The following is a 510,333-nucleotide window of genomic DNA, read 5'->3' as shown; positions in this document are numbered from 1 at the left end:
TTTGTGTTTAACTCGATGCATCGCTCGGTTAATAGCTTTTCTCGATGTTGAAGAAGACTCGCAGTGCTTGTTGTATTCTAAAGAAGTCTGACCACTGCCCGTCTCGTATGAATTTGAACGTGACAGCCTTTGTCGACGTTGATGTGCTAAAATCTATCTAATTTAATCGACGGATGTAGGGGCAGGCAACAGTGGCCGAAAGGGAAGGCGATCCAATTGCATACATTAAAAACTTACGCATACCTAAATGCATTAAATAAGCAATATCAAATACTTGTGCTTCGAGAAAGCTGTTGATCTTAGATTTCTGTTTTGAGACAAACGAGGAGAGCATCTCAGATCACACAGTTTTTGGCCATATCTCTGCTGATAGGTAAAAAGAGTGGGCGAGGGTTCAGCTATTTTTCTATCGAGTTCGCTTCCAGATGTTAGATGTATATGATATAATATTGGTAAGGTGGACCAAAGGAAAGCTATATGGGTCGACACCATCGTACTTAAAGCAGGGTCATCAGCGTTCAGTGGTCCACCCGCTCGCCACGCCAAACATGACAAGGACAACAAGTTATCATTCCCAAGACGGAAAAATAAATAATAATATTTTCATTTTTATTTTTATTATAAGAATAAATAATGAAGATGAAATTCCGGCTCATAATTTTGTAATATATTAATTTTTTTTACCGATTAAACTAGTTAATATCTTTAAAATAAATAAATAAATATTTATTATTATTTACGTAGCTCTCAGCTAAGTAAGTGCATGGACCAAACGATGCAACCAACATTAATATCATGATCAAGAGCACTTCTAAAGGAACCACCCATTAAGCACTTCTGTCCACTTAAGATCGACTACCTTCTGCATCTATTTTTCACGTTGGTAAATGAATATTTATATATAGAGAAAGAGAGAGAACAATTTGTCGGAGGATCTGACGGCGGAAAGAAGCATTTTGAATGTCAACCATCCAAGCAGTACTCCTTGGACGGTATAATCCATACATATACGCAATCTTGATGTTTTCAAACAAAGCACCTTTTTGCATCTCACCTCGGGAATTACTTGTGAGAAAGAGAGAGAGCAATACACTATAAGCCAGTATTAGATAGAAAACAAAGAGAAGGATTTGATTACACTCGACTGCTTTGGATAGTAACCCACATGACATGGAGACCAGAATAAAAACTTGGGTGCACAGTTCCCTGTTAAGGTCACTTTCTCCGCCTCCGTGGTTTTCCTTCCGTCTTTAATTTCTTCTTCTTTTTTTATCTTCACTCACTGGTCCACACCAAAGAGATTCTTAGGGTTGGAGATCTTCTTCTTCTGCCCATCGCTCGATCACACCCCAAGATAGTGAACATCACGGTAGCATAGGACCATGATGCATCACGAATTACACTACCAAAAAGATCAGTCCAAAAAAAAGGGTCCCTCCTGAGGCCCCCGTGATAGCGGTCTAACAGTACAGCTGAGACGTCTCTGCGGAGGCCATCATCATGGGCTGGTTCGCACCCATCAAGTTCCATGGCCTCACGAAGGTATCCGACGGCTGAACCAAGTCACCGATAGCGCTGCCGATACCACGCATGTAGTGAAGGATCTGACTCAGTGACTGCAGCGTTGCGGTGAGTTCCATCGTTTGGGCCCTGAGCACGGAGTTCTCGGCTTCCACGCCGACGTAGTGCTGCGTGGTGACGCTGAGGGAGGTCAGGATCTGGCCGTTCTCCTTCCTCAGCTGGCTCACCTGCGCCGTTAGATCATCCAAATGCTTCTGTTTCCTCATTCTGGAGCGGCGCGCTGACTCCCGGTTCGACAGCATTCGCTTCTGCTTCCTCTGGTTCATCAAAGCCTGCAGGTCCTCCTCGGACTGGGACTGCCCAATCCGGCTCGAACCGGAAGAAGTAGCACTAGGAGAGGCCATGAGACCTAACAGAACTATATATACACTAGTTTTCTTAATTATTATCAATGGAAGTGCAACACCCCAAAAGATATTGAGCAGAGGATTATTATTGCGATCGAGATTGTATGTAGACGGTAAGTAGGTAATAGGAAAATATATAGAGATATAGGTGGTATGATCTGAAAACAAGTTTATGAGAAAACGTAGAACCAGTAAAGGAACACCACTGAGAAGGACTGAACCAAATGCGTCCGGCGCCTGAGTGTGGAATTTATCATAAACCCCGAAAGGAGGATCTCACTTAGGATAGGCGACATCTATCAGAAACATCAAGAGCAGCCTGTTCTGCATGTGTCGACAGAGGAAAACGTTTTCTGAGGAGGTAGGCCGGAACTCCGGAAGCCGAAAGATATGGCAAAAAGAAATCAGATTTTGTGATGAATCTTGGCAGAAAGAAAGATGAGAATATTGGCAGGAGCAGCCACGAAGAAGTTAGATTTGTCAGGAGGGAGTTTAGATTTAGAGAGCAAATAATCCAAGCTCCAGGGGAATAGGTGGTGGGACGGAAGGCAGTTTCCTACGTCGAAGACAGGAGGAGGAAAACAGAGGAGGTGGAAGAGAAGAGAGAACAGGGAAGAGAGCAGCAGAAGCTGAGTATTTAAGAAGATGGAAACAGAGAAATGGGAGGTGGAAAATGAGAAGCAAGAAAGGCGAGGGGAAGAGGCATTGGCTGTCCAAGAGGGTGGCATTTATAGAAGCAGAATCTGGGAGAACGGAGATCTAAAATGTTGATGAAGAGAGAGAGAGGGAGAGAGAGGTTGTTGGGGCATGTTGGGTGGAAATGGGCTCTTCCACAAGAATCCAATTCCAGCTGGACAGCACAGCCCAGAGCAATTAAACTTCCAACTATTTTATTCTCAATTAATAACAAACAATTATTTTATTCTTATAATAATAATATATTGGTATTTTTCGACAGACAGACGGCCGACGCCCTTTTCCTCTCATTTATCGCACCGAACACGCAATCCATCGGTAATTGCCGAAGTCATAATCGTACCACCATCGTCTCAGCGCACAGGTTTTAACAGCGTCTCCTTCCTCTCTCTCTCCCTTCCCTTTCTTTTTTTTTCCATCTCTTGCAATTATCTATCTGATGATTTTTCATCGAATAAAGGAAAAAAAATGTCATGCGCTTTTCTGGAAACTTGTAAGAAGAAGGCCACTCCATCTACGTTCTCCCGATATTTTTTATCGTCAGACCAGACTACGTGGAGAAGTTATTGGACTCCGGCCTTCGCAGCTTGCTCATTTTTCATCCTAGTACCATCACTCGAAACATGCTGCATTCCCTTCGACGTATGTTAAATTATCTGAAAACATGTGGATGAGCTCTCTCACCGTGTTCATCGGAAGGAGATAAACAGAAAGAAAGAAAGACGGACAGATTAGGGAGAGAAAAGATTGCACATGTGGAAGAAGGTGAAAATCTCATTCGCAGATTACCATGCATCTTCTTGACCTATTCTCATGAAAGTTAACCCCTTCTCTTTTTTTCTTTTGGAATGCATCCGCAACCGTCACACGTGAGGATCATGAAAGGGTGTGCCCAGACAACTTTTCAGCGTTTTCCCTTTCCCTGGCGTGCTGGTGGCAGAAGAGAAAGTTTTTGGGTCACAGCATCCTGCGCTTCGATGGGCCACCGGAACAAATCTATTTCATTTTTCCGTCGTGAGACCACCGTCCGCGAATCCTCCTCCTCCTCCTCCTCCCGGCCAATGAGAGGAGTTTGGGATTTGGCCTCGTCATCATTCTGGTGCAAAATCAGCTTCTGCATTTCTTAATTCCAAAGGTCACGAAGCAGATACAGATGCTGTAAATAAATAAGAAAAATTAAAGCACCATCCGGTTAAGAGCAACGACGAACGTGCACCCCTTGTATATTTAGAAGGCTGTGTTTCTGTAATGTGTTTGGAAAAGCAAACCGTGAGAATCTTTAGTACAGGAGTGATATGTTCTGTGATGGTAACATAAAATATCTAAGCAAGAATAATAAGGTTCGCATGCATTGCATCGAACGCTAAAGCAGCTACTGTTGGAGGTGCCATGCACGCATCCGGACTCCAAGTGACCCTTGTGCTATAGGCACAAACCATCCTTCTAATCCACAGGATGAAAGAAAAAAAAGAGGTCAGCTTCATGGACGTATTCACGCGGTCTCTAACCTTTTTTTTGCAGGATATGCTAATTTTTTAGGGCATATCCGAGTTCAGTGCTGGCGAATCAACGTGAAACCACCCCCGTCCCCGCATCTGCACCCCTGTCCGAGTAAAATGCATGTGTTATCGGAATCGAACCTTGTCTTTAGCACTATATCGATGACCATAGATTCTGCTATGCTCTTTACAAAGGATGTCCACATCATTCCAACTTTTATGCCTGGAGGGAGAGGCTGCAATCTCTCTCTCCGCAACAAAAACAACAGCAATAATAACAATTGGTAAATAACAATAATAATAATAATAATAATAAATAATTGGCTGAGGCAAACAGGCCTACATATATAGTCTTTGGATTTGATTGGCATCTTAGCCACTACCCATCATCATAGATTCTTGGCATTCATTTTTGAAAGCTCCATCCACATTGTGGTCAAGCATAGATCGTAATATACCGACGGGGACGAACTAATCAGATCTGCCAACCAAAAGTATAACACGGCAAACGAATTTGTGGAAATTTAGGTCATTGGATGGCTGTGGAAGAGATGAGTGATGCTTTTAGATTTCCCAGTCGGCTCCAAAGCGAGGAAAGGTTTGAATTCTGTCCCACCATGCGATGTATTCTAGTCATGCTTTTTCACGTATAGATGAGTGATGCATGCACACCATTCTCTGGAAACAATATCTCCTCTTTGATGATCTTGGTCAACATAAGCATCAGATGCCCATGCGAAGCGTTTACACTAAAAAGGACTCGACTCCTGTAGGACCTCCCCCTTCTTTTTTTTCGTGGGTGGTGGTCATGCATAGGAATGATGCACCGAAAGGACGAAAGAACTTTGGTTATAATTGTTAGTCAATATAAATATTTTGTATACTATATTTTGCAATCAACTCTGTTATAAAGATGTTTCCTACTTCAGATGGGACCCCTTCCTTCATTTTTTTCGCATTTCAATTTTTGTAGTAAATTTAGTTTTTAGATAATAATTGTCATCTTTAGAAAAATGTTTCATGTCAAGTCTTACCTCTAATGCCTACTTAGGTTACGATGATTATTCGGAAAACCACGGAGCTGCTAAAAATCCATATTCGAAAGTACAAAGCTTTTTCTAATTAAACATTATAAATCGTCGGGACTATCAAACATGTGTTTGTGACGTGTTTGGCATACACGACGAACAAAAAGTCTGACCAAAATATAAAATTGTTAGTCAAGTAAAAATACTGACACTATGATCGTCTTCACGATTCCTCGACTGCAAGAGTATACATACAATAAAGCTCATAATATGCATTATGATCGTCTTCCATTTGTAGATGAGTTGATATTTTCTCCCTATGCGACGCCATTGACGAGAGTCGGTGTGGTCAAGGAATGCAATGGTACTTAACTCTCCTGCATCGTACTCCGGTTCCCGTACGCTGGTAAAAAGACCAAGTAGACCAAGGTGGCCCAGTTAGATTCCCTCCTCGATATTGGACGCATCGTTCTGCATAGAACCACATGGTGTCGGATCTCCAACTTCAAACAACGACAATAACGAGAAGCCTTCATGTGATCTACTGCCTTACTTGCCGATCGCAGGTACTGACATTTCTTGCAGGAAAGCATGGGCAAAAGGTGCATTCACCAGCTGGGGTATCTACGCATGCAGCTTTAGAGCCGTGGCCTATTTCTCCCTACTGACCACTTGATATGTATTCACTTCTCATATAACGAACGTATGGTCGATAAGTTTTGCCTCTTCTCTTTGATCGCAGTTTCCGAGGAACCAATCGGCCAACTCTAACCAGAAAAACAAGCAGAAGCTATACGGAGATGTCGGACGTGTCTCCAGTGGCACTCGAAAGCCTCATCTCAAGAACCACTCCACAGCTTAGATGGTGGAATCGTCGACTCCATTGCAGTGTTGAGTCAACACAGGAAACTTCCTCCTCGACTATGCCACCTATCAGGAGAGAAAGTCTTGATCAGTACACAAGCCATTCACCTCTGCTTCTGATGTATGGCTTTTGTCGTTTGAAGAGGTGGGGGTAAGTAAAATATCTTCAAAAATAGATAAATTCATGTGTTGATGCTGTCTTTTGCTTTGAAGGCGATGGCAAGCTTAAGTCCGTACGTCCGTATGTTTCGGATGTTGACGTAATTGCTTAGGAATTGTGTAAATGAATGATGTGTTTGAACATTTTGCGATCCTGTGTAAGTTTTCTGTACTCCCCTGACGTATAGCTCGTGTCGATCTAATTAAAGGTGGTGCGCGCAGCTAAGTAAAGGTAACATCATCTAACTGCACTAGGATTAATGCAAAATAAGGTGCTGATTTGGTTTAAGATCACGATATATATATATAAATATATATAAATATCCAAAAGGAAAGATCCCACCGAGCACGCGGTGCGATTGTGTGGACAGCGTACCGATGGGAGGAAGGCAGCGCAAGAGTTAATTTGGTGCTTGCGTGCGACGACACCAACTCACGCTCCTTCCCTCCCATCACATGATCGGCTGCTCTACTTTCCCCATCTCCATGCCGACCAAACTGCTGTTTACACGTACATTTCGTACGTTTCCAAGTAAATATTCAAGCGATATTTGTGTCTCAATTAAATCTCTTAATTGGAATCCGGACAAAGCAGAACGAAAGATGATTACACGGGAGGATTGGCCCCATCCGTTCCAAGAACAGAGGTCATTCAAGACTAGAACATCACGAGTTCTATGCATTTCGCACACACACGTATGGATATATGAACAGAAAACGGGCACGAGGTTTTGCCGGTTGGCATGGCTCGTTTCACTTGACGGTAGAATATGTCATCGTGGAAGTATTCAAGTTTTCCCATCTTTCTGGTTTTCTCCTCTTCTAACTTTGATGTTGATTTGGTGGATGTGTTTTATTTGTATTACGAGCGGCAAATCCAACTCCATCGGTGCCCATGCATGTACTGGAACGAGTCTTTTTGGAAACAGATGCATGCATGGGCCAACAGGCGATCGAACTGCCGGCCCCGATCAAGTCCAGAGTGATTGCACGATGGGAGTTCCTCTTTTGTGGGCTCCCCGCACCACCTCTGGAAATCTTCCAGAGAGGAACAGCATGACGAGAACCCATGCATCTCCCCTCCCTTTTGGTGAGAGAACCATCCCACCTTGTGCCCTTCTAGCTAATAGAAGCCTGGCCTATATATCCACATCTGCAGCGTTCCAGAAAGCCCGATTGCTACTCTAACTCGTGACCCGTCACCAATTTCGACCAGCTAACCCTGGAACTTTGGCTCGCGATGAATGAGACGATATGGCTTCTTTTGTTTTCTTCTTTTTCAACTCACCTAGATACCTCCTACTATTAGACTGGTGAGGGGCATCAACACGCCACCACCGAAGGTTTATGATCTCAACTGAGGTGCTAAGCGCCTGTCGTACAAGGCGGCCAAAAGCAGTGTTGTTTGGACGGGAATGTGATTCTTCGGTGTTAAAAGTCAACGAATACAGTAGTAACTCGAGGAAGCTACAACATAGGCCCATCTGGAATCATGGCGGGGTGTGTTGCTCGAGGATGACTTTGATAAGCTCTTTAGCAACTTATGCTGTTCGCACCCGACGATTGAAAGTCAAAATTTCCCCCAAACTTTGTTGACTGGACTGAAGCTACGGCTCTCGAGTCATAGCCTGCAACCGATCATGAAGTCGAAATTTCTTTTAGATGTGACCTTTAGCAATGGAGTAATAACCATTCAAGTTACGGATAAAATTGGGACGCTCAGATTTTTTACTCTGCCTTTTTAGTTAGGTTCGGTGGTTTGACAATGGAAGCTGGCCGGCCACTAATTAGTCAGAGACGAAGGGATCATAAGCAGAAATGAAATGAATAATTCCTCGGAGTTTGAAACCAAACTTCTCTTCAGAAGGATAGGTGGGACGATTCAGAGGTGAGATCCAATGTAGATCCAACTTTCCATTCATGTGGGATCCCAAAAATCCGGAGGTACCACAACGGCTCCTCTTTTCTCGAGAATCCACAAATCTTTTATCAGAGTATGGACCAGTGAGAAATGAAATTTATAATTTGGGTACCATTTATCAATACATATTTTACATTATATAGTTTTATATAATTAAGTAAGATATATAAATAGATAATACCTCTCAAGAACTCACTATAGATACGTGAGCAGACGTAATTGAGAGATTACATATTTCTCTCACCTCTTCTCGGTTATTTGAAATTATTTAAAGATTATATCTTCTTTTTTTTCTTATCGCTAATCCATCGCTAAAAGTGATCTAACGAAGGATAGGGAGAGAGAGGAGAAAAGTGAGTATAGTTCTCCTTGCCAATCAGTATCGTTGTAGTTTTTGGATTTAACGATGGTATATCTGTAAATCAAATAAGTAACATCGAAAGATACACATTGTATATCTAATCAATTGTTATTTGATTTTATTTTTTACTTTAAAATTTTTTAGATAACAAAAGCATAATCATGATTTTTATGCTTATAATTAATATCGGAGACATATTTTAAAATTTAGTAATATAGATCGTAAACATATTTCAGATCTAATTTATATTTAGATCTATTTATTAGTACCCTTCACGTATGAAAAAGTATTATTTGGTTTGATTTAAAAAACATAATAGATATGTTTATGTTATCGGTATGCTTTCTTATCTCATTCATCTTATTATCTATTTACGGGCAATACGATATTCCTCATGTTTGATCAACAGACCACCGTCGATAGTTTGTTATCGACAATAATGTTGTTGAGGGCAACGACCTCTAGTGGTTGCTAGCTTAGTCATGGACAATGACTGCATACAAAGCAGAAGCTTCATAGGGTATGACAGCTAATGACGATTGCATGCATGACTATCTATATTCATTAGCTTTACAACGGTCAGCTTGCTTTGGTTGTAGGCAACTACGATAATAGAAGTGGCGCTGCTGCCTATCACGACTGCAATAATGTCACTATAACATTTACTAGCTACAATTAGTGTCAACTAAATGCTGAAGGGCAACAGTTGTGTAGGCTTAAACGTGGGCACAACCATGCACTATGGTGATCGTGGGGTCGCTTGGCGACATATGCACAATCACGTATGGGCACAGTAGCACAACATAGAGTGGTGATGGTATAGTCACTAGTCAATGTATAGTCGCACATGTGGCCAACAACACGATGTAGCGATGGTGAGCTCAACGATCAACTGCTTAAGAACAATTGTGCCATCGTGGGTGATGTGTAGGCGAATGATCGATGCACCATCGACAAGACCCATGGGAGTGAGTAAGATAGAATGCAACGACAATGGTTGCGAAAGAATTAAGTTTTTGAAATGATATTTTTATCCCTCAAAAATTTAAAAATTATAATCAGTATCCTTTAATTTAACTTTGATAGTTATGCTCTTCAAAAATCAAATATTTCTATTATATATCCTAAGAAAAATTATAGCTTTTCCCTTTAAAAATTAAATTTTTTTAGCTTATGTTATTAATTATAAAATTTACTAAGTTGATCAAATATTTTGAGTAGACATGATTATTACTGTATTTTGACTATTTGATTGAATTTAGGTTCGATCAATCAAGTTTTTATTGAATTTAGAAAAAATTAAATTTTGATCAAAATTTAATTTTTGATTAACTTTAGTTTTTTACTGACTTAATTAACTTTAGTTTTTTATCGTGATGCAACATTTTATTATTAAGAGATTATATATTTTTTCTATCTTCGGTATAGTTATTGAGATATTATAGATTTTCTTTCATATTTTTTTTTCTTTTATTTCTAATTCATTATTTATAGCGATCCTTTAATGGATGGAAATCGAGGATGGAAACCGAAGAAAATACGTGTTTAATTCTCTTTACATGTTTGTTGCTTTGTGATCCGATAACAGTATGTCTGTAAATCAGATAAGACTTTATAAGTTATCGCACAATTCGTATACTTAATTTATTATTATTTAATTTTAGTATCTAATATTAAATTTTTTATATAATAAAAATATAATAATAATTTTTATACTTACAACACAGCTTAGGTAACAGCGCAATATTGTGGTTTCAGCACCGCCGTCCGAGCCTTAAAATAAAAAAAAACCCTGGATGGCTTTCACGTACGTATATGTATAGACAGCGCGGACCAGCAGGCTCACTAATTACCCTACTTCTAAGTTATTTCTGTGTCGGCACATTAATTGCCAGAGTCAAGACGTACACGTACCGATGTCGTGAATGATTCCAACATTTGATTCCGTGACCGATTTGACATCTCGATTAAAGACAAGCCAATAGCCAGGTCTATATGGTCGATCGAAAGAGAGTCGTGAGGTGCTCCGAATGTGTGTGAATATATATATTCCAACACATCAACATCTTGATATAAATAAGAAAAAAGAGTTTGGAACGGCCGCCATAACAATTCATCCTTGTTTCAGTCAACTTCATCTGGATGGAAGTACGAGAACGGGACATGCTAGGGTGGTGGATCTATTGCCATGACAGCTATATAAAATGAAATCTATGGGATTGTGGCTAGGCGCGCGTTCCCATCAGCAAGGATGGAAGAGAAAACGAACGATGCATTCGGACGGGACGCATGCTGGATAATGAAGACAATACATGCGAGCGCTGCCTGCTCGTAGGAAAGAAAAGATTTGTACCGTCATCCCAGCGTGGGCTGATGGGAAGTGTCGGATTTAATAGTTTTGAAGCATCAAACAGGGACAGGAGCTAATGCTCGGTAGAGAATGATCGTGTGAACCATCCATCCTTTTCTTTTCTTTTTTCCCCTAGCGAGTCGAAAAGCCTTTTTACTTTGTGGTGTGTCTGCAACGATGGGATGATCGATGATGTTCTATTAAATCCGAATCGATCTGGATTATAACTAATTACATGGCAAACGAACAAGGCGGCGCTTGCCGAAAGGTACACGGCCATATCTCTCTCGATCTCTCTTCATTTATTAGTTTGTTTTTCTTATCTGTCTTCTCCAGAGAAACAGTGGCATCACATCATCGTCGACGCTGCATGCCGCGTGGCTCGACCATCACATCGACTCACTGCTAATGGTGCCATCGGTGGTGTCGGTCGAGCAAGCGACGCCGAATACAACGCATGCATGGCAACGGCAGACATGGGTCAGATGATGGATCGATGCTGGGACCTGGGACGGTAATCCATCAGCATTGCATCACAGTGCCCGGTGACGCCCGCCGAGCCAAAAGTTGGATGACTCGTCGAGCACGTTTCTCAAAGGATGCTTTCTACTTTTGCTTTTCTTTCTTTCCTTCTTTCTGAAACTGGTCACGCCGTTCGTCCTATCCCGTCCCACTTATCTCTTTCTGCACTATAGAACCATATGTGCAATGTGCTTCTTGTGATTTCCTTCACATATTAATGGGCCATCAATGTTACAGAAGGTATTCCGGAATTACCAACTTATTCTGCCACGTCTCTTCTTATTCATTCGGCAGAGCCTGCACCATTCTGCATGTCCTCCTAGTAAGCAAGCATGTACGCGGGAGGGGGCAACGAACACATGAACCAAGAAAGGACGCAATTCTCATGGAGCATATATGTTGACAGTGCGAGCGCAATCTATAGGACCAGTCTCCATCGGCGCTGAGATTCTGACGATCACATGAAGCGTCTATCATCCGTGTCACAAGATCTCCTGCCAACTCGAGAAGAGGGACCATCCTCTCTAATCCATTACGCCACTAAGTTGGCGAAAGGGGCCGTTGATTCACGTGCACCATCCAGCTGATTTCTCGTTCCGGAGTCTGGACCCTTACATTCGTCGAGAGGGAGATATTATTCTTGTTGTTATAATCAATTTTTATTTCTTTTTTATTTTATTTTATCAACAAGTAAGCATGTCCTGAGTTTGTGATGTTCTTCAGCTAAAATCGATCAAATCTGGCCCTGATTTGCTAGCAAGATGGGGCCCGGCCAGCTTAAGCGATGGAGTTACATGCTGCTTTGTCCTCCAGCCGCTACAATCATCCGATTATGCCCCCACTCACACTGCACTCAGGTATAAAAACTGCGAGTGTGCTGACCGACTTTTTCTTTCTTTTTCCCAATCCACCGGTGCATCTCTCTCCGACAACTGTTCAGTGCTGCTATGACCCACTTACCTTTCTCTCCCTTGCTTCTTAAACCCTTTTTCACCTACAAATGCCATCCGCTTCGGCTTCCTATTTTCCACCGGTCCCTTTCGCATCTCCCTTGCCTCTCCTACTCCCTGCTATTTCCGATACCTCTATCTCTATGCGCTGCTATCATCCTCGTCGGGGAGGCTTGTAGCGTCACAGAAGTGCAAGCCATGACCAAATCCATAGAAATCCCAGATTGCTACTACCCAAAAGAGCCCAGCTTGGTGTGTCCAAGCAGCAGCACGCCGAGGCACACCCTCTACCTCTCCAACCTTGACGACCAGAAGTTCCTGAGGTTCTCCATTAAGTACCTCTATGCGTACAAGAAAGCAGTGGGGTGGGAGGCCCTGAGGACCTCTCTCTCAAAGGTTCTCGTGGATTACTACCCTCTCGCAGGGAGGGTGAGGACCAGCGCGGAGGATGGGGAGAAGCTGGAAGTGGACTGCAACGGGGAGGGGGCACTTCTGGCGGAGGGCTATGTGGATCTCACGGTGGAGAAGTTTCTGGAAGGGTCTAGAAGGCCCAACAGGTCCTGGAGGAAGCTCTTGTACAAGGTCGAAGCACAGAGCTTCGTGGCTGTTCCTCCACTTATCGTTCAGGTGAGTGCTCCGGCGTGCCCCGACCACTTCTCTTCTTTTCCTTTTGCTTCACCGGAGGTGAATTCTTAGGTCTTCGAGTCTTGTTTAGTTTGGTTTTTGGACTTATTTTGCTTTTCTTTTGGGTCGCTTGCTCTTTTACATCTTTTTCTCGGTTAGGTTTCTGGTGTGAGAGCTGGCCATGGTTAAACACACAAAATCTATGGGACTGATCAGTTCAAACACGATATTATGTGTCCCATGTACACAATCAAGACCAGGAAGTTTTGTCACAAGTACAATTTTAGGGTAAATAGGTACTTAGCGTAACTTTTTCCAGTCCCCGTTGATCGAATATGAGTTAAAAGGGTTGTTGATACAGCAACTTGGCCGTCAGCGGCGGTCGTGTACCCTTGCAATGCGTGGATGATCCGCTAAGGAGGTGTGAGACCGTAGTTGCGGGTGGAGCTCGAAGAGTAATGGCAATCTAACAAATTAACATGTGATATTGTTGGAGACGTTTCTTAATTTTCCCTCCAAAGTAGATTGTTATGGGCAAAAGTGGTGTACCTGCGCTTCTCTTTTCTCTTTATTCCGCTTCTATTTTCTCTATATTGTCGGCTGTTTGTCTCAACTGCTGCCCCGATCGTCAATATGCTCTCTTAAAGTGGCCAAGGATTCGCGTTGGATTGGGTTATGGAACCTTGTACCAAGTTCCTTTCTCAGAGACCGCCATATTCCTGTCTCTTAGACTTCCCTTCCCACTCTTTTGGGCCCTGTTTATGCTCTGCCATAACATCTTCTCCACTCCGACCAGCTACATCAAGTATCATGCTCTGGTTCTTTCTTACTACAATTATTTCTCCTTTCTTTTTGTTTCAGGCTCACGAATGTGTGTGTGTGTGTGTGTGTGTGTGTGTGTGAGAGAGAGAGAGAGAGAGAGAGAGAGAGAGAGAGATTTACCAAAAGATCCTGTTGCCTTCGTCAAGAACAAGATGTCGAGAATCCACCTCTCCTGTGCTAATTATCTTCTAGTCTTCCCCTGCCGCAATGTTTTCGGTTGCTTTCCGAAGAACTGAGACAGAAATTTGCCTCTTACGACTCGATCGTTGCATCTTCCTTTCTCAAAGCGCAGCGTTCTTAATTTGTTGGCTCATGGATTTTGGTTTCAAAATCACAATATTCAATTAACATTTTAGCTGTCGGTGCTAGACAGGAGGAGGGCGTAGCAGCTACTATATCTATATCACTGACTGGTTTATCTATGGATGTGGTCAGATGACTCATCTTAGCTGTGGCGGTATGATCCTCTGCACTGCAATAAACCACTGCCTTTGCGACGGTATCGGGACAGCACAGTTCCTCCATGCATGGGCCCTCATCACGTCCAAGCCTAATGCCAACCTTCCCACGAATCCCTTTCACGGCCGCCACATTTTGAAGCCTCGAGATCCACCCCAGATTGCATTCTCCCATCCTGAGTTCAGCCGTCCTCTGCCCCAGGTTGGTCCTGACAGCGACTACATCACGCAGATCCTTCTGTCGCAGCCGTTGGTCCCTGTTTCCCTGACCTTCACCACCTCCCACATCCTTCATCTCAAGCAGCAATGTGTTCCCTCGCTCAAATGCACCTCCTTCGAAGTCTTGGCTTCGCATGTATGGCGTGCCTGGATCAAGTCACTGGATCCTCCAGCCTCCCTCCATATCAAGCTCCTCTTTTCCATGAACATGCGTCAGAGGTTAAAGCCGGAGCTCCCCAGCGGCTACTATGGCAACGGCTTTGTTCTAGCATGCGCGGAGACCTCTGCGGAGGAGTTGATTGCGTCGAACCCACATTATTCCGTCAAATTGGTGCAGGAGGCCAAGGAACGCTTGAACGACGACTACGTGAGGTCCATGATTGATCTGCTGGACGCGAGGAAGGTGAAACCGGAACTGTCATCAAGCTTGGTCATCTCTCCATGGACGAAGCTGGGGTTGGAGGACTTGGATTTCGGGGAAGGAAGGCCACTTCACATGGGTCCTCTGGCGAGCGAGATCTATTGTCTGTTCCTGCCAGTTATCGGCGATTTACAGGCTTTCACTGTCCTGATGTCGATCCCACAAGCGGTCGCAGATCGGTTTCAGCACTATTGCACGAAAGATTTGGATGATGAGGAGGAGAATGGGATTAAGGAGGACGGAGGAAGAGGCTACGCATAGCTGAATTAATTAATGCGGTGTGCTACGTATGTGCACTTTTTTGTCGTGTCGTTCTTCCCCGCTCTTGGTTTCAGAATTCTGTCGTTCCACAACTTGACCCTGTTGTGTATGCATGTTGCGGTCGATACCTTTGTCCCCTGTTCATCAAGTTGAAATTCTAGGATGACCGATCATCCCTTGGATGTTATGTAGAGAAGGATTAAATATCATAATAAACTGATCTGGTTGAACTAGCATGCTATTCTGAGTAAATGAGATTTGAAGTAGAGGATTTTCTATCTCAGGGGAGCCACTAATTGCTGATGCTTTTCCCTTGTTTTCTCTCCGTTTTCATGGTTGCTTATCCAGCTTTACTTGATCTTAAAGACAACCGAGCCTTATTTCATATTCCCTTGGGTGTCCCAGGCATCTTCTCTTGCTAGATTTTTGTAAGCTGTGTTTAGGTGTCGCACGATGCCTGCGGAAAGAATGAATCGTATGCTCAAGGAAGAAACTGTGTCCACGTTCTTGTTTATATTTAGTTTTCATGACTGACAGCATCCGCGTTCCAGCTCCAACCTGATCTCCTCTCTTTTCTTTTTCTTCTTGCCCTTCCTCCCACTCCCTCCCACCGTCGGCGATAGTTTTTACTGCCACATGTTTCGACTCTATATCATCTGCTGTCATCAGCGGTGTCTATCCATCTCAAGTTAATCGACTCCTATCCTTATCGTCCTCTCTTTGGTTTCTCGTCTCGGAAAACAATTTCTAGTCGGATAATATGGACTTTGAATTAAAATTTATGGAACATCTAAATATTAATTTCCAAACAAAAGTGAGTCGCAGTTTGACTTTACTTAGTCCACTTTTTTTTTTATCTTTCTCTCGAATCAAAGAGGCTCTAAGGATGCTAGTCGTAGATTACTTACTATATACGAATGGCAAAGTTCAAGTTATTGGCAAGCTATCCAAAAGAAACTAACAAAGATTATTTTAACCCTTAGATTCGTCGCGACGGTGGTCATTTTTCTGATAGATAAGAAATGCGTTGCTCTGTATTTAATGTTCAACGCTTTTCATGTTTCCTCCTCTGCATTCAACTATTAAGGTAGCATTAGTGTCGTGTGGTACGTGGGCCACGTCCAGTAGAATTAGTGACCGGTCAATGTAAGTATCGAATCTAGCGAATAATAATCTAAATGTGATTTGTTATGGTACGACCGACTGCTGTCCTTCCATTAAAAACATTTAAGCACTATATATCCTTACAAATCTATCTTATTAATGCGCACTCCACTGCAGATTCTCATTCCATCTAAAAACTTAAGCTCATCGATGAGATAGGATTCGTACATTTATTTATCCTGTTAGTGCACCGGTACCTGAGGCATGGGAATCTGCCGGACGGCATCTTTCGAGTGGAAAGATAGTCGGACCACGTCACCTACATGCATCTGCTGCCGTAACTATGCCACCCACCCGAACAGCCCACGAGTTTTTGGACGCAAAACCTACTCATCCAAGCATCAAGAACTCCATTTTCACTGGCATAATATAAACAAGAGCAGTATAGCACGATGCTTTGTGGCTTTAAAAGCCGTGTTGGCTTTTCGGGATTGCATACACATGACCTAATCAATGGATGTGCTCTTCTACATTCCACCATAATCGACTGCCGGAGTTGGGAGATAAAGGGAAGCTTTCTTAAATGAGGCCGCATCTTATCATCATCGATTCCACTCGGAGGCCTTTAATTATGCCCCATGTCCTCCTTCTTTCACTTCAAAGTATCTTATTAGGACCGCGGTATTGGCTGCCCCATCACAAAGTAGAGCAAACAAAACATACCTACCGAGAGAACGAGAATCCACCACCGAGCCTTGGATGCACTATTTAATACTAGCCTCCACAGCGTGTACCGTACGTTTGGTGGTAGAACATCGAGGGACGTATCCAGCTGCCGGTTCTGATGGAACGACAAACACTTTTATAGGGCCCACGCTCGGGTCAAGCTTCTCCCATCGTCGTGTAGTATTATTATTCACTTTGTCTTTTTGTGAAAGCAGAAACAAGTCACTTTACGAGCTAGAAATCAATAATAACGTAGGTAGGATGCATAACCACGCAGTGATCGATCTATTTGGACATTTTAACCGGCATTCGCCGAGACTCCGATGCATAGTTAGCTACCAATCGTGACCGGAAGCTTTCCGAATGGTGTATGCCATGCTACGGAAGAGGAGAAAGATAGTTTACCATTAAATAAACACAAGGGACAGTCAGTGGTATTTGATTACACCCGTAAATGAGTAGTTATTGCTCTTTAGCACCTAATAATGCACTTGTTAATTGGTGATGGGTCTCGCAAATGATCTCTGGCTCACCTAAAGAACCAATTCGGAAGTGCCAGTCCTATAATGATAATTGCATCATACCGTCACGTAATGACACATCGGATGGGTTCGTTGTGACCCGAGTTACGGTTGAGTGGAGATTCCAACTACTCCCATGCCGACTCGAGTGCCAAAATCCAACGCACGGCCCAATATATGGGCCCATCACCATCCCCACAACACACAGAGACACAGAGATGGCGTCGGCTGCCTGGTGCTCCCAGGTCACACATTACTCTGCGACTCCCCAAGCCTTTTGCCCAACTTGAATCGATATTCTCATCCCATCATGCATGGTCAACCCGGGGAAATTGCAGGCTCTGCGAAGTGCGAAGGGCTGCTACGTGTTCGAGGATCCCAGTCCACCAGAGAGTGAGTAGCTAGTTCTCTGACGGGCTTCAACTTTTGGGCCACCCGTCCGAGACTTGCAGGTGACCCGTCATGTCACGTGGGACTCCGACGACGGACCCACCCTCCCGAGCGGCATCCCAGCGCTTCCAGGTCCCACCGTGGACCTCTCGTGGCCCCCTGCTTGTCACGACGTCAGGAGCCGCCACTCCAGACTTTGTCTACCGATAGCCGGCATCGCCACGTGGCAATGAGCGAAAAGCGACCTGGGAACCTCGCAGCGCAGTCTCTCTCTCTCTCTCTCTCTCTCTCTCTACTTGGAAATGAGTTTCTTGTTTCTGCGAACAGACCCCCGCTCCACTCGTTCGGTTAACAGCAATGTAAGAAATTGGGGATCCTTTTCCTTCTCCATTCCGCGTTATCTCCGCCGAGGAATCGAGTGGAACCGGCGATACATTGCCTCCTCCTCCTCATCATCCGCGAAACCCTCCATCCCTTTCGCAGCTTGCTTGCAGTCTCGTTACAGCTCACTCGACGATCCTTCCACTCCAAACACGCTCATCTGTCTCGCGTTGCCTCCCCAGTCGATCCATTTCGCGGAGCCCATCTATTCGAGGTACTTTGATCAGAATCTGGTCGCTTCTGGGCTCTCCTACGGTTCTATAGGGTTTCTGATGGGAATGTGGTTTCAGGTAGCATACAATTCTCATCAGTGTTTGCTTGTCCTCCCGATCCCGACGATCAAATTGCGCATCCCATGTCGGGCTCTTTCGATCGGTTCGCTTGGCCCTGTGAGTCGCTACGGACTCTTCCCCCGTTCGCTTTTGCGTGAGATATTGGATCGTTCATCTTTCCTTTTTGATGAACCAACATCTTGTTTCTTGCATTGGCATTTTGAGTTTTTATTTTGTTCCATTCTATATGCCAGCGACTGATCTGAGAACTTGGCGTATCAAGACGCGATGTTAATCCTCATCTATTTGTTGAAAACATATGACATGATGGGTTTGTATTCTTGTTCCGTTCGGTATATCGATGATCGATTGGAGAATTCTTAATCTGTGAATCAGTGGTTTGCTGTTTTGCGCGGCTGCAAGTGGTTTCTGATCCTACGGTATATATTAAAAACTGATGACTGTTCAGTGTAAACTAATCCTCGGTGTCAGTTGCAGCTTTAACATGTCAGTTGCAGGTTAAACAACGTTAGATTCACCCATGTTTCTGGACATAATGTATATATAATATTTCTGAACAAATTGTCATTAGATATTGATGTCCGATCAATCCAAAATATAAAAGACTCTGCATGATGATTTATTATTGACCAGATTCAAATAAACAAACAAGTCCGGGGTTGAAGCTGGTCAGGCATGACAATGACATCTTTTACCCAGAAATAAAGTGGCCTCTTGCATGAAGGGTCCAACATCTCTCAATCCATTGCACGGTTGAAACAGAGAGAACAGAAGCTCAATCTTTTAGCCACAGTGATATTATGTATGTGCATTTGTTGGACATAATTCCTTTACTTATGCATGAAAATGAAATATTCCTGAATCCAATAACAGGATATAGAATAGAAAAAAGAATGAAAACATAAAGGGATTTCAACTGAAATTATCTTATCCATGTTAATGGCTGTTATTTTATACATTAACCTAGTAACACACTGTCATTGATAATCTTTCTTTTACGATATGGTAACAAAAGGTTTTCTTTTCTATTTTATTTGAAGACGCACAATGCAAAAGTATAAAGTGAATTTATCTTTCGGGCAGGTTTTATTAGAGTTCTTCCCAACACTCCCAAAGTTCCAGAGCAGGAATTAATGTTGTAATGAGATAGATGCAAACAGGGAAGGACAAGTGTCAGTTTTTGTCTTTTTTATGAGTAACGAACTCCATATTTCCTGATCTTACCCTTACAGTTCATTGTCAGTGAACAGGTCAAACTAGATGATAGACTGCATAAAATCTGATTTATCCATAACTAAATCAATGCTTTTAGTTTGCATTCTTAATTGCAGGAAATAAAAGATCTAATTACAAGCAAACACACATGAGACTATCGAACTTCTTCATCTTAAGTTCCTACATGGATTATGATACTCTAATCTAGTCCATCGACCAATTACTGGATTAAGAAAGCTGAAACTACATCTTATTTTCTCAAACTTTAAATCTATCAATATCCTATCTGATTAACCTGAGTGTTCTGTAAAACTGTAACTGCGAAAGATCGGGAAATTTCTTTTCCGTTTGTGACAGTGTCTTCTTTCCTTCCATCATTTTCTGTCTCAGTTTGCATTTGGTATAAGTAGTTTTATTGAGTGATAAGTTTGTTAAAGATCTATTATTCTTTTGCTCCAACATCAGCTTATTAGTCTTTGGGTTAAACTTTTGGCAGTATTTTAGCATTTTGTGACTAAAAGCCCACTTAAAGAGGCCTGGGTACTGTTTTATTTATCTTCAAGAAAAGGTTCAAGTTTTTGTAGCAATTGACAAACCATCAGTATATCATTGCATTAAAAATGTTAACTGGTTTACTTGCTTTCTTGGTTGATTTCATTGATTGATAAGGTTCAGATGTTTATTTTCAGTTCCTTTTAGTTATGACTTATTCTGTTTATATATCTGGATTTATCTGTATTTTAGTTCTGATACCTTGGGAGCTCACAGTGAAAGAAGTCCTTTTTTCCATTCAAAAAGGGCGTTATTTGGTCACTACCGCCAGTGTTAACATTTATTTGGACTTTACATCGTCATGAGTGGTTCAGATGCTGGTAAATTAATTACATAGGACTTGGTGAAGTTATACATGAATTATTGTAAATTTGTCTTATCTGCAAACTCTAAATTCTACAGTGAAACTACTGGGGATAGTTTTGAGGCATGAGCGGCCTACTTGGAAGTCCTACAGTTGTCTCTTCTTTGAAGGATTTTCTTCTTATTCATTACACTTTGTTGACCCTTGCACAGTATCTGATATCATGACGTCTGAGGTGTTAAATGTTCGTTAGTGACTTCTTTAATGTATTGTAGGTTTTGAGGGGCTTTCGAGTCATGAGGATCATAAAGAACGAAAGTCAGATTTTGAGAACTCAGAAGATGAAAGGAGGACAAGAATTGCATCCTTGAAGAAAAAGGCAATAAATGCGTCCACTAAGTTCAAGCATTCTCTAAGGAAAAAGAACAGGAGGAAAAGCAACACTCGAGTCAATTCCATTTCGATTGAGGATATTAGGGATATAGAGGAATTACAGGATGTCGATGCATTCCGACAATCCCTAATTCTTGAGGAGTTGCTGCCTGCAAAGCATGATGATTATCACATGATGCTGAGGTGAGTGATTTTATTATATTTCTGTCTTGTTCCCATGTTGTTATGACTCTGCTCAAGGGTCCCAATCAACAAGCTGATCATCGTAAGTTTGACAATATAAGAGTTTCTTCTGAATCACACACACCGGAAAAGGACATGCATGAAAATTGAACTGATCATATATAACAATCGAATGCTTAGGTCCAAACACATTTTCTTTCATCATATGAAGGAAAACTCCAATTATTTTCTTTTTCTTCATCCAGGTGCAGGGAAGATTCTAGCAGAAAAGATGCTACTATTATTGATGGTTTAATGTGCTTCTCATGAGATATAAATTTGACCCGTTTTCTTGCCATATTATGATACATTCCATGTCATGGTTTTGAGGGGATTCAAGTCATGAGGATGTGTGACTTACTAGCTTTTTATGGAACCTCTTGCAAGCCAAAAATATAACTATATTTGTGTTTATTTTCGAAGGACTAATTATAATATTATACTTCACAATGTATAAGAAGTTGATGATTTCTTGCGTTAAACTACCTAAGTTTTTTAAAAGAACCAGCAATATTGCAGAGTAGCCTTGAAGTCTAAACTCCTTTTTCTAGTATGTCAAGATGGAAGGCCAAGTAGAGATCCATGAAAGTCCAACATGCTATATTTCAGGGTATTTATCTGGATATAAATATTGGCGTTTTTGTGGCTGATTCATAATTTATTCCTCTTTAACGAACATTAATCTTAGCCAAATTTCTCTTTCGCCTGTTCTTGGAATTTTTTGCATGTTTGGGGAAATATGGAAGTTGCTTCTTTGCTGTAGGAGCCAAAGTTGCCACCAAATGTTCAGTCCTATCATGTACCAAATGACAACTACCACTTTATGTTCTAATTTTATTTAATCTAAATTCGACATCGGCAGGTACCAGCTATCTAATCAAGATGCCAATCTGTTGTGAAGTTTTGAGTTATTTCCTGTGAAGTCTTGTCAACTTTACATTCTGGTCAATACATAACCTTATAAAAGGTATGAAAAGCTTGAATTATAATGACGTTGGGGGTTTAGGGCCTTAGGTATGTTGGGGAATAAGTCCTAAAGAGAGTTATATTTTGCTAATTGACATTTTGGCCTTTTTATGATTGTTCTCTTCTGAAATTCATGTCAGAAGTTGGAATCCATGTCACCAGTTGGCGCCTTATATTGTCATGTAAATTGAACTTCTTTTATATGCTAAATCCACAATGGATGGCTTATGCTTAGTTATCAATGTTGGTGATAGGATTTATCAGTTAACAGAAAATAACACCCTTGAACAGTGACAATTAACAATCCATTTGTTCCGCTTTCTTCTGGTAGTTGAAAGAAAAATGTGTTTTGTGGCTTGTTGCAAGGAACATTGTTTTGTTATCTACATATATATGAAGCACAGATCCAAATACGGAATGCTGATATGATACAATGTGGATGTGCTTATGCCTTGATCTTTAAAAAAAATAGGATGCTATATAGCATGAATGTGGCATGAAAATATTTTGAATGCATAGTACGTACGACACAGCTTGACATTTATTCATTGTGTTAGAAAATGATAGTTGTATTATGATAAAATAATGACAACTAATTAACTTTCATCCATAACCTTTTCACCAAGGATTGAAATATCGTACCGTACCGGAGTTTCGACGTTCGCTTGGTATGGTACGATATTGTATACCGAGCGGTATACCGCTCGGTATATATATGTATATATATATATATATGTATATGTATATATATATATATACATATACATATACATATATATATATATACATATACATATATATATATATTTCGACGTTCCGCTCAGTATACCGAGCGGTATATATATGTATATATATATATATATGTATATATATATATATGTATATATATATATATATGTATATATATATATATATATATATATATATATATTTCGGTGAAGTGACATCGCCTTTTCCTTCTCCCACACGGGGCGACGTCGCCACGTTTATATATATATATATATATATATCAGATTTAGATACGACAACCAATTTAAAGTATTAATATCTTATAGCTATGCATCTCTTCAGTGAACTGACAATTTACATTCATTATTGTAGATTGCATCACTTTACTGATTCTTGGTAACAATTAGAAGAATGCTGCAATATCAATGCCATAATAATGATCTTGTCATTGCAGTTTCTTCATCCTTCTTTATTTTATTACATTTTGAATATTCCCAACTACTCTTAGCAGGCTATAATCTTCTAGCTTCCTTATTCATTTTACAAAAAAAAAAAATCTGTATGTCTAATGTTTATACATTACTTCAGATTTCTGAAGGCAAGGAAGTTTGATATTGAGAAAGCAAAGCACATGTGGGTAGAAATGCTCCAGTGGAGAAAGGAATATGGCACTGATACTATTCTAGATGTAAGCAAGCAATTCTTTTCTGATTTTATCTTAAAGGGTCTTCTATAAACTCATCTTAGAGATTCTTATGAGTATATTTAGTGTTTTCTATTTTTTAGTGATGGGTCTGCTTTATGTGTGAACTTCTGTTTTAAGCTTAAGCTACAAGCTTTTTTCAGTAGATATTGTTCTCTTTTCCTCTTGCACAAAACCTCTGAATGTTACCTCCATGTTCGGCATTTTCGCTAAAGTCGATTCCTATCTAACTGAATAAGATCTTCTGTCAGGACTTCGAGTTTTCTGAGTTAAATGAAGTACTTCAGTACTATCCTCATGGTTATCATGGTGTGGACAAGGATGGAAGACCCGTTTACATTGAAAGGTTAGGAAAAGTTGATCCCAACAAGCTTATGCAGGTTACAACCATGGACCGATACATTAGATACCATGTAAGGGAGTTTGAGAGGAGCTTCTTAATCAAGTTCCCAGCTTGCTCAATTGCTGCAAAAAAGCACATAGATTCAAGTACAACAATTCTTGATGTTCAGGGTGTGGTATGTTAATATTTCTTTTATTTAAAGTACAATACTCAACCAGAAAATATACATTTTTTTTTATCGTCATGTTGTATTTGTTTTGTAGAGTTTAAAAAATTTCAGCAAGACAGCCAGAGAACTAATTCAAAGGTTGCAGAAAATTGACAATGATAACTACCCTGAGGTATGTGGATTCTTATTATGTTATTTCCTTTTTGTCGTGTTTTATAGATTGGCAAAGAATATTCACCTGATTGATGTTGCCCCTCTATGGTAAATGATGTTTTGCAGACACTATTCCGGATGTTTATCATCAATGCTGGCCCCGGTTTTAGGTTGCTATGGAACACAGTAAAATCCTTTCTTGATCCAAAGACTACTTCAAAAATTTATGTAAGCAATTTCCTGTGTTATAAAGCATTTCTTTATGAGATTCAATAAGATCTTATTCAAAATTTTTATCCGAACTTCTTTCAGGTTCTTGGAAGCAAATACCAAAGTAAGCTGTTGGAAGTAATTGAACTTAGGTATGTTCTTTGCCTCTTGCTTCTTGTGGGATTTGGTCATTAAGAGTCTCACCTTTTTGGGGCATACATTCTGGGGTCTCTCCAGCGAGTTGCCAGAGTTCCTTGGTGGTTCTTGTATATGTTCTGATCTGGGTGGATGCCTTAAATCTGAAAAGGGTTCATGGATGGATCCAAACATACTAAAGGTTCTGATTGTGATCTCTTTTCTCTTTTACCTGTTTCTGTAATTTCTCTTTTTGCTTGTTATGATTATATGGTTGTTGGTGGTATACAGATGGTTCTTGGTGGCGAAGCACAGTGTGCTCGGCAAGTTGTTACTGTTTCTAATGGTGAGGGAAAAGTTATTGCTCATGCCAAGCCACAATATACAGCAGTAAGACCTCTCTATATGATTCGTTTCTTGAGACATAATCTTTTATGTTCTTAGAAGGCTTAGTCATTTAATCTTGTGAGCCAGACAAAGAGTAGTGATACATCTACTGCTGAGTCTGGCTCAGAAGCTGAAGATGGTGCTTCTCCAAAGGCAGCAAGGAGTTATCTATCATATCCTCATTTGACCCCCGTACATGAAGAGGTATATTTGTATTTGTTTTAGCTGTAGTTGGCCTTATATCTTCCTCTTTCATCAGTTTAATAACAAGATGAAGTCTTAATTCTAGCTGTTGTGGAATTATTGATTATAATCACCAAGTTTTTTCTCCTCTTTCCAAAATTAAAATTTCTGTAATTAGTGTTTTGCTTTATTTGGAATAGCCATTTCCTTCTTTGTATAATATGATTAAGAAAATAATTAAATCAATTTCTTTAACAGTTTGGGCAAGTTAGGAATTTAACAAATAAATAAATTAATTAATCTGAAAAATCAATTTTCTTTTCTTTCCACAAGAGGAATCTCCTCTCCTATATAAAGCTGGTCAGACTCCTATGTTCTTCACTAGGGTTCATGAGGAGCCTGACAGCAATTTGTGGGAGAGGGACCTCCATCTTTAAAAAGGTAGGTCCTCCACCTTTCTTTGAATTATTATTATTTATTTACTATTTAAAAAAAAACAATGGATAGTATAAGTTCTTATTGCTTATTTAGTTTTCTAATCATTTTTTTGGATTTTATGAGATTATGCCATGATAATGCTTTCTTGAATTAATTTAGTAATTGTAAGTTGATGATCGGGTTGATTAAATCATCTTATTTTATTTCATGAAATTATGCCATTATTCATTTTAGTTATTTTAATTATGGTGACATGCGATCTTAAATGATTTATTATGCATCATGAATTTATGCCATGATAATTTTTTAAAGTAATTTAATTATTGTGACATGATAATTGATTTGCTTGAATTAGTTACTTGATGTGATTATGTTCATGATAATTTCATGTTTAAGTTTAAATACTTTCAATTACTGGTTATTTTAACTTTTATTTGGAAAAAAGGGGGGTCGAAACTGATTTGAATTGGGGGTTTAAGTGTTGGTTGGGTTGGGTCTAACCTGAGTCAGACTACCAACTGGACTCGATCAGACCAGCTGCATGCAACTGGACTCAGTCGGCCTAGTCCACAGCTAGTTCGACCTGGAGCCTGCGGTGGAGGCCGCCCATCTGGTGGTTTGCGTCTGGCTACGTCTCAGGGCAGAAGTGCAGTTCAGCCCAAAGCAGCCTGACATGACCCTCTTTGGTACGAGATTGTGAGGCGCATATGCTCCACATGTGCAGATTAGCATTTGTTTATCCACAATGTTGCATCTTTAGATTATGGGATGCTTCAAGTGAAGCCTAATGGAAGAATAGTTTTATATATAAGTTTTGATCCCCTCATATACGTGCTAAGAATCTTGGCCAAGTTTGTATGTGCAAGTGTGCAACTATCTGACCAAACGATCAGCAGTGGCTGTACAGCAGTATATTATGAGACTAAGTCTCACTGTGATTGTAAGAACATGATAACAACATTTATGCTTTTTCTTTCTCCTCTTACAGGTAAAGATTGTGAAAGCAGACAGGTTTTCTGCTGGCTTTCCACAGTGTGATGAGCATATTCCCATGGTAGATAAAACCGTGGATGCCGGATGGAATAGAGAAGTCTATAATCAAAGCCTTGATGCATTAAATGGTTTGTGAATATGCTGTAGCAATTTCATGTGACAAGTTTTCCATTTTCTACAAATGTATTTAAACCATCATATACTAATTGAAGGCAATGCTGAAATTTCTTATGCCAAGTTTTGTTGTTTTCTGGCCGTCATTTTCTTTTATTTTCTCAGCATTACCATAATTATAAAGCTGTTGGGAAAATAAAATATCAAATGAGGTGAGTGAATTAACATATAGTGATTTTTGGTGAGGCAGAGAAAGAAAATTTTGTTAGATCTAATTAGAGGCAACTTGATGCCTCATAATTTAATGAGATTGCCTTTGACGGATCTCAATAGTGGAAAATATCCACGCAGTAGACCCTAGACATTTGGACCTTATGGCTTATTGTAAGAATTGCTAATACTCATTTTCTTGCTCTTAGTAAAATTTAACCCTTTTGATGATAGGTAAGGTTTCAATCTAGAAAATTTGGACAAATATTTATGAGGTGACAATTTGGTTCCTAGTGAATAGATCCACTCCATATGATTATCTGCTACATGTTTGCATATTTTTAACTAACCCACAAATACTAATCTTCTGTTTGATCTGCAACGTTTTCTAACCTTCTGGTTTGAAAGATCAAATCTTGCAATTTCATGTCTATATCTTTAAACTACTTCCAACTTGACTTGTAGTTAACTTGTAGATGTCTTTTTTGCGCTCTTTTTACTTGAGTGGCATAATGGACAATGTATTTTGCCATTGTTCCTGATGCACAATGTAATCTTGATCTATGATCCAAAAATTTTCCCTTGTTCTCTAAGGTGATGGAAGGGTTCTGTAAATTCTTGTGATTTTAGATGCAGGGGAGTACTCTACATTGGAAACTCGTAACTCATCCAGTGGAATCCGAGCTCAAACAATAGCAGTGTTGATAACATTCTTCATGACCCTTGCTGCACTTATTTGTTCATTAACCAGCCATGTGAAGAGGAGAATCCAGGAGAAAACTTCTGGGACAAGTCAAAATGATTCTTCAGTTTCTGTGGAACCATTGCTTCAAGAGGAATTCCACCCCCCACCTGCTCCTGGTTTTACAGAATCTGACTTTTCATGCCTTCTAAAAAGGCTCAGTGAATTGGAAGAAAAGGTGAACGCTCTTCAATCAAGGCCATCTGAAATGCCTTTGGAGAAAGAGGAGTTACTTAATGCTGCTGTTCATCGTGTCGATGCATTAGAAGTTGAGCTGATTGTGACCAAAAAGGTATTTGGTTTGCATCTTGTTAACTCTTCAAGAACAGGCTAACAGCAGATCTAATTTCTTATTTGCAAAATACATGCATATAAAGTCTGCTATCCTGTTGCACAAAGGATATTTGTGATCAGTGCTATTTTCTTATCATCTAGTAATGATCCATGCAGCTTGATTATTGTCATAACTCGAATGCGGTATACTTGGTGAAACATCAATTTGTCTAAGTGACCACCTTCATCAACGCGATTGACATATAGATATTTTGTCATATCACTTCATTGTGCGTGTATCTGTTTTCCTTGGTAGCACCTTACATGGAGCTCCGTATGTTATGTTAAGATACTTCATAGTTTTGTTCCATAAATTTGCAAGTTTGATTTCTGTACATCCATGTGGAAATAAGCTTCTTTTTTTAAACACTAGTCTGACTTTTTGTCTGCTCTATGTAGGCTTTGCATGAAGTTCTTATGAAGCAAGAGGAACTTCTTGCATACATCGACCGGCAAGAGGAGGCAAAGTTCAGGGTTAGTTAAGATGATTAAGCTCAAATGGAATTATCAAAAGGTTACTTTATGCTTTATCATTTCTTATGAGAAATGACTTATGGAATTCTTTCTATAAAGTTCTGCAGATGAAATTGTTCTGCGTTTGAAAGAAGAGCGTGCAGGGATTCAGCTCAGCGTCTTTATCTGTTCATGGGATATATCTAGTGAAGGCATGTATTACACGTACGGAGGACCAGCAGCTGATAAATGATTATCGAGGTTACCTGAATTGTTAGAGGCAGATAGTATAAGTCTGATAAATAAATAACGTTGCACGATATATGATCTATCATTTGCTTATTAATTTTGGCATGGTGTTTTCATGAGAAAAAACAAAGCACAGTGAGCCTACGACTTTTTCTGCAGCAAAATTTGGCTATTTAACACAACTATTGCAACTGCCACATTCTGGTTTGGTTTCGAGCTCAAGAGAAATTGGCCATGCGCATGAGAAGAAATATGTCTCAGGGGGAATGAGAAGAGATCCCAGCATGTAAAAATAAAAAAGCTATTTGTAATTTTCTTTTTACTATTTAAAATATTATTTTTTTAAAAACAAATATTTTAAATTTATTTTTATAAATAAACATAAATATTTTTTTATTTTTCCTTTTCTTTCTTCTTCCTTCTTGGAGGATAACAACGAGAGGGTGACGAATGGGGTTGAACGATATCAAGCGAGAATGAAATAAAAAATTAGGGAACTATAAAACAAAATCAGTAATAATGAGATTATATATATATATATATATTATCAATAGTAAAGAGAGGACTGTGAATAGTAAGTAAAAAAAGAAAAAGTAATGTTAAGTTATTCTTGGCGGTTGCAGGGCCTTTGCTGAGATACAAGATAACATGGTTTGAGGAGCATGAACCCGATACACCTTATTATTTAGCTTCACGCTGCGCTGCGCATCCATATGAACGTCACGATGTGTCCAGTAACTTGGTAACCGGAGGGCTACATCTAAAATTCTACTCTACGTCTCTGCGTCAGCTAGCCTAAGTTCGTTTCTTTTCCGGCACTGCTGTTACACAGACACCACGTTCGTGGCCACGGTAAAGAATTGAATCACGGATCAAGTAGCAATAATGCTATCCGTCCCATGCCTTGTTGTCCTGTCAAACTCTGCTGAACTACAAATTTATCCCTCCCGCAGCGGTAAGGTTCGGTTATCCGGGCGGCGGCACGGTCCCGGGCATGGCGGCTCTCGCCCCGGCCGTTTACGTATGTGGTGGGACCCGCTCGTGACCTCGAGTCGGTTTCGTTGCTTCGCTCAGACGTCTAAACAGATATCCCCGCCACGTGAATCGCACGCTGCCGACGATGCGCTTGCTATCCTGACAAATACCCAAGTTGACGCCGTTTGATACCAGGATCAATGGCTGTTCATTCCGACTCCGCTGCGGCCAGGCCGATTCGTCGTTGAACTATATTAAATGGTCTGGTTTGGGATCAAAACGAAACAAAATACATAAACAAAGCAAAACCCGTGGAACTGCTCACGTTCGTCCTTCCGCTTCCGCCTCCTTCGTCCTCTCGCCGCCAACGACCGCCACCGCAGCCCTTACGCGGTCGAAGACCCCATCGTAACCCTAACTACGTCGACAAAACCACCGGATCCACGAACCCTGCCGCTGCATAACCAGCCCTCAGACCTTAATTCCTTGATTCCATCCAGAAGAGGCGAAGAAATGGTGCTGATCACCCTGGTTCGCGACTACATAGGGCGGATGCTGCAGGACATCCCTGGCATGAAGGTCCTCATCCTTGATTCTAGCACGGTACGTCTTACTTGGATGCTATCCCCTTCTTGATTGCATCCTTTGAGCAGCATATCTCTACGGACCCGTGTTCTTTGATAAATCGTTGATCTGGTACTCATCGTTCGGATCTCTGTTTTTGGCGCCGCCCTGGATCCATGATCATGGCGTCACAGCACCTTCGTTTACATCAACTGATTTTGTTTTTTTAATCGACGCAATATCCTGAAATTTGACGTCTGAAAATGGCGGAATTGTTAGGCGAGCTATCTTCTAAAATTTGTCGGATATTGCATAATCGCTCCAATCAAAGTTATTCAGCTTAGATATTGACAATTAGGGATTCCAGCTCGCTATTGTTAGAGCTTAAGGGTGGCACTGATTCTTAGGATTATTATTAAAAAAAATTGGCAGATCGTATAGCGATCTATATAGACGCTGGTAGTTGGGAAAGGTCTTCTGCTTTCTCCACAAAACTCAGTGTTTTTCCTTGATCTTTTCAGATACGCAGTGTTCAAAAAAGCTTATTGAACATTTTGCTTGTTGTGTCTCCGTTTAAGGGCAAAATTCAGTACCATCTCTTGTGAGAGTTTCATGAGCAACAATCCCAGAAATTTGTTTGTAGTTGAAGTGACTTCAGTTATTCCATGAAATCTGAACATTGTACAGATCACTAACCATCAGTCATAGCTAAATATGACTGTTTGCATCTGTTTCATATTTTGACCTGATCGGAATTTGGAGCTGTTCTGTCCCCTGCTCTTAGAGAAAAGTGGCACATTGAAATTAATTGCAGGATTTGAGAAGTTGTATTTTTTTTTATAGCAATGTTTCAGAACCACATTTATGGTGCATAACTTGCAGGTCAGCATTGTGAGTGTTGCTTACAGTCAATCGGAACTTCTTAAGAAGGAGGTCTTTTTGGTGGAACTTGTTGATTCCATGTCAAAGGAAACAATGACCCACCTAAAAGCTGTTTACTTTCTTCGCCCAACATCAGAGAATATTCAAAAGTTACGGCGTCAATTGGCTAATCCCCGATTTGGAGAATATCACTTGTGTATGCTTTGTGGACTTTTTAATAAATTTCTTAATTTAAATCTGTGTTCCAAAAGGTTAGTAGCTTTGTCTTTGTGTAGTTTTTTCCAATATCCTGAAGATTACCCAGATTCAAGTACTTGCTGACTCAGATGAACAAGAAGTCGTCCATCAAGTGCAGGTAATTTGCATTTACTTGCCATCAAGTTAATTAAAATTTTGTTCTATTTTTGTTCAAGCTACTTATACCTATAATTTATGCTGAAGTCTTTTCCTGTCATAATGGTATTAATTTTGACCTCACAGGAGTTTTTTGCTGACTTTTGTGCTATTGATCCTTACCATTTCACTTTAAACATGCAAATGAATCACATATACATGCTCCCAGCGGTGGTGGACCCTCCAAGTTCACATAGCTTTTGTGATCGAGCAGTTGATGGCATTGCTGCAGTTTTCTTAGCACTTAAACGCCGTCCTGTTATTCGGTATCAACGGGCCTCAGATATTGCCAAAAGGATAGCACAAGAGACTGCTGTGAGTAAATACCATTAGTCATACATTAATTTGCATGATATGGCTTCTTTATTGTCATGGTAGTTTTGCTCTTTTTCCCCAGTGCCTTCTGACGTTAGCTATAATTTAATGTTATCATGTTCACATGGAACTTGTTTTTAACTCCTACTATTGTCATGCTGCAGAAGCTTATGTACGAGCAGGAAAGTGGTCTGTTTGATTTCAGGCGTACAGAATTCTCCCCGTTGTTGCTTGTGATTGATAGGAGGGATGATCCTGTTACACCGTTACTAAACCAATGGACTTATCAAGTAAATTTGACATAAGTGGAACCCAAGTTTCTGCTACTATCCTTATTATCTAAATTATTAAATCAGAATTCTCTATACACACTTAACAGGCAATGGTACATGAGCTGATTGGAATTGAAGATAATAAAGTAGATCTGAGAAACACTCCAAAAGTTTCCAAAGATCAGCAGGTTGCTGTAATTTTATAACCTATTTTGCTATCATTGATTTGACCTCAATATTTCAAAATCTATTACATGTGCTGTTGGTCTGACACAGGAGGTGGTGCTGTCATCAGAACAAGATAGCTTCTTTAAATCTAACATGTACGAGAATTTTGGAGATCTTGGAATGAATATCAAGACAATGGTGGATGAATTTCAACAAATTACGAATAGTAATCAGAACATCCAAACGATAGGTACTGACCGGGGTTTGCTATTGCTATCTCTAATTAGCATGACAAGTAATAGAGCTTACCAATTGTACTTTTGGACATTTCCTCTTGTAGAGGATATGATGAAATTTGTGAACAACTACCCTGAGTACAGAAAGATGCAAGGAAATGTTTCAAAGCATGTGACAATGGTTACAGAAATGAGCAGAATTGTTGAAGAGAGGAAGCTCATGATAGTTTCACAAACAGAACAAGAGCTTGCATGTAATGGTGGACAAGTGGCAGCTTTTGAGGTATTCCACAAGTCACATATCCATACACTTTTAATACCTTGACGCTATAACTAGTAAGATGGCATCCATCTAATTCATCAAGTATATAATTTGGATGATCAGCTTTCTGTTCAAAGAAGATAAAAAAAATTGCTTAAGGATATCTTTGTGACATTTTGTATGTGGCGGCAAATTTGTTTGCATAACGTGTTAACATTATACACATAAGAAGTTTTAAGGACTAGAGGTTTCATTAGTTAAAATTTCAGATGTGATGCATTTTTAAGTGATATGCCAACATGTCATCATAGGTCTGGCCAACTCCTAGCCCTATTTAGACATTTTCAATCCTTCATCTCTAAAGTTGTGTGTACCTAAGCCTATTTGATCCCATCTCTAATTTTGTTTTGTTGTTTTAATTGATATACAAATAATATGCGGAAAAGCGCATTTGCGGGTGGAGGGAGAGAGAGTGTGGGGGAAGTTTTATTGGCTAAGTCTCATCGTTAGCCCCATTAATGCTTTTGTGATATCATATGATTGAAAATAAGTAGTAAGATGTCATCATGCTTTTACCAGGATGATAATCATCTGGATGGATTTCAAGAGGTAGAAGGTTCAGTCCCTCATCTTGGCACTTTGTATTCAATCTTATTGTTTGTTCCTCCCCCTCCTCCTGTGCAGGACCAAATCATGCCAGGTGGCACCGGTACAAAAAAGGGTATAGAAAATAGTTTACAGAAGTATATTGGGAGAAAAGAGCAAGCATTGTTTGTCATATAACTCTTCCAAATACTGCTACCATTGGATCATATTGCTTAATGTTAGTTTATGATTGTCAGGCCCAACACAATAGTTTCAGTCTAGCTGTTGTTTCTTCAATATCTGAGATAGTGGTTTGTACCATTTTGCAGGCTGTCACCAAACTTCTGAATGATGAAACTATTTCTGATGTTGATCGTTTGCGGCTAGTAATGCTATATGCCTTGCGCTATGAGAAGGAGAGTCCGGTTCAGTTGATGCAGCTTTTTAACAAACTAGCTTCTCATTCTGCTAAGTATAAGCCTGGGGTAACTTGACCAAACAAATTTCCTGTTCTGCATTAGGCTTTAATAGTCATCTCTTTCCTACATTGTATTTTTATTCTTAATTTGTATTATTTTTAATTAAAAATTGTATTTCTTTTGACTTTGCAGTATCGCTAAGTCCTTACAGAATGAATTGTCATGGTTTTACTTGTAGCCTGCCAACGCCACTTCATTTTTCCTTTGTTGTCATTAATGGTTTAGAAGAAAGTTTGTGTACATTAATTAGATAGATGTTTTTCTTTCACCAAAGTCAAGTTTTCGGTATTGTGTTTGATTGTCAGTGATAAATCCTTTTCACACAGATGTGGTTCTTGTATCACTGACAGATCATGCCAATTGCTTTTTGTCATTATTTTTTTTAAATATCATGCAACAAAATCTTCTCAAGTAAAATATAGTTCTATTTTGAGTACTGATCAAATCTTAAGCACTTCTTTGAAACTAGTGCTCTGATCTCATCTGTATAGGTGTGATTGTTTTAGATGCTGAGTTGCATGACTGCAGCTGGAAGAGGATCCTTTTGTTTTCCCTACTTAATTCTCTGCCTTTGATGGTCATGCATCCTTCTGGAATTTGAATCAGCCTGCAAGTGTTTTAGTCTCTCTATAGTTTCAACTAATATTGAGTATGGAAATACATATGCTTTTTATGCCCATCATGGACATAATTGTGATTTATTAATCTTATTTATTATCATGGCCTACAGCTTGTCCAGTTCCTCCTCAAGCAAGCAGGCATCGATAAACGAACTGGAGATCTATATGGCAATCGTGATCTCTTGAACATTGCTCGTAATATGGCTCGTGGACTTAAGGTATGCAGCAACATTATCTCTTGCCACATCTAGGACATTTTAAGATGGAATTTATGTTGAGACAGGGTGTTGAGAACGTCTACACCCAACACCAACCACTTCTGTTTCAAACAATGGAAAGCATCATCAAGGGGCGACTACGAGATGTTGACTATCCATTTATTGGAAATCACTTTCAACAGGGGAGGTTTGTTATCATGGACACTTTTTTTCTTTTGAAAGATAAATAGTTCTCCAAGAACAAAGCTCTATCATGACTACTTAATCTTATTTTAATCAACAAAGCTCTAGAATATTGATTAAAATGTCTTAGGCATTTGGCCATAATGGTCATTATTTTAGATATCTGGGTTATTACAATGGCATACTAAAAATTATATATATATATATGTATATATATATATGTATATATATATATTTATGTATGTATGTATATATGTATGTATGTATGTACCCTACAGATTGACTGAGGCCTACTGTTAAATTAAAACCAGCTTTTTATGTAGGTTTCCATTCCTTTGGAGTAGTGACTTGCAAAATCCTCAAAATCTCAAGTTTAGGGTATATATACATTGACTGAGGCCTACTGTTAAATTAAAGCCAGCTTTTTATGTAGGCTTCCATTCCTTTGGAGTAGTGATTTCTAAAATCCTCAAAATCTCAAGTTTGTGGTACTTGATGTGTTGTTTGATTCTCCCTTTGCTTTGTTCTCTCATCTTGTGTTTGCACTCTTCTCGGATGTATGGATGTGGATGGTCTCCAGCTTTTATGTAGGTTTCCATTCCTTTGGAGTAGTGACTTGTAAAATCCTCAAAATCTCTCGTTTGTGGTACTTATGTAATTATTGTGTATTTTGTCAGGTGATGGATTGACATGGTATTTCTAGAAGCTATTCAATAACATTACAAACTAAAATCCCATGTGCAATGTTTATAATTATGTTATGATGTGACTTAATTCCAGACCTCTAATCAGTCCAGTACATAGCCAGGCCTATTTGACCCTGGCTATCTTTTACCTCTAAAAGGGCTAAATATGGTTTGGCTGAGAATGATTTAGCTTGACAAGCTTGTTGCAGCCTTCGAATGCATCACTCTGGCAAAATTATCCCAAAGTCTACACATTATGAGTGATTCCTAGCTTGGTGCAGAAATTCCTCGGGAAAGGGTATTCCTATGTGGTTTTGCTGAAGGACATTTATGCAGCTGTGTAAATATGGTCAGCTTAATCCTAATCGAATAGAACTGAAGAAACTGGTTGTCAATACTTTCCTAATCAATTTAGGAAACGAGATAATTGATTAAACCTCCTCACCAACTTCTAGCAGTAATAGGATATCCTTTCCTGTTTTTCTCGTTGTTTCAAACTTATTTTTTAAAAGTTTAATTAGTGACTTCCCAATATGAGTATAATAAACTATCAAGATACAATTTTTGTGAGTTCTGAGTGCCTTTTTAGGTAGTTTAAATGGATGATGATTTCAGTGGGTAATGAGATTAACTTCCCCCCACCACTATATATATGTATGAGAAGATTGTTAACCTGAGGTTACATGGCTCGATATTCTCTATTTTTTATGCAATAAATTTGGTTAATTTAGTAGTTTAATCCTTAGCTGTAGCTTGGTAGGTCCTTTTTACTCTTTGAACTGGGTAAATGCTTGTTGCATGAGTTACTTCTAGCAAAACAAAATTGCTCTTTTTTTCAGGTTTCCTTTATAATAGCACGTTGGTACTTGCATCAAGTTAAATTGATGCAACTTCTGAATTGAGCACCTATATCTGAAAAATAGTGTTTTTTCCAACTACTGTTAAAGATTGCTTTCTTTTTAAAGATTGGATTATTTATTTTGCTTATGTGATGCAGACCTCAGGATGTAGTGATATTCATTGTTGGAGGGACAACATATGAGGAGGCGCGGACTGTGGCTTTGCATAATGCTGCAAATTCTGGAACACGTTTCATACTTGGAGGCTCTGTGGTTCTCAACTCTAAGCGGTAAGTTAATTGCATTGGTTTCTAGCTGAATTTTATTCTTACTATGTACTTTCTTCTGGTTTGTTCGTGTTTGTTTGCTAGTTGACATTACTTATCATGCCACAAGCTGTTAATTTCTCAAACATGAATAGATTTACGGAGTATCATGCATATATGTGTTTACCATTTTGTATTTATATGGAGATTTTATGGTCAGACATTATGCCATTTTTTGTGTTGATCATAGCTATGGTGTATACAACATGAATGCTAATGATATGAAACTATGCCTGATTAAACCATGAGTGCAGCGGAAAATGGCATGCATTAGGAGTTATACAAACCTTGCATTACTAATTTCATCACTAGAAAACACAAGCAACTTACATGACCCATTCAGAATTAGTAATTTGCTTAGCAATGTTTCTTCATGTTGTACAGAAACAATGATCCACAAAATGTCTTTTGGAAAATGCAGGTTCCTAAAAGACCTGGAAGAGGCACAAAGGATATCACGCACAAGCAATGCTGTGTAAACCAGAAATATTGGTATTGAACGCTAAGAGACAACTACCGATCCAATATGCATTAGATAAGAGGTAGAAATGGGGGGCTGATTAGTTGTAATTTGGTCAGCATGGGGAGCTTCTTGTGAACATTGCTTATGCCCGTGCATGGTTATTGGGTTGCAACTGGCAAAAAGCTTCCGGCAACCTGTGGGCCGGATTGGAGGTGAAAATTCTGATATTGAGTTAAGTCAGCTTGAAGAGGAGCTTGCGTGTCCCGTCTGCATATCTCTCTCTCTCTCTCTCTCTCTCTCTCTCTTTTTATTCTTGCACCCTACGGTTATTGGTCGGACTGAAGAGATACTGTAGCATAAACAAGTCGTGCTTTCACTAATGTACTTTTATTTTGGTCATTTAGTTGATATATGAGAATGTTGTTACTAAAAATGTGTTTCAGAGTTCATTTTCGAAGCTTAGAACAAAATACGTGAGATAATTGCTACGTCGTTGGCTCTGTAAAATCATTAGCGATTCGATAGCCCGCAAATTTCTCCAAGCGCGACAATATATGTGCTCGAATGCCTGCAGCCTCACCTGAACTCTTTACGTTGCTCTTGATAAGTGATGCACGCTAAATTATAATGCCGGATTTGGTATTAAGATTTACCTTCCCGGTGCATCGCTTGGAACACAGGGCCAGACATGCCATAAGATTTCATTTAGATCGGTTTGAAGGTGAACGAGCTTCAGCTGAATGCCCATCAACGGACCAAATTATTTCATTGGGAAACCAGATAGTATATTTATTTGGATGGCTCCTGCGGTGCCAAGCACCAAATTACAGTATCATGGACATCAGTGTGTACCATATCAAAAATGCTTAGAATCATGTCTAGCAATTCTTTTTTTCCTTCTTTGAAAGAAACAAGAACAGGAAAAGTAATTAGATGATTGCTCAGCAAGAATCCCACACCGTTGCATACTTCTATCGGAAATCAGCTGCAGACTGGTTTCATCAGCTATCCGCTGAATCATCAAACAATACTCGTGTCATTGCATATTCAATCAAATCAGACGATAACTGCAACATCGGTTCCTGAAGAGTAGGTTCCACCTTCGGATGTCCCATTGTAATGCTATAGATCAGCTGGTTTAACGTTTGGACTGCTGCTTCTTGTCATGAAGGATTCACCACAACCACATTGCCCCTTCGAGTTGGGATTGATAAATATGAACTCTGACCTGCAAGCAGTAATCAAGTATTTAAGATCTCAAAATGTCACCCATGTAAATTGATGCAAATTATAAATGAAAAGCGTCCTGATTTTGTCAAGTAAAACCTACTTGAGTGCGTCATCAACAAAATCCATCTTTGTTCCAATCACATGCATAAGAGCTTTTGGATCAACGAGTATCTTGACACCCTTATCCTCCACGAGCTCATCAAATCTACCTTTCTCATCTGCAAATCAGAACGTATCACATCAACCATTGAGCAAGCACAATTCAAATAAAGACACTTCCAATCAGTAAAATAGAGTATGCTATGAAGATGATGCCTATATAATACTGTTATTTGGATATTCCACTGCATATGACCAAAATAATCTAAAATGAGAGCTCAGATATCTCCCACCAAATACAGCCTTGTCCTTGTTAATAGTAGCAAGGGTCAAAACAACTAGAATTTACTAACTAAAGAGTCAATTAACGACTACGTCAAGGCTCTTATGATAACAGAACCACCAACAGGCTAATCTAAAAGCATACTAGCAGATGCTTGATGGTTTTATAGCCTTAGAAGAACTAAAATCAACAAGAAAAGACAAGTCCAAGTGAAAGTTGCAATTGTCAGGACATGCTGGTTTCATACTTGATATTCTACCATACATGTCAAGAATGGTAGATTTTGGTTGGTTTGCAAACTGCTTTTAACTTAATAATCCAACAAAATATTTGTGTTTTCTTCACTTAGGTATGCAGTCTCTCCATGATTGTTTCAGGTTCTCTATAAAAATGAAAGTTTACTTTTGATAATTCTACATGCGTGACTTTGGAATAAAGATACCTGTGACAATTATAAAGCCCAAAATGTTCTACATCTGTATGGAGCGTCTTCAACAACAGTTAAGACAAAGGAAGCTGTATCATCCAACACACGAAGTAAAAGCAACACAGCAAACTGAAACAAATATCTAAACCAACAGAAACAATCCAATAAAAGATTCTACATAAAGGAATTTCTAAGGAAACTAAAACCAAAAATTAATAACACCATTAGAAAGCTCAAAGCAGATAGCAAATAACCGGTCCACAAAAGGGCAAAGACAGAGATAGAGACAGAGAGAAGAATACAAATTGGAGCACCGCCAAATAATAAAGGTGGATTTTGCAGTCTCTATTAATCAAAATAACAAAAATAGAATCTTTTAATCGTTTTTGGAGAAAAGCCAGCAGACGTTAATTGGAAGGGAAAGGAGAGCAAACCAGCATAGTTGAGGTTGTAGGATAAACCATTGCAACCCCGGGCCTTGACGCCAAGACGAAGATAAAGCCTCTGACGGAGGTTGAGCAGGTGGCGTATCCTCGCAGCCGCAGCATCGGTTAGCGTCAGAGCCTGCTTGCGGGAGGCAGGGCCGACCTTCTCCGCCACCGCCTTCAGTGCCGAGGAAGCCATCGATCTTCTTTCCTACCGATGAGGGCTTCCCTACCAACACGAGGGGATCGAGGGCTTCTTTTTAGTCGTCGATCTATTCCTCTGCCGATGATGGATTCGACAAACATCACGAGCGAAACAAAATTTTCACACTTCAACAAAGAAACGCACCAATTGCTTCGAAGAACAAGCCGAAGCCCGTGATCTTTACCGCACCAGGTCGGGTTTTCTATCGAATTCCAACAAGTTAGAATCAATTTCGATGGCGACGAGTCCAAAAGAAAAAAAAAGTAACCAATCAATAGGTTTCCAAATATCAGGGTAGAGAAAAGAGCGAATCCATCTACGAAACGAAGGACACACCTGTGGATTTCGATGGACGGCGGCGAACCGAAGGCCGACGATGCCGTTGTGTCTTCTCTCCCTTGTTGATTTATCGGGTGGTGTTATATCGAGGATGTCTAACTTCGCCACCTGGTAATATGTGTCCGGGCGCGTGGCATGTAATAATTGGGCGATCAGCATCTTTGGTGTCCGGGAGCGGAGAGGTCCGAATAATCTGGAAGCTCCCAATGGGGACTCCGCGGGGGAACCAATTTGTCATACCAATCCCTCAGAATTCATCGGAACCATCGAATCCATATCAATCTGCGTCGGATGTCATGAATGGATAGGATGGGTGGCTGCGGTGGTGGGTTGATGAGCCGTGTAAGCGGCATGACAAACGTCTCCCCACTTCCCTACTTTTCCAGCATGTGCGAAACACGTGAATAGCTCTATTATAAATACGCAATCACCGACTTTCTACCGTTCCCGGCAGATATCTCCAACCCCAAAGAGCATTGATCGTCTCAATATTCCGCTTCTTCCTCCGTCGTCCCACAGAGGCTTTCCCCAGACCACCGATAGCCACCCGATCCTCCCATTTCCTCCCTGAGATCCCTACCCACGCTCGCTCCCCCAGTCTCCCTGTCCGAAATCTCCAGTCCCAAGAGCATTGATCGTCTCAAGATAGCGCTTCTTCCTCCCTCGTCCGTCAGAGGCTTTCCGCAGATCACCGATAGCCACCTCGACTGGGGCGGGGCAACGGGGTTTCAAGATTCCACTAAGGTGGTGGAGAGGAGCCCGAATGAGGTTGATCTTGTTTGTTCGCTTTTCTTCCTTTGATACCTTGAATGACGGAAGTGACGAGTTCTTGAATTATTTGATGAGATCTGGGATGACACTGCTATGATTTAGTCGAGCGTGCTACTTTTCTTGGAGTTGTGCTTGTTTATTCTTCTATAATTCCCCGATCCGAAAAACCCGAACCCCAAAGTTGAGCGATCATCTTAATGACGCCCTCAGAAGATTGCGTTTGAGGTCGATCGTCAAGGATGGTAGCCATGATCGCGAGATATTGAATCGCTTCAGGGAGTTGCAAAGCGGCGGCACCTATAGATAGGGTTTGATCCTTCCGGGTGAATTTGTTCTCGATCATCTTTGTTCCTTGCTTTCCTTTCATACTGAAACGAGTTCTTGAATTATGTGATGATTAGGAGACTGCCACCATCAAAATTTGGCCGAGCATGCTAGTATTCTTGGAGTTCTTTCTTCTTCGTCGTCATCGTTTTCTTGTATTCAGTTCCGTCCGGGAACAACAACCCAGATCATGTGTGGGTGTATAAGATGTGTCGCATTGTTGCTTTTGCGGAAACCTAACTGTCTAATACGCCTCTCAACCAAAGGCTCTCCGAGTTTCACATCATTTTTTTTTCTTTTCATTTATAGCCAATTTTTTAACACTGGGAAGAATCTAGAAATTCTGGTAGTCATTTTTATGCTGCCTAGATTGAGATAGTGGATGATGTTCTTTGGTGGAACATCGAGTCCAGAGACTAAGGTGAGGTCAGCTGTGCTTTGTAAGGTTTTTTGTCTCTTGTCTTATTGTCTAGAAAATTTCGTCACTGACACGTTCCATTCTTGATGGGTCTCAGTTGATTGAGACTAAGCGAACTGCCGAGGGGGTCATTGTTCTCTTATATGACATGGTGGTCCGATATAGTTGTATCTGTTTCCTTGTCGACTAACAGATATCGTTTGCTGTATAGATATACTGCTGTATTTCGGCATATGACTGTACGAGTACTTGATTTGTAAAGTTCATATATTTCCAAGCTATTCAACTTCTTTATGTTCTGTAGTTATAACCTATTTGCTACATTAGATGTCAAAAAATCTGACCTATGCATGCCTTGTTTAATGTGTTTAGTTGGTCTTATGAGCCATGGAACTTGTGTGTGTGTGTGTGTATACACACGCAAACACACAAAAGCTTTAGGAAAAGTCTTTCTCTAGCTGCTATTAGAGGAATGTTTGAAAAATAGTGCATTTTGATTGGAATAGGCTGTCTGTAGCAAGAGTTGCATGACAAAATTTGCAAGTTTTGCTTACAATTAGTTAAGATGCAGTATAATAATATAACATGACTGGTCTTATTAGTTTGCTTGTTTCAACTGATCATGTTTGTTATCAAATGATACTACTTCTATATTCCTGCTCCTAGCTTTTTTTAAGTTTAATTTATTTCCTTGATGTCCACAAAAAATTTTAAAACATGATTATTATTCTATCAAATACCTTCCGACTCTCTTCATGCTGAAAATTGATGAGCATGTCTGACCTCTGACGTGCAAGTCTTATCTCCTATCTCTTACGGGTCATCCCCTGAATCAGCCAATACAAATATATATATTAGTAGATCATAGCTCAGATAGCTCTAATGACTGTCACTGACGTCTATACAAGTTCTGGAGTTGAATGCTCTGTCACTTTTGTTGCATAGCAATCTTGGATTTCTTTGGCACTCAAAGATGCTATATATATTAACATGTCTACTAAGTTGATCCTTATTTTTCCATTGGAAACAACATTTGAGTTGGCATCTGAAATGAAAACTAAAGTGATTTCTTGATGCAAGTCCTTGAATAAAAATTTGCAGAAACCCATTGTCATCTTGGGTCAACCATCACAAGGTTATTGTTAAATCTATTCTGGATGTATATGCATGTTTGAATCATTTTGAATATTTAGATGTGATATTTGTGGTAGTTGCCATTTTCCTGACTCATTAGAACTTTTAAACCATAAGTCCTTACCCCAACCCAGAGAAGTGAGATTAGGATACCATATTGTCACGGACAAAATTGTAAACGGGGTGTTTAATGTAATGCTCATATATGTTCGTATCTTTCGATTTTGTTCATGCTTTGCACAGTATATAAAGGGTTGATAGCAGGTTTAGCAGTCTCATTTTCTTAGGTTTTGGTGTTATCCTAGGCTTGCAAACAAAGGTTGTATCATGTAGGCACTTATGAGAATTTCGATCTATAATAAACCATTTTGGACCCTTTGTTGTGTGACCGTTCAAAGCTTGTGAAGTCTATTTGTAATTTGCATTCGAAATAAAGTGTTTGCTGAAATGATTGCTTGTGGATCCCGAGTAGGATGCTTTCTCTAACTCGTTTTCTCTTTTGTAGGTCCTAAGGGACCATAGGAGATTTCGGGGACTTAGGTGCATGACAATACGGTATCATCTTGATGATAATCGTACTGTTAAAACAGAAATTTAATTTTAATAGTTATTTCCTTGTTAAAATGCTTCTGAGCGTAAATATTTTGCTTGTACATGTTGATGCATTAGATATCAACAGTGCGGTTAATATGGTTTATGCTACTACTTGACCTATAAGAACATGACACAGTCCAGTGCCAACATTGGATTACTAGAGGGGAGATTTGGTGGATATGGACCTAAAAGCCAGCATGATAAGTGGAGCTTACAAAATTTATTTAAGTTTGAACTGAAATCAAAATGCCATTTAATTTAATTGATTAAAGATGCTGCACAAAACGAGAGAGTTGGTTAAGGTGCTTAAACATAAATTTATTTAAGTTTGAACCAAACAACTTAAAGCTGGTTGCTTTTTAGGAGGTGCAATGTCGCCATGAATCAGAGTATCGAGGGTTTGAATCCCTCTTCATCCACAACCTTCTCAAAAGAGAAGAACCTTTCTCCTGTGGGGTTAGGAGTATTATGATCGGGTTAGCAAACAAGAAGCTATTGAACTTGTGTATGGTCTTTTGTCAAAACTAATGGTTTTATTTTTCTTATTTTATTAAAACATACAATCATCACATACGGTGACCAAGAACGGAATCAGCATATTTGTGTTTTACACCCTTCTTTCTTATGCTTAGGCAAAATAGCAGAGAGCAAATACATTTGTTAGTAATATGGCAAATGTGTTCTGTGTTATTGATGTTTGCTGACCAACCACATGCTCTTAGATGTTATTGGAGATGTTGAAGTGGTTGAATTGACCAGTGTGGAAAGTTAGTATTGGAGAAAATGGTTTCTCAGCTGCAGCCGAGAAAAAGCCGTGTCAGTGTGGAAAGTTAGCTCGTGTTTTTCTTTGTCTATTTGTCTGCCAGCCACAATCAGTTAACTTGCTAGTAGTATGTCTGCCAATGTTCATGGTGATTTTCTTTAAGGAACTCAATTTGCTGCCAAATAGTTGTTGATATGTTGAAATTATTTCATCTGTTTCCAGCTGCTGGAATTTGCTGCCAATGTTCTCTCATGTTCCGATCATGAAAGAATGGCCACTTTGTGCTCAAGATAAACAGAACTGCTGGTATATTTGTGAGTTGATATTTATCTTTTCCACATCATGAGTTGATTTATGATTTCTGCAGTATTACATATTTGTGAGCCTGTGATTGAGGTGCTTTTTTATTAGGTAGCTCAGAGACGTTTCCAATCTGGGTCACACAATTTCAGTCCTGCTGCTTGGGGAAACACATTGCTTTCTTAATCAGATGGTGGAAACAGATTTTAAACTTGATGATTTCGTTCTACCATTTGGTCCGATTGGAATTTTACATTTGGGTTATTTTCACCTTGCAATTTATATCTTCGAATCTGAGTTGAATGAGTCATCATGTCCGATTGGAATTTTACAGTAGGGGTGACAACGAGAGTGAGAAGGAAAGGCGACGGACACGAGAAGTGACGTGAGGGGGTGGAGGGGACTGGGGAGGGAGAGGTGACGGAGGAAACCCCCTCTTCCTGCTGCACCCGCACGCCCTCTTTGTCTCCCCATGACCCACTTCCCCTCTTCAACTTCGCCTCCCTCTCCCTCTTCCCCCACTTCCCCTCTTCCATCACCTCCCCCTTCTTTCCCACTCCACTCTGCCTCACTCTGGCTCCACCCTCTCGGCCTCTTGCCGCATCTCCCTTCCCTGACCCCACGTCCCTCACCTCCCCATGCCCCACTCTCCTCCTCCTCCGCCTCCCTTTCCCCTTCAACTTCTCCCTCAACCTCTCCAACCCAAACCCTCTCTCTCTCTCTCCGCCTATATACATCAAAATTAAAATTTTGCTGTTGTTGTCCGCTTAAGGGCGAAAAGAAGATATGTATTCTTTCGTTTAGACAACTTGCTGACTTCGGAAGAAAACGTCACTTCGGCTTACTTTTTTAACACCAACGAGACGACCAAAATATATATACACACGCCATCGTCACATGAACATTTTTTTACAACCATCATTATAGTTAAAAAATAAAGAAAATATTGCCAAAGTGAAAAATAATAACTTTTACACGGAACACAAAAAATAATCAAAATGTCGAACCACCAAATCATTGAACACAATCAACTATGCCAGCGACATGTGCTCACCTTCAAACTATGAACATACGCGATAACCTTTGTGCAATTAACAATGTGTGATATGCCCGCACGCGGCTTTATCTAAAAATGTATAACAAGTACTTAATTAGCTAACTCCAAGCTTCGTCAACTTGTGATAAAAAAAAACTTTAAGAATAAAACTAAGCAAAATATGTCAAACCTTAACTACTTAATTCCAAGCCAAATAATATGATCAAATCAAATTGATCCTGATTTCAACAAAAAGATACCCTACCACTGGATATCCTTAACCACATCAAACCTTTACGAAGGATTTCACCCCCTCGACCCATTTGTTTCCAGTGCAATAAAATCAATGTATAAACAAACAAAGTCAATGCAGCTTAATCTTCAACGTCTTTCCCGATGCTCTGCCTTAAGCTTATTGCCACATCTTTAGAAGTTAGAAATGCTTCAATTAGAGCAACCCAAAAAGGTTAAGACAATTGTGGTGCAAGTGATCCTCAAGTCTAGATTGCAAAGCATATGATAGTAGAGATCTTGCTTTTCAAATGCTTGCAGGAGTTGCACTAGAATTAGACTTAAGAGTTACAGCATTGCATCAGAATTCGGCAAAGCAGTTGTAAGCAACTTCCTTTCAGTTGGCATACCTCTTATCCAACAGCAATGACTAAGCTTTTCATCTTGAAACTCGTATAATCGACCTCACCAATGGTTCCACTATATGAAAAGAACAAATTGGAGGTACATATTTTACAATGGAAATCGTACAAACATTTTCGGGGGAACCCTGTCATTGAATTTCATTGCCTCTTAAAATCAATTATAAATTCAAAGGTATATTATTATTTACAATCTTGATCATCTTATGTAGAATAACTAATGAAAAGGCACCATAAAAGTATAATAATATGGTTGGACCAAATCAAGAAGCATGCCCGACTCTAGCATTCCATTTTAGAATATTTCTTAGTCCTCAAAATATCAACTCAGAATACGAGAGGAAAGTTAAGCAAATAAATCATCTATAAAAACGGATAAACAAAATCCGAAAAATAAACAAGCAAGAAATCAAATAATTAAAAATGTGGCCTTGGAGGGTCAACTTCATGTGGAAACATCAACCTAGTCAAAATACTAAAATTTGGATTAAAATGAAACCATCACTTGATTTAATTAAGTGAAACTGAAATATTTAATTACATATTAATATTAACTTGTCAAATTTGTGAATTTCATGGATGCTAAATAAACCTTTGGATGATCAATTTTGATCTACTTGATCTTAACTATGTCGACGTAATTTGATCCAGAACATGGGATGAAATGACTACATAAATACAACAAATTAAAACTGATAATATAATTGAATGTGACATGATAAAAAATTACTAATTAAATGAACTCGATATCAATCATTGACCAAATTTATCATTATGAAGGCCATAGGACTAGAATTAGATGTTAATATTTTATTAAAAAAATCTTTGAATTGGAATGTTATCATGGGGAATAAAAATGCTGTTCACAAATTAAATACCATTATGATCACAAGTCATTCAAAATTCAAATTGACTTATAACAAATTAGACTTACCGACTTAAGTTGTAATTGGACCAAACATAGCATTTGTACAATTCAAACGAGGATATCCTAATTTATTTAGGATTATAATGGAAACTTACTCAGGTGTCATCGTTAGCTTGCATAACTACAAATTATTATGATCATGTCAATTAAAATTGAAACCAAATTAGGCAAGCTTAATCAAGTTATAATTGGACTGGATATCCAATCTGTACAATTTAAACGAGAATGTCCTAATGTATTTATATAACCACAATCGTATCTATAACATATATAATCAGTTAATTTCAAACTTATGATGAACTAGAGTTGAAGGTAAGTTCGTGCTTTTTATAAATGAAGGCTAATCTAAATAATTCATTCCTTAGCTACTTAATTTTAAACCAATTAATAGAACCAAATCTAATTATTACATAATGGAATCAAAGATAGATATCAACATGACTTTGATTCACAGATCATATTCTAACATAAGAGATACGATATCATCTTGATCAAGATATAGTAACCCGATCAACATTGCTAATCTCACATATGAAAACAAAAACATACTTATCGAAGAGATTTGTTTATGTCAAAATGTAAAGTAAATTCAAAGGGGTGACATTATTTATGATCTTGATCATCATGTGAAGAATAATAATTAAAGAAAAGTAGCATAAAAGTATGATAATCACACTAGGATCAGATTAAGAAGCACAAGCAGTGCTAGCTTCATATGTAAGACATAGAATAACCCTGTATCTTCTTCTATATCCTCAGATGTGAACATAACATGCAACATGACCAGGAGATCATGAAAGAACCATCATGTCTTAAGACCCCAAGATGAGACCAAGGTAGGAATAGGAACAAGCAAATTAAAGATCCAATGGATCCCAAGGTCAGAAAATATGATGGTGTCATTTAGTTAACAAAATAACCTATTTCATTTAGGCTAGCACTAAGAAGTGCCAGACAAAAGGTAATTTATGACAAATAAAAACCACAAGATTCAGATGATCAATTTCTGGGACAGACGATTACTAACCTTTCATACCTAAACTTCTTGCAAGAGAAGTCCAAACAACAAACAAAGAGGAATCAAGTGAGTTGGTAAAGGTTAAAATCTAATTTATCAACCTTTAGGATGACGAATCACATCCCAATCCTCATTTTCGTGCCGAAGGACACTCTAACAACTTCTTTGCAAAGGACATGTGAAGTTGTTAGGATTCTTAATAACAAAAGAAAAAGAAATCACAAACAATCTGGACACGTTATGTAATACCAAAAATAACCAGTTCAACAATCAAACGTATCAATTCAAGATTTAAAAAAAAAATCAAGAATACAAGAACGATTACTTTTGGGAGATGTTTACCAATACATCGATGGGAGAATACTTGAATCAGATACTCTCCAAAGTGAGAATCGACGCAGGAGATCTCGAGGATCTTCTACCTCTCCACCATATTATGTCACTTATTCATTCAGGGGTCAGACTCAAGGATCGGTATAGATTATAAAGTTTAATTAAGTTCCCTTAAGACGGTTCGAGTAGATACTCTTCGAGATCCCCATTTTCTTTTTTTGCATAACAACATTTTGCCAACATTCTTGCAAACGAATGTCGTGACAACGGAAGCAAAAGAAATCACAAGAGAAAGAGTCTAAGAATCCAAGGGCTTGTAATTTTGGGGATCTTTACAAATACCTCGATAGGAAAAGATCCGGATGGAAATTGCTTCGCGCACAGAAGACTAGGAGGATCTCCGCCATTCTATCATCGCTCACCATTTCTCCGTCTAGGGTTAAGACTCAAGGATCGGAGGGAGGGAGGAAGCAGAAGATGTTCGCCTCAACATCCATCTCCAAGGAAGGAATTGGCCTCAAGATCCATGTCGCCTCTCCTCCGATCTCCTCCCTCTTTCCTCTCTCGGAACTTCGGGGTAGTGGTTCATATATAGTGGTGGGTAGATTATTCTAGAAGCGCGGGACGTGTTAAGATGATCCGCGGAGAAACCTAGCCGAGTACATTTGTGACAAGAAGACGGAAGGCAAGCCCAACACACTCCGTATTTTTAGAAGCTTTCAACAAAAGCCTACTCCCGATATATATATATATACATATATATATATATGTATATACACATATATATATATATGTATATATGTATATATACATATACATATATATATATATGTATATATGTATATATACATATACATATATATATATATATATATATATGTATATAAAGCGATACTATGTGTGGATACCATTTGCTTTACAATATCACAAGAATGAGTGGACACCTCAGACAACAACAACAATGTGTGTCGAAGGATTTAAAAAAATATTATACAATTTGATGGTAGGTATTAAATGCTATTGACATTATCTAATGTATTTGTGTCTTTTATTTACGGACCCAAAGGAAATCAGTATAGAAATTTCTTTGTTTCTTTATTATTGTTTAATAAATTAGAATAATTATTTGGAACCATAAATCCTTTATTCTCATAATATTTTTACGTCCACATTATCTGATATTTATAATAAATTTATATTTCTTTTAAAGTAATAATTGATGGGTTGACAAGTGAGAACATAATTCGTTCCACGTGTTCTTTTCAGAAGGAAAGTAATTGTGTATTTAGCGGATAAGGTAAAAGTAGAAACGTAATTATTCTTTTAAAACGAACGTATTCAATTAGAATTTTCCACCAAAAACCAAATTTTTAACACAACAACACCTCGTGGGAAAGAGGGGGGCGGCGGAGACCACATCCCCTTCGGCCGGAAGGCTGTGGACGGCTTTAGAAAGGGTGTTCCGATGCGCCAAACAGACAAATTTGTGGACGCCTTCTACTCCTACAAATGCCTCTTTTTATTCCCTTCCTTAGGATGCTCGTCGCTGCAACCCCTACCCCGTCCACAAGATGCCGTCATTCCCCCTCCCCTCCTCGGCCGCCATCCATCTTCCGCCGTTGAAACCCCTCTCGCCCTACTCGTACCATCAGCGCCACGCCTCTAAAATTCCAATTTTGACCCCTCGGCTCGGATCAAGATCAAAATCCCATCTCAGAGGAAGGTCAACGGTGTCTGGTCGTAGAGGTAGCATGACCGAGTTGACTAGACTGGCAGCTTTAGGGAGCGATCAGGATATCGAGGAGGATACTGCACCGGGGGAGGTGGAGGCGATGCTACGGACGGGGCCGTTCAACTTGGATCGAGACTTTACATGGAGAAACCTCGAAGCGGTTCTCAATGGAACGGTTAGTCCGATTCCAAGGCTTTCAGCAATCGTTCTGTACCAACTTTTATATGTTTCTCCATGGTTATTCTCCATGATGGGGTTAGGCAGCGGCTCTCGAGACCTCATCACCTGGCAATTATTTATAACTTTTGTGACTTTATTCACTGAATTGAAGGGACCGAATTCACACTCCGAGGGAAAGCATTCTCAACAGTTAGAAGATGCGACTTGGAATAAGATTCTTGATTTCACTGTATCTGATGGCATCTGGTGCATCGCTAGAAAGTATTTTATTTGTGGTCTTGCACTTGAGCAGGATATGGAAAATACATTTATTTGTGCAAAGCTTTCAGATGTACAAGTGATCCAGTTCTTATATGTTTCTATTTTATTGTTTCCGGCACCCATGTTGCTGGCATATTTTTCTTTAAACTGAATTTATTTTGACCAGTTTTTTTATGGTTCCAGAGCAAGTGGTTAGTGGCTGCTCTCTTTGGCCTCGCAATTCTGTGGAAGCATGATGCCGAGATCTTGTGGGACGCAACGGGATCGGTTATAAATGTTTCGCTTTCTGTTACATTAAAGAGGATATTGAACCACGAAAGACCTGTTGCTGGATTGAAACCTGATCCTGGAATGCCATCTTCACATGCACAATCCATCTTCTATATCGAAGCAATTTTTATTCTTTCAAGTAAGCTTTTACTAATTGGTAGATTTAATTGTTGTATGTGAATCGAAATGCAAATTTACAAATTTAGCAGTGCGGCTATCTGATGCTGACAGGAGAAACGAAAATATCTTTTCTCCAATAGGCTTATTCATAGGACAACTACCTTTTACATGTTCTTTAATAAAAGTTACAATTAGTTTAGAGATATCAAGAAGCAGTATTACCGTCAACGCATCATCACGTCTTTGAAAAAGACAACTCTCTGTGAGCGGATTGTTCAATTTCAATCTCCACAAGAGATGGGGCATAAAAAGACATGTTCGATTTTTATTTGACTGGGAGTTATGGCTTGGACAATTTTATAATTCAGAGTTGATAATGTGAAGTTTCAGAGCCTGCTACAAAAGTGAAACATTTGATATTTACATACAGCCGAAGAAAAGATGTCATGTTCACTATTGTAGTAAGAATAGAAATGTTGGATTTACTATTGTGGTAACAATAGTATGATTTCATATAGAAAATATCTTTGTGGCATACTTGGCACAACACAATCTATGGTACATGTCTATATAGGTTGGTAAAACAATATGTACTGTTGGGATGGCGCAGAACACTGTCATGTCACCACAGTTGTTCTAAATGGAAAGGGTCAAAGAGATGTGGAAGTCTAGGGTGTTGGCATCCATCTGCACCATTCAGGCTTCATTGTCGGTTAGTAACCCATTGATATCATGTGTTATGAGATGCAGTATTAAAAATTTAAAAGATCAATACCCAACCAACATCACAATCAATCATATTTTAGTGATTCCCACTTTAACAGTTGGGTCAGATTAGGGTCAAATATTCGGTTGTTGTGGTATATTAACACTCTTAGTATGTTTGGTCTGGATTGATATATTAAAAACATAAGATCTTTACTCTTAGTTACACAATCTAAATGTGATGATCAAGAATAGATGTTTTTTGGCATGGCATGGATATATTAAGCTCAGTTGTAATGTGTATGAAAGTCCATTCTGACATGAATGCAACAACAGCAGTAATAATTCTTGGTTCTGAACATGGTTTTATATCTCAATATTGGACTAGTATTGCTCCCTGGTCGGACCAAACGTTAATTTTGAACCGAGGGTAGGATTACCGTCTGAACCAAGCAAAAAGTTTTTTTCTGCAGGTTATGGGGAAACAGTAACCTACTTACCTGATCTGTCTGGACCATGGTCCTCAAATGACAAAATATGGTATTAAAGAAAAAGGAAGAGTAAAGGTGATATGCTTGGGGAACAAAAGGCTGAGCCTGGAAGGCTGCCTGCTTAAGCGATGGGCATTTTATCCCTTCATGAAAAAAGTATATGCAAGTATTACTGCCACTTGGGCACTTGATTTTCACTTTTTACTGTTAAAGTATTTTTAGGAGTCTAAATATTTCATTGACTAGAATAATCTAGGACAATGACTGACTTAAGCTTTTGGAAGTTGTATAACGAAATCATCTGTCTTTGAAAAACATCTACATGCTTTTGAAATGCATATATCTAACAGTCATACACATGTCCTATGCCATAACTTTGGGATGTTTATCTCAGAGCACAGGAACATGGCAGCCATTTGCGACTGGCCAAGTAACACTGACATTCTAGAATATCAATATGCATTCTTCTACAATTGCAATCTTGTACATGCCTTATGATAATACTTCTAGCGTTGAAATGGTTGTAATAATTAAGTGCATCCTTTGCCTAATTATAACATAAACGGAGAAAGACAGCACAACAGGATAGATTTTGGAGATGAGGTGATCTAGCATACTTCAATAAAGTTTAAGAATTTTCACTATTTTAATCATAACATCGCAGGACATTTCCTGAGAAAAAAGACTGATTCAGGTTTTAAGGACTGATGGAATCCTGTAGGTGCTGGAAGTTTTTGTAACCTTTTGATCAGGGTTTCCAGCGAAGTCCCTAGGTTATCAATATAATTGATGTTTGATCCATGTCCCTCGCCTAAATAACAGAGAGCCGGGAATAGGTGACTGTGGTTTGGAACTTCTTGGTTCACTCTGCTTATGTATTGTTTGTATGCATATGCGAAACATCTTGTGGTTAAACCATTTTTGACAACCTTACCATATTATTCAGAGTTGTTACTATTAGTATGTAATACTTAGCATTTTAGAGGATGTTCCGTGACTACATATATTTGATACTTCTAGAGCGCAATCTCATAACAAGTAATGATTATTTTGTATTCTGACTATGCATCTTTTGTCATTCAAGGTTTTTCTGTCAATTTGACATCTTCTAGGATGAGAGTGCCTTTTGCAAATATATGGCATTTTGATACTTTATTTTGTTTTTTTTTTCACATGCCATATTTATGTTTTATGTGTAATACTTTGTCATGGGTTTTCATCTGATGCAGTGGTCAATCATCTGGGGATAGATGCATTCACGGTGTCTATTGGAAGTATTGCCTTATTGTTTGGCTCTTATCTTGTAAGAAAGTTTCTGATATTTCCACTTTACATTTTATGTCGTACAAGATTTTCTGATCGGAGAGCACATTTTTGCGTGCAAGAATCATCCAGTAACCTTTTGCTTGACCAAGAAATCCAAGTTCCGCAAATGTCGATGTTAAATATCTATAGATATGTGGCTCTGTGTTTTCAATTCCAGTTCCTGTTATATTTTTAAATTAATCAAGATTGGAAAGTTTGGTGTTTACCTTATCAAGTACAGGTGTTGTCAGTTCTCTCGAAGTTCAAGGAAGAACACTTAAATTTATGTTCTCTGAAATCATACATCTAAGTAGCAATATATCTAGATGAATTAGGATGGCAAAGGATTGCCATGTATTCTCAATTGTAGCTGCAAATATCACTTGCTGAGTGAAGGGATCCAAGGGGACACGTGCCCCCTTCATCCTCTGAATTGGGAGCCCTATGCATAGGCTCCCACTATTCTCTTTGCTAACAACCTTTCCCTCATTAGAAACCCATGCATAACTTCAAACCATTAATCTAAGATGCAGACAGAAACTTCTACTATTAGAATAGCTCATAAGGCATGCATGTTGTATTAACTTTCATTTTAAATTATGTTCTCTAATAAGTTCCGTAACTTCCAATCAGGGTAGTTCATTTTGATAGATCACTTAATTCAGTCTTATGCTCTTTAAGAATCTACATATTTTAATCTATAAGTTTTATACGATTTTAGCTTATTTAAATGTTGTATTTAGATTAACTGATATCGACTAGTATCTACCAATAAATTTGCGAAAAGAGTATCAGCACAAATTGAAGTAGATATCATATATGAGTCCGACGATGTGTTTTGCTTGAGTAGTCTGCTAAGAATTAGAAATTAATCTTTAAGATTGAAGTAGACAGGAAAGCTGTGTAAGAACCTTAGAAGACAGGGGAGATGGAAACGATCCTGTCCTCACCTCAAAATAGACAACTAGACAGTTATGCATCATCGATCTGACAGCTCACCAAGCACATACAGAAATTTGATTTGAAAGAGTTTGGTGATCTCCAAGTGCATTTAAACTTGTACGAATGTTCTGTTAGAAACTGATTGAAGATGTATATGGTGTAAGAGCTATTTGATACATGCATCCATGTCTCTGTTCTCTTGAATCTCTTAGCTATATTTGTCCCATGTTTTTATACATCAAGGTCCATCTCTGCAGATTCATTGGATAACACACATAACCTAACCTTTTTTTTGTTCTCTTGTATTGCTTTCTCTGTCTAATGAAATATGACTTCATGATTGAGTTGTGTTCCCTTTCTATCTTTTTTGTTGATGCAGTCATGGCTTCGGGTATCACAGCAGCTCCACACTTACAGTCAAGTCCTTGTAGGTGCTCTACTGGGGTCCTGTTGTGGTGTTGCATGGTATTGGCTGTGGCATTCTTTTGTATTAGAAGCCTTTATTTCATTGTTGTGGGTCCGGATTTTGGTTGTTCTGGGGTCAGTGATGTTGTGTGGGGCTTTCGTTGTCTACATGATTCAACACTGGCTCAGGGATGAGCCGTAGCCGTAGACAGCGGAAGTATATTATTGTTGTTGTATACGTCCAAATGTTTCGTAATGTTGTATATTATTGTGGTGATTGTAAGATACACATTCCCGTTGAAATCTGAAGCTGTTGCGGACAAGCCTCATCATGCTAGTTTGTGCTACTTTGGTCTTTCCTTATTGTGTTTTATAGAATCCCTGAAACCTCATGAGTCAGATAGGATCGCAGCTAGTTTGGTCCTTCTTTATTGTGGTTCATGGAATCCTTGAAATCTCATAATTCAGATAGGATCGTAGCTAGATTGGTCGTCTTTCTTTATTACGTTTAATGGAATCTTGAAATCTCATAATTCATACAGGATCGTAGCTAGTGATAGAAATAATAGAAGATAAGAACAATATAATATAAGAAGCTTTATTGAAGTAGAGAAATTTAGCTTAAATCTATTAACATGTTCCCTCTCCTATTTATACAGATTAGGAGGAAGATTTCCCTTAACAGAATAAACAGAATAGAGAGATTTCCTCATCTAATTGGGGAAATCTTATCCTCTATCAAGTTAGGGAAATCTTATCTTCTATCATGCCCCCGCAAGATGGTGCTCCTAACAAGGATACCAATCTTGGATCGATGCAAAGAATTGTTTACAAGCGAGAGGCTTCATGAGTAAGATAAGTGTAGATCGCTGCTGCTGCTGCGATTGCTGTTGCTGTGATGGCACAGGCGTTCCCTAGCCGAAGGGTGAAGCTTCACTTTTCTCAGCGACGTTGGTCGCTGGCCGAAAGCAAGAGCGAAGCTTCGCTTTTCTCAACGACGTTGGTCGTGGTTGCGATTACGACGGCTGCGACGGTAGAGAAGAAATCTACAACAATGTTGCAGTGATGCTACTACAACAAAGGAGGAAACTGCAACAGAGGAGGAAGCTGTAGCAGAAGAGGAAGGAAAATAGCTACAACGAGGAAGAAAAGTGGGGCAGTGCTGATGAGCAGCACTAGAGATGCCGTAGTGGAAGGGAACGGACGTTGGCGTAAAGTGGCAACACCAATGATGAATTGGCAACAAGAAGAGAGCTTGCTCTAGGCAAGTGGCTCTGATACCATGATAGAAATAATAGAAGATAAGAACAATATAATATAAAAAGCTTTATTGAAGTAGAGAAATTTAGCTTAAATCTATTAACATGTTCCCTCTCCTATTTATACAGATTAGGAGGAAGGATTTTCCTCAACAGAATAAACAGAATAGAGAGATTTCCTCATCTAATTGGGGAAATCTTATCCTCTATCAAGTTGGGGAAATCTTATCTTCTATCAGCTAGTTTGGTCTTGTCTTTCTTTATTACGTTTTATGGAATCCCTGAAATCTCATAATTCAGATAGGATCGTAGCTTGGGTTGAGTGGGTTTCCTAATACGTTTGCAGGAGGCAACCGGAGGGTCAAATCTAGACTCCTATATGCCCTGCTGGCTGCAAAACTTTTCAGATAATCCACATGAGGTGAATATTCCACGATGGCACAACTCGATGTCCACCCACTTCAAATCACATCCCATACGGCAATGCGGGATTAACTATTCATAATAATAATAATAATATTATTATTATTATTATTATTATTATTATTATTATTATTATTATTATTATTATTATTATTTTACTACTGCATTCTTACACCGCATGCCCGAAATACTACTAATCGTCAGTCATCTTATTTATTTTCTTATAGGTTCTTCTGGCATTAATTGGCAGGCGTCAATTATTGTGCGGTTAAAACAAAGAAAACGATGTTGTTTGTTGGGTTGATATTTTTTCTTATATCAGTCAAACACTATTAAAAATCGGAAATACAAAAAAAGAAAAGAAAAAGGTATATGCATCGACAACGTTATGTAGTTTACATTATTCTCTTACAAATTCAAATAGGAAAGAATGCGAAAAGAAAGAAAAAAAATTTTCATAATTTTGGAGGTGAGAAACCCTATTAGAGGGCGACGCTGCGAAGCACCACGGTCTCGATGCTGAGGCCCGGTCCAAAGCCGAAGAGCACTCCCCACTCCAACCCATCGCCGGTTGTCGCCCGCCCCTCCGCCGCCGACCGCTTCCTCACATCGTCCATCACGAAGAGAACCGTGGCGCTCATCATGTTCCCGTACTCACCGAACACGTGCCTCGACGAGCGGAGCTTCTCCTGCTTGAGCCCCACCTTCCTCTCGATGGCGTCCATGATTCCCCAGTTCCCCGGGTGGGAGACCCAGAAGACCTCGTTCCAGTCGGTGATGCCTAATGGCTTGAACGCCTCCAGGAGGCAGTTCTCCAAGTTGTTGGCGATGAGCATGGGGAGCTGGTTCATGAAATGGAAGGTGAGACCGATCTCCTTGAGATGGCCTCCGACCGCCCTTTCGCAGTCCGGTACCGTCACCTGTGAAGCAGACATCATCTCGAAGATGGGCTTCTCGACGCCTTGGATTGGATCCGCGCCGACGATGACCGCTGCTGCTCCATCCGCAAATGCGGCTTGGCCTGCGAGGCTCAGGAAGTCGCGCTCGTCTGGGCCTCGGAAGATGAGCGTGTTGAGCTCGCAGGCCACCACGAGCACACGGGCGTCCTTGTTGTTCTCGGCGATGTCCTTGGCTATGCGGAGCATCTGGGCGCCGATGTGGCAGGCCTGGCTGTAGAGCATGATGCGGTTGACGGATAGGGGGAGGCCGAGGAGCTTGACGAGGCGGTAGTCGGCGCCGGGCATGTCGACACCGCTGGTGGAGCAGAAGACCAAGTGGGTGACGTCGGACTTGTCGCGGCCCCACTCTTTGATGGCCTTGGCGGCGGCTTCCTTGGCGAGCCTCGGCACCTCCTCCACCACGATGTCCTGTCGCTCGTCCAGAGACGGGTCCATGTAGGAGCACATCCCTGGTTTATCCTTGAGGACCTCCTCCGTGAGGTGCATGTACCGCTTCTTGATCATGGTCTTCCCACCTTCACGCAAAGAGCGAGCAAGTTAGCTTTTTCTCTCTTTTTTAGACGGAGAATCGCAGCAGACACAGATGTATACTTACAGATGCGGCGGAACTTTTCCTTGAGTTCCGGCATGTGGTCGGAGTTGGTGACCCGAAAGTAGAAGTCGGGGAAAGTGCTCTGCTCGTAGAGGTTGGGAGGATTGGCCGTCCCGATGGCCATGATGGTGGCCGGACCTCGTGCTCTTTGGGCCTTGCGGAATGGATGGACGCTGGCCATCTTCACGATTCTGGGAGGAGAAGGAGCAGCGAGCACCAGAAGGAGATCAAGCGAGGAATGAATGGATTAAAGCAGCAGTAAAGTTAGCGAACGCAGGATGGGAGGAGTGGCTCTTCTCCTCCGCCCATTTATACGAAGCCCCTCAGCAGCCAGCAAGCTAGCCTTGGTGTGTTATTGCCTTGCAGCTTCTCATGCGAAGGGTGGTTGGTGGAGCCAAGTCTTCCAGCTGACCGATGAAAACGTTGAATGTAGGTGATCCCCCACGTGGTTAATTTTGACTGAGGGAGTCAGGATCCATCGAAAGTAGAGTTTCGAATTCGCCTACCCACCAACCGTGGTTATTGCTGATTCTGACCAATCCAAAACTTGATCAACACAGTCTGCGGCAGTTTCTTCACCAACCCCACTTTCTTCAACATTTCGCCACTATGGATGATTAGTCAACCAACATCCTATTGAAAGCAAAGCGATTTCGTTGAGAACGGAGAGAGCCCTTCCTAAGTGACCAAAGGCTTTTAAGATTGCTCGACGATGTTTGTGAACCGGTGGAGGAACTCGACTCCATGTTTGATTACGCCAGATGAGACCAAGCGATTTCGTTTTAGTCTGTATCATTTTGGGTAAGTAAAAGGTTCAGCCAATCACAAACAACCGTGTATTGCAATGTCCAAATCGAACACGGACGACGCGTGGCTCGTATATCATCCATGTGGTTTACCGCTGATGCCAGCGGAAAGCGAGGAAACAAAGCAAAATAGAAAGCAATTTGACTAAAGCAAAATAGAAAGCTAAAAGATAGGAAAGCAATGTAAACAAAGTAAGATGATGCTTGCTGACTCGATCGATGCTGCTCCGAGTCCATCGCTCGGTCTCTTCCCACCCACTTAACGGAGGAATTTAATGGTTGGATGCATGAATGGTTTGCCCTCAGTTTTTGATCCATGCATGAAAGAAAGGACGTATGTGATGATGTACGCTTTCCCATTTCCATGTCACATGAACGACGCGGTAGGCCGTGGTTGACTGGCTAGGCATTGACTTGCCTAGCAACTTCTATAGCACATGTCATGGACATGGACGACCCACACCAACCGCTGGGCAGAAATACCGATGGTTCCTTGAATAGGTGCTCATGTTGCATCATCTTGTCCGCTTTTGGCAAGATCACCTTGCACGCATTCCCAAACAATTTACGTAACCTTCATTTAATTATCGATCATATACATATACATATATACATGTTATACTTACGTTGGACGTACGCATGCACTGCCTTGTCTGCAGGCGAGCGAGGCCTATCGACTTCGCGTGCATTCACCAAGCAGATGGAGCAAACGGACTTCGTCTTCAACACATGCTTCTTACTTCGACGTCGAATGGATCACTGAAATCTGCGTGGGGTTGTCTACAGCTGTGAACTCGCGTGCGGTGCGTAGCGGACTAGTCGTCGAGGAGTTTCTGTACAATTGTCTTTCGAGTCGATGTCTAATAAGATGAAACTAATTCGATATTGAGCACTTCGTGGGTGTTTTTTTAATAAGAACGACGTTGAGTTAATATTATCGAATAGGAGAAAAAGATATAGGAAGATCGGGTTTCGTTTTGGAATATGAAAAGCTCATCGACATCCATTGTGATTCTTATAATACTAACAAAATTTGGGTTTTTGTGTTTTCCCTTCTGCTAGGGTATTTGTTGGAAAAGAATATTATAAAAGAAAATTATTATTGATATTCATATCAATACGATTCCAATCCATATACGAGGAATCGACCAAGGCAGAGCTCGATTTCTCTAGACTCATTTCTTGTACAAAGATCGAGGTCAGAGAGTTACCCAAGTTGATTGTTTTGATGCTTTAAGTTAGTAGTCGAGTTTCACCTTTTTCTATTTCTCCTCCCTAATATAAAATTAAATATTTTTATATTAATCTTAATGAGAAAGAATATTATATGAAGGTAGTTCATAATTGACTCGAACGACCTTTTAAGTTTTTAAAAATATTCTTATGAATATTTCGTCGAAGAGTTGATTCGTAACTGACTCAAACTACATTCTAATATTTCAAAAATATTCCTATGAATATTTCGCTAAAAAGCCAATTCATAATCGATCAAAAATATTCTTATGAATATTTTACACCTCGATAACTAAGGAGCTCAATAACTCAATAACTTACCTAAGTTAACTTCTGGACTTTTATCTTGGTGGACTGAAGCGTGTTAACCTGACATGTTATTGGTGAGACGAATGATGAGCTGATGATTTTATATTTTTTATCGAATATAAATTAAAAATGATATCATATGAAACAAATTTAGGATAGATTCAAATACTTGACAGTTAAAACTGAATGAAATTTACTAGTATCCCAATCATTGTTATTATTTTCGCGACTCTTTTAGAAAGACCGCACCCTAATCCGTCTTCCGCGTGCAGCTCCATTGCAATTGCATCGACGGTCGGTCGGTCAGAGGGACTCGTAAATAGTCAATGCGCATAATTTCATTGCGACTGACAAATGTCGCTCATATATGCTCGTCGAAATTTCAACTCAACGCCGGCCCCGTCCAACTACCGAGGACGGCTCCCACCTTCAAGACTAGAAACGAATGGTCAACAAAAGTTGCAGAGGACAACAACACGAGACCGAAGAAGAATTATAAGCTATGCACCGATGGCAAGAAGTCATCAACATCTCTCGGGGATCCTTCTCTTAATTATGCTTCGACGGCACCAGATGAGGACCGTAACCTTCCAGCTTGGAGCAGTGAAAATGTGCATCACCTTCCCCTGGCCAACCGCGACATCGGGAAAGCGATGCGGCGACCAATTCGGTCACCTCTCTACGAAGATGAGCAGGAACCTCACGGCCTTCGTTAGATGATAAGATAGAGGAAGATGCCAAATCGTATGCTCGCACGGAGAAAAGGTCAGCGAGCATCCGAAGGGATAGACAATGTTCTGAGTTCAGTTCATTCCACGATAAGGGATTGACATATCGAATGGTATATTCATTTGCCGATGCTAAATGTTTATAGTAGAGATCATCGTTTAAGTCTAGAAATTAATAGGTGAGTAATACTAAACGTCAAAGAATTAGAGCGAGTGAGGTCCGAATTATTCATACGCTTAATTTGATAACTAAGAGATTTCTCCAATTGCATAGTGAATGAGATTTCTCTAACGAGAAAATCTCATTTTTCAGTTGAGCAAAATACTCACTTTCAACATGTATAAATAGATATCGTATCAAATTAATTGATGCGTGTTTTTTTACCTTTACGACTTCATTCTTCATTCTATCATAATCTCATCTTGGATTGAAAACCACATGTTCATTCGTGTTAAGCAATGAGACGAACATAATAATCAAACAAAAATTTGTACGTTAACTCTGTGCAGCTTTTTATTTAAGCTTAAAAGCCAAATGGAGTTCCACCGCAAGAATAAAAACGGAAATAATTCACTTAATATGGTACGAACAAGCCCACCGGATTCCTGTTTCTGCTGCGAAATCTAGATAGCCACACTGCGAAGCACCACGGTCTCGATGGTGAGGCCCGGTCCAAAGCCGAAGAGCACTCCCCACTCCAACCCATCGCCGGTTGTCGCCCGCCCCTCCGCCGCCGACCGCCTCCTCACATCGTCCATCACGAAGAGAACCGTGGCGCTCATCATGTTCCCGTACTCACCGAACACGTGCCTCGACGAGCGGAGCTTCTCCTGCTTGAGCCCCACCTTCTTCTCGATGGCGTCCATGATTCCCCAGTTCCCCGGGTGGGAGACCCAGAAGACCTCGTTCCAGTCGGTGATGCCTAATGGCTTGAACGCCTCCAGGAGGCAGTTCTCCAAGTTGTTGGAGATGAGCATGGGAAGCTGGTTCATGAAATGGAAGGTGAGACCGATCTCCTTGAGATGGCCTCCGACGGCCCTTTCGCAGTCCGGTACCGTCACCTGTGCCGCAGACATCATCTCGAAGATGGGCTTCTCGACGCCTTGGATTGGATCCGCGCCGACGATGACCGCTGCTGCTCCATCCGCAAATGCGGCTTGGCCCGCGAGGCTCAGGAAGTCGCGCTCGTCTGGGCCTCGGAAGATGAGCGTGTTGAGCTCGCAGGCCACCACGAGCACACGGGCGTCCTTGTTGTTCTCGGCGATGTCCTTGGCGATGCGGAGTATCTGGGCGCCGATGTGGCAGGCCTGGCTGTAGAGCATAATACGGTTGACGGATAGGGGGAGGCCGAGGAGCTTGACCAGGCGGTAGTCGGCGCCGGGCATGTCGATGCCGCTGGTGGAGCAGAAGACCAAGTGGGTGATGCCTGACTTGTCGCGGCCCCACTCTTCGATGGCCTTGGCGGCGGCTTCCTTGGCGAGCCTCGGCACCTCCTCCACGACGATTTCCTGGCGCTCGTCGAAGGAGGGGTCCATGTAAGAGCACATTCCGGGTTTCTGCTTGAGGACCTCTTCCGTGAGGTGCATGTACCGCTTCTTGATCATGGTCTTCCCACCTTCGTGAACAGCGCGAGCAACAGAGCGAATTAGCTTTTCTCAAGTACTGTTTAGACGAAGAATCGCAGCGCGAGCACACACACGGATGTAAACTTACAGATGCGGCGGAACTTTTCCTTGAGTTCCGGCATGTGATCGGAGTTGGTGACCCGGAAGTAGAAGTCCGGGAAAGTGCTCTGCTCGTAGAGGTTGGGGGGATTGGCCGTCCCGATGGCCATGATGGTGGCCGGACCTTGAGGTCTTTGGGCCTTCCGGAAGGCATCGATGCTCACCATCTTCGCAATTCTAGGACTCGGACGAGAACCAGCGGTAACAGCAAGTGAAAGTTAGCAACTTGCAGGGTGTGGAGTGGCTCCCCTCCTCCACCCTCTTATATGGAAGCCCCGGCGTTTGGTCGTGCAGCTTCTCATGCAACATGGATTCAAATCATTGTAGTGGGTTGGTGGAGCCAAGTCTTAGTGTTGACCGACAAAACGTTGAATGGAGCACATGACAATTGACTAACTTTTGTTGACATTTTCAAGTTATGGAAATCGTCAACCTTCCCCCCCTCTGGTGCTGAACGGTGGTGTAGTTTTGTCGACTGCACTATCTCATTGCCGATGATGCGTCACCATCCAAACGACCAGAAGCATAATCTGTGGGAAGCTCCTCGGCATCCAATTCCCGGCCTGCTTACAAATTCCAAAACTATGGAATTTTTAGTCACAGCTTGCCTGACGTCAACTAATGGACGTGTTCGGCATGCATCCTAGAAAAAGATAACTCGACAAACTATTTCCTCCATGAACTATTGACTTCTCGAGAAGATAAAAAGGGTTTGTACGTGCTGGGTGACGTTCGTGAAGAGCTGTAACTGGAACCCGCGTTTGATTGGGTCTGCTTATTCCAGATCAGACCAAATGCTCTTGCTGTGGACTCCATGGTTGGGATGTCCGATTGGAGATGCCTGACCTCTGGCTCTCATTCCTTTTTGATCCTCTAACAACGCGTGTCCGATGGGACCGCCGAAGTCTCGGTGGTTTCCACCGGAGTCGATGTGCAAACAGGCCATCTGTTATTTGTTAGTGCCCTGTGATAAGTGCAAAGGGAAATATTAAATTAAAAAAAAGAAGTAAAATGTTGGAAGGAAAAGAAACAAAAAGTAGGAAAGCAATGTGAATAAAGTAAAGCAAGATGTTCCAAGTAAAAGAAACAAAAATTTGGTGGGAAAGCAATGCGAATAAAGGAGGATGCTTCCTGGGTTGATCAATGATCCGCGTCCAGGATTGGCCTCTTCTCGTATAGAAAAGAATTGTACAGTAGTACGTACTCTGTACTCATCTTACAGCCAGGAACAGTTAGATTCACCACATCTCCATCGAATATATCGTTAGATACATAGACACGTAAATATTAGCTAAAACGGTAGAAAAAATATCATAAAAGTCTATAACAAGCTGCTAAACTCTAGCGTTTTCACCAAGTGAGGTGTTACGGGAAACATCGTTGATGTCTGAGTTAACTCGACGTAGTCCAAACTCAAGGACGTAGACGTATTCGAGATGGTGACTAAGGTGGCTTTAAAGTAGCTCCGAGATAATCGTGTTGAGATCTCGAAACGTTACCTGTACTAAGATCGATGTCAAATAAAATTTCTCAATCTGATTTCTTCGATGCTCAAGTTAGTGATCGAGATCACTTGGTGGATATAAGTTTTTCTTAAAGAGTAAGCTCCCGATATACTGTCGAGATTAGCTTTTATACATAAACTCAGAGGAAACAATTTATACTTATCTCAATAAATTTTTTTTGACATTTTATTCACATGTAGGAGAATCTCAAACGATCTGTCCTCAAACGATCTATCTTAGACTTTAGTCCATGCGGTCAGATAGATAGATAGAAAGTGACTTAGATCTTTTTCTTAAATGATAGCTTCAATATGATGATTATGTGTCGGATGATAATTGATCATTAGTGTATTATCGATAAAGAGAAATGTGGTTAATAACTAGATAACTATATTTATTTTCTCATTAATATATATATATATATATGATGAAAATCAAATCATATTTTATAGACATCTAAAGAAAAAGAATCAATCCAAAGTGTTTTGGGTTGATGATGAATGGATTCAACTGATATATAATATATGATTTTATTTCTTAGATCGATAATAATGAATAATAAAAAAACAATAAAAGAGAAGAAAGAACCAACAATGTATCTTAATGAAAGATAGAATAATATGTTGACATGATTTTATTTTATTTTCTTTCTTATTAATTACTTTTTTTCTTATATTTTAGGCCTATATAGATAGATCGATAATTGTAATACGATCATTTGTTTTTGAAAGATTAAAAATGTTAATTAAGAGGCCACAGTTTAGTTTAGTCGTCGGATGACTTTGACCCGTTTTTATAACCTTTATTACGGAGCATGCCGATGGTAAATACAGGAAGATAAATATAGTGAACAATTATTAATTAATAATCAGTAATACAGATTTATAATTATATATATATATATATATATATATATATATATATATGTATGTATGTATGTATGTATATATAACTGGTCAAGATTACTCATATCATGGATCAAAACGATTACAGTAGTGTGATAGATGGTGGAGGTTTATTTGTAACGAGCAACCCGATGAACATACTAACAAAAAAATCGAAAGAAAAAACTAGCGAATTACGAGCTATAATTTTTATTTTAAGAACACACACATTTTAGCGTAATTGAGGTCCTTTTTTTTTATTTACAGTACATAAAAAGTCCTGTTTCTGCTGGGAAATCTAAAGAGGCACACTGCGAAGCACCACGGTCTCGATGGTGAGGCCCGGTCCAAAGCCGAAGAGCACTCCCCACTCCAACCCATCGCCGGTTGTCGCCCGCCCCTCCGCCGCCGACCGCCTCCTCACATCGTCCATCACGAAGAGAACCGTGGCGCTCATCATGTTCCCGTACTCACCGAACACGTGCCTCGACGAGCGGAGCTTCTCCTGCTTGAGCCCCACCTTCTTCTCGATGGCGTCCATGATTCCCCAGTTCCCCGGGTGGGAGACCCAGAAGACCTCGTTCCAGTCGGTGATGCCTAATGGCTTGAACGCCTCCAGGAGGCAGTTCTCCAAGTTGTTGGAGATGAGCATGGGAAGCTGGTTCATGAAATGGAAGGTGAGACCGATCTCCTTGAGGTGGCCTCCGACGGCTTTTTCGCAGTCGGGTACGGTCACTTGTTCCGCAGACATCATCTCGAAGATGGTCTTCTCGACGCCTTGGATTGGATCCGCGCCGACGATGACCGCTGCTGCTCCATCCGCAAATGCGGCTTGGCCTGCGAGGCTCAGGAAGTCGCGCTCGTCTGGGCCTCGGAAGATGAGCGTGTTGAGCTCGCAGGCCACCACGAGCACACGGGCGTCCTTGTGGTTCTCGGCGATGTCCTTGGCGATGCGGAGCATCTGGGCGCCGATGTGGCAGGCCTGGTTGTAGAGCATGATGCGGTTGACGGATAGGGGGAGGTTCAGGAGCTTGACCAGGCGGTAGTCGGCGCCGGGCATGTCGATGCCGCTGGTGGAGCAGAAGACCAAGTGGGTGATGCCGGACTTGTCGCGGCCCCACTCTTTGATGGCCTTGGCGGCGGCTTCCTTGGCGAGTCTCGGCACCTCCTCCACCACGATTTCCTGGCGCTCGTCGAAGGAGGGGTCCATGTAGGAGCACATTCCAGGTTTCTGCTTGAGGACCTCCTCCGTGAGGTGCATGTACCGCTTTTTGATCATGGTCTTGCCACCTTCACGTACAGAGCGATCGACAGCGCATGTTAGCCTTTTTCTTTTTCCGATTAAGAAAGGTATGTTTCGACGAAGAATCGTTTCGCACAGATATAAACTTACAGATGCGGCGGAACTTGTCCTTGAGTTCTGGCATGTGGTCGGAGTTGGTGACCCGGAAGTAGAAGTCCGGGAAAGTACTCTGCTCGTAGAGGTTGGGGGGATTGGCCGTCCCGATGGCCATGATGGTGGCTGGACCTTGAGGTCTTTGAGCCTTTCGGAAGGCACTGATACCAGCCATAGTTGCAGCGAAAACGTCGGATGAGTGATGCGGGATAAAACAGTGGGATGATGAGCAGGGAGTTTCTCCTCCGTCATATGCTTTATATAGGGTGTTTCGGGTGTCAGTGTTACAGTATCCTCTGTTTCCGCCACGGTTAGGCGATGCCAACTTCCGTTGATCGAGTAGGCATTTACTTTGAACGTTGAACGAATCGGTAGCACCAAAGTGGCGGGGCTATTGAACATTAATAGATGGATGGATGACACATTGCTTGGATATATGTACGTCGTCGTCATCCGGAGCTTGTCCACCAACTTCGCCCTTCTTCCCGAGTCAACCCATTGCATTCAACTGCGGGGTGAGTCCATACTATATTGGTTTAGGTATTCTCACCAACCTCTTAAGAAAGAAAATAAAATACTTGATTATTTACAAGTGGTCTTCACCTACCCACTGCATCCCACCAACCCCCTCTCGCCTCGTTTTGCATCCAGCAAACAGTATTAGACATCTATGGCTTCGTAGGCCTCGAATTGGCTCTACGTATATGATTTCTTAGCGTTAAGAGACATGGCCAGGGTTTTCCAGTTCACGGTAATGGACTGGCACTCATTCGGCCCCGCCTCTCAAAACCAAGCCAATCCGTGTACCGCCGTCGTCATTTTCATCCCCTGTGACAAACAACAAGACCCTTCGAATAGCCTGTTGACATACGCAGTATTCCAACGAGTTGTTCGGATGTGATGAGGCAAAACAAACAAGCTATTAACGACTGAGATCTCAGCACGGATATATCCGCTTGCTAATATTTGCAGGAAGCATACTTGGTCGATTCCGATCGAGTATTCAAACTCCCGACTCTTGGGTTGCTTCGGTGCGACCTTCGGCGGCCACCGCCACTACCACCAGCATCGGCAATACCTCAAAGCATGAACAGAAACGCGCGTACTCATGGCCGACGGAATATAATTATGAACTTGCAGTTAGATTTCTCTGGGTCGAGATGAATGAAACGCGCGTACTACCACTACTACCAACAGATTGGTTCTGGGTCGAGATCAGCAGGGAAAGACATCCATTGATCTGAGTGATTCGGATTGCTATATATCGACTCATGTGGTTCTTCATCCATTGATCTGAGTGATTGGTTCTTCATCGTATGATTTATATCAGATTCATCTGTCTAGATATCAATTATTTTATGATTTCAGTTTAAGACAGATGTGCTCATGAAACGATGGATGGATTGTGCATTAATCAGAGGTGCAGATTTTTAAGAATGATCGATCGAATTAAATAAAAAGTTATACGGCTTTGGATTTATTCGACTCAAATTCAATGAGAATCTATTTTAATAATCTTAAAAATAGCTAACTTGACAGGTCAACTTATCGTAAAATATAAGGAATATTTTTTTAAATGTCAAATAAATATCGATGTAGTGACATAGAAACAAACAATAAGTAAAAGAAAAAAATTGGATGGTTTCAATTAACTTTGATCTTCATAAAAATAACATATCGAGGGTTTAACATTCCGAAACATCTCGTATTTGGGTCCGAACCATATCAAACTGATTAAGATGTCATTAATATTTTTCATGTCAATATACAAATATCTATTGAAATAATATTAGTGTACACCACTTTCGTTAACATCCATCCACTGGAACCTATATGAATCGCTTTTCCCAACCACTGGAACCAAACTACAAAGTGATGAGGCATCGTTATTATAATCTCGTCGAGAATTACTAATAAAACAACTTAGGAGGGAAATAATAATAATAATAATAATTCTATTAAATGAATGTCCAAGTGCAAACAGACCTACCTTCATTGTTGCTTTAGTCAAACTTATAGACTGACTGGCTCCTCACGTAGATGACGATGGCAATTGATTCGGTCAGCCATTCCGTCACCCTGAAACATTGTCATCAGATATATCAATTATTGATTGATAATATATATTCGTTTGGTCGCACAAAGAAAAAAAAATGAAGACAGACTATGGTAGCGGATAAAGAAGGCTTGCTTAAGCGTGCGCTTAAACCCGAGAGAGAGAGAGAGAGAGAGAAGCGACGATGGCGATGTGCGGGCACTTGGTGGAACGTACAACGAACGAGTCAGTCACTAATACCCAATTGGTCGAGATATGACTTCACCACCGGTTGCTTTGAAATCGGAGATGAGCACGCACACCTACCGCCCATGCAACTCACGCACATCTGCGGCTTCCAATACGCCGTCACGAGCTGGCCTCCATTTCCCGACTCAATCGCTTCCTGAGTACGATCAGTCCACGCTACCATCATTATCATCGATAAGGTCTTCACCAACCTTTGAAGAGAACATTATATTATTATATACATACACAAGTGGTCTTCACCAACCTCTCCCCCCTGTTTGGTGCACGGAAACAGCTATAGAAATGTCTTAGGCCTTTGATTAGTTCTACATGTTTTTTTAAAGATGGAAAGTTACATGGCCAGGTTTTTCTTCTCTGATCTGTGATGGTCTTCAAAGAAACCAGTACGATTGGCTCTGCCCGCCCCTCATATTGAAGAAGCCATATTTTATTTCCCGAGTCCACTTTCGAATCATGGACTACGATAATTGAACGGCCATCACCACGACGAGGCAGGCGCCAAGATCTCAAGCACGTAGAAACGTCTTGATGTATAGCTAATAGTACGTATGTAGATCTTCCGATTTAATTGGTGTAATACTAGAGATCTCTATGGTCTCATAGTGGAAATATGCTGTGTTTCGGTTTAAGTGAGCATTACCAGAGAAATCCAGAATCCCTCATCCCAGGCCCGGACGATCACCTGATCCCAGGACGAGGAGGTGTAATTTTATGGTTCTTTGCCGGGTTTCCAACAAAAATCCACACAGGGCATTATAGGTCCAGTACTTACCTGTTTAATTCATGGTTCCAGCTTCTCGAACGGTGGATATATATATATATATATATATATATATATATATATATATATATATATATTCGAGGTGCGTCCATTTGGTTGCAGATTCAGACTACGTCCTCGTTGTTCCTTTCAAGCATCTTTCTGCTGTACTCGCGCCTCTTCCGGTGTTCCATCTTGTATCCCACTTCAAATAGCGTTAGCATGCACATTCAAAGAGAATTTGATGCTTCTCAAAAGAAATAATATATATATCTGTTACCATAATAAATTATCGAGCGATAGTTTTTCCGTTGTAAATAACGTGGCACTTCATTTCCCGTGCGTCGGAGCTGAAGTGCGGGTCCTACATGGCAGCTCTCGTGACTAAGAGAGAGAGAGAGAGAGAAAGTACATGAGCCGCGTGGCCTCTTTTTTTCCCGTTGTCTTTTACTTGTCACTCAAGGAAAGAACCCACCCACTTAAAAGTTGCCTTTGGGTTTAGCCAATCAGGTGCAATTGCCCATATGAAATTTCCTTATGGAGATGTAACTACCGGGGATCTTTGAATTGCTCAGCGACTAGACTCCATGTAGTCTAATCAGGTATCATTGCACCGCATGGCTTTACCCAAACTCATGTCATCCACTTGGCTTTGCTCATAACTAACTACGAAAAGCAAAAAAAAAAAAAAAAAAAAAAAAAGCTTGCACCAGCAGAATCTAAGCTACAGATTACTCTCAGTTTACTCGGAAATTTCGAAGCTATTCTATGTAAAGACATCTAATCAATTGTCGCTCGATATTTCATTTGTCACACGCAGGACGAGTCGGCCGATGAGCTTTGGGCTTCGTTCAAGATGATGGCGATCGACAAGGATGTCCCCGTACGATCAAAAGGGATATTTTTGGGTTCAATTCATTGAACACGGGATGGTTCTTCATGAACATACATGCCACCATCGTATCCCTTCTTTTTGGCCAAACCCAGCAAGGAAAGAGCGTGATTCGTTTACAGCGTCGTCACAATTCACACGACACATCTGGAGAGCACACTAGACTAGACTGATGATAACTTGCGTGCATCATTACGGGGGGATGGAAATCCCTAGCGTGGCACACCGCGGAGCACGACGGTCTCGATGCTGAGCCCGGGGCCAAACCCAAAGAGCACGCCCCACCGCAGTCCGTCGCCGGTGGTGGACCGCTCTTGCGTCACCGATCGCTTCCTGACCTCGTCCAACACGAAGTACACAGTGGCGCTCTGCATGTTCCCGTACTCGGAGAAAACATGCCGCGCCGTGGTGAGCTTCTCCGGCTGGAGCCCCAGCTTGCGCTCGATGGCGTCCATGATCGCCCAGTTCCCCGGGTGCGCCACCCAGAAGATGTCGTTCCAGTTGGTGATCCCCAGGGGCTTGAAAGCCTCGGTCAGGCTATGTTCTATGTTGTCGGCGATGATCATCGGCAACTGGCTGAAGAAATAGAAGGTCAGGCCTACCTCCCTGAGATGGCCACCGACGGCCTTCTCGCTCTCCGGTACCGTCACTTGCGTGGCCGACATGATCTCGTAGATCGGCTTTTCCACGCCTTGGATGGGATCTGCGCCCACGATGACCGCAGCTGCCCCGTCGCCGAACCCCGCTTGGCCTGCGAGAGCCTGGAAGTCGTGCTCGTCCGGGCCTCGGAAGCTGAGCACGGTGATCTCGCAGGACACCACGAGCACCCGGGCGCCCTTGTTGTTCTCGGCCAGGTCCTTGGCGATGCGGAGCATGGCGGCGCCCATATGACAGGCCTGGCTGTAGAGCATGATGCGGTTGACGGATAGAGGGAGGCCGAGGAGCTTGGCGAGGCGGTAGTCGGCGCCGGGCATGTCGATGCCGCTGATGGAACAGAAGACCAAGTGGGTGATGTCGGACATGGAGCGGCCCCACTCCTTGATGGCCTTGGCGGCGGCTTCCTTGGCCAGCTTGGGCACCTCCTCCACCACGATGTCCTGCCGGTCGTCGAAAGATGGCTCCATGTAGGCGCACAGTTTTGGCCGGTCTTTGAGGATCTCCTCCGTGAGATAGAGGTAGCGTCTTTTGACCATGGTCTTCTCGCCTTCGTCCGACGAACATGGCAAGCAAAAAACAGAGCCAAGTTAGTAGCTCTTTTCTTGCTTGCTCTGGTTGGGATGCATGCATGTTTCAGTGAATCGTACTGCAGACTAATTGTGGACCTCTCGATCTGTTGCAATAATTAAACTGCTAACACGCCTAGGCAGTACCAGAAAGACGCCAGTTGAAGACTCACGTCTAACCTGACGATTACGTTACGGTGCGTATATAGGCAGGAAACATGAACGGCAAAGTTAGTTAACCTCCCTCGACGATTACGTTATATCTGCTCTGAGCGAGTCTGATATGGACGTTAAATAAGCGAAGACGAAGAAGAACGAATGGATTGGCAAAAAAGAGTGAATCGCAGCGTTCAAGCGTGTGCGTGTGTGTGTGGTCATCTCCGCAGAAAGATTCTACGGTCGACTCGCAAGAATTTTCAGAGAAAGATATAGAACAGTCTCTTACAGATGCGCCGGAACTTGTGCTTCAGCTCCTGCATGTGCTCGGAGTTGGTGACGCGGAAGTAGTAATCCGGATACGTGCTCTGCTCGTAGAGATTGGGAGGGTTGGCGGTCCCGATGGCCATGATGGTGGCCGGACCTCGAGCCCTCTGTGCCTTGCGCATGGCGTGGAGGCTGGACATATTTACCTGCGTCGAAGCTCAAGCTCCAAAATCTAGATCTTGGAAGTGACTCACCTCCTTCGGCTATCTATGATATATATATAGGGAAAGACGATCCCCCGTTTGTACCCACCCTCACCCCTTCCCTCTTTCCCAAGGATTCCTAATGTATGCGTGCGCAGTCGCTATAATCGTTTCTGGTAACCTTATCTCATGGAATTTGTAAGGCTTCAAGCAAGCTTACTTGGCCGTGTCTCCTCTGTTTCTTCCCTCTGTAGATGACCATGCTTTCTTTGTATTCGGTCTTCCTTTGGCGCTAGCAAACATTTGCTCCACCTACTCCCGTTCACCGTGGATGGCTGCGGCTTACCTCTCAACGCTCTTGGAGAAAATGCAGACATCCACGGAATAATTATTGGGAGCCATCGCAAATATCGTAAGCGTCGTGGTGGAGATACTGCGACAGGAAGTCATCCTCAGACGAGGCCCTCACCAACCGCTCCCGACTCGTTTCTCGCCGCGTATGTTCCCGTGTGTGACCGGACGTCGATCGATTAATTCACGTCAATGGCGGAAGTCATCCTCGCCAACCCGATCGAGCCACAAATTAGACTTCCGATCCTCGCCACTTGGTTACGAGGAAGAGGTTAATGCTGTGGTCCACCCACGTCTCTCTCCACCATTGCATGGATCATTCGAGTGTTAAAGTTGATAACAATCGCTTGCGTTCTACCCAACACCCATTCGAGGACGTACAGGTTGGACAAATGTCGTTTCAAAAAGGACTGCTCTCACCCAAACAACTGAAAAACGTTGCGGATGTCAGCATGAGGTGATGCCAACGCAAGGAGTAGGTCCATGTGTCGGCATCTGGTGGTTCTCAGGCAGCAGTCTGAGCGTTGGTTTATTCCTTTGTCCATTCGTCAGCTTACCTCATCCCTCGCGGTGTTAGATGGCGTGACCGACTTGATTCGGACACTTCACCGAACCCACCCCGAATGGCAAACACAGTAGCCATATTTGCTGAGCTAAGACTAAGACATCCATGCATCTCCACCGAGCCAATCGTAGATAAATATGTAGTTTTCATGAGCAATTTATCGAGCATGCTGCGATACGCAAACATGTATTTGGTTTGAAGATCGGGATGCCGGTCTTTTAATTTGCGTTGACCCTTCGAGTGGTGTTAGTGTAAACAACCTTAAGCCGTGGCCTCCGGGCCGATGCGGCTTGGTTCGGGCCCGGATGACGGGGGGATCTCCCTGAGGCAGTTCATCTCCGGGACGTCATCTCCGGGAGGCAGTTCCTCGCCCAAGTACCTAGGGGGAGTCGTCGTCTTCGTACCTGCACAAAGGTCGGGTCGGGGTGCTCGGCCCGACCTCTCTGACGATCAAGTTAGTTGGTGTGGAGTGGATTTCAGATGAAGAAGTGTTTTTTCCCCGTCCTCCTTTTCGTTTATTTATAGGGTAGCTTACTGTTTCCTGATGTGCTTGTTTGCAGGGGGCAGGCTAGTAGCGTCTGACATTGGTGTTGATGTGACGTGAAGAACCGAGCCTGAGCAAGCGTTAATGCGCCTCAGTTGGCGTTTTGGTCTGCATTGACCATGGGTTGTGAGGCATTATTTGGGACAGCTGACGTCATGCGAGTCTTGTCGCCATTATTATCCTCATCATATTCCTCCCCGGAAAGAAGCTATACGTCGGTTCTCGTACTGGGAGTCCGATGCATGGCTCTTAGCTCTGAGATTGTTCGTTGGTTTACCACGGGGGGGCATGGATACTGGGGAGGTTAGCAGCAAAAAGGGAAGGGGGGGGGGGGGGGTGGTTGGGGGGTGTGCATGGCGGTATCGCGGGTAAGGTGCAGCCGATGGATACTGTTTGGTTTGAACAGTCCGGGATGGGGCGGGGGTCTTGAGTGACGCATGGCCGAGGAGCGCGGCATAGGCGCGTGAACCGCGCGGGTGCGGTCTCGGGAGCAGGAGGGCCGAGGAGCACGACGCAGGAGGGCTAGCCGCGCAGGTGTGTCACGGGAGCAGGAAGCCGAGGAGCACGACGCAGGCGGGTGAACTGCGCAGGTGTGTCTCGGGAGCTGAGGGCCGAGGGGCACGACGCAGGCAGGTGAACCGCGCAGGCGTGGTCTCGGGAGATGAGGGCCGAGGAGCACGACACAGGCGGGTGAACCGCGCAGGTGTGTCTCGGGAGCTGAGAGCCGAGGAGCACGACGCAGGCGGGTGAACCGCGCAGGCGTGGTCTCGGGAGATGAGGGCCGAGGAGCACGACGCAGGCGGGTGAACCGCGCAGGTGTGTCTCGGGAGCAAGAAGCCGAGGAGGCGAGCTGGCCGTGCAGGCGTGGTCTCGGGAGCAGGAAGCCGAGGAGCACGACGCAGGCTAGCTGGCCGCGCAGGTGTGTCTCGGGAGCAGGAAGCCGAGGAGCATGACGCAGGCGGGCTGGCCGCGCAGGTGTGTCTCGGGAGCAGGAAGCCGAGAAGCACGACGCAGGCGAGCTGGCCGCGCAGGTGTGTCTCGGGAGCAGGAAGCTGAGGAGCACGACGCAGGCGGGCTGGCTGCGCAGGTGTGTCTCGGGAGCAAGAAGCCGAGGAGCACGACGCAGGCGGGCAAACCGCGCAGGTGTGGTCTCGGGCATCGTGCGACCGAGTAGCACGACGCAGGCGGGCAAACCGCGCAGGTGTGGTCTCGGGCATCGTGCGACTGAGTAGCACGACGCAGGCGGGCAAACCGCACAGGTGTGGTCTCGGGCATCGTGCGACTGAGTAGCACGACGCAGGCGGGCAAACCGCGCAGGTGTGGTCTCGGGCATCGTGCGATCGAGTAGCACGACGTAGGTGGGACGGTCGTGCTGAGGTGGACTCGGCAGACTATGGACGAGGGACACGGCTCGAGGTTGTCTCCCGCCGAGCCGTGTAGACTCGGTAGAGTTTAGGTCATGGCTAATCAGCGAGCCGAGGGGGGGTAAGGTAGATACTGAACCTTCGCTCGGAAAAGGCCGAGGCGGGGCTTCGATTTCTTTCATGAGCACTACATTGGGTAGCCACTGCGGGTGCTTGACCTCTCTCATGGGGCCGGCAGCCGGAAGTCGTCCCTTCTCCTCCCGGCTGCCCAGGTCTCCGCTGTGATGTACCGGCTAGCCCGTTGGAGCATCTCTGGCACCGCGGTGGGAGGTCGCTCCACGAGGGACCAGAGGAATCTGGAAGGTCGCATGCCTATCATGAACGCCTACACTAACAGAGAGGGGTGAGTGTCCGGCAAACCCCGAATTTGCATGGCAAAGCGATCCACAAAATGTGAGAGAGGCTCGTCCTCCCTTTGCTTGAGTCCAAGGAGCAGTGCCGCGGAAGGCTTCGACCGTGCATAGGCCATGAAGTGGAGCTCGAAGTCATTGACGAGCTGGTCGAAGGACGCGATCGTTTCGGTCTTCAAGCCGCCGAACCACATGTGGGCCAGCCCTCTCAGAATGGTGGGAAACACTCTACACATCAGGGCATCAGAGGTCCCGTATAGCGCCATCCGGGCGTGAAAAGCAGCTACATGATCCGCCGGGTCGGTGGAGCCATCGTAAGCATCAAGAGAGGGGAGTTGGAAGTCCGGGGGGACTGTCTGATCTCATATCTCGGGTGTGAAGGGAAACCCTTAGTGTGCATCCTCCCCGAGCTCTCCCTTGGACCTATGAACCTCTTTTTGCACCTCGTCGAGTCGCTGGCTGACGAAGCGCAACTGAGCCCGTAGAGAGTCCGAAGAGAGTGCCTCGGGTTCCGGGCGGCCGCTCGGGTTTGCCATCACTGGATCCCCGAGTGGGGTCGATCGGACCCGAGGCGAAGTGGGGGGCTCCGGAAGTGTCATGTGGGCCCGAACGGGCGGCTCCTGTTGTCGCAGTGGTCGGATCGCAGGTGGGTGCATCGGATGAGAAACGAGCGGAATAATAGTTTGCACCATATCCATCAGAGCTCGAACTTGACGGGCGAGGTCCTGAAAGGCCTCGGGTGACATGGGCGTCGAGTCGGCTGGGGCGCCATAGGGCGGCGACATGCCCGGGTCGCTAAATATTCGCCAATATCGTTCCGAGGTCGTGGCGGGGTGTTCGTCATGATGGTATCCGTGCGGGGGATGTTCCCCCGAGGCTTCAGTCAGATGCGACCTCTCAGTCGTGGGCTCATATGAGCCGCTCGGGTGATCACCCGACATTCCGAGCCCTCCTTCTAGTGCAAAAATGTTAGTGTAAACAATCTTAAGCCGTGGCCGACACGGCTTGGTTCGGGCCCGGATAACGGGGGGATCTCCCCGAGGCAGCCTTCGAGTCCGCCGAGGTGGTGGTGTCGTCGTCTCCGGGAGGTAGTTCCTCGCCCGAGTACCTAGCGGGAGTCGTCGTCTTCGTACTTGCACAAAGGTCGGGTCGGGGTGCTCGGCCCGACCTCTCCGACGATCAAGTTAGTTGGTGTGGAGTAGATTTTAGATGAAGAAGTGTTTTTTCCCCATCCTCCTTTCCGTTCGGAATGCAGGGGTATTTATAGGGTAGTTTACTGTTTCATGATGTGCTCGTTTGCAGGGGGCAGGCTGATAGCGTCTGACATTGGTGTTGACGTGACGTGAAGAACAGAGCCTCAGCAAGCGTTAATGCGCCTCGATCGACGTTCTGATCTGCATTGATCAGGGGTTGTGAGGCATTATTTGGGACAATTGACGTCGAGTCTTGTCGCCGTTATTATCCTCATCAAGGGGAACCTGTAGAACTAAAGAAGCTGCCAAGCCGGTCTCCAACCATCGCATCCCAAGGGTCGAACGAACAAAAAAGTCGTCCGACATAGATATCAGCCAAACCAAGTCAATTGTCTGCTGAAGGTGATCGAACGAGGAGACGGCCACCCAGCAAGCTGCCATTCCATTTCCCTCTTATTAATACGCACTGAGGGTGGTGGAGTCAAAAGACGGTTCCGGAAATCATGCGCCGGGTTGGTCTTCGTTTGTATCCGACAGGAGGAAAGACTCTGGTATAGTCCGACAAAGGATCGGTCCAGATTTTATGATATCTATGTCGGAATATGGAAAAGGATGACCGTCCATCGGACGACTCCTTTTAAATCTCAACCACACGCCTACTTCGATGGCAACGATTATTTTTTATTCAGAAAACATGAGTAATCGACTCGTTGAGATTCTTCTATTTTCTCTCTCTTGGATCCGCGAGCTTATCGATCGGGTAAAGACACTCGTTACGGTGCGTGCAATCAATCTCCTCTTTGCTTGATACCCCGAAAGGACCCACGAGGCTTTGGCTTAGTTTTCCATTGACACAAACCAGCATACGATGGATTGTACAGGAAAAATAAGAGGAAGAAACATTAATCGTATCATGCTCCACACCACGTATGATGGAGTCCCCGTCGCCCTGAAGTCGTCCGGGACGGGAGATCCATCCAATTCCTTATTTAATCGACATCGCCCCTCCCACGAGTCTTAGCAGCGTGCAGTGTAGTACAAGAACAACGGTTAAAAGCCACCGATGTAATGTAGTTTTCACGGAGGGGATCCCAACCCCCACGGACTAGATAGGGACGCTGTGGAGGACGACGGTCTCGACGGTGAGGCCGGGGCCAAAGCCGAAGAGCACCCCCCATTGGCAGCCCTGGCCGGTGGTGGCGTGGCCCTCCATCGCCGATCGCTTCCTCATCTCGTCCATGATGAAGAGCACCGACGCGCTCTGCATGTTCCCGTACTCGCCGAGCACGTGCCTCGTCGCCGCCAGCTTCTCCGGCGCCAGCCCCGCCCTGGCCTCCACTTGGTCGATGATGGCCCGTCCCCCTGGGTGCACTATCCAGAACAGCTCGTTCCAGTTCGTGATGCCCAGCGGCTCGAACGCCCCCTCCAGGCATCGCTCGATGTTGCTGCCCACGATGGCTGGAAGCTTGCTCGCCAGGTGGAAGGTCAGACCGATCTCCCTCAGGTGTCCCGCTACCATTTCCTCGCTCTCCGGCAGCATCACCTGCGACGCCGAGGCCAACTCGAAGATGGGCTTCTCGGCCCCCTCGACCGGGTCCGCTCCGACGATGAGCGCCGCAGCGCCGTCACCGAAGAGGGCCTGGCCGATGAGGTTCTCGAAGTGGTCGTCGTCTGGGCCGCGGAAGAACATGACGTTGAGCTCGGAGCAGACCACCAGGACACGGGCGTCCTTGTTGTTCTCGGCGAGGTCCTTGGCCACGCGGAGTGCGGTGCCGCCGGCGTGGCAGCCCACGTTGTAGAGCATCACGCGGCGAACAGAAACAGGGAGGCCTAGTAACTGGAGGAGACGGTAGTCGACGCCAGGGATGTCCACCCCGGCGGCGGAGCAGAAGACCAGGTGGGTGATGTCCGACGTGGGGCGGCCCCACTCCTTGATGGCCTTGGCGGCCGCCTCCTTCGCCAACCTCGGCACCTCCTCCAGCACTATCAGCTGCCGGGCGTCGAAGGACGGTGCCATGTACTCGCACAGGCTCGGGTTCTTCTTCAGGATCTCCTCCGTCAGGCTCATGTGACGCTTCTTGATCGTCGACTTCTCACCTGTACGCATGCAACGAATCAACAAACGATCAGTTTTTTCCTCTCAGATATCATCACAAAACCCACTGCACACACACATATATACATAACGTGCGAAAGAAACGCCAGAAGAGCGTGAATCGATGATGAGGAGGAGGAGGAACAGCTCCATGTACTTACATATGCGCTTGAACTTTCGTTTGAGTTCCGTCTTGTCCTCTGCGTTGGTGATTCGGAAGTAGTAATCGGCATACTCCATCTGGTCCATCACGTTCGCCGGATTGGCGGTCCCGATGGCCAGGATGGTGGCCGGACCGTCGGCGCTCTGCGGTCTGGGGAAGGCGTCGAAGCTGTCCATTCTCTGCCGTCGGAATCGATGTACCAAATGATCGCTCGAGGGATATCGGCAGAGGTGGAGAACGACGGTGCGACGAAGCAAGGCGCATGCTTGGCGTCTTGATATAGATGGACATCACGTGGTGGGACGAAACAAGGGAGCCTTTTCGGGTCGGTCAGCCTGCAATAATTCAGTCGGAAATGGGGAGTTTGACGATGCCCTCTGGCGATTGGTGAGACGCTGTCCGACGTATGTTACCAACCACCCACTCTGACAAGTTAAAGCGGACAACCGCCACAAATAACATAATCGCGGACCGCAGCCTATCGGGAACAGGCGAGCAGCCATGGAGGACCGAGTCCAGTCTACGGACATGGTAATTTCGGGGAACCCACCAAACAACCCTGCGGATCACGGAAAACAAATCCCATAGGATTGGATTGTTTGAATAATGGCAACCCATCTCCTTCACCGCATTCATTCCCTTATTTGGAAATTATTGGTGAAGGCAAGAATTTATTGGTACTGTGGTATTTTGAAGTAGCCGTCCGTCCGTCCGTCCGTCCGTCCCTGAAACAAGGATTGGTTAGAAAACGCCGAAACAACTGTATCGATTTCAACATTTTCTTCGCACACACGACACCGCTATCGCCGAGGACGATCCGCTCGCAATTATCTCGGACCATTCATCAACCTATGCATCGACGCAAGATTGCGTATTTTGCCAAGTCAGTCAAGCGAATTACAAAAAAAAAGGAAGAAAAAGATAATATCAAAAGATGTGGCGTGAACGTGTGAAACATGGGCAAGGATGCGAAACGAGGTTGGTGGCATCGTGAGATGGGCTCGATCGATGACTTGAGCTCTGAAACAAATCGTAAACTCGAGTCATTTTCTTTCAGTCAACCCGTGGTATGCCTTTCGAGTGACCGTGGCATTCCCCTCGAGTCATACGCCGTTGACTCGGTGCGCCTCCTCCGTTTCCACGCAGCAGCGCTTGCCTGCTCTCCCAGACCACGCCACGCCGATCGGATGCACTCGGATACACGATTCGGTCATTTTCTAGAGATTACTTACGGTCATCGATCCGTAAGTATGTTCCCTCTTGATGACATGACACCATTTTATGCATGATTTGGTCATTTAGTAGAGTTTAGGATCGCTCGAAAGCGACTTACGATGGCAGTAGTAATGTTGCGTCATCGTGATTAGCTACTTTATTTTTTGTGCATTTTTTAGATTCCTTCGCAGCTTTAGTTGGTCAATACCTAACAAGAGATCGTGCGAATAGATTGCTACACTACAGGAGCCATCTTTCTTTACCTGAAACCTGCAAACGCTGGCATGGCAAGAAGAGTCTTCCGTTGCAGAAAATGATATGAGGCTATAGTTGAAAGTGGCACTTGAATGAATAATTCATAACCACGAATAAAATGGGCGATTCTTGAGTCAGATTCGCACGCAATAAAAAGACATATCGTCCACAATCAAACGGAACTGTGAGGCCGAATTAAAATGTTTTACGTAATGGCTTGGGTGAAGAAGAGAAGTCAAATGAATGGGCAATGGTTGGTGGAGCTAACAATAATTCTCTAAGAACACAAGAAGCTACTCATTTTCAATCCTCATTTGACGTCAAACTCTCGAACTCATCACAAATAGTCCGCAAACAAAGCCTCCTAAAATAAGGCCGGGGTGGGTGGAGGATGTCGTGGCGGTCGAAGAGAGAGGGAATGGAAGCATTCAGAAGTCAATGCACAAACACTCGCATAGCCACCCAGTTTACTTTGATCCCGACTTGCTGTCAGCCACTGTAAAGAAATCACGTACGTCATGGCGTGCGTTTGTGTGTGTGTGTGTATTCGCTCAGATCCTCTTTAGCTTCGCAAAGTGTTAGGTATGGTACGCATGCACCGAGTTGCTTTCTCGAGACTGAATCATGTACCCATAAATGTCGGCGGTTCATAAAAGTCTTCCTTCGATGACTTGCGGGATCAGTAGAGGTCGCGACCGGATGAGATGCTAAAGCAGCACCGAAGGATCGATTAGTATGGTCCAAGAATCTGGTGCTTTTGTGTGACACGCCTATCAACAAGAACTCTGTCGCTAGACAAAATGGCCACAACGTGTGGTTCGCGAGACGATCAGTATGCTTTAGATCGTGTTCTTTCGTCACCCCGGAAAGGATAAGATTACCGGCAATCTTCTTCTTTCGACCAAAGGTAGTGTAAGGGCGATGGTGAAACGCACCCGAGAGGAAAAAGTAGTGGTCGGAATCGGGTTCTTCCTCCATCATAATGTCACCGATTAGATGAGAGGAACAAGCAGTAGTTGGAACCGGGTTCTTCTTCGATCATGATGTCACCGATTTAGAGATATTATATCTAGGGAAGTCAACTTTGAGAAGGATGAAACCTAAAACATGCCGGCCCAAGTAGAACAGCTAAGGTTGTGTTGATCCTCCATCTACAGTAATGACCGTTCAGCTGCGTAGCATATAATTTCAGGTGTTATTATTTTTTACAAAAAGAAAAAAATGCTATATTGATTTAAGGATTAAAGCGAAGAGGAAAAGAAACGTGAAGAGTGAGATCGGACCAACGAGTGGCTTACAATGTTAGAGGAACAGAGTATGCGATAAATGTTTACTTTAAGCTCATCCGAGGAAAAATATCATAAAATAAACTCATAAAAAACTCTAAAAAAAAAACCAAAGATTATGAGAGATCGATTCTGTTGGTAACCTTTACCTCATGGTTGAGTTGTTAGCATGGCTCGGTTCAGTCTCGGATACATAGAGTTGCCCATGCAGATGTTCGAGTCACGTCCATGTTGGGTCGGGTTAGGTCCAAACGTTGTCTCCCGAGCACGGTTCTCCCTCGGTGGGTTGCTGCTATTTCATTGTCGGTTCCTGCACAAGGGTTGAGGTTGGGAAGAGGATTTCCCAACTCGACCCATCCAAAGTTCAAGTCAATGTTGAGTGGAGTTAGAGGGAATTAAGTTGAGTGGAGTTAAGGGTCAATTAACTGCGGTCGACTTCTCGTGTAGCCAGCTTAAGTTTTTGTGCGAGTGTCAACCAACTTGCACGAGTCGACATCGCCTCGAGTTTTTCGAGACAACTATACTGTGATGATGTTGTTCGTACGGAGGGGGCGACGACCGATTGTTTGTCACGTGTGTGTTATGTGTCACATCAGATTTGAAGTTTCACATCTGCATCGTCATGTGTCTGGGACTACGTGACCGAGATCCAAAATACGTTTTATCATATTCTATCAGCAAAATCGACTATCTCCGTACAATCCATCCTGATCCAGTTGGAAAAAGAGTTGGAAGGAGATAGCAGCTGGAGGCGATGCAACAATCATCACCCATTAAGAGATGTTCACTGGTGTGGGCTTTAGAAGGCAAACCTTATAACTTAAGGAGAAAAGACGGAAGGAATTCAAGGGAGGTGCTTTGCCTAAAAACTTATTTGTATAGGGCAAGGATCAAGGAGTCTCGAAATGGCCACAACTCCGTCATGCCGAGCTCTACATATAAGGAAGATTGAAATGTGATCATTTGGAGTTTAGTCTTCAAAGCAATATATAATCTCCAAGATATTAACATCATGAGCACATCTAAAGAACCTAACCCATGAGATGGGGGAGAAGGGTCATTAGGCATTGGTAAGGAGGACACTCTTGTTTTAGAGGGAATCATCGCAAGTGAGGCTAAAGGAGATTATTGCTACTCCCTTTTTTTTATACCTTTATCAATTGTGCTTTTTATCAAAGTGATATTGAAGAAACTTTTGCCTCGAGATACTCATTTGGCCCAATCCATTGAGAAGCTTAACAACTAAAACCCAATATGAACCTCAACTTCATTTGCTAATGCAAACACAAGGCATCGATGCAGTGGCCTAATTTGAACAAACATTCACCAAATCATGATGATGTGTCTTAATATGTGATCGAATGAATATTAATGACCGATATATATTGAATTTTTCTTGGTCAAACAAATTAAGAAATTGCAAATGCAATCAACTTAGGTTTTCGATAAAATCTTCGATTTTTATTTTTTCTGGGTGTATCAGTATTTTTTTTTTTTTTTGAAAGTATCGATTGTCCAAGAATAAAATGGTATTTGATTGAGACCCAACTAAATCCGACGATCGAGATCTACTTAATAATTATAATCATTAATCAAGTTAAAGTCAATGAATAATATAACCTGAAGGGTGAAGAATATATCGATTAATAAATAAAATATTAAGGGTATTTCGATAAAAATATTTGGACGGAATAAAATAGAATATTTATCCTTTTGTAAATGGACATAAATATCTTTCATTCTTCATCCTCCCCCTTTTCTTTTTCTTCTTTTTCTTCCTCCTATTCAAAGGATAATGTCAAAAGGACAACGAGCGAGATCGGACGATATCGAGTACGAGCTAAGGAGTATTGATTAATAGTAAGGGGAGTGGACTAAAAAAGTACTAGTGATAGTGAGCACAAGTAGAAAGCATCTCGACGATCAACAATAGAAAGTGCAAAGGCAATGATTGTAATGGGTTATGAGAAAGGAAGCAAAAAATAAAATCAGAATTAGTGGGATTGTAAATAATAAATTATTATCTTATAAATTTTTTTAAGAAATTAAAAATAATAAGAGACTGCTAATAATATAAAATTTAAGAAAAAGGCCTAAATAGTAAGCTCAATGAAATATGGGTTGTGACCTCCACAAGTTTGGACTATATGGGTTCTGACCCAACCAGCCCTATATACCATGCTGGGCCAAGTCTTGGCTTGGGGAAGAAGCAATACCCTCCAGCGGCAAGCAGAATTAAGAGAGGGGAAATCCCACCCTCGACTCTTTGGACTTTGGATCTCGAGACGAAGAGAAGACAGACGCCGAAGACATGTTTAGGAACCAGTACGACACGGACGTGACGACATGGAGCCCGGCGGGGCGTCTGTTCCAGGTGGAGTACGCCATGGAGGCCGTCAAGCAGGGGGCCGCCGCCGTCGGCCTTCGCTCCACCTCCCACGTCGTCCTCGCCACCGTCAACAAGGCCGCCTCCGACCTCTCCTCCCATCAGCGCAAGGTCTTCAAGATTGACGACCACATCGGCGTGGCCATCGCCGGTCTCACCGCGGACGGTCGTGTTCTTTCCCGCTACCTCCGCAACGAGTGCATCAACCACGCCTTCGTCTACGAGTCTCCCCTCCCCGTATCCCGCCTCGTCGTCCGCCTAGCCGACAAGGCCCAGGTCCTTCACTCCCTCTTCCCTTCCCTTTGCGTTTTGAGAGTTCAATTAAATTCACGATGTATCAACTCCGTCCATCTTCTTTGGAATTTCTTTATATAAGAAATGTCTTTCAGAAAGCAGATTCTTCTGTAAATAGAACTCTTAGGTTGCCCTACTATATGTATGACTATGTTGGTTGGGGGAATGAATAACTAGGGTTTAGGACACAATGCAGCAGGAGGATCTTATTTTCTTCAACTCTTTTGGTGGGTGCTTGTCATTCTTACGACGATCATGCTAATCTCTTCTGCCTGTAATTAGTTGTCGATTATGTGGCATGCTCTTTCTCATGTTTGTGGTCATGGATCGGTGGTATCCAGGCCAATATGGCAGTCAGTACCCCCACGGCCGCCCCTCATTGGTTCTATATTTCTGTGGAACTTTTATCATCCTCACTCTTCTTAGATTCAAATAACTACAGAACTTGATGCCTTATACAGTCAACACTTAATGCAAACTCTTTGATAGCAAATTGACAAGTTTGCTTGGTCACATTACAAATCTCAAGTGAACATTTAGAAGGAATTAATCACATCACGTGTTCTTAACAGGTGCATCACCTGGTTATTCTTTGTGCTTACCTTTGGGTTCCATGTAGCCATCTTTTTTAAGTTGGAATTGCATGTTTTTTATACCAGGGACATGTTTGCTGCACATTCAAATTGTATGTCGGAATCATTAGTTTCTTGTGGTTGGATGACCCCCTATCTCACAAGTTAGGATGACCCTGCAAATTTACCGTTTTCTTATTGTTGGTGCTTTTTCCAGCATTTATATGAGCACGTCAATCTTTTTTCCTTTTGCTTGCAAGTGGCACTTTACTTTGTTCATCTTTTTTTTTTTCTTTATATGCATCAAATTATTGCCCTGCAATTTCAGTTACATCTTTTATGTGGGATGCTGTTGTTCATGTATATCTGTGATGTTATGCTGGAATTCTGGGCAAGAATGACACTTGCACCCATCTACAACCACTCAATGGTTTTTGAGTTATGTGAAACTTTGATCATCCTCGCCCTCTTAGATTCAGATAGGTCTTAAATTACCTCTTGCCAAGTTTCACAAAAACTAGAACTTAAAAGTTCTAAAAAAAGTCAGCAAGTTGATGAGTTTCCTTGCTCATATTTTGTATTATGGTTAAGATTAGAAGCATAATCACATCATATTGATCTGAACAGTTGCATTTCCTGTTTAACTTTATGCTTATGTTTTGGTTGCATTTATCGATCTTTGGATTTATGCCAGGTTGGAATAGCAGTGTTTTTTGTACCATCAAAAGAGTGTAGTGTTTAGTATATATCCAGCCTTGGGTTATTTTTGTGGTTGCAAATAACCAGAAGTGGTCCATGGAAAGTAGAACCGGAGGACAATATAAGGGGGCATTTAATATTTGTCTAACCATCGGGAAGGATAGAAAGTGGATAAGTTTACTTCATGCTTGGAAGCTGGATAGATGCAAAAAGGAAAAGCTAGGAAACAAATTATCTGCAGAAGAATGACTGTTGTTTTAACAGCCTTATCCAATATAATGTATAAAACCAAAGCACTTGTTACTCCATTGCTCATTTTGTCCTGGCACTACTAGATGGTTCTGAATATCCATGCAATAGAGAAATTAATGCAAGCATCCTGAAAATTATAAAGCTAGGCAAGAGTAAGCTAAACATGTGGTGAGTATGTATGTCCTCGTTACTGGATTCTAAATTGACTTATTATTATTATTGTATGTACATTATAGACAAGATTCTTCTGCCTCCTTTAGATACCTCGATCTTGCTGTATATTATTTTGATATCTTACCTTGTAAAACTGGGTTTCACATTTCTGAACAATTTATAAACCTATATTTTTCATTGTGTCCAGGTCTGAACATATGGCTATTTGTTCTTATTTTGATAGCCGCTACAACTTGAGCCAAGGGTAATCCTTGACAGATAAAAGCAGAAAATAGAGAGGAAAAGATCATGTGGCTTGATGATCCTCAAAATATGTGATGTTCCACTGCATTTGGTGGCCTTGACCTCCTATTATAGAATTGACAATTGATCGTTCTTGTTTATTGGATTGTTTATTGAATAGACAATAGAAAATGTAGCTGGACATTTTCTTTTATGATGCCCGTTTCTTGTTTTAGCTCACATGGCTACATAATCTTTGACTTAAAAATCGATAAGATACATATTTGTTCTATGAAAACTGATTCGAGAGTTTGGCATCATTTTTGTAATGTCTACTGCAGGTCTGTACACAGCGTTCTTGGAAAAGGCCCTATGGTGTGGGTCTGCTTGTTGCTGGATTAGATGAAACTGGAGCTCACCTCTACTACAACTGCCCCAGTGGAAACTATTTTGAGTACCAGGCATTTGCGATTGGATCCCGCTCCCAAGCTGCAAAAACTTATATGGAGCGCAGATTTGAGGCTTTCAACAACTATTCCCGTGATGAACTGATCAAAGATGCAATTTTTGCCATCAGGGAGACACTGCAAGGAGAAAAGTTGACCAGTTCCATCTGCACTGTTGCTATTGTCGGAATCGACGAGCCATTTCATGTGATTGATCAGAAGATAATACAGGAAGTAATTGATTCAGTGGAGATTAAAGAAGATGCTGCTGCTGCTGCAGATCAGGCTCCCGCACAAGATGACGACAAGAGCTCAGAGGCTGCTCCAATGGATATTTGATCGGGACAGATTTTAAACAGAGCGGTCGTAACTTTTGCAGTTGCAACATTTCATCTCTACATGGCTCATGCTTGAACGCATCATGATGTTTAATGTTAAACGGAACATGTGCTTTACGAATACCTTGCAATTTGGTTTTGGGTTGGCATTAGAGCTAGCTTTTGGACAATTAGAATATTGGATCATGCTTTCAGAAGTTAAGACTATGCTAAGGATGTTCATTTGGCACGCCATCCGCCCATTGTGTGTATCCTTCAATCTACCTGAGCTGCTGAATGTTTGTGGAAAATTTGTGATCCAGGCTGCAATCCATATCTTCCTTTAGATCTTCGCACATACCATGACGCTCACATGCTATCGCTTGTGATGTACTAATCAATTATGTCCGAAAATAACCATTAAAGATGCAACATTTTGCGGCCTTTTCATAAATTATGGGCGTGGTAAGGTTTGTTCTTCGTGGCCCACATGAAGACCACGTAATCCGTGTCGATTCAATTGCAGCCATGGTTCGATTATGGGCCTCCGCCCATAATTGCGAAACCGTAAGCGACAGGCTCGAGCCGGACTCGTTCCGGCTCGCTGGGCCAACTCAGTAAGTGCTAAGTTAGGCTTTTACCAACAACCATTCGCTTCCTTGACTTGCGCACCGACAAGAAAGACGACTTACCCCACGTCTCTCGGGGCCTTTCCAAGCCGCGCCTCGCTTCTCCTCTGGTCGATTCCTCGATCCAAATCCCAGCGCCGCGCCCAAATTCCATTCTCGATCTCCTCCTCCCCCGTCTTGTTCTTCCTCGGATCACCCCGCGCTTCCATCCCTGAGGACGCGTAGGCCTTCCTTCTCCGACGTCGACTAGTCCCCGGTCAAATCGGACCTGTTTGCCTCCAATCGACCCCTTGCTTCATCTCGAAACGCCTTCACATCAAGGGTTGGAAGAAAAACCAGATCTTGTGGTAATATCTCTTTGCTTCTATTCTTTGATGTTGCAGTTCCTTCTCTTTTTCTTTGTTCGAAACCCTAATCTTTCATGTTAGCTTGACCTTGCTGTTGTTCTCTTCTCAGAAACGATCTCTTCGAGGAGGATTTTGAGCGGTGGAATTCCATGGAAGCCGATGGTGCAGCTGCTTCGTTTCCTCTGGCAAAATGGAGAAGCGACTTCTCCAGGGCGTTCCAGTACTACTTGGATAAATCGACTCCTCACACGACCGGAAGATGGATCGGTACTGTCGGAGTCGCGGCGATCTATTCCCTGCGTGTTTACTTTGTGCAGGGTTTTTATATCGTCACCTACGGGCTTGGGATCTATCTCCTGAATCTCTTGATTGGGTTCCTGTCACCGTTGGTGGATCCTGAGATCGAAGTTTCTGATGGTCCTGCCCTGCCTACAAAGGGCTCCGACGAGTTCAGACCCTTCGTTCGCCGTCTTCCTGAGTTCAAGTTCTGGTAAATTTTGGCATGCTATTGCTTCCTCGTTGAAATTGAGGCGGTGTCCTTTTTTTTTTTTTGCCTTATTTTCTCGCTTAACCGGGATCTTTTTCGCTTTCCCTTGACTTCCCTCGATTTGATTACCCTCCTTTGGGCTTTCTTATGGAAAATGGATTTGTCAAATCGGTGCACTTATGTTTATAGCCTGTTCCTAGATTTTGTGGAGAGGACAGTAGCTTGACGAGCTTGTGAAATATTTTATAGAGCTGCATTCCAAGTTGAGGCTAATCAAGTCCCAATTACACGCCTAGGAAACCCATAAAAGAAAAAAAGAAGACAAACTGCTGCATCTTAATTTAGCTTTAAACCTGCAATTGGATATGCAGGGCAACCTATGAAGTCTTTTCTTGTTCTTTTGAAATTTATTGATCTTTCGTTTTCGCCTGTTAAAATCGTTTGTGTCACTAGGGCCTCTGACATCTTGGTTATTTCATCATCACTCTGCAAGATAAATGGTCTACCTTAGGTGATATTTTGTTATTGATTCTCATTTATCCTCCCTCGGGTTTGATGAAAATGCTATCATTTCTTGTCATGTCTACATAGTAATAGTCGTTTAGGCTTTGATTTCTCTAGCAAAGTCATCATTTCTTGACCTCGATGTTTCTTTAGTAGGTAAAAAAATTCATTTATGAGGACAATGCACAGATTTTGAGAGAACAAATTTAGATATGCAAATTGGCTTGCACTTCTTGACCACTGTTTGTATAATTATGATGGGAACAGTTATATTGGTAAGATATGCTATAGGATAAATGTTTGGATAATTATGACCATTTTAGATTTTGAGAAGACAATGCACATATATTGAAATTATCTTGTACTTCTTGACCAATGTTTAGATAATTATGATGGGATCAGTTAGATTGGTAAGATATGCTATAGGATAAAGTAAAGTAAGATTAAGCTAATTTAATATTGAACTTTGGATTAACACATTTAAAAATTAAGTGAACATGTCAAGTCTATCGTAAATGGTTTCACTTGTTTTATCTTCAATAAATACTATCTTGATTTGTAAAACATAGTTAATCTCACAACTTCTTTTCTTGTAGAACTTTACTTATAATTAAAGAAAATATGAGGATATCAAGTACTCTTGATGCCCTTCTTTACAATCATCTTGCTTTAATTTTATCAATTGCATTTTCGTGTCCCCCCTTTCCTAAAAAATAAGGAGATAATAGTAGACGAGGGTTGTGGATGGGATCTACAATGAGAGAGAAAGAAGAAAACAAAAGTGATATTCTGGGGCTTGTGATTTCAAATGCTTGGATGGCACAATTCCTAAGATTTTGTTAGTTGCATGAGAAGTGTTTATATCCAATTTATTTTTTGTTCATTTTGAGTTGCAGTTTTGGAGACGTTTTCTTGCTTGAGTCAAGAATCAGTTTAAACTCTAAAGCTCAATGTGGGCAGAACTTGGGAGGATATGATTCTACGGACATATGATTAGGAGACCCAGTTTCTTCATCTACAGAGTAATATGAGTCTTCAAATTTCAAAATCTTACCAAAAGAAGGACTGACAATCAATTGACATGATTCCGATGAAAAATCGGGTGAGTCAATTTCCATTGACACGCAGACCAACAAACACTTGATTGGAAGTCAAAAATTGGTCTTCATAAAATGAACATAAACTAGGATAGACTATTGGTATTTCATTTATCTAATTTTCTATCATAAGAATCCTATAAAATCACCTAAGAAGATGATTGCTATATGTTTGAAAAAGCAGCGATGGCTGATTGCCATCGGAAATATATATGCAGTCCTAGGGTGAGTGAATTGAAATCATGGTATGATAAAATTACTCTCGGGTTTCTTAATAGCAACATTGGAATGTCTATAAGATTCTCATATTTCATGGTAAGCTGTCTGGTCGATGGAACTTGACAGAATTGTTTGCCACAAAAGGATTCTATGTATCATTTTAAAATCTAGATGTCACACACTTAAATTGGAGTTCTTGTGTGAATGGGTGCAAACATTTCACCTACTCATCTTTCATTGGAATGTGTAAAGAAGGAAAAAAGGAAAGTACATTTTGATGGTTTGTGGCAGTGTTCTGGAGAAGGGGTTGGTTATCAATGTTTTTATTGGCAATTCTTTCATTACAATTATTTATCAGTGAGTAGCCAGATACTGGTTATGTAGCCAGTGCTCTCAGATTGTCATTATCTTTAGAATAGTTTCACCGTTATCTGCCAAGGATTCCTGAATGTTACGTGGGTTTAAAAATTTGTCTGTTAACAGTCATATGCTTCACATTCTTTCTATCGGCCCAAAGAATCTGCAAGTATGACTAGGAATACCTGTTGGACTTTCTTGATATGAAGACTTCTGTTGTTAGGGTGTCTGGTAATTTGTTAGATGGGATAATTAGGCAACACAATCACAGAGTGCAATCAGGCCACCTTGAGGAGGAGGTGAGGTGATAGCCAGTTGAGAAGGGTTCTCTAGACTCTAAGCAGCAACATAGTCGATGGGAATCGAGGGTTGCTAGTGAGCCAGATGACCGCAGTGAGAGGATGATGATGAAGAAGCTAACGATCCCATGTTGGAGAGTGGTGGTTAAGACTGTGACGAAAGTGGCATCCTTCAAGCCTTTGCCCCAAGATTACCCCATATAAAAAACGGTGCATTGGTTAGTGGAGCATGAGCTTGTTCAACCCTAAATATCATGCGGTTACTGGAAACTTCTGCCTGGTTTGTTGTGGGAGTTCTTATCCAGTTTACTCAAGCAACACGCAGTTGTGGATACATGCAACCATGATAAAGACCAAAAAGTGATTGCTTGTTGCCCCCTTTAGAAAGAATTTATTATCTTGTATTTTCCTACTGTAAGTGTTAATGAACTGTTTATATCTGTTTGTATCCAATTCTTTTTTGTTTATTATGAAATTTCACTTGAATATGTTGGAGATTGTGAACTTAATTAGTTCTATTTCTTTTTTTTTTCTCAGGTACTCCATAACAAAAGCGTTCTGTGTTGCTTTTGTGATGACTTTCTTCTCCGTATTTGATGTTCCTGTTTTTTGGCCTATACTACTGTGCTACTGGGTTGTTCTTTTCTTCCTGACAATGAAGCGCCAAATTGTACACATGATCAAGTACAAGTATGTGCCATTCAACATGGGAAAGCAGGTGCGTTCCATTGAAATTTTATGCTGATTCATATGAATGCTTCACTATTCTGAAAAATGGTCTGCACGAGGCTTTTCTGTATGAGATTTGAATAAACTGGAGTGTCAATCTCTCACGAAGACCGAGATTTAAGCATCTAGTGCCAATATTAGGGAAAAGTGAATTAACTCAGCTGTGTCGTTTGAGATGAATAAGCACTTGGGCCTCGCAGGTAGAGCATGAAAAACAGGCCGTGGGTGTTTTATTTGAGGGATTATCTGACTGCATCCAAACTATGCAGTGTGCTTTAGCTTAAATATGAGAGACTTATTTAGTTTGCGATTGTTGTTTGACAATTAACCTGGTCTAATTTGTTTCGAATCAGAAATATGGAGCGAAAAAGGGACCCGGAAGCAGCAATTTGTCCAAGGATTGATCTGTGCCAGGGGGCTAAGGGCTTCCACATATCTTCGTCAGTGAAATTGATATACTGTTGATCTACTTATCCTCCAAGATTTGACAGTCTTTGTTGGGAATATGGTTATTTCCTAGGTTGACACTTGTTTACTAGAGGATGACGCAATAGCTATGTTTGCAACATCGCCTTCACTGTTCATTAATTGCCCCCTATTGCTATTGGAGAGCCAACTAATAGTTAAAATTGGTTGATTTCTTTTGTTGCTTTTTTGTGCCCCCTCTTCTTAATATTATTATCTTATTCTTTTTTCTACATTTAATTAAGATTGCCCAAGCAGTTGAGACAGGCAGCTTTAGTCGATCTTTATCGAGGGTCGGCCTACTCGATACTCGGAAGTCGTCGAAGTCTGCATCATCAGTTCCAGCGGGCGAGCATTACACGGCAGGTCAGTTTGTCGAGACTCAAAAGTCGATTAGGCATGATGATGCCTTCTTACGTTGTGCGCTTCTGCGTGCACGCAATCTACAAGGGTAGGCATGTTGCGTTGCGTGCTTCTGCGTTCGGTCTAAGAATAAAGAGTCGATTTCGTGTGAAATAGTTTTAGCCGGTGCGTGTGAAACAGCACCCTTCCACCTGGAACAAAAGTGCATCGCAGAGCATAGACGACCAGGAAAATATTAGCTGAAAGTTTAGGATGAGAAGTCCATTAAGCATATGAGAATTATTCTTTGTTTGTCGCTCATGTTATCTCAAGATTCGTGTTACTCGTGCTTCGCAATCTTGAGATTATTTTTGGGTAGTCACCGTTTACCCCTTATTGGATCAGCAATGAAATGGAACCCGTTCCAGCCCCCGTGGACTGCCGATGGCCACAAGCCTTTTAACGAGCCATGTGATCCGTGGAATCAATTGACCATGCGGTTGGAGCTTTGGCATCCGCGCATATGCCGCTCCTCCAACTCGACTCCAAAGATGAAGCCAGTCGTCACAGGGTACCTCACCTCGTGTCTTGCAATTAATGTGCTTCTTCTTGTGTGTCCTCTTTCCTTTCAGAACTTGGCCAATAGCCAACAAGATTCCTCTGTAGGACATGACACGCGTATTCTGCAGCCTGAACGAATGCTCTACACTGGTGGTGGACTCACTTAAGGGAAGCTCGAATTCAAATCTCTCTCTCTCTCTCTCTCTCTCTCTCTCTCTCTCTAATATGCCCCTCGTTTCAAGTCGTCGTTGACAACTATATTGGTATGTGGGCTGTCAATAGATAACGTGGTGGTGAAAATTAGTCTTGCTGCAGGACAAAATGGCAAGAAATATTTAGCATGCCTATATCAATAACGAGGCATAATATTTATCGGTGATCAAGCTGACATATGGCCTCCTCAACGGATCTAGATCTTCTCCTTGCAGCTTTTTAGCACGCCCCCTCTGTGCCACCGATGCAATGCAGCGATGGTGTAGACTGGCACAGTCGACTACAAGCCTGAAAAGAAGACGACAAGGCCGTCGCCGACAGGCCGAATACAACTTGCACGAGTCACTGCTTGCTGACTCCATAAATTGATAGCTACGCCCCACCCAAACCTCCAAAGCCTTCCCTCTATGGATGACAATAAGAAATGGTTTTAATGATAAAAGAAGAAGGCAATTACCCTCCTCCTACCAATTACGGAATCGCGGCAGATCCCACCACCTCCACTATTTCCTGTGTAATCGTCCACCTAACTCTTGTGTTGGCACACATTCTTTGGGGTCGAATAAGATGATGTGCGAACCGGCCAAGAAAAAAGAGATCGTCGATTGGATTCCACAGCGTACTAATTGGACTCCCCTATCCCCGTAGGTAGTAAAAGCTCAATTGGCGATGGGATCACCGGCAACTTCATGTTCCCAAGTCTTCAAGATTTCTGCACATTGTACTTGCGTCACACAGTGGAAACAGGAATTTCCCTTCCCCTATTAAAAAAAGAGGATATTTCTACAACACACAAATCGAAATAGCGTCCTTAATTTGGTTGTGGCATAAGAAGAAGGCAGCGAAGACAGTCGGCACTTGCAGAGTTACCATCAATTTGGATCCACTCAGTCAAGCACACAGTTGCGAGTTTTATTCGAGTGAGGCTTTCTTCCCTGGCATGCAATGTATCTCTAGCAGCAGCTGTCCGAGTGACCCTGCAGCAATCAGCAAGTACAAGAAGGAGAGTAGACTTAATCAGACAAAGAGACACGTTCTCAGATGTTGGAATAGAGACAAAGAAAACGCTTCGAGACGAGTAAATCTCGGCGTATATGATAATTGCCAAGATGGATACCGTAAAATTCTTTAGGGACTCGAGACACGTTCTCCAACCGGATCGAGCGATGCCCGGGGAATCAAAGCATTTGTAGGAGATCTTACGGTCAACGAATATTGATTGTGGCATTAGTTTAGATCAATGATGTCGAAGCTTTCTACACATGAGGTGAGGTGATACCCAAAAACCCAGAAGATGCGCTCGATTCTTTTCTTTATCTTTCTTTTTTTTTATATTGAAAGGCCACCGCATGAATCAGAAGCGAGAGAGAGAGAGAGAGAGAGAGAGAGGGAGCGGAAGGCCAGGCAAGAGGGTGGGGACCTGAGTCAGGGTCACAGCCTTGGTGAGCAACGTCTCACCTACTCGTTAGTAAACCACCATTAAAATAGTTGCAGAAAAAGTGTGTATGAATTGGCATGATAGTATTGGAAGAAAACGAGAGCAGTTCTCATGCTCCTCTGCTTCGTTGCCAGCGAAGTTTGTACCTCTAGTTGGCCCTCTCTTTCCTGCTTGTTCCTACCCTGCCGCTTTTTCCTCTCATTCCTCTTCCTTCTCTTCTTCTCCAAGAACTGAACCACCGAGGGATGCCTACCCGAGGATATGTTCTGATCTTTGTCTTCTGGGCTCTGCTCACCATCATTACCCCGACTCTCGTCTCCTGGTCGGCGTCAGCAAAGCCAAATCTTGTTGCTCCCGGTGAGTAGCCTTTGCCTTTATATGGTCTGCTGTAATCGATTGCTGACCCGAGATCCTGCTTTCCGCGCGATATGCCTGCCGTAACAGGGATTCAATTTTCTTGTCTCTCTTTTCTTTTCTCGGAAGAGACAAAAAGAAAGCAAAAAAGATGGATCTAAACTTGCTTCCATTTCCATGTAAGAGGCTGGCCGGGAGTAGTTCTTGAGTTGGAAACTTCTCTACACGCAGATTCTTCTGTTTGTGCTTCAAATTTTTTTACCTGCTTGCGCATGACAGGAGAGACTTTGCTGGAGATGAAGGTCAATAGGAGAATGATGGGTTCCGTAGAGACCGCTGCCCAACTAAAGAACGGCACCAGGAAGACGATACCACGAGCAACGGCGCCATCGCCGGCTGCAGCTCCGGCACCAGCTCCTGCGGCAGGACATGACGTGCTCAGCTAACGCTAACACTTCCATGACGGCGGCGTCGATTGACCTTTGATTTTTCAGGTGATAGGTATTTATATATATACGAGCGATTGGGGGGTATCATAATAGTGTGGCAGATCTTGTGAGTTCTGATCACAAGAAAGAGTGGGTAGATCACTCCTAAACCATTTGCTAGAGAGGATCTTCCCTTCCCCAGCATTCGTGGTAAGAATTTCTTGTAAAGATCCACATTACATGATTGTTGCCAGCGTTTGTTTGATTCAACTTTCATCCGTCGCAAGGCCCATCCATGATTCACCACTCTGCTTTCTTTCCCATAAATAGAGCTCCAACTCTCTGTGCAGCGACATGTCCTCTTCAAAACGTGTTGCAGCTTTACAGGGTACCTTCGAGCTGACAGCCACAGTCGCAGTTTGCGACCCTCGTCGCTTGCACGGATCGATTCGCGACAACAGCATTGGGGATCGATGCACGCAGACCTTATCGTTGCTTCGGAACAGGGTGGCCAAGTCTTGGGATCTTAGAGCAGTAAAATCGCAGGCAATGAGATAGAACTTCTTAGTACTATCATTACTGTCATTATTCGAACAAAAACTCGACTGCGCTCTGGAAAATTAGGTCCATTGCATGCTTTTTCTTCGTATGTTTCGATTGATTCTTGGATCGGGGGGAAGAAGAAAGGGACTTGTTGGATCGTCGATGCTTCTTGGCTCGTTCCCCCGAGATAGACTGAGGTGTTCCCTCAATGAAGTGAAAAAGACGACCCTGCCGAAGTGACAAGAGATTTCCTTGTTGTTGTTGTGATCGACTCTCGAGTTTTATTGATCGACGATGAAGTCGTACCACATTTCATGTCGAACCGGAAAAAGCTCATCTCTTCTTTATTGTTTGCCTTTAGAAACTGAGCAGATGCGCTGTGTGTTCACGTGATCTTCCCTTTTGTCCGCAGCATGAAGAGTTCTCTACCTGTGTGCGTCGCTCCTGCTCTTCGGACATTATGTCCTCGCTCATTGAAATCTGGCTTCATCGGCAAACATATCGATTAGTAGCTGTGCATTTCTCTGTTCTTTCCCCCGAGACATAAACATAACGAAAGCATGATAAGTCTCTCGAGGCAGCAAAATCTTGTAAGAAGAAAAATTAGATGCTTTCCTCATCACGAACAACAGGAGTTGGTCTTCTTAATGACGGTAGAATCTCGTGAAACAGAGCTGATCAAGACAAATTGGAAGAGTCATTGGCCATGGACGACTGACGAGATGATCTTTACGATGATTTAATTGTTCTATCAAGATCGTTGCTTTGATTCAGAACATCTCTGTCCCCGTGATTTAAAGTACATTTGCGGAAGCATTCAAGTGCGTTCCCAAATTTATTTCGAGTAGTACTGACAGATATCAAGCTGTTTCTAGTAAATCTGACCTTTCAGGTTCTTCGTGGTTTCTTGCGGCGAGCCTGCAAAAAATTCAGATTGAAGCAGTCAAAGATCTGTACTCTCAAGGAGCAAAAATATAGTTGCAGGAAAATAATAGTAATAAGACGCTCACTTGGGTGATAGAATTCCCCTTTCCACGATCAATAGAGTAAACATGTGAGAAAATGACACCGTCGAATAAAGATCTAATGCAACTGTAGTTTGCGGAAACAACCATAACTCGACTAACTCTAGGTGAAGTAATAATAATAAAATGAATGACATCACAAACAATGCATCTTAGCCCATTAGATCTGAAATTTGGGAACGTCGATCATGATACAAAGGCTGTAAGATGCAAAGAATATATGTATTGTATATAAAAATTCCATACATGAAAGATATAAAGATTGATTGTTATCTGATGCAAAGAATTGATAAATGCAAAGCATTATATTTAGCAACAAGTATGTCAACATTTTAAACTGGCAAACACAAGTAACGTAAAACAATCAAAATGCAAACATGGGGCAAGAAAATCAAACAGATCACTTGAAACTTAGATTGCTAGAATTTCGTCATTAAATAGAGGTTCTCTCCGAGAGCATATCCAGGCATTCGCCGACAGTGGTGCATCTCACATGTGGATATAGTTCGCTTCCATCTAGGCCGGAGGAGTCGATGCTGAAGTATGTATGATCACCTTTTACGAACGCAGAATATATAAAGAACAAGTCTATGTTGCTCGGAAATGGGGTCTCTGAAATTTATGAATGTATTGAAGCAGGAAAGTTAATGAATAAAGCAAATCTGAAATGAAAGACAATCGGAAATGTGTGTTTTTTAACTCACCATGAATACTTTTAAGAAGCTGCTCCTCTGTTACGTGAATCTTTTCAAGCTTCTTACCTATTTTAACCTCCCAAATCTCAGTCAGCTCATTCTGAGAGTAGACATTGCCTGAAGGTCTCAAGTATAACACCTTGTTTAATGTCCTTGTGTCGTCTATTGCACAAACTGTGAATGTAGCAACATCACTCTCTTTGACAAAAACAGCTGCAAAGAGAAATGGACCAAAGTTAAAAGTTGTATGCAAAGAGTAAATTGTGGATAACAGAATGCTTGTACATTCCAAGATCTAAGTTGTGACAACTGACCTTTAACATTACCGCTACCGAAAATCTTTACTTTGTCTGTTGGAGGAGTCTTTAGACCTGGTTGTATAAGTGATGGGAGCAAATATCTTTGGAAAAAATTACAGGAAATATAGGTGTGAGGAATGCCTTCTTTCTCGATACAACGTCGAATTTCAGCTTTCTTCTTATAAAAGTCATGATCCATCTCGAGGGTTTGAACCTTGTCAGGGTCGGCACCGAATTCAGATGGGATGAACCTCTGCAGAAATTTGGAGTCAGGTTAACGATAAAACACCATAATTTGCAGAATGATATTGGAGGTTTCCCTTTCAATTGTGGAAGGTAACTCAATCATTTCCAGTTAGTAATTTCCGACAGCAGAAGTACTAGTTATTCACTACAACTTTAAACAGGGAGGGTATAACAGGATGAACAAGAGCTGCAAAGTTGGTAGAAAATCACTTGATAAAATGTAGTGGTAAACAGAACCACGGTTAAACTACAGAACACCATCCTTGATGCTTACTAGAATGCAAAGAATAAAGACTTTGCTTCTTTCCTCCCTTCAAATGAATACACACAACATACACAGTGATCAAGATCAAGACATGAAAGCTTTATGCCAATGGGAATATACATAGCTACAATGCTGATTAAATGATGTTGGTTGAAACCAATGAAAGGTAACATTTCAAAATTACCTAGACAAGCTATGCCCTATTTGCAAGATAAAACGCCTGTTGATATAAGAAAGAAGAATTCTACCAAAATCATCTAGACAAAGGACAAGAATTCTGTTAAGATGGATCTCCACCAACAAGCACAGCTAATTCTCCCCCCAGTTTGCATCCTACTTGAACTCCAGATGGTTTTTAAACATACAGGAAGATAGGAATGACCTGATTCACAAACATGCAATTGTCCATGGAAATAACCTCTCTGCTTGTACATATAAGGTTTCTTGCAATGAGCATCCCTAGATTTAACATGACGGGAGGCTTGCGCAGAAAGGTGGTGCTTTACAAACATGTAACTGTCTCATTGCTCGTAAGCCATGGTGAAACTAAGAATGTTTAGAAGGTTTTTGCAGGCTAGTAGACAATTCTAAAATCGTAAATGCAAAAAAAATGTTATTTTTTGAAACATAGATTTCGGTTCAAACTTTGTTGTTTCTCCTCCATTTAAAGTCGGGCATCGGATAGACATGTTGTAGACATACGAAATCCATAGTAGTCAATCTTGCACGTAGAATCATGTAAGGCGTGACCACATTTTTTAGTTCACATCATCGTATCAATGAAAAGTAACAAGCTCAAACTCAAACAAAAGGAATCTCTGAAACTATTTTTGTTTACCTTGATGCACCCTGCTTGTTTTATAGCTCGAATTAGAAGCTTTTGTTCGAGCACTTGACTCGATGGTACTGCACAGATGACCACATCTACTTGCTTGAGAGCTTCGAGAAGACTTGGAAAATCTTGTAAGGAACCCTAATGGAATCAGATGAATTAACACTGGCTACAAGAGGACCTCAAAAAATGCAAACGAATCAGTGGTTAGTAGATGATGGAATCATTTAATCAGAGCTTGTGAACAAGAATCAGAGTTTTCTTCGTTTGCTTTCTTTTCTCCAGAAAATATACCGACCGTATCAATTATCATTCTGCACCTTTCACCTATGAGGCATCTCAAATGACTATAAATCGTTAACAAACCATAAGTTTATAAAGCATTCAATATCATCAAAGTTTGCTTTTTGTTCTTTTGATAGAAATAAATGTTTCGAGGCCAATGAGTCGGTGCAAAAGCCAAGTATTCGATATCTTAGCAGCTGTCATGGCTGTAAATTCAATCTTCTCTATGAACCACGCCCAGAGCCTGTCCGACGAATCCCACTGATTGCCAACGAAGAATTCAGATAAATCACATATAATTACCTCAAAGAACATCATATTCAATATCTTAGTGTTCTTTTGGGCATCTTTTCGAAGAAGTCAAGATGCCCAAAAAGGAAAATAGAAACCAGGTTGACATCCAATCGAAGCGTACAAACAGAGCAAGGACAACCTTGAGGAGGGTGACGCCGCTGGCGGAGAAGGATCGGAGGAGGAGGGAGGCGTCGGCGCGGGAGAAGGTGGGCTCCCTCACGAGGGCGTAGGTCGGGTGGCCCGCGGCGAGGCTCGCCTTCACTAGCTCTTGACCGAATCTTCCTGTCGCCCCAATCACCAACACCTTGCTCCTGCTCCCCCCGGCCTTCTCCTCCCCCACCATCGCCATGGCGAGCAGACTCGAGGGATCTCGTGGGAGAGATGGGATCTACTTGTCAATGGGGCATTTTTCATGTCAAAGTGCTCCCTCCGAACGCCGTCGATGGGGTCTACGAACTTGTCAAAGGGGCATTTGGTGAAGAAACAATAATATATATTTTATATATTAAATTCAAGTTTCACCATAAACATCTGTAATATGAACATATTATATATCTCGCATCATTTTTATAAGTCTACTTCTTTTCGTTCATGTCAACAGGATATGTTCACATCCGTAGCGGTAAATATGCTCTGTCGAACGATTGTTAGGCTAAATGTGTAAAAGCCCTTTCAAATAGAACTTTTATCTTTAATGTTTTGTAGGACTAATTTCATGTGTTTGAACTCTATTAGTAGTGTGATTTTTATATTTAAAATTTTTATATTAAAATTCTTATAGTTTTATAAGTAAAATAAATAATTTCATTTGTCCTAATTTGATTGGTTATATTAATAAAAAATATAACATGTGACAATGACACAACGTGTTGGATTAATGTGAAAATGATAGCTAAAAAGATAACTTTAGTGTCCTTTTCATTTTTATCGAATGCATAATTGTCTTGTCACTTGACTTGTCTCTCGCTATGTCATCATGATGCTTAGGATTCATCTCGTTTGGCTTTTGGTATAGCGAGAGCGATCGTTGTCAAGATGCTCAGCGCAAAGTTATTGTCCCGTCTAGCTATTAGTGTAGCGAGAGTGACCGTCACTAGGATGTTCACGACATGATCGTCGTCGTCGTTGACACTAAAGTTATCCTCCCCCATAACCATATAGCAAAGCACCTGCTATGATGTCCTATTCCTGGTCTTTGCTTACACCACCTTCGATGTTTATGGTGCCCATGTTATCCTTCTCAGTGTACTTGTCGACTACAATTGGTTTGACATTGAGACCTTGATTGACGATCGGGGCATCTTATCTATCTTTCTTCTCCTCTCAGTTTTCCACTAATTGTCTCTTTATGCAATGTTACTCTCGTGACTCATCATTGAACTTCATCACATTCTGTCTGTTTTTTAGGTGGCCTAGCTCGTACTATGTGGAGAAGGATTCATGACATCAAATCAATACATAAGCTCTCAACTCTCATTATTCATTACTTGACTCATAAGTTGGGCTTGTAGCAATCAACTCTCATTCTTCACTTGACTCTTACTTTGGGCTTATAGTAACGTTAGTGGATTCGACCCCATGCTCTCTTTATCACCTTGTTGTTGCTCGTCGCTAATGTTTACGATGATAGCACTAAGCATCCCAATGGTGCTCGCTCTCATTATGCTTGGAGCTAAGTGGATCATGTGGCAAAGCAATCGGGTCTCCCCCTCTTCACGAGAACCTTGACCTTTATCGGTCTCATCGCCTCCTCCACGGAGGTCAGCTTTGATCAAGTGATCTTCAACTCCATCTAGCTCCTCTACATGACTAACGATATATTTACTAAGTTATTCAATAATGAAAATGAAAGGGATATTAAAAATTTTTTTTTACTCATTACTTTCATGCTGATCCAACATGTAATATTATATTTTTATATTTTTTATCAATATAATTGATGACGTTACGATAAATGAGTTATTTGTTTCATAATTATAAAGATCTCAATATAAAATTTTTAATTAGTAATGCTAATATGTAATTAAACATAGTTTATGACACTAAGAGACGATGTTTCTAAGTTAAATCACTTTTGACGAAAAATTTGAGGAGCAACTTTTCACCAACCCTCCACGACTATCGGGGAACGATTATTAAGACTTGATAATCCAGCTTCCTAGTCATGGAATGTTCAAAATATTCTATCTAATACTCATATTATATCCAATAGGCAAGTTCATGTTTTGACTAACTTGGCGAGTGGCGTGGAAAGAGTGATAATGCGCAATATGATCTCTTTATAAAACCTAACCTGTATAGCATCAAGTGCAATATGATGTACCTAAACTGACAGCTACTGCACACCGATCCATCCGATTGGACAAATATTATTAGTAACCATTGAACCCAATTCATGAACATAGCACTCAATTATTTGTTTTGAGAGAGATTGATGTAGAAGGTGCTTTGTTGGAATCCCCACCACAGAAAAGGATTGCAATACGATGGTCGCAGTAACTTAATAATGGTTCACATTGCGATTATTTTATTTAAAATCACCTGAGCACTAAAGCCTGTCCCGTCCTTCAAAGTTTAGACTTAAAAAAAAAAAGTTTAGCTGACGAAAATATGGAGTCTCGGGGTTGAGATGAAACATCGTGTCGGATGTGCCATCTCGAACTTGGGAGGACACTCATCCTTTCCCTTGTCGTTCGAAGCTGTATGAGATAATATCTATAAAGTCGTTTCGGAAAGTTTGGAATAGCACCCGCGACGTTATTCCGTGTAGGTCAATCGACACTTGCATATAGATATACGTCAACTGTCCGAGGAGTAGACCACCATCATCAGATCACGTATGATCTACTCTCGCTCGTATGTATAAAAACCTCTTGACTAGCATCAGGTTGGGGGGATTCTTTTATTTTCCAAAAAAAACTTCACTTGATACTAACTTAACCTTTGAAGTGGTTGAGTCAGGAAATCCCCCTCTTGACCATAGCTTGTATGTAGAAACCCGACAATAAGGGCAGAGGAGATTGCCCTTGGGAGATGAGGCTCAAACTTAACCTGACCTAACAGAAGCTCCCATCCAACATCTAATCGCACCGACGATCCTATTCATCGGGGGTCGAATCGAACCATATTGACATCTCGACCACGATTTAAGAGTTCGTTAACAACAATAAATGAATGGATGCTATCGAACTATTGTCTTTCTATGATGGACGGTTGTGCTACTTGCACGATCCTTATTGTTTTGATGATCAGTATATTTATTTTATTCAATGTTAAATTATATGATTAGATTTTAATTATTATTATTAATTAATAGACATAAATTTCAGTTATAATAAATCCTCTACTCTCTCGTGTAAAGAAAGAGCCTCTTAAAGACTCAAGAGTATAATAATAAAATTTAATATTAAAATTTTTCGTAAAATAATAATTCTGGCTCAAGACAACTCGAGTGGCTTACCGCTTCATCATCCGCGACGAACTCAAAAAAAGATTGCCAGAATCCATTCTTTGGTTAGGCAAAAGCTGCAAGCACTTGTATGCCTAACAATAATAATCAGCACTTGTTCAGATTCACAACGTTGAAGATTAAAGAATGTAACTCGATCTAAATAGATTTGGTAACGCCCTTACTTAATACTCATGGATGCGGGAACATTACTGGTTGAACATGGCATACATATTATACTTGCCTGTACACGCTGTTGCTAGTTAATGTTTGATGTCCAGACGCGGGCTTAGAAGCGTGGCGAAATCGGATGTTGAGCCCCATAAAAAGGTCGGGGATGTTGATCCCCATAAAAGCGTGGCAAAATCGGGCATGTATTTGAACTTTTTCTTTGTAATAATGCTTGCAGTGTCCAGACAGCAAGGCTCCAATCCGTATCACGTAAACCTATCTACTTGTAATTGTTCCTACTGTCATGGAATGGAAAGCCAATATTCTCGATTCACGGCATAAAATTGCGGATATAAACATAATTAAAGAATATATTCGAGGAACATGATCTTTCTTTTCGAGAGAAACCCACCAGAATTTAAGTTGGAGGATGATGATACAATAATATCCTTGGATAGGATCACCAGAACCGATCCAATCCTAACATGTGTAATTTGCATTGACACGCAGCCTGGAAATGACTTACACACGGCATCATTATGTGGCATTACTTGTGGCAATTATTTCATGTTCTTCCAGAAAAGAAAAGATGAATCGAGTGAGATCGAGATCTATCTCCTTCTCTTTCGGCGATCCTGCCGGAATCGTTGTTGGGAGTTGGGATCATGGCCTGCACTGCGCGTCCAAACGTGTTTCACGTTTGCGTGCCGACCGACCGGGAAATAATTTGTCTTCCTCTAGACGATGTGTTTGTGACCGTCCGTTGTCCGATCTGCATTTCCATCTTGATCGTCGACTCTTGGTCTTAGCAGCCAGTCCGGGAAATCATTCATCCGCAGCAACATCACACGTAATACTCGTGCAAGCTTTCGGGTCAATCATGCCGGAGACCGCCGCGTAGCCGCGTGGGCATATATTACTGAATAACGCTTGGCCCCACACTTCGATTTCTTTTGCTATCCGATAATATGGCAGGTAGGATAGAGGGTGACCATTCCGAACGTGTCGGAAAATTATTTTGTCGGAGCTAATAGAGGTTACAATAGCATTTCGGCAGCTCAACAAAGCCGGGCCAGCGTGTGTGTTGAAGTGTGAGCACGTGGTTTGAATTGTATGAACAGCATACCAACCGTGTTTCTCTCCTCCTCTTCGTCTTCATCTTCCTTCTTTTCCTTATGGTACACGATGCATCGGCCTTTAAAACAGACTGACCATCCTGGTTTCCTCCTCTTCATGTAGGCAAGCAGCTAGCAGCACTAGAATACATCTCTCTAGCCCAGCTTTCTCTTCATCATCGGAAGCTTTGGCAAGACACCATCCAACCTCTGCTTGCTCTCGAGGATCACCTTCATTGATCTCTGGGAAAAGGGGAGGAATCCAGTAAGTAATCATCAGCAACGCCGAGAACCGAAGTTGCTTGTGGTTGATTCGTTCTGCTTTGGGTTTCCTTCTCCTGATAGTGACGGCGTCTTTCTTCCCTCTTCTGTGGGTAGCAGGAGTGTAAATAGATGGAGGGCAAACGATGGTTGTCTCTTCTCCTCCTCGTGCTTGTTCTCGTGGGCATCTCCATGGATCTCCCGAGAGAAGCTCCGGCGGCTTCTTCTAATATCTTGAAGAGTTCATCTGCCAGGTATGCTAATCACTTTGTGTTTCTTTTCCGAGACACATGTTTGAATCTTGCAAGTTTCTTGTTCGATGCATATCTTGTTGTTGTTGATGTTACATGTTTCATGGACGCCACTCGAATTAAGCCTCCGATTCCATGTCAAGAAATCTGCAGATGTACAATAAGATCAAAGCATCATCTGATGCATTGTCCGTGACAGAAAGGTTATCACTGGATTTTAGAGACTTTGATATCGCACACACGTGAAACACGAGGCTCTGATGGATCGACACGTCCTATTCGAGGGGACTGGCCAATCAATCAAAGCCGATGGGGCCCGCCCGTCGGGGAAACTAACATCGAAATCACACGTCAGTGAGCCCCGGGGTTGGATTATGGTGGGTGGATGGGCCACGTATTATGAGTGGAAACGGTCCGAGTCTTAGCCATGCGTACCGTCACATTATAGCCGGCTCACGTATGCCGCAGTGAACGGGCAAATGCGACGATGCGATGGTATAGAGTCGGTGTTGAGTTTTTTGTGCAGAATGAATGATTCAAACTGAGGGTTCTGTTACTTGGAATTTTTCTTCATGAGTAGATTGCTGCATTTTAGTCTCTTTTACTTTGAGCTAAAATGACTTGTCAACTTGGCATAGAAATCAACAACAAAAAAACAAAATATTTTAGAGCAGGTATATTTTTATCTATCTTGATTTGTTGGTATAGAAATCAACAACAACAAAAAAAAGACTTGCCACAGGACATGACACTTTCGCTTACTTGTTTAAGCCGAGTCAAAGACTCGCCTAGTCGCCTTGGTGGCTATCTGAGTCATCATAGCGAGCCGGCTTGGTGGCTACTAGTTAGTCGCCTTGACGGCTTTCTGAGTCATCGCTTGGATAGCGAACCGGCTTGGTGGCTACCAGTTTGTCGCCATCTCGGTTGATCAAACGGCGTCGGACACTCACATCAAAAGGGTACATGACTGACGTCTGTGTTCGAGTCATCTTAAATCATTCATCCGATTCGGATCACCACATGGTAAGGGTCATCGATTGCTATGTCAATCATTGATGGGCTCGCTCTCCTGCAATGATTGACGATGGTGGGCCGCGTGAGAGGAATTAAATATTGGGTGTCGTGGGCCACGTTCCAAAGTCGGTGAACGTGTTCCGAGCAGTAACGGATGTGGGATCCACGGCGTGACAAGTATGGCTTTCTTAAGGGAAAAATAAAGAAAAAGAATTTCCCCATCATACGTTGGCGGTTCAGTTCCTTGTGTTCTGAGTTCGTATTTAGCTGAAGAAACAAGGTGTAATGTAATCGAATAATGTGAATCCTATATATGTGGGGTGAAATGCTATATATTTTCTTTGATTTGCAACGATCTCGGATCCAAAATGCTGAAACGGAGTTTGAACTTGCAGAATACCAGTGAATCCTCAAGGCGGAGAACAGAGAGATGGAAGCAAGAGCAGGGAGTACAAGGGCATTCCCCTCAAAGCAAACCTATCGGTTTGCCATGCTTCATTCTCGGACGCCGATCGTCCGGTCTACTGTTGCCCGGCCTGGAAGGACGCCGACCAAACCTTGCTCGACTTCGAGTTCCCGGATCCGTCGTCGCCGGTGCGTATCCGACGGCCTGCTCATCTCGTCGACGAGGAGTTCGTGGCCAAGTATGAGAGGGCGGTGGCCATCATGAAGCAGATCCCGCCTGACCATCCCCACAACTTTTGGCGCCAGGCCAACATGCACTGCCTCTACTGCACCGGCGCCTACGACCAGATGAACTCCTCTGCCCTCTTCAAGATCCACAGGTCATGGCTCTTCTTCCCCTGGCACCGAGCCTTCATCTATTTCCACGAGCGCATCCTCGGGAAGTTCATGGGAGACGACACCTTCGCGCTCCCCTACTGGAGCTGGGACACCCCCGAGGGCATGTGGTTCCCCGACATCTACCGGAAGGGAGCTCTGAATGAGACGGAACGCGACGCCATTCACCTACGGGAGGCCGCCGTCGATGACTTCGACTACGTGGATCATGACCTCGCCAGCGACGTGCAGATCACCGACAACCTCGCGTTCATGTACCACCAGATGATCTCGGGAGCGAAGAAGCCCGAGCTGTTCATGGGTTGCAAGCTGCACTCCGGTGTCGAGGGGTGGTGTGATGGGCCCGGGACGATCGAAGCGGCACCTCACAACACGTTGCACAGCTGGGTGGGGAACAGGTACAACCCCGAAAGAGAGAACATGGGGGCGTTCTACTCCGCCGCGCGAGACGAAGTGTTCTTCGCGCACCACTCCAACATCGACCGCATGTGGACGGTGTGGAAGAAGCTGCACGGCGACAAGCCGGAGTTCGTCGACCAGGAGTGGCTCGAGTCGGAGTTCACCTTCTACGACGAGAATGTGCGCCTGCGCAGGATCAAGGTGCGCGACGTGTTGAACATAGACAAACTCAGGTACCGGTACGAAGACATCGACATGCCATGGCTCGCTGCACGTCCCAAGCCTTCCGTTCACCCTAAGATCGCGCGCGACATATTGAAGAAGCGTAATGGCGAAGGCGTACTGAGAATGCCCGGCGAAACGGATCGTTCACAACTCTCCGAAGATGGTAGCTGGACACTGGACAAGACCATCACCGTGAGGGTTGACAGGCCAAGGATCAACAGGACAGGGCAAGAAAAAGAGGAAGAAGAGGAGATCTTATTGGTCTACGGAATCGATACTAAGAGAAGCAGATTCGTCAAATTCGATGTGTTCATCAACGTCGTCGACGAAACCGTCCTGAGCCCAAAGTCGAGGGAGTTCGCAGGGACCTTCGTCAATCTCCACCACGTCTCGAGGACGAAAAGCCATGAGGATGGCGGCGTGGGTTCGAAGATGAAAAGCCACCTTAAGCTCGGTATATCGGAACTTTTGGAAGACCTCGAGGCAGACGAAGATGACAGCATCTGGGTGACACTGGTGCCAAGAGGCGGCACGGGGGTCAACACCACCGTGGACGGCGTCCGGATAGACTTCATGAAGTAGTGAACCGGCACGCCGCTCCTCCCCTCCCCGTCAGAAGTGGTATAATATTTATATTGGATTGAGGCTCGTGGTATCTTTTGATAAGAGTAAGTTCCATAAATTTAGAAGAAGAATCATGTTCTTTATTTATATTAAATTAATGTGATTTGGCCATCAGCTCTCCATGAATAAGACGACATCAGCAGATGTAGCACAAGGTGTTGCATTTACAGCTTGCTAAAGGCAAAGTCGAGTGTTGTGCATTTTCAGAGAGCGTCTTCCTCCTCCTAAATTAATTTTGGTTTCTTGAGATCCGAGAGACAATCCAACTTGTACCTCAATTGGTCTTGTCAAAGAAGAGAGAAAAGAAATGAATGACAAGTGGTCTGGGCTGAACCGGTTCTGGCCCAAGACCAGACCCGGTTGTAGGCCGACCCATTCCCTCATAAGAATTATGGTGTCTAGTAATATACCTTTTTCTTTTGGGCGAAAGAAACCATTTGAGGAGAACAGAGTACCAATCCAACGATGCTTCCATCCACTTCATGGCTTTCTCTGATCTGAAATTAGATACTATGTGATGCATCTAACCATTTCAGCTACCAAAAAACTGGCACACAGGTTTGGAGTCCCCGACAAAAGGACTTGCCAAGCGTGAATATGCTTCTCGTAGCTCCTGCAGAGATCGAGACTAAAGAAGAGCGGCATCGAGAAATAGGCCAAGGAAAGAGACTAACGCTGCCTTCCCACTCGAGTTCCCGCAGTTCGAACTGGATGTGGCCCGCCCTTCGCATTCGTGTCACGGGATAAGCATCGCATGGGCCTTCCCTCCTCTACCATCTCGCTGGCCATCACCGCAAGCTTTCCCCGAGGATTATGATAGTCGGGACCAACTAAGAGGTCCATCGATCCTCGTTATTATAATTTTCCGGCGAGGGGTCCAAAGGAGCCACATAACTCGGTAGGTGCGCTTTCTAATCAGTTCGCAGACAGCCAGGGAGCAGCAATTAGTGCTTCTCACTATATAGCCACAGTTTTTGGACCCACTGGGACATGATCCAAGTAAAGATGCATCAACTGGCGCCGGCGATAACTGGAAACACTTTGAATCGTGTTAGGTGTATCAGATGTTTATGCCAGGATCGATAGTTAAAATAGAGACTTCTCATGCCATCGGATTACTTTTCCATCAGAAGCTTGTGAACGGAGGTCGACGATAGAGGTTGAGAAAAAAACTCGTCAAAAAGTCAGGATTTGCCAGAATAGAAGATGCAATACAACCACCACCATCATCAGCCTTTTCCTAGCACCGCCGAGGCCTATCGACCGAGCTAGCAAAAGCGACAGCAATCAAGTTCCATGAAGGGACGGACAGCGGACATCATCCTTGGAATCCGGAGTCCATCCACCGAGAAGACGCCAACAAGGGAAGAACTTCCATGCGAAAGCGCACACGGAGAAATGGCGTCTCATATCGAGCAGTTTTGAAGACTACAAAACAAGCGGAATATAACAAAAGAAGATGCGAAGAGATGATTGGGACGCAGAAGAAAGAAAACCATAGTTTAATATCAGAGTAATAAGCTTCAAACCTGATCTGATTTGGCGCGTTCTTTGATCGGAATGGGTGAAACCCGAACCCATCGAACAGGATTAGAGATCCCGATCCCCCCAGTCAAGCCACCACCTCACCTGCAGCGCCCGTAGATTCCTTCGTCTTGCCGATCCAAGCTTACATCCAGTCATCGATGTGGGACCCCATCTTTGCAATCTCACTCTTATCCACAGTATTTAGAGCGACGTATTCATCAAATGGCGACGTTGGGTGGCACCCCCGACCGTCTTGCCTTTTTCCCCATCTCTTTTCTGTTTAAATAATTGAAGGCAACACATACTTTGTGGGGCCTCAAGATTAGATCCAAAATGGCAATAAGATTGTGATCAACCAAACCCTGCAACCGCAGATAAACGGTATATATACATATATATATATATATATATCTCGTAGGAGAGTACGAAGGGGAGCCTATTTTGGGATTCAAGCGGTTTTCTTGGGGCAGCCACTGTGGGGAAATCGTTCTCCACCATTGTTTGTGTTTCCGTCAATTCCGAGCGAAAAAGATGATTGATTGCGTTTTTTGTTTTTCCTTCTTCGCCCAAATGAAACCAAGATTTTCCCCCTCCCTCCTGATCTGATACTCTTTGGAGGAAGGAGGAGATGATAGGAAAAGGGATAGGGAAAGTTCTCTTTTCGTAATCGGCCTCATTGGCGATATTTGTCTTCTCCCTTATTTCACTGGAATCGTCCATGGATCTGAGTGGGCTTTTAGTTCTGTAGGTGGAGAAAAGAAAGCCGAAGGCAAAAAAAAATGAAAATAAAAACAAAATAAAAAGATGGCTTTTTGCGACCCATTTCTTGTTCTTTGTTGAAGTCTGGGGATCTTCTTCTCACGCTTTAGTTCCAGGCCGTCGGAACAAAAGTGTTACTAGATTTCGATTTCACGTCCCGGCTCCCTTGGTCTCGTTTTGCTTCGGACATCCAGACATTCGTGAGGCTGTATGTCGCCTCCGGAGGAAAGGTTTTACCGGATGCCTCTGTAATCGCTGATGACTGAGAGAGAGAGAGAGAGAGAGAGAGAGAGAGAGAGAGAGAGGGAGATTTATATTAGAAGCGCTTTCTTGTTTTTGAGTTTCTCAGAATCTTATAGATCTTCAAACCAAGCTTCGCCCGTTTTCTCCTGATCCCACGAGCCCCACAACTTTTGGATCTTGGTGTCACGAAAGGGTGGTCGAAATGTCTTTTAAGAGCCTCGTCCGCGAGCTGAAGGAGATGAGGGACGGGATGGGGAGCATGTCTAGGAGAGGGGGCAGAGGAGGAGGAGCCCCGGAAGGGACGATGACCGGGCATGGCCGTGGATGTGATCAGCACCCTTGGTCCCATCAACGGGATCTGGAGCAGCGGCACCAGCAGCAGCAGCAGCAGGGTAGGTGGGCGAACCTGCCTCCTGAGCTGCTGCTGGACGTCATCCGGCGGGTGGAGGAAAGCGAGGTGTCGTGGCCGGCGAGGTGGCACGTGCTGGCGTGCGCGGCCGTGTGCCATTCGTGGCGGGACATCACGAAGGAAGTGGTCAAACCCCCCCAGCAATGTGGCCGGATCACCTTCCCCATCTCCCTTAAGCAGGTTGCCTTTTTTTCTCCGAGTTCCTCGTCTGTTTTCCCTCTCGGGCTCAGATCGCATCGTGCTTGCGATGGGTTTGCAATGGCCTGTGGACTATAGATCGTTTTCTCTTGGTTTCCTTTCTAATTTTTGGGTTTTCGCTTGAGATTAGCCTGGGCCACGAGATAATCCAATTCAATGCTTCATCAGAAGGGAGCGAGCGACATCCACCTTCCGCCTGTACTTGGGTCTCAGCCCATGTAAGTAACCTTCTCCGGTTCCATGCTTGCTTTCGTTACATCTCTTGCTTCGTTTTTTGGAGCCGAGTTGTGACTTGTGAATCTTCTGCAATCTGTCACTGCTACAAAGTTGCTTCCATCGGTTCTTGAATGCTTTGTTTACCAGTATTTTGGAACCAGAGCAAGCTAAGTATCACATCAGCTATCCTACTGTTCCATGGGTGGGTGATCGAGCAGGGTGTTGGCACCGCTGCTTTGCATAGCTATGGATGAAACAAATGCGAACCCCGATCGCGCCTGCATCTCTCGTAGTTTTCATTTTGATTTAAGCCGTCTCTGTTGATTATTCTATAAACACATCCGCATGAAACAAATGTGGTTGCCAGTGATCTCAATTTTCAGCGAGGACGTTTGTTGCTTGCAAATGTTGGTGACAATTCTTCTAATGATCGCAGCACTGCATGGACAGAACGACAAGCTTTTGCTAGCAGCCCGCAAGATCAGACGTGCAACGAGCACCGATTTTGTGATTTCACTGACCGCCGATGATTTCTCTCGAGCTAGCAGTAGCTATGTTGGAAAAGTGAGGCAAGTGATGCCCTCTGCTTTCCTCTGAATCGTGTTGTGTTGATCTCTGATGGACCATTTGTGTTTTTGGATGTCAACCAGGTCGAACTTTCTGGGAACCAAGTTTACAGTTTATGACAGCCAGCCTCCTTGTGATGCTGCGGTCTCTTTCGGCAGCCGATCAACCCGACGGATCCATTCCAAGCAAGTTTCACCAAGAGTGCCCGCTGGCAATTACAACATCGCTACCATCGCTTACGAACTCAATGTCCTGCGAACTCGAGGGCCAAGAAGAATTCAGTGCACCATGCATTCTGTTCCCGTCTCCTCCATCCAGGAAGGGGGGAGCGTCCCATTTCCCACCAGTTTCATTCACTCCATCAGCGAACAGCTCCCCAGCTTAGCAGTTGCAAAGGGCAAGGAACCTGTGATCGATTTTTCTTCCACCAGTCTCACCGAATCACGGGCACCTGTCCAGACCAATGGGGCGCCACTCATGCTAAAGAATAAAGCCCCGAGATGGCACGAGCAGCTTCAGTGCTGGTGCTTGAACTTCAGAGGGCGAGTCACGGTGGCTTCCGTCAAGAATTTCCAGCTCGTGGCTGCCGTGGATCCTTCCTACCACGTTTCCCTTGCAGAGCAAGAAAAAGTCATTCTCCAGTTTGGGAAAATAGGAAAGGACATTTTCACCATGGATTATCGATATCCACTCTCCGCGTTCCAGGCATTTGCAATTTGCTTGACGAGCTTCGACACTAAGCCAGCATGTGAATAAAGGTACACGGCTCCTCCTCTGTTTTCTCCGAAATATTTACCTCTCCTCAATATTCGACTTGATATTCTTCACCGAGGAACTTTGGTTGCTGGCTTTTTTCGCGTTCAGAAACACTCACAGGAGGAATGATCGTTTTCATCAAATGCTAATCTTCGCACACATGCGTGTGTAATGTGCTCTTGTGCATTTCCCTGATCGTCCACCTACAAGTAGAATCACCTTCGGAGTGATTCATTCTCACCATCGCCTGAAGAACATTTGTTGTAAGTCAAATCTTTCCTTTTTTTGTGGCTGATCAAGGAACTTGACTCATGAGTATTATTCGAAGAGCCTCAATGTATGATAATACATTATCCTAGTTGGTGGTACAAGTAATTGCTTTGTTAGAAATCATTAAGCCTCATGTATACGTGGTACAAATAATTGCCTTCGCAATCCAAACTGGATATCATGAAGCTCTTAACGTCGCAATCAAAGTGCAAGGATGACCATTTGCGCTCATGCCGTGTCATGATATGTTGTAGCTAGAGAATTTATAGATCTTGTTTATAGATGTCAGCTTGGTTGGCCATAGGCCTTGTTTTTATTTTGTTGTTGTCTCATCAGAGCTATATCGATGACAACCATAGCTAATCAAATCGTTTCTTCTGCTTGCTCTGCCCTCCTCTGTGTACCAGAGAAGGTTTCTCTGGTACATACATCCCTTCTTGGTACTTACCGGAGCAGTCTCCGAAGATTGGGTTGATCCTATCTCAATCTTCGATTTAACGGGCGTAGTTGGTTTTGATGGAAAAGAAGAAGTGAACTCCTGGATCCCCTTGGCTGCAGGAGCTTTCACGAAGTAGCGAGTTGTTGACGCTCTGCACATTGCTATTCACTCCTGTGATTGATGCAACTTCATTGCTCGTCTGATGAGATATTTCGTTCTTACCGTCGCCTTCTTCTGCACTCGGGTGCTCGTCTATCTGATGCTCTTTCTGAATACCTGCCTCTCGTGATATCTTGCGTCCGATGTACATGGACGCACCTTCATTCTCACCGGCTAAGGTTATCATGCTTGTTGCGTGATCACTCCCCGCATGGGGTGAGTGCCTAATATTCAGCTTCCGGACATCCTCACCCTCGCTCTCCTTTTGGAAATCATCTCCTCCGAGGATTGCTGAGGCCCGTGGGATATCGGCCACCGACGTAGCGTGCCGTTTTCCTCTGAGACCATCAGGTTCCCTAGTATATGGGGGCTTTGGTTGGTCTTTGATCCTTTCTTCTGATTCTTGGCTCCCATGACTCATCTCTATTGTGATTTCAGTATCTTCTTTTGTGTTATCTTCGACATCCTGTCTAGGTTTTTCCTCCATTAGAGTTTGCTGTGCAGGTTTGGAGGGTTCTGCAATTTCCTTTTTCTCGACATCTGTTTCTAGTTTTTCTTGTATTGGTTCCATTTGTAACGGAGCTTGGGCTTGAGAAGGTTGGGATTCCTGAGACTGCTGGGGTGGTGACTTTGGTTGTAATTTTTGTATTTCTCGAGTTTGGGATTCCTGGGGCTGTTGGGGTGATAACTTTGGTTGTGATTCTAGTGTTTCAGGAGGTTGGGATACCTGGGGTTGGATTTCTTGCTGATGACTTGGGGATTTTGGTTGTGGTTCTAACAATTCAGGAGCTTGGGCTTCGGAAGGTTGAGATTCCTGGGGCTGAGTTTCTTGCTGATGTCTTGGGGACCCTGGTTGTGGTTCCAATAGCTCTAGAGATTGGACTTGGGAAGGATAGGATTCCTGGGGCTGGGTTTCTTGTTGATGAACTGGGGACTTTGGTTGTGGTTCTAGTGCTTCTGGAACTTGGACTTGGGGAGGATGAGATTCTTGAGGCTGGGATTCTTGCTGATGAGCCGGGGGCTTTGGTTGTGGTTCCAATGGTTCTTGAGCTTGGACTTGGGGGGGATGGGATTCCTGGGGTCGTTGGATTTCTTGTTGATGACTCGGGGACTTGGATTGTAGTTCCAATAGTTCTTGGGCTTTAGCATCGGAAGATTGGGATTTCTGGGGCTGAGTTTCTTGCTGATGTCTTGGGAATTCTGGTTGTGATTCTAATAGTTCTGGAGATTGGGTTTGGGAAGAAGAGGATTCCTGGGGCTGGGTTTCTTGTTGATGACTCGGGGACTTTGGTTGTGGTTCTAATGTTTCTGGAACTCGGCCTTGGGGAGGAGGATGAGATTCTTGAGGCTGGGTTTCTTGCTGATGAGTTGGTTGTGGTTCCGATGTTTCTGGAGCTTGGACTCCGGGAGGATGGGATTCCTGAGGCTGTTGGATTTCTTGTTGATGACTCGGGGATTTCGATTGTAGCTCCAATGGTTTTGGAGGTTGAGCTTCGGAAGACTGGGGTTGAGTTTCTTGCTGATGGCTTGGGGACTCTGATTGCGGTTCCAATGGCTTCCCAGGATATGATTCCTGGGGCTCTTGGGTTTCTTGCGGATGACTCGGGGACTTTGGTTCCGTGGTGGTCATTTCAGGCTTGGCTGATGATGGGGTTTGAGAAACTCCCTGAGTTGATTCCGGTGGAGCGGGAGTTTCTCTCGATGGGCTGGAAGGCGGAGAGAGTCTCCTCGGCGAAGAAGTCCCTTGTTGTGGTTGTTCTTCAGGTCCTTCATCGAATCTCCCCGATTGTGACGGCGACGAGGAAGAGGAAGGTGAACGTGAAGTAGGTTCCGTCTGAGTAGGCGTCGGCGATTGTGGGTTGGATTCTGGTGGGGGTTGAGGTAACGGGGCCGCAGGTTTTGGTGATCTCGGGGTGGATTTCCAGAACTTCAACCGGAAGTGGAATTTGTTCCGCTTTCTGCGCTGCTTGGCTGCGCGTAGTGTTTCTTCCATCGAATTCCGACGACAACAGGCGTCGTCAAGGGGGGGATGAGTGCAGTCTTCGTCGTCTGCATGCTATATATATATATATATATATATATATATACACACACATCAGCAGCTGATCCGAACCCTTCGCGATGGGGTTCGCATCTCATTCTTTCCTCCGCTGCATATTGATAGAATTCAAAGATTGGTATATCCAAAACCCAACACATATTCTTAGGCAAAATGTTTCTAGGAATTCTTCTTCGGCACCCTTAGCACAGCATATGACGGACTCATCGGAGGACGAATGCCTTGGACATGTCATTCTTCCAAGGGAATTTAATTTTCGGAGGGATTGCGAGGGAATTCGTGCATCCGGTCAACCACAAAAAAAGTCAGCAGGCACACTAAAAGCCGATCACCATCAGTATTCGAATGACATCTCTCTGTCTGCGGCTTCGACACGTGGCATCGACCGCCTGTGAGATCATTTGGTTCCTTCGATCGTCGAGGATTAGGAGTAGAAGACTCTCTTTCGGTTGCATAAATGCCGTCGATCTACGGAAGATTGCCTATGATCGGTCGAATCGGGTCGGATGGATAAATCGAAGTTATAATAATACAGGGAGTAATTCAGTATTTTTCTTCGTATTATTAAGTGATTCTTCTTCTTCTTCTTCTTCAACTGCGTCCTTCATTGGTTCAGTGTGTTGCAGCGTGGTGTCGGTGAATACTGTTACCGTCGTAGTAAGGCAGCACCGGTCATTAATAAAGCTGCAGGGAAAGTGGGGGGGGTGGGGGACTGTTCTTGGACCACTTCAGGTTCTCTCTCTCTCTCTCTCTCTCTCTCTTTACTCAGAGATGAAGAAGAAGTAATCTGGATCGCCCTTGGTTTGCTTCTCTGCTAACCAACGATGGCGTGTTTTTTGGGGGCTTCAATCTGTCATGTATGTTGATAGGCACCGCAGCAAAGTGGCTTCTACTGATGATTATTTGTCCTCCTGTGAACGACTCATGTGGTCTAATTCAACTGCGGCACACCGATCTGTCTTCGCCCAGTTAATTTTAAGAACCCAGCCAGGCGTGCAGTGAAGGATACACTGTAAGAATCCAAAACCAAGGCAAATCAAAGCTGTCGACAAAGCTTAGATGACTTCCCTGCCACCTCTATTCGTCGAGATGATCCAATCGATTGTTCTTGCGATATGGACTGACACACAAGGAAAAGTGGTTCGTCTTCGGAGATTAATTCTGTGGTGTAGGATCGATCGAGCTGCCATTAGTGGGACAATGGTGGACTCTTAGCACGGCAAAGCCTCGTGCTTGCCTCTCGTCATAAACCTTCTTCACCTGCGGATGAGGCCGCTTCTGATGCGCTCCAACTCATCATCCCACGACGCCGCGCTTCATCTTCTCCGTCTTCCATTATTGGTTGGTGGAAATTTCTCTCACATAAAAAGATGAGGGAGAAAGAGGACGGAAGAGAGAGGCACTATACAGATACCATAATCTTTTACTGTGTCCAGGCTTAGTTAGACACGGATCTAAATAGCCAATTGCATGCGTAACCCGAACTAGATGAACCGGGATTTCTCAAATCACCCAATTGATCTAACGAATCAAACCCTTGAAAGGAAAAAAGAAGGTCGGAAAGCGTCTTCCTTTTTGTTGATGAACATGTTCAGTTCATGTGGCTTTTGTAGGAGGAGAGATGCACAACTTTCCTGTAATATTCGCATTTATTTGGATAAGTTGACCTTTCGTCGTCGATGCAGATAAACAGTTGTTGTGGAGCGGAACTTAAAGAGGCATCTGACGGGAGTGTTGGCATCTGCGGTGTAGTCTATAAAGAAATGGAAGCAAGTGGTCGACAGTCGTAAAAGGTAAACGGAGTCAAAAGTAAAAGGGGGGATGATGATACGCTTCCTCCTGAAGATACCAACGCATCTACCTTGGCTGCCGCTGCCTCTCCGCGAAAGCCGCATCGCCATTATTTCTTTCCCTCGCCAAGTCGCTATCCCTTGACCGAAAGCTCCAACCCACCCTCCAAAAGGACTGCATGCCTCTCCGGTGAAGGTGACTTGAGAGGACAAATGTTCGCACGCTCTCTCTCCATCCGGTTATGGACCCATCAACTGTTCACAGAATTAACACACACACACACGCACATAAATAGAGAGAGAGAGAGAGAGAGAGAGAGAGAGAGAGAGAGAGAGAGAGAGCACCCGGACATGCATCCTCTGTGCGGATGAGTCCATGTACGTATCTCTCTTTATCGAGTCCTCTCCATCTTCTTCTTCAGCAACCAAAGCCAAGGATGGCGACCCAAAGAAACCGAGAGGCCCATCGGAAAAGGTGGTGAGCATATGCATGGAAAGCTACTGCGCATGCCCACCGGGGACCGATTAACGACATGCACTGCCCGATTAGTTCAGACGTCCCATTTTCACATGTTCCGAATGCAACTTTCGTCGATGTGTAACGTGAAATATCGCCTACTTTTAATTGGTCTCCTGGAACAACTTTTACTCAGAATGCTGCGGTAGTGCATCTCCAGCTAAATCATGTTCGCAAAGACTGGAAATAGTGAACAGCAGAGCAGGGTAGAACTCTTCGGCTTATTATCCATGCTTCAGAGCCTGCAAGTTCTTGGATTTCCAGCGTTGCTGATCTCACATCGGCTGCAGAAACAAGATCTTGTTTGCCTCTGATCATGAACAAAAAAGCTTGCTCGTCGTGCGCAGCTCCTGCCATGAGATGTTAATGTGGTTTTGTTCTGGCCTTTCGGGTCAAGTGTTAGCAGCAACTACTGCAAGGCGGAAGAAGCTAGAAGATACATATAAACGAAAGCAGAGACCGCGTGAATTGATCGCAATGGACGTCGATGATGGTGATGTCAGAGTGCCAAGGCACTCGAAACATGTTGTAAAGCAGCGGCTATCTGTTCATGCTGATATGACCGACATGGCGCGGCAGCACGGATCAAATGCAAAACATGTTGAGTCAGTTCGAATCCTTTTATTAGGTACACCAACACGATGATGGTCAATATGATACATAATATTCGTATTGCTGCAGCGCGAACGAATACATTTCCGAGCATGGTAGGAATACTCCCAACTCCAGTGAGGTGGATTAGCAATCACATCTCCATCTTGAGATTGTTAGGTAAAAGATTACCTGCAACGAGTTTGGTCGTGCATCAACTCGCAAGAAATTTTTGGTAGGAAACGATCAAATCGGTAGCTTGCCAGGATTGCTTTTTACTAGTACTAAAGCATCGGAAGTGGATATCCTCAATTATCAGAAGCACTTCTCTTGATGTCATCCGATGCATCATGATGTTCTTCGCAGAGGATGAGAATCTTTACCTTGCAATGATTGAAAGGGGAGGGCTGTCCCTCTTCCTAGCTGGAATTCCACACCGTACACGTTCTGCAGGTTTGTATTCCAAACCGAAGACCCATTGACCTGAAATGTCCGCAGCAATATTGTTAAGGTGCTCGGAGAGATTTCTACATGTCTAAATGCTGTGAACGTGGTAAACAGAGGTGTTACATTCAAACATGATCCGAGGGATGTATCAGAAACCGCCGCCGGCGGGTTGACGTTCGGACGAAGCAATAAATCCGAAGAATCCATGAACATGTCATGCTGCAAGGAGCCGAATTGAAGGTAGGACTGGTCCAATAGCTCGGACGACATGCCGATCATGGGAATGATGCCCGATTTGCAGGTCGGATTTATCTGCACCGGCATCAGGGGAAGTCAGAACAGGAATTTTTTTGTTCGAGAGACTCGTATGGATGCACGCTTCAGATCGATCGAATGCATCCAAATGATCGAGAAGCTGCGAGAGTAGTTGACTCTTATGCGCCGCTTTGAATTCATAGAGCCACTAAGAAGTCGTCGCTTCATCTTAAAGAAAATGTGGGGATGAAGTTCCATTACCTCTCTGCCGCCGAAGAAGCTGTCGATGTTGATGTCCATCATTGGATTCACAGCAGCCAGCTTCATGGATAGGAACTGCGGAAAGACGCAGGAGAACGAAGATAGTCCACGTTAAGACCGAGCTACGGTTTATTGATGTCCAAGAGGAACAGACGAAGTAGCTCATATCGTACCTCCACTTGTCTTTGGAGAGATTGAACGTAGTTAATGATCTCATCTAGCATGCCCGCTTTTCCTGTGATCTTGCTGCATCCGGGCACCAAATCCTGGAGGTACTTCATCCGCTGGCTGATCCTCTCCCTTCTCACCTACGCAACCGGGGGAAAAGATCAGGAGACGTGCATACGGACGAAAGGAGATGGGAATGTAGCGCCCGCAAGTCACAATTCGCGTACTCTTTCGGCCAAGCTATGACTGTCTGTGGCCTGACCCCGTCGAGCTCTTACATGAATGTAGTCCGACTTGGGCGCCTTGTCATTCTCCTTCGAGGCGTCCGCAGATTCTTCCTTTCTCTTGTTCGGTCGTTTGGCCTCCGGTGGTGCTGATCCTCCTCCTGTCTCTTCTTTTATTCTCTTGCAGTTGTTATCATCTTTGCCATCACTACCACCACTATTCTCCTACAGTTTTGACAACTTTTAGCCGATAGACATCTTGGAACATAGTAGAAGGATGTACAAGCAATAGTTTTCTTTCTGGTATTCAAAATTCATGGTTTTCTTTTCCATCTACGATCCCAGGACACATGTAGAACAGATAATGTCTGGAAATCAGGATCACAAAGCTGTGCCTCTGTGACTTTTGACGGCAGAGCTCAAGTGGTTCTTGAATTTAGGAACAATTGTGATAAAATCTTTCGACTTACGAGGAGAGAATATGTAGATAGAGAAGCCAAAAATGGATGATTTACCTTCGATCTCCGAGTATTCTCGGACTTTCTCTTCCTCGAGCTGCTGCTGCTGCTCGCATTGACGCTCGTTTCCTCGACACTAGCAGCGGCACCGACAACAGGACAATGCATACTCGAAACTATATCCGGCCACGCGTTGCTGAAGCAGTCATTCGATCCATGAACGTTGCCGTGATTCTCGTTCGCCCCCCCGCCGCTGCAGCTGTGGAGCGCCCGGAAGGAGGTCTCCACGGGAAGGAGACTTTGCATGCAGTAATCGGCATCGTAGGGATGGTAATCCGACTGCTCTTGCCCCTGTTGCTGCCACTCCGCACGCGTTCTCTGCCTCTCCAACACGGAGAGATCCGAAAGAGGAGTTCGCAGGCACTGCATGATCCTTCTAAGGTCTTCAGGGGGCCGGCGTCGCCGAACTCCTTCGCATCACTCTGACTCTGCTCCCGTAGGCTGAGGACCCTATATATACAGCAATCAATGGATCAGATGACCTCAAGGAGGGAGTGAACAGAGATGAAACGATGCGTATGAGAGGAGGCCAGTTGTTGCCAGTGCGCAGCACGGAACGAGATAGCCTCTGTTCCACCCTCCATGACCATGAGGCGGGTAGGGGCCCACCCTGACATGACCGACACGTGGTCGTGTCTCGTAAATCCAAGCCGGAAGTAGCGAGGGGGGGGGGGGGCCACGAAAGGCATACACATGGCCTCGTCCCTCGTGGCGCTAACGCGTCCAATCGTTCCGCCACGTCCGCCGGCCGGCCGATGCAACGTGAGAAGAGCGCCCTACGTCCGTCGCATGGACGCTCCGCTCCCAAGAAGGATTCAGAGGAATGTAGCTGGTTTAGATGATTAGAATGGGGTGTCGCTTGGAATGGCACTGTGGCATTATGAAGGCAAGTGGGTACTTGGCCGCTGTTTACGGTGTCTTCCTCGTTGAATTGTTCATTTCAAGATGGGAACCCAACTTGCAGAGGCTCACCTGATTCCGCTTGGAAGTCTCACCGTGTACAGTCGCTAGCGTGTGTCCGTCACTTCAGCCCACAGAGCACCCGAGAGAAACGTTTGAGACGGACGTGAAGAGTACATGTTTAGCTTAGTACTGCCGTGCAGTAACACCATCGTCCAATCTCGAGTTACCTTCCCTCTTAACCAGGTCGACCGTCCAATGATAGGATTATAAGTGGCGTGTCGTCTCATTCCTTCTGCACCATGCAGATCCGCCCACCCCGGGAATCATCACCGATAAATTTACCTAAGCATTGACGCTATCGTCAACTGCATTTTTTCTGACCACCTTGTAGCTCCACTAAGTCGTGCGTTGCTATTCTTCTCTAACCCATAAATGTGACATCCCCCTCCTCCCCTCTCTCTCTCTCTCTCTCTCTCTCTCTCTCTATATATATATATATATATATATATATCTGTTATCGTATCTATCCGCATCTTATCTATCTCCCCTGGTTCTCTCTACTTATCTATCTATCCGTAATGGGATAGATCCATTGAACCCCCCATAAAAGAATTGAACTTTGATCTTTGTCTTCCGTGATGCTTTAGTTGGACGGTCAAGGTTGGGTGGGAGAAAGCTGACAGTGAACGCCATGCCGCTGCATGTGGCACCGATGCGTAAAGCAGCATCCTCTCGGAGGAGCACGGCTCGGTTGCCAATGTCTGGCTCGAGAATTTTTGGCTGTTGCCTTCAGGATGACATCTCGGTATCTGATTGATTCGCGGACACATCCCTCGCTCGTCAGCTCTCGTCTCGCAATAAAACACCAGCGTGTGGTGGTGCAAAGGAAAATGACACTGTTTCACGCTCAGCATATTGATACATTCCATTTGTAGTGATGCTTTCTCGACGTATAAGCTCCAGCCACGCAGAGGTGAATTCTAGCATAGAACTCTGTTATGAAATTACCATATGCTCCATTGACTGGATTTGGAATCCAAGACTCACGCAGAATCTTTTTTACACGAACAATTACAGTCCATCTACTTAGAGTAGATAATTCCAGTCAAAATAAAAGGAAAAGAACATATCAGATCAGGATAAGGCGGAGAGGGTTACAGACAGATAGCACCAGAAGCGGACGCGTGCTATCCGCCTACGTTCATGCAGGACCTTCCATCTCTTTATTGCTCCTCACTATCACTCGCGCTCTCATCTTAAATCGCTAGTTAAAGGTCATTGGATTCACCTTACCTGGGTGGTGAAATCAATGGTCTCAATAGATTTAGGTAGCTTGACTATTTTCTTTTGGGGCTCTTCTCCTCGCCTCGTGTCAATAAATGTTGAGTTCTATACGAAGGACGGGGAGAGGCTGACAGAAGTCAACGCTCAGGAGAGAGTGAAAGTCACATTTAAGTGATCGTTGGATGCATCGAATTAAGCATTAATGCGTACCAGTGGATGCGTGCCGAGTCTCGCGAGTACAGTGAGTGGTCCCTTTTCTTCCTAAATGCCCTGTCCGACTCGGTGACTCGATGGCATGTCATTGACTCGACAAACAATCTGGCACACAAGTTTCTAGCGAGACCGTATTCTCCTTCCTCGACTCTTTATGTATCTGTAGAGATAACGAAACATATAGTACAGATCACGAGATGGCATCTTCTTTCTAATTTATGGAGAGGAAAAAAAAAACATTTATTCCCAGTGACTTTGGGCCAGTCGCCACTGCCAGGATTCGATTTATGAACATGTTTAGTGTTGCAGCCAGCACTGCAGGAAGAAGATGAGTGAAAAGATTCGAGAACCAAGTCCCACAAAGCTGATCGATCCCCCACCAGGAAATCATAGACAACGTGAAGCTTAAACATCGAGGGGGAACAGTGATCGGGGAAGCGAGATATGTTAGATACTCAAAGGACCACATACGTAGCGATGCATCTGTTGCCTACTGTTTACTGATGGCTGACCAACAAAACATACACCACTGGCGATTCTCTCGTCATCTGGAACATGGATCTCAGACAGCAACATTTCATCTGAATTTTGATCTCGCTTTTCCTCCCTCCTATATTTTCCCCGGTGGACCTATCTTTTCCTCAATAATACAAAGCGAAACCTCGGAGGCATCTATCTCTTTACACACAAGGGTGTCCAAAAAGTATTTGTTACCACCACAGCAGCTGTACGAGTGAGATGCCCGATACCACAATGGAGGGCACCTGATAGGAATAATTTACAGAGGAGATTAGGAGGGCGAGGTTGGTCCATGGCTTTCTATGGAGGGTACGGGTTCGAGGGTCGCCATCTCTTAGGGGGCTCAGGACCAGGTCAAGGACAGCAGAATGTGGCAGTAAGGTGCCTCAAACGCCGAAACCCCACCATGGAGGTTGTTCGTCTTGGCATAAAAATGCTCATTTTTTCGCTTCGTCCCTACTCCATAAACAGCTGTGCATCATCCTCCCTCTTTATCTCACACGGGCTGATCCTATCAGTTCGCCTTGGTGAGTGGTGCCGCATGTTTGTGGGGACTCCTTTGTCTTCTACTTGTCTTTGCCACGAGGAACTGGACCAGATGAGGATCTATGCATATCTGCAAAGTTAAGCAATGAAAACCATATCTAGAAACATACCGCAAGATGTTGTTGTAAGTGCTACTTCGACACCACCTCACACAAACGAATCAGTAGATGGAAGGAAAAAAAAACGCATACATTGTGGAGGAATGTTTCTTAATCTCTAACATCGTTCCATATAAGCAAAGATGATGAAAGAAGCAAGATAGAGCAACTGTAGATTAAGCCTTGAACTGATTCGAGACTGCTATACCAAATAAAAATGACAATCTAGCTCCAAAAAAAGACATAGTCAAGAATATCTTCTGAAAATATTCCATTAATTTCTGTAGGAAGACTGTGATCCATCAGTCCGCCAGGTCAGAGCTATTTTCGAGCACAGCACGGAGGAATTCCTGTCATTTATCTCTTGCTTAAACAAGTTAAACTGACTAGGTTGATCAGGGTATCTTAATGGATAGGGATCAAGAACTTTGGGTGTAAAGCAGCATAGGAGACCAAGTTGGCAGTGGAGAGACCTGAGATTGTTGGGAGGTCTCTCCTACCCACTTCCATGTGGTTTTGTCTCCGGTCCTTTTGGCCATGGAGGCCATCCTGTAACCCACCACTCAACCAACTTCTATCCACCCTTACCGTCACAATCTGACCCTGATCTCAAGGATCTTCTTACATCTCATTCCAATGGATGATATCTTATCCATTTATTTGAGACTTCACAATGATCGTGTTACCAGCTCCAAATGCTTCAACGATATTATAACCCTGTCGATTGACAAGCACATTGTGTGCTGAGTTTTGTGTATAGGCATAGCTTTTGGTCAGAATAACAGTGGACCAGAAGAGTTCTTTCTGAATGAGACCAGTTTCTATGGTAGATGGAGATGCACCTAGATGTTTTGGCTTATCTGGTGATCTATCTCTAAAAAGAAATTAAAGGCAGATTTTCTTTTATTAACGAAGAACAAAGAGATTATCCAACCGTAATACACGGATGTGAGAATAAGATGAATGTTTCATGTAAACAAGACAAAATTCTTGGAAAATCCCTAGAACACCATGATCAATAATTTCAGCTCTCATCAATTCCCCCAAGCTAACCAAACTCCAATTTCCTTATTCAGTAAATATGTATGCCTTAAAGGCACATAGCATCAGAAAACAAATTTTACAATTCAAACATGTCTCTTAGTTGTTGGACATTAATGGGAACTGCTGCAGTGGATCAGTACTGCACTTTGACTGTGGTGGTGGAAAATTTCAGCTCTGGTTGGTGTCCAGATTGGCCTTATCCTAGCAATCCAAAATTACAGAGTGGAGGAGAAAACTTCAAAAAATCCAGATAGTCTTATCAGTCAACTTTGATCTCTCTAGTCCTGTTTCCTTAGTAGAATGGATTTGTTTTTGAAATTTCATTATCTTCTTATCAGAGTATTATGCAGATCTGTTGTACGGAGTACTTTACTAACTAAATAAATTCTTTTTTCCCTAATGAAAAAGAAGAGGATTATCTTTAAGATATCGACGTGAGTTTCCATGTTGACATGAGTCCAACATGCGGAAAGTTTGTGCTTTCAGTAGAACCCATATGTGCTGAACCAAAGTGTAATCATATTCTAGTCTATAATCACATCACAACATTAAGTTTTGCCATTCTCTAGGGTCAAAGCTGAAACTTGATACAAACTTCTGCTTGCATACACCAAAATCTGGTTGTAAAAGCTAACAGTGGAGCTGCGATGGAAAGGATATGGATGGTTCCAAGGCTGCGATCCTACCAATTACCAAGCTCAACAATCATGGGAAGCCATTATTGTGGTTCGTAATGCGTTTGTTGGCTATAACTGCACTGGTCCATATCAGTGTCTTCTCATACAGTATGCCCGGGCCCTTCATCTCCAAGAACTCATGCAACTGTAAAGATGGTGAGGATGAAATGGTGATTCTAGCAAGTTGCATGGATTTGGGAGTACAGGTTTCTGGAGAAGTCAATATGCTTATGAAGGGAGAGCTTGTGAGGTTATGGATGCTACTGAGAACAAGATACATCTTCATGAGACCAATGATCTCATTCAGAAAAATCTTAGTTCATCACCTTTGCATAAGTTTTGGTTTTAGGTCTGATGTGATTAGACCATGTCAAACCACTTGCAAAGAGAGACTATTTCCTGAGTGTAGACCCCATTGTAATTATGGTTTAAAAGAAGTGGTAGCAATATGTTGTATAACAAAGATGAAATAAAACCATGCTTATGTCTTTGTCCTGGGTAACATGGGAACATGAGAACATCTGAAAGCAAAATCAGTACTAGCTAAGGGTTCCAGGTTTGATATTAGATGAGAATCAAACCCAGATAACATGGCAATATAGGAAAGCAACTAATAGCATCAAAATCCAAGTATCGGTTCAGTTTGGCAAAACGAGGTAAGATATGCTATAGAAAAAATGAATCAGATATTTATCATGACATTTATCACCAAATATTGAACTAGTATGTTTAACTGATACTGCATATCTTCTTTGATGGAGAAACAATATGAGAAAGTGGAAAACATTATGCAACATCAAAGAAGATATGCAGTATTAGTTAAACATACTAGTTCAATATTTGGTGGTCATGATATATATATATATTAATTTATTTTACCACTAATATGGATCAATTCTGATTCTGGACGAATAAAAATTAGAATATGACAATTAAACACCACAAGTCTTCTTCTAAGTAACTATAACCGACCTTAGATCCACAGGTCTCTCTAGTCACGCATGTTCTCAGCATCTTAAATAATGTCAAGAGCTTCATAGAATCCTCTAGGGCAAAGTGCAAGCGATCATACCAAACCCTGTCATGAAATTAGCACCATATATCTTCTTTAAGAAAGCTCTCCTCGTAAGGGAGGGTTTGACAGACCAAAAATGGGAAAACAAGAGATTAAGAATTAAAGGCTTAATAAGAAAACAATGAGGAAAAAGTGAAAAGACTACTACCATCATGGTTTTAGAGCTAGAAATAAGATTTGATCTACATCAAGTTACTAAGATGTGCCAAATATCACCATTCTAATTGTACTGCATGATATTGTTCATTTTTATCCCAAGAGACCATGTTCAGAATATTCTCTAGTAGCAATTAACATCACTAGAATTTCAAACTTGAAAGCAAGATTTATGTTCATCCACACTAATTACAATCATACTACAATTACAATAGTTAATAGCCTTTTCTTTTTCTCCCAAACAATCAGTGATCATATGTTTCTTTCTGTAGAGAGTATTAAGGTACCAGTTATGAATGATTTAATTACTGGTACATATGCGATGTCAGATATAAAACATCTAACAAATTATAAGAATCTACTAAAGGAGTTGATTCTTGCATTACAAAACTAAGTTACAAAAGTATGCTTCCGTCATTCTACTCACTGAAGCAAGTACGTGATGAGTACATGATTCCAAACAAAAACAAAACAGGAGAATCTATTAAAAAGATCTCTTATCATGAGTAAATTCATATTCAGTAATAGAATACACACATACAGAATCACAGGCAGACGAGCATAAATGTTCCACCAAGGCATACCACAATCACAGAGTTCAGCAAATTAGTGCAGCATGCTCAGCAATAAGTGAAGTTTAGTAAATATGTAAAAGAAGACCATATCCAGAGTTCTTGGTAGGTGTTTAGAAAACAACTGTTACCACACAGAAGATATTGCCAAGATCTTGCTATTGAGAAGAATCTATTTTTCCTTGCATAGGAACCAAAAGACAAGGTCTTAACAGAGCCAGCCGAGCTGAGCTTTTCAAGGCATGCTTTATTGTGCTCAAACACCGCTCAACTTATTTTTATGAGAGCTCAAGCTTCGTCAAGTTTAATTTTCGAACTCGGCTCATCATACTTCTTTTTGTAAACTGAAGCTCAACTTAGGTCGGCTGAAGTTCCACTCAAACTAGATACCCTTTAGACTTTTACCAACCGTGCTAGCGAACATATATTGATAAAAATAAACACATGTATTAAGTAAAAGTTTGTTCAAAATTTTTCTTACAGTGATTATGAATAACCATATACATCTACATATCTTATCATTATTTTATACATCTAATTATGAGTTTATAGAATAATTTACTGACAAGTGGATCTACCGACTATTTTTGAACTTATAAATGAGCTCGTTCATGAGTTTATAGATATATTTTTATCATTTAATTTTTAATTGGCGGACCACACTGAATGCGTCGATTGGTAATAGAAAGAAGAGTCGACCAAGGGTGCGTTTGATTGCATCTGCTACCTTTCACATGAAAACATTGTTGCATCCACATTTGCAAATGTAAGTTGTATAAATTGCATGTAAACTCGAAATGCCTTTTCAAAATGCGATTTTTGCATGTTAGAGCCTAAGTCTACAATGCCTGCCCGCAAAACCACATGCAACCAAATCGTCTATAAATAATGATGCAGGTCATATATAACAAATGCATTTGAGCAATTGCATTCCGATAGTTGCATTTCTCACGAGGAAAGAGGAGGAGAAGAGAAAAGCAGTAATACCCTCGAGGGAGAAAACAACTCCTACGAAGGCAGCGGCAGCGGCCGCAGAGCAGGACACCCTCCTGGCCGAGGAGGCAGCCCTCTTGGCGGCGGCAATGCCTCCCTTCTCCACCACCTTCTCGCTTGGCTGCGTTACGGGTAGGGACTCGATCGATTTGTGATTTAGGTCGGATGGGGCGCATATGGGCCGCCCGAAGCCATGGAAAACTGTCGCCCGCCGCTTGTGGATGACGTGTATATGTATACATCAAAGTTGAGTTGTGGAAGGTGCATAGTACGAGGAAATGTAGCCGAGTTCGGCCAGCTACTCAAGCTCATAAATGCGAATGGAGGTCATGTGAGGTCCCACTCGATCTAAATCTTATCATCGACAACAGACAAGTTCATAAAATTCTGCAGTGGAATCATTAGATCACCCTCCTCCTCCTCGTCAAGAAAAGAACTGTCGTTAAACGAATTAAAACTCAAGCTCAGATGATTAAAGCTGTCGATATGCATGTGACACAGTATTATTGATCTTCGCTGATGGTGCCATCTTGAGCGGAAGAAAGAAGCCAAACAGCTGGGCAACACTAGGCTTGCGGTGAGATCCAGTTCAAAGTAGTACATATGCCAGTTGGTAGCATTTGGCTCGCAGCATGGAACATATCGACGCGTACACAATCAGGCAATCATCCTCTCACTCTTCCAACTGCAACCCGGCAGAAAAGAAATCGATACTAAGCGGACAAGATCTTCGGATGTCATTATCCTTTCTTTAGAAGAAGAATGCGACTTCTTTGACCACCCAGCCTGCTGATTAAACCTACTTCACCTCCTTTTAACCTCAAACAAAAGAAGCTATCCATCATTTCACGAGAAGGAGAAGATCAAATGAACAAGAGTATAAATCAATTCAGCTGGTAATCGAAACATTGGTGAGAGCAGTACATGTCCTTCCTTACAAGGGGAACAACTGCCATTCCATCAAATTATTTCTGACTCGGGAAGAGCTGTTTAGACTTTCCGGGGGTCTGTTAAAGGTCCAAGTAACACGTTTTTTAAGCTTGTCAGAGATGTCACAGTCAACCTCCGTAGAAATGTCTCAAGATAGTGATCCCGGTAGGTCTGCCTAAGTATCGTCGACAGGGCAACACAATCAGGTCCGTGACCCTCGGGAAAGCGAGTAGGATCGCCATCTCTGAAAGGGACTCGCACATCTTCGTTTCTTCGAGGACACGACGGCACCCTTAATCCGAGCAGTGTGTGGATACACTTGTATTACAGCACAGCAAACATGGTATTCATTCGTTTATTATGGACACAGGACCGATGAATACAAAGACATGCACGGTGGTGCATTCTTTTCACAGTTCATCGACCGATGAAGGAGACTCTCGAAGCTTTATCGTGGAAAAGGGGTCGAAAGCTTGGGACATGAAGTCACAAAAGGGGGGGCCCTCCCAAGACTCGGTCGATGATGGTTCCCCGGTACTCCATGTCACCCTCTCTGCTTTGTCATGTGGCTCTCGTGCAAACTAGTCATGCATCTGGTATTCTATCTTCTCTTTTCCCTAGTACGATTCTGCCGTTGTCTCCCTTCTGCCTCAGAACTGCTTCTCTTCTGCTTATAAGGCTACTTCTCCCTCACACCTTCGGCGATCGCAGCCTCTATAACCCCATCTTCCCTCCCCTTTTTGTTATTCCAGCATTCGACTCCTCTCTCCTTTGTGCAGGAGAATGGCTTCGGGATCGCTCTCACGTAGCTCGGGCTCCTCGTGGACGGCGCAGCAGAACAAGCTCTTCGAGCGAGCGCTCGCCGTGTACGACAAGGACACCCCGGATCGCTGGCAGAATGTGGCACGAGCCGTGGGAGGGAAGACCGTGGACGAGGTCAAGCGACACTACGAGCTCCTGGTCGAGGACCTCAAGTTCATCGAGTCGAACCGGGTGCCATACCCATATTACAAGTCCTCCAGCAGCAGGGCCGGCGGCGCTGATGAGGAGCAGAGGTAGATCTACCTTCCGCTTTCCACCGCCGTTCTCCGATCGTATCTTCTTCGGTTTCCTGTTTTCTGTCTCTTTATTTTCCGGGGTCGAAATCCTCGCAATTACAAGGCAGCTCGACGTTTGAGGACCTTGTCGAGAGTTCCCTTCTCTCGATTTCCTTGGACTGTTCACCGATCCGTCTTCTTCTCCTCTCTCTGATTCTTCTTTTCTCTCAAAAGGTTCAGCGGCTATAATTTGAAATGAGACAAACCTAACACGAGGTTTCGTGTTTCTTTACTTGAAGATTGCAAGAGATCTCTTCTTTCGCTCGCTGCATTCTGTTCGATCCCTCTTTTTCCTCGTCCAGTTGATGACTCATTTCTTCTTCTTCTTCTTCTTCACATATGCTCTCTGATTTGCGTCATGCATGATGAGTTACCACCATCTGATCTTCCAGTTATGACGAGAACTTTTGTGTCTCTTAACTCACATGAGATCTGATCCTGATTTGCCACCTCCGACGTGCGCTCTCCAGCCACCGGCCAGCACAGAAGCCATGTATGGTTTACCCAACATTATGGCTGACACTAGCTTTTTAAAGTAGTTCTTTCTTATCGAGAGTACAATCTCTCCCAACGCTTTATTCGTTCTGTCGCGCTAAAACATATCACATTGTATGGTGCCATTCTTTTGATGATCGCTATACAATAATTTCTTGCAGGCTAAGGTGCTTGAAGCTCCAGTGAAGCAGTGATTCCAAAGTAGGATCATAACCTGCATTAAAAAGTAGGAAGGCCGCCGTTCTTCTTCGGAGATCAACAAGCAACATCGAGGGAAACTCCTACCGCACGGATACCCTGTCTCACTGGTCTTTCTCTTTGTTTCTTCATATTAGTATGTTTCTTCTCCTCTTCCCCAGCCTTTTTCCCGAACCACCACTATCTAGGTGCTGCTCATCCTCTGTTGACATCTAAACTCTGCAGTAGATGATGGATGGTTTCGAGAAATTTACATCGTTTTTCTTCACCACAGAGTTAAATCTGCAATGTAGTGTAACACATGGTGTTGTCTCCCTGATCATATCTAATAACCCCGACCTATTTGCGAGGCAGGGAAAGGTTCGAAATTAATCGCAGAGGAAAGTCTCTCTCTTTCCAGATGCCTTCGTGCAATCACTGCATGTGCATTTCCATCAGGTGTGATCGACAACACATCATCGCGGTGCCCGTGTGTGTCTTTTCGTACATGCATGGCAGCTCTTCTGTTTGACCGTGAGCAGTAGAGATCCCGTGGATGCGAGGACGACCCTGCAAAGCTACGCATTCTCACAAGGCCTTTAACGATACCCACCAATGATCCAACCAAAGAGCTGTGACACCACAACTACACATGCGAGCGCTTTGAATCCTGTCCGAGTTAAAATGAGTCGAATCTTGCGATTGCTCAGCCAACAGCGGAGATATCCGGGTTTATCGTAACTCATCTAGAATGGTTTCACAGAAGAAAAAGCCATAGGAATCCGAGTCTAATGTGGACACCAGATGTGGACCTAAGATGGAATCTATTGCATCGATAGTGGTCGAACTATCCTCGATTCGGAGAATAGTGAGTCCCACTACACAAATAATCAAGTTTGCAAAGTAATTAGGTTCCAAAAAATAAGTATTATGATTGGAATTTGATTGAAATCAATAGGCGTCCGTTGTTCCGCGATGAAAGGCTTCTATGCGGTCACGCGCGGATACCGCAAACCGGTGGTATGATTACGTCTGCTCATCGCTCACAGGTCGTTCGGGATGCCCTCTTGTGATGGATCATCAAGCGTTTCCGAATTTTGAAGGCACATCTCGGAGGAACGAGGAATAGGGAAAAGGAAACCAGAAGAACTACGGCTCCGAGACCAGTCCCTGAAATTTACCTTCGGATTTGGGGAAAGTTCGGAATTCGTACCGTGAAACACTACTAAAATTGTCAGAGTAGAAAGAGGAAACCCGATCGAATCGCCTTCCACCAAAAATTCACGAGTCGTCGTTCTTTGGTTCTGCGAATTCTTTGTTTGATATCCCGTCTTTTTCGAGTCCACGACCCTCCCGATCCTGATCTTATTGTGGCGCGGGATTCAAAAATGGGTTTACTGGGGCAAAGGGCGGTCTCCAATCCCTCGGCCGTGCTTTCAGCGCTGGTAAGCAAGAGGGACAATCTCCAGGACGAGCTCCGGGTCATCGAGAGACAAGTAGGTCCCCCGTCTTACTTTCTATTGTCTCTTTTTTCTTTTTCCTCTTCCCCATGTTTCTTTTAGGTTAGCATCTCTGATTTCATCGTGAAAGAATTGATTGTTATGTCTCTTTGATGAAAAAGCTGTTATCTTTTCCCTGGTTAGCGCAGTTTTGCTACTTAGGTTTCAGTATTTCATGATTGTGTTTGGTCCAATTGTTCTTTACTTGTGAAAGCTTGCTCGGTTCGTCAAATTGGTTATGAACGGAGCGTGGTCAATTTTAATATGTTGGCTTCGGTGACATTCCATGTTATTTTGCAGGAGAACCTGTACCTGCTATTGACATATCTATATTCCTTTTACAAAATACTCCTTGAGAATGAGGATTTCATGTTTCATCTTCTTTTCTATTCAATGATACGAGTACTGCTAAGAATCACATCATCAACCTGATCTCTAATGCTTTATCTTCCCCCTTCCCGTATCCTTCCTTTTCCCTACTTGAACTTCTATGGTTGGGCTGAGGGTATTTTCTATATAGACGAGAAAATATTCGAGAACGTTGATCCTCGGATTTGATAATGGTAGTATATATGCCCGCCAAATCCAAATCACTTAAAAGTTTTGGTTATTTGAAACCTTCCGCTTAGGACTAAGGAGGGTGAGAAATGCACTAGATAGCAAATAAAGTAAGCATCCAACATAGGTAGGGATGACAATTAAAAGCTTTGAGTATGCTCAACTAATATGGTGATTTGTTAATTCCCGCCGATAGAAAACATATCATATGATCTTTCTGGTTGACTAAAACGACGAGGAATTGCATAATATTAAAAAATCTAAAGGCCTTCCTTTTCTTCATTTAGATCCTCTGACAGCCACTTTCTTGTTGAATAACTTGTTTCTGCTTTACTTTCATAGCATACTCGACCAATTCAGAACATGGCATGAAGCAACCAGTGTCCATTTGCTTGGTGAGCCAAACTATTTGTGTAATATCTTCCATATGCTCTGGGAACTTTGAGGAAACTATTTCGACTGTTGAAGAAGCTAGAGGGTTGCTAGGGATCATGCACTGGTAGTCTGAAGATTTCCATTCACGTTCATAAAAAAATATCTATTACCAATAACACTTTGTTTTGAAGCACCACCATCCATCTATTCCACACGTGAAACCCTTACTTTTCCTTTGCAACGATGATCCATGTTAAAGACATTTCACAAATAACTTAAATATCTTTTGTGCAACTGTTGTTCATATGACAAAATAGTTATTTATCCTGATGTCATGATCTGGAAATTTGTAGCTGATCTGACTGTTCCCTTAAAAAAAAAAAAGTGAGAGAATTCCACATTTACATTTTTTTTTGCAAGCATGTATTTTGGTCCCATTAATTGCAATTGATATATGGTTTATTTGGATGAACATGAATTAGTAATTGCATCTTCACATTTTCTGCTATACTTTGTTAGATCTATGACCTAGAAACTACATATTTACAAGACTCAAATCAGAATGGAAGTGTGCTGAAAGGTTTTGAAGGTTTCTTGTCATCATCAAAGAGTACTGCTAAGTAAGTTTATTGAATTTGCAGTATAAATTTGTGCTTCCGTTCTTATTTTCTCTATTTATTGAATATTGCTTTCTACAACCAGTAGAACAATAATGCTAAAGTTCTCTTCTTAATCCTGCTGAGGTTATGCACTGTAGGTTGTCTTATACCTTAACAAGAGTGATGGATCTTCATTCTGTTACTCCGGAATTTGCAATCTCGTACCTCTTTTCTATTTCTAATTGTACAAAAAACATCACACCCTTATTTTACCTTTAAAGATGTGTCTTAACCATCTAGCAGCAACTGCATCCCTGTTGCCCGTTGACCCTGCTCAAAATAATCTCGATTTTGCTGGATTTTACCAATGTGATCATAAAATATAATTCTCTTGAATTTTCTAGACCAAGCTTCTGATAAAGTTGGTTATTCCAGTGCCAGCTCTTTGATGCATTTCTTGTTATACACATGGATAAGGACAATAGTGAAAGTGACATGGATTACTAGTATCATGTGTTTATTTGTTGCTATAAATGAATTTTTTTTACCTTGTAACTCCCAAAACTTCTTCATAAGAGTTCTGTTCCATGCCTAATTTCACATGGAAGCTCAAAGTGTCTCCGCTTCATCATATTTGACCAATATCCCAATTGCTTTTTTTTTAATATCCCAGTCATGTCGTTGACACAAGGCATGCCATTTACAGTTTGTGTGTATGGAAATTTAAGAAATCATTATATAATAATTGGGAGCATGCAGTAGATAAGAAAAAGAAGGGATACTGAAATTTGGCCTAACACATAAAGGAATATTCTACAGAGAAATCCTTTAACTCGAGAGATGATCATGTTGAGTGTCTGTGATACTCATACTATAATATTGGTATTCTCAACTTTCTTGTGGAATACATGCCACATATCTCATAGAAAACTCATAATCAATTGTGAATGATGTAATAAAGATTCCTTAACTTGTTTGAATATTCATTTTCTATCAATGTGTCTGCACAACCATATACCTTTTGACAAAGTTTTATTAACTTGCCTTACTTCTAGGATTGCCAACTAGTGGCACATGCCATTAGATAACAAGAAGTGAATGGAGGTGCTGAGTAGACATTAATTTTTGTCTCGCTGAATGTTGCAACTACTTTTTCAATGAACTGCTTTATCTGGAGTTGTTCCCTTATCAAATTAAATCCTTGAAATACCATGAATATTGTACATGAAGTTTTATTTTATTTTATTTTGTCTTACTTGTGGTAGAGAGGAGCACTAGTATCTTTTTCACAATTCTTTATCTGCATGATGATTGTGATCTCTGAAAAATGTGCATCTTGATTGGCATTAAATCATTGATATGCTTGTGGCCAATGATTTAAGCACCGATGTATACCTGGTATACTGCTTGGTGATGCATAGTGTATCTCGGCTGGATCGATCACCTCCTAATGCTAATTGTATCTGTTTTGATTTAGTAATGTTGCTTGAACATCCATCTGCATGTTTTGGCACACCGGTCTCTTCAGAGTTCATATTTTCAAGAACTTATCTATCACAAGCTCTGATGTATAACATTTCAGGTGGTAACAGCTTATAATAACAAAAACATTATTTAAAATTATGTTTTCAGCCTGAAGCGTTCCAGAAGGTTTCAGCCTGAAGACAGGCTATTCTCCTTGTCATCAATTACCTCCCCAGTGGTATGTACCTGCTGCAACTTTCTAAACATTAGCTAAATGGTCCTGCTTCAAATGCCAATTATTTTTGCATGTCAAAATAAATTTAACAAGTGGAAAATGATATCAGGTGGAATTTTTTGTATTATCTCTGATTTCACATTGTATCTAAAAATTCCATTCGCTGTTCTTATATAAGCTACAAAGGTAAATATGTTTTTTCACATCTTTGTGACTTCGATCTGTGAATTTATTAAAGAAGACCTACTTGTTACAATATGCTGATTTAACTTTATCTTCCTCTTCTGATTTTTTTTCCCCACTTTGCCTTATGGAATACAATTGGCAGCTTGCCTCGTGTTAAAGTTTACGATCATGATGAAATACTTGATATTTGAGTTCTGCATCATTAAGTTGAGGGTTCATTTAGTTGTTAACGTATTGGTGTCTGCATGGCACTAACCTGGTGTGCTTGAGAAGGAAGCCACAGCATATCTTTGGTAGTAGTCACCAACACAACTGGTGTCATTGGATTGCTTTTGTGGCATGTTGTCACGGACTTAGCTGGTTTTGCCTAAGTCGTGCGGCACCCTTGCGTGTCCGTCCGCAAAGGTCAGCCTCCCCGAAGCCTCCCATGGTCCCTTAGGACCCACAAAAGAGAGAACGGGATAGAGAAAACGCCTCACTCGGGATCCACAAGCAAACATTTCCGAAAAACACTTCATAGACAATGCAAATTACAAACAGACTTTACAAGCTTTGAACAGTTGCACAACAAAGGGTAAAATGGTCTACTACAGACCGAAAATCTCTCACAAGTGTCTACATGACACAATCTTTATTTACAAGCCTAAAGCGGCCACCAACCCAACTAAAATGAGACTATTAAGCCTTCGGCTGTCCCTCTACATGCTGTACAAAGTATGAACATACCAAAAGACACGGACATACATAAGTATTACATCAAACATCCTATTTCGAAGTTTGTCCGTGACAATGCGGAGTACAATGGAAAAAGAGAAAACAGTCAGGTCAAGTGAGACAATAGTGAGATGGGGCTAAACGGCATGTGAATATTTTTGTATTTAACATTTCCATCGTATGTAATTCATAATTCTATCAATATTATCTTTTTTTTAATCCTCACTTGTTTCTGTAGTCAGTCTTAATTACTATTGTCATATGACACGTTATGCAGAGATGAGCAATCTAACCATTGTGCATGTGTTTAGGTTGAAGAACATGTTGCTGGTCGGGATGGTGAGTTTTCTTCTGAGACTATCCTAGTGATTTTGTAGTAAGGAAGCTATAGTTGGCCTGTTTATTTGTCTCTTTATTTTTTTGTATAGAGGGAAGGTCTGAATATGGTCCAGGTCGATCACGGGGTGGAGGAACTCCTGCAAATGGACAGTAAGTACACTTAATTATATTCCCATGCACCTATAGATGGCGGTGAGGTGTTGGAGGCAGTCTGTGGATGGAATAACGAGTTCCTATCTCTTTGCTTTTTGATTGGATGAATTCAGTAAAAGATTTACATCTGGAAATCCCAAGTGTGTTTTTCACCTGAACTTGATTCAAGGTGCTTTTTTTGTGGTGTCGGAATGTCATGCCAATGGGATCTCTGTTAACTTTTAAAATCCACAAGGGTTATTGTCCGGTAGGAAGCGATCATCTACATTGAGGAACACAACTAGATAGCCCTAATGCGGTCAAAGAGAGCTTTCTAATCTGGAACTACCTCTTCATAACTTTGTGCAAATTATGTCAAAAGTGATTTCTAGATTTTATTCTTTGTGAATCTTCTTATCCTCAAGATGATGTACTCTTTTATGATTAATCTCGTTAAACCTTTCTATTCCAAGGTGCATGTGGCTGATCGATATCTTTGTCCTCTATTGTTTCCAGAGGAAAGCCGAAGAAGGGGGGAAGAATCGCTTTGAGAGAGGGGAAAAGGCTACGACCATCAATTGAACAGGAATTGGATGATGAAGAAGACCTTGATATAGTTTGAGATGGTTGTTATGCTTGGTTATATATATATATATATATATATATTGGACTTGCTGCATCTTAATTGTTTTCACAAAGGCTTCATCTCTTGATGATGAGAGTTTTGTTTATCAGTTCTATCTGCCGTGCCAACTATTCTGATATTGCATAGAAAATTTCAGGAGAAAGAGTTTTTTGTTTTTTGAAACGCTCTTTCAGAGCCTCTTAATTTTGATTATCGAGTGGCTGACTATACATTTGAATTTATAGTGGCCGACTCACCTAATATTTATTGGCATAGTTATTTGATCCCAATTAGGGCAACCAGTTGGATTGGAAAACTTGATAAATTTAAGTTTGTAATGTCTCTCTTTGTTACATTTTCACTTCGTCTTTGGAGAATGGTGCATCAAATTAATTATTTACATCTTTTAAATCTGCATTATCGTATTTCTGGTGTTTAAAATATTACAAAATTTCAATATTATTTAATAATATGTTTGTATATTAATTTAATGTTCAGGATTATATGGTTCATCCTCTAACATGCCATTCTGTGAATTAGTATAGAATCACCATTACTCATTTCTTGCCAAGAAATTGCATTTAGGGCTTTACGCGGGCCACAGATGGAGGGTTCAGATTGCCCCTCCTGACCACCCGCGCCGCCCTCTCTCCTACTACGCCTAAAACCCGTCGCCAACTTCCCTAAGACCACACGATTCTCTTCGTAATGCTCCGGTTGTCGCGCTCCGCCGCCGCCCTATCGGCGACAGCGGCGGCCGCGGCTGCTCTCGCGGCGCTTTCTGACCACGCCTACGCCGATGGCCCTTTTCGTTTCCCTTATCTCTCCTCCCCCTCTCCTACTCCTGCGGCGCCCGCCGTGCCGACCGCGGGGACCCGCCCACCGGGAGAGGTTCCAGGTGCGGCCTCTTCGTCGTCCACATCGTCCGGTGGGTTTGATCCTGAGGCGCTGGAGAGAGGGGCGAAGGCGTTGAGGGAGATCAATAGCTCCCCTCATGCGAAGCAGGTGTTTGCTCTTTCTCCTGGCTTTTAGTCCTCTTTTTATCCCTCTTCAGCTTGTTTGGACCTGTCTCTATTATGACGATCGATTCTTTAGGTGTTTGAGCTGATGAGGAAGCAGGAGGAGACGCGGTTGGCAGAGGTGGCTGCCGAGAAGACCCAGTATCTTGCGATTCAAGCTGAGGGTGAAATTGTGAGCAATTTATTTATTTTTGTTTCATCTCCTTTCGACCTTTCTCTGTGTTCTTGCGGCACAGTTCCAGGGGCGGCGTAGATTGGAGACTATTGTTTATTTTCCAACACAAAAATTGGATTACATGTGTTGTCTTTTTTTCTTTCTTGGCATACACGAGTTGACGTAGAGTCCAGATTTTGACTTTGGCATTTGTAAATGCAACGAGTTCGTCAATGTCCTTGACTTAGTTTCATGGTTTGACACCATGAAATTGATAACTTTAGCAGGGAATTTCAAAGCACATTATGTGGCCTCAGAGTTGACAGGACAAAGATATCATTTTATTATGCAATGAGAAAAAGGCATTCTAATATAGTTTTGTTCATCAGTTGATTGCTTGCTGTAGTTGGAAATGGAAATCTAAGTCTATTTGATGCTATGTTGTCCCATTTACATCACTAGGATACTGAGTCCAGTTGTAATTTATCAAGTAGTTGGACTGCTGATCCAATGTGGAAGTGGTAATTCTTGCTAAGTATAAAATTTTAGTATATTTCATGAAGTTTGTTATAGCATTCTTGCTTCACCATGGTGTTTTCAGCATAAGTTAAAGTCTAGCAATTCTTTCTACAATGGAATCATGCCATTTTCACAGAAAAAAAGAGTATTGCATTTTGGGTGGATTCTATCTCATGGGTCTTGTAACTACTTTCCATTTCCCTCGTGGTCTGCTTCAACAGTGCAAAACCTAGTTTTTGTCATAATGAAAGTAACTGGGTTTCCTACACTTGCATGGGAATGGATTTTCATGTCCTAAAATTTGAAGCTTCTATTACTTACAAGAAGCAATTCGACTATCTGACATATGATGGAAAATTAGAAGAGGTCGTACTGACGGTCCATAAGCACAATTAATCGGTTTCAACTATTCATGGGTCTATATGGATTATATACCACCTGTTAATTCAATTTAGTACTATGTTCCGCAGCAATGCTAGGCTTATTGTATCATGATATTTATCATCCATTGCATTTGACAGTTGTTCCCTGTGAAACAAATTTCATTTATCAATTTTATTCCCCGGAAGTTTAATGTTCATATTGCATATGTTTCATCAAATGTGTGCTGCTCTGTTGCCAGGAAAAGCAAAGAAAACTGGCTGAAGAACAGAGGAACTTAGTCCAACAACAAGCACAAGCTAAGGCACAAATGGCACGCTATGAAGATGAATTGGCAAGGAAAAGGATGCAGGTAATTGAATTTTTGTTTTTACTCTCAAGCTGCAAGAGTATTTACTTCAAACAATATGGTTATATGGTGAACATTTTCTTATGCATTGATCAAAGCTGAGCTTGCTAAATGGATATTGGATTTCCAATGCCTTATTAATTTACAGATAGAACATGAAGCCCAGAGGAGGCAGAATGTCGAACTTGTAAGGATGCAAGAAGAATCCTCTGTAAGAAAGGAACAAGTAAGGCGTGCTACAGAAGAACAAATCCAGGCACAATTGCGTCAGACTGAGAAAGAGAGAGCTGAAATAGAGCGTGAAACAATAAGAGTTAAAGCCATGGCAGAGGCTGAAGGTCGGGCTCATGAAGCGAAACTCACGGAAGAGCATAACCGAAAAATGCTTTTAGAACACATGAAGGGTGAACGGGAGAAGTGGATTGCTGCAATTAATACAACCTTTAGCCACATAGAAGGTAATGAACTACTAGCAAGCGCCTTAGGAAATTGCACATGGAAGTAATTAGTTTGTGAACTAACAAAAACTTTTACTTGAAGAATCTTATCCAAATTTTGTGCAAATTGGGACTAGACAACTATTGGTTATTTCTAGGAGTTCTGGGAGAACATGGGCCTATGCATTAGAAAGAATAAGTTTTTTGTACCAAAAGCATCTTACTTGCTGAGTCTGCTGAATTTGACTCGAATCAAACTTCTGTGGAAGTTAGAGAAATCAATAAAGAAATGTGATGCCAACTGCCTTTCATGTTTCTTTTTTCTTTTTGACTGAAGTTTGTAGACTTTAAATTTTTCTCATATATTGATCCTTTTTCTTTTATTTCCCATTTATACTGTTCAATTGGAATCACCATCATTTGTTTGCATACAATTGTATTAATTTGCATGCGATTATATAGTTTGCATATGCGTTATCCTTATGACTTATTCAGAGCATTAACCTTCTAAAGGTGGATTTGCAGGGTTACTTGAGACTATATAATTCTGAGAGAGGATAGAATGTGGGGAATTTGTATATATGCTACGTACATGCTCGTAGGAGACTTGTAGATATCCTTGTTATACAAGGTGAGTTTTTTAGGATTAATGAGGTGAGGTAAGATAGGAGACCTAAAAAAATCTTTACTGAAACAATAAAAAGACATTGAACTATTTTTAGTTTAGCTACTGATGTTGCCTTACTGAGCTCTCAATAACATGAGAAAGATTCATGTAACCAACTCTGAATAGTTGAGACATTATGGTTTTTTTGTTTTTGTTATTGTTGTTGTCATTGTTTCTGTTGTAATTTGCCTTCGGTAACTTTCCTGAATAAATCTGTCCATTTTGAGATCTAGCTAATGTGTACTTGCTTGTCAAGTTATCATATGGTACAGTAGCAAGATCTCTCTAATATTCTATCTCAGAGCATTTCTCTGTGCTGATAGTCATTTGAAAATTACAGGTGGTTTGAGGATGTTACTGACTGATCGGGGTACACTAATTATGGCTGTCGGAGGAGTAACTGCCCTTGCTGCTGGCATCTACACTACTAGGTTTACCCAAACATCATCTTTTTGTTCCATCACCTCTAAATTCTTCTGTACTACAAGAACTTATGCCACTAGATAGTATTTCTTCATTGTCCTTCTCAATTAGGTGATGTTTGTGCTGACCTTGATCTTTCATATACAGGGAAGGTGCAAGGGTTATTTGGGGTTATGTCAATAGGATATTAGGCCAGCCATCACTAATACGTGAATCGTCAATAGCCAAATTTCCATGGTCTGGACTGGCACCTAAGATCAAAAAAATTGTTTCAAGTTCTGGGGCTGCACTTGGAAAAGAGACATCATTAGAAAATGGGTCTAATTTTGACAAAATTATTCTTCATCCTTCTCTAAAGAAAAGGATTGAGCAACTTGCTAGAGCAACAGAAAATACCAAGTCACATCAAGCACCTTTTCGTAACATGCTGTTTTATGGACCTCCTGGTACCGGGAAGACCTTGGTTGCTAGAGAGATTGCTCGCAAATCGGTAGGTGCATAAACTTATTGCTATCTTGTCTATTGTTTTCTGCTACTTCCTTATGTGACACATGCTTTTACCCTTCCTCATGTAGCAGTCTTAACTCAAGATTTTTTATTATCCATCTTTATCAGCATGTCTGTTTTCCAGTGAAGTACATGTACGGGTTGGATAGACCATTACATACAAGGCCCTAGCCAATCAGACTGCCTGAAGTGGTTATATCCTAAAATTGATTGTCTGCACAAATATAATTTTGACTCTGCCGAGAGGCAAAAAAGAATAATTTGGTGGCTAAAAGACCAGTGATGAATGGCTGTTAGATGTTCTTATTGAAGTCTTATGGTAAAAATTATAAGGCAGTGAAGGAATAGATATACATGTTAGCCCAAGAAAATTCATGTTCTTATCTGATAGGCTGGTTAAAATTGTACACATAGGTTAGCCAACATGGCTATGCCATGGTTGGCATCATAGTGTTTGTGACACTCTACTTCTAATTGTTCAGTGAGTTCCTATTTCTCTCTAGTACCGGTTCAAATACATAAATTCTTCATGCACTTGGAGTGTATTACTTGCAATAAAATTTTACCACCTTACTTTCTTTATTATGGTTCTGCCTTTTCCAGTGGCTATAGATCAATGTTTGTCTGGCTGTGCTTTTAACTAGATTTTTACCAATCCTAACAAGGTCATTGTTTTCATCCAATTGAGTGATTTCCTAGGATCACCTGAAATTATCCTCTTTCATCTCTTCAGTAATCCTGATATGATCCTTTCTGTTTTCCTTAATACTAATCTTTTCTACCAGCATCTATTTTTTCTAAAACCACAAAGATGTCAAGTTGGCCTTGGTATTTATTTGTTGTAGAATGGTATGATTGAACTGATCTAAGATATGCAGAATATTTCTATGATGTTATTATTTGTTCTAATTATAAAGTTAATTTTCCTTTCCACGGCTCGCAGATGATTGTGATGACCGATTTCTTGTGGCATGTTATTGGTCTATTGTTGTCAAATTTTCTCCTTAAATTAACTGTGCAAGAGTACAATATCGAATGATGCTTATTTGTATAGGCATCTTTTAATGATTGAGGTGCTAATTAGAACCATTACCAGAATCATTCTCCATCATGCATCTTCACTTTTCCCTAGTAAAAAAAGATGTGGCAGGTCTGCTAGATTGAATTTTGAATGTCATGTTTAAAGTGGATGATGTTGGATAAGCTCCAAGTTGGCTTGACACAACAAAGCAAGGCAGGAGAAAAAAATGGGGTCATTACTTTATGGTGCCACTCGTACACAATAAGCTAATAAATTGATGTCATTCAACTCCATATAATTCGAGTAGCCTTCAATATTGAACATCCTAACATTTCAATCTTAAAATTTTCAACAGTATGTTAATTGAACTTAGTTTGAAATTTTCAAAAATTTATTCTTTCCCTATTTTCAGGAAAAAAAGTATTATTTTTAATTACCGCAAGCAACATTCTTCCCTGAAACCTTATAAAAAATTGTGTAAGGGAAAAACAAAGAAGATTGTCAAATTTTAATGCTTTGTTGATATGTCCAAATGCTAGCTTGAGAAACTAATTTAATATCGTCTGTCTATTCCTCTTTCTCCTTTTAATTGTTTATCAAATGTAGTTGTCACAAACAGAGAATTTTATCAGTTGGAAACAAAGTCAGGATGCTTTTGGCACTTTTCATAGTTACATTTTAGTTCAAATGTCAACATATTGTGTCTACAGGGCCTGGATTATGCGATGATGACTGGGGGGGATGTTGCGCCACTGGGTTCAGAGGCTGTCACAAAAATCCATCAGATATTTGATTGGGCTAAAAAGTCAAGAAAAGGTTTATTGCTTTTTATCGATGAAGCTGATGCTTTTTTGTGCGAGTAAGTTACTGATCTAAATCTTGTTCTCTTATTCTGCTGATTGGTTTAGGTTCAAGTTCTATCATTCTTAATTGTAAACATCTATCTTGTAAATGTTTTCATTACCTATACTTTGTAAATGTCTATCCTGCAAACATATTCATTCCCTTTATCTTTTCACACTGTTGATAATGTTGTCATTTGGGAAAGGGAGGTTTTCAACTATATTCTTTTTTAAAATTGTAGAAGCATCCCTTTCTTTGTAATATATGTTAAATCAGCAGTCTTTGTACAGACAACATTTCTGAACTTAGTTATGATCTTGGACCCTTGGTTGTTCCCTTAAAATCTAAATCTAGTTATCAATGATATTAAAGAAATGAAAGATGGGGAAAGGTTGGCAACTTCCCCTTTGGAATCAACATGCTGGCCATCTCATCCAATGAAATACTGATTGGAGCACCATGTAGCCTAATTCAATTTATTGGCCTGGATAGGTTGTCCTTCCATTTGTGTCACTCTGGTCAGGAGCAACTATTGTTGTAATACAGTTACTGAAGATACTAAGCTGGTGGATTGCTTAAACCAGTTGTCTGAAGTTTATATTGGTAACATGATATATCATACCAGTTCCTATTGTCTATGAATATTGAGGACTTCTGCATTTTGCTCTTACCAACCCGATTGTCAATAGGCTGGCCGTAAATAGTTTACCCAATACATTGTGTATATCGACAAACAGCAAGCGGTATGCAAAAACGATATGGATGCTAGAATTTCTTTAACAGGAGAACTGGATCATTGGAAATCATCAGACTATGATTGCTTATTTTTTGGTTTCAGGTCTGGTTTTATAGCAGTTTGCTCATAATTTTTTTCATATTTGTACCCAGGCGGAACAGTATACATATGAGTGAAGCCCAGCGGAGTGCATTGAATGCATTGCTTTTTCGAACTGGTGACCAATCAAGGGATACAGTTCTTGTCCTGGCTACAAATAGACCTGGTGACCTAGATGCAGCTGTCACGGACCGAATGGATGAAGTAATTGAGTTTCCACTGCCTGGCGAAGAAGAACGTTACAAGTTGTTGAAGCTCTACCTAGGACAATATATATTGCAAGAAGGTGATGGCCAATTATGGTGGAATTCTCTATTCAAGAAGCAGCAGCAAAAGATAATTGTGAAGGACATGACAGAGGATGTGCTTCGTGAAGGTGCACGAAAGACTGCTGGATTTTCGGGACGAGAGATTGCAAAGCTCATGGCTAGTGTCCAAGCGGCTGTATATGGGCGCCCTAATTGCATGTTGGACTCGGAGCTCTTTATGGAAATAGTGAACTATAAGGTCACCGAGCATCATCAACGCACCAAGCTTGCTACAGAAGCCATATATTGAGAACTACAATATGGAGTTATCCTAGCTACATATCTCCCTTGGCGGATTGATCACATTGATCCCAATTTTTTGCTAATAATTATCAGGTGAGGCTGTAGTTATCAACACCGAGTACATGAATGTCCTGGAGAAGGGTCGCTCATTAGAAAAAATAGGTTTTTTGTTTGCTCCATTGTTATTGTATTTGAATTTTGATTAGTTGGGAACTCAAAATATGCACGAGGAGAAGAAAATGTCCCCAAGATTGACATTCTTGGATGAATGTGGAGTCTGGAGATGAGCTTTCGATTTCCTACACTTCCTGTAGAACAAAATTAGTGAAATGAAATCATAAGAGCATACTCCTGTAGTCTATATGCGTCGATTATACATATGTTCTGATGCAGATTCATTCACCCTCATCATCATCGCTTTGGTGTGGTCTATTGCTAATACTGAACCGTTTCATGTTTATTTTCAAGGAGCCTTTCGATCGCTGGAATGGCAATTGTTCTTTACAGATCCGTTACTGCAGAAGGCTCTTCAACGGTGTATTGTAAGTGCAAGCAATCAACAGACAAAATGTCCGAGAGACGTGCAGCAACAAAAGATCTTCCACACTGCAACCTTTTAGCTTTCCCTTCCGACTCACCAGCATTTTATTTGGCTGATGATTCTGAATAATCTTTCATGAGAAAAGGAAACCGATTTATTGGGTTGCTCGAAAGTCCATTATCTCCTCCCTAAATCAATCATTCATCCTGGATTTTACTTGGTTTCAGGATCAGGGCAGTGGTGCCGTCGTGGATCCAATCGATGGTTCCATTGTCGCACACTCGTAAATGCTTCATTACTTTCTCCACCGAGCGCAGCAGAACCATGTGGCGTGCCAAAAGAAACTACGATGCAACAGGATTAAACAGATGACTCTTACATGTCATGCCATTACTCCATCTGCTGGTCTAAGAACAAGAAACAACAGCGGAAACAAATTAAAGGTACGACAAGGCTTCTCTCCTCATGCTCCTCAGTCTTCCGGCATTTCATGCTGCGGCTGCTCCTCCTCGTCCTCCTCCTCCTCCTGCTGCGGCGGCGGCTGCTGCTGCTGCTGCTGCTTCCTCGAGGAGTTCTTGTTGTTGTGCATCCACACCTTGAGCACTTGCCTGCTGACGCCAACGTCTCTGCAGAATTGCTGCACCGCGGCATCGTCCTGCTTCTGCATCCTCCACCCCACCGTCTCGGCGAAGGCCAACATGCTTTCCTTCTGTTCTGCCGTGAATTTAGTCCGAAACCTCTTCTTGGACGCAATGAACTGCTGCGGCGGCGCCCCCGCCATCAGCTCCTCGCTTGATGACTCCGTCGCCGCCCCTACGCTTGCACCGGCGCTGTTCCCGGCGTGCAGCAGAAGGCCGGATGGCTTCAGAGCGTGATGGTGAGGAAGTGGAGGTGGAGGGAGGTGGGGCGGAGGAAGCAAGAGAGGGACTCTGCCATGGGTGCCGTTCTGAAGGTCGCAGAGCGCACAGTCCGTCTCGTTGTCTTTGCGGTGGAAGCTCCGGTGGCAGCCGCAAGCGGCGCACCTGAGCGCGTCGTCGCTGCGTGGCATGAACTCGCAGCAGCCGTCGAGGATGTGGCCACCGAGGCTGGCGGCATGATTCCGGAGGCACTCCCGGTACCGCAGTGCCGTGTCAGACTCAGTGGCAGCAATGGCGGCGGCGGCGGCGGTAGAATGAGTCCGATTTCCACCACCACCGCCACCCAATGCACCTGACACGGCAGGAGCTGCGGAGATGGGAGTGGGCTTCTGGATAAGAGACCCCAACCCGTTCCTAGCGTCACCTGCTCCTTCTCTTCCCCCTCCTCTTACGTAGAGGAGTGAGGTGGAGGAGGAGGGTAGAGGCCTGCTGAAGGCTGATTGCTGGAGAGGAGTAGGGTTGTAGACCTCCTCCTGCTCCTGTCTCCTAAATTCCATAAACTAGACTTGGAGACAAACTGTTAACTGATGTTACTCACACACCACCAAGGGAATTAAGAGGCGAGTTTGATCTGCAACAGGACCAGAAAGTCGGAACAAAGTAAAGAAACCCAAGTTAAAATAAAAAGTGTCGGACGGGAAAGGAGACGAACTTAATGCAGCATGCAGTCATCACCTGAGGGAAGGGGGAGTAGTGGTGGAGGAGAAGAGGGAGGAGATGAGAGCAGTAAAACATGGGGGTGGGAGGGACTTGAGGGTCTAAGAAGAGAATCCGGAACAACCGACAGGGTCATGCTTCACTCTCCCCTCCCACGCTCTGCAATTTGACCCCACCTCCATTATTACTGCTGCCCCCTCTCTCTCTCTCTCTCTCTCTCAGGTCTGCTAGCATATGGTAGGTGAGGTTAGGATTCATTGATTGCTTATCTCCTGGGTTGCAAGTTGTGATAAAGCTTCTGTGGGTGTCAGCTATCTTCTTCTGGTCTCTGATGAGGCTGGCTGGGTGTGTGTGCGGTGGTGCCCCTGTCATACCTCCATCAGCTCAGCCATCATGCAGTCCTGGTCAGCCAAAAGAGTCTCAAAGGCTGGGTTTGGAGTGGGAGTTGTATGATGGGGTCCTCCACACCCCAGCAACCCTGTGGGCATGTCAGTCTCTCCGCCAAAAGGGAGGCCCCTCCTCTCTCCTCATATTCCCTTTCTTTTTCTTTTTGCTACTCGAATTCTTGTCTTTTGGTGGATGCATCGATGCGTCGGGGCAGCAAACAGATTAATGGTCTGGATCCCCATGATATGTACTGTCACATACGTGCTGGAGACAGAATGTTCATCGACTTGTCCAAGCTGCAGAGTCGAAGGATGAACATACACTCTGTTCGTTTCAGCCAGAAGGCACCATCTGTTCGCATCGAACGCATTGCCTCAACCCTTGATAGATCGAGAAGAACATGCGATTTCTTCCGCATCGCCCGCATGCATCTCCCAACGATTCACGTATGCCCTCTGCTTCGGCATCATTCCTGCTAAGATTCTCCGGTTTCTTTTAAGGCCACCGGCTCCAAGTCGAAGATGCGTGCATGGGAAGCACCAGAGTGTAAGCCATCTTCTTCCCCTTCACCACAGCATCATGGGAACGATCTCTCGGCTGTTTTCAACTCGGGAATCATTAATCCGGCCAGTTGATCAACTCGTACGTCTCCGAGGTTGACAAGAAAAGTAAATACAACCCATACTATATTTGTCGATAAGAGGAATTATTATTATTATTATTATTATTATTAAGCAAAAAAGAAATCATGGGTAAGACAATACGACGATCGGGTTCGAATCCGTTGTTAGGGATTGGGCTCGGTTGGACTCGGGCTTGAATTGGGTTCGGGGTGGCGGTTGTAAATTTCCAAAACGAGCGAGGGTGTTCCCGAGATGTCACCGATCGTTTTAGGGTAGCAAACGAAGTATCGAACCCACGCAACGACCTGTGGCTCCATTTCTTCGGGAAAGCTTCGTTGCGTCGGATCAGATGTTTTGGATAAAGTAATTCTCCGCGTACTCTCGTCCGACGACTGTTCATCTACCGACGTGTCACCTTTTGATTAATGATTGCATTGTAACTTTTATTCGCAATATTGTAACGGATCCGGATCCGGATCCGAGCCCAACTCCAGACTATCCGCATTAATTTATCGGCGCTCCTATGGAAGTGCTGCTCTCCTTTTTGTCTTCGGTCCAGAGGCGGTCCGAGAGGGTATAGAAAAAAGGAGGATGTTGAGGGCCGCGGGGAGGCGATTTCTAAGGTTAGGGTCGGAGCACCGGGCTCCGACGGCGGCGGTGGCCGCGCGGGCGTATCACGAGAGGGTGGTGGACCACTACGACAATCCCCGGAACGTCGGCTCCTTCGACAAGAACGATCCGACGGTGGGAACGGGCCTGGTCGGCGCGCCCGCGTGTGGCGATGTGATGAAGCTCCAGATAAAGGTCGACGATGCCACCGGGAAAATCGTCGACGCCTGCTTCAAGACCTTCGGCTGTGGCTCCGCCATCGCCTCCTCCTCCGTCGGTCTGACCCTCCGATCCCTAGTTCTTAATACCTTCTCCGATTCTCATCCATTCCTTTTTTTTCTTGGTGACGTCCGATTTGGTCTCTAATGTTTGATGAAATAGTTCAGATAAATTCTTAATCGATTTAGGTTTGGCGGTGGAGAATTGATTTGTGTTGTCTGATTATGTAGAAAATGGTTAAAAGATAATATTTTCTTGGTTTTTGGAATCCAGAAAATGATCCATTCCATAAAGTTAATCTTTAAATGCTATTGATGGGATTTGGATAATCTCAGAAATTTATAGGGAGGAGAAAAAAAGGAACTTTGGTCAATCAACCTCACCCAGGGGAACAAACCTCCACATCCAAGCATTAATATGGTTTAATTACTTCAATTTGGGTGTCCATATTCCTTAAGATATATGGAAGCAGTTAGTTGTTTCACAAGAAAAAGGAAATTACGATCTTAATTTCTGTAGTCGGATCCTACGTTTGATACCAGATGTGGGTGACAATTAAGAGCTCTGGACTTTCATATAGCTCAGTTTTATTTGTTATCCTGCGGTTCCAGTTGTTCTCTTCGGGCTTCAAAGGATGGAGTATAATTTCAAATCTTTTGGTGATCTCTGGGAATATTATGAAATTAGACTTGCGTCTGATTTTGTAACTTATAGCTGTCGAAAGCTGCCAGGAAGGGAAGGGTTACTACTCTTTATTGCTAAAGATTATTAGGCTCATAATCTTGTTCCTTATATGCAGTGTTTTGGTAAACATATGAACTTGTCGTCAGTTCCATGAATGATTTTTCTATTTTGAGAGTAGGAAGTTATTTTTTGTTCAATGCAACTCAGATATTGATCTGGTATCTATTGCAGCTACTGAATGGGTGAAGGGAAAACACATGGAGGAAGTGTTATCCATTAAAAACACGTAAGTGAACTCTTAACTTCATCTTTAGCAATTTGAATTTCTTACTTGTATTCTTTAATTCTTCAAAACTAAAAAAAATAGACCTTGAATATTCTGCATTCTTCTAAAGTATTTGCACCGCCAGGATTTCTTTGAAGTGCCGGGAACATTTGGTTGCTAGATAATATCAGCAAACTCCATGATCTCCTTGTAACCAGAAAATAGTAAAACCTCTTGAGCCCTTGCTTAAGAAGCACACTTCATCAAAATATATCTCCTCTGTTTCTAGACCAGGAAACAAGTGAATACAAAAGAAAAATATTTTGTCTGACTGCAACCGTCCGATTGTTGTGGAAGACATGATACTCATAATTTTGTAATAGGGACCTGGATGTGGAGATCCACTGGAAAGAGTGTCGATCACTTTACTGATCTTGTGAATTGGTTGGTTTAAAGGTATTCGAAACTGCTGATGTTTTAGTGGAGACCTCTTATTAGATTTCAAACCATTTGAAGGGTTATATATACCCACCTGTGCGATGCCTGAGATGCTATGGATTTAGATGAACTTCTTCATACTTTATAATTATTTTGCACCATTTGAGATTCAACTTCTGAACTTCTATGATTTAGTTGAATTTGTTCATACATTATATCTAGATTCTGGAATATTTATCATGTACACTTTGAGAGAAGACACAATTACATGTTTAACTTGAAGAAATTATTACTGTTTCCTGAGAAATAAAGTAGAAAGAAATTACTTCCAAGTATTAAAAGAAGTATCAGTAATATTTTATGTTTTTATTTGCTGCACCATGTTCTTGATTTGCTGTGGTTTGCTCTCTGAAGGTTGAGATTCAATGAGATATAAGTTGGGAAAATGGGTATAAGGTTTGTAACTAGAGAAGAAATTGGAACACTGAAAGAGTAAAATGGGGCTAGGAAATTAACTATGAGGAAGCATTGTGTTCAATCAGAGTCCTGGTTGTTTTGAATTGTTGATGGTAGGAAAATACATAGAGATGGTAAGGATGTATCGATTGCACAATATGGAGTGCACAATATGGTAAGGCTATATGGAGTGCACAATATGCTGGGGGTGTGATGATCTATCATGACTGAAAGAGAATACCTGGCAATCCTGCAATTATGGTATACAAGTCACTAATATGGTACTTTACAATTTCGGGCACATAAGTTTGTCATTTTTGAATTACAGATGTAGGAATTGCCTTTTGTGTTCAATAACTTTTCATACCCTTTCTTGGACAATTGAACCCTCACGACTAGAGATGATAGGTGGCACGTCCGAGTTTTGCAGGAAAATAGGTAGATAGATGATAAATCTCTTCCACTACATGAAATTTATGTGAAAAATTTTATATTTTTTGCAAAGGCCAATGCCAAAAATTGTTGTGAAAATGTCTTAAGTAGCATGGTTCATGGCAGTTCATGTGATGGTTGTAGTGTCTGGATGATGCATGTGGATGGAACTTTTGAATGATTGTTTCATCTTTCAGATTAGGTCATTGCCAAACTAGATGCATGTTTTGCCAACATAACCAGGTATGGAGGTAGAATTTTCATGCAGGGAGTACCGGACTGATACCAGTAAAGAATTTATTAGCAAGTAATTCAATAGGCTGTTGGTCTATCCTTTTTTCTTAATTTGACTTATTTGCTCTTGATAGATAGCGTTTAGAGGCCTTTTTTCCATTAAGAGAATAAAGTCCATCAAAGTTTGAAATCTCCATGAATTGCCAATTCAAGTTTACATGTCAGCGTATCAAATTGGATCCTATTTGTAGGAAAAGAAATGGTTATACATACTATCCTTGACTTAATGCTCATAATCATTTATTCATTAACAAAAGGAACTTGCTATGTATTTAGTGGGGGAATTGTAGGAAGTTTGTACAAATAAATAAAATTGAAATAATTTCTCCTCCTAATAAATGACTATACTCCACAATCATCAATTAGTGTGAGGTAATTCAACATGACCTGTCTTCAAAATTTTGTGTATTGGTGACTCCATAACTTATAATGAAAATGGTTGATTTGTGAGAATCTGTACTGCCAAAAATGTGTATGCCTATTTGGTCGGTAATCTCCGGAGTATGACTTCCTTTCGTAACCCTGAAACAGGAATCAAACTGAAGCTACTTTTGATATGCAAAGAAACTTAGAGCCTTCAGGAAGCAAAATTAGGATCAAGTATCTTTTATAGTGTCCAATGCAAAATTTACGACAGCTAGGTCAATATTTTCTTGGAAATGCAGTTTTACTTTGGGCTTGGATCCTTGCTTGCATTTGTCCTTGGTGTGATGCTTCTAGCAGGTGTGATGCTTCTCTCTTTTCCCATAATCTTTGTCCTTGGTGTGTGTGCGCCACCTGTGTAGCTGACAGTTTGTTGTGGAAAAGATTCTACCTCTTATCTGATTTTTAATGCCATGTTTATGGTAATGCTTTTGATTTGAACCAGATGGTTACCTGCTATTGAATCTGACAGCTCCCAGAATATTGTGGTCTTTCTCATTTACAATTGACTCCGATGATATTTACTTGTGCGATTTTACAGAGAAATTGCCAAACACCTTTCTCTTCCCCCAGTGAAGCTCCACTGCAGCATGCTTGCAGAGGATGCAATCAAAGCTGCTGTGAAGGACTACGAAGCAAAGAAAGCCAAGCTGGAAGCCGGAAACGCTGAGACCACACAGACGGAGAAGGTTGATGGTGCTTGACATGCCACGGTCATACCACTAGATGTTGTTGGTGCTGTACTCGTGTGTTAGCTTTTGCTTGGTGTGCCAATATCAAGTAATATGTCACTATAGCAGAATATGTCTTGAATAATAAATCTTGAATATGATCGTGATTTAGATTAGCTCTTTGTAGGCCCTTCTGCTCGTAAACTCAAATTTCAAAATCAGCACTAGATATTTTGTCTAAATTCTTTAAAATGGTATCATATCACGTACGGCCAGTGAATCTCGCATTCAACTGTAATAAATTTATTTGTTTATTATCATTAATCATGACGGCTACAGCCGCTTTTCTAATATTAGGTTGCATTGCGGGCGGTATCGAGTATTACTGGAGCAACGAACCAATACAGTTAGCTTCCCCATCGTTCTTCGACAAAGTAGGCTATCCGTATGCTGTAGCTGTCCAAGAGAGCTGCCTGCTGACCGCACCCTTGGCTATTGCTCCCTCATCCTCCTCCTCTCTGGGAAAGCCACTGCAATCACATCCTCAATATGTGCAGTTGCTACTTGACAATGGTGTCCTGGGAACCGAACTGGGTTTCCATCGAGTTTGTGAACCTTTGTTCAACCAGTGAGCTGTCGGCGGAGGAAAAGCGTTCAGAATTATTTCGTGTACTCGCATTGACAGGCACCGACGAGGTATGGTCTTGCAATGAGTAAGACGAACCTTTGAGACCATTCCTTTGGTGGCCCCTACAACTGTAGATAGATATCGCTTTACCTAGGACCTAGTTTTCTGCATCCTGGATTTGACACGCAAATCTATGCAGTCAACCTTATCCCATCTGCAAAAGGATCACGGCTTGCGTATGTACCACCGTATCATCTCATCTCCTCTCGTCTCCCAGGATTATGCATGCCGACGAGACCAAGAGGTGGCAGAACTATACATAAAACTAGAGTAGAAGAAGCATTTGATGCTCGAAACCTCAACCGATTCATATGAGTAGACGGAATTTGATGAAACAATGGCATCAATGAGAAGTACAGCCTAATCATGCATGCAATGGCATCTTATATTTCTCCCGTGCGTTTGCTTTTATTTCTTATTAGTTACAGTACTAAGATATTCTTAGTAGAATTGAGGTCTAAAATCTCGAGTTTTTCGACCGTGTATTTAGTGGCTAAAAGAGAAGTCTTTTGGACGTGACAAACTTAAGTTCAAGCTCAAAGTAAATACAAGTTCAAAGCACCGTAGCATACATACGACCATCTTGTGGCGTGAGTTAAAGTAAGGTATCAGATAGAAAAAGACATAAACCGAACCTGAGTTCATCCCTCCCGAGTCTTGGAATTTCTTTTTCTGAAACGTCGATTGTATTTCTTTCTCTAGGAATCCACTTAAAGATCAAGTTGCTACAAAGACTTCATCAAGGGATAGGGAAAAAGGACAGAAAGAAACAAGAAGAAAGTATCAAACCATTGATTAGGTCACTCCACTGCTTCTATGATCACTTCACATTGCTCCGGAAATGGAAGACCAATCGAAAGGGAAAGAGCAAATACTCGAAGCAACATAGTCAGAATGCTTCTTCTCTACCATTACGTAGTTGATTGTGGTAACGACTAGCAGAACTCTAGTTTCACATGGTCGCCGAGGAGCCATGTCCGTTCATCATCCCACTCCACGATCCAAGGCCATCGGAGCACCCCATTGCTTCACGTCCAGCATCGGCACAACACTGATCTTGCCACTCCATCGATAGAATCCTATCGCTGGGCTTGACATCCACCGCATTTGCCTCCTCGCGCCCATCCAAGGGGAGTGCCAGCTTCTGACATGTCTCCATGAAGGCCGCATGGTTCCCATCGATGGAGAAACCACAAGCGTTCGAGCCATGGAAGCCGGCTGAGGTGAATCCATGACTTGCTTCTCCGAGCCCTGCTATGCCTCCGCCCAAGGGAAGATGGCTCCTAGGAAACATGGCTCCGAACTTTGTATCCATGAGATCGAGACCATCCATAGTGTTGTCGAGCATCAGGTTGTACTTGCACTCCGTGAAATCGATGTTCCGGGGAGCATAGGTCAGTGACTCGAGATGCGACAGTTGCACCAAGGGAAAGGATTGGTGGAGAGCCTGCAGGGTTGCGTCCTGGAACGGCGAGGCCGTCGGATGAAACAGGTCGGCTGTCTTCTTAACATTCGGGCGCTTGTTCTTCCGGCAGCCGCCGCCGACAGGCACATTCCGAAGCGTTCCACCTTTAGTCCAATACCTCCTGCATGTCTTGCAGAAGTACCTCGGCTGAGACAGGCTGTAGTTGTTATAGTAGCAGAACTTGGTGTGAGTCGAGTCACACCGGGGGCACTTGAGGGCCTGATCATGTTGCGGCCGCAGCCTTTTGTCCATGACCGGCGGCCTTGAGCATGAGATCAGTTCGCTGGACGGGGAGGAGGAATTCGTCCCGCTGTCCTCTTGAACCATGCCCTGCTGCATAAATTGCGACAAGGATCATCATCAAATGTAAGATTCCAATCACCACTCGACATACTTCGAAAAGATCAACTGAAAAGAGATCAAATCTTAATGCACATAGTCAAGAACTACAAGCATCATATGATTCAGCATCAAGAACTACGGTCCTCTTGATGTACACACATGCAGAATCAAAAAAATGAGAGGCGAGTCGATATTCTGCTACGGAACATGAAGGCATCGAGCATTCATTTATGCGACCAACGTATGTGGATTGCCAAACATCGTGGCCACAGAAATTTCGAAGCGATGACTTGCCTTTAGCCAGTCGGAAGAGGCGTCCATGCAAATCTGCATCGGAGGAGTTGACATTTTGCAGATAAGAACAAAGCAGAAAATGAGATTTAACTAGTATCCAAATTAAACAATATGTTGCAAAGGACCGACTACTGATGCGGGGGTGCGAAGAGGAGGGAAGGATAGCTGGTGAGCGTCGGTGGGGCATGAAAGGTCGTGAGGATGTGAATATGAAGGGAGAAAAAGATGGGCGAGCGGCCACTGCGGCTCTCCTCCTTGTGGGAGTGGGGACACGTCTTGTCGGAAGCAAAGACCGACGACCCTGTGATACAGCTAGCTTAGCGGCCACAAAAGAACCAGCCGTCTGCCTTTCGTGTTTAGTTTGCAGAGAAAAGAAGGACGTACGCGGACACCAACATTAATCCCATGGAAGTCAAGCATCTTCTACGCACGATATTCCATGTCTGTATACTGTATCATCGTCGTATGTGATTTTTCTTCTTCTCGTATTCGCCTTGCGGACACCAAACTGCAGTAAAGCAGCTGCAGTTTCATCATGAATCAACGTGGGTCGTATTCTTCTTCCACCGACTCCTTCAACTCTCCATCGCGTGGATGCAACCAAACTGATCGTAGTGTTCTTTTCCTGGCTGCTGCGCAAGCCTAGCCTGCAAAGACAGCCACAGATAAATCTCGATAATGTGTGTAATGGAGACGACATCCGATCCAAATTCGATTCAAAAAGTTATGAGTTCTTGTTTTGGCTTTATAGGCTCGTCGAATTTGGATTTGAATCGTCCCATCGATAAAAATCTTATCTCTTCTGCGATTGCTCGGACACCGGCAGCCGGAGCCGTACAATGAAAGAATCCAAACACGTGTCAGGAGGTGCAATGTCGTTGGGCGATGGGAATATTTAGGTCCTCGGGAAAGCAGCAACAGCAGACCGCAAGCTCACTCCACGGCACGCCGTGGTCCGAAGAGGTGACATGGGTGGAGACCACCGCTTCCCTTTCCCCTTTCTGGCTCTCCACCCCTCAAGCAAGGGATCGATTCCACGGGACCCTCACGTGACTGCAGCGTGTCGCTCGTGGTGACGGCGAGACGTACGCTCGCGAGGAGCCGAACGCGCTGCTGCTTGCTGCGAACGACCGTCTGATCATCTGTTCGATCGACGAGACCGCGCGCGAGCACGGGATAGATGGCTGAGATCGTGATCTCCTCCTCTTGGCGACTGGTGATTCGCCGTCACCGTGCACGGCCTGCAATGGCGGAGTGTGCAGCGCTGGCAGACACCGCCCGCGTTCATGGCATGCGTGACCGACCGAGTCGATTCTGTAGCCTTTTCAGTTGCTGCCTTCTGAAAGAAATGGTGAACACGTTCAAATCACGTGTAAAGACACGTACGTTGGGCCGGGCCTTCTTCAATTGGGCCAGACTGACAGCCTGACTTGATGTTATCATAGACACGTCACATGGAGTCAGATGCTAACTGGGCCAGATTTCAGGCGTATACCGGCGGCTCGGTCCATTAGTATATATTGCTTGGGCGCAGCTAGGGCATCCCCACGCTCCGCCGCACTCGGATTCTTTCCAGCCCCAGACGCCGAGGGAGAGGTGAGAGAGGAAGGACGTTGCGACATCCAACACGATGGGGTGAGTTTCCGTGAGAGCTTGACTCGTGTTACTTTGTTGTTTTCAGTTCCCTCGTCCTTTTGTAATGCCACATTTGAACTCTCCTTGCGGTGTAGTCACTGGTGCTATACTTCTTATGTTCTTTGGATATCTTGGATTGGGTTTTGGATCTGGTTCTAATGGACGTTGGAGTCATCTTTGGCGGTTTACGTTGGAACTTTCAAGTTCAATATTGGTAGTTTTACTGCTTTAGGTGGTTAAATGCTTTATCTTTTCAAGGTAATTGGAGAAGAAAATGAATGGGTTTTGGTTGCTTGGGACATTCAATCCATGTGATGTTAACATAGGTTATGAGCGATGACTATTGATTTTAATAAATTTGTTGCATTTGATGTCAATATTTCTCTGAGTGAGTAATCAAAAGGCACTCTTCATTTGTGCTTTTTTTATTTCTTTGTTTATTTTTGAACTGTGGATTTGTAATTCTTCAGTCTTACATCGTTCATCATACTTTTTCTTTAATGTGTAAATTCATCACTATAGTTTAGCTCTTACATCATGTATCTGATGCCATAAATTGATCACTATAGTTTAGCTCTTGCATCATATATCTGATGTTATTTCTGTGAGGTCTGTAGCAACGAGTGAAACAGGTTTTTTACACTATTCTGATTAATCTTTGATGCAAACCGTTTGATTATAGTAGAAGTTGAAGATAATGTAATATTAGGTTGCTTTGCTAGTTCATGTGGAAGGAAATGCTGGACATCAGGATGAGTCATTTGCATTTAATAATCCAAGTATGCTACGTAGACGTTCTGGATCAGGAAAACATTCCTTGAACATTTGTGCCTAGTTGTTGGAGTCCCGAATTGGTTTGAATAAGCGTATGATGGTGATATAATTTTTTTTCTTCTCTGAACTTACTAGGCCGTATCTGTCTCATGTTCATGCTGCAAGTTGGCAACATGTAAAACAAAACAACGCTAATGTTTGGCTTCCTTTGTTTTTATTGGCTTCAGCCTTGACCTAATTTTATTGGGTCCTTAAGGTTTGTTACTGGTACGTAGTTGCTTGGCACTGATCCTCTTTAACATGAAATGGAATTTAAGTTTATGATCCATGTGATTTGATTGTCTTAGAACAAAGGCTTCAGTGGTAGGGGTGTCAGATTTGTTAATTCAGTCTCATATTGTGGCAAGGAGGAAGTTTATATGTCTGTGACATAACCAACAAAATTATTTGGTAGTAACTTTAAGATCATGTATGAGAATGGATCTTGATTATGAGATATACCATGTGCAGAAAGAAAAACAGTGATCAGTGCTTCTAAGTGTTGTGGCAAACTCACTGGTTTTTGGTACCTGGCCATTGGATTGCATTTCAGATGATAAGGAGTAGAAACCATGAAACTATTCTGCCTCTATGATAAAGACAGATGTTTGTTGAAAATGAAAGCTTTTTCATAAACTTTTTAGCTCTGTTCCAGGAAGACTCGTGGTATGGGAGCTGGGCGCAAGCTCAAAACTCACAGGAGAAGGCAGAGATGGGCCGACAAAGCATACAAGAAAAGTCATCTTGGCAATGAATGGAAGAAGCCCTTCGCTGGTTCTTCGCATGCCAAGGGTATTGTCCTTGAGAAGATGTAAGCTATATGCTCATAACTTTTTACTCTTTTCTCCTCTTTCTTTCAGTTTTGGTTGCTTATACTGGCAGGTCTGACATTGGATTGCCTGTTGCAGAGGTATCGAAGCTAAGCAGCCCAACTCTGCCATCCGGAAGTGTGCGAGAGTTCAGCTGATAAAGAACGGGAAGAAAATTGCAGCCTTTGTGCCAAATGATGGTTGCTTAAATTTCATCGAGGAAAATGTAAGTTTCATTTGTTGATTTTTCTAGAAATTCTCTATCATTAAGCTCTCCTGGAAAATGATCTTAATTTGCTTGTCAGCAAGAAAATTATTGAAAGGGATATTACCTTGTTGGTCTTCCATAGACCTGGTGTGGGAACAATCTGGTGCCATCATCGCATCGCCGAGTGTGTACATGCTCATGGTGCTGATCTTGCTTCAAGATTAAAAAGAAAAGAAAAAAATAATTGTAACCATCCCATCGGTATCAGTTTTCTGTGACTTCTGCTAATCGAAGGGAGTTGCTTTGCTTTTGCAGGATGAAGTCTTGATTGCTGGATTTGGACGTAAGGGCCATGCGGTGGGCGATATCCCTGGGGTGAGGTTTAAGGTTGTGAAGGTCTCAGGTGTGTCCCTGTTGGCATTATTCAAGGAAAAGAAAGAGAAGCCTCGGTCTTGATGCTTTATGGCATTATTCCGAACGAACCAGTTAGTCATTTGTTTCGCCCAATAATTGGTACTTTATTTTAAATTTCTTTTTTCATGGTTTCCGGTGAACTGTCTTTGAAGATGTTTTATGGTGTCTGTTTGTGAAGCATTGCTACCTGCTCGACCACCATGGATGCTTTTTTTGTAGTTTATGCCAGTGTTGTCATTTCCTCACCGATCTAGAGCTTTAAGTAATCAATTGATTCCTTGTGCTGGAATGGTTTTAGAACATGTTTTTGCAGGTACTTGCTGATGGAACTATTTGGCTTGAAAGCATGACAGTGGAAGACCCAAAGATGGTCACCGAGGTATGATCGACACTGGGCTCTATTTTTTTCTTATTTCACAGATTTACTATTCTTCTTCAAAAAAATAGATTCTAGAATCATATCATATAGCACCATACCCTCGCATGGTTTTTTTCTTTTTTTTGGAGTTGTTTGACATATGTGCGATAAACATTAACATAGCATAAATTCTCACGGCATGACACAAATTTTGAAGAGAAATTGATAGTTTAAAAACTGAATAGATCGATCCATCTAGAAGACAAAAGAACTGTCGATTAATGCTTAGCTTTTGGGCTCTTCATGGCTTAAACAATTGTTGCATTAAATCTCCTTCGTAAGGTAGCCATTTTAGGACATTGAGATCTAAAACTGCTAATACAGCCAAGTATAAGAAACAGATGAATCCATTTGAAACCGAGGAAGGACAGACAAGAAAGTTAAAGATTAGTTCTTGAATAGAAAGTGAGGAAAAATAGAAAGATGATGAGATGGAAAGAAAGAGTGTATGACAGCCCATTTCAATTGTTCGAGAACAATATAAAAGCCATTTTTAAGGAACCATAGACTTCGATTGTTCACTCACTCCCTGTAACAGTGAGCAAAGGACTTCCATCCATCCATGGGCTGGGAAGCACCACCTCTCCACATCCTTCTGTTCCCTCTCATGTCCCCCGGCCACACACTTCCCATGGTCGATTTGGCCAAGCTCCTGGCCGCGCGTGGCGTCAGAACCACCATACTCACTACCCCAGCCAATGCGCCGTCCCTGGAAGCTGCCATCGAACTGGCCCAACGCTCCTACCAATACCCCATTGAACTCCATGTCATCCCCTTCCCCTCGACCGCCGTCGGCCTACCCGAGGGTTGCGAGAACGCCTCCTCCGTCCCGTATCACCAACATCCCACCTTCATGACCGGCGTCACCATGCTCCAAGAACCCTTCCGCCGCGTCCTCACGGAACTTCTCCCTGACGCCGCCATAACCGACTGGTTCCTCCCATGGACTTTTAACATCTCTGAGGAGCTCAACATTCCACGCCTGGTCTTCCATGGCATCAGTTTCTTCGCCCTTTGCGCCCACGCAAGCCTACTCTTCGAGCAGCTGCCCACCGACGAAGATACCATCACCATTCCCAACTTTCCTCGCCGTGTCGAGCTGCAACGGTCGCAGATGCCTGACGAGACACAGATGCATCCCGTTTTCACGGAAATTATACATCAGATTGCAGAGTGGGAGCCGAAGAGCTACGGGGTGGTGGTGAACAGCTTCTACGAGCTGGAGGCGGAGTTTGCGGACCACTTGAGGAACGTGCTGGGGCAGAAGGCATGGCACGTCGGCCCCGTGTCCCTGTGCAACGCGCGAGCGGAGCAGCAGTCGCGCAGAGGAAACAAACCCGCCATCGACGGAGAGGAGTGCCTCAAATGGCTGGGTGAGAAGGAGGCCGGATCCGTGCTGTACGTATGTTTCGGGAGCATGGGCACGTTCACGGAGGCCCAGTTCCGCGAGCTAGCTTTGGGCCTCGAGGCCTCCGGCCGCCCGTTCATTTGGGCGGTCAAGAAATGCCGCGACGAATGGTGGCCGGAGCGGTTCATGGCGAGGATGGAGGGAAGGTGCCTGATCCTGAGAGGCTGGGCGCCGCAGATCCTAATACTGAACCACGCGGCCGTAGGCGGCTTCGTGACGCACTGCGGTTGGAACTCGAGCCTGGAGGCCGTCACCGCCGGCGTGCCCATGGTCACCTGGCCGTTCTTCGCGGAGCAATTTTTCAACGAGAAATTGCTCGTTGAGGTGCTCAAGATCGGGGTGGCCATCGGAGCGAAGCAGCACACGGTGGTCCCAGAACAGAGACCCTTGATCACAGCAGCAGAGATAGAGAGGACGGTAAGGCGTCTGATGGATGACGGTGAGGAAGCAAACATGATGAGGTCGAGGGCGAGGGAGTTGTCGTTCATGGCAAAGAGCGCCGTCGACGAGGGTGGCTCGTCTTACATTGATACGCAAAACTTGATCCAAGAATTAACCAACAGACGGACGATGCCAAACTCGAAATCCCAGTAGGAGTCCGCTACGTTAGCTGTTATTGTGATTGCTAATCTTGGTGTTATTATATTATGCGTGCATGCATATGATATCTCTACTGTTACAACTTTCTGTTACAGTCGAGGCCACGTTTGCGAAGGGATTTAGTCAAATAAAAAAGACATGGATCTCTGTGATGTGATCAGTGACATGTGTGTGTATATATATATATATATCAGCAGTCCACGGTAGACGCAGAAGAGAGGCCCTTGCTCGTAGCAGCAGAGATACAGATGGTCATAAGCCAGTTGATGGATGGAGACGATGAGGAGGCGAAGAGAATGAGGCGGAGAGTCAGAAAGCTCTCCCTAATGGCCGAGAGGGCTACCGAGGAGGGTGGCTCCTCCCACGGTGATGTGGAAAACGTGATCCAAAGGGCAAAAACTGGTGTGCTCTTCCATGATATTTCTGCCAAAGGTGATGACACTTGAAGCTGGCATGTCGACATGGTTTGACGCTTTTTCTCCTCGGAGAATATGATGGCGCTGACGTTTGGGTTGTCGGAATCCCAATCACATCGATTCATTCAATTGCACTTCGGATGGAGCTCAATCTACACGATCAAAAAGCAAAGCCATGTTGGTCCGACCCCCTACGATGGGTGTGGGCTGAGCATGAGCACATTGCAATATAGGAGTCCCCTCGTTGGCTATTTAAAGCGAAGATGAGATAGAAGGGCCCTTCTTCTGTGCCGTCTCCAAACCCTCCCCTCGTCGTTCTCTTTCCTCCGATCCATGGCTTCCCTCGACACCGACATCAATATGGTCCCTGCCGGGGAAGGGTCCAGCGGCGCCGTTGGGCCGTCTGCGGCGCCGTCCTCCTCCACCTCGAAGAAGCCAAAGAGGTTCGAGATCAAGAAGTGGAACGCCGTTGCCCTCTGGGCCTGGGGTATGTGCCCGATCCACAAACGCTTAGCAGTCCGTGTGGATTCTCTCGTTCTGGGTTTCGGCTTTTGCCCCAATTTTCTTGGATTTCTTCGTTTGGTTGACCGATTGATGGAATCGCTGCAGACATCGTGGTAGATAACTGTGCTATTTGCAGGAACCACATCATGGACCTCTGTGAGTCGCCTTTACCCTATCACCGTTTCTTGATTTTCCTTGTCTTGTGTGCTGATTCTTGTTTGTATTTAGGGTTAGGGTTCTTGAACTTGTTATTTGCTCCGGGTTTTGACGGTCATGTTCTTGAATCCTTTGCAGGCATCGAGTGCCAGGCTAATCAGGCGAGTGCCACCAGTGAAGAGTGCACGGTGGCTTGGGGTATGCACTATCTTTGGTTTCTTTTTGGATGATCGTATGATATAGTTTCCCTTTTATGAAAAGTTGGTAACCAACAAGTTACAGACATCTTTCCCGTACGTTTGATCTTGTAATTTTCTGTTCTGTTGTCGAAATGATTATTCACTGTTTTGGTTGCATGTACTAGTTTTTGCATCTTAGTTCAGGCAATAGTTCATCCTACAAACTGACCAGCACAATTTCAGGCTGCTTTTACAGCATGTTAATTTCAACTTATTTTGGCACACTCATAGGTGCCGAAGTTGGCAACTCTTGCATGTTAATGATCTTTGAGTTATTATAAATGTTAGTATCATGTAAGAGATTAATTGTCAAGTTACAAATCTGACTAGTGCTATCTAAGAGTAAGCTATCGTTGATTCATGGGATTCATTCATTGTGTGAAAAGGGAAGACTTACTCTGGAAGTAAAGCATTTTGCTTCTGTTGATACTCTATGCTGAAGATTGATTGAGGCAGGCTAGTCTTGTGATTGTGTTTAAATTAATGCTCTAATTAGTTATGGTATGAGGAACCTCAGGTATTGTGTATCAAACATGTCTTACGTGGCTGCTTATGAGGTTCAATTAAAATATAAAAAATCATCAACCGTAAAGTCTAAGAACCTATTCAAGGTCGAAGTCATATGAAATGAGTAAAAATCCTAAAGTGATGAATCTCATATTATCACAGATCATATGTCATGAAACCAAATAATAGAATATATGAAGCAGTAGTAAAGAGCGGGTAATGTGAACATATACAAATGTGTTTTCATGCTTATTTCAGTGCGCAAGATTTTACATATCCATTCACGCCACATACTGAGGCTGCATAAACATATGTGAGATGGTCATGTGAGGCTGCATAAACATATGTAAGATTTTACATATCCATTCACTCCACATACTGACTCTGTAGTTTCACTTAAGTTGATTTCATATTTTTGTTTGGTGAACCCAATTCTTTTATTGGTTTTATTTAGGTTTTTATGTCATTATTTTTTGGGGCAGAAACATGATACTTTTACCAAACTTGAAAAGTCTTTCATGGGCATCTCATTTTTCCTTTACTAGGCTGTAATTTTCCTCCTCCACTGAACTTCAATTTTATTGTGCCCTGTAGATCTCTATCCTTGTGCCTATCTCAACCCTTGTTATGATCACCTCATGATGAACTCTAATGTACTCAAGAGCAGGGTTTCTAATTTCGAATGATATTGTCTGTACGGGACGGTACGTACCGGTCCACTAGCAGATAGGTAGGCGGATCGCCCGTTATCGAGCGGTACCATTGATTGGGGCTGTTTTCGTCCTGTTACCACCCGAAATAGGTCGGTGATGGTCGATTTCGATCGTTGCCATCGACCATCGTCGCCCGCTACCGGACGGTTTTAGCCGAGGGAGAAGAAATGGGAGAACCTAGAGATCCGACGTCGCTCTCCCTCGACGATCCTGATCCGTCGTCACCCTCCCTCGCCAGACTCCGCAGATGAGATGTCCCCTCCTCGTTCGAGGCGACGAGGCCTTGGCGTCGTCGGTGACTTCTCCTAATCTGTGCGGGGAGAAAAAACCTCGTCGTTGTTGGTGACTTCTAATTTGCGTGGGGAGTAGAAGCCTTGGCGTGTGGAGAACAAACCTTGGCGACGTCGTCGAGGCTTCGAGGTTTTCTTCTCTCCACGCGGGGAGAAGAAACGACACGAAGTCACCTCGACGGCGTCGCCCCTTTTTTATTTTTTAACTCTTATATATATATATATATATATATATATATATATATATATATATATATATATACCGACGTACCACTCAGTATACTTGTACCGTACCAAATTGAACTCGATACTCTGGTACGGTACGAAATTACGAACCTTGTTCAAGAGTAAGAGTAAAATGTTGAGTCAACCTAGGCTAAACCTTTGCTAGTTGTTTAGTCTCTTGGACAAATTAAAGAGATTGTAGACATAACTTATATGAAGTTGGAAGACGTTGTTTTATTTTTTGTTTGTTGAGGAGGTTCCCTTTGACACATTTTCCTGCTCATGTCTGTTTCTTTTCCATATTTATTTTTTAGCATTAAATTTATGAAGCATGATGCTATATTTTCAAAGCATCTTTTTGCAACCAATCAGTTCTGCAATTTTTGGTTAATTGCTTGCTTCTCTATTCACTTGCTTACATGGTTTTTCTCACAACTATGGCCATCTCTTTGGAAGCGAATAGAGTGGCACGGTGGGGTAAGCCCACAATTGTTATTTGATATAGCAACCATGACCAGTCAAAAACAACAGACTCATGCAAAAGATAACCAAACCAATAACGAATTTGGTTTAATTATGATATGTATTAATGAGTGAAAGTGTAAGAGGGTTAGGATACTATGAATTGCGAGAATACTAGAATTTGGAAAGGAACACCCGATACGAAGAAGAATAGGGAGAATGCAAGGCCTAATTACCCAAAAAATTCATTGTTATTGTCAATATGGTAAAATTTGATTTATTTTAGGTTAACAACTCAAATACTACTAATGTTGTACAATATAAGGATCCTATTATATCATCTGGAACTGCTAAATATAACATCTTATCATATTTTGATTTCAATAGAATATAAGGCCCAAATTAATGATAAGATAGTCTATTTTTATACAAACTCAATGTCTAATTGATAAAAGAGGAGTTGAAATCTAATCTAGAATTAATTAAACAAAAAGAAAAAGATAAGTTCATTTGGATTGGGATGTATTAATTTGTTATCTGATCTTTTGAAGCAAAAAAGACAAAAACATATATTGAGATTCAATTTCTTCAATCTCGGGTATAGAATCAACAGTGTATGTGGCCATTTTGATACATCAGCTTTAATGACAAATGGATTTAGGAAGTTTCTGGTGTATTTAGATGCTGGATCAGTAGTTCAGTGGTGATTTTTGCAACTGAGGAAAGATGCTGTTCTTCTCTTTGATTTTGCTCATTACTTGTGAATTCATTAGTTGTTGTAAAACCAATATCATGTTCTTTTGGCTCTTTGATCATCTACATCTTTTAGTGTTTAAATGATAGTTTATTGTGGATGTTAGGCCATTTTGATACATCAGCTTTAATGACAAATGGATTTAGGAAGTTTCTGGTGTATTTAGATGCTGGATCAGTAGTTCAGTGGTGATTTTTGCAACTGAGGAAAGATGCTGTTCTTCTCTTTGATTTTGCTCGTTACTTGTGAATTCATTAGTTGTTGTAAAACCAAATAACATTTCTTTTTATGAGGATTAGCAAGTGAAGAAGTAGAAATTTCTTTTAATCTCTTGCAATGGGTGTCATTGTCTTTGCTTGGCATCCAGTTTTTATATTTTGGATTTTTAATTTCTTTCTGAATTGATACAGATTTCTTCACATTTGCTTTCTATTTTCTATAATTTTCTTCATATGCCCTTTAATACCTAAATGTCTTGTAAAGCTACTTTAGACATTCTGACTTTTGATCTGTATGTTGAATTTCATTTTACTGCTTCTGTTGAAGAGAGTGTTCCTTCCAATTGTAGTATCCCTGCTGTTGGTTGCGATTTTCTCTCTTTTGTTTCTCGTATCCTTTGGTATAGATCTACTAAGGAGCAACCCTGACGGTAGAACATAATGGTGCTGGCTTGGCACCAAATTGATTCAAGCACCAATAGAATGGTATGAATAAACAGAGTGAAGGTGAGGGGGGTTTAGAATTTTTATGGTAGGAAGACAGGAATCAGAATTTGCTTCCGTAAACGAAGCAATATCTACGCTTATTAAGCAATATTCTTTTACCAAATTTTCAAACTTGCTGTGGTACCAGATTGATGTAAGCTAGATAACTAGTACCAAGATGCAAACACAGTGGTGATGGAGCAAACTTGTATTTCTTTTTGTGCCTTTAACCTGGTGTTTTCTTTCATCTAATATATCTAAATGTTTCCTTTTATTAATATATTTTTTTCTCTGAGCATTTGAATTGGTATATGTTCCTCATTCTAACCTGAATTTTGAATACCCGTACCCTGGTTCGAAAGAAGAGTGCCTAATTTCTTTTGAGGCTTATCCTTGGCACCTGAAAAGACTCCAGTTGATGTGTCTGATCTTGTCCTCTACTCAAAATATTGAAGTCCTGATCGTTTTTTTATTGTCTGTGTTTGACGTTCTTCAGGTGTCTGTAATCATGCCTTCCATTTCCATTGTATCAGTCGCTGGCTCAAGACTCGTCAAGTTTGTCCTTTGGGTAACCATTCTTTTGTTATACGGCCTCAGGATTTACTGCTGCATGTAGCATGCGCTGTCGCTGATACAAAAAAGCTATATTTATCTGCAGATAACAGTGAGTGGGAGTTCCAGAAGTATGGTCATTAGAACAGTTGCTCTCTGCTGAAGAACCTCTGTTGAAGATGCTTCCTTGTTAGTTTGAATCCTGCTGTAGTAAGCATCCAGATTAAAACCTGTTATTTGCCTAGTGTTGCATTGACGTGGATTACTTATATTCGTTGGTTTAAGTTGTTCACCCGTATGATGGACTGGTATTGTTGCAAAATTTCTAGATTTGAATTGATTCTCTCGACATGGTGAGTACTGCTTTTCTGGTATGATAGAGGTTTAATATACACATACATATCTCACCGCCAAGTGAAGTTCTTTGCAGGAAATTGGATTGTTTAATTCTTGTTTTAATCATGTTGTTGGGATACATGGACTGCTTGAACGAATGACAACGAACATGCAATTTATACCAAAGATTTACATATGTGTACGAACTTGGACAGTGGCTGTCATTGTGTCGGGGACCTAAACATGAGATTTCAGTGTTCTGCTCAGCTCCACCCCATCTGCCAACCTTGCAGCTGTTTCTAGTTTTAATGCAAATGATCAACATCAATGGTGGTTGCTATTTATGCGTTGACATGGGAATGGGGGGACTAACTTCGAAATTGTTGAAGAGATGTATTATGCATTATCAACAGGATTGAGATCTTATGAGGAGTTCAAAAGAAAAATACATTATAATTTGGAGGGATATGACCGTGGGCTCATCTCTTGATCTGTTTGTGGGGTCGGCCAGCCAGACGATGAGTGCAGGATGACGGTGGCCGTGGCACCGGAGATGTGTACGAGTCGATGCTTTATGGTTCGTGCATAGTCACGCATCATTTTGAGAGTCCACAAAAACTAAAGAGAAAAAGAAAATAATTACATGGATCGATTCCGGTTACCGTTGTGATTATAGAACTCGAGATCCTGAAGGGTTTTGAGGACAAAAGAAAATACTTGTGGCTCTCTTTGTCGTCAGGATGATAGGCGGTAAACGTACGAAAGGTATTCGTACTCGCTGTGATATGGGTCGAGTGGGCCGGCTATTGAAAATAAAGGTATAGTTGACTGGGCCCAGCTTGGTTTTGACTCATTGGTGCGTGGGAAGAAGACCTTCCTGTTCGTGATGACGGTGGGTGGGGGTGGTGATTGATATTAGATCACTATACTAGTTAGCATGATCTGGTCATGATTGTCGTCGGATGAGGCGCCGCCGCCGTCACTCAAAACTCATTCAAGCTCAGCGCCGCCACTTATTAGGAGAAGGACTTGCCCTTTGTCGGAAACTACGGGGGATGATGGGTGCATTTATCTACACGGTTACGAGCGAGACCGACGTAGGCGTCAAATTCGACGATCATGGAATGAAGCCGGACCCGAGTAGGCGATGGAAGGTAAGGCCGCCGGTTGAGGAAGAGACGGTGGCAAGGGTGTCGGCGGCGCTGCCGCATGCATGCAGGAGCAAGCGGCCGCCACGGATGGGATGGGCCGATGCTTTGAAATTCGTGAATCCTCAAATAATCTCAGATGCTCATCCAGATCTGATCACCGTGGGTTATGTTAAGAGCGAGATCATGAAGCGTTTGAGGGCCCGAAAAATTTTTTTGGGGCTATTTTGACGCTAAACTGACGGACGGTAAGTACACGGGGCGGTCCTTGTATCAACTCGAATAGTGCGACCCGGTGAAGCGTTGTTCCATGGTTCACCGGCTCAAGCACACGGGCCCATCGTAGTTACCCTCCGTCCGCCGACCCTACTGGGGTGGCGCGAAGGAATACTACGGCGGTGCTTTGAGATTCGGGAATTCTCATAAATAATCTCAGATGCTCGTCCAGATCCGGTCACCATAGGTTAAGTTAAGAACGACATCATGAAGCGTTTGAAGTCCCAAAAAAAAAAATTTTGGGCTATTTTGACGCCAAACTGATATACGGTAAGCACACAGGGAGGTACTCGTATCAGATCGGAACAGAGTGGCCACTGAAACGTTCATGGGCGCATCTTAGTTACTTACCCTCTGTCCTTCGACTCAATTGTGGCGGCGAGCAGGAAGATGGCGGCGGCGGTGGAGATGGCAGCATCATGAGACAAGGCCAGTGGTCGTGAAAGAGCACGGGGCGGTCGGGAGCCCGTAGTAGTCAATGCAATATAATGCGGCGGGGGAAAAAGAGGATGGCGACGAGGGTGGTCGATCGTAAGTTAGCACGGTGGGGGAGGAAGAGGTCGGCGACGGGGGTGGGGGCAGCGCTGTCGGCGGGAGTGAGGAGCGGGCGGATGTAACGGACATGGGGTAGAGGTGATTCGTTGCCGAATAAACACGTGTCAATTTTCGTTACGTCATCCAGTAACCGCAGGTAGGAGTAAGAAGCGTCGTCGAAGGGTTTCAGACCCCAAAAACAATTTTTTTGGGTTGTTTTGCCGTCGGACTATTTGACGGTAAGCTCACGAGCCGTACTCGTACCCACAGGACATGGATCGGGCCGCGTCAGTCTTCTTTAAATAGCGAAACCCCATATCTTTGTCCTGCTCGGTTAGGCCCACCCATGGGAATTGGGGGACGTTGGCTGGGCCTCAATCAGTAATAGAGCGTTGTGGTCCACCGGGGCAGAGAGCGAAGATCCAGTGGAGCTGAGGAAATGGGGAAAGGAGAAATGGCGGCGCCGAAAGAGAGAAGGCAAAGGGTGGAGACGTTCGGGGTATAGGGGAATTGGTGCGGTCCTCGTTGCCGCTGTCGGCGGCACAGAGGAGACGGGCACTTACGATTCGAGGCTATTCTCATTCCAAGGTGTGCCAAACCCACTGTTGATAGGTTGGGCCGGATCATTTTGGTCTCGTATCGAAGCAGAGAGGCGGGGTGGCGGCGTGAGAGTGTGGCGGGCGTCGACGGCGGGTTTCGTTGGGCCAGTGGTGCAGGAGGCGGCGCCGATGAAGGCGACAGGAAAGGGGAATTGGGATTTAATATCCGGCTCGTCCTCGTCCCTGTGCGTCGATCGCGAGCTTTCCCGTTCCTTTCTCTCCGACATCATCCAGTATTGGAGGTGGGAACTGCTGTTTCAACAATCTGCGAAATAGGCACTGATCCATTTTCCCTGTCCGATCGATATGGTGCGGACGTCCGCTAAACCGAAACCAAAATCCGACTTGCAGACCCCCAAGACCGAGCAGAGATCGAGACTGAAGTCCGGCGTAATTTGACAATCAGAGAGCTCAAGCCAACACGACCAATTAACCCGGTCTACATAACAGCCAAACCACTGTTGATGCACACGGCGCGGCTGCCTTTACCTTTTAGTTCGCAGGATCAATCAGGATTGGGTAGAGATCATTCACGCCACAGGCGGTAAAGAATCTCTGGACGCTAGTATGTCGTATGTTCTTTGCATTTACCTTTTTCTTCTTTTTTTTCTAAACAAAAGCATTTCTTCTATGCACATGTTATCACGTCAAGAAGTAATAAAAGTTGCAAACATATGGGATATAGAGAACATTTTCTGAGAAATATGCTCCGCTAGACTTGTAATTCTTTTTCTTATTCTGTATGTGATCTGGACTTATCACGTTGGGCCTCATCTCATTCATCATGAGGCGTTCATCGTCTTCAGGACTAGCAAATGGTGATGGTGACGCTTGAGAACATGTGTCAAACTTCCACTTGCCAATTATATTGGATTGATCATCATCACCATTGTCATCATCGGTCAGTGCCACCACCATCGCAACACTACTACGTCATCAAAATCATCACCACACCATATCATGCATCCAACCACCCTCGTCATCATTACCATGTCCACATGGGTGAAGGACCTCTCTCTGTATTACTACCAATTGCAAGTGCCATAGTCCTTATCAGCACTTCCATCGAGATCATAATAGTCAAATTCCTCAATAGGAAGATGCCCATACACGGACATGTTATCAATCTCCTCTCGCTCTGGTCGCTTGCATTCGACAAAAGATCATCTGCATCCTCATCTTCTTCAGAGGCCTTTTTTTCTATTTAGGCGGAACTTCATCCTCTGCTGGCTCCACGATCACATTACCAATCAGACAGGTGGCCAAAGTCGATCTACATAAAATAACAAATGTTGGTTTCAAATGCTAGAATTCAATATATGAAGTGAACCGTACAAAACCTTTTCAGTTAGTTCATGTTGTCCATTTTAATTATTTTGATAGGTCCTTGAATCTTGTAGCTCAAGGTCGTGCCAATTTTTGCAGGGCGAATGGCTGTACCCGTTTTCAGTCTTCAAACAAATTTGAGAACCAAACAAGTCCCGTTGTTCCTTCAAAGGTGTGAGAAAAGGTCACATATTAAAGCAAATAATAGAGTCTAAAGATGATGATTGTGTTTCTACACGAGTCAATGAGGCTAGGTGCAGTTTTAATTGCAAAGACAATCTCACATCATACGTCTAGCTTGGGTTGTTACAGACATTATCAACCAATATAGCATAGTAAAACACAGAAAGTACCAAAACAGCTTGTAGATGAACTGAAAGAACACAGCTAGAGGATAATCAGTTATTGTAAGGAATACGGGAAATATCGTTAGTGTGATGTCAGAACATATAAAGTATATATAGCTGAAAAGACACTAAATTGTTCCCTACTATGATAGTGACGTATACCCATGCAATTTAATGAGTATACGCAAAACCCACAAAGCCTAAAGATAAAAACAGTTATTTGTGGAGTATGACAATTAGCATCTTCAATTAAGGCTGGAAGATTACATGATCCCATTTAAAGGGATGTCTCTTAAGTTTTAAGAAACCAAACAAACCTTTCTTGCAGCCGCAACTTGAGATCCACCATGCCAATTCCTTCAGCTTTTCCTTTAGTTTTGGTATCTTCATAATTTGTCGATATAGTCAGTGAAAGGACAGATCATTCAGAGGGTCACCATTCAAAACAATTTGAACCCGGATAACAGAGTCCAATCTATGGTTGCAAGTAATGGGCGGACATATGCGTAACCAGTACAGTCAACTCCCCCCAACTTTCATGGTCTACATTACTATTCACAAAACATGCACAAACTTGTAAGCAATATTGTGTTTACTACAACTATTAAGAACTAACATTCTTTAACATTGTAAGGAGGTGAATAAGAAAGCCCCTATCAGCAATATAATAATCAAGTACCAGCTATCAGAATTATGAGAAAGAATTAAGATTCTATAACAGTGCGATTAAGTGAATAAGAAATCCCCATCATGTGATTGCGTGAACCTAAGAAAGGCTTTTAGTATAGTATGATGCAAGTCATTGATACATAAGGACTCAATTTCAGTGAAGTCTTTATTTCTTTGTACCAGAGTTTGCGGAGAGGTAAATTCTTTACAGAACAAGAATTTATCCAATATATTTAGTTATAACTATAAGTTTAGTTTAGAATTAGGACAGAAAAAGAATATAGTCTGTATAAGAAACCCATTTCTTGATTTAACAAGAACAGTAAATACATAATTGATTGTATAAACAATTCCACCGTATGAACTGATCAATCTAGTTACACTGTACCTCTGGGTACATCTCACTACTCAACTCTATGTAAATCCAAATACGCTAGTCTGCAAATCCATAAGCAAATCTCTATAAAGGTTATCTACATCCCACGAGTTCATTCTCAGCACTAACAATCGCTATGGCAGAAAATCTATCGTAGAATTTAGGCTCAGTAAATATATCATTTTCTTTAATTAAGATCAACGTTGAGAAAGATGCATGCCCTCTGTCCCCAGATAATTGGTCTGTACGACAGTCGTTAACCAAATAGCCAAACTCCATTCATCAAGAAGAGGAAAGAAACAAGACAACTCACATAACAGCGCGTCCAGTGCAATAAGGTATCCACCCGTCGATGAACCAGTGCCCAGACAGAGCGCTCGCCTTCATCAAAAGAAAATCGCGGAGACCCTTCTTCTTCTTCTTCTCATGTGAGTTCTCGACGGCGGAATCGATCGCAAGGCATTAGGTTTGAAAGGGGCTTGGAGCCGAGATCTTCTTGGCACCTCCCTTCTCGTCGGAAACAAACGACGAAGAGGGTTGAAGGTGTGGGGATTCGGAGGGCTTGAGCGGTCATAAGGAGAGGAGAAAGAAGTTGGACGGGCGAGGGCGGCAGAGGAGGCGCGATCGGATTGAGGGCTTCGAGATCCCATCCCTCTTTCCCTCGAGGAGAAATGGGATGCGGTTTTAAGCTGTCACGACGGTTATATTTTGAGACAACCCAAATGGAAGTTTATGATGGGCTGTCCATGGATCGGAAACGGGTTGGGCTAACAGCCCATGAATAGCAACCACACGCAAAAGAGTAAGTACCCCGCACCCCCAAACTTGCAGAAACGGACGGCGATCCTTCGTCTGCAGAGAGAAGCTCCGCATGGACGGTTCAACACAACCCACGCGAATCGCCTTGACGTTCTAGAAACCATCGGATGTGCGTGAGAACACACAGCAAACGGAGAACCGTCCAACCAAATCCTCCTCCGTTGATTATTGTGCGATCGAAAGAAGAACCGTCCAGATTCGATTTGATCGACGTATTGTACAATCCTTGGGTGGAGCCGAACGCATCGGACGACCATAAGGAGACGACCATAGCCTCGGTCTGAGGGTGATCTTAGCCACCGCTCGCTCTTTATAAACGCCGCGAAATCCCAATCGACGAAGCTAACAACACAGCGAAAGAAGAGAGATGACGACGGAACGCCCCGGCAAGCCATCACTCGCTGACTCCCTCGGTTTTGGAAGCCGCGGTTCCGCCGCCGAGGAGGACGTCCCGCCCGGCGACGACTCCATCCCAGCCGTCCACCATGATCCTTCTCGCCAGATCGAGATACTGGAGGCTGCGGACAAGGACGCCGCCGCCGCAGACGACGACGACGACGACTCCGACTCCAGCGAGGACTTCGAGTTCGCGTTCGTGGTGAAAGACCCCGAGGCCTTCCCCTCGGTCACCGCTGACGAGATCTTTTCCGGCGGTCGGATCATCCCCGCCTACCCCATCTTCAAACTCGCCTCCTCCGGCGCGGGGGAGACGGTAGCGGCAGCAGACGCGACGGATGTGACCGAACAGATTCCCCTCCGACAGCTCCTGATCGAGGAGAGGGTGGCACGGCCAGCGTCCTCGTCGTCGCAGCCGGAGGATGCCGGAGAGGACTGCGTGTTAGCGCCGGACCGGTGCAAGAAGAGCGCCTCCACCGGGTCATCTCTGCGTTGGCGGCTCAGGGACCTGATGGTCGGCAGGAGCCACAGCGACGGGAAGGAGAAGTTCGTGTTCCTCGAGACGGCGTCCGGCCCGAAGGCGACGGCAGGGAAGGGGGCGAAGAAAGCGGGGCGGTTGACGGAGACGAATGTGGTCACCGGCCCCAGGGGCTCCTACGGAAAGGGGTCAGGCGAGAAGGCGGTGAAGGGACCGCGGCGGTCGTTCTTACCGTACCGGCAAGAGCTCTTCGGGCTGTTCGCTCCAGTCAACGGCCTCCGCCGGTCACATCACCCCTTCTAATCAAAATATTTTCGGCTCCAATAATTCCTCATTTTGTCCGTAATTATTCTGTCGTAACAATTTAAGGTGGTGGGTTGTTCTCTCTGTAAATTTTTTGTATGATTATACCTTTTTTTCACTCAAATGTATTCTCCTCATGGAAGTGTAATTGAGTTGGATTGGTTTGGAATCAGAAGATTCTGTAATTAGCGCATGCATGATGATTGAGGCTTATAGTATTAATCGCCGGACGGAATGAAGAGCGATGGTGTTGCCGAATGAATCGTTCGATGGAAACACAAGCACATGGGAAGCCCGGCAAAGGATTCGGTCTTAGTTTGGCGTCTATGATGATGGGAAGACTGGGTCTTGGTCTGGAGTCGACATTCACATGCCCTCTCCTTCCAGGAAGCAGCTAAAAAGTAGCAGTGTGTTTTCCTTCCTTCACATTAATTCTCCTCGTTTCTTGTGGTGGAATCGTGTGACTCACTATATCGAACCGCATTGCCGACTCGGAGGAAGCTAGCTTTCCTTCCCTTGTCAGCGAGTGCTCTTTGGGTGAGCATCCCATCGGTGATTAATCAAGTCCCGAATGGATGTGTATATGTATAAATGATATTGGTCTTTGTCTTTGTTTTCGCTGGCCGGATACAGCAGCAACCGAGTGCGTGTGGGTGGAAAACAACAAAGCCAAAGCAATTTACTTTTGCAAGGGTCTTCAGGAGAACCTGTCCAACTCAAACACCTTCCAAGAAGCTTCCAGTTGAAGATGAATCAGCTGATGGTGTTGGAAGATGTCACTATCATCTTATTCAACGTGAAGACTTTGAGGGTATCCAGAACAATTGAGCCAAGTCAAGCAATGCGCATGGCTAAATCCAACAAATAATTGGGAAATGGTTTTGTCAGTATGGTGACTTATCTCCCAGCTGAATGAATCGTTCGACGCAGCTGTGGCGGTGGCTCATCTCCCATGTTGATGAATGCCTCGCCTGTGGATAAGGCCATCATTCTGTGGATGGGGTTGGAATGAATAAAGAATGATGGTTAGCATAGGTTAGATGCCAAGGAAAAGGGTTCATCGACATATATATATATATATATATATATATATATATATATATATATATATATATATATATACTTATTCTTTTAAAACGCTCGAGGAGCGTTTGAATACTTGACTTATAAAAAATAAAATCCAGATGTACTTCTATTATTATTAATTAAAAAAAATATTGAAAGAAAGTTACATTTTAATGCTTGTATTAGATGAATACAGTATTAGCTTGTACTAGGATTTTTTTTTTTCTCAAACGAAAAAGAAAATTACAACGCTAGTTACTAGCAAACCACTGGCCTACACATTAGGATGACTCGTTTTATGGTCATTGTCTTGTTGCTCAGATCGTACTACATGCAGCAGCTTATTCATAAAACCACCATTAAATAACAAAGTTTCTCATTTTAATCAGACGAGCGTATTGTTTTAAATAATTTACAGAAAAACAACCAGTTTGCTTATCAGAAACCCTACTACAAATGAACAATTTCCGTAACAAAAAAGATTGTGGCACAATCAAAGAAAAATTCATATATATATATATATATATATTTGTGATATATATATATATATATATATTTGTGATATATATATATATATATATATATATATATATATACACACACACACACAAACAAATGATCATCTACTTTTTTGGGTGAAAAAGAGAAAGACTTCTCATAGATCATACTATCTCTGAGTGTTGATACATCCCCAAGATTCATTCTAAAACTGAAATGATATGAGCTTAGACCAGCTTAGCGCCATGCAATGGATGAGGAATGAGGATTTTAACTAATCATCACCAATATTTTATTTTCCCTCATATGTTCTGTCTTTTTTTTTCCGAGATTTGACATTTCAGTTGATCTCAATGCCCGCTGACTTTTCTTCTTCTATTTCAATCTGACTGGTACTTAAAGCCATGCTACCTGAGTTCTCTGCCTCGGCAACGGAATCAGTTCTCATTTCCCTTTCTTTTCCATCATCAGAGCTTGCAACTGACTGTTCATCCCCAGATTGCTGCTTCTGAACAGGTGGTTTTGGGCGTCGAATGGCATCTGCAGCTTCTGGCAAAACAACAGCTGGTGGCTGCGGTGGTACCCATCCCCGCTGCTGGGGCCTTTCATCGAACTGCTTCCTCTCCTCCCCTTGAGGCTCTGGAGTATCATAATGATTTCCTGTCGTCCCAGAAGAGGGACCATAGCTCTCTAGTGTTTTTGAACCCAACCTTTCGTCGCTGGTATGAGACTGCTGAGAATAGCTGGGTCTTTGCTGAGAGTGCTGAGCAGCTTGCCATGGCTGTTAAGCGCAGGACATCAATAAACATAAAGATCAAAAGGAGCAGCACAGGAAACCACATATAACACACATCCAATAAGAACGAACAATACTGATACGGTCAAAAGGTATGACATAGGAATTTACACAAGATCGTCAACCGTGGAGAACCATAAAAGCAACACCTAAGATGGTAAAAAATTATCATTCTAGAAGATTGACAGGTCAGTTTCTAGACAAAGTTTTGGTCTGCATTGGAAGAAATTATATTGGTTTCTTATCATTAATAAAATGCCCCAAACCAATGGATGATAACTTGTAACTAAACGCATTCCATGATGTTGTACTATAAAAGAAGATAAACCATGGGAGGTTTCTCTGCTCATAATTCCCTAGCCATTCACTACAAAATAAGTATTTAAATTCAACAGCGTACAGAGATTGTTATAAATAATTAATTAATGGCAAAAATAAAAGTTATTTCACGTGCAATATAATTTAAATTAAATGCAAATATCCACACGGAAAAGATGAAGCTGAGGTAATAAGACAAGACTAAAATCAAAAAGATATTATGTCAAAACAGGGCGGCAGCTTGGTTGGGTTTAAACCAATCCAATCATCAGACTGGGTTTTGTGAAACTAGGGTTGGGCAATCTCAACCCAGCATTATCTCAGGATTGATTAGGATTGACCCACAACACAACCCAATTCAACCAAATTTAGACTGACAAACTCAAACCTAACCAATTTAGCAATATGTGATTATGCTATCTATAACTTCAAGTTCTGTTTATTACCAAATTTATTTACCCTCATATTTTTTATCTGGTAAAACTCACAGCCTAACCCTCCACAACCAGACCCAACCTGTCATGGGTCAAAGTTGACCTCCAACTCAGCAAAACCAGGCTAGGTTGCACCTCTGTCTGAAGTACCAGTATGTTCTGGTAGCAAAGAATTGTCAGTCAAGGTTTTACCATGGTAGTCTTACACACCTAAAGCGGAAACAACATTCATCATCATTAGAAAAATCCTTAAAATGACAAAATTATAATAAAAATAATCCATTTATCACTCATTGTGATAAAAAGTTTAAAAGGAAAAAATAAGAACTGGTTCATACTGTTATCACTTATCTATTTATTTTGGCTCACAGATATCTGCACCATATTACTAAAAGCTATGAGCTATCAATCTTATCCCAAGAGAATGCATAATAAATAGATCATAAATTGATAAAATCCCAGATAAATCTAAAGATCCTAACATAAATGGCAGTGAAAAGAAGTTTTTAAAAGTGAACCTCCTTGCAGTTACATTATGATTGCAATCATGATAAAGTCGCATACCTCAGTGTATGAGTTGTGATTGGGTACATACAAAGAATCCATAAATGCAGGTGATGATTGAGACCTCACTGTCAAAAGGCACGAATGAGATAAAATGACATGACTAAGGAACAAATTCTTAAGGGAAAAGTCATAAATAATAACCTTCTCCAAAGTTTGTATTTGATGTGTCACCAAATTTAACATGTTGAGAAGTTCTCCATGCATTGTTAACTGAGCCTGAACAAAGGACAGACATGAGCAGCTTTGAGTCAGGCACTAGAACAGATCAAATCCAGTTCACTGTATTCATCAGTATCTATTATCTAAATTAGATGTATAACGAGTAGCAATAACAAATATTCGTTACCTTTCTATATGATGGTTGATTCATATATTACAATCTTCGCAAGAAAATAAATTTACCAGGTTCACAAATTTATCATGGCTGGCATACCTGTTGTTGATTTACAAGGTCATATGCTAGACACATACTATCTTTTCAGCAAATGCGTGTTGCCTCTTATTTGCAATTAAGATTAGTATCTTAAAGCCATGATAAACAAATACACTTAAGTAACCACATGAAATTATCTATAGATGAACATACTAATGAAATATGACCAAAAATGACTCGGCAATTATTAGTTTGAGATAACAAAGTCATGCATGTCATGACCCACATTGAGGCCATTCAACATGGGCAAGATATCATCAAGAAAGATGAGATTGAGGGCGTCCATTTGATCAACTTACCATTCCCATTTGTAGAATGGATATTTTCTTGAATCAGCTTGTATTCATCCCTTCTGCTTTCCAATCTACGAATAGCATCACCCATGGATTTCATCTCCTTAACTTGAACATCTAGTGCGCCCATGAAAGCCTCAAAATACTTTCTCTCTGATGAAAAAAACCAATAAAAAAACAAAAACAAAAACAAATTACAGATGGCAAGAAACCAACAATTATTATTATGTGAAAAAGAATATAAATCTACCTTCACTTTTTGCGCCTAGCAATTCTTGACTTGCTTTAGCAACAGCGGCAGCAGCTGCGGCAGCTGTTTTTGCAGCTTCTGCTGCTTCTTCAGCCAGTTTTGAGTCCGGCTTATCCTCCCCAGATTCACTCTCTTCTTCTACAACCTTCCTGATCCATGCTTTCAACCTAGGCACAACCATTTTCTGCAAAATAGATATGCAAGAAGAGAAACTGTATCAGGCTATATCCTAACGAAATCATGAATGTATAAAGTTAAGAACAAATAGGTTAACATTTTGCACAATCATCAAAGTCCGCAAGGTATGGAAAAGGACCAGAAGTACCTTGAAAAGAAGAGCAGTACCAACCCCTGAAGAAGCAAGAAACCCTGCTGCAAGAAGTGCATGAGACCAACGAAACTTTGGCAGCTGCTGGGTTGGAGCCACGGAAACTATGTTGGCAGGAGCAGCTGCTGGTTGAGGAGTTTGTACCAGATCTTGGTGCTGCATGGTGGTGGATGATTTCTGCTGCATAGCTGTTGCACTCATTGCACATCAAACACTGATTACTAAGGTGGGAAGATATAGGAAGTAGCCTGATATTGACATATTATGGAGTTAAGAAAAATGGATTCTCTCCAATATACAAGGTAACAACAAGCTTTACGAGAAATGTAGAGATTGATTGCAAAGGCTGCCCAATTTCTTAATGGAAAGCCTAGATTATATTAGAAATACTAATACAATTTGATATGCCTTGTTAGTTAGTTAAACAAAGAAAGATATGTTATTCCCATAGATGTAGATATAGTGGTTAGCTCTTGGAAGATAGAACTTTGAAACTGTGTATGATATACTCTTCACTGCAAGTCAAATATTCAAGTAAGCATAATCGTAGCCCCACAACGGAAGAAACATGATCATTTTAGCAAGTCCAGAAGACAATGAATTATTGCTCCATCTTCAAAAAAAAAAAATCACAATTTCACATTAGATGGATTTAAGGCAGCAGCTTGATTTAACTTGTGTCCTCTAAATCCTATTCTGTATATTATCATCCATCCTAAAGCTTTAATTGTCAAATTGATGACCTTCTGCCTCTTAATAATCTTCTAGGAATAATTAATTCCATTACAACAACTATCTAGAGCAACAGATCGGATGTTGCTGTTATATAGATTTGAACTATAAGGTGCATTTAAAAAGAAAATCACCGTTGAAGTATCATGGGTACTAAGGTAAAACAAATCAACCAAATGAAGAATAGAAAGTTGGATAAATTCAGCTGTCCAAAAGTGGATAAAACAAAAGGCAATTGGGTTGGAAAACAAATATCAGACACAAAACAAAAGCTTGATAGGCAAGAATTTCGACAATCCATTGCCTGGGCAGAAAGAAACAGTTAATGTCAAAAGGCTGCTGCCAAGATATATTACCAGGACCTGTAGTGTAAGCTTCACCGGTTGCAGCATTTGAAGGTGGGTCCTGAAATACACACGAAGCATCCAACTTTTGCATTAGAACAACAAAAAGAAGAGCCAAAGTCATAAAAAAATGGCACAAGTGAAAGTGCAATGTCATTGTCAATTGATATACATATGCATATTTTAAATCTCTTACAGGCACACGACGAAAGGCTTCATCTATTTCCTCGTTGGTTAGGCCTTTCTTTTCAAGAAAAGAACGCCGGTGGACAACTGGCGAACTCCTAACTTTTGGGTGTGATAGAAACTTAACAGCATTTTGCACTTGGTCTTCCCTCAACAATGGCTTTCCCGAGAATTCATTGGCAGCATCCATCTTGGCATCACTCCCATCCCCACCAATTAGTTTTTCTGTCTCAGAACCTGCAAGTAGAATACACGCCAAACTCAGGAATCATGCTATCCACCAAGATATGCATCTTCCACATGCTGTGAAAGAAAATAGTTGTTGGACTGTGTAGATCACCAACAACCAAAAGGTGTGTAGCACACCAATGTTACAACAGCATAACAAGGAAGACCACCTGACGCATCATCATATGTTTTGATAGCAAAATGTGTCTATCATATAAAATGCATAATCATAAACACAGACACAAAGGACGTGACACGTATGTAACATACTACAATATAAATACTTAATGCAATATCTGAGGGTTTTGTTTATCAGTTCATGGGAGTTTTGACTTCGAAACGAAGCAAATCTTTCCATTTCCCAATTTCCTTCATGCTGATCCAAAGAATGGGAAATTTGTCAAGAAATAGTCCCTGCTGCTGATATCTGACTTTTTTGCTGGTTAGACAGCCTATGCCGGTGAAAAGATACAACAGTATCAACAGCGAGAAGAATCCATAATGTCCCAACTGTTTGGTGTCGACCCATAAAAACCCAAAAACCTTCGATCTAAACCTACTATGCCAAAGGGTTCAGTCAATCAGAAAAATCTTCGACCTTTAACCCCATATAACCGATAGTTTTCCCCTAGCCCTAACAAACTTAAATTCTTTCTCCTGAACTCGGAATCGGAATCGGCGAAAAGTTAGCAACGATACATCATCCAAAGGCCAAGTTCACGTCTCGAACTATCAATTAAACCATTTGAATCCCACAAAAAATAACTTCCGAAGAACCTAATCATAGAAGACGGTCCCCCAACCATCCAATCCAAGAGGTCGCAATTTCTTCTCCACTGATACAAGAGCCGCCAATCAAATCCAGCAACATAATCGCCAAAAATCCGTACTTCATCTGTCGGTGGCCGATTGATGTTCGCATCAACTGAGCAATATTCCGATCACCAATAAAATAGAAGTAAAAGAGAACGGGAGGAAATTTAAAAAGAAGGGAAGAATCGATGTCGGAAGCGCGAGTTACTACCCGGATTTGGAGAACCCTCGACGGAAGGGGGCGAAGGAGTTGGGGATTGGTTCGCCATGGCCGGTGTGGACGTCTGCTCGCGTCGGCGTTTGGGGTGGTCTTCAGCGACCACACGAGAAATAGACGACTAAAGGGAGGCGAAGGATAAGATATATTGATGTATACTTCAGACTGCCATGAGATGTCAGGGAAATTGGCTTTTGGTGATGCGAACACCGACGCACGCGTCGCAATAAAAATATAGGAAAGTTGCGAAGATCCCTAAAAACCATCCTTCGACTCTCAAATTTCATAAATACCATTTTGTTATTTCGAATGATAATTTAGATCACACTAAATTAATTTCGACTCCTAATAACTTTCTTTGACATCTCGTAATGTCATTGATTCTGATTAATGGAAGATTTTGTATGGCCTTCCTGGAATGTGATATTTATCTCGTTATTTTGTTGCTTGCCTGTAATCCTGGGTGTCAATATATCATATTTAATTTATTCCGGTATTTATGGTTTCGATATATTTAGACATCTCTTCCGAATAACAAATTTTTATTATTTGTGTGAGAGGATTATTATATTACATGGGGCAAATTAGGATTACATTTCACATCAATTGTTTTTTTTTTTTTTTGGTCAAGATTCCTATTCATATGGTAGAGTGATAAAGAGTAACATCGATGGAGCTACAATTTCAATGGACGAAATAATAGAGTGATAAGAATAAAGATATGATTGATAAATAAATAATTATAAATAGTAAAATATATTTTTTTTTAGGGATTGCTAATAGTAATATTTTTTATAAGTTCTCTAAAAAAAATCCTAAGTTTTCGCTTTTACCTATGGAATGTCCCCTTTTTATATTATTTTCTTAGTATATTTTTTCTTAAAGATAAATTATCTTTAATCTTCGTCTCATCAATCGTTACTTCCACCTAGTCGTGGTTCCCCTTGCCTTTTCACAGTTGTATTGTAAGTTGCCGCCACCACTGTGAGGCTCTTATTGTTGTCCTCGTTACCTCTACCTTTTCTCATGACCATCATCTCCGTCCGTGAGGCTCTTCTATATAAGCTCTCAACCTTGTCCTTATAAAGCATCTATCCCGGGTGCTAACTACTTTTCTCATTATTTTTCTTATTACCCCTCCTTTAATAATAGAGAATATGAAGGAGGGTAAATAAGATGGCTACTAGTGGTATGAGATCATGAGATGAAAGTAGTAAGAAGTCAGAGGAATGGAGGGTGAGCCTATAGCCGTCACAAACAATTATAAGGAGATGTGAGCTAACCTCATCCCCTCACATGCCTCCAAAACCTCCCTATGGGAGCTATTCATAGGGGTGGAGCTGGCCCGACGTAGAGGGGCCTTACATATGAAGGTGACATGGGCAACGCTGACGATCGATATGATAGAGACTACTAGTAGCGTGGTATAGCGAGTGGAGGGATGGACGTAGGCTATGAGTAATTTTATCTTTAAGAAAATAAAAAATCAATATAAAAAATATATATTATTTGTTAACCTATAATTAGTGAAAAATAGTTCCCATGAATTCAAACATAAAGAAATATGAGTTAATATGTTAGTTGAAGTACAGGGAAAAACAATTGGTCGCATGGTAAAAACATTTTAGTCTAATATATTAAAATGATGTTTATACACAAGAAAAAAAGTTTTGAAAAGTTTTAAAATTTTATAATTAATAAATATCTGTCTTTCTATAATATACTGGATCGAAAATAATTATTATTTTTAAATCCATGCATATTAGGAATTCGATCTTTGTTCATCCAAAGCTAATTGTAAATTTTATTTCGTTGGTTTTCAAGCTCATGAGTATTAACATAAATCCTATTCGTGCATTGTCATCCTACAATCAAGCATGAGTCGAGTTGGCATCTCGTGTGACGTGTCCAGGTATGTGAGGTTACAGCGAGTCTTACGTCCGTATGCAATACTCACGTCATCTAAGTCTATTCTACATAGACAAACAATAATAGTCTGGATTCAATAAGAAATGAGGATCCGATCCAATAAAATCCATTTCTAGACGACGATCCAATTAGGTACGAACGAAGAGTTGTAAGTATCAATATCCGCATTATCTGATCACAAGTAAGGGATTCTGGCTGTTTATAATTATCCCAAAATCATCAATCTTCATAAGCATATATGCCCACCATTCAGAACCTAAAAATTACATCATTTTTAATTAAATAAATTAAATTAAAGATGGTGTTAGTGAACAAATGTGTCATGGCTGCTGAGTCAGCATGGCTTGGTCCATGGGTCGATGTAGGTAGTCCTCTGTCGGTTGAGTTGGATGCCGAGTTTGATCGGGCCCTCACGATGGGGTGTTGATCAACGTTCCCTGGTATGCCGATCCAGGCGCCGTGTATGCCGAGCTGCGTCTCTCCTTTTCCGGGGTGGTTGACAGCTCGTCTTCATGAGGTGATTGCGCCCTCGGGAAGGAGTGGTGGTTGGCGTTGGTCGAGATCCGGGTTGATTGGCTACTCTCCTTTGTACACTGGATGGCGATTCCCGGGTGGTTGATAGCTCGTCTTCGTGAGGTGGTTGTGCCCTCTGGAAGGAGTGCTGGTTGGCGTTGGTCAGGATCCGGGTCGATTGGTTTATAATTTTGTGACGACGACCACTAACCAAAGTTAAGAGCCTTTCGTTTATGGTTGGCTTGCATCCCTCTTTCCCAACAACTACTTTGACCGCGAGTCAGTTGGACTCTCTCGCCAACTGGACTGCGCTTTTCCATTGATTGGACCGCCGTGGCGGGCCCACACGTGCAAGTGGACTCCTACCTTTCTAGTAACGACGACCAATAAGAAAATGTGACAATTTCATATATATATATATATATATATGTTTGTATAAAAGAGAAAATAAAGATAATACACGCTCCATAAATAAATAAATAAAATGAAAACAATAAAAAGGAATTGGAATGAATTTAAAAAGATAAAGTGGGCGTGATAGGGCGAACCTTCGTAGAAGATGTGGCGCCTCGACCACCGTCGACCAAGTCAGTCTCGTCTCCTCTCTCTTGCGATTTCCACTTCTTCTTCCTTTTCTTTGGCATAAATAAATCTATCCCTTTTGGATCGCCACACAATTCCACGATCACAGAGAGAGGGGGCCCCAAAAAGAATCAATATTACGTTACGTTTCTTCCCATTCCATATCATTCTTTCCGCCCCGTGTCGCTTCCGTTTGCCGACCTTGTCTTCTGGGGTTCAGCGAAGCGTTGCGAGTTCCGGCCAGGAGGACCGGAACGCGTGGAAAAGGTGAGCCCTTTGGTCTTGTAAAGGTTGGATCGTTTCTTTGGGATCGTGTGTCGAACTGCGTCCGGGATGTGTCCTCGATTGTGAAGTTCAGTTTCCATATCGAGATCGATCATTTTTCTCTCGTAAAGTTGTGAGTTTTAAGCAAGTTTCTTGCGTTTGCAAGCTTGTTTGTTCTTTCTTAAACTGAAATTCTGTTCTTGCGTCGTCAGCTTTCCGTTTTTTGTCGCCACTCTCGTTTTTCTATCAGCTGCCAATCTTAAACTCGAAAGTATTGTCGAAGTTGTACCTGAAAACCTAATCCGTTTTATCATTTTTATACACAGAGGTTAAAAAGAAAAGAAGATTTCATGTTTCCAGATCACTATAAGTTTTTTCCCCTTCATTTTTACTGTAGTTTTGTGTTTTTTTGGTTAGAAAATTACAGATCTAAAAAGATTATGTTCGGAAGTTCCATAATGCCGATTTAATTAATCTTTATCTGACGTTCCATATAGATCTGTCTGTCAGCCTTGTTAAGCAATCTGGTTATGCTCACTCGCAAAAGTATATATTCACTTTGATTTAGATATGAGTTTTGTCTGATTTATTTTTCTGTCTCCTAGCACCGTTATAGATGGCGATCAGTCTCTTAGATGGGAGTGCCAACTTGCAATGCGGATGGAACTTGCATATCAAGAAACAGCATCAACATGCTGCCGGACTTTCTAGTTTAGTTTTCAAGACCGGTTTCTTAACCGATGTTACCAGGTATGTCATTTGCATTGTGATTATAAGTTTTAACAGCTTCCTCTTCCGGTGCCTTAAGTTTCCTGTATTTTATAGTTGATCTGACATCGGTTGTGTCATCAACGGTGGAAACAACGATCATACTGTCAACTTTTTGCTGATTGAATATATTGTAGCTTTTTTTTTTGAAAATTCCAAAATCGGATTTTTAAGTGTTCTGTTTTACTCTAGTAACTTATAGTGCCTTCTGTACCAGGTTATGTGCAATTTCCAGTGCTGCACATGGTGCAGCATTTCGTTCTGTCCGTGCGCCGGTGCCAAAGAGCATCTCTGCCGCTAGGAGTGCTAGAATTTTGTGCTTGCAAGACAACAATAGCAATACAAAGTATTTTGATTTTGTAGTCGTTGGCAGTGGTGTTGCTGGGCTAAGGTATGCTCTAGAGGTTTCAAAACATGGATCTGTTGCCATAATTACTAAGGCAGAGCCCCATGAGAGCAACACAAATTATGCTCAGGGTGGAGTAAGTGCTGTTTTGTGCCCTTCAGATTCGGTAGAGAGTCACATGCAAGACACTATTGTTGCAGGGGCTTATCTCTGTGATGAAGAAACAGTCAGGGTAAGCTTCCTTGTGTTTCAGTTTGACCGTCTCTTTCGAAATATGCATATCATATTACGGATATAGCTTGGACTATTTTTGCTCTCAAGCTCTCTTTAAATGACTTGCTACGCTTTTGTTGATTGTGCCACCTTCTCTTTTGGGGAGTGATTATGTTGTTATGGTAATCCAGTGGATAAAATGACAGAAGCAGAACTATGAAATAAAGAGATTGAAAATGTCTTTGCTTATTTTGCATGCTATGAAGTTAGAGAGATGGTGATCCTGTAGCATTCAAGTTAGTAAATTTCTTACAAAGATCTCAGAGGAACTTCTTGTACTTAAAGAGAATTGTCATTTGATTAATCGCTTCCCTAGCATTTAGTATATCTTATTGACCTCGAGTTGCATTTCCTTTAATGGTGGTATACAATTACCTGCTAACACCTCTACAACTGGCTTTTACAGGTAGTGTGCACAGAGGGCCCAGATCGAGTTAAAGAATTAATTGCTATTGGTGCATCATTTGATCATGGACATGATGGAAAATTGCATCTAGCCAGGGAAGGAGGGCATTCTCATAACAGAATTGTTCATGCTGCTGATATGACTGGACGAGAGATTGAACGGGCATTGCTGAAGGCTGTTGATGATGAGCCGAACATACATTTGTTTGGCCACCATTTCGCTATAGATCTACTGACTTCTCAGGTCCTCCTTTCCTTCGGTCCTTCTTTCCTCTATGATATGTTGTTCTCTAAATTTTCTTCAATTTTATTTATGAATTGAAATCAGATTATGTCTTAATCAAAAGCATTAGCCAGTGGTATCTGAAGAGCATATGTCGTGGTCTCTGGCTAAAGGTTCAATTGATCGATGATATTATGATTTGGAGGCTTGTGATATTTTTACATTTTCGGTTTCAATGATCCTACAATATTTATCCCAGATTATTTTCCCTAGACCCCTAATATTTGTAATCTATTTTTTGCTACTTTGGAGGAAATTGTTTTCTGTATGTGGTCCTTGGTTGACTGGTTGACAAGGTTTAGATATTGATGATGCATTTGAGATATGGGTGATTTCTTGAAGGAAGAAAGTCAACTTTAAAGTCCAATTGTCTTGAATCCTACTGAAAGCAGTTGTGCTTGTATCACATGGATAAAAGTTCTTGGGTGCTTCTTTTGGGTGAACTATCGATTAGGTTCTATTGAATCTTCGAGTGATGGTTGATATCATACAAAAAATCATGTTTCCAGAAGGCTACAACTGTAAGTTAAATAATACAAAATTGTCTGCGGTACCCTGTTCTTGATTATAGTTCTTCAATTTTGTAGCAGACTATATGCTTAAAATCCAAAAATATTTGAGATTCAAGATGTGAATCCCAGTGAAATCTTCTTTATTTTTCCTTTTATGTTGAAACATATTCTTGTGTTTTGTGAAAATAATCATCATGGAAACAATATGGTATGTGTGACAAACTCATTAGCACATACTCTGTTCCAAATTGTGTTTACTTATTCTTAGAGCATCAACGTGTTCATTTTAATCAGTGACATAATAGTGGTATGCCAAGATATCTGAAAAACAGTTATACTAAGCTATTCTACCGGATGATTTTGCAGGGTAATGATGAGATATATTGTCACGGTGTGGATACACTGAATACAGAAACTCAACAGGTTGCAAAATTGGTTCCATTTGAAATCGATATTTGTTAGTGGTATTCTAGTTGACGATGTGACGATGTCAAGGTCATTATTGTATGACTAGCTAGTAGTATATGACTTTTAGAGTTTTGTGTTTGTTAATTTCAGGTTGTCCGTTTTATCGCAAAAGTAACATTGCTAGCATCGGGTGGAGCTGGACATATATACCCGACAACAACCAATCCACTAGTAAGTACCGTCTAACCTTGGAAGTATGAGTTGCTGAATGTTGGCCTTTGATTTTCATGCTAATGATGCAGAAGTTGCCTAATCCTTTGTAAATGTATATGAGGATTTTTATTAAAACAAATGAAGAAAATTTGAATCTAGGGCAATCTATTGTTGAATTAATTTCTTATTCAGGGAGATTTTTTTTTTATTGCAAGGCGAACATGAGAACAATGGTTGTGGTGTTCCTCTAATTCGAGTTTCACATGCCTGCAGGTAGCTACAGGAGATGGAGTTGCAATGGCCCGCCGTGCTCAGGCTGTTATTTCAAACATGGAGTAAGTATCTCTTGGCAGAGAAAGCCTAATTATCTGACTAAGCGCTCCAATAACTTTCTGATTCTTGTTTCCTTTATTAAGTGCTCTGAACTCTGAAGAACTTTTTTCGTCGTGGAGATACTGCTTTTTTTTTTTTGACAAGCTTGTCTCTCATCCAAATAGAATCTTAACTGTCAGATGCCTTCTCTTGAGCATTCTCACATAGTGTGCAATATTGAAGAATATTTATATTCTTTAATGAATAAATTGTCTTTGTTAACTTAATGCATTGACATTTTTTCCATCATCAAGATTTGTGCAGTTCCACCCTACAGCCTTAGCTGATGAAGGCCTCCCAATTAAGCCAACTAACAGACGAGATAATGCTTTTCTGATCACAGAAGCAGTCAGAGGAGATGGTGGCATCCTCTATAATCAGTCAATGCAGAGATTTATGCCATTGTATGATGAACGAGCAGAGCTAGCTCCAAGGGATGTAGTTGCAAGAAGCATAGATGATCAACTGAAAAAACGAGGAGAGAAGTATGTTCTACTGGACATAAGCCATAAGCCAAGAGAACAAATACTTGCACACTTCCCCAATATCGCAGCAGAGTGTCTCAGATATGGACTGGACATAACAAGCTCACCCATACCGGTTGTTCCAGCTGCTCATTACATGTGTGGTGGTATCCGTGCAGGACTACAAGGGGAGACAAATGTGAAAGGATTATATATGGCCGGTGAGGTTGCATGCACGGGTTTGCATGGGGCTAATCGCCTTGCAAGCAACTCGTTGCTTGAAGCACTGGTGTTTGCTCGACGTGCAGTGCAACCGTCGATAGACCACATGACCAGATCAAGCCTTGGCATTCATGCTTCAACCATGTGGACTCGTCCGGTGCTTCCCACATCCCTTGAAAGCCACACAATGCAGGAGATTTTGTTCAGGACAAAAACAACAAGGGTCGAGCTACAATCTATAATGTGGGAGTATGTAGGTATAGTACGTTCTACAAGCCGATTGAAGACTGCAGAGTGGAAGATTGGAGAGTTGGAGGCAGAATGGGAGGAGTTTTTGTTCCGGAGAGAGTGGAAACCGATGATGGTTGGACTGCAAGCATGTGAGATGAAGAATCTTTTCTGTTGTGCTAAGCTTGTCGTGAGCAGCGCTCTTGCAAGGCAAGAAAGCCGTGGACTACATTACATAGAGGACTTCCCTTTCTTGGAGGAGAGTAAGAGGAAGCCAACAATAATATTTCCGACTTCATTGAAGTTGACGTGGAGCTCACAACAGGCACATAAACTAGCAGCAGGTGCACCACGATGATAAAATCTCAATCCCGTCTTTGGCATGCTAATGCAAGTTTCGTACGAGAGCTAAGTCGATTGAAATTCATTTAAAACCAAAGGTTGATAGGTTTAAGTCTATATCTTCAATTTCAAGCCTAAAATGTCTCTGGCACATGAAAGTTTGATACTGGGAAATACTCCTGTAACATTGTGCATTCCTTTTAATACAGAATTGAAAGTAACTTTAGTTTCTAGTCTTTTGGTTTATATAGATGAGTAGACCCTAAACTTAAACAACAGGGTTTTGATGTACATGCACTTTGCACTTACTTGCTCTCTGTGTCTTGAATGTTACCATCATAAGCATTGAGAACTATTTCAAATTATAACATCGTTCCGAAGAATCTTTCAAGTTCTCTTTTCTAGTTTGTTTTAGCACATAGCGACGTTTTATGTACCATAGTTTGTTTCATGTAGCGTAAATGATCAGTCTAATGGATATCTTTGTGATGTATGACTTGTTCTTTGTCCAATCTCAGCTTTCAGCCAACTAAACTAATCCTGAGACACCCTATTTATACCATTAGAAACTTATCATTCAGGCAACCCTACAGCTCATTAACCTGTCCCACAGTTCTTATATTTCACCATCATGGTGTACAAGGTGTAGAATTCCTCTAGGAGTGCCCCGAATACACTTAATTCTCTATTTTCTTTTCATTTATGGTTAACAATGCAATAAAGTTAGTTCCTATGATCCATAATTGGGCTTAAAGTATGATATGAAGCATAATCTCAAGTACTAGCATGTAGAATTCAGATGAAAATTCATTTGATTATCTAAAAGATCAAAAGAACCGGTCGAGTAACCATTATAATGACACATATACAACAGAATCTTGCAATCACACAGCCCTCTGTCCTCTGGAGTACAAGAATAGAGAGTATTAAAAAGAATCAGTGCATCAACAGTTAATTCTGGAAATATACATCATGCTTCATGCAGAGTGGCATCTTTCTTTACAACGCGTGGATTGGTGTCAAGGAGAGTTTCCAGTGACCTGGCTTTCCTGTTCCTGACTCTCCCGGCTTCCTTCAGCAACTCGGCCAGCCTCCTCTTCTCATCGTCTACGTCCGGGTTAGCTGTTCCAAGCTTTTCCTCCCTGAGTCCGACAATGTATTCCAAGATCTCAATGGCTTCATCCAACCTGCATTGAGGGAATAATCAACCAACAAGATGTACAATCAGCAACATGTATTTTTTAAAGGAAGGCAATGCATTAAACTATCAAAGTTTAAGTGATTATTGAAAAGTTCTTCATAGGAATTGATATGATTTGAAATCACATGGGCAACAAGAGCCACTAGTCATTCCTGCCCAGAAATTATGTGCAAAGCGTCTTACAGAATTAGTAAATCACTCCCTACATCTTTCTCCACTGGTACAAACTTAGCCATACCCACCACAATATTATTGGTTCAAAATTCTGCTTCCACCATTTAAGATGATCGGTATATCAAGAACTGATTCACTTTTACACAGGCTTTTATGTGGACCAGATGGCCATTTGTAAAAACGCATGAACATGATAATGAAAGTTAATACATTTCCGAGAGGCTGCAGAGCACATGCATGTATGGATAAGTCAAAGGATCAAGCCAGAGTTTTATTTATAAACAAAGTCCATTGTTCTATCACATTATTTGACTGAAAGATAAACCAATTAAAGTGATGAGGGAACAAATATAACACAATCCTAATAACTAGTGATTATAATTTAAGATTTAACTTTAGGAATCACATAGAAGCAAATTAATAGATGTCCATGATTATTTTTGTTTAACATTGTATATCATGACTTTTGACTCTTCTCAGATAAAATCGTCGTTAATAATTTTTTCCCATCAAATTTTCACCTGAATGATACCAAAAACGTTTTATGATCTGTCTTGATACCCAAAATTCTCAGTTAGTAGGCAAAGTGTACCCAATAGCCTTCAAGTATCAGGATAACGACATTCAACATGTAAGAACAAAATATCATTTTTTTTGTCATTTATGATCTATATCAACTATGATTGACATAACACAACCATGGACGTTAGAGTTCCTCTAGACTTTGAAAAAAATCAGCAAAGGGGGAAAGAGATGTTAACATTCAAAGATTTTATCATCTTCGATTCATATTTTAAGAACAAAAAAGACTAATATACAAACACTCTGTTCCTAAAATATGAAAATAAGATGAGAAGAGCCAAAGAACATACAAAAACCACGATCATTAAAGAGAGACTACCTTCCCATTGCGTCATAGGTTCCAGCAAGATTGCCATAAACTCCAAGTGTCTCAGAATGATATGGTCCACATACTTGCTCAAGAATGCTCTTTGCTTCCTCAAACAATTCTGATGCCTCATTTAATGCATACCTCTGTACACAAGCTAGGCCCATCTGGTTTAAAGCGATTCCAAAGAAAGCAGACTTCTTCTCCCCACAAGCACGAAACTTAGCTATTGCACTCTTAAAGGAAGCATAAGACTCCCCATAATTCCCTAAGATATAGTATAGTACACCAATCTGTGCCTCAATTCCAGCAATCGTGCTTTGTTGACCAGAAGAACTATTATACATCTTCAAGGCCTTCTGAAGTAACTTGAGTGCCTGCTCATGCTCATTCATTGACTCATATATGGCAGACACATCCGTCAGTCCGGCGGCAATCTCCTCTGAAGAGGTCCCTGGAATAGGCTTTCCATAAATGCGGAGAGCATTTTCACAGTAAGACTTAGATTCCTTAAACTTTCCTATTTTATTGTACAGATCAGCAAGTCGCACAAAGACAGAGGCAATAGTGGTGTGGTTAACTCCTTTTGTGGTTTTAAAGACGTCCAGTGCTTTCTGATACGCAAAGACAGCCTCATCATATCGACCCAGTGAGAGATAGATATCTCCTATGCTGCAGTCGACCGAAGCCACCTGTGTTTCCTGGCCATTAGCTACCATAGCCACGCTTGCTGACACTAGATGCTCAAGAGCCACTTCACGGTTGCCCTTGGTGTCACAGATGAGACCCATGAGTCTCCTATCTGCTGTTTCTTCTAGAGAGGCTGCTTCGCCGCCTTCACTATGGATGTCGAGAGCCATCTGGCACAACTTCTCTGCCTCATCAAATTGCAGTGCTTGAATATGAGCTTCAGCCAAATAACGGCAAGTTTCACCAACCCGAGGATCCATATCTCCCAATGTCTGCTTCTGAATTTGTAGCCCCGTGGTGTAGCATTGTATCGAACTCTCTAGCTGACCCAGCATGGCATGAATGTCGCCCAGTTGCATATAACCAGAAAATTTAGCAAGGGCATGCTCTTGGCCTTCTTCAAGGACTGGAATTTCAATAGACTTTTGAAGAACAGGAACAGCCTCCCCAAACTTTCCTAACCTGCAATAGATTGCTGCTATAACATGCAAGCTCATGACCAAGTCCAAGTTTGGCTTCTGACCAGCACATTTCTCAAATGCCCTGGCTGCTCGGAGGGCATACCTCAGGGCTCTTCTTGGGTTGTCAGAAGCAATTAAATCTCTTGCATGCTTAAGGAGGAAAGGCCCTAGATCAGGGTTGTCTAAACCTGTGTCAGATGGGTCGGCGGTTCCATTATGCGACTTTGCATCTCCCCTCGAACGATTATTTATTTTCTTTGCACGGCCAACTCCAACATTAGCCGTCACTTCATTCTCATTATCTTTGTCAGGGGATCTTCCATTCTTTGTGTCAGATTTCACGGATATACTGGTTTCCAACTGTAACTGCATAGGCCTTCTCGACTTCTTAGATGATCCAGAGGACACATTTGGAGAATGAACCTTCTCGGTATCCTCTTGTTTCTTACCATCAGAACCATTTTGTATTTCTTCTCCCACATTGGTGCCATCCTCCTCTTCTTCTATCACTCGGATAGCTTCCATCTCTGCACCTACTAGCTGGCGCAGCTCCGAATCAATCCTCGACTCCTCTCCATCAGAACCAAAGCTGTGCCGGGACCGTGACCCGTCACTAGAGCTTTCCATCTCACATACATTATCATAAAGTTGCTCAATTGACGGCTCATTAGAAGTCTCAACGGGCACATTGACAGCCTCACCTGGAGCAGTCTTTCGGCTCGGAGAAGCATCCGGAGATTTTTGGGTGGACAAATTCTCTTTGACGTTAGAAGAATTCAACTCATGAGAAGCCTCGTTCACAACGATTCCATCCCTTGGGATTCCTGGCATGATCACGGAAGCAGAAATTGACCAGACCAGGGGAGGAACCGGGTCCAACAACAGGAAGCTCTGCAAATATTTCCAAGAACAAAAAAGATCCAATCTACCTTTAGAGGACAACCAGAAGCATGTACAAAATCATGAAAATATAACAGGAAACTCTGCAAATATTTGCAATCACAGAAGACAAAAGATTCGATCTTTCTTTAGAGAACATATAACGCAATCATGAAAACAAAGAAAGCAACATTTCATCTCGTGCTCAATCAATTACCCACTCGGAGTTGCAATAAATGATGAGATGAATTCAACGAAGGGCAAACCGACCAAGATCCAAACAAACACGATCACTGATAACGGATAAACAAAGAAACAACCAAAAAAAAAAAAAATCAAAAGCTTAGGGTCCTCGCCTTTCGGCCACAGGAGAAAACAACTCCAAATTAATTTTCGATTCATGAACAAATGGAACAGTGGGAAGCTTCGAATAAAAAAAAAGATCAGCATACAAAAGAGCAGCAGAAAAGGGGCAACTTTTTTCCTTAGATCGGTCCAATCCCTAAAACCTCATTCATAAAAAATCAAATTCCTCCTGGATCTCACTGCATCGACCTAAACGGCTAGAATGAAAATTGAACAACAGTAGGAAAAAAGACCACAAAGAAGCCATTTTTCAATATGGGGCCAGCTAAATTTCTAATGAATCTGCCGCGCACAATAATACAGGAACAAACTCGTCGGTTCCAAAGATCCAAAACAGGGGAAGGAAACAAGAAAACAATAAAAGACTGCAAGGGAAGATCTTACCCTAAATTTCCGACATCAGAGAAGCGTCAGCAGATTTCCAACTCCTCGACAGAAATCTTCGGACGGGGGAGACGACGGAGAGTGGGAAATCTGAGCTCCAGAATTCCAGCCGAGACCATAGAAGTCGGGACCTCGAGGACAAAGAATATATATCGGAGGAGGGCATAGAACAGGGATTTGACGCAGCGGCGGAGGGCAAAACCGGTATTTACGGCGACGGGCGATGATGACATGGGGCCATCTTAAGCTACTCCTCCTTCAATACGGCCGTCACATCCGTCGGATCGACGGCTGTGATCTTGATGCAAGGGAAAATTATGTGGGATAAATTACTAGATGACAAAACTACCCCTATCGGCGAGAAAACAAAAGGATAAACCCGCCCAGGGCGACGGTAGGTGAAAAGAGAACGCCATGTCGGATGTTAGAAAAAGGAAGACGGTGTCGGGTCATGGTCGCATTCGTTGGGCACGTCGATCGGAATGCTACCGAGGCTCGATCAAATCCAGGAGCGACATCTCGATGAGATCGCTGCAATAACTCCATCACTGAATTCGCAGCTCCGACAATGGCAGCGATGTCCACAAAGCTGTCCTGTTCCTTGGCCAGAGAGTAGTGGTACTACGCTGCAAAGGATCACATGCCGTCGATGACAGCGGATGAGGCCATCCTCAAGTACCGAGATTCCACTTGGGAACTAACCGAAGACATCGAGTGGGAGAGTGGTCCTAATCTTATTTATGGTGAGCTTAATTAATTGGGATGAAGGAGAGTTAATACAGTGTTTGGGAGTATAATTACGAGGAGGCAGACAGCTGGCAGGTCCAGCAAGGCGACAGGCTGGCGATCGGATCATGTCACATGGCGTCATTCCAATTAAATCCCCGGTGGGGAATTTTGTCAGACTCCCAATCTGATTCTTTTTGTTTTCTTTTTATTATTATTATAATTTTTATATTTTAAAAATGATATTAACTAGATAAAATACATTATTGCTTTGGACTTGCCTAAAATCGTAGATTGAGTGAGTCCATCTAATTAAAAATTTCTTGGATTTCTTTTGCCGGATAAAAAAATGAAAGGGGAAAAAACTACTCAAGGGGAATCCATCCTAACAAAATAATAATAATAATAATAATTTTATATATGGGATCGATCAAAATAGATGGAGAGTTATAGCATGTGTTTCCGGTCCTTTGTGATAATACTTGTTTTTCTCCGGGTCAGGAAAGAAAATTTCTCGTGCATGAGGTTGGCGTGAATGATTAATTCACCTATAAATGTTTGACATGGTGGTGGGTGGTAAATGCTTCCTTTATGGTATTGTTTGATCTCTTGTGACGATGATTTTATATGATTTCTTCTTCTTCTTTTTTATGGGTCATGATAAGAAACGATGCGGTTGATAAGATATATTTTGGGTCCAGGCCTCATCACGATCGATGTCATACCACGCTACAGTCATGTCAGTAAGAGGAGCACCCCCACGCCAGAATCCGTACTAAGGCGTTGCTCGGTACATCCCGTCCCGAAAAGCCCGGGACGACGGTCGCACGAAGGCACCATCTCACCTCTCGAGGATCGATCACCACGTCAAACCCGCGTACGACCGACCCTCATACAGTAGTATAAAAACCTGGGGTTGGCATCCGGCCCAGGGAGAGGGCAAAGAGCAGATCAACACACTGCTGACTTGCTCGTTGGAGGGGCCACAGTTGGCAATCACCCGACAAAGATCATTCTTGCAGGAAAGCGACCATCCTCGAGCCACAAGCGTTTCGACCTTGGAGTCGTCAACTAGCGTCCAGACGGTGAGCCACTAACCGGCATCCGAACCGAGAGACGCTGATCAACACCCCAGCACCAACACCCCATCGCAAGGGCTCGACCAACCACGGCAACCTGCTTAGCCGACCAAAAACTCTCGACATCGACCCATGGACCAGGCCGTGCTGACTCACCAGCCACGGCACATTAGTTCACCAACATGTTTTGCGCTAGAGGAAGGGCCGAGCAAAAAATGATGGCAACTGTTTTGGAAGAAGCTTATAAAGAGCAGGCTAATCCACTACGAGACGACGATTGGGCTTCCCAAGGAGAGAGATGGTTGTAGCATTTAAAACCCATCATAACTCCTTGGATTCTTCAGATTCGTCGGTCTCGGAGCTCCTGCCAGAGGCATCTCGTTACTCGAAATCTCCCGTTAGAAGCCATTTTTAACAAGAAGTTTCCCCTCGGTCCCTGCGTCGCTCCACCAGGCGCGCCACATGGCATGGTGGCACCCGGGCAAACCCCAGCGCCCCACCCAATGATGCCCCCCAGTCTTTATCCTAGTCATGCCAGATCGATTCCCGACTTGCAACTAGCCAGTCTTTATCCGAGTCGCACCAGATCGGTCCTTCGACTTGCGACTCGCCAGTCTAGCCTGAGCCCGAGTATAGACCCTCGACCCACATGCCCAGTCTTCATCCTAGTCGCACCAGATCGGTTCCCGACTTGCGACTAGCCAGTCTTTATCTGAGTCGTGCCAGATTGGTCCTCCGACTTGCGACTCGCTAGTCCAACTTGAGCCCGAGTGCAGACCCTCGGCCCACAAGCCCAGTCTTCATCCTAGTCGCGCCAGATTGGTTCCCGACTTGCGACTAGCCAGTCTTTATCTGAGTCGCGCCAGATCGGTCCTTCGACTTACGACTCGCCAGTCTAGCCTGAGCTTGAGTACAGACCCTCAACCCGCAGGCCTAGTCTTCATCCTAGTTGCGCCAGATCGATTCCCGACTTGCGACTATCCAGTCTTTATCCGAATCGCGCCAGATCGGTCATTCAACTTGTGACTCGCTAGTCTAACCTGAGTCCGAGTGCAGATCCTTGGCCCACAGGCCCAGTCTACATCCTAGTTGCACAAGATCAGTTCGTGACTTGCAACTAGCCAATCTTTATCCGAGTCACCCCAGATTGGTCCTCTGACTTGTGACTCGCCAGCCCAACCTGAGCCCGAGTGCAGACCCTCGGCCCACAGGCCTAGTTTTCATCCTAGTCGTGCTAGATCGGTTCCCGACTTGCGACTAGCCAGTCTTTATCCGAGTCATGCCAGATCGATCCTCCGACTAGTGACTCACCAGTCTAGCCTGAGCCCGAGTGCAGACCCTTGGCCCACAGGCCCAGTCTTCATCCTAGTCACGCCAGATCGGTTCCCGACTTGCGACTAGCTAGTCTTTATTTGAGTTGTGCCAGATCGATCCTCCGACTTGCGACTCACCAATCCAGCCTGAGCCCGAGTGCAGATCCTCGACCTACAGGCCCAGTCTTCATCCTAGTCACGCCAAATCGATTCCCGACTTGCGACTAGCTAGTCTTTATTCGAGTCATGCCTGATCGGTCCTCCGACTTGTGACTCGCTAGCCACAAGCCCAAGCTTGAGATCAATTACTTGGCCAACATGTCATCTCCTCTCGGATCACACAGTTCGATCTCCTGGCCAGCGACTCGCCAGCCATAAGCTTGAACTTGAGATCAGTTACTCAGCCAACAGATCATCTCCTCCCGACTCACACAATTCAGTCTCCTGACCAATGACTCGCCAACATCATCCTGCATGGACCCAGCCGTCCGACGGACGATGCAAATCCTTCCCAAAGCATAAGGCGTCACCCCCGAACTGGCTCACGATGAGCCAATCTGGCTTCCCCTCGCAAGCAATCAATACAACCACGACATTCCATGGCATGCCTCGAGGGGGGGGGGGGGGGGGAAGGAGGGAGAAGTGATAAGGCATATTTTGAGTCCAGGCTTCGTCACGATCGACACCATGTCATGCTACAGTCATGTCAGCAAGAGGAGCACCCCCATGCGCTAAGCCAGAATCCGTATCAAGGCGTTGCTCGGTATGTCCCGTCCCGGAAAGCCCGAGACGATGGCCACACGAAGGTATAATCTCACCTCTCGAGGATCGATCACTACGCCAAACCCGCGTACGACCGACCCTTGTACAATAGTATAAAAACCTTGGGTCGGCATCCGACCCAGGGAGAGGCAAAATAGCATATCAACACACTGCTAACTTGCTCGTCGGAGGGTCCACAATCGACAATCACCCGACGAAAAGCCATTCTTACAGGAAAGCAACCATCCTCGAGTCACGAGCGTTCCGACCTTGGAGTCATCGACCAGCATCTAGACAGTGAGACACAAACCGACATTCGGACCGAGAGACGCTGATCAACCTCCCGGCGCCGACACCCCATCGCAAGGGCTCGATCGACCACGACAACCAGTTCAACAAACCAAAGACTCCTGACATCGATCTGTGGACCAGGCCGTGCTATCTCACCGCACATCAGTCGACCGACACACTCACGTGATACCCGTCTTGTGAGCTTCCATGAGCAGGTGTTCGATCGCGCCTCGGATTCTTCCGCCTTGAGAAGATAGCATCATTCTGACAGTAACAAATGTGATTTGGAGATGCCACCCCATCGTGTTGTCTTTTGCAAAACGTACAAGCACAAAACTTGCTCAGAATCTTACAACTATTGGTGGCTCATACAAAACGAACCCACCCCCCCCCCCCCCCCTGCGCTGCTTGGCGAGACGAGGAGTGGGGCTGAAGAAAAGGAGAACTCGCTCGATCGCAAGCGTTTGCTGCTTGCGGAGTGGGGACCGCAGTCGGGTGGCAAGAGCTGTGTGTCCTCCATGGGAATCCGATCGCTGCACTGCTACTGCTTAATGTTAATGTTGTAGGCTTTTAGCACGAGGCATGCTCGACAAAGGCAGCGACTTTCTATAGTAGATTGTTCCTTAAAGTTGTCAATCAGAAAAGAGTTGTCAACTCTGACAGGACGCTGTACTCGTTTATATATCATGAGACATTTTGTCACGAATGTGTGCAACCTTCTGCGTACAGCCTTTTTCGTTTCGACCAGTGTCGGTCCTCTCTCTCTACCGAAACCTCACGAGACCCTGTAATCAGAGGTATCTTATCAACTCTAGCGGGAACACAAGACAATGCGAAAAGCAGAAGAGAGAATAGATTTGAAGTTGATGATGTTGATGTTGATGTTGATGGAGAGGAAGCTGTCGTGATGAGGGAGGAGGAGGAGGAGGAGAAGAAGGTTCCGCCGGACTTCAATTTCATGGCGGTGGGTGGTGCTGGGCTGGCGGTGGCCCCCCACCACCAGCACGGCGTCGGGAGGAATAGCGTGAGCACACGAGTCGCATTAAGTTCCTACCTGCGAGCATTTATTACTCTTCCTGCTTCTCTTGCCTTTGGATATCGCTCGACTTGAATTAACAGGCGGACGGATGGATGGCATGTGGACTCCACACGTTACGACGTTAGTTCAATCGACGGTAAAGAATTTAGAGATCGTTGGCTTTGCCCAAATAGAATTTTCCTCGTGCCAGAGAATCCCTCGTGGTGCTGTCTAATTTACCAAATAAAGAATTGGTGTTCATAATGATGATAGAGCCCTTTACGTGATTTTGTTTATCGTCTTACAATATAAATACTCGGACGACGGCTTTAGCAACAGGTCAGTGGGTGATGATTCCTCTCGAAGTCCTTAGGAGTGGATGGTGGGTGGGTGTGAAAGTGATAAAAGTTCTTTATATCTTTGGGAAAGTAGTGGTTCGGGCTGTACGTGTCCACTATGTTGCTAATGTAAGCTTGGAAGGACGAGGACAGTCTGTGACGAGTTGACTCTCCAATTTAAACGGATTTAATTCGCCTTTCGGTTAAATGCTTGCTATTATATTATGAGCGCCCCATATTTTGATGGGTACGACCGCTTGTCCTCGGCCGGGTCGGGTGGCGCGCATCACCGCGTATCTACATGTGATTGGGCTACGACGACGATAAATTGGATTCCGACCAACCAACCATGCACCACGACTTACCGGGGGAACTCGAGATACGAGAGTAGAAACATACTGCTAAGCGTCCACTGCATCTGCAACTCATGACCGAGGTCGGCTACAAAGTCGTGGTGGTACACATCAGTTTTTTTGTGTCTTTCGATTGGTTGAGAGCTACGCGCTCCACCGTGACGCTTTCCTCCTATCCTTTCCACGTTATGCACAGCCTTATACGGGCCGACACCCCTCCCAAGTTAAAAGCATTAGCCGATCCAATAGACTGGTTATTAAACAACCGATACGGGCATTCGTATTTACTAATGGCTGCGAGGCATATAATTATGTCGGATGAAGTGAAAACATTATCAACATATTTAGGAAACATAAAACAAAAAAAATTACATGCCTTGTGTACGACAAGAAAAGAATCTATAGGAAAGAAAACCTTTCCATCAGATCTTCTTGGGAACTAGAACAGCCTTTCTATCAGATCCTCCTTTGGAACTAGAACACAACATCAGGAGCTAATCATATTAGCTGACATATGAACAACCATTTCCTGGCATGTAGAATGAGATAAAAACCTTTATCGATCAAAAGCCAGTTTACCGAAGCCGTTCCGGAGGAGTCTTGCTTATATCTGGATGCAAATTTCGATCTGCACGATAGCATTAATCGGGGAGTTTCAACCGCTCAAACAAGACCAGAAATTTCTGCTCGGGTACAACATAGAGAAAACCAAGCTCTGTGCCTCGGACGTATGGCCCCAAACCCTGCGTAAACATAATCCCAACACTGAAAATCACAATTGTTTTGCTGGTTTTGCATTTTTGGGATACAAACTTAGTTATTAGGGTAACTTTCTTCAATATAATAAAACTTGCCCCAAAAGGCTAAATATTGCTGAGATTATAAGGTTCAGTAAGAGATGTCAAACTTGTCAGACATCTGAAATGCAGTGGTTATAAAGAAACTAAGGATCAAAACCAAAAATTATTTTGTAAAACCCATTATAGTTTTTCTGAGTGCCAACAATTCAAGTTGCTTAGGAACACGCTAAACACTCATCACATGAACAATACGATTCAAATGCTCATGATCATCAGCTGATGCATCCCTTCCTCTTCTTGCAATGCATCAGTTTCTCGCCCTGTAACTTCCCTCCTTCCACATACCCTTGCTACATTGAATTACATTTATTTTTTGCCATGTTAATTACTACTCATTTGTATTTTTCCCATCTTATTTAATTAACATGCTGCATCAAGCAACAGTTTATCAGATCATCTAAAGTCACAAAACCATGATAACAATCACCACGACCATGCTGATCTCATTTATTATGAAGTGATTTAAACTTTTGTCGTGCCTATCCTACAACTAGTATTCACTTCTTCCACTTCAAAAGGTCTGCCATCTGTTTAGCAAGCATTCAATCCTAATTTTTACGTCAACTTTTGAATGGTGCCACCTTAGTGATATAAATGCATATAATTAGAAATAGGCAGCCTCAGATGTATGTTTACCTTGCCATTAAACTGAAGCAATTCTCCATCAACCCACTGTGGATTTTTAAAACCAGGTTCTGCTATTCTACCCTGGCCTTTGTAACTTGCAACCTGCATTCAAAACCAGATGCTAAGATGAGTTTTAACCAGGGCATACAGTTTCGAATGATACCGCCCGGTACGGGCGGTACATACCAGTCCAACAAGTTACCAATACACGGACCGCCCGTTACCGGGCAGAACGCTTAAAAGCACCCCGTATCGGACGATACAAGGTTATATCGGACGGTAACGGTCAAAATTTCGACCGTTACCGCCCGACACAGCTCGGTAATGGTCAAAATCGACTGTTACAACTCGGTAACGATCAAAATCGACCGTTACAGCTTGGTAACAATGCTTCAACGGTCAAATTGACCGTTGGAGCCCTTTCTCATATGTTTTAAACCCTTCTTCTCCCCTATTTCACTCCATTTCATTCTCATACTCTCTTAAACTATCTCAAACTCTTTTTTTCTCACATTTGTGCTCTCCTAAACTCTACAAAACAACGATTTGTGAATTGAATCGAAGCTAATTTGGAAAGATTAAGAAAAACTTTCTAATCAAAAGGTATGTATTATCTTTATTTAATTAGAGAGTAATTAAAATCTTTAATGTTATGATTAGTATGTTTAATGTTGATTAATTCAAAATTTGATACTATTAAGTATCGAATAAGTGTACCGCCCGGTACACCTAAATTAGGTATACCTAAATTAAGTATCTAATTAGATACTATTGATTAATTTGGAAGATTTTACACCTAAATTAGGTGCATTGTTTGGTACGCCCTGGCGTACCGCTCGATACATGGTACTGTACCATACCGAGCCAAGCTCGAAACACCGGTACGGTACGGTATTTCAATCCTTGGTTTTAACAGTTTTCGTGTTCTTACGAATTGTAAAATTACTTTGCGAAGATTCAATCAAATAAATCACCAATGTGGCAAAGGCTATTATTGCTGAAAACATTGCCAATCTTTTGCTGCTTCCTAAAGCACAGATACTGATTAGGAGATTATCAAGAGACAATTACCACACCAAGCTCCTCTGGATACATCCCACGATTGGATCGACGATTTCCCTTCCCAATTTTAGCACGAAAAGTCACCTGTTCACAAGAAAAAATCAGAAACAAACCTAACTGTAGAAAGAAGGCTGAAAAAGCATCAGATAGCAAACTACATGCCTGGCCAGCTGGAACATTTAGATCCCCAGTCAATTTTACTGCTTCAACATACTCAAAGAACTCTATGTCAGAACCCAATTCATCAGTACCATTCCAATGACCATATTTGCGCTGTATCTGTACCACCTCAACACCATAGGGACCAAAAGCACCCACATACAAGCCTGCATGGAAGAGAACAATGGTCATGACATACTCTACAGAAAAATTACCCAGCATTGAAAAACTTACCATCAAAAGGATCCAAGCTTTTATTGTCAGTAATGATTCGATTAAAAACAGTAGTTTTTGAAAGTTTATTTCTTCTCTGAGCGTGGCTAATTGCAAGCTTGATAACCTCACGAACTTCTTCAGAGACCTAAAAAATATTGAAATGTGCTTTCAGTTGGTCAAGAAACACACAATACACATATACAGCACTTAAATATGCAGTCGAAAGCACACTTCCAAAACATCATATGTCCATGGAACAGAGGAGAATATAAAAAACATAAAACAATGTGCCCTGATAACATGGTGCCTGTGCTATGCTTACACCACAGCAACTTGTAAGTGCACAAATTTGCTAAGTGGCATGCCCTATGCTTCGTAGCAGTACCTTCCATGTTGGCAAGAGACACACAGCAAGCATATTTGGTTCACTCCAACTAGCAACAGAACTAACTACAAATAATTCCCAAGTCGCTTCACAAGGCCCATACAAAATAATGAACCACCAGTATCCATATTCTTTATCAGCTGGATCCCAAGCAGCTAAAATGATCGTCACACAGTTGAATTTAAAGAAGTGTCTAGTCTTTTAAAGACATGTACAACAAAAATCCATCCAAACTTTAAGTTGCCACAAATTACAATCACATCATGTAGTACATATAAAAAAATTAGTAATAGTTTCTATCAAGAAGTAAACAATTCATTTGAACCAAAGGAAGCTCCCGTTAGAGAAATACAAGTCAAGCATTTGGAAAAATAGACCGGAAAATAAGGAAAATTGATAGTCATATATGTAAATTGAGATGTAGTAAGCAGAAAACAATGAACTGAAACAAGGCCAAAAGCCATTTAGACAACAGCCTGGATATAAAAGCAGCTATCAGAGATATGACCTTTTTTCTCATATAGAATTCAGTTATAACGACAATGAGTTTTGCATCATCAGAAAACGTTTCACCCTAAAGGCTTCATTTAAGTGCAAACCATGAAAACAAAACAGTTTCCTTAAATGACATGTGGTGATCAGCATAAAAGGACAGCAAAAAGACAGCATTCTCTTAGATATTAACCTTTAGACATGTATTAATCAATTATTTAAGAACGAAAGAAATAACTAAAAAAAATACTATGCATTCTGATTCAACAATTTAACGCTTAGAAAAGGGAATTGCCTAATAAAAATAACAAGTTTGAGTCAGAACCTCCGTAGAACTATCGCTGTTACACACTATCTAGAGACTCCCTGAATTTAGGAGTGACCACTTTCACGTAAACCTATTGCCATATAGGAACCTTCTTCAGACAATTTTTCGACACCTCATATATAGTATTAGTAGTATGAATGTGACTTTTCAGATGTTATAACCGACAATATTACAAATAGATGTATAACTCTAAAAACACAAGTATCAATAATGTGAAATCAAAAGGGAAAAAAATTCAACATTAGCCATTACCAAACTTGGTAATGAAATTTTTGCCAAGTCAGATAAGTAACTCTTTGATGAATTCCAAGGAAATAGGAAATCATTATCCTTTGAAGAAAACATATTTCCAACCTTTGAAATTGCTTTGTCCGAACTGAAGAATGCATTTGCAACATCGGGAGGCATAAGATCTGAGGCTGATTGAGTAGCAACAGCAGCAACCCTGATTTTTTCAGGCTTTCTTTCTACAATATGTGGATCAGAACTTCGCCCAAGAAGATACAATGTGAATGAGCCCTTCTCCACATCTTTCATTTCTGCAGGAATACGTTTATATGACTTTGTCATGGAATCATCTTTGTTATGAAGAACTCCACCAACAAAAAGCTTCACGGCCATATCTTTACTTTTATTGGCTGAGTCAGCATCCTCACTATCTGGAAGCATCTCTCCCTGAATATTTTCTGATTTACTGTCATCATTAATGGAATATTCAGGAGACCCATCCTTCTCATCATCTTCCTGCACCAACTGCTCTGACGATTCTGCGTCCATCTTAATTTCCTCTTGGACAGAGTTGTTTGCTAAACTAACATTGAAACCAGGAATTCTTTCCTTGAAAAAATTTATAATGCTCTTCAGCCCTTCTTCATCAGAATCCTTATTAATGACATTATCTACATTCCTGATCTTAGCTGCATCCTTTTTGTTTTCTTCTTCTGAATCTTTGCTACTTTCACTTCCAACCTCATCGGTAGTTGGACTAACTTTGATGGATGATTTCAGAGAAGGTGATATGGGTGTGTCATCTATGCCTCTCGATGGTGATGAAGTAGCCAAGGTTGAAGTTTCTTTAACTGGCTGCAGTGCTACTACCTGTCTAGTACCATGTGTCAGATGTGAATAAACAACTGGCCATATGATAGTAGGAAGAGCTTGTATCATTATCAGTGTACCTGTGTTAAAAATTTACCATCATCATCTTTGACAAGAAATATTTCAAATAATGGTGTTCCTGAAGATCCACTTAGCAGTTGCCTGAAAGAGAATTCTGGGGGTTATAATGGTTAATCTAGGTTCACAGGAGAACTCAAGAATCTTACCTTGGACTGTAACTCTTGGCTATGTATCTTCCAACAGCAGGGGTTATCCTGACTATTCTGCCAAAAGGATCACCAGAATCCTTTGCCCAGCCTGCCCACCAACCAACCTGAAAAAAAAAATCATCTAGAATAACCTGCTTTGACTAGCAGCATATCAGAAGGTAAGAGATATATGATGCTGGTGTCTTGGAATAAAGAGGAGAAGATGTGGACACAAGATGATTCACACTATCTAGTTATATATAAAACAAATACACCACAAATGGGTTGAATAAATCTGAAATGTCTAAGAAGATGAATCCTAAATGTTGAATGCAAGGGGCAGGAAGGACAAGAGGGATAGGTCACCATGCCAACATGACATGTTATTCACTAATTTCACTTCACCTATTTCTGTTTAGGATGGCAAAAAACAAAGTCGGAATTTTCACATTAGCTGCTCATCGTAAGCAAGACCTTAGCTGCTGATTCATTTGATGCACATATATACATATATATATATATATATATATATATATATATATATATATATATATATTTTGTATTTGTATATATATATATATTTGTATTTGTATATATACATATATACATATATACATATATATATATATATATATATATATATATATATATATATATATATATGGTCATGCGCCCTCTGCAAAACAAGCTACTCACTGTCAGCAGGCACCATGGTCCTTAGGAGCTATTGAACTCCCTCGGTCACTAGACACCTAAACATGTTTTCATATGTATTGAACCTCCACAATAGAGCTTCCCCCACTCACTTCCCTTTCCAACACCACCTGAATTTCCACCTCTATAAAACCAATGATGATGACCACCAAATCCCTTGTTCCCATCCTCTCTATACCCACTCTCAATCTCCCCGCTCTATCTAACTCAGGTTTGTGAGACTATATTTTAGACAACAGTGGAGTTGGCTAAAAGAAAACACCTAAAGATGAACATTCCAATTTGAAAAAGAAAACCTAGTCATAGGCCGCACACTGTCCCTTCCAAAGTAAATGAAGAAAGTTTATTAAAATTCAGTACATTCATGATGCATTAAAGTTTATTAGGACTAGAAATTACCAGTCCACTCCCAGAAAGCATACATAATCTTGATGCATCATGATAACGCTCTTCTTCTATAGCATACTGCATATAAGAAATCAATTTTGTGTTTTTTTAGCTCTCCTCAATTAGCAGTTCTATAACAGAAGGAAGAAAAATCTTGCCTTCAACTCAGACATAACTTCTGCAACAGTGTCCTTTGATGTTGCTTCTGCAATAGCTGCTTTCAATTTGGCGGCTTCCAGAAAATCTTCCCTTTCAACAGCTTCTTCAAGTTGAAACTAACATACAAATATGTAGACACATCAGCATTTTTCCGAGAAAAAAAAGGCCAACACCATGGTTGGATAGCGTATTCTCAAATGCATTATACCACCATGGGCAGTAAACAGCTAGAAGATCCAAAAAACACTAAGAATAGCAACAATACAATATATTTACATAACTTTACCTACATAAGACAGCTTTTAAATGCTGAAAGATAGTTGGAATCAGAACAGTTGTATATAGTGATGAAACACATGATTCATACATAGTGCTGAAAAGAAGCTAAAAATCCAAGTCAGACAAAGAAAAAAGGTAAACTTTGTGAAATAAAATTTACAAACGGGAAATGATGACATAACAATTTAATTAAAGAAAGTCCATTTTAAAACTCTAGCCAATGACAGATTTGATCTACATCAAAAATAATTTTGGAACTGTGAAATCCTATATCATATCATCAGTTGTCAGCCAGATCTAGTAAAGAGATTTTCCCCTCTAAAAATCAACAGCAGAACTATCAATTTTGCTGCCATGACAAAAGGTTGTGCATCATGAATGCAAGCATCTGGGCTTCATGCACATGAAGCCCAGATATACTATCCACATGCTGCAGCTTCACTGAAATTCTGTTATTAATTTTAAACCTTTTACAGCACATAATCTTGTTCACTTTGATAGTCACAGGTTTTTGCTTGTACTTTTAAATCCAATGATATAGATGCATCAGACTTATTTGTTAGATAATGAACACTGTTACATTGGTGTATAACTATAACTCATCGACCATGTAACATTGACAATGAACATAAGACGAGAGAGGTCTGTAAAAACCCACCTTTTTGTTTTTTCTCTGTGCATCTTTCCAGGAAAACATCAAATACAGGAACACTGTATTGAAGTTTCTTGGCTAGAAACTGGTTCCTACACAATTCACACACAGAAGCTCACTGCCGTCAACCCAGATCTCGCTCAGGACTTTCTTTGTTCTAGAGATTGTTTCATGATAACCAAAAACAGTGGAAGAATTGCTGTTCCATATGGAAAAAACTCAAAATCCAATCCTCATTCTCTGAATTATTGTATCCTCTTATGTTTACCTGACCAAATAAACACAATCTGCACGAGTAGCTCCTTTTGCATTATGAAAACATCGTCTTTGTCCTTTTTTCTTTCAAACTGTTCGTGTCCGGCATTTTTCTAATTGTTTGTGATTCAGCAAGGCTGACATGTTCAATTTCTCGGTGGAATACATTCGAACTGCCTCAATTTTAGATTTGAATAGTGCAGATATGTAGTTCAAAAGGAAGCCAATATTGCACGATCATACACTAAAAACCTCAAAAAAAAAAAAACGAAGATCATGAAGAAGGGATGAGATAAGGCATCCGTGGTGGATCGAGGGTGGCACTTACCTTGAGAAGAGAGGAAAAGCTCTCGGCCTGGTCGGTCTCGGAGAAATGTTGGTTCCAACGGTTCCAATCCCAATCGGAGCAGATTCCACCGCCGCCGCCGCTGGTGGTGTTGTTGGAGGCAAAGTCGCCGCGCTGACAAGAGAGGGCGGGAGGGCCACGGTTTCTCCTCAGGGCGGGGCGCCGGGGAGACGGGGCGGCGAGGCTAAGGAAGCGCAGCTCCCCCGATGACGGTTCCAGTTTCGGAGGACGGAGAAGAGGTCCCGGAGGCGGCGGCGCTGCCGCGGCCCACGAGTTCGTCAACGACATCTCTCTCGCTACACTAGATCCCCTGTTGCCGGATAAGAGGATTAGGGATTTGGACGGTGCAATTTAAGAGCTACAAATAGTTGGGATTTCGTACACCAAAAGAAACAACAAAATCGTGTTCAGCGTCTGGTTAATCAACACGTGCATCAGTGTTGTCCTCCCAAATACCCCTAAAAACTTGAACTACTTTTGTTAGAATTCCTTATCATTTATTGACTGGACAAGTCGCGGTGGGCCCAAGTTCGCTTGTTGATGAGTTAGCGCAACGTCTTTTGTATCGGATCAGCTCCGTTTTCCGACGTATCAATATAAGGCAACAAATAAAAGCCAGTACATGGGTGATAAAGTAAGTTAAAGGGGACCTTATCCGAACAGGATTTGAAGCCCATATCAGTAAATTCATTGAATGCAGAACCATCTGCCATACGTGCTCACTTCTCGCGACGGCTGCCACCCAGATGTACGGCCGAGATAATCTGATCGAACGGCTATAAGAACGCTCCCTTCTTTCTTCACGAGACGAGCTCCCGAAGTCTCCCCTTTCCCTGTCGACGGCGAAAGAGATCTCCGTCTCCTCTACTGGGTTGTACGAAAAAGGGTGATCTTTTTGAACTTGCGTCTTGCGATCTGCAATTGGTTTGTTAATTAGGTCTCCGATCGTGTTTTCTTCTCCGACTGCGGCCCCGATCTCCAGATTTCTTGTCTTGTTTGTTCCCTTTTGGCTCTCAATTTTTTCAAGCGCCTTCTTTTGATCTAGGGATTTGAATTCTTCTGTGTCATAGCCTTTGATATCGTACCTGGAATAGTTGCATTTTTCTTCTAATTTTAGTGTCAGATTCCATTTTTATTTTGCTGAGGGAATTCTCACGCTTGGGTTCTGTTTAATGATCGGTAAAAGAGTGAAATAAGTCGACTGCAACGTTGTCTGGTCTCGATCGAATTAATATTGCAATTTTTTAGCCCATTTCGATCTTTGAAATTTTTCGGACCATGATAATGACAATTTTCGTCAAATTTTCTCTTGGTTCATTCGTATAGGAAGTCTTCGACTGTTGCTATAATTTGCCTCTAACGCAGCTTCTACAATTATGGTAGAATCTGGTATTTATGTGGATAAATTCAAAGCGCTTTCAGCTCATCTGTTAAAAACGCTAATGAAAGATAGCCGGGTCGTGCCACAAAGTCATCCAACTTCCCTTTTAGCTTAAATGATAGTACTGGAGTCATCATTTAATGATGTTGCGTGCATAATTAGAGTTCATATATAACATTATTGTTGTGTACACAGTTAGGTTGAACTTCATATAGCGGCACCGACTGCTATCTGCATCGCATATGTAGATTGGATTGTATTTATCTCCTCCTTTCACTAAGTTAGCTATATTATGACACTAAGAGCTAGTAATGGTTTTATGCCAGTAGCATCATCATATATGCTTGTTCTTGAATTATACCATCTGTAGTTAACATTTTAAATTACTGTGACAGAATGATGTCGTCCTCTATGATTGGTGTATTGTAATGGTCACTGAGAATTATAAAGGTTTTTCTAGTGTGAGTATCTTTTCTGTGTTTGGTTATCTCAGAAATGTCTGATATGAAGTCTGGATTGAGAAAACCAGTCTTTACAAAGGTTGATCAGCTGCGTCCTGGGACCAATGGGCACACCCTGACAGTGAAGGTGGTGGATTGCAAAATGGTCATGCAGAAGAATCGCCCAGCTGGACCTCAAGTTCGGCAAATGCGTATTGCAGAATGCTTGGTTGGTGATGAAACTGGAATGATTGTCTTCACTGCTAGGAACGAGCAGGGTAAACATACCTATAACAGTTAACTCTATTGACTGCTATCTTTATTTAATCCATTGTAGTTTCCCCCAATAGGACTTATGGGATCGTACTTGAAACACCTGTATTATCTGGGTCCAGTTTCCATCAGAATTTATATGTGCTCTTTAAAATGCATCTCCACATAAAGAACTTATTTTCTTTCAGTTGGAACAACTTTATTATAGATTTGCTATCGAGCCTCTTTTTTTTTTGGATTTGATGTACTCTTCAGTACTCATGCAAGACCTTTTAGACATTAAATATATGAGTAATCAAGATGATGATACATGTATAGAAAATGTCACCAAATCTTTTCTGAGAAAAGGCAGCATTTCATTTGTAATGACCGTCAAAGATGGTTGTTCTACCCCAATTTACAATTGTTTTGTAATGACGATCATGATTGTTTTAATTTTTGTTCTTGTTATTGTTTCTAGTGTTATGAAAAGTGCTTTCAGTTGACAACTTCTCTCCTACCATTGATGCTTCTTCTGACATGAGGTTTTCTCAAAAACTGTATCGCTTTGTAGATTTCAGCCTTAATACTAAAACAAATGAACAGTCTGAGACATAAAGTTTGATAAACTTATATCGGAAGTTTGCTTTGGGCATCATTATCAACATATACTTCTGTTTTTACGGTGTTTTCCTCTGGTTTACAAGAATCTTCTCTTGAACTAATATGTAAAAACACCATAACAGGAGAAAAATATCTCAATTAAGGAAAAAGAGGCGCAATACTGAACTGAAAGATTTGCACCTCTAAATATTGTGCACTGCTTCACTTGTCTTGTTTCTTTTTTCCTTTTTTGTCCGTTTGCACTTAAATGTGGAGATATCCTTGGAGGTCCCAGTTTCACAGTTTCTTTACTTCCAGTGCTTCACTTATTCATTTTAGTTCCATGGATCTTGCTTCAGGGCTTGCAAATGCTTGTCCGGTAACCTGCACGAGTAATTCTTTTAATTAACTATGGTCATTACACAATGGGATCATCTGTGAATTATTTAGCGAACTCTATATGTTTCATTACTTTATTTTATGAGCTTGATTGTGGCGAAAGTAGGTTGTTGTTTAGTGAGTCTTCCCCTCCCTTCACATGAGCTTGCTGCAATCTTTAGACTTTTGGCGTTCATTAAACTGTGAATTAAATTAAGGATTATTTGGTCGGTTATATTTGCTGATCCTTCTCAGTTATATGCCTCCTGTCACTTCTGTAACTTGTAAGGGCATGATTTATTTTCAGTGGACTTGATGAAGCCAGGGACCACCTTGATCCTCCGGAATGCAAAGATCGATATGTTTAAGGGATCCATGAGACTGGCAGTGGACAAATGGGGCCGTGTTGAAGCGACTGATCCAGCCGATTTCACTGTGAAAGAGGATAATAACTTGTCTTTGGTGGAATATGAGCTGGTGAATGTCGTCGAATAGTGAGCAGGCATTGCAGCGACGCTACGGAAAACCCTGCAAGCTGACCAAATCAAGATAAATATGGTTTTTGTTTGTTTTAGGCTGTTGGCAAGTGGTGTTTTTATTCTCCAAGCGGGGCAGCTAGGATAAAGCCATTTTAGGACAACATGGTGCAATCATGACCAAGCTGCTTGCAGGCTTCAACCTTGATATCCTGTGGAAGTCTTTGTCAACCGACAGATGCTAATTACACCTCAATTTGAACTCTGTTTGGTTTGATAAAGGTCAGTCCATTCTAAGCTGTTACCGGCTGGCTAATTCGGTTCTGTTCTAATAATGTCTATGCCTAGACTTCTCGTATGTTAAATACAGAAGAATAAATATCAATGTTATCTTCCAGTGAGATTTGGGCACTCTTGGATGGTGAGTTTATGTAATTCTATAATCCCACACAACATTTTCCCTAGTGAAGTCAAAGTTGCTAAATTGCAGTTAGGCATTTTACAGCTTCGAGAAAAGCGACAGCTCACTCATCAGGATCCAGGAACAGAATAGGTGTCGCTGTGTTATCATAAGGAACACCTCGCAGCTTTGATGGAGGACATGAGAATGCAAACTGCTCGAGAAAAGAATGGGCCATGCGAGCAGAGCTCGCAATGCGTGTTATTCGTGTTGCGATCGCTTCCAATCTTATGGTTCATCTCAGTATAATCCTTTTCTTGGGATTTGGTTATAAATCAGAAACAGTCTTCCATTTTAATGTCTTACAAACACAATAGCTTCGAGTGTCTTGATGGCAGTTTAACTGTAGCTGTTTTGTTGACTTGCTCGTCTGAGGTATCCTCACAGCAAATATTACTGCAGTGAGGAAGAAGAACAAGTGTTGTTCTATGATGGCAGCCCATATCCGTGTGGATCTCCACCGAGTACGAGTCCGTAGTATGATAGACAAGCCAACATTTCCGTTACGATTGGCAAGCTTTGTAACTTCTCTTTTTCTCTGCTTATATTCTCTCGAGGGTGTTGTCTCCCAACTCCATTCGGCTAATCTAACTGGATTATACAAGTTGGATTCGTCCTCCTATAATTTTGGTTGTCATTATTTCGGATGCCTTTTCTTTTATTTGGTAAAAATAACGTTATGATCGACGTTATTGGGTCAAAAGAAAGATCGAACGTAATAAAGGATATACTTCATTGCATCAAACACCGTTCCGACCCACATGAGAAGACAAAGATGACGGCAAATAAAACATCGAAGGCGTCGACAGAGATCGCCTCGTACGACCACGGTGAGAGTTAAACATCACGTGCACTGTGCAGCTCCACCTCGGCCTTGGCATCCTTCTTCGGTGTGGCTTTGAAGTAACAAGCATAGAGTATCAGTTGCAAGAAGCCGAAGAGGGCACCCAACCCATTGGGAATCTGCAGCACGAGCACAACATATCAATAGTTCATCTTGCACCGAGTCTGAACATTACGCCTAATCAAATCACATCACATCACGTTAGCGAGGCTCTTACGAATAGGTTGACGTCGAAGGGGAGGCAGGAGTAGGTCGTCCAGCAAACGCCGTTAAGGAAGCTAGCAAGAGAGAGAGTGAAGGGCATGTACTCGACGCTCTTTGTCTGGATCACCAGTTTCTGCCACAATGCATTCAAGATATCATAAATGCATGCATCACAAATTGTCCATCGACTCCTAAAGATATCATATGTGTTCATAAATGCACTTTCCCTGTTCGTCGATGGCACATGCCTGCATGGTCAGAGTGCCTTGTCCATGACATATTATAGGATAGGCTATTAAACGCAAAGCAGCTATCACAGAAGCATGAACTTTGCAGTGCTTCCAGTGTGGTCTTACCATGACCGCAAGCGGCGAGGCATACATGCAGGTGCCGAAGATGATGCAGAGGATCCCCACGATTAGCGACCTCTTCTCGTGCGTGTGCGCGGCCAAGAGCACCGACACCACCACCACCGCCATGAACGCCAGCTCTCCCGCCAATATCTTGAGCACCTTCAGCTGATATGCGTTCTTCCTCAGTGCCATGCCTTTTTAAAGACGGTACATTAGAAAATTAGAGAGAGAGGCGATCGTGTTAGGCGTACGCGGCCTTCTCGGGTGGCATAAATGAAGAAGATGGAGAGGTAGGCGGATTCGATCACGAGACCAATGCCGTTGATGGTGACGACGAGGATGCTGTGGGGGTGGACGATGGGGAGCCCGTACAAAAACCACATCATGCAGTTGAGGAGAGTTGCGAGGTAGGGGATAGGGGAGAATTGCTCCACCGCCTTTTTCTTGATTATTTGTACAAAGGTCGGCCTGTAGACATTGCAGTGCCATAACCCAACCGGCCGTGATCAGATAGATCTTTCCGGATTCAAACCCATCCACCCACCCCAAGAAGAAAACGAATCAAAGATTTGAGAGAGTCATCGAAGCTTACACGGGTGATAGGAACAGACCAAAGGAGATGACATTGCCTGCAATCGAAACGGGAAATAAAGTTACATACACATCGATGGATGCATTTGTCGGTGAGAGTTGAGATCTGACTGAGAACGAGTTTCTTTTGGTTTTCCTCCTTCCAATTTACGTTTTACGAATTCGTGTTTTGGTCAATAAAATCAAGGGAAAATGGATTATCTGAGAAAACGAAGACTCGGGTGAGAGGGATAGTGGAGAAGGAAGCTTATACCGATGAGACCAATGACATTACGGACTGCGTCCTGGCTCAGCATCACCATCGCGGCGACTGGCTAGCTCGGGCTCAGAAACGAGGTGATCTCGGATAGGAAGTTGCTAGCGGAGCGTCGTTTCCACCGTCAGTACTTCCTCCTCCTCCTTCCCTCTCTCTCTCTCTCTCTCTCTAAAGATATCTCTCCTTGGTTCATTCAGTTGTCGAGCGTGCATGGAGGGGCGTCTTATAGCCATCTCGGGCTTCGGGGTAGACCCCACTGCCGGATGGAGCACACGAAGCACCCCGACGTTCTCATTATTTACGAATTAACCATCTTCTTCTGATCCGCTTGGCGGTCTCAACGGACCATGCGCTGTGGCTTGCAGTGCTGTCAAGAGCGATATGTTTTTTGGCAGCCCTTCACGTGGTTTACCATCAATCTCACCCTCCCCATAATTGGAGGCGGACGAAGGTGGGTAAGAGGGTTAACCCATCATTGGGCCCATTGCTTTTGTTTCTCATTGTTTTGGGACGCGTCATTTTATTTGCCTTTTATGTTTAGTCATAATTAGGTGCGATTGAGTTGCATGTATGTATTTATTTGCATTGATCCCGTCGACAGATAGATAATTGGTGTAATCGGTGGATCATCGATTAAAAGGGGAGGTGAAATGAGCACAGCATTGACCGGTTCAGGCGCGCCGATTGGAGGGGCACTCGACGCGTCGCAACATTTGGTTAGAGCGTCCCTTCTTTGTCGGGGATCCGCAGGTTACCTTCCCATGACCAGATACGTTCTCTCTCCCACTTTCAGAAACACACAGTGCAGGGTTTCAGTACTAAATACGTACTCACTGCTGCCTCTCTCTCTCCGGTTTTGGAAGAAACCACAATCTGACATGCACGTAGGCGTTGTTCGGTCGGGCCATATCATTTTGCTAGTCTCTCTCTCTCTCTCTCGGCCCACTACGGAGTCCAGCTTGACGAATCTATTGGAACATTTTGTCATGCATATTATTTTCGACATTATCTCTAAAAACAAATAAACAAACTTTCAAGGTCGCGCGTCAGACACTCGTTCCGCAAAACTCAAGATGACGCAGCACGGTGCTATCCCATAAGGGTCGATCGACGCTCATCTGCAAAGTACAAGCCTCCCTCTCGAAGAGTCCATAGTCGTTAAAGGATCACGTCCTTTTGGAAAGTCAATAGTCATTAAAGGATCACATACAACCGATCACCCTAGGCAGGTATAAGAGCTAGTCCTCTGACCAATAAGGTAGGAGGGATTTTTTGGGCACATTTAACTCACTCTTATTCTACTTAATATTAACTTAAATTTCGGATGGGTCAATTTGGAAAATTTTCTTTTTGACCTCAATCTATGTGCAAAAGCCTAATGATGAAGAAGCAGGCCACTCGTCAAGAGAGAAAACCACGTTCAGAGGACGAGACTTAAACCCAACTCGACCCGATGCTCACTCTCACCACCCGAGTGTTCACGTGGATGATCCTGCGCATCGGGGACCGGATCAAGTCATACTGACTTCTCGATCACGACATAATGATTTACCAACAGATAGCTATAGGGTTCTAATAACTGTTTCCCCGACTCGTGGATCACTCGTGTTCAGGTCGAAAGGAAGTGAGCACTCGTGGATCTTTTTGGGTTCATTCATGTACATTGGTTGGGTGGCAGCTCGAGCTTCTGCAGTCCCCGTGGTGGGGGTCAGACCTAATTGCAACTCAGGAGAAGGTGCGGGTTACAGCTTAAGTTGTCGGTTGCCAGTGCTGACATCCCAAGTCAAAGTCATCCATGATTCTGTTTCTCCTATTTAATTTAAACTGAATCAAGTTGTCAGTTGAATGAAATGATCAGTCGGTAGATATCCTACTTCATTGATTGGTGCATTCGTGATTCATATATAGCACACATCTCCTATACTAATAATCTTATCACCAGAGTTGCTAACGTGAATGGTCATCGTATGACTTACGAAGCCAAAATCTATTTCTCTCAATGGGTCCACTCTCCCGGCGTTGATTATAATACTCGCATTAATTCTAAGGTCCACAGCTTTGCCGAGTCAACGAGGAGATGGTTAGATACTACGCAAATAGTCGGTCACTGACGCTCTTAGTGTCGTGATAGCCAACCATTGACACGTCAAAGCCAGTCTCAACGCAGAGGTTGAACCCCGGTCGCTCAGCATCTTCGAATTTTACAGCTCAATGTTTACGGTGGAAGAAAGGTGGGAATTCTGAACATAGGCTCGCAGATGGTGTTCCCTTATGGGACAAGAAAAAACAATATAGAATTTTAATTGGTAGATTTGTCGTTGCAGGGAGACGATTAGCTTGATTCTTCACATTTTTACTCTTGTGCCAACTCGGCTACCTCACTGGCTTTCTCTCTCCATTCCCACCCAAGAAGGTCACTCGAGTCATCGTCACGTTTTCGTTGCAGATAAAGGGTGTCCGAGCGGGTGTGTTCTGCGAGGTGTGTGCTCTGCAGCTGGGAATATTTGAGTTATTTTATGTTCAACGTTGATGGGAACGCGCTGCAATTTGGCTGGCAGGTTTAGGGGCTCGGTTTAGGATTTTGTGATCCGTGTTCTTCTTGGTTTTGGCCTTTTTCCTTTTTTTTTTGGGCGCAATCTCGGGAAAGGTGGGATGTCGAGGGAGGTTGCGATTTTGAATGACCATTTCATTCATCGGAGTAATATTTGCGGCGCAGTTCGGACCTTCAGTGGTGCTTTTTTGCCATAAAGGTGGAATCTTGCGAAGCTAGGTCACATTCTTGGGTGAAGTATTTCCTTCTTTGCGTTACGAGCGGTGGTGTGTCGTTGGGTTTGTTTGAGGAGAGACTTCAGAGATTTGTCGGAAACGAATAGATATGGAATTTTCTCATTTCGATTTCTCGGTTTAGAAGCTGTGTAGTTTTTGTTGGCTGATTTCTTTACAGAGAAGAAGGATTTCTGGCGTCACAGAGAACAGACTTTTGATCGCTACCTCCGCCGATGTCTCTCTATGTCTAAAGCGAGGGATAATTGCAGGTTCCAGTTTTGTACTAGAGATTACTAGGATCTGAGGTTTTGCTGATTCTGAGATCTCTTGTTGCCAAAGGAAGAAGCTTTTTTTGGAATCTTTTCTTGAGTCTCATGGATTCATGGTGATCTGAGTTCTCCATATTTTCTTTTCATTTGATATATTTATAGGTGGAAGGGAGAAAGGAATTGACAGTATTAGTGAACATGTCCTCTTCCCCTCCACCTTCTGTTTCGGCGACTCCGCCTTCTTCTACTGTTTCCCCTCCTCCTGCTTCCTTTTCACCTCCTTCCACATCTGACTCACCACCACCTTCTCCGCTCCCTGATCCCGTTGCTCCCCCCCCCACTCCTCCAGCGTCATCGCCAGAGCCTCCGCCTCCACCGTCACCACCCCCTCCAGCTGCCAGTTTCCCTCCGCCTGCTACCGCTTCTCCGCCGCCGTCGTCTCCACCACCTTCTGCTTCTCCCCCGCCTCCTGTTGCCTCTCCTACACCCCCTGTTGTTACAGCTTCTCCGCCGCCACCTATTACAGGCTCTCCACCGCCATCGGTTGCTGCCTCTCCCCCGCCACCTGCTGAGGTTTCTCCTCTGCCACCCACTGCAGTCTCTCCCCCGCCACCAACTGAGGTTTCTCCTCCGCCACCTATTGCAGTTTCTCCTCCCCCGCCTTCTTCAGCATCCTCACCTCCTCAAACTCCCAATGCACCTCCGCCGTTGTCTGGCTCTCCACCACCTCCACCTTCAGCCGGACCACCTACCAGAACTCCCCCACCGCCTTCTGTTGAACCACCAAATGCTCCGCCTTCTCCTCCACTTCCACCGAGGTCTCCTAGCCCTCCTATTCCATCAGCACTAGCACCTAAAAGCCCATCGACTCCAGCTCGTTCACCCCCTGCCGCTCCGCCTTCTGCTGGTACAGTTCCTTCCCCAATTCAAGCCTCTCCTCCCTTACACTCTACCACCATTCCATCTGGCAATTCGACAAATCCAATTAGCCCAAGTTCCAACAAGTCCCCTCCTGGTTCAGATGTGGCGAGTGACAGCTCTCCAGGAGGTGGTGGTACGAAGACAGGCACCGCTGTAGCTGTTGGATTGGTGGTTGTATTCGTTATATTTTGTTTTCTAGGGATTGTGTGGTATGTAAGGAAGCGCAGGAAACCTGTTGCTGGATATGTTGCAGGGTTTGTCATGCCTTCACCACGCTCATCTTCTATGATATCAGGTCATGCTCTGACATCTCGACAAGTATTTTCATTGGTTATGGTCTTACCAGCTTCTTTGTCATTGAAACGCCCAAAAATCTTGACAATACTGATCCAAGAAACTTTGAAATATCTCAACATAACACCTCCCATGTTATCAAATTTTGATTATTCGACTGGTCTAAGTACATGTTCTTTTTCTTACCAGAATCACCCCACCCAAGGTCTCCATCAGCTCCTCTTGTGTATCACCACAAGTCTGCAAGTGTCGCGTCCGATGCTGGAATAGTCAATGCTCAGTCGTGCTTTTCTTATGAAGAGTTATACGAAATAACAAACGGTTTCTCACCCCAAAATATTTTAGGTGAAGGTGGTTTTGGTTGTGTTTATAAAGGATGCTTTTCTGATGGAAGAGAAGTTGCTGTGAAGCAATTAAAGGTTGGCAGTGGACAGGGTGAACGGGAGTTTAAAGCCGAGGTTGAGATTATCAGTCGCATACACCATCGCCACTTGGTTTCGCTTGTAGGGTATTGCATATCGGAGAACCAAAGATTGCTTGTTTATGATTTTGTGCCCAATGATACACTTCACTCTCATCTTCATGGTATGATTAACTTATCAGTTCGTTGGATTTATAAAAGATAACTTGTAATATTTGGAATCCTGTATGTAAATTTGTTAGTTACATGTGGCACCATTTCTGTGCAAATCTTTTTCAGGTACAGAAAAGCCAGTTATCGATTGGCCAACAAGGGTTAAGGTTGCAGCTGGTGCAGCTCGTGGCATAGCTTACCTGCATGAGGATTGTAATATATGAACTTAGTATTACTAGCAACAGTTTTCTGTAACTTCTATTTATTACTTATAATTTGGTTTGGTGATTTTGACCAGGCCATCCAAGGATCATTCATAGAGATATAAAGTCCTCAAACATTCTATTGGATAACAACTTCGAGGCCCAGGTTATCCTCCATTAATACCTCTGTAGACAAAGTTTCTGAGGCACTTCCTTATCATAAATTCCGTCTTGTTAATAATTTGTGTATGTCGAGTAGGTTTCTGATTTTGGGCTTGCAAAGTTAGCTATGGATGCTTGTACGCATGTCTCTACACGCGTAATAGGGACCTTTGGGTGGGTAAACCAATTACTTGATAACTGTGATTCCATGGTTCTTTGATATTAAAAATTATGTGATTGTTTTTCCATCTAGATATTTGGCTCCAGAATATGCATCGAGTGGCAAGTTAACTGAGCGATCTGATGTTTACTCCTTCGGGGTTGTGCTTTTGGAACTCATTACAGGACGAAAGCCTGTTGATGACACCCAGCCTATGGGTGATGAGAGCCTTGTTGAGTGGGTAAGCTCTGAAATTTCTTTCTCAATTTGTCTCTTCAGAAAATTGTTGAACTCAAAACTAAATGCATATCAGATATAGAAAACTCAGTAGCACATTCAATTTTCAGGTGCTGTAGCACTTGATAATGAATGGGCAAGTCAAAATTATTATGCAACTGAAGAAAATCTGTAGTTGGTCTTGAAACTTATCATGTCTAGGGCTTGCATCAAAGAAAGGAGACAGCTTACCTTGATGATCGAACAAATGTTTTCTGTAATGCTTCAAATAACTTTCCTCTTATGTCCCACTTCATTTTACCCCATTTAAATTGGTCAATCTGTCTGGGAAATACCACAAATTAAGATGAGCCACATGATCTTCTTGTGGTAAACAGAACCGAAATCTAATGAACTTCAGAGAGAATGTTCTTTGTGTCAAATGGTGTTTGAACGATAAAACCAAATCTAATGCTTTCCTGGAGATTTTTTCGTAGAATATTATTAGCCAATTGCTACTTGATGCTCTGATAGAAAATTCCAGAGGGCTTGATAAATTGATGGATCGAACTTTTGTTTGTAGAATGTGGTTCTTTTTTACTGGACTTTCTTTCCTCCTTTGTTGTTGTGTTAGATATCTTCGTATGGCCTTAAAGATGTTTGGCTTTAATGTTGTTATAGTGTCTATTCCTCTTTCCCCATTACAAACTTTTGCTTTACTAGCATTTTTCTCCATTTTTGTTTTTTCTTTCTCTTGTCCTTCCAGTCCTTTATAGTGGCATATATATGGAGGTTTTCTTCAATTCCCCCATAAAAGTTACCTTTTAGAGGTTCATTGTGAACAAGGTTTTTGTCGGGTAACAAAGCTCATTCTGGTGGTTTGCCACTTGTAACCTTGAAGGGCTTATATATTTCAGCTAAGTAGCTTAGTTTGAGAAAATAGGGTTGGACTATGAATGTTGCTTGTTAAATTAGATACTCGGATACACATCAGATTCTTATATCAGTGCCCATATAACATTATTATCATTTTCAATGTTCATTTTGGAAATATATTTTGTAACACCCCTGATTAGTTCTACATCGAAAGTGAGCAAGATTAAGATTGACTTATAAGGGTCTGATGAGTGTATCACTATCAATTTCAACTTAAGCATTTTGGTCAGTGGTTTGAACCAAACGAAATTGATAGGCCAGTTAGCCTATCAGATCAAGCCTTTGAGTGAGAGTGATTGTAACCAGTGTCTGCCATATCGAATCGTATCGCCGTACACCGTACAGTACCGGTACGGAGCCCAGGTCGAAACACCGGTACGGTACGGTATTGCGAATCTTGATTGTAACAGCCCTAATTAGTCCCACATCGAAAGTTGACAAGATTAAGATTGACTTGTAAGGGTATGATGAGTGTATTATTATTAATTTCAACTTAAGCATTTTGGTCAGTGATTTGGACCAAACGAAGTTGACATAGATGGAGTCACGTTTTGGTCTGGAACTTAATCCCCAAAAGAAGTTATAGGAGACATCTTGCGTTCATCTGTGGGTTCTTCAAATTGGACTAGGCTAGAGTTTGTTTGAATTAAGTATACTACTAACTGGTTATTGTCATAGTTTGCTGTTTCTCTTGGCATAAATGCACAGTTCATTGGACATCCATGCTTGGGACTTTAAAGTACCTAGCAACTGGATTCCTTCCCGAAGAATTGCACTGATGCTGCTTTTACTTTTTCTTTCCTTCAATTAAGTATTTGTTGTTGTTGGTGATGCACAACCATAAAACTTAAGCTACCAATTTGCACTTCTTGGTACGAGCGCAAGTTCATGTTAAGCTACAGAGCTTTTATTTGGAGAGCTCTTGGGCATCTTTTTTCCATTGGTTTCCATTAATGTTCAACCTTTAAGCGGTGCCCAGAAGGCAGAACATCCAACTTCAAAATTTGTGCACAATGTGAATTATGTACCTAATCTGTCACCATGCATCTATTGCCAATTTGCCACCAAGCATTAGGTGATGCCAAACAAATCATGTTGGAGACTCAATGTTGGAGTCTGAGATAGGAAACCTGAATAAGTGGAGGCTAGGGTGGTTTTCTTAATTTAGTTGTCCGTATGGAGTATTAATAACAAATAGAGTCATATATTCCCTGATCGAGTTCCCTTGGTCAGACTTGTCGATAACCAGATTGCATCTGCTTTCTCGTTGTGTGGATATCTAGATTCTAGAGTATCTGGCGTAACTAAGGTTCCTTTGTCTCCTGCAGAAATTTATTTAGTTTATGTCGATGTGATTTTGTAGGCACGACCACGGCTGTCCCATGCTCTGGAAACTAGAGATTTTGGAGAATTACCAGATCCAAGGCTCGAAAAGAACTACAATGAAACTGAGATGTTTCGAATGATCGAAGCAGCAGCAGCATGTATTCGTCATTCAGCTGCAATGAGGCCTCAGATGGGAAAGGTAATAATTCAGCATAAAATGATGACTATGCTAAATGTGAGGGGAATCTCATCTACTTGCATCGTGTTGCTTGTTCTATGAAATATTTTTGTTCAGGTAGTAAGGGTTCTCGATATCCTAACCGATGTTGATCTAAACAATGGTGTCAAACCCGGACAAAGTGAAATCTTCAATGTGGCAGAAACAGCAGAGATCAGACTGTTGCAGCGGATGGCATTCGGGAGCCATGTCTTTAGTTCTGGATATAGCCAGTCTGATTGGAGTCATCAATCGGATATTTGAAAAGGTTTGTTTTCTGGCCTTTTGCTTTTCGTTTCATTTTCTTCCCCACGTAGTTATTCTTTAGCAAAAATGAGGCCTTCTTTATGGTTTATTCTCTTATTCTTTTTATGCTGTTGTCTGTACCTGTAACATATTCTCTTATTTCTGCTACAGAGGCGTCACATAATCAGTAGCAAATTCTTTAATTTCATGAAGAATCTAATACGCGGAGTCACCAATCCACAACAGAGATCTATTGTTCTTTTAACTCATTCGTTTCGGTAAAGCAATTCATTCATCCACTGCTTTGATGGCCAGTCGAAGACTAGAAAGTTGTTTCAGCTGATTGAAGTTTGAAACTACAGATGGTCACTCGGAAAAGCAGCGGATTCTGTGAATGATCTTTGAGTGATCGAAGTTGAACAATGTTATATATCGATTCGAACAGTGATGTTACCCTGCACAAAACATCCATGTAACAGAAGCTGCTCGTGGCCGTAGCACCTGAGGAGGCCTATGATGTTTAATGCTCTCTCCCTGCTGGTAATGTACATGGACGCATCTTTCTGGAGGATCTGATGCTTCATGGGTGTCTTGTATATCTACGTTCAGATTCTCCATTGTTGCTCGGGTCAACAGCCTCCGAAGGCGGGGAATGAATGTTGTCGTGGGCTGAAGTCTGCTGTGCAAGAGAAAATTGCTGGACCATCAACGAGGGGCAAAAAAAGAATTTTAGGGCCGTCATCTCATGTGCATTTATTATGTTTTTGGGTGATACAAAGTAACAGTAATTTCAAGAGAATTTGTACATTATCAATTTGCGAATACTTTTCTTTAGAGAATAAGATCGATTATGTACTTTTATTATTACTATCACTATAATTGTTGTAATAAGATTATTATTGTATTGCATGTTATTAAACATCACACCGGCTCGCAAAGGATCCGCTCCAGGAATGAGTTTAAGAGATAAGAAGTCCGGTGACTGCTTCGATGGAAATCGACTAACGGTGTGCCACGTGTACCTCTTTTTGTGTGCGTCCATAAAAGGAGGCGCGGTGGTCGAGGTTCTCACGGTGAAGCTGTGGAACGGAAGCGCTCCGATGGACGGATCGGCCGCCCACGGACCTGAAGCTTTGGAATCCTCGCGCGATTCTCAAGGTGGTGTTGGTTCCACGACGATCTCGATTTCGCATTTGATTTCTTGATTCTTGCTTTGCTTCGATTCGATGTTTGTTCCCTTATCATCACTATTTCTTGGAGTTTAATGCGACATGTAACAAGTCGAGAAGGGGTTTTGCGGTTCTCTACCTGAAGGATGGGTGTTCGATTTTGTAGATCGTTCTGCGCTTTCTTGTGTCTCCTTTTGACCTCTTGATGCTAGCTTTGCTTTAATCTTATGCGTGTCACCGTATCTTGAAACAAAATGTGATCTGTAACAAGTAGAGATGGGATCTTGCCTCGTTCTCTTCTTAAACAAAACGACGTTGGGTGTTCGATTTCATACATCATTCTTTGCTGTATTTGTTGTTCCATTTGATCTTTTGATGCTTGGTTTGCTTCTGTCTCGTGTTTGTAACTTTGTTGTCACCGTTTCTTGAAGTTTAATGCGACCTGTAACAAGTAGAGAAGGATCCTGCGGTTCTCTTCATTAAGGAAGTGATGATGGGTATTCAATTTTCTAGATCAATCTTCGGTTTCTTTATTGTTCCATTCCATTCGATCTGCTGATGCTTGCTTTGGTTCAAATCTTATGCTTGTTTCCTTATTGGCACCGCTTCTCGCCTCGAAGGAGATTTGCGTCAATCTTATGTTTGTTTCCTCACTATCACCACTTCTTAAAGTACAATGTGATTGTAATAAGTAGAGAAAGGATCTTGCAATTCTTTTCTCAAAGGAAAAGATGATGGGCATTTGATCCATTTTGATCTCTTAATGCTTGCTTTTCTCCACGTTTAATGTGGTTTGTAACCATTGGAGAAATGATCTTTCGGTTCTCTTCTTGAAGGAAAATATAATGAGCTGGAGATCAATCGCCAGTCTGTCTCTGTTTTGAGTGTCTATTCAACTTCAAGTTTATTCTTGTTTTACTGTTCTTTTCTTTTTTGTTGCAGAAGAACTTATCGCCCTTTATATAAAATCATTGAATGCAACTATTTGTTCTTCTTTATCATAAGATGTAGGCAATTCTTTCCTCGAATACGAGGTGAAGTTTAGTGGGATTTGAGTTCAGTCATGCTGAGCGTATACTCAGTACTCACCCAAAGCTTAACAGTTGGGTGGGTGATGCGCTATGCTTCTAGTCTAGGCAAATGTGTGACATGGCACTTCACAAGGGGACTCTACTTATTTCTTGAAGGTGCAGCTCTTGCTAGTCTGCCAAGCTCCAAAAGACATTGGTGCCTCTGTACTTTTTAAAGCTTGATTTAGTGAGCCAAAGATGTTTTGGATTACAATTAGGTTGAAGATGTTTGGAAGTATAGATTTCTAGGTGCAGCCAATTACTTTTTTTATTAAAAAAATCTTGTAATATTCTTTACAATATGAACCTAGATGAGAAACTGCTAGACACTCGAGAAATGACTGTCCAGTTGTATTTTTGTTTAAGGTGATGAACAAGAAACGAATAACGTACATGATAAAAACAAATTTTCTTAAGAAAATAGACTTTTTATGTATTACATGCATAGAGTTAGATATTTGAGACCTTAATGGATTAGGCCAAATATTACTTGGTTTTTCTTAGTGATGGTTATTGTTGATGATAAGATATACTGTTTGTTATTCCTTTTTCTGTCTTTGCTTAACTCATATAGATGTTGAATTCTTTGCTGTTTTACATTTAATATGTAAAATAAAAAGTGTCTAGCTGGTTCTGGATTAAAAGGATACATAATGTACAGTAAGGAATTTTTGGATCTTTAGTGTCGTTCTAGTTGAGAATTTTACTGCTATGCTCATTATCACTTTATATAATTATATTTTGTAGCTTAATGTTTCCTCTAGCTAATTATAGTCCTGAAATAACCAAATTTATGTTCCAATTCTTCTCTTCCATAATTAGAAATCTGGTTTGCAGGGATCCAATTGAGAATTCTGGTAATTAGAATGATATCAAATATCTAATATACTTATATAATTCTATAGAAAAAGAATATGGTCAACTGAAAGATGGATACCCACTTAAGATCATTGTTGGGCTTATGACAATTAGTTGAGTTGGTTATTATCCTTCTTTCTGTGTCACACATTTTCTCACAAAGTTCTTTCTGTCTGCATTCTTCATTTTATTGGACTTGTATATTAGTTTGCTATATCTCTAGCTGACATAAAGACTATGTATATGTATATCGTTCATAGGTTAAATACTTAACGTATGTAATTGGAGATTTGATTCCCAGATTTAAGCAAAGACATATGAGATCTTCTAGGTGCAGAGAGGGTGTCTTCTTTGTTTAATCTTAGGAAATTCTTTTAACTACTCATGCAGATATATCAGAAAAATTTTGGAAATTATTTCTTGAAAATGATGCATCAGAATAAAATCTGAGTTAGTATAATCTGTAAGAAAAGTTAAGCTATAACATAGAAGATTGAGGAATCAAGATTAAATGAAGAGTTACCTCTTTAAAACCTTCATAAATCAGAAGCTTAATGTTTTTCACATATATGGTGCTTAGTATTCATGAAAAGTTGAATGGTGTATTTCTGTGTTCTTGTCATAAAGTAAATATATTTTGGGTGGTTTCTTATGGAACAGAAAAGGGTCTGAGATTGATTGCAGTAAGAGATAAGGATAGCAGCTCCACTATCATTGTTGAAGTGCTAAAGTTTGTCTTTATGATACCAAGGTTGAGCAGCAGGATGTTTATCACCATTGAGAAAAGAGTATATATGTTGCCACAATTAATCTTCCTTATGCAGAGGCCAAACTTATTTGATAGCCCGAGGATGTCTCTGTCTAACTTAACCCTATGCTTTTTACGTTTTATCAATGCTGGGGTCACCAAGTGACCATCCTTTTCCTTTGACTCCAAGGATGTCTCTGTCTAACTCAACCCAAGGTTGGTTGAAGGATAAAACAAGAAAATAAAGAAAATGGCTCTTGGATTATAGTAGGATTGGCGAGGTCAATGCTAAGAAAGCGAACTTCATCACTGAGTATGTTATCTTCAAAAAGAAGGCCCTGAGATTAAAGAACTGCAAACCCACTGGTTTGCACACTCGCAAAGGTTACTATCATCCCCTCAATTTTTCTTCACTATGATTGTTTGGTAATTCTTTAAAGGGTGATTAAGTAGCTGATTGCCTTCATACATGTACGCATTTGTGAATAAAGTGGGATGTTCAATTGGTCTAATATCCTAGACGAAATAGCAGACAATGTTTCTTTTTGGACAATGCTGTCATAATTTTAACAGCCCTATGGAAGCTGTGCTCAAAAAATTTAAAAAGTAGTTGTTTTTAGAATTCTATCATTCTGATTACCACTGATTATCTGAATTTATTGGAGATTTAAAAGGTCAAAATGTTTGAAACTTATGTGTAAACAAAGTTGTAAATTTGAATTAAATAATAAAATTGTGATTTATTTGTCAGCAGCATCATGAATTCTTAATCATGCATTATAACAAAAAAAAATCTCTTGAAAATATGCTTCCTATTAGTGGATAAATTAGTAAGTGGATATTTATTAGCTCAAATTCTCAATTTTTGTTTTGTTTTTCTTTTTCAGTTGGTTGTAGTTTTGGTTTTCCTGTTGATTGCATGATTAAGAAATTTTTAACTTAAGATGTTGGATGGCATCAAGTGGTTGGTGATTTTGCTTTTTGTTGTGTGATTTACAATTGATGGCCTCACTTGTGTTCGTTGCTTTTTGTTGTATGATTTACATTTTGCCTAAGTGCATGTGTCTCTCACCTAAATAGTTTTGTATTTAGGCTTGGAATCTGTATGTAGTTGAGTTTTCTGTCATCTCTCCGAGTTTTCTATCAACTCAGCAAATCTTGGTTTTGTATATAGGATGGCTAAATACTTTTTTTGTGTGTTTTCTGTGAATAGGATGGATTTTATGAGGTATCTTGATGGAAAACGCTCTGCTCACGTTGGAAAAGTTGGTGGAACTATCTTGCATCCATTATACAAATTTATCGGAACAAGGAGGTGCCGGATGCACAAAGATTCCAAGAGACAAATGGTGTTATCTTAATATATGTTACTAATATATTGCTAAAGCTCAAACAATTGCTAATATATTGCTAAAGTGTTGTGTATATGATTGCTATAGCTGATTTAAGAACCATGCAGAAATAAAGAGACGTCTACCAGAAGAGAACCATATAGCAAGAAATTGATTTCTTGAAGAAGATAAGTAAACTGTGCCCGATTCAACAACTGTACAGAAATAAAGTGAGTTCTCCAAGAAGTGAAGCAAATTACGCCCGAATCAAGAACTGTGCAGATATAAAGTGATTCCTCACAGCAGAGAATCAGATCACGGCCGATTCGAGAACCACTAGGGAAAAAGTGCTTTCCCCAAGTAGTGAAGCAAATTAGGCGCCCGAATCAAGAACTGTACAGAGTTAAAAGTGATTTATCCTAGAACAGGATCTGATTACGCACGATTCAAGAGCCGCAACGAAAAAAGTGATTTCTCCAAGAAGAGAAGCAAATTACGCCCGGTTCAATAACTATACAGAAATAAAGCGATTTCTCCTAGAAGCGAAGCAAATCCCGATTAGAGAACCTTAAAGAAATAAAGTGATGTCTCCGAGAAAGAGAAGCCAATCCCGATTCAAGAATCGTTAACGAAAAACAAATCGATTCTCCAAGAAGAGAAGCAAGTTAGTTACGTCCGGTTCAAGAACCACAAGAAAAAAGCCCACTGTATGTACTCAAATCTTACCGAAACCAAAATTGAAATCACAAGACGATAACCCAAAATCAGACGCATATGATGGGAAAGAGAAGAAAAGGAACCGTGCAATGTCGAAAAACTGATATCGCGATCAGAGCTCTTGCCGTGCTAGCGTTTCCGAAATTTCGATCGGCGGCCGATGCAGCGTAGAACGCCCGCGATTCGGCCAAGAGGATCTTGCCTGCCTCGTGTGCGCGCGTGTGTGTGTGAGAGAGAGTGAGAGAGAGAGAGAGAGAGAGAGAGAAAGTGCCATCTTGCCCTATTTATAGTGATTTTTAGTGATGACGTGGGATGTTCCAACTGGCTAGAGTGCCATGTTTCCTGTTCTCTGTGATTTCGGGTGAACGCTCTCTGAACTGATATTTACTTATATTTTTCATTATTTTCTTGACTAACATTTTTTTCTTTTTGAAGAGTGGTTATCATAAAAATATATATATTTGTTATATAATACATAGAAAACCCAAACATGAAAATAGAATTATGTGCATATTGGGGTCACTTATGAATGAATGAATGTACATCATATTCGTAACTCGTGCTTTCATTTGCCATCATGTTCATATTATTAACCAAATGTTATTACAGCATAACTGTTAGTGCTCCATTGTTTCCATCAACCATCATCATTGTGTTGTATCACGAGCCTTGGGATGAATCCGCTTGATAAAGATCCCATGTGCTCCTGCAGGTAAATCACAATCTCTGTTCTCACCAGAGGCTTTCTTAGTGGAAAGCTCATCCTTACACGAAGCTTTCACTCATGTAGGAAACAATGAATATAGCCAATACGACACGACATCTAAGAAAAAGGAACGGAGGTATCTAAAGAGAATCTTATCGGACAAACCATCCATCCATCTTTCTTAGTCACACACACTAATAAAACCTTCGACCATGCATTAAGCTTTTCTCCTTTCCATGTTGTTCTCCACTAAACCACAAAAGCTGGCTCCTTGCTTTTTATCTTTACAAGACTCGTCCTCTGTTCCTTCGGCATGTAAGGTGGCATGAAACTGACACAAGTGCAGCTCCTCCACCTCCCACTTCTGTTCTTCTTCCTTCGTTGTGATGGCTTCGACCACCATGACGCCGGTACCAGACTACCGAGGACAAGCTTTAGCTCCTTCCGGGCATCGTTCGGGATCGCTCGGGCCATTCTTTGCCGTCATGTCGGCGATAGTGATCCTGACGGTGTTCTCATGCGTCTTTGGGCGGGTGTGCGCGTCGCGGGTCGTCGGTCCCGACGCATCGTACGACTGTGTTGGGTGGACTCGACGAAGATGGAGCTGGTGCACGTGGCGTCGCAGCATCGTGAGCGAGGCGAAGGCCGCGGTAGCTGCGGAGTCGGAACCATCACTTGCCTTGCCACAGCCATGAGCTACTTCGATGGATCGATCATTCCCTCCTCAAAGACTTGGCAACTCGAAGCTGTTGCTGCTGATTTCGCAAGGTTTGGCTGTGAAGCTTTCTTGTACGTCGATCGATCGCATTTGAACCGAATGTTGCGAGCGCTCGACTCTTCATTTTTTAAAAGCATGCGGTAGCTTGCTAAGAAATGATCTTGCAAATGTCATTCCTCCTCTGCTATTTTTTTGATTCAAATACACTTTCGACTCCCATGAATTCGTCATAAGATGGAATCATCATAGATGGCAATAATGCTTTCTGCCGGAATTAAAAACCGAGTACATGTTCGATCACCTCTTTGGCCCATTCTTCAGTTCATCGTTTCAGAAGAGGTTGGAAGAGCATTAGATGAAGTCAAAAATTTGGCAATGCATTTGAATCAATTGCGACAAGGACTAAGAATTTACTGTATTAAAAAGAATCTACACCGAATGGGCAAAGAATCAAAATTTACAGCTGCTATGGCATCGAAAAATAAACTCATAATACATGGACACTCTAACCTGACCTCCAAAACCTAAATACTCAAACCAACATCATCCATCCGGGCAGCAGCTCTGACTCGAGCCTCCGCACTTTTTTAGGGAATCTAATGATACAGTTTAGGAGGATTCTCGAATAGAAGCAGATGGTTGAGAGTGTAACTGTACAAGAGTGACCGATTTCAGATGACACAACAGATTATGGTGAGTGAACTACATGATGGACTCTGCTTCCTAACTGACTAACCTTTGCATCGATCCGAGCAGACACCCCAACCGTCGTAGGTCTGACCGACCTCTGGCGCACCACTTGGCAGAACTCAGGATCATCAGCATGGCCATCAAACCGCAACCACTGAATCATGTTATGGTACATCGGGAAGAACCGCATCCGAATAACCGAATAAGTGAAGAACGGGATGAGGGTGGCAACAACAACAAAGAGTGTTGTGATCCAATATGAAGGAGCTGGGGCCAACCCCTCCACAAAGACCATGAAGGCAGAGGTTGATAAGGTGGGCGTGATGGCTCCGTAGGCTAGCAGGAAGAGATACCACAGAGCAATGCCACCCCAGATGAAAATGTGCTGTATCAGAGTGAAGTAGCTGACAGAGAGTGCCATTTGACAGTTGGCAACCCATACCACACATGTGTACATTGTGGCCCCAAGAACTGCAAAGTCGACAACCTCACCACCTTTTCGGAAGGCCTGGTGCTGTAGTGCAGTAGTGCAGAAGAAGAAGATCATGACACCATTACAGGCACCATTGAACATCCAACCCAGTATCCGGAGCCAGCTGAACAGGACATTTTGCACGCCTTCTTGGTAAAGCATGGGAAACTGTTTCCAAACAGAGGCAAAGTTTCAGGATCTAAATGTTCTAAAGTAACAAAACAGTGCCAGGGTAACAGCAATGAATAAACATTTGAATGCAACAATGGATTTCTCATTCACTCATATTACATGATGTAGTTGAATTTTTGTCTGATAAATTCCCAAAAAAAAATCAGAAACTGGAAAACAAAGTATGTAAGGTTAAAGAATACTTGAAATATTTACTCCATTGAAATGAACTATACATCTATACATTGTTTGGTCACAAGGGCCACAAGATGCATTATTTTGGATCTTATAACAAAAACAGTGAAGAATATATTTATACACAAAAATTACCCTTTTACTTGCTGAAGTTCATAAACTTGTTTTCTTCTTTGCTATCTATTAGCGTAAGCACATGATGTCATTTGATGGATATATAAAGTCGAAACTTCAGCCAAAAATTCATAAACGTAAGGAAAGGAGTACAACAGTGAAAATACATTCGACATTAAAAACTGTTCTTTGCCCAACTACAGAATCTAGTTGGATAGTTCTGCCAATAGATAGTCATTCAGTGAAATAATGCTTAGCTATTTATGATATTATAAAGCTAATCCTACCATCAAAAATACACTCTGATTTGCCGTCAAACTTAGTCGTCAATGATTCCCAAGAATTTTTCAGGAAACAAGGAGCTCTAAAATGTTTAAAAATGAAGTTAGTACAACTTGTTTTCACAGGATATATTAGTATATTGTCACAGAGTTGGTGGTAGTATGGTTAACTTTTAATCGACTACAGATCACACTATGAAAAGACAGAAAAGTTGGAGAGATCACATACACATCACAGGTAAAATAATTGAGAACAAACATCACAGGACAAACTTTGTGGTCTATGGCAATGGACATACCTTTAAACAAAGCCGAGCAGAAACATCCTGATCGAATACCCCCAAAGCAATCACAGGAAGAGAAGTGAAGAAGACATTATACAATGACAGATACCAATCATTATATGCAGGTTGGCCAGAGAATGATGCATATGCCTCATACAAGAAGAGGGTAAGTCCAAAAGTGATGTTTTTGTAGAAGAAGTAACATATCTGCAAAATGAAGGAACATGTCAGGAGACTAGGCTGAAAAGAGAGTTGAAACCGAAATTTATGTGAGAGAGAATACCATTGATGATATCCTTTGGTAGCACCAATGCCCATGCACGAGTAGCAAACGCTCCAAAAAGCGAAACTGAGCTATTGCAACATCGCTCGCCATGACAGCCTAAAAAATTGTTGCAATGGATATATTTTAAAAAAACACTTAAGATGCACTTTATAAGATCAAAACACTTAAAAAGTGTAGAAGGGCAACAAGGCAGCAGCGTGCAGTCTAGCATTTCACTGAACTTTTTGTGGTTTTCTGTCACCAAACATGTAGGTGCAATCACTAACCTGCATTCCTTCAGCACCACTAATGCCAACCCCTATGTCTGCTTCTTGAAGCATTCCAACATCATTGGCCCCATCACCGATTCCTAAGGTTACTTTCCCGGTGCCAGCTTTAACAAGTCTTGTTACCTGAAAATGATTAAACACCTCCATTAATTTCAAACCAGATGAATTACCTGAAGTATCAACCAGACTTCTCTTTTCATATTTTTTTTATTCTCCATTTAGAAAACTATCCATACTCACAAGGGCTTTTTGCTTGGGGGAGGAACGACAGCATATAACTGATGCACATCCAACAGCCAGTTGTAAGAATAAGTTCTTAACATCATCTTCCAAAGCGTATGCAAGTGATTTGCCATCAATAATCAAGGCGAATGACTCAGTACTTGACGAACTAAGAAGTTTCTTTCCTTCGTTTATCTGATAGATGACACTATCCCTTGATGCCTGAAATATTAAAAACAAGATATTGTAGCAAAGGCCAAAATGGAGAAAACATTTGTGTGTCTCTCTCTCTTAGCTTATGACAAAAGCATCTTGCATACACATAAACCAAATATAAAATCGATAATGAAGTGTATAAACAAAATGATCTTGGTATTACTATGAGTTAAGCTCATAAGAACAGTTAAACATTGAAGATGTTCTAATGGTGCAGTTTCAACTGAATGGAATCAAGTGCAAGTTACCTGGCAATTTTTTTTTTTAAGAAAGACAGGATTCAGTGAAGTTTGCAAGTACTTTCATTTTAAGTCATCAAAATATGCTTCAAACTGCACTATCTATACGTTCCTTAATAGTTCATTTAGCTAGTATCATACGCTATCCGTTTCTAGAACTGGTATTTGAAGAGGTCAAGTATAGAAATATTACAGCCACTTAGTGGCATCTAGATTTTTCAATGCTAGAAGGCCTTATGCTAATTTTCTTTGGTATACTTCCTGCTGAACTAATTACCTTAGCAACGGCGTCTTTGTTCCCATCTTTCTCCAACCTTATTATTTCTGGTCCATCCAAAGTGATTATTATTTGCTTCATTCCCTGCCTTAGAAGACTGCAAGCGTAGCTGCAAGAAGTAAGAAGAAGAAGTTGAAGACAACGTGCCAGAAGATAGAATCAGTAATTTTCCTGTTAAGGTTTCAAGGTGCAGATCAAATAAATGTGTACCCTATATTGATGGCTGTCTCCATCTTGTCACCAGTCAGAACCCATATCTTGATCCCAGCTTGTGCAAGTTTGTCTATGCATTCAGGTACCTGTTCACCCATTACCCAGAAAATGAAAACAATAAGCAAATGCATACATGAAATGGCCATAAAATACACATGAATCATGTCCAGATAAATTCCAACTCACCCCATTTTGCAGTTTATCTTCAACAGCCGTGGCACCAAGAAGAATCAAATCCCTCTCTATTGAATCTGCAGCTTCCTCAATTTTTTCATCTCTATCAGCAGAGACTGAATTCTTAGCGGCCATGAACTTTTCATTGAAGCTTTTGTATTCTTCTTCATCAAGCTGACGATATGCGAGAACCAAGGTTCTTAAACCAGCATCAGCATATTCATGCATTTGCTCCTTAGTTTTATCTTCAAATTCCCTTCCATCTTGAGCTAGTCTTTCAAACATAACACTGTGTATATGAACAACAAATTCCATCAGAAATTCTAGGTGTCTATTAAGAAATGAAGAACATAATAAGTGGGAATCTTGTGCTTTATTCCATTATTATGTTTCCAGTAGACAAGATAAGCAGCTTACAGACCTGTCAGCACCTTTGCTGAGGAGTAGCAACTTTCCTTCTTCATCCTGAACTATTACAGACATCCGCTTCCGGGTGCTGTTGAATTCTAATACACTTAACAGCTTATATGACCTGCCAAGGAAAAGATCAGACTGAGTTGTGAAAACAAAAACGACATCAAGCAATTTAAAGTCTACATCAGGTGCAAGTTTAATGGACATTATTCACTGAAAATAGTTCAGCAGATATTTTTCTTACTTCTCGACATGCATGCCTGACACTGGATCTAATTCACGGATACAAATGTTCGTCTGCGTCCTCTGGTAGAACTCAAAGCCAAGTTCTCTTGCAGCAATAACAAAGGCAGCCTCGTCAGGTGATTCGGCTTCATATGATATTTTCCCTGTTTCCTCATCTACTTCAGGTATTGCAGTATGGCAGACTGCCAGCAACCGAAAGAACATCCGAACGACATCCGAGTGAGGCTCATTAACCCAATTCCCATTCATGATGCGTTCATCATCGAAATTAAACCCTTTAACTGCCAGTTTTGGGTGCTCATGATTTTCATTAGATTGTTCATTTTCCATCAATGGGAACCCTTTCCTCCTAGCCATTGCTCTCTCAACCTCAGTATACCCATGGCCATAAGCAGTTCCAGCAATTGAGCATTTAATGAACTCCATTGAGTTGCAAGTCAGAGTTCCAGTCTTGTCCGAAAGGATCGTGTCAACTTGACCTAGCTCCTCATTCAAGTTTGATGTCCGTGCATGAGCAGGTTTATCTGACTCCTCATGATACATCTGGATGTCTTGGTTAATAAAAATAGTCTGCAGAACCTTAACTATTTCAATGGAAACATATAAGGAAATCGGGATGAAATAGCTATATAACATCATGGCCGTCAAAAAGTGCAATATTGCCGCAACAGCTGCTTTCTTAGGATCATAATAGATTGAAGAGTCATCAGGTTTAAGATACCATCTTTTCATCTTGCCATCTTGAATATCATCACTGGTTATTATACCGAAGATAACTGACCCAATAAATGAGATCGCAACCAGTACTAACAGGAGAAGATAAATTAGCTTATCCATTTTCCTCTCAATTTTGCTCCTTTTCGATGGTGGATTTGTGGCATTCTGCATCACCTTTGTATCATGACCTGTGAAAACAACAACTCCATATATGTAGTCAGTATTCCGCAACTTCGAGTCCCTAAGAAGAAGTTGTTGAGGTGAAAGAGGGTACTGTTGCTCTTCATATTCCATGGTTCCAACAAAAGTATAGAGGCTTGCATTTGGATCCTCGCACTTGATAATTGCCTTGAAATTTTGGAAGCTAGAATCTGCTTGTAAACCTGAAGTTGCATCCAATGCTTGTTTCAATTTCAAGTTTGTTTCTCCATCGAGGTTCATTGTCTCGACATAACATAGTCCATCATCATAACCCGATGCAAGCATAACAAGGTCAGTGGGGAAGAAGTTATCCTTCTCAACCTTCACAATGTCACCAACCCTAAGATTCTTCCATTCTGTAAATTCGAATTTGCCATCCCCACGATGTATTTTGACTTTTCTATTATTCACTTCCAGATCCTGCATATGGAAATATTGACATCAAACTTTTAAGGATTTTCAGAGTGAAGTATGGGGACGGATTTGGTAATCATACAGAACTTCCAGAAAGCTAATAGAAGAACAAATATGGTATTCACCAAACCTAAGCAGTTTAATAATTTCCATCATCGGTTGCAAAGTATGAGAGGTAAAAATTATTTCCTCCTATTAGGATCAGATAATTAGATCGCTCACTACTAATCGTGCGGTGGAACCAAGTTTTGTTTCCTTTCATGACAAAACATATTCTTCAGTGACGCAGGTGGCATTTTAGGTTATACCAAAACTACTAGGTATCTATAAATGTTAACTTCAACATATGTGTGTATAAGATAATTAGATAAACAAGGCCAGTTCTGTTTTCTTTCTAATACGAACTATGTCTAGATCAAATTCTAGAACCTTACACCAACAGTCCACAATCAGCCTGCCAGAGAACCTCTCATTTTCCAAACATTCACAAGTTACCATATTCGGTTTTGCCCATTTGCATACATTCACAATTTGCAGTTAGAAACACATGAAGATAGCCTAAAGTTAAAAGTGAGATATGCTATGGATTCTGTAAAACAGTTTTGCTGGTCTAGAATTCCAAATTAATTACAACATCGCGAGAAAAAAAAAAAAAAGTCTGCCACATGCAACCAGGAAGATGCATCACAATTATCATAGCATCATCAATCATCTTTAAAAGAGGATTGTAAGAACCTACCTGCTGATATCGTCGCCAGTCTTCGATAGCTTCCTTCGCCATGGTGGCTCCAATGACCACTATTAGTGGGAGAATCGCGCTGACAGCAGAGTAAGGGGCCAGTGGGGTAAAAGAAAGGCATCCAGTAAATAGAAAGAATATGTTAGCAACTCTCCTGAACTGCTCAAACAGTGACTTGGGGAAGAATGTAGCCAATGTGTACTTGGTGGTAGAGACGTAGTTGGATCCGTAGTTTAGGTTGGCAGCCTCGAAGCAATCTGGCTCATTGGCATAGGCCACACGGGAGAAGCCCGGGCCTCCGATCTGAGAGTGGTCGACGTCGAACTTCGATCCACCACAAGCAAAACTGTATAATCGACCGAAATGAAGCTTTCTTCTCCTCCCTCGCGCCATTCCACTTACACCACGATTTCACCAGACTCGAAAAACTAATTTCAAGGAGAAATCAGAAAGATACAACCTTTAAAGCTTTAAAGCCCCTGCAACTCCCTAAATTCCCCCAGCAGACAAAAGTATCTCCTTGTCTTCAACAAAACCAATCTTAGCAAAAATGGCTAGAACTCTTAAAAGTCTCGCCTTTAAGAACTTCCCATAATACTAACCCACGCCTAGCGGCAGACACAAATAGATAACGAAGAAGATCCAATCCAACTCCTCCCTCTCCGAGACCGGTGAGCTAAGAAGCAGCAGACTCTAGAAAAGAGAGAAGAATCTCAATGTGAAGACACAAAAAACCCAAGAAAAATCACACCTCCGATGCACTTGCAAGCCCGATTCATAAAAAGGGCCAGAAAAATCGCTTATTTATCCCTCCGACGCCAGAATCCCTAGATCATCAGAGCTTTGAGGCTGCTATAAATGACAGGGGAGGGGAGTAATGTTAAAAGAGCCATCTTCGTTGAAAGATTCGTGGTCGGAAGGGACGGCAGCGTCGCGTTGAACCTTCAAACCTCGCACCAATTCCAAGCTTTGACTCGAGCCCGAGGGTGGGGCGAAGGCAAACCAAACTAGAAAATCTCATAAAAATCTCGTACGAGCCCATGGATTTGGTGTCGAAATGGCGCACCAATTCCGTGAAGAAACATTCGCAAAATGGATCCAGACTTTCTAGAAGGTCAATCGACACAACCGGTCAACTACGTTGTATTTGACGGAGAGAGAGAGAGAGAGACCTCCCAGCGTCTCGCCGCTCACCGCCGGTCCAAAATGTGGTTTTTCTACTCATCTTCAGCCCCGTTCCTTCTCTCCCCCTTCCACGAAGCTTCTCGTCGATGGAGAGGGGGGAGAGGGGGGAGAGGAGAGAGAGAGAACGACAACTATTAATTAAGCGCTATGACATGGGAATAATAAGAAGAAGACGATGAAATTAGTTTGTGACGAAGGAGCTCCGGAGATTCCAGAAGAACCCAAAGGGCAGAAATGTCAAATATTTAATTATATCGGAGGGTACGGCTTCCAAATCCTCGTAAAAGTACTTTCTGCAGACGACACACGGAGACTATGATTTATCTCTGACTAAGAAGATGATTATAATAATTATTCTAACTTTTTATTGACAGCTGAAGTTTTCGATACGATCACAAATTGTAATAATTATTAAACAAAACATATTTTTTCCTCATAGAATTAAGATTTTTCTAGTAAAATACCAATAATGGGCTTTGACATTGACGGACGGCTTCGATCAACTTTCATGCTTCCTTCGTTTACTCAGCTGACATCTGACGTTGGATCATATATTCAATGCTCCTGATAACGTAAGAAGCTTAGATTCATTAATTAGGTGATCAAGTCTCGAGACCATTGGCTGCCGCGAAGGTTAACATTAACGGGAAGTCAATTGAAGCAGTCGCCATCGGCTGCAGAAGAATGTCTTTTTGTACAAGATGGCGACTAGGGAAAAAGAACAATAATAATTAATTATGTTTTAATTTATTTGGGATCAAATATATATATATATATATATATTCAATTAAATCAAAAGTATTTAATTTCATCCCAACAAAAAAAACACAAACACCAGATTAGCACATCCCCAACACTTTAAACATGGGATCCGGTCGGAATCCTTATCCACTACATGTGATGTCACGCGTGCACGAGAATACCACAAGGAATCACCACAATTTACAATCTAAACCATGCTTTACGAGCAAGTGAAATCTCGATACCGCACAAAGGTTCACATGCGATTGCCCCTAATAAAGTGAATTGATGTCACGATGCCATGTGGTAGAGAGGATGGGACAGAGGAGCGGTTGACATTTATTTGTTCGCCTGCCTCCTCCTGGAAGATGCGGAATAGTAAACTTACACGGCCACTCATAGGTGAGGATTTGGCTTAGTTACTTTGGGCGTCAACCAGTGGGAAAAGGAATGCCAGGAGGAGTCTGAGTGCGTGCAACACATGATTAATGTCCTATCTAAAAGACCCAACGACTTTGGGGAAAAAAAAAAGTCGTTTTCGTTGCTTTGCTATTTTTTACATACTACCTTTTTTTATAATTTTGAGCGAATTTTCGAAAAAAAATCTTTTTACTTTGAGAATTTTTTAGATAGCACTTCAATTTTAAAAAAAATTCACATAACAATCATCGATCGATCGCGTGAATGAAAGATCATTTTACTCCTGCCTCCGTAAAGAACATCACAAACACCCACACCAGTCGTAGGGGTCGATAGGCCCACGCGCACGAAGGCACAAGCACAATGCTTGTTCAGGATGGAGGGGTGAGACCATCGAGGTTAGCCCATGCATGGAGGCGCAGACATAACATTTGTTCAGGGCGAAGGAGAGTGGTCGATGAGACTAGATTACGCATGAAGGCACGGGCATAGTGTCTATTAGAGCTAAAGGGGGTAGTCGACAGGGCTAAGTCATTCACGAAATTATAGGTGCAACACTTGTTCGGGAAGGATGCAAGGATGGGTTGTGGTCAATGATCAACGGTAATGGACAATGATAAGAGTCAACAACATGATGGGCAATAGGGTGGAAGAGAGAACGGTGATGATTTGGTACGCAAGTGGGGTTTTATGGGAAAGGAAAAAATAATAATAAAACGAAAGGATAATAAATAAATATAATTAATTATACAAAAATATGAATGAAAATACCCATATTAAGATTTTTAGAATTAATATATTTAAATTAAATTAGTATAATATTTTTCCATCGATCCCTTCAATATGTTCTCTTCTAATATCTTCTAATATAAAATATTTTAATACTAGTCATATGTCACTATCTCGCAATAATCATGGAGTGGATGTGAACGATAACTCAACATCCGTCTAACGTAGAGTAGAGTTAACCTAGCAGGTAGTGCCCCTTTGATCACTAGCTTCACAACGCACGAGGTTGCACGAGCTGCTGCCACGCTACAAAGGCCAGGATGGGTTGACCCGCACCACAAGAAGTGTGCGGGTTAGCCACCCGCATTATCTCAAGCTAGTCCTACCTAGGCACAGCTCCCTCCCACTAGCTTCATAGGTGTAAAAGTTGGTCTCCAACATCTGAGTAGAGGACTGAGAAAAAAGGAGGAAGAATCGACACTGACATATCGTGTAGGATCTCCGTATAGAATAAGCGCCCTTCGACTCCACACCTTCGAAGCGGCTCGATCGCAACCTCGGAGTTGGCCTTTCCTGTCCGAACTTGCACTCTCCAATCTATTTTTTCCAAAAAATCCATCAGGATGATCAAACCATACCAACCCGTCGGCCATGATATAAAGGTGCAAAAACACCTCCCATACGTATAGTTGGAAGATCAAACTTGATCACGACTCTTCAAAAAAAAAAGATAATAAATAAATAAATCGAATTAGTTATATCGACTGATTGCAATTAGGTTCGGTCCGTTTTCAAACGCGTGACTTCGCCGTCTACTTCGTGGACTTTTGGTGGCTGGTAGAGTCAGCCACCACGACCAAATGCTTCCCAAGTATTTGACGTCCGCGACCAAATGTTTCTAGAATATTTATTAGACACGGCTTTCTTTAGAAGACATAAATTGACAAAATCGTGTGTGTAAAGTATGCATGATGTTTCGATCATTTTTTCTCCAACAAGAGACAAATTTTTTTTTTCTTAAAATAAGATTTAAAAAATAATAATAATCATATATATATATATATTTATATATTTGAAGAGATGATTAGGGGCTATCGGAAATTTGATCATCCGTTGACCGGTCAACAATCTCCGGTTGGTCAGTTTTGGATTCTCTTGATTATTCGTTATCGGGATAAGGGATCCGCCCATGTGCTGTTCACGTGTTTGGTGGAATGCGAGACCCGAAGATGTGGTATTTCTATTACTACACCCAAAAAAATATTAGAATAAAAGAAACAAAGAAGACAGTTTCTCTGTCTTTCTTTATTAGTTTAATTTTACAGGCATTTAATAAGGGTTGCCTCCTCCGATGCATACGAATGAGATCTACGTAGCCGTTCACTTGAATCCGAGATCATGTGATCAGCGTGCAGATTGAATCCATCCCATCTATCCATCAAATAACAGAAATATTTTATTATTTAGAAAATGGATAACATGTTTGATATCAGTAGTTTTGGAAGTGATGGTGGGCCATTTGTCAACCTCGGCCCGACCCAAACGGAGAAGAAGCCCAGCGTAAGTTCCCTGGAGCTCAGGTTGGGCTTCATTTAGCTGCACAGTTATATTAATTATTATGTTTGTGAGTAATAATAATATGAATAATATATCAAGGTATATTTTATATTAATGGAGAAATGCATCACAGACTGCTTATGATCCATCTCAATAGTCATTGGATTGAAGTTTTCTTTAATAAATATAAAAATGAAACTAAAAACAAAACAAAGGCTCTTTTTACGTCATCTGTTTTCTCTGTGAGGAATACGCTCCTACCCGTATTGTATTGGATCCATGCATGGGTGGCCCCACCAGTGAGTCACTAGGCAGGTGACGCGAGCACGTTGCTACACCCAACCCGTAGGAAGACATTGCTTTGTTACCCGTACCACCTTTGCCTTGCCAAAAGAGTTGCTACTTCGCGTCGTAGTTCCGCCGGACCACCGAAACCTGCGTCACCCTTTCCCATCGTTACCCCTCGTCTCCCCTCTCAGGCTCAGCTCTCAGGTGGCGACCGCACCCCCGCCAATCGCCCGTCGTCGGATCTTCATCCAACGGCCGTGCTCTTCTGGTATGCCCTTCTCTCTTCCCCTCCTGTCCCAGTCCCCATGTACGGCGGCTACGCGGCCGCTACCTTCGCTGTGAGGGCAAAATCCTCCATTTGCCACTCTCGCCGCCTTGCCCTCCTCGACGATGAGGGAGGGGATGAATTCGCCCTCCATGGGCTCTCCATAAACCCCAGATTCATGCTCTATGGCTACTACTCGAGGCAGTCCAGTTTGATCTACTGGTCGCATCTGAGAACCTTTCTCGCCGGTCATGGTCGGCGCCACTACCTCCGGCTGAGCCTCCGCGATGTTCAGCCGTGCGCTCCCAGGGTGCCAGCGAGGAGAGGAGGGTGCAGGGCTTGTTGTTGCTGTCGGAGCCCCCAACCGAGGTTTCAAATGGCCGGTGAGTGCTGCAGAGAAAGCTTCGATGACGGGATGTGGGAAGATGACGCGGACTACGTTGAGTTTGGCGATATGAGGAGGCATTCGAAGAGGGAGGTTAAAATTAGGTCGGATGATGGTGAAAAGGTACGATCTTTGAGAGCAAGGAAAGATACATCGAGCTCGGTCTGCCCCTCGTGTGGGCATGAGAACAAGATGAGTGGGGGGCTGAGCTCTGGTGGTAACAAGTGTTACACTGGCAAGAAAGTCAATGCAGCGATAAGAGAGGTTCGAGAAGGTTGGAAGTTGGAGGATGATGTTGATTATGATTCAAGAGAAGAATCAGATTATAGAGATAGCAACTATAATGTGAGGGACTTAACATCGGCAAGGGTCTCTAATAGGAAGACTGAGGGTAGGGTGGCCAAATCAATTGCTTCAGCCTATCAAGAAAAAGAAGATCACCATTTTAAAGTGGAAGACGAGGTCAAGAAGAGAGACTCAAGGGAAGGTTCCCGAAAGTTTGCAAAAATTGTTAAGGTAGATGACAAGCAAGTTGTGGATGTGGCTTCCAGTTTTATTAATATGGCTGATCTAAGGAAGGTGGACAGAGACAAGCAAGTCGTTGAACAAGATAAACAGGAAGTTGACAAAAGAATGCAAAGAGGCGCTTCATGCAGTTTTTTGGCTCATGGAAGGAGGGATGAATATTACCTTGGAAGGCAAAACATTATTGGGAGGGAGTCCAGGGAAGGATCACAAAAGTCTGTAAAAGCATCTGATGTACATGAGGATGATATGATGATGACATCCAGGCCTAAGAGACACGTTGATGAAAGGAAGGTTGATATGGCAGAAAGTTCATTGAAACAGCATGGCCAAGTAGACAAAAGAGTAGTTAGACGAGCTGAATCGAGAACTGAAGTCGGTGACGAATATGTTAATAATGAGAATCAGGTTGCCGTGCAAAGGGAAGCGATAGATGGATCTCAAAGATTTAGGAGAATACCTGAGGTGCATGAGGACAATGCAGGGAGGATCGCCAGTGCTGAGAGCATGCTTGACACGAGGAAGGTGGACAAGGAACATTCTTCTACATCAATCATGAAGAAGCATACTGCAGTAGATCAGCAAGCAGTTAGAAGCTATGAATCAAGAGAACAATTACAAAATTTTAGACAGATAGAAGAGGTCCATAATAGCAACATCCAGAACGTCTCAAATAATGAAAAGCGACACGAGGAAGTGCTGGTGAAGAACAGAGATGATAAATCAATTTCAGTTCACATGGCTAGAGATAACAGAGGCCACATTGGCCAACAGATTATTGATAAAATGGAACTTGGTAAGCGGTATGAAAATCAAGTTGATGTTTCTAGACCCCATGTAAGGGGAACTGAGAGTGCCAGCAGCTCTCAGAGCCTTCTGCGATCGAGAATAAATGATCGAGTAGGCTATTCTACTTCAATTATGAATCCAATTCATCAAGTGGAGAAGCACCAAACACAATCAGAAAGTCAATATACTTATCAATATAGTCCAAAAAGAGAATCTGAAAAGGCCATGTGTACTTCTGAGTTGCCAAGGAAAGATAGTGGAAAGGTTTCCACTGCCCAAGTCATGTACAATGCAGACATACAAAATGAGCTCAACAATTGTCAGTATAGTTCGAGAAGAGAATGTGAAACAGATGCTAGAATGTCTGAGAATGCAGTGACTGACATCCAAAGGAACTTTAATTCGCAGAATATATCTAATATGAGAATCAGAAACAGTAAAGAGAGATCTTCATTGTTGATGGTGCAGGATGATAAAAAGAAACTTGGCGCTCTAACCGGAGAGAGTTCACAGCCGATAAATCAAGAAATCACTTCTCTTGGTGCTTTTGATGGTGATTCCAGCTTTCTTGACACACATATGCAACAACCAGATGATCCAGCCTGCAGAGATGAGAACTACCTAGTCAAAAGTGATACACTGGATTCTGCTAGTAGATTAGAGAGCTCTTCTGCGATGTATGTTGGTGAGTTTGTGGACAAGCTAAGGCACGAGTCATCAACTTTTATATCTTCTGGAACTCAGACAGAAAAAGCACATGGTAAAGGCATTCAAGCAACTACATCCATGCAGTCTGATAGACTTGTTGCCACAATAACAGAAAAGGATGAAAAATATATACAAGAAGGTTCAGGGAGATCTTCTAGGTCTGGAATTAGAGGGCCATCAGATGAGATGTGGGATGTTAGGAGCCTGATTTCTCAAAAAGATGGTAGGAAAGAAGAACAGGGGGAACATGGTTTATCTGCTGGAGTTATAGATACTACAACCACTACCCCTACTGTCGAAAATACCATTGCTGGAAGATCCCCCAAGTCATTGTGGGCTCACATAGCAGATATAATGAGAATGGGTTGGGTTCATCGTGCTGAATCTCATACTTCAAATCGGAAATCAGGCAAGAGAAGCTCCTCTGAAGGCAGTGAGGCTTGGTTTTCTGGTCAAGATGCTAGTGATGATGAGAATGATCCTAATACAAGAAGCAGTGAAATAAAGGAGTTATTGCCAGTTGCAGCCCCTGTAGATCGAGGCCATGAGACACATTCTAGTATTACTCAAGGATGTTTTCAGGCACCAGATGTTGTTGTCATGCAGTTGGGAGGTGGTGCATCCACCTCGATGGCAACTGCAAGAGGTTATGCATCAAAAGGTGCTTCTGCTAATTCAAGGCCAGAACAGTCAACAGTGGCTGAGAATGAAAAGGGAACCAAAAGTATAATTTCTCGTGCAATAACAGTTGACAAACCATCATTGATGACTGGTGATGCATCTTCAGTTGCCATTGATGAAGGAATAACTTATACAGGAAATCTTACAGTACCTGTATCTGGCTACAAACCATCATTGATGACTGGTGATGCATCTTCAGTTGCCATTGATGAAGGAATAACTTATACAGGAAATCTTACAGTACCTGTATCTGGCTACACGAATTTTGAAGAAGATCTATTGAGAGAGGAACCACCTGAAGCTGACAAGACCGAAGGGAAGGATGGGGAGTTAAAAAGGAGGAAACTTCAAAGGAACAAACAAGTACTAAAAGAAACATTTGAGGAGTGGGAAGAAGCATACAGGTTTGAAAGTGAACAGAGAAAAATCGATGAGTATTTTATGAGGGAAGCTCTAGTGGAAGCTCAGAAAGCTGCAGACATCTGGGAGGTACCAGTTGGGGCTGTATTAGTGCAGAACGGAAAGATAATTGCTCGGGGCTTCAATCTGTAAGTATAACTTTACTTGATCCTGCATTAGAAGAATCACTGCATAAACATAACTCGGAATGTATTCACAGAGTGGAAGAAAGGCGTGATTCAACTGCACATGCTGAAATGATTTGTATTCGCGAAGCATCTAATCTTCTTCGGACCTGGCGCCTTGCAGTAATCTTTCTTGCCCTGCAGAGCTTGTTATAGTGTTTCTTTTGTTTGTTAGTGCAGATTGTTTGTTATGGATATTAAAGATGAACAAGTCTTATAGATTGTATGAGATTTGATTTTTGTGTCAGTTCCCTAGGTTGTGTACCTTTTGTGGACCATTATGAAATAGTATACTTTCAAGTTTCAACTTACACTTTTTTTCTTCCATGTTTTGGAAGAATTTTATGGATGGATTTGGTATAGGTTTGTTGTGCATAAAGATTCATTGGTTTCAATTCGATCATGAACCATTTGCATCTGAAGCATGCTCTTAGTAGTTTAGCTGTAATAAGATCAATGAAAAGATAGAAATTTGATCAGCACAAATTTATTGAAATGTGTACCAAAAGAAGAAAATATGATACTAGCTAAGCATAAAAATTGAACGCAGCAATCTTCAACATTAATGGCATTAATGGTACCAAACGTATTTCTTCACAGTATTCTTAGTCAATTTAGAACTTTCTGAAGGTAGTTGAAAAGGAAAGATCTGAAGTACTTGATAGATTTGTGGAAAGCTGGTTCGATGAAGTAATTTGACAATTTCTTGCACTAGTTTTGGATCATGAAGAAAAAAGAAGTGACCTCATCACTAATTATGGTGCCAAGTAGGTGATGATATCAGGCTGTTACACACTTCTCTTTTTGGTAGTTAAGACGGAACCTTAGGGGGTTGATGCATGCCTAATGAATAGACAATCCTTTTGAACTGCTGATTCCTGAGGTCATAAGCAAATGAGCCAAAAGCTCATATAGTTTTCTAAGCCACATATTAATTGGACGCCATTTTTGATTTGTGAACATGGTTTCTGTAATTTTCACCGGGAATACTGGCACATGTTTTACACTTCAGTTAATTATCATTTTGAAAATGTGCTGCAGGAAACAACACTTTATGTGACACTTGAGCCTTGCCCCATGTGTGCTGGAGCAATCCTCCAGGCTAGAGTTGATACTGTGGTATGGGGAGCTCCCAACAAACTACTAGGAGCTGGTGGCAGCTGGATCAGGTACTTGTTAGAATATTTACCCATTTTTTTTAAACTAGATAACATATTGGTATCTTCTCGTTTATATGCTCAAATGCAAGTTGAACTGATATTTTTCCAATACATCATGCTTTATTGATTTTCATGATACATGTTCGAATATTTACCTACTATTTTGCTTTGTAAATATGTCTTCTCTCTTCTCTACATGCATGGGGCCAACTGAGGTTATAATCGTCACTCATCATGCTTATTATGATATCATGAACACAGTGTGAATGGAAAATTCTGATCAACATATAACCTCTAATTCAATCACATGAGTCCCTTTGACTTCTGTCCACACCTTTTTGCAAGACTACGGACAGTTTGACCAGGATTTCCTTTTGCATTAATATCTTGTTCACATTTGTCTTATTTCAATGGAAGAAATTCTTGCTGTGTACTCTTCTAAACTTTCATATCTGTCCATCTACCTTGTAAAAGTGTGAACTGTCTGCATATACCTATAGACATTAAGAACCCAGTAGGTTGCTTCTCCTCAACAACCCAGTAGCATTGGTTTTTGGGAGGTCACCCTTACAAAATATCCCCTCCCTCAATTCTATTATCTGGTGGGGCCCCACCTATTGCTTACATCAATTTCTGTGGTGGTCGCACCCAGTCGGAGTGGGATGGAGCTTTATGGACATCTTAAATTTTTGCGGGGGGGTTATACAGAAAAATATAGAACTTTGGAAGGGTGCTGTGGTATAAACCCCATAATAATTTATCAGAAGTCGCAGGTATATAGTGGATTGTGGATCCTATTTCATGCTTTGGATCCATTGTAGGTCTGCATAGTATGATGCAGTTGAAGAATTTGATTTGGATCCATATTAGGATTCAAGGTTCCAGTTACCATTAAGACATTGATAAGAAAGCAGATCTTGTTGGTTTTGGATTAGAAATGAGGTGGGCCTATCACTCTGGGGCTGGAGCCTGGAATCACGGCAGGCCTACATGTTAACATCCAGTTGTATCTGAGGAAACCCACAAATAATTGAAAATACAGCTTGACATGCAGGATGTAAGAAGGAAGAGGTCCGGGGCTGTGGTTGGTTCACGCTTAGGTTTCCGTCTATCGATTAAGCAAATGATTTTTCCTACCTGCGTTGTTGCATTTCCTAATTCAACTATGCTATTTATTGGATTCATCATGTATTGAATCCAAGCTGCAAGTCTCTTTTCAATATTAATTATGTTACCAGCTAACTGTTTGTCAACTCCGCACCGTCTGTGTATTCTAAATAACGTTGTTGATCGCTTGGTCTCATGATACCATATCGACGAGCTGTTACTTGCAGTAATGTCTGGTATGATGTCGCATTTAGGTGTTGTTCTTGTTGTATTTGGCTTATTTTAAACTGGGCATGTGACAGTGTGCTGATTCATCGAGAGAAGGCTCTCTCATGAATCATAATCATGACGGTTTACTCTAATTCTTCTTATACAGGCTATTTCCTGGTGATAATGGAGGAAGCAGTAGCTTAGATCCATCAAACCAAATGGCCGGTCCTGTTCATCCCTTCCACCCTAACATAAGAATAAGGCGTGGGGTGCTTGCAACCGAGTGCTCCGATGTACTGCAACAATTCTTCCAACTCAGAAGGAAGAAGAAAAAGAAGCCGGAGTCACCACCGCAATCATGTTTGCCAGTGCCAAACCACCCTATAAAGTTGTTTACGAGGATGCATAACATCTTCTCCTTAATGTTTTGCTTGTAGCGTTTCCAATGGGCTGGCTTTTTGGTGTACGATCGATCGCCGGTGGTTAGGAGTTGCTTGCGTCGGTGCAATATACGCAATGCAGAAATAATTGTCATGTTTTGGTTGCTCTCGATGATTTTCTATTAAATAAAAAAAAATGGTTGATAAGCTCTAACAATTAGTACGTCTAAGAGTGATTAACTTTCCCTTACTGTTCTCCATAATAAAAACGTGCTGCTCACAAACTGTGACAGGATAAAAGTAAAGCCGGATAACTTCTCTTCCGTTGCCTGCTATAGGATGGTGATCACATTGGCAGCAAAAGAGAGACAAGGAGGTAAACATATGACAACCATGATGCGAGAACACGCATCCAAAGAGTATATATTCTTCCGAGTTCCAGTTCAATGGTAAAAGAATATCTGATCGTAAGTTAGTCAGATTTTAACAGTGTGTCGAGTTTCCAGCCCATCAGCTTGGCAACACTACAGGGGCCTCAGTTGCAACAACTGATTTGTGAGAATAATAAGCTCAAAGCAAACAGACTGATGGCTGATTACTTTCAGCAAATACCAGCTTAGTCACCGGAAGAAAAGTTCATGTGATCCTCCATTTCTGCTCAAAGGCACTGCAAATCCTGTTTAAGCAGCATGCTGCGCTGAGAGGATATTCTGAAACTGCAAAAGCAAAGAAACCAGCCATTAGCTAGCAGATCCAGTTGTCACCCAAATACGCTTTTGAAGTTCCTCGGCACCGACACACACGTTTCTAATCATAAAAATCATACGTTCCTGATTTTTTTTAATATAATGTTCTGAAAAGCAACCAAGTGTCGATCGAGATATCATATGAGCGGAGAATGGCTCATATTTAAACATTTTCTAATCATAAAAATCTTCGGAGAATGGCTCATATTTAAACATTTTCAAAATCAAATTAAACTACATTCAAAGATGGATATTTGTAGGGTTCATGCAATTAATTGGCTGTCTGCAAGACACTACATCAAGTAGATACCTGTTAGATTAGACAATATCATTATCCTTCTATAAAGACAACAGCATTATATCATAAAGCACTAAAGCATCAACAATCTACATAGTTGTTACGAACAGCCTGTTGATTGACTAGAAGCTTACTTGATATAAAATCATCAATGTATTCCTTATCGATCACTCCATGTGCCATTGCACCGACCTAAAAAATGGAAAAATGGAATGTTGTGTATCATTTATAATATTGTTAAGAGTTCGATGAATAAGAAAACAGACTCATATTTCAAAGATACCACAAAAACAAGGGTGACGTCATCGCTAGCAGCAGCAACATAATTACACAAGTTAGCCAACTTTTCTGAACTGTATGAGAGACCTACAAAGAACAGACTTCAAAAATTAACAGAAGTGATCATTCGTAAAATTTGTTTCAAATAAAATCAAAATATAAAGTATCACCTATTTTCCTGGAATTGACAGGCAGGTGGCGAGTTACAGGGTTCTTTATTACATTAAGAAGCTTCTCCCGCTTGCCAACAGCAGTAATGCTCAACTTTTGTAACAATTGTGCTACAGCATTCACAGATCAGATGTGGCAACTTCCACAGGTTAATTTACTGAAATCCAAATGTACAACACCTGAGAGGAAAATAATTGCAGATCTATTGTACTTACACATAAGACCGCAGAATCGCTTGAAAGTCCTTGGAATGCGGACATATGGTTTAATTTCAAAAAGCACTCCTTTTTCTGTTTTTACATAGACAGCCTGCAGTCTACCAGCCTTGGCTAGGGGGCTATCAAATATTGCAAGAAGTGCCTATTGCATCAGTTGACATGTAAATGTCTATATGTTAGTAGAGCTACAAAACTTTCCCCAAAAATTGGGAGTGAACTTTTCAATGCAGAAGTATGAACCTGAGCATTCAAAACAAATAAAATGAAGCAGATGGGGAATCTCATGATCATTAAAACTTCTCAGCTATTGAATGTCGAAGATCACACAATTCTTGGAGTATCTAATGAAGCATAATCTATATACTGCAATTTGACAAGGATGCTTCCTCAGGCCACTCTTCCAAACACAAGCAAGATTGCCAAATTATAAAAAAAAAGACAACCAAGACATTCACAACTATATAATGAGAATTGCGAAACAGACGGAAAATCGTAATACATAGGGAGCTGGCAAATAAATTGGCGTACCTGATGAATAATGTCAGGCCGATAATCGGCAGGATTCCTATTCTGCTTCTTTAGGTAATTTGCATGATCATCCGAGTTCAGGATCTGGAAATTCTGAATACAGAGAAAGACAAGTTTATAATTTCCACACCCAAGGAAACACCAACAGGAAGGAGAGAAAAGAGGTGCATAGCCCACTCGATACAAGGGAAGATGCACAAAAAGAGACTCCTTTTCACTTCTCAAATCCTCTAATGGGACCAGAAACCATGTTTCTCAAAATGAAACCCAAGATTCCGACAAGAAAACACTAACTTGACCCCCAGAAGCCCTGTATAAGCAGTTTGATTTTCCTTCTAAAATTTTCAGACATTAGGTCCTACCCAGTACCCTTTAGACGGTCAAAATGCCTACTTGAACCTAGAAATCACCTGTAAGGATATTGATCTTCCTCAAGAACGGTAAGTCTGCCAAAGAATGCAAATAATAGAACCCAAATTACCTTTATGAAACAAAATTTTATCCAAGACAACTTTTTTCCCCACAAGTCTTTCCAACTCCGGACCACGAATTGCCTACCTGAGACTAGGTACGATCAAAACCACGGTTTCAACGCAACCACAGCAGAGAAAACCCTACTCCCAAACCCTCGATTCGAAACTCTTGAGTGACTCTGGCTTACCTTCCCGACCTTGCCGACCTCCAAACACGCCTTCTCGAGGACGAATACGACCCCCGGCCGCTTCGTTTTATCGACCGGCGCGGTTATCGGGATGCCGGGCATCTCGTTAACGGCCTCCTCCGCCCTCTTCTCGTCCTCGGTCTCCGCAATCTCCCCTCCATTTTCGGTCCCCTCTTCAACGCCGACGCCTTCTCCCTCGTCGGAGAGCACCTCCTCCTCCTCCTCCTCAACTGGCGCCGGTTCTTCCACCTTTCGCTTCTTGAGCTTTCGCCCCTTCACGCCGTACGGCCGAACCATCTCTCCCCGCGCCGTCAGCGGCGACCTGATATCCAAAAGACTAGGGTTTTGTTGCGCTGGGGAAGGGAGGGGTTTAAAGACAAGGACGGGGATCCGATGGTACAATTAGGGTTTGGCCCCTCGCTTTACTCGATTTTATTGCAAAGTCCCTAATCGGCTTCTTGCATAAATATACTTTCAATTTACTATCCTACAAAATTATTTCAAATATATGTACTTAAACGTAAATATTTCTCTGTCCTCCGTTACTTTGACATACATTCGCGTCTACAGGGCTTCATTTATGGGGATGCGACAATTTCGGGATTGCTTCTTTACTGGGCCTAATAATGGGCCCAATTGAGAAACACGTCGACACCGCATTTGGGCCGAAGGGATAAATATCCGACTCATGTAAAAGACAAACAAGAGGGGACTGCCGCATTTGTTCTCCTCGTTGCAATCAATCCAAACACGAATGTCAAATCACATGATGAGACTGCTAAAGGACTGCAAATGCCCCATCAAATCGACTAATCCTTTTACCTAAATACCACTGCGTGCACATCAATCTTCACTGCCGGCCACCGGTCGAACAAAAGCCGAATCAACCGGCGATGGAGATAGATACCAGCGCAACCTACAAAGAAAAGCTTGCAATCGACGATGAAACACCAGCATGAAGTGACATTAAATATGCAGCAACCACAGGATGATGCTGTCCTCAATCATCATTAGACTGTGGTACGATGGCCGCAGGGCTGCGAAACACAGAGCCTAAAACTAGGGTATCTGAGTCGTAGGCTCTGCTCCACGGTAACAGAGCGCTCCTGCGGGCTCGATAGGGTCAGAACTCCTCTGGGGACGGCGATCAGATAAATGGTCCACAGAACCACCGGCCTCCGAGTAAAAATTCTTGGAATCCGCCATCCACTGTGCGGATACGAAGATTCATGATAGAACGTATCTTCTGGTCGACTGTGTGCGTCAGTGGCAGCGGATTACGGATGTGGGATTGGATGCCTGTTTCAGAAGCTTGATCTGACAACAGAATAAGTGGCGCTGCAAAAGTAGCACATTTGTTGATTTAGCGTCGGGCATTGATGACATGCTTCGGACCAGCATGGAATGCAGCTCTGTAGCCACTTCTGAAATGTTCCAAAGTGGTGTGTTGTATGTAAACGTCTTGTCCTACTGTTGGTTGTGCTATGGCAGATGCTGTTAACATCTATCTGTAAAAGACTGTTTCCCTGTATCACTTTTTAAAGGATTATTTTCATCATAAAAAATCTGTCGGCCTCCAAAAGTATAAAGAGCGAAATTTTTACATACTGTTTTAATTATAAAAAATTCTGTTAAAATATTTTTGATCAGATCATTTTATCCCTATTTTTATCGGATTCATTATTGTCTACGTCATCGTCGCTATACTGTCGTGAACTGTTGTGAGCGTTCACGTCAATTCTAATCATCCTCTACATCATCGCTCCTATGCTGTTATGGGCTGTTGTGAGTGTTCACGTCAATTCTAACCACCCTCATTAAATATTAAAAGCATTATGTATATAAAGGAGGGTGTCCCGAAAGATTAGTCTATGCATGGAGATACAAACACGACTAGGGAATGGTCGATCAATAAAACTAATTTATAAATGGATGTGCAAATATCTGCGATGAGGTGGAGAGGGATAGTTGACAAGGAGGAGAGCGATGATCATTAAAAAAAAAAGAAAAAAAAGAGAATGCTCTTTAGAAATTTTTAAAAATTAGGATGTGTTATGAATTTTCTTTTAACTTATGATTTTTTTTTTCTGAAAATTCACCCAAGTCATAATCTATCTATTGCTAGAAAAAAATTTTCAATATCCCTTTCTGCGATCTTCATAAAGGTGTTCATAAGCATATTTTAACAGATGGAAACGGGTAAGGGACAGTAGTTAGATAACTATACCAACATTCTGCTTGATTACAAGTAGTTTAGAAGAAGAAGAAGAAGAAGAAAAATTGACGTATAGAACTATCTACCTACGCAGGTTTGCAAATTTACAAGAGCATGATCAAAAGAAACATGATGATCACCACTTCCTGAGCAACAATTCCCCACCAAAAGCCACTAATCGAAGAAGGCAGAGCAGGAAGCCAAAAGCAGGGCACCAGACCAGAATTCTTGTCGAGATTCTCATTGTCTACCCTTCCGTTGGAAATGGAGTCATCATAGATCGAAGGCTCTCGGTCCTGCTTGCATTGTGCCACACCATAAGGAACATTTCCCTTGACAGCATTGTAACAGAGATTTGGGTTGTCCCATGAAGCAAATTTCTTTCCCATCCTCCGATAGAACCTCTCGGGGAACCGAAGCTCTCCTGTCAAATTGTTGCCATTGAGATAGAGAGCATTAAGAGAAGGCAGAGTTGCTAATTCAGAAAAGACACTGCCGGAGAGGTGGTTGTTATCCAATGCAAGGTATCTCAGTCTCTTCAAGCTCGCAATAGCTTCAGGAATCGTCCCAGTCAAGCCCATATGAGAAAGGTCCAGGGTGGTAAGGTTCCTCAGGTTCTCCCAATCGAATTCCACGATACTCCCACCCCATGGGTTGTAAGACAGAAGCAAGTCCTGAATCGACTCCGTGCCAAGGAGAGATTTCGACGAAGCACCAGATAAGCTGTTGTTCCTGAGGTCCAGTAGCGTGAGGTGCCTGAGATTTCCGAGCTCCGGTGGAAGGCTTCCATGTAATTGGTTATTGCTGAGATCCAGCTTCAGCAGTGACCTAGCGTTGCATAGAGAAGAAGGGAGAGAACCCGTGAGAGAGTTCCTGCTGAGGTCCAAGATCAACAGCTCAGCCAGATTGTTGCAAAGCGAAGCTGGAATTGTCCCGGACAACTGATTCCCCGACAGCATTAGCCTCTTCAGGTGGATTAGATTGCCAAGTTCCATTGGCAGCTTCCCAACAAGGGAGTTCTCGACCAGCACCAGGGACTGCAGATTCCGAAGCTGACCGAGGTCGGCTGGGATTTCTCCAACGTAGCCTCGATTCGAGCGCAACTCCAGGGTTTCCAAGTTTTCAGCAAGATTCTCCCAGTTGCTCGTTGGTATGATTGTTTGTCGACGAGAAGAGAAGCAGCTAAAGATGGAGAGGCTTTTGAGATGCTTGAGCTGAAAAACCAGTGGACTGAACTCTGCGTCCTCCGCGCATTCGAGGGAATTATCAAGGATAGGTCCGATGCTTATGGCTGTAACATACCATAAACCATCAAAAAGATCGCACGACACCCCCTGCATTTGAGAATTTTATGGATCAAATATGCGAAGGCTGTGTTCTTCCTCCAAGTTCATAGCTGAAGAGTGCTCTTATACATGGCATGAAGCTAATAAGAAGTGGGATACTCCGCAACTCAATTAGGTATCAACTAAAATGTGTGTTCGTAGGATAATGCCATGCCGAACATGTCTTTTGCAATTCAAAGATGAAGTTCTGCTACCTCCGATTGAGAATTTTAAGAGAGAAAATAACTAAATTTAACTTGTAGCGGAAGAACAGAAAAGATGAGAACTTCAAAGGTGAGATAAACTGCACACATCAGTTAACTAAGCATAAACAAAGCTATCAAACAGTCGATCTCTGGATAGAACCTGTATTTGTGTCCAGCCGCAGGGATCTGGATAAAGATCTGAGCCATTCCAGGATCTGCCGACGAAGCCTTGGATCACCCGATACAGGGCATCCCGCTCTGTCTTCTCCATCGGAGCAATGGCGCTTTCTGGTTCGGATAACGAATGGAAGATGAGGAGATGGAGGAGGAGAAAAGCCAACCGAGAATCGCTCTTCCTCATTGCCGATTCCGAGACCAACTCAAGGCGATACTATTCGGCTGGATGTATATAGGCTTTACAGGAACGAACGCAGGGCCGAACTAATCGAAGAGGGAGAAACCAAAAGATGCAAATCAACAAGGAAGATCTCCGATGACTCAACCAAGGAAACGTAGAGATTTTGACAGCGTGAGAAGAAGCGGAGCTTCTCCTCCCGTGAAGCGCAATAATTTCACGTCGATGGAAGCCAGACCGACGTTCCCAGAGAAAGCAGCACTCGGGACTCGCAAGAAAAGCAACATCGAGCAGAAGATTTGAACAATGGCATGCGCGAACTCATACTACCACAAAGAGCTAAACCAAAGATACGGACATCAAAAGGAAAAGGATCCAAGTCATGCGCGAACTTATACTACCACAAACAGCTAAACAAAAGATGTGGACATCAAAAGGAAAAGGATCCAGGTTTGGCTTCTGTTCTCCGACTCTGATTCAGCCACCAACGAAAGAAGGCAACCAGTGCCGAGCAATTTCCCAGAACCGATGCGACGACCAAAAAATAAACCCGAAGGAGAGCAATCAAAGCATGGCAAAGAAGAATGGTATTTGAAGACCACAAGTTAGAGAGAGAGAGAGAGAGAGAGATCTAACGTTGACATTTATCGGAGCTTTTTAAAGTTGAGTAATGATGGGAAGGACTACAACGGGAAAAGTGAGTTGAAAGGATGGAAGATGGATGCAAGGCCGCAAAACAAAGAGAAGGCTGTGTCTGAGCCGGCAAGAATCGTACCATGGGTTGGTTAGTTGTCTTCTACGGCCCCCTCCTCGTTCCTGTTATAACCACTGCCGGAAGAGACACACTAGCCATAACAGGTATGGTATTGGTCCAAATCTAATCTTCTTGCCCAAATCGATTGACCCACCGTAAGACAAGTCTTTTCTTAGACTATATCAGATTAATCAGTGAGGTAAGATCGTATGCCTCCTTTTGTCCTCATGCCCTACAGTTTACGAAGCAAATAGAGAGGCGGGCTGCTCTTTGGCATGGTGCTGCAGAGGAGTAATGGAAAAGCTACACCGACCGATGTTTACAGGCCTAGAAAAGCCACATGGAGTGTGCCCTTTATTTGACGGTGGAGGTACTCTGCACTGCAGCCTGATCCTAATTTACCTGCCGTTCCATCTGCGAAATGCCAGCCCGAACAGTATCTACCCTTTAAGACTCACCAAGAGGCAGGCAACCTCCAGAATTGGTCTGCTATCTAAACGCACTTGTGCCTCAGCCATCAATGGCTAGCTGGGCTTCATGAATGAATCCCTCTGAATGGAACTCCCTCCGGTCGAGCCTTGGTTTCAATCGAGAAGCACGATGAGTGCATGATTGCATCAAAATTTCCAGACAGGTAGCGATGGCCAAATTAAATTGTGGAGCTATATGTTAGCAGTGGCATAACCTTGTAAGTTTCAGAGCAGGGGATGATGTATATATACCCTGACTTGTAGGTTTAAGATGGCCAACGATTACTGATGCAGTTTGCAAGAAGACAGCTTCGTTTGGAGATCTCTGACGATTGTAGGACAGCGGCAACTCACGCCTCGGTGTAACTTGGCATGTACATGTTATGACGGAGCAAACAAAGAGGAAGGACCAGACCAAACCCACCGACATGGCAGGCCACCACGTCGCAAAGCTTGGGTGAGACAGCAGCGGCATTAAGGAGCCATGGAGATGTGGTACCGTGGACCACCTTCTGCGAGATAAAGACGGAGAGGTGGATGAGGCCACCTCCCTGCCCCTTCTTTACGCCCAGTCCCTGCGCATGCCGGCGTTCACATTTTGGCAGCTGCAGCTCCGGGAAACCGATCCAAAACCATGAATCTCGAAGCCACAATAATATAGGTTAAAAGACACCATAAGAATCGATCGGAGGAGAGTAGGAGAAGATACTGCCCGACTATGACTCGGGAGCGGGTGGTGGACATCACCATTGCCGGATGTTTGTTTACACTTATATTCCTTTGATTAGCCTATTATCTATGATGTTTAGTTGATTTATCTTTTATGATCCATGAACTTATAACTGGATCGAGATTTATTTGAATATCCTTTCTTACGATTTATCATAAAAAGAGAATTAAAGATCGTTGTGGACCAGCCCAAGAAGGACTAGTATGCTGTAGATCTTAGGAAAACAGCCCACGACATGTCTACATATTATAGACCTTGTGAGATTGCTGCATTCTCAGGCGCTGCAGCAACAGAAGGCTGCTGCAAGCCCATAGTTGCTACTACAACTGATGTCCTACAGCGACGCTAAGTTCATTAGGCTGCCGTGCCACCCTCTTTCTCTGCAACCTGTGATACCCTAGGAATGGTATTATGCATCGGCTCAAGTCCAAAGCAAGCCAAGACATGCTCTTATGACTTGCGCACATCATCCTTGATTTACTCTAATGATTTTGTACCCTTATTTGTTGTTATCTAACTCATACATCACATGCACAATTAATTCATCATGACATTTAATCAGTATGTTGTTATTACCTTTTTCTTGGATATATAATTTTTACTGGGCATTTGTGCTCATCCAAAACTATTTTCATATATTATAATATAAATTATTTCAAGATAGTATGGTAAATTATTTCATCCAAAACATTTAATCAGTATGTTGTTATTACCTTTTTCTTGTATTTATCTCTATGTATTATTTTCTTCCTTCTCGCATATAATTGGCATCTCGTCTCTAGCGTTCTAATTATGTAATAAATAAATAGCAAACAAAGCATTCCCAACCCAACCCCACAGCCCACGTTCTAAGAGCCCACCATAACAGATGGGTAGCTTGGAAGCACGTGAATCCATTATGGCAAGACAGCTTTCATTTCTACACAGTCCGGACTAACTTGAACAGTCATTTAGATCCTTTTTTTGTTTTCCTTCACGTACGAACTAAACATGGTAGAGTGCAAAGAGAAGGACAAGGGTTAGCAGCGAGAGCTGGAACAGGGGCAAAGACCCGACGGTGGAGCATCCGCCATGCCCACCGATCTGGTCGGATCCAACGGCGAGCGGCATGTCGTCGATGGAGAGCGAGCACGAGGTTGGATCGGAGCCTCCGGCGCCATCCGCCGCCATGAGCACCCGGAGGACGGAGGTGGTGGCCGGCAGGAAGAGCGTCCGGTTCTTCGAGAGGAGCCATGTCACCCCCATTAGTTGGCATTCCCTGTCGTGAGCCGGGGTCGCCTTCTTGTCCGACCCGTTTGCATCGCCGCCACCTCGTTTCTCTTTGGACTTCAGCTGCCAAAACCGACGCAGATTTAGATCTGTTAATGAGCAGTTGAAGGTAGAGATAAGCGCAGATTTGGATCTGTTAACGAGCGAGAAGACAAATTTTGGGGAATTTATGCTTGAAATGTCATGTGACGACGCTGTTTTTCCGCAATAATTGATCCGAGAGAAGAGAGCATCGGAGGACAGCGTTGGCAATGGCTCGCTCAGCTAAACTGCAAGCTTTCCTGGGCCATAGGGACGGTCGAATTCTCAGACAGAGTGACGCAAGTACCTATGCATGTGAATCCACATACATTCTGCTAAGTTCTAGCTCAGGTATTTCCAATCAGTGAATTCATACTGATTGGACTTTTCCCGACAACTCCTATTGACCCACAGGCAGCGGCAATCGTAGGCACGAGTGTTTCGACTGAGAATATAAGAATTTAGATCAGAATATTTTTTGATGACTTTCAGCTAAAAATTTAAGAGTTTGCTCAATTGGATACTTGTTTTAGCAAATCGATACGTAGAATATGTTAATTTCGCAAGTCCATCCCAACAAAACTGAGAATGGAGAGAGGTTTAAGATCGAATGGATTGGAGGATGATTTCTCGGAGGACTGTCTTTTTAACGTCTCATCCCAAACCGCACCTTGCGAGTTAAACGAGTCAAGCGAGTCAGCTAGGGAACTCAAATGGGGCGAGGAGAAACTCACCTGGTTAAGGGTCCGAAGGCAGCGTGTGCACCCGGCGAATCCGGGGCGAGCGCAGTCCCTCTCCAACCGACGCCCGGCGTCTCCCGCCGGGACCCACCGCCCCTCCGTGGCGTTAGCCACGAATGCCCCCGCGCAGGCCAGCCGCCGAAGGCGGACGCCGCAGAAGCAGTACGCCGCGTCGCACGTGCCGTTCACGCGCGGGAGCTCCACCCCGCGGTCCCGGAGCGCGCGCTCCACGCCGCCGATGCACGACTCGGAGTCATCAGGCAGGGTGGGCAGATCGTAGCCGGCGGATGGCAGAGGCCGGGCGGCGAGGGCGGAGGCGGAGTAGGCGGCGAGGAGCCAGGCGTTGAGGGTGGGACAGCAGCGGGAGCGGGAGGGAAGGCTGCCGTCGGACGCAGCGCAGGCAGCGGAGACGGAGGAAAGGAGGTCGGTGGGAGGGTCGAGGGGGCAGGCGGCGGTGGAGACTTCGGACTGCTCTGGGAAGGCAGGGATAGTGGCTGGTGGGGAGAAGGAGGAGGCGGCGGCGCCGCCAGCGGCAGCCGCCGAGGTGGAGGGGATGAGCTGAATGGAAGCGGGCTCAGGTTCGGGCAGGACAGGCTGAGCGGCCAAGAGAGTAACCTGGAGGAGTAGAAGAGATAGCAGCAGCGGTAGGAGACGAGGCATTGTTGTCATTCCTCTCTCTTCTCTTCCCACCACGGTGTTTCTTCTGAGGCAGTGGAGCTTATGTCGTGCTCTTGCTTCGTTCTCAGGGAATGAGTGCAGTGCAGTGCAGTGCTTTTGCTTTTCTGATGTGTGCTTGCCCCCTTCCTTCTAATATCGACTCACTGTGAGTAATAGATTGGTGCCTGGGGTTGATTGTACATATGATTGGGGGTGAACGTAACTCGCACATAACAGTGTAGAATACACTTCAGTGAAAATGTCTCACTCCCCTGTGAACAACGAGTACTTCTCCGTACCTGCAAACCGATGTGTTTCTCCATCTCACTAAATCATGCTGATAGTGTTTGTGACTGGTACATGACGTACGGAAACATGGTGAATTGTATTTTAGATCCCGTATGTTGGTACCCTTTCGGTTCTAATTCGCCGGTGGGCGACAACCTTGGCCTGAGAGTGTCATTGAGACACCGCACCAACTTAAACGCATCGAATGGGACGCTAAACTTCTCGTGTTCCTGAATCTTGATAAATGCTTCAATCTTTCAGTCAACAACAGTTATCATGCGTAGGTTCTTCTCCTTCTTTTTAGGTCTTCTACTTCCTGCAAAGTAAGAAAGAAAAAGCAATTCGACTACGCTTTTCATCGTCTCGAGAATTTGGTCAAGGTATTTGCTGCCTCCCAAAAGCTGTCACACAGTGCTACACAGTGCATAACCTGAGTATAGTATAGCAGGAGACGGTCGGACAGCATAGAATTTTCTCCACCGAAAAGAAAAGCAGTTCATCGTTCTTTGAGTTGCCATCACCTGCTCGTCCTCCATCATTCTCTGGTTATCATTCCTGGTGATGACTTCAAGATACCAATATGTGACAGAGTTCTAAAGCTCGTGCTTATGTGTGCCAATGCCAAATTAAGCTCTCGACTAAACAGAGAACCAGAACAAGCAGAACTCCATCATTAAGTTTCGTCAGCCTTTTTGCGAGCTGCAATCACATTCTTCTCATCCTGTGAACTCTCGCCCTTTCTCGTGATTCATTCAGCATCGACCATACTAAAATGGACCTGTGCTGGTGAAGTGTGGCATGAGCACTTTTAAGCAGCACTATTCTACTTCCTTAAATCCAACCATCGATCCGCACGGAGAGATGACCACAGCTGCACTGATACCGAGAAAAGAGGGAAGGGAATGAGAACTTCGAGAAGGGCATCGATTAAAGCCCTCCCTTCATAGGTTCTGTTTTATGTCTCACGGCTTGGCGCTCTAAGTGGAACGCAGAGGAGCTTTCGATGCTGTAGCTGTTGACGTATTTACCGGGCATTGGCTTCGCTCACCTCACGCGCGTGAACGAAGCCACTGAGCGAGTCATGGACGCGCACGGGCGCGTGACGACGGAAGCAAACAGCAGGTAGCCGTGCTTGGGACCCCATGACTGCGTGTCCAACCTTGTCTGTTTGTCGATGTGCTCACAATCCCAGAAGACAGCGGTTCTGAGCAAAGGATTCTAGGAAGAAACACTTGATGAGGCTGCGTGATGACATCAAATCATGGGCCTTGGATTTTATCTACTGCAGCATGCCACTGCGAGGATCCTGATGGATCACGCTGAGTCGCCCCATCGTCGAAGGTAACTATTTGTTCCCAAGTAGCCGAGTAATTCTACGTATTCTTCATTTCTAAGCACTAATACATAATAAACTCTGTGTGACCATGAATTATCATCTGCTTTCCGTTTCAGCTTTTTGCAAGGAGTCGTGTTGCTTGTTTCATGCACTTTCTTTTTACGGTTGCCTTGTGTTTGTAAGAATGCCAAAATGACCATGAATTTATCAGTATCTAATTCTGTACTCGGTTTTCTTTACAGCATTAGTCTGTGAGCTGAGATAGTATGCATGAAACCTCATCAAGCGAGCATTAGTTTCCAGGCTGAAGGGCTTTACCGATAGGTTAAGATCAATTGCTTCAACCATGGATAGACAGAATTTGGACCCTGACCGCCGTAATGGCACAAACTGATAAGAGCACTAAATACAGAATTTGGAACCTGTCGATAGGTGATGTGGTCCTTTTGGTATCACTGCCAATCGAGTGGAATTGGTATTTGTTGCTATGCTGCAGACGGGATTTAAGAGAACAAGCAAGCAGAGACAATGCAGTAAGGCATGACAGGAACAGCCCTTGGCTGCTTCTTTTGCCTGCCGGTCTTTTGTTTGTACTTCACACACTGTAGTTTTCATATTCTACCATGTTCATGGCTGATGATAAATAAATATTTTAATCAAGTGATCATAATATCTTAAAAACAAAACATTTTTATGGTAATTTTAGTGGTTTCCCAAAAGATTTTCGTATTATGCTGTCCCTTTTTTGGGCCGTGTCGATATTAGGCCGAAAAGAAAGATATATGAGCCCATTATTAATCAAAGCAAAACACATTTTTTTTTTTTCTGGAAATAGAAAGAACAACAAGTTATGAAATTTGGTTTAGCCTAATATTCTGCATGATGGTTGGATGATATACATTACGACACATCTTGAGTCTCAATTTGGTCATATGAATCACTAGTTTGTTATTTATCTACTGATTATAAACAATTAAGTACCAGATGACTGGTTATGGTACATGAAACTTAAATGTACATTATCTTGGGGATTAAAGACCTAACTCACGTAGCATGGTCTATAAACTTTCACTTGTTTGAGGGTGAGGACCGTAAACATCAACTCCAAGCTATTATTTAACGTCTACTGTATGGCACTCATTTGCTCATATACCATGGAACAGAGAGCTTATTGGTCCATCTTAGTTCTAAGCTCTTGAGATCCCACATGAACAGCTGTGCTTGGTAGACTTGTTGTTATGTCATGAATCACACACTCCAACAGCTGTGCCCACCCAGCATTCAATGCTTTTAATCGCTGTCTTGATGATCCATCAATACTTAACCTCTATCATGCCATCTGAAGGGTGGGGGGGTGTTCTGTCTTGTACCACGTGATCTCCGCGGATCCGTGGGTTCATCGACAACAGGCAACCCACTCATCACTATCATCCATTTGGCCACTAATTTAGTCCTCCCATCAGTTAAAGCAAGTGTTAGCTGCTGTTGTTAATTGTGATGTTGGCTAAACAAGTTGAGGAGCACGGCTTTCAGCACAGTTTACACCGTAAGTTTATGTGAACAGCAGATTAGTTTAAGGCTTGAGCTTTACATAAGTTTGTGTCTGGTGGTGCAGTTTTCTTAACACGGCTTCAGAGAGGACCGAGAAGGCACAGATCGGGTGCAACAGCGGAAAACATGCTTCGATTGAGATCAACTGGATGCTTAATCAGAATTGTTAGTCCTTAAGATCATTTAACTCTACGTTGATGTTCAAAAAAGTAGATCATTTCTCTGCGACTATGAAGTTAAAATGCATTTCCCTAAGCTTTGAGACTTCAAAGTTTTATGGCCTGTAGTTGTTTAGCTAATGTTGTGTGGGTTTTCATCGTTAATGCACCAAGACCAACTGCCAAAGGCTATTCTGCTACTGTAGCACTGTTCATGGCTGCATAGTGGCCGAGAAGGTATCCGACAAAGCAGCACTGTTCATGAATTTGTTTGTCCAATCAAGTGCAAATTTTTTACTAAAAATTGACTTCATGAATGGCTAGTCATGCATCTGAATCCAAATGCTGCTTTGGAAACCATTTCTAGCTTTCTTCTTCACTGTTGTGTGTTGCCATTTCTAACACTATCTCAAGGTTCTGTCTCGCATTCACAGAACCCAAGTCGTAAGATGCACATATGAGTTCTATTCATGCTTGCCATATAAAAAGTTGGCCATGCCAAGTTACAATGCGAGAAGGCATAAACAATGAGATGATGATTCAGCCTAGGAGATGACCCAGCAGGTAAAGACTCAGAGTAGGTGGTAAGCTCTAGAAATGACCTGAGTTGGAGTTGGAGTTGGAGTTGGATGGATCATATCATAGGATGTGTTAATGGAACCAACTTAAGGCGTCGATGCTGATATCTTGTTTCGGTATTGATGCCACAAACTACTACAAAAAAGAACGCAGCATTTAAAGCTTCCGAGTTTGATGTCCAGAATTATACTTGTTTTGAGATAAGAAGATGATGCTGGGGTTTCATGGCCACGTGCTACAGAGACGTGGAGGTGAGGAGGAAGGGGGGCTCATGTGGGAATCTTAGACGTGGGTTTGCCAGACTTCCAAGCCCTCCTCCTTCATTCACGCCAGCTAACACCAACCTCTCACAGAAATGTATGCGAGCGCTTCTAAGTTCCATTAATTCTGATGATATAGAGAATTTAATGAACCCCTCACATGGATCTTTGTTTAAAGGAGCAGTAGACATCTCCCTGTATGAGTTGCAAGCCTACGCCATGCATATATAAGATCAAACAAGAGCAAATCCTCCGCAAGGAAGTCCATCTATCTTCTCCCCACTGTCGATTAGCACCACTAGGATTGGCCGAACTAGGATGATGCTCTCGCAAGAAGAAAGCTCTGATTCCCTCGGGCGCTACTCGAGCACTCTTCTTCCTTTCATGTCAGACCCGAGCAGCTCCTCTAGCAGTGCGTACGTGCTTGGCGCAGTGAATTCGCCACCGCAAGAAGCTCTCTCTTTCCTCGACTGCAAAGCCGCTGCATCCGAACACTGGGCCTACTCCAACGCTTCGGTGCTTAGCTTCGAGCAAGGCGACCATACGTCTGGTGCTGGTTACCTGAGCCTTGATCATGAGGACGAGTGTGATGCTTGGGTGGCCGCCATGGATCAGAACTATCAGCTGCGTCCCCCTGACGTCAAGCGTCGAGCTGCTGCCGATCGCTCGAGGCTAATTCACGAGCGAGATTCTTTCGAGGTAGAAAGCGGGTACGGTTCCGTAAGAACTCCGGTGAAAGATAAGCGGCAAGGTCAGGTTCGGTTTGGGTTGGTGTACCCCGGCGCTGCAGCCGCTGTCGATGGCCGTCAAGAAAGCATTGGACGAGCGACGGTCCTACAGATGCGTCGACACATGGTATCTTTTTTGTTGTTGATCTTTTTGAGTTTGATCATGCCGATACACATTAGGATAATCTATGGAATGAATCAAGCGCGGTTTCTTGAACTAAATTTAAAGGGAGAAACGAAGAAATTTTGTTCTAATTGCTTGAAATATGCAAAGCGATTCGGCACATTTTGATCGAGCATGGTTATGCATCTCGTTGCAGGATGCGTGTGATGTTCCAAGTCCGAAGAAGCAGTGTGGGAGTACTGGAAAGACAAAAGACAAGTCTAGTCCAACCAAGGATCCTCAGAGTATTGCAGCAAAGGTGCCTTCATCTGCTATATCTATACTAGTAATTCGGATATGTTTTTTGTTCTCTTTCTTACCGCTATACGAGCAATTACACGATCGATAGTTCGTGGATCACATCGAGCAATAAAATAGATGTTTCCTCGTTACAGAACCGGAGGGAACGGATCAGCGAGAGGCTCAAAATTCTACAAGATCTTGTTCCTAATGGCACCAAGGTCTGCCTCGCATCAGATCGATCTGGTTTCCCATACGTGTTCCTTTCATGGTCGTCTTAGCACTTATGTTTCTCCAAATAATTTCCGTAGGTCGACTTGGTAACCATGCTTGAGAAAGCAATTAGCTACGTGAAGTTTCTTCAGCTGCAAGTGAAGGTGATGCGCTTATCAAACTCTGTTAGTTTTCCTTCTTATTCAATATATCGCATGAACTAATTAACATAAAGATATTTGCTTCTTTGCATGCCGGTGCAGGTGTTGGCTACCGATGAATTCTGGCCGGCGCAAGGGGGAAAAAATCCAGATGTTGGGCAAGTAAAGGAAGCTATCGATGCCATCTTATCCTCTCAAAGAGAGAGGAAATCCAGCTCTGAGCAGTGAACAATTTACATAGGAGATCAAAGCCCAGGAAGGAAGCAATGCTACGTACATGAGAAACGAGATAAAGAACTCGATGCAAGTAGAACCCACAAGGAATAGTTTGAATTTAGGTGTCGATGAAGACTTAATATTTCTTTCTTTTTTCTTCCTTTCTTTATAGCTCTGTCTCTCTGACACTCGCTTTGTTCGATGTAGTGATAACTGAAATAAACTACAACATTTCAGGATTATATCGAATATTTGCCTTTGTTGTTCTCTTGTTCTAGCGAGAACACCCAGTTTCTCTTTACATGTTGAGAATCGATATCGCCTGTTCGAGTGCCGAATCACTACCAGAAGGATCTAAATGCATAACGAGGTCCTACATTCGGTACAAGTTCGAGCTAGTAAACACACGAAGAAACAACATGTCACCAGGCTCCAAGATCAAGCTCATGAAAGTTGTGCGATTATGTATGTCAGTGACCTAAATGTCAAACAGAAGAATAATCACCAGATGAATAAATATACATATCTTTTGACCTTCATCGATCAGGGTAACATGGGAGGTACAGCAGGTAGTACAAGAAAACGCCTTCTTTCGCCTAAGAGAGTACTGGTTGATGCAACTACATGTCCTTCAACACATACGTGCAGGCATGATTCTTCTTAGATGGATATTATATGACTGGGTGATGGAAGATCTAAGAGAGGAGTGGGTGATGCAAGTTTACCAAGTACCAGCTTAATTCGAGGCCGATGCTGTCCTTTAAATAGCAAGGTAAGCTATATAATCATGAGAAGACCATAGGCAAGCCTTCACTGAGTACACATATACCTTCTGCTGCTATCGATTTATTTCAGCGATAAATAGAGTATAACATGGTGAAACGCAAAAACGTGTCAGAGATAGAAGTTCATGTTCTTGCATTCCTGGTGGTAAGACATACAAAATGGCGGTATACGCGGAAGTACTGATTAGAATATGTTATCTTTCACGGTGATCACCGAAAGCCATTTGTTTAGTAGGTGAACCCTAATGTTAGTAGTAGGGAAGAGCAGCAGTGAGAAATCGGAAGAACAACATGGAGTGCAGCGGAGGATACGTGCCTGCCACCAAGGGAAGGAACGGTGGTGGAAGCTTCACTAGCTTCACCTACCAAAGCCTTTGCGCATGTGTGCATTAATTTCAAGCCCTCGTCTCCAAGGAACACGTTCCCAAAGATCAACCCGCAAGGACTGATGAAACCCTAGATAGCTAAGAGCAGCCGGTCGCCGTTCGTCCCTAACACACAAACGTGCCATTAATGAATGGGTTTCCCCCGGCCCTAAGCAAAATCCATGTTTTTCCTAGGGAATATGCTACCGTGACTCGCGTCGCAAAGAGCTCCCCACCACATGATCGCTCGATCTGCTGGGCCTCATGCGGCCTCTTCGATCTGTAGCTCGGACGCTTCTTCATCGCAGACACGGGCAGCAACGTCGTGGAAGAATGACGACATGTTGTGTTTCTCTCGGTATTAAAACGAGCGAAGACATGAATTCTTTTATGTGAAATGTCTAATGCAAGATATAGTAAATTCATATTTTATATAATTTTTTTAAATATTTTTATCTTTATAATACTAAATATTTTTAATTAAAAAAATATAATTTCTTGGGAGTGAAAAAATCTTCTGTAAATTATAAAAACATGTCAGCGACATTTAAAAAATTATAGAAATAGCATCTAATACTCATGAAATATATTCGAATATTAACACTTTAATCTAAAATGAGAATGTATCAATTCATTATGAAATTTATGTATTAAATAAATAATGATAATTCTTATATAATAAATAAAATTATGAATTAGTCACATGTAACATATTTTGATGACATACATATTTATCAAGTAATAAAGATATGCAACAAACATCCGATGGTGTACGCTCCGATAATAGATGGATTATATATTCTTCAAACGGAGATAACTTATATCATACTCCTAATAACAAATGAATCGTACAAATATTGGTTTACTTGCCCTTGGCATGAAAACAAAATCCTCGATTAAAATGTTTATGATTATTAATTTATATTTATTTATTTCTTCATATATGTATTTAGGGAACTAATACAATAAAATATTATGATAGACCATGTTTCATATATGACCAGCTACCCTATAACTCTTTTCATAGGGTGCATTTTCAACATGGGTCACTTAACATAGCTATGTATACCATGTTATAATAACCACATTAATGTTTATTAAATCATAAATTTTAAGTTTATTAAATCACAAAGATATGATATATCAATAACTCTTGATCAATCTAAACTTTAATCGAAATAGTTCAATTCAACCAGGACCTAATTGAACTAGTATTTAATCTTTGTTGAACTAATTTGAAATATCCTCAATTACTCTAATTTAGATTTAATTGGGTTCAATTAGAATTAAACTAATCAAATTAGTCCAGAATCATCCTAAACAACCTCGAATCAATAAAGGATAGAAGGAAAATATTCAAATTATTTAATTAATTTTTTTTATTAATAATTAGGAAATAAATTAGTCAAATAGGTTCACGTTATTGATTGGAAAATAAATAAATAAATATTTTAGATTATTTAATTAAATTACTAAATTCTTATATATATATATATATATATATATTCATTCATATGATTAACAAAACTAATTTTAATTAATTTCATAACCATATTACACAAACTAGGAAACAAATAATTTAAATAATAATTTAATTTATGATAAGGGGATAAAATCTCCTATTATTATTCTGTCGATAGTTGTGTTTAATGATAATAATTTAATGATGAGAGAACATAAACTTTAGAGTTTTTATTAAGGGGAATATTTGTTCCATTAAAAACTTGAAACATGGCAATCATGGTCTAACATACTATAAAAAAACCGAACGAATCATAAAATCTAGATCATTTATTATTAAAAAATTATTTTATTTTTATTAATTATTAATTTAAGTGTTAGAGGAATGGGAAACCCACCCGACTTCCATCTTTATGTAAATTAACTGTAAAACATGCATTTGAGTGAGCATCAGTAGCTCTCTTATGGCCTTATTAAGCTTATTATGCTTATGGCCCCAATCCTAATTGAATTAATAAGCTCTTTAGTGAGGGTAAAACAGTTTCAAGCACTGTCTATATTAAAATATTTATTAGAAAATATTTATTTTCCTAAAATTCATGATTAGTAAATAAATAATTTAATAGTTTTTGGATTATATAATTATTTATTTTATTAAAATTCACATCATCGATCACGAAACAAATTCCTAACTTAAGAAAACTAACTTTAAATAAATAATTCAAATAAAATAACATATTAATTATGATGATTTGATTTATGGTAAGAAAAGAAAACTGTGTGATCTGCGATGAAATAATTTACTGACGGGAGAATAAAAGCTTCGGCGTCTTCGAGGACGTAGCACTACAAACTTGGAGGCGGCTAAAGGGGTTAGGGATGGTGAGTGCGTTTGACAACCCAACCCTTTCCTCACCTTCGTCGGGGACCTGAATGACACAAATAAAACAATGCAAGTGTTTGTCCCTCGGAGAGATGAACGATGCTCTTTCATCATCACAACACTACCTTATAACAATGGTAAAGGTTTTAAATGTCGATTGCTCCTCTCTACTAATGAAAATATCAATTCATCCTCATTAAAATCGTTCCTCTCACCATTCCTACAACTTTCTCTATTTAAAATCGTTCTCTTTTGAAGCCTCCAAATTTGGTTGCTTACCATTTTATTCTATTTCATTTTGGTTCGTCTTCTTTCTTCCAGTGGCATTTGTTTCCGCGTTGGACTTGGTGTGGGGGCCCAGTTATGGCTCGCTCGGCGCTTCCGATGAGAGCCTGTTTGCCCGAGGTTCGGCAACTCTTATGGGCTTGAACAGCACCAGTAAAAGGCTTACGATTGGTCGGCCCATTCGATCCATGACATGCGGCGATCTGGTCCGTCCATATTTCAACGGTCAAGATCACTCCATCAAGCGTGATCCGCCCGCAGACGCACCCCTCGACGGGGAGTCGTCCATCCACGACCCTGGATCTCCCAACGCACCCCGCTTATTACCAATCGCCACGTGTACGTATGTCGACGTGGCAATATGCCATTGGCACTATTGCGGCTTTGCCATGTAGTATTTTGCTATATATATTATATATATATATGTAAATGAGACGGATTATTATCGTTTGCAACAAATAGCGAGGAATAATAGAAAGCAGAAAGAAACTCGCCAAGAGAGAGAAGACGAGAGACCGTTCCGCATCCTACTTCCTTCCACAGAGCTCCTTCGGAGGCGACAGCGCCAAACCCTACCCTACTCATCCTCCAACGGTGAGATTCCCCTCCCATTCCCCATCATCCGGCTACTGATTCCAAATTATTCTTCATCTTTGGCTGGAGCTCGAGATCGGCCGCAAAGATGTCGAGATTTGCGGCCGGAATCCGGATTCTTTTGGTATTGGTTTCGACCTTTTCCCTGCTTTTGATCCCCTCCGAACCGGCCGTCTCGAGCATCGATCTTGGCTCTGAATGGATGAAGGTGGCCGTCGTCAACCTAATGCCCGGCCAGAGCCCCATATCCATCGCCATCAACGAGATGTCCAAGCGGAAGTCCCCCGCTGTCGTCGCTTTCCATGGTGGTAACCGCCTCGTCGGCGAGGAGGCCGCCGGGATCGTCGCGCGGTACCCGGACAAGGTGTACTCCTTCGTCCGCGATATGATCGGGAAGCCTTACAAGAATGCGAAGGATCTCACGTCTTCTCTCTACCTACCGTACGACCTCGTCGAAGACTCGAGAGGGGCCGCCGGCATCAGGATTGACGATGGGGTCACCGTCTATACCGCAGAGGAGTTGCTTGCAATGGTCCTTAGTTATGGGATCACCTTAGCAGAGTCCCACGCGACGGTCCCGGTGAAGGATGCTGTGATTTCGGTGCCGCCGTATTTTGGCCAGGCGGAGCGGAGGGGAATACTTCAGGCGGCACAGCTGGCAGGAATTAATGTGCTCTCGCTGATTAACGAGCACGCTGGTGCTGCTTTGCAGTACGGGATCGATAAGGACTTTGCGAACGAGTCACGGCATGTTATATTATATGATATGGGTTCCACTAGTACTTACGCCGCTCTAGTTTACTTCTCGGCGTACAATACAAAGGAGTTTGGGAAGACGGTATCGGTTAACCAGTTCCAGGTAAAACTCTGATCACCTTAAATTCAAATGTGCTGCTTAGAAAGCTACTTTTCATGAAGTGCCCGTTGTTTAGAACTCTTGGGATTATATAGTTAAATGATGTCCTATGCTTGCATTTGTCTCTACCAGCCTATCTTAGTCGTGTCTCAATATTCCTTCTCTAAAAGTAGCCAGAACTTTTTTTTCCTTGGTCTGCTTCCATTCTCTATATACATAAATGACCTTTCTTCTTATGTGGCGTCATGACCATATACAAATATACGGCCTCACAAACTGCATTTTAGAACACTGATGAAAGAATTATACTGTTACTTTCTAGGACTATGTAGAAACTTCTTAGATATATAGTTTTTCCTGGAATTTAAATGGATACTATGTGTATACTGGGAGACTGTTCCAACATCAATTAAAGAAAGAGCAGATGGAGAAACTTGCAAGTCAGGTTGATTTAATGTACAACGAGATATTGGGCTTTTTTATTTTCTATATCAACAATGATGCCTTTTAGGTTGTAACGGGTAGCCAAATCCTTCACCTTGGAATAACCTTAACTAATAGGAACCGATATGTATGCTTTGATAAAGCTGTGGGTAAGAACATCAACAAATTGAAAATCATGTAGCTTATTGGACTCATTGATGCAAAGTAACAACTGGTGTTCAGCTGTATGAAAAATCAACTATAGAATATTTTGAGTTAGATTTAGGTGTAGGAATTTTGTGGGCAATCCCTGCAAAGGCTGATGAAAGTCCTTACGCTGGAACTAAACAATTTGGTTTCTATAATTTGCTGGAAACTCAGGACAGCATTCAGCAAATATGTTGTTTATCACCAAGTCGATCAATTATGGTTGAGAATCAATGTCTATTCATGAGTGATATCTCTTTACAACAAAGATACAAGCAGAAAATTTAAGACCCACCAAACACAAATAAGAGGAAGCAATAATAAAAACATGGATAAAAAGAAGATTCAGTTTTGGTGTTTCCTATATTCCTTCCTAGAATATGACTTTAGTTGGGTTGAAACTTATGACTTTGATGTTGTTGTAGAATGTGACTTTACTTGCATGTTCTTGTTTCATATACTCCCATTAGTTTTGCTTTCATGCAGCATGCACATTGTTTAAATTTTGTTCTATGCAGCAAAAAATGACCTGCCATGGTTTTGTCAAAACATATTGGTTGATTTAATCATTACTTGTAGGAGTTTCATGCTAGCATATTAATTCTGACAGGTAAAGGATGTTAGATGGGATGCGAAACTTGGAGGTCAAGATCTGGAATTGCGTTTAGTGGAGTACTTTGCTGACGAGTTCAATAAACAATTAGGAAATGGGTTTGATTTGAGGACGTCTCCTAAGGCAATGGGTAAATTGAAGAAACAAGTCAAGCGAACAAAAGAAATTTTGAGTGCAAATACAGTGGCCCCAATTTCAGTGGAATCTATATATGATGACCTTGATTTCAGGTATGATCACCATTAAGCCTTGTGGTGTTGGGTATTTATTGGTCTGGATAGGTGGAGCTGCCAATCTGATTGCTGATGACTTGAAACCTATACTCTCTCTCTATATATTTTCTATTCCTATTAATATAACTTGTTTTCTGCCATCATTTGGCTACTACCATTTCTCTTATTGTACTTCTGTTAGCACTATATTATTTTAATTTATCACATCATTTAAATTGTTAAAAGTCAGTTGTGGGATGCCTAACACTTGAGTAAACCTCTGTCAACTTTCAGTTAACTTGCATTCTGTTTTCCTTGAGCTTTATTATTACTTGATTGTTGAGTTTGACTTTCATTATTATGTTCAATTAATTATGCATGTACGGTTGGATGCTTTGTCATATAAGATTTTTCTTTCCCTTAATCTGCATATCTTACTATGTTCATTTATGAAGTTTGATTGAATGACTAGTTTTATGATTGATGTTCTTAGGTTTTTCATGATTGTTTTGAAGCATTTTATATTTTGGAATTGGTTGTACCTAAGTTATCGGTCATTTTTTAAAATTTCATTGAGCAGAAATATTTGCTAACTTTCTTGAGGTTGTTACAAAAAACTCTTTCACAAACCAGGAGACGAAGTTTATCTGTTATTATTTGTAGTAATGTTTTTAAGAGGTATTTACAATACTCAGTGATGTTATCTTAAAATTTTTTGGATGTTGTAAAAGTTATTTGTGATTGCATATTCCTGCTAGTATTTGCCAAGTTTATGCTATAATGTTATCTTCAGCTTTGCATTTACAAAGTCAATACTGAATGTATTCAATGTTTGTGTGTTTCAGAAGCACTATATCTCGTGAAAAATTTGAAGAACTCTGTGCAGATTTGTGGGAGAGGGCACTTGTGCCATTAAAAGAGGTTCTGAGAAACTCTGGATTGAAGATAGATGATATTTATGCTGTGGAGCTGATCGGTGGGGCTACTCGTGTGCCAAAGTTACAGGTAACTAGCAATAATATTTCTGTTTCTTTGGCCTTAATAACTTTGTTCCTGAAAATATGCCCTACTTATCGCATAGACAAGTTGGAGTTCTGAAAGAGGCTTTAGCCAAGAGTGATCATTACAAAAATGATCTATTTGTCGGTTTAGATTTGGATGATGTTGTTCAGGAGGTTCTTGTCAAAATGTCCCTGTTTCGGAAGTTGTGTTATAGTTTTATAACCAAGTCAAATCAACAGCCATGTACCTTATATGAAGGTATATTTTAAGCTAAAATGAAGATTGTGTAACATAGGTCGAGAAGTTGTCACCATTAATTATTATTAGCTAAAATCTAAATTTAAGTAGGGAACTACTGTAGGTTTTGTCACGACCCGGTCTTATAAGATAACTGGTGTATTAATTTCATTGAGCCTAAACCACTAAAAGTTAATGGTAGTACAGCTATCGGACCTTTACAAGCTAATCTAAGTGTTAGTCTACTTCCGATGTGAGACTAAGCCTAGTGTTACATGTCTTTATATATCTGTTACATATCTAGAGTATCTGTTTATTTCTGTATTAGTGGGGCAAATTCAAGACTCTTTTTTAAAACAAGAAAGCACTGTAACAGTTTTACTTAACAATTTTCACCTAGATAGGTTGGTACTTATCATCTTGGTTGATCACCTTTGGGTATAACTGGTGTTGGATTAGAAATCATAACAAACATATCAAGAAATAAGTTTGAACTAATATTCTTGCCTTCTAGATTTATTCATTTTCGGATAATTGTATTTTGTTATACTTAAACCAAAGTCTGAAGTTCAGACTCTGAACAATCAATTAGACAGGGATTGCTAATTGTTTTAGTATATATTCTATTTGGTTGATGGTTGATTCCTGCAGCAAATTTACATGATATTGCCAATTACTTTTCTTAGAAACATCTTGAGAAGTGTAAGATCAAGTTGTATAGTTTTGATATGAATAGAAGTTGCATGTGGTCCCTTATGCACACCTTTTGTAGTTTTCACTATACCTAGTTTCAATGATATATATATCAGTTATTTATCAATGCCACATTGATGATTACCTTAAAAAAGTTCGATGGTGGAAATGACTTACTACAATGTATCGTGATGCAGGCTAAGCTCCAGGAATTTCTTGGCAGGAATGACCTGGACAAGCACCTTGATGCTGACGAAGCAATAGTTCTTGGTGCATCACTACATGCTGCCAATTTGAGTGATGGCATCAAGCTAAATCGTAGGCTAGGAATGATTGATGGATCTTCTTATGGCTTTGTGCTTCAACTAGATGGGCCTGATCTTTTAAAAGATGAGAATACTGATGTGTTGCTTATACCACGGATGAAAAAAATGCCCATCAAGGTAGAAACTTTGCATTCTATTGAGTCTACTTCATATGTTTAATTAAAAATTTCTGATATAACACCTATTCTGCCTCTTAGCTCTTTGGTTATTGTCATAACCCTTTTGTTGAACAGTTATTCAGGTCTATTAAACATAACAAGGATTTTGAAGCTTCACTTAGCTATGACAAAGCAAATGAACTGCCCCCAGGAGTTCTTTCATCTAAGTTTGCACAATATTCAGTATTGGGTTTGACTGAAACTAGTGAAAAGTAAGACACCTCACCTCTGAATTAATCACTACAGAGAAGCTATTGAAAAATCTTGTTGTTTTTTATTTAAGTTGCTTTTTGTGATATTTCAATATTACATATTATTTAATTTCTTTTTGTTTATTCTTTAGTTGTTTTTTCTAATTGCTAGTGTTACATTGAACTTCTGTGTCACCTTTTTCTTTTGAAGGTATGCTGCTCGCAACCTCTCATCTCCCATCAAAGCAAATCTGCATTTTTCTTTGAGCAGAAGTGGAGTTATATCTCTTGATCGAGCAGAGGCAGTTATTGAGATAACAGAATGGGTGGAAGTTCCTAGGAAAAACACTACATTGGAAAATAACACCACTGACAGTTTTAATGTATCTACTGAAACAAGTCCAGGGAATACTTCACAAGGCAATGCAGAAAGCTTGAGTTCTGATGATGATGCTGATATCTCACCCAATGCCACTAATGGCAAGCAAGATAACGATATCATTACAGAAAAAATATTGAAGAAGAAAACCTTTAGAGTACCACTAAAGGTAGAACCTGAATGATTATTCTGCTTTTTTGTTATTTAAAAATCATTTTCTGAATCTAGAATCTGCTTGTATGCCATAGGTAGTGGAGAAATCTTCAGGGCCAGGATCTGTTCTTTCAAAAGATTCATTTTCTGAAGCTAAAATCAGATTAGGTGCACTTGACAAAAAGGATGCTGAAAGAAGAAGAACTGCAGAGCTCAAAAATAGCCTGGAAGAGTATATATATTCTACAAGAGAAAAGGTTTGTCGTGTAGTTTTTCCTATTTAATAGTGTGCTCCCTGTTATATGGTGAAGGTATTACTTTGTGAGATAATCAAATCTTTGTTGTTCTGTTCGCACTCTAACACATTACTTTATTATTTAATTTCTCTTTGAAGGATTGAAAAATATTATGAGCTCATAACACAGTTTTTTTGGGTTATTGATGATTAAGCTTAGTTTGATTAATTTATAACAAAATTTCCAATTTAATCCAAAAATTTGTTCCTCCTTTTGTAGTTTTAGGTAATTTAGCTTTCACCTCTAATTATAGTGGGGGAACTTTTTCCATCTCTGTGGATGGTTGTAGTCTGTATACCATACTAATATAGGTGTATTATAAGAAAATCATGGCTGCACAGATTGTCAACTTAGGACAACCTTTAATCAATTATTTTGGCTAGAATTTCATACTCCTCAATGGTTGAAACTGATAAACAAGGCAATGTAGGGATCTGAGATCAGGTTTCACTAAATTCTATCATGCAACCAAATTTTGAAATAAACATGTAATCTTGTATTAGTATTGCTTGAGGAAAAAAAACAATCAGAAAAGTCATCCTAGAAATATTTTGGAAGATCATAAAACATCTATAAAGAATTTTTTTTCCTGGAAAAAGATAAACAGATAAGGAAAATCAAATTGTATTATCCAAACATATTTAGAGAATAGCATGGACTATGATAATATGATGTATAAACTTTGTTTGAGAGGAGACTTTGAGAGCAGTTATTCCTCAATGTTGGTGATGGTTCATCATAATTCTTAGTAGCTTGCCTGAAAGTTATACTCCTATAGTTACAAGCAACTCGAGAATCCTTCATAGCTCCAGTTGTTTTTCAATCTAAAAACTTGAATTTTTGTGTTGACATGTGCATGCAGCCTTTAAAAAGGATCGTTTTGAGACTTTGACAACTCTAAGTTTGGTAGCCTTTGGCATTTCTGTGAATAAGTTATGGCAGTTGAAAGAAACCATATTGTATAATACTCATATTTAACCATTCAAATCTGAGAAATCTTATTTATATTGGATGTTACCCAATTTTAACCATTCAAATCTGAGTGCAACAATGTGAACAAGTATGACACTCTGCTAACATAAGATATGATAGCCATGGGATTGGGTATTACAGGAATATTCCCATCTATCATTTAAATAATTTGATTTTCAGAAAATTCAGCTGGTAAATGATTTAACTATTATGTTCTAAACTTTTGTATCATTTAAAGTTTAAACTATTCTCTCTTGCTTTAACTTTATTTGTTGCAGATAGAAGATAATGCTGAAGTTGGGAAAGTCTCATCTGAAGAAGAGCGCTCTTTCTTTGTAGAGAAACTTAGTGAGGTGGGGTTGGTCATTTATTTTACTAAGTCTCTAGTCACATGGTGCTTTGCGCTGGGTTTTAATCATTCTTTTCTGTTATTTTAGGTGCAAGAATGGTTGTATACTGATGGTGAGGATGCTTCAGCTAGTGAATTTAAAGAACGACTAGAATCACTCAAAGCCATTGGTGACCCTATATTCTTCAGGTAAATTACAGTTTAACTATCGAGGAACATGGTGGTGATGATAGATAAAAATGTATAATATCTAATACTTGATTTCTCTATCTAGATTGAACGAGTTAACGGCACGACCACTTGCTTGTGAGCATGCTCGTCTTTACCTCAATGACCTACAAAAGGTACTTAGTAATGCCAAGATGCTGATTTCACATGCTTAATTTCCATTTACTAATAAATAGAGGGATAACTCAATGCATAAGGTTCCCACCAATGGGATCCTGAGGGTCAGATATACAGAGTTTGAGTCTACATGGATAGAGTGAATCATGTTATTTGAATCCTGGACAGTCACCATGGAGCAAAACTTATTGTTGACCTGTGGTGCCAAGGCTAACTATTTAGACTGTTTCTTATTTTCCTATATGTCTGGAAAATGTGCTAATCTGATGTCCATAAGTGTCTTTGAATCCTCTTACTTGTTTGAATGCAATCTACATAAGACATCAATGTCATTGTTAGAGAACGTAAACGAGGAGGTTTTGATTTATCATTGTAAAATCTGGAGTTGCAAACTATGAAGTCAGATTTGTTAAGCTGATTCATGTTTTTCCTTGATTTGTTCAAATATCCTTTCTTGTAACAGAAAAGACATAGTTCAATCAAAATAGCTCAGACTGGGGTAGAACTTGTATAAGTGACATTATGACTTAATGTTATTAAGTATGAAAAGATGTAATTGCATGTAGTTGTCCTTGAATAACCCTACCTGGTCTTGCTCACTATTTGTAGAATATGAAATGTATGTATGATGATAACCAAGTCCATCGCAAAGTCTTTATAACAGTGATGATGGTAACCGATTCCATCTGTATCTGTTATGTATAACAAATGCATTGATTTGTTATAGACTGGCTACCGTGTAACACATCTGTTGATTATATTTTTCTGAATGTTTACAGATTGTGAATAATTGGGAAATGAATAAACCGTGGCTTCCCAAAGATAAAACTGAAGAGGTAATTATTGGCATTATATGACTTAAAAAGTTGATTCATGCAGTAGGTGATATATATTTTCTTGTAAACTATTCTCATGTTAAGAGGTTTGTAAATAGAACTGCATCGAATGAATTCTCTTGCAGGTACTGAGTGAAGCTGAAAAATTAAGAAATTGGCTAGAAGGAAAGGAGGAACAACAAAAGAGGTGTTTTCTTGGGCTTTATATATTGATGAACCTTAACTTTTCTGCAAAATGTTCCCTTGTTTCTACTATTGAATAAATTTTATTTTTCTTAATTGGTCAATAAACCATCATCTTCTACATAAGATTTGTGGGGCTAGGAAAGGTGGGGGAAGACACTAAATGTTTTATGAACACTTTGAATGGTTTGTGGCATCTAGTTTGATCATTTAAGTTGCCTACCAAAGGAGTTCAAGTATAGAAAAAGATTCATCTAGCTGACTCTAGTAATTGTGAGCTTTTGCTGTTGTGCTGCATCTGTTTTTTAAGCATAAGAAATGAGTATTCATGGAGTTTATTAGGCTGATGTTGGGTTATGCTATTGCTGCTAAAGTTGAAGCAGAAATTCTATCCATGCCCTTTCTTCTGTGACCATTTACCATGGGAACTACCTCAGAATTGTTTTTGCTTTTTCTTAAGCACTGTCATTCTCAAATTTGTGAAAATGAACTTCCATTGTAATGTTTTGTATAGTATAAAATTTCTGCTGATCGTTACGTGGATCAAGGAATTAAGTACCAGTCAGTATGGTGTGTACCAGACCATAACCAAGGGCAGGTACTGGACCATATAGGCCTGTACCTGTCTGTACTTGTTTTCAATTATTTTTTATTTTGATATCGGTTGATCTACCTGTACTATACAGATCTATCAAGTTACTGAAACCAGTATCAGATCTAGATTTTAGTCCTGGATATCAATATATAGATCCTTCACACACTGGTTTTGGATAATTTGCAATAGGTTAAAAGCAGCATGATAAAAGCTAGATGGACTTTGGTAACATCAGGATGTCCAAACACATGAGCATATAGGGTTTCGAAAATATTTAGGATTTTTAGTTGTGTGTGATAAAATATAAATTACATCTAGGGACGGTCTAGTTTGGTTCCACTGCCTAACATCTCAACAGTATACTATTTGGTATTAGCTCTCAGGTGGATGTTAGAATATTTTGTGAAAATGTTGGTTTGCCTGACATCTCAACATACCATAGTGTGATCAGCAAAATGTTGGTTTGCCTGACATCTCAACATACCATAGTGTGATCAGCAAAACCTTCCAATGATTTTTTGCCTTTGGTTTGAATTTGGGTTCACTCAATTAGTTTTTTTTTTTCTTTGTTCCAGGACTTCCATCTTAAGCACACCAATATTCGAATCAGAAGAAGTATACCAGAAAGTGGCCAAGCTTCAGGATAAGGTAAGGGAGCTCTGTACTGTGTACATAATATAAAAGCAGGTTAATCAATTTCATCTTGTGCTATTTTGACATACCAAAAATCCTGTGTTTTTAGGTTGCAAGTGTCAATAGGATTCCAAAGCCAAAACCAAAAATTGAGAAACCTCCAAAAGAAGAACCAGTGAGCCAAGAGAACAGCACAGGCACCTCAAACAATACTTCTGGTGAGCCAACGCCTGAGGCAGGGCACACCACGCAAGATTCTGTTGATTCATCCCATGCTGGAACTGATCAAGAAAGAGCGGCCCATGATGAGTTATGATCATCTCGTCTCATCGCCGGCTCCATATCTAGATGGATAGCTATTGATTTTCAGGGAATATACCACAACTACAACTACAGATGAGCTCAAAACACCAGGCATTATTTCTTTCTCTTCAGCAAATATAGGCATTTTGGTCATTTACATGAAAGGTAGATTTCTGCAGCGAGCAATTTTGCTAGCCCATTGTTGCTTCTACGAGCTATAAGCTATACTTAGGATCATATTTTTGCAATATTTAGTTTTTTTCCCTTGCTTCAATGGCTGCAGAGGGGCAGTGCTTTTTCATTTGGTGGATTATGCTACCCCCACAAAACAGGGGATGATATCTTGTATTCTCTTAAGTAATTGAGTGGACATGCAAATCCAAGAGGCTGATGGCATGTTGTAGAATTTGCACTGGCTCTAATATGTACTTCTGTTTTAGTGATTGTGGACTGCAACTTTGATGAAATGAGGAGCTTTATGAAACAGTGATTTAAAATTTTTATTCTTGCCCATTTGTCCTTTTATCTTTACTTTAATGGATGATCCTTGACATTGTTATCCGTATCAGATTTCTCTTTTGGGGGGTTGGCAATCATGCTAGTTCAGATTATTGTTTACAGTTTGGCAAATATATACCTCATCGACTCTCACTATTGGCAAATAAAGATGCAAGTGATTAATGGCAAGGAAGGAACGATCGACATTCCCTGTCAGCACGAGTAGACACAGTGATTAATGGGGATAAAATAATTATTTTTGAAAAAAAACTTTGGAGGTTTCTGCAATGAAAAACACCATGTTTTTTTCCGGGAATTCGCTCATATTTTTATATACAACATTTGTATTTTTAACTGATAAGAGAGAGCCCTTCGCGTATCGGATAGCACCAGCGTGAGCAGAGCCCTGAACTAACCCCGATGGCGGAATCGCTGGGTCTCGCCTCCGTCGCCCGCGAACTCTTCTTCCTTCGAGTAGGAGGAGGAAGAAGAAGAGGAACAAGCAGCGGCTCTATAGGTTATCTTCTGCTCTCCTCTTCTTTTTCTTCTTCTTCTACTCCAAACGCTCCCTTCTCCCCACTCGCTTTCCCCACCCGGGGTAGCCGTCCTTCCTCTTGCTCTCTTTCCGCTTCTGCCAAGTCGTTGATCCCGAAAGGCCCGGTATTTAGTGAAGGGAGGGAGGAGGATGAGCGCCGCCTCGTCTGCCCCGGCTGCGGCATCTTCATGCAGGACACTGACCCCGATCTCCCCGGATATTACCGGAAGAAGGTTGTCGCCCCCCGGAAGGAAGAGGAGAACCACTTTGGTGGCCTCTCCTCTGATTCGGATGGATTTCTTGAAGAAGAAGAAGAAGAAGAAAAGGAGGGAGGGATCGATGGGTTGGCGTCAGGGTCCGATCTTGAATTCGATATGGATGACCTTTCTGATAGGATTTTGATGGAGGGAGCCAAGGAAGGAGAGGCAGTGGATGATGGGATCGATTGGGACTTGGACTGGGATATTGAAGAGGACGATGAAGAGGATAACCTTAGGAAGGAATTGGATGGGTTTGCTCCAGCCGGCGTTGGGTACGGGAACAACACGGAGGAGACGTTAGAGAAGCGCAAGAAGGAGAAGGTTTCCAAGTCGGAGAAGAAACGGAGGATGAAAGAGGTTAAAAGAAGAGACACAGAGGAGGATTCCGTCACAGTGTGCGCTCGATGCCACTCATTGAGGAACTACGGGCAGGTTAAGAACCAGAAGGCAGATAATTTGATTCCCGACTTTGATTTTGATCGGCTGGTCACTAGCCGGTTGATGAAACCTGCGACCAGTGCACCGGTGGTCGTCATGGTCGTCGACTGTGTGGACTTTGATGGTTCCTTTCCAAAAAGGGCAGTGAAATCCTTGTTCAAGGCAATGGAAGGAGGCAATAGGCACTACAAACCATCTAAATTACCGAAACTTGTTCTCGTTGCAACGAAGGTCGACCTTCTCCCTTCTCAGATATCACCGACGAGGTTGGACAGGTGGGTTCGCAACCGGGCTAAGGCTGCAGGAGCTCCTAAGCTTAATGCTATTTATCTGGTAAGTGCACGCAAAGATCTTGGAGTGAAGAACTTGATTTCTCGTATCAAGGAATCGGCAGGACCCCGTGGGAATGTCTGGGTGATTGGGGCTCAGAATGCTGGAAAGTCTACTCTGATTAATGCATTTGCCAAAAGAGAAGGTGTAAAGACTACAAGGCTCACCGAGGCTGCAGTTCCAGGGACCACATTGGGCATTCTCAGGATTCCAGGTATCTTGCCTGCAAAAGCAAAGATGTATGACACTCCTGGTCTTTTGCATCCATATCTGATGACAATGAGGTTGACAAGAGAGGAGCAGAAGATGGTGGAGATCAGGAAGGAGCTGCAGCCAAGAACATTTCGGATGAAGGCAAGTTGCTCGATACTGTGTTTACAACCTTTTTAGCTATCTGATTAACATGCTTAGGGCCTATATTTGTTAGCTAAAGTTTTTGGTCATAGATGTTTTGCACCTAACTAGTAGTAATTGGTGACACCTATTACAATCAGATTCAGGGTGTTCTTCGACCAATTGAGAAATCTAACAGATTAGTTACTCTTCTGATTCTTTATCATTGTAGTAGCATGTCCTTCAGAAGGATAGCACACTATCTGTGCACTTCTGTGACAAGCATGTGAGAAGATCGTATAACTCCAGAAATATCTTCCAACATGACTCACTTATCACAAAGCCACTCTTTGATGAAGTATTTTTTTCACCTATTTGTCGAGTGTTACTGCATATGGATTTCATACATATCATGAATGTTAGTTCAATAATGGCTTTGAGTTATATCTTTGTGGTAGAATTTTGCATCCAGAAGTTCCCGTTCTGTTAGAATTTGTTTGATCTTGGTAATTTCATCTGATAACAAGGTGCTGTTGGGAATCTTGAACATGCTTTTGCATCTGGATTTTGAACCTTCTGTGGAATAAATAAATAATCTGCTAATATTACATCATGGAGTTAAAACTCAATGTTCCACATGTTCAGGGTAACTGACTTGTAACATGCTCAGAGTTGCATGCAGTAAAAGTCTTGCATTATTCTTCTTTCTTATAGACTTTTGGTGTATAAAAAGTAGAGAACAACTTTGATCCACTTTGTTCTTAGGGATCATTCACAGACGAGCAGCAAGATTCTACTGCTAGTGAGAGCAAATGCTTTATATTCAACTCTTCAACTAGTTGTCACATTTTTTTTCTTTTGCACTGTCTGTTCTTCTTACAAGCTATGTAGATATCTAAATTGAACTTTGACCACAAGAGCTATTCATTTGTTTTGTTTCTCGGGTGACCGTTGTATTCTTACATGCTAGATCTATACCGTCTGTCTTTAAAACTTGAAACCAAATTGTATTTTTCAGTGTTGGATCTGCATACAGTTGTTTCAGAAAAACACTTGTTAGATGGAGATTCAGTTGCAGATGTTTGTTTCATGCTGGTTCTTTGCTGTATTAACACTAATATTGTGGTTTATGTCTATTTCAGGTCGGGCAGACTGCTCATGTTGGTAGTTTGATGAGATTAGATTTGACCCAGGCTTCTGTGGAAACAATTTATGTTACCATTTGGGCATCATCAAATGTATCTTTGCATATGGGAAAGACTGATAATGCTGATGAGATAAGAACGAAGCATTTTGGCATTAGGCTGCAGGTGGGGTTTTTTTTTTTTTTAAATTTAATTTCCACCTTTTGTGGCAGTAAACCCTCTATTCTGCTACTGCTATGTCATCATGCACTCCTACTTTGTCTTCAATCAAACCCTTAATCATTGTCAGAGACTTTGCTGTTATTTTTTGTTCATTTAACTTACCAAGATCCATTTCTGTGCTTGGGTGTTTAGCCTCCTATTGGGCAGGACCGAGTGGCTGAACTGGGTGCATGGAGACAGCGAGAGATGAAGGTATCTGGTAACAGCTGGGACGTGAACAGCATCGACATTGCAGTATCTGGTGTAGGATGGTTTTCACTGGGACTGAAAGGTGAAGCTACTGTGGTGCTGTGGACCTTTGATGGTATTGAAGTAACACAAAGAGAGCCCTTGGTTCTTGATAGAGCTCCGTTCCTGGAGAGGCCGGGATTTTTATTACCAAAAGCTATATCTGATGCCATAGGTAAGCAAAGCAGGATGGAGGCCGAAAAAGAGAAGATGAGAGAAGAGCAAACAGATTTTCTTCTTAATGCAAGCATCTAAATTTCATCTGCGATTGTAGACTATAGCTTCCTCGGCAAGCCTTTGGTTTGGTTTTTACCAAACAAGCATTGCAAGGAAGAAGTTTCTGAAGAGAGTATTCTCTTTGGACTCTTTATGCAACCGAATACACCCTACTAGTTTCCTTTGATAAAATAACTTCTGTTTTGCCTTAAATCTTACGTGAAAGTGTTATGCAATAGATCGGTAGAGATTCTGTACCATGGAAGTCGTGAAATTTGTCATTGAGGATAATCTTGGCAAAATTGTGAAGCTGATATTTACAGGATGAACGTTACCTGAAGTATGGACTACTTAGATCTTCCAACTTACGTATCTTGGAAATTTTTTAACATCTCCGGCTTTCCTTTTCTGTTGTGCATTTGCATTCAAATAAGGTGGCTCAGGAGCACACTAGCTTTACTTGGAGAATGAGAACTAAAACCATCAAAGGTTGTATACAAGTCAATGCAGTTGTTTGCTTTTAGGAGTGCATTGATCCATCTCATCCATGTCTCGTGGAGGTAATTTACAGCTGCTTTCAAATGTTAGGGAAAAGGAGCGTCACGTTCGCCCATTTGTGTTCAAGGTATGGGTCTCCCTTTTTCTTTCATATGGTGATTGCTTGCTTCCCTCTGTTGCAACTTGACTTGTGTTTATTCCCTGGCAATTGGGAAATCGGGCTTTGAGTCATTTATTCTCCTTTCAAACAAAATCATGCCATGAAGATCATCTGATGAAAATTGTCCTAGTTTTGCTTAGACTGTCTTTGTTGTATTGGGAGTCGATTCAAATTCTAATTATAATTATCATTAGAATGCTGATGGGCTTTTCCTGCATGCAGGTTGTAGTATTCCATGAAGGTACCCTTCAAGTTTCCTCTAACCTTATTGTTGTGTGTGTATTTTACCATCATGTAGTTGTATTTTTCCTGTAAAGAATACAATTTTTTGATGAGTAATTTCATTTCCGTCTCGATCCTGATCGTGTTTACACTGATATACCTCAATCCTTGCCTCGTTCTTAGCTCAAAGCCGATCAAATTCGACCCGGATAGGCTGGATTGCAACAGTGACTACAAATGATACAGGAACGGAGAACGTTCTTAATCCAACGTTGGCTTGTGTTAAGACTTGGAAGATTAATGTGTCACTCTGAGCTTGGATACACACCTTCACCTAGCCAAGTCAATCCATTTGTATCTAGCAATTCTTTCAAGTTTTCTTGTGTCCTACGAAAACGAAATTACCCTCATAACGTGAGATGGTGTTCTTGATCAGGTCACGTGCTATGACTTTTTTTTTGTGAAGCATCACAGTCGCAACCTTTTCCGGTCAATCCTTCAGCACAGATCACCATATCGCGAGAAAGAGAGAGGGGCACAAATTGCCGAAGGACCTAAAACACATCTGACTGGTAATCAAAGATACTAATTTTAATATCTCATTCGTCCCGTAAGCCAGTCAAAATTCTCCTGAAGGTAAGATAATCTAGAAGCAGGGTCGAGGAACTTGTTTTAGAAGCGATGTCCATCTTCAACGCATGAACAAGTCTAATGAACCATCTCTTCTATCGTACGACGAGCCATGAGACTCCTAACGTTGTTCGCATAGGTCGAACTTGCCGAAGAAGTCTATCGATCTGCCTCCAGCCGACTGTTTGAGTCAAACAGCTAATCCAAGTTTGATGTACGGGTTAGTCTGACTTACTCAAGCTGGATTCAGCAGTGAGACCAAAGACTTAATGCGGCGAAAGAGGAAGAGAATGCTGGGAAGGGACCAAACATGCTCTGACTTGGTCGACAATCCCCATTGTTGTTTGTAATCTTGTCCTCTTGGAGCTTTGACTACCAGAATAGCAGCAATCCGGTTGCTGCTTCTCTCTCAATCGCTAGATCAAAGACAGCTGCTTTCCGATCACTAGATCCAAGCTAAATGAATCCTTCTTTGACTGCCAGTACTGAAAGCTTCCTATCAGTACGAACATGGAAAATGGATATAAGAAATATCTGTCCGTCTTCATCACCCATTGTTACATGTTGAGAGTATAAGGAATCAAAGTTCCCATCTTTCTTTGTTACAGGCCAAATAACGTTCAAGCTCATCCAAACCTTGAAGTAATACTCTTTCAGCTGGCAATCTCTCCTGTTTGCAGTCTGCAGAAGCTACTGAGAGCCATATGTAGCAGAACATCTTCTTCAGTTATATATCGGAGACCACCACGAAGCTGAAAAAGAGCTATATATCGGAGACCATATTGATTCAACCATGAAAACTCAATACATCCATTGAACTGCAAAAGAAGTACATAACACTCATCCCTTCTACTTTGTTTGCACATGCCAAAGTACTCACGGAGGAGGAGAAGCATAAAAGAAACCAGAACAGAGTTCACGTAGGAATTATAGTCACAGCGCTAACAAACGTAACCGGCGGTCACCGGACTCTTCTGGGCGAAAGAAGGCAACGGGCTCCGCAGCGGGGAGCGCGGTGTGGGCACCTCCGCGAGCTGGCGTCCGTCGGCGTCGTAGTAAATGACCCCGGAGAAATCCAGCGGCTGGCACTTCTCCCCCATCAGAATCGTCCTCCGCCACACACCGTCCTCGCCCTGCATCTCCTCCTCCAGCTCTCCCTCCGTGTCCTCGTCGCCGAAGCCGCCATCCCTCTCCTTCTTCTTGCCGCGGAAGGAGGGGACGAAGCTGGACCGGCGCCGGGAGAGCTTCCTGGCCGCCCGCGACATGTTCCTGGACCAGGCGGACACGAGGGCGGTGACCGCGTGGAGCAGCCCGATCGCCATGGCCTTACCTACGGAGCTCGGCCTGGAAGGCGTTCGGATCGATGCCTTCAAGGTCTTCGCTCACATCAGGCTCGCACACACACACACATATATATACATAGGGAGAGGAGGGAAACACAGCGGTCCGGGATTGGACCGGGTTTTTTTAAGTAGAAAATTAGCATGGGAGTCGGTCCAACCAAAAAAAAAAGGGGTTGCTTAGGAAGTAATGGTCATATTGTGTGCGCGCATGGCCAATAAGAAATAGGTGATGAGCATCAAAAGAAAGAGGAAAAGGTTTATGATTCCCTCATAAGCTTTCCTTTTGCTAAATGATATCTTTGTGCATTAAAAATTAGGGTTTATCAGATATTCCTCATCAGTAATTTTATTGTTGGTCGGCAATTTCTAATCAAATCCCATTCATCACTAACATAGATTCCCACTCCCAGTCTTGCCTTCGATTCTATCATACTTTAAATCCACTTGCACCTCAAAGTGATTGCTAGTAAAGGTGTGCGTGGGAGTGTATCACCATTTGCAAACATATGGACTCTCTACGATCTCCATTTCGGTCACATCCATCCAATCATGTCTTACAACCAAAGTTACTGACCAAAGAAAGCATATCCATTTGCCTCCAATTTGAACAGGTAAAAGAGAAGGCTGATCCTAATATAACATGGAAGGAAGAAAGTTTAGGCAGCTTTCCTTTGTTTCCTTTCCGCAGCCATTTCATTTCAAGGAAGTCAACCTGCAGAGATTGGGTCGAAGATTTTGTCCAAACTCGTATTTTCCTCGTTTGGCGTCACTGCGTGTCTATCATCGCCCACCACGACTAAGACCGTAGTGCAGTGGCCGGCGCAATGGACCCAACTCACATCTCACCGAGCTCCAATCCAGGAAGGACAATCCATGGATGTCCACCGGAGCTGAGTGGGAGCTTTTTACACTCGAAGAAGTTGGTTCAGCAGCATTTCGTCGGAGATAGAACAACACACATCAGAGACATTTGTGGCTCGAGAAGATACAAACGGCAGCACAAGTCAGTTCCTTGTCATCCATTAAGCTGACAAGCTGCGTAGATAAACTGGATAGATAGATCAGCAAGTGGTGACCAACCCCTGCCAAGAACGAGACGGTGGCATTCACCACCGGGGTGGCTCATCTTACATGGCTGGAGACATGCGGGAAGCTCTTACACGCATTTAAGCAGTCAAATGTCACAAAAATGCTCTACTGTGGCAATTAAGCAGTCAAATGATGAGCACTTGAGTGGGCAGTCTTAACGCTAAGCTGTAGGATGCCATCGTACACGAGCAATGATTGAACTGTTTGGATTCTTGCTGGGTTTCAACTCTCATATACGATACACCGACCTTCAAGGATTCGCAGACGGCAAGTAATCGGTGAAGAACATGAGCTGCAGAAGCTCTCACGAGCTTCAGATCTTTTGTTTATCCTTTGGCTGTGGTTGAAGGTGAAGGTGCATCAGAAGGCAAGCAACAGTTATCCTTACTCGAAGTCAGCATTGAAGACCAAGTCTAACAAGTTAGGTTGTAGTGGAATGATAACGGAGGTGGGCATCGAAAGACCCACTTCATCTGCTCAACAGGTCATTCTTCTCTCTAAAACCTACATAGTAGTTGGGTCAGTGTGAAGGTCAACGCACAAGGCCAAAGACATAATAAGCTCACATTTATCACGGGACCAGAGTTGACTTACTCATATATGTGCTCTCTTCCCAAACATATTAGTCTGTGACTTGATGATGATCTTCCAACCAGTCATCTGAACAACTCTTGTTAAGAGATCATTTGTTTTCTTCACCTTGACTTGTGTATCAATAATGCATGTCCATTGCAGGGTCGTCTTCGCTCGCACATGTTAAGTGTACTAAACCTTCAATCATTTGATGGCAGAAAATTAAAAGATGTATAGGTTAGGATGCTTGATGGCAGAAAAAATAATATATATATATATATATAAAATTTTGTACTCTATTTAGGTTGTGGGAGGAAAGAGAAGGCTCAAGATGTGGTTATGGGCCTTTAAAGGGTCTCATTGAGTTCTAGCCCGGCCCATGACCTCTGGTGTATCGAATTTAATTTGGGGCTAAAAGAATGCCTTATTGGCTCCATCGTATGGAAATTGAAACTACACCACCGTGTGAGCTTTGCTATTATTGCACAATAAGGAATAAATAGGGGACATGAATTTTCTTTTTCATTCGTCTCCATCAATATTAAACGAAAATGCGGTGCATCATGCGAACAAATAGTTAATATTCCAATATCACCAATCTTGATGCATCGATCTCGATCTAACAGTTAAAAACAGTTATAGTCTCACTAATTTCCAACGACTCCTCGGAAGCAGTCGTCTTAGTGTACGGAATAGAACACTGATTGCTCTACTCTCAGCCTAAACGCTGCCCGCCTCTCGGTGGCACGACCGGAGCCAAGTTCGGCAGCTGGTTTCCCTGGGAGTCGTACAGGATTTGGCCCGAGAACACCAGGGGCCTGCACCTCTCCCCCATGATGATGCTCTTCCTCCATAAGGCCTCTTCTACGGCTACGCTGCAGAGGAGCTCTCCGTCCTCCTTTGGCGGAGTGCTTGGGCTACTGTCTGTATTCTCCTTTGCCATCTTGGAGTGCTTGCGGGTGGTGCAGAGGGAGTTGACAATAGAGGCGACCGCGGCCACCAAGGCCACAAGGAAGAACAGAGCGGCAGCGGCGTTGGAAGCGGGTGAGAAATTTGAGAGAGGAGCATGTCGGGCCATGTTTGCCTGTGTGTGTGTTATTGTTGGACCAGGCACTTGCCTTTTAAGCAGGAAAGGCAAGGAGAGGATGGTGTTTGGCGACGATGGAACCGGACAAAGAGTGAACATCTCCTCCATTTCGTTTAAAATCTCATGCAACACACATCTCTCTCTCTCTCTCTCTGTCTCTCTCTCTCTCTCTCTCTCTCTCTCACACACACACACACACAAACACAATAGTCGCACAGAATTCTTGGGAAGCTGACTGCATCTGAGTCAGTGGAGAGGCATTTTATAATTGGGATGGTTAAAGTGTCGTTACGGGGGGTCGGTAAATGTGCTCCAAGAAAAGAGAGTTGGGGGGGGGGGGGGGGGGGGGAGGAGATGCTTACGAGCGAAGATAGCCTGATGTTTCAGTGCGACAAATCAATGAGGCCAAAGCTTCCGGCACAACTTTGCTTTCCATTTGCAATGGAGAGGTTGAAATGTGAACTCCCACCCTCGTTTATATCTACTTGTTTGTTCCTCGTTAGTTTGCATTCGAAGCTCTCGAAGTGCTTTGTTGCTGTCATTCCGTGCTCGTGCAGCAAGCCAGAAGACATCAATAATTTCACCATGGCTTTTTGGGTTTTGATTCGTCTGAATTGGCTAGTATGATATAATTCCATTAGAAAAGTGTATTATTCTAAATGACAACTACATAGGGTCGGATGATTCGGCCAACTTCTTCGGAAAGATCCATACATATTAGCAAGTGTAGGACACGCTCAGAGCATCACCACCCAAGGAAAGTGAGAAAACAAGGGGCAACTTGAAATTACATTTCAGATGTTGCTGTCGGAACTCTTTTAGGCCAAACGACTGTTTCTGAAAATTCCATGCATGAGAAACACAGACTCACAAACACTATGCTGTCGATATTTGCAACCCACATTTGGAAAGGGATTAGGGATATTGGATTTGATGTCATGCTGGCTGCATATTTAGCACTAATATGCAATAATTGCTGGACATAGATAGAATCCAAAATATCAAATCAAACCAGAGATCCATATGAACACTAAAATATGAGACTGCAATTGGCTACGCTATAGAATTGTAACACGAATAGATCAGGAATGTACTTTGGGATCATAAAGAGGTAACATAAAAAAGAACATATGAGATCAAACTAACAGCGCTTGGCTTGCGCTTCACCAGTCACCCGATACCATTAGCAGCCTGGACTGGCATCATCATGTTACGTTATTATGTGCTCACCACTTAAGCACTAAGGACAGAGAACAAACGATAACGCTTGTAGGAAAAGAAAGTTCTCATTTTGAAGAGACTTCAGATCGACGCTTACCAGCAGGTAGTTCGGATGGAGTGCACATGAGTGCTCTTTGCTGCAACTGCCTCAGGCTCTGCTCCATGCTAATCTGAACCATCTCAGCTAACATTTTCTTTGCCTTTTCTGCTTGCTCGTGGCCGTCGATCTTAGACACGATGCTACTAACAATATTCTGCAGCGTATCCGCTTGTAATTCAGATCTCGGATACGGAGAGTCCCTCAATAACTCTAGGAGTCGATGGGCTTTGCCTTGAGATTTCGATGTCCCTTGAACGGTGAGCTCAAGAAGACCTGGAATGACGCCTTCTTTGAGAATGACTTCTCTGTATCTACTTCGGTCGCTCTCACACATCGTTAAGAGGGCTCCAACTGCATGCTCTCTGCTCTGAAGAGATCCTTCTTCAAGAATTTCCACCACCGTGAGCACCCCAGCTTCCTCGGCCATCAATGCAGTTCTCCCTTCATCAAAACCAACCAACGATTCCAGAAGGGCACAGCATTTTTCAGCTGTTTTCGAGGACTTCTTGTGGGTCTTGAGAAAGCCGATCAGAGGAGGGATAGGATGGAGTAAGAGGATAGTTTTGAGGTTATCTGTGATGGTGGAGAGATTGTAGAGAGCCGCAACGGCATCTTTCTTGGCTTGCTGGCTTCCATCTTTAAGGACGTTGACAAGGAGAGGGATGGCTCCAGAGGCACTTATGCTGGCTTTGTTGACTGATGCAGCAGAAAGGGTAAAGAGTGCAGCAGTGGCGTATTCTTGTAAATCAGAATTTGTGGACTCTAAGAAAACAATTAGTGGTTCGAGTGCACCTGCTTCCACTATGCTGATCTTGTTCCTGTGAATATCGAGCACGATGCAATTCAGGTCAGCATATTTTGAATTTTTCTCCACCAAGTTTAACACAATTACTGCTGCAAATTAATTAAAGAACCTAGTGTGGTTCTAACAGTCGCAGTAAATCTTACATATTGAAGTGCACCAATGTCTAGAAATCACCATGCATAAAACTAAAAAGTGTGAATTAAGACAGTTCGTTACTCCGACAAGATAAACCTGTAGGTTTTACACTTCTACCTTTGTGTCAACCGAGATATTGACTTCTGTTACTCTTTCTCTCGAGGCGTATAAGCAGCATTAGCAATTCAAGAAAGCATATTTAGGGAAAAGAACACATTCTAAATCAAGAATATCGAGAAAGATGTTTGTATCCTTTGTTTTGCTAAGTAAGCTTGCTTTTTACCCTCATATGAATTCAATACTAAAAATGTATCGAGACTATGACTTCGTGCCAACCTGAGCTTCCCATTTATCCTCATAAGAACTAATACAGAAAGCTCCTCTGGTCCTAGGCAGCACAGAAGAATCCCTAGAAAACAAAGAACACGGTTGATAATAGGCTAAGAATACGACGATGGACCTAGAAGTATTCTACATCATCAAGTTCAAGAAGAGCAATCCACTGAGCTTCCACAAACCTAAACAAATCTGGTAAAGTAAAGAAGATACCAGCTAAAAGGTGAAATTTAGAGAACGGCCAAGATGATACACAACTACTTTCACTGATTGCTTAACGCTGATCGAAAGAAAAACTATATTCATGAGTTTTTTTTTTTCATTTTCTGCCTCAAAATTTTAATAGTCTAATCATACCTTAACATTGAAAGTTTCTTTACTGGTCGACCACAAAGTGAGACTATTTTTTCTAACAAATAATGGTGGCAAATGAGATTTAAGATGCATGAAATATATATAGTAACCAAAATGGTGATATAACGAAGCAGAAACCCCATTGAACTAAAGGTCATACACCTTCTACAAATCCTGGAAAGACACTCAGAGTAGCAACTCTACATTTCTTGTTATAAATGGTAAACTCATTCAATAGGTAGGCAAACTTGTTCTAGAACCTCCTTAGGCTTGGATTTCTGACAAAATTCATAATTGAAGCACAGATTACCAAACAACAAGCTCCTTTTTTGTCACACTAAACAGATGAAATGCATTGTACTTCCATTTTGAAAACTCAATAACATACGGTAAACATCTTCCTTTCTTGACAAAATTATGAAATAACAGATAAAACAAGGATATTTTTATTGGATGGTTTTTCTTAAGCTAAAGTGCTTTTTTTTTAATTTGGTATCAACCTTTCGGCTAAGATGTAACTTCTGTTACAGGGTGTTTTTCACGATATCACAAAGTTGTGAAGTGTCATAACTAATTTCCTCAACCAAAAAGATAAAAATTCCTCACCTACTAAATCTAGACTCATTCTTAATCTAAATTCATATGATATCTCTGCAAGCAAACAAAAAAATGTTTTTTTTTTTGTCCCAACAAACTTAAGTTCCAAAGAGTCAAGACAAAAACAGAAAAGAAAATCATCACAACAGCTTAAAATGTTAAAAGATTTATTCACATAGAAAGATATGATAAACGCGACCCTATAACCCATCAGTTTCACATAAGAAGAGAAGGCAAAGCAATAGAGGCAAAAGAAAAATAACAGCAGCATGAGAGGAACGAAAATTTTCTCCACCGTAAACAATATATAATTGTACCCAACTAATTTTTCCGAGGGCAAAAGAACAAAGATCTCACCTTTCATCCTTAACAGCAAGATTCAGGAGTCCGAGGATGGCAGCCTCGCTGGACCCGGAGCTTCCAAACCGAAGCATCGACACGAGTGGCTCGATGGCGGCGGAGAGATTTCGCCGATTCCTGGAAGACGTCTTCGTCAGCCTCCGGATCTCCAACGCCGCCTGGACCTTATGCTCCTCCGTTCCATACCTAATGCGATCCATGATTCCCTGCAGCTCCGCCAGGGAGACCCTCCTTTCGCTGCCGCAATAGCCGGAACCCTCACCGCGGGCCTGAATATCCGACAAGGCCATCCCTAAAAACATGTATATCTCCCCGGGGAATTCGTCCTCGTCTCCCCCTCTCCCTTTCTTTCTAGTAATAGTAAGGCTAGGAAGCGGTGAAGAGGAAGGACGGAGGAGGGGAAGGGGGCAGGAAAGGGGGTTTTATCACGAACGATAATGGCCGAGGTTAACGGCGCCGACGCTTTCGCAAACGAGCCGTTAGATGTGGTGACGGGGCAAGCGGAACCGTTCGTGTCGGCTAGCCTTGACCGAGGCGGTTGGATTTCTTGCGGGCCCCTGTGACGTCGAGATTGTTCGACGCTGATCTCCTCGAAGAGATAGCACCGGTCAAACCTTGTTAACGATTTCAGGCATGAAGTGTCGTCGTATGTTACATACACAATCACGTACACGCTGTTCTCTCTCGCGAGCTCACAGAGCGAGGCGCTCATTGTATGGACCCCACAGGTCGAGATTTGGAGGGCCAAATCTTTTGGGTAAGAAGATTGGGACGTAAATGGGGTCTCTTATTTTAATGAAGGCACGTCAGAAAGGTCGCAAGTGGCCCACATAAATCGGGCCGAACCGTTGGGGTGGATTTGACCCGGCTTTATCCCAATTTGATGCCGAGGCGTGTCCCAAGCATCAACCAAATCTTAACACGCATCTCAAGGCACGATGAATTCGAGTCGCGCTTTGCATCTTAATATCTCGTCGAGGAAATTGACGTAACGGCATCGAGAAATATTGATGAATATTTTACGTATATTTATTTAGTATTATTAGAATGTCATTATTGTTGGAAATATCTGCACCAACTCCCCATGACTCACATGGGTACAAATTTAGGTGGCGATTGTCAAACACGGCCCCACCGTGGAGTGATGTGTTTCAAGGTACAGAAAAGGGTAAATTGCAAATGGAACATTCATTTATAGCGTATCGAGGGAAAAATTGGAGGTAAATTGCTGTCTGAGAATCGAGTTATCCCATTAATTATAGAGTGATTAGCCTTTGTTCTAATACCAGATTAAAATATAAAGATCAAAAAATTAATCATAACATCATTAGTTGGCTTATTCATTCATTGGATCCCTTACGACGTGTGCGATTATTGGTGCCCAATCCAAATTTGGGTGACTGACTGTGACTCCATTGTCATTTTGTCAATGACATCTTCCTACGATTCAATATGTGGTGCTAATTGCACCACTATTGTTAGGTAAATACGTTCCTTGCACCTCCCACCTACAATCACTCTCATAATTAAAGTTCCATGCAGGTGTCCAACGTGATTTATATCACAATACGACGTCTAGAATGAACACATGGATTTCACGTAGGCAATGTGTTTCGAAGACAGAAATGGGAAGTGGACATTGCAAGAGGTCAATTAAGCAGACAAAAAATATTCTCAAATGAATCATCACTCTTGATTTCATCAACTACTCTCCTCGATCATAAACTACTGTGGCGTGGGGACAACAGCATATGACAATTAAGCGTGTGGAATTGTCAACAATAATTATTGTTGACCTAACTGCGTGATGCTGCTCAAACATAAAAATATGGCACATATGTAGCTTATGATAATTTGACTAGTTCACGTAGCTTTTGAGTGACAATAGCTAAGTACTGATAGGGTATATTATGGAATTTGCCACGTGGACTCGACCCCCGTCACGTCAGTCCGAGTGCGAGGCCTCAAGAGGAAGACGTAAAGCCATGTCGAAAGCTCCATCAGAAACCTGGGATGATAGCCGCCATCTCCTCGTGTCGTCCGACGTCGCACCGACCGGTTCGACTGCAACAAGGATTGCTCCGGGAAACCCGAAATGACACCGCATGATGCCATTCCATGTATCCCGGGCGACGAACGTCCGAAGGTATGTTCGTGCTCGGGGGGTTAGCGCCAGTAAAAGCCATGTATGACCGACCCCCCGGGGGCTACGATAAAAACTCATCGCCGGCATCTGACGAAAGGAGAGGCCAAAAAAAAAAAGAAAAACATCATCTCCCTACTGACTCAAGCTTTGGAGGGGTCTAAATTGAGATCACCCCCCATCTTGACCTAGGCCCGTGTGAAGGAATCCACCGGGGGAGACCAAGGCGAACTAGCTCGCGAAAGAAGTGCGTCTACACCAAACCTGACCTCGACCCGATCAGGCGAGACCTTCATCCCCAAGACAATCTTGGACGTCGCTAGTCGGACTAAGCCATACTGACCATGAGGCCACGACTATAGGTTCACGGAACAAGTACAACTGGGCCATTATGCTCGATCGATACGGTAATTATATATTAAAATCATCTATTGGTTTGGGTATGCTTGAATATATTGTCATGAATATTGCCTAGGAATGTTTTTGTTTCGTTGACAATTGCATCACGAGAGATGAGAGATGTGACAAATGTCAAACCTTTCATGGCCGCTCGACTAAAGGCAGCAAATGACTACGGATCTTTAGAATCTGTCTGACTATTAACTACCAACGCAACGTGGAAGTAGGAATAACTACGGCTGCAGCACTCGCAGAGCTCCTTTAGGGTAAACTCTGTCAGCTGCTTTACAGGTCATGCAGAAAGAACCAAGAATTCCATGCATGCAGCTGCTGTCTTCATGCCGGTAGCTAATTTGCATTGGACTTTTGGTGTTCGCATCTTTCCTTTTGTTCTTGCTCCATACAGAGGTTCTTATTCTCATTTCTACAGAGTTCATTTAATTCTTAGTTCAAGACAGATCAGAATGTAGCAGAACACCAAAATTAGCCCCCCCAAGGAGAAAGAAGAGAAAGCGATCGCACATATACACGCATTGTATAGATAGCACACAAGGACTCGAATGATTTAGCTGTGGGAAAATCCACTTAATTGAATTTACACAAGATAAATCTCTCGAGAACCTGAAATTTTTCTTGATGGAGGGAGGCTAAGCTCAAGGAGAAGCCTTTTATGGTTAGTTTCTGGGGACACAATCACGGTAGGGAATGGGGAGAGTAATTGCTATTTGTTTGCATCTTCCAATGGTTGGCTCGCCGTGAAGTTGTCGCTGTTCACATTCTCCTTGTTTATAGAGTGTCAAACCCACGGCGGCACCCTCAAGCAAGCCTTTGTTCTCTCTCTCTCTCTCTCTTCTCACTCTCGTTGCCTTTGTTTCCGTTCCTTCTCCCATGGAAGCTGCCTCCGACGACCGCGCAGGCCATCGCAGGAGCCTGAGAACCATGGTTGTGGATGATAACCCAACGTGCCTTAAGATCATCACCACAATGCTCGCAGCATTGCATTTCGTAGGTACTTACTGTTTGTCTAATCCGTAGGCTTTGCATGCATTCATCCCGTTGCTCGTAGAGGCTTCTTTATGGATTTCAAGTCATCCATGGGTATGAAATGTCTTCAGTTCCACCTCTTCTTTCCTTTGCTTCTTCGTGTGTTGCTCTGCTCTGGCTTCTTGATCCCTCGTAAGTAACAACTAGTCTCGTTTGCTGCATGCCCAGCCACAGAACTCGGCTGATCCATGCTTCTTGCATTGTTTTGTAAAGCCGCATGAGACATGATCTAAGAGTAGCTTTTCTTTCTTGGTAACGTGGTTGCTTAACAAATGAAGCTATGGTTTCTTGGGGCAGTTCAACCCTTCAAGAGCGCAGCTGAAGCTTTGCTCTCTCTCCGTAAACAGAAGGAAGAAATCGATCTAGTCTTAATCGAGGTCCACGTCGGAGAGACCGGCTCGACTAGTCTTACTAGTTTCAAGCTGATCGATCATGTCGTGAAGGAGACCGACGTTTCTGTCATCAGTTAGCAACATCTCAACTTGTAATTTATGTTCTCGATCTCCTCGTTTCGGCATTGCATCGATCCACCTCAACTTCTTTGTATTACTTGTTGATGCAGCTATGTGCGCTGATGATGATCACAACATTTTGTGCGAGTCGCTCAGACATGGAGCTTGTTTCCACTTTACCAAGCCTATGACGCCCGCGGTCATCGAGGTCATGCGGCGGAAGGCAATGCGCGACGTGAGCCGACCTGGTTCTGCAGAAGGAAAAGGTGTTTCCGTCGGTAAAAGGAATCTTGGTTTGACTTTCTACGGTGTGGTCGGTCCGAGAAGATCGATCCAAATGGCCGACGAGCTATGCTATATCGAAATATCGAGCGGGGATGAGTCAGGGAAGAGCAGAACCACTGCTGGCAGAGTACAAGGCAGTTGTTCTAAGAAGCAGAGGATGGGCCGCTTGCTCTGGGACTCCGATCTCCACCAGAGGTTCTTGACATCCGTCGAGCTGTTGGGGAAACGTAAGCTTTCTTGTCGCTGAACAAACAATGGATGACATGATTCATATCAGCTCGACGTTTCTTCCATTGTGTCCTCTGATGCTTCTTGATCTGCTTGCAGATGCTGTTCCGAGAAAGATACTCGAACTGATGAACGTTGATGGACTGACCGTGAAACAAGTTTCCAGCCACCTTCAGGTACGATCATTGCATATAGTCGTGTTCATCGGATCGACGATTAAATGACACTGCAGTGCTCGCGAATGCAGAAACATCGGAGACGCCAAGAGAAGGCAAAGAAGAGGTCGAGTCTGCCGCGTGAGCTAATGCCCAAGCCATGGCAGCTGCAAAGCCAATCGACATTTCCGAAGAGGCAAGGCAAGATGAAGTCTTTTCTACCCTCACGCAAGCTGCCGTTGCGGCCTCTGTTACCCAAGCTTCCGTCAGCTATCAAGACCCAGCATCCTTCGGTGCTTTTGGCTCAGATGGAGGCGAGGATACCCCAACTACCCCAGCATCATCCCATCACGACCGGAGGAAACAAGCACTTGCCTCTCAACCCTATCCAAACGAATCAAGCACGGCGAGGGGGGCACCAAAAGATCATGCAGTGTCTCAGCCTGCAACACATGTTACCTAACGACACTTGCATGGGAACTCAGTTTCCGAGTTTTGCCAGCCGGGTAATAATCGACTGGAGCTCATCGTCGACCCACCAGATTCCGGAGAACGTCGTCCATTCCTCAGGCAGCAACGATTCGACGAAGGTTCTTGCCCCAGGTGTCAATCTTGAGCCGTCCGGATCGGATCGGGGCTCATCGACAGGTAATTAGTGATCAATTCAGAATCGTATATCATGGCGAGTGAAATCACTGATTACGTTTTCGATCGCGAAGATCTTCCTGCCGTCGCTGGACTACGACATGATAAGTTGCAAGACTACTTCGATAATAGCTTAGTTATCGAGAGAGCTCTGCGTAAGGCCTTCGACGTCTCAAGCGATGAAGAAGACTCGTCGCCGCCTGATGCTTATATGAGCCTTGCAGAATTGGTTGGCTTGGACCAAGCGAGAGGTGTTGTAGAAAAGGATGTCACCAAAGACAATTCGTGTGTGGAGGAGGGTATGCTTGACGAGAGGAGCAGAAGTCCAGTGCAGGAGCATGCACCCCACAGTATGGACCTCTCTGCCGCTCCTGATCGGTTCTCTCAGCGAAGACATGAACCGGAAAGCAGCACGATGCAAGAAGCTGTAAACAAAGACGAGAGCATAGCAAGTGAGAATTCCGGCAGCTTCGACATCCAAAAATTCAATGTGGATGAAGACCTCACGGCGGAAATCTTTGAGGAAATAAACAAAGCTAAAAGGTAGAGCATCACGGTGACTTCCTAGAGTTGATCTTTTAAGAAACAAGCTCGTAAATGCAATCAGATGCTCGTCGACTTCTCTAAATGCAATCAAAACTGTATTTTGATTCCATCATGGTTCTACTCGGTTGATGCGAGAATAAACGAATCCAAAACCTGTTAATCCCACGATATATGTCATCTGATAAATCATTATTTGTCCTCATCGGCGAGGACAATGAGCACTCTCAATTAGCAGAGTACCTCAAGAGACGCTTAGGCAAAGATAACAATCGACTCACACCACTAACTTCAGCATTTCCGTGAAGTTTCTGCTTCTTAATATAGCTCTAGAAAGTCTTTCGGTTGAGCCTTTGGAGAGAGTTGCAAGGAGACTCAGTGAAGCTGAGCCTTTCCTCACCAATTTTTAGCCCTACGAAGTATCTATGGCGGCTGAAGGAATGTTTTCCTTCCAAAATTATGTAAAGAAGATCCAAGGAAGACCACAATACGTGTCTTTTCGTGGCTCTGAAACGTACGGTAAAAGTAAAAGGCGTCACCTTTCCGAGTTATCGTTCGATCAGATGTGGGAAATCTCTGCTTGGACGTTATAATTTACATATCTTCTATAAATCATTCAGGCGATCCACGAACAGTCTCCAGCACTGTTCATATCGTTCGAAGAAGGCGATGGTGCAATTCTCAGCTCTTCTTCATCGTCTTCTCCGTTGCGCCTTCTTCCACTTCTGCAGCATTCAGTTTGCATGATTCAACAGAGAGCAGAAAAGAGAGTCTGATGTACGCTTATGTATCGGTTTTTTCTACTGGAACTTTTTGTAGCTAAATGTACAATTCTTTGCTGTATGTTGACCTACATTTCCACTGTGATGCACTTCTAAAAGATGGCAGGTTGCAGCTGATCAGAGAAGGCAGAAGAATTTAAAGGTTAATTTGATGGGAAATCAATGATCAATATCCTCGATCTTGCAATTAATTTCCCTTTTTCTTCAAGCAATTACTGATATTATCTCTCAATTCTTCGCAAGCAACTCGATTACGGTGCCCATTTCACTAACATCGCACCTTGCCTTTTGGCTTTCTTGTAGGATCATGAATAGATCCAGAGGATTGGTTCTTGCTTCTATGACAGATTATGCATTGGATGTGGGTTCATTTATAATCGATGTTGTCAATTTCTGATGGAGCCCTTAAGAAGGTATTGTTTGAAGCTTTAGCTATTCTATATATATGTATGTTCCCATAACAGGGTAGGAAATGCTTAGAAATTTTTGTTCTTCGGAATAACATCATGAGATCATGAACACAAGAAATTGGCAAAATAAACTCAATGTGCAGAAATCATTTATTCAGAGATCTTTCCCTCTTTCTTGCCCTGGAGGTTTCCGCTGGTAACACACACACACACTCTCTCTCTCTCTCTAGCTCGGTCAACAGAGGTGACAACAAACGTGAGCACTTCCTGGCTGGCAGTGTGCATTGAAGGAAGTTTTCAGCAGGGAACGTGAGAAACATGAGCTCAAACGACAAATGTGTAAGCTTTACTTGTGGTCTGTTTGGATGCTTCTTCTGCCCGGACTGCAGTGAGGCAGCTCTCTCTCCATTAGGGCTACAGAAGAGCATGGGAAGTTTCAGACCCTGACCTTGTCATCATCTCCAACCACCCTGTTTTCCTCTGCCATCCTTCTGCTCTGCTTTCATCTGACCCTCCACCGTTTCTCTCTCTTCCTCTTTCTCCTTCTCCTCCCCTATTTATGTGGTCTCATGCTGCTGAAGTAGCACATCCAAGCAAACCCATCGTGTGCTGCCTTTGGAGTTCCGCCACCCTTTTGCCTCTTCCTCTCATTTGTCGATTGGTGTGGAACAGATGGCCCATTACAGAGAGTTCATCCACCCTACTTCGCAGTCGGAGCAATTCCCGGCAACATCAGCTGCTGATCCTCCCACCTATGACTTCCTTCAACTGCCTCAAAATCCACTGGCTCAATTCCATGACATGCATGAGGTAGAAGATTCACAAAATTTCCTTTCCGAGGAATTAAACTTCTTATCTACGACATTGCAAGCCTGGTGAAGGAGGTGTTGACTTTGTTTGGCTTTCTACAGGTGGTTGGACAAACACAGCCATTGCATCCTTCTAATTTCATGGAGCTCCAAAAGTGGCATTTACAGCAATTTTGGCAGCAACAAATGCTTGAATTGGGAAACCTTGCAGGTGAGTTGATACCATCAAAAGTCTTCTTCCATGGGGGCGTGGAATGAGATTATGAATCTTCTTTTCCTTACAGATTACAAGCAGCATCAACTGCCACTTGCAAGGATCAAACGTATAATGAAATTGGATGGGGCGGCAAAGGTCTCGAATGATGAAGCTCTTACTAGTCTTCTAATCATCCAGTTTTCGGGTTTTTTATGTGTGTGTGATTTAATGCTATATAACAAAATCTTTTAACAGATGGTTAGCTCGGACACGCCGATCATATTTGCAAAAGCATGCGAGCTCTTCATCTTGGAGCTCACGGTACGCTCATGGCTCCATGCCGAGCAGTGCAAGAGGCTCACCATCCGAAGAACCGATGTAGCAGGGGCCATCTGCCATGCAGACATGCTTAATTTCTTGGTCGACATGCTTCGCCCAGATGAGTTCCAGGTATTGCTATGTTTTAGCTCCAACTTGGGAGTCCTCTTTGGTTTCTGAACAACACAAGGAAGAATTCTTCCATTGGTAGGGTGAGAAAAGAACAAAGAACAGAACATAGTTTGTAGGAAAAATGAGAAGAGAATTTTAAGACAAATAAGTTACCAGCATACCATCCTTTTAGCATCAAATTAAATGCTAATGGTGCCTTAGAAGTTTGACTTTTGTCTTGCAAAGGTCTTCATCAGGCAACCACAAATGCTGCAGCAGCATATGATGCCCCGGCAACAATCTTACCCTAACCACATCTTAAGTGAGCCACCTCCACCATTGGTAAGCTGTAAGAACTTGCATTCTCCAATAATAGAGCAACGTATATATAAGATCTTCATTCTGATTTCAAAGCAGGGCCTTAAATCTCCTAAACACTTTAACCAGGAAGAATCAAGGATTTGATTGCTGCTGTTAACCTATGCGTCTCTGTTTATTGTTTTCTCTTTTGCAGTGAGGAATTTGGACCGGCACCTAAACTGCTGGGAGCAGAATTGCGATGCCTCAAGAGACCGCTGAAGGACTGTTCTCATGGAGGGTAAAACGCCATGTAACGTGCATTCATGCCTAGTAAAGAGCTGATGCATTGATATTTATGTAAGAGACTCTTTTCTCTGCGTTCACCATTCTGGTTTCGCATGAACTTTATATACTGAAGTCGATCAACCTCCTGAATCCCTTCATATGCAGTAAAGAAATTTAGAACAATCTCCAAGAACATATGTATTTATCTATTGAAGGTGATCAGATCATATCACCGTGGTCTTATCCACGATGAATTTGTTGATAGAATCTATCATTCGTCCGTGGTGCCGATGCAACCTGGAATCCTTTTCTCAAGTCAAGCTTGATCGAGATAACACAATAAATACAACAAAGCAACTGTGTGTATTTTTCGACGCTTGACGACGAAATAATTTAATTGCTGTTTTCGCAGAAGAAGAAGAAAGTTGCATTCAGCGTTTACTAATGCATCATCTTAGGCGTGGCACCAATTGGGCCTTTAATTCACGTTATAGATAAACTGCTTTCTCTTACATTATGGGCGTCTTCCCTCAACCCCCAATCTGCAGAGAACCACCACCATCTCTTCTTCGTTACAAAGGAAGAGGATGAAAAGCTCAACCCCAGTATCCTTTTCTATTACTACCGTTTCTCCTCTCCTCCTCCTCTTGCTCCTCCTCACCACCGCCGAACTCTGTAGCTCCCAGCGCAATAAAAGCTGCCCTCGTTCTTCTTGCGGCGACCTCAGCATTCGCTCTCCGTTCCGTCTAAGGGGCGATCCGCCTGACTGCGGTGAACCGCAGTTGGAACTTGTGTGTGAAGGAAAAGATGCGGTGCTCTATCGCGACTCCGACAAGTACTACGTCACCGATATCTCATATAAGAGAGGGCGATGTCGGCTCCTCTATGCTGGTTTCGTGACAGGCACTTGCCGTCTCCCACCCCGTGTCCCTTTTAGCGCTATGGATTTCGATAACTTCCTTTCACCGTTCATTTATGAGTCATTTCGGGGCTCAACTACAATCTGGGCCAGTTTTATGAACTGCACGAAGGAAATCCACAGCCCGGAGTATGTGGCCGTGCCTTGCCTTAGCGGGAACAACTCCACTACATATGTCGTGGTTGAGTCCGATGCATATGCGCTACTCTACCTTAAGAATTCATGTAGCTTCATCACCTATCTTCCGGTTGAAGGATTCTTGAGTACAGGCATGGACATCTTTGAGCTCCTACGGAAAGGATTCCTGGTTGAATGGTCATTTACAATCACGAACGAGAACATCGTCGAGCAGTGTTGGACAAGCACGACATCGTGAGAAGATGTTTAACCTTTTTTATCTGCTCGGCTTCGTTATGTGTCCTGTTGGCTTTATTTGCTTACGAATTATTGTTCATACAGGTTATATACGTATGTTGTTATACATGGAACCGACGCTATTTACATTAAGTTTCTAGAATCCATATATTTTGAGATGGATTTTCTAACTTGCATCTTCTATGAGGAGAGTGATCCCAACCGCAGCCACACTATCTTGAGTATCGCACTGGTCTTGATCATTTTATTAGACGTAGCTCTCTGTTTACTAGGTAGAAGTCTATTGGTTCTACATTAATTGGTAGATCATCTGTTCAAGTACATATAGACTCTGATCTTCCACCCGTCACCTGTGATTGCATGCAGTGGGCAGACTTATATTTGCTACTTCATCTGCTGCTGTGTTCCTGGCGTACAACGCTTGGAAAATGAGAGCACCCGTCGACTCAGTAGAGAAGTTTCTGCGGAACCAGCAAACTCTGTCGCCCACACGGTATGCTTATAGCGACATCATCGCCATGACAAGCCACTTCAGAGAAAAGATAGGCCAAGGCGGCTTCGGTTCCGTCTTCAAAGGACATCTCCTCGGCCGGTACCCGGTCGCTGTTAAGATGCTGGGCGGCTCCAAGTTCGACGGAGAGGAGTTCATCAACGAGGTCTCCACCATCGGTAGGATTCACCACTTGAACGTGGTGCGGCTTCTCGGCTTTTGCTCCGACGGATCCAAGAGAGCGCTGGTGTACGAGTACATGCCCGGCGGCTCACTCGACAAGCACATCTTCTCTGCAAGCAGCAGCAACCATCGCCGGTTCACCATGGAGAAGCTCCGTGACATAGCCCTGGGTGTGGCCAGGGGCATCGACTACCTTCACCATGGGTGCGACATGCAGATCGTGCACTTCGACATCAAGCCCCACAACATCCTCCTCGATCACGCTTTCACTCCCAAGATCTCGGATTTTGGATTGGCAAAGCTGTATCCGAAGGACTACAGCCTGATATCCATCAGCGCCGCGAGAGGCACGATAGGATACATAGCGCCTGAACTGATATCTAGGAGCTTCGGGGTCATATCTCACAAGTCAGATGTTTACAGCTTCGGCATGCTGCTCATGGAGATGGCTGGAGGAAGGAGAAACGTGAATCCAAAGGCGGACAAGTCCAGCCAGATCTACTATCCTTCATGGATCTACGACCAGCTCGCCGGAGAGGAATGGCCAAGAGAGCCAAGATTGGATTGGACTACGGAGATCGATGCGATGGAGAGAAAGCTGTGCATGGTGGGGCTCTGGTGCATTCAGATGAAGTCATGCGATCGCCCCTCCATGAGCCGCGTGGTGGAGATGCTGGAAGGCGACGTGAATGACTTGCGCATGCCTCCCAAGCCCTTCTTCTCCGCCCCACAGCCAAGCTTGGGAAGACAGTCCTCCTGCATGCCTTCATGTTCTTCAGGACTAGAAATCATTTCAGAGCATGACGACCTTCCCTGAAACTGACACAAGTAAATGCGGTTTACCTGCATTGTCCTCGCTAGTTTTAGTATTCAAATTGCTGGTGTGAGCAGGCCACTGTACTGTCGATTTCCACAACATCAATAAGCAACGCAAGTCTGAATCTCGTGTTAATGTAAGATTTAATTTCAGGAGTTAATGCTACGTGTTTTATGCCATGTCCTATACATATATTTAGGGAACAATGGATTCGCACAAGTCGCCGCCGAGCCGCCAGCATGATTCTGGGCGTTTTGATTTGCCAATGCCCCCAAATCCTCCAAGTCAATGGCGGTCAATCTAATGAAACCAACCACTCAAATAAGTTAGCTTTCTCGAGGCATCCAAGTCATTGGCAGTCAATATAATGAAACCAGTCAAAAAAGTTGACTCTCGAAAGACTTGACGTCTCGAACACGTAACCTAACCTTTCAAACAAGTCGGGCAAAAAGTAAAACAAAATAAAAAGACAAGATAACCACTCGGTATCTTTCTAAGGCTTGACGATAATGGATATGATTAGAAACATATTTAAAATACATATTGAGAGTTAAATACATGTTTAAAATATAAATTAATATTTAATATTTTTAAATCATGTTTGACTTGGATACTAAATAAATGTTCAAATGTTGATGCTACTAAGGGGGCAGCAATAGTATTTCAATATTTATAGAATACTAATATCATTTTTTAAATTTTAAATATAGCTTATGAGTTTATCTAAAATTATATGATTATCAAAATAGTTAAATAAAAATTAATATGAAAGTAAAAAAAAATTTGTTTATTTATTTTTAATATTTTTATATTTTTCAGCCATGTGAAATTTTTTATAAGATTGGATACATTCATTTATTTATTTTATTTCTTTACTTATTTAATTTAAATAAAAATGTTTTTTTTCATAAATATTAAAAAAATAATAAAAGGATATATTTATCATAAAATATTAGCGTAAAATTTATGCCAATACACATTTAATACATAATTTTCATCTATTATTTATCAAGCACTTAAGGTATTATACAACTATGTATTCACTCAAAAAAAAAATTCAATTATATATTTAAAATATAAATAGATTTATATTTTGATTTCTCTTTCAACGGAACAATTGAAAATAATAATAATAATAATACTAATACTAATAATAATAATAATAATATAGTGACTCAAATGTTGACTCGAATAAGTTGCTCATCAAACTTGTGAGGCTGTTGACCGACAGTATGCATGCGGATTCTGATAGTGGATCATGTTGTCGAAAGAAACGAAGTTTGAGGAAATAACAAAAATAAAAGGAAAATATATGGATCGAGTGACACCCCCAAAAAGAAGGCAGACATCGTCCCTAAGATTGTTTTACTTCATATCTGTCATTTCGCCGGTAAACAGACTTTTATTAGAGATCGTTGGCATACAAATTAGCCAAACCTCAAACACAACTTCTATATACTCATTATATTTCATATTTGCAGTCGGGTAACTATGTGGGATTTATTCATTAATTCAATTTTGTTCTGAATTTTATCTTAATTTCCTGATTAAAAAAAACCAATCTTCAATAAAATCTGTCACTAATATTTTTTTTATTAATTCTTCTTTTCCACTCTTCTTTTTTCTCTATTTATTTTCTCTTTTTTTTTCCACTTCTCGTGGTTTATTTTGGCTTCTTCCTACCAAGAGAATTCTTGTTTTCTGTCCAGTTTCTTTCTCTTCCTTCACACACCGTACAATTTGCGAGGGCGCTTTCTCTCTCTCTCTCTCCTCGTCATGCCCGTGTTAGATTATATGTTGGGCAAACTTATAAATTTTCTTGTCAGATATTGATGTATATTTTTTTAAACAGCTACCAAAGTATAGTTAAAGATCAATCTAAATGACGAAAAATATCAAGATTCATGTTCTTTATAATCCTATACATTTCAATAATTCATCGGTGTTGAACTAGTTTAGATTATCTAGTTGGATGTTGATTAAGAGATAACTAGGGTCACTCTTTTGTACTTGTTCTGAGGTGATTTCAATCGAATAGATATTTTTATTGTCCAACTCTATTTCAGTTAGGCACTTATAAAATTACGTCGTGAGCACTATTTACAATATCCCTTTGATACCTAAGTAAGAATGAGGTTCGAAAGATTCTAACTTATATTTTAAGAGAAAAATGTTAGTATTTGGGATTGTACATAAGAAGCTCTTTTCTTTTATAGTAAAGCTCTAAATATCGTTACTTTCAAGTATGCATGAGAATGTGATATATTTTTTTTATACTCAATTATAATGTGGTGATAACATTCGATCCACTCAATCTCGTAATCTCGTATTGAGGTATCAATCATGTGATGATGAAATATGAGCTACATAATGTTGATGTATCGATTATATGATGATAAGACATCGAGTACGTAGCGATGATGCATCCTTCATGTGATACTTGACTTCAATAATGATTGAATATATAATGTTTGATCCACTTAATCTCGTGTTGAGGTGTTGATCACGATGAGATATCAATAATGTGACACTGAGATATCAAACACATGATAATAAGGATGTGACATTCACGGGATGTTAAAGTATTGATCATATGATATTAAAATATCGATCACGTGATGCTAACATATTGATTACATGTTTATTCTTATGTCAACCAAAGAATTAAAAAACCTAAAATACACCATCTGACGGTTTGGTAAGATAGCTGGTAATGATGCTGATAGGAATTCATGCGGCGACCGTCAGGTCCAAACAGTTTAAAATAAAGCATCGTTAGGTGTGGCACGAATTAAGGACCTGACTATTATACGCATTTCATTTTTTGAGTGTCGTCGCTCCACTTAGAGCAAACCAAATCCACGGAGAACCATCTTCTCTGTTCCAAAGGAAGACCATGAACAGCTCTGCTTCTTCTATTGCTGCTTCTTCTTGTCGTCTTCTCCTCCTCCTCTTTCTCCTCCTCACCACTGCCGAAACCTCTAGCCCTCATCGCCACAAAGGTTGCCGTCGGTCCTCGTGCGGCCACTCGCCGACAAGTACTACATCACCGAGATCTCATACAAGAGTTCGCAATTCCGGCTCGTCTATGCTGGGTTCGTGACAGGCACTTGCCGTCTCCCAACCCGAGTCCTTTTTCGCCGTGTAAATTACCGGAATAGCAGTATCTTCCTCTATCCGGTCATTCATCACGAGAGGAGTGAGGCCCAATCTGCAAACTGGTCCAGTTTTCTGAACTGCACACAGGAAATCCAAAGCCTAGAGAATGTGGCCGTGCCTCGCCTTTGCGGGAACAACTCCACTACATATGTCGTGGTTGAGTCGGATGCATATGAGATACGCTACCTTAAGAATTCATGTAGCTGCATCACCCTATCTTCCGGTTCAAGGATTCTTGAGAACAGGCATGGATATCTTTGAGCTCCTGCGGGAAGGATTCCTGGTTGACTGGCCATTTATAATCTCGAACGAGAGCATCGTCGAGCAGTGTTGGACAATCATGACATCGTGAGAATATCTTTAACCTTTTTTATCTGCTCGGCTTCCTCATGTGTCCTGTTGACTTTCCTCACGAAATATTGTTCATACAGGGCATATACGGATGATGATGATATACATGGCATCAACCCAATTTACATTAAGATTCTAAATTCCATATTTTTTGCGATGAATTTTCTAAATTGCATCTTCTGCGAGGCGAGGGATCGCAACCACACCCACACTATCTTCAGTATAGCACTGGTCTTCATCGTTTCATTCGACGTAGCTCTTTGTTTACTAGGTAGGATTCTATTGGTTCTACATTAATTGGTAGATCATAGACTCTGATCGTCTACCAATCACCTGTTGGTGTATTCACAACGCTTGGAAAATGAGAGCACCCGTCGAGTCGGCAGAGAAGTTTCTGCGGAACGAGCAATCTCTGTCGCCGACACGGTATGCTTATAGCGACATCATCGCCATGACAAGCCACTTCAGAGAAAAAATAGGCCAAGGCGGCTTCGGTTCCGTCTTCGAAGGGCATATCCTCGGCCGGTACCCGGTCGCTGTTAAGATGCTGGGCGGCTCCAAGGTCGACGGAGAGGAGTTCATCAACGAGGTCACCACCATTGGTAGGATTTACCACTTGAACGTGGTGCGGCTTCTCGGCTGTTGCTCCGATGGATCCAAGAGAGCGCTGGTCTACGAGGACATGCCCGGCGGCTCACTCGACAAGCACATCTTCTCTGCAAGCAGCAGCAACCATCTTCGGTTCACCATGGAGAAGCTCCATGAAATAGCCCTGGGTGTGAACAGGGGCATCGACTACCTTCACCATGGGTGCGACATGCGGATCGTGCACTTCGACATCAAGCCCCACAACATCCTCCTCGGTCACGCTTTCACTCCCAAGATCTCGGATTTTGGAATCCGAAGGACTACAGCCTGATATCCATCAGCGGGGCGAGAGGCACGGTAGGATGCTTAGCGCCTGAACTGACATCTAGGAGCTTCGGGGTCATAGCTCACAAGTCAGATGTTTACAGCTTCGGCATGCTGCTGATGGAGATGGCCGGAGGAAGGAGAAACGTGGATCCAAAGGCGGACAACTCCAGCCAGATCTACTATCCTTCATGGATCTACGACCAGCTCGTCGTAGAGGAACGGCCAAGAGGGCCAAGATTGGATGGGAGCATGGAGATCGATTAGATGGAGAGAAAACTATACATGGTTGGGCTCTGGTGCATTCAGATGAAGTCATGCGATCGCCCCTCCATGAGCCGTGTGGCGGAAGGCGACGTGAATGACTTGCGCATGCCTCCCAAGCCCTTCTCCTCCTCCCCACGGCCAAGCCTGTGAAGACAGTCTCCCTGCGTGCCGTCATCTTCTACAGGACTAGAAACCATTCGAGAGCACGACGACGACCTTCCCTTAACTCGATACGCAAATAAATGTGGTTCCCTCAAATGAATCGCGTCTTTGTACTACATTTGCCATTTGGTCAAAATTGTGCCCCGCATCCTTTGACCGAAGAAAATGAACTTTGACATCCCACTTGATCTGTTTGTGACTCGCCCTTCTCTGGTTTTCCTCGGCCAAGTAGTTGGGAACTTTGCGTGTCGAATGGAATCGGTGAAAGCAAGTCCAAGAAGTTGTCAGTCCAAAAGCTTGTATGTTCTTCACATCTTGGAGCAATCGAGGCTGCAACTCAAGCTGGTTGGGCATGGCAGAAGAATTTAACGCAAAGAATATTACTAATCATCGCTTGTAGCTTTACAGGCAAAACAAGTCTTAGGATATCGTTTGGCAAAGACTCAAGGTTGGGCTAATCCGAACCTTGCTAATCTCGTGTGGCATCATCCCTAATCAAGCACTTGAATTAAGCTCGACAAAAGTCTTCTTCATGAGCATAGGTGGCAACCCTAACCTACCCAATCTCCATGTCCTCTCTGCTCTACAACCTAAGAGACTACACAGTGACTTAAGAGGGCACAAAACAAGATTAACAACTGAATCAAAAGTACAAGCAATAAACTGGAATGAGCCATTAATCAGCAATTGACATGTAAAAGAAAAAAAAATCCATATGTGAGATCTAAATCGAAACTACAGTCAGGCAAACAAACACCAAGACAGAAATAATTGGCAAGTAAAAGAAAAAAATAAAAAGAATTCCATGTATCCTGTTCTATATATCGTTTTCACCCTAAGAACTCCAGTAATTTCTGCTATGGATGATGTCAAGAACTCAAACAGTTCATTTTTGCATGATAGATCTGATCATGGATACGAACCAAAATAAGCCAGATTAAAGAGCTCTTTCAGAAGAGACCCAAAAAATAAGGCCTTATATACACAGGAGAAAAAAAAGTGCATTAGAAACCAAAAAAGCAAGAGAAAAAAAGGCCAAACCTTTAAAAAAGGGCAAAGAGAGGGTTTTTATATGATAAGATATTTAACAGCAACAGCGACCACAAATGATCAGTGGTGGGAGAGCCAGGCGACGAGCTCGGCCCCGATCCGGCGGTCGGCAGCAGCGCGAACCTCCGGCGCGGCCAGCTCGGAGCGGCACAGCGGGCAGGTGAGGTTCAGGTGGTGGAACCAGCCTTCGAGGCACTCACCGTGGAAGACGTGGCGGCAGGGGAGGCGCCGGACGCGGTCCCCGTCGGCCAGGCCGCAGAGGCACACCGCGCACTCCGCCCGCCGGCCCTCCCCTCCCGACGAGCGGGAGGCGAAGGCGAAGGACCGGTTGGAGGCGAGGTGGTCGGCGAGGACGACGAGGCCGGCGAGTCCGGATCCGACGGACGGCTCGGGGTCGGCGTCGGCGTCGGCGGGGGAGGAGGAGAGGGAGAGGGGGAGGAGGCGGAGGAGGAGGGAGCGGAGGTAGGCTATGGAGGCGGCGGCCGCGGCGAGGAGGAGGAGAGGGATGGAGTCGCCGGAGACGTCGTGGAGATGGTTGGAGAGCCCCATTCTACTCCTTATTTCCCTTTAATGAAGCCGTGTATCGAGGATTTATAAGGGAATGCGTGCAGAGAAAGGGTGAGAGAGAGAGAGAGAGAGAAAGATGAAATGGGGGATTAAGAGGAAGGACGGTTGTGGTTGATGTGATGGGTCCCATCACGGGCAAATGGTTCCATCAATGAGAGGCCTCATGTTGTCAGGGTTCTACTCCCCCCTACTGTCACGTCTCTGCTTCTTTCACCTCCCTCCCTTCCCTTCCCTTCCCTTCCCTTCCCCCTTCCCCCTTCCCCTTCCCATCTCTAAATTAATCTCCAGAGACGTGTTCGAACGCTGCTGCTGTTCACATCTTTTCAATAACCATGTCCTCTTCGTATCAAATCTCATGCACCATTCTTCTTGGAGTTTCTTCTCCGATCCAGTGTGTACGCAGCTGGGCCATGTAGGGACAAATATTCCAGATTTCACCTCATCTTTATACCTGAGTTGAAGTGGATACGGCCTTCTCGCTTAATCAATCACAGAAAGACTAGTGACAGGCTTGTGATGGTAACCCGCTATTACGGATATCGACAATTCCTTCTTCCTGTGAACTTGGAACTGTTCCTCTCTCTCTCTCTCTCTCTCTCTCTCTCTCTCTATATATATATATATATATATATATATATATATATATATATATATATATATATATATATATCCTGATATCACAGATAGGATATCACTTATGTTTTCATCATGATGGGATTTCAAAAACAAAAAACCACATATGTTTTTATTTTTGGTCGGTCAAAAGTCTATCAAACTCTTGCTGGCATCACTGCTGACCTACGACGAGCAATTATTTGGTGTGTCGTAAACATGTATCGTCAATGACAATCTCAAATCATGGGGTCGAGCTAATGTCCGAATCCTAAACAATTGGCGTGGTGTGCGTGTGACAACATAGTCCAAGTTTCCATTCAACAGGTTGCATTTCTTTTATTCTTCCTCTTCTTCTTATTGACACTCAACTGGCAATAGTAAACTCTGGATACGTATTATATACGTACACCGGACGGACGACGGTGCTTCTCGTGTTCTTCTTTATCGGTTCATACGATCGATGAAATGGAGAGGGAATAAAATTATCGAGAGATGAAGACATGAGAATAATCTTTCACATGTCATATCCGCATGCGGCGGCGGTGTCTAATTAGGCATCGATAAGATCGGTAGGCATTACATTTGGACCTCAGTAGCCGATACGTGTCTTTTTTCTTGTGAGATCTTCAAATCTACCGATAGATCTTAATATAAGTTCGTGGCACACATGTTTATCCTCAGTCACATCTCTTCAAATCTACCTGCTCTTAATAAAAGGCCAACGACCACCACAACAAAAGATGTCACATCAGCTCCTGCAAATTGCACCACGATGTGACCGAACTCGTACGAAATTGTTTGGACTAATGCTGATGATCGATTCCAACCGCGAATCACTCGGATGCTTAACCTATTCGCCTCCGATGTCTCTGTTACTGCCACGGCAGTGGAAGACTCCATCCACAGAGCAGCTACTTGCAGGATCCCAACATCTTTATCCAGGCACTGTGATTCGAAGTATTCGACCTCATCCACCCACCTCTGGTAGAGCTGCGCACCAGTTGTTTGACTAAATGCCGACGCCGGTGCCTCTTTGGAGCCCAAAAGCAGACGCGGACATGCAACAGCGTATAAAGCTTCTGGTAACAGTGGACGCAGGTGCTTCTTCAGTGTTTTTCTAACGCATCAGATTCACCTGCCAAATGAGGTAGAGTCTTAGTGCGTTTTCCAGCGTGAACCATAGTGGAGGCTCTACTTCCGGATATGCCACGGCCTCGCCAGCCTCCGCAGTTCTAGTAGGACGACGTGGCCATACGCATGTTTTGTGTGAGATACTTGAATCTCCATTCTCAAGGTTTCCACATGATTTCAAAGTTCTAAGCCTTACTGGCATGAAGGAACAGCAATCAGATGGTCGAGTGTTGTCCGAGAAGCCTCGAGGGTAATGGAGTTGAAGCAAAAGGAGGTCCAAAGAATTATCCAGTTGCTTCAATCTAGTGAAGTACGTTAGTTTTAATGGTCCACTTCACCTTCAGAGTCGAGAATCTACCCAACCGTTCCACTTCCTGAGGTCAGCCTCATTCTCTACAGTGATATCAGCCTCCAGGAAATGCTTGTAGGCCTCCAGAAAAGGATACGAAACAGTATGTATATTTAATGTTTCCTGCGGTCTTCCATCAGTTTCAGAACTATAAATTAGAAACCAGGAAATGGTGGTTACAAAATCCTTTTCTTAGAGAAAATTTGACAAGCATACCAAAAAGAATATTGATATTATTTTCTAAAAGAGAAGCATCCTGCTTTCAGGTCACAGTGGAAATTGTTGCAGGCATCAAGTTGTAGCAAAATTTAGAAGAAGCTTGATGCATTGATTTCGGAGCTATTCGGATAACATCTCTGTTTCCATGAATCCCTCCATGGCATGGCCCTTCGAAAGGACTTGGTTTCTTCCAGAGACAATGAATGATATCAATTGACTCGTTCGGTGTGGCAGGTTCGAAGCTACGGACAGCAGCCGAAGGAACACTCCAAGCTGTCTTCATTGCTCCTCTTGTGCCCATGCTCATGGCCAGGACTCGACAGTGACGCGTCTTAATTGGATCTGTTCCCCACAGTGCCCGATGTGGGGTCTGTGAAGGTTGGATCTACGATTAAATCCGTGCTCTGTTGCAGCAGTGTCATGCATGATACAACTGTGTGATCCCAGTTCATAGAATGCACACGCGTGGGTGGCAGGATGAAGAGGCCTCTCGGCAGTTTATGGTGCAAACGACAGGGACAGGACGAAGCTTCATGTGAGGTGGTTCATAAAGATTTGCAAGGGGATTGGAAGACAACACTTCATTTCAGCTCTCCATTGCTATCTTCAATCGTATGTGGTGTTCATTGCTCGATTGACATAAAAGAACTTCAAGGTTTGTGATCCACAATTTATGGTGCGGTTCATCTCTTTGATCGAGAACAATTTAGTCTGAAGTCCCAAGTTTCTTTCAGAACTTTTCGTAACAAGAGTATGCTCTGAAATGTGGCAGTACCTCTGAGGATTAGTTGATGGAATTTACTTTGTGAACAAAACCAAAATCATGCATCAAGCATGAACATGTGAAATAAAATCTCATCGAAGAATTAGTTCTATAATCATTCTTTTCATGGGAATCGGGTGTTTTTCTCATGGAATTTCTCACTTACGACAGAGTTTGGCAGGAAATCATGATTTCATAATCATGCTGAATGTCTAAGTGAATTTAGTAATGAATTGTATTCCAGAATGAGTCCAGATATGGAGGTCTGTGAAAAAGCCATTTAAGTTCAGTGACAAAGTTCTGCTATAAAGGCTACAATTAGCAGCAAAATGTCTTTCATGGACACAGTGCAAGGTTTCGGTGCTAAAGATCTATTCAAGTTTAGGGGTAATTTTGTTTCTTTTCGTGATAATCATACTTATACAGATCTTATTTCTGTCAGTGCTTGAGCTCAATCAGTTGCACTAAGAGTACCCACAATGGTTTTTCTTGCAGACAGATAAATTGTATTCAATGGTTGCCAGATCACAGATCATTACCTGAAATTTCAGATTCCAGCAGCTGACAGTAATGCATGATAAGACACTTAGACTGTGTTATTTGAGGGACAGAAGTATCATTTGCATGTGAGGCACCTACAAGTAACCAGCTTTCTGTCACATACTTCATGCCATGGCCTCTTGACTACAACACTCCAACAGCAGGAGCCAAAAGAGTTCAACATCAATCAAGATGTGAGTCACACCTTCATTTCAAAGTAGTTGGTTGGGCATTATCCCCACTGGATCAGAACCCATACTGCCATGTACAAGTTGGACAAGACTGGAAGAGCTTGTGAAGCTTACAGTGCCTATAGGAATCTATGACTTCCCACAAGACTTGAACAGGAAGAACTTGTGAAGCTTACAGTGGCTTTTGGAACCTATGACTGCCCACACCAACTCCATTATACTTTCAGGACACACAGAATGGGCCACTCTCATGGGATGTCAGTGACTGCAGCGTTTTCTTTATGCAAGTTCTCTTGGTCAAGGAGAAGCCTTCTAAGGTCATTATTCTCCAGTGCCTCCTTTGTAGGTTTCTTCTCCTCACTTTTCCCCCAGAGGACAAAGTAGAGGCCAAGCACAATCAGAATGGATCCAATAATCCTGGAAAAGAGCAAGGAAGACAATTATTAGGATGTTAGAAGATCATGCACTGCATGGTAGAAATTGTGATTATAAAATATTCTTCATGAAATTACTGTCACCATACCCTCCTGAGTACAACTGGTCACCAAGTATAACAGCTGCCATGATGGCCACCACCACTGTCTGCACTGGTTGGAAAACAGCAACAAAAAGGGGACCTCCCCTATCAATGCACCAAATCTGGAGAGAGAAAGAGACTCCTGATGCCACAAGACCCTGTAAAGGTTGCAAAATCAGCATCAAACATAAGACTGCAAATCTGATGATCTTAAGCAGCAGCCCAAACTGTATGTTTAATCATGAGAGAAGCAAAGAAGCCAGCAGATGTATGGTGGCATTACAGCATAGAGGATCGTGAAGAGCTCCCCTCCGGAGTGGACTTTCCACCTCTCAATGTCCTTCTCTGCGAAGGCTGCTATTATGAGGAATTGGATTAGCCCAAAGAAGCAGGTAATTGTAGTAATTGAGAGCCTGGCAGGGTACTTCTTTAGCAAAGGAACCTGTATTCATTCAGCACAAGCAATCATAAGCTATCTTGTTATGATACCATAAACCAACTGATACCCTCACGAAGAGTAGATATTGAAGGGCTAACCTGAAGCACCATCCAACCTGACCATGCAAGGCAATTCCCAAGGATGTATACACAACCCAATGTCCAATTCAGTATTGTGTTCGATGAGGCACCGAGGAATAGTTTGCTATGTTGTTGGTGATTCAGAAGAGGAGGGCCCTTGTAGAGAGTAATGATGGTGGCACCTCCTATACTGGCAACAGTTCCGACCACCTTTGCCACACCATATCTACTGTTGACATTGATTTGCTCAAGCCTGCGGAACGAGGATTAATTAAACAAGAGCACATGAGATGTAATACTGCATGTATGCATATAGACTTGGTTACATTTCCTTCAATTACCTAAGAGCTGCAGCCATGGCAAATGTTATTGCTGGAACTGAGTTCTGGATGGCAGAAGCATAGGTTGGAGACAAATAATATAAACCCAAGAGATAGAATCCTTGGTTAGCAGTTATCCTGGAAGTTAAGAAAAAGAAAAAGAAAAGGAAAAAAGAAAGATTGTAAGCTGAACAGTAACCAAGTGTAGACTTGGAAAGAGGCACCGAAAGCTGGTACAACTCATGTAAACAGGACTTTGTATTTGCTTACCCACATAATGCCAGAAGAAAGAACTGACACAGCAAGGATAAGGTAAGAGGTGGCCTGTCTTTCCTGAAGAAAGAGAAAAATCAGACTGAGACATCAAATGACTAAGTTTTACTGCTCTCAGCAGGAGCATGTAAGCCAAGAGAACTGCCTTACTTCTCTAGAAAATATGCAAAGGGGGCCAACAAAACCAAAGCAATGACATTCCTATAAACTGGGAAGACAAGCTTGCTGATCCCCATGTTGAGTGCGGTTCTGGAAACTATATGGAACCCTGCATAGCTGAATTGGAGTGCAAGAACAGCTACAAGAAGCTTCACTTTCTCGGAACTCTGTGATCCTCCCGCCATCGTCTCTCTTGACAGCGAGTACAGGATGTCACAATGGAGAAATCAAAGTTGGTGCTTGCATCCAGAGGGGACGAGGCTTTATATAGAGCATTGGCCGTCTGCTCAAGTGCAATTTTCTTTAGTAGGAAATGGTTTGATGAACATGGCGTTCTAACAGTTAAAAGTAAGCCTTTGTTCTCTCTCTAGAGTTCTTTGCTGTAGTACCATTATTGAGTAGTGATGTTATTAATGCATTCACTGGATATGTTTGTTCTATATAGTATGATTCTTGAAATTGGTTGGGGAGACAAACAGAAGTAAAATCATGTTGGCTAGGCTGCTACAAGCATACAATTAGCATGGAGGAGACATCATCATTTCCTTGTCAAACAGGTAGGTCATCCTGTTCCTAATAATTTTTTTTCTTTGACATCTCTAGTTAGCGATGCTTACTTTATGTTATTTATAGTTAAATGACCTTAGTTACATTGACCATGTGGAACTGATCCATATGATTTGGATAATTTCTTCATCCTCTGAAGAGCTTTGTTTTCTCACAACTTGCGGCACTTGCTTTTGCCTTCAAGTAGTATTTACAGCCATTTGCAGTTGCAGGCAACGTAAGGCTTCATGCAGACTAATGATGAACGAATCATGAGCCACAAGTTTATTAGATTTCAATGAAATAAGTGCATCTATGTTGATCTTTCTTCTGTTCACAATTAATGTCTTTCCAGCCCTTCATAAAGATGGATGGGCCATGTGTAGCATCAATATGTTATTTGTGAAACTGATGATGATAGAGTGTGGTTGGTCGGAGACTGGAAGGAATCAAATATCATGTGGTCCTCAATAGATGGTGTTAGACATCTAACTATTCATTTGGACTGGAGATCATAAACATGGTGAAGCACATGAGGAGGACTCATTGCCTGTAATAGAATATCTCAGAACTAGACTATGTTAGTGGAAGCTATGAATTTGGTGAATATACATGCAATGAGGCATTTTGATAGTTTCATTAGGTGTCCCTACTGATGACATTCCCCCTACTGTTAAGAAAACCTAAATGATGGTTGATGAGATAATACTCCAAGGGAAGAATCTCTCTGCCTCCTTGCAGATTTATTATTGCTCACATTTCTTGTTTTTTGGCAACTGTTTCTAACTGTTGTTACTGTTTGGTTTATTATGTTTCCTAAGCTATACTGTTTATTTTATGATGTCTGATAAGGCGAAGCTTTGTTTTGTAGAGATGTGGCTTTTTTGTGTTTCAGCTACAGCAAGCACAAAATTCAGTGGCTAGACTCATATGAAAGTAAGCCAAAGAACAGGAAGTCAACAAGAGAAGGGTAGAAGCAGAGAAGCTCAAACTGTCTGGCGAACTCTAGTGCAATGGTGATGGACCTTTTACCATAGAGGGCATCATCTTTCAGACGATTGCGAAGCAATCATAAGCAATGCATTGAATCGAAGTCTTCACAGAGAAATCAAGCAGGCAATCAGAAGCTCAGGTCATCATATTCATAAAAGTACTGATCAACTTGAAGATTGTCTGCACTTGGATGACAATGCAATCCTGTGCCTGCTTTGCATGTGTACTACCTGTGTCCAAAAAGGCTAGCAGTGCACCCGCAGAACACCAAGAAGAGGCGGCAGAGGGATCCTTGGAAAGTTGCAGAGGTTCAAGAGCCAGCAACCTCCATGAGCAGAAGCCTGGAGCAACAGCCCCACTTGCTGCATGTGGTCATATGGCAGCAGGTCTGCAGCAGCAAGTTGAGAGCAGCCAGAATCTTTTAAGCCTGTGCAGCGGAGAGAAACAGGTTTCTTTATTACTCTCTGACTTGAACCCATAACACTTGTTCATGGCTCTCGGACAAGGCTGTTCCCAATCATGAGAAGCTCTGTTCCACTTGGCATTGGATATATTTGCCTTTCGAGAACACCAACCTGTTTCTTTTTCCTCTCTTTAAGTGTCGGCACTTATTTTCATCTGAAAATTCACATCAGCAAGTCAAAGCGACAACCAGCAGCACATATCTATAACATTTTCCATGCATTTATTATCAGATGAATGCCAGAAAACAAAAAACAAAAGATGATACATAGATAAAAATATATTATAATTATTAATGTCCTGTTTCTATTTTTTTTTATCTTGGAAACATGATATTTGATTTTTATTATATTTATATAATACTCGATTGGAAATAATTTTTTTTCTCTTATGTAATTTTATCTTTTTAATATGTTATTATTTATTATATTTTAATGATTCAATGCTAATGAATAAATATCTTGATTATAATTTTATGATGTCATAATTTAAAATTTTAAAAAAAAATTAATTAGAATTTGAATTGAAAACAACCGGTAGGTTAGGTCACAGCCCATAGACTAAGCTGAGCCGAATGGCTAAACTCAATCAATAGGCTAGACCCAACTCGTAAGTCAACCCCAGCCCCTAGGCTAGCTCAACTTAGCCCAACATGGGCACTCATATGTGGTGCACATGATCAATTAATGTGCTATCGGCTAGCTCGACCAAGAATAATACATGTATAGTTATATGAAGTACACATGACTAATACATGGGTTGGCCTAACTTAGCCTACTGTTAAACTTAGATCGATTCAAGGTGATTCCGAATCGATTTAACTTATTCAAATCTATTTAACCAAAATTGAACCTAATCTGATTCAAATTATATCAGTCTAAGGTGGTTGTAGATCAGTTAAATAAGGATTAGAGATCGATTTAGTTAGGTTCTAGTTAAATCAAGTTTAATTAGATCGATTGAGTAGGATTCAAGTCAACCGAGGGATAATTAATATTATTTGATATTAGTGATCTTTAAAAAATAAATTGAGATATTTTAATATATTATTTCATCTAAAATATAGATATGATTAGTATGAGATGATTTATTTTTCTAACGATGATGAGTAGAGTGATTCCCTTCGGGGATTAACGGGCTATTATATGTGGCAACTAGATGATTCAGCCATCCGCTATTAGGAGAAACATGTATCAACTTTGGTGAGTGAGAGATACTACTTTATCCTTTGTTAGGAGTGCAATATGAGTTTATTTTCATCTGTTGGGAGAATATAAACTCATCATATAAGAGAAAACCTCTCTATCTATTATTGGAAGAGTGTTTCTTTAGGTATTTAATATATACTAGTGGGAGATTGATTTTTGGATATGTATTTTATTCTATAGTTAATATATAGGGTTCCTAACTCATTGTTACTGAAATTTTTTTGTTTGATTTTGATATTCAGAGTAGTCTCTTGGTAGTACTAGATCAGATTCTAATAGAGAATATACTTTCCTCTACCACTAAATAGATTCAATTCGACTTTATTTTTGAGTGATGAATAAATAATTTTTAATAAATATTTATAATTTATGTATATTAATAGAATAATATTTATTTACTTAGCTCTTAATGCACAAAAATTATCAGTGAAAAGATGTTGTAATCCTATAAAAAAAATTCCAAGATGTGACAAAAATTATCCTCAAACCTATCCAAACATCTCCAAAACTATCATATAATGATTATAAAATATTTAATACTATTTTTAATTTTTTTGATTTAGGGTTATTATTTGTCATAATATGAGATTTTTGAATCATTGAAAGTAACCTAAGTATAACTCAAGTTTAAATAAAGAAATTATCATCAAACCTATCTAAACTTCTAGGTTGACATGATATTATTATTCTACCATATGTTGTATCCTTTTTTAATTTTTTTTTCAAATTTTAGGGTGTTGAATTATCCAAATAAGGGATGTGTGATGTTTGATTTCAAACATATTAAAACTTCTCTATAATAATAATAACATAATTCTAATATGCTTAGTATTATTTTTCCTAATTTATTTTTATTTTTAGATAATTAAAAAATGATATTATAGTTTTGGGTGTTACTACCACCTAATCTTGAGTGGTGGTTGATTGTAGCTCGAGTTACAATGAACATAATTGATCAAAACTTATCAAAACTTGTATGATATGATTCTAAGTTGATTAATATTTATTTTTTAATTTTTTAATAATTTTAGTGTAATTAGAGAAATTTGACACATGGTAATCCGAATAAAACATATCTTAACAAAAAATTATCCTAATATCCACTTTGAAAATAATCAAAAATAAAAATACAAGGATTGTTACATTGCAAAATGATAACTTCAAATTTAAAATTTTCATAAGTTTACATTGTCTCATAATGTTATAATACACTTGCCAAAAATTTGTATCTGTATACTTGTATAGATATATTATCCCTGTCATAAGTAGCATATAATTATATGACATTCGGAATTAATAATATCAAACTACAAAGTTGTATTTATGTAATACTATATATTTTTTATTATTCTAGCAAAATGATTCATAATGTATTGAAAGATAGGTCGATGCAACCAAGCTTCAATGGCACTACAAAAGACGTGCTTCAACAATACTATAGATATTTTACTAATACACCATAAGTCATATAGCGATTCAATCAGATTGTATGAAACTAAATGAGAATATAACGAGGTTGCTAGGCTTCATTGAAGCGATAATGACCAATAAGAATAAGGACATCAGTGATGGCCACCTCCCGAGACATCAGTGACAACTATGCTAAGTTTCTATTGTCCAACTAGTCACTAATGCTCAATAGATGGTTTTATTGATGGGGACTCTCACAAACACCAATGGGAAGGAGAATATTGACGTTGGTGACCACTCATCATTGAGGTTCATGATCACAATCACGATGATCAATAGGAAGGCGAAGGATGATGGCTAAGCTAAAGCTCGATTGTCCCACTGATCGTTGATGATCAACGCTTAATCGATGACCACGATAATTGGTGAATAATAGGAAGGCTGACGTACTATTAGCGTGAAGGCAACATCCACCTTCTATGCTATTGGCATCAACGACCATGACCTCCCTTCCTCTGCTCTCTGACAATAGCTTGTTGGCAAGAAATCAATGACAATAATGTTACCAACAACATTGGGACTGCCCTTCCTCTCTTGTCTGACAACGCCCACCTATTATCGCTTTAAATGGCTATGGCTCATGCTATCCTTGCTTCATGTTGGTGACAACAACGACAAAGGAGACGACGACGACGACGAAAATCATGACGTTGCCGATCGCCATTGGCAAGAAGGTTGGCAACGAGAGCCTTTGACATCGTTGCTGCATTGATAGAATAGGATAGTAGGGTGATTTAAGAAAAAAAAAGAAAGCAATTTAAGTAATAATAATAATAAATCAAATACTTCAAATTTTATTAAAACAGTTTGATTCAATAAAATTGAATCCGATTGAACCATAAATTTGACTTAATTTAGATCCATCAAATCGATTCAATCTATAAAAAAATATAGTCAACCATAGTTAGTGGATATCTTTTTTTAATTTTATAGATGATAATATAAAAAAAGACACATTAAGGTAAAAACCAAAGATGATATCATCCGATAAAACCTCATTATTGAGATTTTTTATAAATTATTCATTATTTTTTCTTTAAAAAATATTTTCCGACATGTATGTTTGTAGTTATTATATTTTATTATTATTCTTGTTATTATTATTATTGTTATTTTGCCAAATGGAGCCTCTTCGCGTTTCCTTGTTTCAGAATGTAGACACGTACACACACGCGCAACAACAGCAGCTCGCTCAGGCTCACTACCCGGTGAGCATAATCCCCAGCTACTGCATCTATAAAACGAACCAACCCCTCTTCCCCACGTCTCGCTCGACACCTTTCCACGATACAAAGGCGCTTTTGCATGTACTCCGACACCCGAAGCCCTCCTCCGCCTTTCTCTTCCCCCTTTCGTCTCCCTCTCCCATTTGAATCCTAACGCCTCCTCCGTCGCCGCACCACCTTCAATACCCTTCTGACGCCTTTATGGGCGTTTCCTTCAAGGTCGCCCGCGTCGGCTCCCGCTACCGCCCACGGGCTCCCCCTCTGGACCCTGCCAACGCGGCCCACGGCGATGTGGAGAGCGCCATCCTCCCTGTCGATGGCCCCGCGGATCCCCCACGCAGCGATGATCCTAAGGTGAACCTTTAGTCTTACCAGCTTTGGGGTTTGTGTTCTCCCCGTGGTTTCTGTTCCAGCCCGATCGTTTTAGCAGTTTGGCGCATTCGGCCTTTGTCGCTCGTCCGATTTTGGGGTCGTGGCCGCGATTTAGGGTTTGCGTGTTGGATTCTTGTGAATGCTCGGGGTTTGGAGTTTGATTATTTGGGATGTTATGTGGCTTTATTCCCTTAGTTACGCGTTCGCATCTGTGTATTCCGAGTTGGATTGGAGCTTGGCGATGCTTTCTTTGTGGTTAATGGGTTTTCTCCGGGGTTTCTTGCTTCGCCATTGTTCTGTTTTACCCTTTATTTATGGGTTTCGATTTGCACGATTCCTTTAAGAGTTCCGTGTTGAAATGGTTATTGCCCAATCCAAATCCCCCACTATAACTTCGTTTATCTTATAGTATGTTTTTTAATTGTTATCTCGGCTGTTATTTTCCTTCTTTTCTTGTTCGCTTAATATGATCGAATTTAAGGATGGGTTTTCAGCTTAACCCGAGGCGGTGCCATGTGCATTCAGATTCAGCTTTGGTGAACTGTGCGACAAAAATAAGCGATATACATTGTCGCCCTCATAACACGGATATACTACTGTTAGACTGACCCTTCTAGTGAAGCAACATGGGAGCAGTTTATCACTCTCTCAAGTCCAATGAAGTTTATCTGTTCTTTACAAATATAATATTTACGCAAAACACAAGCAACTATGTTCTCCCAAGCATAAATATGAAGCAAGCAAGTATCAGTTCAACGGCATCTCATGGCAGAAAAGTAGGTTGTATCATGATAACATATTACTCCAATGTCTACTCTTGACTCATTACGCACCTAGTTGCATTTGGTGATGGATGATTTCAGGGCATGCCATTTTAGGGTTTTACAATTATGTTATTCACCGCCTACATTAAGATTCTGGTGGCTGGAGCATGGATAAACGATACCTTTCAACTGTAGTGATTCATTTCTTCTATTTACCTGTTCCTTACCCAGTTTTAGACTGACAAGGTTTTGTAAGCTTTACCGCTTTTCAAATGAACGGGCTGTGATCATTTTGCCTTCAGGATTGTATTGTCTAGTTTCAATTGGCCGACTGTTTTTATTTCTATACTCTGCAACAGTTGCCAATTCTATGTTCTTTCCATGATGATTTGGCTTATTACAACCACAATATTGGCTCACCTTTTATTTGTTTCATCCATGTTGGTTGTGCATCTTTGCATTCACTTCTTTAAACATGATAATAAATGCACCATCGCTAATTTCTTTTCTCCTTTGATACATTGAGTTAAATATGACTATATAACTTCCAAGAAAATAAAGGGTGCAATTTAAAAGAGAAGGAATGACGATTGGATTTAGGTGATGCAAAAAGGATGAGAAAGAATGATATCTGCTTGTGCGAGGGTTTGACTAAAGACATTCAGGCATCAGGCTACCAGGAGTAAAGAAACTGATAAAAAACATCTGATCACTTGCAACCACACGAGCAAAGTAGCCTCCCAAGAACATTGAAAACCCATCCGAGGGTAGCTCCACCAACTGGAACACCCAGAGGATATATACACCAATCATTTTTTGAATTATTACAGGAAGGAGAGAATAACCTATGACTAACACCAGACGGAAGTTGAGAGAGTCCCTAACTAGTTTTAGTAGATAGGGAGGTGGACTTTCCCTGATTGGAATGTAAAGTGGGAAAAGGAAAGAGAAAAAGGAAGATAAGAAATAATAGAGAAAAATGAAGAGAAAGAAAGTGGTATATATTGAGTCTGTGACTATGTATATGTCTATGCATTCATCATTTTAAGGCTTTGGTCCATTTGTCGAAAAAACCAGGTTTAGAAGCCAGTATGATGGACCATGCAGTCTACCATCATGAGCCATTGTCTGAGTGAATATATTGGTTGTGTTAACTGTTAAGCTTGCTGATATATGCCTGATCCTTAATATCAATGAAAAATGTTAAGATGATTGCCCAACAAGCCTAAACTTGTTGCATGTGCTACAGTAGATGCTTTTTTGCTTCTGGAAAAGAAAAACCTAACTTAATCGACATAACTCGTTTTATTTGTCATTGACAGGTGAAATAACTATTCTAGTTTCTTGCATGCCAGTGAATATTATCATAAGGTTTTATTTTCTTTCCCTTCCCTTCCAAATCCAAACTATGGAAAAAAACCCATATATTTTCTCTGCAATTATTATTCAATTGGATAAATTAAGGCGCTTCAGGTTCAGGCAATCTCGACTAGTTATCTGCTTTATGTTGAAGTATTTCAAGCCACCTTCGGTAGTTGTCTCCTTTATATTTGATACAACCTTTTACTAATGAATAATGATGGGTTTTTACATACTGCATTGATGTCTACTCATATAGGTTTGTGATGTTTCTTAGTTCAGACCTTCAGTTCATAATTTCCTATCTTTTGATTGAAATTTGTTCTTATTGCTTATGTAATATACCAACTGGATATTGTGCCATTTGATCTTTTGGGTTGAAGTTTGTTAAGGATGTTTGTTTTTGAACTTATTCCTGTAGGCTTCTTTGCTGGGGTTAGATGATGGACTTGGTTGTTTTTCTTTTTTTACAACCAGGAAGGAAAACAATTCCCTTGGAATAGGTGATTGCAATGGCCATCATGTTGTAATTATTATGCGTCAACATAAATGTCTTCTCTAAATGTTCTTCTAATGGCAGAGTGTGAACCATCCTTCTCCATTAACTTACACCCTGATGGTTTCTTTATCGGAAAACCTACTGAGGTTTGTCGCTTCTACATTTAGTTGATATGTGAGTTATTACAATCAATTTTTTATCAGGTTTCTGACCATTTAGTGTTGTCTTATTATGTTATGTTGATGAATTTACTACAAATTTTAGGGTATGCTGCTGCCTTTGCTTGAAGATGTTCCCAAGTTGCTGCACCCTTATGATAGGACATCTAAGATATTGTTTTCTGTAAGTATGCTATAATTAATAGTGGCAAATGATTTGGATATTGTTACTTGAATTCTGATTTGTACTTGCTTATCTAGTCATTGTCTTATACTCATTTCTGTTGAGTCCTCAAATATGTCACTTCTCTTTATGCTTTATGTGAGCTTCTTTCTGACATAATCAAAATGCTAAGACATGGTCAGAAGAATATTTAAAAATCAATTCACCTTGTAGAGGGTGACTGGGGTTAGGTCAAAAGTGTCATGTGTGTGTCACAGATGTGGACACCACTGGAGCATCTATGTTGCTACATTCAACCCTATTCCGGACTATACGATAAAGTTCAGCTTCAGTTCAGTGTGCAAGATGAGAACAAACTGAGGTGATGACACTGAGGGTGGTCAAACCCAGCCATGTATTTAATTATATATCAAAGAAGTTGCACAAAAAAAAAAATTCGTTAGTTAATTTGAGTACTTGGTTAGGTTTTGATGTGCTTTTACTATTATTAAGTCATTTCCTTTCATTTGCATACTTGAGAACTGGAGCTACACTGGTGTCAATTCTAGTGTTTGTTTGGATACAAGGATGGAGGGGGAGAAACTGACCTTTCTTTTTGTGTTGGATTTCTCCTGCCCAGGCCTGAATCAATTTTGGAAAATTGACTTTCTGTTTTATGTTTATCTAATTTAGAGTGCAAGAATGGAGCTTTTTCTGATTTATTACTTTTGTGCCATGTATCTGATTCTAAGATTCTGATTTCTCTCTATGCAGGCAATTGAGTGTGGCTGGTTGCCTGGAGATATGTTGGATGACATACCTTGCAAGTACTACAATGGAACTCTTTTTTGTGAGGTGAAGTACTGCTAGATCAGTATCATATTAGTTCATCATTATTTGCTTCCTTTATTTTCTTGTGATGTACTCATGATGACTGATATTCAGAAGTTTATGTTTGACATCTTGTAAGTTCACAAGGGAATTCTCTTTTGCCATGTTTATGGTAACTTTACTGATGGCATTTCAAATTTCATTGGCATGTACTATCTTGACAAGATACTGGAATACATGCTAGACCTTGGATCAATATTCTCTCATATGGCTGCAGTTTCCTTGTGTATGTCTCATGCACCATGAACAGCATAATGTGGCACACAAAACCGATGGCTGGTATATGGCATCACATGCTTGGCACTTGACATGTTTATCCTAACTTATTTTGCAAAATACTATAAAGCAAATGCAAGAATAAGAGGATTTTTAAATCCAAAGGATTTGGATTGTTGCAGAAGTTGGTTTCTAAAGCTTCTAAATTTATTTTTACATGATTTCAACATATTTCTAACACCATTACTTTTTAAATGGTGTTCTTCTAGTCAAAATCCTATTCCTTTCATTGCTACTTTTTTGTGAGTTTCCTCCCACTTCCTTTTCTGTGCTGTTTGGGATTTGGCCATAACCAGTGACATGCAGTTATATGAAATAATATGATGTGCAGGTTGGTAATAATGAACAATATTTTTAATTTTTTAAAATTATATATCATATATTTTTTTTATAATTTTAGTTAAAAAAAAGATAACCCAGTGATAGGGTACACCTCTACCAAACATCTACTGATGCCCCATATGCTACATACCGTCATGTTCTAGTTCAACCACATCTTGCCATGGTATGATACATTTGGAGTTGCCTAGACCACGCGTGTCGTAGTCCTTGATTATTTGTTAATATCTAATAAGCCATAAGTTTTTACCCACATGCAATCATGCATTCGAGTCATTACCATGACACTGGCCATTTGTGAGTTTACTTTATGTCTAAGCTGTGGTGAAGAAAGATATTGAAGGTGATGATTACTTTAAGTGCCCATAAAGAAAGAAAAAATGGTGAATTCTGCAGCCTATGAGATGGAGTCATTTTCTTTTGCATCTAGCATTAGGGTTCAAGTTCAAATGCACATATCTTCACTCATGCTGTTGGTGGTGATATAGTAGAAGATTTTATTTCCTCTGTGCGAGTAGATAGAGTTGTGCATCTCTTTTGCATCCATGCCTTTTAGGGTTAATGCTATGTTGTTATTTTGTGGTACTAGAATTTTCTTATTTGGACTTTGACCATAGTTGTCTCTGCATATGTTTTTATTTTGTTTGATATATGATAACCAAAATGAATATCTATTCTGGTAGGTGTGGGACTTTCGCACCTCTTTGTCTAAATTGGGGCTTGGTGGATGTGATTCCTCTCATGATGAGTTTCCTAAAGTTCAGAAAGTCTGCTTACGAATGGGTAATGAAAGTGTGGTCAAAGACTTGCAATCAATCTCAGATGATTCTTGGACTTATGATGATCTATTGGTTTGTGTGCTCAGCTAGTATGTTATACCAATGCTTGTTATCACTTCAAGCTTGATGTTGTTGTTTTCCTTTCTTGAGTTATTTTCAGCAAGTTGAATCTGGGATCATCAAGTCCTTGCAACCGCTGCTTTATTTGTGCCCAAAGCCATCTTTGGACAGATTGTGCAGGACGCCATCTTCGAAGAAGGTAATAGTTATGATGGTTTAAATTGCACTCTTGGGTTATGATATGGTTCCAAGTTGCATGACTAGCTCTGAGGATTATGTAGCTTGATTTAAGCATAATGGGGAGGAGATTGACAAGAAAGCAGCATGATGAGCCTGAAATTGGCCTCAAGTCTGTCCCTATGGAAATGGCAAGCAGCAGGATTATTGACAACTTGAAGACACAAACAAGTGGTTCCCTTGAACATGGAGGATTATGTTATGCTCGGAATACAATTTTAAGAAGCATGCCATTCATACAGCAAGCTACTGATTGGAACCACAGTATACTTCACACTTTGCAAATGGCTTCACAACCATTTAGTATCTCAGATGCAGGTTGCTCTCTCCCTGTTCCAAATATTGCTGCAGCAATACCAAGTTTTCTATTACCACCTGATCACAATTCAAAAAACTCTCTACTTCATACTGAATATTGTGCTACTCTTGGAAAAAGGAGCCAGTTCCAAGAAGAAGTTACTCAGAATACTGCTGTAAAAAGGCCAAAACAAGGAACACCAGTCTCGGATATTTCACAAGCAGAAAAAAATGTGCTGCCTGGAATCCAAGAACAGAGGAGAGTCAAGTTGTCAAAGAAGCAACAGGAAGTTCAGATTAGCCAGCTTGTTGTAACTTGTGATCGACATAGTTGTCCGTTGATAAGTGAGACTTCAATGAAAATAATTCCAGAGGTTGAGGTTCAAATGACCTCTCAGCTGTGCAAAGAAGCAGCAAAAGATATGGTCAAAGAAGAGCCTACTGAAGCAAAAGTTTTATGTAGGTCAGATTTGGTGAAGGGTAAGAAGGATAATCTAGTGGATGCCAGAAGCAAGATTTTAAAGCAGCAGTTATCAGTTCAGAGGTCTCTGCCATTTCGTCTGCAGTGTGATAAAGATGGTCCATCCTTTGTGAAACACCCAAAGAATGGGGATTTTTCTCGGAAAAGAAAATCGACTCAAGGTTATCAGGTTTCAGCTGAAAGTTCAGACCAATTTCCAGTGTCTCAGTTGGGTGAAAACCAGATACTGTCATTGGGAACTTCCAGGACATGTCAGGAAGTTGCTGCAACTAAGTTACAGAAGGAAGATACTGCAGTAGATCCTGTGGCTTCAGTTGGAACTGCTTCCATGACATCTGTGTCCAACAGTACTTTAGTACAAGTGAGTAAGATGATACTCAAGAAAAAGCCCAAAGCTCTTACCTCAGCTTTTGCTGAGGGCACAATGGGAATTAACTTTGACACAAGTGTTAATGCTACACGAGTTCAGGACATATCAAATGGTTCCTTAGCTGAGATCATACCTGCACCAGCTCCATCAGAAGCTAATGATGATACGACCATTCTTGAGAAGTTCTCCAAGATTCAAATTATAACACAAAGGTCCTACCCAAGTCAAAACCTTCTTATTAAAGATGATTTTTTTTCCCTCAACAATCATTATATCTGTTAGCCAGTCGATGACTTCTTGAAAGCTTTTCCAAGATTCAAATTGTAACACAAAGGTCCTCCTCAAGTCAAAACCTTCTTATTAAAGATGAATTTTTTTCTCAACAATCATTGTATCTGTTAGCCAGCCAATGACTGAACATGAAAAGGACATTTCTTGCTTGAAAAGGACAACCTTTGCACAAGGCTCCCACCGATGGGGTGTTTGAGGAGGTTTAATGTGCATAACCTTACTCTTGTAAGCAGGGAGGCTGTTTTGGTAACTTGAATCCTAGTCAACTAGTCACAAGGAAACAACTTAACCATGATGCTGAGGCTTGTCCTCTTGCCAATGTCTGTCCATATAGCTAGTAAATCATGCAGGAAAACATTTTTTATTTCTTCCCAGGTAAATCATGCTATTATTTAATGCTCTTTAGGTATGGACTTGGCTGCAAGAAGAACAAAGTTGACAGTTACATTATGACAAAAGCATCATCATGTTCCCTCTTACCACCAGTTGGGATCTTGATGCCTGAAGATAGTGAAGAAATTGATGGAAGTAGAAATGTTTGCAAAACCCGCATACTAACATATAGGCGTGTTCTATTTTTCTTTGGAGGTACGTAATCTGTTTCTGTTATCTGGTTTTCTTTTTTATGCTCATTTGCTTGAAGTTTCTTCTCCTCAGGAAGTAGCTTACCCTTGTCGGCTTCTGAGTCTTGGAGAAAGCTTGTCTTGACTGAATTTGATGAGCCTTGTGGTCACAAGGTAGGAGCTGAAATTGTCTACATAACTGATGAGAAGCGCTTCCATATTGCTTTACTTCCGACACTTGTAAGTCTCGATCAACTAAAGTTATTATTGACCAACATTTTCAAAATATAGTTGTTTTCACCCATTTGATGACCTGCTTTACAGCATCTTGCAGATTTGTTTGCTGCTCAGTTCACTTCATTGGTAAGTCTCCCTTTCTTGCTTGCATTTTTTGCCTTTCTATGAAGCTTGCACAACTACTTCTGGAATCAAGAGCTATAGAGCTTTGAGTTTCTGTATTGGCATGTCAATATGTCATATGCAGGAAAGGTGTGAATCAGTGTCCATTCTGTTGTTAACTTTTTCTTATTAGCATAATGTAGAAACTTTTGTGGTAGATAAAGACATCTAATTAGTATAATACTCCTAAATTCCTATTGCAGTTTTCCAAACCATTTGTTCATGACGGTCTTTTCTTTATATTAATGTATTACATATTAATCTTTTAAATTCATGGACAGTCTGATTTACAATTGTTCATAGAAAATTATCAAATTGTCCATGTTTTTATTAGCACAATCCTTGTGTCCAATTATTATTTAACATGCTTACTCGAACTCTTAATCTCTTGAATGTGAACACTACTGCTTAACCACTAGGATGTTTCCTTGAGGTCTCCCAAACTGTCCATGGTGTCTTGTTGTTTTTGGGTTATTTTTCCCGTAATGTTAGGAAAAAGCCTACTTGATGATGATGAACCTCACAGTGTAGCTCTTGCTTGTTCAGATGGAACATGACGGATATGAACTTATGAATGATCGGCTGGAGCATTCTTCATCTACCACCTCTGATTCTTCTTTCAGTAGTTCTCAACATAATGGTTTTCCTGGTGTTCCGTTACTCCCTTATGGAACATCTAATATGGATCATCCATTGAGCAGAGTTACAACATTAGATAAGAGCATCTGCACTACTCATCTGCATCATTTTTCACATAAAAAGATTCTACTTCCAACGAGATTGACATCGTCTTTCGCTGTGGCCAGGCAACAACAGTTAGAAGCTCTTACCAATTTAGGTTTCATGCATCAGCACATTCCTAATGGTTGGAGATCCACGACACTTTATGAAGACACATCGGGTAATGTAAATAGTGCGGCCTTTCTATCACTTAATGGCTTGCAGCAAAGTCCAGAGCAGCCTCAGAGAATCTTGCAAAGCAAAGTGGCTGGTGGTGGAACTGAAGATGATGTGTGCGGGAAAGAACTTGGGCAAATTTCTGGTTCCAAAAATCCTTGTCAACGTTTCTTAAACAGAGGCACCAGTCAAATAACTCAGGCAGTTGATCTAGCAAAGACCAGATTGGCAGTGGGTCCAGGGATGAATGTTGGTCTAGGTATGGGACGTACGAGTAATGGATCTGGGATGACATTAAACCTGGATCATGCTCTGGGTAGAAGCAACGTGTATCCATTCCAAAATAGAGACACGTATCTGCTACGTTTTAACAAGCCATTAATGGACTTGTGCAACAATACCTGTGATCCACAGTATCAGCTGCATGTGGATCTTCAGCAAAGTCTGCTACAGAATTTGCAGCATCAACAGCTCCAGCGATTAGGCCCGCTTGAGCAGCATAATTTACCAATGATCCCAGCAGCAATTAGTCCTCGACAGCTGCCCAGAGTACCAGGCAAGCAGGTTATTTCGGGCATTGTAAATGCTGGAATCCCACAGTTGAGCTCCCAAAGTGTCAATTGTGGTGGGAGGTTCACAAAGGAAGATAATCATGGCAAAGACACTGTCTAGGTAGTAGGGGTGAAGCGTTTGGATAAAAAAAGTTTGAGATTCAAAGTGTAGCTTAAATTTTCCTGTCTAAAACATCCTTTGGTGGGTTGCTGCTCATTATGGGATATGTCGCCATCATGGAAGTGGCAAGGAACTAAGGACTTAATGCATTTCAATTATTCGCTTAGGGTTCTTTTAGCTGATTTCTTTGTTAAGCATCTCAGCACTCTCGATATTAGCTGATCACTCCCATCAGACTGGTGTCACTCTTTTTTTTTTTTATTGACATGTTGTACATGCGCCAGGTTTGCTTATTGTTACTGTTAGTTAATTGAAGGTACGATGTACCACTCATCTTTCACATCAATTTTATTGCTTGCTTCATGTGTACTATTCTTGTCTTTTGTCCTTCGATTATTTCTTTCTTTCCACTGTCTCTTCTTTCGTTTCGTTCCATACAGAGAACGAGTTGTCCAAGGAAAAGAATGACGAGCTTCTTTAGAATATAATAGAAGTGGAGACGTATTGTCTGGGCCACTGGACTGGCAACAAATGGGCCTATGATTGGCCTAATCTCCTGTAAGAATCTTTGTTTTGTTTGTGCACTATCTATTACTGCCGCTACTATTAACTACATTATTCTTAAAATTACATTTTTTACATATGATCACTTTTGATTCATATAATTGCAGTCTAACCTTTTTCTGGCTATTCTGGAGTGGAAGATAAGAAGTATATCATAATCCACGCCACCTGTGCCTCGATTTTTGTGCAAATATTTCTAATGCACACATATATGTATATTGAAGCTAAATATGACTGCATGTGCTGCTTATCTATCCATGGCGAGGCAATCCGATACAAATCATGTTCTTTTCTCGCATCTCCCACCCTCAGCAGCAGCAGCAGAGCTTCATGCTTTGTTTTCAGAAATACAAACAGGTTCTCGTCTTGCGGCTCCTCCGTTTATCACTCGGTGGGCGTTCACCGGAACGACGGTTCTAATGATGCTGTCCTGCGATCTCCTGTTGTTCTGGTGATGCTGTCCTGCGATCTACTGTTACCCTTACCGTGACATGATCAGGTGGAAGGGAAGACCTTTGACCGGTCAATTATGATGCGGTGGGCCAGGGCACAACCTGTAGCTGATGGCCCCCCTGCGGATGTCGGACAGCTGTCTTCCAGGCTGTGCTTGTCAACATCCGACAACCGAGCACCGTCCGATCGCGATCGGACTGTTGTGCTGGACACTTATTCCTTGCCATGTACTGCAACCCCGCGCCCCCTTCCCTCCCACCATCACAGATTCCCTTCGCTTACTAAATATTAGCGTCCGTCACCATCGCAGTCATCAGATGTGCAAACACTCTTTTCGAGCTCTGCAGCGCTTTCAGACTCGTAACACCACTACTACTGTCTCGCTGCAGTCAATGGTCAACAATAGGCTCCATTCTTCTTCTTCTTCTTCTTCTTCTTCTTTTTTTCCTGGTTACTGTGTCAGTAAATTATCCATGAGAAAACTGTAGACAAAAGAAAACATGCACATTTGGGTGGGATCTCAAGGTTTCTCCCGCTTAACCTAGACCAGGATGATCAAAATAATTGTACCACAAGTATCAATGTTGGGTCCCAGTAGGTGTCGTTATCTTTGGGTTCAAGGGTTAGGTCTGACAGCCCAAGGCAGCACCAAGTACTACCGATATGTGTAGGAGATGTCACCCTTTGTCGCCTCTCGTGGGACCTTTTGTCCTGTAGCTTATAGAGTCGGGCTGGCAAGCATATGAGACCACCTTTTGGCCATTCTGTCGTCTCCTTCCTGACTAGAGCAAAATATAAAGATGAAGGACGAGAGCGAGGGGGGGGGGGGGGGGATTTAAATCTCGGCTGCTGTTAGCTTGCGTTTACGTAGCAGTAATATCACTGTGTGCTTGTAGCATTTTGAAGATTTTTGGATGTTTTCTTTTCCTTTTATGGTGCTCCGAGCGAGGCCCACGCCGCCATGTCCCCACACTTCTTTTGCCATTTTTTGGCTAATAACAAGGGAGGCAAGGACGGGATCTGAGGTGGCCGCAGGACCACACGGACGTCCTTCTTTCTCTGACTTCTTTTACCATCCTTATGATGCTGTCGTCGGGCCTTGGGGAAACGTCTCATAGTGGTTGGGAAATGCTGAGAGTTATTATCAGCGACGATGACACCTTTGTGTGGTTTCCCATGTCGAGAAAGGTCGAATATGCCTTGTGATGATACATTTGACATCGATGATAGCTGAGTTTGAATGATGATGATCATAATGGGTTAGATGATTGAAGTCCAGAAAGACGATTGCAGTAGTATTAAAACAAAGAGCAGGCGTCGATTGATGGAGGAGGATGTTAAAATATATACCAAGTTGTGATCGCCATCATTCATGATGAAATCACTACAGATATTGATGAGCAATTTAGAATGATTGACTTGCTACTTTTTATAATAACATATTCGATCATTTCATCTTCAAAATAAAAATTAAAACTCAAATATAAAAAGATGATGAAAGAGAAGTAGTATATTGAATCAACCAAACCATTTCAGCCGACGATACAAAGTCTCTCTCTCTCTCTCTCTCATCTTTCTGAATGAGGAAAAACCAATGGAGAAAGAAGAAAAAAATCACGTTGTGTCGGTCATTTCAGCCGACCTTATTCCACCTGCTAGTGAAACGCATCCTATTGCAGATGGATGCGTGCCAGCTCTTCTCTTTCTCCTCCGTTCAAAACCCTTTTCTTGGACGCGTCAATGGCGACGGGGAGCTGAGCTTGGGCTCTGTGAATCGTGCGTTTCTGCGTGCGGCCGAGTTTGGCGCCGTCAAGCGTGAAAAGGGATGAACCATTACTGAGATACCCTCCGCTGAAAGTTTCACAGAAACCCTTATATTTCATTCACCCTCGAACTTAAATCTACCGTCGTCACTGTTCTTTGCTTCGTTCAAGTTTTTGGACACGGGATGACCACAGTTGTAGATTTTACTACAGTAAGGCACGGGCAAGTATTCGTGCAGACAGTTCTGCACACATCTCCATGCATTCATTTTCCTTGTTCTAATAATAGGAATCGTTTGTGGGACATCAAGTCAGCTTGCGGATATACTATTCCGCTACAGTAAGTGGGGAGACCTTGTGGGAGCAAATGTGGTCTTCCACACCGGTTGAGATTGGTGCAGTCATTAGTTTACTCCGGTCGGTAGGTTCAAGGATCTTTAAATGACCATATATTTTGGTGTCTTCTTGGATGCGAACTCGCTAGGAGAAAGACATGAATGAATTGCTTACAATTTCTCGGAACATACATATCCATGACTCCTCACCTTCATATGGTTCATCTTTGTTGAACAAAGCAAGCAGCAGATCCTATCGCTGGCTGTGAGATCTAATGGGCGGTCCTCTCTCTCTCTATCTGTATCAGACCGAAACGCAAATGCTAATGCAAGTTTGAGACATGCTGCAACACCTCATGACATCGGGTTACATTCGTTCATCCAACTGCTGCTGGATGACCGTACGTGCGGATGTAGCACAGGATTGAAGGAGAGAAGAAAGCCTATGGATTGACTTTGTGGATCAAAAGAAAGTGGTCGCGTCCTTATCGCCTCTCTTAAAAACCAGATAGCTGCTACTCATTAGCTTCTGATGCACCGTACTTTTGTCATCAGAGCATCATTTAACTTCATTCCCCAACCTTTCGCACACGTACGTATGGGCATTCGGAGAAGGAAAGTGCTGATTTGAATGGACGCTGCGGGTGTGTGTGCGCGTGTGTAGGAACAGTACTCTGAAGACGAGGAGGCTATTATGAGGACAGTGGAAATCTCTCAGAAGGATCACTGTTGTCAGCGATAGTGGAAAGATACATGGGACAGTCCTACGGCCTACGCACTTCTATTGGCCTCTTTAGTGTGTCCTTATCTCCGCGTCGGCTCCCCCCTCCAAGCTGTTGCCATTGATTTCCTTCCTGAATGGTCTCAGTTCACCGACTTCCCTGTTTGGCTACTCTTCACCTGAGGGAGGAACTTTGTTTTAGCTGGCTGGTTTCGCTTCTCGGATAAGCTGAGTGGAATAATCTTCTCTTATTTCATTATGATTTCATGTTAATCGGGTATAAGAACTGTGTTGCCATTCTTTCCATTTCTCTACCCGAAGGAAGCGCTTTTATAATTAATTGTATTATTATTAATGTTAAGGAGTTTGATTTTTATGTATCATTACATCCAACCTAATGTGTTAAGTAGTAATCTAATTAAGCCTCATATATATTTATATTATATTATATATATATATATATATATATATATATATATATATATATATATATATATATATATATATATATATATATATATATATAAAATAAGTGATACTCATACTGTATGCACAGTGGCCTCTTATGTAAATATGGTAGACTAAAAGGGCAGTATTGCACATAAACACTGCTCTTCCCGTAGATCGAAGAACCTTTTTGACCACCTACGGAATCTCTTTCTTCCGTCTCTCTCACTCACTCTTTCCTTTATAAATCGTTCTTCTCTCAAACCCTGTTTTCGCCTCTCGCGATCGAATAGGGAGGACTGAGGAGAAAAGAACTAAGAAGCTTGCGGCTTGATCGATTCGGGCTGCTTTTGGCGGCCCGGATCTCGTCGTCCTCTGATCGTACGGCGGGGGCGGGCTTGTCGGCCACTGCCTACGTGAGTGTCCGTCAAGAAACGGGAAATAAAGGAACCGCCTTTCTCGTGTTTCTCTTCCAGTTTTCCTGTGACGCTTTCAGTCCATTGCCTTGTTTTCGTTCTCCGCATTCCGGTTACATTACCGGAGAAAAAGAAAGAAACGCTGAAGGAAGAGTACAATCTTCTCTGTGTAAGGTACTCTGCGTTCTTGATTGGAATCTCTTGGTTAAGCCTTCTATTTTTGGGGTCGTTCTACCCATTTCTTGGTGTTTTGCCTCCATAATTTGGAAAATATCGTTCTGTTCGAAAATGAAAAGGGTATGGTTTCTTGCCTTTGTTGCGTTCTATTCGCTTTATCAGATACTCAACCATAAGATTATGTTCCTCCGAAGATACCTTTATCATTCATCTTTATTTTGGTGCTTGGTTTCGAGAATATTACCCAAGGAAAATGATCACTGGTGTAGATTTAGCAGAAGCCGCTATGGCGTTTCCTTTGAATGGGTAGCTTAGAGCAGATGCTCTCAAGTTTGGATTTTGGATTGTGATTAAGGCTTATGAATTCGCAAAAATTATTTCTTGTTTTCTTGAGTGGTATCCGTCCTTCGCATATCCGAAGGTGTAAAGGTTTTGGTTGTAAAGATTGTCTTTTCCAATTTCTCTTTTAATTTTAATCGTTACCACTCTAAGTACTATTTCCTAACTCGTGCGATTTAAAACTGAAACTGCCGCTTATAATAATGTAGCCATTTGTTTTTCTGCTGATATAATCTTTTTCGCAGGCGATCTTTTTAGAGTCATGTACTTTTATTTGTGATTTGCAGCAATCTGCGTGTTAGATATCTTCAGCACTGTTCGTTTTAAGTCATAGAAGATGACTTGGTTATATCAAGAGGTGGTTCTTTCTGACAGTTCATGGCCGTAGAACTGATTATTCCAATGAATCTTATGTTGGATTGGTTTTGGAACCTACATGATTGAATTTTATGTTGTTTCTCAGGAACGATGTCTGCTCATTTTTTTGAGTTCTTCGTATACGAGTATTATGTCTCTCATTCATCGACTAATGACGCCAGGGAGCAGCTTGGCTGATGCTCATGGAGGCCAATGGCCTAGTAAAGATAACAAGAAGGAACCACATGGCTCAAGGAGATATTGATGCGAAATCTAAAAGTGAATTTGGCGAGCTTGATCCATGGACAGCTTGGGCATACAAGCCACGCACAATATCTTTACTCCTCATCGGGACATGTATATTAGTGTGAGTTATGGCTCTATGTATATTAGTGTGAGTTATGGCTCTTTCTAGTTTGATAGTTTGTGTGCGTGTGTGTATGTCAGTGTCTATATATATATATATATATATATATATATATATATATATATATATATATATATATATATATATATATATATATATATATATATGTATGTATGTATGTATGTATGTATATGTATGTATGCATGTATATATATGTATATATGTATGTATATATGTATATGTATATATATATATATATATATGTATATGTATATATATATATATCGTTCTCCTTTCTTTTCTAAATTGTCAATTAGAGAAGACACTGATATAGCATAAGCATATCTGAACTCATATTTGATTTAGCAGTAACTACTTGAAATATTGTGTTGAAAAAAAAAGGAGGAAAAGTGATCAACAAGGGAAAGAATGGTTTAAGATATCTAGAAGAATGATCACTGTGGAATTGCATCGTTAACTACTTATTTCATAGTCTTCCACAAACTTTAAGGTAACCTTACATAAAGATATGGTGATGAGGCCTTGGTAAATTACTAATAAGCCATTTTAAGAACAACAGAAAATCTCATTAGCAAGTTGTAGTGTGAAGCAAAAGTCAAGATTGAGTCACTGATTCAACCATAAGTGTTTTGTTCAGAAAGCACTAAGACACTACATCAGAAACCTGACAGTCCTATAATGCATGTGCTTGTTAATGTTTTATGGTTTTATTACAGATTGGCAGGTTTACATAACCATCTTTTTTTACAGTTGGGCAAGTGGAGCACTTGATCCTGAAAGCACAGCATCAAAAGACATTGTTTCATCAGTAAAGAGGTGTGTTTATTACATTACTGAAAAGACTTTTGAAATTGCAAAAAAAAAAAAAGACTTTTGAAAAGTTATTTTCTTTGTTTGCATTTTGATTATGAGCTTAATGTCCAAGCTATGTTCTATAAGTTATTTACTGATGAATGGTTCTCTCTGCATCATTTTTGCTCTCGGTAGTTTGTATGTTTCAATTTGCTTTTATTATATCAGGCTTGTTGTCATTGATCTGTCTTTGTTTTTCAGGGGTGTTTGGGCAATGATTGCAGTGTTCCTAGCCTATTCCTTGCTGCAAGCACCTTCAACGTAAGTTATGACTTCCTTTGCTCGATCCGAGGATTTAAATTTGTTATCTCTTCATTAATTTTCATGTTCTCAATTTATTTGTGGAATGAAACATGGTTCATATGCCTTTCCTAAGCATATTAGACATGAAAGTCATGAAATTTACCTATACTACCACAATCAATGAAATCTTAGTGATGTTTCCTAAGCAACTGTTCCTCTATATAGGCATCAGAAATAAAATTGTTTCTATCTTGTACTTTACTGCCAATATTCAACATTTTAAGTCATAAAGTATCTGCTATCATCACAAGGATGCAGAATGATTTGATAGCATATGGAGGATCTTGTGGTACTTGCACATGGAAATTTAAACATAGCAAATGATTTTTTTTTCTTTTTCTTTTTATGTCGAATCATATAAGTGGTGGGAAGTTCTGTCTCCTTCAAGATGTACAATCTAGTTTGCTAGCAAAAAGCTGTCACTTGTCTTTAGACTTTTATTTTAAAGCTGTTGCTGCATTCATATAAGATGGCATGGTAATTTATACCTTGTTCACAGCATATATGTTTTTCAGGGTCCTTATAAGGCCGCATCCTGCCATTTGGCGCTTGGTTCATGGAATGGCTGTGGTGTACCTTGTTGCCCTCACTTTTTTGCTTTTTCAGGTATAAATCACTAAGAACATTATCATTTGTGAATCTTCTTTCTATTGTTAATTTTTTTGAATTGTTTTCCTTTTGCTTTGCTCTGGTACTTGGTATTGGATCTAGAATCAGATGAAGTTTTAGTCACATTTTTAAATTTGTGCAATATCAGCTAATCTGTTCTGTCTTTTTCCTCTTAGCGTGTGTCATGGTGGACCATGTAATAGGTACTTGACTTTTGGTTGGTCTTGTAGCCTTTAAAAAAAACATTTTAGAAGATTCTGGTGCTTCTGTTTGATTGGTATTTTACCTTTTGTACTTCTTGTTGTGTTCTGAGAAGCGTCTACACTCAAATCTAAATATACACAACCTAAGTTTTGTGATCACTTCCATCTCTAAATTCTGTAATCATTTCTCTGGTGTCTTTGCCCCACTCCCCAGAATCGTGATGATGCTCGGCAGTTTATGAAATATCTCCACCCTGATCTAGGAGTTGGTAAGCATTGATCAGGAACCTTTTAATTTGTGTTATAAAAATATTATTTTTTGTAAATAAAAAAAAATCAGAATTGTTTATATTGTACAGAACTACCTGAAAGGTCATACGGAGCTGATTGTCGTATTTATGTCCCTGATAATCCAAAAAGCAGGTTTATCAATGTTTATGTATGATTTCTTCATTCTTCAACCTAATCTTTTTTATTCTATATTTCTTAATGTTTTCAAGCAAAACATATTTTGTAGTGTTGCAATTACTAATTGTTTCTTATGTTATTTCCAGGAGACATTATTTGACGAGTTTGTTCTTGCTCATATTTTTGGATGGTGGGGGAAGGCGATAATGATACGTAACCAGCCCCTTTTGTGGGTGTTGTCAGTTGGCTTTGAATTAATGGAGGTCTGTGTTCACATTGAGCAGCGATTACTAATATAGATTATGACTTTTTTCCCTTAAAGAATCCAGCATTTTGAAAGTTTTCCATCCAACAATCACAGCTTACTTTTCGTCATATGTTGCCGAATTTCAACGAGTGTTGGTGGGACAGTATTATTTTGGACATCTTAATCTGCAATTGGTTTGGTGAGGCCCCATTTGCTTTTATATTGTTGCTGAATGCAAACAATGCTTATCAAGTTTTGAATTTCCCAAGTTTGAACTAGCCCAGCTAAACAGAACAGAAATTTTTTTGTGAGCCTCATCCAACTCTTTTGTGGCATAAGGTTTCATTCAATATCTATAAGGCTATAACTATGTTCACAGCTTATACTTCATTTACGAAAACTGGGGTATGATTCTAGTCTCTGATTTATGCATCCACATTATTTTGTTATTTGGTTGGTTTCTTAATTCCATGATAGGATGTCATCATTGCTTCAACCTTGTGGGCTTCTGGGCTGCAACCTTGTGGGTTTATCTTCTTAAAAGAGTTGTATATATTTGAATTTTGGGACATGTCAATGAGCCTTTTCTGTAATTTCTATCCTGGCAAGTTTAATAGGCTAAAAAGAGGTTTGCTCAGTGTATCTGGTTTGTGTTCTACTTCATAATATTGTTAGGTTGATTGTAGAAGCTTCCTCAACAGCTAGAATATTCATTGTTGGACTTGCAAAAATTCCAGGATTTTGCTTCCACCTTTTGCTTGTGCTTCTAAAATGACTCACTTATATAAATTTGTCTATATGACAGAGCACTATTGGGCACTTGCCACTTTCTTATTTCTGTTGATTGTAGCTGTATTATGAGGAAACTCGTTCCTAAATGGCTTTATTACTGTTCTTGGGACATAATGAAGTTGCACTCGTGCACTATTGAGACAGAAATTAAGAGATTAATTTGGAATTTTGGAATTGTTATCTTTTGTTTCTCATGATGACATTTACTTGATGGTTTATGTAGTGACAGCTTGTCGAATTATCATAACCATGTAACTAATTTGTAAAAGGAGACTTTTCTGAAGTATCAGGATTTGACTATTCACCCATGAAATTCATAAGTTAGATTCTGTATTTTTTTTTAATTTATATTTCTTTTTAACATATGAGGTTCTTTTTATACATGATCTATGAAATTTTACTCAACCAAAAAGAGGAAACAAAAGATTTGGCTGACATTATGATGATATTTTGGTTCATGGTTCAGGTATTTGTGCAGGAATGCGTACTGTTAGGTACTTTGATGGGAAAACCTATGAATGGGTTGGCATAAGTCGCCAGCCAAATATCATTGGTAAAGTATGTACTATTACAAGTATTCTTCAGCTTTTATGAATATTCGAGTCTGCCTTTATGATTATGTTGCAGGTTGGACCTGATATTTATCTTTCCTTTGTTCTTGGGAACATGATTAATTACCTGTCGATAAGAGTATTATGAATATAATGGTTGTGTTATTCTTTTATGACAGTAGATTAGGATAAGAATCTTTTTTTTTTTCAGATTTCAGAGATCAATTAATGAATTTGTTTGCAGCATTTCTGCTAATGCTTTGATACTTGATATATTACCATTACCTCTCTTGTGACCTTTGTAGAATGAAGACAGGAGGCAGATCAGAAAGAGTTACACGATATATTAAACATACATACCCTAAATGATTCTTTATTTCTCTTGTTGCTTAAGTTAGGGAACATATGCTTCTCTCTTAAGAATCAAATAGAAGTTTTACCATGAATTTCTTGATATGGTTTCACAAACAAGTAAAATTAGCCTCACCATTTTGCAGAATCAATATACTACTAAATGTCAGAAAAGATTGCACAGAGGTCTATTGACCTCTATTAATTATTTATATTCTTTTCAATTTCATATGTAATGCTGGAAAAAACTGCATGATGATCTGGTATTGGCTGGTTATAGAATGGTATCATGACTATTTGGGAGGTCTTTGGAACATGTGACATTTGGATAGCAGATGGCTTCATTGAGCTTGAAGAGCTACCAGTGCATAAATGTTCAGCATCTCACCGTCATGTTGCTCCTTGATAAGTTCAAAATGTGGTCAGCCTCACACAAAATTGATCTTGCTGCACCACCAATAGATATGTTTTGTCAAGCTGCTTGTCATCTATAAACTACAGGCACTTGATTGATTCATGATTAAATTGCCATTGTGCACATGCCATGACACAAGTTGTCATTCGTTGGTGCTTGTGTCATGATCATGTGCTGGTCATGAATGGTGCAGATTAATGACTGTCATGTCAGGTGCCCTTTCAGTGATGACGGATCCTTGCTGCAAATATCTGATGCCTATGTTTACCCAGTGAATGACAAACCGAATTTTTAAATAAGAGCTTTCCAGAATAAGTGTAGGATTTGCTGCAGGGTATACTTTCTAATTTCTATCATTCTTTTCAATTTGGCGTCTACATATAATAACTTGTTTTTATCCAGAAAAGTAGATAATATCTAATATAGCCAAATTTGTACAAAAAAGAGTACTTCAAATTTTGACCAGAAATTGAATATTTGCAATTAGATTGTTGAGATTGCATTTGTGCAAATCTGGAAGCTTCACCAATTCAGCTGAAGTTGAGGCAGAACTATTTTATGGATGTTTGGATATCTTCAACAGAAATCATTTCATGCATAGAAGAACCAACTTGAATAGAAGTGCTAAATGACAAATACCAAAGGATTTGCTTAGATTGAGATGAATGTCAAAATTGGTCATGTAGGGGTTTCAAGCAGGCTGGATTAAGGGCCCTGTTTACTTAAAAAATGATTCAGCAAGATGCTCAATCTAGCTTGCAGCATCTTACATTAGACATTCCTCCCCAAGGCATTTTATCGTACTTGAGCTTGATCCAGCCTCCGGATGTAACCATGTTCCAAGAAGTTGAGCCTGGTTTGGATCTAATGGTGAAGCTTGTGATTAAGCCAATTAGCAAACTGCCTGCCTTACGGTTTGTACTTTGTTATGAGAATCCATGTCTATCTATGATCCAATGGGGACTTTGCTATCTTTTGATCTCTGTTCACTACAAGAGATTGTAAATTCTTATTTTGGTTTCTTAATTCTTACTATTCTTTAGTTTCATGTTTATCCAAATTTTGAGAAAGATTGCTGTACATGATTATTTAATCATCGCAAGCCCCATCCCTGCTGTAGACTAGTTGGCTTCTATTGTGTTCTCTTATAGAGTCTAGTTAATTTCTTGCTTTTGAGCTTGTACAAACTGATGGAATTTATAGACTAGATGGGAATATTCATATTTTTTAATGCATGTCTTAGTTGCTTCCCTGCCACAATAATTGCTTTGTTATCTCAAAGATGTATTCATTTTTTTCATCTATATACATGTTATTTGTTTTTCAAGGTCAAAAGAACATTGGGGCAATTTACACCCGCACGATGGGACAAAGATGAATGGCATCCTTTGCTTGGACCATGGAGGTTCATTCAAGTGCTGTGCCTCTGTGTTGTTTTTATGACCGTGGAGCTCAATACCTTCTTTCTCAAATTTTGTCTTTGGATTCCACCTAGAAACCCCTTGATTGTTTATAGATTGGTTCTGTGGTGGTTAATTGCTATACCAACTATCCGTGAGTACAATACCTACTTGCAAGACAGGTATACTTGGTTCTACCATAAAAAAAAGTATTCTTAAGTAAATGTGCAAAATTCCTGTTCATCTCAAGTTAATCATTAGCATGTACCACTAGTTCTTAATTTATTAAAACACAAAATGGTATCTAATTTTTGATGTATTTTCACTTTCCAAAATGCGATGATCACAAGCAACTGTTGCACCTAGAACTAGAACGATGACTAACATGATCAATGGTTTCAGAAAGCCTGTGAAGAAGGTTGGAGCATTCTGTTGGATTTCACTAGCGATTTGCATAGTGGAGCTTCTGATATGTGTCAAATTTGGACATGGTGGGTGCCTAATATTTTGGTTTTTATGGTTTATACTTCCAATGTGCTGCTTGCAAAGTTAATTTATGCTATCACAGACTGATTAGTAATTCCTCAAACCAGGTCTCTTTCCCCATCCAATGCCCCCGTGGTTGATTACATTCTGGACGACTGTGGGTATGGCCCTCGTTGTCTTCCTACTTGTTTGGTCATCGCATATTCATCGAGTAGTGATGAAAAAAAGGTTATGATCGCCTTTCAGATTTTTCTTCTACCATTTATTGTGCCATGTAAATATGCCTCACATTTGTAAATGGCGTAATTGATGCCTAGACTGGAAACCAGTCTGGCAGGTAGAGGAAATTCCTTTATGTTCTGTTTTTTTTTTTGTGGCAATTATGTTTTTGGTTTCAATTCCTCCTGTACTGTTAGTAGCTGTTTTTCTCAATGACTTTGACTCTTATTTATTCAATTAAACTGTGAGATAAGTTCATATTTGAAAAATGAAATCGGTGTTCTCACTTGCGACATCTCAACTATCAGTCGTTTTAATTGTTACTGGTTTTTTCAGGATCATAAGCAATGTTCTCTTGTTTACATCACTAACCAAGAAACCGGGCACCGGTGTTTGTACTTTGTTAACTTGCTGGTTCAAGTTGGCTTGATAGAAGTATCTGTCACTGCGCTCATTATCCCTATTGTAGTTATATTTGTTCCACCGTCCAATTCATATTCTACTCCATTTGTATTAACAGATGTCCAGATCAAAAAGTATTTGGTACACTTATTACCCTTCAGTTGGTCATAGAATAGACTTATGGAGTGTTGGATGAAACATCTACAGTCGGAACCAATTTATTTGTTCCTCTTAGATATCAAAGTTAGGGCATCTCCTATTAACTTGCAAGACCAACTCTACACAGCTTGGTTGCCTATCTTACTTTGCTTGAGGAGTTAGATCAAGAACTACCTGTAAGAAAACTTTGTTTGAATGAAATGACTCTGTAAGATGATTGTCTCGATAGATGTTCAAAGTCTATACGTCCCCATCATCATGTTTAGGCTGCACTTTCTTGTCCTCTCCTATAGGTATCATATAGATTCAGCCGTTGTATGTTCTTATTCTGAAGGTGGGATATGTTTGTTGAGCGTCTCCAACCTTTGCATGATAGCTTTGAGGTAACCCTGTGAGCCGTCAATGGTGGGTATGCTAATTGTGTCCTCGGAACATAGAAGAGAGTAGTAGGAATCAAAGTGACTATCTCCATGAATCTGTCCTAACTAAGAATGATAAAAGCTGCAATAATCTAAGGAGATGGATGCAGAGGACTTGATGTTCTTCTCTTTTCACTGCCAAATCACAGTGTTGCTGGAATAGACTCTTTAGATTTCGGAAGTTGATGACCTACCAGTTCTAATGCATCTCCACTTTATATGCCAAGTAATAGGCTGTGTGTAAAGGCCTCACAGGTCCAAAAGAAGAAATTGATAGCCATTAGGGTCTCCAATCTCATCATACATGCAGATCTGTGAAATGCTTCGGCATCGATTGCCTGAGAAAGTTATGTCAGAGAAAAGAAAAGAGAAGAATCCGGAATCTATGTAGCTGCCCAGTTTGATGCATCATGAAAATTTGAAGTATTCTGCTTTCCTGTGTCCAAAAGAAAAAGAAGGGAAAACAAAGATTTACTTGGATTTTTCTGGTGAAGAATCTGATGTATATAGTTTCTTGCAGCGGTACTCGTTGGTAGGCATGAAAAGTGATGTGGTGTCATGTTGTTATCATCCAGTGATGTTAACGGCTCGTCGGCAATCTTGTTCGACTGTCCATTCTTTTCTCAGAGATCGAGTTGGCTTGCAGATGAACGAAAGCAGTGCAAATTGCTTTGCCCTGCGTCCAGTATTTGGATCAATGGTGCTGAGAACAGATTCTATCATTCACGAGTTTGATGTGAGCTTCTATGAATGATTTCACGTGGTTCTCGAACAAATCACATCGAGTTCACTCAACACAACAGTCAGATGGCGGAAGGAGAGGAGTTGAGCTGTTCTTACCAACTCTGTGGAAGTTCTTCCTGTAGAGAGAGAGAGAGAGAGAGAGAGAGAGAGGAACTCTTTATGGGGTAAGGTGATGTTGCACATACTTAAAGTAGCTTCTCCCTTAGATCATCATGCCTTTAAACTGCAGCAAGCAGTGCATATTTTAGTAGAAAATGACAACCTTTTACTGAATCAGATTTCAGCACTAAAAAAATATGTCCACCAATCTATCTTATCTATCTACCTAACCAAAAAATAAAATCTCAGTGGCTGTTGATATCTTCACAAGTTGGACAGAAAAAAGAAATATTCATTCCCTTTTCACCTCTCTCGCGTTACAAGATTGTAAATTCCAATTTTTGATATTACTACTTTTCTTGTGACTGTTGTCATCATTATATTTTGCTGATGAAATGTGGTGAGGAAACCTTTTCTGTCATGTTTTTGGTCTTCCTAATGCCGCTTCTCCAAACATTTTATAGTCAACATCACTCGAGAAGTCAAGCCATCATGGTAAACTACAGGATGGAAATCTGGCTATGTTTGACCAGACAAAAGCTTGTCAATATGTCCATCAGTACGATAAATGTCCAGTATGAGGTGATAAAGCTATAATTTTGGTTTCTGTTCATTGCAAGGGTGGTTCAGAGAGATCAGGGATCAAGCAAGTTTGTGAAAGTGGCTTGCAATCAGTCGATCGATCCTGGGAATGGCCACAACAATGTAGTCTGCGAGAAGATTGAGCCTTTAATATACTTCAGAAGAAGAGTGCTGCGTAGGTTGGGGAGTTGAAGGAAGAAGAGAGGGAGAAGGATGAAGTCTCTCAGAGCTCCTCCCAGGCTCGAGCCAAGGAGGACGGGCAACGCGCTCATCGTCGCCGCCATGCTTCTTTCCCTCTGCATCCTCTCTCTCATCAAGGCTCGCTATTGCTCTGCTCCATATGGTCTCTCTCTCTCTCTCTCTCTCTCTCTCTCTCTCTCTCTCTCTCTCTCTCTCTCTCTGATTCTTGTTTGAGCTTTTCTGTTCTTGACGACATCTAGAGCTTGTGTTCTCAAGAAACGCCTGCTGTTGTTTGTTCTTCTTGCAGCAAAGCTACGATCATTGGCAGAAATAGAATCCATTGAGGTCCCAGAGTCGGCTGCGGCGAAGAGTTGGGAAGCCGCTCTACCAGGTAATATCGACTGCATGTCCTTTTTCCTCTGCTTGTTTTCGAGGAAAACATGGTCATTTGGGGAGGCACAAGCAGCGACGAAGATTAGGACTCTAAATCTACAAGATCTTTGGGAAAATTTGCATGTGTTCTGTCGATCATTTGGAGAGGCACAAGCAGCAACTTCTGTTGATCTATCGTTCGTGTGTTGCGTTACGTGCAGAGGATGAAGATGACGAAGGTGATGTTGCAACTCCTCCAAAAATTGTTGCAGAAGAAACTGTGACCGTCATCAGCAAACCGATATGCTCCGAAACAAGCAAGAGATCCAACGTCTGCCGAGCGGAAGGCGATGCAAGATTGCGAGGAAGCTCCCGAACCATCTTCCTCCACCCTTCTTTGACAGATCGAGAATGGAAGATCAAACCTTATTGCAGAAAGCATGACGGCCCAGCGATGAAGAACATCGAGGAGTGGACTCTAAAGCCTTTGGCCAGCAATGAGCCGCCCCCGCGATGCACAGTGCACCACAAGGTCCCGGCGCTGGTCTTCTCCATCGGAGGATTCACCGGCAACCTCTTCCATGACTTCACTGACGTCATTGTTCCCCTCTTCATATCATCCTACCAGTTCCATGGCGAGGTCCAGTTCGTGGTATCCGAAAACAAGCCTTGGTGGGTCAGCAAATTCATCTCGATCCTGAATCAGCTCTCCAACTACGACATCATCGACGCCGACGACGACGACCCGGACGCCGTCCGCTGCTTCCCGCGCGTCATCGTCGGGTTGAGCTTCCACAAGGAGCTGGGCGTCGACCCCTCCAAGACTGCGACGGGGTACTCCATGGTGGAGTTCAAGGCGATGCTGAGGAAGGCGTATGGGCTGGAGAGGCCAACGGCGGCGCCGTGGGCCGACCAGCGGGATGCAAAGAGGAAGCCCAGACTGCTGATCATATCCCGCAGGAAGACGAGGGCGTTCCTGAACGAGAGGGGGATGGCGGACATGGCCATGAGCCTGGGGTTCGACGTGCGCGTCTCCGAGCCCGACAACACGACCGACCTGGCCAAGTTCGCGCGGCTGGTGAACTCCGCCGACGTGATGATCGGCGTGCACGGCGCCGGGCTGACCAACATGGTGTTCCTCCCGGCAGGCGCCGTGCTCATCCAGGTGGTGCCCATGGGCGGGCTGGATTGGGTGGCGAGGGACACCTTCAAGAAGCCTTCTTCGGACATGCAGCTCAAATACATGGACTACCACATCAAGGCGGACGAGAGCTCGCTCAGCGATCAATACCCCAAGAATCACCCGGTGCTAAAGGATCCCGATTCCATCCAAAAGCAAGGCTGGTACACGACCAGCAAGATCTACTTGGAGAACCAGAACGTAAAGCCTCACCTGAGGAGGCTTAGGAACACTCTGTTGGAGGCTCTCCGGCACCTGCCTCACGGCCGTAAAGAGGCTTAAGAGTCATGGCTTGTAGCTGGAAGAGATCTCCCATATATATAATTTTTTATCCTTGTGTGCTAATTTTTGCATTCATTTATTTCCCTTCTGCTGTAAGAAAATGTAATCTCACACAAGTGTATCTCTAGATTGGGCTATAACATATGAATCTTACACAATGTAATCACTCATGCTGGGAAATTGGAGCACAGCAGTTGACATGTTTGTCGTCGTTCAGTTCTCGAGTCATTTGTATATATATATATATTTGGCTAGTTAAATATCCTTTGATGGAAAATTTCATGTACTGTCTGAACTTTCTGATATCAACTGCTTCCAGCTTGAAAATTAATTGGTAATATTAGCAGGAAAACACATGTAAAAATCTGCACCTGATAGCTCTTACTTTGGTTCCCTGCTCACCGGACAGAAGAGTGTGAAACAGCTCGCATGAGGAGTGGGGTGGATAGAAAAAATCTCTCGCCAATAACAACAGAGAGCTGAAGAGTCGATGTTCGCCTATTCTTTTACTGTGTTGATGATATGGGAGTTTGGTCACTGAGAGGGACCACTCACTCTTTACGATTTGCTTTTGACATGACAAGGTTCGTCATCCTTATCTGTAGGAGACAACACTCGTTACTTGTTTCCTTGGATTCTTCATCTCTCCGGCAAACGAGAATTAAACGCCCGTGATACAAAGGTGCGGAACTCCACTTCATCGTCTAACATCTCTTCTTCTCCATTGACACAACTCGAATCTCATCCATGAACTTACTAATAAATAGCTCCTTTTGTTTTGGCGTTGAGGAGCTATCAAACAAGGCTGGAAACACCTCTCTCTCTCTCTCTCTCTCTCTCTCTCTCTCTCTCACCTGCATCTGAATTTTCATCCAACAGCTGAAGAAAAAGCATGGCCAACCATCGCCTGGGGCATCCAAAGGGCCACCAAAATCTGATTTTGAAAGCAGTGTTCTCATGTTTCGATCATGACCGTGGCTGTGGCTGGCCAGCTAAAAGCAAAAACCTAAAAATGGTGGTGCGGTGACTGTTGGGACTACCAGCTGCTTGCCATATGATGAAGCAATTCCGTGCGTGGTCTGGCCAGACATCACACGCCACAGAGAATATGTTATTGCCCCATCATGTTGGTGGAGCATCTTTCTGTAGCACTTTTTATCTCGAACTTCGAGGGAAGCCCCCACTGACTCAGATCGGCATGGAGCTCGATGCAAATTGTTGTTGTACATCAATAATTGTCCTTCCTCTGCCACCACTCTCTTGTGCTCCTCCGCTAATGCTTGACGCCGTGCCACCGAGAGATGGACAAAACAAACAGATACAGATTGGATCCGTTCCATACTTTTTTTACTTCAGATAAGAAAAGGGTTTCTCTAGCTTGGGTTAAGATTAGCTTTGCAGATTGTAGTTAGTTTCAGAGATCATAACCGGAGTGTTCCGATTGGACTTAACTGTAGTTTAAAGTAGAAGTTATCTTCGTTTTGGCAAGGAGAACACCACACGACTGCCATATCAATATCACTGTTGTGGCCGCAGGAAGATTCCCTGGTTGCTGTGCCATTCATGTGGCACAGAAGCGAGTGTCCTCTCATGGTTTTGGCCGGAAAGCAGAGAAGAGATTGATCCTAAAGCAGAGAAGAGAATGAGCGAGGATAGATGGTGATTCTCACGTTTTTATCCTTTTCATGAGCCACACAAGTAAATGACACTGGTAAACACTGTGTGCGGCGGTAAAAGTGGCTCGGAAGAACAAAAGGTCAGTGATCAGTGATGATGATGCTCATCGGTCTGACAGCAACACCTACTTTCCGTCCGGCTGTCGGTTTGAATTAAATATTATCCAAAATAATTGCTCAAGCAAAAGGTTTCTCAGCCAGATGATCCATCACACTCGATGTCTCAACAAAGCTTGCTAAAATCTTGAGTATGATAGATAAAAAAAGTGCTTGCTCCTCGATCATCCAGGCATAAATCATCTCTGCATTTACATTCTTCAAGAATGCCTGTGACCGCTGAGGTTTTATGTTTGTCTCGAGATCAAGGAAGGTTGAAGTTGCCATTTTTCGCTAAAAAGCCAGCAAAGTGATCTGATACCCTCATCTCGACAACAACACAACGTAATCTCTGTAAAATGTTTGAATCTGTGTGAGCAGAGCAACTCGATTTTAGTTACAAAAAGTTTCTGAAAAACCACTCTGAATCATGGCAAAGAAGACGAGTTGATGAAAGAAAAGAATTAGAACATGGAGTTCCCCTCCAATTCTGCTATTGGATGATATGCTCGAGTGCTTTCCACAGGACATTCTTGAACTTTTTGGTATCAAGCTTTACGTTCTGTTTATCCATGAATGTAGACCTCACGACATCAGCTCCTTGCTTGTGGAAGGAGAGGGGATCCTTGAACACGGGGTGGTTCTTCGGGTACTGCTTTCTCAGAGTGCTCTCCTTGATGCTTATACTGTACTGCACATAGTTCAGCCCCATATCCTTGGCTGGATCTCCAAAATCCAGCGCAGATATCCATTCCAAGCCTCCCCATGGCACGACCTGTATGATGGTTGCATTGGGCGGCAGGAACACCAAACCGGTGAGCCCGGATCCATGCACTCCGACCATCACGTCCACCGAGTTCACCAGCCTTGCAAGCTGAGCTACGTCGCCTCCCGCCTCTCCATCATTGATGACCGCTTCGAAGCCCAACTGCTCCGCCAGCCGAGTTATCTCGGAGAGATTCACGAACGCCCGCGATTGCTTCCTTGCAATGATCAGTATCCGCGGCCGCTTTCCGGCGAGATCTTCGATGTTGGACATCGTTTCCCTCTCCAACGAGAAGGTGTTCCTGATGAACTTGCCGAAGTCAACCATGGAATAGCCATTGGGAGCTCTAGCGGGATCGATGCTTAGCTCCTTGTGAGCTCGAAGACCCACGATCACCCTGCTGAAACAATGCACGCCCTTGTCCTTGTCGAAATCGATCGCCGGGTACTTGGAGAGCTGCTTAAACACGAGGAGGTACTTGTAGATCCACCAGGGATTCATGTCGCTTACGACGAACTGAACCTCGCCGTCGAATGGACGCGAGGTTAGGAAGAGCGGGATGAGCACGTCGGTGAAATCGTGGAAGAGGTTGCCGGTGTAGCCGCCGGCCGAGAAAACGATCGCAGGGACGTCGTGGTTGACGGTGCATTCAGGTGCTGCAGTGCTATATTTCACGGCCAACTCCCGGACGCGACTGGATGCGGCTTCGTCCCCCTTGCGAGCGTATGGACGAAAACGGAACACCTCATTTCTCCCCGGAGATTCCACGAAGATGACATCCGAAGAATTCCCAGGGATTCTGATGTCGCCGGACATCTCGCAGATATCCACTCGAGGGTCCGAAAACTCACACGACAGCTTCTTCTCCACATCCTTGATTTCCTGGACTGCATCAGGCAACACGGTGTTGTAATGTCGAGAAAACGCTGTGTTCTGCTTCGGATTTGATGTCAGTGGTGATCGACGATCGACATACCCGGTTGGTCGGGAGCGGTCTTGTTTTCCACCTGAACATTATCGTTGATGGTGTAATTGGAGACCGTCGGCAGCGTCATTCGATTGTGTGGTTCGTCTCGGTCGGAGCTCCCATCGTTCTTCGTCCTGTCCTCCTCCGCCTCACTTGTGCTCTCTGCAACAAGTTGAGCAAAAGCTTTAGCTGCCTCAGATCCGTCAAACCAAGTCTAGACCTTCCCCATGTCGGTTCTCAGCTCTCGGTGATGATGGCCATACCCAGTACTTCATCGATGTCCGTCTTGTCTTCCTCGATTGGATCAGCAACGGCGCCGTTATTTTTGACCTGGAGATTCTCCTCTGCATTCTTTTCTGAAAGATGAAGCAAATCTTCACTAGATTGCATAAAAGCTCAAAAATCAAACTAAACTGTTCTAAACTCAATCTCAAATAGAAACCAGACAGTGCTAGACATCAGAGAAACTCAGGATGCTTCACCAGCTAAACCTCTATTTTCCTCTTTCTTCCGGTGTGCTGTGGAGTTCAACCCAAAATAGGAGCTGAGCTGAGCCAGATCTATTGATCTGGCGAAAGATGCAAACTGAAACATATGCTCACCTGATTGCTGAGTAATTTGCTCGTCTTCTCGCATGAAGGGGGCCGAATAAGGTGAAGAGTCCGCTGCTTTCTTTGGCTCCACATCTGGGAAGCGAAAGATTACGACTCTTAAAAGATGATCTCACAAGCATAAAATCTCTGGCTACAATCATAGCTGTTCGGATCGAACACCAAAAACATCCATGAATTACAGATTCAAGCCCGGGGGGTGCACCTGATTTCTTCGGACGCAACCTTGAACTGACTGCAACCCCGGTCAAACATATCACTTTTAGCATCAGAATTTGCAGGAATCCAAGCCGATGAACCCAAAAAAAACCAGTGGACAGAGAACAAAAACAAGATCGAAGGAACTCACGGGAAGGAAAAACAAGAGGCCTCGACACCACTATGAAGGTCATGGAGACCAGAAAGCACCCTATGACGAGCACCACGAACCGGAATCTTTGGGACTGGCCGGCGTTCCGGAACATCTTCAACTTGGCCGCCATCCTCGCAGGCGGTACCGGCCTCGATCCTCCACTCTTCAAGATGATATATGGCAGAGTTTTCTTTGTGCAGACAGGCCAATCTCTATCCACTCACATGGAGCCTGAAAGCCGCTTCCTGCCAGACTCAATGACATGAGTAGATTACAAGAAACCATCTAACTATTTTACATGTGTTGTTTATGTCATGTCTGCAGTAGTTGGTAAAACTTGGCCGTGGCTGCGGTTGACGAACTTGGCAATCTCACGTTCTTGCCTTCTTCCCGAGACATGGAATTGGTCCAAAGTTCGACTGACGCAAGTTGGGTCCGCTAAAGCAGTTGGGGGCATTAACCGAGCTTTTCATCTCGGCAAGAAAAGCATAAAAATGGGAATGCGTGATAGGGACGATGGCCTCCCACCGGCTACCTTGACTTGGTCTGGAGCTCCGCACCCTGTTTAATATCAAAACAAATCTCCATGATCCACTGTAGCATCTGATCCTCTACTTGGAAGGCCATCATTTTGACTAGCAAGCTATCAAAGATTCTGCATGGATGAATGAATAATTCTTGGGAAAACAAAAGATGAAGCGAAAAAGAAAGCAGAAAATTTGGGGGATGTTTTGGTTTGTGATTTGTTATACAGATTGAATGTTTATTTCTTATTCCTCTTTTCCTTTTTCTAATAACAAAATTCTTATCTCAAATGCCATGGAAGCGTATTTAGCAGAACAAGCCAACAGTGCTCTTGAAATGCCCCCCCCCCCCCCCGCCTATCTAGTAGTGGATTGGTTCCTTCTTCCTTTCCCCACTATCAATCAAGTATTTCTCCTCCATGCTTAGTGCCTATCCGTTTCTCCCACTCCGATGGCAGTGATATTTAATGTGGCACATCCGAAGGAACACTTCATTGTTTTCCACTAGAAACTTGTAATCATCCAGAAGGATTTGTCAATAGGAATCGGATTGCACTGTTGGAGACATGAGGAAGAGGCCTCAGTAAAACGTAGATTGCACACACACGAAAAGTTTGAACTTACTTCTGTCTTGCTTTGATGTCGCTGCCATTTGTGTCCTCCCACAACATAAAGGCAGCCACAACGCTCCTGCCGAAGGCAAAGGCATAGAATAATGCTGAGATGAACAACCAAAGCAAAAAAGACGCCTTGGGAGGTTGCAGTCCATGCTTTTAGAACAACTTGGGACATGCTCTTTCACCGGCAACTTTTAGAGGTTATCTCTGTGCTTTTGGGAGTGCTTTAAGACCATTATTTTGTACGGGGTAATGTGCAGACTGCACCACCACAAACCACAGCAAGGACACCGCCGTTGAAGCTGGTTGAACACATGCAGGTCCATCATATTAGGTCTTTGGGAAACCAAATCACCACTGAAGCTTCTCTTGGATGGCTCAATCAACCCAAACAAAATCAACTTCTTAATATTTCTTGTGCATTTTATAAGTTCCATACATTATTATGAGCTTTAAGTTTCTAAAATGTGGTGTTATGTGCCTTTTTCCTTCTCTTCTTAATGGTGGTGTTATATTTGTTTGTCATCAGAGCAGGTTGAACAAGTGTGGCATTAGGAAGGGTACTAACGGAGCTTTTTAGATGCAGGATGGTACTTTGAAGGGTGGCAATTAGCATCAAAAGTAAAGTTGGAAGATGGTGAATTTTGGGGTGCATCTCATGTTGAGATAGTCAACCTCTGTCTGTGTCTTGGAGCCTCTGAACACACACAAATTTGTGTGCCAAACTCCCATACTCAGTTTGATCCACAGGTCTTTGTTATTTCATCATCAGATAGTTAGCGCATCGTACATACTTCAAAAAGTTTCATGATCCAAAAACTTTGTACTTCTTAACATGGAGTGTATGAGAGTATTCTCCTATTTATGTTTCATTTGTTTGTCCTTATCATGAACAGGTCTTATTTACTTTCCCTTTCTTTTCGGTAGAAGCAAAGTTGCTTGTGACTCGACAACAATTGAGCACCAACCCACCAAGAACAAGCCTTCGTGTTCAAGAACATGTGCAACAGCTCCTCAACTACCATGCTGAAGGGAACTTCTTTGACAACCAAGTATAAATCGTAGAAAATTTGCAGGACTTTCTATTTCCTTTTCTGTGAGCAAATCATTGTCACTGGTAGCTGCAATTTATACGTCACTGATTAATTCTGAGCGAAGCAAAGGCATTGGACCGATATCGAATTGAAAGCAAATTTTATGAACCCAATCATTCATCTCAAAAGCGAAAATGATATTTTCCAAAGCAGAAACCGACTGACGAACCGACCGAAAACCAATAGGTAAATAGTTAAAGACATGAAAATCTTATTGTTGAGGAAAAGCGGGTGGTCGAAAAGCATTTGTGAGGAAAGTAAATCTTGAGCTGATCCTGACACCTGAATCACAAGAACTCATAAAATTCAACCTTCTTTTCCTGTGACAGCAGTGTGGGCAGGTGGGAGATCCATGCATCTTCCATGGCTGTTCAACACAAAATATCAAATGTCATGAACCAAACCCCACCTCTCACCATGTAGTTGCCAGCTCTGTTCTTATCAATACCCAGTAAAGCACATGCAGTGAAGTGCTTGTGTTGTTTTCCTCAAGGCTTTGCCTACTGCCTGGGGTTTCCCCAAGAGAGTCATGTGAAATATTAATATGAGACATGCATGCTATCATCACAAGGAAACAGAGTAGATAAGTTTATTTAATGCTTTCACCATAACCATAACTGACCTGCACCCACCAATCCTGACGTTGGCATCGAAGCAGTGAATTGGCCCACATGATTTCCCATGGAGGCTTCAGAATTCTAACTTTTGCACCATCCTTGTTGAATTGCCTGCCCAGCATCTTGGATTACATGTTTTTTCTCAATCAATTTAAACCATCTAGCTAATTCTTTGGAGCATGAGCTTGTCTGTCATATCGATTAGCTGTAGATTAGACCAAGTCATCATCAACATGACACCTGGTTTTTTTTTTCATGAACCATCTAATTAAAAAAAATATGGATATGAAACTATTGATTTCATTGGACCTACCATATCAGGTCATGCGTGTCAAAAATGTTGATCTTTTTTCCATATGCTCACTCATGTACATATTAAATGAGAAAAAAAGAAAAAAGAAAAAGAAAACCTTGCCGAGTGCCAAGTCATTTAGAATGATACAAACAAAAGCCACAATCATTAAACATCAAGTCTTTGAGTTGCTATGGCCTTCGCAAAAACAAAGAGTTGTAAAAGATATGTTCAGGCTAGGTTTAGGCAGACAGTGGAAATGATCAGGCTTCCGTGGTGTGCCATACTCGGGTTGTGCACCAATTTGAAATCAAATTGATCTTGCCGGGTTCATGTAAAATAGAATTATATGCACTTTGATAAGTGGTAAAAAGAGGTCAGGTTGGATATGTTTCTTGCTTCGGCATCCCTAATCAATCAACAACAACTAAAGCGTTGAGTTCTCAGCTGCTGGACAAAATATTAAGCTGTTTGGCCAGGTGACATCAGTTGCCAATTACCCAAGTTTGACCTGACTCAGCCTCGTTAGTGTAGTCAAAACTTCAGACAAAGTGCTAAAACTTTATCTAATTAAGATCATCGTCTTGGTCTATCTAACGAGATTAAAGAAGGGGTGAAAACAAGTAAGAATCCCTTTGGGTCCATGACTTAAAAACCTGCCTTCCATGGGGTTCAAAGGCTATCTTCAAAAAAACCATGATTGATAATTTGTACTACATAAGACAGGCTAACAACATTGGTTTAGGAGTTCCACCATGAGACACAAATAATGATCATCTACTCTTGTCCTCAAGTTGCAGCTACAAATCAATGCCACATGATTAGCATTTCAGGCTGGGGACTGCCAAATTCACCACAAACATGCAGCCCTAAATGTAGGTGGTGGGTCTCAAAGGGTCCTTGATCCATGCATACTTTAATCATTTACATCAGTTGCATACCAATGACAGAAATCAGAAACCAAGTGCCATGATACAACCAACAAAAGGGCTCTTTGTCCTTCAGTGCATTACTCATTCACAAAAAGTAACAAAGTAATGGCGAAAGGTCACTTAAAGCTGGGGCCTACCAAGTGAAAAACCAGTGAAATCAGGTAATTTATGCTTTAAAATCTTGTACAGTTTCATACTGACAAACAAAAAATCATGCAAACACTATCTTTAGGATGGCTACTATTTTCTTGTGATAATATGCTTGTTGTACATGTGGGTTTCTTTCAGAAAAGGAAGGGAAATCTCATATATATATATATATATATATATATTTATTTATTGAATTCTTATTCAGGTTTAACTCATTTACTTCCCCTCAAGACTGTTAATAGTTCCATGGAACTCAATTTTTACTAGGTAAGCAATGAATAAACTCCACATTTAAAACTTGACCTCTAAAAAATTTTCCTTTATGAAGTAACCAAATAGTGAAAAAAGGCTCTTAAGATATGAAACGTTTATTGTGCAGTTAATATACTCTTTTTAGGAAAAGGTAGGAGAAATCCCAACAAAACTAGTAGCTTAGAACCAAGCTTGCCACAGTTTAGAATGCAAATTGTCAGTAGCCAGGGCATAAGTCAGAGATGTCACAAAACACTTCCATGGAATGTAACATTTAATTATTTCTGGAAAAGAATGCAGAACCGAATATGTATTTTGATACTTACATACCTGACAATGTTTCAACAAGAACGCAATGTGAGCCATATCAACATTATAGTATCTCCTATCTCACTTCGAAACAGCTAGTATAAATGAAGAAATCAACCAGCAACTTGTCACCTTTCGCTAAGAACTGAATGCATGGTAATGCAACCTGCTCACTGATGATAAGCAGATAAATTCATCTGTACTGCTGCTCACGGAGAAGTTGAAGAGCATGTTCCAGGACAGACCTAAACTTCCTCACATCAAGCTTCACATTCTGCTCAACCAGGAAAATCCTGGAAAATGTATCCCATCCTTGATGGTGAAGCGACATTGGGTCTTTGAACACTGCATGGTCTCTTGGATACAACTCCGACAGAGTAGTCTCTTCCTCATTGATACTGTATTCCAAATAATGCAGTTTCATTTGCCTGGAAGGATCTCTGAAGTAATTCCCAGCTATCCAATCTAGATTGCCCCAAGGGACTACTTGGATCACCACAGAGTGTGTTGGAAGGAAGACGATATTAGTAAGTCCTGATCCGTGAACACCCATCATCACATCGCATGAGTTCACCACCTGCGAAAATCTAGTAATGTTGGCATCAGCCTCAGTGACCACTGCATTGAAGCCCACCTTCTTAGTCATACGAACTATCTCCTTTACATTCGTGAATTTTCGGGTCGCCTTCCTTGTTACGATCAATATCCTTGGCTTCTTACCAGCTTGTTCACCTGGCCGCACTGGATGATCTCTCTTCAGTGAGTAAGCACTTCTTGTGAACTTGGTGAAGTCGGCCATGGTATAACCATAAGGATCTTTCGAGGGGTTGATTGTAAAGTCACCTTGGTCGCACCGGAGTCCAAGAGTCACTTGCTTGAAGCAATGCACTCTATCATCATTGTCATAGTCGATGATTTCGTACCGTGAGAGCTTCTCAAAGTATTTGTGGTACTTGTTGATCCACAACGGTTTGATGTTTGCTATGAGAAATTGGACCTTGCCTTCAAAATGGTACGAAGTCTCAAAGAGAGGAACCAACACATCAGCAAAGTCATGAAAGAAATTTCCAGTCCATCCACCAATTGCAAAGACCAAAGCTGGGACAGTATGATTAACATCGCAGTGTTTATCTTCTCCGTGACTCTTCACTAGTTTCATCGTTACCTCCCGAACTTTAGCACCTGAGCCTTTGTCCCACTTACGAGCATAAGGTTTGATGGTCCATGATTCACCTGTTTCTCTGTTGCTGAATTCAGAGTTTGCAACATATATCATGCGGGTATCCTTGCCGATAATTCTAACATCTCCATCTGCTTCACAGATATCTGATTTTGTGTTTGAAAGATCACATATTGGTTTCCTCCCGGGCTTTACATTATCACGTCTTTCTTCTTCATTAAAAACTGAAGTTTTTAATCAGAAAAAAAAATGGTGTCAAACAGAGCTCAATTTAGCTCCCCTCTTTTAGAGGAATGCCTAAAGAGTGTGGATGGTTCGATTTAGTCAAATTTGAAAGGTTGACACCCTACCTAATTCATCTGAGCTAGCCATCACTCTTGTCGGATCTTGATCAACAACGGTTGAAGAATTCTTAACCACCATCCTACCGTGACCCGTCTCACACTGACCATCTTTCAGCTCACAAGCCAGGCTTCTTCCCAGTTCCGCCTCCTCTGTTTCTGATAGATGAATGAATCAACTAGATTAGATCCTTCAACTAACAAACAAGGCCTTGCTCAGTGCTTGTTTTTTTCTAGCCATGAGGTAAGTAAGATATGTGCTCAACCAAACTGGTTCCTTAGGGAGAGAGGGGAATCTTTCCCTGTGTCATACTTGAGAAACAAATAGTACAAGGAACCCTTCAGCTGGTGAAAGATGGGCTTTGCAGTGAAAAGTATGGAGTTCAGCTTTGCAGAAACTAAACTTGATTTCGAAATCATTGGTTTAAAAGGAGAAAAAAAGAAGAAGGAAAAAAGACAGAGAAATATGATGAGTTTGCATACCTAGTCCTTGAGAACGGATCGAAGAATCTTCCGTCACAGGATGGACATCAGATGCCATGTCGGAGGTATTCCCGTTCGTCATCGGCGGTAGCTGAGAGTTCACTGCAGAAAAAGCAAGTTGTGAGAACCGGAGTGATCTGCCGTTTCTCACCTTTATGTGGCTCAGCAGCAGGAAGATACCAACGGAGAAGCGCAACATGCTGGTTTTGGACATGGTAAGGTAGCTCAGCGAGATCAGAAAGATTACGGCCAGCAATCCAAAACAGCAACTTTGCGGCTTTCCACGGCTGGTGTTCCTGGGCTTCATCTTGTGACTTAACCTCTCCGGTTCCGGCCGCCTCCTACTTCAGTGGAACCTCCAAAAGTGTGCAATTCTTGTCTTGCAGAAAGACTGAGAGGCGATTTTGATGATTAGCATGCAAAAGATGGAGCTACTTTATCCTCTCTCTTCTCTCCAAACAGTGATTGAACGGCGACGAGTCGGGTTGGGAAAGAGTCCAAATAAATTGGCCGTGATAAGGACCTCGTAACCTGTCAAGTAAAACAAGCTCCAGAAGGCGGCTGCTACTGCTACTGCTACTGCTTCCACCACCACATGACAGCTTTCTTTGTGGAGAGGATGGCCTGGAACGAATGCTTTTAGGTGGTGTTTGGTGAGGAAGGTGAGTTGAATGCTCTCACTTCTTCAGGGCTGGGTGGCTTAGTATTAGCGATACAAGCACTCGACACGCTTTCTATTACTCGATATGCTTCGACTTAGGAATGTGCCGTTTTACTCGTTTGTTTTCACTTCTTAGAAGAGGTGGAGGAGACCTCTACATCAAACAACAATGTCTGCCTCTTCCTTTATTTCTACATAAATAAGGTATATACGTACGTGTATAATTTTTTGTTCTGTTCGGGTTGGGACGAGGGATAAAGCAATTAAAGCAAAGCGTGATGAGGACCATTGGCTAGGAAATTGCATCGTGCATTGATTGGGGCGGACAGGAATTTAATACTGTGGCTCTCCGAGGCAAGTTGAGATTCTCTATCAGAGTGTCGGTGGGAGTACGAGACGAAGGCGTCTCTGCTCGCCGTGTCCTCATCCCTGTATTGTCACAAGGACCGGTGGTATTGGGACGATAAGAAACGTAAGTATCACCAACGCTCGAGTTATTTCTGGAGAGCTTTCTTCACCTGTAAAGATAGCAGCAGACCCACCGCTGCATCGGGCTGCATCATCTCCGTGTGTTGTCGTAGGGACTGTTGATATTGGGACGATAAGAAATGGAAGTATCACCAACGCTTTTGAATAAGTGTAGACCCTTCAAGGAGGGGACCGGGCAGAGCCATAGCTTAAAAAGCATTTAAAGATGCGCCAATAAACCAGACCACGTTTTAAAGAAAAAAAAAAAAAAAGGTTCTATCGCCCTTTATTAAAAGACCATAATCTATGTAACACCAAGACTGAGGCCATAATCTATGAAAAGCAATATTTGTAATAAGACGAAGACCACAATCCAAGTGCAGCAGAATTAAAGAAAACTGTGCCACCAAAATTTCATTTTGAAGTTGGAAAACTTTACTTTGTACAAATAGGATATATATACAAAGTGAAGAAAGGTAATAAATATTAACCACATTTAACAAGATGAGTACTTATCCATAATTCTGGCAACATGAACCTTTTGACATTCATAAATATGTAGAGGCAGTTGATGTTCGACTGTCAGTCCCAAGAAGAATTACCATTACTGTGACGTCGTCATGGTACTTTCTTCTCATGCCAGCAGGGATGCTCAGCAAGTCATCTAGACTCAACCCTGCGACCCCGAAAATGTGATGTGTTACATGAACTATACAGGAAACAACTGAAGTTCCAGACGAAATGATTCAAGTAAATGCAAAGATCATCGAGGCAGTTCAAACGAAGTCATGCATTAATAGTAGTTGCAAATCAGTTCTAGCACATGGAAGTTAAATTGCTTCAACCTATGCAGTGAATTATGACCAGGAACTCTCTTCGTCACTTCTCCCTGACCAAGAATGGCTCATCTGTATATTCATTTAGTACTGCATTTTGTTCGACTAAATGTGATTATAGAGTAGCAAAGGAAATCAAATGCCAATAAATTCAGTAAATGCAGATAGAGAGGCTCCACGTGTAGGATTAAAAGAAGCAGATGCAATTTTAATGACCCTAGGAGACTGCAAAAAAAATAAACCCACCGAAAAGCTGCACAGACCTCAATTTGGGTTCAGTGGATCTAGATATACACTAAGAAGAGACCTCAATCATCCTAATATGATCTCTATAATAGTTATGTCTCAAAGGGTTTGAAATTGGAAGTCTGAATGCTAAGGATTCCAGGCATGTATCTCTTTCTTTGATTCAAATATAACTTCCATATTATCTGTATCATGATTATGTCTAACAATTTCCCTCCCTTAACCCATCACACTGGTTTCTAGCATTTTAAATGTTCAAATAAGTAATAAAATATTTTAAAAAATATTTATGTAAATAACTTGCCCAAAATTACAATAAAGCAAATTCTTCTGTGGAATGTGATGTATCTAGACAGACTAGACTAGCTATTCAAAGAGTGGAATGTTAAACGCATGGGAAACACCAATTATATTACATGGCTATTAATCTTAGAGATATATTCTTTATTCTTATAATTCCATTAAATATTCAGAGTAATAATGAAGAGCTCTCATAGAATTGTTGCATTCTAATATCTCAGGTTACACGATGCACCATCATCGAGTTAAAAAGTGACTTGAAAAGCATACCATTTGGTATACTTTGGTCAAGAACCTTCATTTACTTTGTCAAGTACCAAATGGAAGATGGGGATATCATGCAGAGGAATTGCCCTAAAACAGGGGAACCTCACACAGGTTTTCCAATTTCAATAATTTGTAGTTCAATGTTCTTCAAGTTTTCTGAGAGTTCGAGGCTGCAACTCAAGCATTAAACTCGCACTAACATCCACGATCAAACAATTGATTCCCAAAGAGATTATCATATATACATCTATTGAGCCTACCAGTAGTTTTCATCTTTGTAAATACTGAAAAGATCCTTCTTAGATAATATTCTGAAGGCATTGCAATACATCTAATGGCTACTAGGTGTTGCATCTTTTACATAACAAACCTACTGAACTCAAGTCCACTGATATACTCACTGAAATAACCTCTACATATAAACCACACATGGAATAATTTATTTATAATAGAAGCACTCATTTTCAGCCTACTTTAGTGACTTCTGGGGATGTTCTCTGGAAAATAAAATTCAATCTTGCCACAAAGGAACTGGTTAATTTCTATAATAAAAAAGGGTTGAATATAGTTGGTTTATCTTGTAGAAGTATCATCATAGGTATAATCTCATGTGTAGCTTGATACACCATAGAGTGAAGAATTTTGTCAGTTACCAAAAAAATCGAACTTCAATGAACATGGAAACAATTTCACTGATGCGTGACCATACCTGCCATTTTGGCGGCTTTTGAGAGAAGCTGCTCCACTAGGAACTTGGCTGGGTCACCAGCTGGGGAGCTTAAAATGTAAGAAGATACTAGCTTCACAACTTCGTCGTTGCTCAAGAAGTCAAACAGACCATCACTAGCTAATATCACAAAACGATCACCTTCTGACAGTCTGTGGACACTAACAGATGGTTCTGTGGAGATATACGGTGGGCTGCACAGATTTGGAACTTGAAGTATACCCATCAAAGCATCATTCATCTTTCTCTGCATAATTAAAAAAAAGCTAAATGACAAATTTTTGAAAGTGGATAAAAATTACAGTTTACAAGCATGAAACACATAGTTTCAATTGATGCTACCTCTTTTAGATATCCTACTCCAAATGCACGAGTTAGTCTCAGTTTTCCCTTCACCTTGCCATGTACAATCGTCTTAGGGTCATCAGGGTGCTCAGACAGAAGTCGCATACGTTCCATCTCGTTATCAACTGAGTGACATTCCATAAGCTGAATTGCTTCCAAATCCTTGGTATCAATGTTCTTTTGTTCAGATGTTGCCAGTATAGCACGACTATCACCTAGGCTGAGTGTATATAAATCTGATCCATGAAGAAACACAACCAGAACACAAGATCCAATGGACACTAAATCCGGTCGGTCATCCATTTCTCGTTCAACCATATGCAGGAAATCACTTTCCGCTTGTGCAAGAGCTAGTTGAAGGCAATTAACTATGCCACATCTAAACGAATCAGACAAGGATTCATCCTCTTGGTCATGAACAACTCCTAGATCATTGAAACCATTAGCCAACAGATGTGTTTGTTTATGGAAATTATCATCCTCTATAAAGTGCTGGATGAAATCATTTGCATAAACACTACCTAAATTCTTAACATCATTATCCTTTATTCTTGAGTCCGATAGATTTAGATATAACACAATATTCTCATATAAAGTTCCAGCTAGAAAGTCAGCTGCATCGCGCCCATTGAAGCCATCAAAAATTGCACAAAATAGCCATCCATTTTCCTCCGAACATACAGCTTGTACTCTGTCTTCACCAGCAGCTCCACCTGCCATTTGCACTTCCATGACATTCAGGAAGCCTCCACTTATGGGAGCACTCATCGATTTGAACATACCCACATCTGAATCTAAGAAATCACCATGTGAAGACATGCTTCCAATTGAACTTGTTATGTTGGTCTTTGAAGAAGATGATAAAACATCCAAACTCGATAATGATGTCAAAGAAGCGACCTTATGAAATGTTTTTGGAGAATCCAAATTAGGCAAAATTCCCATCCCAAGTAAACCATTGCCAATATTGGTGTTAGCTAAAGTTGCATTTGCACTTATAGCAGCCCCTGATAAGAAAGCAAATGAACTTCTGCTTGCAGGAAACTCTTTGCTTGAACATTCTTGTTTAACAGAGCATTGATAACCAAAATTAATATTAAGTTGTTGATCCGATTCAGCAAATATTCTGCTTAGCATGATTTACTGTTGAGCCTGAGAAAGTCTCCTTCTAAAGAACACTAGTTCTCTGTATAACACCAAAATCACACAAGTAGTCAAAAGAAAAGTTATAATTCAAACAAGCATATAAAAAGCCATATGCATACTTATGCGAGAAATTTAGTAGGTATCATAATCATGCACATCCAAAATATTACAACATTGTGGTATCATACAAAAACATAAAGTTTTGTACATTTAGTCATTACAAAAAATATACATATATATGATACAAAATTTTGTATCCGTTGCTTTGAGCTCGAATCCTATCCACATAAAGCAAGTACATGCTCATTCTTCTACATACAAATGGGTATACAAACAAAAAACTTTCTCTAAGAGCATGATATGCTAAAGTAATTCAGACAAATTGTTTCATAATATCATGCACAAGATTTGAGTACTAAACAATCACGTTAGTGCCATATACTAAACAAACAAGCTAATCGTTCACTTGAACCCCATGCATTTGCACATAAATGCATAGTTAGCAAGTTCAGAAACCCCCCAAAAAACAAAAAGAAAACCTATTATGAGATTGCAATATAACTAATTCCAGATCGATTTGATATATCTAGAGCAACATGAATGCTAATATATCAAGGCTTAGGACATTTTGTGTACAAGTTACAGTTAGCCTAGCACGCAAAGGGATGATATGATACTTTCAGTAAGCCATGCAATGAATTACTCAACGGTACCCCTCCAAGGAAAGAGGTTGTGTGCATGACTCGAACTTTGGTCACCTGGATCGCAAAGGAGCAATCTCATATGACACCTAGGCTTCACCCTAGTATATGCCCCATCACTCTTATACAACATTCAGAAACCTCAACTTGATATTCATTTCAGCTTCATGGTTCTTCCAAGGTAGACAAGATCTGTCTATTATATCCCACAAAGCTTCATCATGCCAACATCCCAGTAAACGACTATGGCCGCTCTGTTACTTTTTCGCAGATATGGTATCCTTATCAAAGAAACCTATAACTTGATTCCATACTTAGCAATAAGGCCACGGTTTTAGCAAAAGGACGATTCCCTTGACATCAAGCGATGTTGTAAAAATTCAATACCATAATTATGCTCTTTTTTTTTTTTGCCGATCGAACTGTCTGGAAAAGAGGGAGAAACCATCAAATCAAGAATTTTAACGTGTCATTAAGCTCTGTACAACCAAAAATTGACATGGATTTGCCTAATGCCCTCAAAGATGAACGAGGACAGAAAAGATAATCAAGATCAAGGTACTGCTTCAAGAAGAAGAGTTTGGGAATGACGGCAGAGATGCAGCCCATCAAACCTAAGGAACAACACTGCACAAGCAACAAAACGCCGAGGGCAAACTCCACACACACCAATTTCTAAAAGAAGTAGGATATGAAGAAAGGAGCAACAGAAGAAACAACATCGAGGGCAAACTGCTTCAAGAAGAAGAGTTTGGGAATGACGGCAGAGATGCAGCCCATCAAACCTAAGGAACAACACTGCACAAGCAACAAAACACCGAGGGCAAACTCCACACACACCAATGCCTAAAAGAAGTAGGATATGAAGAAAGGAGCAACAGAAGAAACAACATCGAAACCTACCTTCAGTTCCGAAGATGCCTCTGAACTTAACCCGGAACGAGGGGAGAAGAAAGATAAGGAACGAAACGAAAACGCGAACGAGGACGGGTCGGTGCCACGAGCGGCGTCCCCCTTTATACATGGAATTTAGGTGGTTTCGGTCCATAATAATAAATTCGGAACGATATTGGTTTTGTTATAGCAATGAGAAAAATATATCATATTATAATAAACAATAAAAGGGAAGAGATTATGAGTTGTGCGGGAATAAACCTTTTTTTTTTTTTTTGTGGTCTCAAATCTTTTTATGTGATGCGATGCTGCCAGTCCACAAAATGATCGGAATCGATGCCTTCAACCTTTCTTTAATGGTGAAAGATTCACATCACGAGAAAAGGCATTGTTCTGCTCCTAAAAGAATGTTCGGCAACCGTGTCCTCCAACCTCAAATCTGAATGCGATCTTCATTTAATTTTGCACCCTATGTATGCATTGCACAACGAAAAAGGAAATTAAAGCTTAACAAACATATTGAATTGTGGCATGTGCTTGATTTTGCTTTAGCGATGGAATTTGAAAAAGTCAAACCGGAACAATTTTTCTTAGGCAGTTAATATTGTGGTCGAATGGCAGTAGAGAGGCAGCCATGGAGTCGCATGGCTCCCCTTGATTTCCCATCTCGATCAAACATGCTGACTTCTCTGATGTCTGTTGATCCACGCACACCAACCTAGACCACGAGCATTGTTGTGGGCGGGCGGGCGGCATGGTCATCCGCCATCACAAACCACGCTGGAATCTCTAGGAATCCATTATTTGTGGCTTAGCATCTTCTTTCCGATACCACACATCCAAGTCACAATTTCTGACTCGGTCTTATTTGGACTGCACCAATTTTGTCCCCATCTGCAAGTGAAGGCATTCGTATTTTGGAGGTATAAACTAAACCAAATAAGAAAACAAGGATAAACCCAACAAGTACGTAGAGGCATCTTATCTAAATAGATAAGATCGTAACACAGCAACACTGATGTCGCTTCTCCTAAATTGGATAGGGGATAGGAAATTATCATCGATCAATCATCGAAAAAAAAAAAAAAAACTCTGCAAGATTAAAAGTGTGTGAAAGATATGGAGGTGTCAAATCAAATGAGCACACTTGACTCTTAACACCTCATATTTCATAAAGCCCAAACAAGAAATAAAATTCTGCAAATGCATATTCACCCAGCACACACTCAACTTTCTCTGGTCATGAAACAGGGACAACCACATACAGAGTAGATTCTCCCTGGTACATTGAGTATCATGGACTAATGACTACTCTTTGAGCGTGCTTGAGAAGGAAAATCAAATTCAGTTGAGCCATCTGTTTACAACAAAATCACTTTATACGACGGTATTGTAATTACATATTGCATAAAGGAAGCATAATTCCAATCTATGCAGAAACAAGGAACACAGATTCTATCAAGGGCTGATGCTATAGAAAACTTTGGTAAGACCTTTCTTTGTTCGGATCTGTGTGACCTGAAACCAAAAAGGAGACTAACAAATGCATCCATACTTTTTTTTTATAAAAAAAAATCAAAGAAGACAAACTTTTAATCTAAAAAATGAAAAAAGAGTAAATATATGGGCATTATACAGCAAGCAGAAAAAACTGATTCTGCACAGCAAGAAAGACACCTTTCAAGACCGAGCAAGCAAACTGACAGAAACTTATTCTTGTGCCAGAGTAAGATACAGCTTAAACCTAGCAACCAATGTTATTACCTAAATTCTTCAAAGTTAGATCTGGTTGTTCCACATTATGACTTCACAATGCAAGTCAGAAGGAAGAAGCGGGAAATTCCAGATAATAAGAGAAATAGCTGACATACAACAAAAGCTGTTTTGTCAACTTCTAGTTTTAGTGATTTTAACTCCAACACTTTCTCATCTATCCAACCACTTACTTTTTCTCATTTTTTGATCAATTGGGATGGACAACACATGGAATACAGTAAGTGCCTACCGGACATAACATGAAAGATACAATCTCTCATTAAACTGACCGTTATAAGATTACTCTTGAGACAATGTCACAAGAAAACCGAATACAAAAAGTCCCAAAAGAACTTATCAGTGAAGATACCTCTCACTCGACTTTCACTACAACAATTGGTCTTGGAGAAGAGGCCTCTACCTTCCCCTCACCAAAGCACCCATCATAACCCAAAGCATCCCCTTTGTGCATGGTGCATCTACCCAAGACAAAAAAACATTCAAAGCACTCAACATATCCCATAGCGTCTCCTTTGCACGTAATATGTTCGAACAGAACAGAAGAGCATTTGAAGCGCCCAACGTATCCCATAAGGCCTCCTTTGCACGTGATGCATCCTCCCAATACAAAGAAGCATTTGAAGTCGTTCATGCATCCCAAAGCGTCTCCTTTGAGCGTGATACATTCACCCAAGAAAAAGAACATCTAAAGTGTCTGATGCATCCCAAAGCATCCATATCGAAAGTGTTGTCTAATTTAGCTAGTAAAGACTTTAGTAGATCATCATAGGATCCTAGGTTCGAATCCCACATTTGCCACTTACCCTTTGCAAAAACAAAAAAATAACACTATATAAAGTGGCCTTCTTATATATGTTTTCATTGGAAGCCGACTAAACCAACACTTACAACCTTTAGATGCCTACAGACCTAATTTGATGTTGAAGGAGTTTTTCGGACAATCAAACGTAGTCTTCTTCTATAGGAAGTGGGATATGGGATATGAACATATTTCAGCACTCGAACTGACGAGGGACAAGGGATATAAGATATAAATGCCTTCAGAAAAATTTCTCCCTCATCGAAGTTATGAAACTCAATGACTTTCTCTCTTTTGGATGTGATGGTACTCGAAAAACAAACCAGGTTGTTCAATTTCACTAAGTCAAATTGACAATCAAATTTGACCTTATCAAGTCTCATTTCATCACTTCTGTTGGGTAGTGTGTATATGCAAAGGCATGTGCTTCTTCCAAACTCTAAAAGTAAGCACAACAAAATAAATTACTATTTCACTATGATGTTTCATTGTCCAAGCCACATATTTCACAAAAGCCATAGGATTCATATTCCATCCACCATCCAATTAGCATACATTTATATAAGATTTCGATGTTAATCTCGTGCCATACTGTACCTATTAGTGGGATGATAAGGGAAGAAGTTCTTTGATAAATTCTGAAACCTGAATACTATTGCAAGTTGCAACAAACATTAAAACACCACCACAAAATGCATTGAAGTCTCTCCATGAGCAATGGAGCATCTACTTGGTGTTAATGTCCATCGCCTAACAGGAAAAACTCAATTAGCGGGTTACTTGGTGACACACAGTTATATAGGTATCTATGTTCCTTCGACATGGAAGAAACATTTCAGCAGCTTCGAAATGAAATGGGAAAAGGATTTGTTATGCAAACATGCAATTATCATCAGTACATGTTAATATCCTTTGACATGCGAAGATAAAGACTTAATCAAAAGAAACCAAGTCAATCTTACCGTCAAGTTCCTTATATCGGCAATATCAGCGACATGTGTCCCACCACAAGGACAGCCAGGATGGTCACCCAACTTCACAATCCGTGGAGCACTATCCTGAATAGTTTCATGAAGCACTAAAAGATCACTTACATTCATAGAGGTACAAAATATCAACAAAACCACAATTTATGTCAAATTTGAACAAGAATGACAAATTAGTGGGACACTTTAGGAAGAATTTCACTACTTGATAGTTTTAATCATTAATTATGTAGATAAATTGTAACTAACAAAACCTGAGAATGATTAGTAACCTACACCAAGTTTAAGCATAAGGATTGTCAAAACTTCCTTCAGCACATCTATTATGAAGAAAATACATGAACTCATTTAAACAGAATTATTGTACCTAACCAAAAATGCATTTCTGCATCTATGAGTTACAGTGTAGACTATAGAGGATGATATGTTACAAAGAAATGAAGAATATGTGTCTGAGATGCAATTGTTATCAGATCTTTTAGCAAAAAATTCATCATAGGGTATAACAAAACACACGCTTGCCACATAGTCTTAATTAGCAGTCATCTTCAAAGTTCACAGTTACATACCATTGGAATGTAACTGGGAAGAACACCCCCGCACCACTCAGCAGCTTCATTATAAGATAAAACGGAAGCTGAAACCTAAAGAAATAATCACAAAAGATCATGTTTTATGACTAAAAGAAGATCCAAAAATAAACACAACTTGCAAACAACTAATTAGTTACATAGTGTGGTACCCACCTTTCCTCCAGTTAAAATCAAAGCATTTGCTTCTTTCTCCAACTCCTTTGATTTAATTTGCAGCAGATCTGGTGGGATAATGCCTTTATATTCAACAAATGGCCTGTGAAAAACAAGCAATTTGTCATCCAGACTACAAAATTTGCATCCATGTAAATCTGACAATCCAAGTGAAAGTGCAAGTCGAGTTACAAAGGATGTAGCATCCATGTAGCAAAAAGGACAATAAGAAAGAATATGGACAACTATGAAGTGTGTACAGAACAAATAAGATGGTACAACTACATGGAATGCATTCTGACTGAGATATTCTCTAAATCTAGGACACAATTAACACCATGTGCCAGTGTTCACGGAGTTCCAATACAAGGACAAAATAAATGTATGCTCCTTTGTGAATCTTGATTGCTGAAGAGTATGATGAACTACAACAGAATATACACTGGAGCACATTTTAAGATACGTTCTTATAAAAACTCAAATATGACACCGTACAAATTAATGCTCTGGAAGAACCAAATAAACACAAATAAGAAAGGGCAAGTGCCATGGATGGATGATGAACTACAACAGAATGAAACAAATATTATGTGGCAGCTAATTCCCAGGAAGTTGCTTTAGGTGCAAAGATTCTATTAATTAGAATCAACAACTGGATATTCTGGCAGTAGTCAGTACATATTTTAACCCCAGCAATATGATTACGCACTCAGACATCTGACACACAGCATGACTAAGTATGCTTTGCAGACCATAACAACACAAAATATGCATATTGCAAGCAAAATGACATAATAATGGTAATGACAATGAAGGGTTTTTTGAAGTTTCAAAATTCTGAATTTATAGCAGAGATATAATCTCAAGTAAAAACACTATTGGAAACTGCATGTCCACCAAAGCAGCCAAAGTACTATGAAATAAAAAAAAATGCAAAAGATGTAAAAGTGCTTAGCTATTAGCATCATAAACATCAGATGAAAAAAACAATCCATTAACAAAGAATATAGTAGCTGCTACTCCAAAAGGCGTATATAAAAGTGCAACATCATACCCATCCGAGAAATGGTAACCTTTTCCAGGTTCTAAATGAGATAAGCCCACTTTCCGGATGCATATATCAAGCAAATGCCCTGCTGAATGAAGTCTGCAGAAAAAGAAACAGAAGGCCTGAAATGAAAATTCCTTGTATTCTTATAAACCGTCATTAGTCATGTGCAAACCTAACTAATGATCCTGACATTCACAAGACATCTGTTTCCATAGTGATGCATAAAAGTACATTGTTTAGCATTATTACAGAGGAAGAATCTCGCACACACAATAAGGGTGCCCAAGTTTCTTTCTATAAGAAAAATTCATAGCAAAGCAACATAGATAAAGCAGCAGAACCTTCTCATTGAGCTTTCTTAACTACATGCAACTCTTCTTCGACTTTACAAACAGTTCCAAACTAGGATTGTAAAAAGTTCATTTGCATGCCACAAATGGCAAAGTTCGATGTTGCAATAATACATGGTTTGTTATTCAATCATATTTGATGCCTCAGGAAAAAATTTGAAGCATGCATAAACTACATTGTTTTTATTATGTAAATATATCAGAAACTCAGATAACTACCTAATAGGCGCTACTCTATAGAATAACAAGCAGCTATAATCAAATCGATTAGTGTGACATCTTTTGCTGATAAAATAGCAGCAGCAAAGATGGGCACCAAATAGTAATGTGGGACATCAATCAATTTTGCAATTGGTTCTACTATAAGTGGTCCAAGCCACTTGAGTGAATGGGCAAATGATGGGTGTGGTAAGGATTGACTAGCGCTCATCCAGGTAGGTCAAACTTAAGCCTTTATAGTACTGGTGAGGCAAGGTTGACTTGGTTATGGTTGGCTTTCAAATGTACCAAACCAAACTGACTTAGATTAGTAAACTTTTGCCAACTTAATACTCCTTGGAGATCCACCCCAGTCAAGGATTTGAAACTAGCCAGAATGGTCCACCCGAGAAATGGTACAGAGACCTGGTGATTTCACACAGTACGGTTTCATACAGGGTATGGTTACCCTTAAGGCCTTAACTATAGTACACTTTAGATACAACTTGTTCAATTTAAAACCCTTGTTCTGTCCTTATTTCTTAAGGATAATGAAGCTGATGTACTTTGTGAGTTTGTATCTTGATGATTGTTTCATTTAATTTTGGTTTTATACTTCCGTCAAGTGTTTGCAAGTGAAGGCATATGGGGATAACATAAGCTGATATATTTTGTATCATAACATTTTTAGCAATTGTTCAGTTGTATCCTTTTCTAAAGCATTTGCAAGTAAAGAGATATGGATGGACAGTTCGTCCTCACTTCAACAGGGAAAATGTTTACTCAGGAGAGGTGTGGCAGTAACTTGGTTATAGTTGGCTTATTGTGACAGTAAGTCATGAAAAAAATCAATACCTTGAATTAAGATCACGTCTTTGGGGGTTGATATACAAGTTAACTTCTTCTCCCTCTTTTGCTATGGATACACAATCATCTTGAGGGTTCTCAAAAGAACCATAATGATAAACCTAGCAAAGAATAGGAAAAAGAAAACATGTAAAACGAACAGTGAGATGACTGAAATCTGCGGCCATGCAACCCCAAGAGATACTCAAAGCAACCATGCTCCTGCGACATGACAAATAGCAATAGGCTATTACATTTCTATTCTCAAACAAAAAGTTTACTCAACTCCTAAGATACCCTGATCTACTATCTGCTAAAACATTTTATCAACTGCTAAATTAGCCATATCCTGAGAATTAATGTTACGCTCTTTATGGCTAATCACAGCCTAGAGGCAGATTTATAAGCTCTAAAGCAAAAAATAACATTATCTTAGTCTCTTAGATATATTTTGATTGTGTTGACACATGTTGTACGGCGAATGCTTTGGTACTAAACATTTCTGGTTTAAAGCCGTTCTCTATATGTCTCTAGTTTGGGAGTTAAAGGGGTTGAGCCATCCAAGGAGAAGCAGCAGAAGGAGGCTTTTGTATAATAGAATGGTAGTCAGCTATGTGATCATTTTCTGACACTACTATAAAGAATGAGCTAACTAAGATGGAGAGTGAAAGCCATCAATGGGAAATTTCTATGGAGGCTTCAAAGTGATGAATACCTGAAAACCAGTATGAACAGTCACAGGAAGGGCTATAAGGACCATAGAATAACAATATCCCAAAGTGCCAACTACCAGATATGCTACGATTTTAACACCAGGAGTTAACTAGAATGCCTCATATGGTGATAATTGTGATGTTAGGTGAATTTCTAGCTCAATCGGGTGTAACCAGGAAGGTAGTACTTCAAATCATCCCCAAGACTGAGTTTTAAATAATTAGAACCAACGAGAAACTAAGACTTCTCGCACCAACATGGGTTCGGCTATGGGACATAAATCAAATTCGAGATGCTCTATGGAAAGTTTGATAGGGTTTCAGGTCCCAGCTGAAAAAAAAATAAAAAATGTTAGAAAAATGGACGCTCGCCTCTTTGATGTCCAATTCTCGAATTGTTTTTGGTCAAACTGCAACTGAAGAATGACACGACAGTACATGACTGTCCCACTTCTCACCACTCAGCACCAAGACAGCAGAGTCAGGTTGCGAAGGGGAGGAAGAGCACATTGAGAGAGAGATGATGAAGAAGGGTTCAAGATCCAGCGGAGAACAGCCGAGAGGCTTGAGAAAGACGATGGGACGAAGCAAAGTGAGGTAGGAACAAATTCCTGCATTGCTGAATCAGATGATGATAGCATTGGGTCATAATACGGCAATTTAACCATTGGATCAATTGCTAACCGATCACAAGAAAGTACATAACGTTGTTTTTCTGTACCAAATTCTTGTTTTCCCTTTTTTTTTTTTTCTTTTGTATGATCTGAAGAATCAAGAACGAGAATTAGACGATTAGACGGCGAAAGGGGGTTTAACTCACCAAGCCATCCTTCAGTCTCGCGTCCTCCACGACGAACTTGAAGCCGGAGGCGGCGCCTGAGATGAACCCGGTGTCAGCCGGCTGGCCCCCGCCCTGGGGATGGAATATGGTGGAGTCCAAGATCAGCGCTCGGCGGCCGTCCTCGGTCTTTCCGACAAAGATTACGGAACCAAAGTAGTCAGGATTTCTCTTTCATTCGGTGGAGATAAAACGTTCGGGGAGAGAGGGGAATTCAAATCTTTACCTGGAGGTGGGAGAGGAGGGTGGCGGTGGATTGGACGGCCCACATGTTGTCGAAGTATGCGAGCTTCGTGGCCGGAATCGCTCCCGCCGCCATCGTTCGTCGTCGCTTCGGATGCGAGATCGAGCTGCACCAAGTCGTTTCGTCTTGTCCGTCTCACCTACCCACTCTAATAAAAGCAATTCTTCAAACAATAATAAATAGGAAATTGTGCGAGGAAGTATATATATTCGTTTCGTCTTGTCCGTCTCACCTACCCACTCTAATAAAAGCAATTCTTCAAACAATAATAAATAAGAAATTGTGCGAGGAAGTATATATATATATATATATATATACACACATACTTATGACTTCTGTGGCATCTCTTATGACCTAACAACATAGGTAGATTGCTAAGTACCTTCAATTAAGTCTCTTATGATCTAGAATTTTAAAAAGGTCATCTTGAGTGAACAACCACCTCACCAAAGATTCAATTCTCAAAACATAATAACATATAAAAAATTAATGACATGAACAAACACTTATAGTTATAAAACTGTGTTAATATGCTATTATAAAATTTATATACCTTGTGATTGGACTATCTAGGAATAGAGTGCATGTAAAATTATCCTTTACATAGTTAATATAATATTAGTAAAAATATTAAAAGTCATAAGATTTTATATAGTTCATAGTTTCTAAGGTTTAGATTTTCTCAAACAAATTTAAAAGTATATTCTTGAATTTTTTTACATTAAAAAAAATTAATTTGATACCGTACAATAGATATGTTAAAGAGAAAAATGAAGGGAACCACACAAACATCTCCATCCCGTTTTCCATGTAGATAACGATCAATATAACGCAAAAAATCAGAAGAAAAAGGGAGAATATTTTCTAAGAACTGCCGTTATTTTCCACCCTTCTCTCGGCGGCGAAGACCAACTCCTCCTCCCCTTGCTCTCTATATCCCCAATGGCAACTACGCTCGCCGCCTCGTGTTCCTCGCCCCCTCTACTCCGCCCCATGTCTCTCCTCCCCCGCCTCCGGGTCGGCCTCTCCCTTCCCCTCCGCCGCCGCCGCGCGCTCACCGCCGTCGCCGCCGCCGTCCGGCAGGACGCCGCCACCTGGACCCAGGCCCCTCTCAGCCTCGTCGCCCCCGCCTCTGCCGACGCCTCTCTATTCCACGTCTCCGTCGACGTCTCCTACGCCCCCGACCTCGCCGTCTCCTACACCGTCCCCGGCCAGTACCTCCAGCTCCGCGTCCCCGCCTCCGACAAGCCCTCCTTCCTCGCCATCGCCTCGCCGCCCTCCTTCGCCAGCTCCCGTGGCGAGTTCCAGTTCCTCGTCAAGAGGGTCCCTGGCTCCACCGCCGACCTTCTTTGTGGGCTCGGACGGGGGGATGTCGTCGAGCTGAGTGCAGTCATGGGGAAAGGATTCCAGGTCGAGCGGATCTCGCCCCCCGACGCCTTCCCCGCCGTCCTTATCTTCGCCACCGGATCCGGAATCAGGTAGGGCTCTGGTCCCTTCCGTATTTCCAATGAATCTCTGGAGAATCTTCATAGTTGACTCTATTTGTGGACTTCTTTTATAGATACGATTTTGTGTATTAAAAATTCTTTGTTCTTCTGTGGATTCTTCAGCAAATGTGAACTCTATACAAGCACTGAAAAGACAAATAGAAAGTCGGGTAAATGTGACCAAAATTAGGTTAATTTGGGTGGGGAATTAGCTTTAACCAAACAAGTAGCAAAAGATAATTAGATTAGGAACTCTGTGGACGGAACAACTTTAATTCTAACTGCTAATTAGAGTGTCGTATCTCTCCTAACTATAATTTAGATGTAATCTACATGGGAGTTCTATAACCAGCGATGGAGCCTTCTTGTGTCATTATTTGGTGCTGACATAAGAAAGCATGCGTTTTCTCATTTACTCTAAGCATCAGATCCATGGTGATTTAGTATTTAATATTTTGAAGAGAAAAACCATTGTGTTTCTGGCAACACCTTCTTCTTGGATTTTTCTTCCTATATTTTGATTACTGTTGTCTTCTGGTTTGATAGGGGATGCCTTTATAGGAATGGGAAGAGTAAGTGTGATGTATAGATAGTCGGTCAAAACTAGTATTTGTTTCGTTGCCCTGGGCTGATGAATCTACTAGATTGTTACCGCTCGAGGGTTGTATCAATCACAAGAGAAGAAAAGAATGGTAAGGATGTAGTTGGGAAGTCACCATGCTGTGGATCATGTGGTTCTATGCGTGCTAGATGTATCAGGTGACAGTCTGCTGTTTTTATTTGGATTTTGTTGATGTGATTTTATTTCATTTTCTCTTTCCAAGTCCCCGGGTTCCCTTCTTTTGTTTAATTTGTTCTATCAGGTGCTTCAAGCAATTCCTTTTTCAAACCACAGGGGACAATTCCAGTGGGCTATATAAGTCATCCTAAGGATAGTAAATCCGTTGCAATCATGGTAGATTATGTTCTGTAGTTCAAATAAAGGCATGGTTATACAACTTAGGAACAAATACACAGGCTCTTTCCTTCAGAAACAGAAAAAAATAGGCACAGACAAGAAGAAATCGTAATTACTCACAGATGAGATGCATGCCATGTCTAAAAAAAAAGCATTCTTCACTAAACATGGTTTAGCAGAATGTTTCTTTCATGTACAGCCTGAGCCGCTGCTAAAGATTTAGACAGTCCCTTAAAACTGAGTTTTCTTTGATATCGCATTCCTGTTTTTGGCATGTAGATTCCAGAAGTTCTTCCTTGTCATTCTTTTGTCAGGGGAATTGGTCTTTGTTAGTAAGTTCATGTTACATCATTTGTTGTTGGATTAAATTTATAACTTGAGCTAAGTTTCAATGTTTGACTTGACCAAACTTGCAAGCGACTGTTTGCTATCATGCTTAGGCTATAGTTATAGAGTATGCAATACATAAATCTCGTGTATCTCTTTGCTTGTAGAACACTGTATAAGATTTTGATCTCTTGTATGCTAAATTTTTTTGCCACTAGTCAACACATTTGTGTTTTTCTAAAATATCTTTATTCTATCAACCCTTCGTGGCAGTCCCATTCGTTCGCTAATTGAATCAGGTTTCAATGCAAATGAAAGATCTGATGTGAGACTTTACTACGGAGCTAGAAACCTTCAGAGAATGGCATATCAGGTCTCAGATATGATATATGATGTTCGACATTATGGTTATCATCTTTCATAGAAAGATGCTGCGTCATTCTGAATCAAGAAGTCGAGTGTGAAATGGTTTGTTCCTCTTTGTAGGATCGGTTCAAGGACTGGGAATCTACTGGAGTTAGAGTCATACCTGTTTTATCACAACCTGATGAAAAATGGAGTGGTGAACGAGGCTATGTACAGGTCACTCTCATAATCTATTATCGCTTTATGAAACTCTTCACTTCCTGTATCCTCATCAAATTTATTCTTGCAAACATGTTGCAGGCTGCATTTTCAAGAACTAAGGAGATTCTAAATCCTTTATTGACTGGTGCTGTGCTTTGTGGGCACAAACAAATGGCTGAGGTATGTTTTTCTGATGCCTTTTAATTATAGTCATTGGTAAATGATCTGAAGTAGCTTCAACTGTCTAAGTGCATCATTAATAGGTTTCCTGTTCTGTCGGTACTAAGAAAAGGGTGGCCCAATGCACAAGGCTCCCACTATTTGGGGACGTCAACGGTTGCCGCCTTACCCCAACAATCATAGAGGCTATTTCCGTACTGATTCTTGATACCTTATTTCATAGCTGTCACTTGTATCCTGCCTGGCTTGTATCAGTGGACTCCTCTGTTGATCACCATGTTCAGCCCCGTAAACCAACTCCCAGTAGTTTGTCAAGGATGGACCAAGACAAATTCAAGTTCGATGGTAGAAACAATCTCCCAGATACCTTAACTCTAGTAATTAACACTAAGACAATTCACTTTTCATGATTCATCTAAAATTATGCCGTATACTTACTTCTAGTAGTTTGAGAATCTCATCCTCACCATGCATGATCTAGGCCCTTTTATTTCTGTAATGATCTTCTTCACACCTAATGAATTGCTTGGTTTGGACTCAAAACTTAGCCACTATTGAGTGCTCATTTTGATTGATACAGTTGTCTTAGCTTCCATTTTTTTATGGAACATGATTGTCAATAAGCAGCGACTTGTTTTGCTATGACACATTAGGTGCATATTCTGCTGGTGATCATCTGCTGATGCCTCAGTATGTTTTGGTACAATTGCTTTATGAACCTGTTTGATCTTGTCATCTATATCTCATAACCATATATCTTATTGCTTTCGGTATTTGATTGATCTGCAGATTGCCACTCTCAAAGGAAAGAAAAAAGAAAAAAAACTGGCATTCACGGACAATAAACTTTGAGTTTGTTGGATAACCTTCATCTAGATTTAAGATGTCTGTCTTGGTCAATCCTCTGGAAGGTCAAGAGTTTTGTAAAAAAAATTTGTTTATTTAAATCAAAATTTGAGGGAATTCTAAGGCATGCAAAACCTCGGTATCCTTTTTCTTTAATAAGATTCTCCTTTTCTCGAAGCTATTAATAAAGTTTCCTGCATTTTCATCCTAGAATTTGATAGGACATAAGTAGCTACTTTTGTGTACCTTTTAGGTTGCTGGAGCTGATGCTTGAAAATGTTAAATCTGGCTTGTATCATTCCTTTAGAACCAAAGTTTGGAAACAAGTTGTGATTATTGACCATAAGCAAAATATAAGGAGATGATCCACAAACTTTTTCCTATTATTCAGAATGTATTAGTTTTGAACAATGTACAAGTCATAATATGATCCGGTACTGAGAACAGAACATAATATACCTGATTTCCAGACCCACCATTGTCAGATTTCATTGTTAGATTTTTGGTGTTCACCTACTGTTGAGACCATGAAGCTATGACAAAATTACTTTCTACGATATTTATTTATCTTATGATACATCATCTCATTTTTCTTAGCTCATTTACGGGTGAATTTTACTAGTCACAACAGTATGTCATTATGCTGTAATGAATCTCAGTGGGTTCTGAAATTAAAATCACATGTCATGAATGCTGTAGATAGTAAGCTTTATGAGTTATTTTCAGAAAGTAGAGGATTTTGTTTGATGAACCAATTGTTGTTGTTCCAATTTTTGGTAAAGTCTCCAGATTTGGTTGCACGATAATGCTGGTTAACTTACAGTGGATAGCTTATCTGCGACTTTTTCTTTTATACATGGCAGGAAGTGACATCTGAGCTTGTGGCTGACGGCGTATCAAAAGAGAAGATCTTAATGAATTTCTAACTGAGGGCAAGTCCCTCAATTTTTTTTCAAAATCTTTTGCCCATGGAACATCGACATGATTCTTTTGTTATCGGATGCTGTGATCATCTGATTGAGCTTGGAGCAGAACGATAGCGAATAATTTATCTGATACTGGCAGTCTCTGATCGCTTAATGTATGGCCTCTGCGCCGAATGAATTTTGAAGAGCTGTACCAAGTAAAATGAATAATTGATGTATACTCTCCGTTTTTAGATCGATGGACAGTAACATGTCTGAATATACAACGAAAGATTCCTATTCTTTTTTTGTTTTTTAACCATTACCTACTTTTGATGAGTTATCTTAGCCAGCCAGTGTATGATTCCTTACTTTTAGTGATCACCTCTTTTAATTTTGTGCTGTGCTCAAGTGCAGACTGCTATCATGTATATATTGATAGAAGATAAGATTTCTCCAACTATATGAGGAAATCTTATTTATTCTGTTGAAGAAAATCCTCTATTCTATTGAGGAAAATCCTCCCTCCTAATCCCTATAAATAGGAAAGGGATATGCTAATGCATTTAAGCTAAAGTTATTTTAATAAAACTTCTTATATTATATTCTTTCTATCATATATATGCTTAGGCCATAATGACACACAATGCCACTCACTGCCCATACCTGTTTAAAATCAAGATAAGAAAGGTGAAGGATTAAAAGTGTGCAGCTATCATGGAAGTGTGTTAGAGCTCATGTCCCACTCCTAAACAATCGACATTACAGCTGCTGCTTGTATCCTGCATCAGTGACTGCAATTACTGCTTTTGGTTGTCATCATAAATCGCTGAGTATATTTGTTCATCTCTATCGTTCTAATTTTATCGGATATCGCCGAATAGATTTTCGAATAGATTTTATATTTGTTCATTATTGTAAAGAAGCTTTTAAATGGGAAAATTAATTGAGGACAAAAGTATGCACAAACTAAATGAAGGAATGCAGCATAAAATAAAAGTATTTTTTTTGCAGTGAACATGGAAGAACAGATCACAGTTCAGCCTCTGCACTTTGCTTCACAGACTCATGAGATTTACTTTTTATGTACTTGAGCAGAAGCCATCTGTCGAGTTCGATGTGCTTTACGCGATGATCTAATCCCCGATCATGATCATCATCATGTCCTCTGATGATCATTTGTTCCGTGCCAACTTGCACAGCCTTCCTGCAAGAAATCTTTGGATTGCATTAAATATGCTGTGACTGGATTTTTGTCTTCAGGATTCCCCAAATGATCGAGCTTTAGACCGTTCCCACAACCACCGCAGATTCTTCAAACTGCAGATCTTGGGACACAATATGCGTTAATCGGGAAAAGAGTGGCAGAGTCTGCAAACGAAGAAATCCAGCAGAGTTTGGTGGGAGAACAAACAGGGTTGACTGTAACTCCAAGAACAACACTGATTCATCCTGTATCCAATCCACTCGACAATGGTTGGCTGGAGCTTGTTCTACACAACTCGAGTCTTTCTTTGTGCTTTGGTTCACATGGAAGCATGGGGGAAAGATTTGGGCCCTCGGACAAGGACAGAGACAGCTTGCAAGCTAAAGCACACCAGCGGGCAGTCCTTCTGGGGCAGCGATGGTGAATGGGGCCAAATCAAAATAAAGAAGAATGCACGGTGAAAGCAAGCTGGAGTTGGCACTTTCGTCACTGGCCAAAACACCATCAGATTGAGATGAGTCGATTGCCGTCAGCATGCACTGGCACAGATGAGCAGACTCCTCCCGTGTTGTTATTCTCTGTGTCCTCTCTACTCCTATAAAGAAGACACGAAGAGAGGGCGTTAGGTGACAGACCGAGCAAATGGCACTTTGGCCTCCCGCTGATGCTTCTCCCCGTCTCTTTGTTTCCATCATCGTTTTGTCTGCTTCCATGCACGACCTAATTCCTAACTCCCAGCCCATGTGCTCTCCTTGCTAAACAATCCCACATCAATAGCGACTGGTTGCCAAATCTCTCCCCCTCCCACCCACAACCCTTTTTTAAGTACCGGCATCCACAGGCATTCCTCAGTGGCTTGCTGCTTAATTTCTTCCTTGCTCTCTCTCTCTCTCTCTCTCTCTCTCGATCTCGACGAGTGCTTATGCCCCTTGCTGTGTTCTTTTAGTCGCCGGGAGACATCTCATGGGGAACACTGCATGCGCGCCATACGCTGCTGGCTCAGGTGGATCCATAAAGGTGATCAGCAGCGACGGCAAGTTCGAAGAGTACGTGCACTCGGTGAGGGCGGCGGAGCTGATGGTGGAGAACCCGGGAGAGTTCGTGTGCGACGCCGACCACCTCAGCGTGGGGTGCCGGATCCTGGGACTGGTGGCCGACGAGGAGCTCGAGAGACGCCGGCTCTACTTCCTGCTCCCGATGGACTTGCTCTTCTCGGTGCTCACCGAGGAGGAGATGGCAGCTCTTTCGTGCAGGGCCTCTACCGCGACGAAGAAGAGAGGGGTGGCCAAGAACTTTGGGAGGAGGATTCTCCCCGTCCTCAGTGCAGAAGCCAAGCGAGCGAGCGAGACCACCAGCAGCGTCAAGAGGATGTCGACGCAGCGGTCATGGAAGCCGGCACTGGACACCATCGAAGAGGTTCCATGAACAAAGCCCATAGAGTAGGTGTCGAGCATCAGCAAAAAATAAGCAACTCTTTATTCTTTGGTCACATCTCTCGGTTTTCATTTACGACGACATCCGAGGATTCGATTTCAGATTCTACACTGACACTGTCATGACTTTGCTTGGAGTTTATGGGCTTTTGAATTAAGACGGGTGAAGACAGATTTGAGTTTATGGGTAGGGAAATTTTGTGTTTTGTTTTGTTTTTGTTATGTGATTATAAAAGTGAGTCTCGAGTCGTATAATTAATATAAATGTCATTTGTCACAATTACTTTTTTTTTATGACGGAGTGAAATAAGAACGCTTTTTAGGACAGAGCAAATCCAAACGCTAATATCTATCTTTTGATGGTTTATAGGAGGATCCTACATGAACAAAAACAATATAAAATTAAAGCAACATGCATATAAGGGCATAAAGCTTTTTTTTTGCTTATGATGTGAAATATTTTTATGTGGTACCAGTAAATTTGTCAGCTGACCTTTGGTGTCTTAGTGTGTTGGGACACTAGCGTTGACTTTAGGCTTGTCTTGTCCCATGCGCCAGTGCTGTTGAATCAAAATGATCTCATGAAAGACGCCACTATAAGAAAAAGTAAGTCGAAGATATGATTCAAAGGCATTCGATCACAAACAAGAAGGTTGTCAGTCGAACTCTTTCGAAACAAGGTGAATCCAAGTCATCAGGTGGGACGACGAAAGTCAACCAAGAGTAGTATCATGGAGCTAATCCTACATCAAAGCTTCTCGTCTAAATGCCAAACATATCATTCTGTTGGTAGGCAACCGATACAGAACTCATCAACTCCATTGGAGCTGTCAAGGATATCAACACCCGGGGGCACCGAAGAGTAGCAATATTATATACAGAAGAATAAGAGAGAAACGGGAAGAAAGGGACGAATACGACGAACCGTGGAACCAAAAGCATGATGACAACGTTGAAATATGTTGATGGAATGCACCTTTGGTTAAAGAGTTTAAGTGTCGTACCGGCTGCTCAAGCAAATTCCATCTGAGGTTTTGATCTGTCGGCCACCTTTGAGCTCTCCTCAGACCTGATCACTGTCATAAGTGTTTCCACAACTTGAGTAGAAAGTATAATGAAGCAGTGATTACAGATATCTGATGCAATGCACAAAAGCCAAGCAAAGTTTTATGTCAGGGTCATGTCAGTGTCAGTACACATCGATCCTAGGATACACAACATCTGATGGAGCAGTTGTGATCAGTACAACAAAGCCATTCAACCATCAATCTGCAGGTGGTCCCTTTAGAAATATAAGTAACAGGAGAGTAGCAGCTCCACATGATGATACTACAGGAAGGACCACCACAGAGGCAATGATGCAACTTGAGATCCTGGATGAGGAAGTACTTTTGTTAAACCTGCCTTCCAATCCACCTGGCCTCAACAGAACAAGACTCACACCAATGCAAAAACAGATGGCAAAGACTGCACAAAAAACACCAAACTTGAAAAGAGAAATAAACTTAATATTATATTTCTTAAGGCTCAAAAACCTATTGAGTTTTTAGAGTTACAGCAACTGCACTAGAGATAGGAATTTGATACATATCACCACAAGTGACGCTTTGCTCCACTTGGGTTGCGATTTCGATATAAATGCTAGAAGAGTTGTATGTATTGCTTGTATACTAGGAGATAATTTAGATCATTTAATTAAGATACTGCTATCTGAAAAAAAAAAAAAAAAAAAAATCTTAACTTCAGACGGCAGCACAAACACCTCCTCCCTTGTGGGGGCGGTTTGCGTTGACGATCCACAAGATAAGGCACAAAAGGACTCCGATTGAGATGAGTGCTAGTCCTGCATTGACCATCCGAAGGTTATTTTCCAGTCGAGGACAGTAGAGAGTGGTGATAGTGTTGAAGGTCTCTCGTACAAACTTGCAGTCCTGAAGACTGAGTAGGAATGGTGTGTAGTGGTAGAGGGCATAGCTCACGTTTACAGCCATGGCCAGCTGATCGTAAATGCCAGGGGTAAGCCTTCCACGACTGACACATGAACCTGAATCAGCCACCTTGCATGTGTAATTCTCCCATACCTGAGAAGTTTCAACATGTGAAAGCCTGTTAATATTAAATGAGTACCCTAGGAGTCAGAGGAGAGCTTTGAAGGAAATGAGACAAAATGCCTGAAAAATGATCCAAGGGCCAGTTAATAAATATCTGCTACTGATCACAAATGGAGAGATCATGTTATACAGAAGAGCTTTGAGGAGACCGCTGAAGTTGAGGAGCCAAAATGCAAAGCCTATTTGTCATTTAAGTGAATTTTGTCTCCATAGTTTCAGTTTCAACCATGCAGGTCACAGTAATGAAAATAAGCAGAGCCTGTAAGTACTATAGTCACATCAAACCAGAAGGTGCAATATCTACCACAGGTTACCAAAGATGGCTAGGATATAACAGACAAATAAACTAGAGAATCAGCATGTAGAACAGCACATACCAGCCACCGAATGCTTGTTTCATTTCTTGAGTTGAAAAAAATTCAGAAGAGGGTTCGTCAAAATAGTACAGTTTACTTTTCAATTCTTCGTGAAGATATGAACTAAAGGAAAAGCAAACTAAGGACTATTCTTAAGGGCTGTTGTTTACATACCAGTGATGCATTAGCAACCGACGCCTCGTCAGGGTTGCACTGTCGATTTTGCAGGTGGAAATCATAGGGAGAACAGAGATAAGGAACCATGGGCCCAGACTGGTTGTACGAATAAGTTTTCTTCAACCGAGACGAGGTATCTGAATTCACAGATGAAGATATTGCTGTGTTGACTATGTTTACAAGCTGGTAGACTACTACTTTACTTTGGTACAGAGTGTGATTTGTGGTCTGCTCATCGACACATGGGAGAACATTGCTCAGGGCTGTCTCGGCATAAGGATAACGAACCCATTCACCCATAGCTGTACAAGTATCAACTGTAGCACTGCAGAAGAAAGCATTTGTGAATCTTCTGATATGCCAAAGTGAAAACCATATTTGTTGTGCTCCCTAGGTTTTACGGAACATCATGGATAAGTTTGTGATTGATAAACAACAGGACAAATGAAAAAAAGGAGAACTAGAAAATTAATATTCTTACTTGTGAAGCATCACAAAAGTTCCACAGAGAACAAAGGTAAATGCCACAAGTAGCCAACCACTCATTATGAATCTGAAAGATTATACATAAGAAGAAGCCTAAGGAGTCTTCTAAAATCTTTATTCAAGATGAAAATACACCATAGTCCAGAATTTATCTACGCTGCAAACCTGCAACTTCTCAACTTACATGTAAATCGTGTGTCTGTACCCACATATTGAAAACACTGCAGCAGAAAAAAGTGGGAAATGCAAATTGCATGTCAAAGTCAATATGAGAATTAGTCAAAAAACTAAGACACAGCAAACAACAGACATGAATAGACAAGTCAGAAGATAATGCAATATAGCGAATTAGAGATTACATACCAAAACCAAGTGTGGCCAGCAAAAGCATCAAACAGGCTACACCGATCAATGTGCAATGCCTAAACAAAGAGAAAATGAAGCATGGAATATTAAGATGAGATACACAGACCAAAGAAGTAGCAAAAATGTCGTAAATGCATACACAAAATCAATGCCTCCTTTAATTTTGCCAGAATTTTGATCTGTTTTCTCTGAAAGAGCATTAGCTGCATCATCTAAATTTGTATTCAACTTGTCAATTTCATTCTGAGCATCTGGTGGAAGATAGACCTCTTCAACATTGACAGTCTTTGCAGAGGATAGAAAGTCGGTGACATTCCTTAGAATCTGAACTGTAAAATCTGATTGGTTGACTACAAAACTCAAGGTATCCATCACTTCGTCATGAAATTCAGCCTGTTCCACAGAAAGCAGAATGCATCCAGTCCTGCATGGAAACAAATTTGACGCATAAACTAGGAAAGAAGCATCTGAAGAATGGAACGCAGTAATCCAGAGATTCCAAACTTCTATGTCAACCAGATGACACTAAACTGTTTTCGAATTGTATCTCAATCAGATCAATGGTTCAGATCTTAAAATGGTCTACAACTTATTTGACATACTAACCATATTAACTATATCCATTTTCAGGCTTCTTATTTGATGACATACATGATACCACTCCAGACAATATGAATGTGCCAAAACATCTCAACAATGTAGATCATGCTTAACAGTTTAAAGAAGTACCCGACATACTCTTGAGGATCTAGTTAGACAAATGACACTTAGCCATTTAACATACAATTTAGCGTTTGATAATCCACGTGATGATAAATGAGAATTTTCTCATGGAGATATTGTAAAGCTTAAATTTTGCCCAAAGAAAAAAGTTAATAGCTTAGGAACATTACGACGCAACACAAGTGAAGACAAACAGCAACATAAGACAAACACGTTGTTTGCAGAAAGAGCCTTCATGTTTGATTTGTGGTCCCCATCCACAGCAGAGACGTATAGCTAAAGCCAGTCCAAAGGAAACCAACCACAGTAGTGCAAGGAGAAACCCAGCAGCTCCTGTAAAAGCAACAGACTACACAAACAGCAGTTAATATATAGCAAAAGACATCTAATAATAATTTAGGGGTCAATAGAAAGAACAAAAAATCGATTTCACATTTTGAAAAAGATGCATATTTGACTGGATTTAATCCAAGCAGAGACATTCTTCACTCCTTGAATAGTCCAATCATATTTGGTGGGATCATCAGCAATACACAATCCCAATTAATAGAATACTACGGCAAACATAACTTAATATTTGCCTGTGTATTTTAAAGAAGAACATGATACTAAAAAAGGGCAATCAGTTTGAAAACCAGTTTGCATCTTTAACAACATCAAAAGATGGTCCAGTTTATTATGAGTCGAAACTGAATTTACCGGATACATCATTATGGGAGACATGCATACTCCAAAATAACTGGATACTATGACACCATCAAGACTATGAACCAAAATAGAAGATCATAACAAGATTTCCAATTATCCGACCCTAGCTATAGGATGGAATACAAAGGCAACCTGAAAAAGAAATGGACCCCAGGAGATGCTCTAGACCAGCTACATGGAATGCCACCCTTTATTGTGATTCTCTGGTCCAGCTTATTATGAGTCAAAACTGAAATTACTGGATAACATCATTATGAGGGACATGAAAACTCTGAAAGAATTGGATAGTGGATACCATGACACAAGTAAGATTAGAAAAAGGTATACCCTGTGCGTGAGGCTCTAGCCATTGTGAGATCTGGGAGAGGTACCTTACCATTGTATCGAGGCTACCGAAGCCCGCCCTCTAAGCAAGCAAGATTATCACCAAAATAGAAGATCATATCAAGCTATCCATGCATCAGACCACAACAATGGAATGGTACAAAAGGGCAATCAGAGAAAGGAATGGATTTCAAGTGATGCTCAAAACCAGCTGCATGAACCACACCCTTCCTTTTTTGTGCATCCTTGGACAGTGTCTCATGGGGCCCAATCTACAATCCCAGAATGAGTACACACAGATACCATCTGTAGCGAAACATTCATCAGAAACAAAGTCATGCAAGTCTAGCACTAAATTGGGTAAACAATATATTTCTCTTGACATTCCACATCCATCCTCAATCGTCTTGCAACTTGATGAGCAAAATGAAAACAGAACCAACGTAGGTGAAACACTAACCGGGATCTATTTATCTGGCGTCGGTAGAATTCCATTCACAACTCCAAGAACACAGATACAAATAAAATTTAAAATATCATGTCAGAAACAGTAATGCAATCTCTGCTAAGACCACAAGAAAAGCCCCAAACCCTGATTGATTAACATGCATAACAGGGATAACAATAAGATATATACAAATGAGTGCAATTACACTTGAGAAGAAAATATATAGATTCCCTTTATGTTTGTTGATGAGCATAGTCTCTATCACAAATCAAAGCCATCTTAGCCCTTAAGATATCATAATATAACACAACCATGTTAAAGCATGAAAGAGGAGGACTTGATGAACTCACCGCCCAGTAATGCTTGTTGGTAATGTCCCAGCCCCCTCGATACATCCTGAACTTGTTAAGAACGTCCGGCCTCTTCGTCCTCTTGGCCGCTAAGACCAACGGAAACCTCGCGTCGGGAGCCGTGGCGACAGGCCCCGACGCGATCGACGTCAGCTTCAACAGACCCTTCTCCCATGTCGGCAAGTTCTCTCCCCCTTCAATTTACATCGTCAACCAAGGAATCCATCAAACGGGAACAGCCAAAAAAGACGGAAAAGAATCTTATTGCATGAACAATACATATCAAATCGATCGAAATCCCAATAAACGTTCTTTGGAATCAAGAATTCAGTCTCGACCGAAGGTGACGGGATCGGATCCAAGCTTCAAGAACCAACAAAGAACGAAAAATAATCTCACCGACCTGGGATGGATTCTCCGGCGGTCCCTCCTCCAAACGCGGCCGGCGCCGCCTCGGAGACAACAACGAAAGCGGCGGAGGCGATGAACAACAGGACGACAGCTCCACCTCCGCCTCGGCCGCCGCCACCAGCCCCGGCGCCAAGGTCCATCACCCGATCGGAGAAAAAGATCCAGTAGGGGTTCGATCTCAGCCCCCGATGACAAGAAAAGCCGGGGAAAAGAGCGGCAGCTCTGCGAAGGTGACGGCTTTTAATCGGCGGGAGTGGAGAGAAAGTAAGGAAGCGAACGGGGGGTGCAATGTCTCATACCTCGAACGTTACCCGCAATGACGTGTCGTCTAAAAGGCACAACTGTGTGGATTGCGATGGAAACTCCGTGTGGGGTCCGTGTTTGCTTTAAGGTCAAAAGCAAGCGCCACGTTGTGGAGTCATGAAACGGGTCTCTGTCTTTGGTGGACTTACGTAACGCTTTGGATGGGGAGCGGTACGACCGAATCGCCTGCTGACCCCGTGTCGTGAAAGTGAAAGGAGTGCCCTGCGATTCTGAGGTAATCACCAAAACGCCACTGTTCCGTTTCCTTCGCTCTAACCAAAGTGCGCTTTGAGTGCGCCACGATATGCGTGTTTGTGGCTGGTAGTAATATTGTTCACTTGTTAGGGGTATTATGGGGTACGAAAAAGAGAACGAGGATCTTCTCTAATTATACGAGCATTTGGAACCTTTGAATCACATCCGAACCGTCCATTAGAGCTAAACCCCATTCATCATCCGCAGGATCTTAACACCGTATCCAAACCGTAAGAACAAAGATTTTAGCTTGGAGAGAATCCCACCTGTAGGTTTGCGACACTGATTGGAGCCGTGCAATTATGATCGTACGGCTATGAGAAAAGACAGGAATTTGTTTGCTCGTGCTCCAAATAGTGTGAGCATAATAGAACGAGAAGACCATAAAGATAGATACTGTCATTAGATGGCTTTACCGTGAATCAAACTAAAGGAGGAAAAGAACCTGTTCCACCAAAAGGGTCGGCCAAGAATTTTCTCTCGCCTGAGTATGCTCCTGAGGAAGCGAGAGAAGGGAAATGCTTAAGCAGGGACTGGTGGGATTTCACCAATTACTCAGATTGGTTGGAGACAAAGAGGATGAGATTTCCTTTGGTTTGACACTCAATAGTAAATGTATATGTCTGCTGTATAAGAAGCAAGATTACGATAGTGATGGCTGCTAATTTATACGATTCTAAACGAGATATCTTATGCTGGAGCATGTGTCTTCCAGTGACATCTTAGCTTTCTCAAGATTCTTAGGTAGGATATGAGTATTCTGTTCTAGGAAAGAGATGGTCCGACTATCTAGTTTTGGATGCTTGCATGTGATGCAGTGGGAAGAGAAGAGACTGATTTGATTGAGTCTGTGGATGACAAAACAATGCATCTGCGATGGAAAAGGAGGAGGAAATAAAGCAGACAAAAAGGAACAAGAATAAGAACAGGGGGACCGCCGGGTACAAAGCTGCGATGCAACCGACGTTTTATTCTACTGTTGTCCATTCAGGTGGTTTGACTTGAAGGTGACCGTGCCTTCTTCTTCTTCCTTCGTGCGTGATCGGTGGTGGCTGCAGACACGGAGGAAAAGGTGGAATAGATTAAGGGATCACACCATACCACATGGCCTTCCGCCATGCGAGGGAGCACGTCAGATGGTGGAGTGCACGCTGGGTTTGGTATACTGTTGCTGCTGCGTGATGGTGTTGATCATCTTTCACAGATGATTAGTATCTCTTCGTAGGCTGGGATGGTTTAGCATACGGCTGCTGGTTAATTAAGAAGAGAAAAGGAGAAGGGTGCACATGTTGTCGCCTTCCTTTTCTGGTTTTCTCCATCCTTCTCTTTCGGAGGAACCGATCGAGCGTGGAAGATAGACTGGTCTTCTTCAGAAAGCTATATACATAACTGCCGATCATAAATGTTCTTAATCGACCTTTTCTCGAACGGCTTTAACAAGTTATAGAATTCAATGGAAACGAGTTGAATATACGATGGAAGCTTTACGGGTTCGGTGCAGAAACAAAAGATTTCTTAGGCACAAAAGGACAATTGATAGAACCTTTCAACCACTACCAAACTCAAAAGTAGTTTACATTGATGAACTACCATTCTTAGTACTGAAGAAGACTTCAACTGCTATCTAATATAAAATCACCAGTAATAAACAATCAAGCCTTAGGCAAGGAAGAAGCATACTGTTCTGAGCCTCAGGGAGGTCGGAGGTGGTTATGGAAGATCTACTGCACTTACTTCTTTGGACTGGTCTTCCCTTTTCCTCTCCTATAATGGATATAAAAGTTACAATCTACAGACATCTGTTTGCGAGGGCAATCTACTCCTGTCCGCAAAGATGAGGGTTGTATAAGGAGGAAGAAGAGATGGGGGATGCGTGAGTGTGCTCAGGAGAGACAGTGTGGTGGGATTTTGATGCTTGTCGCTGTGCTTCCTTCCTTTTATTTGTTTGTTCGATGTATGATAGAAAACTCGATTGCGATTCAAACAAAACCAACCATATAATGGTGTTCTGTGCATAATGGAGTTGAGGAACAATGAAACGATGGGTAAGCATCTAAATGCTAACAAAGCCAACTTGTTCCAACGTATGTGATCCCAGAATACATTGCTGCATGCAGACCATACTGAGCTCGGTCACTAGAACGATCGAGACATTAGTATCAAGATCACCGATGCCGGCATACTCAGCGCAAGCATCGCCATGGCGGCCAAGCCCACACCAGGGCGTGCGTTCAGCAGGAAGACCTGCAAAACCCCCATCAGCTCTGACACATCCGATCCGTATCTCGCGTGGTATCGCCTCTCCCACTCCATCCATTCCCTCGGGGCTTCGTAGTTGTTCTCCGCCACCTTCATCTCATGGATCCGCCTCCGAAGCGTGGCCATGTTCTCGTCCACAAGCCTGCCACCATAGTGCTGGCCGCCGCCGTCCTCCTTCCGAGCAGAAACCACGAGCCTTGATCTCTTCTTCTGGTGCAGGCTCGTTTTCACGAGGAGACGAGAACCCAAGGAGCAAACTGGGGAGACGAAAGAAGAGGTTGCCATGCTGTGTCGATAGATGATGCAGAGGATGACAAGAATGTGTGTATATATACATACAGGCACGGTGGTGGGACGCGGAAGCTTAAAGAAGAAAGCTGAAGGAAGAAGCAAACGTGTTGAGGTCGAAGAGCTCACGTTTTCGACGGCTGTGTGAGATCGATGTGACTGCTGTGGAACTTTCCTCGTTCTTATTAGCCCTAATCATAAGTTTGCTTACGAGGAGATCATCGACATGTTGCTGTCGGCGAATATAATATCGGACAACGTAAAGCTGTAAACCCATGCATGGAGAGACATGCGTGCTAGCTAAATCTTCCGGTAAACGAAGCAAAGTGTGGCCCAGTTTCCAGGTTTTCTTCTCTCTCTTTCTTCCTTGATGTGTAGATAATAAATGGCAATTTATTGGAGACGGGCGACGTGCATACCATTAATTTGATGTCTCCATGCTCATGCACAGAACCTTCGTTGGCTGCCAGCAAAGATCTGCTCGTATCCAAATTAATGCAGCCTCGTGTCTTCATCCTCCAATATTTGAGAAATAATTTTAAAATGAGATGGAAAAAGAAAAGCTTCTAATTTTGAGGGGTTCATTCGAGTCTTTCTCACACATCTTGATTCGTTCTTGTTTGCCTTCATTGATGTTTGGACGGCGGCACTAAACCACCCTTGTATCCCGAATGTTCTCGTTCTCCGACTGATCGAAAGGGCAAATCTCTTTGATGTACTTGGACGAACAGATGTTTTCTTTCCTCACGAACCAAAAGGCGGCTGCTGCCCTTCTCGGGTGCAAGTCTTCTCGATCTCGAATCGACCTCCTCTCGATCTACGCAGGGGCAAATCCAGTCGGTGTTCTTGAACGATGTTGAGAGTTCTGTACTGTTGTTCTTTCAGTGAGTTCTTTTTCGGAAGCTTTGCCGCGTCAATCAGCGAATACAACATTGCAGTCATTTTCTCGTCAAGAAAAACTTGAGAATTTTCTTCATGCGAGCAAGTATCTTTAAAAAGGGTAAAAATAGAAGAAAAAAATCATAATACAAGCTTTTGACAACAACTCTTCAGAGTGAAAGTATTGAAAGTTGTTTGCATGGCAATCACATCTAAATTCGATTTCGAAGATCTGAAGCATATATCATCAATCTCATCATATTCGTGGTTTTAGTTGGACTGTCTGCACCATGCAGAATAGATGCGGATGTAGGTAAAAGAATCAGTACTTGATGTGGAAATATTGAGTCTCACTTGCTTCCACATGCATTTTCTTAAAGAACTTGATACAACAATTACTACCCATGCCAGATTCTGAAGTCAGGCAAGAAAAAAGAAAAGCCTACTGCTCACAGAGAGTTTCAGAGTTTCTGATACTAGGGGAATTCAGCAGGAAATGAATTTGGTAGAACCAAATCCACTAACATTAGACCAAGTTGTAAGTACTTGTTGCGATTCCTGATCGCACTGACCTATCTATACCTGTTGTTAATGCGACGAATCAGGCAACACAAGCTGTTGATATTTTGGTTTGTTCTTCTTAAGCAGAAAGTAAGTGGTCCAGTACCAGAACATCAGTATTCTGGCCTGCGCAACAATGGTATCCCTCACTCGACTGCCTCCAAAGGAAAGCCTCTCCAAAGCCTGCCATGCCATAGAACGGAAGGTATTAATTGAAATCCTCAGAACAGTCACCATGCAAAAAATAAATACTAGTATGTTCAATGGACATCATTTTAAAGATGAGCCATTTTACGCTATTAGTAACTCGGACGTTGAGCACTTGACATTTGTCTTCTGTTTCTATCTAAGTAGTGATCATAGATATGCTGCACCAGGGATACACACATTGCATCCAGTTAATATGGGCTATTAGTGCTGCTGCAACCTAAACCGATCATCTTAGTTGAGAAAATGATAATGTCTTGATTCCCAATACTGAATTAATGGAAAATAGCATGTCTGAGATGAAAATGCAACTAAAAGATAATGCTCAAACTTACAGATCAAAGCAATATCCTCTGAGAACACTAAAATGCTGCACCAGTTTTCTATAATTATATGATTTATTAAAATCTATATTCATTTACTTGGCAAGTCTATCAGTATATTGACTTCATCATTTTGTTTTTCCTTTCTACAGGTTAATTCTGCATTTATCCTGGAGATGATGTTATGTGATAGATGCTTTCCGATTCCCCTCATACCTGTTCTCCAGTTTGGATATCATACGAATGTTGTTGTTCAAATTGAAGGCCACTGAATTCGTTAATGCAAAGCCCCTGGAAGGCCCTGAGAATGGAAAAACGAATATGGTTGTCACTAACTGATCCAATTCATGATGTCACGGAATAATTAGTACCATCTTATCGGAGGAAAGAAAAAAAAAGTGTCTTGTGTCACCGATGGTCTGATCAATAGTGTCACAGAATAGGCATACCATCTTATCAGAGAGACTCGAGGGATCCAACGGAAGACCAGAGGCGTATTCTCAGCATTAACATAATAACCACCAAAAACAATGAACACAGTCATCAGGGATGGCCCCACAGCCATTGCTGCTTCAGTTGAAGGAACCATAGCCCCAACTGTCAGACCCATTGCAGAAGCAGCAAAGGACTCCATCGTCACAATGCCACAAAACCTTGCAAACCTGCTTCAAGAGTTGTGTGTCAGGTATACACAAAAGCAACTAATACTATATTAAAACTGTGACACTCTTATGAAATGACTATGGCCTTGGTTTGCCGAAGCGAGATAAGCTGGATACTATAAATTGCTAGCATGATACATGGATGAAGTAAATGAGGAAAAATGGTTAGTAATTTGCTACTGTGAGAATCAACAAAAAACAATAGCATATGCTTGCCACTTGGAAAATAGAACCTAATGTGTACATGTAGATATCAACCACACATGAAAAAACACTACTGTATAATTAAAATAATATATAAGGAATAAACATCTAAAACTGACCTGGTAAGAGTAGGATGGAGACGAGCCATTGGATATAAAATTGTTCCAAACATCAAGGGGAATGCTGCTCCTATTGGGATTTCAGCTAGCAATTTGGACAAAAGATAAGGACCCAATGCATAGGAATCTTTGGCACGTTCTCGATCAACAATGGCACGCTCCTTTGGAAATACACCTACTGTTTTAGTTAGAGCTGCCATTGCTGTGTTAATTGCAGCCACCTTTAGCCAACAAAAACAAAGATCCGAATCAACTATGTGTTTAATTATACTAGCACTCTTGTTTTTTTAATATAATCATCAAGACAGAAACTCCAATGATGCACATTGCAAGTACTTTCTGGCGGTAATACGTCATGTATGCACAACTGAGTTTGGAATGCAAAACTACTTGAAAAATCCTGCCATGGAGAGAGAATACACGTGCACACCTCTATTTTGAAAAATTAAATTTACACAAGCAAATAATGGAAGAAAAAAAATCTATTTATCTAGTGCTTGTTATCTTGGTGAATGTGACTCCATTATGATTGATCTACCATTATGATTGATATATGTTCATAAATATCCCAATATGGGAAGAAAACAAATATTTCTATGTGCCAAGAAGTTTAACCTTCTCAAAAGAAAATTAGCTGGCATTTAAGAACATCCACATTTCATGCATTCAAATGCCTTTTAGACATTTTCTCAACAGCAGCATGATAATGAAACCCTTGCATTGTGCAAGGAAAGATATCTTGCAGATGATATTTACTCTGTTTTCACCAAACACTTCATATGATATACTCCCATCGATTAATCACAGAAGCTCACATTTCATTTGCCAAAAAATATTTTAGAGGCCCCATATTTTAGGAGTTTGCAACGTGGATCTAGGAGTTCTTCATTCCAGTTCTGTCCCATATGCTGAGGATACCCCATAGAAAACTCAACCCCCTTTGTTTTTAGTACACATGAAAAGCATATGTGCAGCTTTAGTTAATTCAGACAATAAAAGGTTTACACATCTCACTTCCACATGCTAAACAAATAAAGAATTATAGTTAATAACACAAGAATCAATTAAGAGATTGCAAGCCACCAAGCATGAATGTCAACCAGATCTAATCAGTTAAATAGCTAGTTTGCAAACAATTAAATGCACTAAAGACACGAGAAAACAGAGGGTGATGCATACTTGAAGAAGTCCCATCCTATCTTGTATTGATGTTTGAGTTCTTCCCATTCGCCAAAAAACAGATCCAAATATGATAGCTGATGCAATTGACATTCTTGCCCTAACTTTGTTTGTTGGACCATCACGAGAAGCCTGAGCACAATAACAGCCTCTAAATATTTTCAAAGCAAATATGAACAGTGACTATCAACACAGTGATTAATGATAATTTTCCTATTTAAGAAGAAAGAGTTATAAAAATTCTCTGGTCTCTTCACCCATATGGGGGGTCAATAAATTAAGAGCCAAATGACATAGAATCTGATAGTGTCAGTGAGATGTCATCTTGTTTTACATTAGCTAAAATATATTCAAGTTAATATCAGCTGGACATGGGATTTTTGGGAATTTTTCAAGATTATGGACCCAACACTCTGAATCTCCTGATGTCACACTATTGACAAGATATAAAATTTTCATTAAAATTAAGGACATCTAAGCAGCAGAACACCTCTCTCCAACCCTTTGTTTAAAGCCCGACAAAAGGAATTAAGAGAAAAGGTAATAGATGACAAACCTGCATCCATGCTCGCTTAAGGAGCAACTGGAACTGCCTCCACCAACCACTTCTCCTCTTTACCATGGTTTTCTTGCCAAATTTTGCGGAAACCTTGGAGTCATCCAACTGCATAATTGGAATTGTGCACTGAATCATGAAACTGCTTTTTGAGAAAGCTTCAATCAGATCATCAATTCTTTGCTGAGATGAATGCACACTTTCAGCTGAACTATAATCAACTGAAATCAGATCAGCCAGAAATTCAGCAGGGTTCACATGATCAGGACATTGGTACCTGCCAAAGAGGCATCAGGTAACTCAAGAATCGCAATAACTTGACAAGTCAGTATAGCAAGAAACTAGACATCAGTGTAAAAGAATCCCACTGGTATCAGTCACCAAAAAGTTTCTGATACAAACAATAAACCATTCCATGGCTGTTTTACTCTTGACACAATGATAGTTTGTTATTTGCATTGGCATGCTACATACTCCAGTCCATCATTCTGTTCCACCATACCTCCAATTTTGTGTATCTCAAGTTAATAGAAAATGGGAATTCTATTAACTTGAAACTTGCATCGATAGTTTGTTAACATTTTGTTCTATTATGATTCTGTTCTACTATATTCTGTTAATAGAATATGGGAATTCTATTATTATTTTGTTCCACTATTGACACAATGATAATTTGTTATTTGCATTGAAGGGTAACATGAAACTTCAAAAAACATAATCAACTTCTAAGAATAGCATATACGAGCCAGATAACTGAATAACCCGAATTTAGCAAAGTATGTCAATGGTTCATCCTTCGCAGGACCCATGTATACAAGTGCCCCCTCTGATAACAACACAATGTCATCGAATTTGCTATAAACCGAGCCTCTTGGTTGGTGTATTGAGCAAATAACAGTATGGCCATCCTCTGCAAGCTGTCGAAGTGTTTCCATAACCTTCTCTGCCTGGAATGCATCAAGACCTGCATGTAACACAGACCACTCACTATCAACATGTATAAGAATCAAGTCATAGTAAAACAATAATCTCTATCATTCATCTTAAAAAATCTGTTTCTTTTCTTTTTAAACAAAATTTCTCTCCGACAATATAATAGTGCTCACCTTTCCCCAATCCAATTAAGGACAGAATCTGTATTTGTTAATTAAATTTGCTTAAAATTATAGGTGAGGAATAATTAAAAATTATACACTTCTTAAAGCAGAGTGGTCACTTCGTGGACTACCGCCTACTCAAAAAGTACTTCTTTCTTGATCTACTGTCCAAAGTAGTAAATGTATATGACCGGCTATTATGTTACACAGTATAGTGAGCTATTCAGAAAAATGCATGTGGCCAGTTAATATGATTATTTCTTTTTAAACAAATTGTTCCTTCAACAGTTAAGTGCATCTTCCCTTCTCCCAAGTCCAGTTAAGATGCAGTATCTGTCCTCCTGAAAACTATATCAATGAATTTGTCTGAATTAGAAGGTATGAATGCAGTAAAATATGTAGTATACTCTTTAAAGTAGTTGTTAGTTTCATTGTCTACTTTCTAATCAAAAGAGTTTTTCTTAATCAACCACAAAATCAAATGTTTGCAGTCGTATATGTGAATGTGGCTGACAGCTGACTATTATATCACATGTAGTGAACATTCAGGAAAAGAACAATTCCGATTAAATTGGAAATAGAAATAACATATGATGATATGACAATGATACCAGTTGTTGGTTCATCTGCAAATATGACAGATGGACTAGCAATCAGTTCGCAAGCAAGTGCAAGGCGCTTCTTTTCACCACCACTGATTCCACGGACTTTGGCATCACCAACGATAGAATCAGCACAATTGACCTTTTTTAGCAAAATGTTATATCACCAACAGGGAGAAAGCAAATAAGTACAATGTATAAATTGCAGTCATCAAATGGAAAAAGAGAGAGAGAGAGAGAGCAAAAAAGTTAGGTACCAATTGTCGGTAGAAATATCTATCCTATGCATGTTACATGTGATAATTACTGTTAGCTTTTGGATGGAAAAAAAATTCAAAACATAAGTTAGACTAGATGAACTTTTAAATGAAAGGGAAAATAAATCTTATGTATAGGTGTTGCTATGTGCATTTGCAGACCTAGCATAGACAACAAAACTGGGGAACTTTTTAGATTATTCTTCGGGGAAGAGTTCACCAGAGAAAAGATTGGCATGAGTAGATTAATTGCCACTTGCTTAGTCTGTAATTTACCCTTGACTTTTTTCTGTCTCGATTTCTAGCTTCATTTGATGTGGAGTTTACTGAAAATACTGCTATCAAAACTCTTATTGGTATCATACTTCCATTTTAGTATAGTCATCTTTAGATGCTTACCAAGCCCAATCGGAACAAGATGCTGCTGACATACTTATCCTTCTTCTCTGCTAACCATGTCTGAGGAAGCTGAAGTTCAGCAGCCAGTAACAGCGTTTCTCGTACTGTAAGTTGTGAGAAGAAAAGGTCCTCCTGCCTCAAATAGGCAACCCTGCAATATAAAGATCCTAACTGGTGAAAAAACATGACCAATTCACTCTCCAGAGTGGCAATGCAGTGCGGTGGCGGTGGCACGCTAACAATCCTTGAAAAACCTAGATCAAACAATGTCCGAACCGACTTACTTATAACCTTCGCTTGGCATTGGCAATCCGTTAATATCCAAGTGTCCCGATAAGTGCAACCGGGGAGAAGCCATGAGCTGCCCTGCCAGTACATTAAGCAAAGTGGTCTTCCCCGAACCTGACGGGCCCATGATCGCAAGCAATCTTCCGGGTTTCGCCTCCCCACACACATTTGATAGCAGAAACCTTGTCTAGTAACAAAAAGAAGATGAAAACACAGAAAAAAAATGTACATGATTCGAACCAATATACATTTAGCAAACAATTCGATTCTTTCCAAATGCTTTTCAAATCAATTGCCCAGCAAACACTGATGCAACTATATTCGATCATTTCAGAACCTAAGGAATTAAATCCAAAGCTTTAAATGCTGAGTTCACCTAACAAAGGGACAGACGCAAACAAGTGGGGGTCGTCAAGCGCCTCTCCAGAAGCATATAGCAGGGAGAGAAGCGGCTGCTAGCATACGCACACGTGTGACAAGATAAGGGTACGGGGAAGGTTTCCACGGTCCATATATGCTTACCCGTCTGCCACGCTTATCGGAGAGAGTGCAGGTGATGCCGCTCCACCGGATGGTGACCGGAAGGACCTCGGCGGAGACCGGAGCCTCCTCGTCGCCGGCCGGCTGCTGCCCCTCGTCATCCTCCTCCTCCCCTGGCAGCGGGAGGGCGGGTCCGGCACCGGATATAGCCCGGAAGAAGAACGCCGCCGCCAGCGCCGCGAGTATGCGGCCCAGCCCCCTGCCGTCGAATCCTACCACCATCTCTTCTTTTCCTTACCCTCTGCTCTCACTTCCCCTGTGCGTTCGGAATCGAGGGAGAGGACAGGCATCGAGCTGCTGGTCCACACAAACGCCGAAGGATAGCTAATCGCAGGCGACAGCTTTGGGCCGCCGCAAGGTCAGTCCAATTTTTGTTTCTGGGCCGGGCCACAATGTTTGTAATATTCATATTTATTTATACCTCTATATTTTACTTTCGCGACTTTGATTGACAATGAGTTGACTGCTCAAATGACATTAACGTCCTTATAGTCCGTACAGTAAGATATTTCCACGGTTGGTGTGCCGACCCACCAACTCGCGTGAATTGCACGTGCAAGATAATATTCCATAACCAGCATTAACTTGCTATCCTAATCTAATTTGGTGAAGCACGAATTCACAAACAAATCACAACTTGCCATTAACCTTATCATCTATTCAATTAATTCTTTTCATTTAGTAAACTGTAATAATAATTATTATTTTTATTTATAAAGAGTAAAAAATTATGACGACAACTAAAATATTCCAAAATAATTGATGCCATACTTTAAATAGGCAATGCAATAAGCCCATTCACTAAGCATACGGAGCTCTGAAAGAAGACCATTTAAATAGCATTCCATTGTCGCAAGCAGCACATAAGGAACCGCTTCGGGAATCGGTTTCCGCCGTTGCCTCTTTAATCGTTGGGTCGGAGGAGCTCTCTTTCCGTTCCTGTCTTCCTTTCTACTCTCCGTCCGTCCGCCTCGAGATCGACTCGTCTACCGCAGACCCTAACCCCGTGGTTCTGAGATCGAGCGAAGCCGTGAAACTAGCTTAGGTGCGGTGCCCCCTCGATCCCCGGCGTCGAGCCTAACAGTAGCCCTAAACTCCATGCGCCTCGGGTCATGGCGGGCGGGAGATGGCTCTTCCCCCTCGTCTCCGTCTCCTTCGTCGCAGTCCTCCTCGTCCTCTCCGCCATCTCCGGCTTCATCGCCTCCTCAGCCTTCTTCGCTGGCCAGCCGGACGCCGCCGATGTTCACCGCGGCGCAGCCCACCCGCCGGCCTTCGCGTACTACATATCCGGCGGTCGCGGCGACGCCGCTCGGATGATCCGCCTCCTCCTCGCCGTGTACCACCCCAGGAACCGCTACCTTCTCCACATTTCTGCCGATGCCCCTAACTCGGAGCGCGCGGATCTGGCGATCCGGGTCCGGCTCTCGATGCCCGCCGTGAGAGCGTTCGAGAACGTGGACGTGGTGGGCAAGGCCAGCGCCATGACCCCGATGGGGTCGTCCGAGCTGGCTGCGAGGTTGCATGCTGCGTCGGTGCTCCTCCGCCTCGATGGTAGCTGGGATTGGTTTGTGACCTTGAATGCAGCGGATTATCCGCTGGTCACGCAAGACGGTATGTGATCCTGTTTCATAAAGATTTTTCTTTCGGATCTTAGTGGTAATTAGTGTTCCGTCTTGGGGTAAAGAAAATGGGAAAAGGGAAATTTTCTGAATTTTAAGCAATAAGAAATTAAGAAGCTTTTCCTCATTAAACCAAATGTGGATTGGGAGGGTTGGGATTTTTTTTTTTTACCCTTAAATATGTTAAAAATTATTGTTTTGTTGTTTCGATTTGTTCTTGTTGGTTCTTGCACTAGAGTGATAACAAAGGCCAATTGTGACCGTTCCAGATTTGCTATGTCTACCTAAAATTAGCATGAAATATATGCTTCTTTTAACTTTTAACTGGAGAAGTATTGCCTGTAAGTCCTATCTGAAACACTGGAACTCTTGTTTCTCTCACTTTGATATGCCACCGGAACATCAATTTGAAGACATGGAAGCACGCTATTTTGTTTTGTGAAGATAACCTGTAGCTGCACTTTGTAAACCAATCTAAACATTTGTCCCATGTGGATTTGGATATACCATAATTATTAAATGGTTTAGATCAGATTGGGAGCAAACATCATGGTGCTCTAACATAAGTAATCATGCTCTCTTTTAGTGCCTGCCTTCACTGAAGCTTTGTTGGAAAATGAAGTAGTTTCTGATCTAGGAACAGAGGATTTCCTTTGCCAAAGAAAGAACCTATTATTTTGCTTTAACAGATGTACAAATATGCACAGAGATAAATTAATGGGTTGTTTTATTGTCTCATGGTATTTTAATAAACTAAACATGTTGAAGACTTGATAAGTTGTAAAAGGCCAAAAATCATGCAGGGGTTCATGCTCATCTTATTCATATTTTTCGTACTAAAAATCAATAGGGAATTTTGCTCATATTTTGTTTGTTTATATGGTTGATCATCCTCATCTTGTTTTCTCGACTTGAATCCCTTAGTTGTTAATTGTTTCCGAGTATTCTTTTCTTTTGAATTGTATTTTGAAAGATGTGAAATATTTTGGTGTTGTAGAGAGTATAAAAAGCTCTTCAATGTTTTTAACTCTCCCCAGAGGGACTTTTAACTTATTAAATATTTGTCTTGTCTTTGTTTCAGATATGATTCATGTTTTCTCGTCTGTGCCTAGGGACTTTAACTTTGTGGATCATACCAGTGACCTTGGATGGAAAGAGTGGGTACATGCCATTTAAGTTTCATGATTTGTGAGATTTGTTTCTTCAGCTCCTCTGAAGTTCTCCTATTGTGTCCTTGCAGATATCAAAGGGTGCAGCCTATTATAGTCGATGCAGGCATCTATTTGGCAAATAGGAAACAATTCTTCCAAGCTTCACAGAAGCGGGACACTCCTGAGTCCTTCAAATTCTTCACAGGTAAAGAATCTTTTGTTTGTGTTTTAGATGATAAAGCCCATTCTTATTTAGCCACATGCAGGTTCGCCATGGGTTATTCTGAGCAGATCTTTCATAGAATACAGTGTTTTAGGTTGGGACAATCTTCCTCGAACATTACTTTTGTACTTCACGAATGTAATACTGTCCCAGGAAGGCTATTTCCATTCAGTCATGTGCAATTCCCCTGATTTCCAGAACACAACCATAAACAGCAACCTGAGGTACATGGTGTGGGATAATCCTCCAAAGATGGAGCCTCATTTCCTGAACATGACAGAATTTGACAGGATGATGGAAAGTGGAATGCCTTTTGCAAGGCAGTTCCATCAGGATGACCCAGTGCTCAACAAAATCGATGACAAGGTACTCGGACGTCGGCACCATCAGGCTGTTCCTGGTGCTTGGTGCTCCGGGCGCAAGAGATGGTGGACAGATCCATGTTCCCATTGGAGCAATGCCAACATCATGAGACCTGGTCCACAAGCTGAGAAGTTTGGTCGGGTGATGAAGGATCTTTTAGACAAATGGAAGTCTGATTCAAGGTCATGCAAAAGCCACGAGAATGCCACGATTAGTTCCTAGAACCTCAGTGGCGTGCCATTCAGCCATTTCCCCACGCAGGGAACTAGCATTGGTAGGATGGATTTTGATACGGAGGTGGTGGGTGGTTCATTGTTTTGATGCTGGTCTGGCTTTAAAATTTTCCTGTATATTATTCAACTAGCTACGGATGCATTTTAGAGGCCAGCGTGTCATCAAAAACCCAATAATATAACTTCTTTCTTTTAATACATGTAGTCTCATGAGTTGTATACGTGTATGGTTTGGTGTGTGACTCTGGAATCCTTTGCCTTGTATTGCATTTTGTGTAATTAGTCAAAACAATTGCATGGATGTGGCAGTGTGGACTTGAGATGAGCCACCCTCGGAGAAAGAAAGCACTATGGAAAGTTGTGATTCCGAGAGGCTCTTCAAAACACAATTTCTCGTGTGCAAATTCTACGATTACTGTAAGCAATAATAAGATGTCAGCCATTAGATGAAGTCATTGTTGATCTCGAGTGTGCGAACTCAAAAAGGATTCCAAAGTTAAATGATTGTGTACCGAAGGAACATGTGAATAAGTCAAGCAAAAAAATGATTTTAAGTCTCTTATTCCATAAAATTAGGAATCAGCTCGGAATTAAACTGAGAGAATCTATTATATGTATACTGAAATATGTTTTTTGTGTTGTTATACCTTTCTTTTTTTACTTTTCGTTTATTGTAATCAGATTATTTCTTTAAGTGTCATTAAGTTCATTAGTACTAAAACAAAGATAATACCACAGTTTAATTATAATGTCATAATCATGATATATATATATATATATAATAACACATTAATCATAAATATAAATATTTATGATTAAAGTAAGTGATTATGTGTAATAAATAAGGCCCATCGCGGTTTTAATTCTTTTCACCGGAGGTGAGACTAAGAAATCGAAATTCGAAGGATTTAGACGTCAAAAAATATTTTTTGAGCATTTGTATCAACTGTTGTGTATGCGGTAACCTCACATTCGATGGTCACACTATTATCAGGAAGTTCGTGACGGATTTAAATGGCACAACGCATAGCTTATCGTCTTCGAAAATGGAAATGGGAGAATAGAGATGGTTCTGGCGAGTATCGTCTGCGATCCCCGCGCCTTTGCTCGATCCGATTCTTACACGATCATCCTTGGGTTATTGGTGAGTATTATTATTCTCTGCGATTTCTCCTCTGCTCGGCTCGATTTGATTCTCGTAAGCACATCCTTGGCTTTGGTATTTTCTTCCTAGTGTGAAGCTGCGTCCGCGAGATGCTTGTTCTTCTTGGATGATCCGGCGGTAAATGGGCTTGGTGATGGTTTTCCTTCCGATTCATTTCCATCTCACGGTAATTTCTATTCTCTTGCGGTTGGAATTCGAACACACGATTAAGTCATCGATTGCAATAAGTGCTTATGTAATGTGAATTTGAAGATCAAATCCGATCTACCCTTGTTAGGAAGACTACCAGAAAGAATTGGCAAAGAAGTAGGAAAACTGTTGATTGTTTCTCAGGACTTTTTAAGTAACTTGATCCTTGATGAAATCTTAAATAAGTGCTCAGGACTTGAGCATCATTCCAATACATTAATTAATACCTTGTGGTATTGAGAGATACAATAGTTAGAAGAAAACACACACCATAGGAAATAATCCTACTTCATATCCCACTTCACTTCACATCAATAGGGTTTAATAGAAATAAAAGTAACAGGAGATCATTCGATCAACCATTAATGCACATATGTTTGTCCATTGAAATTTTACATGGCATTCATTCTACACTGACATGCTGCCAAAGAAAGGAGAAAGACGACTTCTAAAAGTGTGTCAAGCCTTCTCAATTCATGCATATAGTGTTTTTTCATCTCATGAGCAGAAATCATGCCTGAAAGTTCCCTCCACTCCTCGATCAAAATAAATAGAGAATTACCTCTTGTTAACGCCTTTCGTTTTTCCTCCTCCTCGCTTGAGCTTTTTGCCACTTCTTTCGAGGGACAAATTTGCTTTTTGGCTTTAGTTTCAACTCGGGCGAAAATTTGAAATTTGGATCTCTCATGCGCGCTTGTATATCCTTGAAGAATTGCATATTTAGCTTCTTAGGCCCGCCTTCTCGAAGCTCTGCATACTCTGGCCCTGAAACGATGTTTTCGAAAGCTCCAATCAGGATATCGATATCACTCATCACCTCCCAGACATTTATGTACCGCCCGTCTGGCCCTTTCTTTAACTTCTTCAGTGCATTTTCCACAGCAAGCTTTCTCGCTTGCTTTCCTGGGGACAACTCTGGGGGTTCCTTTTCGGCTTTCAACAGCTCCGAAATGGTCCTGTACTTGGGTGTCTCCTCAAACTCAAACAATTTGTCTATGTGTTTATCACTACGTTCATTCGAGTGTGACTCAGTAGGAATATCATCATCGTCGTCATCCTCACTGCCACTCCACAGGGCAACCTCTTCGTCACTTTCCGAACACAAACTTCTCAGCTCATCGCTCTCATCACCATCGATGAGGTCGGAGTTCTCCTTTGCCTGCTTCCTTATCTTCTTAATTGCCCTTTCCAAATTTCTGCTGTCCTTCTCATTATCTTCTTCATCATCCTCGCTCGCAGTCCATAAACAGTCATCCTCATCCATCTCTTCTGCCCAAGCTTTTCTGAATTCTTCATCGCCAGGCCTTCTATTACCGAACAAGTTATAATGTGTTCGCTCACGAGCGTAGGATCGTGATACTGGAGAACCAATAAGAATAAGGCTTAATAAAAACACAAAATAACACATAGAAGGAATGACATCTCACAGTGTGATACGTTCTCAACGAGTGAAATTTCCTCTAAAATAACATTGAGCTTGAAGCAGTTACCACTTTCAAGATAACTAATTTCACATAAACAAGCAGTAGAAAACTAAAAAGAAGTCGGTAAACTCTTCTTGATCATGACTGCCTGGATAGCTAAACCAAGTAAACATATTGGAATCCCCCAGTTTCTAATTCCAAACCACTACTACTGTTGTTCAGTTCATTCAACTTTTATAAGATTGCAGTCTGAGATGAGGCTAAACCAATCATCGATATCTCATAAAGTTTGACGATTCTTTTTTTCTCTCGAAGGATTTATATTCCATACCTTTGCTGTCGTCACTCTGTGTGGAGGACACAGAGGCATATCATCGAACACAAAGTTGTCATCGGTAGAAACGAATGATGCCAAAAAGACTTACAACTATTTTAGGTTTAAGCCAATCAAAAGGTAGTTTCTTGGAATAGGAAGCATCGATCATCGCACGTAAAACTCCGATCATAAATGCTTCATGACAACAAGAGGAGAGAACGGACCTTGTAGGATAGGATTAAGATGTCCTGCACTGGTTCTTCCGCCACGGTGCACGCTTGCTAGACCGGGCGAAAATTCAGGCCTGGAATCGAGACCCAAAGAAAGCGAGTTAAGGAAAGACGACTAGACGACCGTAAGCAGGGCAAAATGGAACCGTAAGCAGCGGTAACCTATGCGACAATGGAAATCGAACGAAACGTAGACGAGCCAACAGCCGCGCCATCACAGTTTCTGAAGGGGGAGGTCCGATACATATTGTCTCTCGTGCCCTGCCACGCGGATCGTTTTAAGAATGGCGATGCACATTATTTTCAGAATATATAGACAAATTTTTTTTTAAGAATATATATATATATATATATATATATCACCAAAGCTCAACAGATGATGGCTGCTGACCCAACGTATGGAGCCGCTTAGAGGTCATTGGAAATTGGAATAGAGTTTCCGAGTCCGAGGTGCCTTCACATCTCTCAAGAGTCGGTTGGCATTGGAACGGAAGAACGCGGCTGTCACATTTCATTAGTTTGTTGTTCGCATTAAGAAAAAAAAAGATTAATGATGAACCAAGCAGACTTCCCTCTTCCCTAGCAAAACATCAACACCGCAAACTCAATAACTTATACCATCCAGAATTTTTTACACTAACTTCTTGATTCAATCACACGAAAAAAGACCGGCAGTTCATTGTGATTTGGAAGCATGACTTTTTTTTATCTGAAAAGAAATACAAACGATCTTCATCGACCTTCTTGATCTGAAAGTTTGTTACATCACAAAGACCTGTTTACCTAAGTTAGATGCGATTGCCGTGAAACCACATTGTAGAACACAAGAGAAACCATGGTGGCTGCTAAATCCGAAATGGACGAAACAACGTTCCCCTCACTGAACAAAATTTTTGAGAATATGGAATTCATATGGGACAACAATCTTTTTCAGAAGTTGGCAGTTAACGATACTGGTGGCCGTAAGCCAGAATTAATTTACCATGTCCAAAACAAACCATGGAGAAGAAATCCGTAAGTCAACACCCCACCACAACTGGATCCACCGTTTAATTTTACTGGGCAGCTTGGAGGTTAATTCACTTCTTCAGAAGGTACAATTACTGGAGAGAACTGCAAATGATAGCACAGACAGATCAACTTCCAGAGCTTTGAAGAGAAAGCTAAATCATGTTTAGTTAGTAATTAACAATATCAACCTCATCCCCTTCGTTGCAGATAACTTCCATCACATCTGCAAAATCCCACCCAAGTGCAGTCTCCAGCAGTCTCTTTAGTTTTCTCGTCTGCAAATAGCATTACCAGTTAACATGTTAATGAAGGTCTTTAGATAAAAGGAAAAGAAGAAGACCCAAAAAAAATCTCATAATCCATGCCCACTGTCATTCATAAAAAGCACATAAAAAACAAATACCATACACTGCCATTCACAAAAAGCACTGAACTTTGGTTTGCCCTAATATACCAAGTGATACACAATCTATATATAAGAATTAGAAAAGCAGTAATTTCCAAGAATAAAGATTACAGGATGCTGAATGAAAATTTTAAAAAGGTTTTAACATTCAAACCCATAACAGCAGGTCACCATCAACAACTGGGGACTCCAGCACCAATGGGAAGAAATCCTGAAAAATTCAAACATGATCAATAACTATGACACTGACCATTAATACTTAAAAATCGCTCACTAAAAGAACTAAACCAATTTAGACAAACCTTTTTATGAAATTCCATCTGGAAAAAGTTCAACTAGAAAAAAAAAAAAAAGCAAGATGACTAATGCTAAAATACAAAAACAACACACTTTGACAAGAATCTTGATCGATCATTAATCTCATTCTATGGCTCACATTTGCTTATCACACGCCAAGTAGTTCTTGATTTATTGGCAAAACAGTGATCTAGACCACACGTTAATAGGGGCGTGAAAGCTAAGGGTATTACACTAATAATGCCCATACATAGTTAACCAAATGATAGAGATTACCTTGCACAAACGGAACAAAAAGATGTCCTTTGAGAACCACACATCATCCAAGAAAAGGGATATTCCTTTGCCTGAATCATTCCCATGATTTTGTTTTTTATGAAAGCCATGCTTGAGTTGGGAGTAGAGGACTCTGATAAACTGCATGCGGTGCTATTGCAATCAGATATATGAGGAAAAAAAGGAAAATTCTTCGCTGCTAGTAATTACAAGCAACACATTATTGAAAAGAAACTCGTGTCCATATCACAGAAAAGTATAATGTTACCAAAGCTAAAGCTTGAATAAGAGTTTTTGCAACTATATGATGAACTAGAGTCAACACAAATCCTAGTTGATACTCCTTTGGCTATGTTACATATATATCCTCATCCATAATGAGGATATATCTGATTTCATAGTAAGGCTCTCCAGATGTTCCTTTTTTATTCTACCATCAGACAAGAAAGACATGCTGACAACTCAATATACAGGACACAGGACAAGCACCAGGAAGCATGGGCAAAATATCATTCTCATGTGACAGAAGAAGTTCCAATTTATAATTTTTTAATAATCAATAAAACCTTCAAATATATTAAAAAGCACATTTATGTACCTTTTAAAGAGATATTTCAATGTCAGTTGCATATAGACCTTACAATAACACATTTATCTTTCGATAGGTAAGGAGTCATATCCTTAGTTAAGAGTATTTTAAATTTTATTAACAGTTTCTATTAAAATATTTTTAGATTTTCATATACTTCTCATACTACTAATCGTAATCATTTCATTTCTTCTTACTACCGCATCTATAAGTCTTCTTATATCATTTTAAACGAAGTTCTCTTATTTTATTTTTATCGAAATGAATGAAAATATTTTTTTTCTTATCTTTACTAGTAAATTGAACAATATAAACTTTTTATAGCTGTCCAACTGCTGCTCAAGACTCATGTAGACCTTTAGTCCTAGTAATTAGATATTTAGGACTGCAGCCAAAATAGTACTACAATCATAGACCATAGACTTAATCCAAATTCTCCAACTGAAGATACCTGTGAATACTGTTATGCAATATGAAGGAAATAACTTACTATTTCATCTTTTGTTTCAAAATAGTGTTCTTAGATTGTCATTCAGGAGTAGATATTTTAAATACAGTTAATTGACCAATGTCTGTTGAAATTACCTTGGAGAATAGCTGAGTCCTTGTCCGAAGTGGCTGCAAGAAAGAGACAAGAATATCAAAGTCATATCACCGTTTAAGCATAATTCCACTCAAGCAACACAATTACATCACATGCAAGACAAACAAAATTGTTACTGCAAAAAAAAAAAAACATCTGTTATCTCATCCAAGGTTTGTAATACCGTCAAACAGAGGTGGTACATGCCATAACTACCCAGTATAGGGTCAGTGCCTCCCGGTACAAGAAGGTACACGATCTGTTTTTTTTTTTAAGTATTTTTAAGCTTTTTTTGAAACTCAATACATAACGGCACACTGGCACTCAGTACACTGGTAGAGGACCAGCACAGTACCAGTCATTTTTTTGAACAAAGATCAAAACAGGTGAGTCATTTAAAGACAGGAAAAAGGATAGGCAGTCAAACAAAGATCTAAACAGAATCATAAAATCATAAAAGCAAAGCAAAATTATTTAAGCTCCTTTCTTTTATGAAAAGTAACAAAAGAATCATTTAAGCAAGCAAGAGCTGTTTGTGTCTGTTTAACTAATACATGAATATTGCAGAACTCACAGCTTCTGTACAGCTTAAAAGAAGGCTAATTAATGATTTCCACTGTAGAAAGGCTTCAAGTGATTGCCCCATCTGCAAGATCCACAATTAATGAAAATACAAGGGCTATAAATTTACCAGGAAACACATGCCACCAGACACATACCATAAATGCAACAAAAGCAAATTGTAGTTCCCCCAAAAGTGAATCTTCTTCGCCTCCATAGTCTTTCATCAAGATTGCTTCCAGTAATTTTGTCTGAAGGAAAATGTATCTCATTAGTCAATGCATAAAAACTCTTTAGTAATGTGACCCTTTAGTACACAATCTAAATTAAAAATGTCATTAGTAAGCCTTTAACCCAGCCAGATAACATTCAAATAAACTTTAATATCTAAGGAACAACTCCATGGGTTGTAGGAAGGATTTAAGTCCACAAAATCAAAGAAATTAAAGTAGCAAATAAGCTACCAGAAGATAGATTAAATTATAAACATAAACTGCTGTATGGCTTCTTAACAGGCAAATATTGTATCACATTGAAGTGTCATACACAAATGCCATTGTTTCTGAACCATTGGTGTAATAAAATATAAGTTGGAGCAAAATTAGAATCATGGTGTTTACACACTAAATAGATATCATCATATTGTGCAACACTCCTAAATATTAGCACTATTTTGATACCAAAACAACTAAAATGCAACCCATCTATACACTCTCAATTTCCTAATTTTGTGCTGATACAAAGTTTAAATCAATAAGTTCATGTTGGAAAGCTTTATCACGAAAGTTATTGAATGTTAACTAATGTCCCACTTTCTATCAGACATTTCAATTTAAACTTTCTTTTTAAACCGATTCAACAGAGAAAATGTTTTAGCTTTATGCCGGTAATTTAACTTTGACCCGTTATTTTTCTTGAAGATACAAAATGGCAAGGATCCAATGATCTACAGTATCAAGGTATCTATTTTGGTTTGAACACAAACGGACAAGCTCACATTCCTAGGACAATCATGGATTAAAATATTGGAAGTTCCAAAGAAAACCTTGCATAGAAGTATCATTTTGAACTGAATAAAGAAAATCCATTTACAAAAAAAACACAAACACAAGAATCTTGACATTACACACTGAGTTCAGCAACCCTAAGCAAAATTACATTTTCTCTTTTCACCAAATTCTTGCCAAACAATCCAATTATGACATTTGTTTTTCGCTTATTCAGGTAGATATAAAGATCTATAAGGCCCAGTATGCAATATATTAATCCTTCTACTTTACCAAATGGGGTAAATGCAAAGATAATTACTTTGTCAAGGTTAATTGCTGTAAGTTCCTCTCCAGAAATGCCCTTATGCTTAACAGCATGGGGAATTGATGTGTAATAGCATCCACGCCTGTGAGATCCCTCTGCTTCAGAGTTTGAAAACTTACTGTCCTTTAGCTGTTCCATCAGACGTCTCTCCATAACAGAAATAGGAACCCTGTCGATCAATCCAGACTCGTAGGCTATCATAATATCTCCACCAATGGGCTCTGTTAATTCATCCATTCAATATGTAAAATATCTGGATATCAAGGTTATCCAAGAAAAACATTGAAGCAATCTTGCAGTGACAAAAGGCACAAATAATTCAGGGAATAACCAAAAGCCTAATAAAAAATAACAAAACAAAGAAGAGAGATAGAATACAACAGAATGCAAAGGGAATAACAAATGTAAGAACTTGAATGCACAGCAACTCAGAAACAACTTTCTGAAAGGATATCTTTCCTTTTGTGTGAAAATTGAACATTCAAATAATGTTATCACCAGCAAGCCTCTTTTGTTTGATAACAATACATAAATCATGAAGGTAATTATCAACTCTCTTCCAGTTTGTCCAATTACAGCAATTCCACTGAAGAAGTATAAAGAGTAGAGAATGGGATAAAGATCCCTGAATGCTTCTTAAAAGACCATATGGCACAATAACATCAAATAATTAAAAATCTTTAGCTACAATCAAGGTAGAGGTCAGAGATAAAATTGACCGATGAGTTACAACCAACTAGGACAATGACAAGTGAAAGAAAATCCTACCAATGCAAATGCACCATACAAAGACCAAAGAAGGTAACGTGCCTTTCACAGAAAATAGAATAGAGTGCCACTTATTGGAAGTTCAGGATTGGTAAATAGACTAAATAATAGTTTTCACCCTTAGTATCACAAGCAGTAGATAGATGCATCAAAGAAGATCACATCCATGAGCTACCCAGACTTGTACAGGAAATCTATACTTCAAGAATAAAACTCAAGATGAGTTATAAGACCAATAAACTAAAAACATCTAGCATGTCAAAAAACTATAAGCATATTTGATATCTCCAACATCTGCCTAAATTCCATAGAACATAGTCTTTCATGGTGCAAAAATTTTAAACGCAATGGTACATGGCTTCCATTAATATAAAAATTCTTCTTTGCACAAAATTTAATTTTGATATGGATGTGAAACCTAGTAGTTTATTTTCTGTGCAAAGAAATGAAGGTTGGCACAAAGAAAGTTTTTGTAAAAGAGATTGCAAATGATATGTCACCTTGTAACATATTAGACATTACCAACAAAAATAAGAAAACTATACATGATTCATGAGGATTTAAATAAAAGAATTATAAACAAACTCATTCCAACCTAATTATCCACAATTAAAGCCAATAAAACAACAGCATCCACAGCTAATATACAGTTTGTAAAACTTACCAATTCTCTCAATAATGTTCTGTGTAATGTAATTAGAAAGCTGCTTCCACTCTCCATGCCTGTCTAAAGCATAAGGCCCAAGGTGGGGATCGAATTCCAGACGTCTCACTGCTTCAGAGTACCTGCCTTCCTAAATAGAAGTCAAATTATAAGTGACAACTATCAAATTTCATTGTAAATACACTAATTCTACCATTGCATAAGAATGAAGAGTTTGACTTGGTAAAAGCTGCTTATCAATCCAAAATTTCAGTAAGTTCACATTGTTGGTCTTTGCAAAACAGTAATATGTTGACAAATATTTCCTGCCACAACAGATTATCACAGATATGTTCCAAATCAACTTGGCAAAAGATCTGAATGAATCCATGGCAACAAACTTCAGTAAGTTCAAATTGTTGGGACTACACAAAATACTAGTACATAAACCAGCTTCCTGCTAACAGATATTATGCAAGACATGTTCCAAACTTCAGACATCTAACTGTTACAACACACTGAACTATCAAATTACTGCAGCATCAGAATGGACAGAACAGCATATATGTTCAACATAAGCAAAGACAGAATTACCATACCTCACAAACACACATTTTAAAATTTCAGTCTTAAGTACACCACATTTTAGATAATACAAGCAAATTCACCTATATAATACTTTTAATTAGTTATAACACTCCAATCAATTAAGTGATATCTAAATTTTTGTAACTATCATATAAGACTTGTGATCATAAATGGCTACCTCATCTTCTGAAACTTTAATCAGCCGTTCCTCCTGATGATGCCACTTGCGCACAACTACCTGTCCGAAGCATAATAAGAACTTATAAATCCTATCAAGCACAAAAGCTATACTTCTAAAACAATTCAATAATTGATAGAACCACATGATTTAAATGCTATCTATATCGCTTTTTCCATTTAAAAAATATTACTTGCCACAATGATAACCAAGGTTGTAATTTGGTTTCTCAAAGTCAACAATGTTATTCTTGTGTATGCATATAAATTACAGCATGCATACACACAAACAAGATATGTAACAAGTTAACAGAGTCCTTGTGTGTCTGATACATGCTGCAGGAATGCAGTGAGAGATCCAAAATGGTAACCTTGAAAAATGAATTTCACGTTATGGGACTGTCATGTGCTACAAGTATCAAAATGTGAACACAATATTTTATCCAAAAAAACATTTTGATATTCTTGATCTGGTAAGAAAAGTGGCACATTCGAGAAAAAAACTCCAAAAAGCAATAAAAAAATTCACTAAATATCACCCTTGGTGAAAGATCTCAAATTCTAGATTTATACCTACTAGTTCACAAAGATATCTATGTATGATTTTGCAAAGTCATATCAACAGATACCAAGCAAACATAAAGAAATATTACATAGATGAATACCTCAGCAGGATGGGTCGTAAGGAAGAAGCCAACTGTCGGTGAAAATTCATTCCCCTCTCTGAAACAATCACAGTAAAGACAGTAAGACACCTAGCTTAAGTATCAGTTGAATCAAAATACTATGGCTTAACCTATACAGTTGCCAAAACTACAATAACAACACAGATACAAGAATTAAGCTATAATGACAAACAATCTTTCCATGCCAACTGGCATGTCGAATTGTGTGAATACAAAAGTCGACCAACTTTTGCCTATTTTGGCTGGCACGGTGGAAAGAACCAGCACAACACAGTTGGAACAACATATCAACATGCTTCTGTATCATGAAATAACAATCTCTAGGAATAAACATTACATGAGCTTTCACAGAAAGTCAAGTATGTTACACCAAGCTTAATGAAGGTTCAACCAAGAGCTCAGTGAGGGGCAATCTCAATTCGTAATCACAGAACTATGAATGACTGATCCAGACACTATACCGAATTGGATCCAAAACAGTCTGACCCTAGTCAAATCAATTTAACCTCTTAAACACATTATTTAAGTCTTTGAAGTATTGAATCCATATAGAAACCCTGCCTGCCTTATGCCTCCATGGTTTTGTCATGGCAGATGTGGAAATGTGTGAACCAGGAGAAGAGGAGACCAAAGAAAAGGTTGTAGGTTGGAGAGGAACAGAAGGCAAATATTTTTTACATTGTTGCAATGTCGTTCAAATTGTTTCTGTTTTATGGTACTGCCAACATGATGATTTGTCATCCACGCGAGTTGTATAGTTTTTTGTTTTAGTACTCCTTTCAAGTGAAGAACTACCTAAGGACTAGGACAAGACACACAACCTAAGGTTTGACATCTTGTAAGACCAAAAAACTCATATTATTCTAATTGCTGGAAAACACCAAAAATAGAATGTCCAAATGTGATTTGGCAAACTGCAAGATCAGAATGGATGTCTAATATTACAAAGACTATCCTCAAGAAAAGAGCAGTGGCAAGTGGCAACCAGCGCTGTTATGTCTCACCTCAACTGAAGGCAGTTATAAGATGCCAAAGAAAGGGCTTTCAATGTTCTAGATTCCGAAACCTGCATGTATGCATACATGGAAGAAGAGCCTTTGTTATTGATATAATGCTTGTATTATATGATTTAAGGTCAATGGTCACGTATAATTGCACTCACAATGATACTATTGTTTCAATTCAAAATTAATTTGATTTTAAATAAAAATTTCCCCTGTTTCCCACGGCACTGCACTGCCATGATCTTAATTGGTCTGTTAGTGCTTCATCTCTTTGTTCTCAGACAATCAGAGACTTCGACTAATCACCAAACATCTAAAAACCTTACATAGAGAAACTTGGTATTTCTAACACTATGAATACAAGCCAGTAGACTGAATGTCCAGTGTTTCAACAATAATAGAACCCTATAGCAAGTTTAACCATGTGGCACTCAGTAATTATTGCAACAATTGCAATCAAAAAATTTTCAGTCTCTCACCCATTAAGATTTACAGAATTACTACATGTATTATTCACTTGAATCCACTATTTGTTTTAATTTATCCTTAAAAGACCATCTCATCAGTCCTTAGGCATTAACAACTTCAAAAAATAGCAATATAACTTGCCATCAGAATGAGCTGTTATAATATTTGAAATTTTGAAATATGAAAATATATTAAGGCAACTCCCTGATTCCAGACATTGAGGTATAGTTGTCCTTTTGTTTGGATTTTGGAATCAGCTAAAGCAACAAGACAACATATAATTGCAAAATTCTTGTATATTTAATATTTTAAATATTTCTTAGGTAGGTTATGCTGATTGTTGATACTATGTCATATATCAACCAAATTAACAAACTCAAATTCAACATACAGTGAGAAAAGTTATTCCATATTATTATCATTATAGTTGCACATTGCAAAGAACTTCCATATCAAGTTAATCATATATGCATAAAAGAAGATGCTAGAAGATCACATCTTACTTGCTTGAGGGACTATAGTAAATGAAGTGTGTGCCCGGTGGGATCATCTTCATACCCTTAAACATCGGCCCCACAGAAAACATCTGGAAGAAATTACATCAAAGCTTAAAGATAGTTATGTCGACACAACAACAATATGCTGTAATGATCCAACTATTTGTGGGCAATGAATCTTTTTCTGCCATAGAATTCTATACAAGACAATACCCTTAGTTAGGCCAATAGCATTCAAATTGTTTTGTATAGTTTCTACTTTCTAACAATTCTTTTGAAATATCCTTCTCTCTCTTCTAACCTTGTTTAATCACAACATCTAATATGTCTTTTTAAAACATATTCTTAATAATCTTATTCTTCCTAATGCTATCATTTATTTAGCTATACCTAATTGTTTATGAATGAAATGAAGATTTTTGTTATCTATATTTCCAAGTAACTTCATACATTCACTTCAACTCATTTCAACTAATATTTTTTTGTACATATTTTTAATAAATTGCCCAATACTCAGATCCACTGAGTATTGTTGATCAAACAATTGTTTTATATATTTTTTCTAATCTAAGAGCATATGATGATCATACAAAAGTAACAAAACTCCAAATTCTCTTCTCCATTATATATATACACGTATATATACATATATATGCATATACATATATACATACATACATATGTATATATATATGTGTGTATATATATACACACACACACACAGGCTAAATTTATCATGCATTTTGATGTCACATTTTAGTTGCATTAGTACTAATTATTGTTGTTGGCATGTTTATGATATTAGACATCCGTCAAATTTGATAAATTTCCACATTAGCCATGAAATCTGTATATGAAATTGCTTCACAAATAGCTGTCACCTATGGCCTGGTTAAATTTCAAGTTTTGCAAAGACACCAAAGTAAAATTTCCAATTGTTGACACAGACATCAATGAACAAGTATTTTGCATTTAAAAGGTTAGTAAAACTCATGATGAATTAAATTTAGGATCTTGGTTGACATAGACAATTATAAAGTGTTTATTTTGTATAAAAAAGAATGGTTTGGACTCATTAGAATCTTAATTAATGATCTAAAACCTATTATGGTTGGATTTATTTTTTTCTTAAATTTTAATGATTACTATTATTATTTAGTGACTAAAAATATCCGTGAGAAATTTTTTATTTGATTTCATTATTGATTTTCTTAGAATAAAGGTAGGAATCTGAGTGCTACAAATAAATGCAAACAAATAAAATAGATGCACTCGTTGTGTATAAATGTTAATTTTAAATAACACAAAATTGATCTTATTGGGCCAATCATCCCACACGTAACGTACAAGCAGATAGAAACTTCTTTCATGCCTTTGAGATATGTGTGCTAAACCCCCAACAAGTGGAGATTACATCACAACAAAAGGGCAACAGACCACATGGTAAAATACTCGGATTTCTTGTTAACATAAATCATTATACAATGCAGTTTACGGCTAAAGTTTATTCGCAAGACGCGGGCATCAGTGCTTTCCATGACTCCAGAAACCCTACAGGCTATCTTATTTCTTCTCGTCATGAAGTTTATGCGAATATTCATATCCAGGCGTCGAAAGGAAAGAAGCTTCTTGGAAGAAAAGAGAAAGAGATCTTTCTAGGGTTCATGAAATAAAGAAACGTAAAGGAGGAATTGGTAGAAAGAAATGAGAATAGGGAACAGGAAGAGGAGACCTGGGTGTCGATGCCGAAGAGAGTGAACTGAGGGACGTCGAGGAGAAGAAGTGTCGCCCCTTTCTTCACGAGATCGAGAGCGGCTTCTTGATCCATCTCAAGCACCAGGCTGGAGAACGCCGCTTGGAGAAGACGAGGAGTAGAACGACCACTCGGTTGGGGTCGACGTTACGACCACGATCGGCGGTTGTTCTCGGAGGTTCAAGAATCAAGAATCAAGATGTCTGATCACGTGTCGAGCACGTGAAACAGAGAGGACGTTCTCTTCCCTTCTTTTTTTTTTCTTTTTTCTTTTACCTTAAAACCCTTACTTTAATTTAACAAAAATGCCCCAAATCCTTCTACGAGTCCTTCTCGGCACGCGACCGTCAGCTGCTCGGACCACGAGTCGCACCACCTGTCACCAGGGTTAAGACAACGTTGCTTTAAGATTCGTAATTCATGATTTCCATGTCCGAGGTCTGTTTGCATTGGGGAGTACCACCTTCGATGGAGAAGACGATGTGAACCTGTCAGAGTGGGGATTGATTACTCACGAGCACCAGGATAATGGACCTGTTAAAATGGGGATTATTCATCATTTGCCAAAAAATTAGAAATAAAAAAAATGCAGCATCACAAGCAAGCTTCTCTTAGCATTTGCATCTCAAGGTCATAAACCCAAGCAAAAGACGATGAAATTGCACACTCAAACCAGTTTTTCGCAGGCAAACATGTCCATCACAACTTGAAATGACGATGGCTGGTCCAAACATGAATTCAACACCTCAACTGCACCTATATGGGTTCACCAGTCCCCATCTTGTAATCTTACTTTGCTTTCACTTGGAGGGAAACAATAGAAACGAACCCAAAAAAAGCCGCCACCAAAAGTTGCATCTCTCAAAGTCTTCTGCACTTTGACTCCATAAATCAAATTCATCGGTCTTCTGCAATATTATGTTTCGATGCAAATAGGCACTGCGACGGCTTCACCAAAATGGTAACTGTTGTGGAAAGTGATTACACACACGCACAAGCCAATTGCATAATGGTTGAGCAAACTGCAACACAAGAAAACTTGATCACTCTGCCACCAGTGGCATAAATTTCCATGGGTCAACCCTTGTCACTGTGGTAATAATTTCCAAACACGGACGCATGCATCTTCTCCTGCACTAACCAAACTGTTTTGGTCAATGAAAGCTAATCCATACACCCCTCCCAAGTGAGCCCCCTTAATTGTGATCCGGCTGGACGCAGGCTTATCTACCTCATAGACTATAACACTAGTGTCCAGTGAGCCAGTGGCAATCAAGTGGCTATCAGGAGACCAGGCCAGGCAATTTATGCGGGCAGTATGGTACAGCATGTTCTTTAGCTTCACCTAAAGATGCAAGGGATGATGAGAGTGTGAAGTGAAAAATTAGAACAACATAAAATTTTAGTTCTAAGACACCGTGAAAAAAAAGATAAGGCACAATCAACATTTTCAATAATATGATAAATTTATTCATGGCTGGGAGGTTTTTCTTCTTTTCTTGCCTCGTTTAAAGAGTATATTATCAAAGTATAGATTAAACAGTTGGACAAGGATACTATAGGTTAACTTTTTATGCTTATTCTGATTTGTGCTCTAGTTTAAAGATAAAAGAAATCCACTCCACCAATCTTGTCCTTTTCAAATATAAACAAGTTTTACAAGATGTCTAACTCAGAAATGAAATATACAGGCAACAACACACCAGAAGCTAATAAGAGAATACAACTACTAGTATGTTCACAAGATAATATCATATAATACTAAAACAAAAAAAAAAATTTTAATTTGATTGTCCGTGAAATCTCTTGGTACTTGACCTGCAAGGCATGTGCAATACAGTATCACATAATCACAAACCCCATCCATGAGCCATTGGCTTACAGCATGATGGTGCGTGATTTTCCTTTTCCTTAACTTGCTCAGACAATAGCAATTAAGAATTGAATTACTCAAAGTTTCGTTTGTACTAGTTGGTATGACCAACATTTTTCTCCAGATGGCTCAAGGAGCTAAAGAGAACCTATTTGTCAATACTAGCATATAATGATGTTATGGATCAGGATGTTTATTATATATACAGTTCAAATTGAAGTTGGAAACACACTGACCAAAGCAAGCAACTATAACTGGCTTATATTGCATATTTCAGAAAGATCAAGCCTTTCCATCCCACAGTAGACCTAGTTTGACACATTTTGACAAAGATCATGCCATATGTGATGTTCCAAATGTTGTATGTTACTGACACACATGGGGACAGCCGGAAAGGAAAGCAAATTGTAAATAAAACAGCCCCTGAAGAAACATCATTAGAGTGCTGAAATTGATAGCTGATCTCATTCATTTATTTTCTTATTTAATACAAGCTTTTAGAAAATTTACCTAAACATTTTCTATTGTCTGCAAAAGCTTCTGTTGTTAACCCGATCCAAATGAACATATGGATCTTATAAGAAACAAAATTGTGTGTGGTCAATTATTTTACCACAAGTTCTAACTTAACATGAGTTAAACCAGTAAGCATTAATCAACTTCCTTTTACCAGTTTTCTAGTGGCAGTAATCATTATAGACACCTAGTAAAATCAAGAGATGGTGGACAAAGCAAAACACATCCCTCTTACCTTCATGCTCTAAACAGACAACACAGTACCAAGTTAAGAAGACATACCTCCCGAGATATCCGATCCCACACAACAGCTTCTCGATTGGCATCTGCTGAAGCAAACATGGAAGCATCGGGGGAGTAACATATAGCAGTAATAGTTCCTCGATGTTTCTCAAGGATTGCTTCCTCTGTAAGGGTGTCTCCATTAACACTATAAATGTGCAGTTTCCCATCTTGACCACCCACGATGGCCTCATTTCCGTCAGGGGAAATTGCAGATGTTGTTACAGAATATCCTAGTTTTATCGGTGAAACTACTTTTGGACCTTGCAGCAAGACAACTCCTGAATCAGTAGAAACAATAGCTAGTTCAGGGGTCTGAGCTGCAACAGTTAAACCCATCGGCTGAGACCCAACATCAACTGGCTGTGAATCCCCACATTGATCCCCGTTAACAGGAACTCTCCAAACCTGTTTGAGACAGAAGAAAGAAATAAGATTTAGAGAATGACCATAATCATTAAACAGCAAAATGAAACTAGTTCTTGATTATCATTGCACAATGATACCAATACCACAACAATTACAACAAATTATAATGGGTATCAAATTGACGAGTGCTTTCTAAAAGAAATTTAACATAAAATTTAACAACAATAAGCCAAATCTTACCAGAGAAGATCAGATGGGAAATTTAACATGAAAGGGTATCAAGAAATCAGTTAGTCCCAATTTCCACTTGTTTTTTAAGTCACCTAGACAAGTATATGCAAATAATCTGTGTCGATTTTTTTGCAAACATGTGAAAGTTATATCTCTTGGATGCAATATTTAGAATAGGCTTTAATGTCTTCTTATTTTAAAGCTATTTGAGTCTACTATGTAGATTAGGCTTGGTTGTATAAAGTTCGAAGAATCCCAAGAACCTTTCCAATTATGGTAATAAATATATTTCTATATAATTTTTAATTGTTTGTATCCATGGAAAACATCAAATGCAGACAAAAAGCAAAGCAACCTCCCAAATTTAACCACACTAGCCACTCACTGTCATGGAACTTCGTTATCACTGCTTAGTGCATGTAACTAGTAACTATTTCATTATCTTGTTCTACTAATACCAATATCGATAAAAACACTCAAAACAGCAACAACAGTCGATCTGTAGGATTATTTTTGTGATCACATTGTTTTAACTGAAAGTGCCACCCAATTGAGTTCAATTGGAAACGAGAGTAAAGATAACGAATGAAGAAAATAAATGAAGCATAAGAATCATCAAGATGTGGACCCCAACTATGATCAAAGAACAAGCAAACTGACATTTCAAAGACCAAAATTAAGTCATGTAAGCATATGACATCACAAAGGTCGTTAGCCTCTTTGTCCAAAGAATTTTAATGAATTTATGAAAAATAACTGATGAATCAATAGAAAAATAAGTGTCAAGTGTCAGCTCAACAGAAAAACTGACCATAAACTTAATTAGCCTGAAATCACATGACCCAAAATGCTCAAGCATGACTTAACGATAATAAGTCCATATAGCCCTAGATAATCAGTTCCATCTTGTCACTTCAAATGTGGGACCAAATTGAAGTATGGCAATCTCTTCCACTTAAGACTTGACATCCTCGTCAAGGTGCAAGGTCAAACATAATTGATAGTTTAGTAGGTGGCATATGACAACTAGTCTAACAGTGACTCATGTCGTGATATGCCTCCAGCCCTATCCATGAATAACGTTTTTTTCTACTCTACCCTCGCACAATACCTACTATAGATTTGATTTATTACCTAGTAGCATGACCCCAACTCAGATTCAGAAACTGCTCCACCAACTTGAGAGGCTTGAAATCATGTAACTAAAAAATATTTGAGGCCCGGATTTTAGTCAGTATAATCAAGTGACATCCTCACACTTCCATTGTGGGACTAAATTGGAGTATCACAATGTGTTCATTTAGATATATGTTTATCTCTTATAGACCTTATTATCTGTAAAGCATTTTACAATTCTACCACTATCAGAAAGAATGTCATGAAAACAGTGGCTTTTATTAGTCATACCTCATGATGATCAACAAATAGGAAATAGAATAACACCTTTGAATCTGTAGTTGGTTCTGGAATCACATGCACAAACAGCAGAGCTTGTGCAACCCAATAATTCTCAAAAATAACATGTAGCAAAATGAAGGCATAACTAGAGCTAAAGCCAATTTCAAAACTATAATGGAATAACATGCCAATAAGAACACTCACCTTATTGTCAAACCCTGAAGTAATGATTTCTTCTTCAGCTGCAGCAAAACATTTAATTTGGGTACTATCCTTTCTAACCAACTTACCAGCATAACCAATGCCTCGTATCCATCTTGTAATAATTCCATCATAACTGCTAGACAAAATGACATTCTGACCACTTTGAAGAAAAACCAAAGAGGTGATGCTTTTCATGTGTCCAGAAAATGATACCGGTGACTTGTCTGGATCACTTGCTGAGAAAATTGTCATTGTTCCACCAAGAGAAACTGTGACAAGATGATCATTTTGCCACAGACAACCGACAAGCATATCATCCACTCCCCCAGAGCCAGGACTAGCCAATGTTCTCCTTAGTTTCCCGCATCCATCCTCCATAATGTCCCATACTTTTGCCGTTTTATCAGCAGATACTGTGAGAACCTAAGTTTGACAAACAAGCAAGATAACTTATGGAGAAATTCGAGGAAAAAAAGAATCACATTTTATAAAAAAAAAGTCACAAAGACAAATGAAAATCAAATGTGAGAAGAAAGATCATGTCCAAAACAAACTTGGGCACAGTGACTTAATACAATGAAGCTGTTATTAGAAAGTCAAAGACCAGATGACCCAAGAAAATGTTCATTTGGAAGCATAAGTTGATGTAATGTTGTCACAAACTGGAACTTTATTAGGTTCAGTGACATATTTTGTTATATAATGTTACTTTGGGCTTTTGTTGCATGCATATTTTTCAGCCCACCAGAGATTTTGGAGACAATTATAGCTCATACATACTCTCCAGCCCACCAATAATTTTGAGGACTACGGCAGCTAAATCATACACAATTCATTCGTCCCATCAGGAACTACTAGATAAAACTACAAGTGAAGTTATATGTATTTCATACTTAAGAGGGAGCAAGGATGAGAGAGGAAGAGAGAGAGAGAAAGACATGAGGAAATTGGGTCAAGTAGTAACAAGTAATTAACTGATCTCCAGCCCACCATAAGAAGTAATTGAGTCAGAATATTTCATAACATGAACTTCAAATAATATATTACATCAAGGAATGGAATCACAGATAGGTGTTTACTTGTTTGCTATCAGGACTCCAGCTTACAGCATATATGCTACCCTTGTGACCATCTTGTATAGACAATTCCCCAATCTTTTCTCCAGTCTTTCCATCGTATAATATACCCTTCTTGTCTGAGCTCACAGTTATGAACTTACTCCCATCAGGAGAAAACCGTGCACAATTAACAAAGTTTGAGTGTTCCCTGCAGATCAAGAAAATAGACAGACAAAAGGTAAAAAAAATCTCAGTACGGTGAAACTCAAGTATTTCCAGTATACGATGAAGGTTATGCATATTAGATCATTTTGCATATGACTAAATCAGCTAAAACAGAAAGAAATCACTCTAAACTTATTTAACAGCAGTCATATCCAAGACCTATTCTTAGGATTCGTATTATTTCATGCAAAAAGAAAAGACATGGAAGTGAGTGGCATACAATTTTGGTGAGACAAAACTATTTTCCAGTGTCTGAAAGGTTATGTATACTGGATGACTATGCACATGCCTAAACCTACTAAAATAGATCAGAGATGATAGATAAGACTTATTCAGCAGCAGTCACATACAAAGGACCCAAATTAGAGCAATTATCATCTCATGCAAGGAACAAAAAACATAGAAGTGGGCTGCATATTCATATCACATGAACACAAGCAGGTGACATGATTACAGAAAATGGTCCAAGTCTGATATCCAAACTATGAGGAAAAAGCAGACAAGAAAAGAAACAATAAGTAAAATATGACACCAGTTTTAGATTTTTTTAAAAAAAATAAAACAGAGGGGACCTGGTTCAAAATCAATAAGTGAAATATGACAGTGTGTGTTTTCTTGTCCTGACATCTTTATGTTTGATGTAGAAAGGGAAGGTTTGCTGCACAAGCAGGAGAACCAAGTTAAGAAATTTCCACAGTCTACTCAATATGCTGTTCAAAAATTCAGTCCTTGCATGAACATTCCTCCTCTTATACAGCCTGCCACTATTGCAACACGGTCTCCGTATTCACTATCAACCTCATATCCACCTCTTTTCCAGCTCTCACCATTGCAACCACTGTCACCAGCTTCATGACAACCAACTCATAGTTCACCTCCTAGGTGTTGGTGATTGGGGCGACAATGAGAAAAATAAGAATAGGGAGAGGTATAACAACAGGAAGAAACTATGAGGTGATAATAGGGCTAATTATTGTCAGCATACCAAATTCTTGTTAATTATAGGATGATAGAGTGCCCAAATATATTTCATGTACTTGATGGCAAGGGCTAATTCTTGAACCACCGAATAGGAAAGGATCATTTATAGGCAGAGAACCTTTTTTTAATCTATGTCCAAAGAATTCATTTGAAAATGTCTGGAAGCATGTCACCGTTCTGACTTTTGCTAAGATGTAAAGAATGAAACAAGAGAAGAACATCTCACTAAGCTTCAAAATTTTCAGACCATTAAGTACTAGTGCATGGGTAAGTAATTACAAGACAAATTCCATGTTTGAAGTGCCTAAGCAGTAAGTTATTTGATCATTCAACAATATTCTATACATACTGAAGAAAAAAACTCAGACAAACTGTAAGGAAACAATGACATGTCGATAGCAAAGAAAGCTGGATAAAGACAAAGTCAGCAAAAAACCGCTTGTATCATTATTGATATAACTGGAACAAACCTCTGGGAGAGCTTGAATTTAAAAGGTGGCCCTTCATAAAAGTTCACCAAGAAATCTTCACCGCATGTGACAATGCGGAATGGTCTGGTTGGCTTAAATGCACAACTTAATACCCTTCTAGAATGTCCATCAAACTCCCCAACATTAGTACCTGAATCCCACCTACACAAGAACAAAATTCCACAGCCAAAGCAATGATCAGACATTTACTGAAAACACTACAAACAACAGAAATAGCCTGCGAAGGAAGGCAAAAACAATGTTAAATTTACGAATTAGCATTCCTATGAATAAATGACCATTACTCATGGATCATGTTTGCTAAAGAAAAATAATTTTTAAGAAAAAAGACAAACATGGCATCCCAAAACGCTCAGACATGGCTTTTTCTATTAATTTGTCAAAAGTGGCAGAAACTTTCCAACAAGAACGAAGAATTTATAGTTATCCAGAAAAATAGATAAACGGTAAAATTTGAACGAAAAAAACATCAAGAAGGGCCAAAAGATTTTTCAATGAGTTTCGTATGGCGGCAAAGGAACTTCAATAACAACCAGGTTTAGTGTTAATATGGAACGGAAAGGAAAGATCTATTTTCAAAGTGACATCAGCAAAGATCAAATCAACAAGACATATTTCAAGAACTACTGCATTTTGCGGTCTCGTGAGGCAGTAATTCTTCTCTGTTTTACTGGTTCTCATAGTATGAAGTATTAATCCGATCCAACGTGGAGTCCAAAACAACACAAACAAAAGCCCTAAATCAGCCCAAACCATCTTATTTTCCTTGTCGGAGGAAAAAAATATCAAATTGGAAGAAGGGATCCCTCACATGAATGCCCGTACGAAGGACTTGCCCTTGCCGTCCCCGCAGGCGACGATGCGGAGGCCATCGGGCGACCACTGGAGGTCGTCAACGCGGCCGGAGAGGACGCGGAACTCGTTCTTGAGGGCGCGGTCGCCGTGCCTCCCCCAGATCCGGACTGTCCCAGAGACGTCGGCGGAGGCGACCCACTCGCCGTTGGGCGAGAACCGCGCCACCGTCACCTGGTACGCGTGCTCCCCGTAGATCGTCGCTTCCAGCGGCGCGTCCAGCCTCCGGATGATCACCGACCGCCCGTTGCAGTACGCGATCGAGTCCGACCGCGCGTCACCGGCTATGAGTATCCCCCGGCCGCGCTCGGTCGCCGGCACGCACGCGTACGTCTCTGACAGCTGCGCCATTCACCTTAGAGAGAGATCGAAGGAGAGAGGAAGCGAGCCGCCGATGGAAGCTTCTACAGTTAAAAACAAGACGTTGCTTCTCGGTGTCCCTTCGACACCCCAAGTAGTGTGACTCAAATATGCGGGGTCAAAAGAACTGACCACATTCCAACCCATCCGTTACCCGCACAGCAAACTTTCCACTGGGACCCACTAACGTTTTTATCATGTGTTCGACTGATGACGAACGTGTCAGGGAAGACACTTGTTGCTCAAAGGAATGTGGCGGTGGCTCGGTTTCAGAATTATTATTATTATTATTATTATTATTATTATTATTATTATTATTATTATTATTATTATTATTATTATTATTATTGTTATTTAAACCGTAAAAATGTCGAATGTGATTCTGTTATCTTAAATCGATATATTAATTAGAAACCTATATATTCATTTTAAATATTTTTGACTAGTATTTAAAAAAGATTAATGATACGCTTATTTGGTCTCAGTTGAGAATAAGCGTTCAGAGTCATTTATTCATATTTTTTATCATTTATACGAAGATATAAAATTATATTTTGATGTTGTTGATTGGTATTTGACATTGTGTGAGTGATATGGTGTCGCTCATTTGATATTATAAGTCATATTTATGATTATTATATGCTCTCCGTATTTAAGACATAACGATTATGTTTATCATTCAGACGTATAATCATTTTTAATATTAAAAAAATATTTTTAAATATGTAAAATAGTCTTAAAACCTCATTATAAAAAAAAATCTCATGTGTTTTTATTGTTGTAAGATTCTCAAACTCTAATACATTTGATATTAATGCCACACAACTAAGATTAACTTAAGTATACAAAGAACATTATCGAAACATCCTCCATATGATTATGGACGAAGAGGATATGATACATTCTTAATAACCATAAGAGATAAACATGGGAGTTGATGTTGAATCGATCGAGATCCTAATCAAACAATTATAATCTACATTAACAAAAAATAATACTAATAAAAATTATTATTTATTATTGATTTAGCAATCTCTTTCCAATACCTAAAAAGTAAAACAAAATGTCATGTCAAGCCCCAACTTCTCGCCAACAGATCCTCTAACTACGTGCTTAGTAGTGCCTACGTGCAACATGTGCACGAAGGACTAATCGTTAGATTTTGGTATAGAATCGACCCTTTCCTAACCATTCAAATTAACTTAAATCTTTTTATATTAAAAAACATTATATATATATATATATATATATATATATATATATATATCTCTCTGAATGAATAATTTATTTAACATACATCACACATTTAAGTTCAAATCTACATACAAAGTCTAATTCCAATTTGCACCCGAGTTCATTAGTAGACAGACGGTGAATCCTTTCCCAACAGCTTTAGCGGGACATCAATCAACAAAGAGATGTTTGGAAAGGATTCACTAACATCAACCAACACAGCTTCACAAAACCCTAGAGATGATCGACCGACTCTGCAGCTTTCAGAGGAAAAGGTCCCATGAAGGCCGTGTTCTAGTCGAAGTTGAAGTCCCTGTGATGCTCCAAGCTAGGAGCATGGATATGATGAGCTGGTGACCACCAGAGATGGTTGGGAGGTGACTGCTCGGAACATGGAAATCTATCGGTCAGCTTGCGTGCGTGTGACGACCCTCCCTGCCTTCATCGGCCATCTCCTATCCATATAGCTGGAAGAGGAGAAATGCGTACAATGTTTGGTTGCTTGCTTTCCTTCAAGCCTCGCGAAGACTTTTAAGTTCTACCACTGCAACTAACAAGCCCCAAAACCTATCCGTCTTCCAGTCAACTCCCTCCCTCGTCCTCCGACCTCGCTCCTATATATCCTCCAACATTCTCCTCCTCCTCATCCCTTCGCACATCTCTCTCTTTGCTCTGCAACAATGAGGAGCCCTTGTTGCGATAACAGAGGCAACAACAACAAGGGAGCGTGGTCGAAAGAAGAGGACCAGAAGCTCATCGACTACATCAGAGCGCATGGCCGCGTCTGCTGGCGATCGCTCCCCAAGGCTGCAGGTTGGCGACGAGCACTTTTGCCACGAGTGTCGCTTGCGTTTACGAAAGCATCTAAAGCTTTTTGGGCTTCTTTCCTAATCAGGTCTGCTTCGTTGCGGTAAGAGTTGCAGGCTGCGGTGGATCAACTACCTTCGTCCCGATGTCAAGAGGGGGAGGTTCGAGGAGGATGAAGAGGACCTAATCATCAAGCTCCACGCTCTACTCGGTAACCGGTACGCATGCATGCATGCTCACTGACCGATGAATGACCAAAGAGACGTATATGCTCCATATTTGTTTGAATTGATTCAGGTGGTCGTTGATCGCCGGGAGACTGCCGGGGCGAACCGACAACGAGGTCAAGAACTACTGGAACTCTCATCTGAGGAAGAGGCTGGCAAGCATGGGTATCGACCCTGACAACCACCGCGTGATCCACAACGGACGGCTCCATCGATCTCACAGCTCCGGCAATGCGACTCGATCGAGCATCGACGACGCGACCAACGGGTTGCAGAACAACTCCAAGAATGAATTTCGTGATGCTGATGATCTGAACCTTGACCTCACCATCTCCCTTCCTTCTTCGCAAAGAACAGGTTCCGACCACCTCCAGAACACGGCCAGTCCTACGCTACTCCTCTTTCCATGACTTGAGATTCCCACAACACTGAGATAGTGCAGAGTGTAACGATCACGTAGGTCCTAAGTTGAGAGTTCAGAATCATTGGTGTCAACTCCGAATCATGTAAAGAACCTGTGGGTATTTGTTGTATGAATTTTATCTTACTGTGTCTTATTCTTGCACATTTCTTGCTGTGTCGTTGGCAAGCAAATTCCCACACTGCATCGCCGGTCTCTGCTCCACAGGAGCAGACCATGCAGGTCGAAGCAGTCACTGTACACCACATCGTCGTCCTCTTGTTGATTGTGATCAGTGAGCAGACATCCCTCGGCGACAAATTTGTTCGTCTTCTCCAGCTAAACGTTGGCACATCCAAGTCCGTCGTCCTCTCTGGCAACCCACGTCCATGATGTCCAGCATCGGCATGCCTTCAAATACCTCGTCCCTGTGAGGCAACACATTGGTTGGCACTGGTGCTTCTCCTTTTTCATCATTCCTGGAGAGTGAGGGAGCCAAGTAAAGTAAAAAATATGAACTCCATGGCAAGCGAATCTCCAGGCTAAGCCTTTAGGGAAGTAGTGTCAGATCAAAGTCAGACATAAAGTGCAGATGGCTGTTCTACCATTCTGCTCCCAAAATAAAAAGGTCTTTGACAAGTAGTTGAGTAGTAGCAGTATCAAACAGTACTTAGAAAGATCCGTAACAACTGACAAAGGATCAATCGATTTGATGATCAATCATTATAATATATATATGTATATATAATTTAAGCATATAATCAAGAAAAATCTATCCCTTAAATCTGTATAAAGACACAGTACCTGAAGGAACGAAATCAAGGCTTTCTTGCTTCAATCACGATTTCCTCTTCCTCGTTACTCGGCAACAACAATTCCTTTGCTAATTTTTATTGCCCAGTGACTATTCTTACTCTTCTTGCTGCTCCAAAGACAATAACTCCCTCTTCCTCGTCGATTTACTATAGCATCAAAGATTCCTCTCTCTCTCTCTCTCTCTCTCTCTCTCTCTCGACTCAGCAGCATTATTCCTGTGCCATCTTTTGCTCTTCTTCACCTACTGCCCCTGTCGCTACAGTAATTACAATGCTGCTTCCTCGTTGATCTGGAGCAATAGTCATCGTTGCAGCAATTGCACCGTTTCCTCCTCACCGGCGCCTCCTTCCAATCAATGCATCCTCCTCACACTGCAATGAACGCTTGCACTAACGAAGACACGCGATTCCTCTATATGATCTCCCATTTATGATTTGCTGTACATGCTTCGCCTCGCAAATTTGATTTGCTCCTCGGTGCTATAATCGAATATGAAACGTATATAAAATAAAGAAAGAGGAAGACTGGACCAGTTATCTATCTGTACGTTACACTATCAAATCTTAACTTCAACCCAAACAACTTAGAAAATACCTTCAATCATAATAATTATTATAATTATCGATAACAAATTTAACATATACTAAAAATTAATCAATCTTAACCCAAGCTTACCGTCACACCTAGTTGGTCTCAAGCGAACATCAAGACTATCATAAAAGTTCATCTAAGTAATTGGATTGTTGAACCTAAACATCACATGATAATACGTTCTAAAAATGACATCTTTAAACCGCGCTAAATCCTTGATATTCACGCTATCACATGTTTTCCACGTAGCCTTACTAAACCCACAAACTTCACCAAAACCTAAAAATCTCTATATTAGTGCAAAACGATGTGTGAACAATATGATGTCCTACTCCATAATGTCACATAGACTCTTATACTATCTCACCTTACACAAAATATCATTGGTTGAAATTTAAATTAAGTGAAACCTAGATGGATCCATTACTTATGTAAAACACGTCTAGTGGTTAAGTGGTTTCACCAATGATCAAATGTTGATTTCATAAATATTTTCGGTCTAATTGTTAAACCAATGAAAATTTGATTCGTCTTAATTTGACTATCACTCAAGGTTGGCATGTATGCTAACTAATTGTTAACAATACTTTCTTATTAGGGACTTTAACTGAAGATACATTTATATAGTAACCCCATGGCTTCATTCATTTTTAATTTTTAAATAATATTTTAAATTTTTAAAAAAATATTTATAGACTACGCCAAGCCCTAAGAGTCTAGTATGCTGAATTTGGCTCATTCTTATATGAGCTAACTTCATTAACTCCAAATCTGATAATTTATTTTTCTATAATAACAAAATAGATATATTATATATCTACTAGTTTACATTGATAACATTATCATTATAGGCAATAATTTCATAAATATTAAGTAATTCCTTTAGTAACTTATTTATCGATTATCCATCAAGGATCTAGGAACCTTAAGCTATTTTCGAGTGAAGATAACGTTCACTTATTCTAGACTTTTTTTATCTAAAAAAAAAATACATTCAAGATCTATTATTAAAGACGAATATTTATAATGTGAAAGAAATTATAATCCCACTCTTCTATATTACGTTGATCGGATTACATGATAATAGCCCTACTACGGATCTCATACAGTATTAACAAGTATTTAGTTCTTACAATATTTAACTCTTATGAGATTTGTAGTAGGGCTATTATCATGTAATCTGATCGACTTAATATAGAAGAGTAGGATTGTAATTTCTTTCACATTATAAATATTCGTACATACATGTATTTCATTTATAGTAAATAAATTATCATAATTTATACGTCAACCCCCTACGACGTATTGATTTGCATTAAAATATATTCTACGATATCTTAAAATGACTCAATCAAGTACTTCTTATTCGGAAACACTTATTATTTTATCTCGATACCTTTGTTGATCCTATTTGGATAAACAATATTGATGATAGAACATCTATATTAGCCTATATTTTCTTTCTTAGAGCAAACCTGATCGATTAGAGTTTTAAAAAATAAAATACAGTCATAAAATCTATCATTGAAACTGAACACTAAGCCATCGCCTCTACCGTTGCATAATTTGATTATATCACTAACATACTACATGAACTTGACGTAGTACCACCTACATACTATGATAATGTCAGTACCACTTGCTTATGCTATAAGTTGATGTTTCACTCTTGCATGGCACATTGCTCTCGACTTTTACTTTGTTGGAGATAAGTTATCAGACGTAACTACTTACTTTGCATGTCTATATTTATGACCAACTAGCTGACTCTCTCACAATGTCTCTCGCTCATAAAGTATCTCGATTACATCGTTCCAAGATTAATATTATTTACAAAAAAATAATCTAATAGGGGTATGATAGACGATCAAGATAAAGATAAATATAAAATGATAACTTTACATTAATTATGTGTTCTAATATTTAATCAATCTATAATTAAAAAAATTATCATATATATACATGATTTAAACATATGATTAAAAAAATCTATTTTTGAAAGATATGCAAATACACGTTATCTCGAAATCGCCAAGTTTTACATTAATTCTTCCTCGACAACCTAAAAATACCTATAAAATATGATTCGAATCATTGGCTTAACATCCTACGAACACATGTTTGCTAGTGTCTCAGTCTTCAGAACAGTTTCTCACGATTAATCTGACTTTAAGTAAGCATTAATTTACCATGTTCTGAACAAATCTATGATAACTTTGCTCTGCTAAAACTATTTCAAGCTGTCGTCGAAAAGTTGGAGGACATCTATCGATGTCTTCTTCGTTAAGAGTTCTGCTGCATCTCTCTTCCCCCTCCGGACACCGACCCCCACATGAATCGTAACGAGCCTCGGCTTGTTGCGCAGAGCGTCATACGTTACATAACTCGAGCTCTTCCAAGGAATCCACGTCACTTTTGCTCCGAATCCACGCGATGAACACCACAAGTGTCGATCTTCCCAACGCTTACCCCCATTTGGCTTTCCTTGCCTGCCATGGTGGTTTTGCTTCACAGAAACGGCTTCCAGAACCATCTTTGTTGTCTCCTTCGTAACGACGACAGGGGGAAGAAGCTTGCAGTGCGGTCACTTCGATGTTCCCGTGGTCGACCATATTTTATCTCATACAAAGGTAAGAAAATTTCATGCTGTGACATTGCACAAGAAGACCCATAAAAGGAGCCTTCCTGTTTTGGGTGGTTCTGCTCCTCCACCAAAGATGCTTGGGGTCTTCAGCGGCGCAGTGGTGAGCCCACCGGAGGAGCTCATCCGAGCCGGCCACCGCACCCCGACGGCGAAGAAGACCGCAGACAAGCTCCTCGATGCCTTCCTCAAGAACAACCCATCCTCCGTTGCCATCAACATCGGCAGCGCTGCACGTATCTCCTACAACCATCAAAACCAGTCCCTGCTACAACCAAGGTGAGGAGCACTACTACCCTTCAACGTATCATCTCTTTGGTTCACCAACCACGCTTCCCGTCGTCGGTACTCGGCAGGTCGTTCGCCGTGAGCGACGAGATATTTTGCTTGTTCAAGGGGACGCTGGAGAACCTGCCGAGCCTGAAACACCATTACGGTCTGGGGAAGAATGCAAGCGAGGTGGTGCTGGTGATGGAGGCGTATCGGGCACTGCGAGACCGCGCTCCTTATCCCACAAACCTCATGCTCGCTCACCTCGTAGGCAATTTCGTCTTCATCGTCTTCGACAACGTCACCTCGACGGTGTTCGCGGCATCGGTAAGCATCATGGAGCGCACGGTAGATGGTAAGGTGGTCACTTCTGATCACTCGTGTGACTTCGTCAGGACGGAGATGGTAAGGTGCCCTTGTTCATGGGGATAACCGCCGATGGCTATCTAGCTTTCTCCGATGACGCCGAGGAACTAAGAAGTGCATGCGGGAAATCATTGGCATCATTTCCGCCAGGTGACTCCATACTTCCTTGGTTAGTACGATAAGCTGTTCAAGTATGGCAATGGCTAACCAGTCGGGATCTGAAACAAGGCTGTTTCCTGTCGACGTCCACTGGACTCAGGAGCTATGAGCATCCGAAGAACAAGGTCACTGCTTTGCCGGCGATGGAGGAGGAGATTTGGGGCACGACCTTCAAGGTAGCATGGGACTGTTCAATTTGCCACCGGAAACAAAACAATAGGCTCTTCCTAAATAGCATAAGTAGATCGATTGATTCGACTAAATGGATTGCAGGTTGAGAGACCATATCTACGAGCGAGAGAGAGGAGTGACACATGACCATGGGAAGGGCCTCAATGTCTCAATGGCCAACAGATACATCCTCCAAACGCCAGTAATAAATATGGCTACTAAGAATTATGTAGTGTACCTAAGAATAATATAATACCGTAAAAGATTGATGCGTTTAGAAGAGCAGAAGCAGCTTTGACTCGACTGACGCTTCACTGTCAAAGTAGCATTGGCACGTGAAAGTTCACTGTATCAGCTCCCCTGTTTGACAGAGACGGAGAGCTCGACGACCATCCATCCATATACAAGGAGCACCAAAAAGATCTCAGCAGCAGCGCAGCATTAAAGAACTCCACCACCAACCTTGGCTTGGAGACAAAGTCCGAGCTCACAATGTGGGGAACAGAGAGCATAACATGCGGTACAACACCAGCCATGCTTTTTTTCCCCCTCGGGCATCATCAACACAAGCATCCACCAAGAATGGAAGACAGCTTTGAGGGAATAAGGACAAGCGACCAGTCTTCGAACGCACAGTTTCCATGGCGAACGCATTGCAATAGCCGAACGAAAGCAAGACTATGTTTTAGAGAAAAAGACTAACATGCAATGACAAGGAAAAGTCTTCTTCTTGGGGGCGGCTCTTACGGCTCCGGAAAAACCCAAGAAGTCTTCACTCACGAAGCAAAATTGAACGAAAATCTCGAAAAACACATCTATCTCTTTCTTGCTGAGATAAATAATGGTAGCAGTGATGCTGGGGACTAAGCTGCAAAATCTTCACGCTATCATAGATCGAAGTCCATCAATTGGCTGAGGGCCTCGAGGCTGGGAAAATCATCGCCGACGATGTCGTCATCAAAGACGGGGAGGCACTCCAGCGGCACGAACTCCTCGTCGAGCAGCACCGACTCGAGAAACGGGTCCGACTCGAAGGGGAACGCCGACTCCAACGAGAAGGGGGACGCCGACTCCAACGAGAAGGGGGACGCCAGCTGTTGCTCCATCAAGAGCTCCGAGAAGCACCGCTCTGCTCCTGCCGGGGCGGTCTTCTCGGGCGACACCTGGCTATACTCCGCGATGGCGGATGCGGAGATGTCGAGCACGGATGAGGGAGAGGGGGGCGCCGCCACAGCCACGGCGTCGGAGTGCATCGAGGCACAGGATGACGTGGAGGTGGTGGTGGAGTTGGAGGACACGTCGGCGGCGAGGATTTTCTTCTCAGACTGAAAGCGGCGCGCAGCAGCCGCGTAAGCTGCGGCGGCTGCCTCCGCGGTGTCGTAAGTGCCGAGCCAAATCCTGACGCCGCGGATGGGGTCACGGATCTCGGCCGCCCATTTCCCCCAAGGACGCTGCCTGACCCCCTTAAACTTGACGGGGGAGGTGCCGGAAGTCGAATTCACCGAGCCGAGTGTTATGAGCTTCGGCCTCCGGGAGTTTTTGGGTTTCCTTCCGCTGCTCTCCTCCGACGAGGCTTGCAAGAGCGACAAAGGGAATGTGGGAAGCACCGAGAACTCGTGAATCGCCCTCTTCTTTCGGCAGGAGTAGTTCATCCCCTCGTCGTCGCTCGACTCCGTGGCGTCGGGATCGTCGAAGACGACGCGGATTCTTCTTGCGAGTAGTCTGGATTGGAGTTGGGAAGCGGCATCGGTTCGGTGGCGTTGCTTCTTCCCCCTCCTCCTCAGCGGCTTATGATGCTGTTTCCCACACAAGCGCTCACCGGGCGTCATTTCTCCTCTCAAAATCGAAAAAAAAGGAAAAATAAAACGAAAAGGTGGGCTTTTCTTTTTTGGATCTCTCCGTCAAGTAAGGGTTACTCTCAAGAAGATGAATCGGAAACAACACAGATATGTATGCTGAAATCCGAAATACGTCACTCCAAAACCAGCCCTGCAACCAAGAATACCGAAAGCAACCAACTTCAGGCGTTTGCCCCGATGTTTGTTTCCAATCAAAGATCACGGGTGCGATACATCCATACCTTGCATATTGCATCGAATCCCTCCTCTTCGGCCACTGTGAAGAATAGGAGACGAAGGAGAGGGTGGAGGAGAGGATGAGAAAGAGGGAGAGACCAGCGAGGACACCAGAAGCACACAGTAGCCGATCCGAAGCTCCCAAGTTTCCAGCACCGAGAAACAATAGATCGAAGGGACCAGACGACATAAATCCAAACCGCCCCTTCAACGTAGCTCGCGTTCGACCTCTCCTCGTCCCCTCTCCGCTGACTCGATCGCTTCACCGCTAAAACCCCACAGCCAACAGGGAGGAGGAGAACGGAAGAAGACCGACGGGGTTGTTCGCATTAATAATGAGAGAAACCGAAGCAGGTGACGAAAACATAAGCCAGCAGAGGCGCGTACGGCTCAGATTTGTTGCCGAGGGCCCTTTCTCGTTACGTCACGAATCTCGAGTAGGAATCCATTGAGTTAACGGCTACGATGGGATTCGTAGAGATAATGGAACGCGACGCCGACCCGGTCTCGTGTCCCACTGATGCTCGAAGACAAAGTGGGCCACGCATGGAACCCTCCGGGTGGAGATGTGGGTCCATGAAAACATCTCGGAGACAAACTGGGAGAATAAATACGCAATTGATGGGGTGATTAATTCGGAAACGGTAACAGTTGGAATAAATACCAACAAGGAAACCAAAACGTTTCCAGCGCATAGATTACCTGAGTAATTTATATTATTACGGTGATTAATTTGATGTTACCTTCTCCTTATTACCCCACAAATAAGTTAATATTACCAATATCGAAAGTGGGAATTTGCTACTCTTTATCTTTCGATCGTGAAGGTTGGTGGACTCATGGAAAGGACGTCAGTTTACTGTTCGATGACATGTTCGCCTTGTGACGGGGGTGGGTGTGATGAGGCCGCATGCGTAGACTCTTCCAACACAAAGAATGTCCATATTCTATTGGCAGAGCCCACATCTCAAGCAGGAGAGAAAGAGATGTAGTCCCACGACTCGAGCATTACCCCCCCTCTCTCTCTCTCTCTCTCTCTCTCTGCAGCAGTCGGGACACGCGGTTGGCATCACTTACCAAAGTCTTCCTACTAGAAATGTATACATGATTGAATCATTGACACTGGACAAATAAAATTTCAATCTATAATTCCCAAAACAAATGTCAAACAGTGACATCGGCAGTGGCTCTTTTGCTTTGAATGTAATTTCAATCTCATCAAACACATAAATTCCTATAACGTGATGGATGCAAGTAATCTATAGAAATTGAATTAATGTAATTTTGATATGACTGTTAGCACCAAACAAAATTCTATAGCGATAATTCAATCTCTAATCAACCATTACTCTCAAACTTCGAATGACGATAAAGTCCAATTTATCCTCGATTACGTAAGCCATGGACATTGAATGTAATTCCCGATCCACCATCTAAATTCTCAATCAGTATTAGTTTCCCGTCAAAAGGTATCCTGGCTGTGGCATTTTGTCAAGCACAATACCAAACAGTCAAAAAAGTTGATGTTTTTGTCTTCATCCTTTTGTTCGTAACGTTCTTTTTCTCTAACAATCAGAGGACTTTCTCTTGCCATATCTTCCAATCATTTATGTAGTTTTCATCCATGGCAATGCGTGGGTTGTAAGGCTGTAAGGCAATAAAAAGTGGCATTTGAGAAGTTTCCGATGGTTCCGATCCTTGACTTGCATGTTGAATTTCATGACATTAGGAAAAAAAAAATCATTAACATATTGGTTAGCATGATGTGACCTAGATTCGTATGTATATGAATATTTAAGGTGTTTTCGAGATGAAAATAGCATGCTTACGAGGAGGATCCGTGGTAGCTTCGAGATGACTCCAAGGTGAATCCGAGAGAGCTCTGAAGTGAATATGAAATGGGTGTGAATTCGAAATGTCAAACTCTCAAGGTACTACCTACACTGAGATCAAGATCGAAAATAATTTTTTAAATCCCTTCGAAACCTAAGTTAGTAATACGAGATCCCAGGTTCGATTAGTTCAAAAGAAATAAATGCAAGAAAAAATATTTACAATGTCCTTTATCATAAAAAATTTATTATTATCTTTCTTATCATAAAAAAAAAGAAAATATATACTTATCTACTTTAAATCTTTATAAACGTAGATGGAAGATTTTGATAACACATAACAACTGCATATTAACTATCGATAAATTCCCTTTCACGAAGCTACCCCAAATTTTCATAAGAACACACAACCAGACGGCCCTCACGTGAGGCTCAATAGACGATACCACAACGATAAACAATAAAACATAAATTAAATACCCGTTTGTAGAGATGAAGCCACTATAAAAAGGCACGGCACGTGCGGATCAACACCTCGCACGCTCGGAGCGGAGGCCGTGCACGATGATGCCGTCGACTTCATTATTAGTGTAAGTGAGTCAGATGGTGTGTGTTTACGGGAAAAGACCTCTTCCTGGGAAACACGTGGGCGCACTTCCCAATCCGAGTTCCCATGTGCGGAGCACGTGAAAACACGCAGTCGGCATGCCTTCTCTCCAGTAAAAGAACATGTAAACTCAGTGGACCGGCCCATGTAGTGTAAACTAGCCCGTTTCAGACGGTCCATTTCAGAACGCAGTGATCAACATTGCAACAAGAATTGGGGAAGACACACCTGAGGAAGGAGATCCCTCCAGCAGCACGCAAGGAACAACGAAGAGAAACAGGGAGGCTGTGGCCCCATCGGCTCATCCTCTTCGAACTCGAGACTTGGTGCCATCAGAACGAAAAGCGATGATGGTGGCCCGTCTTCGATCATCCCCAAGCAGCGGTGGGATCAAGTCAATGTCCCCGGTCACAAGAAGAGACGAACAAGCAATCGGAGTGGAGAATCAGAGAGCGAGAGAGAGAGGAGAGCACGGAACACGAAGCTTAGGGCAGAGTCTTATAGGCGCTACTAGACCCCCTAATCACTGGATGCCTAGCCGAAAGGAGACGGAAGGACCACGCACGATCCGCAGGGCCAACCGCCGACACCTCGATGAGAGGTGGGTTTAAAGTTTAAATAAAACGGACCGGGTCCAAATGGATATAATGTAAATTATGATAAGGTTAGAGGAGCCCAAATCAATCTGAATTTGGGTTAATTTGCCCGACCCAAAATCAAACCCGGTCCAAATCAGAAGCCATAGGTTCTGATGGGCACCAAATCCTTCCCCAAGAAATCAAATATATAAATCTCATTTCATCGTCACAATAAGACACTTGACATGGTGCCGGAGCATCATTCAATATGTTTGGATCTCTTACGTCATTTAATATGATATATAATTGAGTTGTTATCACTATATCATGGTTATTAGGTTCACGAGAGTTCCATTGAGAAGGGAAACCACAGATTCATAGTACATATAATTCCCTACCTTTTCTCGTATCAGATGACATCAATTGATGAAGCGATTAGGATCTGCTGCAAGTTTTGGGTCCTTTTAATATATATATATATATATATATATATATATATATATATATATATATATATATATATAATTCTATTTTTTCGAAAGTTTACAAACTAAAAAATAATTTTAAAAACTTTAATGGAGAAAAGCTGGATGCGTCCGACATCGATCAGACGGCGGGAAGCGTCTCCGACCGCCAGGGGATATCCGCGAAGTCGGCCGGCGAACAGTCAGCGGCGTCAGCGACTTCGAACAGCCCGCAGTCGAACAGCATCCCGTTCTCCGACTCCGCCACCACCCTACACTCCGACCCGATCCCGAACACTTCATCTGGCCACCCGTAGCCGCTGAACTCGTCGTCGAATCCCCACATCTGACCGATCTCCACAGCCTCCGTCGCACCTCCTTCGGTGGCGACAGTGGAGGCTTCCAACTCTGGGGCCTCGCCGCCCTCGACGGACGATGACGGAACCGAAGGCGGCGGCGGTAGGCCAAGCTCGTCATCGGAGGCCTCGCAGAGGTACCCCAAATCCGGCTGGTCTGTCCACACAGCAGCCTGCGACTGAGGCGGCATAGGCGACGGGAGAGAAATCTCCTCCTCCAGGCTCTTCATAACGGAGGCGAGGTCCTGCTCCCGGGCGCCTGCGTCGTCGTCATCAAGGAGAAGGTCATCGTGAAGGCGCTTGGCCGCGGGCGAGGAACTCTCCGGAAAGCTCTCCTCCTCGCCTCGGCGCCTCTTGTGTTCGACGGATTCCTCCATAGGAACTAAAAAGCCAATCGTGGATTAGGGAAGCGATAGTGAAAGGACTACTTCGGCGTCGGTGTAGAATACGAAGACAGCGGTAAAGCAAGGGGGGGTTATCGTAGGAAGGTTAAAAAGGCAAAGCACTAAGCGCACGCGAGTCTACACGGCCGAGCGGGTGGGAGGGGGTTTATATAGTGGGAAAGCCGGAATTTTCGTTCGTGCTTATAATAGGTGAAAGTAGGAGGGCCAAAGTGTTAAGAGGACACGTCCGCATCGAGCCGGATTTCAAGTCCGGAGTTGGCGTCCGGAGGGAGGGGACCAGCTCGGAGCCCGGCTTGGTCTTCTCAGCTCGGCTGGATGTTCTTGGAAGCCATCTCGTTCTCGGTGGGAAGCGTTTCTTGCGGCATTTGTTTTTTTGCTTTCTCGAACGGTGACACACAAAAGGCCGGTAGGTGTCAGATCACGTGACGTACTGCCCTCACCGCCACCACAAGACTGGAAGTTCATTTGCGGGGCCCAGTCGTGAACTCAATCAAATCGTTCCGTGGGCCCAACAAAGGGAATAGGCAAGGAACATGGGCCCACCGGTTCACGCCTACCGAAGTCTCCAGAGCCTTTAAGTGGGTTCAACCGGTCCGGTCCGAGATGGGCACAGATTAAGTCCATCGTAATCATGACGGCTACTGCCTCAATGAATGGGTGATGGCCACAGCATCCTAACTCGGCAGGACAGTTTGTCCGCCGGGACGACGAGCCGATCACATGGGAGAGTTGGACCGGGCGTCCAAACGTCCCCAGATTTCACCCTCCCATCGGAGGAGTCGTGCGCATCAATCAATCGCATCAGAGGAGCACGATTGATTTGGGAGTTCACATCAATGTGAGCCGCACATGATCCGAACGACAAGCTTGGCGTGTTTGCGGATCCACCACCACGCAACGCAAACGCCCCAATCCATCTCCAGTCCGTATGCCGAATCACATCAAAAGAAAAGTCCTCTCGGTTCCTTGTGTACCTAAAATGGATAGATGTTTTGTATGTGGATATACAAATAATGACCGTCTCTGTCAACGTAAACCGAGGTTGACTCCTTGTTTCGTTGCATCGCAAAACGTGCAACAGCGTGAGACAGCCCCATCAAGGATTCATAGCTTCTCCCACCGCTTTCTCCTCGGTGCGAGGAAGGCGGTGACGGGTCACCAAACTCCGAAGAGAGATATTATTATGCTCATCGATTTAGGAAGATGTCAGCTGATTTAGCCGATATCAAAAGTGTTAATTAGCTTAATCGATAAAAAAAATTTAATTAAGTATATCTTCTTCTCAAGAACAGACTAATCCTTCTTTCTCTACCGTTGTTTAAACCTCGAGAGAAACTTCCTCTGCTCATTCTTCCACCAATCCATAGAGATGTGGGTAAACCGGGGAGCTGTTGCGGATCGCAGCTGCAGCTACGTGTTCCTCGAGAAAGTTAGAGAATCGTCACCGGAAAATTCATCGCAGCATCCATGAAACCGTAAGTTGAGGCAGCTGCACATGCCGCCGATCATCATCCATCCTCACCATCAGAACTCTCTATCATGACACTCGGGGGTAGCTTCTCGGAAACCTAATCTAACCATCTGTCTTCAATAGACAAACACGATGTTGATATCTTCTACAAAGTCCCACCACCGCCATGTCTCGCGAGGACTAGGATAAGCTCGGAGGTTCCAGGCAGGAGGGATATGAAGTGATTGGCTGACACGGTCTTGCAAAGGCCAAAAGGCGAAATAAACACGATGGTGTCAAGATAAACGTACGTACATTTCTAGCCGCATACGTCCCAACTGCAAGTTCGAGTCCGTATCAAGGAAATGTCCAAGAGAGAGAGAGAGAGAGAGAGAGAGAGAGAGGGGTGGGCATCAACTTGTGGCCAACGAGGCATCGTTGAGATGAGCTTTCCCGTGGTTGCGCACTGTGGCACGGAAGGAGGACACGATGACTGTTGGAGAGACCAGCAATGTCGACTGCGGCTGCCGCCTTCATATCAGATCGGAAAGCTCAGTTTACGGGCACAGTCATTTGCCAGGATATGCCTCTGCAGTTGGAGGGATTGGAGGTCATCTGAAACCAACCTGCCAGCTGCAAATCACATCTCGTGATCTGCGCCTGACAGGTGTTTTCGGCTTGGCTGAGCCTCTCACGAAGACGAGGGATGATAGACCAGCAAGAAACCCTTAGTGTGACTTCATCCTCTCCACCGACCATGAATTAATCTAGCCGTCTTTATTCTTCTTTTATTCACAGCACAGAAACTGCTCTCTTTTTGTTTCCTATCATTCTTCGTCAACCAAGTCGAGTTGGTGTAGTCACTCCTTTGCTTTAGGGGAAGGAAACACTTTTGATGGCTGCGACTGGGAAAAGGATTAGCATTAACAGTAGCCAAACGTTTAGTGCTTCGAGTTTTTGATTGGTAGCCGGAAAAGGAACTCAAAGCAGGAGGATTACAGCTGTGTTTATTGGTCTGCGAATAGGAGCTCAATGGCAGTGGCTTGTACATGCATCAAGATGCTCCGACGAGCGACATTGGTCGTAGGAAACAGGAAGAACCATCACTATTAGCACAGCAAATACAGAGATCGCAAACAGCATTCTTACAATCCATACTGGTGAATAGAATGCCTCCTTTACATAAAAAGGCGTGCCTAAATACTGTTACTATGATCTCAAAGCACTCATATCTGATGCCACTCCACATGCTGCAACAAAGACGCAGGGAAACAACTTCGATCAACGCTAAAGCTGTAAAGCAAGTGGTGGAAGGTCGCACAGGCAAAGTTGGCATGCACTTCTCCATCTCTTGCTCTTCACAAAGAATAAATCATCACGCGAGAAATCTGACACTGAAACAAGACAAAATTCCCCTGTCTCCCTATAGTAGATGCAGCATTTTACAGTTGATATCGAGATCAACGTGAAGCATATTGTTGAGTCAGAAATCTATAACGCTGTAAGCTCAAACACTCGTGACATGTGCAGTTGGTTGTTAATTTCCTTTCGTAATGCTGTCATGTACCTTCAGCCTTTCGTTTCATGGATCATTCAATGGATATCATTACAAAGATGGTGACCGGAAAATTGCAGCATTAATAGAGAGCCACAGTACATGCACAGAACCAATTAATGACACCGTTTAGCTTCTTCTACTTCGGCTGTCGGTACAAAGAACCAAAGCCTGCGCATGCTGTTGGACAAGCTTCAGTTCAGCTGTCGGCGGCAAGCATGAACAGAAAAACCAACGCCTGACATGATTTCTCTCCTTCTTTTGGAACTACTGTTCCTCTCATTCTTTGTAAGATGAGCTCATATTGATTTGAATTCTACAACCATAGCAGTGAATTAAAATAGAGAAAATGGAAGCAGAGTCCGTAAGGAGCCCGGAAGAACCTCCTGGATCAAACCGAGCAGAGATGATACTCTCCGCCCGTGAATCATTTCACAAATTATCCCTATAGATCTCTTGAGAAATTTCTAGTTTGTGGTAATATATTCCTCCCATTGTAAAGCTAGAATAGTAGATACAAACATAGATGAAATATGACACACGAGCATCAGAAGGATCAATATAAGAACGCATCATTTCCTGCTTTGCTCCACATCACCCATCTCTGAGCCAAAATGGAATCCCATCTTCCAGAGACAGAGAAGGGGGAAGAATTCAAGAATTAGAGCGAAGAAGAAGAAGACAAGAGCACAAGAAATATCATTCTTCGAGTGAGTCACCTGGCCCTCAGCTCCGAGCGCTATATTTGAACAGAGCAATAAAAGCCACAAAATCAACAAAGAAACCATTAAAAACCCACTTCACTTCCAAAGCTGCAATCTGTCACCCATGTCTTGTTACTTTCTTCACTCCTTTTCTCTTCCTAATCTGTCTTGTCCTCTACTTCTTCACACTGATTCCTACTTTCCCTCCAATTTCCACCTTTAATTATTTGGCTGCTGCGTGTGGGATCTCGTGGATGTTTTGCAGCTCCCAGATATCATGGTCCTCCTCTTCCCAGAGCAGGCCGCCCGGCCCCTCACTTCCCCTGCTATCGGAGCAGAGGAAGTCTTCGTCCACGAACGGGAACCAGCCCAAGAGCTTCTCCTCCTCCACGCCCCACAGGCACCACCACCACTCTCCCAGCTCTGCCGCCGCGTCCCCCCACCCCACCGCTTCCTCCTCCGCCGGAGCAGAGGGAATGAAAGACGGCTGCCGTATGTCGGCGGCGGAGGCAGCAGCAGCAGCAGGGTTCTTGTCATCTCCTCCGCCCATCGCCGCTGCGTTCTCCAGCGAAGCCACCGCCGTCGCCAGCCTCGGCGTCGACGCCTTCTGCCTTCGCTGAGCCTTCCCGAAGGCTTCGGCGGAGGCCTTCGAGGACGGCATCGCGCCCTCTGCTCGACTTCGTTTCATCTCTTGCTTCCTACTCGTTTTGCGTCACCGTGCAAGAGGAAAGGCTGCCGCAACTGTGAGAGCAGAGAATAAGGAGGGCTTCTTTGGGTTCCTTTATAGCGAATGAGATCTAATACATGTGTATTTATCCTTTTGAGATATTGACATGCCTATCCTTCGACGGTTTGGAAATAACATATTAACCAATCGGAAGGCTTTTTTTCTTTTTTATTTTCTATCTAAATTATAGTAAACATTTCGTGAACGCAACAACATATTAACTGCTGGCCGCAAACAAACAAGTCATTCGTCCAAGAGATCGTCTTGGCCTTCGTCTTCAACGCTACCTGCTCGCTTTCTTTCCTTCTCCGAAGGCGGCGGAGGGAGAGAAGAACAGTCACACTGTCAAGACTTCACCAGCACCGTTGAGCAGACATCCGACAGAGCACGTCACCGGGCGAGAGGCGAGCGCAGTCAAACCTGAAACACTGGGGGAGGGAAGGCGTATCTCCATCGCAGTCATCGTCGTCCCCACGTACGCTCGTGCCTATCAACATGGACACGAGCGAGGGAGAGAAAGCCCTGCAACCAGTTAAGGATGGTTTCGTTCTTTCTACTTCTGTGATTACGTATTAGCACACTGCTCTGTGACTGGAAACCGAAACAAGCAAAAGGAAAGGCCACCCATCCTGCTTTGTTTGCTTCCTTTGGACATCGAATCGATCCCTGGGGCTGTCACGCAGCTTCCGAAGAGGATGATGGTGACAGGTGGAGCACAACAGCGGCACGCAATTAGATCCCCAGCCAAGTATCCTATAAAAAATTAATAGTATTTCAAGAACCAGACAGTATTTACAGTTTCGATCGATCCAAACTCTTTTTTTCTCTTCTCTATGCTTTGTCTGATTGCTCGTTCAGCGCCACAAAGTGACGGAGCGACTCGAAACATATATTCGAACGATCTGTTACTCCACGATTAGGTGTTCTAAATGTTATTTTATTCTGATGAGTCTGGCTTCTGTGATGAAGTTGAACAAAGAGGCTTAGAGATGTATGATTGGCGATTTAGTTTACAGTCATCGTAAAGAAAAGATTGTTTAGGAGGACACAGTCTCGTGAGAGGGTACAGTCACATGAGGGCTGCCGTACTTCCGGCGCGCTGTCGACTGCATGTCCTCCGCCTGACTCCGCCGCAGGACCAGTACCCGTTGCAGGATCTGGGACATCAACAAGCGTGACACGAATCGCACGCCATTCGACCGCATAAGGCGCCCTCGGTGCAGCAACTCAAGAACCTCAAGCACAGTCTTCTTTGTGGTAGATGTGACGTCCCATCAAACGATGTATCCACAAGGAGAAGAACCAAACAAAGAGAGATCCACCGTGCGATCTTTCAGTGCTCCCAAGGGCCGAGGCGAGGATAAAAAATCTGCAGCCGAAGTAAGAGCAGCAAAGAAGCCAAGCAAAAGAGAGAGAGAGAGAAGGGGGACAGGGGTGGAGGCAGAGCAGCTGTTGTCGGCTGGACGAATCGCATCGAAATCCGGGACGTTTCTTCAAGTTCATCGACAGAGATAAGTCGCCGTACGTAAAGGCAGGATACGATATCCACTTGGATTTGGTTGTATGCGCCGGACTGAGGCGAGCTAAGCTGATCAGGATACGATATCCGCAAGAGGACATCAGCGGCAGCTGTGAGTAGCATGCATGACAGCCTCCTTCTGTTCCTTCCCTCTGTGATTTCGATTGCCACTCGTCTGCTATTTCCTTTCTCTTAATCGTGAAGGTGAAGCTTGATCAGCATCACCTTTGGTAATATAATATAATATATACGTCTATATTTATTAGGATGGATAACTGTTTTTAAAACTAAAATTAATTAGAAAATTATTCATACATTAGCTTTACTTACGGATCACCTAATCGACATACGATGATACTTTAATACTGTATGATCGACAAGTTACGAGAGATTCTGAATCTATACACCAATAACATATCATACCATCGATTCGATCGTTTACGAAAGATTCTGAATTTATACACCAATAACATATCACACCAATAAGGGTGTCAGTTAAACTTTACAAGATTAATCAAATAACATGAATACGAAAGTTAACTCGATCAATTGTTTACGAGAGATTCTGAATCTACACATCAATAAGGGTGTCGATTAAACTTTACAAGATTAATCAAATAGCATGGATACGAAAGTTAACTGGATGGATCGTTACATCCTATCCTCGGATTCAATACACAAATCTTTGATTTTGGTATAAAAAGACATTTTTGATAGATACGGAAATAATGTTTTACTATATTTAGAAACTAGTTGTCCGAATATACACTGAGACTCGGTCTTAATGGATTGCGTATCTAATCAGGATTAGGGATCTGAGAACCGAGAGGTTAACTGGCTTAATCTTAATAGACACGAGCTTCATACTTTTCTCTCTCTCCTCCTTGAATTCCGACCACTGCCACCGAGAGACGAAACGCCTCATTAGGGAAGATGACATTCTCAAAAGTAAGCTCCATGTTTTGCTTCACCTACTACTGTGTTTGGTGATCAGATCAATCGACAATGGGATAAAAAATCTGGCCACACGAACACGAAGTTTGTGTCTTTTATTTGGGATTATGTTTAATCTTCCTGACCAATTCAGGATCGTAATACGAAGATTTAATCTGATGAATTGGTGGATCAAACCTAACCCAAATCCCTTTGTTTAATGGGGAGGGGTCCAGTGCAACCCACATTCACGTGGTCACCTCGTCCTTTAGGTCACCGCCAAGCAATCTGAGTCACGCGCTCTCATGTTCATGTCCACACCCTCTCAGTTGACAACATTGACCAAAGCAGATGGGGATTCCAAGCGCACACATAATGGTCCACATTGAGACCACCATCTTTTAATCACTTCACAGGGAAAAGGAACACTTGGGGTTCAAACCATCATACGATTTATACATTACGTTATTAGTATTTACACATTTCATGACTCGGTGGTGTTTGCAGACTTGGAAGAGGAAGAAGATATCAAAGCCACACCAATGAGCTCAAAAATCTCCTCTCCTCCCTCCTCCCCAAGTCTCAAAATCCAATGCTTGGATCAAAAACAAAACACCAAAATATTGGCTTCCCTTCCCATCTCTCTCGCGATCACTTAATTTTGTATCTACATATAAGTACCTCAATTACAAATGGAAAATGTACAGTCACAAATAACAGAGCTCCTCCACGGGATGAAACACTTGGTGCTTCTCTGCTCGTGCTTAGCACCTAATTGTTGTTTTTGATTTCTTGGTGTTAATGTTATCTTCTTCTTCTTCTTCTTCTTCCTCTCACACGGCGCTCCAAAAATAAAGCAGGAAGCGCGGGCAGGGCTGTTCAGGCCACGGCAGTGATGCTGCTGCAGCTCCGGCGGTCGCGGTTGAGGCAATCAAAACCCTCGATGCGCACGGCCGCCGGCATGAGGCCGAACTTGGCGTGGGCACAGCCCTGCTTGGGGGAGAGCGGCGGACCTGACTGGATTAGTGGTACAGGGGCGAAGGCTGCCGGCGGGCGGTCGTCGCCGAACCGGGCGTCGTGGACGACCGGGTTCGCGGCACGGCTCGGTGGCGAGCCGCAGAAGAACGGCGGTGACGACGACACTTGATTCTGCTCCCCGCCCTGAAAACGAAAACCGTTCGGGTTGGATCTTCTGCTACCGAGGAAGACCCTCACGAGTAGGTACGGAGGTCGAAGAAAAACCTCACCTTTGCGAGAAATATGCCATGGAGGTCCGCCCCGGCCTTCGAATCGGAGAAATCGGTTTGATGACTGAATCGAACAGGGAGAGAGACGGGAGTCAGGCAAGGAAATAAAAAGGAGAGCGACTCCCGATGTAAAGGGTTAAGAGTTGGGGACGAGAAAGAGAGGAGAACCATACCTCGAGAGCCAACGGAAGGGTAGGACCGGTTCAGCGACGGCGGCAAACGGGCTGAGCCGGCGGGGCTTAGGGCAGAAGACGGGCGGCTTTCGATCGGCCACCGCGAGCGGCGCCCTCATCTCTTCGCTGGCAGATAAGGCGTTCTGCTGTTGCATCGCGCGGTGGTTCATCTTGTCCACAGATCTCTTGGAGCTTCGCGTCTGCAACCGCCTGTAGACGCACAAATCCACAAAATAAGCCCGTCTTTCCACGCAATCTCAATCTCTTCGCACAAACACGAAAAACCAGCGAAACCAAACGAAAATTCCCACAAAAAGCAGCGAGTTTCAGAGAAGAAACATCAGAGGCCGTCACAAAAATTCCATTTTTCGGACAATAAATCAACAGAAAAATCGAACAGAAGGAAAATTCCTTGCAAGACCAGTAAAAATTCGATGCTCGTCATAAAATAGCAGCCCATGATACCACGTGGGAGACCGAAAGACTCAGAAATGATGGAGACGAAGCCGGCGACTACTCAAAATCGAAGAACAAGCACAGAATAAGATCTTAATCCTTGGAACACTCGTAAAAATTCTATCTTCGTCAAACACATCAGCCTCCGGAAGATACCACGAAGGGGGATCGAAGGCACAGGGCTCATACAGTAGAAGCTTGCAACCACTAAAGATCGAAGAACGACGCGAGACGGGGACGCGGAAGAAGGTAAGATTGTGTCTTGATTTACCTTCTCCACCTCTCTACCAGCGAGAGAGGAACGGCGAGAATCGGAGGAGGACAAGGCGGTGCAAAGGGACGACGAAGAAAGAGAGACTCGGAGCCCATTTATAGAAAGATAAACAAATAATAAAAATAAAAACCAGCATCATCAACTGATCGAAAAGAAAAAGGTAAAAGTAAAAACCAAGAAAAGGGGCGAAAGCATAAATCAATAAACAATTAAATTCTAATTTAGAAAAAACAAAAAAAAGGTGGAGAGATGGTACGTTGAATACGGAAAACCACAAACGACGGGTACTATTAGCAATAAAATAATAATAGTAAATCGATTAATACAATGAGAGTCGTGACAAACGTCACGACGGGGCATTCGTGACTCTCGTGATTCCTGGTCGACTACGCTCCTTTGCCTGCGTGGTTTAGGATTAGTCAACGCTTTCGCTCCGATCGTTCGCGGCTCGGCCATTCGGATAGGGACGCTCGTTGACTCACACGCCCGTCGTCGATTTAAGATCCTTCGTGCACATTTCAGCGAAAATAATCTTCGACACGTGGAGTCTAAGCCACGTCTGCTGATATCGTCCTCTCTCTTTCTCTCCTATGTGGACGCATGTGTCACGAGGCCACCACATGAACACGGCCTCCGCTCGACATCAAAATGAGTTGCCAACCGCTGTAGGTATCGAGAGATGATGGCCGTCATGTGCGTGCTCTTACCATACACTTTGGTGGTGAAAGCTAAAGCATGTGGGAGACCGTAATAGTTTGTAGGGTTCGTGGGATCCAAGAAGGCTCATCGGCTCTGCGTTTGCAGCGTGCAAATGTTCGTCCTCGTTGGGTCCATGAAACCGACGGGTGCCACATTTTTCATATTGGGTGATTAGATCTAAGTATATGTCTTCTTCTTTCTCGGAGTTGATGGAGGCAGATACCATTAAATGATACCGGAGCAGCAGTCGGTGAGTTCCCAGCCTGGCTTTTGACCCGGTTGTCCTCCGTCCGGTTGGGTGGAGACAAGCTGTGTGCTTGATGAAGGTGCCGATTCCTATGGTTTTTTAATGATTCCTGGGAGTCGATTTGGGCATTTGGTGCCAAAGAAGCCTTCGATGATGGGTTCGAGTCCACGGCGAGTCTGGACCGACCACCCTGATCTTGCTGAGCCCGGTCGTGAGCGGCCGAAACTCCGATCTCGGCCCGTTTCGGCATGTGTATCTCGGCCCGGTTAGGTCTTTAGGATAGTACCGGACGAGGTTATAGATTTGAACGTTAAGCTTATCCTATCATTGAATCTTATTCCTCCTTCTAGGAACCAAACAAACACATCTTCATCTCCAGTGATGAATTGAGAGAGAGAGAGAGAGAGAGACATTTGACGTTGAAAGGAACTTTTAGACCGGTGCTCTTCCGCTGCCAAAAGAACAGTAAACGCCTTCGTATCGGTTTATCGTATACGATGAAACCGCCGATAATATAGTTTAAGACGATAAGGAGTTGTTCACCAAACAAAACAACGACGACCGTAGTACATGAGAGTCTGCTGGGACACAGCAGATGATGCAAAGAGAAGGATAAGCAAAAAGAAGGAATTCGAAGGAACAGAGTAGTTAGTAGCCGGGGGGCTTGAAGGCGATGAAACTGATACACTGCACTTGGCGGTTGTTGTCGAAGCCGATGATGCGGATGAAGGCCTTGGGGTACTCCTTCTTGCACTCCTCCACCTCCTTCACCACCTGCACCGCGTCGGTGCACCCGAACATGGGCAGCTTCCACATCGTCCAGTACCGCCCGTCGTAGTACCCCGGCGACCGGTGGTTCTCACGCCCCACGAACCCCTCCTGTTATGGCCACCGGCGTTCATCCATCAGTCCCCCTCACCCATGCATGCTCGACGACCTACTTAGGCAGGTTAAGTTTGACAGTTCTTACATGGCTGAATTCTAAGCAGGGAATCCATTTGGAACGGAGAAGGTACTCGATCTGCTTCACCAACGGCTCGTCCACCAGTGTAGGAAGGTAGGAGAGGGTCTCGAACTTCTTCTTGCCCTCGATCGGCCACACCTGCAACCCATACTCGATGGTTGTGATAACTACTACGGTGGGACATAACAAGCCTGCTGGTTTCTTCCTCCTCCGCTACCTACCTTCATGCACTGGACTCTGCCACCGTTGCTGGGGAGGTGGGAGAGGTCGGCGTTGGCCTTCCTGGTGACCGGGAAGGCCGAGGTGGACTTGAGACCGGTGAAGGGCGCCACCATGCTGGATTGAGCCGGGGAAGCCCGGGACACGGTGGCGGCGGAGGACACCATCATGGAGGAAGCCATTCCTCTTGCTGTTGCTCGTTGACCTGCCGCGTATATACTCTACTACTCTATAACGGGAAGAAGGCTCCTTGCCCTGAGGCTCACGTCTCCACCAGCACACCTATATATAACCCCAAACCTCACCTCCATGGATACTCTTGATCCGTGGGTGAGATCCGTTTGAGGTGGCGAGTGTCTCCGATCTCGTCCGTCGGTTCTCGAGGGGTGACATGCACACCTCGCGCACCACACACGGCGTGAGGAAATGGATGACATCGTAATCTTCTGGCGTCCCTCTCGGCGTCCCGCGTGGCGACGGGGATGGCCCATCTTATCTCCATGAACGTGAAACGAGCGATGGCCCTGTTTGTATCCTCTTCTTCCCTTGGAGCTACGCACTGCTGCTGAACCCGGTCACGGTTCAAACTCCTCGTTGTTTACCGGATCGTCGATTCCATGACAGCGCACAAGAAGACTTGGATTACATCATAATTTGTCACACATGAATCTTGGTAGTTGAGCTGCTCCTGTTTCATGGTTGATGGAAACAGAGCAGGAGAAACGGTGGTTGCTGGGAGGAGATGGTTGTGAGATCCGACTTACCTCGTCCTTCAACATCCACAATCCTTATCGAACCGAGTTTTTCTGGTGCACGAAGTCTCTTCCTCTCTGAGCTTAATTCTCGTTTGATGCTTACGGTCGTGATGGTTTGCACTGTAGTGGGGAAGATGGATTGTCATTCAGCACCGCACTGTCATCCGAGCACAGCAGATCACTTCTTTGATTCTTTGGCTACCATTTTTTGCCATTTTATATCAGTTTAACTTCTCCTGAAAGAAAAAGGAAAGAGAGAGCGTTGACATTGACAGAGTACAAACGTTGAAAAACAACAAGGCCTTAAATTATACTTACTGAGCAGATCGAAGCACTGTCGAGATCTCCTGTTTATGGCATCTTCCACAAACTGGACACCGAGGAAACCAGCAGCAGCAGACATGATACAGAGGTTTCCAGCAATTTCACTGTTCCTGGAGAAATACAGAGGAAATCCACATACAAGGTTTCGGTTTAAACAACAAAAAGCCAAGTTTTTCCTGAACGCTGTATGACAACATTACTAGCTTTGTAGGGATATACGTGTGTGTGAGATAGATTACAGAGGACGGAAGAAGGTTAAGTGGACTGAGGCCCACGAGGCCAATAAATGGGCCACACATGTCGGCTCACTGTGTACTTAGGTCCTGGTTGCGTCAACCCGTAACTGTGGCCCGTTCAGTTTGGGCACGACGGCTTTAGCATCTCCCTCGCCCGAAGAAAACCAAGATCAGGCTCCTTTGGTGCTCACGGTCTCCGCTCCGTTCGAATTGGTAGAAAGAGAAGAGAAGACGACGAAGAAGAAGATGCAGCAGCTCTCCACGCGACCGGTAATCTCTCTCTCGCTCTCTCTCTCTCTCACACACACACACACATAGATGTCCCTCCTAGGGTTTTGTGTGCAGGAGATGCGCTCCGAAGAACTTTGGTTCATGAATGGACTCTGGAGATGGAGCCAAGTCTTGATTGAATAAATTTGTTAGAGGTGTCCAAATTTGATTTCTTTTTTCATCATAAAAAAAGGAACTGATTGGGAAATGGGAATGATAAGCTTCCTCTAAAAATATGAATTGCTTTATTGCATGGACGAGAGATGGGTATATCACCTGCTTGAAGCAACTGGCGATTCTCCTTTGTAAGTAAAGGGCCTTTAAGGGCCTGGGATTTTGGTTAAATGGTGCCTTCTTGTTATCAAAGAAGAAGAATTTGTCTCAACCTTTTTTTAACTACCGTGAGTTGCCGGGTGGTGGGAGGCTTATGTGCTGGAAGTAATAAGAACTTACAAATATTCATTAAAAGACGTTGGATACCCTTGTTTCTGTTTATTGTACTTGCATATTTATCTGACTTATGACTTTGGTCATACTCCCTGTTGTGTGTGTGTATATATATATATATATATATATATATATGTGTGTGTGTGTGTGTGTTTGTATATATATATATCAGGTTTACTGTACTGCCCATGTAGATATGGTATGGGTGGTACGTACTAGTCCGACTCGCTACCGAAACGTGGCTCACATGAATCCCCATCGGTACACCTTAGTGTGCCATGTGTCTATACACCAGTATAGTTCGGTATATATCATACTAACAAACCTCCCAGAGAGGTTCGGGACCCAAAATGACGAAATATATATTATCACACACACACATGTGGAGATAATGATGTTCTGTCCTCAGTGAAATTCTTTTTAGTTGACAGTCATGTGCAAAAACATGAAGCTCAATACTGTCCTCCACCGCCAGCTGCTTCTGGATATAATAACTATAGACGTTTTTTGATTGTTTGGACTCGTCTTAGGTAACATCTATCTTGCTTCACACATGTCAGAAAGTCATGAATTTGTCTCATTTTTTCAGGTACGCTAGTTTAAATGGTCCTGTGGATGTTAGGATTCCTAATAGCACGATGACTTCAGTAATTGATGCTGATGGTGGCAATATCCATGATATTCATCAGGTACAGTGAAGACATTGTGTCTTTTTCAAATTCTTTCTTGATGAAAAAACATAGAATAACATAAAATGGCAATATTTCCTTAATGTAGTCAACGAGCATTTGTTACCTATTTATTGACTGTGTGAATATTTCCTTTTTCATTATAATCAGGTCATTCAAACATCAATGAAATTGTCAATCCATGACAAATAACTTCAGTGTCAGGATTCTTATATATGATTGCAATAAGATTCAAATGACAGGATTTGACTGTGTGATTTGCTATAGATTCACCGCTGTCTCAAGCACTCTATCCTTAGTCCTACTTGGAATCGGTGGTTTAAGTGTTCCTTGATGGTTAAATACTATGCGGACATTGTTGCTGGGTTTGTCGGTACAATTATGCTTTGTTTAATGATTAAAATACATGAGTTAAATGAATTAAAATACACGAGTTGCTAATTTATAGCTGTTATTGTACAATGGTCTGTTTACAGGATCATTTGCTGTCTATTTCAGAATTGTTGAACTAATTGATATACGGTTCCCAGCTATTCACGGATGGTGCCTTTGTAAGCTGTGAAGCCTGTACATTTCAGTATTTAGAGTTCATGCGACAGGTATAATCAACTCCAGTTTCGAGTGCATCATATTATGCTTTGTTCTTTGCAAACTTCAGCATTATAGTTTATTCTTTGCTTTTCTTATTTTTTCCTTGATCCGTCGAATTCTGTATCAGCTTGCTGATGAATCTCTGGTTTATTGGTGATCTTTAAGCTCTGGCATTCTTATCAATCAATTGAAATTGCCATTTTTCTTAATTTGAAGTGACGTTAATATACAGTAACCCACATGCATACGATACTGCCGCCGTTTCACATTCTCGTTCCAGCTTTCAACCCAAAGATCAGAAAACTAGAACGTAATCAGTGAGTTAAAAGATGCACAACAATTGCATCCTTTACCAGCTTTATTTCGGGTTTTGCTGCGTGTGGACTGAGTTTACCTTTGTATGCAAGGAATGTTTCTACCTGAACCGGGATTTTGCTGTAGCAAAGCACACATATTACATGCCTGACTCCGCGTGGTAAAGGACCAATTTGTCGAGACAGTTATCGTGCATTGCTCTTGGATTGCTGCCGTTGGATCCAGTGATTAACACAAAGGATAGTTGGTGCCTTTCACAATGATTAATGTGTAATTATAGTCGACAGAGGTTACTTTGATTAAAGATGCACATGAAATCTGAAGTTGTACAGCATTTGCTCCACCAAAGAAAGAAACTTTTTTTGAAGTCTGGTAGAAGCTCTATAGTTCCACCAACATTATGCAAGGTTGAGATTGAATTATTTTCAGTAGCTGCTCCAAATCGATTCCTGGTTGAATGACTGTGTTTGCTGTTGTTGTGGTGGTGGTGGTGGTTCTTGATGCTGTTGTGCACACTCCACACCTATAGATGAAGAGGCAGTAGCGAAGCTCGATTTCAAGTCATTCCCAAACAGAGCATCTCCTTGTGCCACAAAGGAGGTTAGACCGGCCACGTCGACGACGCCTTCTGGTTGCTGTTGACCATTAAAAGACAATCCCTTGGGAATTGCCGGAGATGGTGCCAATCCTGAAGCCAGCAAGCCTGACGCCCATGGCAGCGAAGCCTGGCCAGCCGCTGCTGCTCTAGCCAAGAACCAATTCATGTCGAGCCTGCCGCTGCTGTTGCTGTTGCAGAGGCTGTAATCTGTTTGCAACCTGTCAAACCCCGATGAACCAACCAGTTTGTTTAGCACCGATACGTCGAGTTCCCCCGGTGACTCGAGCGATGCAGGCATGGCGGGGGAGTCTGGTTGCGGCTTCTTTCCGGTGGGGCTCTTCCTGAAGACCCTGCACACAACCCATTCCTCCTGCAGAAAGAAAGAAAGAGAACCAACTCCTTCAGCCGTGCAACTCATCGAGTGGATCTGCCGGCATAGATAATAGCAAGGGGTTGTGGTGGTGACCTTGGTGGGTTCGTAGGGGAACCTGGTTTGCAGCCTGTACTCATGCATCACCCAACTCGTCTTCTCGCCCCTGGGAGCCCTTCCCTTGTAGAACACCAACGTCTTCTTCATGCCCACCACGACCCCACAGTGGAAGATCTCCTTGTCTTTCCCCGTCGTCTTCCAGTAACCGGCGTCGGTGGCTCGGTTGGTCCGCAGCCCCGTCGGGTACTTGCGATCTTTCATGCTGAAGAAGTACCACTCTTTCTCCCCCATGCTGGCCTTCCCTGCAAATATACACATATCCACACCCACACCAGTGATCAAAAGAAAGACATTGCACCATTCCACGACCAAACTGCACAACCCAGAATCAACCAAAAGAAGAAACAGGTGAAGGAGCATGAATACCCGGTAGGTCCCAAGGCTCGCACTTGTTGATGTCGACAACAGCGATGGCTCTGGTGGCGAAGCTGAACTCCGTCACCTTCCGGGTCAGATAGTAGGTGATGAGCTCTTCATCGGTGGGGTGGAATCTAAACCCTGGAGGAAGGGTCTCCTCCATTAATGGTATGATAACCAAAGTGGACCGGAAGAGACGCACATACAGACAGCCTCTCTAGATCTAGGAAGCACTCATCCTCTCAGCGTTGGCTAAATCGAGCAGAAGGAGCAGTTGCAGTGAGGAACATGAAGGACAGGTATTAATAATGGGTGAAGGAGGAGTGAAACTTTGAGATTCCTGCTAGTAGTGGAAGCTTCTTCTACGTCTATTTTGAATCCCATCCAACTCACTGAAAAAGATGGTGTTCCTGAGAAGCTTATTTTTTCGAAGGAAGAGATGGGGTGTAAATAATCCATCCACAATCCCTTCATCGAGAATGGAGGTGTTTATTGCAGTGCTGCCATGGTGAGGTGGGAGAAGGGCCGCCAAGTGGTTTTCTTGACATGGTCATTTTAGGTACAGTTGGAGGTTAATGAGGTCATTTGAGTGTGTCTTTTAGAGTATCTAACACACTTCTTTCGGATCCTGTTGTCAGTTTTCCAACCAACCCCAACCGTTTCTACCCACTGAGGGCCACACCCCTTGGATTTCAACAGGATCTAATAAATATAGAACATATATCCAGTGTCTCTTGCACGTGAGGATTACTCTACCTTAATTCGTTCATACTTGTTCATGTTTAGTTCCTCTTTTTAAGAATACAGATGCGCGTTTTAATTCAAGAAAAAAGGAAAAGAACACACTCTGCATTGCTCTTACGGAGAAAGAAAAGAACTGAAGACAGCAATGAACAGAGATACAATTTTGTCTTACTTTAACGGCCATAATGGTTCAATAGGTAAACCCAATTGAAGCTTAAGGCATTCATGTCCTTGGACTGGGTCATCTTACTGTCCACACAAGTATCACGATCAAGCATCAATCATCGAGAGCAACATGCATAGACTTCCATAGCAAATGAAGCAGGACAGCAACTCAACACAGTGTGAGCACAGCGGTCGTATGCTACAAAAACAGAGGCTACAGTAGTTAACAGAGAACGGTGACCCCTCTCTCGGCCTCTTCTGCCTTTGTGAAGCTACCTTCTCTGACACTTTAATGTGATTGAAACAGAGTGGCTCGGTAAAGATTTTGGCATTCGTGTGTTGGATTCTCCTCACGCATGCAGACCGAGGAGGAGTCGCTCCTAACGAGTACTTTTTTTGTTTGGTGAAGGCGATGGCTTCTCGAAATGTCACTCTCTGTTTCACTACCAGACCTGCATTAAGAAAGATGGAGGTGAGCTGTTTCCTCCCAGCAGCCACTCGTTTCTAGATCTCCTTTCCCTCGATGCGCTTTGTTCTCCATCATTCAGCTTCACCGAGAAGAGTTTGCTATAGTGGATTTGATCTTTTCAGAAACATTCGGAAGACCTGCAACATTATTAATTTGGCTTCATTCAGCTTTTCTTGCAGTAGAAAGTTCAAATATTCATCTGATCTTACTTATACCGAACGTAAGGTTTTTAATAAAGAGAAAATCTTCATGGAATTGATTGTAATCGAACAGTAAATCGATACGGGTGTGAAGTTTAGGTAGCTTTCATGAGAGCTTTCTCTCAGACAACAAAGACGGGATGGGCGGGCATATTGCTTGCTTTCGAGTCAAGTCATTCCATCCGTGCAGGAGTTTAACCTCTTACGGGTTCCAAATCTTATTTGTACCCGTAATTAAGCACTGTTAATCTACTTTTAAGAGTTATATTAACCTCACCTCAGCTTAAGAGAGTGTCCACATCATTAGATAAAGCACTTCACCATTGTGCTCACTGCAAGTTGCTCCTCAGCCTTGCTGCAGTGCATTTGCCCTCTCGAGTCTTCCATGGAGTGCACGGTGCATTTGGCCTCGAGCGTCTTCCATGGAGTGCAAGGCACCAAAGACGAGGCTGTGATGTTTCTCCTCCAAGTTTCCACCTTCCTCATCGTCCTCCACCTCGTCTCCTTCCTCCTCACCAAGCTGTTCACGTTTCTCCTTGACAGAGCAACCACGTATGAAGAACAAAGGTACATATCTGTCAAGTCTCCTCCTCTCTTTCATGCACTCTTTCATCGGATCAACCTTCTGTTGCAGAGACTCCCTTCTCATCACCGAAGACGAGATCAAGCACGTAACCCACGAGATCTGCTCCGAGGATGGAGAGCTAGCTGCCGGTATCTTTGGCAGAGAAGGCCTACCGTTATTCTACCATGAAAGCGTCGTCAATGATACTCTACTTGTCCATGAAGCAAAGGATTTCAATCAGCAACATCTTTTGGAGGTTGACGAAAGCTTTGTCGCAGAATTCCCATACGGTTCCCCACCTTTTAATAATGAGAAGCTCGGAATCGATCAGTACGGCGATGCTCCAGTGACCGACGTCATAAGATCATCAGATTCTCCATCTCCGATCGTGTGCGAGCTTGTAGAAGGTGCGTTTGGGGTTCGATTCTCCCCATAAAGCCTTCGGTAATAGCTTGTATCGTGACACGATATTGCTTATGCTGTTAACAGATGAAGACATCGGCGGCGACGCATGCCACGGTAATGTATTGGAGGACGCAGAGGAGGAGGCTGAGGTGTTATCAAAGAATGAGACTCTCTTCGTCATCGGCCAAACACATTCCGACTGCAACAAGTTTCGGCTGGAAGAAGACGAGGGAACATTTGATGGTTCTCTCGCAGGTGAATCGACATCCAATGGCTTTACGAAATGGAGAAGCTCTGCAATCAACAGGGCTTCCGAGACAGAATGCCTCCTCTCCTCTTCATCACGCAGGAGCTCTTCCAACTGGGAAACACTTGAGTTGTTCCAAAAGTACGATGAGGAGATGACGTTCTTGGACAGAATCAGCTCACAGAAGCTCGCAGAAACAGGTAACGTCCTCACGTGCTTCCTAAACATACATCTTAGCTCCTTCGTTCATGGATTGCCTCAGAGCTCATACGTCCGTTCTCAGAATCATTTAGGTCCATAAGGTTCCAACCAAGATCAATCTCGGAAAGGATTGCCCGCAAATTTACGATACAGAAGAAGAAGGGAGGCAACAGAGATCCATATCAAGAACTGGAGATTGCTTACGTGGCTCAAATTAGCCTCGCATGGGAAGCACTCAACTGGAATTACGTCTGCTTCCAGCAGAGGAAAGCCAACGGCGACGGTGAGCGCTTCTACTGCACCGCACGAATAGCTCAGCGGTTCCAACAGTTTCAGGTCCTCTTGCAGCGGTTCATCGAGAACGAGCCATACCAGCGCGGTCGGCGGCCTCAAGTCTTTGCTCGGACGAGGATTTCTTCCCCCAAATTGCTCCAAGTTCCCGAGTTCCAAGGTACTTCCTAATGGATTCTCCTTCTACCTTTCCAAACTCTAGTCCAAGAATCTGTTTCGCTGAATCAATGGTCTTGGAGGATTCAGAAGCCGATGAAGATGGAGAAAACATAATTTCACCTACCGAATTCTCGTCCATTTTAGAAGATGCGATCCGAACCTTCATGAACTTCCTCAAGGCAGACAAGAAGAACCCTCGCCAAATCCTCAAATCATTCGTCAAGACAACCTCAAGCTCTGTAGATCCAGAAGTTCTTCGTTCACTGAAAAGAACCAATCAGAAAGTGAGTCTCCCCTTTCTACTCTCTCTCTCTCTCTCTCTCTCTCTCTCTCTCTCTCTCTCTCTCTCTCTCTCTCTCTCTCTCTCTCTCTCTCTCATTCTGACATGATACTTTCAGATGAAGATGGGGCTCAAAGGCCTGTTGAGGCGAAGGAGATGTTGGAACAAGAAGTGGGTACAGGGGGAGGAAGAGGAGATGGACATACTGATGGGATTAATAGACATGAAGATTGTGTCCAGAACGCTGAGGATGAGTGAGATCAGCCAAGAACAGCTGCAGTGGTGTGAGGAGAAGATGACCAAAGTAGGAGTATTGGAATGGAAAAGTTCAAAGAGAGTCCTCCCCGCTACCTTTTTCCCTCTTAACTGATCCCAATCTTAATGTCGTCGGGTCTGCTTTGCTTCAGCCTGCCTGACGAAAGGATCCACCTCTTGTATGTGTATATGTCGATGTATGTGGTTGTAAGTTCAAGATCACAGATGTTGATGGACGGTAGCCATCTGTTCCATGACTGATGGACGGTCGTGATGCGAAAGTTGTGGAAGATTGAGAGGTCCGGTTCCAGAGGATCCGCATCAGTTTGGATCCTCTCCATTTATTTTAAGGATGCAGGTATCCTCGACCCACTCACTGTCCAAGCAGTGGTGGGGTCAGTGTGATGAAGTGGGGTCCACATCAATTAACAGCTACTTCTGTCGGAATAGTATGGTTTCGATTAGATGTCCAACTGGATCGGATCCTCACCTAGCGGTTACGACGCCCGTTACCTTTACCTATATATTCCTTCTTTTGCCATCGCGCCCTCGCTCCTCGATCAGACAGGTTCCACTAGGGTTCGAAGAGGCAGAGTGAGTCGATTGGTGGAGTTCTTGCTGCGGCGATGAGCGGCGCGGCCGCTTCGGTATGGGAGGGTGTGGACGGGCGATGGACGTCGAGGCGATTCTTGGGAAGGTCACCGACCGACGAGGGTTCGGAGACGCCTTCGCCGCCGAGGTTTGCTCGGAAACGAGCACTGCTTGTTCCAGGTAGGCGTTATATGCGCCTTGTCTTGGATTTGACCTTTCAATTGTTACTTGCTGCTATGCCATAGGAAGACGCCAACCTGAGTCTTCTAATTGGCAGATGATTTTACCATTTGCTTCGTAATTCTTGGGAAATGATGTCGGCTATTGCGAATTCATACGAGAGTGGATAATTTTTTGATCCCTCGTTTCTTGAGCTCTCCCATTAGAATTGACAACGGCTTCCGTTGAAGTTCTTGACAATATTAGGAGGCTCGTGTCAAAGCTGCTCTGTCTGCCCACATATTTATTGCAGCTTCAATAAGGTTTACGGTTATTGGAGCAGGGGGTTTGTCATGTTTGATTATTTTGCAAATAGATTGTTCCTACTGCTAAATGTTTTAAGATGCCTGAACTCTACTTTGCAATTAGCATAATGGAAACATCAGAGCGTCAAATTTGGTTCCTTGATCTGTTTCTTTCCTATATATATGTCACTTGAGAATGATCTTTAACTTCATATTACACAAAAGGCAAATAGCAGAAAATGCTGGAGCCTAATCCCGCTGCATGGTCCAAGGTCAGTTGCATGCCACCTACTAGCTAAGTCTGAGGACTTTCATAGATTTACACACGATCTGACCCTTTCACCTATGTCTGTCAATTTCAATTTTGCAGAAGGTGCAAGTGCATCTTGTTGATTTATTTATCCATTAACTTTACTTTATCACCAAATAGTTCTTTTGTTTTTGGAAGAGTATTAATTATTATAAATTGACTTCAACTTCCTCTCTTTCCGCAATCTTCCTTCCATTGTAGATTGATACATATATTTAATGATTATATATATATATATGTATATATATATATATGTATATATATATATATGTATATATATATATATATGTATATATATATATATATGTATATATATATATATGTATATATATATATATATATAACAAGTATAACCTTACTGCTAGCACTACTCATGGCAATTCTTGGTCCCGTGGTGCAGTATGCTGGTAGAACCAGTACACGGACTGCAACTGCGATGCCACTAGTTTGTTTCATGAAAATATAGGTTCTCCAGAGTTCTAGGATGTGTCTGTGTGTGTTTGTGGGTCATAGCTTTGGAGGCATTTGAACATTGGCCCTCTTACTATTGGTTGCGACTTACATGTAGATTGTGTTATGAATGTGCATCTGCTCTCAGATGTTCCTTTTACAGTTTTCATAGCTGTGACAAAACATTTTGCCATGTTACCATCTAACTTGGGGTTTCAGGAGTTTGTGGATATATGCCAAGATTCGATACAGTTGCAGGGATATAGTTGATACTTATCTATAAATTGAAGGTATGATACACTGGTAATGCTTTCATCATTTTGTGTATTAGTGATAATTTAGAATTATCTATAAATTTAGAATCATTTTGTGTATTAGTGATACTTATCTAATACACTTGAGTATTAGTGATAATTTAGAATCATCTACCAGTAATGCTCTCATCATTTTGTGGAAATTGATTACAGCTCTTTCTCTTTCTTGTTATCTGAATAGTAGCAAAGAGCAGTCAGCACGTGCTTACTCTGCCCTGCATGTATGTATGTTATGTCTGAAAGTGTACTAAACACAACTCAACGCCCATTTATATGTTGATTTATCTAATTCATAGTTCTTTAGGCTACCAACTTGAGGTTTTTTTTGTTTTTGTCTTTCTGCTCCCTATTCTACGTGATGGGGCCAATGCTGTTGTTGATTAATATGAACAGATTTTATACGATGCTAAATCAGCGCAAACAGGAAGTTATGTTTCTATGAAATACTATGTTTGAAGATAAATCAGATGAGATGACATTCGAAATTCCTGATATCCCTTGACCCATCGAGTACTTTGATTAAAAAGTGAGTACATGTTTGTCTACTTGAAATTGTTTGTGCACGATTCACCTACAGTCTGTTTACTAGTGTCATGACAAAAAATATTCAGAGATAATCGTATCTGATCTAAAGCTTTAGCATAGCAACACCATGTAAGGATTAAACTTGGGGGCTGTTACGTACATTAAGAAGACTGTCATTTTATAATTTATCATCAGTTTTTCTTGATTCTATTTATGAAGTTTGTGTTAGTTACTGCTGTAGTCTAGTTTCTCATAATGTGTCAACTTGAAAACTTGTTATAAACGTAGTCACCTTTGCTTTCTAGATCCCAGAAGATGCTTGGGCTGTTAAATCTGATCTTTGATCATAATATTTAAGTTGCTTTTTTTTATTTATAAAAATAGGAGTGTTAATGGAGTGGTCTTAGGTGAATCAACTTTTAGAGAAATGTTTTCTGGCCTCTAGCCCATCTCATCAAGTAATTTATGATGTGGATTATATGATACTGGATATCTCCTACTAAATGCTGAATTAGTAATCAATGGATTACAAATTTGCCCGGCTTTAAAGCGCATGTTTATTTCCTTAAAAATTCTGCCAATTAAGATAAGGTACCCTTAATAATGAGGCAAGAAATACATGATAATAAACTCTCTTTTTTTTAGATTAGGAAGTGTACATTTTAATATACCTACACTCATGATTATTGAATTGTCCTCAGCTAGCTAATATTTTGTTAAGATACCCATAGTTCATCGTGATAATATTGTTAATTAGATCTTGATGTGAAGGTTGTTTTGTTGTATGCTTTCAGTTGATGATTCTGCTTGATGAAAGCGTAGATCGTTGTTGTTATGCATGATGGAAAACTATATACATAGAAATGAGAGTATTGTCGAAGAATAGAGTGGTTCTACAAAAAACCAGAGGCTACTTGGAAAGAAGGAAATAGAAAAAAAAAAAAAAGCACTACGAATAGTGATATGTATATCTTGAATTCATACCTGTGCATGTAAGCCGATTCTTCCTTTTTCTCCTCGTTTAAACCTCCTCTGTTGTTGTCTCTCTCTCTCTCTCTCTCTCTCTCTCTTTTGCTCTACCGTATCAGTGCCCCTTCTCTCTCTCTCTCTCTCTCTCTCTCGTTTGCTCTACCGTATCATTGCCCCTTCTCTACTGCTACCTTAACACTCTTCTCTTCGCCGCCTATCCAGCCCGAACGTATCTGACCACTCCTCGAAGCATACATGGTCGAACAATAATAACAATCCAATCATGACATGATTCCCGGATTCACTACACCATGTAACCTGAATTCCGGTGGTCAGATGCCTACCAATCATGGACCGCAGAAGGGGAAGCATAACGAGAAGACGGAGGACCAGACCATACATGCACTGTAAGGATGTTTTTTTTACTTTTTTTTTTTTTTTTTGTTCTTGCTACCCATATCTCGTTTGAGGTTTAGTATAATGATGGCATGGCACGGGGGGTTGGGATGGAAGCGAACCCTAGACTGGCGAGGCTACAAGTTTAGGTAGGTGGCTTTGCCCATAACACCTAAATGGCAATCACTGTTCCCAGCATAAAGTCACTGATCAAAGTGTTTGGTAGCACCCAGAACTCTAAGAGCATTAGCTTTGACAACTCATGCCCGAAACCCTAAAAAAATTCAACACCTCTGTTGAAACCCTTGCCGCCTTCATTCTCTAGGCCTTTTCTCCTATTGTCCCCAACAACCCTTCGCCTAACGACTGCATCACATCGTAAAGTGCCCAAATTGGAGAGAGAGAGAGAGAGAGAGAGAGAGAGAGGGTGCATATTGTTGAAGTCTTCAGTATAAAAGCCAGAAGAAAAAGACCGGTAACAAGCGCATAACCCACCACAAAACTTATGACCCACCCGACTTGACTTGGGCGATCATTCCCGCATGCCTGCTTCTTCCATCTTTGCTACGAGATAACAACTTGGGCCCATTCGTGGTGCTCGCCATCCACCTATCCGTGAAAGTTATCCCGGACAGAAGAGGAATCCATGTGTTGGACATGCCCATGACCTCCAGGTGCACCATCTCCTCCTTCCCTCAGAAAGCTGTGAGCAGGAGGAGCTCCGAAGCAAGCGAAGCTGGAATCAGAACCGTAGCCGGGGTGATGTAGTTGACAGTGGGAGCTTCCCGGGACGACATGGCCGACGTAGTAATCTCCGACGGGAGGTTGGTAGGCCTGCGAATGGTGGGGGAGCGAGTGCGAGGAGGAAGAGGGGTATATGAATTGCTGCGTCTGCGGTGAGATTGGTGGCTGTGTTGGTATCCGTGGATACACCGGGCGGAACTGCAGACAAGGGTCTCCGATGCCGCCGCCGCCGCCTCCATGAGGGAATTGCGAACCTCCAAGGTTTAGATCTCTGAAACTGTTTGTTATCATCAACGAAAGAAGAAATTGAATGGCCAACCAATGGGGTAGCAACACATAGATGAAAAGACCCTAGAAACAGGAGGAGCCGAGATCGAAGTGGGTTTAGGTCTCTTCACATACCCCCCGATGGCACCGGCGCTGCCGATGCCTTCGTTGTTGAATACCAGCTGACGAGCACGGTTGAGGGTCTCCGTCTCCCTCTCTAGCAAAAAGGGAACAAAAGCATAAGAACCGCTTGCCGGGGAGGGAAGAAGTAGCAAAGCAACAGATTGACCGATCTATAATGTCACATCAACTTTTCTAACTTCCATGGTGGTGGTGGTCATTGTCTTGCCTTGGCGGTGTCGGTTCATGTGCCCTCCCAGCGCTTGAGATTTGCAGAACTTGAGGGAACAAAACCGGCACTCATACACCTTTGCAGAATCATCCTTTCCTCCGCTCTTCTTCTTCTTAAACCCTGCAAGCCTTGGCATCAGTACGCATGGCAAGGATTATTACCACCACCACCACCACCACCACCACCACAACGACTCATCAGGCATCAGTATAACCTTTCTAATTTTCCTCTCCTCCCTCTGCTCTTATCTACTTTTACTCGGTTGTTTTCTTTAGCAAAATGATTCATTTTCTTAAGCGAGTACTGAAATTTTCTGCCCTCGATTTTCTTTCGGCCTACTTACGAGTGGTGTCAGCCGAAGCTGCGGTGGTCATCGAGCTCTCCTCCAGCGGTTGCTTTCCTGCATGCTCCTCCGGCAAGTTGTTGAGGTCTAGTGAGTTCCCCTCTGGTCTCCTGCAACCACATCAAATCAAATCAAACCGAACTGGTCACCACTTGTTCGAACAAGATATCTAGAAAGAAGAAACATACGGGAACCCTACATGGTATTGCACTCAAGGAGAAGGCAGTAGAACACCGAACATCCAGTTGAAGGGACCCAAAAATGAAAGGGAAGTTAATGGAAGAAAGGTTGCGGTGGTTCTTTGAGGGGCAAAAACTGCAGTTTGCTACTGCACTCCAAACAAGGCTGGCTCTGTGTTTTAAAGTGAGGGTAGAGATAGAGGGAGAGATTAAGAGTCCTGTGTGTGTGAGTTTCTCACTGCCCAGCCGTCTCTTTCTCTCTCCAGCCCTTCTCTTTGCATCTCCTCTTCTCTCTCCTTTTTCTTTTTTTTTTTATCCGTCTACGCAAGGGGCAAAAGAGTCTTGGTATCCGTGACTGGTAGAAGACGAGTTCCTTCGGCTGGATGGGGGGATCAGTAACAGTAGTCTTTGTATTTGTTTAGGGCGAGAGCAGCGTTGAGAGGGACGTGGCCTTCGCTCCTCTCTCTCTCTCTCTCTCTCATCTCTCTCTCTCCCCTCCCTACAAACCCTACTCTACTCCTCCTCTCCCACTGCTTCATATCTTTCCAACTGCGCCTCCCTGCATGAGTAATTACAACGGCATGGCTTCCACGCAAGCCCTCCCTCTCCCTCACCCATGCAGCCTCTCCTCCTCGCCACCGGATCCTCGATGGACGACCGGAGAGGGCTGGGTGGACAGCGAGCATGTGAGATGGGTGTCCTCCGCGGCAAGGATGTCATCCCGTGCGAGGCAATAAGGACAAGGGCACCCCTTACAAAGTGATGCTTGGGTATTTAGTTGAGAAGGGCATAGTAGGCCTACAGTCTCAGATGTAGCCTATTTATGATAAGGGCCATCACAGAGTGTACCTCACTTTGGCTTTGTGGTGCTGCTGTTGTCAACTACATCTGCGACCTATTTGGTCAGTACCCTCTTTTACATTATTTGAACTGTGCCCCTTGGACCCGTGTTTTCTTCTGCTACCAAAGATTTTGAGGTGGCAATTCGGAGCTGTGTCGGCTGTGATTCACGCTCGATTTCTCGTCCACCCGACTCTAAACCTGACCCGTTTAACCCACACCATTGTGATCATCCAAATCGTACTCATCCATGTCTGTAAACAATATGTTTGCAGGTTATAATAGCCTTTCCTCTCAGCTAGGTGATGGACAAACCGATGAGAAAAGTGATTGAACATCACTGATAATGAGAAAACAATTGCATGTAACTCCACAACTTGATCGTTTCCATGTGTGTATTTCCCTCTCTCTCTCTCTCTCTCTCTCTCTCTCTCTCTCTATATATATATATATATTTCAAGTTCGGTGGTCATGAAAATGAAACCATGTTTGCTCACTGCTGGCAAAACTCTAAACCTAATATCTGATTTCCGGATTCTCCAAGAATCTTAGATTCTGCTGTTCGACAATAGCAACCTCGTTTGTTTGACAAGAATTTAGACAATAAATCTGACCTTTTGAACTTTGATGACTTGTTAATTATCCTGAACATTCATTCTTAGATGTCTTGGTTCTCCTACAAATCTTTTGACTCGACGAGATTCTGGTTCGGGACTGCTCGAGAATGTGATCCTTCCGAGAATCCAATCATGGAAACTTCCTCTAGTGTTAGGTTCGAAACCTGTTGGGTATAATGATTTCTCACCTGCCATACTCACCGGCATGAGGAGGAGCACTTGAGATTCTCTCCGCTGCGAGAGTATATATATATATATTTCGACATGGAATTCTACAGATAAGTTGGACACAGCAAAAATGGTGGAATGATCTGACCCTGTTCAGACACACCCTTTTCACAGCTCGGATTAATTAATGGAATGGTTTGATGGAGTGCAGAGATTCTGGCTATCTGATGCATGCACACTGTATATATGCATTTGCATGCGTCTCAGTGTGCCTATAAAGTACCGAGGCAAAATCAAATATGTAGGGTTTGCATTACTGTCATGCACATCTTGTGTTTGAAGGAAAAATAGATATGCCAATTAGGAGTTTCCGATACCATATTGCTTGCAAAAACATTGTCTTCTTTTATACCAATTACCTGATCACATTCATTAGCACAACTTAAGCTTCTTCATCATCCGTGGCGATTGCAATAGCCAGTGCCGCCTATACAATGAAGTTTGGGGCATGTACCGTCGCGAGCCAACATAGACTCAGTTAACTAACACAATATGTCTAACCTTGCCTTCTTTGGAAGATCTACCCTTTGAACTCGTGCTTTAAAAGGGTGTCATGTGGTAGCACTTGGACCTATGCATCATTAGAGCCACCACTACAATCTAAATCCTCATCATGGCCAACTTGTTGCACTGCAAATTCATCCCTAATTTGCTCCTATTAATGTTTTATCGGAAACTCGGATCTCGCCGACAGTTTATTGCATGCACAACCGATGCTTTACTCGGCAACATCTTCGTAATAACAACAGCATTTCCATCGAACATGTACATGAGAGGTCCTGACCATCGATGTTACGTTGCTTTTCAGATACAAGTCTGCAACGACAGTTGCATTCTCCTCCGTAACAATCTCTCATGTTGCTTTATTCTAAACTACAAGTAAGTTCGATTTGGACAACTCTCTTTTTCTTTCGCAAACCCAACTGAAGATAATATATAGATATTAGATTAGCATTACTTTTGTGGGATTCATGTAATTCTTCCGAGTTGCATTCTCCCCAGTCCGAGCAGTATGTAACCTTAAATGGTTGTGGCAATCCCATCATCTTACGGTACTGGTTAGTTGACCTGATCTGGGGATGATTGCATGAATCATGGTCATCGACTAATCCTGATCGGGGAGCATCAGAAACATCAGTCCATGGTTTCCTTGGGTAGGAGGAAGGAGGAGATGGAAAAGGACAAGTACGAGAGAGGTGTGGGCTCTTCTCCTTGCTGTGCGGTGCGCCCACTCACCAAAATTTCTCTTTTATCCTGTGGAGTAAGACAAGAAAGGAAGCGGGGGTGGGTGACAAGATGTAATAGATTTCTAAGAATAGCTACTGCTCCATCACTGACAGTTGAGACTGGAGGGATGCTGCGCCTGTAGCTGGGGAGAGCGAAAGAGGGGGAAGCTTTTCCATGCCCATCTCACATGATTTGAAATCTTTCTTCTCCGTCCTCTTTTTGTCTCTCAGTGCCGGATGTTTGTCAAGCACCTGTCCCCTGTACCTCTCTCGGGCATCTCCGCCCTTTGTCAAGCTGCTGTCGTCCTCTCTCTCTCTCTCTCTCTCTCTCTCTCCCCTCCTCTTCCTCCTCCTCTTCCTCCTATGGTCTGAAGCATGATTAGTTATAACAGTAGCCAAACATTAAGGATCGGCAGAAAAAAGAAAGAAACACGTTGTCGTTGTGGCGTGAATCCTAATCTATTTTTCTTATACATATTCATGCTATCTATATACATGCACGAGTGGTCGAGGCTATGAAAGCGCACAACCGGTGGATGTTCGGCGTCAGGCTAACTCTCTAGCGGTGATTCAAACAGGGAAAAAGAAATGGTTTCGATCTGATGCATAGTGGTGAAATATATATATAGGTTGCCATAAAAGTCGTATTCGAATATCCCTGCAAAAGCTGATTAGGGTATTTGTCTCCAACCCTTCGTATGTGTGGTGAGACATGTCTTGGGTGTTGGTCTGCTGTGAAGCTGCAAATGGATGTCACATATTGCACATATATGCGAGCGATCTGGTGGTAATCAAGTTTTGTTATGATCGGTGTCCTTTGTCAGGGTGAGAAATGGTGGAACAGCAACTAGTCCGTTGTACAATAGGGTGAAACTGAGGGGGAGAGAGGGAGAGAGATGTAAACAAATGGCGAGTGCAGTAAAAGCTGCATGCTGTTGTCTTTTTCCACGAGTTTGAGATCACGTTCAGATGTGAATCATAAAACTGGTTACTTTCATTAACATTAATGGGGAGTTGCGAGCCACTGCAATTTGCTCTCATGTGCATGGAAAGGAGGACGAATGTCCAACCCCTGCATGCAACAGTGTACGTACCCCCTACTACCCTATTTTTGTGCCTCCTGACCTTTCCCTTTCTCTACCACCACCAACCCCTCTCTCTCTCTCTCTCTCTCTCTCTCTCTCTCCGCTTCTGCTCCCTAATAACCCCAGCCATCTCCACCTAATGACTTGCTCTCTCTCTCTCTCTCAGCACGGTATGATGTGGAGTGCGCTGCTTCACGGGGTACGGCGTCATAAAAACAGCCGTTTTCTCTCATCAGGTACATGGCATTTACGGCTGCAGACGATCGACATTATTCTCGCGCAAAACCTCCACATATTACACGTAAGAATCAATGGTGTCGGTGTCGTTATCTGCACGTTTAAATGACCTCAGTACAACCTGCAGTAGATTCAGTCTTTAAGCTCATAGATAGATCTTGATGTTCTTTTTCTCGGTCTGTAAATCGTTCCGAATCCATAGATACAACAGGGTAGAAGCTTTAGAGTTCACTCCATGTGGATGGGATATTTGTGCAGGGCGTAAGCTCCATTAATCTAGCATTTGTTTGCTCTTGCCATGAATGATAAGTCTGACAAAGTGGGGGTGGGTCTTAGAAGCGTGGGAGCGATGCGAAGACGGAGGCGATGACGGTGGGAAAGGTGAGGTGGTGGTGGTGGTGGTGGTGGTGGGAGTGTACGAATTGGGTGGCTGTTAATATTTCTTACTGTTGTCGTCCCAAGGCAGGCGGGAGGAAGAGGAGGAGGAGGAGGAGGAGATTGAAGAGAGGGAAATCCCACGACACTGTTGTCAAGTCACCATCCATTTGGATATGATTACCTGTGGAGGGTCCTAAAAAGGCTGCGGCGGAGGCAGAAACATGGGGGCACTCTGTCTCACCAAAATCTAACAACTTTTAACATCATAGATTTTGGCGGGGCTCTCTCCTGGATCTCCTACAACCCCATTTGCAACGCTCCACCACACGCTCTCATCAACCAAACCAAGCAAGCTCCAAAAACGACGGTGAGAGAGGCATGATATGGTCATCGACATGAAATAGTCAAGAGATGTGATGCGACGTTCGAGTTTCGATCGGATGACACACTAGAGAGATGCAGCAGACGGCAGCTGTGGCAAGTGGAAGAAGGCAACTTGGATGGAGTCAGCAGTTAATACTAGAGAGATGCAGCAGATGGCAGCTGTGGCTACTTCAAATGGAGGCAGCAGTTTTATCTTATTTCAAGCCAGCAGTACAAATAATTAAGGGGTGTACGTTTGATCGAAAGGATATATATATATATATATATATATATATATATATATATCTTCAACCACAGAAAATGATGACATATGTGACATCGGTCGGTCATGGGCCGGTATGGGCCTGTACATAACCAGGCCCAATTCAGGTGCTTAGCAATGTAACGGATTTCACACATCATATATATATATATATATATATATATATATATATATATATATATATATATATATATATATATATATAATTGACTCATCATCTACACATATCTTGATGAAAACATCTGATTCCAGCTTTGCGACCAAGAAAATCCTTCGATATATTACATAACAAAAAGGAGGAGAAAAAGAGAAAAATTCAGAGAGAGAGAGAAAGAGAGAGAAGAAAGAGGGGAGAAAATTTAGATAATTCTATCGATGAAATTTCTAGACAGAGAAAAGTTGTAAGTGGTGAATTCCTTCAAGTGTTAGAATACGGTATGATAAATACGGCACTCCCGATATAAATAGGGAGTGCCGTTGCATGCGACCAGGAAGACGAGTAGCTATCGCCATGCAACTTCTTCCACGACATGCTCTCATGGCTCAAGCAGCTGCGCCCATCAGTTCTGAAGCACTGTGGAATCGCTGCCGTCACGATGTAAATTGTCGCTACCTGTACTCTGTTCACGGTGGCGGGCAGCGGAGCGCGGGGAAGCCCGGTAAGCTTCTGCACGAGTTCCATGGAGCTGGAGGGGCTGGTGTGTATCACCTTCGGGGCACGAGCGTATGTGATAACGGGGTGTCGCTGTTGCGCGACAGAAGCGGTGGTGGCCGAGAGAGGGGAAGACGACGACGACTTACAAACGAGGTGAGACTTACTTGTACACGTTCTTCAACCTTTCACCGCGCCGCCCACCCCCACGTCTTGCCTCGTCCATTGCTGTCTCACGCAGGGGAGACACGATCCGGTGAGGAAGAGGACAGAGGGCGAGTTAGGGGGAAATGGCCGCTCGGGTTGGCCAGCTCGTGCTGCGGGAGGCATGCCGCGGTCTTCGGCTCTCGGGTGTAGGGATGTCTGTGGAACGTTGGCTGGCAATCGGGCTATTAATAGTGGGACTTGGGGACACAATGGCGGCAGGCTTTTACCCTATCGGGAGATCAGTTACTGGAGGGATAATTCTCGCATTCGCTAATCGCACGTGCATCGAAGCTTTAACTGCGCCTCGCATGTCATATTATTCAGTCATCCTTCATCTCACGTTCTTGAGATCGATCCATAACGAAAGAAAAGGTGACACTTTGAAGGATGAAAGATTACTTCTACACATACGAATTCGGATATCAGGCCATATCGAATAAATTAGCTAGCTTGACAAGTAGAGAATTTATCAAACAAAATCTTGAGATCAAAATCGGTCTTTACCATTTTATCTTTCGAAAGAAAACCACAACATTTCCTGTATGGAGAATGAGGCAGACTGATCGATGCAAGTGTTTCATTCCAAAGAATACAGAGCAAACAGATCTATCATGAACTCTTCATGTTATGCAACCAAATAATAATCACAGTTCTGGAAGCAAGTTTTCCACATCACATATTTTACAATGAATGACATGGTAAACAGTCCTTACAAATAGGACAATTAAAATGTTGGCTTGTTTCTAAATAGTATTTCCAATTAAAATCTAGCTATGATCGAAGGAAAAGTAAGCAGCTAGCCACATATTATCATGTAACTTCTTGAGTATCCCCTTTTTCTTGTGTACTATGCTTCTGTTCATTTACAGCTTGTAGTCAAGGAAGTGTTGAGTCTGTTGGCCGAAATATAGTGCGTGGCAGGAACAAAATAAGCAACTTGGCAAAACATGTTCGAGTTTCAGTATGACATCTTGGTTGGAGCAGAGGATGTTCTACTGATTTCGTGGCCAAGTTCGCTTATTTTGTTGATCAATAGTGTCTTTTCTCTTTGAAGTTGAATCATGTATTCCTCCTGTTCATCTTCAGCACTTTCTACTTCACTTAAAGCCAGTGATAACCCCTCTAGATCGCCATCCTCAATCAGGCCTTGAAACTTCTTTAAGATGTCTCTGATCTATATTTATTGTACTTTAGCAGTTAATATCACACATGAAAACCAAAAAAGAAAAAAGAAAAAAAATATGTTTTACGCATGGAATATGTTTCACAAAGGCACAAGACCAGCCAGCACAAGAAATGCCTCATAATCTAAAACTTCATAACATTTATGTTTATTCGTATATAAAAAAAAAAGCTTCAAGCTACAAAAGCTAATTTCCAATATACAACACATGCAAAGAAGCAAACACGTGCATGTTTACATGTACAAACATAATATATAGAGAGATGAACATTACTATTCTTAGGAGGAGAAAAATCTTTTCCTCTTAACCTTTGACTTTTAGGATATAGAGAAGAATAGAAGAATAGACTACATGGAAGACAAATTGAGAATTGACAAAAGTTGTATTACATCTTTGACAATATCCACGTTAATCATCCATATCTATGTGATTATAAAGTTGAGAGGAAAAATTCTCTTATTCTAAGCGGAAGCAAAATCCATCTCTACTTTTCTGCGGGAACAAATGTGTCCACAGAGACATTCATGTCTCAAATACACCCAAAAAAGGGGTTTGGTCAAGTCATTTTATATGTAAACCTAGCAAAACTTCAGTTCTAACATAAAAAGAGTAAACTCAGCGCACAAGATTCCCACCGCTACATGATCTAGTGAGAGTCAATGTACACAACATTTTTCTCAGTTATGACCAGATACTAATCTACACATTAATTCAAAGTGAGAACTGAAAAGCTGATTCTTATATAGTACCACAAAGCTCCCTCTTCCTATATATGAGCTTGGCTACCAGTTGATGGCAACATCGAAACATGTAATAATTCAATTTTTTATTTATTTGCAAGAAGTTAAACCGAACATCTTATGCAGCCCTTCATTGAACTCTTAAATCGGAGCCTAGGTCATGAACATTCAATGTGAAACTTCATTAAACCCTCAAACTGAATCCTAGATTACTGATATTATACTACATAAATGAGCAGACTGGGGCTAACAGTCCAATTCTACGTCACTTTCTCACCTTGATTAGATTCCACTGCATCCAGCATATGGATGTTCTATTATATAGGTCAAAGATGGATGATTATACTTCACAGCTGATCTTTCACTAATCATGCAAATATGCAATGAAATCTCAATTATGATTCTCCTAGGAAAAAGAATAACGAATAAGTAGCCTTTAGAACTCCAACAGAACAGCTTACCTGCGTGGATATCTTATGTGCTTTGCTTAATGAAGACACAACAGTATCTAAGTTGGATTTCTTCTGCAGATCTGGAATTTTTCTTGTTATTCGTACATGGATCTCCCCACTCTTTACACCTTGGAGAGGAATCCACTTGTCAGCTGTTTGATTTGGAGGCAAGGCTTCATATTCCACTGTGCAATGACCTATGCTAGATGTGGGCAGTACAGCATTATGATCCTTCACATGTAAAATCATGGGACTGCCATTGTCCGGAAACTCTAAGGTTTGGTTCCATTGGGGAACCAGTGTTTTGTAAATGACCTGCACATTGAGTACAAGTATTAATAACTTATGCTCCAACTATGATTAGTTGAGAAACAACTAAAAATATACACTTCTTTTCAGTTACATTCAAAGAACTTTAAAAGCAAGACCATATGTGTCAAAGATGCACATCATGTCAAGAAGTTAACTGATGACAACCGTAAACTGCATACAAATGAAGTAATTTTTGAGCTTCATAGAACAGGTTGAATATGATATCAAGTGATTCATGTAGATTTTATAAACATTGCATAGCTAGGAATATTTCACATTTAATTAAAGCAAATAGCCTAGATTATATATTATCACGGTGGCTAGTGAATAACCATCCCTAGTCATCTGTTAAAGGAATCAAAGGGCTAATTTGCCATAACTGTGCCTCTTCCTGAGTTTAGCTAGAGCACTCATCTAAGTTACCTGAAGTTTTGGTAGAAGAACCTAAGAAAATTGCTCTACAAGGCCATCACAGACCACAGGTGCATATACAAAGCTGATGATATTAGAAAATCCCAACCACGGGGTGCTTATCATTCTAACAAGAACTGCATACAAATACAGGAATTGTTTTATTTGAATTGTTAAAAATTTTGTGAAGTTTTATGATGAAAGCAATTTTAGGCCACAAATAGCACACAATCTCTGTCAACTTAAGGCTAACTCTTGATCAAGGATAAAGTAATAGAAAATGGTTTTAAAAGATATACATGCATTGGCTAAATGACATGAGTCAATTAGGATTTATTATGTGAAGAGAGAGAATGAGAGAAGAAAAACTAATAGAACTTTATTAGTGACAACAAAAGAGTTATGATGGCTGTTTATTTGACTAAAAACATTGCCTTCAACAAAATTTAATGCTGAGAATAGATCCATGTTTTCACCAATCAATTAAAATTCCTTTATAGAAACATTAATCATGTCCACCTGCAGATTGCATGAAAGAACATTAAAAAGAATAAAAGATCTGTCATGTCAATGTCAGAATAGTAGAATGGTTGCCTGACCTTCGTTCGTTTCTTAATGTTCCCATAATGTACCCTCACATAAGGGTCACTGGTTCCTCTTATATCAGCAGCAACTAGATCTTTAGCTTCAACTAGTACTAGTTCAATCCAGCCAGATCCCTGTTTCATTCCTAAATTCTGCAAATGGTTTAAGTGAGCTAGTAACACATGAGAAACTAAATAACGATGAACATCAATATTCACAAAATGGAATGCCCTAAATAACGATGAGACCCGGTAAAAATTGCAAGTATATCCACTCATTTTAAAAGTTAATAGCAGAAAAAGCAGTGAGCTATATGCTTTTTGCAACTAAAATATCAACCAAGAGTCAATTAGCCACATACTTTCAAGCTTTCATTGTCCTCATTCTTTACTACTTCTATTTGGAACCTCAACTCTCCAGAGTTCACTTTCTCAAGAGGCACCCAGATATCCCTGCATGAACCTTCTGAAATTCCTTCTAGGTTCACCCGTGCACATCCAATGTTCTCATCTCCAAATATATCTGCACTATAACATTTGATTTTGAGATATTCACCACCTCCTATTTCATCAAATTCAAATATGTGCTTCCACACTGGATCTGAAGTATGAGAAATAATTTTTGTTCGATAAAAAGCCTACAAAGATACCATTTTCTGTTAGAACAATAAGGTAGACACAGAAGCAAAAATATCTATCACGTGCTGCTATATCTTTGAAATAAAGCAAAAGTGAAAAGAAAAATGTAGATGAAGATCAAAGATTAACAACATAGCAGCCAACCTTTCCATATTGAAGCTTAACATAGGGGTCACATTTTCCAGATTTATCTTTTGTAGACAGGCTCCGTCCTTCTACTACAGTTACTTTGAGCTTCCTTCCTGTTCTCAACTGAAGATTATGTGAATTATACATCAACAGTTGTGCTGCACTGTTGGTAGAGTTACTCAAGCTTACAGAACCATCTGAAAATTGCCATTCTTTAAGAATAAGCCTCACTGTCAACTGTGAATTAAAGAGAACCATAGCAAGTCAGATATGGCATTGCTAGAGCAATAAAATAAAATGAACACGAACAGTTAACAATCCAATGTTTTTATAGAGATGTAAATTGGGAACAAGAAAAATGCTTGCAATTCTAAAACAGAGAGGGGTTTTCGTATAAGCATTTCTGCTTACAAGTGCATATTTTTGATAGTGAATATGACAGTGCATAATTCAACAGCAATATAAAAAAATACAATTTAAGGTGATGGAAACTGAGAGATCAAAAGTTATATGTGCTTGAGAAATGAGGTTAATCATTTAGGATTACCCGGGCAAGAAGAAATACAATCACGGTCCAATTAAACTACACTAACAATGATTAAAAAACATACTAATTTTTAGTTTGACCATCGTTGTTGTTCTTGTGAAATAAGACACCATGGCTTATTCAGTCAAGCTCTTTGAAGATAACTAAATTCCATCAAACAAACTTTTGAAGTCATTTAGTAAGAAATTCTTATATAGACGACTAAAATTAATGTTGCTTCTTAAAAGTAGGAATACAAAATCTCCCAACTTCCTGATAACATTCACAAAATATGTTACTAGTGCAACATTTGTATGGAAGAATAGGTGTATCATGATATTGATAGAATCATATTGGAGCATATAATGCAGTAATAATGTACACAAGTTTACATGGAGCAACTGTAACTCATATACAAAGAAACAGAGATTCATCATACTAATTTTGCCAAGTATAAAGAAATTAGAAATCATATACAAGAATATTGTGTAATTAATTACAAGCAGACCAAAAATATCAAAAAGAATATTGTACCTCCCCTAGATTAGCTTCTTCAAACGGAATAGTCATCTCTACTTCTTTCCCACAATTCTCAGCTTGTTTTGCCACTACACCAGATCTATGCCCTATTGCCCAAAATACTGTAGAATCATCTGCGACATACTTCATCTGCCGACAATCATCATTGTAGAAAGTTGCTTAATAAATATTAAAAAATAGTGTAAAGAAAACTAATGAATAAAGTGAAAATATTTTTCACTGCTGGTACCTTTATCTCACAGCTGGTTAAGTAATTTAACCTAACACCACTTTGATCCCATTCATAGAGATGAAATTTGAGAATTCCAGTTTCTCCATGTAATATCATATTAAAGGTAGCATCCCATCTGGGATTTAACCCTTCACTAACACTTGTTCTTCTTGTTAGATCACCAACTTCTACTTCAACAAATGTCTTCAAAGCCTTTTTCCCCAAGTTCCCTGACAAATGGCTGCTTACAATAGTGCTTTGTCGGGTTCCTGAGGTGCTGCTTTTCAAGTTATTCCTGCCTAAATTACTGGCTGAAACTACAGTAACTGAAAGTAAACCTCCAGTGGCTTTCTTCCGTAGATCCACTGGCGGCAAAGAGTAACAATGACGGCGAGGCTCAACCATTATTTTAGCTATGGTTTCTGTGAATAGCTTGACCTAGTAATAGAAGGATTGTGCAGCAAATAGGTCATGACATGTATATACCGAATTGAACACACAGCATTTGTGTCAAAGACAACTTAAATTCTAACAAATCCACATAGCATTATCATTCACACCGAGAAAAATAGAGGAACATACCAACCAAGATGGAACACCAGGCAGCTCTGTAGCTGGAAGTGTTTGGCTACCACCGCTTCCAAATGCAACACCTATTCTGATCTCAGGAGTTGATTCAAATGAATACAGGACTGCTTGGCCATCAAGAATCGGTCTTAAAAGTAGCTGCACAATGTACATTGAAGAATGGTTCTAAGTTCAATAGTGAAATGATAAAAAAATTTTGGAACAAAACTCAAACTATAAGCAGTTTCTAGTGGTAGAGATTAATATCAAAGATTGAAAAATTCCCTCTCAGTTACTGCATAAAATGAGACAAAATAGTATTCTACATGGTCACTCTAAACAATCAGAAAATATATGAAATTCTTCACTAAGAGAGAGAATAACAACAAATTTAGATTTGCAGATATCGTGAGTGACACTACTCTGAAATATAAGCATAACAGCAAGGCTCAACCCAGTCTATTATCTGTTGTACCTTAGTTGGGATTGACTGTTCCCATTGTGTCATGCTTTCTTAAGTTCCTTATTTATCTCTCCTCTTTTTCCTCTCTTCTGTCCCTTTTTTTCTTGTCGTACCTTTTTTATGATCCTAATGAAATCAGTGACAGGCTTTAACTATTTTTGCCACAAAAGAAGTGTCCTTCTCATTTCTATCCTTCAAATTATTAATATCATGTATCCAAGAACTGCCAACCAAAACCCAGGCATCATCCTCATTGTGTTGCCTTTGCATATCATGCACTGCACAAAAAAGTTTCGACAACTTGATATGTCCTGAAATGTGAACAAGTTACACATATGGTTATGTTTCCACGGTTCCACCTATGTTGAAGAACGCAAATTTCTAGGACACTGTTCAGAAAACAAAGCCATTGTATGTATCTATCTGTGTGCATGTGCACATTAAATCGGAACCATGTGTAAACCAAATAGTTGTACAGAAACCTATGAAACACAGGAAATATAGAGGACACGGTATAACTGACTTTTACAATAATCACAGCTTTACAAACACTATGGAAGGACAATCATCTTTCAGTTTAACTAATCAAGTTTTGGGCTGTGATTTATGATTTGGCGGTATCAATCCACAACTGCTGCTGAACCTTTCGAGTTACAAAGGCTTAGAGAACTCTAGCAAGTGGACTACATTAAGTGTCAAAAAGGCATGAAACTCGGTAAGCATGGTAAGCGGTGACCATAGTACAAATTTGTTAAGAGGATGACAAACCTACTATTTCTAACATATCTCAAATCAAATGGAGAGGAACCATCAATGTCACGACTTAATTTAAAAACATCTTGTTGCAGTCATCAAGCATAGAAATTGCAAAGACAAAAAAAAAATGAAAAGGGAAAAGAACTTGCATACATCTCCCTTGATCTGAATGCTATTAATGACAATGCGGGCTGTTCCAATCAATGGCTTTGCCAACTTGGCAAGCAACAAAATGCTCATGTCATTTACATCCCAATCAAAACCCAGTCGCATGACTAGCTGCAAATTAAAAAAATGAGGAATATTCAGCTTGGTATCAGATGACTATAACGAAAAAAAGTAGACAAAGTCATGTAAACTGCAACCAGTATCTATCTGATAAAGCAAGCATAAACACTTTAACAAATGAAGTATTAGATCTATTATTTGAAAGATACCACATTTACAACTCCTACATTATTATATACTCGATACTGACATCTAGTATATCAACTTACAGAACAAAACACATAGGAAAATGTAAATTTCAACGAAGTTCCAATATATTTAAATCGAAGAATAAGCATAGAGATGAGATTAGAATCTGATTACTGGGATCGAATTGGAACTTTTCTATGACTCGATGCACCAATTAATCTTGACAAAACAAAGTACTTGCTAACTATTAAATCTTTTACTTTTGTGTAAATTACTAAAGTTTGATTGTTCTTAGATCTACACGGTTGTCTTAACTTGACTTTTGTGTTACTATGTAGATTCTCATGTTATTTTAATTTTCTTTCTTGCTATGAAGCTCCATTAGTTGAATATAACTTCTTAGTTCTTATTCATAAATTATTTGATTCTTGTGACTCAATCTCGGTAAAAGCTTCCATTTGGTTTCTATATGATCATACCTTATAAACTACTGTGGACGACCTGAGACCCAATCTCTTGCAATAAAATGCACAGGGACCAGGATCATTTTGTACTACTGAGTGGAGCAGATCCAGGCCAGGTGATACCAGATATGACCTTGATACCATCAGCAGAAGATATTGGAGTAGACTCAAACAATAAAGCAGTTAATCCTTTTGCAATTCATGGGGATAAATTACACCTAGAGAAGATGGAACTTTTTATCACACATGTAATTTCCATGTCTGTGAGAATCCACCTATTAACATCATTTGGATTTTCCTACATTAATCAAATAAAAGAGTTTCCTATATTATCCAAACATTAAGTGGATCGAATGTCAAGAAAAATCTGAGACTATCAAGAAGCTTCTTATATTATTCAAGCATTGAGTAGATCAAATATCAAGCAAAATCTAAAATATCAAACCTGATCACCTGAAGTAATCCATTGCATGCCATTTCGACCCAAATTAGGTGGACATGGACCTAGTGAGAACTCCTGCAGTTCTATTTTTTCCTGACAAAAAAAATGTAGTAATCATCAGAGGAATGGTTATGAATTATTATTAATCCAGACAAACATGATCAAAATTGCACTTACAATCCACTTTGGTTTCCGGTACTTTAACCGCTTCTGCAAAAAAGTGAAGAGCTTGTTCAGTTATTTCGTGTACAATTTAAAAAAAATCTTGTAAAAAAAAATCTTTCTCTACAAAGTTTCCTGTACACTCATGGTTCACCTGGTTGGCATGTGAAAAAAAAAATGGCAAAGTTAGATATGTCAACCTTTTTCAACTTGGTTCTTGTTTATATGCCACTTTGAGTAAATGATAGATGAACAGAAAGTGGGTAGAAGAAGCATTTCTTAGAACTTTTTAATAGACATGAAAGGACTTACCTCAACCCCAACGTCCTAGTTTCTGAATTAGTTTTACCAATCGAATGATACATAATGCACAACATGTTCTGTTTATGTTTAAATTCATTACAAATTTTAGGTTCCAACCTTGTTGGCTTACAAAAGAAGTCATCTATTCCAAGCTTTCTTTGAATCACTTTGTAATCTCTGGAGCATGAGGATAAATTACTTCATCTCATCTACACTTCTTGATGTTTTGCTACTGATTTCAAATAAGTGATGTTAGTCCTCCACTTTGATCTACTTTGTCAATTACGAGTTTCAAATGGGCATCTGGGTAATTCACATCAAAGTAAGTGTCAAAACTCTTGTGACCAAAAAGCAATAAGACTAAAGAGTTTGAAGAAAATGGTGCCTTTAACACTAATTGAAGCTAATCTTGTATAACAAGGTAGCTGTGACTTAGAATTCCTACCAACATATTTATCTTACGAACATATTTACACTTACACATGGCACCAGCTGAATTGAATGGACAGACTTACCTCTACCATTGAGAAAAATGTTCTCGAGAGTTTTGGTTCCATATAATTGGGCCAAACTTCCACCAAAAGTTTGTTGAACCATTCACATGGCTCGAGTGGTGTGACAGGCTGTATGGTGATTATAAAATGACATTAGCCACTTGTTCATCCAGATGAACTGCAAAGAATATAGATGACTTGAACATACTGCTGTATTCAATAGGAGCTGCTTCCATCTTCTATTCATGTCTTCTACAAGTAGCCGGCGCTGAAACTTACCATACTGCACCACAACAAACAAAAGTACGAATAGAATAGATGTTCATGCCTAACAAGCTTAAGGTAGAAAAAGGTCTAAGAAAATTATGTTCAACTTTCACCAAGAAATTCAATTGCTAATAAAAGATTTAGCTCAACATTGCATCATAAAGCACTGTCGTGGGATGTGCTAGAACATGTGGCATGTGTCCGACTTCAATCACGTGGGGACATGGCTCATCATGTTTTACATGGTGTCCCGGCCATTCCCAAGGACCAAACCGATGAATCATGCCGGAGGCCTTCTCAGCACCGAGGCTTGAGAGCCACCCTCACGCTGGTGATCAGCCCCGAGGTAGACAAGGTTTCATCATAGATGCAGTCGAGCGTTAAGAGTCTCGGATAAGGAGCAAAACACCCACCTTCAGGCATGCCAGTCACTCGCTCGATACCAATCGACGCACGAAGCTCCACGCTGTCGGGAGCTTCGATCATGAGGTTTCAGAATGACAGCCATCGGGGTCGAGTTATGACCTCTAAAGAAGAGGTTTCCGCAACTACCCAGAACCCCTTTGTTCCATCTGATAGTATCTTGATCTGTTTGCTGAAGAGATCTATGTCGGCTTTGATTGGTGAAACGAACATCTACTTTTGATATGATTTGTGCCGAAACCATGTAGGTCGAATAGGGATCGTGTTGGATTAAAAGTGTTTTTGACCGAACTGAATATTCTCGTTGGAGCTTGACAATCGAAGATGCAGATAGAAGGGCCGAAACATAGAATCATTCCAACGCATGATTCCACCAAGATCATCAACAGGAGCCAGCTAACCCAAATCATCACAAAGAAGCTGCCTTTCCGCTAGAAGAAGGACCTAACGACATCACAGATGGCGGCAACTCACCTGGATGGTGACCCAGACGGCGGCGGCGAGCGGCACCCAATTGGAGAAGGGCACGAGCCACCTCTCCACGGCCCAGGCGAAGAGACCGAGCGGGATCAAGAAGGGAAGCAACGGCTTGTCCCGCATCATCTGGTTCAGCAGCTCCATCGCCGCCTCCTTCGCCTGAAACCCCGTCCATCTTCTCTTCACCATGTACCGGCGTCAACGAATCGGAACAGAAATTGGAGAAGGAAATCGGGAGGAGAGCAATCGGGAAGTAGAAGCGGAGGGGATTGAAGGGGGCGGAAGGGAGGAACGCGACGACCAAAGACTTGTTCAACTCCTCCGACTTCGCCATCTTCGCTGCCGTCATTACTTACTCCATTTTTAGTAATTATATTTAAATCTTCTGATTTCTCGAATTTACGTATCCGTCCTTTATAATAATATAAAAATAAGTACATTAATTTAATCCCTTTTTTTTATAAGACCAAATATTTAATCTTAAACGAAATTAAAATTATGAAATCTGAAATCTAAAGAATGAATCTATCTTTTTTCGATAATTTAATAAAAAGAAAATTATATAAAATCGGGGTTAAAATGTAAAGACAAGATATTTATTTAGGTAGTAGATCACATATTTATTTAGGGGTTAAAATAATTCATGGGAGAGGAGCATCGATGGATGACAGCATCTATTGTGCCTACGGGCAAATCATTCTCTTGTTGGGGGCGTAGACTTCAATATGAAGTCAAACATAAGATGGGAGCCGTGTCGTTTCCGAAGATGGTATGAAATGTCTTTACAATTCTGCATCGTTAATTAGATCGTTCGTGGTTTGACGTCTTTAGCTACCTTCGATTAGATGGAGTATTATTTATAATGGCCGTTTAAATAGTATATGTGTATCTCGATTATTAGCCAGTTTGAGTGTTTGACTTTTCCTCTTCCCTTTCTACACGGAACTGAATGAGATATGGGAAACGTATGGTGATAGGCCAAAGTATCGAGCTCAGACGAGGCTAATTGGACGACTTGGGATGTGGTCAAACAATTCGAGAAGAAATAACCATCGATGAACGATTTGTACTAACTATGAATCAATAGTCGATGGATTTGTTTGTTCTTCGACAAGTGTTGTCAGGCGATGTACCGTTAGATGAGGTCATTTCTTTCTAATAAAAGCCATAAATTTCCCCATTTATAATTTAGTCGTCCCAACTGCCCCCACTTTTAGATTAACCTCCCCGATGAGTCCCTTGTGGGGCCGATGCCACCGCCAATAACAAATAGGTAGTTGGGACGCGTAACCCATAAATGCATACAGCGTCAAATACTGTCTTTGCACTCCTACATTTCTCCAACCACTATATATATATAGTATCATATTTCTTTATTAGGCGACAAATGAATCTGATAAGCACAAAAATAAAACCAATCATCAAACATATGTGATGATCAAACAAAACGATGAATATAACTCGATGTCTGTGCAGTACCGTCATATCAACTGTTGATGGATTGGTGCGTCGTGGCTGATAGAGTCAGCACGGCCTGGTCCATTGGGCAATGTCAGGAGTCTCTGATCGGTTGAGCTAAGTTTCGAGATTGATCGAACACCACTTTGAGCATCGACAGCGAGAGTTTGATCAACGCCTTCTAGCCAGCAATGATAGTTTTCCTACAAAAAAGATCATCGTCGGATGTTTCCCGACTTTGGTCTCTCCAACGATCAAGTCAGTGGCGGGTTGGAGTTTTTCTCTCTCTTTCTTCCTCCCTTGGCCAGATACCAGCCAGGTGCTTATATGCTATTGTATGAGGGTCGGTCGTACGCGGGCGTAGCGATCGATCCTCGGGAGATGTGGCAATACCTTTGTGCAGTCGTCACTCCGGGATGTGTGGAACGGCGCCATGCGACGTCGTCCCGAGCTTTCCGAGACAGGACGTATCGAGCCACGCCTTGATACGGTCTCTGGCTCAATGCGTGGGGGTGCTCCTGGTTGTAGCGCTACGTGGCATTGCTCGTGACGCGATATGGACCCAAAATATACCTTATCACCAACCATAGATCAACGACATAAAAATCATTAGCACGACTATTGTCGCATTCGAAATCCTAATTGCGTGATCTAATAACGTTGTTGTCATGATCGGTGGAAACCTTATCACATCATTAGTGGAATAAGAATACAAATAGCTCATATCAAATATTATGAAATAATATAAGCATAAAAATAATAATAATAATTTATAAAAAAAACCCTTAGTTATAGGCTTTTATTAGATAGTGCCCCCATAATTATTTCTGTTCGATCTCAACATCACGATTCAGATTAGAATGAGTCCGATCGTAAAAGTTTGAGTGGAATTTCGTTGAATCTACATGAGTATAATTTAAGTGTATCTAAGATATTTTCACTACATTCATCCAAATTTTTCTAAGACTACTGGTATATAATTCTAAGATGTCAAGTATTATTATTTTTATTTCTTATGATTTTACGATAAAAAATTTAAATATGATTTTATAGTTTGAATCGGTGAGTGAGTGTTGCTTGCTAAATTTTCATCATATCTATTGAAACTTCTTTCGAACTGCTACGGTGAGATGATAATGTTTAATATCACTTTTTTTAAAATAATTTTAGGATAATTAAAATTTTAAATATAATATTTTTGAATTGAATATATGATCGAGCATAACACAAGTGTAACTATTTAAATTTTCATCAAATCTATCCAAGATTCTTCGAAGCTACTAGCGATAAGATACTAATATATTTAATATTTTTTTAATTTTTATATAAATTAGAATGATTATTCTTTAAGATTTTTTTTATGTTGAATTTATAATCTAAGTAAGTTTTTCTAAATAAACTATGTGAGGAGAAGGAGACGAAAGAAGAGGAGAGGAGGCAGAGAGCAGTGGGAGAAGGAAAGCCAAGAGAGAGGAGGAGATGACGATAAAAGTCACGAGGATAAAAAGGCGAAGGTAAAGAAAGAAGAAGTCAATAAGAAGAAAAAGAAGATGACATTGGAGGTGAAGCAGAAAGAGAAGCAATACATTGAAAAGAGAGCGGAAGTGGAGAGACGATGATAATTTAAAAAAATAAAAAATAAACTAAGGCTGAATTAAATCAAATTGAATAGTTAAATTTTAATTAAAATATTTTGATCCGATTTATTTAAAAAAAAGTTAAATATAATTAAAACTAAAAATCATCAATATTATTCAAGATGTTTTTTATAATACCTAAAAATTCATTAGAAAAAAAATTAAATATAAGGTCACTTAAAAACTCATTAGCGCTTTTATCGGTAAATTATCCAATAAAAAAAAGATAATTACGCGATTTATTTTCCCCTTCCTTTCCTAAATACTAACCTGGAAATTAGAACACCCGTTCACGGCCTAAGTGGCAGCACCCCCTCCTCCCCTCCCTCTCTCTCTCTCTCTCTCTCTCTCTCTGCTATTTATTGTTGAGCGAACTCGCCTCCAATTCCTCCCCCACATTTTGACACGACGCCATGAAAGACACCATCGATTCATCCTCCCTCGACGGCGCGGTCACCATCGCTGACCCCAGCCCCAACCACGGCTGGCAGAAGGTCACCTACGCCAAGCGCCAGCGCAGGCCCCAGCCGCCCGCCGATCCTGATCGTAACCTCCCCGACGGGCTCCCCCACCCCAACGATCGATCCCATGTCTTCGATTCCCTCGAGGAGAAGGCCCGCGAGCGGCGGCGCGCCATCGAGTCCGCCGCTGCGGCGGCGGCTGCCGCTGAGGCCGGTGGTGACAGATCCAGGCTCGCCCCGGCCGCGTCGGATGATGAGGACGACGATAGCGGGCCGGAGGACGTTCGCGGGGCCCAGGAGAACGGAGGGGAGGCACCGAAGAAAGAGAAGCAGAAGAAACCAAAGAAGCCTAAGGTGACGGTCGCCGAGGCCGCCGCCAAGATCGATGCGGCCGATCTGGATGCATTTCTTGCCGAAATCTCGGTGAGAACCGGATCTGTTTTTATACATGAACATATAAAATCTCTTAATCTAATGTTAAGAAGATCGATTCAATTTACGAGTTATACAGGTTTCTGTTAAAGGTTCTTTATCTTATAATCTTTTATCTTTTCAGGCTTTGTACGAATCCCAACAGGATATTCAACTCATGCGATTTGCGGATTTTTTCGCGCGATCCTTTGCCTCTGTCAGCGCATCACAGTTTCCATGGACTAAGATGTTCAAGGAATCCCCTGTTGCTAAGATCGCTGATGTAAGCTTGTTCTGCCTCGAATGTTCGGTCCTCAAATCTCTGCTACTATTCAAGACGATCATGTTGTCATTTCCTAATATCGTTTCGTAGTCTCTTCCTTTGTCAATAGAAAACTTTATGCTTGATTAGTCATCATCGAAATTGATTTGTAAATTAAAAACATGCGTTGTGAATACTTAATTGGGAAAGCTATCATTTTGACCCATGATTATGTACCATATTTGTTATTGATCAGTACCAAATTTTCTTGCTTGATGTTAATTTGTTTCTACATTGATTGCAACCTTGTAGCTAATAACAAACAAATAGCTTCAAACATGTTTTTATCAACCAGGATCTCTGCTTGCTATTTACTATATGCACATGGAGATATTTCTTCAAAGCCAACTTTACTAGTTTTCATGCTTAGTGTTTCATAGTGTTGCAGTCCACTTTGTGTCCATAGCTTTTTAGATGCTTCACTAGTTGATTCTTCATTGTATCCAAGAATGTCATTTCTTAGTTAATAAGTCAAGCAGCAGGAAAATTTTCCACTTGCTTTGCCAGTAAAGGTTGCTCGTTTAAAGAGGAAATAGTATTAAATGCTATCATTTAATACTATTGGCCAGCATTGCTTGTATGTAATGCACAAATTTCCATGTAATTCAAATAACAATATATAATTGAAAGATGATCAATGCTAGGATCGAAAACAATTTTTTGTGAAACTGCTGTGTTTTTTTTTTTTAGTTGTGAATTCTTGTGATGATATAAGTTTTCTGGCAGTTTGACACCGACGAGCAGTTTTCCCATCTCCAGTTTTGAAGAGCTGACCCTGTCTAAATCATGACTTTTTGTACATGATATCCTGCAGTGATGTCATACATTTTAAGAATGCTAATTCTAGTTATAAGATGCACCATATTACTTGCGTCGCTTTATGCCATTTGTCTCTATGGATATGAGTTTTTTTAAGTTTTTTCTTATATATCTCTTGTTGTGTTTCTTGTGCATATTTCTTAGCATACCATTACAAATCTAATTCATGTTCATTAATCTGGAACAGATTCCCTTGTGCCATATATCTGAATCTGTTTGCAAGACTTCGGTTGGCTGGATCGCATTGAAATCTCCTGAAGCTTTGGGAAATTTTGTTTTATGGTGCCTGGATGGCATCCTTGCTGAACTGGGAAGTCAACAGTCAGCTGCCAAGGGTTCCAAGAAATCTGTTCAACACACTCCATCAAATAGTCAAGTAATATTCTACTAGATTTTCCTATCCTTCACCCCGATTGTGGAATATATGCTAGTAAAATTTTAGAGGAATATGATTGCTTGCGAAATAGAACTCATCAGACTGAAAATTGCACCTGTTTTTTCAGATGGTTATTTTATTCCAACCCATGCACAAGAGCCCCTCCAAATTTACCAGATATTCCATCTTTTCTAATGCATATCACTTTAATCTTTTCCAATATCCTTTAAGCCCTTCTTTTGTTATACATATTCTGCAAGGAAAAGTATGTATGCCAATCATGTTTGATCACTAACCTCTTGAAAATTTTATCTAAAGCATATATATTGCAGCTTTTGTAGTTTTGTCTAGTTTAACGAGGAATCATTTCTGATCAATGAGCTTACAAGGAAAAATAAAGACATTAAGAAAAGGCATTTTAGATTATTTTATTAATTAAGTTTCCAGCTCTTGAGCATCCTTTTATGTATTCATCTTTGCATGAAACAGAGTCTGATGCAACTTGAACTCCTACTTCTACCTAAGGAATTGTATGCAAAGAAATGAGATTCTTCCATGGAAATTTTCAATAGATAATTAAATATTGATTAGTACCTGAGATCAGAGAAAGCAAGAACTATATAGCGGCAATCAGAAGAAGTTCTATATTGGCAATTCTGGTTGTATAATCAACCATGAAAATATTTACATACCTCATCCAAACATCCTGTGATCGATTAATGGGTTGAAACTTTTTAATGATACGAAAGTAAGATAAAAGAAAGGTGTTACGCCAAATTCACCACTCATCTATGATTAGCTTATGAAGGGGTACTTACTGTAACACTCTTCATTTCATACCTTCTGAATATAAGAGGCATATTTTGTAATTTGGTTTGTAGTGTTGTTCTTTGACCTAGTAAATTAATGTTTCATAGTTGATCACATACTTCATATGGCAAATAACACTAAGATATATACAAAATAAGAAAAAAAAGAAAAGAAAGAGATCTATAGGGCTATTGACATGTAATCTGTAACTTCATATGGCATATACATTGGTAATTAATCTAATGTGGCTATTCATGTATGAAGCCATTGGCCACTAATTGCCATGGAGGATGTAACACAGGCCTTAAAGTATGGTCATTCCTCATTCACCCTATGCCAATCAATTTGTGTTTCATAGCTGGCTGCAGGCTACAAATGCTGAGTAGCACCAAGGTATAAACAAAAGAAGGAAAAAGAAAGAAAAAGAAAAATGAATCTTCAGAGCTATAGCATCGAGGGCTAGACATGCAATCTAATAAATTTACAATGGTGTACGTTGATTATATAACCTAGTAGGCTAGTACAGGCTATAATGCAGCCACTAGCCAATAATAATTATCAAGAATGTTATAAAGGCCTAGCATGGCCATTTTATCATTCCTTTCTGTTTTCTTATTCTATTTCATATATTTTTAAAGTTGTTTTTTCTTTTGTTGTTGTGGTTTCTACTATTTTCTTTACATATTTTCTCTTCTTTCTGGATTCTATGTTTCTTGGCCACTTGTCTAGATTCCTGATGAGGCCTGCAACAAAAAAAAAAAACATCTGTGATATCCTTAAGAAGCATCACTAAATTTCATGTTATTTCAAAATGTGTCTTTTTTTATTTCAGGTAATTAAGATTTTTTAATATATAAAGGAGTGAAAAAACAAACTGGTGTAATTATGATCAGTAGGTTTTGGATTCAGGACAACCAAAAACAAAACAATAATAACCTACTCTCACCAGTCTTTTGGTAAGCATTCAATCATCATGTTACAGGAGAAGTTTTGCGTGATGGCTAACGTGTATGCATTGATGACCACGATCTGAAGAATATTTAGAGATTAACATGTGCACTCATATGCGTACGTGCATGTGCACCTGTGCGTGTTCGTGTGCATCTCTGCATGTGTTTATGCCTATGTGCGCTTGTGTGCATTTCTATGTATGTTTGCACATGTATGCATGACCGTGTGTGCTTACATTGGTGTTTATGCTTATGTTTGTGGTTCGTGGCGATAATAGTGGGGGGTAACTACTGTTTCGAGTGCTTCCACTATACCTTGTTTGTCTTGGGCTATGCCATAAATGTGTGAGAGAGAGGCAGGTGGTGGGAAGACATGGAAGAGTCTCAAGGCATAAGACAATGAAGCGAGCAATTGTTCGATAGGGCTAACACTGAGACTAAGAGACGGCATGGAATAGTGACAGAAATAAGGAACACAAAGATGTAGTTGTTCCATGCTTTTTCTCAATCTTGCTTTCCTTCTAGATTGATCCATCTGCTCTTCTCTCTTTCTATGTGTTTTTCTCCCAATATTAGCTTACATTCTTGTTGATTCCTGCTGTTCCTTAATCCTTGTATGACCCTTCTCCTTGATGACTTAGCAGACAACCATGTTTTCAACATGCTTTAGGAAAATTTAAGTCTGCGCCATATATCTTTTCTAGTTTTGGTCTTCATCACAGTAACAACAGCAAGTTCATTATAGGAATGTTTTTTTTAATTGCAATAGCAAATCGCATCCGAAACTTCCACATATAAATGCAGGTTTTATATGTTTAATTTGCAATTACATTCAAGCAATTTTCTTGAATTCATGAATTTTATGCAGCAAATTGATATTATATGTTTATGTCAAATGTCTTGCAAGTGCCTTTGAGAGAAGTCCTCTTATAGATAGCAAGTTGGAGTTTTCACTAATATTATTGCATGTGATTATACCAACTACAGGTTGCAATATTTGTTGTTCTGGCAATGACCTTAAGACGGAAGCCTGACACACTTGTAAACCTTTTGCCCAAATTAAGGGACAACCCTCGATATCAAGGACAAGAGAAACTCCCAGTTCTTGTTTGGGTTATTGCTCAGGTGATTTGTAAAACGTCCAAATTGAATGTTCGACTCAAGGTTGCAAGGCTACAATGTAATATTGTTGTTAAATTGAGAAGATTTCTATTTTGATAGGCTTCGCAGGGTGATCCAGTTGTCGGAATGTACTCATGGGCACATTACCTATTTCCTGTAGTTTGTGGAAAATTGCAGGCGAACCCACAATCTCGGGACCTGGTTTTGCAATTGGTTGAGAGGTTTGCTCTAATGTTAAGTTGACCTAATAATAAGTGTGTTGTTTTGGTGTTTGATTCAAAATTTAGTTTTGCATTTTGTTTGTAGAATTCTTGCAGGACCGAAAGCTCGAGCTATTTTATTAAATGGTGCTGTCAGAAAGGGGGAACGCCTAGTGCCACCTACTGCACTTGATTTGCTTATGCAAATGACTTTTCCTGCTCCTGCGGCACTGGTCAAGGTCTGTTTGTTTCTGTATGAGATGCTGCCTATCATCCAGTTTAAAGTTTAAGACTAGCATTCCTGAATTGTGGGATTTTGCAGGCCACAGAGAGATTTAAAGCGGTGTATCCTACTCTAAAGGAGCTGGCTCTCGCAGGTTCTCCTGGGACGAAAACTACGAAACAAGCATCACAGCAGCTTTTGCCTGCTGCTGTTGTTGCAATTCAACAAAGTATAGCTGAAATCCTTGGCATTGTACATATGTTCTAGATTGATGCTCCAATTTTTATGGCTTTATTGGTAACTGCCACCTATTTGCAGACATTCCAGAGCTAACAAAAGAAGCGGCAGATATATTCATCTGGTGTTTGACTCAAAATGCTGAGTGTTACAGGCAGTGGGTGAGTTGTTCTTGTAGAGATTTAAATTTCTCATTCTTATCCTTTTTCAAAGAAACCATTCTGACTGCTTTAACTGGTTGATTGTGAAGGAAAAACTTCACCTAGAGAATGTTGATGCAAGTACTGTTGTTCTCCATAAACTCTCGAGCGAATGGAAAAGTTGCGCATCCAAAATCTCTCCCGAAGCTCTTAGAGTAACACTTAAGAATTTGAGGGCTAAAGTAAGTAATCACTTCCAATAATTTTGTTTCTGGATGTTGTATCAGTTGCTTGACACATGCTCTTTGGTTTGAATAATTGGTACTTAATATCGGAACCACGGAATTGGTTGTTAATTTCAATTATATTAGTATGTGTGTGGATCAGAGTCTGAAATATTTGGTGCCCTTTTGTACTTCCTGTTATGCAGAATGAGGAAGCCCTGTCTCAGGATATGAATGCCAGCAAACTAACATCAATCAAGGATGCAGATAAATGCTGCAAGGCAATCCTTGGGAAGTTAGCACATCATTCTGGCTACATGAAGGGTGGTGTTTTTGTGCTTGTGCTTGCGGTTGGAATCTATTTTGCCCTCTTCCCAAGTTTGGAGTCTTTTGACTGGGAGAAACTTCGTGTGGTGTTTAGTTCTCTTCAATCCTCTGTGAAGAACTTCATTCAACCTCATATTGGTAACTAAAGAGAGAGAACAAGAAAGCACGAGAAGGTTACATCCTATAACATTGGTTTTCATCTTGGAAGGAGATACCTAGAAATGACCATCACAACATCCTCAGGTCTTTAGGAAAGGGAACTTATTTCTTAATTAGTTTTGAGATATAGGTCGATCGAAATGGTTTTATTCAGACTAAAATTCTCGTGTATCTTCTTCTTCATAGCAAAGCGGATCTTGTTCAATAGGTTTCCTGTTGCTCAGTAACCTTAATTGTGGATTGAATTGGATTCACAACTTAAGCTCATGATTTCTGATTGCCGTTAACCGTTTAGCTTTATGATTATTTTCCTGTGGTGGGTTTGTTGCTGTTGAATCTTTGACAATGGTACTACTTGCATGATCAGTAGCTATAGCTATATATATTTACTTGGAATTTACCCACACACATACACATATTGTGAATGGTTTCCAAGGTTGAGATTATATTAATGTGTTCATTGAAACGGCGGGGCTGCTGTTGCTACAGAACTTAGAACTATGTTTCAATTCCAGTACTAACACACAGATACAGAGCGTTGGGGGCTCTATTCATTACAACATCATAGAGCTCATCCCCATTCTCTTGGAACCTAAACTTCACCCTAAGGCTCTCCATGTTGTGCTCATATTGTCGATACACCAAGTTTTAGATTGAAAATAATCTGCAGTGCATGTTTAGATTAAATCTTAATATATGCATGTCAAACATGTTGATGACTTTTAAGAATTCGAGTCCCAATCCAACTGATCAATAATACAATATCTAAAAGCTTAAGTTGTTATGTTGCAAAATACAAAATATATCTATCATTCAGCTCTTTCGATTCCTGACAAATACAAAAACAAAAGGTTGCCTGCCGAAGGCTCAGCAATTTAGCAACAGCCTGCCTTTTTCATGCAGCATGCACGGCTTGGCTTGTTCATCAACCACCAACTCATCTTCGTCTCTTCTACGCCCAACAGATTGGGTATTGAGATTGAACAAGGAAGGCAAAAGCCGAAAGCAAGAAATAAAGAGCTTCTTTGAACTCTTCCATGCCCATTCTTCACAATCTTTACGTATTACACGCCAATTATTATTGAGTAGGACCAGTCGATGCTTCCCACCACATGGAGGTCATGAGGACTCCTCCGACACAGGTCAAAAAGGAGCTCCTTCCTACGTTCCGCTGCCTCCGATCTCGCCCATAACATTTCCGGCGAGTTCCATTTCCAATGACTCCATGCATCATCGAGAGCACTGCATCTGCCGCCACGTTCCACCGTGCACTGGAGCTGCCTAGCCATCGACAGCCTCTCTGTCGCTTCTCCGGCCCGCAGGAAGGATAACGTCCATCGACGAAGCTTCCTCGTCGGCGATCATTCGCCATCCGAGTTGTTCCTTTCACGGGCGCTGTGGCATTTATTTCTCTGGCGTCAGCTAATCCATCCTTGTTCGAGCCGTCAAGATGTCTCATTTGGTACGGCTGCAAGATTGCCAAGCGAGGAGTCATCATCATCCTCCATGGGGGGGCACTTCTTCGGGACAAGGCAAAGGAAGCTCGGTCTGCAGCCAAGCGACCTGAGAAGTTCATCGCAACATGGGAATGCTTCTCGATCAATTATGTCGAGGAAAATATGATCATTACTGATCACGTGAGTGTTGGCCAAACTCTCTCGCTACGTGTGCATGGTAACGAGTGATGACACGTACGTAGGTTTCGGCTTGAGGCTCTCATGATTGGGATGTCTTTCATTGCAAGCACGCGGGTGGGTGCCATGCAAAAGGAACGCCGTGCATTCCCCTTTGGGGGCACTGTGGATGGAAATTGATTGTTCTGCCGATGCGATTTGGAAGTTCTCGGATGTGGATGACCACGTCCGTCATGTCCACATACTAAAATGTACTCTCAGATTCTTAATGTCTCCTTCCGTTTACGTTAATAAGAAATCTATGTTGACAAGCATATTTTGTCTCGTTAACTGTATCCTTAATTGGTGTCTTTTGGAGGTTCATGGACAATAATAATATCCAACCTAAAAATGGACAATTTCTTACACGTCTCTATAGTATATAGACTTTCCACAAGTCAAAATTTCTCTCTACCCTCGTTTAGCATCTGCTCGTAAGATTGCGATCTCAAACGATCCAACAAAGATAACGAAGAAGGAAAACAACTAGTCGAAGAAAGTAGTAGTGTCACCATCTGACACGGCACGTACAACAGAGCTCTTTACAGATAGAGTTACGCCTGCCACATCAGATCTAATTTAAATAAATCATGCTAAAAAACGTGGCTTATTTCTTGCCATTCAGTTGAGATAGATAGCAACATCAAGTACTTAGTCAAAGTGGACAGATGCAAACACGGCAAACACAAAAAGAAGTAAAGCTTATATATATATATATATATATATATATATATATATGTGCATGGGAAAATACATGTGTGCCATGCACGAGTAGATGTAATCAGAAATGGCAGTCGAAGCAAAGAGAGAGAGAGAGAGAGAGAGAGAGAGAGAGATGCGAAAGGACAAACTACAGAGGAAAGCCGGTGGTACAACCCCCATACTCCTCTCGCACCGGTCTCACAGCTGCCTCATCTGTCTCCTGCCCATCACCTGCCTGCAGATATATGAGAAGCAAGGACTAGTGTCCCTTCAGGCATTAACTCCACAAGTAGGGGTGTGTATATATGAACAATCTCAGGTACACAAATCAACTTCATTACGACTATGTTTTACAGTGCATTAATGTGCGGCAGAGTACAACACAAGAAGAAGCCAGTGGCTGGCATCCATCACAGAAGGATGAACTCTTCTTAAAGCACATAATTAGGTTGACTCCGAGTATTTAACATTACCTAGCTAAATTATATTAACTCCAAACCCTGGGCCATTGGAGGATGTTAAGTTCACTATAGTCGTTAGAAGTGGCACGATCAATCAATTCATTTCTTAGCATGCTCAGTCATTGGTATCACAGCAACTGCAGAGGTGTGGTTAAAATCATTGGTATCATCACATCAACCGTATTGGTATCACTTTGGCATAACCTTTCATAAAATTGTTGTTGTGATGTGTGTGGGTGTGAGAGAGCATAAGAACAAGGGAGTGGTCCTCGCTCTTCTGCCTCTCTCCCCAATGGAATCGCACATGGACTATATATTCACACGGCAAGGATCACCTGTGGTGTGGAGAGAGTCTCCATGCCCATGTCGAAGCAGCAGTCGTAGAAGGAGCTTGCAGCCGAAAGTTTCAGCGAAAGGAACTGTACCAAGACAAAACAGCAGGTGCTGAAGAAAGCAAAACAGAGTGACAAGAAAACCCCTCGGATCATGAACAAGTCTTACCTCAACTTGGTTCTGCAGTGATTGTACATAGTTAATTATCTCGTCGAGCATTCCGGCCATGCCCATGGCCTGTAATCACCATGGCCTCTCTTTAGAATATTCACAAAGTAATTATTGAATTGCGCGTAACAAAAGCCGACAAGCTTCCTTGTGGGCTATATTTACCTTGTAGCAGCCGGGAACCAGGCCTTGTAAACAGCGCATTCTTTCATTAATCCTCTCTCTTCTCACCTGAAGCCATTAACGAATCATGTATAAACAAACAGGTAAAAAAATCATCAAACTGATGAATGCTATTAGTCGATCAACACTAGTTTCTTTGTCGGTGATGGGAGTTTCCGCGCTCACCCTCTCGGCTAGGCTGTGGCTGTCAGTGGCTTGGCCTCTTCTTGCCCTCACATGAACCACCTCTTTGAGCTTCTCCGCTTTCCTCGAATTGCCTCTCGCTCTCTTCCCACCCCCTGAGCGCTGGTAGGTAAAATCCAAGAAGAAGGAACGAAAGAAAGAAAACGTTGCTTGCACCTCCAAAGAATATAAGATTATAGACAATCGAACAATAAGCATAGGACAGCGTACGTTACTACTATTCTTCTTGATCTCGAGCACTCGCAAGCCGGACTCCGAAAGAGCTGCCGAAGCGTGTTCGCTGTTAGAAACAGGCGCCTCCATGCCCTTCCTTCTCCTGTCTCCCTGACTCTGCTCAGGCACAGGCGCCTCCATGCCCTTCCTTTTCCTGTCTCCCTGACTCTGCTCAGCTACAGACGCCTTGGACTGCGGCGGCGCCGCGGGTGTTTGGCATTCTGCCGGCAACAAACCAGACACGTGATCCGGAAAAGGCATGCCGAGGTCAGACTGGTGGGACAAGTAATCCTCGCTGAAAAATCCCACGACTCCGGAGTCTGGAATCTCCATGGCGGATCCATTTAGCTCTTCGAGTTGGCCCATCAGCTCCAAGCTCGGGTCCATTTCCACGCAGGAGAGGAAGGGCTTCAGGCAACTCAAGCTCTCGACAGTCTCTCCCATCACAATAAAATAAAATGATGAAACGGAGGAGGGGAAGAAAGGTGTACATGAACGAGCCGGTGCCCTCCTCTCAGAATATATCCATGACTGGTTGAAGGATACATGCTGAAACACCCCACAATGGTTAGATTTAAGTAATTAGGAGGGGATTGATTGGTAGGCCTTGGCAGACTGATGATGACACTGTTCCTGTCAGGTAGGGAAGCAGGAGCAGGTACTTGCTATCCTCAAATCCTGTGGCCTCCTTTCTTGGATGCATGGTCATGGTGAACAGCTGTGGTCTAATTCTTTCCTGCCTAAGGTCAAGTCATCATCCGGTCCGGTTTAAGCTGCAGCCTTAAAGGAGCATGGTGAACCCAACGGAAGACCTGCGATATTCCAACGGTGAAGGGAAGACAGGGTTGATGGGCAGCAGGCATGGAGGCGTGAGTGCTCGTCTCTCTCTCGGGCACGATGGCCCTCCGATGAGATGAAGCGAAGCCTGTGAACCTCTACTTCACATAAATTAGGCAGCCATGGACAAGTGGCATCCATGGACTGGAACTTCTGGGGGTGGTGTAGGATGGCCAGAAAGCACAAAGCCAAGAGAAGTAAGGAGATGGCAACTCGGTCGGGGAGGTCATAAAACCTGTGAATTGAAGTTCTCCAACCTATCATTTAAGCCTCGTGGATTCATATTTCACATCTCCATCTTTAAGTTGGCTAGCTAGGGAAGGTTTTTTACTGAACCAACTTTGAGCATGCCTTACCCTATATTATCCACCTCCACTTCCAGGAAATATTACCGCCCCCCCCCCCCCCCCCCCCCCCCCTCACTCATTGCAATGAAATTTATGTTACGGTTTAATGGCTCACAATGGACTGTCTGGTCAAATCAAGATGGCCTGTCGATTTTGATGTTGGCAATCCAAAAGGAATTAGATTAGCAGAAAGCTATGACGCAACATAGAAAATTACCAACTCTCATCATCATGTGACCATCAGAAAATAATGATAATTATAATATCTAGAAGAGGAATGAGAGTCGGCGGAGGGACTGTAACATACCTTTGAGTACTTTTGTGGAGGAGGAGGATGCCCTTTTAAATAAATGGTTCTCTTGATATGTCACCTTCAACACTTGCAACAAGTACCCGAGAAAATGCCGCCTAGCCATCCATCATCTCATATTTCCTCTTCAGCAAAATGCCATCCAAAGCAGTGAAGAATCTACATTTTATTTGAGGCAAGATAGATAATAAAGGAGAAGCTTTGCAACTTTACTATCACAATCTTTCTACAGTATTATTAATTACTGAATTTAATACTAATGCAAATAATTCTTATTTCTATGACACTTTGATTAAACAGTCGTTCTCGATCAACTAGCTCTATCACAGTTTTATTTCAGTGCATCTGTCTGCACTTTGAAGGCGGTCACCTACCAGAACTGACTACGTACCAGAGATCATGAAATTTGCATCATGCGCCTGGATGCAGTGCCTCTGACGGTAAACTTCTCTCGTGAGTTTACCAAAACTATTCTCAGTGAATAACAGGTGTATTCCATATTATGGATTGTATGCATCCAATGTCTAAATACAGCACTTCTCTCATATCACAAGCATGCAACACCTAAAGTTCATGAGAAAAAAAATGTAAGCAAGCCTTAATTTCAAACGTATTTGAGCTAAAATAACACGCATCATCAAATGGTTTGACAAATGAGCAAAGAGATGGCCAAGGCATATTATAAAAGCAAACCTATGAGTATCCAAAACTGAAACTCGACCACAAAATATATGCTTTAAAAAGCTTGCAAAGTACAGATACCAAACAAGCTAAAAATTAATATCAGACTTCTCATATAGATGCCTTGTTTTAGATACTAAACCTAACTTTAGAAAATAAGCTACCTCAAAAACCAGCTCATTAAATTTGACGTGTTTAATTGAGTTACACCAAACAGAAGAAAGAATTTTCACAAGTAATGATGTTGAAGGGCACTGACAAAAATAAAAAATAAAAAAAGGTAACAAGCCAAGTGTAATCACATGGAGCAGAATGGAAAGCTTACGTAAAACCACATCAAACTGACATTATAGAGTATAATACAGTTTCAAACTTGACATAAGTCATCTAGACTTTACGAAGAAGAAGTCCGTGATTGAGAGTCCCTTTGAGATATAGCAACACTCGTTTTACTGCAAACCAATGTATAACGGGTGGTCGATGCATGAATTGTGATAATTTGTTGATGACAAACGAGATATCCGAACGTGTAAAAGATAAGTACTGTAAGGAACCAAATACTTGTCGGTATTGTGTAGGATTCATAGTAGGACTATCATCATCTAATTTGAGTGATTAAGTAGTAGAGAGTGGAGTGACAATGGAAATATGTCCTACCAAAGAATATGTGGTAAAAAACATATGGTTTTGTCTTTTTTTTTTTTTTGCTCTAGACCGACATCTAAGCATCCAAAGAGAGGATTATCATTGCTGTATGATTTTATCAGAGCCATAAATACCTTAGCTTCCAATCCCCTAATCTATCTGAATCAACCTTGCAGTAGTTATCTGAAAACGCAAAGTATCTGTGAAGTGACCACACAGCAATTCCATTACATTCACTATATGCCTGAATAAAATACATCAAAATGCCTTGTCACCAGGACTTTCTGGTGTGATGACTAAGAAGCAAGAAATGACCTCCTACTTTCTGTTGATAGCAATGGCATAAATAATAATGAAAAAAAAAGCTCCACTATGTCTTGCTTTGTTCTTTATGTCTCAATGTGGAACTATACAACCGAGGTATGAGCTTTTTATCTACATCTGACACCTATCAGTCGTCAACTCCATAGTAAAGTCCCATGACCAACATTTCCATCAGTTGGTTAGGCTGAATTGGTAGTAACCTAACCAAGATGCAAGAGTGAACCAGTGGAAAAACAATTTAGACACGGCAGCCTAACACCAATTTAATAAGTATGAATGAATATAAATCACAAAGAAAGACCTAATTCAGCAGCCAAAAGGTGATTCCTTCAGAATTCTTTCAATGTTTCAACACTGTAGATTTTCCAGTCTGCCATAATACTTATGAAATCTGCTGAAGGTAAACATAAAGTTGTGTTCGGAACTGTAAGTATTTGTACTCAAAGGATATCAAACTGTTCATATGAACACTCTACAGTAGTCAAAACAGTAGCCTGAGTGACTCACTTGAATCTTAATAATTTAACACCTATAGTTATATTCCTAGCTATCCATATTAGAACACAAACTATAATTAGCAAATTAAGAAACAAGTTCCGATCTGATCACCAATCATAATTAGCACTCAACATCGTCAATCTACCAACCAATCCCAATCCCCCGCCTCTCATCAAGAAAGCAAATTACAACTCGCAGTTCGACAGCAGCCATTGCCATCATATCTCTAACCGAGTGATTTCAAGACTCGTCCACGACGAAGAAAGAAATGAACGGGGAGGGAATGGAGGTCACCTGAACGAAGACCCGTAACCCTAGCTAGAGAAAGAAAGGGAACCGACGCTCCGCACAGCGCCACGCCACGCCGCCCAGGGGATCCCATGGACGAGCACCGTCGGCGGAAGATCCATCTTTCGCCCGCTTCCACGGCCGACGGGCCAATGGCCGTTTCTCGGAAGAACTCCACCGCCACGGGCCGAAGGCGGTGAGAAGCCGACTCAACAGACGGAATTGCCCTTTTGCTTCAAAGCGCACGAGAACAGGGTGCGCAATATTTTCAAGGTGATCACGTGATGCGCGCGTGACGTCCCCTAATTGGATTTGGGCCTAATGGGCCATAAAAGATCCCTTGAGCCTATAATGTGCCCAATTAGTGTTATTAGAGTGGATATCAATCAATAATGACTACTAGTGTTCATATAGTGACTATGGTGGGATCAAAAAATCCTCTTAAATTTTCTCATCATCATAATTGTTAAAATGCATTAAAGTTGATTAAATTTGTATGTCTTTATATTATAATAAATGATAGTCAAATCACTGAGATTAGCTGTGTGTGTGACTGGTGAGTCCTTCCTTGGATGATAAGAAACAGAGAAAGTAGCAGCACTGTGGTCTTAGTTGATGACCTCACAATTGGATATATCGAAGACTTTGGCGAGCTAAATAGCATTGGTTTCACAGTTTGGTCGCTCTGTGGACTAAGCAACAGTGCTAAGTGGCCTTTGAAATGATTAGAAAATTGCAATCTCTTTCAGTCTTACTTCATGGAATGGTCAAAAGAAGAGCTTCAGAAAGAAATCGTCGGTTCAAACTACTGTCTAATGTCCACTAAAACATCGTGTTGGCTTTTCCAAGGCTGCTACCACCGGACATGGCCAAACAGATCAACAAGTGATGTGATCTTACAGGGCGAAGTCTCTGAGTTGGCCTCCAAATCTTCTACCTCGAGGCTGCTACGCGTCGTCGCATGCAAGCTCAAGTTCATTGGACATGCAGCCAAACTCATGCTCCAACGTCATCTGAATGCGGATAAGAGTTGAGACTTCGTATTGACATCTGACACGGGGCATGTCAACGAAAGGCAACTCAAGACTCATACACGGATCAATTGTGGTGCTATCTCGAAGCAAACTGCATCCTTGGGACGATCGTTGTTCTTACCAAAGCATAGTCCAGGAACTGAGCTGTCTCGAGGTTGCTCAAAGACGGGCCAAAACCGTGTACCGTCAAGTGGTAACATGGTCTGAGAACTTGCTCTAAGGATGTGGCTTGGAACAAACATCAACATCTCATGGAACTGTTGACTGCTGACTGCTGACTGCTTTGAATTCAAAAGGGACTTGTCAAACACCTCCGGCCAGTTGCTCTTCTTATCGTGGGCGGTGGTCGCACTCACCAGCTGGGTGGTGTGAATCGCTGAAACAAATGTGAAAGAGAGAAGAATTGTATCGTTCCACCTATGATTACCTATGGCAATGGTGCTAGCTTAGGCATATTGGCAGAAAGGAGTTATTCTTTCTTGTGCTGGCGAGCTGAGCTCCCTTTTCTCTCGTTCCTTCTTCTAGATTTGGTCTGTTCAAAAAGAACACATCCATTATTGAAGCTTGAGCTTAAACTAGTGGCGTTAAAGGTAATGCTCTTTACATTCCCCAAGTAATCCACAATCGTCTTTGTGTTGTAGCATCCGAGACAGATCAGCAACCACACACGATTTGTCGCAAGATAGCAGAATCAAGAACAGATAACTGGACATCTGTTGTAACGTGCTTGTTCGACCGATGAAGCTGCGCCATCATCATTTCCACCGTCACAGATAATATCGTCATCATGGCCGTCCCTGTCATCGTATAGGTTTAGACGAAGCTGAACGTAGGCTTCGACTACAACACGCACTCAGCGAGAAGAAGGAATAAAAACGAGCCAAGGCGGAGGAAAAAGATGGAAGTGATGACATCGATTACTTCCCATCGTTCGAAGTCTCAGGGCGATGGATGTCGTCCTCCGCCCTCGGATTTACCTGACCGGGGAAGGGGAAACTGAGTCGGAGACATGCCAAGTGCTGTCACCACCTAACTCAAATGCAGGTGCGAGGTAGGAGTTGATGCAGTTGGTCATTAGCAAACAAAGACATCCCATTCTCGAGCCAATCTAGTGATGGTCCCCGAGAACCATATGATTGGCATGTCAGAACAACATGATCTCTCTCTCTCTCTCTCTCTCTCTCTCTCTCTCTCTCTCTCTCTCTCTTTTCTTTTTCTTTTATTAATATTTTATTGAAAGCACCTGCAAGTTGTCGTGAGTTGAGGTGGAGAGCAGCAGTCATACATGTCGACAGAGACTCGCTTAACTATTGCTAATGATAAGTCTTTTAAAACTTCAAGAGATAATGTCCCAATTGCACAAGAAATTATAATATAAGAAGAAGTTTCCTAAAGAAAAAAAATGATAATTAGGATCTAATTTTTTTTTTATAAATATCTCATATATTTCTAAATTATGATGAAAAAAACATGAGAAATATTTTTGGTGTTTCTGAATTTCTAAAATTATAAATATTCTAAAATTATAAATTATTATAAATTTTATGTAAGAGATATATAAGAAAATTTGTACTGAGTAGAAATAACTCAAATATCT

At 41.6% G+C, this 510,333-nt stretch overlaps 77 protein-coding genes, 7 long non-coding RNA genes and 1 pseudogene across 130 annotated transcripts; 40 read left to right on the top strand and 45 right to left on the bottom strand.

The window, feature by feature from the left end:
- Positions 1 to 1,105: 1,105 nt before the first annotated feature.
- LOC135651116 (bZIP transcription factor 44-like) lies at positions 1,106 to 2,657 on the bottom strand. Its single transcript, XM_065170920.1, has one exon. It carries the CDS (start codon positions 1,923 to 1,925, stop codon positions 1,461 to 1,463), a length of 465 nt encoding a protein of 154 aa, XP_065026992.1. The 5' UTR covers positions 1,926 to 2,657; the 3' UTR covers positions 1,106 to 1,460.
- A 9,670-nt stretch (positions 2,658 to 12,327) lies between these two features.
- On the top strand, positions 12,328 to 15,316 carry LOC135650911 (alcohol acyltransferase 9-like). The gene is made up of 2 exons (XM_065170596.1): positions 12,328 to 12,905; positions 14,160 to 15,316. The coding sequence occupies exons 1-2, from the start codon at positions 12,477 to 12,479 to the stop codon at positions 15,081 to 15,083; spliced, it is 1,353 nt and encodes a 450-aa protein (XP_065026668.1). The 5' UTR covers positions 12,328 to 12,476; the 3' UTR covers positions 15,084 to 15,316.
- A 2,821-nt stretch (positions 15,317 to 18,137) lies between these two features.
- Positions 18,138 to 28,891, top strand: LOC135651054 (phosphatidylinositol/phosphatidylcholine transfer protein SFH8-like). 3 transcript variants are annotated; one of them, XM_065170842.1, is made up of 15 exons: positions 18,138 to 18,419; positions 18,496 to 18,594; positions 20,845 to 21,145; positions 23,468 to 23,567; positions 23,834 to 24,100; positions 24,189 to 24,266; positions 24,374 to 24,475; positions 24,560 to 24,609; positions 24,695 to 24,794; positions 24,884 to 24,982; positions 25,067 to 25,183; positions 26,589 to 26,721; positions 27,548 to 27,951; positions 28,392 to 28,466; positions 28,574 to 28,891. In XM_065170842.1, the coding sequence occupies exons 2-15, from the start codon at positions 18,561 to 18,563 to the stop codon at positions 28,592 to 28,594; spliced, it is 1,881 nt and encodes a 626-aa protein (XP_065026914.1). In that variant the 5' UTR covers positions 18,138 to 18,419; positions 18,496 to 18,560; the 3' UTR covers positions 28,595 to 28,891. The 3 variants fall into 3 exon arrangements, with proteins under 3 accessions (XP_065026914.1, XP_065026915.1, XP_065026916.1); XM_065170843.1 differs by having other exon boundaries at positions 28,566 to 28,891; XM_065170844.1 differs by having other exon boundaries at positions 18,181 to 18,419; positions 18,496 to 18,631.
- An 877-nt stretch (positions 28,892 to 29,768) lies between these two features.
- Positions 29,769 to 37,607, top strand: LOC135651866 (vacuolar protein sorting-associated protein 45 homolog). Its single transcript, XM_065172408.1, has 13 exons — positions 29,769 to 30,272; positions 31,116 to 31,311; positions 31,391 to 31,470; positions 31,596 to 31,823; positions 31,988 to 32,113; positions 32,203 to 32,283; positions 32,372 to 32,513; positions 32,604 to 32,782; positions 33,676 to 33,831; positions 34,556 to 34,663; positions 34,729 to 34,850; positions 36,530 to 36,661; positions 37,119 to 37,607. Exons 1-13 carry the CDS (start codon positions 30,183 to 30,185, stop codon positions 37,174 to 37,176), a joined length of 1,698 nt encoding a protein of 565 aa, XP_065028480.1. The 5' UTR covers positions 29,769 to 30,182; the 3' UTR covers positions 37,177 to 37,607.
- A 284-nt stretch (positions 37,608 to 37,891) lies between these two features.
- LOC135584531 (iron-sulfur assembly protein IscA-like 1, mitochondrial) lies at positions 37,892 to 40,262 on the bottom strand. Of its 5 annotated transcripts, XM_065169939.1 has the most exons (6): positions 40,166 to 40,262; positions 39,974 to 40,031; positions 39,634 to 39,853; positions 38,491 to 38,608; positions 38,261 to 38,388; positions 37,892 to 38,172 (listed from the first exon to the last, which is right to left on the bottom strand). In XM_065169939.1, exons 3-5 carry the CDS (start codon positions 39,821 to 39,823, stop codon positions 38,283 to 38,285), a joined length of 414 nt encoding a protein of 137 aa, XP_065026011.1. In that variant the 5' UTR covers positions 39,824 to 39,853; positions 39,974 to 40,031; positions 40,166 to 40,262; the 3' UTR covers positions 37,892 to 38,172; positions 38,261 to 38,282. The 5 variants fall into 5 exon arrangements, with proteins under 5 accessions (XP_065026011.1, XP_065026009.1, XP_065026010.1 ...); XM_065169937.1 differs by having other exon boundaries at positions 37,892 to 38,388; XM_065169938.1 differs by having other exon boundaries at positions 37,892 to 38,388; positions 39,634 to 39,904; positions 40,166 to 40,249.
- Positions 40,263 to 40,383: 121 nt separating this feature from the next.
- On the top strand, positions 40,384 to 45,099 carry LOC135650523 (uncharacterized). The gene is made up of 3 exons (XR_010501561.1): positions 40,384 to 40,936; positions 44,395 to 44,486; positions 44,588 to 45,099. It is a non-coding gene; the product is annotated as an uncharacterized LOC135650523 (long non-coding RNA).
- A 235-nt stretch (positions 45,100 to 45,334) lies between these two features.
- Positions 45,335 to 49,085, bottom strand: LOC135651998 (uncharacterized). Its single transcript, XR_010502015.1, has 2 exons — positions 48,783 to 49,085; positions 45,335 to 45,598 (listed from the first exon to the last, which is right to left on the bottom strand). It is a non-coding gene; the product is annotated as an uncharacterized LOC135651998 (long non-coding RNA).
- A 739-nt stretch (positions 49,086 to 49,824) lies between these two features.
- On the top strand, positions 49,825 to 55,174 carry LOC103968791 (lipid phosphate phosphatase epsilon 1, chloroplastic). The gene is made up of 4 exons (XM_009382104.3): positions 49,825 to 50,347; positions 50,797 to 51,022; positions 53,429 to 53,502; positions 54,826 to 55,174. Exons 1-4 carry the CDS (start codon positions 50,012 to 50,014, stop codon positions 55,051 to 55,053), a joined length of 864 nt encoding a protein of 287 aa, XP_009380379.2. The 5' UTR covers positions 49,825 to 50,011; the 3' UTR covers positions 55,054 to 55,174.
- A 1,705-nt stretch (positions 55,175 to 56,879) lies between these two features.
- Positions 56,880 to 58,376, bottom strand: LOC135650741 (curcumin synthase 3-like). Its single transcript, XM_065170305.1, has 2 exons — positions 58,088 to 58,376; positions 56,880 to 58,007 (listed from the first exon to the last, which is right to left on the bottom strand). Exons 1-2 carry the CDS (start codon positions 58,263 to 58,265, stop codon positions 57,016 to 57,018), a joined length of 1,170 nt encoding a protein of 389 aa, XP_065026377.1. The 5' UTR covers positions 58,266 to 58,376; the 3' UTR covers positions 56,880 to 57,015.
- Positions 58,377 to 61,648: 3,272 nt separating this feature from the next.
- On the bottom strand, positions 61,649 to 63,123 carry LOC135650960 (curcumin synthase 3-like). The gene is made up of 2 exons (XM_065170688.1): positions 62,875 to 63,123; positions 61,649 to 62,776 (listed from the first exon to the last, which is right to left on the bottom strand). Exons 1-2 carry the CDS (start codon positions 63,050 to 63,052, stop codon positions 61,785 to 61,787), a joined length of 1,170 nt encoding a protein of 389 aa, XP_065026760.1. The 5' UTR covers positions 63,053 to 63,123; the 3' UTR covers positions 61,649 to 61,784.
- Positions 63,124 to 65,449: 2,326 nt separating this feature from the next.
- On the bottom strand, positions 65,450 to 66,916 carry LOC135651306 (curcumin synthase 3-like). Its single transcript, XM_065171306.1, has 2 exons — positions 66,668 to 66,916; positions 65,450 to 66,564 (listed from the first exon to the last, which is right to left on the bottom strand). Exons 1-2 carry the CDS (start codon positions 66,843 to 66,845, stop codon positions 65,573 to 65,575), a joined length of 1,170 nt encoding a protein of 389 aa, XP_065027378.1. The 5' UTR covers positions 66,846 to 66,916; the 3' UTR covers positions 65,450 to 65,572.
- A 3,703-nt stretch (positions 66,917 to 70,619) lies between these two features.
- On the bottom strand, positions 70,620 to 72,571 carry LOC103968787 (curcumin synthase 2). Its single transcript, XM_009382100.3, has 2 exons — positions 72,296 to 72,571; positions 70,620 to 71,831 (listed from the first exon to the last, which is right to left on the bottom strand). The coding sequence occupies exons 1-2, from the start codon at positions 72,471 to 72,473 to the stop codon at positions 70,840 to 70,842; spliced, it is 1,170 nt and encodes a 389-aa protein (XP_009380375.2). The 5' UTR covers positions 72,474 to 72,571; the 3' UTR covers positions 70,620 to 70,839.
- Positions 72,572 to 75,523: 2,952 nt separating this feature from the next.
- Positions 75,524 to 75,976, bottom strand: LOC135651457 (uncharacterized). Its single transcript, XM_065171527.1, has 2 exons — positions 75,721 to 75,976; positions 75,524 to 75,672 (listed from the first exon to the last, which is right to left on the bottom strand). Exons 1-2 carry the CDS (start codon positions 75,974 to 75,976, stop codon positions 75,524 to 75,526), a joined length of 405 nt encoding a protein of 134 aa, XP_065027599.1.
- A 1,814-nt stretch (positions 75,977 to 77,790) lies between these two features.
- Positions 77,791 to 79,488, bottom strand: LOC103968786 (phenylpropanoylacetyl-CoA synthase). The gene is made up of 2 exons (XM_009382098.3): positions 79,160 to 79,488; positions 77,791 to 79,000 (listed from the first exon to the last, which is right to left on the bottom strand). The coding sequence occupies exons 1-2, from the start codon at positions 79,335 to 79,337 to the stop codon at positions 78,009 to 78,011; spliced, it is 1,170 nt and encodes a 389-aa protein (XP_009380373.2). The 5' UTR covers positions 79,338 to 79,488; the 3' UTR covers positions 77,791 to 78,008.
- Positions 79,489 to 84,132: 4,644 nt separating this feature from the next.
- On the top strand, positions 84,133 to 87,529 carry LOC135651487 (proteasome subunit alpha type-1-like). The gene is made up of 2 exons (XM_065171558.1): positions 84,133 to 84,579; positions 86,858 to 87,529. The coding sequence occupies exons 1-2, from the start codon at positions 84,229 to 84,231 to the stop codon at positions 87,299 to 87,301; spliced, it is 795 nt and encodes a 264-aa protein (XP_065027630.1). The 5' UTR covers positions 84,133 to 84,228; the 3' UTR covers positions 87,302 to 87,529.
- A 407-nt stretch (positions 87,530 to 87,936) lies between these two features.
- LOC135651488 (protein RER1A-like) lies at positions 87,937 to 92,591 on the top strand. Its single transcript, XM_065171559.1, has 4 exons — positions 87,937 to 88,255; positions 88,365 to 88,745; positions 91,756 to 91,936; positions 92,301 to 92,591. Exons 2-4 carry the CDS (start codon positions 88,405 to 88,407, stop codon positions 92,349 to 92,351), a joined length of 573 nt encoding a protein of 190 aa, XP_065027631.1. The 5' UTR covers positions 87,937 to 88,255; positions 88,365 to 88,404; the 3' UTR covers positions 92,352 to 92,591.
- A 2,107-nt stretch (positions 92,592 to 94,698) lies between these two features.
- Positions 94,699 to 96,863, top strand: LOC135651979 (uncharacterized). Of its 2 annotated transcripts, XR_010502012.1 has the most exons (3): positions 94,928 to 95,323; positions 95,600 to 95,958; positions 96,099 to 96,863. It is a non-coding gene; the product is annotated as an uncharacterized LOC135651979 (long non-coding RNA). The 2 variants fall into 2 exon arrangements; XR_010502011.1 differs by lacking the exon at positions 96,099 to 96,863 and having other exon boundaries at positions 94,699 to 95,323; positions 95,600 to 96,018.
- A 135-nt stretch (positions 96,864 to 96,998) lies between these two features.
- On the bottom strand, positions 96,999 to 100,690 carry LOC135584518 (probable pinoresinol-lariciresinol reductase 3). 4 transcript variants are annotated; one of them, XM_065172681.1, is made up of 6 exons: positions 100,372 to 100,688; positions 99,660 to 99,794; positions 98,326 to 98,563; positions 98,021 to 98,224; positions 97,810 to 97,928; positions 96,999 to 97,209 (listed from the first exon to the last, which is right to left on the bottom strand). In XM_065172681.1, the coding sequence occupies exons 1-6, from the start codon at positions 100,579 to 100,581 to the stop codon at positions 97,180 to 97,182; spliced, it is 936 nt and encodes a 311-aa protein (XP_065028753.1). In that variant the 5' UTR covers positions 100,582 to 100,688; the 3' UTR covers positions 96,999 to 97,179. The 4 variants fall into 4 exon arrangements, with proteins under 4 accessions (XP_065028753.1, XP_065028754.1, XP_065028752.1 ...); XM_065172682.1 differs by lacking the exon at positions 97,810 to 97,928; XM_065172680.1 differs by lacking the exon at positions 96,999 to 97,209 and having other exon boundaries at positions 97,603 to 97,928.
- A 4,291-nt stretch (positions 100,691 to 104,981) lies between these two features.
- Positions 104,982 to 108,652, top strand: LOC135651971 (polyphenol oxidase I, chloroplastic-like). 2 transcript variants are annotated; one of them, XM_065172670.1, is made up of 3 exons: positions 104,982 to 105,231; positions 105,345 to 105,481; positions 106,888 to 108,652. In XM_065172670.1, the coding sequence occupies exons 2-3, from the start codon at positions 105,360 to 105,362 to the stop codon at positions 108,497 to 108,499; spliced, it is 1,734 nt and encodes a 577-aa protein (XP_065028742.1). In that variant the 5' UTR covers positions 104,982 to 105,231; positions 105,345 to 105,359; the 3' UTR covers positions 108,500 to 108,652. The 2 variants fall into 2 exon arrangements, with proteins under 2 accessions (XP_065028742.1, XP_065028741.1); XM_065172669.1 differs by having other exon boundaries at positions 104,983 to 105,231; positions 105,348 to 105,481.
- LOC135651974 (uncharacterized) lies at positions 108,240 to 109,349 on the bottom strand. The gene is made up of 2 exons (XR_010502010.1): positions 109,216 to 109,349; positions 108,240 to 109,038 (listed from the first exon to the last, which is right to left on the bottom strand). It is a non-coding gene; the product is annotated as an uncharacterized LOC135651974 (long non-coding RNA).
- A 1,152-nt stretch (positions 109,350 to 110,501) lies between these two features.
- Positions 110,502 to 114,680, top strand: LOC135651972 (tubby-like F-box protein 5). Its single transcript, XM_065172671.1, has 5 exons — positions 110,502 to 111,659; positions 111,808 to 111,895; positions 112,330 to 112,462; positions 112,544 to 113,218; positions 113,325 to 114,680. Exons 1-4 carry the CDS (start codon positions 111,273 to 111,275, stop codon positions 113,214 to 113,216), a joined length of 1,281 nt encoding a protein of 426 aa, XP_065028743.1. The 5' UTR covers positions 110,502 to 111,272; the 3' UTR covers positions 113,217 to 113,218; positions 113,325 to 114,680.
- Positions 113,733 to 116,210, bottom strand: LOC103968780 (pollen-specific leucine-rich repeat extensin-like protein 1). Its single transcript, XM_009382088.3, has one exon. The coding sequence runs from the start codon at positions 116,075 to 116,077 to the stop codon at positions 113,981 to 113,983; it is 2,097 nt and encodes a 698-aa protein (XP_009380363.2). The 5' UTR covers positions 116,078 to 116,210; the 3' UTR covers positions 113,733 to 113,980.
- A 2,841-nt stretch (positions 116,211 to 119,051) lies between these two features.
- Positions 119,052 to 121,454, bottom strand: LOC103968778 (basic helix-loop-helix protein 79). The gene is made up of 7 exons (XM_009382086.3): positions 120,912 to 121,454; positions 120,400 to 120,621; positions 120,178 to 120,312; positions 120,005 to 120,079; positions 119,612 to 119,800; positions 119,425 to 119,524; positions 119,052 to 119,233 (listed from the first exon to the last, which is right to left on the bottom strand). The coding sequence occupies exons 1-7, from the start codon at positions 121,281 to 121,283 to the stop codon at positions 119,196 to 119,198; spliced, it is 1,131 nt and encodes a 376-aa protein (XP_009380361.2). The 5' UTR covers positions 121,284 to 121,454; the 3' UTR covers positions 119,052 to 119,195.
- An 8,949-nt stretch (positions 121,455 to 130,403) lies between these two features.
- On the top strand, positions 130,404 to 131,982 carry LOC103968776 (protein RADIALIS-like 3). Its single transcript, XM_009382085.3, has 2 exons — positions 130,404 to 130,979; positions 131,678 to 131,982. Exons 1-2 carry the CDS (start codon positions 130,708 to 130,710, stop codon positions 131,700 to 131,702), a joined length of 297 nt encoding a protein of 98 aa, XP_009380360.1. The 5' UTR covers positions 130,404 to 130,707; the 3' UTR covers positions 131,703 to 131,982.
- A 656-nt stretch (positions 131,983 to 132,638) lies between these two features.
- Positions 132,639 to 138,780, top strand: LOC135651337 (uncharacterized). Its single transcript, XM_065171367.1, has 6 exons — positions 132,639 to 133,189; positions 134,645 to 134,745; positions 136,357 to 136,426; positions 137,635 to 137,662; positions 137,752 to 137,812; positions 138,311 to 138,780. Exons 1-6 carry the CDS (start codon positions 133,082 to 133,084, stop codon positions 138,414 to 138,416), a joined length of 474 nt encoding a protein of 157 aa, XP_065027439.1. The 5' UTR covers positions 132,639 to 133,081; the 3' UTR covers positions 138,417 to 138,780.
- Positions 138,781 to 139,008: 228 nt separating this feature from the next.
- LOC103968775 (uncharacterized) lies at positions 139,009 to 146,481 on the top strand. The gene is made up of 8 exons (XM_009382084.3): positions 139,009 to 139,424; positions 139,515 to 139,610; positions 140,734 to 140,844; positions 140,990 to 141,299; positions 142,286 to 142,376; positions 142,516 to 142,858; positions 144,607 to 144,755; positions 145,628 to 146,481. The coding sequence occupies exons 1-8, from the start codon at positions 139,128 to 139,130 to the stop codon at positions 146,130 to 146,132; spliced, it is 1,902 nt and encodes a 633-aa protein (XP_009380359.2). The 5' UTR covers positions 139,009 to 139,127; the 3' UTR covers positions 146,133 to 146,481.
- A 545-nt stretch (positions 146,482 to 147,026) lies between these two features.
- Positions 147,027 to 148,486, bottom strand: LOC135651336 (zinc-finger homeodomain protein 6-like). 2 transcript variants are annotated; one of them, XM_065171366.1, is made up of 2 exons: positions 148,236 to 148,486; positions 147,027 to 148,154 (listed from the first exon to the last, which is right to left on the bottom strand). In XM_065171366.1, the coding sequence occupies exon 2, from the start codon at positions 148,078 to 148,080 to the stop codon at positions 147,139 to 147,141; it is 942 nt and encodes a 313-aa protein (XP_065027438.1). In that variant the 5' UTR covers positions 148,081 to 148,154; positions 148,236 to 148,486; the 3' UTR covers positions 147,027 to 147,138. The 2 variants fall into 2 exon arrangements, with proteins under 2 accessions (XP_065027438.1, XP_065027437.1); XM_065171365.1 differs by having other exon boundaries at positions 148,259 to 148,485.
- Positions 148,487 to 149,784: 1,298 nt separating this feature from the next.
- On the top strand, positions 149,785 to 153,917 carry LOC103968773 (iron-sulfur cluster assembly protein 1). Its single transcript, XM_009382082.3, has 3 exons — positions 149,785 to 150,136; positions 150,994 to 151,048; positions 153,612 to 153,917. The coding sequence occupies exons 1-3, from the start codon at positions 149,842 to 149,844 to the stop codon at positions 153,772 to 153,774; spliced, it is 513 nt and encodes a 170-aa protein (XP_009380357.2). The 5' UTR covers positions 149,785 to 149,841; the 3' UTR covers positions 153,775 to 153,917.
- Positions 153,918 to 154,929: 1,012 nt separating this feature from the next.
- On the bottom strand, positions 154,930 to 156,823 carry LOC135650662 (dof zinc finger protein DOF5.6-like). 2 transcript variants are annotated; one of them, XM_065170162.1, is made up of 2 exons: positions 156,531 to 156,823; positions 154,930 to 156,227 (listed from the first exon to the last, which is right to left on the bottom strand). In XM_065170162.1, exons 1-2 carry the CDS (start codon positions 156,582 to 156,584, stop codon positions 155,382 to 155,384), a joined length of 900 nt encoding a protein of 299 aa, XP_065026234.1. In that variant the 5' UTR covers positions 156,585 to 156,823; the 3' UTR covers positions 154,930 to 155,381. The 2 variants fall into 2 exon arrangements, with proteins under 2 accessions (XP_065026234.1, XP_065026235.1); XM_065170163.1 differs by having other exon boundaries at positions 154,930 to 156,224.
- Positions 156,824 to 158,007: 1,184 nt separating this feature from the next.
- Positions 158,008 to 160,654, top strand: LOC135651741 (small ribosomal subunit protein uS12). The gene is made up of 4 exons (XM_065172136.1): positions 158,008 to 158,165; positions 159,634 to 159,789; positions 159,887 to 160,013; positions 160,311 to 160,654. The coding sequence occupies exons 1-4, from the start codon at positions 158,161 to 158,163 to the stop codon at positions 160,449 to 160,451; spliced, it is 429 nt and encodes a 142-aa protein (XP_065028208.1). The 5' UTR covers positions 158,008 to 158,160; the 3' UTR covers positions 160,452 to 160,654.
- Positions 160,655 to 160,714: 60 nt separating this feature from the next.
- LOC135651740 (probable UDP-glucosyl transferase 73B6) lies at positions 160,715 to 162,995 on the top strand. The gene is made up of 2 exons (XM_065172135.1): positions 160,715 to 160,788; positions 161,366 to 162,995. The coding sequence occupies exon 2, from the start codon at positions 161,390 to 161,392 to the stop codon at positions 162,827 to 162,829; it is 1,440 nt and encodes a 479-aa protein (XP_065028207.1). The 5' UTR covers positions 160,715 to 160,788; positions 161,366 to 161,389; the 3' UTR covers positions 162,830 to 162,995.
- Positions 162,996 to 163,406: 411 nt separating this feature from the next.
- On the top strand, positions 163,407 to 168,706 carry LOC103968770 (RING-box protein 1a-like). Of its 2 annotated transcripts, XM_009382078.3 has the most exons (5): positions 163,454 to 163,738; positions 163,861 to 163,911; positions 164,050 to 164,109; positions 168,302 to 168,373; positions 168,464 to 168,706. In XM_009382078.3, the coding sequence occupies exons 1-5, from the start codon at positions 163,585 to 163,587 to the stop codon at positions 168,499 to 168,501; spliced, it is 375 nt and encodes a 124-aa protein (XP_009380353.1). In that variant the 5' UTR covers positions 163,454 to 163,584; the 3' UTR covers positions 168,502 to 168,706. The 2 variants fall into 2 exon arrangements, with proteins under 2 accessions (XP_065028209.1, XP_009380353.1); XM_065172137.1 differs by lacking the exon at positions 163,861 to 163,911 and having other exon boundaries at positions 163,407 to 163,738.
- Positions 168,707 to 171,820: 3,114 nt separating this feature from the next.
- On the bottom strand, positions 171,821 to 174,650 carry LOC135650779 (uncharacterized). Its single transcript, XR_010501621.1, has 3 exons — positions 173,241 to 174,650; positions 172,591 to 172,740; positions 171,821 to 172,523 (listed from the first exon to the last, which is right to left on the bottom strand). It is a non-coding gene; the product is annotated as an uncharacterized LOC135650779 (long non-coding RNA).
- A 462-nt stretch (positions 174,651 to 175,112) lies between these two features.
- LOC135650378 (uncharacterized) lies at positions 175,113 to 176,133 on the top strand. Its single transcript, XM_065169636.1, has one exon. It carries the CDS (start codon positions 175,155 to 175,157, stop codon positions 175,962 to 175,964), a length of 810 nt encoding a protein of 269 aa, XP_065025708.1. The 5' UTR covers positions 175,113 to 175,154; the 3' UTR covers positions 175,965 to 176,133.
- A 1,533-nt stretch (positions 176,134 to 177,666) lies between these two features.
- Positions 177,667 to 183,656, bottom strand: LOC135651703 (peroxisomal membrane protein PEX14-like). Of its 2 annotated transcripts, none has more exons than XM_065172037.1 (9): positions 183,461 to 183,656; positions 182,219 to 182,445; positions 182,041 to 182,083; positions 180,944 to 181,134; positions 180,619 to 180,802; positions 180,375 to 180,521; positions 179,784 to 179,858; positions 179,640 to 179,707; positions 177,667 to 178,308 (listed from the first exon to the last, which is right to left on the bottom strand). In XM_065172037.1, exons 1-9 carry the CDS (start codon positions 183,516 to 183,518, stop codon positions 177,868 to 177,870), a joined length of 1,434 nt encoding a protein of 477 aa, XP_065028109.1. In that variant the 5' UTR covers positions 183,519 to 183,656; the 3' UTR covers positions 177,667 to 177,867. The 2 variants fall into 2 exon arrangements, with proteins under 2 accessions (XP_065028109.1, XP_065028108.1); XM_065172036.1 differs by having other exon boundaries at positions 182,035 to 182,083; positions 183,461 to 183,655.
- Positions 183,657 to 186,545: 2,889 nt separating this feature from the next.
- On the top strand, positions 186,546 to 191,823 carry LOC135584487 (L-aspartate oxidase, chloroplastic-like). 3 transcript variants are annotated; one of them, XM_065172532.1, is made up of 8 exons: positions 186,546 to 186,757; positions 187,360 to 187,504; positions 187,740 to 188,100; positions 188,548 to 188,790; positions 189,708 to 189,764; positions 189,900 to 189,980; positions 190,236 to 190,297; positions 190,589 to 191,823. In XM_065172532.1, exons 2-8 carry the CDS (start codon positions 187,371 to 187,373, stop codon positions 191,604 to 191,606), a joined length of 1,956 nt encoding a protein of 651 aa, XP_065028604.1. In that variant the 5' UTR covers positions 186,546 to 186,757; positions 187,360 to 187,370; the 3' UTR covers positions 191,607 to 191,823. The 3 variants fall into 3 exon arrangements, with proteins under 3 accessions (XP_065028604.1, XP_065028605.1, XP_065028606.1); XM_065172533.1 differs by having other exon boundaries at positions 186,570 to 186,757; positions 187,371 to 187,504; XM_065172534.1 differs by lacking the exon at positions 186,546 to 186,757 and adding an exon at positions 186,759 to 186,887.
- Positions 191,824 to 192,384: 561 nt separating this feature from the next.
- On the bottom strand, positions 192,385 to 196,809 carry LOC103968764 (protein KINESIN LIGHT CHAIN-RELATED 2). The gene is made up of 3 exons (XM_009382072.3): positions 196,635 to 196,809; positions 193,867 to 195,896; positions 192,385 to 192,777 (listed from the first exon to the last, which is right to left on the bottom strand). The coding sequence occupies exons 2-3, from the start codon at positions 195,834 to 195,836 to the stop codon at positions 192,561 to 192,563; spliced, it is 2,187 nt and encodes a 728-aa protein (XP_009380347.2). The 5' UTR covers positions 195,837 to 195,896; positions 196,635 to 196,809; the 3' UTR covers positions 192,385 to 192,560.
- A 6,024-nt stretch (positions 196,810 to 202,833) lies between these two features.
- On the bottom strand, positions 202,834 to 211,073 carry LOC103968762 (protein EXECUTER 2, chloroplastic). 3 transcript variants are annotated; one of them, XM_009382070.3, is made up of 11 exons: positions 210,725 to 211,073; positions 209,210 to 209,326; positions 209,064 to 209,129; positions 207,969 to 208,075; positions 207,822 to 207,903; positions 206,998 to 207,741; positions 205,457 to 205,583; positions 205,226 to 205,389; positions 205,073 to 205,147; positions 204,011 to 204,103; positions 202,834 to 203,257 (listed from the first exon to the last, which is right to left on the bottom strand). In XM_009382070.3, exons 1-11 carry the CDS (start codon positions 211,028 to 211,030, stop codon positions 203,156 to 203,158), a joined length of 1,983 nt encoding a protein of 660 aa, XP_009380345.2. In that variant the 5' UTR covers positions 211,031 to 211,073; the 3' UTR covers positions 202,834 to 203,155. The 3 variants fall into 3 exon arrangements, with proteins under 3 accessions (XP_009380345.2, XP_018675197.2, XP_065027982.1); XM_018819652.2 differs by lacking the exon at positions 204,011 to 204,103; XM_065171910.1 differs by lacking the exon at positions 209,064 to 209,129.
- Positions 211,074 to 211,479: 406 nt separating this feature from the next.
- Positions 211,480 to 214,673, top strand: LOC103968763 (uncharacterized protein At4g28440). Of its 2 annotated transcripts, XM_009382071.3 has the most exons (3): positions 211,480 to 211,628; positions 212,617 to 212,841; positions 214,104 to 214,673. In XM_009382071.3, the coding sequence occupies exons 2-3, from the start codon at positions 212,619 to 212,621 to the stop codon at positions 214,289 to 214,291; spliced, it is 411 nt and encodes a 136-aa protein (XP_009380346.2). In that variant the 5' UTR covers positions 211,480 to 211,628; positions 212,617 to 212,618; the 3' UTR covers positions 214,292 to 214,673. The 2 variants fall into 2 exon arrangements, with proteins under 2 accessions (XP_009380346.2, XP_065025704.1); XM_065169632.1 differs by lacking the exon at positions 211,480 to 211,628 and having other exon boundaries at positions 212,599 to 212,841.
- Positions 214,674 to 215,448: 775 nt separating this feature from the next.
- LOC103969828 (bidirectional sugar transporter SWEET6b-like) lies at positions 215,449 to 217,161 on the bottom strand. The gene is made up of 6 exons (XM_018819653.2): positions 216,978 to 217,161; positions 216,726 to 216,762; positions 216,385 to 216,601; positions 216,137 to 216,298; positions 215,794 to 215,913; positions 215,449 to 215,695 (listed from the first exon to the last, which is right to left on the bottom strand). Exons 1-6 carry the CDS (start codon positions 217,024 to 217,026, stop codon positions 215,570 to 215,572), a joined length of 711 nt encoding a protein of 236 aa, XP_018675198.2. The 5' UTR covers positions 217,027 to 217,161; the 3' UTR covers positions 215,449 to 215,569.
- A 2,225-nt stretch (positions 217,162 to 219,386) lies between these two features.
- Positions 219,387 to 230,540, top strand: LOC108951426 (proline-rich receptor-like protein kinase PERK8). The gene is made up of 10 exons (XM_065172191.1): positions 219,387 to 221,231; positions 221,420 to 221,815; positions 221,931 to 222,017; positions 222,103 to 222,173; positions 222,267 to 222,343; positions 222,423 to 222,570; positions 224,845 to 225,006; positions 225,103 to 225,292; positions 225,442 to 226,428; positions 230,329 to 230,540. Exons 1-8 carry the CDS (start codon positions 220,214 to 220,216, stop codon positions 225,286 to 225,288), a joined length of 2,145 nt encoding a protein of 714 aa, XP_065028263.1. The 5' UTR covers positions 219,387 to 220,213; the 3' UTR covers positions 225,289 to 225,292; positions 225,442 to 226,428; positions 230,329 to 230,540.
- Positions 230,541 to 232,967: 2,427 nt separating this feature from the next.
- Positions 232,968 to 240,662, bottom strand: LOC135651505 (putative phospholipid-transporting ATPase 9). 2 transcript variants are annotated; one of them, XM_065171593.1, is made up of 12 exons: positions 239,422 to 240,662; positions 237,349 to 238,688; positions 237,112 to 237,222; positions 236,703 to 236,979; positions 236,514 to 236,602; positions 236,304 to 236,412; positions 235,590 to 235,793; positions 235,347 to 235,472; positions 235,078 to 235,176; positions 234,810 to 235,001; positions 233,324 to 233,917; positions 232,968 to 233,238 (listed from the first exon to the last, which is right to left on the bottom strand). In XM_065171593.1, the coding sequence occupies exons 1-12, from the start codon at positions 239,812 to 239,814 to the stop codon at positions 233,197 to 233,199; spliced, it is 3,576 nt and encodes a 1,191-aa protein (XP_065027665.1). In that variant the 5' UTR covers positions 239,815 to 240,662; the 3' UTR covers positions 232,968 to 233,196. The 2 variants fall into 2 exon arrangements, with proteins under 2 accessions (XP_065027665.1, XP_065027664.1); XM_065171592.1 differs by having other exon boundaries at positions 233,027 to 233,917; positions 239,422 to 239,950.
- A 3,737-nt stretch (positions 240,663 to 244,399) lies between these two features.
- On the top strand, positions 244,400 to 251,355 carry LOC135651532 (tRNA(adenine(34)) deaminase, chloroplastic-like). Its single transcript, XM_065171660.1, has 4 exons — positions 244,400 to 248,242; positions 248,314 to 248,401; positions 249,320 to 249,447; positions 250,922 to 251,355. Exons 1-4 carry the CDS (start codon positions 244,647 to 244,649, stop codon positions 251,190 to 251,192), a joined length of 4,083 nt encoding a protein of 1,360 aa, XP_065027732.1. The 5' UTR covers positions 244,400 to 244,646; the 3' UTR covers positions 251,193 to 251,355.
- Positions 251,356 to 251,518: 163 nt separating this feature from the next.
- On the bottom strand, positions 251,519 to 254,395 carry LOC135651533 (uncharacterized). The gene is made up of 7 exons (XM_065171661.1): positions 254,037 to 254,395; positions 253,376 to 253,468; positions 252,845 to 252,989; positions 252,629 to 252,739; positions 252,463 to 252,545; positions 252,314 to 252,371; positions 251,519 to 251,851 (listed from the first exon to the last, which is right to left on the bottom strand). Exons 1-7 carry the CDS (start codon positions 254,331 to 254,333, stop codon positions 251,772 to 251,774), a joined length of 867 nt encoding a protein of 288 aa, XP_065027733.1. The 5' UTR covers positions 254,334 to 254,395; the 3' UTR covers positions 251,519 to 251,771.
- Positions 254,396 to 256,230: 1,835 nt separating this feature from the next.
- LOC103969827 (piriformospora indica-insensitive protein 2-like) lies at positions 256,231 to 258,274 on the bottom strand. The gene is made up of 2 exons (XM_009383469.3): positions 257,943 to 258,274; positions 256,231 to 257,585 (listed from the first exon to the last, which is right to left on the bottom strand). The coding sequence occupies exons 1-2, from the start codon at positions 258,141 to 258,143 to the stop codon at positions 256,356 to 256,358; spliced, it is 1,431 nt and encodes a 476-aa protein (XP_009381744.3). The 5' UTR covers positions 258,144 to 258,274; the 3' UTR covers positions 256,231 to 256,355.
- A 2,751-nt stretch (positions 258,275 to 261,025) lies between these two features.
- LOC135651332 (uncharacterized GPI-anchored protein At4g28100-like) lies at positions 261,026 to 262,919 on the bottom strand. Its single transcript, XM_065171359.1, has 2 exons — positions 262,116 to 262,919; positions 261,026 to 261,423 (listed from the first exon to the last, which is right to left on the bottom strand). The coding sequence occupies exons 1-2, from the start codon at positions 262,788 to 262,790 to the stop codon at positions 261,076 to 261,078; spliced, it is 1,023 nt and encodes a 340-aa protein (XP_065027431.1). The 5' UTR covers positions 262,791 to 262,919; the 3' UTR covers positions 261,026 to 261,075.
- A 4,305-nt stretch (positions 262,920 to 267,224) lies between these two features.
- On the top strand, positions 267,225 to 268,809 carry LOC135650898 (putative transcription factor bHLH086). Its single transcript, XM_065170576.1, has 5 exons — positions 267,225 to 267,805; positions 267,999 to 268,100; positions 268,237 to 268,302; positions 268,393 to 268,458; positions 268,558 to 268,809. The coding sequence occupies exons 1-5, from the start codon at positions 267,269 to 267,271 to the stop codon at positions 268,681 to 268,683; spliced, it is 897 nt and encodes a 298-aa protein (XP_065026648.1). The 5' UTR covers positions 267,225 to 267,268; the 3' UTR covers positions 268,684 to 268,809.
- A 4,102-nt stretch (positions 268,810 to 272,911) lies between these two features.
- LOC135650534 (heat shock 70 kDa protein 17-like) lies at positions 272,912 to 283,507 on the top strand. Its single transcript, XM_065169973.1, has 14 exons — positions 272,912 to 273,903; positions 275,141 to 275,373; positions 276,201 to 276,360; positions 277,485 to 277,730; positions 277,847 to 277,983; positions 278,174 to 278,510; positions 278,590 to 278,751; positions 280,041 to 280,115; positions 280,200 to 280,300; positions 280,386 to 280,455; positions 281,236 to 281,292; positions 281,418 to 281,479; positions 282,646 to 282,718; positions 282,813 to 283,507. The coding sequence occupies exons 1-14, from the start codon at positions 273,133 to 273,135 to the stop codon at positions 283,017 to 283,019; spliced, it is 2,691 nt and encodes an 896-aa protein (XP_065026045.1). The 5' UTR covers positions 272,912 to 273,132; the 3' UTR covers positions 283,020 to 283,507.
- A 354-nt stretch (positions 283,508 to 283,861) lies between these two features.
- Positions 283,862 to 287,561, top strand: LOC135650535 (GTP-binding protein BRASSINAZOLE INSENSITIVE PALE GREEN 2, chloroplastic-like). The gene is made up of 3 exons (XM_065169974.1): positions 283,862 to 285,421; positions 286,543 to 286,710; positions 286,900 to 287,561. The coding sequence occupies exons 1-3, from the start codon at positions 283,925 to 283,927 to the stop codon at positions 287,248 to 287,250; spliced, it is 2,016 nt and encodes a 671-aa protein (XP_065026046.1). The 5' UTR covers positions 283,862 to 283,924; the 3' UTR covers positions 287,251 to 287,561.
- Positions 287,562 to 289,489: 1,928 nt separating this feature from the next.
- LOC103968751 (uncharacterized) lies at positions 289,490 to 290,099 on the bottom strand. Its single transcript, XM_009382057.3, has one exon. It carries the CDS (start codon positions 290,041 to 290,043, stop codon positions 289,663 to 289,665), a length of 381 nt encoding a protein of 126 aa, XP_009380332.2. The 5' UTR covers positions 290,044 to 290,099; the 3' UTR covers positions 289,490 to 289,662.
- Positions 290,100 to 293,837: 3,738 nt separating this feature from the next.
- LOC135650725 (U-box domain-containing protein 4-like) lies at positions 293,838 to 297,127 on the bottom strand. The gene is made up of 2 exons (XM_065170280.1): positions 296,719 to 297,127; positions 293,838 to 294,952 (listed from the first exon to the last, which is right to left on the bottom strand). The coding sequence occupies exons 1-2, from the start codon at positions 297,021 to 297,023 to the stop codon at positions 294,100 to 294,102; spliced, it is 1,158 nt and encodes a 385-aa protein (XP_065026352.1). The 5' UTR covers positions 297,024 to 297,127; the 3' UTR covers positions 293,838 to 294,099.
- Positions 297,128 to 304,733: 7,606 nt separating this feature from the next.
- LOC135651286 (nuclear transcription factor Y subunit C-1-like) lies at positions 304,734 to 305,345 on the top strand. Its single transcript, XM_065171283.1, has 3 exons — positions 304,734 to 304,827; positions 304,901 to 304,968; positions 305,068 to 305,345. The coding sequence occupies exons 1-3, from the start codon at positions 304,758 to 304,760 to the stop codon at positions 305,308 to 305,310; spliced, it is 381 nt and encodes a 126-aa protein (XP_065027355.1). The 5' UTR covers positions 304,734 to 304,757; the 3' UTR covers positions 305,311 to 305,345.
- Positions 305,346 to 306,077: 732 nt separating this feature from the next.
- LOC135651284 (rust resistance kinase Lr10-like) lies at positions 306,078 to 308,789 on the top strand. The gene is made up of 3 exons (XM_065171281.1): positions 306,078 to 307,117; positions 307,205 to 307,392; positions 307,487 to 308,789. Exons 1-3 carry the CDS (start codon positions 306,414 to 306,416, stop codon positions 308,608 to 308,610), a joined length of 2,016 nt encoding a protein of 671 aa, XP_065027353.1. The 5' UTR covers positions 306,078 to 306,413; the 3' UTR covers positions 308,611 to 308,789.
- Positions 308,790 to 312,144: 3,355 nt separating this feature from the next.
- Positions 312,145 to 313,449, top strand: LOC135651035 (rust resistance kinase Lr10-like; annotated as a pseudogene).
- LOC103968747 (E3 ubiquitin-protein ligase RHA2A) lies at positions 312,216 to 315,124 on the bottom strand. The gene is made up of 2 exons (XM_065170813.1): positions 314,503 to 315,124; positions 312,216 to 313,803 (listed from the first exon to the last, which is right to left on the bottom strand). The coding sequence occupies exon 1, from the start codon at positions 315,058 to 315,060 to the stop codon at positions 314,572 to 314,574; it is 489 nt and encodes a 162-aa protein (XP_065026885.1). The 5' UTR covers positions 315,061 to 315,124; the 3' UTR covers positions 312,216 to 313,803; positions 314,503 to 314,571.
- A 3,527-nt stretch (positions 315,125 to 318,651) lies between these two features.
- Positions 318,652 to 320,916, bottom strand: LOC135651263 (auxin-induced protein 5NG4-like). Of its 2 annotated transcripts, none has more exons than XM_065171233.1 (7): positions 320,666 to 320,914; positions 320,513 to 320,575; positions 320,264 to 320,380; positions 319,941 to 320,175; positions 319,687 to 319,845; positions 319,410 to 319,561; positions 318,652 to 319,303 (listed from the first exon to the last, which is right to left on the bottom strand). In XM_065171233.1, exons 1-7 carry the CDS (start codon positions 320,857 to 320,859, stop codon positions 319,135 to 319,137), a joined length of 1,089 nt encoding a protein of 362 aa, XP_065027305.1. In that variant the 5' UTR covers positions 320,860 to 320,914; the 3' UTR covers positions 318,652 to 319,134. The 2 variants fall into 2 exon arrangements, with proteins under 2 accessions (XP_065027305.1, XP_065027306.1); XM_065171234.1 differs by having other exon boundaries at positions 318,847 to 319,303; positions 320,513 to 320,577; positions 320,719 to 320,916.
- Positions 320,917 to 326,638: 5,722 nt separating this feature from the next.
- Positions 326,639 to 336,612, top strand: LOC103968744 (protein PHYTOCHROME-DEPENDENT LATE-FLOWERING-like). Of its 5 annotated transcripts, none has more exons than XM_065170815.1 (12): positions 326,639 to 326,933; positions 329,496 to 329,577; positions 329,655 to 329,747; positions 329,838 to 329,915; positions 330,669 to 330,749; positions 332,084 to 332,251; positions 332,340 to 332,438; positions 332,521 to 333,836; positions 334,322 to 334,503; positions 334,573 to 334,718; positions 334,803 to 334,841; positions 335,424 to 336,612. In XM_065170815.1, exons 4-12 carry the CDS (start codon positions 329,841 to 329,843, stop codon positions 336,444 to 336,446), a joined length of 3,129 nt encoding a protein of 1,042 aa, XP_065026887.1. In that variant the 5' UTR covers positions 326,639 to 326,933; positions 329,496 to 329,577; positions 329,655 to 329,747; positions 329,838 to 329,840; the 3' UTR covers positions 336,447 to 336,612. The 5 variants fall into 5 exon arrangements, with proteins under 5 accessions (XP_065026887.1, XP_018674471.2, XP_065026888.1 ...); XM_018818926.2 differs by having other exon boundaries at positions 326,640 to 326,933; positions 329,655 to 329,719; XM_065170816.1 differs by having other exon boundaries at positions 326,640 to 326,933; positions 329,655 to 329,719; positions 334,813 to 334,841; positions 335,424 to 335,562.
- A 4,305-nt stretch (positions 336,613 to 340,917) lies between these two features.
- LOC103968743 (CDP-diacylglycerol--serine O-phosphatidyltransferase 1) lies at positions 340,918 to 349,530 on the top strand. Of its 3 annotated transcripts, none has more exons than XM_065172575.1 (14): positions 340,918 to 341,319; positions 341,949 to 342,019; positions 342,201 to 342,385; positions 343,157 to 343,222; positions 343,460 to 343,519; positions 344,077 to 344,167; positions 344,588 to 344,642; positions 344,733 to 344,812; positions 344,928 to 345,044; positions 345,143 to 345,227; positions 346,299 to 346,378; positions 348,466 to 348,719; positions 348,940 to 349,028; positions 349,131 to 349,530. In XM_065172575.1, the coding sequence occupies exons 2-14, from the start codon at positions 341,999 to 342,001 to the stop codon at positions 349,256 to 349,258; spliced, it is 1,311 nt and encodes a 436-aa protein (XP_065028647.1). In that variant the 5' UTR covers positions 340,918 to 341,319; positions 341,949 to 341,998; the 3' UTR covers positions 349,259 to 349,530. The 3 variants fall into 3 exon arrangements, with proteins under 3 accessions (XP_065028647.1, XP_018674992.2, XP_065028649.1); XM_018819447.2 differs by having other exon boundaries at positions 340,928 to 341,319; positions 346,287 to 346,378; XM_065172577.1 differs by lacking the exon at positions 341,949 to 342,019 and having other exon boundaries at positions 340,929 to 341,319; positions 346,287 to 346,378.
- Positions 349,531 to 351,446: 1,916 nt separating this feature from the next.
- Positions 351,447 to 353,877, top strand: LOC135650789 (alpha-1,3-arabinosyltransferase XAT3-like). Its single transcript, XM_065170386.1, has 3 exons — positions 351,447 to 351,990; positions 352,135 to 352,218; positions 352,421 to 353,877. The coding sequence occupies exons 1-3, from the start codon at positions 351,861 to 351,863 to the stop codon at positions 353,659 to 353,661; spliced, it is 1,455 nt and encodes a 484-aa protein (XP_065026458.1). The 5' UTR covers positions 351,447 to 351,860; the 3' UTR covers positions 353,662 to 353,877.
- A 1,885-nt stretch (positions 353,878 to 355,762) lies between these two features.
- LOC135650787 (alpha-1,3-arabinosyltransferase XAT3-like) lies at positions 355,763 to 358,513 on the bottom strand. 2 transcript variants are annotated; one of them, XM_065170381.1, is made up of 6 exons: positions 358,127 to 358,493; positions 357,983 to 358,012; positions 357,769 to 357,852; positions 357,430 to 357,522; positions 357,176 to 357,328; positions 355,763 to 357,086 (listed from the first exon to the last, which is right to left on the bottom strand). In XM_065170381.1, exons 1-6 carry the CDS (start codon positions 358,257 to 358,259, stop codon positions 355,927 to 355,929), a joined length of 1,653 nt encoding a protein of 550 aa, XP_065026453.1. In that variant the 5' UTR covers positions 358,260 to 358,493; the 3' UTR covers positions 355,763 to 355,926. The 2 variants fall into 2 exon arrangements, with proteins under 2 accessions (XP_065026453.1, XP_065026454.1); XM_065170382.1 differs by lacking the exon at positions 357,983 to 358,012 and having other exon boundaries at positions 358,127 to 358,513.
- Positions 358,514 to 360,447: 1,934 nt separating this feature from the next.
- On the bottom strand, positions 360,448 to 365,645 carry LOC103968740 (alpha-1,3-arabinosyltransferase XAT3). 2 transcript variants are annotated; one of them, XM_065170383.1, is made up of 4 exons: positions 365,105 to 365,645; positions 364,921 to 365,022; positions 364,447 to 364,596; positions 360,448 to 364,320 (listed from the first exon to the last, which is right to left on the bottom strand). In XM_065170383.1, the coding sequence occupies exons 2-4, from the start codon at positions 365,000 to 365,002 to the stop codon at positions 363,110 to 363,112; spliced, it is 1,443 nt and encodes a 480-aa protein (XP_065026455.1). In that variant the 5' UTR covers positions 365,003 to 365,022; positions 365,105 to 365,645; the 3' UTR covers positions 360,448 to 363,109. The 2 variants fall into 2 exon arrangements, with proteins under 2 accessions (XP_065026455.1, XP_009380320.2); XM_009382045.3 differs by having other exon boundaries at positions 365,101 to 365,643.
- A 792-nt stretch (positions 365,646 to 366,437) lies between these two features.
- LOC135650788 (probable protein phosphatase 2C 40) lies at positions 366,438 to 371,678 on the bottom strand. The gene is made up of 4 exons (XM_065170384.1): positions 371,521 to 371,678; positions 368,768 to 369,956; positions 368,408 to 368,672; positions 366,438 to 366,725 (listed from the first exon to the last, which is right to left on the bottom strand). The coding sequence occupies exons 2-4, from the start codon at positions 369,905 to 369,907 to the stop codon at positions 366,598 to 366,600; spliced, it is 1,533 nt and encodes a 510-aa protein (XP_065026456.1). The 5' UTR covers positions 369,908 to 369,956; positions 371,521 to 371,678; the 3' UTR covers positions 366,438 to 366,597.
- Positions 371,679 to 372,696: 1,018 nt separating this feature from the next.
- On the bottom strand, positions 372,697 to 380,231 carry LOC135650790 (uncharacterized). Its single transcript, XM_065170387.1, has 8 exons — positions 380,041 to 380,231; positions 379,797 to 379,943; positions 378,273 to 378,385; positions 376,873 to 376,965; positions 375,819 to 375,921; positions 375,642 to 375,716; positions 375,049 to 375,144; positions 372,697 to 373,029 (listed from the first exon to the last, which is right to left on the bottom strand). The coding sequence occupies exons 1-8, from the start codon at positions 380,131 to 380,133 to the stop codon at positions 372,970 to 372,972; spliced, it is 780 nt and encodes a 259-aa protein (XP_065026459.1). The 5' UTR covers positions 380,134 to 380,231; the 3' UTR covers positions 372,697 to 372,969.
- A 655-nt stretch (positions 380,232 to 380,886) lies between these two features.
- On the top strand, positions 380,887 to 385,667 carry LOC135584443 (fruit protein pKIWI502-like). Of its 3 annotated transcripts, none has more exons than XM_065169709.1 (5): positions 380,887 to 381,536; positions 383,104 to 383,203; positions 383,317 to 383,412; positions 383,497 to 383,577; positions 383,661 to 384,318. In XM_065169709.1, exons 1-5 carry the CDS (start codon positions 381,001 to 381,003, stop codon positions 383,985 to 383,987), a joined length of 1,140 nt encoding a protein of 379 aa, XP_065025781.1. In that variant the 5' UTR covers positions 380,887 to 381,000; the 3' UTR covers positions 383,988 to 384,318. The 3 variants fall into 3 exon arrangements, with proteins under 3 accessions (XP_065025781.1, XP_065025783.1, XP_065025782.1); XM_065169711.1 differs by lacking the exon at positions 383,661 to 384,318 and adding an exon at positions 384,367 to 384,600 and having other exon boundaries at positions 380,897 to 381,536; XM_065169710.1 differs by lacking the exon at positions 383,661 to 384,318 and adding an exon at positions 385,287 to 385,667 and having other exon boundaries at positions 380,900 to 381,536.
- A 1,316-nt stretch (positions 385,668 to 386,983) lies between these two features.
- LOC135650503 (uncharacterized) lies at positions 386,984 to 388,293 on the top strand. The gene has a single exon (XM_065169905.1). The coding sequence runs from the start codon at positions 387,499 to 387,501 to the stop codon at positions 387,958 to 387,960; it is 462 nt and encodes a 153-aa protein (XP_065025977.1). The 5' UTR covers positions 386,984 to 387,498; the 3' UTR covers positions 387,961 to 388,293.
- Positions 388,294 to 389,455: 1,162 nt separating this feature from the next.
- On the bottom strand, positions 389,456 to 394,707 carry LOC103968735 (uncharacterized). 2 transcript variants are annotated; one of them, XM_018819719.2, is made up of 10 exons: positions 394,421 to 394,707; positions 394,018 to 394,211; positions 392,358 to 392,536; positions 391,604 to 391,888; positions 391,462 to 391,520; positions 391,283 to 391,319; positions 391,094 to 391,165; positions 390,610 to 390,937; positions 389,892 to 390,049; positions 389,456 to 389,811 (listed from the first exon to the last, which is right to left on the bottom strand). In XM_018819719.2, exons 1-10 carry the CDS (start codon positions 394,566 to 394,568, stop codon positions 389,664 to 389,666), a joined length of 1,608 nt encoding a protein of 535 aa, XP_018675264.2. In that variant the 5' UTR covers positions 394,569 to 394,707; the 3' UTR covers positions 389,456 to 389,663. The 2 variants fall into 2 exon arrangements, with proteins under 2 accessions (XP_018675264.2, XP_018675262.2); XM_018819717.2 differs by having other exon boundaries at positions 389,456 to 390,049.
- A 2,415-nt stretch (positions 394,708 to 397,122) lies between these two features.
- On the bottom strand, positions 397,123 to 397,530 carry LOC135651456 (uncharacterized). Its single transcript, XM_065171526.1, has one exon. It carries the CDS (start codon positions 397,528 to 397,530, stop codon positions 397,123 to 397,125), a length of 408 nt encoding a protein of 135 aa, XP_065027598.1.
- A 1,192-nt stretch (positions 397,531 to 398,722) lies between these two features.
- Positions 398,723 to 405,706, bottom strand: LOC103968732 (ABC transporter G family member 7). The gene is made up of 11 exons (XM_009382038.3): positions 405,389 to 405,706; positions 404,863 to 405,053; positions 404,579 to 404,729; positions 403,932 to 404,064; positions 402,986 to 403,187; positions 402,224 to 402,500; positions 401,668 to 401,799; positions 400,489 to 400,709; positions 399,953 to 400,165; positions 399,720 to 399,804; positions 398,723 to 399,156 (listed from the first exon to the last, which is right to left on the bottom strand). Exons 1-11 carry the CDS (start codon positions 405,626 to 405,628, stop codon positions 399,001 to 399,003), a joined length of 2,001 nt encoding a protein of 666 aa, XP_009380313.2. The 5' UTR covers positions 405,629 to 405,706; the 3' UTR covers positions 398,723 to 399,000.
- A 525-nt stretch (positions 405,707 to 406,231) lies between these two features.
- LOC135651078 (beta-glucuronosyltransferase GlcAT14A-like) lies at positions 406,232 to 409,195 on the top strand. 2 transcript variants are annotated; one of them, XM_065170870.1, is made up of 4 exons: positions 406,232 to 407,017; positions 408,138 to 408,186; positions 408,266 to 408,381; positions 408,443 to 409,195. In XM_065170870.1, exons 1-4 carry the CDS (start codon positions 406,519 to 406,521, stop codon positions 408,982 to 408,984), a joined length of 1,206 nt encoding a protein of 401 aa, XP_065026942.1. In that variant the 5' UTR covers positions 406,232 to 406,518; the 3' UTR covers positions 408,985 to 409,195. The 2 variants fall into 2 exon arrangements, with proteins under 2 accessions (XP_065026942.1, XP_065026941.1); XM_065170869.1 differs by having other exon boundaries at positions 406,235 to 407,017; positions 408,107 to 408,182.
- Positions 409,196 to 410,623: 1,428 nt separating this feature from the next.
- Positions 410,624 to 412,684, bottom strand: LOC135650437 (uncharacterized). The gene is made up of 3 exons (XM_065169765.1): positions 412,482 to 412,684; positions 412,314 to 412,393; positions 410,624 to 411,708 (listed from the first exon to the last, which is right to left on the bottom strand). The coding sequence occupies exons 1-3, from the start codon at positions 412,532 to 412,534 to the stop codon at positions 410,918 to 410,920; spliced, it is 924 nt and encodes a 307-aa protein (XP_065025837.1). The 5' UTR covers positions 412,535 to 412,684; the 3' UTR covers positions 410,624 to 410,917.
- A 310-nt stretch (positions 412,685 to 412,994) lies between these two features.
- LOC135651141 (uncharacterized) lies at positions 412,995 to 424,540 on the bottom strand. 2 transcript variants are annotated; one of them, XM_065170981.1, is made up of 14 exons: positions 424,404 to 424,540; positions 423,920 to 424,316; positions 422,194 to 422,276; positions 420,198 to 420,255; positions 419,534 to 419,593; positions 418,789 to 418,918; positions 417,351 to 417,577; positions 416,201 to 416,293; positions 416,056 to 416,127; positions 415,484 to 415,516; positions 414,310 to 414,450; positions 413,891 to 413,947; positions 413,519 to 413,605; positions 412,995 to 413,432 (listed from the first exon to the last, which is right to left on the bottom strand). In XM_065170981.1, the coding sequence occupies exons 2-14, from the start codon at positions 424,013 to 424,015 to the stop codon at positions 413,394 to 413,396; spliced, it is 1,176 nt and encodes a 391-aa protein (XP_065027053.1). In that variant the 5' UTR covers positions 424,016 to 424,316; positions 424,404 to 424,540; the 3' UTR covers positions 412,995 to 413,393. The 2 variants fall into 2 exon arrangements, with proteins under 2 accessions (XP_065027053.1, XP_065027054.1); XM_065170982.1 differs by lacking the exons at positions 422,194 to 422,276; positions 423,920 to 424,316; positions 424,404 to 424,540 and adding an exon at positions 421,223 to 421,305.
- A 34-nt stretch (positions 424,541 to 424,574) lies between these two features.
- LOC135651140 (actin-interacting protein 1-2-like) lies at positions 424,575 to 432,861 on the bottom strand. The gene is made up of 6 exons (XM_065170979.1): positions 432,380 to 432,861; positions 431,548 to 431,709; positions 429,893 to 430,079; positions 428,814 to 429,236; positions 426,612 to 427,019; positions 424,575 to 425,285 (listed from the first exon to the last, which is right to left on the bottom strand). Exons 1-6 carry the CDS (start codon positions 432,769 to 432,771, stop codon positions 425,028 to 425,030), a joined length of 1,830 nt encoding a protein of 609 aa, XP_065027051.1. The 5' UTR covers positions 432,772 to 432,861; the 3' UTR covers positions 424,575 to 425,027.
- A 1,716-nt stretch (positions 432,862 to 434,577) lies between these two features.
- Positions 434,578 to 435,599, top strand: LOC135650640 (myb-related protein 308-like). The gene is made up of 3 exons (XM_065170133.1): positions 434,578 to 434,826; positions 434,909 to 435,038; positions 435,118 to 435,599. The coding sequence occupies exons 1-3, from the start codon at positions 434,694 to 434,696 to the stop codon at positions 435,455 to 435,457; spliced, it is 603 nt and encodes a 200-aa protein (XP_065026205.1). The 5' UTR covers positions 434,578 to 434,693; the 3' UTR covers positions 435,458 to 435,599.
- A 3,883-nt stretch (positions 435,600 to 439,482) lies between these two features.
- LOC135650760 (stem-specific protein TSJT1-like) lies at positions 439,483 to 440,738 on the top strand. Its single transcript, XM_065170329.1, has 5 exons — positions 439,483 to 439,774; positions 439,852 to 440,092; positions 440,161 to 440,281; positions 440,360 to 440,466; positions 440,564 to 440,738. Exons 1-5 carry the CDS (start codon positions 439,572 to 439,574, stop codon positions 440,606 to 440,608), a joined length of 717 nt encoding a protein of 238 aa, XP_065026401.1. The 5' UTR covers positions 439,483 to 439,571; the 3' UTR covers positions 440,609 to 440,738.
- A 382-nt stretch (positions 440,739 to 441,120) lies between these two features.
- LOC135650759 (pathogenesis-related genes transcriptional activator PTI6-like) lies at positions 441,121 to 442,431 on the bottom strand. The gene has a single exon (XM_065170328.1). The coding sequence runs from the start codon at positions 442,288 to 442,290 to the stop codon at positions 441,349 to 441,351; it is 942 nt and encodes a 313-aa protein (XP_065026400.1). The 5' UTR covers positions 442,291 to 442,431; the 3' UTR covers positions 441,121 to 441,348.
- Positions 442,432 to 446,159: 3,728 nt separating this feature from the next.
- On the bottom strand, positions 446,160 to 446,750 carry LOC135651454 (uncharacterized). The gene has a single exon (XM_065171525.1). The coding sequence runs from the start codon at positions 446,748 to 446,750 to the stop codon at positions 446,160 to 446,162; it is 591 nt and encodes a 196-aa protein (XP_065027597.1).
- A 7,344-nt stretch (positions 446,751 to 454,094) lies between these two features.
- Positions 454,095 to 455,958, bottom strand: LOC135650526 (uncharacterized). Of its 2 annotated transcripts, none has more exons than XM_065169947.1 (4): positions 455,813 to 455,958; positions 455,086 to 455,295; positions 454,913 to 454,976; positions 454,095 to 454,826 (listed from the first exon to the last, which is right to left on the bottom strand). In XM_065169947.1, exons 1-4 carry the CDS (start codon positions 455,908 to 455,910, stop codon positions 454,545 to 454,547), a joined length of 654 nt encoding a protein of 217 aa, XP_065026019.1. In that variant the 5' UTR covers positions 455,911 to 455,958; the 3' UTR covers positions 454,095 to 454,544. The 2 variants fall into 2 exon arrangements, with proteins under 2 accessions (XP_065026019.1, XP_065026020.1); XM_065169948.1 differs by having other exon boundaries at positions 455,698 to 455,827.
- Positions 455,959 to 457,276: 1,318 nt separating this feature from the next.
- On the bottom strand, positions 457,277 to 458,202 carry LOC135651003 (ribulose bisphosphate carboxylase small subunit, chloroplastic-like). Its single transcript, XM_065170767.1, has 3 exons — positions 457,947 to 458,202; positions 457,732 to 457,863; positions 457,277 to 457,640 (listed from the first exon to the last, which is right to left on the bottom strand). Exons 1-3 carry the CDS (start codon positions 458,124 to 458,126, stop codon positions 457,410 to 457,412), a joined length of 543 nt encoding a protein of 180 aa, XP_065026839.1. The 5' UTR covers positions 458,127 to 458,202; the 3' UTR covers positions 457,277 to 457,409.
- A 1,164-nt stretch (positions 458,203 to 459,366) lies between these two features.
- LOC135651020 (uncharacterized) lies at positions 459,367 to 461,949 on the top strand. 5 transcript variants are annotated; one of them, XR_010501713.1, is made up of 4 exons: positions 459,367 to 459,529; positions 460,566 to 460,665; positions 460,933 to 461,038; positions 461,164 to 461,949. It is a non-coding gene; the product is annotated as an uncharacterized LOC135651020 (long non-coding RNA). The 5 variants fall into 5 exon arrangements; XR_010501710.1 differs by having other exon boundaries at positions 461,142 to 461,949; XR_010501711.1 differs by lacking the exon at positions 460,933 to 461,038 and having other exon boundaries at positions 459,369 to 459,529; positions 461,142 to 461,949.
- Positions 461,884 to 463,405, bottom strand: LOC135651019 (NAC domain-containing protein 92-like). The gene is made up of 3 exons (XM_065170786.1): positions 463,026 to 463,405; positions 462,636 to 462,901; positions 461,884 to 462,539 (listed from the first exon to the last, which is right to left on the bottom strand). The coding sequence occupies exons 1-3, from the start codon at positions 463,177 to 463,179 to the stop codon at positions 461,997 to 461,999; spliced, it is 963 nt and encodes a 320-aa protein (XP_065026858.1). The 5' UTR covers positions 463,180 to 463,405; the 3' UTR covers positions 461,884 to 461,996.
- Positions 463,406 to 464,884: 1,479 nt separating this feature from the next.
- Positions 464,885 to 467,265, top strand: LOC135651453 (uncharacterized). The gene is made up of 6 exons (XM_065171524.1): positions 464,885 to 465,161; positions 465,229 to 465,566; positions 465,649 to 466,011; positions 466,074 to 466,463; positions 466,550 to 466,746; positions 466,861 to 467,265. The coding sequence occupies exons 1-6, from the start codon at positions 464,980 to 464,982 to the stop codon at positions 467,110 to 467,112; spliced, it is 1,722 nt and encodes a 573-aa protein (XP_065027596.1). The 5' UTR covers positions 464,885 to 464,979; the 3' UTR covers positions 467,113 to 467,265.
- Positions 467,266 to 467,279: 14 nt separating this feature from the next.
- Positions 467,280 to 469,618, top strand: LOC135651523 (uncharacterized). Its single transcript, XR_010501859.1, has 2 exons — positions 467,280 to 467,768; positions 469,032 to 469,618. It is a non-coding gene; the product is annotated as an uncharacterized LOC135651523 (long non-coding RNA).
- A 10,006-nt stretch (positions 469,619 to 479,624) lies between these two features.
- LOC135651753 (uncharacterized) lies at positions 479,625 to 490,315 on the bottom strand. 3 transcript variants are annotated; one of them, XM_065172157.1, is made up of 14 exons: positions 489,978 to 490,315; positions 489,022 to 489,096; positions 488,835 to 488,942; positions 488,032 to 488,064; positions 487,858 to 487,947; positions 486,685 to 486,810; positions 485,328 to 485,471; positions 484,764 to 485,183; positions 484,529 to 484,663; positions 483,484 to 483,705; positions 483,063 to 483,338; positions 482,716 to 482,853; positions 481,403 to 481,708; positions 479,625 to 480,191 (listed from the first exon to the last, which is right to left on the bottom strand). In XM_065172157.1, exons 1-14 carry the CDS (start codon positions 490,167 to 490,169, stop codon positions 479,976 to 479,978), a joined length of 2,481 nt encoding a protein of 826 aa, XP_065028229.1. In that variant the 5' UTR covers positions 490,170 to 490,315; the 3' UTR covers positions 479,625 to 479,975. The 3 variants fall into 3 exon arrangements, with proteins under 3 accessions (XP_065028229.1, XP_065028230.1, XP_065028231.1); XM_065172158.1 differs by lacking the exon at positions 484,764 to 485,183; XM_065172159.1 differs by lacking the exons at positions 489,022 to 489,096; positions 489,978 to 490,315 and having other exon boundaries at positions 487,866 to 487,947; positions 488,835 to 488,939.
- A 3,095-nt stretch (positions 490,316 to 493,410) lies between these two features.
- LOC135650452 (uncharacterized) lies at positions 493,411 to 500,061 on the top strand. The gene is made up of 10 exons (XM_065169796.1): positions 493,411 to 493,959; positions 494,093 to 494,230; positions 495,276 to 495,464; positions 498,212 to 498,349; positions 498,446 to 498,567; positions 498,653 to 498,785; positions 498,869 to 498,998; positions 499,088 to 499,167; positions 499,257 to 499,388; positions 499,577 to 500,061. The coding sequence occupies exons 1-10, from the start codon at positions 493,489 to 493,491 to the stop codon at positions 499,841 to 499,843; spliced, it is 1,800 nt and encodes a 599-aa protein (XP_065025868.1). The 5' UTR covers positions 493,411 to 493,488; the 3' UTR covers positions 499,844 to 500,061.
- A 2,160-nt stretch (positions 500,062 to 502,221) lies between these two features.
- Positions 502,222 to 507,924, bottom strand: LOC135586045 (transcription factor BEE 3-like). 5 transcript variants are annotated; one of them, XM_065169756.1, is made up of 10 exons: positions 507,709 to 507,924; positions 505,658 to 505,830; positions 505,264 to 505,425; positions 504,264 to 505,100; positions 503,770 to 504,180; positions 503,542 to 503,661; positions 503,359 to 503,424; positions 503,194 to 503,262; positions 503,028 to 503,111; positions 502,222 to 502,490 (listed from the first exon to the last, which is right to left on the bottom strand). In XM_065169756.1, the coding sequence occupies exons 4-10, from the start codon at positions 504,318 to 504,320 to the stop codon at positions 502,380 to 502,382; spliced, it is 918 nt and encodes a 305-aa protein (XP_065025828.1). In that variant the 5' UTR covers positions 504,321 to 505,100; positions 505,264 to 505,425; positions 505,658 to 505,830; positions 507,709 to 507,924; the 3' UTR covers positions 502,222 to 502,379. The 5 variants fall into 5 exon arrangements, with proteins under 5 accessions (XP_065025828.1, XP_065025825.1, XP_065025831.1 ...); XM_065169753.1 differs by having other exon boundaries at positions 504,264 to 505,425; XM_065169759.1 differs by having other exon boundaries at positions 502,222 to 502,466; positions 504,264 to 505,425.
- Between the last annotated feature and the right edge of the window lie 2,409 nt (positions 507,925 to 510,333).

Source organism: Musa acuminata, chromosome BXJ3-10 (genome assembly GCF_036884655.1).
Source record: "Musa acuminata AAA Group cultivar baxijiao chromosome BXJ3-10, Cavendish_Baxijiao_AAA, whole genome shotgun sequence".
NCBI classification, from domain to species: domain Eukaryota; kingdom Viridiplantae; phylum Streptophyta; class Magnoliopsida; order Zingiberales; family Musaceae; genus Musa; species Musa acuminata.
This window is presented reverse-complemented; position numbering and strand designations above follow the sequence as displayed.

What these genes read in the sequence shown, in the direction of transcription:
- LOC135651116 (XM_065170920.1), bottom strand. Translation starts at nt 1,925, where the DNA reads ATGGCCTCTCCTAGTGCTACTTCTTCCGGTTCGAGCCGGATTGGGCAG.
- LOC135650911 (XM_065170596.1), top strand. Translation starts at nt 12,477, where the DNA reads ATGACCAAATCCATAGAAATCCCAGATTGCTACTACCCAAAAGAGCCC. An exon ending in TTCCTCCACTTATCGTTCAG is followed by an intron (nt 12,906 to 14,159) that starts GTGAGTGCTCCG and finishes GGATGTGGTCAG; the next exon opens with ATGACTCATCTTAGCTGTGG.
- LOC135651054 (XM_065170842.1), top strand. Translation starts at nt 18,561, where the DNA reads ATGTCGGGCTCTTTCGATCGGTTCGCTTGGCCCT. An exon ending in TTCTTGATGTTCAGGGTGTG is followed by an intron (nt 24,101 to 24,188) that starts GTATGTTAATAT and finishes TTTGTTTTGTAG; the next exon opens with AGTTTAAAAAATTTCAGCAA. An exon ending in AAGCCTTGATGCATTAAATG is followed by an intron (nt 26,722 to 27,547) that starts GTTTGTGAATAT and finishes TTGTGATTTTAG; the next exon opens with ATGCAGGGGAGTACTCTACA.
- LOC135651866 (XM_065172408.1), top strand. Translation starts at nt 30,183, where the DNA reads ATGGTGCTGATCACCCTGGTTCGCGACTACATAGGGCGGATGCTGCAG. An exon ending in AAGTTTCCAAAGATCAGCAG is followed by an intron (nt 32,284 to 32,371) that starts GTTGCTGTAATT and finishes GGTCTGACACAG; the next exon opens with GAGGTGGTGCTGTCATCAGA. An exon ending in GACAAGTGGCAGCTTTTGAG is followed by an intron (nt 32,783 to 33,675) that starts GTATTCCACAAG and finishes ACCATTTTGCAG; the next exon opens with GCTGTCACCAAACTTCTGAA.
- LOC135584531 (XM_065169937.1), bottom strand. Translation starts at nt 39,823, where the DNA reads ATGGCTTCCTCGGCACTGAAGGCGGTGGCGGAGAAGGTCGGCCCTGCC. An exon ending in CTACAACCTCAACTATGCTG is followed by an intron (nt 38,609 to 39,633) that starts GTTTGCTCTCCT and finishes TCTGATTTGCAG; the next exon opens with ATGAGAAAGGTAGATTTGAT. An exon ending in TTTGTTGATGACGCACTCAA is followed by an intron (nt 38,389 to 38,490) that starts GTAGGTTTTACT and finishes TACTGCTTGCAG; the next exon opens with GTCAGAGTTCATATTTATCA.
- LOC103968791 (XM_009382104.3), top strand. Translation starts at nt 50,012, where the DNA reads ATGCCGTCATTCCCCCTCCCCTCCTCGGCCGCCATCCATCTTCCGCCG. An exon ending in AGCAATTTTTATTCTTTCAA is followed by an intron (nt 51,023 to 53,428) that starts GTAAGCTTTTAC and finishes CATCTGATGCAG; the next exon opens with TGGTCAATCATCTGGGGATA. An exon ending in TATTGTTTGGCTCTTATCTT is followed by an intron (nt 53,503 to 54,825) that starts GTAAGAAAGTTT and finishes TTGTTGATGCAG; the next exon opens with TCATGGCTTCGGGTATCACA.
- LOC135650741 (XM_065170305.1), bottom strand. Translation starts at nt 58,265, where the DNA reads ATGGCCAGCGTCCATCCATTCCGCAAGGCCCAAAGAGCACGAGGTCCG. An exon ending in GGAAAAGTTCCGCCGCATCT is followed by an intron (nt 58,008 to 58,087) that starts GTAAGTATACAT and finishes CTTTGCGTGAAG; the next exon opens with GTGGGAAGACCATGATCAAG.
- LOC135650960 (XM_065170688.1), bottom strand. Translation starts at nt 63,052, where the DNA reads ATGGTGAGCATCGATGCCTTCCGGAAGGCCCAAAGACCTCAAGGTCCG. An exon ending in GGAAAAGTTCCGCCGCATCT is followed by an intron (nt 62,777 to 62,874) that starts GTAAGTTTACAT and finishes CTGTTCACGAAG; the next exon opens with GTGGGAAGACCATGATCAAG.
- LOC135651306 (XM_065171306.1), bottom strand. Translation starts at nt 66,845, where the DNA reads ATGGCTGGTATCAGTGCCTTCCGAAAGGCTCAAAGACCTCAAGGTCCA. An exon ending in GGACAAGTTCCGCCGCATCT is followed by an intron (nt 66,565 to 66,667) that starts GTAAGTTTATAT and finishes CTGTACGTGAAG; the next exon opens with GTGGCAAGACCATGATCAAA.
- LOC103968787 (XM_009382100.3), bottom strand. Translation starts at nt 72,473, where the DNA reads ATGTCCAGCCTCCACGCCATGCGCAAGGCACAGAGGGCTCGAGGTCCG. An exon ending in GCACAAGTTCCGGCGCATCT is followed by an intron (nt 71,832 to 72,295) that starts GTAAGAGACTGT and finishes CGTCGGACGAAG; the next exon opens with GCGAGAAGACCATGGTCAAA.
- LOC135651457 (XM_065171527.1), bottom strand. Translation starts at nt 75,976, where the DNA reads ATGGCGCTATACGGGACCTCTGATGCCCTGATGTGTAGAGTGTTTCCC. An exon ending in CTTTGCCATGCAAATTCGGG is followed by an intron (nt 75,673 to 75,720) that starts GTTTGCCGGACA and finishes CGTTCATGATAG; the next exon opens with GCATGCGACCTTCCAGATTC.
- LOC103968786 (XM_009382098.3), bottom strand. Translation starts at nt 79,337, where the DNA reads ATGGACAGCTTCGACGCCTTCCCCAGACCGCAGAGCGCCGACGGTCCG. An exon ending in ACGAAAGTTCAAGCGCATAT is followed by an intron (nt 79,001 to 79,159) that starts GTAAGTACATGG and finishes GCATGCGTACAG; the next exon opens with GTGAGAAGTCGACGATCAAG.
- LOC135651487 (XM_065171558.1), top strand. Translation starts at nt 84,229, where the DNA reads ATGTTTAGGAACCAGTACGACACGGACGTGACGACATGGAGCCCGGCG. An exon ending in GCCTAGCCGACAAGGCCCAG is followed by an intron (nt 84,580 to 86,857) that starts GTCCTTCACTCC and finishes TGTCTACTGCAG; the next exon opens with GTCTGTACACAGCGTTCTTG.
- LOC135651488 (XM_065171559.1), top strand. Translation starts at nt 88,405, where the DNA reads ATGGAAGCCGATGGTGCAGCTGCTTCGTTTCCTCTGGCAAAATGGAGA. An exon ending in CTTCCTGAGTTCAAGTTCTG is followed by an intron (nt 88,746 to 91,755) that starts GTAAATTTTGGC and finishes TTTTTTTCTCAG; the next exon opens with GTACTCCATAACAAAAGCGT. An exon ending in CATTCAACATGGGAAAGCAG is followed by an intron (nt 91,937 to 92,300) that starts GTGCGTTCCATT and finishes GTTTCGAATCAG; the next exon opens with AAATATGGAGCGAAAAAGGG.
- LOC135584518 (XM_065172680.1), bottom strand. Translation starts at nt 100,581, where the DNA reads ATGGCGATGGTGGGGGAGGAGAAGGCCGGGGGGAGCAGGAGCAAGGTG. An exon ending in GCGGCGTCACCCTCCTCAAG is followed by an intron (nt 99,795 to 100,371) that starts GTTGTCCTTGCT and finishes TGATTCCATTAG; the next exon opens with GGTTCCTTACAAGATTTTCC. An exon ending in AACAAGCAGGGTGCATCAAG is followed by an intron (nt 98,564 to 99,659) that starts GTAAACAAAAAT and finishes AAATTTCTGCAG; the next exon opens with AGGTTCATCCCATCTGAATT.
- LOC135651971 (XM_065172670.1), top strand. Translation starts at nt 105,360, where the DNA reads ATGGAGGGCAAACGATGGTTGTCTCTTCTCCTCCTCGTGCTTGTTCTC. An exon ending in TTGAAGAGTTCATCTGCCAG is followed by an intron (nt 105,482 to 106,887) that starts GTATGCTAATCA and finishes TTGAACTTGCAG; the next exon opens with AATACCAGTGAATCCTCAAG.
- LOC135651972 (XM_065172671.1), top strand. Translation starts at nt 111,273, where the DNA reads ATGTCTTTTAAGAGCCTCGTCCGCGAGCTGAAGGAGATGAGGGACGGG. An exon ending in TCCCCATCTCCCTTAAGCAG is followed by an intron (nt 111,660 to 111,807) that starts GTTGCCTTTTTT and finishes GCTTGAGATTAG; the next exon opens with CCTGGGCCACGAGATAATCC. An exon ending in GTACTTGGGTCTCAGCCCAT is followed by an intron (nt 111,896 to 112,329) that starts GTAAGTAACCTT and finishes TAATGATCGCAG; the next exon opens with CACTGCATGGACAGAACGAC.
- LOC103968780 (XM_009382088.3), bottom strand. Translation starts at nt 116,077, where the DNA reads ATGGAAGAAACACTACGCGCAGCCAAGCAGCGCAGAAAGCGGAACAAA.
- LOC103968778 (XM_009382086.3), bottom strand. Translation starts at nt 121,283, where the DNA reads ATGCAGTGCCTGCGAACTCCTCTTTCGGATCTCTCCGTGTTGGAGAGG. An exon ending in GCTTCTTCGGCGGCAGAGAG is followed by an intron (nt 119,801 to 120,004) that starts GTAATGGAACTT and finishes ATGCCGGTGCAG; the next exon opens with ATAAATCCGACCTGCAAATC. An exon ending in CCCTCGGATCATGTTTGAAT is followed by an intron (nt 119,525 to 119,611) that starts GTAACACCTCTG and finishes CGGACATTTCAG; the next exon opens with GTCAATGGGTCTTCGGTTTG.
- LOC103968776 (XM_009382085.3), top strand. Translation starts at nt 130,708, where the DNA reads ATGGCTTCGGGATCGCTCTCACGTAGCTCGGGCTCCTCGTGGACGGCG. An exon ending in GGCGCTGATGAGGAGCAGAG is followed by an intron (nt 130,980 to 131,677) that starts GTAGATCTACCT and finishes AATTTCTTGCAG; the next exon opens with GCTAAGGTGCTTGAAGCTCC.
- LOC135651337 (XM_065171367.1), top strand. Translation starts at nt 133,082, where the DNA reads ATGGGTTTACTGGGGCAAAGGGCGGTCTCCAATCCCTCGGCCGTGCTT. An exon ending in TCCGGGTCATCGAGAGACAA is followed by an intron (nt 133,190 to 134,644) that starts GTAGGTCCCCCG and finishes ATACTTTGTTAG; the next exon opens with ATCTATGACCTAGAAACTAC. An exon ending in CATCAATTACCTCCCCAGTG is followed by an intron (nt 136,427 to 137,634) that starts GTATGTACCTGC and finishes GCATGTGTTTAG; the next exon opens with GTTGAAGAACATGTTGCTGG.
- LOC103968775 (XM_009382084.3), top strand. Translation starts at nt 139,128, where the DNA reads ATGCTCCGGTTGTCGCGCTCCGCCGCCGCCCTATCGGCGACAGCGGCG. An exon ending in AACCTTTAGCCACATAGAAG is followed by an intron (nt 141,300 to 142,285) that starts GTAATGAACTAC and finishes TGAAAATTACAG; the next exon opens with GTGGTTTGAGGATGTTACTG. An exon ending in GAGAGATTGCTCGCAAATCG is followed by an intron (nt 142,859 to 144,606) that starts GTAGGTGCATAA and finishes TTGTGTCTACAG; the next exon opens with GGCCTGGATTATGCGATGAT.
- LOC135651336 (XM_065171366.1), bottom strand. Translation starts at nt 148,080, where the DNA reads ATGGAATTTAGGAGACAGGAGCAGGAGGAGGTCTACAACCCTACTCCT.
- LOC103968773 (XM_009382082.3), top strand. Translation starts at nt 149,842, where the DNA reads ATGTTGAGGGCCGCGGGGAGGCGATTTCTAAGGTTAGGGTCGGAGCAC. An exon ending in CATCGCCTCCTCCTCCGTCG is followed by an intron (nt 150,137 to 150,993) that starts GTCTGACCCTCC and finishes TATCTATTGCAG; the next exon opens with CTACTGAATGGGTGAAGGGA. An exon ending in GTGTTATCCATTAAAAACAC is followed by an intron (nt 151,049 to 153,611) that starts GTAAGTGAACTC and finishes GCGATTTTACAG; the next exon opens with AGAAATTGCCAAACACCTTT.
- LOC135650662 (XM_065170162.1), bottom strand. Translation starts at nt 156,584, where the DNA reads ATGTCAACTCCTCCGATGCAGATTTGCATGGACGCCTCTTCCGACTGG. An exon ending in CCTCTTCCGACTGGCTAAAG is followed by an intron (nt 156,228 to 156,530) that starts GCAAGTCATCGC and finishes CAATTTATGCAG; the next exon opens with CAGGGCATGGTTCAAGAGGA.
- LOC135651741 (XM_065172136.1), top strand. An exon ending in GGTATTGTCCTTGAGAAGAT is followed by an intron (nt 159,790 to 159,886) that starts GTAAGCTATATG and finishes TGCCTGTTGCAG; the next exon opens with AGGTATCGAAGCTAAGCAGC. An exon ending in TAAATTTCATCGAGGAAAAT is followed by an intron (nt 160,014 to 160,310) that starts GTAAGTTTCATT and finishes TTGCTTTTGCAG; the next exon opens with GATGAAGTCTTGATTGCTGG.
- LOC135651740 (XM_065172135.1), top strand. Translation starts at nt 161,390, where the DNA reads ATGGGCTGGGAAGCACCACCTCTCCACATCCTTCTGTTCCCTCTCATG.
- LOC103968770 (XM_009382078.3), top strand. Translation starts at nt 163,585, where the DNA reads ATGGCTTCCCTCGACACCGACATCAATATGGTCCCTGCCGGGGAAGGG. An exon ending in AGAGTGCACGGTGGCTTGGG is followed by an intron (nt 164,110 to 168,301) that starts GTATGCACTATC and finishes GACGTTCTTCAG; the next exon opens with GTGTCTGTAATCATGCCTTC. An exon ending in TCGTCAAGTTTGTCCTTTGG is followed by an intron (nt 168,374 to 168,463) that starts GTAACCATTCTT and finishes ATTTATCTGCAG; the next exon opens with ATAACAGTGAGTGGGAGTTC.
- LOC135650378 (XM_065169636.1), top strand. Translation starts at nt 175,155, where the DNA reads ATGACGACGGAACGCCCCGGCAAGCCATCACTCGCTGACTCCCTCGGT.
- LOC135651703 (XM_065172036.1), bottom strand. Translation starts at nt 183,518, where the DNA reads ATGGCGAACCAATCCCCAACTCCTTCGCCCCCTTCCGTCGAGGGTTCT. An exon ending in AGCTTACACTACAGGTCCTG is followed by an intron (nt 181,135 to 182,034) that starts GTAATATATCTT and finishes TGAGTGCAACAG; the next exon opens with CTATGCAGCAGAAATCATCC. An exon ending in GCTAGGCGCAAAAAGTGAAG is followed by an intron (nt 180,522 to 180,618) that starts GTAGATTTATAT and finishes TTTTTTCATCAG; the next exon opens with AGAGAAAGTATTTTGAGGCT.
- LOC135584487 (XM_065172532.1), top strand. Translation starts at nt 187,371, where the DNA reads ATGGCGATCAGTCTCTTAGATGGGAGTGCCAACTTGCAATGCGGATGG. An exon ending in GTGATGAAGAAACAGTCAGG is followed by an intron (nt 188,101 to 188,547) that starts GTAAGCTTCCTT and finishes TGGCTTTTACAG; the next exon opens with GTAGTGTGCACAGAGGGCCC. An exon ending in GCTGTTATTTCAAACATGGA is followed by an intron (nt 190,298 to 190,588) that starts GTAAGTATCTCT and finishes TCCATCATCAAG; the next exon opens with ATTTGTGCAGTTCCACCCTA.
- LOC103968764 (XM_009382072.3), bottom strand. Translation starts at nt 195,836, where the DNA reads ATGCCAGGAATCCCAAGGGATGGAATCGTTGTGAACGAGGCTTCTCAT. An exon ending in ACCTATGACGCAATGGGAAG is followed by an intron (nt 192,778 to 193,866) that starts GTAGTCTCTCTT and finishes CCCTCAATGCAG; the next exon opens with GTTGGATGAAGCCATTGAGA.
- LOC103968762 (XM_009382070.3), bottom strand. Translation starts at nt 211,030, where the DNA reads ATGTCGTTGACGAACTCGTGGGCCGCGGCAGCGCCGCCGCCTCCGGGA. An exon ending in GCTTTTCCTCTCTTCTCAAG is followed by an intron (nt 209,327 to 210,724) that starts GTAAGTGCCACC and finishes TTTGTATGTTAG; the next exon opens with TTTCAACTTGAAGAAGCTGT. An exon ending in AAGCTTGGATCCTTTTGATG is followed by an intron (nt 205,390 to 205,456) that starts GTAAGTTTTTCA and finishes TCTTCCATGCAG; the next exon opens with GCTTGTATGTGGGTGCTTTT.
- LOC103968763 (XM_009382071.3), top strand. Translation starts at nt 212,619, where the DNA reads ATGTCTGATATGAAGTCTGGATTGAGAAAACCAGTCTTTACAAAGGTT. An exon ending in CACTGCTAGGAACGAGCAGG is followed by an intron (nt 212,842 to 214,103) that starts GTAAACATACCT and finishes ATTTATTTTCAG; the next exon opens with TGGACTTGATGAAGCCAGGG.
- LOC103969828 (XM_018819653.2), bottom strand. Translation starts at nt 217,026, where the DNA reads ATGGTGATGCTGAGCCAGGACGCAGTCCGTAATGTCATTGGTCTCATC. An exon ending in CCTCGCCGCTTGCGGTCATG is followed by an intron (nt 215,914 to 216,136) that starts GTAAGACCACAC and finishes GCATTGTGGCAG; the next exon opens with AAACTGGTGATCCAGACAAA. An exon ending in CCTTCGACGTCAACCTATTC is followed by an intron (nt 215,696 to 215,793) that starts GTAAGAGCCTCG and finishes CTCGTGCTGCAG; the next exon opens with ATTCCCAATGGGTTGGGTGC.
- LOC108951426 (XM_065172191.1), top strand. Translation starts at nt 220,214, where the DNA reads ATGTCCTCTTCCCCTCCACCTTCTGTTTCGGCGACTCCGCCTTCTTCT. An exon ending in CTCATCTTCTATGATATCAG is followed by an intron (nt 221,232 to 221,419) that starts GTCATGCTCTGA and finishes TTTTCTTACCAG; the next exon opens with AATCACCCCACCCAAGGTCT. An exon ending in ATAACAACTTCGAGGCCCAG is followed by an intron (nt 222,174 to 222,266) that starts GTTATCCTCCAT and finishes TATGTCGAGTAG; the next exon opens with GTTTCTGATTTTGGGCTTGC.
- LOC135651505 (XM_065171592.1), bottom strand. Translation starts at nt 239,814, where the DNA reads ATGGCGCGAGGGAGGAGAAGAAAGCTTCATTTCGGTCGATTATACAGT. An exon ending in CTCAGCAAAGGTGCTGACAG is followed by an intron (nt 236,980 to 237,111) that starts GTCTGTAAGCTG and finishes TCATATACACAG; the next exon opens with TGTTATGTTTGAAAGACTAG. An exon ending in AAGATAAACTGCAAAATGGG is followed by an intron (nt 236,603 to 236,702) that starts GTGAGTTGGAAT and finishes ATGGGTGAACAG; the next exon opens with GTACCTGAATGCATAGACAA.
- LOC135651532 (XM_065171660.1), top strand. Translation starts at nt 244,647, where the DNA reads ATGTACGGCGGCTACGCGGCCGCTACCTTCGCTGTGAGGGCAAAATCC. An exon ending in TTCGGACCTGGCGCCTTGCA is followed by an intron (nt 248,402 to 249,319) that starts GTAATCTTTCTT and finishes AATGTGCTGCAG; the next exon opens with GAAACAACACTTTATGTGAC. An exon ending in GCTGGTGGCAGCTGGATCAG is followed by an intron (nt 249,448 to 250,921) that starts GTACTTGTTAGA and finishes CTTCTTATACAG; the next exon opens with GCTATTTCCTGGTGATAATG.
- LOC135651533 (XM_065171661.1), bottom strand. Translation starts at nt 254,333, where the DNA reads ATGGTTCGGCCGTACGGCGTGAAGGGGCGAAAGCTCAAGAAGCGAAAG. An exon ending in GGCCTGACATTATTCATCAG is followed by an intron (nt 252,990 to 253,375) that starts GTACGCCAATTT and finishes CTGATGCAATAG; the next exon opens with GCACTTCTTGCAATATTTGA. An exon ending in TGTCAATTCCAGGAAAATAG is followed by an intron (nt 252,546 to 252,628) that starts GTGATACTTTAT and finishes TGTTCTTTGTAG; the next exon opens with GTCTCTCATACAGTTCAGAA.
- LOC103969827 (XM_009383469.3), bottom strand. Translation starts at nt 258,143, where the DNA reads ATGAGGAAGAGCGATTCTCGGTTGGCTTTTCTCCTCCTCCATCTCCTC. An exon ending in GCGGCTGGACACAAATACAG is followed by an intron (nt 257,586 to 257,942) that starts GTTCTATCCAGA and finishes TCTCAAATGCAG; the next exon opens with GGGGTGTCGTGCGATCTTTT.
- LOC135651332 (XM_065171359.1), bottom strand. Translation starts at nt 262,790, where the DNA reads ATGACAACAATGCCTCGTCTCCTACCGCTGCTGCTATCTCTTCTACTC. An exon ending in GCCTTCGGACCCTTAACCAG is followed by an intron (nt 261,424 to 262,115) that starts GTGAGTTTCTCC and finishes CGGTTTTGGCAG; the next exon opens with CTGAAGTCCAAAGAGAAACG.
- LOC135650898 (XM_065170576.1), top strand. Translation starts at nt 267,269, where the DNA reads ATGATGCTCTCGCAAGAAGAAAGCTCTGATTCCCTCGGGCGCTACTCG. An exon ending in TACAGATGCGTCGACACATG is followed by an intron (nt 267,806 to 267,998) that starts GTATCTTTTTTG and finishes ATCTCGTTGCAG; the next exon opens with GATGCGTGTGATGTTCCAAG. An exon ending in TTCTTCAGCTGCAAGTGAAG is followed by an intron (nt 268,459 to 268,557) that starts GTGATGCGCTTA and finishes ATGCCGGTGCAG; the next exon opens with GTGTTGGCTACCGATGAATT.
- LOC135650534 (XM_065169973.1), top strand. Translation starts at nt 273,133, where the DNA reads ATGTCGAGATTTGCGGCCGGAATCCGGATTCTTTTGGTATTGGTTTCG. An exon ending in TGAAAAAAATGCCCATCAAG is followed by an intron (nt 277,731 to 277,846) that starts GTAGAAACTTTG and finishes TTTGTTGAACAG; the next exon opens with TTATTCAGGTCTATTAAACA. An exon ending in TTGTAGAGAAACTTAGTGAG is followed by an intron (nt 280,116 to 280,199) that starts GTGGGGTTGGTC and finishes CTGTTATTTTAG; the next exon opens with GTGCAAGAATGGTTGTATAC.
- LOC135650535 (XM_065169974.1), top strand. Translation starts at nt 283,925, where the DNA reads ATGGCGGAATCGCTGGGTCTCGCCTCCGTCGCCCGCGAACTCTTCTTC. An exon ending in CAAGAACATTTCGGATGAAG is followed by an intron (nt 285,422 to 286,542) that starts GCAAGTTGCTCG and finishes TGTCTATTTCAG; the next exon opens with GTCGGGCAGACTGCTCATGT. An exon ending in ATTTTGGCATTAGGCTGCAG is followed by an intron (nt 286,711 to 286,899) that starts GTGGGGTTTTTT and finishes TTGGGTGTTTAG; the next exon opens with CCTCCTATTGGGCAGGACCG.
- LOC103968751 (XM_009382057.3), bottom strand. Translation starts at nt 290,043, where the DNA reads ATGGCGATCGGGCTGCTCCACGCGGTCACCGCCCTCGTGTCCGCCTGG.
- LOC135650725 (XM_065170280.1), bottom strand. Translation starts at nt 297,023, where the DNA reads ATGTTTTTAGGGATGGCCTTGTCGGATATTCAGGCCCGCGGTGAGGGT. An exon ending in CTTGCTGTTAAGGATGAAAG is followed by an intron (nt 294,953 to 296,718) that starts GTGAGATCTTTG and finishes CGATATTCACAG; the next exon opens with GAACAAGATCAGCATAGTGG.
- LOC135651286 (XM_065171283.1), top strand. Translation starts at nt 304,758, where the DNA reads ATGGAGCTCCAAAAGTGGCATTTACAGCAATTTTGGCAGCAACAAATG. An exon ending in TGAATTGGGAAACCTTGCAG is followed by an intron (nt 304,828 to 304,900) that starts GTGAGTTGATAC and finishes TTTTCCTTACAG; the next exon opens with ATTACAAGCAGCATCAACTG. An exon ending in AATTGGATGGGGCGGCAAAG is followed by an intron (nt 304,969 to 305,067) that starts GTCTCGAATGAT and finishes ATCTTTTAACAG; the next exon opens with ATGGTTAGCTCGGACACGCC.
- LOC135651284 (XM_065171281.1), top strand. Translation starts at nt 306,414, where the DNA reads ATGAAAAGCTCAACCCCAGTATCCTTTTCTATTACTACCGTTTCTCCT. An exon ending in TGTTGGACAAGCACGACATC is followed by an intron (nt 307,118 to 307,204) that starts GTGAGAAGATGT and finishes TTGTTCATACAG; the next exon opens with GTTATATACGTATGTTGTTA. An exon ending in CGTAGCTCTCTGTTTACTAG is followed by an intron (nt 307,393 to 307,486) that starts GTAGAAGTCTAT and finishes GATTGCATGCAG; the next exon opens with TGGGCAGACTTATATTTGCT.
- LOC103968747 (XM_065170813.1), bottom strand. Translation starts at nt 315,060, where the DNA reads ATGGGGCTCTCCAACCATCTCCACGACGTCTCCGGCGACTCCATCCCT.
- LOC135651263 (XM_065171233.1), bottom strand. Translation starts at nt 320,859, where the DNA reads ATGGCGGGAGGATCACAGAGTTCCGAGAAAGTGAAGCTTCTTGTAGCT. An exon ending in TTTCTTCTGGCATTATGTGG is followed by an intron (nt 320,381 to 320,512) that starts GTAAGCAAATAC and finishes CTTAACTTCCAG; the next exon opens with GATAACTGCTAACCAAGGAT. An exon ending in GACCAGTTGTACTCAGGAGG is followed by an intron (nt 319,304 to 319,409) that starts GTATGGTGACAG and finishes GCTCTTTTCCAG; the next exon opens with GATTATTGGATCCATTCTGA.
- LOC103968744 (XM_018818926.2), top strand. Translation starts at nt 326,781, where the DNA reads ATGGGCGTTTCCTTCAAGGTCGCCCGCGTCGGCTCCCGCTACCGCCCA. An exon ending in CATCTAAGATATTGTTTTCT is followed by an intron (nt 329,916 to 330,668) that starts GTAAGTATGCTA and finishes CTCTCTATGCAG; the next exon opens with GCAATTGAGTGTGGCTGGTT. An exon ending in TGTTCTATTTTTCTTTGGAG is followed by an intron (nt 334,504 to 334,572) that starts GTACGTAATCTG and finishes TCTTCTCCTCAG; the next exon opens with GAAGTAGCTTACCCTTGTCG.
- LOC103968743 (XM_018819447.2), top strand. Translation starts at nt 341,999, where the DNA reads ATGACTTGGTTATATCAAGAG. An exon ending in ATCGGGACATGTATATTAGT is followed by an intron (nt 342,386 to 343,156) that starts GTGAGTTATGGC and finishes CTTTTTTTACAG; the next exon opens with TTGGGCAAGTGGAGCACTTG. An exon ending in ATGTGTCAAATTTGGACATG is followed by an intron (nt 349,029 to 349,130) that starts GTGGGTGCCTAA and finishes TCCTCAAACCAG; the next exon opens with GTCTCTTTCCCCATCCAATG.
- LOC135650789 (XM_065170386.1), top strand. Translation starts at nt 351,861, where the DNA reads ATGAAGTCTCTCAGAGCTCCTCCCAGGCTCGAGCCAAGGAGGACGGGC. An exon ending in CTATTGCTCTGCTCCATATG is followed by an intron (nt 351,991 to 352,134) that starts GTCTCTCTCTCT and finishes TTCTTCTTGCAG; the next exon opens with CAAAGCTACGATCATTGGCA. An exon ending in TTGGGAAGCCGCTCTACCAG is followed by an intron (nt 352,219 to 352,420) that starts GTAATATCGACT and finishes CGTTACGTGCAG; the next exon opens with AGGATGAAGATGACGAAGGT.
- LOC135650787 (XM_065170381.1), bottom strand. Translation starts at nt 358,259, where the DNA reads ATGGCGGCCAAGTTGAAGATGTTCCGGAACGCCGGCCAGTCCCAAAGA. An exon ending in GCCTCTTGTTTTTCCTTCCC is followed by an intron (nt 358,013 to 358,126) that starts GTGAGTTCCTTC and finishes CCGGGGTTGCAG; the next exon opens with TCAGTTCAAGGTTGCGTCCG. An exon ending in GCAAATTACTCAGCAATCAG is followed by an intron (nt 357,523 to 357,768) that starts GTGAGCATATGT and finishes TTCATCTTTCAG; the next exon opens with AAAAGAATGCAGAGGAGAAT.
- LOC103968740 (XM_009382045.3), bottom strand. Translation starts at nt 365,227, where the DNA reads ATGAAGCCCAGGAACACCAGCCGTGGAAAGCCGCAAAGTTGCTGTTTT. An exon ending in CATGTTGCGCTTCTCCGTTG is followed by an intron (nt 365,023 to 365,100) that starts GTATCTTCCTGC and finishes CTTTTTCTGCAG; the next exon opens with TGAACTCTCAGCTACCGCCG. An exon ending in GATCCGTTCTCAAGGACTAG is followed by an intron (nt 364,597 to 364,920) that starts GTATGCAAACTC and finishes TTCATCTATCAG; the next exon opens with AAACAGAGGAGGCGGAACTG.
- LOC135650788 (XM_065170384.1), bottom strand. Translation starts at nt 369,907, where the DNA reads ATGCTAAGCAGAATATTTGCTGAATCGGATCAACAACTTAATATTAAT. An exon ending in GAGTAGGATATCTAAAAGAG is followed by an intron (nt 368,673 to 368,767) that starts GTAGCATCAATT and finishes TTAATTATGCAG; the next exon opens with AGAAAGATGAATGATGCTTT. An exon ending in AAAAGCCGCCAAAATGGCAG is followed by an intron (nt 366,726 to 368,407) that starts GTATGGTCACGC and finishes TCGGGGTCGCAG; the next exon opens with GGTTGAGTCTAGATGACTTG.
- LOC135650790 (XM_065170387.1), bottom strand. Translation starts at nt 380,133, where the DNA reads ATGGCGGCGGGAGCGATTCCGGCCACGAAGCTCGCATACTTCGACAAC. An exon ending in AGACGTGATCTTAATTCAAG is followed by an intron (nt 376,966 to 378,272) that starts GTATTGATTTTT and finishes CTTTTTCTGCAG; the next exon opens with ACTTCATTCAGCAGGGCATT. An exon ending in TTCCCAGTTACATTCCAATG is followed by an intron (nt 375,145 to 375,641) that starts GTATGTAACTGT and finishes GAAACTATTCAG; the next exon opens with GATAGTGCTCCACGGATTGT.
- LOC135584443 (XM_065169709.1), top strand. Translation starts at nt 381,001, where the DNA reads ATGGCAACTACGCTCGCCGCCTCGTGTTCCTCGCCCCCTCTACTCCGC. An exon ending in GCCACCGGATCCGGAATCAG is followed by an intron (nt 381,537 to 383,103) that starts GTAGGGCTCTGG and finishes CCTTCGTGGCAG; the next exon opens with TCCCATTCGTTCGCTAATTG. An exon ending in TTCAGAGAATGGCATATCAG is followed by an intron (nt 383,204 to 383,316) that starts GTCTCAGATATG and finishes TCCTCTTTGTAG; the next exon opens with GATCGGTTCAAGGACTGGGA.
- LOC135650503 (XM_065169905.1), top strand. Translation starts at nt 387,499, where the DNA reads ATGGGGAACACTGCATGCGCGCCATACGCTGCTGGCTCAGGTGGATCC.
- LOC103968735 (XM_018819717.2), bottom strand. Translation starts at nt 394,568, where the DNA reads ATGGACCTTGGCGCCGGGGCTGGTGGCGGCGGCCGAGGCGGAGGTGGA. An exon ending in CCAACAAGCATTACTGGGCG is followed by an intron (nt 392,537 to 394,017) that starts GTGAGTTCATCA and finishes CTGTTTGTGTAG; the next exon opens with TCTGTTGCTTTTACAGGAGC. An exon ending in AAAGGAGGCATTGATTTTGT is followed by an intron (nt 391,521 to 391,603) that starts GTATGCATTTAC and finishes CTCTTTGTTTAG; the next exon opens with GCATTGCACATTGATCGGTG.
- LOC135651456 (XM_065171526.1), bottom strand. Translation starts at nt 397,530, where the DNA reads ATGGCAACCTCTTCTTTCGTCTCCCCAGTTTGCTCCTTGGGTTCTCGT.
- LOC103968732 (XM_009382038.3), bottom strand. Translation starts at nt 405,628, where the DNA reads ATGGTGGTAGGATTCGACGGCAGGGGGCTGGGCCGCATACTCGCGGCG. An exon ending in TCTTGTTCCGATTGGGCTTG is followed by an intron (nt 404,065 to 404,578) that starts GTAAGCATCTAA and finishes TTGCTAAAAAAG; the next exon opens with GTCAATTGTGCTGATTCTAT. An exon ending in CGAGTCTCTCTGATAAGATG is followed by an intron (nt 399,805 to 399,952) that starts GTATGCCTATTC and finishes TTCCATTCTCAG; the next exon opens with GGCCTTCCAGGGGCTTTGCA.
- LOC135651078 (XM_065170869.1), top strand. Translation starts at nt 406,519, where the DNA reads ATGGCGGGCGGGAGATGGCTCTTCCCCCTCGTCTCCGTCTCCTTCGTC. An exon ending in AGTGACCTTGGATGGAAAGA is followed by an intron (nt 408,183 to 408,265) that starts GTGGGTACATGC and finishes GTGTCCTTGCAG; the next exon opens with ATATCAAAGGGTGCAGCCTA. An exon ending in GTCCTTCAAATTCTTCACAG is followed by an intron (nt 408,382 to 408,442) that starts GTAAAGAATCTT and finishes AGCCACATGCAG; the next exon opens with GTTCGCCATGGGTTATTCTG.
- LOC135650437 (XM_065169765.1), bottom strand. Translation starts at nt 412,534, where the DNA reads ATGGCGCGGCTGTTGGCTCGTCTACGTTTCGTTCGATTTCCATTGTCG. An exon ending in CGATTTCCATTGTCGCATAG is followed by an intron (nt 412,394 to 412,481) that starts GTTACCGCTGCT and finishes TCTCGATTCCAG; the next exon opens with GCCTGAATTTTCGCCCGGTC. An exon ending in TCTTAATCCTATCCTACAAG is followed by an intron (nt 411,709 to 412,313) that starts GTCCGTTCTCTC and finishes TTGGTTCTCCAG; the next exon opens with TATCACGATCCTACGCTCGT.
- LOC135651141 (XM_065170981.1), bottom strand. Translation starts at nt 424,015, where the DNA reads ATGGATCAAGAAGCCGCTCTCGATCTCGTGAAGAAAGGGGCGACACTT. An exon ending in GAACATTATTGAGAGAATTG is followed by an intron (nt 417,578 to 418,788) that starts GTAAGTTTTACA and finishes ATGAATTAACAG; the next exon opens with AGCCCATTGGTGGAGATATT. An exon ending in TTTTGTTCCGTTTGTGCAAG is followed by an intron (nt 413,948 to 414,309) that starts GTAATCTCTATC and finishes TGAATTTTTCAG; the next exon opens with GATTTCTTCCCATTGGTGCT.
- LOC135651140 (XM_065170979.1), bottom strand. Translation starts at nt 432,771, where the DNA reads ATGGCGCAGCTGTCAGAGACGTACGCGTGCGTGCCGGCGACCGAGCGC. An exon ending in GGAGTCCTGATAGCAAACAA is followed by an intron (nt 429,237 to 429,892) that starts GTAAACACCTAT and finishes TGTCAAACTTAG; the next exon opens with GTTCTCACAGTATCTGCTGA. An exon ending in CTTCAGGGTTTGACAATAAG is followed by an intron (nt 427,020 to 428,813) that starts GTGAGTGTTCTT and finishes TGTCTCAAACAG; the next exon opens with GTTTGGAGAGTTCCTGTTAA.
- LOC135650640 (XM_065170133.1), top strand. Translation starts at nt 434,694, where the DNA reads ATGAGGAGCCCTTGTTGCGATAACAGAGGCAACAACAACAAGGGAGCG. An exon ending in ATCGCTCCCCAAGGCTGCAG is followed by an intron (nt 434,827 to 434,908) that starts GTTGGCGACGAG and finishes TTTCCTAATCAG; the next exon opens with GTCTGCTTCGTTGCGGTAAG. An exon ending in CACGCTCTACTCGGTAACCG is followed by an intron (nt 435,039 to 435,117) that starts GTACGCATGCAT and finishes GAATTGATTCAG; the next exon opens with GTGGTCGTTGATCGCCGGGA.
- LOC135650760 (XM_065170329.1), top strand. Translation starts at nt 439,572, where the DNA reads ATGCTTGGGGTCTTCAGCGGCGCAGTGGTGAGCCCACCGGAGGAGCTC. An exon ending in CGACGGTGTTCGCGGCATCG is followed by an intron (nt 440,093 to 440,160) that starts GTAAGCATCATG and finishes TGACTTCGTCAG; the next exon opens with GACGGAGATGGTAAGGTGCC. An exon ending in ATTGGCATCATTTCCGCCAG is followed by an intron (nt 440,282 to 440,359) that starts GTGACTCCATAC and finishes ATCTGAAACAAG; the next exon opens with GCTGTTTCCTGTCGACGTCC.
- LOC135650759 (XM_065170328.1), bottom strand. Translation starts at nt 442,290, where the DNA reads ATGACGCCCGGTGAGCGCTTGTGTGGGAAACAGCATCATAAGCCGCTG.
- LOC135651454 (XM_065171525.1), bottom strand. Translation starts at nt 446,750, where the DNA reads ATGGAGGAATCCGTCGAACACAAGAGGCGCCGAGGCGAGGAGGAGAGC.
- LOC135650526 (XM_065169947.1), bottom strand. Translation starts at nt 455,910, where the DNA reads ATGGGCTCCGAGTCTCTCTTTCTTCGTCGTCCCTTTGCACCGCCTTGT. An exon ending in CCCTTCCGTTGGCTCTCGAG is followed by an intron (nt 454,977 to 455,085) that starts GTATGGTTCTCC and finishes TGTTCGATTCAG; the next exon opens with TCATCAAACCGATTTCTCCG. An exon ending in ATGGCATATTTCTCGCAAAG is followed by an intron (nt 454,827 to 454,912) that starts GTGAGGTTTTTC and finishes TTTCGTTTTCAG; the next exon opens with GGCGGGGAGCAGAATCAAGT.
- LOC135651003 (XM_065170767.1), bottom strand. Translation starts at nt 458,126, where the DNA reads ATGGCTTCCTCCATGATGGTGTCCTCCGCCGCCACCGTGTCCCGGGCT. An exon ending in GCAGAGTCCAGTGCATGAAG is followed by an intron (nt 457,864 to 457,946) that starts GTAGGTAGCGGA and finishes TATGGGTTGCAG; the next exon opens with GTGTGGCCGATCGAGGGCAA. An exon ending in CCTGCTTAGAATTCAGCCAT is followed by an intron (nt 457,641 to 457,731) that starts GTAAGAACTGTC and finishes TGGCCATAACAG; the next exon opens with GAGGGGTTCGTGGGGCGTGA.
- LOC135651019 (XM_065170786.1), bottom strand. Translation starts at nt 463,179, where the DNA reads ATGGAGGAGACCCTTCCTCCAGGGTTTAGATTCCACCCCACCGATGAA. An exon ending in CGAGCCTTGGGACCTACCGG is followed by an intron (nt 462,902 to 463,025) that starts GTATTCATGCTC and finishes GTATATTTGCAG; the next exon opens with GGAAGGCCAGCATGGGGGAG. An exon ending in TCCCCTACGAACCCACCAAG is followed by an intron (nt 462,540 to 462,635) that starts GTCACCACCACA and finishes TTCTTTCTGCAG; the next exon opens with GAGGAATGGGTTGTGTGCAG.
- LOC135651453 (XM_065171524.1), top strand. Translation starts at nt 464,980, where the DNA reads ATGGAGTGCACGGTGCATTTGGCCTCGAGCGTCTTCCATGGAGTGCAA. An exon ending in ACCACGTATGAAGAACAAAG is followed by an intron (nt 465,162 to 465,228) that starts GTACATATCTGT and finishes CTTCTGTTGCAG; the next exon opens with AGACTCCCTTCTCATCACCG. An exon ending in CCAAGTTCCCGAGTTCCAAG is followed by an intron (nt 466,464 to 466,549) that starts GTACTTCCTAAT and finishes TGGAGGATTCAG; the next exon opens with AAGCCGATGAAGATGGAGAA.
- LOC135651753 (XM_065172157.1), bottom strand. Translation starts at nt 490,169, where the DNA reads ATGGTGAAGAGAAGATGGACGGGGTTTCAGGCGAAGGAGGCGGCGATG. An exon ending in CCGTCTGGGTCACCATCCAG is followed by an intron (nt 489,097 to 489,977) that starts GTGAGTTGCCGC and finishes GTTGTGGTGCAG; the next exon opens with TATGGTAAGTTTCAGCGCCG. An exon ending in AAGAAGCTAATCTAGGGGAG is followed by an intron (nt 483,706 to 484,528) that starts GTACAATATTCT and finishes TTTAATTCACAG; the next exon opens with TTGACAGTGAGGCTTATTCT.
- LOC135650452 (XM_065169796.1), top strand. Translation starts at nt 493,489, where the DNA reads ATGAAAGACACCATCGATTCATCCTCCCTCGACGGCGCGGTCACCATC. An exon ending in CATTTCTTGCCGAAATCTCG is followed by an intron (nt 493,960 to 494,092) that starts GTGAGAACCGGA and finishes TTATCTTTTCAG; the next exon opens with GCTTTGTACGAATCCCAACA. An exon ending in TTGTTTGGGTTATTGCTCAG is followed by an intron (nt 498,350 to 498,445) that starts GTGATTTGTAAA and finishes CTATTTTGATAG; the next exon opens with GCTTCGCAGGGTGATCCAGT.
- LOC135586045 (XM_065169753.1), bottom strand. Translation starts at nt 504,320, where the DNA reads ATGTATCCTTCAACCAGTCATGGATATATTCTGAGAGGAGGGCACCGG. An exon ending in TCAAGAAGAATAGTAGTAAC is followed by an intron (nt 503,662 to 503,769) that starts GTACGCTGTCCT and finishes TTTACCTACCAG; the next exon opens with CGCTCAGGGGGTGGGAAGAG. An exon ending in CACTGCAGAACCAAGTTGAG is followed by an intron (nt 503,112 to 503,193) that starts GTAAGACTTGTT and finishes GTCTTGGTACAG; the next exon opens with TTCCTTTCGCTGAAACTTTC.